The sequence below is a fragment of the Aphelocoma coerulescens genome, chromosome 3 (genome assembly GCF_041296385.1).
Source record: "Aphelocoma coerulescens isolate FSJ_1873_10779 chromosome 3, UR_Acoe_1.0, whole genome shotgun sequence".
Taxonomy (NCBI): Eukaryota; Metazoa; Chordata; class Aves; order Passeriformes; family Corvidae; genus Aphelocoma; species Aphelocoma coerulescens.
The window spans coordinates 25,205,815-25,782,530 of NC_091016.1; the positions used below are offsets into that span (position 1 = coordinate 25,205,815).

The following is a 576,716-nucleotide window of genomic DNA, read 5'->3' on the forward strand; positions in this document are numbered from 1 at the left end:
ACATTTTTTTCAAGCTTTTCACATGCAGATTTTTTTTGTGGGGTTCTGGAGGGAAAGTAATTTTATTTTGTCAGAATATTTTATTTCTTCTCTAAAGCTTCTATTCCTTTAAATGTATTGTCAGCTGTCCTAGAAAAGTGTTGGGCTTATCTTTACCCATCCTCCTCATCAGCCTTGAATGTGTATGTGATGGTGATACTATCAATGCACAATTTTTCTTTGGTGAAAAACACTGCACAATTCCCCATCTGCTGTTTCATGTGTGAGGGCTTACTTGTCATCAAAGAGATCCAATTTTTTTCAAAAATCAAGAGTCTACCAGCCAAAAATTAATTCCATCACACACTGAAAACTCTTGGGCCTTTTACCAGTTGATTTCCATGAAGGTTCCCTGAATAACATCCTGAGAGGGGACAGGAATGAGTGTGTAATATCTTGGGTATTAAGGGAGATACTGAATGTATAGTTCCATGTATCCAAATTCTGCCAGGCAACTGTCTCAGAAGGAACTTTAAAAAGAAAAAAATTCTCAGAATTAAAATCACTTTAGATTAGGTAAAACAGGCAAGGACATAAATTTTTTGTTTCACAAGGAAGCCCGTTTAGTTGCCTGGTGTCAGAGGCTTCTAATTACTCTGGATCTAAGTTTTCTCCTCTTTCAATCAGTCCCTACATGCCTCCTTCGGATAGAACAAAAGTCTGTCATGTGTTTTTTACAGGGAGCATGTTAATCTGAGCTCTGACCTTCACTGCCTTGTCGTGGCTATGCTCAAAGCTGACTTTGTGGGAAGCGTTTTCATCGCCCATGTCAAAAACCTTCAATAATTAAAGTTACTATCACATATGTACATTTTTTCCTTTTCTTGTAATAAAAGAAGTCTCCTCTAGAGCAAACAAAGAGAGAAAAAATTAATTGATCTGACACTTGAGCTGAGAAGACATACTTTTAAGGAATACTGCTTAAAGGACAAGGAAGTTTGGAGTCTCGAAAAATTAAAATGAGGATTTGGCCAAGAAAATGAAGGCATCTTCTTTCAATATACTACTTCATGTAGACTTGCAAAGTCTTTCTAAATGTCTTTTAAGGATGGACCTTATTTCTGAGCTTTAGAAAAGCAGCACAATTAAGCTCAGAGTATGTTTTTCTGTTAGAAAGGCAAGGAAAAAATCACAACTGTGTAATTTTATTCAGGATGTGTAAGAAATAAAGAATTTTATTTCCACTTCAGCCTGCACACGCTTGCTCTGTTTTCTGTAAGTCTTCAGTAGGCTTGGATGTTATACAGGGAACTCATTTGCATCTTCAAAGTTAGATTGGCAGTTACCAATACTTACAGCTCTTCTATAAAAGCAACCACTATTTTGCCTAAGGATATTTTATGAACATGGGAGAATATATTCCAATAAATCAATAAACACTTTAGAAAATGCAGGTCAAGGGGTGGAAAAAAGAGAAGCAGGGTGAGGGACAAAAACAAAAGCATCCTGTTCTTTGGCAATGGATTGATAATTAATGAAAGAATTAAAGCCTTGCTGTTGAAGCATTTGAGTATTCCTTTTGAGCCATTTATGATAGCAATTCTCCTTCTGCAAATGGAGGCCCTAAGATACAGAATCTGAGATAATGTGTGCGATCTATGTACCAGTCATGTTGTTCTATCAATCATTCTTATGCAGAAGATATTTATATTCTTATTTCATCTATTTGAAGTCCTTCATGTCCAGCTGTCAGTAGAGGGTATGTCAAGGCCCCCAAAACTTTTTATAAAGGCAGAGTAAGTCAACAATATTTTACTACTTTTTTTCATCTAAACTTGTAAATTTTTTGATACTATGAACTCCCTTTAAAAAACAAGATTTCTTGTCAGTAAGAAGCTACAAGATAAGTTTTTAACAGAGTATTCATCATAGCCTGTCTTTATCTTTGTTCCTTTGCAAGCAATGAACAAGCCTTATAAGAAGCAACGTAACAATAGTGAATGTTGTCTTTGATTATATAAATAAATAAAACAAGGCAGATATTTGAAACAAAATCACTCTATCAGTTTGTGGCATTCCCATAAAAGGGAGGGAAGAGAAGACAAACATTTATAGGAAGGGAAGTTTTTTCCCCATGTAATGGCCACAATAAATTTGTGCGGTGAGGAAAAATAAATGTGAGGACAAGATATTGTCTTGGGGTGACGTTATGATGTGTATCCCATATCGCTGCCTATGCCCAAAATTAATTTTTGTGCCTTTCTGTGCCTCTAAACTGAGCCTGAGAGGGGGAAGGAAAAAACTGAGCAAAACTTTTTCAGGGCAGTTTGCAGCTTGTTCAAGGTCACACAGAGATAGCAGGTTTTTTTTTTCAGCTGCGGGAGGAGAGCGAGGAAGCACCCGGCTTGCTGCTTTCCAGTCAGCTTTTGGCCAGTTGTTTCAGCTTCTTGTTCTCCGGAGAGAGAGAGACTGAGAGTTGGACTTTGTTTTTCCTTCTCTGGAATTCCGGATTTTCTCCCTTTTATACTGGACTGTTTTCTTCAACCTCAGAGCACATCGGGAGGACTTTCCACCGGGCACAGAGGGCCTGGCCCTGGCCCAAGCCCCAGCGCCGAGGAGACCAAAGGGAGGACTCTTAACACTTTCCCAGGTTTTTTTTTTCCCTCCACAGTGAAACATTTTATTATTTAGCCTTATTTTCCTTTTCCCGTGTGTTTGGTAAATAAATAGTTTTATCTTCTTCACTTTCCTTCGAGGAAAATTTATTTTTTCCCGAACCTGGGGGGGGGAAGGGGTAGCTGTGCCTTCTCTCAGAGGATATATTTCTAAATTTGGCCAAACCGGAACAAATTTAGTGGCGCCCAACTGCGTGGCTCGAAGGAAAGTGAAAAAACGGTGCTAATTACATTTTGGTTTGAATTTGCTTATTCTGTGTTGGGGTAAAGTAATCACCATGGTGGTTGAATTCATAATGTCTCTCTGGCTTGATGTACTCATGTCTTTTTGGTCCTTAGGCTTCATTGAGGTACTGGTTTTTTCTTTGGTCCCTAGGGTTGTTTGCCTATCCACAACTTGCTCAAATCTTGTCCCTGATATGTAAATTTTACAGAGCAGGGAGACGAATCAGGATTTCTATCTTGCTGTGCTCGGTGATAATGATTTATAAGAAGTTGACAGAGGTACGGGCAGCTGTTCGGAGTGTGTATGATAAGTGGTTTCTCCGTCCTAACCCCAGTCCTAGCTTCAGTAGCCTGTTTTGGGAATTTATTAGTAATTGCACCCAGATTGTTAGAGGAGGAGGAGACGAGGTTTCCCTTCCCTTTAAATTTGATAGGTTATCTTTTGAGAATGTTCAGTTTCCCCTGGATGTTAAAGACATCATCTTCGTGGTATTGTATCTCCTAAGCTTCCTCCATATGTCTCGCAGCTTGTCTAGAATGAGAGCTCAGATTTCCAGGGTGACTGCTGAGACACCTGACCCAGAGGTGGAACATCCTGAGTGGTGTGGGGAATGGGAGGATATGGGCCAAATCTTGAAGAAATTCTCTGACCCAATGGTTTGCAAGTTTCCCCCTGAACAAGTTCAGAAACCAGCTGAGGTGGCGAAATATCTGAAAGAGAAATATAATGACAATTCCAATGAGAACAAGCTCCTTGCAATATGTTGGGCTTTGGCATATGCCTATCGCACACTGCAGCATGTAATGGTAGAGAGACAGGAAGATCAATCAGCAAAGCCTGCAGATACCCCAGTCACTCAGGCTGCAGATAAACCAGACAGCCAGCCCAAACCAGATGGAAAGTCTAAGCCACTGACAGTGGCTCCTGTCACGAGGAAGAAGCACACCACCAAAACTGATCGCCCAGTGAAAGATGATGATGATGCAGGGGAAGGGACCTCAAAAGATGCAGGGGAAGGAACCTCAAAACCACCATCTGACTCAGGCACAGAAACCATTACTGAGTCCATGTCCATAAAGGACCTTCACAGCCTAAGAAAGGATTACACCCGACGGTCCGACGAATCCATAATAAGTTGGATGGTCCGTATTTGGGATGCGGCAGGTGATGATGTGATGCTGGACGGTGCTGAAGCGAGGCATTTGGGATCCCTGTCACATGATCCAGTGATCGACCAAGCGATGAAAAGGGGGGCTGATTCTACCAGTGTCTGGAGACGAGTTTTAACAGGCGTGGCTGAAAGATATATGTGTGGAGATGATCTCTACATGCAGCAAACCCCATGGAAGACCATAGAGCAAGGGATCCAACGCCTGAGAGAACTAGGGGTGGTAGAGGTTGTCTTTGCAAATGACCCAGGATTGAGGAGTCCAGACCGGGCCAGAGTTATTCCATACATGTGGCGAAAACTCATACACCTTGGGCCACCAGAATACGCTTCTGCTTTAGCAATAATGAAACCGGACTATGGTGCGAATGAGACTGTGAAGGATATGGCAGTGAAGCTCCGAGCATATGCAGACTCTGTGCATGGCCCAACACATGCAAGAATCGCAGCTGTGGAAACACGTATGCAGAAAATGGAAGATAAGATGGAGAAGAATCACCAGGAGATTAAAGAGTGCCTTCTCCGCGGACGTTCCCCGGAGAGAAGGCACATCCCACGAAGTGAGCTGTGGAATTTCCTGTGTGACAGTGGGGAAAACATGAGGAAGTGGGGTGGACAACCCACTTCTGCTCTGGCAGCACGAGTGAGTGAATTGAAGGAGCGCAAGTCTCAGAAAGGAGGATCTACCAAAAAGGAAGTAGCTCCAGTTGCCTGTAGCCAAACTGCTGGAAAGGATGGAAAAGACGATGGCATGTCCAATTCCCATGAAGGAACCTCTAAGATACAGGCCCAGGGAAAGAAGGATGACCAGGCATAGAGGGGCCCTGCCTCTAGCCAGGTAGAGGTCAGGGAAAACCGCGTTTTTTGGACTGTGTGGATTCGTTGGCCTGGTACATCAGAACCACAAAAATATGATGCCTTGGTTGACACTGGTGCGCAGTGTACAATAATTCCATCGCAGCATGTGGGGGTAGAATCTGTTTCTATTTCTGGTGTAACAGGTGGATCACAAAATTTGACCTTGGTGGAAGCTGAGGTGAGCCTGACTGGAATTGAGTGGAAGAAGCATCTCATTGTGACTGGCCCAGAGGCCCCGTGCATTTTGGGCATAGACTTCCTCCGGAACGGGTATTTTAGAGACCCAAAGGGACTCAAGTGGGCTTTTGGAATAGCTGCTGTGGAGACAGAGGGCATTAAGCAATTGAACACTTTGCCTGGGCTATCAGAAAACCCGTCTGCAGTCGGCCTTCTGAAGGTGGAAGAACAAAAAGTACCAATTGCTACCTCGACAGTGCATCGCCGACAGTACCGGACAACTCGAGATGCTGTGATTCCCATCCACAAGATGATCCGTGAGCTGGAGAGCCAAGGGGTGGTCAGCAAGACCCACTCACCCTTCAATAGTCCCATTTGGCCTGTGCGCAAATCTGAAGGAGAATGGAGATTGACTGTGGACTATCGTGCCTTGAATGAAGTGACTCCACCACTGAGTGCTGCTGTGCCGGACATGTTGGAGCTCCAGTATGAGCTAGAGTCCAAAGCAGCGAAGTGGTATGCTACTATTGACATTGCCAATGCATTTTTCTCCATTCCTCTGGCAGCAGAGTGCAGGCCTCAGTTTGCTTTCACCTGGAGGGGTGTGCAGTACACCTGGAACCGACTGCCCCAGGGGTGGAAGCACAGTCCCACCATCTGCCATGGACTAATCCAGATTGCACTAGAAAAGGGTGAGGCTCCAGAACATTTGCAGTACATTGATGACATCATTGTGTGGGGGAACACTGCAGCAGAAGTGTTTGAGAAAGGAGAGAAAGTTATCCGGATTCTCCTGGAAGCTGGTTTCGCCATCAAGAAGAGCAAAGTCAAGGGACCTGCCCGAGAGATCCAGTTCCTGGGAGTGAAGTGGCAAGATGGACGGCGTCAGATTCCCGCTGAGGTCATCAATAAGATCACTGCAATGTCTCCACCAACCAACAAGAAGGAAACACAAGCTTTCCTAGGTGCCATAGGCTTTTGGAGGATGCACATTCCTGAGTACAGCCAGATTGTGAGTCCTCTTTACCTGGTTACCCGCAAGAAGAACAATTTCCATTGGGGCCCCGAACAGCAACAAGCTTTTGCCCAAATCAAGCAGGAAATCGCTCATGCGGTAGCCCTTGGCCCAGTCAGGACAGGACCCGAAGTGAAGAACGTGCTCTACTCTGCAGCCGGGAACAATGGCCTGTCCTGGAGCCTTTGGCAGAAGGTGTCTGGTGAGACTCGAGGTCGACCACTGGGATTTTGGAGCCGAAACTACAGAGGGTCTGAAGCCAACTACACTCCAACAGAGAAGGAAATCTTAGCAGCCTATGAAGGAATCAAAGCCGCCTCAGAGGTAATTGGCACTGAGGCACAACTCCTCCTGGCACCCCGACTACCAGTGCTGGGGTGGATGTTCAAAGCAGAGGTTCCCTCTACCCACCACGCCACCAATGCCACATGGAGCAAATGGATTGCTCTCATCACACAGCGCGCCTGTATCGGAAAATTGAATCGCCCTGGGATTTTGGAAATAATCACAAACTGGCCAGAAGGTGAAAACTTTGGTCTCACTGATGAAGAAGAACAAGTGACACGTGCTGAAGAAGCTCCACCGTACAACCAACTGCCATCAGAAGACACACGCTACGCTCTTTTCACCGACGGTTCTTGTCGCATCGTAGGGATGAAACGAAAGTGGAAAGCAGCCGTATGGAGTCCCACACGACGGGTTGCCGAAGCTACTGAAGGAGAAGGTGGATCAAGCCAACTCGCTGAACTCAAAGCTGTTCAACTAGCCCTGGACATTGCTGAAAGGGAGAAGTGGCCAAAGCTCTACCTCTACACTGATTCATGGATGGTAGCCAATGCTCTGTGGGGATGGTTAGAAAAGTGGGAAAAAGCTAATTGGCAACGTAGGGGAAAACCAATCTGGGCTGCTGAAGAGTGGAAAAACATTGCTGCCCGAGTAAGAAAGCTGGTTGTGAAAGTCCGCCATGTAGATGCTCATGTCCCCAAGAGTAGGGCTAATGAAGAACACCAAAACAACAGGCAGGTAGATCAGGCTGCAAAGATAGAAGTGTCACAGGTAGACTTGGACTGGAAACACAAGGGAGAGTTGTTCCTAGCTCGATGGGCCCATGATGCCTCAGGCCATCAGGGCAGAGATGCCACCTATAAGTGGGCACGAGACCGAGGGGTGGATCTAACCATGGACAGTATCTCCCAGGTGATCCATGACTGTGAGACATGCGCTGCGATCAAGCAGGCCAAGCGGGTGAAGCCCCTGTGGTATGGTGGGCGGTGGTCCAAATACAAGTATGGGGAGGTCTGGCAGGTTGATTACATCACACTGCCTCAAACCCGCCAAGGCAAGCGCCATGTGCTCACAATGGTAGAAGCCACCACAGGATGGCTGGAGACCTACCCTGTGCCTCACGCTACTGCCCGGAACACCATCCTGGGCCTCGAAAAGCAAGTCCTTTGGAGGCATGGTACCCCTGAGAGAATTGAATCTGACAATGGGACTCATTTTAAGAACAGCCTTATTAACACCTGGGCTAGAGAACATGGCATTGAGTGGGTGTACCACATCCCTTACCATGCACCAGCTGCAGGCAAAGTGGAACGGTGCAATGGATTGTTGAAAACCACTTTGAAGGCACTAGGTGGGGGAACTTTCAAAAATTGGGAACAGCATCTAGCAAAGGCCACCTGGTTAGTTAACACTCGAGGTTCCACCAATAGAGCTGGTCCAGCCCAATCTGAATCCCTGAATACAACAGATGGAGATAAGGTCCCAGTAGTGCATGTCAGAGGTCTGTTAGGAAAGCCTGTGTGGATAAATTCTGCCTCGAGTGCAGACAAACCCACCCGTGGGGTGGTCTTTGCTCAGGGACCTGGTTGCACATGGTGGGTAATGCAGAAAGACGGAACAACACGTTGTGTACCACAGGGAGATCTGATTGTTGTGTGAAATGCTTGTATACCCCTGCTTGCTGATTGTCACTGTCACTGTTCGTATATAGCTGTGTATATATATATATGTATTAATGTGTGTGTAGAATTAGAATATCTTAGTTTGGGCATTGAGCCAACAATATGGGATAAGGGGTGGAATGTCTTGGGGTGACGTTATGATGTGTATCCCATATCGCTGCCTATGCCCAAAATTAATTTTTGTGCCTTTCTGTGCCTCTAAACTGAGCCTGAGAGGGGGAAGGAAAAAACTGAGCAAAACTTTTTCAGGGCAGTTTGCAGCTTGTTCAAGGTCACACAGAGATAGCAGGTTTTTTTTCAGCTGCGGGAGGAGAGCGAGGAAGCACCCGGCTTGCTGCTTTCCAGTCAGCTTTTGGCCAGTTGTTTCAGCTTCTTGTTCTCCGGAGAGAGAGAGACTGAGAGTTGGACTTTGTTTTTCCTTCTCTGGAATTCCGGATTTTCTCCCTTTTATACTGGACTGTTTTCTTCAACCTCAGAGCACATCGGGAGGACTTTCCACCGGGCACAGAGGGCCTGGCCCTGGCCCAAGCCCCAGCGCCGAGGAGACCAAAGGGAGGACTCTTAACACTTTCCCAGGTTTTTTTTTTCCCTCCACAGTGAAACATTTTATTATTTAGCCTTATTTTCCTTTTCCCGTGTGTTTGGTAAATAAATAGTTTTATCTTCTTCACTTTCCTTCGAGGAAAATTTATTTTTTCCCGAACCTGGGGGGGGGAAGGGGTAGCTGTGCCTTCTCTCAGAGGATATATTTCTAAATTTGGCCAAACCGGAACAGATATGCTCACCTGATGTTGAAGGAAAGCCTTTCCTGCTTAATACATTGGAGAAATTGTTCAAGAGCTGCTCATCCATGTTAGAAATTATTACCCCTGTAACCCTGCCAAGGACAGTGAGACCTATTGTAGTTGACTGAGTAAGTACTGGTCGTTCAAGTTAAAGTGCCACAGGGGCAGCTGTAATTTATACACCCAATTTTTTTAACACATCCAAAAGTTTTCTTTTTTTTTTAAAGAAACAGGCCAGAATCTTGGACAACATAAAGTGGTACAGCTAATTAAAGAGAATTGCTCCATTCCATGTTTTCTGAGCTGTGTCTCTTGTCTACAATGCATCACTTTGTCAATTTGCACGTTGGTCACTTTTAGCTGTGCCTGAGATCTTGTGTGCTTCTGTTTGTCAGTTGTAACAATCGTGGCAGAGATTTGTTTAATTTTGATTAAGACTGGATTAAAAAAGTGCTAGTCTAAACTTACATGAAAAGCTGGAATGCACAAGAGGGTCACCAAGAGCAGGACAGAGACCTTAGTCTGCGCAGAATTTCTTGTGAGTAGACGAGCTTTATGCCAATCACCATCGTTATCAGGAGCTGTATTGCAGGTCAGCAACCAACTTAGAAAGGAGGTTGACCATATGGACGTAAACCTAATGGATTTGTATTTTAATAAACAGGACATGTTGATGTAAAATAAAAGAGACATGATAAAGTATCTGATGCCAGCTAACTGCTTTGTAGGACTCCGAAAAAAATAAGAGTAAAAAAAAAAGCATGTTGGGGTGCAGAGGAGGGTAAGGAGATTCTGGCTTAAAGGGTGCCAAGTCAAAGGCCAGCATCTCAGGTCCCTATCAGCACATTCACACGAGCTGGGAGGGTGGGCTGTGCCCAGTAATGATGGGTCTCAGGACTGGACAGACTGTGAGAGACTGCTTTTGCCTGCTCTCTACAGGGAGGCTGTCTCTGACCATCTGATCCTGGTTAGTCCTGGTCCTGAAAGCCATCAGATTGAGCAAACAGCGCCAGTCTTTCTGCTACTCAACTCTGCACTCTGGGGGCCAGCACCTAACCCTGTATTATGAATTATCTGCATTATAACAGCAACAACAGTTTAAATGATCCCTGTTCCCAACTGCTTTCCCCCTTGCCTAAAAGTCTCTCTGTCTCACTATCCAGCTGGGGTTTGTGTTCACATTGTAAACCAGGTCAAGAAAAAGATATGTTTTCAAAAAAATGTCTTTTAATTTGGTTTCCACAGAGTTCAGATAAGAAGGCAGTAAGTAACATATGTGAGGGAGGGAGTAAGTGATGCAAGAGGACTAAAAGATCTCTTCATCACAAAAGAAAGTTTAGTCTGGATCCCGAATTAAGATTTCATGGCTGGACTTGTTTGCAACAATTTGTGTGCCTCTTGGTGTCTGCTGTAGAGCAGATACAGAACACCACCTGGAAACTCAGAGAAAAGTAGGGGATGTGTTGAGGCATGTAGAACAATCAGAGGAATTAGAATGGAGGGGGGGGGATCAACTGCTTGAGAGTTTCCCAGTAGAAAGGACCTCATAGGTGAGATATTAGAAACAGATTCTTCACCCAGAGAGTGGCTGAGCACAGGAACAGGCTCCTTAAGGCAGTGGTCATGGCACCAGGCAGCTTGACAGAGTTCAAGCAGTGTTTGGACACTCAGGCACACGGTGTGCCCCTCAGAGTGGCCTGTGCAGGGCCAGGAGCTGGACTTGCATGATCCTTGTGGGTGCCCTCCAACTCAGCTTTTTCTGTGATTGTGGGATTCAGTTTATACTCATTCACCTTTTAGATAAACTCCTGTACATCAAGCCATGGGACTTGCATGTAAATGTTGATAACCTTCTACCTGGTGCCCCAGCTACAAGGGTAAAGCCAAGCACCAGCCTTGGCTCCTGCAACTGAGCCAGAAGTGAACAAGTACCTGCCACCTGCAGCTACTCCAGACTGGGGGAGTAAGGATTGGTCTGTCACAGATGTGAGAGGGATGCAAGGAGCTAATACAGTCAAGAGAGAGAATTCTTTCTGCTTCATTTTCTGAAGGTTAGAGGTGGAAATATTTTGCACTTTGCACTGCGCCCTTTGGTCGTCCCTTCCTTAACTTATTTATTTTCTTTTCCTTTTCTTTAAGTCTGGTCTCTAAAGACTGCAGCAGAAAAGGGGTGCTTCTGCTCTCCTAATCAGCAATTCCTTTGCTGTAGTAGAAAAGTGTTAATACACAAAAGATCAATTCCATAAAGAAACTGGGGACACACGGTTTAGTCCCCATACTTTTCCAATCAAATAAATGTGAGTGCATCCACTTATCTAGTCAGCCAAACACAGAAAGTTTCCAGAACCTATATAACTGGTAGTAATGACAAAAAGGTTTCACATTATCTACCTCATCCACATTTCCTCAGAGATCAATATAGCTGAGCACATCTTCTGCATACTTCCATAAGGAGACAAATATAAAACTTAGTTGAATCAAATGTGTTTAGAAACCAGTTTTTAAATTGAAAATAAGGGGGGGAAATCTGAAAGAATATCAATACAATGTTAGAATTACATTATTTGAAACAAGGATGAATGGGATAACACAAAGTCAAAAGGATTTGCTCAGCAACTTTCCAGCGGTGATAAATGATCTTTGTTAAAACATGGTTGGTACAATGCATTTTACTAACATGTAAAGTGTTTCAGTTTGCTCATTTGAAAATGTCACAATGATGAAATTCCTCAAATGGCTTTGCAGTGAGGGGAGCAGATATTAAAACCTTATATCTGTTTTATTTTGCTAATTTCAGGCAAGTTCTAGCCTCTTGAAGAGCCATCATTATTTGGCAAATTTGGGCTTTCACTGGTTTGCAGTAAGCACAGTAAGATTGCTGCACGTACCCTGCAAAGTGGTTTGGTGGACATTTAGGACTGGAACTTCTACAACCTCTATTTAGAAGCCCTTTTTCACCTCAGGCAAAATACTTTGTGGGGGAGGAACAGACCTCAGGACTACAAAGAGGCTTGGAGGCCTCAGGTGCCATTCACCCCTCTGGAAATGTCTCTCTTGTTTCCTGAGTCTTAGTTCTCCCCTCTGCATGCAGGGATAGCAGCCCATCCCTGCTGAACAAGGGTTCTGTGAGCTAATTAACACCCATGATTCATTCTAGTACCACTGCAGATGATTTTTTGTTTTCTGTGTGGTCCTGTGTGCTTTCACATCCATGAAATGATGCTTGTTTCTCTCTTCTCCTGTCCCATATTTGATATGATTCTTGGGCATGTGTTCATTGACTGGTTTCAAGGCCATTATAATAACCTTGATTTGTGTTACAGAGCATCAAGCCCATGTGAGGCAGTGGGTCCAGGTGGATGCCATGTCTGCATGACCTGGGTTCATCTACTACACCCTCCATTACACACAGTTCAGTTCTGGTTTGGCCAAGCAGTTACAAAAATATGTAGGACAGCCAAAAAAGCCTGGCCCGCAGAGAGTCACCAAAACTATGCCATGACCTGTGCTGGTTTTCTCGTGATTATTAAGCATATGAATTTTCCCCATCGAAAAACCTTGAATCATTCTTCACAGCTTTCCAAAACAGTGTGAGAACTTCCAAGAGCCTGCACTGTTCAATGCAAAGCAAGCAACAGGCCCCACACCATCACTTTTCTGTAGGAATCCTGGACAGCTCATGGGTATCTGAGAGAGGTCATTTGGATATTAGTGCTCAGGCAGGCAACACCTTGATCCTATGACTTCTCTAACCCAGGGCAGCACCCAAGTCACTCTGCAGGATCCTACCTCTGTGCTCCACAGGCTACTGGCAAACCTTCACACTTCTCTCATGTGCTAGTGCTAATTTTGTTCATGGACTTGGACTTAGGCTTCCAGTTTTGAAGCTGCATTGTGAAGAGGGATGTCTAAATGTACCTTATGTTTGGATTAGGAATAGTAATTTTTAACTTAAAGCTATATTTTTAATCCACTATTTTAGCAGCCAGCCTTTAAATCCCCACACCCTCATGTCACCCCTATGCCCCTGACAATCTACACAACACTGCAGTGCATGCACAGTGTATGTTCTAGTGATATGGTTATCAGCCTTGTTTCTGGAAAAGGAGAGGGAGACACCTTTTCAAGAGAGCCCCACAGCAGGAACAAACAGCACTAAAGCCATGCAGCAGTAGGCTCCCAACACGTGTTTCCTTAAAACTGATTCGTATGACAAATTCACATTAGAGTAAAATAAAGTCTGGAGTTTCTCCAGGGTGCTTGGGGGAAAATTCATGAACTCCTGTTGTCCATCAACTGCCCTGACCTCTGCCATACGTAAGTGAAAAGGAAATCATAGCAGGTCTGTTTCCCATCTTGAACCTGCAACTAGCAAAGACAGATGTAAAATGAAAGTGGGACTTCTCTATAGCCTCTGAAATAAATAAATTACTTGAAATAACAGCTGCAGCAAAATGGATCATTCAGAACACAATGTGTCATTCTTCAAGCTACAAAATGCATGGCCTCTTTATATTTATGGATGCCCTACTGCTTATGATAATGGAGTGATGAGGCACAAGAGTAAAAGATTGTCCATTAACACCAGAAAGTGATTTTTTAGCTTGCTGCCTTTATCTTTGTGCCATGGTATGAAAATAACCGATAACATGATTTTTATTTGTCAATGTAAATACACGGCTTTTAAACATATTTCAGAAAGAAAGATTGGATTTATTTCCCGTGTCTTAGGAAGTTAGCTTCACTAAAGCCAAAATAAGTTTTTGGACCCATTTCCGCCCCTCTCAGTTTTATTTTTATCTTTACAGGTTAAATGTGTGTTACTACAGGAGTAATCCCATTCTAGACCATAAACAACAGAGCAGAAACTGATTCTTTATCTTATTTGTACAACATCCTGCACTATTGTAATAAAAATATTTAGTGACAGTAGCACAAATTCTCAGGAACACTCATGCAGTGCAGAACTTTTACATGAAGAGATAAAAATTAAATGTGAAACTTTTTAATCAACTTTGACTTTTCAAAAAAAAAATCGTTCATGAAAAGTGAACATTGATTACATTCTCATTTACAATAAATGTTTGAAGCATTTTAGAATTGATAGCTATCACTGTTTTCCCGTGGCTTTTCATTTCACAGTTTGTGAATTCATAAAGAGAACTGAAAAAGTAAAGAAAAACTTGAAATACAATTTCAAATTCTCTTAATTGAATTGTATCACCTGACCAACGTTTTTTGAGGGATTGGGGATGTCTGTTCAAGAAATCACTCTTAATTTTTAACTGTTTCCTCACAGACCAGGAGGTAGATAGCTTTAAAAATTCCCTAATAAACAGGGAAGTGGTTGTTTCCTAAGGGGTATATATGCAGTGTGAAGAAATGCAGCAAAATGTGGCCTCAGTTGACATGAGCATACAATATATTGATTTTTACGAAGAAATCTTTTGATTCTTTTCTTTCTTTTAGGGAAATGCACTGTTAAGCTTAGTTAAAAGGGAGAGAGGCAAACCAAATCCTGAGTTGTCTTTAATGCAGCTTTCTGAAGATGGCTTTATAAAACCAGAAAGCAAAAAGCCATTTTAAAGTGATTTGCAAGAAGGGTATATACCTCTACAGAAAAATCTTGGTTTGGGTCATTTGGATTTCTCTCTTTTCCCTGGAAGCAGCTAGTCAAAACTGTCTGTATGCAACAGAAAGATAAAAATTTCAATTAGGTTGAGTGCTGTCATAAGCAGACTACATGAGAAGGTTTGAGATAATATGCATTACATATTGATGTCTATCAGCCCTGAGAACATAGCCATGTTTTATTCCATGCCCCTTTTGTAGGTTTGGCAGCAGTGGCACCCAATAAAGGCCTAATCATATTAATTTATGCCCCTATCAATTATGCATTCAGATTCCCCCGATAGCTTGTCAGGTTTTATTCACTATTTTCTGAAAAATACGCCTATTACAGTTACTGAGCAAATAGGAGGACTGTCAGAAACCGAGATTTAAAGAATAGTACTTAAAAGGGGTGGGTTTCTTTAATTTATAAATCTTGTACTATCTGTCATGCATTTGTTAGTTTTAAAGGAGGTGACAGTGCAGGGACAGATGTCATGTTAAGGACTTTCTGAAGACAAGGAGAAAAGTCTCCTTAAGAAAGCTCTGTGATTTGTTCAACTTTTTGTGGAAGAAAAGTGTTCTGTGGTCCGTAGACGTAGTAAAAATGTATCATCTTTGCTAGTTTAATATGAGCTTGATTTTGTGTCTCTCAATTGATGTGTATCTAAAGAACTTATCAATTTACAGGGTGAAAATACTTTTGTTTTCTGGTACAGGCAACAGTTTTATAGCCAGCAGTGTGGCAGTGTCTCAAACTGTGTTCTAGATCCAGCTCCATCTTTAGGGTTGCCACAAGTGGCAAATAAGAGACAAAAATAGATGTAGTGAGTAAAGAACCCAAATTGCCCAATTCAGTGACATCTTCCAAGGAGCTGTGGAGCACTCTGTCCTAGCAACTTAGAAACGGCCTTGGTGTCCCTGTGGGATGCGAGACAAGTCCAGCCTGTCAGAGCATTCTCCTTCGGAGTTGAAGTGCTCTTTGGAAGAAAATCTCCCAGATTTCTCCACCTACCACTCTTTGGTTCACATTTCTGGGCAATCTTGGAGGTGACAGTCAGGACTCCTTTCTGTGGAGCTAACCCAGGCAATAAAAGCTGCAGGACAGGGCAGCATTTTTCAACCAGGAGTGGGCATTCAGAGCAGGATGATGGTAGAACTGGTCTGGAGACAGGACCAACTGCTAGTCCTTTCCTGTCAAACCAGTAAAAAGGACTGAGGTTTATCCCCAAAAGTTGGAGATCCTGTTCAAATCATAGGCCCTCAACTTGTTTTCTCAGGTTTACTACAAATATATTTAAAGAAAATAATAGATCTTGGCACTGTCACAATCCTCATTTCTTAATACTTGAAACCTGACTGCTAGTTTCACCTGCTCCCTGTCACTGACCAAGAGAAGTCCCTCTTTTTCCTCCCTCTGACTGCATCTCCCTCGTTCCAAACCTCCACTTCAGCTTCTCCTCCTCTTCCTCATTCACTTCCAACCTCTCCCTCCTACTTCTAAAGCAGATAACCTGATTTCACATCCTGTTATACCACTCTCTATGCTTCCAGGCTTTCCCTCCACCCTTTTTTTAAGAATGTGTTTTTTCACTAAGGCCTTTAAGTGTGGAAAAAACTTTAGAGAAGGTTAAAAAAAAAAGGGGGGGGGGGAGGAGGAAGGAAACCTCAGAAGTGCTAATGTTGCTGTTTTATCTTATCTGATATTCTGTGTGTGGGATTTGCCTCTCTCTGGGTGAGCCCAAAAATGCATTCCTTCTGGTGTAAGTGGGGCTTAAGATGAAGATAGGCTGAGAGAGTTCGGGTTTTTGAGCCTGGAGAAGGCTCCAGGGAGACTTTATAGTGTCTTCCAGGTGCTTTAAAGGGAACTACAGGACCAGGACAGCTGGAGAGGGATGTTTTTTGCAAGGGTATGTGGAGATAGGACAAAGGGGAATGGCTTTGATCTGAAAGAGAGTAGGGTTAGATTAGATATTGGAAATGAATTCCTTATTGTGAAGGTGGTGAGGCACTGGAACAGGTTGTCCTGGCCTGGAAGTGTGCTAAGGGCAGGTTGGATGGAGCTCTGAGCAACATGGTCTTGTGGGAGGTGTCCCTGCCCATAACAGGGAGGTTGGAATGAGATAATTTTTAAAGTCCCTTCCAATACAAACTAATCTGATTCTGTGATTAAGGATTTCAGGACATTGGTGGCAGGCCCAGAGTCTCCAGCAGACGTCTGGGTGCTCCCACTTTGTCCTCACTGCAATGAGTTTAATGCAGTCACCGTAGGACAAGCTCTCTTCCCAGTGGCTTTACTGGGCCCTTTTCTTCTAGAGGGATTTCCAACCCATCTCTCATCATGCCAGGACTTCTCCCCTGCTGAAAAGTTCATCAGGATAAGCATCATCCTTTTGCATGCTTCAGTCCTGGGGAACTCAGAGAGCATCTCCTGCTGTTTTGGAGAAAACCATCTCCCCTTCCTGACAGGAGAGGAAGGTGTGAATGGAGAGGATTTCTTTTGACATCTGTGTTTTCACATTATATAGGAAACAAAAATAAACCCTCAGATCCCTCCTTGGCAAAGTTCTCTCTAGCTCAAATACAGGGGGTAACTGAGGCTACGCTTCTTATATTCTTCACCCACTCCTGAGCATGTGCTGCTTTTCAGCGCCATCCAACCACTTCAGTAATTAATGAAGAATGAACTCTTGCCTATTAACAAACTTGTTCTCCTTCCCCTACAAATTCACCTATCCTTGCAAAGTGCTTCACCTTCACAATAGGCTGTACCTTCCCTTTCCTCTGGCTCTTTGAAGATTTTGCTCTTTGTTCAGTGAAGTTCCCCAGTTCCAGGAACATGTACGGCATTACCTAAATCATCCGGTGTTTATTTTGGTCTGACTGTGTTAATGAGGCTTAGCTATGTTACAGCATTTAAAATCTTTGTAGTATCTTAAACATATTGTATCTTAAAGTATCCCCTTCAGGTATGTAAGTATTATCCAAATCATATAAAGGGAGAACTAAAAACAAATGTTCAGGGATTTGCCTGAGGCTGTGCAATAAGTCAGTGTCAGAGCCAAGAGTCAAACCCACCCCTTTGTGGTGAGTCAGCCCACGCTGGCATGGTTTGGTGTGTTCCTACCATGGAAATCAGCCTATTCATTGTGCATAGTACTCATTTCAATCATTTCATAAACTGGCTCTAGTAGTTGCCTTCCCTTTAATAACAACTTTCCCAGAAATGCTTTCGCTTGCCTAACTCCGTGTACTTCCTGCACATCGACAGAGGGAGCAGCATATGGTATCCACAGCTTGCCTAGTTGCTGGGGTTTTTTGTGTTTTGGGGATTTTTTTTCTTAAAAAGGTCAGAAATTAAGTAGAGGAGACTGTGTTCCTAAAGGTTTATGAAAATTCCCTCTGTCTGCCTTTGAAATTAGAAAGTATCTGGACAACCATTTATCCTGTGCGGTTTAATACCAGTTCATGCTCCATAATTTTCCTTTCTCTACTTTTTAAGAATTCATCAGGGCTCTTATGGAAGGAAATGTGCACGCGAAAAGAAGAAAAACATGCAGGGTGAAAATATATTTGAGAACATTTATGCTGGAAGTCAGTAATCCAAAAAGTGATGAAATAGTAAAGTGACAAGACCTGGCCTGAACATCTGAAACTTTGATGATGTTTGGCAGAGAAAATGAGACCTATTAAAGGGTGCCTCTGGGAAGCTTTACCTTGCATGACCAGAACTTCTACACAACATCTCGGTGCACTCAGTGCTTTCACAGGGCTCATGCTCATGTGAATATGAATGGGTTTGCCAGCACGTTAGTCATCCGCGGGAGTTTAGCCTGCTCTCGGTTCAGATGTGTTTCTGTAACACCTGAGAAGACCTTGTGGTAATGTGAGTTCAGCCTGACCCTCTGCTGTTGTCTCAGTTCCCCTTTCACAGGATTTTAAGGTATTAGTGGAGTGAAAGATCCTCTCTTCTCTGCTTGCTTTCTCAAACTTCCCCTTTTAAAACTGAAGAGCCTGGGGGTCACTGGTTGGTGTTCAATAACTACCCTAGCAACTTTCTCTCCATCATTGTGCTAGATTTTTATACTTCAGTGTATTTGAGTCTTAAGTGTTTTCCTTGATCAGCCTCTGGATTATAGCATACCACTCACAGAAAGGATAAAAATTATGTATCTTTTAAACTTCAGAGTCAAAGGCACAGAAAAACATTACTGGATAGTACTGAGATAGTTTACCTCTTCCTAAAAAACAGTGTAAATACAGCCAGTACCATAAAATGACTTAGAGAAAGCAGAAATGTAGTTAGATAATAAATTAATCTGTTTGCACAAAAACCAAAGCTGATAACAATATACTCTGGGAGACAAAACAGTTCTTGGTTGGGAAAAAAAGAAATACAGAGACCTCTTCAGACAGTCTCTCTTTACTGTGAGCTGTAATCTGTAGTGGGGAATAGAGCTTGTTTGAGAGGCATCTGAAGAACTGCACAGGGAGAAAGCAAAGCAATAGTGCCTCTGCATGTGATTTTAGAAACAGTCAGGCCAGACCTTTTTTCCATACATCTCATCACCTAAACTATTCAGGCATGAGCCACTGGTAAAATCAGAGCTGCTGGTACGTGATGCTGCAGTGATTGATCATTTTGACCTCATACCGTAAGGAGAAATGCATGTGGAAAGGTTTAGAGACTAAAAACTTCAGGTTGAAAACATGCTTCGTCTCTGTTTCTGGCTGAAGAGAAGCGTGTGCTTGCAGTCAGCTGTTTTTCCACACGACTTTTGGGTTTAGGTGATCATGTGAGTGCCTGACAGGCAGAGTCATCAACATATTTTCGATTTATTACTTTCCTGTTGCGAAAGAGTGTTTTGTAAAAATGGAGATCCCGATAAAAAGATCTATTTCTATTCTGCTTTCCATTCCTTTGAAAAATAAAAGCAATAATTAAAACAAAAACAAAAACAACAAAAAAAAAACAACAACAAAAAAAGGGAGGATGTAGTATGGGAGTTCCTCTGCAGAAGTTTTTTTCTGACAGGCAAAGAATACGCACAGGTAATACCATGTTCTATTGTTGTTTTAATCTTTAATTTCATACAGTTATTTTGAGGCCATAATTTCAAACCTGGATTACTCAAGGAGAATACTCACAATAACAATTCACAGAGAAAAAACAAAACTGATTATAAGGATGAAGAAAGTTATCAACTAGGAGAATATGAAAATTTTCCAAAAATATTATCCAAAATAGAAGGAATAAGAGAATACTTGGTAAGAATCTACAAGTATATGAAAACTTGAATTCCCAAAGGTTTTAAAAATAACGCAGTTTAGTGTCAAGGTGACAAAAAACGGTAAATTAGAGAAGCTCATAGAAATCTAAAGTTCCTGAAACTCAAGCCAAAACATGCTTGAACAGTGAGATTGTTTCAAATATAAAATAATTTTTAAAAGAATTGGAGAAATTATATGGATTGCAGCACTTGTAAGAAAGGGAGTACACTGGCAGATTGAAGTATATTAAAGATGGTGAATGTACTATTCCTCATCTTTACACATTGACCTTGTTTCTGTGTTCAGAAACCATATAGAGAGTTGTTGAGTTGGTCAATAAACTAATCCAGCCATCAATAAAGCACACCTTCTTGTTTATTAATATGTGATTAAAAATGTATATGATAAAAAGATATTGACTGAGCAGAGTTTGGGTGACAAGAACAATTATAGCTTCAAGCCTAATCAGTACATGAGCTGTTTAACCCAGTGAAAGTCAATAGTCTATCTCTGAACAATTACACATTTTGTTTTAAATAAAGTATTTGGATTTTGCTAGTGGTCTCATTTTCTCTTCATGATTTAGACATGAACATAGAAACAGAGAGAAGCAGCCACAAAATAAATCACCCAGTATAATTCCACTTTATGGTCCTTGTATGATAAATTGGTAAGTACGCAGCAAATAGGATTTGTTTTAATTAAAACTTGCTAGCCACAAATAAATTAAACTTGGAATAAGTATGTCTCTTTTTCATTTGTATTACCAGTTGCACTCATCTTAATCATATTTCTACAATGTCTTAATTTGTTTATTCTTAAATATTTCTGTTATTTCAAGTTAAAGTCATAATTTTACTGCATCCAAAGTGTTCCATCTTGATTTCATTAAAGCAGTTTCTTAAACCTAGTAAGAAATTATAATCAAAAGCCATTCAATTTCTCCTTGAGTGATCTTTAGCTTTTACAAACTTTCCTCACAGCTCAGTGAGCACTCCAGAGCAGGATGAGAGAATATTCCATAAAGCAGGATGGCTGATGAAAAGTCAGTAGCAACACAGAAAAGTTTGAGCTGGGTGCATCTTTAAACACCAAAATATTCCAGCACAGTGGGCATTCAGCACAAACTGGTTGCTGGTGAATGGTCATACATTCCTGAGCGAGAACACAGGGTCACTGGCTTGTCCCCAAAATGTTAACAATTAACCATGGGCCCAAAGCAAGCAGCATCAGATGACTGGGCTATCCACAAGCAGAACTTTTAGTGCTTTCAGCACTGGTTTGTTGTGCCAGCATTCAAGATCCAGTTAAATCAATTGTACTCCACAAAGTGTTTGCAAGTTGCAAATCTTTTAAGTCCCAGATCAGAAGGCTCCTTATCTATCCCATAAGTATCATGTTCATCAAACAGTTATAGTGACTGGCACTTCCACAGATATTTTTCTAACCTGCTAATCATGTCATCATCTTAATTCCTTTGCAGGAATAAAATGATAAAGACTTCAGAAACAGAGTCTTTTGCCATTAAAGCTAACAAAATTCCCTAATTTATTCTTGTCAAATGTGTTTGGTTTAGGTGAATGTAAAATTCACCTTGTTCTTGATTGCTGCTGTAGGAAGTTACTGTTTCATAGGGAAGAACAAATGAACAGAAAGAGAAACGTGTCATTGGGCTCACATACCCTTGAAAATTTTGAATTCTTAGCAATCAGTGTTGACGCTATAAACACTTGTTCCTGAGTACCTTCATATTAATATATCTCTTCTGATCCAACCATAAGAGAGCCAATCATCTTTTCTCCTGACTGAAGGAAGAGTCACTGACTCCGAAAAACCAGAGTAAGCCCTCCAGGAGGTCAGTTCCACTTCATTATGGTGTAGTTCCAGCATTTTTCCTGGACGTGTCTGACTCTGATTCTGGCTTGTGAGGAGGTGGCAGACTGGTGTAGGCAGACCATTGGTACAATCCCAGCATGGCACCTGATGGTCAACAAGTGAAGTTTTCAGTTTCTCATGTCTTGTGAAAGAACACTCACAGAGTCAGCTTTGGTTTGTTTTGGATGGTGGTGTCTGGAGCTTGGGAGAAGCCAGAGAATGATTGTCCAGCCATTGAGGGATTCCTATTTTTTAAATTTCCTCTTTAAATAGATGGTACACTCAGTGCCTCAGGAGTAGGTGTGAGGGTGCAGCAGCTGTGAGTAAAGGGATTGCCCCAAAAGACAAGTCAGGTCATCTGAGGTAAGAATCTTGCCCCAAGTTGCCTTCAGGAGAAGAGAACTCTGTAGCTGCACAGTGGAGCTTAGGGAAGTCAGCCCCAGCAGCCTGATCACTGTGGAGCTTTCACTGCATAACTTCTCTGCAGGATGAGCCAAGTACAGTAGGAAAGGTCTGAATCTCTTTTATCTGAGGCACTGATACATCTGAGCAATTCCTAACACGTTCTAATCTGAAGAAAGAGTTGGGTTTGATATCCATCTGTTTCAAGACAAATGAGAGTTTCTCCATCAAGGCTGGGGTAGATATAAATATGCATGGAAGAAAACTTATTCCTGAAGAGAGGATCCAGTGCACTTTCAGATTAATTATCTGTCCCACCACAATAACATACTGGCAAACAGTAAAAAAGATACTCGGGGAGGCAAATTTATTAGGCCTAAAAGTCTATTTTTCTGAGTTTAAATTCACCCATCTGCTTATCTTCAAACAGGGTCTGAATACATCATTGCTGATTATAGGTTCTGTTCCAGTCCATTACTTGATTCAGTCACATGCTTAAAAATACTAGTTCAATTAAGATTGTTGGTACATTTATGACTCTAAATATGTGTACTGCTGTTCTTTATTCTTCCACTGAATAAAACAGGAGTTTAATTAATTTTAGATTTTGTTTATTTGTGATGCTCTTTCTCAGCTTTTCAAATGAATACTCTAGCATTAACTGTATGATTCTCAGGACAAGCTCACCTGCAAAGCAAATGCCCAAGGTGGGTTGATTTATTAGGAAGGTGAATTAAATAAGTGTGTAGTTACTAAAGAAAAATACATATTTTCCAGGTGCAGAGAACATATGAAATCATTAAAATAGGATAGTGTTGAGGGCTTGTATGATGGCTAAGAATTAATTTCTGGTTTTATTCATCTCAGCACCCTTACTTATCAGTGTGTTTGAGCTTCAGCATCAGCCCCCTCCATGCAATTCTACACCCTTTACCTTCTTCATTGTCGTTGCCTTTTGTCCATGCAGATGAGGGTGGCTTACTGGGCTTTCTGCACACTTTTGTCTTCCATGTTCTATACAGAACAAAATATTAGTTGTGTCTGTTGCAGTGAATGCATGCTACCTCTGCTTTTATAGGAGCTTCCCTTAAATAGTGACAGTTCAAATATACAGAATCTTCACTTCTGTTATTGTCAATACATTTTATAATGGATATTTAGTTTAAAAGCAATTCCATTTTTTGAAGGGAAAGCTGATCTGAAAACTTATTAAGAGTCACAAATAATAGCTGCCTGTTCTCAAGCATTTACCACTTCTCTGACTTCTCTGCTAAGTGTCACAACTAAGCCTGCATATGCTCATCATCCTCAGAAAGGTGGAGTAACCCTGGGGAGTGGGGAAAAGGGAAAAACCGCCGCAGGAAGGTAGTTTAGACACTGTAGCTCTTCTCAACAAGTTGAGCTTGGTGCGAGACCAGTGCTCATCTGCCTGTAGTGGGGTGGCTCTTGCCTGTACGAAGTTAGACTTGGCTTGTTTTTACCTCTTTGCAAACCTTCCCCAGCAGTGAGGCCACAGAGCAGGCCCAGAATATCTTCCTCATCTTAAAATTAGCTTCACAGACCACTCTGCCTTTCTTTTCCTATGTATTGGTGGTATGGGTGAGCAGGTGTGGAGTTCTTGAACACATGTGACAAGGATGGACCAGCCACTGCTAGTGGAAATGCCATCCTCGTACCCAGACAATCACAATAAACTTTCATTTCACTCCTCTCTCTAAACTCACACTGGGAGTGTTGAAGTTAGTTACATCATTGGTGTATTTATGAATAAACCCTTTCCCTTTGAACATGTCTCTATGAAATATTGCAATGCTATTGCAGTGAGTGCTAAACTTACATTCGAATGATTTATTGTCACCACCCCTCCCTACTGTTGTTTTGGGGCCTTTCGCATTACATAGAGATACAGTCAGATTACTGTGCATCAAATAGGTACATACTTTTATACAATGATCTATTCATTCACCATGAGTTATAGCCACCTCAGGGTGGGATGATATAGGGTTATCATCACAAGCAAGAGTAAAGCTTTATTGACATAAATACCAGGTCTTTGACTTGGTCAGATACACTGAGAAAAGCTTTTTTTTCCCCTATTCTCTTCTATTATTACTGGCCATGGTGAGAGGAATCTTGCTCTGCAAAGAAGGTGATAATGTATATGATATACATACAGCAGGAGATATACTGTTTTCCATCAACATGACTTCTGTACTGCATCTTGAAATTGTTTGTTTTGTCATTATCCATGATAATAGGAGAGAGGTGGATGTCACATCTAAAATTTTGCCTCCGATACAAAATACATTTGCTGTTATCTGGGTCAAATGCAATTCCTAAGCAGCCAGATGGTCACATTTGTGTTGCATAATTAAGATTATATTAGTTGTTCAGTCTTGTATATTGGTTTAAAAGTGATGGACTTGAAAGCATACGTTGCTTTGTTAGGAAATCCAAGCACAGTACCTAATGTGAGCAGGAACAAGGCAGAGGCTCTTTTCTCCAGCAGGTCAGCTTTGTCATGCTTGGTTTTGAAATAAGCTCTCTCTTTTATGCACTGGGTACTTCACATATTTGAGGTCTCTAGAAAGCATTAAGCAATTTACTCTCTAACGTTTCAATCAAGCCTGTGGTTTACTGGAGAAGAAAAAGAGTTAGGCTGTGGTGGTAAAGGCAGTGCTGAAGAGGGCTTTGGCTCAGAGGAAATGACACTTTATTTGTTACAAGTTACCACTCAAAGTAATGGTGACTGCTGGTTGCATCAGGACTCCTGAAGTCATCTTTGTACTCTGCTCTCATGCAGTCTCTATGCTACTAAAAACAGGATGAGTTCTCTCTTTTTACATCTGCATTTATTTATCCTACTTGTTGAAGTTATTGGAGGTGCAATTTTACAATGCCACCATGGTTACTGCTGGGCAAAAACCTGATGCTGAACTGCAGGTTTAGTCTGAATGAGAGTCTGCTGCGAAACAAAGTAGGAGTAGCAAATTACTGTCTCACTTACTGTCTTGGATCAGTGAATGAATTTTAATCCATGGCTAAGCAGACAGTTAATTTGACTGTTTCAGTGAGTGCAGTGACTGCTTGACTCCAGGCCAAGGATCCTCCAGCTGAGGTCAGAACCATGGGCCTGGTGAGGGCACTTCTGAACTCTGACTAAAAGAAGAGATTCTGCAGCTCTTCTACATTCTAACATAGAAAACAGAAATTCAAATGTTTAAGAGGTTTGTTTCCCTGTTGTTTGTTAAAGGGTTGTTAGTGTTAAATCCATCCCCCTGAAATACTTCAGGGATTTTAGTTCCAGTTCCAAATGAATAGGTTCCAGTGCTACCCACTAAAAAAAGGACTTAAAGATGTGCTTATTGAGAAGTAAAAAAAGTTAGAAAGTACTTGGGCTCTCCTGTTTGGTTGCCTTTTTGCTATTATGCTTAACTTTGGTAGAACAGAGGTGTTAGCTGTGCCATACCTGATCAGCAGATGAGCTGAAATACTGTCTGGAAGGTGGCAACCTGTTACCTGTCATAAGTGCTCAACTCCCTAAAAAGTAAAAAACCCCATTTGTTTAAAAAAAAAAAAAGTGAGATATTACTAATACCCCTAACTTGCAGTGGAACTGGCTGAAATGGAAAGTCAAGGATAGAAATTTGATAAGGAATGAAAAATCGAATAACCAAGGCAAAAACATATTTTAATGGAAATTCAAAAGAACAGCAATAACTTAAGGGATAAACCTTGTGTATCCATATAATATTTTATTCACACACACACGAATTAAAAGAGTATTACAGGCTCTATAAACATTTAAAGCCAGTAGGAAGTGAGAGTGAAGGACCAATCCCTTGTGCAGGCGTTCTATCATTACGCCATCACGTACTAGGAGATGATGAGAAATTTTCCAGGGAAAAAAAAATGTTTTCCTCAAAATTCAGAGACAAAATGCCAAGAAACAAAGGGAAAGAGACTGTGCAGTAACCAAAAGGCAAGGCACTATGGCATAAACCTGACATGAAGCATTCCCAGATACAAGTGCTTTCACTGTTACGGACACGCGCTTTTAATGTCTTCTGGGTCAGCACCTTATTTCCATGACCTCTGGTGTCCTGGGCTTGTTCCCTTTTTCCCCCCCTCTCCTCCCTCCTTTTCACAAACAACTTTACAAAGCCTTTGTTTCATCTGCACTTGTGCAATGAAATATGAACACAATTTGACAGGGCAGTGGGGCTTTTCTGCTTGGTCTTCTTCACAAGCACCCCTTTGCCATGCAGAGTAGGGCATGGGCACAGCTTTCTTCAGGAGTTATTTCCAGTGTTAAATGTACCTACATGGGGCCATATCTGGGGCATATAAATCCTAATGTTGTTCTTTTCCTGTTCCTCTCCCCATCACATTATAGCATCTGGGTGCTTCTTTTTTGCAGACTGAAACTGAAGGGATGATACCATCCTATCCTTTTTAATAAATCTCTATTCCAAACAAATGAGATTAAAGTACAAAATACCTGCTAATTTGGGGTATCCAATTAGAGACATTATCTACTTGATTTTTCAACCTGTTTGGTATTCTGCATCACTTGGCCTAGTCCATGCAAAGTCCCATGGATTCAATCTGGGGTAGTGAGTGATTCACTTCAGCTCACCTCCAAAATTTCAAGATTGGGTCTCGTCACATGAAAATATCAACTAATTATTGCCCTTGAGGCAACTTTCCCCAGAGTGTAGAATCTTTGAGGTGACAGGGGGATGGAAGCAAACTCAGCAGGTAAAATTCAGCTACCGCTCTGCCACAAAGCCCTGCTTTCCCTCCTTGTAATTTGCTACCTTGTACATGAGCTATACCCAGTTCTGTGATAAATTAGGCAGGAATCCAGTGAATAAAATCTACAAAGTACTGATCTGTTCCCAGAGGAAGGGGTACCTTGCAGGGTTTCATTTCTGCTTCAGGAAATTTGTGGAATATAATCTGTGTGGTCATGTATCCTAATGTATGGAAGATGAATCGAGGTGCTCTGAACCCCTCAGGTTAGCCATTTCCTTAGCATCCATGATATTGATGTGGAGGCTAGTGTTGAATAGATAACACATTTCCTGAGTTCAGTGGTCACATATACACACACAAATTAAAATATGTTTTGAATCATCTCAGAAACACTTCTCTTGAAGGTCAGTTCTTTTTCAGAGTTAGAAAGCAGACTCTATTCCAAATAAAAAGCATTAATTATGTAGCTGAACTGCATCGGCTAAAAACAGTGGAAAAACCCCCCACATTTTGACTGTCAGAGTTTCTACCATGTTTCAAATGAAATTCAGCCCAGCTACCCTGGACATCCTGCAATTAAGCATCCTTGCTCTTGGCAAACAGTATTAGTTGGTTTTTCTAGCCTTGCCCTCCTATCTCCCCTGCAGGTTCCTCTACAGAACGGTTTCTCTCTGCTCTCTCTGCACAACCTCTGTGTCTCCTTACCTATCAGTCCCAGGCTCCTGCCTCCAAACACCAGTCCCAGTTTTTCTCTCTGGCTGGCTTGGCTGCTCCTTTTGCCTGCTCTGTCACAAGCTGGATGGTTTTTTCCTCTGTGCTGTATTCATGCGGAGACCTTTCTTCCTGACACAACCTTCAAATCACTTGGAGCTTAGGAGAGATAGGATTCCTACCTCTCAGATTCTGTGCCAAAGCTCAGGCTCATGGGGGAAACTTGGAGGTGGGGATTAAAGTGGAAATCTAGCCTCACCCCTGTATCCTTAAGCTTCTGTTTGCAGAGAGGGCCAATCTTTAGCAATGCCTTTTTCCTGGTAGAATAAAAGAAATCATTACTGGCCATCTGTTCATGACACAATTTCTAATATTTGTAAGTTAGACACATTTGGATAAATTTTCAGACAGAGAGGGAAAGGCACATTTTAAATAAAAAAGGTCACATTTTGAGGCTATGCTTCAAAGCCTGAGGGCAGCAGAGCATTTCAAAGGAAAAAAGTTTCCATTTTAGTATGAGCAAAACTGTTTATTTTTCCATAACCTTGTTCTTGGAAATGGACAAATTGTTTTGGCAGGTATTTTCAAAATAATCTGCCCAGTACAGACAGTCAGCATATCAGTTTTCAGCTGAAGTGATGATGTTTTTTCTAAAGCTACATGCAACAGAAAATATGGTCTCTGCTGAGAAACGTTTGCCAACCCCAATACAGGGAATGGCAGTACATCTGCCTTAGAATATATATTATCACAGATTACATTTTCTGAGGATTTCTGATTTTTTTTCAAGCAACGACTGCCTCATGGAAAGGCAGTGACTTTCACTTCCCTATTTTAGAGGCAGAAAAACTAAAATAAGAGGAAAGGAAAATGAAAACTAGGGATAGAATAAAAAAATCCCGATCTGCTCCTTATTCCCCTATTTATGCACCCATTGGTGCCACCTCTGAGGGGTGTTATTTGTGCAATGGTCCTCTGGTCTGGAGTATTGCAGGTGTTCTTTACACTGCACAGACACGCACGTCACAGATAACATCCCTGGTGTAATTACCGTGATTTAACTCTCTGTGATCGAAAGTTTTGGGGGCTTGTAAGAGAGGGCACAGCAGGTGCAGGAGATAGCTTCAAATAATAGTTTAATTCAGCTAAGAGCAAGCAGCCTCCATGCTCAGCTTGGATGAGTACATCAGTATGGTATAAAAAAACCAAATTTTAAGTATTTCTGAGGCATCTGATGAAACTCAGGGTCAAGGCCCTGCGGAAGAGAAAGGTGTGAGGGGAAAGCTGTGATAGGGCTCCACCAAGACAGAGCAGGTTGCTGATGTGACCCACTGGGTGATGGCCACTGGCTTTGCAGTTGCTCCAAGTTCTCTGGCTGGGGTGAATCCCAGCAAAAGCACAGGCCAGAGATGCTGGAGGCTCAAGGTAGACAAGCTGCATGAAAGTTCCTGCCACAGTCTGGCTCACTTGGGAGAGTAAGAAACACAGTTAAGTGTTAACAGTACGTGATGAGATAGCCCCATGCAGACCAAAAACCTCCACTAAAAACCATCCCACCAGCAACAACAAATTCCTTAGCTGAAACTGCGGCTCTCTTCAGAGGGCAAAAAATGAAAAAAAAAAGGAAAGAATTGCCAAAGCAAACTGCTGACTCCTTTTTTCTTATCAAAACACCACAGCATACATCTTAACAGCCTGAAGTAAATCAAATGCGGGACCAGCTGGAACTGGCCAGCTCTTGACCCTCCATTGATATCAGGTATGTGCTGCACTTCTCTGGCAGATTAAATTGTGATCTCAGGTAACTCAGAGCCCCTAAAACTTTCAGTATGGCTGTCAGGACAAGGCTGAAGGTTTTCTTTGGAAAGAGTCACCACTAAAAAATGTTGGAGTTCTTCCCACTAGACGGAGATACTCCATTTCTGATGTCAGATGACTTTGCTCCCTCTATATCTCTTATTTTTAAACTCACCCACAATGAGACAGTGGGACAAAATTCAGACTTAAGGCCAAAGCCTGCAGGTGTGCATGAGAGTAACTGGCAGTCCCCTTTTGCATGAGGAGCTTCCTCTTGGGAGGATTTGGAAGTGTTCATAGAAATGCATCCCTAAAGAAACCTTTCAGCCCAAGAGAGAAATGGGAGAAGATCTGGGAAAAGTTGCTCAGAGCGCATGGAATTGAGAGCAGCTCACAGACGGCGGCTCTGAGGAGAGTGTGCCCGTGTGTGTGATCAATATAATCTATTGCGAAAGACAGCCTCGGTGCTTCTGTGGGGGAAAGAGATTTAGAAAGAAGGTCTTTAATTATTACCTGCAGAGAAGTTAAAGTGTAACTCGGCAGTAACGTACTCCAGTGCCAGTTTTGGGGGGTGGGGGCCGCATCAAGCATCCAGCCTGCCTGAAGTGTGTATGAATGGAAAAATTTAAATTCATTTTAAAACTATGTTTAATTTAACCATGAAGGAAGAAAAATAAGACAAAGCATTAACGAGGCAACAGCAGAGAGAAAAGGAGTTCATCTTTCAGGCTGCTGACCTCTCTTTGTGCTTCGTGTGGGGGAGCTGCCGAACAGGCTCTGGAGCTTGTAGCACCCACGCGTGAGGCTGTGTTCGCCCCTCACTGGTGTTTGTACCACACCTCCCATAGAGCCCAAACCCTCCGCCTTACTGCCACGGCCTTTTCCTCGCACACGCTGCTCAGGGGTTCCGGTCATAGTCCGCCGCCCGCTTTGACCGCCTCCCCCCTTGCCAGGGCCACCGCTGCCCGCGCAGCTTGAGCGGGGCTGCGCGGCGGGCGGGCGCTAAACTTGCACATCTCCTCGCCCCTTTGGAAGATCACCTCCTCCCTACAAAAAGGGCAACGAGAGCCCTGGGGTATCCAGGGTCACGCTGATACGGCGGTGTATGTGTGTATATATATATATAGATATAGATATAGATATATAGACTTATTTTTTTTTAAGGGAGTTTTGCTTCTTTGGCAGGTCAGCGTGCTAATTAAAAGTTGGTCCAGGTTGGTCACTTGCAGTCCCAGATGTGCTATTAACACATAACCAAATTACTATGTTTTTTTAAGGTATCAAAATGCAAAATCTCGATAGAAACCCCATTTCCTCCTTACTATTAACTAGCAGTCGCACAGAGAAAATCATTAGAGCTATAATTAAATATGGGTCTATTTTTGATGAATGTCCTGCAAAATAGCCCCAAAATATGATGTAGTAATTTAATTTTTTTTTTCCTTTGGCACTACAGGTGCTAGCTATGTTTTCCCTCCATTTCCCACACCATGTATATTAAACAGGGAGGGAACATTGCTCTATTGTCGGTGGTGACCCCAGACTTCGCCAGAATATTTTGCTCCTCGGTATAAAATTGTGAAGTGGGTCTCTCTTTCAAAATCTCTATATTGGTTTTTATAATTACCTCGTGGTCTAAACTTCTTCGCAGTCTCTTTCTTAAAGGATGAAAAAAAAAAAAAAATCATGGAAAGAAAGGGGGGAAAAAAAGACAGAAACAAAGTTAGCTGTATTAACATTTGTGTTTGTCTCATCCAGGCTGTGAGTAACTTTCCCGGCAGCGGGTCCTATGTTTCTATAGGCGCCCTGCTGAGGCGCGCGTCTGCCCCTGCCTGCCTGCCCCGCCTGCAGCTCGGCTGACCCCGGCCCCTCGCAGGCCTTGTGCCGCTGCCGCTCAGCCCCCGCCCGGCCGGTCCCCCCCGCGCTCCGCCGCGTCCCCGGGCTCCGGCCCTCGCTTCGCGGAACGTGTGTGCTGCACGCCCCGGAGTGTGATCTGTCGCATTCCGATGGACAGCTAAATAACTCCCAATGTTATTTATTGCAGACAAAGAAAAAAAAAAAAAAAAAAAGAAAAAAATATAAGGAAAACAAGCAGATTGCACCCCCCACCCCCTTTCATCCCCAAGATTTTATTCTTTCTTCTGGAATATTTTCTCCGCCGCCGGTAACACGCAGTTCGCGGCTTTGGTTTGCGCTGCCCTCGGCCGAGGCTGACCTCCGCAGTGCCTCCGGGACAAGCGGCCGCGGCCAGAGACCAGCGCCGGAGGGAGGAACCCGGTGGAGCTCCCGCGACCGCCAGCCCCGAGCCGACCCCAGAGCCCCGAGCCTGGGCAGGCGCTGGGATTTAAACACGGCCGGTCTTGCTGTTACCAGGAGCGCGTTTTGTTGGTTTGGGGTTTTGTTTTTCCTTTTTTTCCCCCCTTTCTCCTTTGTAAGATACGGAAGGTGAATAATGAAATCCCTTTGCTAATAGTTTATGAGCCATGAGATTGGAAATGTGTGAGGACGGACCAGCGCGCCGGGCTGCGCGTCACTCGGGAGCTGTGGGAGCCGGGCGCGGGGAGGAGAGGGATGCCGGGGTCGCCGCTCCGGCAGCGGGAGTCGCCACCGGGGCCGGGGGGGCCGGGGCTGCCCGTGCGGCCGCTGCGTGTCCGCGCGTGGGCCCTTCCCCAGCGGGGCCGCGGGAGGGAGAGCGGCTCAAAGCGAGAGGGCTCGGGGGGCCCTGCCTGACACGGGCTCCTGCGCGGCCCCGCGGGAGGCACAAAGGCAGCGTGAGCCCTGCCCGGCGCTGCCGAGGCTCAGCGGCGGCCGCCTCCGCCGAGGGGCGTGGGGGCGAGCGGGAGCGACCTTTAGAACCAGTTTGGTTCTAACTGAGGGCGCGGCTCTGGCACGGGTGCCGAAAGCCCCTCTCCTCGGCGATCCTGCGGCAGGTCATGTACGCGGGGACGGGGCAGGAGCGGGCGGGAGCGGTGCCGCTGCCCCCCTGCCCGCCCGGTACGCGTGTCGGTGCCACCCGCGCCTGTACAGGAGCGGACATTTCCCATCAAGCCTGTGCCACGGGATGTCCGAGGGCATCGCTACCTCCCTGCCATAAAAACAAACCACTCATCAGCTCCGCTCGGTGTGTGCCATCGAGAGAAGTCGCCGCGGTGCGAACGGGCACCATCTGTCCTGCCATTCCGGGAGACGCAGATATATTTCTTTAGACAGGTCAGCAGTTCTTCCCGGCCAGCCCTGTCAGGCACCTGTCAGGGGAGAAAACCTCTTCATAGCTGCCGCGGTGGGATCCTTATCAGCGGCAGCCCCTCTGCTGACAGGGCCCAGCCTTAAGCTTCCCGCAAATCAATGTCCTCGGGGGACAGGGGGCTGTCGTTACGGGGGGATGCCGAACGTGCCGGTACCGCTCAGACCTCCGACAAAACACGGGAGGGAGGACGGCGGGGGGAGCCGGCCCCGAGGAGCCCCTAGACTGCCCGAGGAAGGCCAGGGTGGGCCCTGGAGCAGGGGGTTCCCCCCGGGCCCCAGCCGTCGGGTCGGCCCCGCTGCCCACGCGCGAAAGGCCGGGCCCCCTGGAACCCCCAAGGACGAGGTTGCGGCGGCGCCCACCCGTGCCCGGGGCTCCGCTGCGCCGGGCGGGACAGCGGCGTGGGGAGACCGCACCGCGGAACCCCCGCAGCCACGTGTTTCGAGGCGCTTTTTCTCGAGTGGGGCCATCGCTCCATGGCTGACCCAAAGCCCCAGTCACACACTTCGTCCCTACCAAAGTACCGCCTTCTTCCCTCCTCCCCCCCCAATAATTCCGACCTGTTTTCTTTCTGTTCCTCACTTGCTTTCAAAATGAGGGCACGTTCAGGGAAGCCTGCCCGCCCGCCTCCTGCATTTCCACACGGTATCGCGTGGACATCTTCCCCCCCCCCCCGCCGCAAAAAAAAAAAAAAAAAAAAAAAAAAAAAAAAAGAAAACCAAACCAACAACAGGCACCACCACCAAAAGAAAAACCTCAAACGCACCGTGTGTTCCCAACTTGGAGTTAAAGTCGGTGCTAACACGGGTCAGTTCCTGCCCCTAGCTGGGAAGGCAGGGAGGAGGATGTAACGTATAGGTAACGTATAGGTTGGTGGGGGGTGGCGATGGGGGGAGGAACAAAAACAACCCCCAAAATAAACAAACAAACAAATCTCGCGCACGATCACAATAAAGTGAAATTCCTTTCTACACACCCACAACTTTAGCTCTGTCTGCTGCCTGGGGGGTTTTAATCTTGCAAAGAGAAAGGGGGGCTCCCTGCGCAAAATTACGCCTTCTTCTCTCATTTGTTAGCTGATTCCATCAAAAAGTTCGCTATTTATAGGCTACACACACGAACCTGGAGTAATACAAACCCTCCCGTGTTGTTGCCCTCGCAAAGTGGCCGGTCCTGAAGCATCTGATCGGGTTTGTGTGTGTGCGCGCGAGTGAGAGCGAGCCACGCAGAGAGCGCTGCCGTCCAAAAGGGGAAAGAAGAGCTCAAGCTGAGAGACTTATTAATTGCTAAGAGCTGCTCTGCCACCAGCCATGTGAGTACCTAACAATGATCACCTTTTGCACAGATGGTCAGCGATCAGGCACAGACACTCTCCGTCCTTTTCCTCCTCCCTCCCCTTTCTTATTTTTTATTCCCCTTCTGTATCATTCCCACCCACCTTTCCTTCCCCCCCCCCTTTTTTTTTTCTTTTTAGTTTGAGTTTGCACGGTTTATTCCTCACGAAGAGGAGGAATGAAACGTGGGCGAGCGCGGGGGAGAAAATGTGCCGGCGAAGAGGAAGGAAGGAAGGAGTGGTGAAGGGAGAGGAGGAGGAGGGTTTGTTAAGCGATCGCCTTGTCCCCTGAGTCCGAGCCGGCTGGGAATTAGTAACAGCGAGATAGCGGAGGTTGTATTCCTCTCTCTTCCTCCGCTTTTTTTTTTTTCCTGGAGCGCTCAGACCCCCTGACAATTATTACCTTGGTATCAACGCGGACAACGGGCTGTATTCATCAAACCTCATTTAGGGGAATTGAAAGGAAATTAAATATAAATAAATAAAGAGAGAGAGAGAGCTCGAGATCACGCGCGGCTAAGGGGGTTTGATCGCTCCGCGTACAGCGATCACTGTCCGTCAGCTCCCAGCCCTCTGTTCAGGCAGGTAGAAAGCGCCCGGAGGAGCACCCCAGTCCCACGGGCTGAGCGTGCGATTTTGGGGTGAGAAAGAGAGCCCCGACATCTCGCCCCCGCCGCCCCTTCCCCGGTGAGGGGGCTGCGAGGGGCAACGGAGGGGGGGGGGGGGACAGGCAGCGCCTTTCTTCCCCTACGCGAGGTCTCAGCGCTTTGCAGGCAGTGCCAGACCTCGGCGTGGCACAGTGCGTGAAACCAAGCCCCACGCAGCAGGCAGGGCACGGCACGTGGGTTTGGGGAATTGCACAGTTGTCTCGAGAGTGGGCAAAAAATGCACTCTGTGATAGGGAACGTGGCTCTCGGAAAGGCAGGTGTCCTGGTTTGTGCAGGAATGCAGGGCTGGGAGACTCCGCGTGGAAAGGGGGTGGGTGTGGAAAGAGAAAGGGAATTTGTTTCCAGCGTGGAGAGGCGCTTTTCTAACCCAACACTCGAGCTCCAATCACACACTCTGAGGTTAGCGTAGCATTAAATTAACAGGGTCGGGGTTATCCAGGGCATTATACCGCGTGCCCGGGATGTAACCTCTGCTCATTTATACACAAAGAAGAGGGAGAGACGGAGTTACATCTGGAAAGCCAAAGAGCACGGTGAGTATCGGTATTCGCTGCTCTCCCTCCCATGCCTGCGAACAAAGTTCAAAGGCGGCCGGTGCGGGACCGGGGCTGGCTCCTCCGAAGCCCCCCGCTCCCTATGGAGGCGGCAGCGCAGCCGCCTTTGGAGCCAGGACCCCCAGCGCAGCCCCTCCGGGGCGAGCCCTCGCTGAACAGCAAGGAGAACTTGCGGTATCTTGGTTAGAACTTTGCTACTTTATGTAGAGAGGGAAAAAAAAATAATGAAAAAAATTGACTTGGATGCAGCGCTATTTATAGGTGGCGGTAAAGGCTCCTTTTCAATAAGCAGCCGTGGAAAAGCAACGTCAGAAAACTGGTTGCTTTATTGATCCGAGGTGCTGGACGGTCACAGCCACGCCAACCAGGCTGCAACTACAAAGTCGCGTCTTCTCTCGGGTTAGGCAGCGAGAAGGGGAATAGGATGAGGGTTTTGCTGGCCACTAGCTTGGACACGATTCAATTCCCAAGCACAGGTACAGGGCAAAAGAGTGTGAGATGGAAGACTTTTCCCTTTTCTTTCAGGCACGCACACAATGCGGGGCACCCGCAGGGCTGAAAGTGGGCCAGGGCTACACGGTAGGTATCAGATCACACAAAGCAGAGGAAAGAAATCCAGTTAAAAATACATTAGTTGAAATCAGAGGACGAGCTTGATTATTTTTTTTTTTTTTCTTTTAAACAAAGGTGCACGTTAGAACAAGCTGGAAGCACTCCTTGTGCCTGACGGTATCCCCCACGCCCATTGGAAATAAAGCAAGAGGCTTGCTCTTTCTTTGCATGTTTTAAACCTCGTTTTAATTAGAATTGCCAAAGTAGGACACCCCGGTGGAAGACGTTTTCAAGTATCCACCTACCTCTCTGCTGTAAGCAGAATTGCTCTCTACTAAATTGCTTGAAACGCAAAATTCTGCCCCACCCCCAGCTTGGTTTGGCACCTACTCACTTTTTCCCCCCGAAATTGCAATCGTTTATGAAAGGTTACTCCATTGGGAGGAAAAGAGAAACCCCAAACACCCAGCAGTAATGAGATGAGTGGACTCTGAGAGCCTCGCTTAGCTCTGTACGACAGGCGATGCTTTGGACAGAGAGCGTCCCAAAAAAAACTCATGCCTTTTTTTTTTTTTTTTTTTTTGAAGTCCCAGATTGGGCGTATCCTTACCCTTCTCCTTTAATTTATTTGATTAAATCATAACCAAAACAGACTCATCAGCTTCTCGTATTTCCTCAGCTGTAACCATACGCGAAACCTTTTATATGGAGACAAGTAATTGGCTTTAGTTAACTCAGGGCACAGGCTGCGCTCAAGTTTTCCTCCCGTTCCCAGGGCTGCGTTTCACGCAAAGTTCCAGCTCTGCCTCACGCTCCTCAGTCGCCAGCCTCAGGTTTTTAAACTGTTTATGCCGTTCCCCACCATTCTCTGATTTCTCTCATGAGGGATGCTCACGGCAGCGGCTTGTGGGACGAGGGGGCTCTTCCCCCTCGGGATTTGGGAGTGGCGGGACTGGTTCAGGGAGAGCCCAGCTCGGTTTGAACTCGGAAGCCCTCCTGGACCGCGTCCCGCGGCCACCCGCATCCCACCTCGGTACCGGGCTGCCGGGTTGTTTCCGCTCCCGTTTACGGGCTAGATATATTTCACCTTCAGGAAAGCGAGGTTCTGTTAGCTCACTTCTATCTTAAATAAAAAAGAAAGAAAAGAGGGGGAGGGGGGAAGAAAAACCTCTTAAAGTTTCTCGGGTAAAGCTCGGGTTTTCTTTGGTTATTACTCAAATGAAGAACCGCGTCAATTAAGTCCAAATTGGAAATGCCTGCCCGAGAAGAATAATGATAATTCCCTGCCATTCTCTAAGAGGTAGTTGCAGGATGGCACTTAGTGCGTGTGGTCCCGAATGACAGGATTGTTGCCCTGCCCGGTGTTTGGCTCTTCCTGCCCCGCTGGCTTCGCTCTGAGGTCGGGCAGCGACGCCGGGCACGGCTGTCCTGCCCAAACCTTCCCTCTCTTCCCTTGCACCCTGCCCCCAACCACACGGGGTTTACACCTCCCACAGCCAGCACAGTATGACCACACCATGAAAACAGATTTAATTACCCCCACCCCTCGAGAGGAGGGTAGGGGCCTTATAGCAACAGGTAACGAAGGCACCTGCAGCTTTTCAAGGTTGTTTAACTGATAGCAGAGGAAGCAGGACGCTGGCCGAAGGCTCGCTTTCGGTAAGACGGGGTGTCAGGGAAGCGGGCCATCAAAAAAGGGCTGTACAGTGATACTTTAGCAAAAGTTTAACGTTGCTGCGAGGGGAGAGGGGCCCCCGCAGCAAAAAGGGACGGCTGCTTCGCCTCGGTTTCTTGCTCGCTGTTTTCGAGCTGCCCCCCAAAGCCCCTCGAGCCGCCCGGCGGAGCGGCCCCGGCTCTGGGACCGCGCTGTGGGGTGGACACGTGTTGCTGTCCCGGGGAACGGGTCGCCTCCGGCCCCCTGCGGGGGATGCTGCCGAGGGTGCTCGGTGCGGGCCCTCGCTGGGACACGGCTGTGCGGGGCAGCCTCCCCCCGCTTATCTCATCGCTGAGAGCACGGCGGGAGCGGGCGCTGCGCGGTCGGGCACAAACCAGACCCCGAGCAAGCCCTGGCAGGGTCCGTGTGAGGGCTCAGAGCCCGGGTGGAGCGCCCACGGCCACCCCGCGGCGTCCCCGCTGAGCAGCCGCCCGGGCTCCGCGGCGGGCGGCCAGGGCTGACCCTGGCGCGGCCGGAGGGGAGGGTCTCCGGCCTGACCCGAAAAGTGGGAGCTCCCCCTCCCCTCCCTTTCCTACCCCTCCCCGGCTCTTTGTTCTTTGCCCCTTTGTTCTTCCTCTCGAAGTTTCCAGGGGGGTTGCTGGTGCGGAGCAAAGTTGCCGAAAGCTGAGGAATTACAATAAGTGGATGTCTGAGCAAGGAAAGAGGGTGGGGGTCCGCTCCCTGGGCTAAGAGCTATTCCCCAAATCCCGCCGCGTTGTCTGCGTGCGCAAGGGGTCGGTGTGGGGTGCTGGAGCCGGGCCGCGCTTGCAGTGATGCTGAAACAGAGGAGGCTTCTGCGGCCACAGCATCAGGGCACCGGGCATCCCCTTTCCCCGTTTAAACACGTTCTGGGGAACAAGCGTCCTTTCGGGTGGGAAAGGGAAGAAAATAATGATAATTGGTGAGCATGTCGTAATGAGATGAGGTGACAAAGATAAAGGCTTTCTGAATGCTAGATTTTAGGGCACACGTATGGTTTGGGATGCACAACCTCAGAATGGTTTTGTCTCCATCCCTTTCTTTTTGCTGTTTTTTGTGCTTGCTTGATAGGGCTGTGGTAAGGTGTTGTCAGGAGTTAAACAAGTTGGGGCTTAATTTCAAAGTAAATGGAATATCTTCACAGAGCAACATCACAGCTTAAAAGAGAGGTTTAGTGTAGTTAATGGGAGATCACAGAGTGGTTCAGTAGTGACAATATTGCCAAAACTTCCCTGGAATAGGAAAACATATTTATTTGGTATAATATGGAGTAGTCTTATCCTCTCTTTACTTAACATTATTAAATGTTAGAGAACTACAAGTTTATTTTGTCTTGCACTAAGAAATCCCAAATAACTTCACAAATATCCGTTATCACAGGATTCTTACATCTCCTCCTGATACGTGAAAGTAGGAAAACACTTTATTTGGGTGAGTTAGGTATTAGAAAAGCTGATGTGAGAAAGGAAGTTTTGATCCGGTGCATTGGAGTAGGTTGCAGGCAGGGCCAGGTCAGAGTCCTGAACTCCAGCTCACTTCCCTAACAGTGCTGCTATGTTCCCACCTTTATAATGGATATCCTGGTTGAATGTATCACTTCAGCGTTTGCAGAAAAGCTGCATGAATGGAATTCTTGTAATCATGAGAATGTCCACAAATATTTGGTGTTTTTACATCTTATAAAATTATAGATCTTATAAAAAATTATTTAAGAAAATATTATATTTGCAGTACTCTCATATTATATAAAAATGCCACAAATGTTTATTATTATGTGCCAAATTTCTGAATTTGTATACCTTTTTTTCTTGTATTCAACAAAGTTGAGAATAAGGTGAGATAAGATTGGGGTTGACTAAACAAATGTTCCAGATTGGGATTTTTTTCATGTGAATACACTAATAGGGATCAGCCCATCCTTCTGGCAGAGGTCAAACCCATTTTTCCAATGAAACGGGGCTTGATTTGAGGTGATGTGGGGCCTGTTCTGGTTTTGCTTTTCCTGATGTCGAGGGCATACAATCCCAATGAGAGATCTGGGAACCTAGCAACTGTAAAACCCAGCTTTAGATATTTCAAGGTGGCAACTCAAACACAGAAGATGTCCATGAAAACTTTGACCTTTATTATTTAGGACCGTGTTTTGCAGCTGAATGTAATAATTGGTCAGTAGCAAGTTAGAGAAAGATATAGGCATTGCATCAGATACTTTGGTGATAGCTCTATTTTCTAGCTGTGTCTCCACCCAAAAGTCTACTGGCTTATTGTTGAAAGCCAGAGGCCAGCAGCTTACTGTTCTGTTTAAATCCCAGTGCTCATAATGTGGTGTTGCAATATCCAGGTAAAAATGTCCAATGCCATTTAGAACAAGGAATCTGCCTTAAGCAATGCTGTAATCAGTAATAGCCAACGTTACTGAGAGCAACAGCTTCTGCAAATGCCTTACTGCCACAAGTTAACCCAAGTACAGCTGTAAATGTGCTCAAAACTAAACAAAAGCAGACGGGTGAGAAGGAGAATAAAAACTTAATTGAAAAAATGGATTTTAGAGAATGTTGTGTGTGATCAACAAAGGCTGTTTCTGTCTCAGTAATGATGATGATTAGAGGGACAAATGATGTTAGTGGGTGCTCGTTCAAATACAGGGTTTCTGCAGCATCAGAAAAACTATTTTCTGATTCAAAAGCATTCACTAAAGAAAGGGTGGTTGCATTTTTTATGTTAATTAGTCTTTTCTTTTTACCTGTTCTTTTTGCTGATGTAGGTAGATTTCCTTTCAGCAGGTGAGAAATGTATATGTATTTTAAAAAATCAAAACAAAACAGACAAGCCCCCACTATTTCCCTTGGAAATTCTGCCATCAAATACAAGTTACTAAATATTGCACAGGATTTTAGAAGGCAAATCTTAACACATAGTTTGGGATTTTATCATCTTGGTTTTTGGAGCATGGGACAAAACTTCTGTTTTGTAGCAGTTTGTTAAACTGATGAGTTGTTTAATTGAGATGTCAGGCGAGACTTTTTACCTCTGCATTTTTATCACCTTTTTCTGTCCATAAGTACTTGCAGAAAATGAGGGGAAAATCCCTATTGTTTTTTGTTTTACTTCCCTTGCATTTGTTACTGTATCTAGAGCAATTCCAAACAGCATCAGTGCAGAGGAATAAGGCATAAAATCACAATAAGGAGGACATTAAAAATGAACACTCTCTGCTTTGTAATAGATACTTCTAGGCATAGGTGTGAATGAATACTGATTCATTTATACAGTTCTTAAATGGAAAAGCTTCAAGTTTACAACAAAGGTAAACAGCATGTCGTGCTGCATTTAGCAGATGTTGGCTTGCTAACTTTAGGAAAACAGAATGGTCCCCTTGACATCCCTGCAGAGAATTACATGTTGATAGAAAGGAAAGGAGAGCACATAACTATAAGAATTTTGTTGAGAATGGAGCATTAACAACTTTAATATTGTATTTATTTTCTTTTATTCATTTATTTCAGCCTTAACAAAGCTAATTTTTTTTCTGCAAATGCCCACGTTTAGTTCTGTTGGTATATACCTAACAAAATTAAAAGAGCCTACATGATAATGCAGATCTCAGGCTTTCAAATGTTATAAGTGCCTTATGTGCTTATTATATGTGTAAAATTACCATTAACCATAGTAAATAGTAGTACATTTTGGCTAAGGTTCAGTTGCTGAATAAATAGCATTTAGATTTTTTCCTTTTATTTTTTTCTTACTGCTATGTCATGCATGGAGAGAGCTGGAGCTCATTTCATCATATAGGATAGGACTACAATTAGGATGTTGACTGAATATTTGCAGAAAAAACTGGCGATAGTGGCGTGCTTCCATTTAAGTATTTCAACTGTTTCAAAATTTGCCATTCTTAATAAATAGAGTAGTAACAATAAACTTAGAAACTACTTCTCCATGCTTATATTCTGTCACAAAAGACTTCTTATTCAAAGCACAAAAATAAGTATTTCTCTGTATTTTCTTAGTGACTCATGACCCTGAAGCACAGCACTGGCATAATACAGGCAATCTCCTTCCCTCAAAATATTTGCAAGAACTGCATGTTATTGCCCACGTGTGGGATTTTGAAAATATGTCAGTAATGTGTAAGTGGCTGTGGCTCTAAACATGGAGGGAGAAAAGATGATAAATCAGTATCAGCTCATTCTAAGTAACTGATTAAGATAAAGGCTCTGTTCTGTTTTCACTGCAGTTAACACCAAAACTCTCGTGACTTTGAATAGCTTCCTCTTATTGTTTGGGTTGTGGAAGCACTCAGAAAACCCAGCCAGCGTTTTGGTTTTCTCTTGCAGAAATACACAGAACTGACATAATCTTCTTTGTAGAAAGCTGTAGTTCCAGGCTTTAATTTCTTCCAAGGTTTCTAGTTAATATTTTTATATTTTTCATCATGCAGTAGGAAATTTGCCCTCCTCCCTCTCCCCTGAAATAGTTATCATGTCCATGCGTGGCATCTTTGGTGTTTTGCGTTAAACTCTTTCAAACCTCCATTCAAATACAGGATAATGATGGTTTGGTTTTTTTTTCATTCATATCAAATACAAATCCTTACATTGATGCCAGTCTTGGGAAGCTGCCAATGAACTGTTGCTGCTAAGTTTAACATCCATCTATGACGGCTGTTAAAATGGGTGAGGAACTCACACGTTTTCTTCCGGTTAGGAAAATGTTCAGGTAGAACTGAACTAAGTAATTCCATGCAGATGCTTATCACTCAATGCTTTCTGAACAAATTAAATCACTATTTACTATCTTGTTTTACCTTATTCTTTCATATTTTTGTATTCACACGAGAAGAGCAAGACATGTAAAATAGGCTTGCAATTTATAATTTAAAATAGCTCTTCAAATGAGGAATTAAAATAGCACAGATCTCTGAACTATAAATAAGGAAATAATTTTTTTCTCTTTCTGACTTGAATTTTCTCTGAATAATTTTCTTCCCTCCTCCCTCCATATTCATCTTGTCTACTTGAAAAATGTTGGAAGTAGTAAGCATTTTAGTAGAATATAGTAGTGACTCTTCTATGTTCAAAGATACTTGAAGTTCTTCATATGTCTCTGTAGAAAGTGTTAAATACTTTTAGGGTGATTGAATCTTTTACATATGTCAAAAAATACTGTAATCCAGTGATGGTTTCCACTGACATCTGGATATCAAAAGGTTTTGCAGCTGCATACATACACGAACTGCTACTGACATCAGGTACTTTTGGGGCAGGTGGTGTATTCAGGTGACAAAAAATAAATGGAGTTTATACTTCTAAATTTGGTGATACTAACTTCTCCTAAACACTGAGTAGAGAAGTTTGCACTTTTTGTTTTTCTTTTTCCAATCTGTAATAACATCTAGCCAGTGGACTAAGTGTGATAGATAAATACAGGTATCTATGACAGATACAGATGTCTGTACACCTCTCTGTCTATCTCTATCTATATATATATATATCTCCCATTAAAGCCTAGGAAAAATTTACTCAAGGGGATAAACTTGCTTTAAAGGAAGTGCCACATAAAAGAGAAGCTTTATGCATCCAATGTTATCTGTCTTGGTAGAATAAAGAAATTACTGAAAATGTAGCATCCAACCTTCCTGAAGCATTTATGTAACGAAGGATCATCAGTAGTAGACCCGTGTAAGTGAGAGTGACTATAATGAGTGAATTATATCTCAATTCCTTTACTGATTACCTGGCAAATAAATTTTCATTAATATTTCAAAATAAAAATTATTTAAGAGGGAAAACATACTATAAATTCAACCATAGAATGCTGGGGTGGTCCGAAGTTTTTTTGATTGTTTGTTATGGAGCAAGCAGTGTTAATAGGAAAATATTCAAAGTTGAGGGGGGAACAATAGCTGAGGGACTGTGACAGGACAGGCACAGATCTTTCCTGAACTAACAGAAGATGCAGACCAAATCATTTGTCACTGGAGTGTTAGGATCTTTCAAATCACATTGAAGCTAGTCTTATCGCTAAGGCTGGCATCACATCCATTGAAATCACTGAGATTCATGTTCCATAATCTGGGACTTCTGCAATCATTACTAATTTTTGAGTGGCTTATTTTGATATTAATAATTTTAAATGGTTGGGTAGAACAGATGTGGTAAACCTGTGATTGATTGTAATACTTGACATTTAGCAGCTGAGCTTGTTCTGTTCATCCAAGGGGCACCAAAGACATTATCCTGACTTTCATATAAGGGAACTGAGGCACAGAGAGAGAGAAATGACTCTCAGAAGCCCAGGTTCCCAGTGATATGTTGGTGATCAATTTAGGAATACAGAGCAGCTTGCATATACCTGCTACACACACGCTGTATCCTCATAAAGTGCATTAATTTCATGGTGCCTTCACAAACTCCTAAAATCTTTTTTCAACTATTTCCTCTAGAGCTTTGTGACACACTTTCATTTAGTGGCAACCCTTCATTCATCAAATGTCTATAAAGCTTGTACCTTGTGGTCACCTGTATGAGGATTGGAAGACCTGTTAATCTTTCCACTCCCCAAATAACTTCTGTATTTTTTTAACTCCTGTATTTTTAAGTGCAAGAGCAGAATTATGTGAAATCAGATGGAATTACTCTTGCATAGCATTTTTTGGACTGAGGGCATGGAGAGGAAAACTAGGATCCCATTTTGTACTTGCTCGTGGCAGCATAAAGCTGAGGCAGAAAACCTGAGCTGTAATGGAAAATAGTGAAGGGCCATTTCTATTGGACTTGTACCTAAAGAACTGCCCCAAGAAGCAGCAAGTGCTGCTGGAACGGAAGAAACTGCTTCTGGATGTTAACTCTGAGTGGTCTTGGTAACTCAGAAAGAAATCTGATATCCTAACTGCACAGGTAGAAAGCAACAGTCTCCTAACAACCGGAAATTACTACACCAATCTCTCAAAAATCATTACTTGTACAAAAGAGTTAAAAAGAAAATAAATTGGTTCTCCTATCATGTACCTGGCTGTAGCAAGTGAGGTTAGGAATATGTTTTTACATTGTAGCCATTAAAATGAATGACTGTTGATTGTGGTCATGCTTTCCCTTTTTCTGTAGTCTTAACTGAGCACCCACGTCCCAAGGGCTCAGAGCAGGGGCTGAGACTTAGCTGTGCCTGCAAGCCTGATAAGCAGAACACTGACGTTCTTGGGAAAATTCCATAAGGATTTGGATGGGGTGTTTGTGCCTCTACTTCTCAGCAGAAATTTAGTAGCAAAACATTATGGTGGATTTTCTAAACTAGTGAGTTTGTTCTACAGCAAGGAACTGTATCATAGTATCCAGTAGCACAGTGCAAAAATTTGCTCTAAGTAAAATGATCCTTGGTGAAATAAGTGAGTAGAAGGAAATAATGGACACAACTAAACTCTGGGTACTGTATATAAAAAAGTGTTAGTTAAGAAAAAAATGGCTTGATATCAGTCAGTAATGTGAGTTTTCCTGATGTTTCTTTTACTTCTCCTGTAACTAAAATGAGAACTGGTTGCAGCATAAGGGAATTTCAAGAACATGTTAAGCAATGATGTTTTATGTGCACCTTGTAGTGGGCTGGTGGACACAGTAACATAATACCAGGCTGAAAATTTTCTGCCAAATAAGAGCCATGTTTGGCCATCTCACGGGAGAGGGTAAACGGGGACGCAGAGATCTTTGCAAGGGAAGCAGTTCCCCAATGTTACCTTCTCTGTGCCCTCCCCTGCAGAATCCCATTCAGAGGATGAGCTCCAGCTTGGCAGCCTGGCTTGCCAGTCCTGCCACACCTGGCTGGACACCAGGTCTCTCCTCCTGTGCCTGCTTTTTGCTGTGCAGAAAGGCAGTGCCAGGTGGCTACGGCTGTCCTCTTTTCTTCTCTCCTTTTGGCTGGAGCTGCCATCTGACCAGAGGGGTAACATGGGGAAGGCTGATCCCTTCCATGACCTGTTTGGGGCTATGATTGCATAGCCCAAAATTGAAAAGACAGTCCTCTGCAGTGAGTCTCCTGCTTTTGGTGAAAATGCTTGGCACTCTGCCATCCAACTGCAGAGCAGATTAAATGACTGGCACTATTCTGAAGCACCTTTTATTTTCTACTTCACTACCTACAAGTAGATATATACAGATTTTGGGACTATCTTTTATATTCCTTTCTGAATCTTCTAAGAAGACAAAAACAAGACCAAAATTATCCCTTCTTTATTAAAGTCATTAAAAACCCCACTCTGACAACCACAACCCCAAAATCTATTGGAGCATGTATTTCTACAGAAATTGATAAATTGGTACATATTGTCTTATATATGACAAAGCTCCTAAAGCTTTTTAAACTTGATGTTTGTAAGCTATTAACAAACCATGATTCAGTAATGTAGTGGAAATAGCATAGCTAAAAAGGAAATAACTTGCCTCCTTGGCAGAATTATCATTACCCTGCGTGTAGGAAAAGCCTTCATAGCTGGCTGCCTTTGCTGCAATCACTGGTGTACTTTTTTCCCAGGATATCCCATTGTTTGCCACTCTCCTTCTGCAATCATTTTTGTAGTGCTTTTGGATGCAGGAACTTTTTCCGGTGAAACATTTTGTACAGCACCTAACAAATTTACCATCCTACCCTGGATAGTGCTACTATGCTGTAAATGCCTAATGAGAACACATCTCTGGTAGTGTAAATCTGGTGCAGTTACCCTGTTTTTTGTAGCAATTGCTCTGCACTGACACTTAGTTGGGTCTGACAGCAGCAGGTCTCTTGCTCTGCCTTTTGTGGCAAGAGAGAAGGACCTACTATTTTGGGAGTTACTTCTGCCAAAAGCTGAGACCTGTAATCCTGCTAACATCAGAAGGAGAGGAGAACATGCAGCTCTTGGCAGCAGCGAGCCCCACTAATTTCTGCACTGCCCAGAAATTAACTTCAAGAGTCTCAAAATTGTCATTAAAATTCAATTGTTTCCCTTCACATTTAGACATCCGCCCATGGAAAAACACCCATTGTGTAACTTCTCCCCCTCTCCCTGGAGGATGGGAAGGTTGCAGCCCTAATGGTGGCTGAAAAGACAGAGGCAAGAAAATGAGCTTACCTTGCTGCCCTAAAGTTAAGCAGTAATCCACATGGCACCAACACTGAAATACCTAATAATTTGGATGTAGAATTTAATTGCTAAATATTTCCCATTGGTTCTGCTTCTGTCTTGGTTATATAAATATCTATAACTTTATTTTTTATTTTCTTGCTTTTTTTTTTCCCCTGTATGATATGACCAAAATACCATGGAAAAATGCAACATCAATTTTTTAATTTGAAAGTAAAGATTGGATTCTCACCTAGGATAAACTGGTATGACTCCCCTGGGCTCCCATTGGCTGCATATCTGATTTCTAGTCTGTGGCTCTGACCAGGTAATTACCAAATAAGACTTCACCATATCGTAAGATTCATATATAGTAACGGAATTCAGGGTTCTGACTGAGGTTAGGCATTTAAATGTAAGTAAATGCCTTGGTCTGTGGAATAAGATATTTTCACTTTTCTCATAATTTTCCATCAAGAACAACTGGGATAGAACTGGCGTTCTCTCCTTCCCACTGGCCTCTTGGCCATCTGCTAAGGCCTGCTGGTTTAGGAGGAAGAATGAGTTCAGTATCACATTCCACTTAGGGGTCTAGAAATGAGCATCTTTAATGCACACCAAATGAGCTAAATTACAGGGGAGTGTTTCCAGCAGGCATTCCAGGGCTGTGAATACAGCCTGGGAATCCATGGGCCAGCATGCTTTGTCACCCTGGCTGATGCTTAGAGGCCTCTCTACATGCTTCTGGTACACCATTTTCTACCTGTATCTATCCCATCTTTGCAAGCACAGCTTTTTGTGTGTGCCTGGGGATGTACTGACGCATTCTGAAAAGTTAGAAGACTCACTGAACTTTTGAAGCTGGATAATGTCAATGTGCTTCAAGCAGGGTCTAGATGGAGTTGAGGTCCTTCTATCCAAAATTATTTAAGACCTAATATTGACCTATCCATCTTTTAACTTAACATGCCAGGTGAAGTTGTACAACCTCAGGGAAGATACAAACAGTGTTGAGGTTCCCTAACCAAGTGTCTTGGGTGCTTTCTTCTCTACTGCAATAGTATCAGTTCCTCTGTCATTATATAAAACAAAACACTTGGAGAATTCAAGTTCAGGGATGAAGGGTTTTGTGTTTGCTCTTCTTCCAGTCTACAAACTATTCTATGCATAGGCTGCTTCCACTCTCCTTTTGAAGCTCTACCATCAGCGTTTAAGGTCATTCAGGCAAGAGAAAGGAAGTAGCAGAGAGCATGACTGTGGCCTCCTGTGAAAACATTGAATTATGTGGGGTAATCCTGGATTTCTGACTTCCAGGACTCCTTTGGCACTTACACATTAAGAATAAAATACATTAATGGGCTTTTGAGAATTCCTGCGATATGACCTTAATCATAGATAGAGCCAATCTGCCATTAAACATAATACCTTCTTGATAGCCACCTCCTGCAACCTTTGCCATTAAGGTCTGTTTGGAAAGGCAAGAGGCATTCTGGAAATCTTGTAGTGAGTACCTGCACCCCCAGGAGTTGGGCCCATCATGTACTGTTTTGCACCTGTACTTTCCCCAGTGTGCTGCCTGTCCCTTGCACACACAGCACGGCTGCTGAAGTGTAGGCTCTTAATCGCCTGTTGGTTTAATATTTGTGCAGCATGTCAAAGGGGAAAGGGCTTAAATTCTGTTTGCATTTTAAATAACTGTCTTGGCAGTTATACAATCCACAGTGTTTATGTTTTTACGGAATGCACCATTTGTGACTGTTGTTTTAAGAAGTGCAGATACTAAACATGGCCAAGCAGGTTCTACAGTGGGTCCGGCCTGGGTCAGCCTCATACTGGCTGTCAAGGGCATTTGGAGAGGTGCCACTTAGCACTGCACAGTTTGCCTGCTTGTACTGGCATATTATAACGTGGTGATGGCAGTTTGGCAACTTTTATCTGTATCAAGCAAGCCAAATCCTGATCCCTTTACTTACAGCTAGTTCAAACTCCTCTGATGCTAGACTCAACTCTTGTAAAAAGCCAGATGGTAGAAACTAAGAGCTGAGCTTATTCTGAGCAGATTTGGATCTCACATTAGTTGAGGGCCCCACCCTGAATCCTGATCTCTGATAAATTAACTTTTTAATGTTTCATTACTGCTAGGGTACAAGCCAAATGTCTACGCAGATATTTATGTTCCAAGAGACAAATGCAAGCTCATTTTTTTCTTCTGATTTATAAGTATGTTATGTTTTACAGACATGAGTAACTCATGTGGGATCTTTCCCACAGAGTAAAACCAATGTAAATTCACATGACTCAGGGATTTGTTTCAATGCTCATGTATAAGCTCTCATTAGAAATGATTATGCTTGAAGATCAAAAGAAAGTACACTCACTTGTATTAATGTTTAATGCATAATTCACATTGTTAGAACAAAAAACAAAACAGTCGGTGGTTGTTACGACAAATATCAAACATTGGCACTACTAACCAACTCCCACAGAGGATCCTTCATTGCCTGGCATTGGCTGCGCGCTGAGATTTCCTCTTGCGTGTGCCATCGTCTCGGAGATTTAAAGACACCTTCCCCACTGGATGAGTAATGGCCCTGCAATGACAGGAGTGGGGGAGAGCCAGGATACCCCACCACTGCAGGTGGATCCAACGCTCAGAAACCTCTCAGCAGAAGCAGGGTGTACAATAATCCAATTTTTTTATTCAAGTGGGATTTCAGATCAGGCATGCTCCTATAAAACTCTAATTGCCTTCAATCTGAGTGCAATATCAGGCTTAATATTTGAGCCTTAATATCAAGACCCATGGTCAAAGTCATCCAGCACCACTGAATTTGAGTACTTGATTTCTCGTTTACGTTTGTTCACGTTTACCTTCTTCAGTCAATGCTTATTTTGTTACCAGAATTATTCTTACTTAAATAAGCAGATTTGGCGTGAGGGAGTTGTAGGTGAAATCCATTCCCTATATCCTTAACCAAGACAAGCACAGTAGGGCAAAGCCATGCTTGTAATCACAAAATGAGAATCCTGTAGGCATCATTGCCTGTTACACGGAGTAGCTGGGGCTGCTTCATTTGTGTAAGGGAAGACCCCGGCTAATGTGTGACACGTTTTTGTTCGGTTTTTCTCCCCCCAAAAAAGCAAACCAACCAACAATCTTAAGTTTAAAGGTTAGGAGGCTTCATTCACATCAGAGAATCACCTCGGTTCCATGGGTATCCATGGCATGGAATGACACTGAATGACATTTGACAAACTTTGTGCTTGGCACGAGGTCACAAAACATATTGTATGTTCTCATTATCAGTTCAGTCACTTTCCCATATGCAAGTGATGCAATACACCTGATTCAGAGCAGAGGCAGGGTGGCTGCCTGGGTTTCAGGTAGGTTCTCCCTGATTCAGACCTCTGTAAGCAAACTATAAATTAGCTCTCTATTCTTAAGGTGCCCCTCCTGAAGGCCCTGCTGTACTGCAAACTCTTCTGTGAGAGTCTGTGAGGTTCCTCATTCAGGAACTAAAATTGCTGAATCAGACTGGGTGCTATTACTATGAATGGAATGCAGTCAAATGGATCATGGGTGTCTCAGAGAGCAGAGCAGAGCTTTGGCATTTGTTTTCCTTTTGTTTGGAACAACCCGCTCAAAATATTTATGATTGAGAAGCCAGTGTTTCTTTCAGTAAAGAACCTTTTGTCCTCTTTAGGGCAGCTGAGAAGGTATTTAGAGTATATACTGGTTAAACTGTTTTAGTGGAATACACATGGCATTACTATCTTGAAACTCATCACAAATACATTTCTGTTGTGGGGTTTTTGTTGAGGAAGAAAAACCTGTAATGAATTAAATATGCTTCATGAGGAAAGAAGTAGGTCAAATGTTGGGCTAAATTAACCTCATGTTATACAAAATGACTAAATTCTGTTGTTTTCACCTGTGGGACTCTGGACTTGTCTACACACCAAATTATTTCAAGGCACTTATTAGGTACCGCAGTAATTACGTTCAACTAAACCCATGTGTAGACAACTCTTACACCAGTGTAACAATTCAGTTTCTTGAATTACCTTAATCCACTTTGAAAGTGGATTAAGTGAAACCAGGAAACAACTCGGTCATTCTAGAATGAATAAACTATCTGAACACAGTTCTGCTTTACATTCACATCCGACCTTATTCCAGCATAATTTTCCTGGGCTGAGAGGTTCTTAGGATATATCTGCATAGCAAATGAATGTGTGATTACAGACACACCAACCCTTCCTCTACTCTCACTGGCATGAGTAACAGCAGTAATGAAAGATGGTAGCACAGACTCCAGTACAGCCTATTAACTGGAGCATATATATGCAGTTAGTTGTGAGCAGCCTCTGCTGAAATCCACCTCATCACACCCTCGCTTCAGACACAACTCACGTCCCTTAGCCGGATACAGGGGCTGGGAATGCCTCTCTGCATCTCCAGTGTGTACACACCAAAAACTGCATGTGTGATAGGACTGCACAGCAGAGCTAAATGGGAACCAGGTGAATTTAACTTCAGAGGTTAATCACACTGGAGAAGACGCAGGGTTCGCACATTTTTAATATACACACCTCTGACAACCAAATAAAGTGTCAGCTGTGTGACTGCAGAAGCCAAATTAAATGTGCTGTAGACAAGCACAACTCAGATGACTTCACCAGGGCTGGATGTGACTCCATAGTTGAGATCTTGCTTATTTGGCTGATACTTGTTTTGTTACCTATCTGCTCATTTATTTTAATGAAATTAATGCATTTTAATGTTCCTTTAAGCACACTCCAAAAATAGCAATTTGATTAACTAATTCACTTTTAAGAGTCTAACAATCACAATGAAAGATCTCTCTGTTAGCTGAGGTATGGTGTAATTGTAACTAGCATCTTGGGTAGCTATGCCATACCCTTTTACACAAATTCCCCACGTCAATCAAAAGAGCCTCACTTAAAAATGAGTGGTGAAATAACAGACAACAATCAAGCTGTACACACTGCTTCTCAAATCTACGAAAAATATGTGCCAGTAATGTACTCTGTTGAGACAGCAGAGTTAAAACAGGTAAGAATTTAGCATAAAAGCAGTTAAAAATTATTTCAGAACAGAAACATGTAGCAAACTTGTCTTTCTAGCCAAGCCAGAAAGCATCCTGAGTAGTTTAGGTTTAAAAACAAACAAACAAAAAAAAACCAAAACAAAGCAGAAACAAAAACCCCAGTGCTTTCAATTTCAGGCTTCTTAAAATGATGCTTGGACTGTACAATATTCCAAGAATGATTTATTTTTCCCCCAACTCTTTTTCCAGTTGCAATAGGTGCTCCCACCATTTAAAATAATCTGCTGCTAAGGGCACTGAGCCCAGCAACAGAGAAGGTGTACACTGATTTCTCCCTGACTTTATCGCCTTATAAAAACTGGAATTGCAAAACCTAATTAGTAACAATATTAAGCAAAGGCAATCTTCCCTTTTATTGTATTTAAATGAGGAAAATGAAAATATTAACGCTAATATTAAGGCAGAACAGAGGCAGTTGCAAAAAATAATTTAGTTTCGGCCCTGCTACATGCATCACTTCACGAACTCCGCTGCGCTAGTTACCTGTGCATTGGCGATGTTGTAACTTGTTATTATAATAGGTGGTGTGAAAAGCAACACAGAAGAGGGACACTTGTCTCAGGGCTCTGCTGGGACGCTCTGCGGTCGCAGAGTAGGTGGTGTGGTGCTGCAGCAATGTGTGGTAACAACTGGTTTTTAGATGAAGAAGCACTTAAACTCAGGCTGCCATGGGTAGTTTAAGCGAGGCCTAGTTCTGGGAATACTTTTGCATGCGAGTTAAGTCTCACGTGTGAAAATGTCCTCGGAATTTAGGGGGAGCGTTCATGGAGATTTGCAGGATCTGGCTTTGCGAAGCGCACGAACCCAGGGCAGCGGATGCGTGTGGCTGCTGCCATGGCCGGGCACAGCGCTGCCAGCCTGCTCGGCGGTCACAGCGGCCCCGGGGCTGCCGCAGGCCCCGGCTCGCTCTGCTTTAACGCAAACCCTCCCGCTTCGGGAGCAGCTGCTCGGCTGCCCCAGCAGCAGAGGTGGGAGCGATGGCTCAGGCTCCTCTCACCGAGCCCCGCCAGGGTCTGCGCCAGCCCTTGGCTCTCCTCGGCGGCGACGCCATTGCGCAGCCCGGTGCCCCAGTGCGGCCCGGGCTGCCTGGCCCGCAGCGCCCCCGGGGCACCCCGGCTCCCGGCGGGGCCGTGGGGCGCTGTGCGCCGGGGGCTCCCCCGCCTTCCCTGCAGAGCCCTGCAAGGGACTGGGGGGGCGCGGCGCCGGGCCTGCACGGCAGCAGCGGTGCGGCATCCTCGCTCCTCGCCCGGCCTCCTCTGGCATTCCGGGTGCTTTTTTGTCTTTTTTTTTTTTTATTTACTGGGGGTTTTTTGTGTGTGCGCCGTGCCCGTTCCCCCGCCCCCGCCGGCCGCTCGGCACATGGCCTGCTAGTGGCCGGCGGCGCGTGTGTCCCCGCGTCCCCTGGGCGAGGTGTCCCGTCCGCCGCCCGCATCCCGGCCGTGGGGGGCTGGCATCCCCTCCCTCCCCATCCCCCCTTTTCTGCAGTCGCCTTTTTGTTGTTGTTGGCTTTTTTTTTTTTTTTCGTGGTTTTGTTTGTGTTTTTTCCAGGTGGGACGTGGCGGTGACCGGCGAGGCTCGCCCGGCACTGAATGTCACCCTGAAGGTAAAATGAAAGACACGGAGATGAACGCATGCCTGCGCCCCGCGCCGCCGCTCCCCCGCGCCCGCCGGCGAGCGGCCGCCACCATCGCGGGGCGGCAGCCCCCGCCGCGCCCCGGATTTCCTGTCCCGGCTTTTCGTTACTGCGCCTTAAAAAAACCAAAAAATCAAAAAAAAAAAAAAAATCCGCATGCGAAAGAAACGTGCACGTACCCGGTAACGAGCCCAGGAAAAACCCGGCCGCTTCCCCCTGCTCCTGCCAAGTTATCATTGGGAACACAGGCAGGCGCCGTGACGTCCCGGGTCAGGCCGAGTGCGGACCGGCGCTACCAAGGCGGCAGGGAGGCGCGGGGACGCCGCCGGGGCCGGGGCCGCGGGGACCGGGGCCGCCGCCGCCCGCCCGCCGCCGCTCTCCGCCCGCCGGGCCGCGCCCGCCGCCGCCACCGCCCCCCGCGCCCCCCGCGCCGCCGCCGCGGCGCCGCTCGGCCTCCCGCCCGCCGGCGGCTCCCCCCTCGCCGGCGGAGGTCGCGGGAGCCCAGTTAAAGGAGGCGTGTGTAAAGATTTTGCAATGTCCCTGCATGGTGTTGTAGACTTTCCTAGCAAAGAAACCGGCTTCGGCTTCTTTAAAATCCCCGACGACTCACCTGATTAACCTGCCTGCGGTTCTGAGCTGACCAGGTAAAGCGAGCCCCCGCACCCCGCACCCCCCCGCACCCCCGCCAGCTGACATTGCATGGGGGGCATGTTTGTGCTTGGAGATGAGCCGCTGCCAGGAGCGCTCTACCCCCCCACCCCCCCCCGCCCCATTCCACCTTCAGCCCTTGCCAATTGCACTTGCTCAGAGTCATTCCCCCCAAAAAAATCCAGCTTTGGAAAAAGCCGCACGACAGCACCGGCCACCCGGGGTTCAGTGGCTCTCGCCTCTCGGACAATCATTTAGAATTACTGGCCCGGGTGTGTGTGTGGGGGGGGTAGGGGGAAGAAGGGAAGGAGAATGATTTTTTGGCTGCTGACAGATGCTACCCCGCAGGTTTTGTGTGTGTGTGTTCCTCCCGCCCAGGGTCAGGAGTGCTGGGAAAGTGACGAGGCTTTAACCAGCAAGAGTTTAGGGCCGGGGTCCCGGGGTGGCTCCGGCGGCTGCGAGCGGAGCAGGGGGACCGGAGTCTCCCAGCGGGTGCCGGGGCGCGCGTGTCTGTGGCGGCGGCTGCCCGGGCCGCCCGGCCCCCCCCGCCGTGCCCGCTCGGGAGCCCCGAAGTGTCCCGGCTGCGGCGCGGGGCGAGGCCGGCGGGGGGGCCCGTCCTCGTCCCCGTCCCTCCCCCGCCGCTCGCTCCTTCCTGGAACACTTGTGCGGGCGGCCGGCGGGAGCGGAGCAGGCCCGGGGGGAGCCCTGCCCGCCGGGCGGGGGTCAGGGCGCTCCGCTGGCGGCCCCGGGCGGCGGGAGCGGCGGCGTGGCCGCCCCACGCGGGACGCGCTCCGCGCCGCCCGTGCCGGGGTATCGGGACCCGCGGGCGGACGCGCGCACACAAAGGCAGCGGGGCCGCGCGCTCCCGGGATCAGGAGGGGCGCAGGAAAGTGTGCGAAGTCCACGCACTGCTCGCTCCTCCTGGCACTTGGCCCTCCCAGCGCCGGCCGTGGGGAGGAGGGGGTTTGGGGAAGCGGCTGCCTGTGGGGTCTGAGTGTGACCTGGCGGTGAGGAATTTTTTTTTCTTTTTAATTAAAAAAAAAAAAATTTTTTTATTTTCCCCTGGTCATTAATGTGATGAAGGCATGACTGGTCTGGAGGTACATTTTGAAGTGCTGCAGGGGATGCACTCCGTGTACTGGTTCTAGTTAATATGTTTTTCGTGATCCCAGAGAAGAGAGGACTGCATTTAAGAGATGACTAAATAATGGGGGAGGGAAGTAAAAATGAGTAGAATATAAAGGAGACGAAAATGAAGGTGAATGGTAGTGTGGGAAGGCAGGCACTGAGCAGCTTGGGTTTCTCTCCTGTAATTCTCCCCCTCCTCTATAGTGTACCCCCATCCCACTCCACTCCCGCCCCCTGGAATCCTGTCTTTTCATACTATTAAGGAGATTCTTATAGTAAACATAACACAACAGAAAAACAGATGACCCCCCCACCTCTGCTTGAACCTATCGCTGTCTGTGACTGGGAGGGAAATCTGAGTGCCCTTTGTATAAACCCACCAAAGTTTTAGGCATTTATTAGCTACCCTGTTTAAAATACAACGTATAAAACTTGCTTGATACATTTCATTGTTACTTCCCTGTTTTATTTCAGAGGACAAAATGTTCTGGTGTGGCATGCCTACCCTCACTTTCAGAATGAGAGTAGTTTACAATATAACCTACATTAGATTATACATGGTGTATGCGTTGCATTTCCACTGAAAATAGCCAAAGACTTAGAATGATGAAGCGACTCATGTGGTTATGATCTTCCTTGTCTTGGGAGCATCAAGGTAGCTGTGGTTCAGTGTTCTGGGGAGGGGGGCTCCGTGGTCTGGGGCGTTTCATGTCTCTACAGGAATCTGGCAGGTCTCCTTTTAGAGGACTTTAAAAATGTGCCAGGGGCAGGAGAAGGTAAACACGACATTCAGCATGCTCATTATCAAAATAAGGAAAACAAATCGATTGCATTAACTGTCTGTGCAGCATCACAGTTATTCCACAGTATTTTGTCAGAAATTAAAAGGTTACCACTAAAGTACTATATCCATATCTCCAGCCTGGCACCACTTATTACTGCAATGGTATTTCAATATTAAGTGATCTTAGAGATATTTCGTCTTTCATTTTGAATCCTGAATTTGAATCAGCATTAGGATGTCAGGGCTGTGAGATAAGGTATAACAAACTAAGTAGACAGCTGAAGGGCTCCTGGTGAAGGTGTTGCTGAGAAGGATATCTTGGGCCGTTCGCAGTAACCTTGTTTACAGGGACATTTCAATTGCAACCTGAATTTCAGCGAGAGGCTGCCTGGACTAATGCCTGCTTGTCTGAAACCCATCACAAGTGTCTTTCGCACTCTAAACCTTCTCTCTGCCTTGCTTGCATACTCGTATCAACTTTTCTGGAAGGTTAGGATGATTTTCTGATATGAAAATTAAGATGTTTTCCTAAGAGGAACACTGCTCTTTGAACTCGTGTACATTAGCAACAAAGTATTCATGAGGTTTGATTTTTTTTTGGTTCTCTGATGTGTCAGGATCAGTAGTTGCACCAGTCTTTTTAACTTCACGTATATGGCTTTGATTTATTATATTTTAGCTTCGGCAGTTTCGAGCGTATTTTGCAGCACATGAAGTCGGTTCAAGTCAGAATGTGGAAAAGAGGCATATAGTAACAAGGAACAGTTTTGTAGTGATCTGCTAATTTTTTGTTTTCTTTTCCTAAAGCTGTTCCAGGAAAATCACGTGAATTTAGCGAGTGGGTGCTAAACGCCAGCAGCAGCATTGATGAAGAAAAATGCTGTTGAAATACTTTGGAATAATAAATAGGATATGTAATGGTCAACCACAAGATAAACATTTTACACGGTGTTTTTATGGCTCTAAATTGGCTGCATTGTAAACCAAGCTCACTACTCTATTAAGTCATCAGAGTTTTCAATTATTTAAGATTTTTAGTCAGGCCATCTAATACAGTCTTCATCATCCCCCATCAGAGAATTATGCATAAGGTTGTAATTCCTTGTTGTTGCTATGTGAAGGCTTTGTTGTAGATGGGGGTTTAATTTTGACTTATCATGACAAATATTGCAAAGCATGCACAGAGGAAAAAAATGATATGGAAATAGCCCCAGTCCTACGAAATGGGGATAGTTATGGCGCTGAAATGTACCTAATACAATTTGAGATCCACTCACTAAGAAACCTTGACAGTATCTGCCTTGCAGGTACTGTGCATTTGGAAATACTATATCTCCATTTAAATGCAGATCTTCAGTTTTCTCCAGGGGGCAGTTGGCGAATCTTTCGATTGAACCACCGGTACTAGAAAAACTAACTGAGGATTTACCCATGAACAAGAGACCCTTTCAAGTCTGCCTTTTTGAAATAATGATTATAAAATTTCCTAATATTGCAATTTTATATTGATTTTGAATGCCTTTTCAGAAGTCACAGGAAAGGAATAGTGCCTTTTACTCAAGGTAGGCCAATGTCTGCATGCTTGTTTAGCAATCCTAACAGAGAGAACTGCTACAAATAACTTCTTTGTTTTTACATGGGTATTGTGTTTGCATGTGAGTTTTGTCAAATGGACAGAGCAGTCTTGCTTTGATTTTGACCTAGATTCCTCCTGATTATTCCAATACAGCTAGTACCTGCTTATTTCCCACTGTGAAAATAGGAGAACAACTGTTGATGCTATCTAGCTGGGGCTGCATGGGCAGTAGGCACGCATGTCCAGTCCTCTCCCCTCCTCCTCCTTGGCTTCCTTAAATAAATAAAATAGCACTGGGGGCTAAAGAGGGAGCAAGCCAGTATTTCCCCTCCTGTGGATTTTCATTCTTTGAGGGTTTGATTCAGAGAAAATGGGGCGGGGGGGAAGAGTAGAATGAGTGAATTTATTCCATCTCCCTATTTGGCATGTGAATTTTGCACACACAGACATGAACAGGGCCATGAAACAAGTCACACACCCACCTTATTCCATATTTGCTGGAAACTCAGTGTCAGTAGGTGCCAGTCCTCCTTAGAGGGGCTTGTCCCATCCAGTCCAGTTTCCTGTATTGTTTGTCAGCTGTTTAGTTTGCAGTGTAACCCAAGGATTGAATTAAATGCCCAGGACACAGGGAAGTTCCCTGCCCAGGAACTGGAGCTCCCTGTTTGGGGTGGAGACAGCACAAACTACCTGAAGCAGGGCAGACTGATCTTTTCTGTGCTGGGGGGGTGGGGTGGGTCCATGCACTCACTCTGTGTTCCTGGCCACTCCTGTCTTCCCATCGTGGGCAAGGGTGCTGCCCGGGGATGCGGCCCTTGTCCCTGTGCCAGAGCCATGAGACTGTGGAAATACCATCCATATTATGCTTACCTGTTAATGGCATATAACCCACTGGCCTCAGTGCCCCAGAGAAAACGTGCACTTCGGCCTCTGCGTGGAGTTCAGGCAGATCTGCAAAGTCCAATCTTACATGCACCAGCGTTAATGGCAGAGCTCCCATTCAGCTTAATTGATATTCCTATAAACATCTGCAGGTTTCTGTTGCTAGTGGAGGCTACAGCTGCATGGACTTCTTAAAGGGATGTTTTGCATATTGAGGTTGAAAGGGAAGTCGAGCCTGATACATTAACTTATCATCTGTGTCATTCTCTTGACATCATTTGGATTACTACAAGCATATATGACAAGGAGATTAGGTGCAAGATCTTCACACACACATCCTTTTCTTAGCATGTTGATCAGTGGAGATGTTACTTCTCTAAAAACCTTGTTCTAAGTCAAGTCCAGGCAAGCACAAACCTGTGCATGCATATACAAGTGGAGCAAGGCCTATCCTTTATAGTATGTTTTTTTTTTTCCTTTAATATCTAGGCAAGATCTCTTATTATAACTCAACCATTAGGTGAAAGAAAATTGAACTTTTCTCAAACAGCTTTTCTGTTGGGGAATCTACTGGCAGTTGCTTTGAAGCATGTGTAATTGATTATCATACATTTATTTTAAAAAGGAGACATAACAAGGAATCTAACATGATGTTTTGGAATATATCTTCTCCCCACAATGTTCTTGAGGGAAATGTAAGGTTGCAGGCATCATTTCATGCCCTGTATGTTTTTGAACATAAATCAAAGAAATTGTTGGAGAGTTATAGATGTTCATAGCAACTGTAGCTATAATAAACACATGCAGTATATATTTTCCAAGCTATTTTGTATGGGTGAAAAGCTGAAGCTGGCGTTTTGTACGAACAATTCAACTTAATCACTGAAAATTTATTTCCTAGTTAGGGTGGTTTACCAGCATAGCATGAAGTAGTACACCTTCATTTAAGTTCATCTGGTTATGAAGGCTCAGTTAAAACTGGAAAAGAATTTAAATTGGATCTAGATACCCTGAATGAATTATTTCCAACATCAGATTTATCATGATGCCTCCATGGTGATATTTACATCTATATTATCACCTATATTGGTTTCAATGTGTGCTGGATATTTTAGAGACCAAATTAAAGATAAGAAGTGGGAAAACCCAAACAATTTTAATTGTACCCATAGCACGAAATATGAGCATATTTAGTACAATGGGACAGAGAATCTTGAATGATTGAGTAGTGCAGAGCTTCTAATGGGAACAGCAAGTAGTTTAGGCATACACAATTCCCAATGATTGCATTAGTTTTGGTTTGAAGTCTTGATAGATGAAAAGCAAAAAGCAACTTTTACGGACCAGTTTCAATGAGAGCCACTCATTCTGTGATGATGAAGAAGGTGTTCCATATTTTGATTAGGATCCATGTGCATTAAAAAGTGAAGAAGAAAATCCAGTAGTCACAGTTATTATGCATATGGGTAGACTGAGGAAAGGACACATTCAGGATCTGTGCAGGAATCAGCCAGATCTAGATGAACAGAGTTTCAGACTTAATATTTAAGCAAAGTCCTAAGTGTCTGAATAAAACAGGTAGGATATGTTTCTTGGAGTCTCTGTGTGCTATTGGATTCTGAGATTGATAATTAAAACTGATACTGCTTATTGAAAATTTTGAGACTAACTGAAAGTTGGGACTTTTAAAAAAGTGTCACTGTGCGTCTGCTGGACTTCTGGTTTATTGCAGTTACCTTCAATTGTTCCTCTTTAATTACAAGAGCCAGAAATCTCTTTTTAAATGAGTGTGTCACTTATTATTTGACTGCTGGAAACAAAGTTTTAAAATATAAAACAAATGTTTACGTAAAAACTGAGAATTTGCTCTGGTTTAGTTGTTTGTAGTATTAGCTATACGTGACTTCTTGATGATATGTTTGAATTTTAAGGCTGTCATGAATGAAACAAGCTTTCTAAATTGTTACAACTGGCAGATGTCAGGAAGACAGGGCATGGCCTATCTTGGACACTTGCACTGGTTTAGACTTTAGAAGAGCAGGCAGTGGGGCTGGCTTCCACAGGCCACCCTTTCCACTGGGGATAGGAGGGATGGAGCCCTACAGCTTCTGACATCATGTAAGCTCAGGGTCAGCCTCCCCTTCATTTCTCTCCTAGCTCTTGCTCCCCATCCTTTCTAAACATATTTTTGCAGTCCTGCCTTAATAGCCAGGCTACTTTACCCCACCTTCTGAAGGTTGGAAAACAGGCTTTGAATTGTTACTATTCTCCTTGCTGGATACAATGCTGTGAAAACAAAATTCAATGAGAAAATCAGAAAGGAGTGAAAAGGGAAGTCAGAGTCCTGCCGGTTGAGGTGCATCTGGGAAGACTGGGAGGAGAAAGATTTTGCAATTCCCATTTGTCCCATGTTCAGAACCTCTGTATACTTTTACAAAAGAAGGTAACTGAAAGAGCTGTGTCCCTGGATCTGTATTGAGCCAGCTGTGACAAGGGGGCACAGTTATGTAACAGAGGTAAGGAGAAGTGGAGTCAAATTGAGAGTGGATGTCCTCCAGCCTTGACAAGTGCCAGTGGGTCTGTGTGGGGTAGGACTGCTGGATACAGTCGTATTACTGCTCGTGCTGCATTCAGAACTCTCAGCTTTTCTGTGCTGACAGTTGGGTATTTAGAGGCTCGTGAGGAGAAAACTTCATTCACTGAAATTCCTGCTTCCACTGGGATTTTTTTTTAACTTGTCTTAAATTAGTGCACTGGGTTTCACCTGGCAAAAAGAACTTGTTTTACTCTGTGCTGAATTTCTAACAGAAAAAAACCCCTCTTCTGCCATACTACAGCCAAAAGGGACCAGGTGGGCAAGTGCTGTGGGTGAGTTATGTGCAGTCTGGGCAGCAGGCTGGGCACTGGAGCACAGAGAGCAGGCAGTTCAAGGTCACTCATGGCCCTTCATATGGCACATCTGGGAGCAGGATGCACAACCATGATCTTTAGTCCTTGACTTTTCTCCAGCATGCAATCCCTTTCTCACAGCTTGAGCAACAGAGGGACAGAAGCTGTGCTTTTGCAACATGCACGAAATGTGATGGTGTCAGTTTAGGTGATGTGTCAGAGGTGACACGGGCAGACAGTGAGCCCTGCCTTGTAGCCAGGATTTTGAGTCGCTGCCTTGCAGTGTCCCTTGAGGGAGAAGAGCAAGATTAAACCTGCTGATGCTACCACACACTTCCATTTCTCTGGTGTGACACAGTCCAGGAGTGGACAGGATCCTTCTCCCAAAGGAGAGAGGCAAATTGGGGTGGAAGCACATGTTGAATCAATGTGCTTACCCTGCTATAAATGGTGCCTACTTTTTACAAAAATTATTTTTGATGTTTCATTGATCAGATTTTGGTTGTTCTTACTTTTTTGTATTTGAAGGGAGGTGAGGACATGAACTATGGGTGTCTCTGAAAATTGGGCCACAGGCCCTTACACTTGTTTGTGCTTGTGAATGAGTGTGTGCACACGTGTGCAACGTGCGTACACAGACTTGGATGTTGTGTGTGCACAGGATCTCAATTATTTTGCTATTTGAATCACAGAGCATGTTGTCTTGATGTACTGTCAGTTTTGGTTTCTGCCCTTTGGAATAAAGTTCAAAATATTAAAGAAATAACACGCAATATACTAGTAGCTAGAATAGTCATAGTGCCCGAGGGGAAAAAAGGGTGGTGATTAATCTGTTTTACAAAAGCCCAGGAAAAAACCCTCAGCTCCTCCTAACCAAACCCTGCAATGGTGCACTTTTAAAAGGGATTCTTCTAAATTTTGTTTCTGAGGTTTTCTGGCTATCCTGGAGAGAGAAGTAGGTCCTGTTTGGGAAGCAGCATGCAAGCTCTACGGTCATGCTCTGACTGAGTGCCAGGGGAATGTGTGGTCCCAGTTGCTCTTCGGAGAATCACCCTGGGCTAAATGGTGAAACAACTACATCTGAATTAATTATTGATAATTCTTTAACATCAAATGTGAGGATGTGTTTGGAGTATTGCTTCCCAGTTAAGAGTTGAAATAGTGCTAGCAGATGTATTCTTTTCAAATGTTGCTTTTCTGGTCTTACTAGTTTGCTTGGACAGCAGTAAGAGCTGCAGAAGCTGGTGCAGGTTCTGCCCATCCCTGGTTTGGTTCTGGAGGGCCAAGGCAGGAGCTAAGGGAGCACTAACAGATATTTGGAGTTACACTGAAACTTTGGTCAGAATACCAAATTTGGCAGAATTTGGGATGTTGTGCTCCATGTTTTTAATCCAACAGGGACCAGGCTAGATCTGGCTGTAGATAAAATACTTAGTGAAAGAACTAGCCCCCTCCCACTTCCCAAATCTTTTGATTTGTACTCTGTATCAGAAAAAAAAAAGCTCTGAGCAGTGCGTGACTGATGCAGGGCAGGCTCAGGATTAATTTAGGATAAACAGAATGCCTGTTGCACTTAATATAGCAATTCTAAGACAGAAAATGCTTTTGAGTGCAACTAACAGCTTCTCATCTGCAAATGTCACAATCAAGACAAAGCAAAAGATATTGTGGTGAATTCTGCAGTTCACAGTCCTGACACAGTCAGAACCTCCTATTACAGTGAGGGAGACTTCTGCTCGTATCACGGCTGCCTGGGATGCAGGATTTCCTAGTGGCATTAATAAAAATAATACAGTAAATATACCATCTCAAAAGTCCTGCAGGACATGCAGCAAACGCCGGTGGTTTGAACTGGGTGAAGTTGTCAAAGGTTGCTTTGCTCTCCAGAGCCTGGCAGTAGCTCCACTGAAATGTGATGCCATTGGTTTTCAGCAAAGGTTTCTTTCTGCAGGGCTGCAAACAGAGATCAGCTGCTACTGTGTATACACAACTAGGGAGCAAATCAAGCAGCACATTTAAGCAGCCTTTTTAACCCTGAGACTTTCCAAGATTTCTTCTTCACGCAGGAAGTTTCCTTTATATTGTCAGCTGTAGCACTTTGCTCATGTAATGAGATCAGAGCTAGGATCACTGCTGCACAGTAGAAAGACTTCCTTAAGACATTTGTCCTTGAAACTGCACCAAACTCTTGGAAGAACCCAGAACCTGTAAGTATGTATGATATAGGCAACAATAGCACGGTGCAAAGCTGCAATCAACCATTATACAATATCCGATTAGCAGGGCAGGAGGGATTTCTTTTTTTGGATGTTATGTTACATTCATTTTCAATTTGTTCTAAGGAAACAAATCAATTCGGGCTTCTGATACAGTGACTTTGCAGTAGATGAGCTAGTAGTAATATGTTTGATTTAACTATTTGTTGCTGTCATGTAGCTTGTGGGACAAATGTTGTAGCCATCAAATTGTAAAGAACTTTTCTTACGTTTTTAGGCATTTTTAAAGGATTTGGGGGTCCATCTTGCAAATAAGTTTCTGCTTTGCTCTTTGCTTTTGGCAACCCCACCCTACGCCAAACTATAAATAACAAAGCAAACGGAATTAGTCCGTATTGTTCGTAGGTGGCAATAAAATATATTTGTTTGCAGGCTTAAATTTAGTCGTTAACAATGTTGCTCTGTTTGGGGTGTTTTTTGTCTTAATTGGATTCTACTCAAGGCTGTCTATTTTGTGTTTTACTATCTTGTCTGTGTCTGTTTAAGTTACTTTGCCGGGACTGCAGTCTGGTTAAACCTGTATTTAAGCACTATTTGTATTCCGAGCACATTTCTGGTAAAATAACTGTTTGAGATTTTTATTTTTTTTAAAGCCTTGAACAGTATAGTTGTATTAGCAGTGAGCACCAGAGGAGGCACAACATGGATGAATGTCAGACATAGACCTCATAACCCAAGTCTGCCCTGTACTAAGTCTGACCCAAACGTGTCCACTTTTGCGACTGCAACTAATAAAAGCCTTGAGCTCCCTTTCAATAAATTTTTCATACACAGTGATACTTCTGTTTATCAGATTAATTTCTCCCAGGTTAGCCTGATTGATAGCTGGATTGTGGTTTCTTAAGAGCTTTCTCCATGAAACCCCACTGAAGAGCTGCATTCCATTTAACCAGTGAATGTAAAAACTGGTAACCATGGATTCAGCCACCACTAACTGTCGAGAGCAATGACTTGTTGTAAACAATACAAATGAGCCAGGATAGCAGAAGCAACCAGACATGAAATGATTTTAATAGAAATTACGGTAAAGGTCATGTGATACTGTATTGGCTTGAATTCAGTGTTAAAGGGAAAGTATTTTGGTTTTTCAGGTTTGATTTAAATGCACATCTCCACTGGCTTCACATCCGTGTAAGACCTCCAGAAGGGCAAATGAAACAGTTCTTTGGGAAAGCCTGTGCTTAATTGCACATTGCGACTTAGGCCCTGATCCTGAAAGTGTAGGAATAGCTACAGTATGTGAATAATCAGTGGGATTATTCTATACTAAAAATTAAGTATGTTTGTAGCATTCAGACCTTTTATAAAATATATATTCTAAGGAAATAATGACCTGTCACTAAAGGTAAATAATGGAAATGCAGGTTTTACTGGTGGTGTGTGGTTTGACTGGAGATTTTTGTTTGCTTGTTTCAATAACGTGCAAAGAAGTTACATTTATCCCTTTGTTTTTAAATGTTATGAGTTTAATTTCTCATCCACTGTGCCTCAAATCCTTTTCCTAATTTATAGCCTCTCTTTTGGAAAACTGGTAAACCATGGTGTCAGCTATTATAATATAGCATGATGATAGGCACATGCAGATCGCATGAGCAGTCGTGTGTCTTGTCTCAGGAATTTCCATCCCTACAAAATCTTTGCTGACTCCCAGCTGTCACATGGCTGTCACTCACAAATTCTAACCATAACCAAATCCTCCTTGCCCGGGCATGCGCTCACCAAACCTCTCTATGTACCCGTAGACACAGGCACCAGTGTCCCTGCTTAAGCACTTTCTCTGCATAAATTGGTCTCTGCCCCAAGCCTGCTGCATTCCATTAATGTTTTTCCCTTAATTTTTTTCCTGGGTGCTACTTCCTTGATGTGCCTGTCCTTTGTAAGGAGGAACCTGGAATAGGAATACTAGTCAGTATGAAATGCAAGCAAAATTAACTTTATGCGTTATTTAATATAACATTTCAAATTGGTGTGAATTTAAATTCACAACTTTCATGGCCCCCTAAACTTCTTCAAGAAAATTAACCCTTACTGTTCTGTAGACAGCATACTATCACCTTGCAGTGTGACTGATTTACTGTTTTGTGTATTTATATTTTGTGACATTAATATAATTTGGAAAACTTGGATTGTAAGAGTTCTAGGCTGATGTCTGTTATTTTTATTTTTCTAGGTTATTTCTATATTTCGTACATGTCTCATACATCTACGGTGTTTTACCAGTAATTTTGATTTATATATTTTTCAACAAGAAGTATTTTGAACAATTGTCATCAGTCTCTTACAGCTGACCAGACTCAGCCAAGCACAGGTTGCCACTAAAATGCATAGACAGATACAGGACAAATCCTGGTTTCCCTGTTCTTCTGAGCTGCCTTGCCAGACCAAGGGGGCAATTGCTTGTGTGAGTTGGGAAGGTGAGATTTAATTTCTACATAGATTTACAGCAGGCAAAAATAGACTGACTTCTACTGAAAAGAAATATTTATGAGAATTAAAGGGAAAGCATTTAAACAGGAATATTTGAGGGGAAAAATGCCAAATTGCAAAATATTTTCTGTTGTTTGACTTTGTCAGTGTTAAGAGTGTACTGGCGTCCTCCTGTATATCAGACCTGTAAGTCTATTAACATTTTACCAAAAGGGAGGAGGTGGCTGGACAGGAAAGATACCACCTTGACTTTGCGTCTTTATCCTGGAAAGAATCCAGAACTGAAAGTAAAATGCAGGTGAAAGCACAGTGAAACACCAGACCAATATCCAAGTAAATCAGGGAAGCCACACTGGCCTCCTTACCATGAGCTGATTACAAAGCATTAGTAATTCCTTCACCCCTTGAAAACCAGGTGGGGGCTTTATCAATTGTTGAGCCTGCCAGAGGAAGCCATGTTTCAGTCTGGAGGGGATAATGCAGTGTTCAGGAAGGAAGGAGTGCACTGTGACTCCATGGACTTCAGTGGCATGGGAGAATGGGCAGTTTTCCTTTGTTTAAAGTATCTTTGGCATCTTTACGATCTGTGACATATGTGCTTATTCTACTCTCCTGTATTTTGCATCGAATACTGATTTTGTAATGCAAAATTTGTAGGAGTTAGTGAATGAGTCGCCAGAACTCTCTGCCCATCTGCAGATAGGAAGTACTGGGAAGCAGGTCTCTTTGTTTCTCTCATGGTTTATAAAATTCAGATGCTGGTTGATGGGCAGCTGCAGGAGAATTTTCATTTGAAGCAGAGATCTGGGAAGATGTATTTGAATCCCCAAAATGGAGACCTCAGTGTTTTAAGCATAGAGGAATCTCAGTGATTGCAGTCAGTTAAATGTTACAGTGCATACCTGGGATCTGGCAAAAATATTTACCATTAAAATAATTGGTAATAATTAATAATATCTGTCTTGTAATAACAGTAATATAGAATAGTAACATTAAGTTGTATTTTATTGTTGTAATTCTATTCTACTTTTATGCCAAGATCACTTTTGTCAATAAGATAATTTGTATGTGAAAATATCATATTTGCAGTCCTTTCAACTAAATTCAAGGGGGGGTAAGTACAGGCACCTTAAAAAATTAAAAATGCATTTGTGATATAGAGATACAAGGTGTAGGGAATAGAGGGTAAACTGTTATCCACATCCACTCACACTTTACTTCATGGTTGAGACAGCCAACAGCACTGCAGGTAAGTGAGAAATAAATCGGTAACTTTTGCCAGGTGGATTCCTGGCTATTAGAAACTGGACTGAAACTACTTAATTCCATGGAGCATGGCAAACTAGTTGGTCACTGAATAACAGAAGATCATTCTTTGAATTATTAACCCTTTGTAATCATTACAGTGTTTTATAAATTTCTGTTCCCTTCTAGTTTTACCTCTTAGCTGGTGTGGGTAATTGAAGTGGTTTTTTGAGGACTTCTGTAGTCATTTTGTCTTTTGAACATTTCCAAATGTACTTCTTCCTATGAGCTATTGGAGACCCATGATTTATGGGTTATAATGTTCTCCAGGTCAGCATAACTGTCACAGGGCCTAAAGACAGGACTGTGATCTGTATCAGCTGCATTAACTTTCCATTAACTTTCCGTGACTAGAACGCATCTTTGATTATTCTGCATTATTCCTTTGTACAAAATAAGGTCGTTCTCTGTGTAGTTTAGTTTTAACAGAACCAGACTGTCACTGACCATCAGCTTTTGCATGCATAGACTCTCTCCTTCCTGGCAAGGCTTTAGGCCCAGATCCACAAAAGGATTAGATGCCTTAAGTGGGACTTAAGTGGGATTTAGGCATTGAAAGCCCAAACTGAGATCCTCAATATCCCCACTGAACTGCCACCTAACCTTAGAAGTTGCCTAACCTGTGTGAGTGCCTACATTTTCAATATCCAGCTTTCCCAGGTGGCCAGAGATCTGCTTTGGATGTTCTCAAGCACTTCCATCCTGACAAGGTTGAGCCTCTCTGCTCCCATCTTTCCCTCACATCCCAGCAGACTTCAGAAAGTGCAAACTCTTCTTGCAAAATGGTGGATTTCTGTGTGTGATGTCTCTCTCCAGCTGTGTCCTTGAAGGAAAGGACCCTCCAGTAGGTTTTTTTCAGGAGCAGCTTGGGAACCTTGAAAAAGGTATTGAAGCTAAAAAAATTGAGTATCACTGCTTAAAAATACAGGTCCTAGAGAAGAAGTGGGGCTACAGATGAATGTGGCCTTGTCCTTCTCCTACTGGCAGCACTGGGTCGTTCTTGCTCGGCGATGGCTGCTCCAGAGTTGGGTGGCACTGTACGAGGCACAGGAGTGACTAGCAGGGCTGAGGGCTCCATGGCACAGGCACAGCACCTGAAAGTTCGGTACTGGGGTGTGAAATCAGCATTGCTCCCACAGGTTTTCTTGGAGAATCCAGGCCCTGGTGTTTCATAACAGCAGTATTTGAAGGAAGAGCTCTTTTCTGCAAGAAGTCACTTAGGGTTTCACCTGACTGTGATGTATGGTGGATGTTTTGTTTTTTGAAAGCCAGACTTATTGGGGTGTTCCATGTGCACACCCAGAAATAATAACCACTTTTTTTAGGGCTTCAGTCTCAAGCATTTCTGGAGCGGTGGCAGGATTGATAGCTGTCTCGCTCTGCGGAGGCCAAAGCAAATGTCTTGTTAGTAGCAGAGTAAGTGGTCCTGTGCCATCACTTATTTCTCAGCTGTACTCGTGACATTTCATGTGTTCTCAGCCATGTCTGTTGTTTGTTTAAATCCTGCTCAGTTCCTTGATTTATCAGTTTCCTGTAGACTTTTGTTCAAGTAGTCCCAAATGCTATCCTATTTCAAATAAATGCATCCTTATCAGCAAATAGTCTTTCATCAATAGCTTTAACTCTTTCACATAACTCTGCATATGTCCACTTTGACCTTCTCTTTCTCAAAATACTGATTTTTTTTTTTTTTTAACAGGGACAGTATTTAGGAAATCTCTTAGAATTTCTCCTGAGTCGTTCTGTCTTTTTGTGCCAAAGTACCTTTTATCCACATTATTAGATAAGAATATTTTTCTTCTTCTCTCTCTTTTTCTTTTTCCTGAGAGAGAGAACTCTTCTCAGGGAATCCCTAGTTTTTTTAGTTTGTCAAAGATAGCCAGACTGCATGCAATCTTAATATTATTTCTTGCTGCTTTTGATTTATGGACCTGTGTACAATCCTGAAAACAGAAATACAGAATGTAGAACATATTTGTATAGAGATATAGACTGGAAATTATAAAAGCACAAAAAAGATATATTTGTAGATTTAGAAACTGCAATCATGAAAAGCCTGTATACAATGAATAAACTTAACATGTAATGTCAAGTGCACTGTGTGTTCCTTAAAAAGCCTAGAAGTGTTTATATAGAGGTAGGTAAAATTTGTAGGACTGTCTATGATAATGACACCTTAATAGCTAAGGATATTATTCATGTATTTTTAAAACTGATACAGGGAGATCTGTTATTTTAATGGAGAGTATATGTTGTAAATTAACCTGTAACATTCAATCCTCTCACTTTGTGTTTTCAGAATAGCATGCTTGAATTATTATACATTTACTTTGGCATTTTAGCACACACAAACATTGTGAGCATTAGTTCATCATACATCACGAATGTATGACTATTGTATGGAACCAATTTTAGGTATAGGAAGTTCAGCAAGTATTGTGCCTTGGTGGTTGCCAGATCACTTGCGTGCTTGCTAAATCCTATGCACAGTGCTTCCGTTTGCTGGGTTACTCATTGAGCTTTTAATAGTCAACTTAATTTTAGTTAAGGTTCAGTTTAGTAACTCTTGCAATTAGTGGAAAATATTGCCAGCATTCATCTGGTAAACCACATTACTTATGAAAGGCACACACAGGGTATGTGTGGCGATAAAAGGTAACAGATAGATTCTGGTGGATCCCATCATGACTGGCTTTTAAGGGTAGATTACAGAACATTTTAAGAATTGGGGGTAACCTTGCAGAAAATGGAATCTTGAGCTTGCTCGTAGGAGGAGGTTTGGTCTCCCTTGTTCACCATTGTTTCCCAGTACTGACAGCAGCTCTGTACATGGGGTCCCCGGCTGCCTGTCAGGCCGTGGGCTTCATGTCAGTGCCAGTGAGGTGTGCTGCTCCTGAGATGGGCTTGGAGCCCTCAGAAAAGCAAGGATTCCTGTTTTCAGGGCAAGCTTTTGAGCCCTATCTTGCTTATTTGCATTGCCTCTCTGAAAACAGCTGAGAATGGGAGGTAAGTCTGCTGCTCGACTCAGAATTCTAAGGCAGTTTTATGGGTTGTTTTATGAGTACAGGTAAAGGACTCCAGGTGAGATTTTTTTGCCCTCATATAAAATGAAGATATGATTTCAGCCAGCATGTTAGTGTCCTGAGAAATGAAATGCTGGGGACAATAATCCTAAGTAAGGAGTAACTTGGAAATAAAGGCAAAGGCGCAACAACCCAATGCAGCAAGAGAGGGTTTTTTCTTTTTTTGCCAAATAAATAGGTTAAAATGGATCTGTCTGATGTTATTGGAAAATGAAAGCTGTATGTTCCCACAGGATGGACACTACAAGGACAGTTAGAGAAGTGTTTTGCCCTGTCAACGATGCTCATGTCTGATCTGGGATTTCTCAGATCCATAAATACCCAAAATGCATATATCTGACAAAATAAGTAGAAACTGTATAACAGAGGAGGCACAAGGGCATATGCTGTCTTTATCATAATTGTGTCTCTTGCTCAGAAGTAAATGCCAGTTACTTCTGAGAGAGTGAAATTCACGAGTGCATGTCCCGATCCAGTCTGTTGGGCTACAAGCCACTGTCTTGGACCTCTGTCTTGTGTGAGCAGGGTAACAATATTTTTTTGCCTTAGAAACGTAGTGTAGAAAAGTGGAGACTGTCGATAGGCCCCTATTGAGGTGGGTGAAGAACAGACAGCGGAGAACTCTGATTTGTAGAAGGATGTAGGTAAGTGAAGATCTTTGCATGTGAAATCACTCCCCAGGTGTATGGAAAAGCATACAGGATAATGTCTTGGCTTCACTGAGATCGGTGGGAATCAGTCTGGATATCATTGTAGGTTCTGCATGTTTGGGTGCTGCTCTTGTGAGTGACAGAAACCCCAGCAGAATCCTCACCGTTGCGTTAGTTTTGATCTTTACAGGAGAGGTATCACTGCTGGTAATACTGTGGAATAAAAAATTACTGCCAAAGACAAGGGGTTTAAAGCTTTCTGGTTTATATTTTGACCCTGTTATTCTGAGTGATACCAGTATAGAAATTGAAACATCCATGGGGCTTTTTGCAAAGGAGGGCAAGAATGTTGTTGGTTCTCCATTTTTTTTCTAGTTAGAGGAAACTGAGTATCAAGGTTTTGGATGCTAATCATAAGAGGCCTTGAAAAAGGAAAAAATGGCAATACCTACCTTAGAAGAGTATTTGTTTGTTTGTAAAGTTATGTGAACTCCTTGGCAGAAAGGAGCCATAAGAAATTCCAGGCAGTTATTCCTCGGTGATAGAAGTCTGTATTTAGGCTTCTGTTAGTCTCCTTTATTTATAACAAAACCTTTGAATATAATTTCCAAGATGTTCAGCTATCAGAAACGAAGTGATAATGAGGACAGAGGGTAGGTCATGAGTCTGCAAATAAGTGTGAGGAGATGGTGAGCTTAACCTACCAGGTGAAAGAAAAGTCAGTATAGCAACTGCATGAACACTTCAAAGCATGCACCTAGTTTGCTGCACTAACTTAATTATCCCTGCTATAGATATGTTTGACAAACATATCTATAGCCCAGATCCTGTTACTTCTCAGTGGGAAATATCAGAAGGCTTCTGTTTGGTTGCCAGTTGACTGAATCCTTCCTTCTACTTTCTTGCATTAGTCTTTTCAAGGACTTTGCCTACCTCTTTGCTCATCTGATGAACAGAAACTTACCTCTTTCTGTTTAATGGTGGAAAATATTGTGAGATGGAGAATGATGCAGACCGATGGGATGGGTGTAAAATGGTTTTTAAGCAAGTCTGACGAGGATTTAATCGTATTTTAATCAAATACTGCCTGAACCAACCAAAAATTAACTTTTATCACTCATGCTGAATCAACCGTATTCTGGTGTCAGCACTATTTCTCAGCAAGCATCTTGCTTCCTCTGTGTAATAGTACAGGGTGTTTTTGAGCATCCCAGTGTTGTCAACTTTCTCCACAAACAGTGTGATGTGAAATGTGAAGAGATGGGAGTACCCCAGCTCTTCCATCACACAGAAACGCAAGCCGGTGCCCTGTTCTGTGACACTAAAACGTGGCCTGCTGTTGGCAAGCTGTGGGATTTAATAGGCAAAGACCATGGGGAACTTTTCAGCCTTTTAGTCTTTCTGCTTCTGTAAAGTCTGTTACGTGGGGAGGTACGGTTTTTAAACGTGGTCATTTTTAATTCCTGTCCCTGGAGTCTGGCTGACAGATTGGGAGTGCGGAGGATGGGAGTGGGCTGAAAAGACAAGCTGAAAACACAGGATGTATACATACATTAAACTGGAGCAAAACAAAAATAAACTAACTTAGGTGAACACAGATGGGATCTGTTTCAGGGCCACTCCTAACACCTGTTTTAGATGGCCTGTGGTGAAAATCATTAGCTTAAAAAGATGCTATTTATGTCTTGCCTGAGCTGAGTTTACACAAACACCAACAGTTCTAACTGGAGGGAATGGAGATAAAATTTTGGTAGATTTTTTTTCCTTTTCTTTGGCTTTTTTTTTTTTTTTTTGGTCTGAACAATACTATTTTCATTGCAAACCTTAAAAACACCCAACCAAATAAAAAAAACTTTGACAAGTGTTTGTTTTCATATGCTGTTTATATTAGTTACAGCCCTTGTTCAGAACCCCATAAGCATTGATGTATGCAAAATATAATTTGTTCAACAAATACTTAGAAATCATCAGTGTGGTTTCATAGGTGTAAATCTGAAATCTGTCGTCAGCCTTTTGTTACTGTGGATTCCCACTTTTGTAGCAAAGACCAGAACTTGTTGACAGAAGCTTTCTGATTTGAGAGTGCAGGTGAACATGGGAATGTTTTATCGACTCCCTTTGCTCTCCATGCTGATTTTGACAGGTCATGCTGAAAGTAAGACTTTGAGCTTTCCAAGTATTTCTGCTCTGTGTTGGCATTTGAATTTTGTTATGAAACACTCCTTCTGTGATAATTTCTGCAAGCTTGTCTCTTCTGGAGGAAAGCATTGACTTTTTCCTGTTTCTACCAAACTCTTCATGGTTTTGTTTCCTCTATCACCTTTTTTTTTTTTTTTTTTTATGATTGTTAAACCTACTTTTTCCTTGAATCAAGGTTTTGAAAGGAGGCATTTATAGCTTAATTATTGATTACATTCCTACTGTAACTGAAAGGAGGACTGCATCTTGCGTGAAGTATTACTTGCACATGTAGTATCACAGTAACATAGGTGCGTGGTAAGCTGTTACTTTTATACACGGAATGTCTGAAACAATGTATTTAAAGCAATCAGTGCATAGGAAATTAAGTAAGAACTAGTCCTTTAATGCACATACTCATCTTACCATACCAACTGCAAGAGAACTGTGCTCATACTTGGAGGTAGTGATGCAGTCTAATGGAAAGAGCAAGTCCCTAGGAGTAGCTTGCATTCTGGAAAGTCTGCACACTCTTGTAAAGTATTTTGAGATTTCTGGATGATAGAAAGAGCTAAATATTATTTAAGCCTGCTTAGTTAGACAGTAGGCTTTGGTCTGTATTATTTTTGGTTTGTGTATTACATGAATAGAGTGTGAAAGTGCCAGGAGAGTCTTTTGTTCTTGCACACTGCACTTTCCTTTGGCCTCTTCTTTTCTGACTTAATCATATTTTATTGGGTGGTAAAGAATAGAGTAGCTACGTGTGCAATGAGGAGGTGCATAAATAGCAAACATATTGAACTGTGAACAAGAACTGGTTTTTTGGATGCCTGTGGAAGAGCGATGACCCTCTTGGTGTGTTACTGTGAGGAAGGGACAGGTGCATGCTGTCCCGTGATTGTCCATGTAGCTGGTACTTCTTCAGTGTCCAGCAATGTGCTCCCTATCCTATTTTGCTAAAAGGCCACTTATCTAAACAGTGACAGGAGATCAAAGAGTAGCCTCAGAGCTCCATTGATGACAGATCTGTATTTATGGCTTTAACAGTATATGTGCAGCTCAGAATCATAACCTCTAGGAAAGGAGTTCCAAACTTCCACCATCAGAGAGGGACCTTTCCTGCTGTGCAATGCCATAGCTGCAGCAGACCCCTTTTCCCTTTGCATTGTGCACAGAAGACCTGTACAGCAGCTCAGGCAGCACGGGCTGCCCAAATACTCTGTTTGCCCTTCCCTCTGGGATGAGGGCAGCAGGCTGGATTTTTCCATATCAGTATGTAATAGCTCACTTAGTACAAGAAACATGCAATGTAGCTGGAGAACCTTGCTCTGAATAATCATCTGTAACAGCAAGTGAGGATTTCTAAAAGCAGATCACTAATCTGGAAAAATTGTATGTATTGTGTTAAAGGAAGTCTCTGAGCCGCAAATAGATGGATGTTGGGAAGAGTAGTCTGGGGAATTGTCACTATATGCCTGCTCCATGACCTTCACTAAGCATCTGCTGTTTGCCACTGGTCCAAACAAGCCTGTCAGTCTAAGTGGCCCTTTGGTTTCACCTGCTGGGGCCATTCTAGGTGCAGCAGGGCACTGATGACTGTGAATGTATCTGCGTGTGTATGTGCAGGGATGGCTGAGTGGACATTCACTGGGGAGTATACAGCAGTGGGCACCTAACTGCATCACATCATAATCCCTTTCCTGATACTTCATCTTATTTTCATTTCTGACTCTGTATGAAAATGCTCTTGACTACTTTGTGCTTTAAAGACCAGCATATTCAACAAGCTCATTTACCCTTTGTTCTTTGTGTGTCTTCTGTAGTGAGAACCTAAACTCCTGCAATTCTAGCCCTGTGTTTGCAATTCAGTGTGTATGGTTACCAGAATGCCATGGATTTATTACATTATTCTTATTATTGTTATTATTTTGTTTAATTTGCTTCTTGGTTAAGAAGCTGTAAAAATAAGGCCGGTCTGTGAAAAAAAGAGATGGTCTAAAACTGATGTTAAATAAATAATCTCTTACCACACCAGAAATGGAGACGGGACCCTTGCAGCAGTTTTTAATACCATACAGAGGGGAGATGACACTTCCCTTCAGTGTGGATTGTGAGTGCTGCCTTTGTGAATGGCAGAATATGATGTTATCCTGTGGCATAGTGATTTCACCTGCTCATTTTGAAGGACTGTCCTGCCTGTGAAGCCTAGGAGCTTCTGTAAAATATTATTTAGTTAATTCAAACTCATAATTGTCTCCAAAATATCCTTGTCTAGAGTTTCTATAAAGTCCATAGAGGCTTGATGCATGATGAATTTTTTTTATCAAGCACCTGCTTTCTTTGCCTAGCTCAGATATGCAGCAAGGTTGTTTTTACAGTATTAAGAAGTGAGCAATATATTCCATATGCCACCAAGCTTTGTAAAGAATCCTGCTGATGACAATTTCACAGCTGCTGAGAAATAGGCCAAGCCTTCCCTACAAAGTGACAGTAAGGAAAAGCATTTGTACTGGCCATGCATTCTCTCCAACTTTTTCCCTCTTGAAGGAAAATGTTAGCCCTTCTGAACTATGGAACAACAGATGGTGGCAGAAACCGATTTCTACTGCAAAGCCATTTGGTCAGGAAGTATCAAAAAATGTTTTGGAATTGTGAAAATGAATTCTTGGCTGCAGGGCTACCAGCAGCCTACTAGAAATGAGACATGAAGCAACTGCTTAGCAAACCCAAGAGCCTGCTTGGCCTTGAGAGAAATGGCTTTGGTCAAACATTTTGAAAATTAAGAACTTAATATACATAGGGTCTGGACTTCAGAAGTGTTCTGTGGATTATGGATGTTATACAGATTAGGTTCTTAATTTCTGGTCACTGGTTGCTTGACCAACTACCAAGAAAGTAGCCTTCAAAATATGCAGAATGACCTCCAGCTGAGACAAGCTTAATATAGCTCCTCCTGGTCTAGTCAGGTGGAACCTTCCCTTTTGGCTCAGCTGATTTGCTGCCCACAGACCATGAAAGTCCCAGGGATCTGGTAACCTACAGGGACACAAAATTAATGCAGAAACAGCACAGGCCACTCTGCTCATGGGTTGTGTTTAGTAGGTTGTGTGTGTCTGCAAGTTGCTGGATGCAGCAGCTTCCTTTGGCGATTCCTGTACCTGACCAAATGCATCTCCTTGGAGAGCAGTTTGAGAAAGAGAATTTGTTTCTTTTTTGGAAGTGCACTGTAGCTGTCTGTCTGTGCCATTAACTCTGAAATAAATAACAGCATGTTTTTTCCCTCAGAATTTCCATTGTGAGTCTTAGCCACTCCTATAGAAAATGGCTTGAGAGAACTCCCCATGCATGTGGAACAAAACCGATAGTAGCTGAGCCATCTTGTTTTATCTATTCTGTTATAAACGTATACCAAATTGTACGGTAATGTCATGTCACCAGAAACACAGAGCAGATGGAAGTATCTTTCCACATATTGACTCATGTTACTCTGATAAAAGGAATTTGTTTCTCTCCTTCTGTCAAGCTTGCTAGCCTCTGGCAAGGGATGCAAGCCTCAGTGAGGAGAACTTTGTCAATAATGTTCAAGTGACCATCTGATTTAAATATACTATCATTGGCCAATATAATTAGCCTGCACCAACAACTGTTTGGAGTAGCCAGTTCTATTTCTTATGTCTGTGTAAGGTAAATTAAGCCAGGTAGTGTTGTTCCAGGTTGAGGAGACCTTGAGGAATTAACCCTTGAGGAGGTAGATATTCAGCTTTTATAAGGATCCTTTCAAGGCCCCAATATTGGGCCCTTTGGAGACTGCATAATCCTAACAAAGCAAGTGCCAGGTCTCGGAACTGGATGTTGTTACAGAAAAGTGACACCCCCTGAACATGGGTTGCAAAACTCTGTGTATTAGCTACCAAAAATGTGGTTTGCAAAGCACCAGAAAAATCCTGACAAATAAAATAACTACAGTGTGCCATGAGCATCTGAGAAGCAGATACCCTCCATATTTCTCTTTGTGGTGAGTGGTATTTGACTTGATGAGAGCACAGTTCTCAGATTGAAAACACGTGAAGCTGAAGTCAAAAGGGAGTCAGTGTAATCATTAACTGACTCACCTTCTAGATGTGACAAGTAATGAACCATTCTAAACTTGCCTGGAGCTTTCTTTGGGACAATACCCACAGGGGAAACCCTCTTACGCTCAAGTGAAGTGTTATCAAATGGGCCCTCTATTTTCCCCAAATGCCAGCTCTTTTCTGTCTTGTCTCTAACCACCTGAGGACATATAACTGCTGATCTCAGCATCCCAGCAAACATTTGCATCTCGGGGCTTGAGTACAGGATAGTAAAATCCCCAACACAGCCGTTTTTATAAAAAATGCATATGTTTTTTGTTTCTTTTTTTTCTTACTAGCCTGCTCCCACAATGGGGAAACGTTTTATCTGCCCGTGTTGGGATTTTCACGTTAGCAAACCTCTTTAACCAGCATTTGGCTCTTTCCACTTTCTTACTTTGATTTGGATGACTGCCTGAAGCACCTGCTAATGGCCTGAAGCGTTGGAGCCGAAATTTGCAGTTTGTGTCCCACGCTCACTCTGTTTTGTTACCTGCCTTCTGGAGCACCTGCTCCGTGGTCTGGGCTCAAGAGCCTGGTTTCTACCTGCTGACAGCAGCACTCCTCACAACTCTGCCTCTTCTCAGCTTTGTCCTGCGCTTTGTCCTGCTCTCCATAGCCCCTGCTTTGGCTTTGCCTCGGTCTTCAAGGTATCATCAGCATGTCCTGCATGTTCTGGTGCTTGAGAGAAGAATGGTGTTCCTCCTGGTATTTAGGAACAAAGGTGATACCTAAGTAAATTGCTGATTGTGGTCATCCTAAAACCTTTGCCATGGCATTCACCAGCAGAATTTTTTAGTTTTTAGAAATAGATTTTTATAGGGAAGTTGTGAGCTAGGCCAGCTGGCTGAAATCAGGTTGTAGGTCAGCAGAGGTCAGAAGCCACATGGTAATTCAGTGTTCAGGAAACATAGGAAATAGCATGGCCACTTAACAGAGAGGGACCAAAAGAAACTCAAAAGACCTGAGGAACACTCCTCCCTTTCTCCTGCTCCTGCTGCCTTTTGAGGATCTGCACGCTTTTCCAGGAGGTTGCTTCTTATGCCTAAACATAGGGAAGGCTGTTAGAAGTAGCTCTTTAGACTGTTTCATGAGAAAATCCTCCTCCCAGTCAAGGGGCAATCCTAATGGAGGATTTCAGAGGTAACAACTTCCAACAGGGAATTTTCTTTCCATTCTGCCTTGGGAAGCATTAGTTTTTTCCCAGAGTCTTGGTTTGTGCAAAGGGTACTGTTTATATGGACCTTCCCTTTCCAAAAAGGTCGTTTTGTTTCTGTGTTAACAGCAACAGAAGAACCCAAGTACTGGCTTCCTGCTGGTCCCCTTGCTGACAGGGTCATCCTCCTCCCCAGTGAGCTGTATTCCTAAATACAGCCACACTGTGCTTCCCACCCACCTTCCACACTGGTGCCATGTGGGGTTCTCCCCTGGAACCATCTCCCTGAGTGCCTGGGCTGCAAACTGGGTCTTGTCCATACCAGGGACATCTGCTCTTGCAGAACTGGGCAGGGCAATGATTGATTTTTTTTTTTTTCCCCTTCTTGCTTTCCTTTGGTTGCCTCAAAATAACCCTAATTAATTTTGTGGAGAGTTTAGTGTGCTCCCATCATGGGATTGCTCTTTGTGCAGATCTCTTGCATGCTATATTTAGGTATGGTTTTTAGAACACCATGTGACCCGAATCAGATAACTTCTGAACTACTAATCATGTCTTTGACACTGACTCCCTCCATGGCTTTGGGGCATTTTACAGTTGTTTTCTTACATACAGAACGAAAACAGATATACTCATTTGCCTGGTAGGAGCTTCTACCAGGTTTAACAAATATTTATGACATTGGTTTAAACTAAATTTGATTTTATTGTTTCTACTCTAATCCCAGTTTTATTGTTTCTTAGATGTTTAACTATCAAAAATGATTCATTAGCATATTAATTTTTCTTAATGGATGCCCCTATTTCACCACTTTAAAAGAAAGAAACAAGTTTCTTCTATGTTGAAGATGAAAATAGGGCAGAAAGAAAAAAGCTAAATGCCCTCATTTCCTGCCCCACACAAATTTTCTTCCTATGTTTACTTGCTGATCGATCCATGGAGATAAAAACATTGAACTGAACTATTTCCCTTTGTGCTAGCTACGTCCCTTTTTTAACATGGGAAGTTAGTTATCTGCTTGATTTTTTTCCTGATTTTTTGAGTTGTGCAGCCTGACTTGTATGCTGTCCTCTTGCACTGCTCGAGGCCACTCCAGCTGGCCCTGGAGGAAGCAGAGCTCCCTTTAGTTCCACATGCAGCATGGCTGGGGTTTGGAGCCTGTGGTCCATTTCAAGGCATCATGTCTTTGTTACTCATGTCCATAATTGCTGCTTTCTGTGTCTTGGATACTTCTGCAGGGAGCTGGAGTACTGGGAGTTCTTCTGGCTTTGCCTTTTTTTGTCCTGACCCCTTAAGACCTTTTCATAGGCAAATGGATCAAAAGACCTGTTTGGCCTTTGAGTGATAGGAAAGGAGCTCAGTTTGACTAGGTAGCTAGTCAGATAAAGAAGAGGAGAAATTATGGCAATACTTCCCATCCTTTAGGAAGTAGTGAACGGAGAGGAAGAGAATCCTTCCTTGTTTAAGTCAATTTTATTGTCTAATTATAAATAGTAGCTCTCTCCCTTTTTTAATTCCTTCAGAATTAAATCCTTTGCCCAAGTGCTTATTCTTTCCCTCCTATAGCAGCAGTAAAAAGCAAAATAATACATAAACTAAAAAATCCGCTTTGAGAAAAAGGCCTATAATGAAATATCTGCCAAAGACTCTGCAATATGTGTCTGTCAGAGAAAAAAAGCAAACATTCTTACATTTGAATCTGTGAAATGTAACTGCACCAGACTAGTTGGGGAAAATTTGTTTGAAGATGTATTACGTTCCACGATCAAATGGAAAAAATGGCACCTGTCATCATATTTAGAAAACAGCTGGGTAACATGGCCAAGTGCCATAGTCTCTTTTCACATGGCCTTTATGCTGAAACCATCCAAGCTCCATTCTCAGCAACTGGAGAAACTCTGTGCCTTTAAATGGTTACAGAAACATCTACTTAGGGGCCAGCTCTTATTGCAGCAAAGCCTGCTTCTGATGCTTCTAATTAGCAGTTAATGGATTATACTTTACTTTTATAACCAACCCAGCAGGCACTCTTCTTCAGTATTTTCCAGCTATTTTTGGTAGAAGATATATGCAATTGCACTGCTCTTCATGCTTTCATTTTGAGCATGCAGAAAATATTAGAAATAAAGCACTATCTGAGATTATTTTACCACTCAAATGCTTAATTTAAGTCTGATTATGCATTTCCTAAATGTATTTTCTTTCATCTAATATATTAGAAAAACTGCAATGGGTTAATTGCCCTATCTGATCTAGACTTTGATGCAGAATCTCCTACATACATACTTATTGTTAGCAAAAATATTTATATACCCGGTGAAAAGCCTGGGTTTTTTAGACTTGCAAACACAGGTCCAATATATATTCATTTAGGAAAAAATGTTTTTCTAGGTTAACCCAGTACAGGTACATTCAGAAGATTAGATGGGCTTGTAGAAACTAATGTTTTTTATCCTTGCTTTGAATTAAAATAGCAATGAGGTTAGTAGCACTAAAGATTTGAAATGCTACATGTGTGTGTGTGCACATACATGTGTGGGCATATATATGTGTATATATTGTGTATACACAATATCTATAGCATGTATACAAATCTGGGCATGTGAATATATATCTGTGTTCAATAGAGAAGTAAATTTTCGTAGGTTTTAGTTGGAAGTTTATAGTTATACCCCCTCAGGGAATTAATTTTGGTGCCAGTTTCTAGCAGGAAACCTAGTTCACTGAGACTCTTTTAGAACCTGCTCTGTTCACTCAGGCCACGCTTCCATTACAACAAGGTCTAACATTGGTTAAACTGGAACAGGAGAGGGAGCTCTCACAGCACCAGCCGGGAAAGGGGAGGATGAGGTACCCAAGCCTAGGAAATGAGGGGGAAAAGAGGGGTGGAAGCCACCAGCTGCAGATGAGATGCACCATCACTCTTTACTGTGGTCCCTTCACCAAAGTGGCTTCTCCATCCCTTACTTATGTCCCCCCCAAAAAAAGGAATTGGCTTAAAATGGCTTTAAAAGGCGGGGAATGGCTTAAGAGATAAGCAGTTCCAGGTTAGTTGATGAGAAGCTCAATAAAACCCATCAATGTGCTCTTGCATCCCAGAAAGCCGTCCATATCCTGGGCTACAACAGAAGCTGTGTGGCCAGCAGGTTGAGGGAGAGGATTCTCCCCCTCTCCTGTGCCCTGGTGAGACCCCACCTGGAGTGTTGTGTCCAGCTGTGGAGTCCCCAGCATGGGCAGAATGTAGACCCAGTGGACTGAGTCTGGAGGAGGCCACAAAGATGCTCAGAGGGCTGGAGTCCTTCTCTTATGCAAACAGGCTGAGAGAGTTGGGGTTGTTCAGCCTGGAGAAGAGAAGGCCCTGAGGAGATTTTATAGTCACCCGTAAGAAGGAGTGGAGACACACTTTTTAGCAGGTAGGACAAGGGAAAATGGCTTTGAACTGACAGAGAGCAGGTTTAGATGAGATATTAGGGAGAAATTCTTTACTGTGAGGGTGGTGAGACACTGGAACAGGTTGCCAAGAGAAACTAGATGCTTCAGCCCTGGCAGTTTTCAAGGCTGGGTTGGATGGTGCTTAGAGCAACCTGGTCTAGTGGAAGCTGTCCCTGCCCACTGGGGTGGGGTTGGAACTAGATGATCATTAGGGTCCCTTCCAACCCAAGCAGTTCCATTATTTTATGACTTGCAGCAAAGGAAGTGCCACCTGCAAGACTCCTGCTTTGAAAGCACTACACTTGCCAGGTACAGCACTAAACTGGTATGGTCATGTTGGTTGAAGGCAGCAAATTTCAAAAGGATCTTCAGAAAAAAATATTTTTACACTATTATTTTTACAGAGCAAATGCTAAAAAGGAAAGGAAGGAAAAGGAAAGGTTGGATAATGGTTATTATGTGAAATAGCTCCCTGACTGTGATGAGACATGGGCAACTTACTTTCTGTCCTGGTTCTTGAGGAGGATGGGTTTGAGCTTTTCCTCTGTCATTTAACATCCCAGTGGAGTAGGAGGAGGAGAATGGCTGTGCAGGGGACGAAGAGCTGTTGTTTCACTGCCACTCACAGCCCCTGCCTGTGCTGTAGGTTGGGAACAGAGGGATATCTGCTGGGCAGGGCCAGTCCCACCTTGTTCCTGGAGCAGGTTCTCACTGTTTAATCCATGTCCCTTTCCATTTTTTTCAGGACAGTGCAGCAGAAGACTACCCCTTTCTTGAATTAAGGCCATAGTTGAGCCTCTCTGCAATTGTTTCATGTTTGCTCCCTTGTAATCAGCTGAAGCTATTCTGACATGCTCAAATGTGCTGTTATGCTTCCTTTAAGAATAATGAGATTAATTAATCTTTTTTCTTTTCCCCTTAAAAGATCTCCCTCTCCCTTAGCTCTGTTTTCTCCCTAAACTTCTGCAAAGGTAAAGTCCATCTGTGTGTCTGCACTATCTCATCATACTGCATTGTAAATGGTGTATGAGGGCTGCAGGATCTGCCTTTTCTCAGCCTCTGTCTGAAGTGTTGGTCGAAGCATGTGGCTCCTTAGAGCTGCATTTCTGACCTCCACATCAGAGTAGTGAAGGCAAGTCTGAGACATCTCAAGTTCAGTGACAGAATCCCGAGATCTCCATCAGCCAGAGCTCTGGGATTGCCCTTCTGAGTTTTGTCTCTCAGCAGTTTGGTGCCAGGCAAGCAAAGCTTTGCAGTAGTTGAGGTTGAGGAGAACTTCATCCAGAAGAGTAAGGCTCCCTCAAACAGAGTTTGGTTTGAGTTCTCAGAAGGTCAGCGTGGGAAGCTCCGCAGAAAAGCTGAACTTTGATGTTGTCAGCCAAGACAGATTCAGAAGATTTGGGAACATTTTTTTTCCTTCTTTATAATTATATGAAACACGGGAGACCTGTGAATAGGGTATTTTTAGATTGTACTTTCAAATACACAGTATCATAGTATGACAGCAAATTAAAACTCTTATCAAATCCTTTTTTTTTTTTTTTTAAGAAATGTACTGCAACTCATAGTGGAAAGTTCGGTGAAGAGCAGTGTGCTGCTTGGCACAGGAACTCTGCTCTTGTTATAAATGAAACATCACTAGTTGCTGTCATTTAGATGAACACTTTTGGAAGTTCTTTTATTTAAGGCTAGCGGATTGGACTTCTAATTTTAACTCATATGGTTTATAATTAGAAACATTTCCAAACTTGTTTACAAACACCTGCACTTGACAGTATGTGTCTGCAATTTTAGAAGGACTCACTTGTCACTTCCAATGGGGGTTGAGAGGGCATCTGAGTTCTTTGTGTTTGTACAGTTAGTTTCAGGACACTGGAACAAAAGTGCATTTTTTAAAATAAGTATATGAGAATGTGGTGTTTTGTGAGGGGGTTGCATGCACCTAGTCAGCAAACAGATCATATTGAGTAGTTGTGGATTATTTCAAAGCCTGGAGGATTGTTAGTTAGTGGTCATTTGGAGCAAGGTCTGAACTGGCACCCAAAGGAGAAATTCCAAGAACTAATTTTAGCAGTTGAGCCTCTCAATTGGAAAAGATGCTTTACAGGTTTTCTGTTTTTATCTGTACTTAAGACATATTACTTTCCTGCCAGCTGTCCTTAAGAAGTTATTCAGAAAGAGTTTTAAACGACTTTTGAATAAATTATTGCATTGTTATTTCATATGAATTTGGAAGTGAGTTTGAGTTGCTGAGCGTACAGTGACTGGTGGAGCATGGTTTCCCTTGCTCCTGAGTGGGATGTGTGTGTTAAGTCTGTATGCAACTTGTTTGCAGTGTGGTAAATATCATACTATGTTACTCATTGGTCAAGTGTGCAATCACATTAGAAGTAATCAAAATACTTTACCAAAATAAAATAAAAAATCCTTTGGCTCCTCGATATGAACTCTACATCTGACTTGCAGCTGCATCACATAGGTTAACAATGTTGCTTATCAATTTCCAGTGTAATGGGAAAGATTATTGTTGCTAAAAATTGATGCTACGTAGGAGGATGTCAGGAAGAACCCTCCAAATATGCTTCAAGGGTACATCTGAACCAGAAGTATTCAAAGCAGACTTAAGCAGTAGTGGCATAAGGTGTCCTATTGATTGCTTAATGCTCATGTTGTTCCTAATTAGTGTGAAAAACTCTGGTTAATTAGACCAGCCTGTTTGGCTGTTATGTCTTCTACCAGGGACCGTGGTCTTAGAGAAACTCCAATATAGCAGAGGATAAGGAGGCCAACAAAGCAGAATGTTTTAATTTTCTGCTGTTTTGGTGTCCATAAAAGCATAGACCTGGATCCATTTGGGGAATCCACATTGATGTCAAAAGATCATATCCTCAGAGGCACTTACTCTCTATCAATTTCACTGAGAGTGGGTATAAGTGGAATTAGGCACCTAAATACCTTTGTGTGTGTGAAGGTAAACCTGCAGTGCACAGCCTGTATGTTGTGCTTGACCCCTCTGCAGAGCACACAGCAAACACTCACTGGGGGGCTCCTCCGAAGCAATTGCTCATAAGTAAACAAACAGATAATTACATAAAGCTTTTGGAGTATGATGCACAGGTCTGAAGAATTAGGTTTTTCCTTCTGTAAACCAGCTGTGCCTCATATCAGTTATACATACATACATATACAGTTTTAACAAGCATTCACTTTCTGTAGCAAACAGGCTTTTAAGAACAATTTTACTTTTGAAACAAGTAGGCTTACCAAAATTATGATGTTACTTAGATACTGCACAGCATAATTTCTTAGCAAGTATAGCTGCAATTAATAAATTGTGTTGTAACCATATTAGGCTGTTACCATGTTTGAAAATAGCTTCAAGCACAGCTTAGAAGCTCCGGTGTTGTCAGGGTCCCAGTTCACCAGAGTTAGAAATACACGACATTTTAGAAATGGCTCATGATTCAAATATGACCATAGAAATTAGACTTAAGTGGAATTTAATACCACTTCTTGCTTAACTAGAAACTTCTCTTTTTATGATGAATTCTATCTGGAAATAGCACTTTCACAACTGATGTACTGAGAGAAATGCCAGTGTTTTCAGTTTCCCTCTATTTCTGTTTGCTCGTGTCTGCTCTGTGCCCACTTTCTTAAGTGTTAATATGTAGAAATGTTTCCGAAAAGTTAGAGGAGGCTCAAAAGCAAGATCTATGCAAGTGTAGAAAGATCCAACTACCCAGCAATGCCTTGAAAATGGGCAAAACCCTCTTTAATATCAGAAGTCTTGACTGACCATGAAGTTAGTGACAAGATTTCTCAGATACACCCGATAAGAAAGAAAGACCTTTATGGAATATTTTTAGAGTTATCTAACCTGCATGGGCCTGACCAGTTCTTCAGTGTGAATCTTTAGGTGAAGTAGAGTATATGGTGTGTACATGAAGTGATCCATTCTCAGGATAACCTGCCTGGCTCCTATAGGGAAACTGCATGGAAAAATTGTTTCTTTCACTGTACATTTAAAGTGATACTGTCTTCCTCAGGAAGTGGTAATTAAAGTAAATACAGGACTCATGAAAAGAAGGAAAATGGGCTTCAGGGTTCTGCTTTGGTTCTTCTCGTAAAAAATAACTCTTACTTCAGGTAAAATTGTTATTCCTCACAAAGAATCCCATGGTAAGATTGAGTATTTTGAGCCACAGCATTCATGGTATACCAGAATGATTTCAGAATTGAATTCATATCCAGGTAACTGGGCATATGAAGGTATATCATATACCATCACATACCACAACAGAGGACTCTCGGGGAGGCAATATTTGGTTGTGGTTAGAAATCAGCTGTGGATATAAGGGAACATCTTGTATATTGCCAGAGGGAGTTAATGGAGATTCCCAGCCCGTGAAGTCCCAGCATTGGAGTTATGGTTGCATCCCCAGGGCTGGAACACTTTGCAAATCCCTGAGATGCAAATCCTTTGCCTGTGTCTCCCATGGTACATAGCTGTAAACCAGTCTTTGAAAGTCCATAAATAGGTGTAAAACATGCGTTTTCCATAGAACTAATGATGTTAAAGAAGGACTGTGCCTATTACAATGGCCTATTGAAAATTATCTGTAACTTAAATTTTTGCTTTTATTTTTTATTCCTGGTACATATATTTTATGCGAACAGCTCTTTCATATTTCTGCAGTAATTCCATGCCATAAAAATATGTGTGTTTTCTTCTTAAAGAAACTGTTATATGCCAGTTGTACCTGAGCTGAAGGGTTACCCAGAGCAAATGTGTACGATGTGAAACTGCTTCAGGATAACCTGCCTTGGTTTAGGGGAGAGTTAATGATAAATTTATTTTCGTGACCTGTCTGCCAAATATTTGTACACTAATTAGGTCCTATTTTGAGGGCAGAGCATGTGAGCTTGCAAGGAACCCCTTGTACAGGATGGGAAGGGCAAGAGGATTTTTGTCCCCAGTGAGTGCAAACCCCATCTTTTTAGTGTAGCATCACCCAAATATGTGTATTATTTCTAAGTAGCATATGAATCACTGGGCTCATATGGAGGCACTTTTTTAATTGGCTCATGGGAATAGCTGTAGCCAGCTGAGGTGTTCAAGTGTAGAGCATTGGGGAAGAAACTGAACTGAGTCAAGGCATAATCATGGTTTTAACTTTATATAATGTCTTTTGCTATATAGTAGAAAACTACCCTTATGACTAGTGGCAGGACCTGTTGTATAAGTAATCCAGCCATGGTGCTGGTTGGTATCTTACTTTTCACTTGAACCTCTCTGCGATACAGGTCTTGGAGGAGTGAGTGCCTGGTGCAGTCTCTGCCTGACTCCTTGGTAAGTCATTCAAGTCTATCTTTCTCTACAGCCACTTTCCAAACTGCTGAGCAAAAATAAGGAAATTTTTCATAGAGTGCTATAAAAGAGAGCTGCTAATCGATTTTTCTTATTATTTTATGCCCTGTGATTTTTACACCACCCCCACCAGCTGGTTAATCATGCAAAAGCTGAACACTTCATTAGCCAGAACATGTTTGCCCATGGGCATTTCTGTAGTAAATTAGTTCTTTCTATTTATACAGGTAAGTCATGGCCAAAAGTCTTTAAGGTGCCAAAGGTAAGGGTTCGAATTAATTCTTTTTCTGAGTTTTCAAAAGAACTAGGTTTAACTTTGTGTGCTGTTGATTTGAAATTACTTCTGAATTAAAGATAGCTTGGGTAAAAGAGCATTGTCAGGCTGTTTGGAAATGCATTGTGCCTTTCTGGATCTCAAATTTGGCCTTTGTAGTACAGGCTGCCTTAAAAAATACCCCAAAAAAGCCCAGAGCACACACATGCACTCACATATATATATATATATATATATATATATGTATATGCACAGTATCTTCATGCAGAGACTCTGCTTCTGTGAGTGGCATGTAGCATATTGACCTGTGTTTTTCCTTTCTTACTCTGTGCCTTTTACACTATTAATTGAAAATATGTGGTTTGCAGATGCTTTTTTGCCTCAAATCAAATGGTGCCCTCTGAAAGCCTAGTTTAGCTTGACAATGAATTTAGCTTTCAGGCTTTGGCCATTGCAATATTGTTTGAATGCCACCATTTCCTGCAATCAATGTAATTTTATATCTACTTGGAATAGAAAGTCAAGATGGTGATTGCCTTAATTTAACTCAGTGTTGTATTCATTAAGGAGCTGATCCCAAATTCCTTTCAGATCAAAGTCTGTCTTGATTTCCGTGGAACCTTTCGGCGCACAAGGTGTGCGGTAGCCTTCTAAAATGTTGTCATTGTGACTAGTGAATAAAAACTAAATGTGTTGCTAAATTTAGGCTGTTGCTCATGTCAGCTTCCTTTTCTAAATGACGGTAAGTGCATTCCATAAATAGTATGCCTCTTATGTTGTCATATCTCTTTGGCTTGCTTTGCAGTATTTTACAGGATATTTGCAAATGAATTTTGTGTTCAGTAGGCAGGGGATGAAAATAACACTACTCATTGGGACTCCATTAACCCGCAGCTAATGAGGAACCATTTCGAGGGCTGGATGAGTGTAATTCAGATTAGCCTGCGTGCCAGGCTGCTCTGCTCCCGCTCAGGCTCGCCCTGTGCCACGCTCCGGAAGGACGGAGCCCGGAGCGGCACAGCTCTGACACTGCCTTTGGCTGGTTAAGTTTTCTGTGCTTCGGTTCCCTTTTTGGAAGGTAGGAGAGGAGAGGGAGTGTGTGTGTGTGTGTGCGTGTGTGTGCATAGATAGGTGACAGTGATCTTGACCTCCATGGTCAGGTGTTCTGGGATGTAATGAAATACTGCTCAAACACTCTACTTGTGCTCGCTGGTTGATAGCATTGTTACTTGTAGAAAAGGGTACTACATGGTGACAGTAAAGGTGGTCCAGACTGGCCCTTAATTAATTTTATTTTCAAAATCTATATTAGTGACTGTCGGGAGGGCACCTGGGCACTTTACATCAATAAAATAATCAATTTAAAAAATGTGTAGACCAGAACTCTGTGTTCACTAACAAAACTCCCGTTCCCCATTACGACTAAAGGTCAGTGCAAGGCTGGCCAAGCAAGCAGGACTCGCATTCCTGCACCTTGGCACTTGCCAGGCGTGGCTCTGGCGGAACACCACCAGCAGCAGCTTCCAGATGCCCGTGGCCTCTGCAGAGAAGGGCTTGCTGGTGACCGGTGACTTGTTAACCCCCTGCATGTCTAAGTTGGTTTCAGGACTGAAGGAAAAGGTGGGGAAAGTCTTAATTTGGAGGCCAGTCCCAATTAAAAATGTGACTTTGCCAGTTGCCAGCACTCCACTGGAGTGCAGGCAGCAGGGACTTGGTGGAGCTGTGCTGCTGGAATGGAGAGAGAGGAAAAGAGACTTTCTTCTGGAAAACAGGCTAGAGATCTCATAACTGAGGAAACTTTATTGACGACAAATGTTACATTATGCAAGCTTAGCAAATTCTCTAGGAATATAATGCTTCCCAGCTTTTTCTTAACATGTGTTAATATTTTATGATACCTGTGCATTAAGGGCCAGTTCCTACAATGTTTAAGTGAGTTTGGGCTGCTAAATTGCCTTTGTGGACTTTTAAAAAAATACTGCTGGTCACTGCAAATTAGCTAAATTCCCAATCTCAGTTAACATGCTGATGATATAAAATCAGCTTCTTTCTGTTTTTCATGTATTAAGTGAGCATGTGTAATTAAATTAAATGTTGATGCAAAGCTGCATTTTATTTATTTCTATTAGTACATTTGGGGCAATAATCCCGCTTTAATATGTATCTCATTGTCCAAGCAGTACTGAAACTAGAAGTTCCTGGACACTGGTGTAATTTTTTGAATGTGAAATGATAATATTTTCATGTCTTGAAATCCAATTGAACTCAAGCTGAGCTTAAAAGTCCAAGATCTGATTCAGGAGAATTCAGTCCCATCTGGCTGGTGGGTAGCAGGTGTGCAGTGTGTGTTTGAAGGAGGGAGGTGATTGCAGGGAGTGAAACATATCTCTTTTCCTGTAAAGCTTTAATTCCAGTTTAATGTTGTGGTCTGAAGCTCTCTGCAGTTTAAGTTCTTGTGTAATTACCTACATCTATTGTTGGTCTCCATTTCTAGACAACATAATGGTGATGGTGAATGGCAGAAACAAGTAAATGTCCAGTATTATGAAGAAATATGGTTTCTAACTCTCAAAGTTTGAATTTATTTTCTGTAACGCCCACGTCCCTTGTATGGGAGAGTATGTTTTTGCAAATTCATAGAGACGTGATCCTTGAAGACCAGATGAGAAAGGCTTCATTGCAGCATTCAGGATTAAGGTCTCTTGAGTGTTGATACATGTTTCCACAGCAGCATAGAGAAGGTTTGTGTCATCTGGGTATTTTTATAAAAGCAAAAAACCCGGTATTATGCAATTTCTGTTTTCATCCCATAACAGACAGGCTCTACATTTTTTATTACTGCAGTTATAATGAAGGAGGGTTTTTTAAATCTTTATAGGTATTTTAGCAATCATTTGGATACTTTTTACCTCATCCCTTAAGAAACTTGTCCCAGCCTTTCTCATTTTCCTCTTTCTCTTCCCTTTCTTCATCTTTTGATCAGATACTGCCAGTCACTCCCTGCCTCTGCCTGGGAGCATTTTGCTTGGGAGGTTCGAGAATCTGCTCTTACTTGACTTTTGTCACTAGCTATCAAGTCAGCTCCCTTTCACACTCCTATTAGCTCTTCCTCTTCCAACTCCTAAATATTTTCACTTCTTTTTATTTGTCTTCACTGCTTTATAACTTTGTGCTGAAAAGTCTTCCAGCACACGAGGTTTTTATGGGAGTTGGCACGCAAAGCGCTTCTTACTTAACAAAATAAGTAAGCAAACATAGTTCTTTTATAGTTTTTGAGTTCACATTACTACAGTAGGTGACACTTTTGCTGCTGTATTTCACAGGTTTTTTTCATGGTGAACTGACTTAATTTCTAACATAGAGTGGAGCTGGTGCTGTGTTGCTGTTGCCAAGGGAAGTCCGTCTGGTTTGACAGATGAAATGATAAACATTTCTCTGGACATCCCTGTAAAGTTCTCCCTTTTGTTTGTTTGCTTTATGAAGTTAAAGGGAAGAGGTCACCCCCTTTGACAGAGCAAGTTCTTTTTTCTAGCAATTGGGCTTTGCAAGAAAACATTTTTTATTAAGCAAGTCATCCATACCACACCGTAGGCTGTTTGAGTGTAACAGTATGTTACAGTCTGCAAAGTTAATGCAGTTAATATTCAACTGAACTTTTGGGGGGTTGCTAATCCCTTAGGCGGGCTTAGCAGAAAGGGCAAACATATTTATAGCACTTTGAATCAGACTGCAGTGAACAAGTAAGAGTATGTGTTATACCATGCAAATGTTACACAATTTCAGGAAAGCTCAGTGCATAATCATCTTTTAATAGTATTTAAGTTGATGAATTATCTTGTCTGTAAGCAACAGAGTTGTTGGTTCAGTGGACAACAGGTCTGTTAAAATGAAACTCAGTGAAAGGTCTTGAGATTCCTGTTCTGGTGGTAAATTCTGAAGGTTCTGAACAGATTTATGGGCTGTCTAATTAGGAGCTAACTGTATTCTTTAAGCTCTGTCATTTGTATTATTCCCTAATAGGATTTAATTGGACTTTGTCACATATCTATGACTGAGTAAGTGCGGGGTTGTCAACAGCCTGTTCCATGTAGACCTTGGTCTATTACTGTCTTTGTAGAAGTAAAAAGATCATTCCTGAGTGGTCTTTGCTCCAGAGTGGAAGTGTGACATTGGACAGAGTTTGCTTTGGTTGGAGCCATGGGCACCGCAGGCAAAAGGGACAAGAGTTAAATCACAAATTGCAGGAAGTTCATGAAGAAACTGAAGTTCTCAGGCTGAGAATGTCCAGCAGTGAGGGTCTCATCTGTGTGAGACAGAAAATCTCCACATTTATGCCATGGACAAAACTTGCACTGAGTGCAAAGCTATATAGAAAAGGGCCCTGTAATGCTACTATCCCATCAGGAGCCAGAGAAAAAATAATTACGATCTTGGATTTTACACACAATTTCACTGTGTAGAGTTTTTAGGTAAATGAAAAAGAGATCTGTCATCTGGCAGTCAACAAAAAGTCATTTGTACTTTTTTTAAAGTTTTATTTTATTTTGAAAGAGATGAACGCAGTTGATAACAGCTGTAATCTGTATGATAGCTTTTTAAGGTCAGTTTCTGGTGCCGTATCAATGCAGAATACAGTCCTGACAAAGTGGCCATTCTATTCTAATTAAGGTTTTTAATATGTTTTACATTTTGGCTATTTCTTCCATTTTTTCTAGATATTAACTATTGGAAAGAGTCACTACAACATGGAACCTGACTTTAAAGGGGGCTCAAGTGCCTGAATTTACACTCAAGTTACTTATTGATTTGCCACCTTACCTGTACCCACTCCCTTCCTTTTTCTTTTGCTCTTTGTGAAGCATATTGGCCATTCATAGTCCTTCAGGAAAAAGTCCTCAACAAAATAATGGATGTGTCAGAATTGTTGGAAAAATGGAAATATGTTGCTAAAGATTTTCAAATCTATTTGTTATATTTTCAGTTAAAAATAGCATGACTGAGTACCAGAGCAAGTTAAAAATTTGTATTGGAGCTATTTATATCTGAAGTACCTGAAAATAACTAGTTTATTTTGTACAAAATTTGAAATTCCAGAATATACTAAAATATTAGCTCAAAGGTCAAAAGCCTCTCCCAAGGAAGGAAGGAAATCAGAAGGGAATTTGGGCTAATCAGGTTAGGTCTGTAATGGTTGCACACAGGTGATGTGGCTGACCCTGTTGTGGCTTCCTTCATTTACTCATCCTCAATGTCCCCAGCCCCCAGCATCCTCAATGTCCCCAGTCATTGGATCAGCTTCCATGCAAATCCTAAGCAAGATTCAACCTAAGCCTTGACCTCCACAACGTGATCTTGTAGCATTTCTGTCGTTGTACTGAGCAGCAAGTGCAGGGGTCCATCGCAAAGGCCTGACTTCACAGAGTGTGCTGGTGGAGGTGTGCTGCATCTTAGCTACACATCCTGCAACCACCTTGGAGCTTAGAAATGGATTCAACTATCTGCAGTTTTATTATGAAAACAGAGTTAACAGTCTGGTGATGCTAACTGTGTTAAAAGGTTGGGGGGAGGGGGGGGTGTGTGTTACTGTGCTGAACTCTATACATTTATGAGCTCTTTTTATAGTACTGTTCCCAGCAGCATTCCCAGGAGCAGTCCAGGTCCAATCAGGACTGGTATGCCATTGTGTGAGGTGTTGTTCTAATTCGTGTGTAAATGTGGAGTGGTTGCTGCCCTGAGGATATTACAGTGAAATTACAAACAGGATGAAGAATAGGAGGAGGTGTGGAGGAGAAGGAGGGCGGCTGCAGTAAGGTGCACTTGTCTGGTCAGGGTTGTGGTACGTACAGCCTGATACCAAGTGATGGGCATTTCATTATTTATAAGTCTGCTGCCTTCAGAACAATTAGGCTCTTTGTCTTTTGTTTGTGTTTTAGTTGTTTAAGCATAAATGTAGAGAGCACGAAATTAATCGTTCCCAAGATCCTCCTGCTCTGTCTCTAGCAATGACCAACCCCAGGCACCTCAAGTAAAGTTGTAAGAGCCTCACAATGGGCAGACTTGGGATAATCTTCTCTCTACACATTCTCATCCTAATCTTTCATTATTAGGGATTAATTTAAGCTTTGAAGCATGAGGTTTAAAAAAATATTATATTTGTTGTTCCCCCTCCTCCACTGTCAACCTTGTTTAAAATATGAAATATCCTCCCAAGCCTGTCATCTGAGCTGTTCTCAGGGTAATCCTACCTGCTCCTTGGTATGTTGGCCAAATCTGCAGCTTGAGAGCTACCGTGGTGGTTTTGCTTCCTCTGGTGCCAGAAGGCACTGGTAGATCCTTTTCCCCAAGGAGGTGGGTGAAGGCAGAAGCATGTTGAGCATTATGGCCTGGGTGTTTCCATGTCACCATATGTCAAAGCTGTGATGCTGCAGCTGGATCTCTCCCCTTTCTTTTAATATTTTAGTGGCTAATTTGCAGTAAAGCAGAATAGGAAATAACCATAAATAAATCTGGGAACCTTTGTATTAATTTCTTTTGCTAGCTGTGTACATACGAGCAGCTTGCCATTTGCATATGTGAATCTTGTCATAACAATTTTGGGAAGTGATTTGTTAATAATCAAGTTCTCAGAACAGCTCTAAATCAGTAATTGATGTAGGTCTGGATAAAGCAAGCCTTCCGCCTGCCTGTTTTGTGGAGCATTTTTGGCAAGTTTCAAGCTAGTGTGAAAACTAGCCATCAGAATAAAATTTAGGACAGCTGGGATGCTTTGCAGTGAAGACTTTTGGCTCCACAGTTCAAATAATCACAATAGCAGCTCAATTTAGCCTTTGGCTAGGTAGGTTTGGCAGGGCACAATGAAAAATAATTATTTCATGGCCTGCTTATTTGTCCCTTAACAAATAAACTCTCTGACCTATGCAGGCTTATGTAAATATGCTGCCGTATGTGGGGTTGTAGAACACTGTCATGTCCCCATTTGGAAATATGTTTTATTTTGCCCTCACGTTACAAACTTTTTTTTGGAGTTCTGTTTTGGAAGCAAAGAAAGGCATAGGATGTATCAGATACAGAAGCCCAGACAGCCAGGCACAGAGTCTAAAAAGCCATCTAACAGTCTTTTTTTCTGAAAACACATCCATTAGTATGCAGTGTTTTCACTGCTGTAATAATAAGAGCAATCATGATACGAGCAAGTCCGTCTCTTCGCAGCCTTCCCACGCGGGATGGAGAATGACAGCTCCTAAAGCATTTGGATATTTGCCTGAATGTGTGCTGCTTAGCTAACAGCAGTTCAACTTGCTCTCCATCTTATGGCTTCCTGGATATCCTTCTCAATTTTTTCAGTGACAGCTTAAAATGTGAGATGTGGAGGGGGGAGATAAAAGCTTAGCAAAAGGCTTTTTGTGTGTGTATTTAAGGGGAAGTTTTATTACACTTGATGATGGAAGGATGTGCCACGCTATTTTCTGTTCCTACCATTTTAGTATTTGCACTTTCTGTTGCAGTGGCAGCAGCCAATCCATAACATTGTCTTTCTGCTTCCCCCTCTGGAAGGGGGAAAATACACAGAAGAATACGTATCAGTGGTTTTGTCTTCTAGTGCCACCATTTTGGTTGTGCAGCAGTAAAAGAAAGCCTTTTCCCCAAAGGTCTCTCTAGAACATCTGCCATTGCACACTCATGCACATACACACGCACACATGCACAGGCTCTCGCTGAGGTGGCTATGATCTGTTTTTAATAGTGGCACTTCTTCTCAAAGTGTCATTTAAAAAAACATCAGCAGTCATGTCATGCATCGGGATGAATTTCTAAATGTAAATGAGATTCTCTCAGTAATTTATTTACATTTGTTTTCAGCACAACAAATGAGACATCACGTAGCTTCATAATTTCCCATGACCGAGTCACCAGCATGAGGTGTGTAATTTACCCTGATTTAAGATGCTTATCTAGAGGTTCTTGCAACAATACCTGGTGGGCTTTTTTATGCTACTTTTTGCTGGCTTTTAACCCATCTACTTCACCTCCTTCTCTGTATTTTCAGTTAAAAAGAAATAGAAATGTGTCTGCTTCTTGAGGCCTTTTTTCAGTAGAGCTGAGAGGGATGGCTTTGTTGCCTTTGTTTAGTATGTTATTTTCTCTGCCATTCCCTTCTCATTTGGTAAAAAGCCATCAAGTGTTTCCAGAATGTATCTCCATTTACATTATGATGATGCAGGAAAGCAGTGCTGATTGTGGACATTTCTGATGGAAAAATGTTTGTCCAGAAATGAAGCAGTGCAGTGGGAAGCATCCTGCAGTCGTTTGTTCTCTCCTCAGCTGAAATACTAAATCTTAGTCCTGTTCTTGTCTCTCCTACTGACTTTAAGTTTCTGATCTGCCTGTAGCTGAAATGATGCTTTGCTTGAGATGGAATGTGAAAGCCAGTTTTCAAATTACGTGGACACAGTCATGTACTACAAAACTCATTTATTTTAAGCCTGTAGTTGGACCATTTAGATGTCTAACTACTTGCTTAAGTATTTCAGGTAGGTAGATGATTAAAGGTGCAATGTACCATGCATACAATTTTGTACCTCTTATCTTGCAGACCTGGTTACAGCTTGAGTAAAAATCAGGGCAATGGCTTTTGCTATTTTACAGGTTATCAGTACAGGAGAACTGAGATACTTTGATGAAAGTTTCTGGTAAGTCAAAAAGTGGTACAAAATGCTGTAGTTTGGGATGCCATGGTGCAAAAATATTGTACATCTTCATGGAGATCTGCAGGTTTAACCCTGTGTGGGTGATCTTTTCCTCACAGGGAGGAAGCATGACATTCCTTTGTGTTAATTCCCAAAGCAAAAATCAGTGTCTTCCTTTAAAGTGAATAAGCATATTCCAAAAAATAATAGATTTGGACTGGTTTTTAATGTGCATTGTACATACTAGGTCCCAGTTGATTTAATTTTGGCCTGCTGGCCATTTCCTTAACATTGCATGGGTCTAGCACCAAATTATGCTGATGGCCTGTCTATCACCAAATTATTTACAGAACTGTGGTTAAATTATAGAAATCTTCCAGACAGGCAGTGCTCTGGGCAAATTATTTCATCAAAGTTATTTTCCATGGTATACTTAAGCAAAAGCTTACAGGAGCAACATTAATCTTTTTTTGGTATGTGATTATGCAGACGTGGTAACAGCCCCCTTTTTAGAAATAGCTTCCTACCTGGGAAAACAGAAGGAAACCATGATATGAAAATTAGTTCTCTCTGTGCTGTCCTCGGTTTGAAGCAAAGGTTTTATGTCAGGGAAACACAGGACTGGGGCCAGCAGTAGGATGGCCATTTCTGCACACTGTCAGCTCCATCCAGGTCTTGGGAAATTTTTTTTCTGAAGACTTTTAACTGCATGCTTCTCTGAATTTGTAAACTCAGGTACTGCAGAAGAAGGTCGGCTTACTTTACTAGTTCTTCATCACATCCAGGCCCAGTGGTCACTGCCCACTTTTCCAGAGAAGAACATTTGTGTGTCTGAAGGCAGTGTAGGCATTTTCTGCATTACCCCCATCTGAGAAGATTTGAGCTGCTGTATAATTATAAAACATACAGAGAGAATATAAATCCTAAAAGCAGCCCTAACTCCCTATTGTAATTGGCATCCTTTCAGACTCTGTTCCAGAGTTTAGAAATATAGTCAGAGTAGAACATCTATACTTGGGTTTATATGTAATGGTCATACCTACTGGTTCACTTGGAAAAATGTTGGCATAGATCCCTATTTCAGGACCCTGGGTGCAGTGTTTATGTTTAGCTCGGAGGTTTTTATCACTGTGTACTTTTTTTTGGTATTCCATGTTGCCTTGTTTGCACTGTGAGACAAGAATGCCTTCCCAGCCTCTGTGCGGTTGTGCGTTTCTTGTTGAACGAATATAGAAATTCAGGTTTTAAACTGACTCCCATGAATAAATTCTTTTGGGAAAACAGGTTATAAAAATCTGTGTTTTTCAGACCTCTCTCTGCCCACATACTTAGGGTAAAACTCAGTCGTGTGTAGATGCCCAGGGTCCATCTACGTGGGACCTCTGTGCTCAGGGCCCAGATGTGGAAAACCTTATGTGTGTGAGGAAGGATGGCAGACTCCGGAACTTTAGCACGAGAGCTAAAGATTTTTGCAAGCTGAACATCTGATTTAACTTGATTTCTCTCTGGTGTTGGGTGCTGGTTGCTGTTATGTGGGGCCAGACCTGGGGAACCCCCCTTGGTAGCTCATCCGGGGGGACTCAGAGGCACCTGAGGGGTGACACTCTAATAACTGGGGTTTCATGGTGGTGTTAGAGGATTTTTTTGGGGGGTTTTTTGATCGGCAGGATGTGAATATATGTGAAAGCTGGATCTCCTTTACTTGTGATCCTCAGCAGATGCGAGTCTGATTAAGAGTCCCCTTAATTTAGAAATGCTCATAAAGACAGGAAGATACTTAAAGCTGGCTTTGTCAACAAAATGGAGGAGCTGTGCTCTCGGGGCCCATTAACAGCAGTGCCAAGATGGCCACTGCTGCACTAATACTGGAAATTAAGTTTCTACAAAACCCTAGAAGCTCCAAATTGTATATTTCACCAGTTCTTTACTCCCCCAGTTATAATCCATATCTCACTTATTGCTAGAGTCAACAGTCTAATGGTAACAAAAAATACAACCTTTCATCATCTATTGATTTTCAGTCTTTAAAAACTGACAATAAGCTATTTTTTGTCCAATTTCCCAATAAATAGGAACATTTATTGGTTTTTCAGTTTTATTGTATTACATTAGAATATATTTTACGGCATATAGTGGGTAATGTAGTACCAGGAGATATGTTTACGTTCAGCAAGTAACTTTTGAAACTGCATTGCTCAACTGAGATATGTAAACAAATTTGTAATACTAGTTTAATTTAGATTACAATGCAGAATACTCAGCCTGGAGCTCATTTTTCTATTTATTCCATTATGATCCTCTAACTAATGGAAGAGAATTGCCATAAAAAATAATTACGGTATAGGTGAACATCTACTTTCTTTATCTGAGGGAGAGGGAGGAATTTTGAGGTGTAGTAAGCACCATGATATTGGGGTTTATTTCCTAGAAATGCACCACGTACAGTGTTGTATAGGTTGGGCATGTCATAAATTCTGTCTGTGTGATACTGTGTCAAACAACGTGGCACAAACATCGTCTTTCTCAGTGACCTCAGTTACCTTCTCTCCTTTCGAAAAAGGAGACAAATTGGGATGTGATTTAGCCGTGGCAGAACCTGGGATGTAGATCCTGAGTTGCCTCCCCACTGCTGCCTGCCTTCACAGTGGAAGATCACCTGGTAGGTTTTGTTCCTTTCCAGAACCTCTCAGGAGACACTGAAGATCGACAGTTGCCTCTTGCTTACTCTTGCGGTGATAAATGGCAGTTTGATTATATTTTTATCTCTGTTATAAAACCAGTGTGAGCTTTTTTTTTTTTTTTTTAATTAAGAAGCAGTTAATTTCTGTTTTGGTGACATTCTATCCTACACCCAAAGGCAGTAAGCTCAAGGATGTTTCCATTCTAGCACCAGAAAACTTGAGGTGGAGGTGCCTCTGCTGAGGTGAGGATGTACAAAACAATGTCTGCTTTAAACCAGCTGTGCCACTGTGCCACCAGCACTGGCCTTTGCTGACTTTCTCTGGCTTGAAGGCTATCACAGTGATCATCCTGGCAGGCTTCTCAGGTGAAAACATTCACTTAGATGATGAAACATTTTCCTGAACACTCTGAATGGGAGACAGTTCTGGCTTATGTTTCATAACTCTTTCACAGTAAGCAAAGAGGGAATCATTTGGGCAAAGCACTTCCTTTTGGGTAGATTGGGTGTGATTCTCTGAGGCATGGGCCCTTTCTCATAAGCTGCTGTGGATCTTGTTGTCATCTCTGTCTCACATGATTTGATGTACAAGGAGTTAATAGATATCCAGTGACCAAAGCCATTTATATTTCTCTTTATATACAGAAGTGAAGTGGAGCATGTAAAATTGGAAAGCAGAACCAAACCTGGAATTCTCTAACTTTATGACTAGTGTGTGTGTTATTTTCCCATGATCTTTAATTACATTCTGTTCTGGAGGGGGGAGAAGGGGAATGCTAATCTGGTGCACCAACTGGGGGAAAAACAAACTGTTTTACAGCGGGAGTCTAGATGACAGCACACAGCAAATGCAAAATCTGACATTCATATGAAAGTGAGCTAAGCAAGACCAATAGAAGAGATCCAAAATGACTGCAGCAAGAGGAATGCAAGTGGTTTAAGGAAACCATGGTTTCTCTATTTATTGAAATAGCACAGCCGACCTTTAAGGTGGTGCTGATACAATGTAGATTTTGTAGAGCAGCACCAAGAGAGATGGCTGTCATAAAGGGAATGTGTGATTGGATTCAGGTTCATGAGAAGCTAGGTTTAGAAGAATATTGCCCTTCCCTCTTTGAGCATATAATATAGTGAGACATGTCTCATTGCACTGAATGGAAAGATGCTATTTTCAGGTCTGCTGTTTGCTGTGCTTGCTAATGAATTTCCAAGGGGTGTTTGAGCCTTGGATATTGACTGTAGAGATGCTTGCAGTCAGTTGGAAGAGATGTGACTGAACATGAAGCTTAGTTCTGTGTGCATACAATCCTGCTCTCTGTGATTTTCCCTCAAGTTGTGCATTCAATATCAGTCTGCAATCATAAATAATTTGTAGAAGTCCAGCTGTGACTTAAGGCTTCTCTACAAACAGCATCCAGGACGCAAAGTCACGTGATACCCTTTTTCTTCTCTCGCTGACTAAAATAGCCTTTAAAAAACTATTCCCACTTCCAGTCCAAACATTAAAGCTAACTAGGTGGATGATTTTGCTGGGGTACAGCACAAATGGTCTTTGCCCTGTTTCTTGGCCCTGATGTCTTCTTCATCCCCTTGGCTGGGAGCTGGGTCACAGCACCCTGCTGTGCTCTCCTGCACCACGGGGGCTGAGTTTCTGTGCAGAAGTAAATGTCTTTGCTGAACAGCTTGACTTAGCAGCACTCTACACTTACTATTTATTTGAGTAGGGGATGAGCAGACTGTTTAAAAACAGCACTCCCAGGGTTATTCTAGTGTCATGTTTGAAAGGCAATGGAGAGTCTAGCTCAAAGGTATCCTTTGTAAATAAAGGTTTAGGAACAAGTCTTACCTTGAGTCTTTCCCCTTCATGTTCATTAGCCTACTATTCAAATGTCAGTGGATGTTTTTTTTTCTTGGGGGATAGCATGTTTGTTATTCTCTGTGAGGAGAACCCAGGGAAGCTATGATGTGTGTCAGTTTAACACCTTTGAGTGGCATGTGAGGGCATCTCTCCTGCTCCCCAGCACTGCTAACCCATGAATAATCATGGAGCCAATGGGGCAGTATGTCTTATACCTCTCAGCATCAGCTGTGACTGGCGTGGATCCCTGGGGTGAGATCAAGGATGAAATGAACTCTTGTGTGCTTGGATGTGTCGATTATGAGCAGATCATCACTCAACACCCATGTTGTTATCACATTCTGGGCAGTTTACCTCCAGGAACAGTTGTAGCAGTGAGCTTAAATCTGGAATCCAATTTTAATTTTAATTTCTATGTGAACCCCTAGAAAAAAAAGTTAAGTTATGCTTTGGAAAAGAAAATAAGTGAAAGGTGGAATGAGAGGGTGTGGAATAATCAAGATGCCTTTTTTTCCTCTTTGGTAGATGCTAGGAAGGAACAGGAACATACTGTGACTCCTCTCCTCTTGCTCATTGTTTGTTGCTCCAGCCCATTACATACACAGTGGTCTCAACACCTTCAACCACTTCCTGCCATTTCTGTCACTCAGAGGCCAGACTTCACTCCCATACCTTTTAGCACTGCTGTGGTTTGGGGCATTCCCTTGGGACATCCTCTGCACTTGCTACTTCTTACCACTCTCGGCTGGAGAAAGCACACTGCACTTGCCATCCAAGCCCAATGTCACACTTAAGCATATAAAGGCCACTTGACATCATTTACATCTTTCATTAACCTTCTAAAGTAGTTTCTCAAAGGTGCAGTGGCTTTCGTAGCTTTTGTACTCCTTTGGAAGGCTGTAATTTTGGACCACTAGTCTACCAGTGGCCTATAATTGTTATGCAAAACATTGTCCAAACATAAGATAACTAATTGCACAATTAAGACTGCTTTCTCCTCATCATCCCATTCATCATGCTCCTCATTCACACCTATAGTCAGCATCTGGCATTAACAAAGGCTGTATTTGTCACATTAATACATACCTTTTGTAGTGAAAATGCCTTTTGTGTATCTCTTTGCTCCTTAAGGGTCCTGTTAGCTTATTCAGTAAGCCTGAAAACAGTGTTTAGAAAGCCTTGTAGGGTACGTCCCCTTTCAGCTGTTTAATAGGAATGTAATGCAGTGGTACTCCAGGATACAAACAGCAACTCTCAGAGCTCAGAAAAGGAACCTGATACAAGTCAGCAAAAGACCCCCCCTTTCCTTAACAACACTGAGGTAAGTAATACAGTGTTTTGCTGTTTTTAAAAATCTGAGGCAAATAATGCAGAGTAGCTTTTCTTAACAGCGGACATTTCAAGGTCATCAGTCCTGTTAGTCTGACGTAAGGCACATAATGAGTTCTTTCTGATAGTCCACCTCAGAACTGAGCAAACCAAACCAACTTGGAAGGTAGTGCAGGAGGTAGCAGGGAAAAGTCCAAGAATATCTGTGAATCAAAATGCAAGAAAATCCCTGGTGCCTTTACCAGCCAGACCTACACAGAAGGTTTTGTTCTGGAAGGGGTTGAGGGTGTGTTTGCCACTCACATAAGGACAGGGTGGGAGCGTCTTTGATTGGAAGCCTAGGAGGTCTGCAGCACCATAATTCTTCTTGGGAAAAGGAAATGATGTAAGTTTCTACTTCTGTAATCTTTCCCCACTACTCTATAAATTTAAAGAAATAAAACACAAACAGAAAATTGATTTTTGAATGACAGTGAATTATTGTCATTAGAGGAACTGTAGTTTTGTGTGAAGGGAAAAAAAGCTCTGTGTACTATATGCTACAGTGTACTATATGCTACTTTCTGAAGCATTACTTAATGTACCAGTCATTGCTGGGAACATGGAGTCCTTTTAATGCTAGTCAGGTAATATGTCATTCTCTCTGTAGAAACTCTGCAGCAGAGACATGAGTTATATACTGATGTAGTTATCAGAAGATCATGTGGTAGCACTAATGTGAGTCACTACAGTGGAGTTTGCCCCGTTTGAAATTTTTACATAATTAAAGTGAGTCATTGTCCAAATTCTGCCAAAGTGCAGATGTCTTTAATTTAATATATGCAGTTCAGCCTGCATATGCCTTCCATAGGTGAACATCTTTTCCTTTGTGCACTACCCTGAGTTAGCTCTGGTCAGGGAGACATTTCCCTTTGCCATTCAATGTGCTGTGCTCCCACTGAAATCCATGGCAGCTTCAGAAAAAAATATCTGGAACATCCAGACCTCAAACAGACCTCTCAACTTCGTTTCATGTTCTTCTGGTAATTCTTTAAATACACATACATAGATCAAAACAAGCATTTTTTTGTTTCTGTAATAACGAAGGATATGGCCCACATTTCCTGGTGAAATACATTCAGTTGCCTTCTGTGACTTCTGTCTCTGTAAGAAGGCAAAGACCAGAGAGAGGATTAAAAAGGTACGGAAGGTTTCTTTAAGAGAAAGCAAGCTGGACATGCTTACATAAATATCGGACTTTTAAAATTATAAACTTCAAGATGATGGAGGGCTTAGTACTGACGGGGAGTTAAACCAGGTTGTTTTAGCTGAGAACAAGACCACCCTCCATGCAGCTGGCTGAATCACCAATGTTTCTGAGGATTTCACAAATCATTTGGTTTCTGTGCTCTGAAGATGACTACTCTGAGTCATTTGGCTGAAAGGGCAGTACCTTTTCTTTCTTTCCCCCTTTCCCTCTTCTCTTTGTCTCATTTTTTTTCTCCCCCTCACCCTTTTTCTCAGCTGCAAATCTAGTTGTTCTCCAGCTAATGCTGAAACATAACAAAAATGTGGTTAACTGTCACATCCAGATGTAGCTTGTAGTTTTGCTCGGCACAGAAGGAAAGAACAGGCATATATAGAAATGCTGGGAAATTTTTTGATTAATAATGAGAGATAAAGAAAATTACTAAGGCTGGTCGGCTAATTTCTGAGTCACTGGGTAGATGCTATTTTTTCTTATTTGCCAATCCCTCAATAGGGACATTAAATAATGTTTTTCTACTATAAGTTCTTTCCCAGGGAGGGAAGGAGGTTGTGATACAGGGGAAACTTGTATATTTGATTTAAAAAGTCAGCTCTTCTCCTGCAGAAGGACTGCAGCCTTACGCAAGAGGGCATCATGCATGCTGGTCCATCCGGAGAGTAGCCAGCCAAAGGGCCATAGGTTTCAAGCACCCTCTGAGAGTCCTGAAGGCTACCTTAGTAATTTATTGATGCTGGAGATGAGAAATAAAATCTTCCTGTAGTCTCCCTCCCCATGCTGTCAGTTAATACTGCCAGGAAAGAAAGAAGTTCCCACACCTTCACCTTCACTTGCTGCAGAGAAAGGATTACGCAGGTAAGCAGTCCTGCGTGCCAGGTAAATAAACAGACCCAGAAGCATGTGATTTTTGACAGTCAGTGACTTCTCCCTATTCTGTTATATTTAAGTGTTCTGTCTTCTGTTGTTCATGATCTCTAAGCTTGTTCCTCTTAACTTTTTTTCCCCCCAGAAAAAAATCTTTGTGGCAAAAAATAAAGCCGCATGGATGTGCCAGAATAGTGAAGCACAGTGTCCTAAATGATGTAACTCAGGTTTTGGGAGCAGGATAATTGCAGTAGTGTGATGCTTCTTTTAGAATAATTAGTCTTGCTGAGAACCAGGGTATAAAAGCCTGTGCAGAGCACAGTAATGAGGCAGTTACACCATTTCCAGTATTTGTGTGCCCCTGCATCGCACTGCAGATCAGAGCAGGCGTGCCCACAGTGATGGTCAAGGAATGATTTCATCTTTGTAGCCCTGTGCCAGGACTGTGATACAAAATACGTGGGATTCATTCTAAAGGAAAGCAGTACTCATCTTCCATACTAAACCAGGGGGCCTTTGAGATCATTAAGAATCATTTTTACAAAGGAGAGGTTTATGTTTCCGTTCATGGAGCCAAAATCCGTTCTCATGCCCTGTTACTGCCTGGCACTTGCCCATCCAGGAATGAACTCTACTTCAGCTGCATGCACTTGCAGGTGTTGGGATTTCAATTTCAAAGTACAAACAATTCTAATATTAAAAAGAGTGTTTCCCCAGTGGGAATATGGATTGCATGAGCTTTCTGACTTTTCTGTTTTGTCTTTTGATCACATATGATATCACCTTTAGATCTCTCTATCAGTTTGGGGTTTTTTTATCAGCACCACAGTGGACAAAATGTCAGTAGAAGTTAAAGTGGAAAGAGTCCCCAGAGGGATAAAGGTTGTCTTCCACTTCTCACTATATGGTTGACTCTGCTGCCCTTTTCTGCTGGGGTTTAGTCTGCTGGGGCATTTCTTTGCTTAAGTTAAATTTACTTATCTGTTATATAAATAAGGGATAGCCTTGGCCATTAGGTAAATCTACTGATGGAGGGAAAAGGGATTTTCTAGAGTGCCTCTGTGCCTTTCTGAGACATGGAGTTCAAAAACATCTGATAAGGTAACCTTCAGCTGGTTTTCTGCAATGACTTTTGTCAATGAGCCTTAAAAGCATTGATATTTTCAGGCATTATAGCTGAAGAGTACTGCAATGTCCTTGAACTACCCACCAGCCAAAGAATGACATCTCCAAACTCAGCTGGTGAATTCCCATGTACTTAGTTTTTCCTTCCTCTCTGGGGCGTCCAACTAGAATTACCAGGACCTTGGCTCTACCCAGTATGCAACACTAGACTGGTACCACTCTCAGGTGCTGCCTGGATTTGCTGTTGCCCTCAGAATATTTGCTCCTATATTGTATAGTGAAGATAATCCTTTGTTTAATTTTTTTTTTTAACATTTTGAAAGGAAAATAGGGGTCTCATTCAGGTCTTTACATTTTTGCATGATAGTACAGTTGAACAACGTGTACATGTGTTAATTAAACATCCTGTCTTATCACTGTTTTGGTAAGTGTCCTGTAAATTTAATCACTACGACACCTCTGTACACATTACAATCCTTTTAAAGATCTAGAGAAAAATCCTGGTGGATTATTCAAAGCACTAAATCACACAGAATTACAGTAGTTATTAGAGGCATTAAAACCTCTGATAAGAAGCTTTATCATGCATTTTTGGGGAAGCTTAATCTTTATCAGAGATGACTGTAAATAGAAGGGAACAGTAAAAAAACTTGATAACAGTTTATTTTACAGTACATCAATAATCAGGTACTGTAATTACAGTATAGTTACATATTTATTGCATAGTAGGTAACTACAGTTTATTGTTTTTTTTGTCTTTCCATTATTGCAATTACCTGCAAGACCTGGGCCAACAAAGGGCCTTACTCTATTTCCACTTACCCTGGCTTTACACACACATGCACACACATATTTACATTACATATATGTTTTGACTACTTCAGAGGAGTTGAACCCATTTACACGGAGGAGGAACAGGCAATGGACATGCTAAGGATCTCTTCCACATGTGCATTTATCTAGATTCAGAACTATAAATGAAGGGAATCAGATTTTAGCTGTGGTTATATTTAGCCATCTAATTTTTTCTCCTCTTTTTGGCACTGGAAAAGTTGTGGTATTCTTAATCACTTAGATAAACCTCTCAGTTACAGACCTACTCAGTGTGTGGGTGTTTATATTTTATCTGTACATTATTTATCTCTGTACATCCACATCTGAATGTAGATTAAATTAAGTCTCTGTTAATTGTTCTTGGGCTGTGTGTGCATGCCTGTGTTTGTGTATTTCCAGGAGTAACCCTGAAATGTTCTGTCATTTTGGGGTGTAGGCTAAGTGAAGATAGCTGTTTAAGTGTGGCTTCTTCTAATTTAGTGCTGTTTACAATATTAAAGGTTCTAGGTAATTTAAGAGTTGTTGTGAAGCTGACAGAAGAAATGTTCATGCTGGAATTCAGAGCTTTCCTTGATCACGGGTGATGAAGGTGTAATACAAAATATAGCCCAGGAGTGGTTTGGAGTGACTTCTGCTCCTCATGCCTTTGGTAGGAGCCCAGCCATACCTCCAAGCACAGATCTGGGCAGCACAGCCTAAATAAGCTACAGAGAATTTGGTGAAAGTCCAAAGAAAAAGCAATGAGGGTGATAAGAGAGCAAGGAAATGTGACCTGTCAGGAAATGTGGAAGATATTGGGGGTGCTCGGCCAGAAAAAGAGATCTCCGAGGGACAACATGGCAAAGGGCAGTAGGAATACAAAAGGCTGTGGGAAAAGAAAGTCAGTAATTTATTCTCCTTGGTGAGAAATGGGAGGGAATGGGATGTAGTTGGTTCAACAGGACCAAACAAAATTCACATTAGGTATTAGCAATGACCTTCTAAAGCAGATAAAACACCAGAAAAAGGCAATTTGGGATGTTGTGGAATTTCGTCTGTTGGAAATTTTTCAGAAACAGGCATAGATGGCCCTGCCTGGAGGCACACAGGGGGATAAAAGGCATCAAGACATCTTAACAACACTCCTAGCCCAGTTTTCTGTGCATTGAACCATCTGTTTAAGAATCATGGTTATGAGAAGGTGGCATGTTCCCAGTTTGCTTGCCAGTGGATCAGAAGAAAAAACAGGTGAATTGCTCATCTGAAATAAAACCTCTATCGAGTAAAAACCTTGGAAAGAATCAGCACCCACGTGTGTCTCTTAAACTACTTAAACTTCATTTCTATCAAGATTTGAGGGCAGATGCTACACTGCCTGAAGCCAGTGGCAAAAACTTCCCCTGGCAGTAGTGGAACCAATGTTAATTTATACCATAAAATCCCTGTGTTTAGCTGATTGTTTTCAGCTAGTGATTGCACATGATAGGCATGGTTTACACTGCTTAATAATAAACTAGATAGTAAGATGTATTTAAAGTCTAGTAGCAAGTGTCAATATATACTTAACATACTCTTATTTTCCTTTTCTCTTCCTTCTGATGGAGTAAAACATCAGGTAATATATTTACTATCCAGGACTTGTTGGTTGGGGGACTCCAACACGTTTAATTTTCAGGTGAAATAACTCAGATTTTTCTCTTCTTGTGTGAAACAGCTCTAAGTGAGATAACAGTATAACTTTTATTGTTATTTTTTCTAGAAGAAGTTTTGGTTTTATTTCTATAGGAGCTGGCATTTTTGGTAAACGGGGAGGCAATGACCCAGTGTGAGAATGATTGCTTGATATACCAAAAATTCTTCCTGCAGAAGATGATGGTACTGGTATGTTAGGCTGGGTTTGTACAATTCAGTTCAGAGAGGTAATTGTTTGGGGTTTTTTCTCCTAATTTTTTGATCTTATGACTGATGAATAAGTACTGTGTTTGCAACTTTTTACCTGTACTGCAAGAGGTCCATGCTCTAGGCCACATGGAAAGTAGGTTGCATTAAACAATACACTTAAACCTCCAGATGCTCTCCCTGTGGGAAATGCTTCCAACTGAGATTTTAAAAAAAAATTATCCTTTTAATCACAGGTGATCCTCATGGACCCTTTTCCACTTAGCCCGCCTTGCTTCAAATGGTGTGCAAAATGCCACACTCATGAGTAACATGGAAATGCAGCACTATCAGGACAGAAAGGTTCAAGTCTTGACTGGGAGGACTAATTTTGGGGATGTTGGTTCCTTTACAGGTATTTAACAGGAAACATGAATAGAAAGATGCTGAGGTTGCTGTTTATAGCTGAGGCCACTTTCATACAATCCCCTGAGTGTGTTTACAGTGTTCATAATACTGCTGTGGGGTTTCACCTCCATTTCAGAGAGAAAGGGGTCTCCAGTGGTTTTCTGAACACAGTCTACAAAGGACTTTCTAAATGTTTTTATAGGCTTATGCTATTTCTAATGCTAAGGATTTTAAGGATATGGTTTTTGAAAAATCTGTTTTATTTTAGTAAACATTCTTTCTACAGAGGCACATTAGAGAGGAAAGAATAGGATTATTTAAGGGAGGGGAATTAATTGTGTCACTTCTATACGCATTAAGCAAATTGCCTCACTTATAGTTAAGAGGTAGCATGGGAGTATTTAAGTGTAGGGTACCTGCAATGCACTTTATGATAGTCTTAGCTTATGACCTTATATCATTTTATTTCTCTATTAAAGCAAGACATTCCTCATGGAGTCTGCAATTGTGCACAGTGCTGTAGTTAGCATCTCATGTCCTGATGACTGCGTGGTGCACCGTGATAAAACAGGGAAGGAAGTGTTGAGTACTCCAGAAGTTTGTATGGGAATCCAAGAAGTAAAAAGTGGTATCTGATATGTGGTAGGAGGGAAGATACGTAAATGAGATGTGAAAATGTCTAACTCATAATTACATTCTATGTGTTTTACCCATAAACCCGTTTTAAATGGGTACAGCACATGCCACAGTAAAGAGAGTAACCTAAAAAGTAATTATGGGCCACCCAGAAATAATAGACTGAGTCCCTGACTCCAGAGGTAGTAAAGACCTCAGAGGTCAGTCTGGTGACGATGCTCAGCATTTATGTGTGGATTTGGCATTCCACAGAGGAGTGCTCAGATCTTGAGGAACAGACTGTGCTGACTTGGAGCACCCTCCTGCCTTGGGGAGAAGGGAGAGTGACTGATGAAAGATACTGTTTCTGGGCTTTATTTTACATGAAACAAGTTGTCACAGGAGGAGCAAGAGAATGCCTTTGGACGCAAGCAGTAGTGAGTTGTTTTCTGCATGAGAACAAACGCTGACCCTGGTGGTGAGTGCTCCCTGTAGCCTGATGCTGTCGGTATTGCTGCTTAAGGGACTTAGGCAGAGGTAGTTTATGGCTCCTGGTAGATTTTGGGGCACATTGCATGTTACATTGTCCAGTCCTTTGCAGAGGAATAAATTGGGTTGTGAGGAGAGATGCAGCTCTAAGGTTATGTGGACTTTCAAGTCAGAGTTGAAAAACATACTGTGTTTGGACATTTTCAGGGCTGGGGAACAGTTGGATCCTCAAGCTTCTTGCACAGGGCTCTGAGTTCAATAATTAAATTACTGCTGAAAACTTAGGTACTGTAATGCTTACAATCCACATGTCTCACTCTTAAATACTGAAATTATAGTTTTGATTTTTTTTTTCCAATTACTTCAATGGGAAATATTGTAAATTTGGCATAGTTACCATAGAAGGTATTAAGTTTAGTTATGACCCCTGGAACATCATTTAACCTCTTGACTGAGAAGTGGGTGATACTTTGTCCTCAATATCGAATCTTAAAACATCAGACAAACTTGTAAAATGCTTCCTACCACTCTCTGTATGCCAAATATATTGCAGTTGCACTTTGAGTTGAGTGTACAATGTAGCTGGAAGAACAACAGAAAGGGTCTTAGCACGGCCTGTAATGTTTGCAAATAAATAGCAAAAAAAAAAAGGAACATAGCTGAAATGTTCCTGTGTGTGATTAAAAATGTATACCTTCATTTGTTTTTCCTCATGCAGCCAAGTCATAGCAAAAGGAATATACCTGCTCAGGCACCCAGAGTTTCTTCCAGGAAGGTCAGCTCCCAGAAGTGAAATGGAAAAATAAATTAGGTAAGAGTAACGGCTGAGAAAAAAAGTGAACTTTAAAGCAAAAAGACAGAAGTAAGATCTCAACATAGGAGATTGGTTTTTTTGCAGTGCAGGAGTGAATGAGCAGTAAGTTCTTAAGTTATCACAGAAGAGGAAATCATCTAAATACATAGATGAAAAAAGGTTTCATTTCCTCCTCTCACCGGTAGCTGTTCTGTGGTTTGCGTTGTTATGACTTTTTACAAGCATTCTTTACACAAAAATCACATTATTCTCCCACTACTGACGTAGCCGGTGATGTAAATGCGCCTGCTCAGGGCCTGCTCCTCAGGGAGGCAGAGCACGCAGGGCTCTCTGAGCACCTCGTGTTGGTCGGCAGCTCCTGATGCCAGGATTTTGGGACCGGCTGCCTTCGTGTTGAGCTCTCTGAGCTCCTTCACGGAAAACGAGATTTGGTACTCAAGGAGAAAGGACCTTGTTTGAGAGCTGCGGTGCAGGGTAAATCTCCCTTTTCCTTCAGCAAAGCATTGCATCCTCTCTCTTCTGAAAAGAGGTACACTTCTGTGAGTCGTAGTCAGGAGGCTGTGGCTGGCAGGATGCAGGATATGGGAACAAATTAACCCAATCTCTGCATTTAGCAGCAATATTAATATTTTCCCAGGAGCACTTACAACGTATGTCTGTTTGTTTGGGGTCTTTTAAGTGACATTAAACTACCTTCAAGGTAGCTCTCTTCCAAAATCCACTGCAGACAGAGAGGAGGGATGGTCTGACAGGAGCTGGTGGCAGCAGGACGGGCTGACTGCATGCTCCCCAGCAGCAATGAGTGCTGCTCTGAGTTAAGACATCAGGGGAGGACTTTGCGCAGGAAAATAATGAAAACACTGACAGGGTGAGACCACATGCTGAAAGGGAAAACTTATTTCCTTAAGAGGCACAATCATGCTTCATTAAAGGAGCATTGTAAGGAAACAAATAGGATTTTTAAAAAATTGCTTCACACAGAAACAATAGAAAAGGAATTTCTCGTAGGAACGGAATGCTAACTGAATTATTTTTGTGATATAAAAGCATTCCAGTGTTGTGCTTGCAGCCTGTGAGGAAGAGGGAAAGAAAGAAAGTGAAACTAACTGGAAACAGCTGAAACCAGCTTCACTGTATAGGTTGAGAGCAATGAGAGATTAAAAAAATAATTAAATCAGTTAGCAGTGTATTAGATAACTTTATAAGTGTTTACTTTAACAAGGGAAATATTTGTTCTTGTGTGTGTGAATGCAGCCTTTATTTTCATCAGTTTTAGTCTGCCTTACTTCTAATGGCAGTGAGTTTTCAGCAGAAGAGACAGCCCACCAAGACCCCTGGTTGTTACATGTATAGCTGGAGATTTTAGCAGATCCAGGTGTAAAGACATTGGAGGAGAATGTATCCTGTAGCTCTGCATTTAATTTCTAACTTTTAATTATTTTCTGTTTCTGAGCAAAGGTTCTGTATTCAGTCTTCTGCCAAACATAATTAGCATTAAACCCAGACCATGCATTATGCCTCTGGACTAGGGGATGCAGATTTGCTACTTAAATGTTTGGTTTTTTCTGTCTGCCAAATGCTTTGTTCTGACTATCTACTGTGGAGCTGTTGTCCCAATGATCTGAGTAATCTTCTTCCTTCAAGCAGCTCTTAAGCATCCGTGTTTTCATGAGGAAATGTGTAATTCATTCCATCCCATAGGTCAGTTGTGCAAAAGAGCATGGGGAATGGGAGGTGAGCTGGGATGGTGTGCTGGGGAAGACAACAAGATAAATAGCATAGTACTTATGCAAGAGGGAGAGGGAAAGTCCTGATCCAGGGTTGAGTTTGGCCCATGTGTTGTCTTCTGAGAGACAGTGGGGTCTGGGGAGAGAACATGCCCAGCAGCACATGCCACAGAGGCACGTGCATGTCCCCAGCATGTCCTTCTATGTCACATGTAGGCACAGGGAGCAGAAGTCACCAGCAGCTTCCCACAGCTGTGGCCATCCCCTCAGTAACCTTTGGTGACTGTCACAGTTTACCATGGCACAGGTATAGATCAAATGGCCCTGGGTTTTGATTTGTGTGGTTGTGATTCATTTGACTGTAGGAGATGTAATTTTGAGATGGAATGGCAGAAGTGGAGGTATGTGAGAGCCATCATATAAAATGGGATAAATTGGATCTCATTTGGGACTCTTGCATTGTCTCAGTACCCAGGGATGGCTTAGGCCATAACACCCCTTAGCAACATGGGAAGAGAGGTGTGTGATTCTCACCTTGGAGGCAAATACTTTCTTCAGTGTCCATGTGCCAGCTGCATCGACTCAGAACACTGTAAGGAGCTCCATTAAGTTCTATTGGGTCCATAATCTGCACATTAAGAAAAATTTACATGATAGATGGAGCTGTTAAAGTCTAATTGGGTAATCAAAAATTAGTTAATGTGCCAAAATATGTATTTAGCTGATAAACTCTAATGGTTCCAAAGGGTTCTAGTATTAATAGAAGGCATGCTTGCACGCTAAGGAGTTGAGAGTAAGATATTGCTCTTGTAACACGCATTTCAAATAAAGATCCCAAAGCACTTGACAGATATTAAATCACTTATTGATTTGATTTTTCCAAAATATGTCCATCCAAGGCTCTGGGGGAATATATGTTAACAATAATGTCAAATTTGCACGTAAGTAATAAATTATAATTTCCCCCACTTCCCAAGTCTATCAAGTGCAATAATCACTCCTGCCCTTAAACCCAGTTAAAACCTCTTTAGGCTGGGTCTTCCTTAATTGAACTGTATCAGGTTCCCAAGATATACTGTATCCACTTGAGTGGCAAATAAGTTGAATCCCAGTGAAAGTAACTGGTTTGAAAAGGGTTAGAGGTAGAGTAAGTGGCAGAGTCAGTAGAAGAACATGTCATTGCTGGTTACTTCTCCTTTACCCTGCAGAGTAACCAGCACAGCATTTGTGTATTCTCGGAGCCAGAAGGATGTTTCAGCATTCTGCAAATAGCTTCCTTACCTATTTGTTCAAATTTCATTCTATTTTACATGGAGGACATGAATAAGAATTTTAAAATAACTCTTCTGCTTAATCTTTCCAAAGTGTCCTAATGTATTATTAATAGCATGCCACTCCCACATTATAATGGCATGTGGTTCTGTGTTTGTACAGCATCTAGTGTAATAAGAACCTCATCCAAGAGACTTTTGTAGGCTCTTCTACAGTTCAAACAGATAATGATAGCTTTATTTTAATATAGAAAAAGGTTATCCTTGTTTTATGAAGGAAATGGAGGCAGAAGGTAACACCTGTCATAGAAGTAGAACTAGACTGCAGGCTCAGATGTTTCTTTTCTGCTCTGGCTGCCAGACCACAGCACAGAGGCATTGCTAAAACTTGCAGCTGTTAAACACAATTTATGGTTTGGTTCATATATAATGTGCCTTTTTTTCACTATGGGATTTTTAACAGTAACTATCTTGAGTGTATCAGACCTATTGTGCTCTAAAAAAGCCTCCAGACACTTAGAAGTGCCAGACAGCCAAAGTCTCTTCTGTTCAACTAGGCACACCTTTGAGGAGGGAAAAAGAACATGTCCAAGAAAACTCAAGCTTAGGGTAACCTAATCCTATCTCCATACCATGTAAATATTTAAAGAGAAAATGCAACAACCACATTGTTGAATTTCCTACTTCGGATGACTGTCACATTTTTAATGATAGTTGAATAGTTTTGTATTTTATTTATGTGGTATCATTTGTTTGCTGGGGAATATGAATTGAATGGTTTCCTTGCCTCTGAATTTGAAAATGTATTTTCCCCGATATCATTAGTTGAAGGATGTTACCACATAAATAAATAAATAAGCCAAGTGTTGTGATTGTTTGCTGTCTAATATACATAGATCCAAAAGTATACTGAAATGCTGTTTGAAACAGATGAGTCAATGCCACATTTTCTGACATCTGCCTAGAAACGGAGAGAAAAAAAAAAATCCTTACAGAGAGGGGAAAAACCAGAAACAGTCACTTGGCTTTTTGGGAAAGCTCTGGCCTGAGAAAGGAGCTAGAAGAAAAAAAAAGAGAAGGTGGGGAATAATGAATTCATCAAGCTGAAAATGCACAGGCCAATGGACCGCTTAGATTTCAATAGAAGGCAAATGGAAAGAGAGCCCCCATTACTGCTGAGATGCAGCGACACGGCTGCACTAATCGCTTGGTCATGCTTGGGAGACACTAAGCCATCATGGGCCACGACATGGGCAGAACAGGCACCAGGGTTTGTTGTAAGAAAAAATTGTTTATTTAACATCCACAACCAGCATCATCCCTCTCCTTTACCTTGCACCCCCGTGCCCAGATCCACCCCTCTCTGCCGGGGAAGTGCGTGCCAGGCAGCACGGCTGGGCTCCTGCCGCGGAGCAGGCCTGAGCAGCTGAGAGCAAGAAGGGAATGGTTTTGGTAGGGTGCGACCAAGGTGGTGACAGGCAGAACTGTCCTGCAGTGGGAATCAATGTCTCACCAAATTGGTCACCCCTTTAAACAGAATTTAGAGCACTTACTAGATTCAGACTTCATGTAAGTGTTGAGATTACTTTTATGTGAGATACGCCCCCTCTCCTAAAAGAAATAATTCTCCTTGGCTGTTATTTGGACAACTGGCCATTTCTGTTTTGAACAGAAGGGAAGGTGCTGAACCAGGTGATGCTGGGCTGAGAAAATAATACTTTCTGGGACCTTGTTATGGTAACATTGAGGAGAGTCTTCTCTGAGGCTGGTTTTCCAAGGCCAGCTAAGCTTTGGCACAGTTGTGCTGCTTGAATAACGCAGTGCTTGAAAGGAGTGCAGCGTTGGTGCAGGAGCTTGCAAGTGCTGGGCTCTATTCTTGGCTCCTGCCACAGACTTCCTATGTGCTGAGGAACAAATCTTTTAGATCAACGTGCTTTTTTTTGGGGGGGGGAGGTTCTTTTTTTGGTTAGAATTTCCTTGCATTTTAGATCTGTGGGGAATTAAATGGAACGGACATTTAGATTCACTTCCTCCCCCCTTCCTTTAGTAATAGATGAAATGGAGAGGATATAGAAACATGTTTAAAAGATCAAATCAATGCACTTATTTTGTAAGCAGAAACTAAAGCAAACAAGCTGTTGGTTTCTTTAAAAAATACACAACTGCTTTTTTTTCCCCAGCCTCCCTCTGAGATAAATCAAAATCAGTCTTTGAAAGATTAATTGAGGAGTCCATATCTCACAAAAATGTAGGCGATGACTGAAAAAAAAGGGCATAGTGTTGACTAATAAAACTGTCTAGCTATACAAACCTTTAAAATGAAGAAATTTCCCATCCACATATTTTTTCTGACACATATCTTAATTAACTCCACAAAAACCACTGCCTACTTCCACTTTCCCATTAATTAGTCCCATGCTACTGTGAAGTGAGCACTGAAAAAATAGCCATTCTTAGTTCCTTGTGTAACAATACAGGACATTACCTTCATTCTGACCAGAGGAGAAGGGAAGACACTCTATGAGAGTACAGCTGTCTTGTAAGACTCCTGAATTCATTTACAGATTTGCATTATATCTGTGTAAGAGAGAGTTTTATGTCCTGAACACACACACACACACACACACACACACATGTATTTCACACAAAATCAGTAAATCTAGAGTTCTGAAATGTGATCTGCTCTAGGGTGTTCCTCTATGATAAAACTAATATTAGGGAAAGAAAGAGACTAGGAGACCAGAAATTAATTAAAAATAAAAAAAAAAAAAATCACATGTGTTTAAGGCAGAAATAAAGAACTGAGAATTCTTTGTTTTCTTCCTCTTTCTATGGTCCAAAAGGAGAAATAATGATGAAGAAAGAAACACTAAATTGAGCTCAGCCTACTCTTTAAGAAAAGTCCCCAAAATTCCTTGAATCTGGATAGCTATAGCAGATTCATCTACAAAATTACCATTGCTCCTCTAGTCCTTATTCAGATAAGCTCTATTTTTGATAAGGCATGTGTGTGAGCTTGTTAACCAAACCCATAATTAATGGACTTCTAAGATCTACAGGCCCAAATAGCTTAAAAATGTAATATCTTGAGGATGCTGACCTGTGGAAGCAGTGGTTTACTCATGCTCCTGAGCTTTCTGAGGGGCCAGGTAACAAATGTAGTTCAGATATTTTCTAGTCAGGTGAAAACTGTCTACTGTGGTGTCACAAATTCTGTTATTAGTGGCTTTAGTTTTATTCTTTTCAAACCATGAAGTTGGGGGATTGAGCTGAAACTGATGGACTCACCTAGGAGTTTTCCACCACCAGGAGACCACAGGCCACCTTGTGAGGCAGTCTGCAGTCAGAACAGAGCAGTTTGGAGAGGCTGGAAATGTAGGGATTTATGGCACAGCATCAAAGTGCAGGTAGGTAACCCTGGCAGTACCCACCCTCCAGAAAAATGTGATCCTGAATAGTCCCGAGTTTCCACAAGTTTAACATTATGATATCAGTTATTCAACATCTCTCTAGTGAATTAAAGTTCAGCCTGAGGATTTATCTGCTGTTGCATCTTGATGAGACAGAAATGATTGAGTTTAGGCCAGGCATAGCTAATTTATCTTAATACAGATGAAGCCTGTATACCTATCTTCAAGTAAAGATCATGTTTCTCATCATGATATCTGAGAGTCTTTAACTCTCTATCATGAGAACTTCCAGTTCCTCACTTAAAAAAGAATAATTAGAGAATTCAGTATGCCAGTTTTATCTGATTAAAAAAAGCATGTAAGCTCTTCACCCATAGTTTGTTGAGCTTATTTTATGTAAGACCAAAGTTGAGTAAAGAGATAGGTCATTGAAAGAAGACTATGTGGCATAGTATGAAGGTTGTTTCTCAGGTTCATAAAGTGATCTGATTTCATTTTGAGTTCCCAATGTTTGTTTTTATTTAAAATGTCTGTAAGGGTGACTGTTCAGAATGTACTATCCAAGATAATAGCATTAACTGGCATGGCTGCAAAATCAATAATAGTAACAAAAATATACCTCTACTGATTAAGAGTGACATAAAATAAATTTGTTAACTGAAATGGATGTAGTCAACAGTTTAAACACGTGTCTTAAATGCTGTAATGCAATTCAGAGTTCTTATTTTTAACTTTTAGATAATTTTTTAAAAGAACCTTTGAAAATATGTATTATGTTTCTCTCCTTATGAAAAGACAAGCCAAACTGAGATAGAAAAGCATTTCATTTCCTCTAATAGAGCTCCCACCTGCAAAAATAAACTTGATAACAAAACTGTAGTGTACTAGAGAAAGTAATTGGAATTGGTAATTCATAAACTATAGACTAGCTTTGAAGGACAGGTCTTTGTCATCAGGCTTCATGAGAAACAGCAGAGCAGAAATAAAAATAGATCATTGACCAAAAATATCCTTTTCCAGCTGGGTCATTTAAAGAACTGTCCTTTTTTTTTTAGTCATAAATACATACAGCTGATTCCAAAACTACCCTAAAAAGGGGTCTAACTCTAGAGGTCAAATACTCTGGAGGGTTTTGTTGTTGCTTTCTTGCTTGCTTTGGATTTTTTTTTTAGAGCAGGAATGGTTATGGGGAGAAAGAAGTGTGATTTGCAAAAATATCAAGCCTGCAACAGGATCTTTGAGTCAGGTATGCAAGCATACATTCACCAAGCTGTGACCACCAGGGCATGTGCATCCCAGTCATGTCACTTCCAAGCCCAGCAGATGCAGCTACTTGAAGTCTTCTCTGCACTGACTCATGGGTTTTGGATTTGGCACATAAATGCAGATGTGTGGGCCACATATGCATTAACTTACTCAAGCTAATTATGTCTGTCACATAAGGAACTTAAAGGCTTTTGGGAACTCAGTGGGAGCACCTTGGGCACTCAACATAGCATCATCATAAAGACACAGGTCAGCAATATGGCAAGCTGATTTCTACCTCATTTTGAAGGGAAAATGAAGAGACTTAGCCATTCATTTAGATGTCCTCAAGCTGTTTGGAGACACCGTAGTTGAGATTAGATTCTTATAAATCAGGGGGTTTTATATCTATATATGCAGTTGAAAGGCATGGAAGTGCTCTGTTTTTGTAGACTTATTTTCTTTTTTATTTTCCATTTAGCTGTGAGGATAAGACAGGTAAGAAGTACAATGACCCCGGGTGGGTAGAGAAGGCACTGAGGGAAGTGATTTTCACTGTGCAAGGACAGGAGGTCGGCTGGAGTTTAGCTACAAGGATGCTGTGCAGGTACATGCCGCACAATGTCCTTGTGTCTCAGCATGCCAGAAAAAGGCTGAGGAGCAGAAGGATGGGCAGCATTTTCAGTGGCAGACCTGCAACAGGACCAGCCACCCCTTGAATGTGAGTGGTGAAAAGCAGGAGGCTGTAGGAGAGGATCCCCATGGATGTCCACACTCCACATGCTGAGGTGCCTCTCTGAGCAAGGCACCTGTGCTTGCCGCAGCTCCGCGCAGCTTTGCTCCATCCCAGGGAAGCCCAACAAGAGCTAACTAAGTCATGCACTGCAGACAAACACTCTGACACTGACACTCTGACAATCTTCAGCTTCTGTAAACAGTTTTTGCTCCAGTGGGGGCTATTTGTTCATGCTAGCTACTTGTTCTGGCTTCCAGCTTAAATGAAAGTTTGGCAAAACTCTGCTTGTGTCCCCTTCATGCAGTGGCATTTCACAGGAAAGACACGTCTGGGAGACTACTACAGATGCTTTAGACATGTGTAAAATGTTTATTCACTCCATCTCTTAAAATTATTTTAACACTTAGGCACAGCTTGGAGCACAGATATAAAACTAAGTATTGACGAGATAAAAAAGTATGAAGATTCTAGTTCAGGACTATCAGAGATAATGATATCTAAACACCTTAACCTCAAACTCATTAGTCTCACATATCTCAATCAATATGGATTCTCTCAGAAATCAATTTTCAGCAGCAAATATGATTGTTAAATAATTCACAAGTTACAGGCCTTCAGGCAAGAAGAGGTTAGAGAAGCAGAAGGAAGTGGTGATCTTGACCTGAGATGTGATTTCAATTAAACGAGGAGAGCATCTGTAAAACACAGTTTTATGTTCAAGGTGTCAAACTGTTTAAAGAAAAGAGGATTACAGATGTAAATTGCAGTCTAAAGTATTTAAAACACATTCTTATTTTTCATACATTAGCAGAAAGAATTGATCAGCAAGGAATGTGCCATTTTTAGACATCCAAGCCAGTTCTACTGGCATAATTTCTTTTGTTTATTTGCTTTTGCTTTTCACCAGTCTTTATTTCACTGCTAATTTATTATGCAGTGTCAGTGAAAAGGTAGACCTGGTAAAAAACTTCCGGAAATTCTCTCAGATCTTTGAGCATTTCTGACCAAAGGCATAGGAATTTGTGCTTATTACAAATTTTATTTTCTCATGTCTACTTGGTTCCATACCCATGTTTTCATGTTTACTATCAAGGGAATGACATTTCTGAGCAGAAACATTATTTTAGGGATGGAAAGGTCAGCTTGGTGGGATGGTAGTACCACTCCAGCACTTCTCAGGGCCTTATCATGCCTTCTGCAGCCCATGGAAAGATTTGTATTGATCTGCTGAATCTTGAATCCGACTCTAATTATGCTTGTGTAAATTTGGAGTTGCATCAGTGAAGTTAATGGTATAATAACTATATTACATTAATTCAAATATTCATATTCAGGCGCTGAATTCTTCTGATTTGTAGTTTAGTTGTGATCTCCATAGATGCAAGTTGTAGTTTTAACACAATTTAGAAATTATAATTTAATTAAAAATATTTACTAACCTAATTATTTCAATACCAGACATCTCTTTGAAGTAATTATAATGATACATTTTAATCTGATGTTATCTGTATTCTGCCAGGGATTTTTCAATGGGCATAATTTGGATAAATATCAAGCACTCCAAATGCATTTGAATTCAGCCCAGGTCAATAATGGTATTACTGTCTGAAGGCCCTCGATGGGTTTAGTCAGATGAGCTGGGGAGCTTATTCCAGTTTTGACAGCACTTAGATGCTCTGATGTCAGATACCAGCATAGCAATTCAAGTAGGTGGAAGAATTGCAGTAAAAAGGTACCTTTAAGGAGGCACACCTGAGGCTTTTGTGTAAAATCCTAAATTCATTCCTAGTCTTTGAAGTGATCTGAGCTAAGGTTTGGGGTTACTATGTGTGAGACAAAACTTGAGTCCCACACATGTTTTTAATTTCTTTCCAAAGCACCCCACCCTTTGTGGTTGGCTGTCAGCCTTTCACCTGCACAAAGTTTCAGTCACATCAAAACTAAAGAGGAGGAGAAAAAAAAAATAAATCCCAACAATGAACCTTTCCCCAACAATGAATCTTAGAAATGCTGCGTAAGTTCACCATCTCGAAGATCGTTCAAAACATGAAAAAGCCCTATTTCTTAAAATTCTTTCAGTGTCTCTAAAATGACTTCAACCCTTTTCTCTGTTAGCAGATGCATGAAAGAGTAAAGGGCTCTGGTTTTCTCTGCTGTGGATAATGAGTGAATTGTGAGCAGAAGTGAAAGGCAGCACCTGGCTGCTCCTGAGAAGGGGACAACACTAAGCAAGAGCGTAGAGACAGTTTTGTTATGGACTCATGGGAGTGAAGGCTCGATCCCCTTTTCTGTGTCAGATTACTGTGAAAACAGAAAATTTGTATCCATGAATAGGGTCATGGTCTGAGCTCATGTCCAGGAAAGTGAAAGAAGGATCAGGAAGAGTGTTGGTGTTCACTGCTATGGAATTACAGCCAACCACCTAAAAGGGATTTCAGTCAAAAATGGGCTAAAGTGAAGTGGAAAAGGTATAACATATCCTTATGTTACTCTTTGTTTCTAGTCTGGTTTTGTGTTGAATGAACTTTGTTTTTAAAAATATATTTTGAAATGTGATTAGTGGTGAATGTCAGTGAAATTTATTGTACTGTTAAAATCCTATTGGGTCTTTGTTTATGAAATGTATTTTCCTGCATTTGAGGTTTAGGGAGGCTTGATAATGAGGCTGTGAAGATTCATGGCCCCTTTTCTGCAGCTTAATTTAGGCTCTATATCAAATATGTAAAAGAACATTATATCTTCCTGCAGCCTGTGTGTGTGATACATTTTGTATTATTTCCCTGCCAATGTTATTTTTTTTACAAATGCAGAGATGGAAAATGGTGACAAACTGACAAGCTTTGCTTTCTGTTGTTTTCTGGGCTAGGAAGAGTAAATCTGAAAGCTGCTGTGGATGTAAGTTTTATTAGGGTGAGACATGTGCCCATGGTCACATGCTCACCAAAGATTGCATTATTCTTGACTTAAAGTGTTAGTGGACAGCCAGCAGGGCAATTTGTGGGGAGCTGTTCCAGAGGCCCACTGTCTCTGCTGCCAGCTGAGACCTTCCCCTTGCAGGGTAGGACACCTGAAGATAAACGTCCCCGTCGGAAAGCGGCATGGTGCCCCCAGCCATATGGCAGTGACCTGGCAGTGAGCTTTATTTAGCTGTAGAGGTGTAGCTGAGGGATACTCTCGTCCTTGACTGTAATGAGCTTGGGAGGATGGTGATTACAGTGGAAAGGTGTGACTTAGATTTCCACAGAGTTGGTCTGATCTCCTCCTTGTTCTGCTGATTCTCCGTGCTGCCATCTGTCAGTGCAGAGAGGCTCGGGCATGGTAGGATTGGTCCCCAGGTGATTTTGGTCTGTTGCTCCGATGTAGCATGTCTCTTCCAGGGAGGTGTTACTGTACCTGATTTAGAGAACCACCATATATCGATCTGTTCCATAATTTAAGAGGATCTTTAATTCATGTTTTCCCTGTACAGAGGATTATTTTCCTCTCAATGCTCAAATCCTGCCCAAGGCCCAGGTTCATTGAGAGTGGTACATAGGTGCCTCTGGACACAATGGCTCCCAGTTCTGCAAATACCCTTTTTACTAACTTGGTCAAATGACTGTCGCTGGCCATAAGCAGGAATTCTTAGGTATTTCTGGGGGATGGATATATAGGAAGAGTAGGGCAAGATGTTTCCATTTGTTACAGGTGTATCCTTAAGTACAAGAGAAGGGCATTGCTTCCTGCATGTCGGTGTAATTGAAATTAGAACCCTGCCCCAGCAGTCGGTAAAGAAACTGATAAAGATCAATTTTGTTGCCTCACTGAAAACTGAAATATCACAAATTGACCTCCTCTTGCTTACACAATAGAAGCTCTGAGTAATCCCACTGAAGGCTGGGGAGTGACATATGTAAAACTCTTCTCTGATCAAGCCCCAAAGTCTTTGCAAGGGAAAGCTTTCATTTGCTGGCATCTTTTGGATTGATAGGAGCAGTTAGGGAATGAAACCATCAGCTCCATCTCAAAGATGTCTAGAAGCAGCACATCCCTGGTTTGAATTGTTCCGAGTTGTGTCTTTCAATCCTACCTCTGCTATGTTTGAGATGTTGTTTAGCCAGAAAAAACCCAAATCTTTAGGACCAAGCTTTCCTTTCAGCTGTGTCCTGGGATGTCAGGAGAACAAAGCTCGTTTAATTGTTCCTCATTCAGGATGTGTCACATGGCATTATAATAGTCAAACAATATTCATTAGGCAAAACAATTGCAATAATTATCTTATAAAAAGTCAGGCTGGGTAATTTCTTTTAAAATGAGGATAATCTCCAGAGGAGATTCTGCTCCAGTTTTGGTTTTGTTTGTTTATTTTTGGCTGAATGGTTTTAAATAGAAATTACTGAGGTGTCAATGACCTCTGGGTTCAATTGAATTAAGACATTTAAATGAAGTTTAAGCAATATTGGTATTTGCTGGGAGGTAGAAAATGTTGTGTAGGAAACATACTGCAAATTTTGTTTTGAAGCAATGGCAAAAAATCAGGTGGTAGAGTGGTTTTAAGCATTTCAGTAAGGGCCTTGAAATTTGGAAAATGAGATCTTATCCTTAGTCCTCCTTGGGATGTTCTGGTTTTTAATGCTTTATAACATTACTGGGGTTTTTTTTGTTCATCTGTGGGGACTCATACAGGGCATGAAAAACAGCAATAGCATTCCTCCTTCTCAATTTCTTTTGCTTCTTACTCTTAATGTCATTCCCAAGTATTAGGAAAATCCTGTACCTGGGTCTTATTATACATGATCAGCACAGAAGAAGGACATGCCAGGCACTAAGTATTTAAAAAAATCAGTCATTTTTACTGGACACCATGATAACTACCCTTCAAAAATCAGGAGCATTTCTGGCAAGCCAAGGTTCTCCTTCTTTGGATTCAGTACAGTAGTTTCCAGAAGACACCAATAGTACTGTGAGATTAATACTAGGATGCAGCTGCATTGATCTTTCTGATGTCATTGCCTTAAATTATTATAGGATACAACTAAAAACCAGATCTGGAATATATATGAATAAGAGCAAGATCCAGGAGTATTTCTTCTCATTCTAATAATGACTTAGCAGACCAAATCTTTGCTTTGAGAAATCCAACTTTATTCTTTATTCCAGTTTTCAAAATATGGATTTTTTTTTTTTTTTTAATTTTAAATGTGAAATGGGTGGGTTGTAGCAAGAAGATTGATCACTGACAGAGAAGGCTAGGAGCTGATCTGATCATATACTTTCTTATTCAAATTCATGAATAATTTTCACTTGTATGAATTGCCCATTGGAGTCCATAGCACATCTTATGTGACACAGGATCGCTCATGCAAATAAAGGTTTACAGGATGAGGATCTAGGTTGTGTTATTACAGGGTCATTTCCTGTTACAGTCTTGCCTTTTTTACTTCTTACTCACTAATTTTATGGGTTCTATTCTTCTGGCAGAAGAGGTTGTTGCATCATTAGTAATGGAGCTTATTAGTCTTTTTAATATTTGAATTATATCTGAAAAAGCTTGGAAGTGTATTCATTTCTTCAGGAGCATTAATATTAAAAGATGCTACAGTCTTTGAGTTATACTATGGATAATTTAGAAATAATTTTGGCATTTTTCCCCTCTGGCAACTGAAGCCTTTAACCTTACAGGGCTCTGATTTACAGTGACACCACAGTCTTTTCAAAGGCAGCATTATTATGTGACTGATACTGAAATGGTACAGTCAAAAATAAGCAGAAAGTAATTAAGGAACAAAATTGTTACAATAGGGCAGACCTGACTTGGAGACCTTCTGCTTGCTTTACTTTAACAAGTAGTCCTGTTCCATCTCATTCAGATGTGCAGCAGTAGCATAAACCCAGGAAAAAGCTCCCATGAAGTCACCATTGTAACCAAGGCTGGAATCTGAGACAGAATTATGCATGTGTATGTAGAGGGAGGAAGAGATTGTACAAAATATTCATTTAATTTGAATATGTATAGGACGTGAATGAAAGTGTTGGGCCAAATCCTGCTCTCATTTACATTAATGCAGCCCCACAACGTCTGTTGAAGGTAGAATTTGATCTGACATTAGCACAAACTAACTTTTACATTTGCCAGATTCTTATTTGCTCACAGCGTGTGGCCAGCCAGAAATATAAATAAATCAAATCTGTTTCTAGGAAGATTCCAGCAACCCTTTGAAACTTTCCTTCTTTGCATTACAAGAAAAGAAGGGGTAGAAAAAAAGGGGAGAGGATGGAGGGTTACATAAATGAGAGCAGGTGCGGTCGTGCAGAAGTAACTATTCAGCATATGTAAGTGCAGTTGGAAAATCATTGTCTTGCAGAGAATACTTGAAATTGGTCCCTAATGGCCTTGGTTTTTGTCATATGGTCTTGATTATCAGGCTAAAATTGCATTGCCGATGCCTTTAGTGTGAATGAGATGGATGAATAATTATTACGTGCGCTGAATACCTCTCTGCGAGGAGGAACCAGGACATCCCCTGGTCACCACAGCTACCATTTCACCTTGCTGTCAAGAAAACTGCAAGTGGCCAATTCATCACTTCCTTATTGTTCTTAAAATATATGTTTATAATAATAAGTGCTCATACCTGCGCTAGGAATGGGCAATGCAAAACCTCAGTGTTGTGAGAAATAGCTGCGAGAACAGTTATTTTTGGGACTCGGGGTGTGCAAGCCCTAAGTGCCTTATCCCTTTTATAAAGACCTTGCTTTATCTTTGTATTCGTGCAGATCTCCGTGATTATATTAAGGACCAAAATTAATTCCTAGTAAATAAAACAAGCATGTATGAGATACCCCAAATTAGTTTTGGTGTCTGTTCAGAAATTAGTTGCCATCTTTTTCTTTTTTAGCTGTTAAAAAAGGGCTCTTGTGCTGCCTTACTTGGCTCTGCCTACCTCTGTCTACATTACCGGTTACTACCACAATAACAGAAGTAGTCATAATGAGATTAACAGGAATCTTATTGCTAGCACTGAGACTCTGTGGTATTGAAAAGATCACCCCCCACTGGCCCCTCCACAGGAAGGGAGATGTGATGATGGGGAGGTTCAGGAGGTTCAGAACAACTCTGACATCCATGAGCATGGTCACACTGCTTGTTCATCACCTGGATATTTACATTAAGTCATGGCTGGGTGTGACTGCTGCTCAGTCTATGTGCAATCCTTTGCAATACTGGCAATTAGCTATGGGATCCACCACCAGTTCCTAAATAGTGCAGGTTGAGCCACAAATAGAGCCCAACAGCCTGCGTTTCCTCTTGGCATCTGATCAGAAGGATTGCATGTGCACAGGGTACAAGTGTTTCAGGACAAGATTTCCAGTGTCTGCAGGTTTGTCTAATTAATTGTGTGTTGCCATTTGCCATTAAAACCCTAATGAAGTGCCTAAAAACAGTTTTGATTAAATAATCAGACACTCACCCCAACTATTCAAATCTACTGATTATCTCCCACCAGTTGTTTCAGCAGTGACTGCCTATTACAGACCTAAAAAAAATATGCGTAGCTTACATTTGAAGAAAAGAAAGAAAAAGGTAATAAAAAAAATCACATTTAAGAGAATGGGTTTTAACCATGGTTTAGTATCTTCTATCAAATTCTACAATTACTCTTCTTGCATGACTAAATTAATTGTTGCGAAACATTTCCCTTGAACTTACATGTTCTTTTAGACCTGGATTACAGATCTCTACCCAAGGGTGCTGCATCCCTGCACTCATAACAGAATGTGTACTTAAGACAGGTTAAATATGATCCACTGGTCTGGATGATGACTGATCAAATTAACATCTGAATTAAATCTGAAGTCTGAAATAAAGCACAAGCTGCTACTCTCAATTTTCAGTTTTCTCTTGTTAGCTATCCCAGGTTGTCTGGCCCAAGGTAAGGTGGATTTTTTTGTTCCCCAGAGTACCAAAAATACCTAAGGAAAAGCCAAGTGACATGCCTAAACTAAGTGCCAGAACAGGGTTGAGGATTAGGACTTCAGCCAAGCTGCTGTGTAACCCGTCAGCACTTGCAGCAAACTTTGGGTAGCAGCCTGTCCCCCTTGTCTTTCTAAACCAAATATGACAGGCATTGCTCAAGTGGAACTGAGCCATTGACTAATCAAATCACCTGAAGGAAGATCTGATGGTGAAAACCAGATGTTCTGTTGTCTATCCACATAGGTAGGATTCAAGTGGTCTGAATCTCCCCCATAGCACCTCACTGAATTCTGTTGATTTTGATTTGCATTGGAGCAGCCTTTGGCTTTTTTTGAAGTACCATTTTAAAAGCCTTACTCTGTTCAGATAGTGGACATCAGGCTTAGTCTGGGACTGTGATGGAATTTTTTTTGAGATTGGAGGTTTTGGTTCTCACAAAGGTCTCGGACTCCTTCTGTATCATGCAGTGTTGCAAAAGGTCATGCATTTCATAATGTTCTCCCCTGCCATCACTGAGCTGCTACAGGGCATTGCCAGAGGTCACAGCTATGAGGGTGTCAAGAGTTTCTGGCTATCCACACATGTGGCTTCCTGAACAGGCTGTGGTAAATTCAAGCTGTGCCTCTTGGTAAAAATTACTGGAGTCATCTTCCTATGAATTCCAACCATAGACATCAGGGATATTATTATGTAAGAGTATGGTATTGGTATTAAAAAAAAAAAGGCATAACAAACAACATAAAAAACCTAGATGCTAAAATTTGGTTGTTTATCATGTCTCAGGGTTTTCTTTTAACTTTCTTCTCTAATTGAAAAAGCTAAATTGATTGAAGCATTTGAGCCCTGATTTAGCTTTTAAAAAAAGAAGCAGAAGCTAAAAATGGCTCAGTGAAGCAACTGAAATGCTATCACAAGCTCTTGAGATCGATAAGCTAGGGGAAAAAAAGGAAGAAGAAAAGTTTTTGAGTGACAGTGTAAAAATGGGAAATTTAAATATATCTATATCATTGCATTTTGCTCCATTGTGGAGTGCATAAAATACACTTTGGCAGTGTGCTTTCATGCAATCTAAAAGGTGATCTGTTAGTAACACTGAATTTGTGTTTATGTTCCAAATTGTAAACTACATTTATAGCAATATTTCTATATTAAGTTATTAATGCCAGAAGTGCTACCTAAGCTTAACTTTACCAATATAACTCAAAATGTAGTTTATAGCACTATAAATAGTAACATTGATATTGACTCTTACAGCACCATCTAACTCCCTGGAAAGCTGTTTCTGATGCTAAATGAAAATGCAGGAAGCTGACAGTGTATTTATACATACCAGGGAGTACAAATAGTATTTCATAGTTCTTGTTGTTGAAATTCCCTTGTGCTAAAGAGTATTTAAATATTTAGTGGCATTGCCAAATATTCCAATTTTAAAAACAATGTTTGCATGTATATTAGATACATGTTATTACTATCTGTAATAATGCTAACCTCATGAATAAAAATATTAAACAACAGGCATAATGGCTGTTACCTGTTGTTGGAGACTGATCATTCATGATGGTCTTTCACTTTGTTCCTTGCCTGTTTTTTTGGAGTCTTCTGGGTTTTCACTAGAGGTCTTCTCACATCTCTGAAACGTCTGGAAATCACAACCACAACTGCTGACTTCCCCAAACCCTCCTTTAATTGAAGGGTCTGTGATAGGGAGCCACTTAATGGCTTTACCTCTCCTCCTGAACCACACACAGAAAGCTGCTGCATGCAGAACTTTACCTTGTTAAAAGAAAGAAGGAGCAAGGGGGGGTCATCAATTCACCAAACCCTGATTTTGCCTATTCTGAAAGTAATAAAAAGTTAATCCATTTTTTCCCATACTTTTAATTTAGAATAACATCTGACAGGTTAAATCATTTAAGAAGTTTGTAATTGGCTGTTGCCTCATTTTAGGCATTAGCTCAAAGTTCTCACACAGGACCTCAGAAACACAAATCCAATTCCTTTTTCTTTCTCAGAGGTCTTGAGCTCTGTTCTCAAGAGAAGCCCCTGTGCACTGCCTGTCTGAAAAGGAAAATTTCTGAAGATTCCATATAACAATCTATCCAACATGCAACTTCTAAAAAAAGTATCTGCTGAAATGCAAAATTCATTATTCTCTGTCTTTTGCGCTGACATTTTTACTTGCAGTTTGTGGCATAAAAGGGTTTATGTAATTTTTGGCTACATTACACATGCGGAGTAGGACAAGGATGATGTTTCGTGGTTTAGAGTTCTAGGTTTTAGTCTCAGTACTCCTAGAGAATCGTTGCTCAAGTATGGACAAGTTTATTTACGGTCTTGTTTTCCTCATTTCTAAATTAGCTATGATTGTTTCCTTTGATGATACCTTACGTAAATATTATGTGTTTTGGATTACTGTGGGCCTCATGAGAGGTGCTTCAAAGTATAAACTATTTTATCTAAGGTGGATATGTTTATTATGTGTGCATGATGTGAATGTATACTTATGCATATGTTTTGTATCAGAAGCATTATATGCGTTGCAAGTTTATCTAGGTTTATGATGTATGTATAACAAGAACACCAAATTAAATTCCTTTACTCGGATGGTAAGTACCATGCCAAAGTATTCCCTTTTAAAAGGGTATTCTGTCCACTGACAGAATTTTAAGCTACTCCACTTATGTGAGCCAAGTTATGCCCTCATAGAATATTTAGTACTCGTGTCAAACTGACTTTAGGATTTTTGGTCCTTGGCGTATTTATTCACTGGAGATGAGTAAGCATTGAAGGTTGAGAATGCCCCATGTTGACCTGAGAGGCATAGAACCCTCTGAGATTAAGAAATGTGAGAGGATCCACTCTCTGTAGACCTCCTTAAGTTCCTGCACTTGACTTTTAAGCTCTTCTGCTCCGGTCAGAGCGTGGTTTTAGCTGGTGAACCACAGGGATAATTCAGAGGGATGCTGTATGTCAGTGGGATTGTGAAGGTGAACATAAGCGAACCAGCACAAAGATTTGGAAATATCTGTGAGGTCAGGGCTGGTTGGTTTTTGGTTTTTTTTTTGATGCTATGGTTGTGCCCAAATCCCCAAAATCTCACTGAATCTTAAACAGTCACTGGCTCATTTTAAAGGAGTGGTAAATAACTCTTCAGTTTCATTAATCGTGATTCCTCATAATACATCTACTTAGACTGGCAGCTGCTATTGTAAAGAGAGGTTAGAACAAATGTTCCCTTTTTCAGTCCAGCTGAAAATCCCAGTGCTGAGCTCAGTTTCGTAATTTTTCATGTATTTTAGCTGTTGATATCTGGGATTATAATTCAGATTTTTATATTCTGAAATGAAATTCTCACTTTGGTCCACCACAGCTCATGTTTGGTGTCTCTTTTCTGATGTGAGTTGTGGCCTTCTCAAGCTTTTCCCTGAGAAGGTGACTATAGGGTGGAAGATTTTTGTCTCTTTTGGACACCAGTCAGTAAATTTTATGCCTTGTTGGAAGAATATGTTACAATAAATGGGAAGAGGGTTTGCACTTTTGTAGCTCTGTGCCTTTATCTGCTCAGGAAATAACAGATTAGTGTATTAAACCACACTCTGAGAATGCACCCTGATTTTAGAGTATTGCACTTCTGCTTTGCATTTCATTTAAAATACCTTTTAAAGGGGGAGGGGTGGTTGTGCCCTCTCTCAGAGGATATATTTCTAAATTTGGCCAAACCGGAACAAGTATTCATGAAACATCCTAACAAATACTCTCACAACAGCAACTTTTAGAAAAGTTAGGAATATGCTGTTCAGATTATCTTGGGTTTAATTTTTAAATTTTTTTTTCTCTTTTGTTTTGTATTCCTCTGTTTAATTAGGTGCTTCATCCTCCTTTCCCTCAGAATCCTTTGATTTTATTCTGTCGTAATTTGTGACTTACTGGCTAATTTTAACTGTAGTTTTCTTTACAGTTAAAAAACCACCCCCATATATTCAGATTTGTGACTGTGATTAATGTATGGAAGATAAGATGGGGATATAAAACTAAGAAAGCAAGAGAAAAGCACCAGTACCTGTATATATGGCAGCTGTGTCACAGCTCAGTTATTTATTCATCTGAATGATGGATAAATGGCAAAACTCCCATTGATTTCAGTGGGAGCAGAAGTTAACTCGAAATGAGCAGCTTTCCTACACTTCTAATGTTCTGAGTACTCAGGTGCTAATTTGCGAAGAAAGATCAACACAGATGGGAAGAGTTATGGTGTGTGGAAGAATAGCTGGTTGAAATGCAGATCCACACAGTAAGGGCCTAATCTGCTTGATGCCACATACTGACTTCAATAAAAGTCAGGGCCCTTGCAGGAATCCAAGGTAAATGCTAGCAAAAAATCTAGACAGAGGCGAGGGAAAACCCCTCACTGGTGTGAAATTGTGTGCACATACAACCTTCCACATACAGGTTTGTACATATGTTTCCTTAGAATAAAACGTTAATAAAAGGAAAATGGCATCCAGGAAGACAAAGCATCCAAGGCAACCCATCTGCACTCTTGTCATATGATAGACTTGGACAAACCTAAAGCTGCCAATACAACTGCTCAAGAAGTATGCCAAGGGAGCAGATGCTACCTCTGCAAGGATATTTTCCAAAGTTTGGCATTCAGAATCTTGCAGTTGCCATCCAGAGAGGAAGAAGGTGAGGAAGAGAAGTGGAATGATGTTGCCTTGGCACCTCCTGGTGTCAGCTTTCTCATTCACTTGAGTGAGGTCTTAGCAGTTCTTTCTTTCTTCTTCTGCCTAAGAAAGGCATCTGATGTGGAAGTTAAAAAGGAAAGCAGCTATGTATGAAAGCAGAACACTGTGAAACTTGATACTACCCTTAAAATATTTATTCAAAGGCAAATTCATGAATGTATTTAGATTTATGACGCATAATCATGTTTGGGTTAGCAAAAGGCCCACAGAAGTACGGAATAAATCTGTGAGATCAGAAGCCAGTGGGGATTTTGTGAACTCATGTGGTTGGAATAGAAGATTGTATGGTTTTTTAAGAGAGCAGCCTGAGAGCAATGCCTTTGGAGAAGAGCAGGTCCTGCAGCACCTTTGTTCCCTCAGAAGGTGGGGGCATCCCTTCAGGGCACCGCATGGGTGCTGGGTGAGCCAGCGGCGGTGCAGTTGGTTCCATGAATGTCTGAGGAACAAGGAACTGCTTCTGTGTAGACTCTTGCCCACCAGCAAGACCAGGCCATTCACAGTGAGCCATTGCAGCCTGTGCTGAGGCTGCTGTGGAACACAGTGTGGAAAATGGGGAGGAGCAGGGGCTGCTGTGATACCACTGCTAGCACCCAGCAAGGTAAGCTGGGCTTAGTGCTTTGCCCTGTGGTCAGCATCACCCGCTGCCAATTATAGATATTTTCTTTTTAAAAAAATCCTCTACAGAATTGCATAAATATTTCTCATTGTTTGCATTCCCTCTCATTACTAGTTGTAAAAGGGTAACATGACAGCCAGCAATCCTGTATTCAAGCACTCAGTCTCTTCGGTGCATTGCTTGCAGCCCAGAAAGCCAACTGTATCCTGGGCTGCATCCAAAGCAGTGTGGCCAGCAGGGTGAGGGAGGGGATTCTGCCCCACCTGCAGTACTGCATCCAGCTCTGGGGTCCTCAGCATAGGAAAGACATGGACCTGCTGGACTGAGTCCAGAGAAGGGCCACAAAAATGATCAGGAGTCTGGAGCACCTCTCCTAGGAGGAAAAGATGAGAGTTGGGGCTGCTCAGCCTGGGCAGATCTTACAGCACCTTCCAGTATCTAAAGGGGGCTTTTAATAAAGATAGAGACAAACCTTTTAGGAGGGCGTGGTGTGACAGAACAAGGAGTAATGGCTTTAAACTAAAAGAGGGTCCGTTTAGATACAAAGAATAAATTTTTTGCAACGCAGGTGGTAAAACGCTGGAACAAGTTGCCCAGAGAGGTGGTAGATACCCCATCCCTGAAAACATTCAAGGTCAGATTGGATGGGGCTGTGAGCAACTTGATCTGGTTGAACATGTCCCTGCTTCTTGCAGAGGGGTTGGAGTAGATGACTTTTAAATGTCCCTTCCAACCCAAACTAATCTATGAGTCTGTGATTCACAATCCATGTTATGCTGACATTAGGCCATAGCTGTGAAAAGGTCCCTCTCTGAGCTGATCTGAGGAAACACAAACATATCTGGCCAGTAATGGTCCCTGCTTCCAAAGGTTTATAGTTTCTTTCAGGCTCGTGCTGATAAATAATGCTCCAGTGATTTCTTTAACATGAGAAAATACTCCTTGAGGCCATGTTCACAGTTCTTATCAAATTTGGCTTTTGGACTAAGTACACTTTTAATCAAGGCCTGCCAGCAGAGGAACTAGTTAGTGATGACCTTTGTTTTGTTTTGGAGTTGGAGCAGGGGGAGAAGGAGGCAGCCTAAAACCTGATTCCCGAGGCTCATCCCTGCCAAGCCGTGACCGCCCTGCACTCTCCCCATGCTGGGGGGAGTGCCAGAACCTTGGTTCCAACCCCTCCAAGGAGGAGAGGGGCGAGCAAGGGAGCCTTAGTCAAGGCTCCCAGCTGCTGGCGACCACCCGAGGCCGAGGGGAAGGAGCCCCAGAGCCAGGAGGAGGCTGAGCCTCTCCGCCCCGCTGTGATCACGCGCAAGAGAGCTCCGTGTTTTCGTAAAGCAGCATTTGCCCTTTGCAGCTGCTGGACACCGCAAAAGGTCACCCAAAATTATCTAAATGCATCATTTCCCTGGTGTGAAGGATGAAGCAGGGAACCTTTGAATGAAGGCAGTGTTTTGGGGTTTTTTTGTCCTGCAAGCGTTCCCTTTGCTGTTACAGTTCCTGCAGTTGAGTGCTCGTCACTGTGGTTGGAGCCAGCCTCCGCTCACTTCCTGTCCATGCTGCAGCCTCTGGCGTGGGTGGACTCCTGCTCGTGGCCCTGGCATGACTCTCTCAGGTGTGAACTCTATGTCTGACCAAGTGCAGACCCAGGGACTGAGACTTTGGTCTCATCAGCCCTACACGTCCCTGGAACATTGCAGAAACCCCAACCAACATCTGCCAAGGAGTAGGTTTTATACTGGTTTTCGCAGGGCTTGTTTGACTGGGGGTTAGCAGTGTCCTGAGCAGAAAACCCCAGGAACCAAATCTCATTTCCTAGGATTGAAATATAGCAACCAAAGCAGATAATCCTGTCTCATTGTTTTTATGTGTCCCTGAGTCTAAAGTCATTTTTAAAATGTGAGTGATGCAATTTCTTGCATCTTTCATTTAATATGCTGCTTGGTAAACAGTGTTTTAGATTAGTATATTTGTAATTTAAATGAAGACAATACATCAAGTCAAGTCAGAAAAGAAGGAAGAAGTTTAAGCAATGATTGATGCCTCTTTCAGTGTTATACCCTCTTGAAAAAGAAAAAAGAAAGCATAAGGAGAGGGGAGAGGTGAGGTTATTGAGGATCTAGTGGGGAAAGGGAGAAAGAGAGAAACTGTTGTTCATGGGCAGAAATACACTATTTTTAAAAGCACAGTCAGCTCTGATAGCTGAATCTGTTTTCTTCAAGCGCACTAATAAATTCTGCCTAATTCATTTTTTATTCTCTCTTGGGGTCTGCTTGCAGATTTGCCTCAACAAAGGAAGCATCGTGTTACTTCTTTTAAATAATTGATGGCTCTTGGTCCAAGCCAGCTTGAAGGAAATTCAAAAATAGGTACTGATTGAGTAAATACCCTGCCTCCCCCTCTGCTCCCCCCGCCTCCATCCCTTATTTATTTTTGCAGCCTGGGTGACTGGCAGTTGCTGATGATGTCATTTGGGTACACCCAGCACTTAGCAGCTCTGATTTCATTTATGTATTTATTTATATTTAAGAAAAGGAGAAGCTGTTAATTGTAAACTGACTGATGGAGCTAAGAGCTCTTAATAAATCATCAGCAACCTTGTGCCATAACAACCAGGGATGGACCTTAACAGGGTGAGGTTGGAATTGGTACCAAGAGAGGCATTGGGGAGACTTATGTGTATTCCACTCCTCTTGGCTGTGGGATGTGCTCCTCTCAGGGCACCCCTGGGTCAGTGTTTCTCACCATATTGGTTATTTGCAGGTTTTGGCATGCCACCTCTGAGAGTAGTGTTGTTTCCATGGAATAAGTCATTTCCCTGGCCAACGGGGATTTGCTGAAGCTCTGTGATACCATCTACAAGAATACACCCTTTATAATTTACCTTTTAAATTATTCAAAAACCAGTGTGGTCTAAATTAACAATGAGAAAACCCAGAAATATTTTTCTCCTTTTTTTGTCCAGGCTTCAAGAAGCAGGATGTTCTTACAGCAAATATTGCCACAGTAAGAACATTTTTGGTGTAAAATGCTGCATGGGAGAAAACAGTCCTGAAGTTCACATCTAGTGAGTTTTGCAGTCATACTCTGCAGTCCTCACTCTTCATGCCTCCCCAGTTTTGATAGCAGTGAGCTAAAGGGCTGAAGAAAAGTTTCTGGAAGGTGACTTCTGCGTGAAATTGTTATCCCTCTTAGGGTTTCTTTGTAAGGTATGCCCATGTTTCCTAATGTTAATTATGCAATGTGTAATAAGTGACGTTCAACTATAAAAGGGGCTGACAGGAAAAAAATAGGGCGCTTTAATTTTTTTTCCAAACAGGCAAGTCCTCCTACACGTCACATCTTGATACAATATTTTAGTGCATGAAACCAGCACTCACCTAGTAAGTAACATAAGGTCTTCTTGACCTTGCAGCGTTACGTGGGCAAGCATGCCATTCGGCTAAACTACTCTAGTGTCCAATACCTTGGAGAAATTGCCAAGTATTTCCTCTGATGCCATGCTTGTCGCCCACGCTTGCCCGCTAACGGCGCTCCGGCCACGGAGCAGTTTGAGCGCCGACAGCCATAGTGGGATCAGGCAGGGCCTTTCCAGCTGGAAGAGCAGAGCACCATCAGGGGCATGTCCACTTGAGTAGGTGCAGATGGACCGCAGCGGACTGGACGTGGCTTGGCTCTGGTCTGGGAGCCATGGCGCTGCTCAGTGCAGTGCTGTCATCAGGCAAATACTCTTACTGTTTCTTATTAGTAGTGTTAGATCTAGAAACTCCAGGACAAAGACTGATCTGTCAGGAATATGCCATATATTTTGCATATTTATTGTTCTTGTGTACCTCCTGTAAAGTGAGTATCATCTTCAGTAGAGTAAGCATGGCAGTTAATCTGATTTACAAAGAAAGCTTTCTTTGAGAAATGGAGTGATGGAGAGAGGCCTGAGTGTTTCTCCTCTTCCCCTCTAGAAATGAACCTCTGGGATGTGTGCTTAGGGGGACCAGAGCATATAAAAGGGCAACGTGGAGATGGGAGATCAGTATTTCTGTGGCATTACAATCGAGGCAGAAGGAAGGCAAGAATGAAACTTGAAATGATAATACCCAAAAATGCCTTCCAGAATGAGGCATACAATTGCATATTTGGGTATCTACAAAGTGCCCTGTACTCTGAGTAGTTCCTCTGACCAGTGTGGTGCACAACAATGCATAAGGTCTTTTTCAAGTGATTGTGAATGCTTGCGCATTCTTATCCAAGTGCCTGCAGTATTTGGAAACTTCTGTGTGGTGCAAAGTTTGCCAACAGGATTTAGGGGTGTTCAAATTGTCTCTTTATCTGCCAAAAGAACAGGTTAAGAGTTACTTTGGTGATGGGAAAAGCTTAAAACCAGCACACTAGCTCACTTTGGGTGTTAGTACAGTCTTTAGCCATAGAGGGAAATCTAAGCCTTGCTGAAGGCACAGCATACCAAGGTATATCTAATAGCATGTGCTTAACTCTGTTGCCTGGGAGCTTTTATTAAATGCAATGGCCAGGAAAATTGACCTCATGTTTTGTTTTTTTTTTTTTTCTTTTGGGCTGGATCCTGACTCACATCACCTACATGTGTAAAGCCGACAATTTACTGATTTATCAATGAAAAAAAACACTTAGTTGGAAAAAAGAGGAAAAATTTGTGATAAAAACATTGAGCTTTGAAATGTCAGCTGCATCAGAGGATATGAGTGGTTTATTGGGTGTAATAGGGACCATTCTATCTGTGAACATGATGCCATATAGCAAATACCAAGAGACAAAGTAGTAGCCAGTTTCTCCGATGGCTGGACTCTCCAGTTCTAAATGCTACTGCAAGCATTCTGTTTAGGAAGGGAGGCTAAAAGCCTCTAGAGGGTACAGAGGAAATGCTGATCCTGAATGTATAAATGGACACATTTTAATCCTTAAGTTATTAATTATTTCTCATGATTAATTGTAATTATTTTATTACTACTCCAGACCCTTGGGTCAATATGCACACTGAAGTCAGTAAGAAATTTGCTGAAGAATCTCTTGATTTGGTATGTTATCATTTTTATATTGAATATTGGACATTATCAGTTGCACTAAAGAGACCAACAGCTATCATGCCATCAAATTACAGGATATATTTGGATTGCAGGCGTAACTCCATTTCTTTCAGTGTCATCAGATATAACTGTAAATTTAATGCACAAAGGGAAGGGGAAATAATCCCTTCACCCACGAAGACATAAATTAAATGTTACCCCATGCTAAAAAATGTAACCTTAAATGAACCTTACGTTCAGGAAAATTCAGTGCATACATTCAGTGTATATGCTCTGTTCAGGGGGGTGGCAAGTACTTTCAGATTAGTCTGAATTATTGAGGATTTTCTAGTGGGAAAGCTGGGTACGCCCCTCCTTCTGGCTGGCTTTACCTTCCCACTGCCTCTCTCCCCTCAAGTAACCAGAAGAATCTTTTTCTTCTGAACATATAGCTTGTAATATACATAAAAGCAGAGTTTGCTTTGATCCTGACAGCAAAATGTTTATTTTTAAACTGGAACTGGGCTGTTGTCCAGCAATGCTCTTTCCTTTGCATCATGCCCTGCGTTTCAGCTCCGCAGCCTGCCTGGGTGCAGCTGGACCTGCTGCAAGAGGGACCTGGCTTGATGGGTCCTGCTGAGCTCGCTCCCTCCCTCTCCCCCCATTCCTCCTTCTCCTCTGGTTTTGAAATTCAAATTGAATGCAATTTTCAGCTCATTTGAGCCAGAATATACTCTTGCTGAGCTTCAGTGGCTCTTAAATTCAAACTCGAAGGAGAAAACAGATATCATCTGTCACCGAGGGTGGGAAAGGGTGTCCTCCCCACATTTTATTCATGGGAGACAGGGCTTCACTGACTAATTCCAGTCTTTCTGACTAATCACTCACTGGCAAACTAATCAGCTAATCGATGTGACCGGTTTCTTGTTGTTTGATCTCTTTTTGTAGGGCTTTTTTAAAATTATTATTACTCCAGCCTATTTAGTATTTATATTTAAAGTCCTAGAAGTGCCCTAGCTGGAACGCCTGTGTCTGCATTTGATGGTACCTGCTCGTTTCTAGTCTCATTGTCCCTATCACAGACTATTCCCATTAAAGAACTACAGATGAAAATGCCCCAAATTGGACAGTTGGTGGAGAAGAGGCGAGGGATGAGAGATTTTTCAAAAGAAGCTTAAAAAATAGAAAGGAGCAAAGGGGGAAAAAGTGTTAAATCCTTAGGTGGTGTTATGTCAGCAGGTGTAGGACCACGTACATCTACAGGGTACATGCCACAGGTACTTATTCTATAAAATCTGTGTCCTATTAACACATGTGGCAATATCTCTTGAGTCATCTGGTGGGAGTCCTGCTTAAAAGTACAGAAAAAGACAACTCACTGTTCTTTTCCTTACTGCTTTGGGTTTTTTTCTAGTATTATTTTTGAAATAAAAAATGACTCTTGAAAAGAGGTCCAGCTCCTGCTTTTATTGTACTCCTTTACAAACTTCTTTTTCATTTGGTGAAAATAGCATTAGTTCGGAGAGTGGCAACTACCTTCAAAAGGAAATGTTGCAAGAAACAGCAATTTGGTAGGTGTAAGGGCAAAACTAAAGTACAATCTGTGCTAGCAGAGAAAATAGGTTGCTTAATCTAACAGCATGATAGCATTTTAATGCTGCTCTGAGCAACATCAACTTGTCACTGGCAAAAATCCACAACCTGAATTTTTGTTGTAACAAAATCTACATGCTGTAAAGGACATCATAAATAGACGGGACATCTGCAAATGGTGAGAACATATTAAAGTCACACTGGAAAGAATATCAAACACCATGCTGGTCCCTTAATTGTTTTATATGTTCTAAAGCTTTGATATATTACTAAATCTGGCTTAAGGTTGGAAACTGCTGTTCTGGAGCTTTCTTGGTGCCTGTTCCATGTTCCTCATGCTGGGCAAGGGTTGACATACAGTCAGGGCCCAATCCTGCAAACAGTTTTGTGTTTGGTATGCTAACATCACCCAAACTGAAACGAAACTCTGAGGTAATATTCAGTTATCACTCTGGTCACCTTATGTACTTCAGTTTAGTGTGTGATAATCCCTAAAAAAAAAAATTTTTGCTGTGGGCTGAATCAAAGCAGAGATTGTGCCTGTGCAGTCAGCTGGCTGGTTCATGACAGACGCCTTGCACAGAAGTCGGTGTGCTGTTACGGCAGAGGTTGGGTATGTCATGTTGGAGAGTCTCTGGCAAAAAGCAGGGCTGAGGAAAGAGGGCACTCTTGGTGTATGATCAGAGTAGCCCAAGCTCGCCTTTGGGACTGGCCCCCTTCACAACATGGGCAGTGTTGAGAGACCTGGATCTGGATCACAGTGGAGTGAGTTTAGAGAGGTGATAGGCACACGGCTGCCAGGGTAGCAGGAATTGATTTCCAGTGGTCTTTGTGGTCATAAATGTTAGCCCTAATGCATTTACAGTTACTGAAGCAGGGGATTTTGGAACCTTTTTTTTTTTTTAATTAGGCAATTAAATTCAGGCTAAGCCCTGTTTCAGGCACCTCAGTGCCTCTCTGAATCTTCCCCTTTGTCTCCAGTGGCTCTGTTAGACATTGACACTGACCTGCAAAGCTGGTACTACAAGTCCTTATAAAGAAATCTGATATTCCTATGGAAGTTATGATGATGTATGTAAATCAGCTGCCATATCCACACTGTCACCTCTTCAGCTGAAAAAGAAGGGCAAATCATTTCGTTGGTAGCTGCTGAAACCGTCAGCTGCACTGTCATTAATACTCTGCCCTCTTTCCTGGAAACTCGATATGTCAGCTACCTGATGTACCCTTCCTCTTCCAAGAATACATCTCTCCATTCCTTCAAATTCTTCTTGAGCTGGGACCTCCCATCTGCCAGTTTATTGTTCTTCTTCTGGCCCATTAGTTTTTCGTCCCATTCTTTTACTATAGCCTCATGTGTTTTTATAGAATTTTATCATGTGCTAATAACCAGAGTATCTGAGCTCTATCCAGGAGTGTATAAAGTGATGTGTCCAACTGCTGTGATGCCATTTTTTTTACCCCTCCTCTTTCTTGTGGGGAAAACGGTGTGGAGTAAGGCATTAGGTTTTGAATTTTTGTATTGCTGTGTAATGTACACCTACACCATCATGACCCTGGCCACCCTCTGCCTTTAAGGCATCTCTTGAACCACCCCATTTGGACTTCGGTGCTGGATCTGTTCCTCGGGAGTATGCCCAGATTTCTTTTGCTGCTCTCTGAGGAGAGTAAATGTCGTGTAAATTCTCTGAAGCAGGTGTTTCTGGACCCTCTCTGTAGATGCCATTGCCAAACTTCTTGTTCTACACCCTGTACTCTGTCTTGCTGCTTAACCCTGATGGTCCCAGAGACCTTCCACGATCAATCCCCTCATGTATAATTGATCCTTCAGGGGCCACATGGCAGCTGAAGCATTTGCACACAAACTTTATACTGGGATTTGTATAATAGAAAGTATTTTGCTTTGCAGAAGTACAAGAGCTGTAGCAATCCAGGTGATACAAGAAGTGCCTGCCTCCTTGCTTGGGTGGCTCTCCTGGATCTCACCCCTCCCTGGCCCACCTTCTAGCCCACAGCCATCTCTCTTGGTTTGTGCTTGGGCCATATATGAAGCTTTCCATTCCAGAAAGAAGCAAAACTCTGGCAGTTGTCAATAGACATTGGCATTAATGGGATTTTTACTTAAGTCTCTGCAACTCACCTTTTTGTTGTAGCAGATATTCCCATACAACTGCTTAAAAGTAGCAGTTGTGCCTGTAAGTTTTCCACAGGAGTAAACTCTTGCGCACCTCAGGAATCCTGTTAGAGATTTCCACATAAGAAATGATTGGATTGCAAGTCACAAAACTAAAATTGTTGTCCCATCCTGTAAAAAACCTGTTGGTGTGTCTCTGTGGCATGCATATCTACAGAAGGAGCTGCATTTGGTGATATTTCCTCAATAGCAGATTACTTGCTGCTGTTCAGAGGTCATTGGGTGACCTGTAAGTCCTGCTTGATTATAACATGCTCAGAGGAGATCACAGTTTCAAATGAACAAACAAGTGCTAACCAAACTGTGGGTGTTTGTGGTATAGAACCTGTAATCAGGTTTTTGTATTTTAATTTTGTATCTAATTTTAAGAATATATATATTAATCCTTCTGGTTGGTTCTTTATCATTCTCCATAGTTTTTAAAAAAAATTCTTTTCTTTATAGTGCTTTGAGAAATTTAGTAGTGTAGGATCAGAGCTCTTCTCTTTGAAATTATCTTTAAAACTGCTATTGACTTTAACAGGATTAGTGTTCATGTTAGGGAGCCTGAGAAAGTGGTCTCACAGCTCACACAGCATCTGATTCCAAATAACAAACGCCGTCAAGTCAACTATTTCTGAGTCACATTTTGTTCCATCCTGGCGCAAGCCAGACTGGGACAACAAATTGTATCACCAAAGAGGCATGACATGAGCCATGCGTGTATTTTCACCAGCCTTTGTATTGCCATGGCAACAATAGTTTTAATTATGGAGAGCCAAAACAGTAAGTTGTATGTCAGATGGGGCTCCATTTCCCTGTGGACAGAACTCTGATTAGCCACTGGAAAAAAGCTTTGTATCTCGGTTTTCCTGGATTTTATTCTCTGCTTTAGCAGGCAGCTTTTTGTGTTCAGCATGTGAACTTGGAGGGGCTGCAGCCAGCTGGAGGACAGTGGCATGGAAGGAGTTGAAGTGACCCTCCTGTCTCAGGGGCAGCCTGGCACCGTGCTGGTTTGGGTGTTTAGGAATGGTTCTCTCACTAAAGGACTGCTCTTGGCTTCCCTCTAAACCACTGGAGATCTGCAGATTTGGAACGGGCTGGTGTGAAGTGATGTCTAATAATCGGCCTTGACAGTGTTCAAAATTGTGCTTAGGGGGACAAACAAGGAGCTCCACTTCAGCAGTGCACATGAAAATTTGCAAAGCAGATCCACATCTACATCCAGCTGTGGGAAATAAATGTATCTGCATGGTAGGATGCAGGTCAGGAGTGGCAAGGGTGTTAAGTCACTTGTCCGAAGGGGGTGTAAGGGTAGTGACCAAAAGTGTGTATGCCACTCAGGAAATTCATAACAAGAGAGGAAAAAATTCATTGATGTAAATCAGTGTCTTCATATATATATATATAAAAATCAATTATGTGGCCTTCTAATGCACTAATTTCCTGTTTTGTTTGAATGGTGGCCCTTGGTGGTTAAGGTAAGGCTGCTTCTGGGTTTGTGAACTTCCTGGCAGTGTTTGAAGAGTAGTGAGGTTGGAGAAGAGATGGAACCCTGTAAATTTTGTCTGGATCTGCTCTGATCATCTGTGATTTCGAGCATATGTTTTCATGATCACAGGTCTGAGGCAGTGTCATCAGGAGATCATGGCCGGAGATCATGATATCACAGAGAATGAGCGTTGTAAGATCACACTCTTAACTAGAAATTCAATTATTCAAATGTGGTTCCAGCATGCAGGGGGCTCAGCAAGCATGTAGTCTAATATTTAGACTTGCTGAATCTGTAATCTCACTCCTTACAGTGTTATGACAGTTTTTTTTTACAACATGCAACCCTGAGCAAGTAATTCACTGGTAATTTTACTGTTGATTGACTTACACTTCTTGAAATTTAAGAAGTCCTGCCTCTAAGGTTTTCATTTTGGAATTTGAGATTGTAAATTAAGCCCGCTTATGAAAGAAAATAAGAAGTTTGCTGTTGTTTTTAATAAGATTTTATGGTAAGTATGGCAACGGCAAGTCTGCCAGTCCCAGCTTTACTGCACGTGTGTAGCTCCGTGCTTTGAGACCCTTGAAATATCTGGTTTTAGGACATCAGCAGGGGGCTAATGAAAAGGCTTTGTTGATTTTAACGAATTGCAAGCCACTGTAGCCAAAATAAATATAATCTGCTTTTTGGATTAGTTGTCACACATGATTTTACCTACTAACAGTGATTAAAGAACCCTGGTGGACCAGAAGCATAGCTACTCTCTAGTGACTCTTGCTAAAATAGCAATAAACAGAAGTAAATAAAGTGTTAGGGCATTAGTTATCTTTAATAAACACTGACACTGCATATAATGTTTGGGAGGAAGCTTCAGAAACCTCCACTGAGTACAGCAGTGTCACTCTTTCTAGCACAGAGTGCATTGGTCATTTTGGATGTCTGGAAATTATGGCATTGCCAAGCTGTGTTCCTTGTTCCACTGGGCTGTGCTCCCTCCTTGAGAGGTGCCGACCCGACTGCACACCTCATGGAGGCCTTCATCACTCAGCTATCTTCATCCAGCAGCAGACACCAGAACCAAAGTTGAAAATATCCCAAACTAGAGGGATTATGACAGGAAAATGAAGGGAGTGTTAATTCCTTGTGTAATTCTGCAACCTCCAAACTGCTGTAATTCCAACCAGTTAATGAATGGAGGGTTGGTGCTGGTCTCTCTTACCTTCGTCTGTGTAAGCTGATGAACAGAATTACTTGCCCCTGCTGACATCTTTTATCCCTGATATTTTCCCAGTAATCAAGCGTGGGTGTGTTTCCTGATCCCCTTCACATTTGTTGTGAGAGGCAACAATTACACTTGATGGTATTGTACTATTCCTTTGGACTCCGTGTTGCTTTTAATCAGTGGAGAGAAGAAACAAAACAAACGAAAATGTGTTCCTCCTTCCAAGAGGGAATTATTGCTGCAGTACTGAATGTTGGGAATGATTTTAGGTTCTTTTGTAGGGGGTATAACACCTTCCTGACAGGGGCAGGGAAGGGAGGAATTTCCTAAAAGGAGCAAAGAAATTCAGGTATGTGGAAATTAAAAGAATTCAAGGGATAGCAAAATATTAGAAATATTACTTTAAGGAAAAATCCTACCAAAATAGGGAGGGGGTGTGAGTTTTCAAATGAGTCTTCAACTTGTATTCATCTGTTCCTAATTGTACATCCCTGGAAGGCACATGGCACTGTTCTATGAGGAGTTTATCTTTTATATGACAGCTACAAAACTTCAAACTCATCAAGTAAACATCCTCGGGCTTTTAAAGAATTGTGTAAGTCCTTTTTGATGTGTGGAGTTAGGTTCTTGTGTGGTGTTTTTGGTAAAGTCATGCAGCAGTTACAACCCACTTCTGGCTTTACAGTCTGTGGAAAAAATACTTTGATACCATGCTTGCGAAGGGAGTAAGACCCACCAAGGATCTATCCTTCTCTTGGCTGGCAGTCATTAGGAATTTGGAGACTTGCCCGATGGTGTAATTCAAGTCTTGACTGCATATCTTATTGGTTAAAAATAAGAGCCAACTCCAGCTCATCAGTTTTTGCTAAGAAACTATTGATTGTGATTAGCAAGCTTAAAAATAATTACCTTGTGTGTTCATTGCTATCTTTGGACATACTCTCATATTCCTACTGTTATAGAAAGTATTGAGCAGCACAATAGGGTGATTTGATGACTAAGGTGTTACACCGAGTGGGCGGTAGAAAGGTATTGAGCACGTCTTAATTGTTCCATCTCCTGGGCATGGGACAAACACACAACACCTACACAGGGGAGAAAACCCACTGGCCTTGCTGGAAAATACATAATGAGCTATCCCTCATGCCCTTGATCCCATGGGGGAAGGTATATCCAGTCCTTCCCAGTTCCAGTCATCACTTTCACCACGTCTTTGGCAGAAGCCCCAAGCCCACCCAGCAGCACAGGGATAAAACCCTGGTTTGCTTAGCACCTGGGGAATGGGGGGATGAGTTTCACCTGGGTTTTAACACCTGCTTTAAAAGCCTGATGGTGCTGATTCATACCTGGTTGCAGGTGACCCTGAATGGCTGACTCAGTTAATGATAACTGAAAGCCTGTCTGCCTCTGGAAGTTGTTGTTCCTGTAGCAGGGACAGTTTCAGCAAGCAGATGAATTTTTGTTCCTTATGGCCCTGTGTACTCAGGTGAACCAGCATCCACTTCAATCTGCTCGAGCCTGGGCCACCTGCTGAGAGTGTGAGAAGAGCTCCCTATACCTGTCAGACTCCTAATGCAGGTCAGTAGCCACTTCAGGGGGCCACCTTCCCCAGGCTTTAACTCTTGAGCACCCCTGGAAAAGCTGATTTTATACCACTTTGTTCCTCTCTGCTGAGAGAGCTAAGGAAGAATAGTTTCTGTGTTTAAGTTGGGTGTCAGAAGTTGGGTGGTGAGACTGCTGTATGGTATAACTGTGTGTATACATATATATATATATGTGTGTGTGTGTGTATCTTCTATGCTTATAGGATCTCTTTACCCTGTTCTTTAGATTTCATATCCCCTATGAATGTGTCAGTAATTTCAAATCATACCAGTCTGTGACGCCTAGTCTGAGTTTGCATTTTCAATTTACATTTCTCCTAAAGGTTTACTCTCCTATTGGTTTGGTGTGTACCAGGTTTACCCTTGGCAGGTACCTTGCAGGGGCATGCATGGTAATGTGGGTTAGAATGTCAATTATGGGGTGTTTTGCAACCAGGGCTGCTTGCTGTGGGGCTGTGCCTATCAAACATAACCTCATTGCATAACCAGATAGTGATGTGTGGGGCAGGGTGCAAACTCTTCAGGCCAGCTGCAAGTCACGTGAAACTGAGCGTGTTTTCGTGTCCAGGAGAGGGATTTATTCCAGCTTTTTGTGTGTTAATGGCAGCTTTTGAAATTCAGAGCTAGAATTTACGGGAGGGAGGAAAAAATCACTTGGTAAAGTATTTCCTGGTGCAATGGTCTTCAGATCAGCACAGGTGGGAGAGGTGAGTGCTGGGTCACACCAGAGTGACTCCCTTATGTGGATTTTGGATTTTGTGATTTGTGTTGCTTCAAACACATAAGAAGAATGAATCGCAAGGCTTTGGTACAATAGCAAGAGAAACTGTGGTCTGTGTCAGAGGAGGAGATGCAGATGGACTGCAGCTGCAGCTCTGGGAAAGCAGGGCTGGAGCAGGAGCCCTGAGGGCTGGCTGAGGAGCTGGGGAACCTGGTGGGGAAGGTGCAGCTCTTTTCCTCTTGCTGCCCTACAAGGGATGTTACAACAACCCCAAGGAAGGTCTGGGCTGCATGGACAGAGAGCAGGTGTTGGTTTGGGAAAAAACTTCACTGACAGGAGTTTCTGACAGCAGCTTTATGCACTAAAGGTATTGTCATATGCTTTTTAAGACCTTCTAAGTGACTCTAAATCTGTATACTGCAGTAATTTCTCTATAAATATCTGTGTAAACTCTCAGTAGACTTGTACATGTAAGCTATGTATTCCAAACAATTTGCTTCAAAAATATTTGGCCTGACTGAGAAAAATATTGTTGGAAGAGCTATTTCTTTCCCCTGCTGTGTTTAAAGGGGCTTAGACTTGAGTCCTTAAATTCAGCATCCTTTATTAGCATGATTCCGGGATTCTCAAGGATTTATGTAGGAGCCTGAAACATTTAAAATGTTTGTCACATTTAAAACCAAATGCTACAACTTTAAAATTTGATCTATTGGGCTGTACCAGGGCTAGAAGTGAATGCTGTGCTGCTTTTCTATGGTTTGAGTACCTTCTCCTTCACCCAGGAGACTGCAACGTATTTTTTCGTGTCTGGCTGTCTCAGATACTTACGTGGCTGCAGCTACTGCAGTTTCTGAATGTTTCACAACACTTTGGGGAGAATATTATTACCTTACACATATCACTGGCTCATGAATACTGAGTGCCACAGATGATCTTTGACAAGGTGTTTGGTACCTTTTTTTGGAAAGAAGGGCATGATTTTAGAGCAAGTTTACTAACATATAATGAGCAACTGCAGATTTTGCACATCAGCAGGGAACACTGGGCTGAAACCCATCAGGTCTGGGCCCTGGAGAAGCTGAGCTAGTCACAAGTCCCCTGTTTAGTTCTTTGCCATGTGAATATAACTGTTATACAGCCTATTGGCTATACAAACAACTTGTGATCTTACACAGTTATTTTTTGTGTTGTATTTAACACTTTTCTTGTCAGAAGCAGGGAGAAATACTTCTGCTGGTATGTAAGCTGATGGCTTCGAGTCAACTACAGCTGCTAGCCTGGCAATAATTTGAATTGCTGCAAACACATGGAAAGAGTAAAATAGAAGATACAGGGAAAAGAAAATAATCATCACCAGGGATTTCTTTAGAATAATTTTATTAGCAGTTCATGTTTGAAGTGATGTCATCCTTTTCGTTCTCTGTATTTAATTGTCCTTCTGCAGCTTGGCATAGCTATTCTGATGTGCAGCAAAAATATTACATCAAAGGTGAACGCTTGAATCCTGGCTGAAAAGTAAAACAGAGGGTGGTGGGACACAGAGCAGGGGGGAGAACCCCCAAATGACTAAGAGTTCTTGAAAGTAAAATATAAAAGAAAATAATAATTTCTCTCCCCTGACAAATAGTTCAAAAAGTAGCCAACAGTTTGGATCTGGTATGTCACATTGCATACAAATGAAGCAACTGTCACCATCAGTTTCCTCTGAAACCTTTTGATCTTATCTTCTCTAGTAAAGGGCATGTGACTTGATCAGGGCTTCTCTTCTCTGATACATAGTCAGAGTCCTGATCTACTGAAATATCTGTGACAGATTTCTCCACTCAGTTGATACTTTTTTTTTTTTTTTCCCTTCACTGCCTTTGTCTGGGGTGGATATGATTTACCCTTCCCTCTGCACCCAGGAAAGCCAGTTTCCTAATTTAGCAATTTCCAGCTAATCCTGTCTATTGTCTTAGTCAGTAGTAGTCTTATACCTGTTTTCTCTTGGCTTGTCAGGCTGGCTTGTTTTTCTAGTAAGAACAGTAAAGTGGAATGACGATATTTTGTAAAGACACATTGGACGTGCAGTTCTTCCGAAAAGTCATGGGGTATGTGTTCTGGCAGTTAATAAAGGATTGTTTTATTGCAGAGTACCTTTAAATGGAGGATTTGAATATGCATAGTCAGTAGCGTCAGGGGACAGCAGTGGAGAGAAAAGCTTTCTAAAGACCTCTAAAACTTAAAAAGCACAGTTTTTATGAGGTATTTATATTTTTAATACAAGCTATAATAGCTAATGAGCTTTACTTGATTAATGTTTTGGTCCAGGACTGGTGAAGTCAAGGAAAATTTTCCCAAGGGGCTAAACTTTGCTACTGTGGCAATTGATGGCAAAGCTGTTTTTGACTTCTCTATGGTGAGACTGCTCTATGAGGGAGAGTTGAAATTAGAACTAAGCCCTAGGAGGTCTTGCTGGGCTCCTCTTTGCAGAGTGAAGGCCAGAACAAAATATCCTTGGATCCATGTATTGTCACTGCTGGGCTTTGCTGCCCAGTTCCTGGTGGAGGACATCCTTCTTGGCGGTGGCCACAGGGTGGTTTCTGCCCCTGCTGGGACCCCAGGAACAATTTGTAAGGTTTGCAGCAGAGACAGAAAGTTTGTACTGATTGGTTTTTTTACTTTTTTTTTTTTCTTTCCCTGTGGAAAGTAAGCAGTGATTGAGATGTCCAGGAATTGTTTCTATCCAAGCTTGCTAATTAGAAAAAGTGCTGGAGTTGCCGAGTAGAACGCAGCATTTAAATGGGTGAAGGTTACTGGGCTGTGTTTGCACAGGAGGTCAGACTGGGTGATCTCTCTAAGCCTACAGCCAACTCCACCCTGGAGCATGAGGTGCACCCTTGCAAACAGGGAGTTCTCAAAGAGGTAGCCAAAGATTTCCAAGTTCATAGGAGCAACCATGGGCTGCCCGCTGCCTGGAGCAGGCTCTGCTCCATTTGGTTTTCCACTCGGCTGCTGTCGTCGGCATGCCCCTGTTAGGAGTAACAAGCTGAGAGAGACTGGGAGCAAGCCTGCAGCGTGCCAGCTCGTCTGGGAGGTGCAGCTGGGTAAAGTGCAGCAGCAAATCCTTTACAGTGCTGGTACTGAGAGCTGTTTCAGAGAGTGATTTTGTTCTCCGGTGGTTTTAACGTCGCAAACAGTTGGATGTGTTTATGTGGTGAGTGTCCCTGTGTGCGCTGAGGTGGTTTGTGTCAATGTCCCTCAGAGCTGGGGAAAGGTGGCTGTTGGGCTGCTTGTACAGAGGGGTCCCTTTTGGAGTCTTTGTGTAAAAATCTGGGAGAACCAGAATATGTGGGACTGGTCCAGCAGCACGTTTCATTGTCGCTGAACTCCTCAGCTCTTAGTTCCTGGGTTAGCAGAGTAGGAGAGCATGTCAGGACATCCTGCTGGGCTCAGGATGGTGCTTCTGGGCTAGCAAGGAAAGCTAGCAAAGCTAGCTTGACTTTTTCATCTGAAGAATTTGGCTCTTTCCATGTCTGGGCTTTTTCCTTTTCTGTTGTCTGTTCTGTGATGAGTAAGAGCAGAAGTGGTGTCTGAAGAGCGATGGGTTTGGTCGTTGAGTGGAGCTGAAGGCCCTAACAGTTGGGATCTTGGAATGCAAATAGCATCCAAAAATGGTTTTGCCTTTTATCCATTAACACAAACACAGGTCAGATGTTTTAACTATCAACATGGGTGAAAAATCAGTCTTCCTGATGCTCCACAGGACTACCAGTTCAGTATATTCTGGATGCTTCAGCTCTGGAGCGTGAAAGGCCAGGGACAGAAGCACTAGGAGGTTGCTTTCATCTGCAGATTTTTGCAGCCTCTCCAGCACTCTTTATCTGGGATAGGCAGCACCTCATCAGCCAGCTGCTGAGCTGCTGGTGGTGCCAAGGGCGAGAAGGAAACCTCAGATGTGGCTGGAGATAAACAGGGTGCCATTGAGACCCCCCCCCGACTTCTCCCCTGGCTGGTGAGATAGGGATGGTGGGGACCTGACAGACTCCTTGTTTCCCCATCAAAGAGTGAGGATGGGGGGGGAAAGTGATGTTTAACACTCAGCAGCAGGGCTTGAGAGATCCTGAAAACCACCCATTTGCTTTCAAGGCTTTTTCTGCAACCAGCAGAATTTCTCAGGAGGAGGGGATTTTACTGTGTAACAGAAGGTTGGGGAATGGAGTGTTTGTAAAGGGAAAAGTAATTCTATTTATGGGCTGGGAGTCAAAGACCTTTTTGGACCTGATCACCTCTATCTGTCTGTTTTGCATACAGAAGACAAGTTGTTGGATAGTTTAAAGTGTTGGCTATTTTATAATAATACTAATAGCAATATAAAGATTTTCCCAGCTGTTGGAGGACGCAGTTTTTCTTTGATAGGCCATTATGTATGCAAGACCAATTGGTAAACTGCAATGTACTGTTCTGTAATTATTCTCCCCTGTAGCTTTAATGAGGAGATCTGTGTGCAGTTTGATGGGAGAATATACTCTGCCGACAGCTACATCGAAAATCAAGACAGGTGTAATCTGCTTACTGTAGTCTGTGAATCCTCACCATGTGGCTATGTTATCTCTAGTGCATGTTTATAGAAAGATGCTTGTAAAAGGATTTAATTTAATGGAATAATGGTAACTGACACTATGAAAATGAAGGGGCTCAAATAATATGGTGAGCAGAGTTGTATAAATGCTAAAGTAGATGATTAAAAAATTGGTGTATTACATCATTTAGTTATGTGAAAGGAAAATGCAAATCAAGCCATGGTATGGACTAAAGGAAAGCATTCTCTACTACTAACCCAGTCTTAGAACAGACTTTGGGGTATGCACACAGTGATACCTGGTCAGTTGTGCAGATGTCACTAAAGCTCTGCACGGGCCCATTTCCAGGACCCGAGTCCAAAGAGCAGGATATCTTTTAGAAGGCAGATACTCTGCTGAGCTGTAGCCAAAAGCTGCAGCTTTTTTTCAGGTGGAAGAGTAGTTGTGTGATGAAAGGACAAGTTCAAGCTTTGTTTAGGAACCTGCTCTGATGGGGAAGCTTTGAGACGCTCACATGTGATGGGTCTCTGTTTCCTTACCTGCACAGTAATGATAACAATAAACTATTACTAGAAAAGCAGCCCAAATAACTTACTATTTTGAAGCCCATTGAAAAAAAAGGAACATCTCCTTGCTAGCAGCAGTTCCACAGGATGGTTAATTTGGAAAGATAAAATTACTTAGAACTGTGAATCTAGCTCTTCTTTTCAGAGGCTGAAAGAAATAATACCCGGTCACTCTCCATGGATGTGATTTATTAATTATCAGTCATTCTTAACCACTTGATACTGACATATATCTAACACACTGGAGAGTTTAATATCGGAAAGAATACTTACCATGATTTTTCTCAGCAGTCCATTTTTAAGTGCTGGGGGAGATAATGTGGTGCCAGCACTTTGGTATTGTGTTTCAGATCCAGTGTGACTGTCCTTGAACATGGAGGATGAGTGCACGGAGGGTGGGAAAAAGTTGTTAGCAAGAGCTGTGCTAAGTGTGGCCATCCTTCTCACTGAATTGCTTGAAAGCCTTTGGCTTGTAACATTCACACATGTCATGATGCTTAGGGTGGGTTTTTTTAATATTTAATGTTTTTTGTGGTACAGCAAATGAATCTGATTTGTTATTCATACCGAGGGTAGTCGAAGTGCATGATTGGACATACCATGTTACTGCATTAAGGAAAATGTGTTTAAAAAAGTACTGAGAAGCTCTTCTGCTGAAGAAAGATGGGGATTGGATGGAGTTGGGCATGGCTCTTAATTATTCTTATTCTGCTGATCTTGCTCAGATTTTTGAGTCTGGTGATTGCACTGACGAAGGAGCAGCCTTGATTTCTGCACATATGTTATAGTTACTTGTAAAACTGGGCTCACAGATTGCTCTGAAGCTTTTACTGTTCCTGCAGAACATTTTGGTAGTTCCAGCAGTTTGATCACAAATGCAGCATCTCTCTCCTAATGCTGTGCAGGTTGATAAAACAGTTGCCGAGCTGGAATCCCTAAAGAAATTATTAATTATCTGGTTAATGTGCATCAGGCTGTGGGAGTGTGAGATTAATCACCAGTGCTGGGATGAGTTGCTGAAGTGGATTTTGGTTTTTCGTCTCCTGTCACTCGGTAATGGCTTTTCCTTCCTTCACCATCAGGTGAACAGGTGCGGAGATGCTGTATTTTCATTTTCCTGTAGTCGGGAACAGCCGGTGACCAGGAGATGCCTCTTTCTTAGTCCTGCTGCATGAGCAGTTTACAACATGGAGCGCTCCCCGCTTCGGATGTTCCAGCTGCGGGAGATGCTCCTGCAGCACAGGACTGACCTGAGCCTTCCCAGATAAACACATTCGAACACATGTGCCTGGGGAGGAATGCCAGGGAGAAGTGTTGGGCTGAGCTGGGTCTGGCTCTCCTCTGTTCCCCAGGTCTCAAAGGGGTTGACTTATATTTGGAAGTGGAATTGCAGCTTGACTCCTATTTTGAGTGTATTTATAGTACCTGGAATTTTTCAGTAAATGAACATTCAGCATGCCTCTTTTGTTTAATGTAACAGAAGAAAAATGTGCTCACTTATTGCAAAGATGCAGAAGAAGGTGGTTGTAGCTCAGTCTTTAGGGGTACCATCCTTAAAGCCAATGGGTCGTATTAATATTCAGACACTGGAGACTGAGTTGGAGTCCTTTCCAGTGGTAGTGGATTGAGGTGCAACACTGCAAGCAGTTGTCCTGCACTGCTAACCATCAGCAGCTGCCTCAGAAATGGTTCAGTGAGGCCCTAATGTTCTTCCAGAGGTCCCTACTGTTTTACACACACTTGCACCACACGCTGTGCTGGTGCGGAGGAAAAAAAAAAAAGTAATTTATCTTTTGAATCTGACAGCTGTGTAGCTATGTCAGTCTTGTACACAAAGCCATTAACAGCTTTGCCCCAAGGCATTTAGTTTTAGTGACTACTCACGAGGAGAGTGTGGAAGGAGCTAAGCACCTAAAGCAGAGCTTGCCTAGGCCAGGACGTGTCTCTAGTTAAGAAAAGGAGCTGTAGGCAACAGTGCAACAATCATTCTGCTGATGTGTGCTGTGGGACAGAAGTAGGGTTTGAACCTCTCTCTAACTGTAAGGTCTAGGTGTTTGGATTACTTCATCACCTCTAACTACAAGTATTGTTTCTCCCTGAGAAGTCCTGTAAATAACCACAGCCACTGAAACTGAGATGCACAGCACTTGAGACTGGAGACCTGTTTTTAACCTTCTATTTCACTATGTTGTAACAAGTGTTTGGATTTCTTTTTTTGTTGGTTGGGTTTCTTTTTATGTGCATGTGCAGGTATTGGCCTTAATCAGCTTATGGGGTTTGTTTCTTCTTGGCTAAGCCACTGGTGGTTTTTGTCCCTGGTGAACTGAAAATTTTTGATTACCTTGCCACTTGAAGCAGGCAGAGATGTACTTGTATTTGAGATTGCGTTGCACTAATCCATTCTTGGGTTTTGCTCTCCATATTGTACTATCCCAAATCCCTGTTCAGCTAAAGATGTTACCTCAGGAGGGGAAGAGATAGGTGTGCAGTTTTCAGAGAATTTGCTTTTTGTAATAGCTGTGTGCTCCACTCTGGAATCCCTGAACAGCCCATGATGGCATAAACATCTATTTGTTTGACAAGCTATGGTATAACTTCACATTAAATGTAGATGACCCATTTGTGTTTGAAACCCCCCTAACCAGCAAGTCAGCATTGCAGCAGTGGGGCTTTAAATGTTAAGCAGTCTTCAGGGCTTCAGGCTGAGTATTTGCACTGGAGTTGTTTGGGTTTCTGCTCCTTGCAGAGCTTCCTGAGCTTGTTGTGATAACTAAAATCAAGTTTACTTTGTTAAGCTCAGCAGTTCCCAGAACTGAAGCGATAACAGGGGGAAAATAAGACCTTTAAGAGGCAAGAAGTGAATTTCTGTCTGTATGAGGATGCAGGTCACTGTCTTTGTGTGACTTTTTGCTGATGATGTGCCCACTTCTTTATGCATGGTTGTGTGCCTGTGCATGCAGGGGTGCTTGCCCACAGTGATGTACAAAAGCAACACAAAAGGAGTATAAGACTTGGGAAATGTACTGACCATAAAGGCAGTAACTTGCCAGCCTCTTCTGTAGCTCCAGATCTCTGGTGCTTAAAAAATAAGTGGAATAGCAGATTTTCAGATGAGTAAATTGTGCAAATTCATGCCTAATTTACATGTATGATCACCTTGACTGCTTGTACAAATCAGGTAATTGTGCATGCAAATAGCTAATTAACACAATTAGCTGATCTGCTGATGCAGTCTCAGGATCTGTAAGTGTATGCTAGCTATGCAGTTACCATATATCTGCAAACCAGTTGTATGAAGAAAATATAAGCCCTCATGATTTAGTAGCTGTGGGGAGTTGCTTATTTTTTAGTATCAGTGGTTTTGGCTTTGGGGTGGAAGTGTCTTATGGGGATCACAACTGTTATTGCAGCTGGAATCCAAAACCACTGAGGTTCAGTAGAAAAGTTTAGTAGAAAAATTTTGCTTCAAAGTAGAAAGTCAGCATTCCTGCTGATGCACATTCCCAGCACTGCAGCCCATGGCAGGCTAGCTGGTCTGATGGCATGAAGTGCCCTTCCCATATAAATTGTCCGTAGTTTGCCCCTATGGTTTCATAAAAGTATCTGTGAACAAAGCATTTGCTAAATGCCTACTTATAGCTATTTTTAAATACACAAAGTATTTAATATTTTAAAACTGCCTGCCTCCTTCCACCGTGGTAGAAAAGAATTTACTCAAAAAAGGTTTGAAGGGCAAGTCTCCTGCTTTTATTTGTCTTAGTCTCTTCCTTAGCATATTTGACTGCTAGGTGAAAATACCCAGGCAAGTTTAAACATGCAAATTGTTCAAGTTTTGCAACTGCCTCTGTGGACACCAAATACGAGTGCAGGGATTTCAGAACTGTTTCTCCTGTTTCTGTTACTTTTATAGCTCTTGTGGGGTGGACAGACAGCCTTCATCATAGAAATTATTTATAATTTCAAACCAAACATAATGTGAACATGCCATCAGTTTCTACAAGTAATTTCACATCAAGATTTGTGGCTTCACATTGAGTGTGCACAGAAGTAACAGCAAAGTCTTCTGGAGGCAGGTATTTCTTGAACTATCTCTTAAAAAATGTCTCCTAGTTATAAAATAGAAAAACTAAAGCCTGTGTATTAGATTTTTGACCTACCTAGGATCTCATTTGCTCTCCGATTTTCCTTTCTTAGAAGTGTATTTTTGTTTTAAAACAAAGATGAAATATACCATTAGCACATAATGGACCAGGATTCAAATCCTAACAAAAGTTTTGTGTCCAAGACCATAGCACTGTATGTCTTTCATATTTCTCACATGGGTGTCTGTGGTCTGTAGCATTTTCCTTACTGGGGGACTTCAGAACAAGCAAAAAGAGCACCGTGCTATGTTCTCCCCAGTAACACTCATTTCCTTAAATTCTCTTCTCTGAGGGGAATTAAGTGAGGCTGAAATATGTCTTTAGAAGAACTGCTATGAAACACTTTACTGTCATCTAGGTGGCCTCCAGACAAAGAACCGCTTCAGTGTAAAACAGAGTGTGGAAAAAAAACCCCTGTTTCTGGTAGAGCCGCATCCATCTAGTGGTAGTTGGGTGCAGAGTCAGGAGAGGAGTGCCAGCCCTGGTGTGGTCACAAAGGGTCTTCTCTGAGGGTCAGTCTGCTTCTAAGCATGTACAGAGGAAACCCTCAAACATGGACAGAAAATCTACTTTAAAGCTAACTTTTTTAAAAAAAGCAGAATGAAAAGCAAAGTAATGGAGACTTCCATACTTTGTCTGTGTACAACATTAAGAAGTTTTAAACCCATATGTGATAATCTCCTTTATCAAGCTGTGTGCTGGTGGCAACACACACCCTCTTTCAAAAATACAAAAAAAAAAAAAGCAAAACCAAAAAACACTAAACCCAAGCAAAAATCACCACCAACCTACTCCAAGAAAAATACCAAAATCCAAAGCAAAAAACTTTCCAACCAACCAATCGAAGTTAAGGGTTGGATGCTAGTCAGCATGCTGATACCTGAGAGCACACGCAGCCCACGGCTTGCTCTTATCAGCTCGTGTGTCCCAGCCCTGGGAACAGAAGGCAAGGCCTTGCTAGTGTGTGCATGGGCTCTTTTCCCCCTCCCAGTGCGTGCTTTGCAATTTAAAGATGCAAAATTCATTGAGTGACAAATGATGATTAGTGAGGAGCTGAGGCCTATCTGCTTCAAGAGGGAGCTGGGGAGGGTGACTTCATTCCTGCTGGTGTCAAGGCTTTCACCTTGCTGCCCTTTAAAGAACAGTGGCAACTGTCTGCTAAGCATTTTATTTAAAAATTTGTTTCAACAAAAGCAATGGCTTTTATGACTTTTATTACTTGTTATTTCTCAATGAATTCTAAAATGTAAAAAAATAGCTGGTTGTAAAAATCTTTTCCATCATCCATCAGCCAAATTTTCCCATTGACTATACTGGCGACCTGGAATTGAAAACTAATGGGAAATGAGAAGAAAGCAACAATAAAAATAAGCAGTCTGGTTTTAAATGCCAAGCATAATGAGACTAAGGGAGAAACAGAACTGAAATAAACTGAAAATAAGCTTATGTAGGTCTTCGTGTTGGGACAGATGAAATCCTTCTTTCTCCAGGAAGCAGAACTGCTTGCAGAACTGGGGCTGAGAGCTGTAATGTGCTCAAGTGTCTCACAGGTGTGTGGTGTTTTTCCTTCTAGCCTGGATCCAGCTGTGAGCTGTACAGTGCCAGTCAGAAAAAGAAGGAACCATTTACTGAACTGTTTAGAATTGGGAAGGGCAGAGGAGACACTTGGCTATGGTGATGATGTTTATGCTTTTGGTTGGTTGAAATCCTCTTAATATCCATTAATACAGGCTTAAAGCCTTCTCTGAAACTTTTGGAATTACCTGTCTTTCTGTTATTTTAAGAGACGGTTCTTTTTCTTTGGATCATTGATGCCCTATTGAATTCAGTGGGAGAACTTGTACCTGTGATGGGATAAAGTTTCCAATCCCTGTTTTACTTCCTTAAGGACTAAAAGAAAAAGATAGGCTTTAGGTGATCTTTTTTTAAGATCCTTTTTAAGAAGGGAGGCATGTGCCAGGTGGTGAGGTGGCATTGTACAAGTTCATATTATTTTTTTCTCCAGTTACTCATAGGCACTAAATAAATGGTACTGAAAGTGCAGAGCTGATGCAGGTGCCAAGTTGCTGTCATATGCAGATGACTTCTCTCCTTGCCCTTTCCTGTCAAAGGCCTTAGTGCCAGCCAGTGACATGGCTGATTGCCTTTGCCTGATGAAGGGACATTTGAGGGAACAGCTGATGGCTGAACTCCTCTGAAATGGAATTGATGATTGTAGTGGAGGAACCTGTCCTAAGGGTTGGTACCCACATTTTATCTAAAAATGTGTGCCCACAGGCACTCGCTCTAGCCTTCAATTCAGGAGCCTGCTTGAAGTCTCTCACTTTGTGATGTCTGCAAAGCATGCTCACCATTATCTCCAGGTGATCAGAAATATTCCCTTCTGGCAAAAGGTGGCCTCTTCCTGGATAGTTACACCTCTGTCTTGCAGTGCCATTTGGTGTCCCTGGACCTGAAGACAGTAGCACCCAGGCCCATCTCTTTTGTGCAGTGTATAGGAGCGTTGGCTTCAGCAGAGCAAATCTCTTTGAGCATCTTGGTGCTGGCTTCCAGGCAATTTGTAATCCTGGGTGTTTATCTTTCAGTTTCTTTGTGGCTGGGTGTTGCTTGGGTATTTTTATTGAAGTCCTGTGACAAAAAACATGACAAGTGGCTTTGTGCCTCTAGCACAAGAGAGTGCTCTGCAATAACAGTGCTAACATTTTACCCCCAAAAAGAATCTTCAAGTGGAGTCACAGACAGCTATTCAATGAGTTTAAGTGACTGTTCCTCTTGGTCATCTCAGGGTTTTTTGGTTCTATCAATTGAAATCTGTCAAAATCCTGTGCTCTGCAGCCAGTGCAGAGCAAGTCTGTGCAGGATTTTCTTGTGGGATAGTCTGAAATGGTTAGGTGGACTTTCCCCAACCTTCCCAGTCACATGTCTGGTCCTGTGCATTGAGCCCATGTTTTACTTCATTCTTGTCTCTATCACAACCACAGGGTCTCTGTTTACAGCACAAACAAAATGCTGCTCGAGTTGTTTCCTTTGTAGAGGGGATGAGAGAAGAAGCAACATGTGAGAGATGATAATGTTTCCTTGGTGTGTTGGTACTGGTGACTGTGTGGCGATACTCCCCTAGCACTTCTTGATCCCTGTTTCCATAAAATATAGGCTGTTACACCCTTCAGAAAGCAAAGGAAACATGTCTTGGAAGAGACAAAGGAAAAAGAATTGTGCTTTGTCCTCCAGCGCCTTTATTTACGGAGTTTATCCTGGGAACCTCAAAGCATCACTAAAGAGAAACTCGGTACACAATGACTTGCCTTTCCCAGGGAATCAACAAACATATTGCATTGACATTTAAGTTTTGAGGTCTTTGTATATCCCTGGTACAGGAATGAAGCTCCCAGATCAGCTACTGCTGGTGAGGAGACGTAGATGCTTTATTAGGGATAACTTCGTTTATCTCCTTTGACACTTTTCTGATATCTCTTGATCGTTAGGGTCTGGATTAAGTGGAAAAAACATTACTTGCACAGATGTTGTGTAGCTTATGCCTCAGATCTTTTATGAGAGAGTTTGGGTGCTTAATGTCTCCTAATTCAAAAAAGAAAATCAAAGTCTTATGTACAGCTTCCTTCTGTCAGGTGCCAAGATGAGGGTTAGGTGAGCACATAACAAAAACCTGCATACTTGAAAATCACATTTCCAGCTGCATTTAAGGAATTGTAGATAAAACACACTGAAAAGAAAAGGGCTGTTTGGGGCTGGGTTTGCATTTCCCAAGTGGGTTTAATGAAATTTAAGGTGTACTCCTCTGCAGCACTCTTGGGAAAGTAATCACCTGTATTTTCTTTCCCATGAACTTGCATCGTGACATTTTTTGTGAAGTACTGCTGTGTATCAGGAACTTGCTGTATGTTCATTCCTGGCTTTGGGAAGAGAGGGTTCTCCAGTAGTGGCATCAGCAGCATTGCACAGATGAGAAAAGGTGCTTGGCAGGAGGTCCTGGAAGAGCATGGGAAAGTAGGTCTGTATTTATTTGTCTCCCCCCCCGCCCCCGTTCTTCATACAGTTGTATGGGGTTTCAATATTTTGTTCCCAATCCCTACTCCACTGAGAATGTAGCTATTTTTTATAATCAGTAAATTAATGGCTTTGACTGTGAGCCTGTAGCAATGCAGAAATCAAACATTCCTGTGTCTCAGTCTGATGGTGTTTCACAGGAACGCAACAGGCATTTCTGGGGCTCCTGGGCCGATGAAAGCTCAGGGAGGCTGCTGTGCCGCTTCACTGTGATAGCGGAAATACCGTGGCAATTTTGAAAGACCTGTCCGAGGGACTGATGGATTTAGCAGCCCGATGCACCCTCACCAGGGCAGCCCTTTATTTGTCCTAGTTTGTTCTTCTTCAGCACTTTTCATCCAGGATTACGAAAAGTGGACTTCACCCTGTGAAGCTGTTACTGTAACCATTTATGGAGGGAGAACTGAGACTCTGATAAACGTGACTTTCCAAAGGTTTGCTCTCATGCCAGTAGCACGAACAAGGAGCTGTGCGTCTGTTTCCCAAGCCCTTACTCTTTTGTTCCACATTTTCTTTAACCATGTGGGAGGAAATCCATTTCTACACAGGGTCTAGCACAACTTATGTAAACAAGGATCATGTAAGTTGTCAAGTGAGAGCTTCTGCTGGTGCTGCACAGAGGGATAAATTGGTTGAGAACTTTGTGGGCTGCTTCACTAAAGACAAATGACCATGTGAAATTTGATTTGCAGAGGAATTTTCTTCCTAGGAGAATGCAGAACCTCAGCATACGTAGATCTGCAAGCTAATGATGTAAAAATAGCTTGGATAATAAAAAGCTGGTAAATAGAGGTATGGTAGCAATTGGGATGTATGGAAGAGACAGGCTAAACTGATCTGAGTTTATTATGAGGAATTTATTCTCTCAGAGCTCCTCTGGTTTAACTCAGTCAGTGCTGTGTCAATTTTAACTAAAGCAGAATACCTTTTGTAGAATTCTAAAGTCATTTTCCTGTAAAACAAAGCAAAAAACTGTTCAGCTGCAAACTTCAACTCACTCAGAATAATCCACATTTGTTTTGAAAGACTTCAGGGATAGATTTCCTTCTGAAGATTCCCATTCTTCTGTATTTTCTTTGCCAAGTGAGTAATTAGTTGCTCCTTGATTATTGCTTATCACTTTATACTTTTTCATGGAGACAGCAAGGGACTGTGAGGCTGTTAATAGCTATGCTCAGATCACCTTTCCTTCTCAAGCATGGTTTTATTAGCTTAAAAATAACAGTGGGAGTGAAATGCTTTTAAGTTCTTGTATTTATTGGGGTTTTTACTGGAATCCTGAGTGCTTTCCAGTGAACACCAGAAGTGCACAGTCTCATTTTTCTCGCCTTGAATTGCTACACCCCAACACCGTGGATCAACAGCATCGGACGCAAAAGCTTGACTTAGGCAGTTTTAGTATGGGATGAAGAAGAGACTTGAAAATTTTCTGTCATCCTTTCAGATGTTCCTAAACATGGCAACAAGCATGGCTCTGCAACAGATGCAATTCTTTCCAGGTCTCTAGGTAACATTTGAACCTGTGTAATGTTCGCAGCACAGCACCGTAAGTAATATTCCAGGAAATGCGCTGCCGCTTGTTAAAAAGGATAGGACCCCAGAGATGCCTTTAAATATGCCTGTAAAGTGAGAGGTGCCAGGAGAAAGATAATATGGCTGATTATAGTTATTTACCTTACATTTTCATTCGCCCTTAACTGGGTGTAATTTAGGGGCATGAAATCTCTTATTGGAAGTGTATTTGCATTAAACAGCTCTAAGCAACCATGAAAGTGCAGAAGCTGAAAAATTGACAGACTGGGTTTCTAGAATCCCAAAGTAGCATTTTTTTAATAGGCATACAAACAAATCAAATAAACATGTTTTGCTTCAACGATTTAAAGAATATGGTCTTTGGAGTAATTTGTCTCCTTTTTTTTTTTTTTTTTTTTTTTTTTTCACCCTATCATTTCTAACCTCTTCACTGCCTATCTCTAGTTTGCAGCTCCTCCTAACAATCTGCAGCAATTTCCAACCCAGCTGTTGTGGTTGCAGTGCATTGTGCCTTTGTTTAGCTTTCCCTGAGCTATCAAATCAGGCTATAAAGGGGATTACCTGGCTAGTGATGTTGTTTTTGAGGTCTGCACTTTTTAACAAATAATTGCTTCACAGTGGCTCTTCCCCACCTCCTGCTGCCAAAAAAAAAAAAAAGAAAGAAAGAAAGAAAAACTCTCTGAAAATCCAACTTTACAGTTGGATGGAATCAAGTCTTGCAAGTAAGCACCTTTGGCTAGCTTTGGTAAAACCCCTTCACTTCCTTTGCAAGTAATCATAACCAAGTTGAAATCAATCAAAGAGAAGTGGATCTTTTCAATCAGCTGGTGTGTTTGTAGCAAGACTTAAAAGTCCATGTGTGCTTTTAGAAAAAGACAAACATGTTTTTCCTCTACTGTGTTGGCATGTGCTAAGCTTGAGAGATTTATAATCCAACTGTATGCTGTTAAACAGGTATGATCTTCCACCTCTACCCCCAGCACTCGGTCAGTTCTTTTATAGCCACTGCCTCTCCCACAAGGCAGTTTATTTAACTGATGTTTGTGAAATGTTGTGATCTTCGCATGAATGGAGTTATTGAAGTGAAAAGCATTAGCAATATTTATTTCAGCAGGTTGAGGAATTAACAACTAAGGAAGGAAAACTGGTAAAACTTGCTTTTTAGATGCACAATAGAGTCTTTAAGAAATTTAATTCATGTGTAAGAATGCAGATGTGTCTGAATTTGTTACAGTATGTATGCTCTGTTAGAAGTTTTCTAACAAATATATATGCTATTGAAATGTATCTATAGCATTCATTTTACAGTATCTTTTGAGTGTTAAGTGGAAGCTAGTGTCTGTCTTGCTCTGCTCAATGCAAAAGATATATTTACTGTACTTGAGTGTCTTCAATTTTGGTTCTCGTTTTGCAAACACAGTACATTTTAATTAAGGCTTGTCACTCGAGATCTAATGAATGCATTTACTGTAATGTCTCCATCTTCAGGAGGTGAATTTGACTTAGAAATTGTCTCTGTCACAGAGGGCCTGATAATATCAGTTTAAAGACTTCTTTCTTTCCTGGGGAAGAGCAGTTTGTGTCGTTCAACCACCTCTCACTTAGGTTGTGCTTGCCTAAAAGGTTGCAGAGTGATGTTTAGTGCAACATACACACAAGAAAAGTCTCTAAAGACAAGAATGTACATTTAGCCCAGGGAAGCTTATGTACCTACATAAGATTGTCCTATTCCCCGCCTTCTCCCCCTTTTTCTTTGACACAGTTTCAAAGGTGGTTTATTGATTATATTTGGAAAGATTAAGAAACTCCTCTCCCCAATCATGCTTCTGTTGGTATATGAGAGGACTTTGATCAAACAAACAATGAATTGTCCAATACACACAGTAAAAAAGGAAAAAAAAAATCCTATGAAAGCTGGTTTCAGTTGACCTTTTACCTGTGCCTATTTCTCCTCTGGTGGGTGGGGACTGTGCAGGAGGAGGGTTGTTGTCCTCCTGTGTCTCCAACTCATGTTATGGTTGGTGTTAAAATTCCCGCTCTTAATGTTAAGTCTAAGCCATAAATACTTTTGCTGTCATGCAAATGCCATTTTATGTTCTGCTGTTGTGCAGGAATGTACCAAAAAGTGAATTTGGAGTCTTCAAGAGGAAGAGAAACAAAGTAAAGCCTCAAATTTTTTGCTTTTCACTGTTGCTGTATTTTAAAGAGTACAATTTTTCCAGCTAGGTAAATCAAGATTATATTATGGTGCTGTCTCCTAGTGTAGTGTTCTGGGAGAAAGGCTTTAGATCCCAACCTTCTCCAGCCTCTTCTATGTCACCATATGCCAAGTGTGTTATACCAGCTGTGTTAGAAAAGGCTGAGGTTTGCACGAAGGAAGAGCCCAGTAGGGGCTGAGTAAAAAAGGAGATGCTGGGGGAACCCCACAAGACACAGGGGTGCCCAAAAGAGCAGCCAGTGGGGGAACAGCCACATCATCCTTGGGTGTCCTGGTTAGGGACTTACTTGGCAGGTAATGTGTGATTCACCTGTGGTGATCCAATGCAAACACTTGGGAAATGCTATTGCATCTCTTCTGCATGGAGCTCTGTGACAGAAAAAGGACCAAGGCTGCCTCACCCAAATCGTGCCACAGGACTCATCCTTCCCTCTGGCAGCCCATCTGCCCCAGGGATGGCAGGAGCAGGCTGAGGACCAGGATGCTCTGCCCTCTGGCTGCCTCTGCAGAGGGGCAAGGAGTTAAGTGCTGCAAAGGGCCCTGAATGGGCCACCTGTGAGGTGGCAGGTTATGCTGGTGACAAACGTGTGCCATGGATGGGTACATGCTTTTTTGACCTGCTTTAATTTTTCTAGCTGGGCCTCTAATTGCTGGGGCGAGGTATAGACAAATGCAATAAAAAAGCCAAACAAATCAGAGCTATAGCAAGGCTCTACAAGGAAATACGTTTTAGCAAGACTTTTTTTCCTTAATTAATCGGGATTTTGTTGTCAGGCTAAAACAGACTAAAAATAAACAGCTGTATAGTACTTCATTAAGCTGCCTGCTTGGAGTGATTTTCCCATTGATTAGTCTCAGGGCTAATGCTGGTTCATTCCTCATTTCATTGCTAATTAACATCAGCTCTGCTCCTGACCACTTGACCGCACTCTCTCTATGAACATGTGCTGGTTTGGCAAGTAATAACTGCTCCCTCCCTCTTAAAAGGGAGAATTAAGGTACAAAATAGCTATCAAGAGTAGATCTGTGCCTCTACTGTAAGGAGAGCAAACTGTAAAACCGTGTTGGCCCGTAAGAAGGGTAATAAACGTAGTTTACAGAGCGCAGGAGTTTGATTGAGGAACTATGTAAATACAGATGATGAGCTCAAGCTGCTGTATGAATTGACAGGCTTGGCTCATCTCCTGTCAGTTGAGTTGATTCAGGCTCTTCTGGGATGCTTGTGGTGCAGGTTACCTGACCCAGGGGCCTTGGGCTGCTGGCCGTCGGGAAGAGGGCAGCTCTGGATGGGCAGCACTTACTTTTACCAGTCTCTGGAATGTTCTCAGAGTTTGAATAATGAAATACATTGGCAGTGGGTACAGAAAGAGCAGGAAACAACACCACGGTTATAGCTTTGTCAGACCACTTCCATGCAGGAGGAATATAGATTAAAATAGGGGAGTGAAATACTAGAATTGGCATGGATGCCCTCTGAGGAAATATCTAACAACTTTAATGAAATTAGCAGCCTCTGTTCTGGGTGAAGAGGTCAATTTTTCCATAAAATCCAAGTAAACTGGCATTTTGGAAAACATCTACTAAACTTGGCACAGAATAAATAACGTTATCCCAAAGTCTTGGTTCAATTCCAGATAATAGCTTTTTCTTTTAATTGAATTGGATATTGCATTTCATTTTCAGAAAGTATTTTTTTTATTCCTACATTTTGAAGCATTCATATCTCAGAACTAATCAGAAACTCAGCCTTATACAAATCTATCAATCAGAAACAGTCACTGAAGAGAGAGCTTGCCTGAGTGATAATCCTTTTCTACTTACTTTTGAGCAGAATCCTAATTCACTTGTTCATCAATTATATATTTTATATATTTCTGCCATTAATTTAATGGATTTAGGGCTCAGTCTTGCAAACACTTCTGCACGTGAGTAACTTTATTCATACAAGCAGGTACTCACTCATGTGGGTAAAATCAACCATGTGAGATATTTGTAGGATCAGCTTTGCAGTAAGTTTGTATCCAGATACAAAGCCATTGCGTTCCTAACTTCCCTTTGCTGATCTGTAGTAACAAGAAGCATATCCTACTCAAATGAATAAAAACCCCTACCTAAAATATTAGTAACTATACTAGTTATGGTAAGAAAGAAGTCATTCCTATGTTTAAGAACATAACCACTTCAGGCTAGGAAGCACTGCCTCCTAATTAAGTATTGCATGGTTGGTTACATCACGTAACCTTCATGGATGATTCTGGAACTGGCCAGAGCAGAGGCTGAAGTGTAGGAAATCCCATGTTATTGTTAACTGACTTTATATACTGCTAGACATTGTGCTGTGGACCTTGTTCAGCTGGAAAATGAAAATGGAATTTTGATTCCTGTTCCTGATACATGCTGCACCTCTTATTTCTAAAATGATGCCTATGATATTTTTAACTTTTCTCATGGTGCTTCCATTTCCAGTCCTGGTCAGATGCAAAAAAAACCCCCAGCAAACAAATATTTACATTAATAATAAATAAACCCAAGAAAAATATTTCCTTGAGTGCTCTTTAACTGTAAGGAATCTTGTTTGAAGGAGTGTCTTGGTCTGTAGCTTCCTTTTGGTAGGTTGGGACTTATATTCTCTTGCTTACATTCATTGCATCTCATTTTTTCCTCTCCTGTGGAGAGGTATGGGGAAATGCTAAAACACTTACTCATTGCTGGCATAAAAATGACCCCAAAGTTGTTTTCTTCCCTCACACTTCTGTAGTGAAATAAGCATATCTATATACTTTTGCATCCGTGCATTAGGAGCAAGGGGAGTTCTTTTGCTGGCAGTGTCCAAGCTGCTTGCTGGTGGTCCTGTGTCAAGGGCAACATTCTGAGTGGATTCACTGGCTGCACCATGTGGGGTAACAGAGCCCCCAGGACATGTGATGAGCTCTGGAACCCCTTTCCATGCTTGGAGGGGACTCCAACGGTAACGGAGAGAAGAGCAGGCAGATGCACCAAGCAGCTTGGGCAGGACTGACTTGGAGGCTGTGGGTGCCCTGGAGTATTGCAGGTTTAGCTAAAGCAGTAAATCTGTGGATGGTTCCTTACCTCTTAACAGAGCATTTAATATTGAAGGTTGGGTGTTTTCTGTTTTTCTGCTTTGCCTTTTCATTCAAAGAATGCAAAAGGAAAGAATTAAGACAGCTTTAAAACCTTTATGACAGTGGCATGCTTGAAATAAGATCTTAGAGGAGGCTGACTTGGATGACAGAGACTTTGTGATCCTCAGCAGTGGGACTATTTAAGATGTAAACCTTATGATAAAGTTGCCCTTTCTGGCAACTTGTTACCCTCACTATTTAAAAAGAAAATTAATCTTTGAGTTTTCAGAGTTAAAAGACGCTGTGAGGGCCTCCAGTCATTTGAACTGTAAGTTGGCGTATTGTATTGAATAAGATTCAGTAGCTTCTTGTGTCACTACAGGCTAGAATTTGGTGAATAAAGTATGATTAATAGCTCTTACAAACCTCTGGATGGACACCCAAAGGAGAGGAATAATACACTTGCAGTATTACAAGCCAGCAACGTATTAAACATTTTTTTTTCCTTAGGAAAGGATTTCCTGTAGAGGTCCTGAAGAAAAATAAGTTTCATTAGTCGAGCGTCGAGCAGAGATAGAGCAACAGGATTGATTGTAATAAGCCTCTCCTTTTTACTGAAATCCATTACTTTCTGAGCTATTAAGTGATGAAAGGGATTAAGAGAATAAAAAAATATAAGCGGGACTGTATTCGTAAATCTAATAAAGTTGATAACAGTAGAGCATTTTGTGAAATTTGCATGTGAATTTATAACATCCTAATCCATCGGCAGGCAGCGTCGCGCTGCAGAGGGAAGGGGGTGCACTGTGCATACAGGATAAAACTGCAAGCACAGAATTTCTGGCCAAGAAGCTTTTTTTTTTTTGCTTTTTTTCTCCCCCCCCCATATGGATATCCATATGTTTTTATCACAGATTCCATACTTTCAGTGCCAGGATCCATATGTTTAGCTTTTTCTCAAATAAAAGACTATAAAATCATTCTTCATTATCTCTTTCTTCCTAGCTGGTGTTTTTGTAGACATAACCAAATGTGATGCTAGATGGTTGAGGCATACCCAGATAGGCTGCAGTTGGATCTCATCAGAGGTATTTAAAACCAGTACCTAGGGAGTTCAAGGGCTGGATTATCTTCTGACTATAATGCCCCTTGACAGTGCTTGAACAATGCAGGGGGTGCTATCATCTGATTGCAAAGTCCTGGCAAGGCTCTTCCCCTATAAAAGAGAAGCTCCTTTGGGACCAGCAATGAGAATTTTCCTCCTTTTTATTTTATTTAATTCTCAACCTGCACCTCTGCCTCTGTGCTTCTGCTGGAGGGTGTGTGGTGCAGGGAGATGACATGACAGGGCTTTATTTCACTTCTGCCTTTTCTGCTTGCCCAAGGCCTGCAGTTGTAGAATAGCAGCAGAATTTAGAAGTGCTGATATAGGGAATTTGGGGTTGGCGTAAGGATGGTGTGTATCACCATCTCCTTGACACGACCCAGTCTGCTCTGTGCCAAGCAGATATCACTCACTGAGAATTGTGCCTAATAAGGTTTTATTTCTCCTTTTCTTTTTTTTTTTTTTTTTTCTCTTTTGATGGAAATGTTAATATAATGCTTTTTAAATATGTAAAACACAATTCAGTGTCCATGGTTAGACCTTGGAATAGGTACCAAGTAACCTTCAATAGTAAAATCTGCATGTTGACTTTGCAGTCAGATCCCATCTTCACTTGGACTTTCAGTCCTTCTTTGCTGGGACAGCATGTGGCAGAAAAGCAGCTGTGGTGTGTGTGTTTCCTTCTCTTGGGAGTTTGATTGCCTGCCAGCAGGTTCTGACTGTCCTGTGGCTGTGGTATTTAATGTGCAGAAGGGGTAAGGAATACCCTGTAATTTTGAATAGGAGAAAATTAGGGTAGTCATAATTACAAGCATTACAGTACACAGTTTCAAAATAAAGCCATCAATGTGAATATTTTATTCACAGTTCCTGCCTCTAGCCCCTGAAACATAACCCTGAGGCATGCTTGGAGTTATGCTTTATCCTCTGCATTGCTGACAATAATAGAAATTATTGTGAAAGGTTAATAACCATTGTGCATTGGCACTGTGGAAGAAGGTGGTAGAAAGAAGAGGCGACTGACTACCTTTTCAGAATAAACAAAGCACTAGCATCTTGACTTTAGAGAGGAGACAATCAGTGCCCTAAGAACTCTACTAAAACAGCTGCATTTTGGCTGGAGTCATTATATTAATTTTCAGGCTAATCTCACTCTCATCAGAGACAAAAGTGAAACCTACTGCTGGTATCATTCAAAGCAGACATTACTCCTGATAGGATCTTTAGAGAAACTATAGAAAAATTTAACCTTTCTTGTGAGATTTTTCTTGTAAAAATATGATCTATTTGAGGTTGACTTTAGCTTGTATTTCTGTAGAGCTAACCCATCATTTTTCAATGCTGCCTGTCCTTCCCAGGATTGTGGTGGCTCTGGTGAGATCAGTGGCAGGTTTGTAGTGAGTTGCCTCATAGGTCTTGATTGGCAGTGCAATGAGCCACTGTTCTCCTTTCAGAAATGATTCTCTTGTAAAAGTGCTGTGCTTTTTTTTTTTCTGCTCACCCGGCGTTTGAATACCAGATTGAGCTAATTTTAAGATTCCTCAGGGCAGTGGCACTGCATTCCTTCCACTCCGCTATTCCTTACCACATTACCTCACTGCATCAGCACTCGTATCTCCTGCTGATGGCATCCAGTTTCCATTCCATTCACAGCGGCCAAGGATCATATCTCTGATCCACTTAGAAACACAATGATCTCTACCCCTGAGAATGCAAACGCTTTCTCAGTCAAATCTATTGATCTTCAGGGCTCTATTTCTGGCTTTCCATTCACTCACTCAACGTTTGGGATGCTGCATATTCATTCTGGGCAAAGAGTTAACTTGGCTACTAGGAACTCAGTGAAAAACACTTCTGCAGAATCCAAAGATAGACATGATCTCTTAGATATTATTATGTCTGTACAAATACTGCACTTCTTAACTGAGCAAAACAAAAACCTCCCAGCTGGCACTGTGACAATGACAGACCTGCTCGTGCCATCACATTCTTATCCCAAGCCAACTCACTGAACATGCTAATGTTGAGATGGGCAAGTTCTGCAAGGGAAGAGGTGAACACAAAGGGTCTCCAGACTAGAGGGGGATTTGCAGTCTAAAAGGAAAAGATGAGACCAGTAGGCAAGGGCTTTGGGTACAAACAAGGATGTAGTTTGACAAACAAGCAAAATGAGTGAAAGCACTTCAAAGAAAAACATTTTTCTGAAGACCATGGCTGTCAGGGAACTTGGCCCTTCAGGGCTTGACTCTGGGCTCTCTCAGAAGTGTAGTTAAAAGAAAAGCAGGGATTTATGGGGTGAGTATTTCAGCATCTCCTTGTAGGTTATGTACTGAAATAGGCCTCTCCTGGAGGTGAGCCCAATATGTGCTTGACATGGTCCTCAGGAAGCCCACTTCTTCCATCACCAACAGTACAGGCTAGAGAACAAATATACCTAACTTTGGCTTTGTTGGTGTTCAGATGTTCACTGTCGCCCCCAAATAGGATTTTGCTTCTTGAAAGACAGGATTTTTAAGGATTTTCAGGTATTGCTCACCGTTGACCTTGAACCCATGTTTAAAAGAAATCCAGGCACCATGATGTTGAGTGAGCTATGCCTGAGTTAATTTAATTATCTAGACCTTAGACAATTTTGAAAATATTACCTGTAATTCATATCTTCTGGGTTTCAGCTGAGTGGCCTGTTTTCTCTACTTGTACATGACAAATGAATCCACTGTTTCTGTGTGGTTTGGGGTTGTTTTTTTTTTATTAAATACAGATATTAGGTTACTGCTTGGTCTAAGAGAAGACTTTTGTTATTCAACACTTACACCGCCGGGGGCACAGTAGCTAACCTGGTTTGGTCTTGATTGTGTCACTCTGTACCTAAAGTTGTTTCCCACAACTCACGGTGCTCAGTCTAAAAACTGATACCATATAGCTAAGTTAGGCCGGAATGGAAAGGGTCCCAGGTGAAATAATTATGGGGTTGACTATTGTGATTATATATAATTATAACCTTTCTTAGTATATCACTAAGAGGACTGAGGTATGAGAGAATTTGACTTGTGAAAGAGTATTAAATTTTAACATGGAAACTTACTCTGAGCTTAGATACTGGTTCCCAGTGTGCAGGATTAGTACACAGTTGGTGGGGAGCTGCCTTACTTCACTTTCTCCTTTACCCACCAAAGTTTTCTCCTCTTCTCTTGTGAGCTTTGCCTGCAAAGTTGGGTAATATGAAATAACTAGTGCACTTCCTTGTAGCTTCCCCATGTAGGCATTTCCTGTCACTGTTCAGCATGTTTGTCAGTATTTCTGAATTTAAACTGAGGGAGGGGCAGGAAATTTTTATTTATTGTAATCAAAAAATGCAGGAATAATAGTATAAAAATATGAACACTGAAAATCTTATGTAATGTGTTATAATGTCCTTGTCTGTATGTTTCATTGCCTTTACAGTAAATTTTTTATTTAATGTTCTAAAACTCCAGGGACATAATAGTACATGGATGATCTGTCCCTGCTTACAGACATGAAATAGGCCTATATGCATACGTGCACCCAAGCGAAAGCTTCCTCTCTCTTCATCTTTCCAGCAGGTACAAGCCATTGATCATCTTTGATTCCTGAAGAAACTGAGGGAGTGGACAGGCATTTTGTGGGAAAAGCTGAGAGCTGCTTGCCCAAGGCTTTGATAAATCCAGTCCTCTTGACTCTGAATCCTGCACCTTAGCTGCCTTCTTCTAGCAAATGATACAGATTGTAATTCTTTGGCATGAAATAAGAAAGACTAATTGCTTTGAAGATTTTATTACTTTGTTTTTCAGTCCTTGCTCCTAGTACACTGTTTGCTAATGCTTTTCCCTCTGAAAGAAAAGAATGTTGAACTCGTTTCCATCTCCATCCCTTATCTCCACGTGCACATCTGTGCATGCGGCACCCATAGGTCTTGCTCTAAAAGAGTATCTTCACCAGCAGGTTATCACTATGTGCTCACCAACAAAACACTTCTATACCAGTTTGGGCAGCAGATTTATAAGATTTCGAGTCTCCCTCTTCTTACCCTTTCCCGGTTCCAAATAAAGAACTTCAGAGGGCAAACGTGCCACCGCTGGTAGACATGTAGCTACTGTTGTATTATGGGGTTTTGGTTTGTTTTTTTGCCAGCTACTTGACATTGTTTTACAGCTGGACTGTGCCGCTATTTCCAAAAGGCTCAGCTAATTCTGTTGTCCTTTTTTATCAAGGAAATTCTTGAGAAACCACAATAAAGCAGCTGTAACCCTGGCGATGCTTACAACGGTGGCCAAAAATAGAAATCAGTGCTTCATGCATTTTCTTAATGAGAGTATAGGGGGGTTTTTTCAGTGTGGTCCTTGACACCTAGCCAAGTTAGGGCTTGGCTCTAAATGTTTAGTGCAAGCTTTATAAATAGCCCCGGAAAGAGGGGGCATTTTTTTTTTCCCAGTGGCGTGCACCCTCTCTGTGCTGGCCCTCGCTGGGGCTGCTGGGGGCAGCTGTGCTCTCAGGGCATGACAGAGTGTCTGCAATGAGCCCTTTAGGGCACAGTTGCCAAATACTTTGCAGGACGTGCCGATCACCTTGGGTCCCTCTTTGCTCAGAGGGGGAGGCTCAGCATCTTGCAGAATTAGGTCTGTAAGCTGTTATTAATAACTGCCTTCATGGTCGTTTTGCTTACAGACAGGATTTATTTGGCTTTTGACTATCAGTGAAAGTGTCCCTATAACTGGATTTTTATGCTCTCTCTGTGCAAATAGAAAATCATGGTTTGTTTGCCAACCCAAATAAGAATTTACAAATGTGGGGTTTTTTTTCCTGTGGCGCATAACATAGCTAGTAAATGGGCATGAAACGGCTGGATGCAGGGATTTTGCAATGTTCCCACAGGCAGAAGAGAGAGAGATGAGGAAAGATGAATTAAAACTTGGGGAAAGTTCAGTCAACAAACTAAGAAGTGCAGACATACTGATTTATAAAGAGACTATAACTTTTAAACATGTACTTTCAATCTGAAGGACTGCAGTAGGGATTTAAAATATGACTATTTAATTTTTTAAAATTACATAAATTAAGTGAACAGCCCATTAATGGGATGCCATCAGGATCACATGGCCAATTCAGTTCAAGTTATATTATCTTGCTGGCCGGATTTGAATAAGAATTAAGAAATTACTATTCAAAGTAGTATGGGACATTGATCCTCATTCACAATGAAATTCGTCACCATAACTACCTGGAATTCCGCTGCTTTCACAGAGGTATTCCACTGAATCTTCTTTATGGAGCAGCTAGAAGGGAATTGTATTAGTCGGCGGAAAAAAGCCGCTAATTAGTTGTTCGGCCTCCGCGTTAAGTAAGTCCTGTCTTGCAGAGGGTTCGCAGTTAAGCAGCAGGATGTGTCTAATGAACGGGACCCCAGATCCAACAGACACCACCCTCCTCCAGCTGGTCCATCCCTTGACTAAAGGTTCACCTCAGGGGCTATTTTTCTGTCTCAGCAAGAGGACCTTGCCTCTTTGTCTTGGGGTGACTTTATGCTGTGTATCCCATATCGCTGCCCTATGCCCAGAAATTAATTCTTGGGCCTTTCTATGCCTTTAAACTGATCCTGAGAGGGGGAAGGGAAAACTGAGCAAAACTTTCTCAAAGCAGTTTGCAGCTTGTTCAAGGTCACACAGAGATAGCGACTTTTTTTCCCCAGCTGCGGCAGGGGAGTGAGGAAGCACCCGGCTTGCTGTTCCCCAGTCAGTTTTTGGCCAGTGGTTCAGCTTCTTTTTCTCCAGAGAGAGACTGAGAGTTGAACTATTTTCCTTCCCTGGAATTTCGGATTTTCTCCCTTTTCCACTGGACTGCTTCAATATCAGAGCACATCGGGAGGACTTTCCACCGGGCACAGAGGGCCTGGCCCTGGGCCAAGCCCCAGCTCCGAGGAGACCAAAGGGAGGACTCGAACGCTTTCCCAGGTTTTTCCTCCATAGCGAAAGATTTTATGATTTAGCATTATTTTCCTTTCCTGTGTGTTTGTTAAATAAATAGTTTTATCTCTTTCACTTTCCTTCAAGGAAAATTTATTTTCCCCGAACCTGGTGGGGGAGGGTGGTTGTGCCTTCTCTCAGAGGATATATTTCTAAATTTGGCCAAACCGGAACACTCTTATTCACAACTGGTGCTTCGTGTTCAAACTTGGCAAATCAAAGCATGTGGTTGAGTTAGCCAAGCTGAGGGATGTCCTCTAAGGATGAATGGTTCTCAGTGCAGTATCTTCCAGAGTCTCCATTAAACTGAATAACCAAAGTGCACCATTACATGCAACTATCTACTGTTCATGATTTTGGAACCCCAGTTGAAAACACCTAAAAAATGCCGACTTAGTTCTACACTATCTTAAGAATGCATAAAGAGTAAAACAAAACAAAGCTGCTACAAATGGTCAAGCAACTTGTGCTACAGTTTAAAGAAACAAGGTCAGCGTTATTAATCTTAACTTCATTGTTTTAATATTTTGTAAATACGAATTTTGCTTTTTTCTTGACTTCACTGCAGTGCATCTCAAGTCTAATTTCTGTGATAATTAAAATGGGAATATCAGAATCTTTGCACCACTTTTTTCTTGCTCCAGTTTAATTCCATTGACTTGTTGCTAATTTACACTGGCATAAATATAAGACTACTGGGCTCAGCAGTTCAGCACATTGAGATCAAAACCTTTTAAAACCTTTTCCTGACAGAGAACACTTGAAATGGCAGATGCTGAGCATTTGCATTGTTAATCATTTAAAAAATGCGATAGTTGTATATAAATACCAAAAGATAAGTTATACATCCACACATCAACTGAAATTAACATTCTGGCATTTGTAGTCCATGGAAAGAATGGCAGTAGATGGTCATGAATATTTGTGTTGCTCACTGTTACCTGAAGATTCATAGTCTGGAACCTGCATCTGATGCAACACAGATGTGTTCCCTTGAAAAAACTTCAAGTCTTTTCTGCACCTGGGCTCTCCTAAGGGCACAAATTACTGTCATAGGTGCTTTTTCCCAATTTTGCTTATAATGAGTTGGTACCAACAATCCATTTTAAATAATTACAAACAAAACATGGGAAATACCTGTGTAATGAAGTTAAGCGATCTACCACTCACTGATGGTTACCTACACTTGTAGGAAAGAAACAAAACCACACTTTTTTTTGCCTGTCTTTTACCATTCTCTGTAGCATTCTTGCGTATCTCTTCACTACCGGCAACAAAACGGGAAAGGGACTTCTCGCAGGTTTTACAGCTGTGGCTAAAAGCAGAAGAGCCTAAGAGGAAAGACTAAGCTAGTAAGATTTGCAGTCACATTTGCAGTCCCAGTTGAATCAGAGATACTTTTAGAGAAGCAGCTGGTGATGATCTGAATTTGACCAAAATTCTAAACATTTGATTTAGCTCGTGTACTGATATTGGTCTTGAGTACCCTCTTTTTGAAACACAGTATTGGACTTAATTTTAGAGTATTACTTGGTATCAGTTTTTTAATTTTGACATTAAATTCCAAGTTGGCAGTAGGCTGTAGTTGAGGATGCCAGTGGGGCTGTGCTCTGCTTTCTTCAGATGATAGGGAGAAGGGAAATTTGTACACTGAAAATTCAGAGTTTCCTGGTGTGGCATAAACTACAACCAAAGACCTAAAATACAAATTTATATTACTCATCTCTTTTGAAATCACTTAAGCCATAAACATGAGCTTGAATGTTACTTGATGAGGGTCTGCAGTACAGTGAATTCCCAAGTCTTGTGCTTGCCAGACACCGGTGTTGTTATAGGACTTCTTTGGTGGGATGCTGATTTGGAAAACCAGATGGAAATTCTCATGAAAGAAGCAGATAAAGGGTGAAAATGTGGGATCTCACTATGACCACAAGATAGGAATATTTTTTGTGTGACTGTAAATGTTAACTGAAAGAACTTAAATGCCCCATGAGCTGATCATCTGACAGCAGCCTAAGTTATTTTGGGGTTTTTTTAGATTTTATTCAAGCCTGTCAAAGTGCTGTTGTATGCAGTGTGGTGGTAACTAGAGACTTCTGTCCCTTTGTTCTAAGCAAAAAGCAGGTATGTATCAAAATGAGTTTCTAACAAATAGTGACTTAGCTTAGACTGACTTTTAAAAGGAGGGTTTTTTTAACAATTCCTACAGTTTTCTTCTCTGTTGTTTCTTTAAACGTTCTGGTTTTCACTGGCGTTTGAATGGTCTTGACCTTTCTGCAGAGTTTTACTTATCTGCCCAAAGAAGAGAAACTCTTCAGTGTGTTTTGTGTGGCTAATGGCAATTAGTTAACAAAATTTGGAACTGATTTGTTGCAGGGTCAATAAAATTTATTTTACTTCAAAAATAAAAACACTTTAAAGTAGTAAAAAAAAACTTCAAAAAGGGACAAATTACTTCAGGCAGGTGTGTGTTGAGGGATTATACAAACAAGCTGTTTAGAAGCTGGCTGGCAAGCCATCTACCTATGTGTCAGACCATTTTTTAATGGTATTCTCCTTACCAGCCTTTCATTTTAGCTTTGCCTATCTAAGGGAAATGAGCTTATATGACACCAGGATGGAAAACTTGCATAGTCCCCCAGTTTACAAGTTTTCTGTTGCTTATGGATCAAGGGAATATTTGCCCTCAAAATGAGTACTTAAGCAAGTTGTGTGGTTTGGGGTTTTTTTGTTTTGTTTTTATGGTTTTGTAGGGGTTTTTAAAATTCATTTGAAAACACAGAGGCACAATTTGTGTGTAAGACTCACGTTCATACAATGGCCTTTTGATCAGAGACCCTGTTGCAGTGCTGTTCTTTGAAAAATATATTGTAAGAGGCTCTGGTTTTTTTGTTTTTAATTTACTGCCAAGCTGTATTGGATCACATAGCTCTGGAGAAGGAAAAAAAAAAAAGTATATTTTAATTCAAACTTTGCTTGGCATTTAAACCGCTTCTGTTTTGACTTTGTGTGAGGCAGTCTTTAGACATGTGCTTAGGCTGAGCTTGGTCAGGTGGATGCACAAGGCTGTGCTCATCTTTAATGCTGCTCAGCACAAGCTGAAGCAAGTGTTGCTCAAATTCATAGTGCTTTCTTGCAATGGTTTTGGCTGGGAGGGAATCTGGGCCGTGGAGGCACTTGACCCTCCTTCCCAACCTCCATCTCATTTGCTATGGGAGTTGTGGAAGATTTGCTGCTGGGCCCCACTTTGCTGCCCAGGGAAGCCCGTGGCAGGGCTCACTGGTGGTGTGGGTGTCACTGCAGGGGGAAGGGCAGACCTGCAGTGAAAGAGAGATGGTGCCTTTCCTCTGCTGGGGCTGCATTAATGCGGCAGTGTGGCCCCAGCTGTCCTTTTTAAACAGCTTTATTTATATTTTTTTTTTCCTCCTGTGGAGTAAGCTGACCAGATTTGCAGTTTATAAAACTGGGACAGCCTAGCAGGGGATAGGGTTGTCCACGCACCATCTTCAGGGGATAATAATATCTGTCAGGGAATGACTGTGATGACAATTGCAGAGAAAGGTGAATTGCTGTGTGCGTGTGCCCACACAGTAAACAGTTCTCTTGAAGAGAGAAAGAAGGGGAATTCTCCCCAACTGGGTGCTGCCTTGTGCTAGAGCTGGAGTGGCATGCTTGCTGAACTCTGGACAACGTGCTCCTGTAAACTCTTCACCTCGGTATTGTTTAGCGAGAAGGAGAGCTGCAAGAATTGGTTTAAATAAATAAACAGCGCTCACAAGGATCCTTTCAAGCTCCAGGTTTGCAGCTAGAAGTAAAATATTGTGGATAACAAAAAGAAATTGCTCTCCTGCTAGCAGTGTTTTTCTTCTTGCACTGTGGATCTCTCTTTGTACCAGGCACCCAAGCACGACTCCTCCTATTTCTTAATTTCTTGTGTCTCTGCTGGTCCCACAGAGCTGGGGTTAGTTGATGCTAGGGGCATGCCACAGGGGCTGCCTGTTCGGATGTGGCTCTTCCCAAGGGAGTGGATTAGTGGGGTACAGCAAGGAAAGGCAGAGCTGTGGTACTGTGGGTTTTTGAAGGATTGTTAAGGTAGCTGTAGGATGAGCAGCGACCACTGTACAAAACCTTCTGCTGGTTTGTACCCTCACCCTGAGTTTTCAGAGGAAAAGGTTTTTTCCCCTGTCTATTTTTAAGTGATGTATAGGAAAACTTAAAAAACCAAAACAAAACTCAGTTTGAAACAATCTTTGCTCCTTGTGTTCTGTCGAGGCCTTGGGGGCAAAGAAGAGCAAGTAGCCCTGAGCCTGCCCAGCTGTTTGAACACCAGCCGTGTTTAGAAACCCACAGGTCCAACAAAACCCTATTTACTTGTTGCTCATAGGATGGCTGATGTTCTGTTCCCCTACCTGGTTTGCAGTGTTCCGAGGGGCACTAAAAGTAAGAATTGCAAACTTGTGCAGATAGAAGGAGGATTTGATTGCCTGGGCAAGACTATAACAGCATGGCTGCCAGTTTTTCACTTTTCCTCTGTCTTTAAAATTGTAGATTTGGTCTTTTGTCTTTCTTTTGCAGAAGTGGTACATGCACATGTGCATCATACATACGTGTGTGTATGAATATACTTCTCTGGCAGCCACCCAGATCGAAATACTTCTCTTTCAAAGTGCTTTCCAGTCTCTGAACTGAAGCAGAGATACCCAGTAATACTCTTCTGTTTGGTCGCTGTTAATGGGTACTTCCATATATCCCTGGTGCTCTTATAAACCAAGCCATTTGGATTTTTCCATCACAATTGATGTTTTAAATAGTCAATGCAGAAAAATCTCAGCTGTGGTGTGGCTTGGGGAGTGTCACTAGGAGCTAGATGACTTAATCAGTATGTTTGAAACAAATCTTTGAAAGAAAACAGGAGATGCATGAGAAATTAGAGAGACGGGAATATATTTTCTTTTTAATATGGTGATAGGACCAAATTTAAATGAGGAAAAACTGGGACTGTAAGGCATGTTTTACAGAAGACACTGAACTGATAAAAGCAGGAGGAAGATTGTATTTGTTGAAAGCCTCTGGTATCTTGAAAATGATATACATCATTCCATTTCTCAGTTTTCACTCTTGTCTAAACAATTTAAAGACAAAAACTAGACCATCTATTTTGTGTATACATGTGGTTATCTATTTACCCATACACATCAGAGTGTGCACATCTATATATACCCCATAGGTCTACTTTAAGAATGCTTCTCAGTGATTTTTTTTCTCCTCAACTCCTGGATTTCAGTGTTTTACCCCCTACTTCAAAAAAACCAAGAGATTAAGCAGGACCCATTATTTTGACATCAAATGCAAGCCCTAAACCGTTGCTAGGATACAGGATGTGGCACTATAATATTGCCAGGGTGTAGGGTTATATTGTCTTAAGTGTGGGGAGCAGGCCATATTATAAATCTAAGTAGTTGATAGAAGAGATAACGATTGCTGCTCTTACTCTGTAATTAAAAGGAAAGGAATGTGTACAGAACAATTTGGTCAAATACTCCTTTTTTATCTGGACAGTAAGTGAAGCACTATCAATAAGCAATTTCATTACAGTCTGTATGGGTTTTGTATACTTTCATTTTCTATCTGCATTAATTTAGAGTAACTCTATGGGTTTATTGTAGTTTAAGCCATGCTAAAATTTGGCTTTGATATCAGATCTGTTAATTTTCTCACTTTATTTTTCTTTTCCGAACAAATTAATAGAAAGTTGGCTTCTGATTTCAGCAGTATTAATTCAAGTCTGCTTTCTTAAGCTTTTTGTGGGGCCCAAATAAGCTGCAAAGTTGGTATGTTGTGGGGGGTGAAATGAAGTGGTTTTGTTGGAGACTTGAGGGAGTTGTATAATTGTCTGTGATGTCACATCTAAATTGGCTCAGACGTAGTGTCTAAGTGAGCCAAATCTAGTGTCTGTGTGACCATACAAAAGAGAAGCGGATGTTTTCATTACTTGTCATTTGTTTTGTCTTTTCAGGATGGAAAAAAAACCCAACAAAACAAATAAAACCACATACACACAAAATGCCCCCCCATGCTGCTCCCAAACCATCAAAATGCAGATTCCTTTCTTTTATTGTTTCTTTTAAATGCAAGTGAGTTGTGTTGAGGAATGGCAGTGGTTGATATGCAGCCCCTGCATGCAGTTGGCACTCGCAGAGCAGCTGGCTCGTGCAGAGTGAAAGCCTGCACTCTGCTGTAGAGCTGGAGTCTCTCTCACCGAGGGGAAATAAAGACCTCTTGCTACACGGGTGGCACTCAGGGGCAGGTGCAGGTGGAGTGTGAACACAGCCACCTCCAGAACAGGCTGTCCCCTAAGTGCACAATGTGCCAGATTAGCACAGCAGCCTCCACATCTCTGAAAATTAAGGATTTTTGTAGGTGAGGATGCTGCCAGTGACTCTTGGCTTCCTCACCACTGGAGACAGACCACGGGCTGTGCTCCATGGGTCTCACCCAGATGCAAAAACACCTTTCAATGTGCTTAATGCAAGTGTGTTTGTCCTTATCACAAATGCCAGCCTGAGGGACGTGACGGCTGGCACCTCAGAAAAGTAGTGTTAAGTTGGAGATGGACGAATCATAAATGTGTTTATTTGGGCCAAAATAATACATGTTTGGATGGAGCATAACTGTGGGCCAAAGTGGTACTAGGAAAGAAGTTAGTGCCTTCACAGAGAGGTAATGTGAGTTTTCCCACTCTTGAAATGGTGCAGTGAGTGAACCTGCTGGAGGTTGTGCTGGAGCTGGTGAGGCTGTGCTGAGACCACGGGTCAAAGCAGAGGGCAACACTACCTTAAAGCAGCAGAGTTGCTTCCAGCAGGCTTCTCTGTCCTTGCTTCTGCAGCCATTGAGGTGCATCCTATTTGGGAAGCACAACAGGTGTAAGAGGCAAGGATCATGTTCTCCATGTTCCTGTAGCCCAACTTGGCTGTTAATGGCTAAGATGCTATTCCATCTCCAGCAAATATCCAGCTCATTGACTGATAGAGAGCAGATTAGCAATTATTTTAGGGTCATTTTAGTTGAACAATTAAATGCTTCCATACCTGTTTAATCACATCTGTGCAAATATCAAATTGATTCTTGTGAAATCTCTTTTAAGGATGTTAGCTTTGTCTTCCCAGTTTTGTGCATAAAGACACATAGGTTCACATCTTGGCTAACAGACACCTGAAAAATCAGATTTCGGTGTCAGGGGTCTACTAGTCCTCTGTTTTCAGGACACTGATTTAGAAGTCCAACTATGAACCTAAACAAAATGAAGTTCAATGTGCAATAATAGAAGGGTAAAACAGTCCACACATTTTGGCTAAAAAGCCTTCTCCAAGGTCAAAAAGAGATCCAGTAGCAGAGCCAGGAATAGAACTGTTATCTCCCAGGCCTTTTTCTTTTGCTTCTGTCCCAAAAGACACTATGCAAGGTACAATATCCATTTGACAAATTGCACAGTTATGTGATGAATTGCATTTTTAATGCACATTTTATGGCCTCTTTTGGCCACTTCCTACTAATCTATCTTTCCTGGGCTATGTTCTTAACACTCCACAGAGTGGCTATTAAACAACAACACAAAAATGTTCTTCTCTCCCAAATGTAGAATTTACCCCAACTTCTCTGGTCTGAAGCAGAGGCCTGGAAATATCCTGGCCTGCTCAGCTGACAGGTTTAAGGCCTGATTGCCTTCAGCCTAAGGGGGTAGGAAGGAAGATATGTATGGCAAAAGGGACATGGGAATTCCTAGTTTCTCATTAAAAATATAAATTCCATCTCCCCTTGCATGTTTATAAGGTCTGGTATTTATACATAGTTCTGTGCTTTGGTACTGAATGTAATCTGGACTTTTTTTCATAAGATTTGCATCCTTCAGCCAAAGCTTTGCCTCTCATTACTCCTGTCAAATCTGTAGCAATCACCAAGTTACCAATTGCTTCTTAACTTCATGTAAATAACATTCCACATATATGCACACACTGGCCTACCAGGAACATGAATGTATCAGAATATATCAGAAAATGGCTATTTACTGTGATTCTAGCTTCTTGAATTTTTTGCAGTAAATATGGATGTACTATGGTGTAGGATAAAGTGGCTGGACTGGGGCCCAAGTTGGTGGGACATATTCAGACTTATGCTAAGGAAGTGCCTCCAATCAGGACAGCTGGGTGAACAAAAACCAAGTAGTTACCTTTATTCTAAATTAATGTTGCAAATATACTTAATTTCCAGCAAACCTGATGACCCCTTTTGCTCTCCATCTTTCTCCCTAGAAGACTGGGAGAAATAAACTTGTTACCACATCAGTTTTATCCTCTTGCCTTTGGCATTTCATATTGTGTTTCTGAAAACTTGAACCATGAAAAAAACCCCATGTTTATTTTTAAATATGAAACTATGTGGACAATATTATTATTGCATTTCTTGAAATGTGTCCAGAATTCAAACCTGGAGGCAATAGACATTTGAGAGTGAAATTGGCCCCAGACAGTTAATAAATTCTGAGCAGAGATGCATAAATCAGCAAGAGTATTTCACAAACTTTTTTTTTTTTTTCCCCCCCAAGGGTGGGGATGGGGGAGGGAAACGTCTTTGGAGAATTGTTTTCTATCAGTTCAGAAAATAGAGAAAAGAATTCAGCAATACCCAGTGCTGGTTAGCAGATTGTCATTTTTGGGTTTGATGTTCCTGGGTTTAATTGTCTTTCATGTGAACAATGGCAGGAGCTCTCTGGTGTGCCATGCGAGCATGATAAAAGGGGGCCGTTCTTGCATAGCAATGCCTTTTTTTTATTATTAGCGTAAAAAATTAGCAAGCTGGAAGTCGTTAGAAGGAGTTCCATTGGCATTAATTGTAATGCAGCCTGAATTTGTTTGCAGACCAGTGCAGCAAGACAATAGCAGCAGGGAAAAAAGCAATATTAATAGCCTTTTACTTATTGTATCATTTTAGTGAGCCTTAATAAGGTGTCTGCTGTCAACTGGAATTTATTAAAATAAAAAAAAAGATGTGGTAATTGATGTATTGCAGTAAGTATGGATGAGGGCTCAACTTGATTAATGTATGAGTTGGCTTTTTAAGGCATTTTAAAAAGGCTTCTTAACTGGGTCTTAAGAGACTGGCACAAGCCCACTGTAAACTACCTCATTGCAGTTGGAAAACAGCCTGACAGCTGCTGATGTCTCCTGTGGCTTTGCTTTTTTTTCTGATCAGAGAAAACTGAAGTAATATAGTCCTCGTCAATAATTGCAGTGCTTAAAAATCTTATAAAGGGATTTCTATTCTTCCCTCCGGAGATAACTTTTCAAAGGTTAAATTAGTTTTACTTGTGTGTGCTTCAAATATCTCAGCTCCCAATAAGGATCAAGTTTTGTTTTAAATAAACTGCTAGTTTGTGTGTTGCATTGGATTAGCACCTTCCTGAATACCCTCTGTTTCAGCATGAGATGGACACTACAAAGCACTCAGTTTAAGTCTAGTTGGAGTCTCCCAAAAACCTTCAAAATATTGACTCACTTGGGCTAGTTTAGTTCAGAGAGGGGCCCTGTCTTTTGTTATTCTTTGTGGTGAACATCTGAATTTATCAGCTTTGCTATGCCATCTTACTACTCAACTTTAAATAGTGGTGGGAAAAATTGTGTGGAGGGAAATGGGAATTAGGGACCCAGCTATCTTTTTTAAACTTCAGAGTGATTTCAAGAAGGTGTCAGCCTAAAATACTGTGTGTAGGTGGTTCTCACCCTGCCAAAATACCAAAGCATATGTGGTAACAGGAAGACCCTAACATATGAGGAGGCTGTTTATGTGGACTATGAGGAAACAGTTTTGTGGAAGTATGGCTTGTAGAGCAGTAGTATTTCTGTAACTCATGTTGGCTTTTTTCCTTCTTGTCCTAGGTCAAAGCCCCAACTATTTGACACACAGCATGGAGCAGTTGCTTGTGCTTACGTTGTGTTGCATTTGTATTTACCAGGTGGTCTGTGGACATGCAGGCAAATGCCTTGTTAAGAACAGATGGAGGTGTCCCCTATAGAAATTGTTCAGTTAGTCTGAATTAATATATTCCATACTTTCAGCTGGGGTCACCATGAGCACAAGATATAAGGTGAAGTGACAGTGTCTAGTTCTGTTAAAAATTTCCAGATTTGTGTCCTAGGATAAACTGGCTAGACTAATCAAGGTTCTTCTTTCCATACCGTTGTCTCCATAAGTGCTGCAAATGTCATCCAAGTAGATATCAAAGTCAAAGGGAGAGAAACAGACTTTTAATTTGTTACAGTACCATGTTGTCCTTCCTGATAGTTGCAGGCCTTTCCCAGAGGAAGTGCTCATGCTTCATTAAGGATGTAAGCTTTATTAGGATGGACGTCATCAGGTTCAAGTGTTAGGAAAAGTCGCTGCTTGTTAACAAAGGCCATGGCCTTGGATAATGCAACTGTTCTCCTTACTGAAGGCTGTAAGGCAGTGTGGATGATACTGTTCTCCTTGTATTTAAAAAAAAAAAAAATCCTGATCCTGCTTGGAGATCTTGTGTGATGCAATTGTCCTTCTCCAAAGGCTAAAAAGGAGAGCTCAAGTGCTCTGTTTTCAGTAAATTCAATCACTCACCAGAGAAAAAGCCTATCTGAAATAATTTCAGAAGTATGTGTGTAACTTACAGTGAATTAATCCACAGCCTGCCATATACAAATAATATTTCCTTTAAGATTTCTTCTTCAGGTTTCAAATATAAGAAGTGCAGCAGCACAGTATATGCACTTGCAAGATTTTTTTTTTTTTTTTTTTTCCTTTCTGGCAGGATTGCTATTAAATGAAATTATTCTATGGTTCTAAGTATGAGTTTGTTTCTTTTTACATTAGAAGTGTGAACTTCAACTTCTTTCTATGCAGGCTTCCTGCTGCATGAGAGATGGAACTGGGGCTGATACTTCTAGTAACTTTTGTTTCCTGTCACCTTTATTTTATCCAACAACACTTCCTTCTCCAGTAGCTGTTAGGTAAATCCTTTCTTTCTTCTGTCCTCTGCCAGCAGCTGAGAGGAAACCTGAATGAATTGATAATGATACAGCATTGCATTAATTGCAGTTCCTGCTCCTTCTTCAGCCCATTGGCCATTCAGGCTTTCCAGTTCCAAGCAACACTCCAGTAGCTCTAATGTGGCACTGAGGATGATATTTAAATATAGGCATCTTAGACAGTTACTCTTCTAGTTACACCACCGTGGCAGATACCGCAGTGGTCCAACATATCTCTGTGATTTGTGGAAAAAAACCCCATGCTGTCCCAATGATTTCTTCATTTAGTCTAACTCACAGTTTACATAATAATTCACTCCAAGGTCTGATTGACCTCGAGTCATTTTCTCCTTCTTATTTCCTTCTCACCTTCATTTTTAGGCATGGACTTTTTGAAATCTGCTCCTGAATATACCCAAAGGTTGCAAGCACTTGAAAGCTAAGTGTGGATTCTGATCAAAATTTTACAAATGGTTTCCATTTTATTAAGGAGTCAGATTGAAGACCATTAATAAAATGGAAACTCTGCAGCTTAATCTAACCTTGATATATTTCCAGCCTAATGCATCTGCTTATAGCCCTGTCACCGCTGGATCTGAGCACTGAGAGCATTGTTGAATACATTTTCATACCTTTGCATTTTTTCCCCAACATCCCAAGATAGGCCAATTCTCTGCTGTTCCAGGCATCTTTCTTCCCCTGACTCTGGTTGGGGTTAGAAGAGCCGTGCCAGCCTTTATTTGATACCCTGTTTGCTGCTAAGTGTACAGTTTGTTTAGTGGAAGAGGAGTAATACAGAAGGGACGTTGAACTTGTGGCAGATTTTGAAGGTGACCAAGACCAGGTGCCATGTTCCTTAGTAACCTGCATGGAAACTTGTGCTGCTGAGCAGCTCCACAGGACAGCCCTATCCAGACAACCAGCAGTGGTGGGGTGACCAAGCAGGATTCTGCAGGCCTGACTCGTGAGATTGCATTTCACAGAATTCACACTGCCCACCACCTTTGCCTCTGCTGAAGCTTCTGCTTTACTGTGATATTTATGTGGGGCCTTGTGTGAGCTGGTGTCTTTTCTTCCTCCTACCCAAAAATTCAGCTTTCCCAGTTGATGCACAGAGGTGACCTCAACTTCTTAGGCTGCAGGTCAGCTGCAAATCTGCATGAATGGATTTATCACTGATTTGTGAGTTATCCCTGAATGATAACTATCACACGACTGTAAGATATTTTTAATTAATGTAATTATTTTACAGTTGTGATTAGAAAGTGGAATTGGGGGTGTTACAGTGTGCAAGTGTTTCTTCAGGCATTCAAAACATGTTTCTCCCAGCTCTTCCTGGGACTGAACCTGACCTTAGCAAATGGGTGAAATAACTGGCTTTGCAACATGGATCCAGTGTTTGGGGGTGATGGAAAATTTGCTTGCACTTGCAGTTTTTGAGGTGCATGCCTGAAAAAGCCCCGTTTCCTTTTTTGCTCAGGTACCATTACAAAGCCTGGTGCAAAGACCTTTCAGTGGTACCGAAAGAGGTCTCATCTCTCACCACATCAGAGCACAAATCTCAGATTCCCTCTTCTGAAAGTGGCCTCTAGTTATAACACAAGTAAAATAGAGACGCTCTCTGCCAGACATGCACGGAGACTAGGTGTCTGTGCTGACACATCAATACAAAGAACTGTTATCAGAGGAAAATTTCTCCTTCTAAACCTGGGCTTAAACTAATATGAACAGACATATAAAGGCCCCGGTGAGTGACCTTTCTTCACACGAGAATATGTCTGCTCAGGGATTTCTTAGTTCATGTTAATTGATTGCCTGATGGGATTGATTAACTAATTGATTTACTGTGGTTTGTGATTTAACACAAAGGTTGGCCTAGGGTAATCTTCAAAAGTTTTCAATGTGGAAAAGATGTTTGGAAAAATCTGGCACTGGCAATGAGTCTTTCTGAGTGCAAATCCAGTGTCTTGTGTTGGATGAATCCCATTGCTGAGGGTGTAATACTTGGCATGAGGAACACTGTATAGGCTGGGTTAGAGCAAAGCAAGCAGAGGAGAAGAGCGAATTTACAGCATCTTTGTTAACCTGTATTCATTTCATCTACTCCCGCTTCGAGTTCGTGTTAATTATGCCAGTGGGTGAGGTATCCACCCTCTCTCTTACTGTTTTGCAGGCAGAGGGAGAGGGAATACTGACAGGGTGTGTGCTTAAAATCATTGTCCTTTCCCCTCTTTCTGCAGGAGTGGACTCCTAATCATTATTCTTCTTGTGCTTCTGCTCCCCCCTCACCACCTTGTGCAGATACTTGCGCAGTTCTTACGTGGAGGTGCAGGGAAAGGCAGGAAAACCCTCTCGGGAGAGCAGCCTTGAAGCAGAGAGTACCCCTGCTGCTGTGGTTCACACGTGTCTCTGCCTCCTGGCTAAAAATGCCATTTAGTGTGAGGCACCAGAACCAAAATCCAGATCTGTATGACAATTTTAAAAGCATGGTCCAAGCACCTGGTGGCTGCAGTTGGAATGGTTTTCCTCTTGCTTATATAAACTTGTTTCAAAGAAATCCTGCTGTAGACACACAGTGAGGGCGCAATAGACTTTCTATTCTCTCCCTGGGTATTTCTTGGTGCTTGGGAGACTTGGGAAAAAAAACCCATATATTTCCTATTAATCTGTTTTGAAAATTGTCTTCCCGTATCAAAGCATGTTTAAAAAGCAGATTGCATTTGATAGCAGTAGCTAAAATGCAGTAAGAAGCAGCCTTTTGATCTGTTGCAAATAAACTCTTCTGCAGATAAATACGTTACAAGTGTATTTTTGTTCATTTGCTATCAAATTTAATAACAACCAGTGGAATTGAGTTCAACCAAAATGGTCTCATATCAGACTTTGAATACATACTTTTAAATATTAAAAGATAATGATTTGTATGGCATTGTTATATAATGCATTTCTTGTCTTCTCTTGTGTGCATGTGACGAATTCCAGTCGATAAGCCCAGGACTCTGGAGTCGGTTGTCTGGCTAGTTATTAAGATTAAGATAAGTGCTGAGAAGGGAAAGATACAGCACATTGTACTGCCCTGCTGGGACGGGGCCACCTCGGATTCCAAGTGTAAACAATGCATTAATTCTCCCTGGCTTATTTCAAACCCGAGGTGTACACTGTAAATATTTGGGAAATATGATGGAAAGAGTGTGGAAAGACTTTTCTATTTTTTATCCATTAAATGTTATTACTAAAAAGTGAACCTTACCTCCCCCTTGGGTCCTAATCATTATGCATCTGTAAAAACCCAAGACTAATTTCTGTTAATTACTTATGAAAAGCAACTTTTTTCTCCTTACCCAAGCCATAAAAAAGCAGACAGACATTTGGACGGCGTTATCACTAGTCACTTCATACTGAATGTGCCACAACAATAACAACATAATTAATGCTCACACAGCAGAGCTCAGTTAGGGTTTGGGGAGGAGAAGGGGGCCAATACGACTGGAAGGTCTGAACTGAAGAATACTGAAGCTGATGCAAAGTTTCCTTATGATTTCAGTAACCTTTGAATTGGGTCCAAGATGAACGTTAGTGAGATCAGGCTCTCTGAGCATGTTGGAGCTGTTATTGCTGGTGTCTCTGCAGGGGAACCTTCAGGACATCACTCTGCCTCTGCCAAAGGGGGAGAGGGAGAAAGTTGTCTGTTATTCCAACATATTAATGAGATATTAAAAACAAGACAACTATCCTGAAGTTCAGTTGTTGATTCTCACTAACTTAAACATGAGCTTTGCTACAAATTGATAGTCAATGCCTTCAAGGCAGTAAAGTCTAACTTGTCTGTAGGATTGCTGGGAGGAGTGACAGAAAGCAGTAATTTAGAAAGTGTATTGAAGCTGTGTGCAGTGTAATGTAGACCACTGGGTAGCAATTAATTTTTGTTAATGAATTTAAAACTAGATGTATGGAAGTGGTTATATGAAATGTATACGCTGCTAAACAGCTAACTAGTCCTTGGGGTCTGCGTTGTCATTATCTGTATGTAAATCATTTCAGCCAGCACGATCTAATGAGTCAAAAACTTCTCTGAAACTGTGGCTGAGATTTGCAAGACACTTTTTGAAAAACCTTATGCCCTGCTTCATTGCGTGGCCCTTACAACGAAACTGTGTCTTATCCACTGGCTGATTAATCATGTCTTATGTGGAGACACTTTATAGGTTTTATTGTGTTTCAGAGGAGTTATTTCTAAACCCTAGGAATATCCCATGTTAGTGGAGATGGGAAATTAAGGAACATTCAAAATCATTCAAGAGAAAGAAGGAGCACAGCTGAAAGGTCCCCAGTGACCCCTCCTAAATCTTACCGTTCTTATGTGGTGGGAAATAGATCAAAAAAATAAAATAGTTAACTGTGAAAGGCTTTCTGACTAAACCATGCACACCACTGTTTCCTGAGCATCAGAAAGTTCTATTATTGAATTAGAAGCTGTCTCTTTCCTTCATATGCTTGTTAAATCATTGTGCCTCCTTAGTTCCCCTAAGGTATATGCTACAATTTCCTCTTAACCAGCAATGAAGATAAATAGCTCCTGTATCTTTGCTGTTTACAGTTATCTTAAGCAAAACCAAAATTAAAGCAGAATCACTGCAGCATCACAGTGTCTTTACAGAATCTTGAGTATAGGACAAAAAGTTGGAATATCTCAGAAAGGATATATAATACATGAAAACTAAAATATGCATGTGTATGTACATGTATGTATATTTACATCTAACCACTAATAAGACCTCAAAAATAAAAGTAATTAAAACAATAGAAAAGCCTGATGTGCTGTAACCAGATAATGAAATGTACGGAGCAGACTGGAATATTTGGAATACCACGCTCTGTTTCTCACCTCTTTTTTCACAGCGTGGGCATTATATCATGGTTGTGTACATTCCAGTTAGCTGCAAGTGAGAAATCACCGCCGAGGTCGCTGAAATGTCAGTGCCACAGACGCTGAGGACAAAAATGGATGGAATTCCCTGTTAAAACTCTAATTATCAAAACTCAGATGATCCAAGAGGAAAGTGTGTGTGTCCTATATGCTCTGTACTGTGGTCTAACAGAGACACTGCCTGGCCGAAAAGCCATACAAACAAACCTGTGCCATAACCTATTTCAGATTTTAAAACACTGAGTAAATTTAGTCTCTGGCACACAGATACAGCTTTATGCTGTGTATTTGCTGAATACTCTTGAAACCAGCTACATGGTTTTTAAGCTCTTTAGCTGAACCCTGTATGGTCTGAAATACCCAGGTCGTTAGCATTCCTGCCAGTTTGATATGATGGAGACCTTTACTTGAACTGACCTCAGAAGGAATAGAAGACTAATTGAGGCAGCCCTAGTTCTAGCTCTCTAGAGGTGTAATACTGCAAATGGTATCTGGTTCATGCATAAAGAGGTTTACATAGTGGAAGAGGGATATGGGAAGGAAAAGAAAGACTTTTCTTTCTCCATGTCTCAGCAGCCTATTCCCCCTTCCCCCTGAAGCTTCAAGGAAAAAAAAAAAATCCCATCTTAATGTCATTGCATGGTAAAATAATAAGCAAAATAAAAGATAAAAAAAAGGGAGTGTACCCAAACAATCCAGAAGGTGAAATTAAGACAGTACTTGGGTGCCTCAGGGCTGTAATTAAAACTATCTAGATAAAAAGAGATATTCTACCTCAGATTTATGCTCTGAGAAGAAAAAGGCTGAAAGTGAAACACAGCAAAAGAAATCCGTAATTCCAATGTATTCAAGTAGCCCATCAGAAGAAATGGCATTAATTCAGGTACCCAATTACTGTAATGTGGTTCAGAGCACCTCAATAGGTGTTTCAATCTCAAGCCAGGACTAACATTTGTAATCCTTTAAATGCACTTAAGAAATTGATGTTACAGCCCCACAATCTGTTAGGGGCCTTGCTTCCTGGCTGATTGCAAAGTATCCCACCATTAATTGGATCATCAGAATGTGATCCGCGTTCTGGTCCCCGGATTATGTAAGACTGACTTTGCTCTGACGCGCTGAACCAGAGGCTTCTTTTGCTGGATATTTTGACCCTTAATGTAGATAAGTGGTATTTTTCATCAATCTTAGATTGCATTAAAAAAGGGAAATGTCAGTTCAATGTGGGGCGTTTAACTTAATTCAACATCTTTTAATTTAATACCTTAGAAAAGTTAGTCCGTCTCCGACCTGCCGGAGACTTCTGCTGATGGAATGGTTTGTGGAGCAGGGCTGGAGGCACGTCATTCCTGCTCCATAACACAGGCAGGTCCCAAAAGTCTATGCATGCTTCATCCCTATATGGAAGGGAAAAGTAGAAAAAAACATAAAACCCAAAAAAACCCAAACCAAAACAACAACAAACCCGCCTCTCCCCCTCCTCCAGAATGGTAACCTGGCCATGCTTTATCATATTGATAATGAGTTTCCTCAGCTTCTTTGGACAGTTCCCTAATGACTGCTCTATGTGCCTGAGGGAAAAGGGGCCAAAAAAAAAGAAAAAATTCAGTGTTTACTCCCCTGTTTTTTTTCCTTGAGCTTCAGGTTTTCTTGATTTTTTTAAAATTTTATTTTTTTATGAATCAGAGTGTTTTAATTAATTGGCTCAATATTCTTAATGTGCTTTAGTGCTGCAATAATGGCTGGTCTGAAAATCCTCTACAGAGACTAAACCTAAAATCCTGTTGAAAATATGGGACATTTTTTTCTGACAGAAGGAGGCTTTATCTCAAAAAAAAAAATATATATATATTAGCAGAACAGGACATGTTGTAACACTTTTTTTTGGCCTCTTTTTTTTTTCATGTACTGCATCATGAAAGCCCTCCTAGTGCTTCTTCTCCTGATATTGAGTGTGTTTATCCCAGTGGTACAGACAGAAGTTCAAAGGCGACTGCAAGGTTTCCTTTTTTTTTTCCCAATGAAAACAGTAAGTTTCCCAGTTTTCTGAACATTGCAATAGGCATCAGATTGATCTGAGTTTTACTGTGGCTTTGGGAAAACCATTACAGGGTAGGGTGTCTCTGGGGCTTGTGATTATTAGTAGTGAAGATGTTGAGGTGAAGAGAATAACATCGGGTATCATGATCAAGGCTTGGTGTTTCTCCTGGAACTGATGCTTAGTAATCTTGGGTATGGCAATGATTTCAGTAAAATTAGTACTCACTACCTCCATTATATATATATATATATATGTGTGTGTGTTAAAAATCGCTGTTAGAATCTGACATTTTTGGTGTCTCAGAGAAAGAGCAACCTCTTTTCATCTGTGTCACACAGAGGCAGAAACTCATGGAAGTCATCTGCAGCCGAGGCTGGCTGACTTAGGTCTCCATTCTTTTGTTTTCTGTCAAGATCTCGGTCTCATTTTTCCCACTCTCCCCTCTCCCGCTTCTTTTGCAAGGCATTCAAATTTAGTGTCATACTGTGGGCACTACTGAGGCACAGCAATGGTGAGGAGGTGGCTGGACTTCATGATTCACTGTCGTCTTCTAGGCTGTGAGAATTTTTTTAAGAGGTCTTCAGAATTTTACAGGTTGAGAAAAAAAAGCTTTTGAGGCAGCACATTTGTTTTGTGAGAAGTGTTTGATCCCAAGGAGAAGCAGATGGAAGAGTGTGGCTCTTGTACTTCCCCACTCTCCTGCTGGCCAGGACCTATTCAAAGTCTGCCATGTAGGAGAAAAAAAGGTCAAAACTTTGAGGCAAAGAGTTTAATCATGAGGTTTGGGACAGTCTTGTTAGACATCTCATCCATGTGGTTTTTGCAGTCACTTGGGATGACATCCTGTGAATTTTCTTAGCATGTTAGAGAACATAGCTCTCCTTGTTTTAGTCCACACAACTTAGGTTTTGTAGATTGGCAGAATACCTAGATTAGCCTTCCTGCTGGATTCAGAGAGTGCAAATACAGATACATAAAAAGCCTTTGGTGGGAGATATTTTTGTGATCTTGAACACAGGCAGGAAGAGAACTGGTCTGGCGTTTGGAGTGAGATGCCTTGTTAACAATTAATTGTGCATTGAGCAGGAGGAGGCAGTTTGTGGTGCTGCATTGGGGGTTTGGGTCCGTGTTGCTGTTACTCATACAAGGTATGTGGTTCATACGTAAGTGCCTGACCTTGCTTGCTGTTTCCCCTCTCCCTTTTTTTCTCTCTCCTTTTTTCCTGATATGAACTGAATAGGCAGGCAGATATATCCAGTTCTGGTCAGCCTAATTGGCGCTAGAGGTGATACGGTGCTACACCAGGACAGGGTAACCTTTAGGTTTAGGCTCCTGGCTGGAGCCCAAGAAATACGTGTGCTCCCAGCAGCTCTCTGGCTGGTGCCTTTGAATTGCATTGTGTATTGGTCATGGTGGTCTTCTCTCATTGCACTTGTACGATTCCTGGTGCAGGAGGATCTCACCTGGAACAATAGATACCCCTGAAATTTAAGTAAGAACCCTGGATAGAGATTCCTATAAGCAGGTGACCAGCTTTCAAAAATACAATATTCTTCTACCAAGCGTGTTTCATGTTACAGTTGTTTGAATCTCTGTGTTCTCCTTAGAACTGCCCCCATGGATGAAGAATGTGAGTTCCTCCTGTAATATTACCTAGTTGCTCCACTCACATGTGAACAGAAGTCTGAAGATGTATACTTAATATATTATCCATGAGGGAATTACACCGGTTTAAGCTTAAATATTTTAATGGGCAGCGTTGAATATTTGGCCATGTTGAATCCTGGCATAAACAGAATCACCTTTCCTGACGTGAGTGAAGCTCTTTCTACTTCTGCCAGACCTAAGTTTAGGTTGGAGACTTCCAGTCTCATAACTCTGCTTGTTCAACACCAATACAAAGCTCTTTTATGAAAAGAGAAATATAAAGCAATATAGGCAAGTCTATAATTACTTTGGCCACAGAACAAACATATTGTTTCTTCCTGCCTGGAAGGGCCTAACCTTCTGCAGGGAGGGTAGGATCTGTGATACCTCCGGTATTGATAGCGTTCCTACAGCAACTGCACTTTGCAGCAAGCTTTGTACTAGCATGAGATGCTTCTGAGTTATTCCATTGTGTGGAGGGGAAAGGAAACTGTCGCTTGTGGCAATGCCTTCCTGGGCAATTGATTTTAAACTGTGCATCTCAGGGTGTTTTGCTGTATGGAGTTGCACTGGAAATGCTTCACTTCCAACCTGTTTAATTGAAGTCTTGGGTGACACTTCTCTGTGGCTTTATCCACGGATAGAAAGATGATATACATTTTACCTTTAAGTACACTACAAGGTTGGAAAGTAAAGTTGAGTTTGCTCTGAAGCAGATATATTGGCTTCCCATGCTTTGAAGACAAATGGAGGCTCATCCATCGCTGCTACACCAGTATGCTGGTGCTGTTTCTGGCTGCTTTGGGTTAGGATTTCAGTTTGCCCTTCCTTCCTAATGGGGTCCCTTGGTGGAGAATGCCATCCAAGTGCAGGATGGATGAGGTGCCCTAAGGACCTGTATCAGGCTTGCCTTTTAAGCAGTTCCTTGCTGAACTGTGAACTGGACTTTCCTTGGAGTGCTGTGTGAGGATATGAATTCAACTTTGAGACAAAGAAAGGGAACAAACACCACACACACCAGCATATGTCAGCCTGAAAGCACACAGTATTCGGTGGCAGTATTCATATGCATCTAAAATTATTTTCTTGTAATGTCTTCAGTATTTCCCCAGGGCTCCTTTCTTTGTTCCAACTCCCTGTGGAAGAGGCTGAGAAAAATGGCTGATGTGTTCGCTTCGGCCACTGTCAGCACCAGGCTCGCAGCAGAATTAATTCTGTCCTCCCTAATGACCATCAGTTACCTCATTGCCAGGGAAGGGGCCCCTCTGTCTGCAGGATCACAGTAATGAAGTTTGGTTACACAGGAAAACACACTGCAAAGGCTGGAGTGTTCCTGCTTGCCTGTATGGCTGGCTGATACAGGTTTCTCTGTTGGGTGGCACTTACCTGTCCCAGGGTGGGCTATCTATGAACAGCTGGCATGCCTGATGCTTGGCATGTTACTGGTTTTGGTTTTTCTTTGAAAACTTAAGCCACATGTTTCCTTCATGTTATGGGGAAAAAGATTTAAAAGAAGTGGGCAGGATGAGACAAACCCACATGCTATCTCCATTGTGATCGTGTCCTTCGCTGGGGTTCTCGGTTCCCTGAATATGTGTGAGACCAAGTGGGTTTCTATACATATGGAATATTTCTTTGTATTGGGCTGCATGCTTTTTTGGGGATTGGACTTTTATTTAAATTCATGAGTCCTCCTTTCACACAGGTCCAAATGCACAAAATGCAAATATTTTTCTAGGCAATGTTGCTTATTTTCAGCAAATTCAGACCATCTTGCACAATGGTGCAAAACTAGTTCCCTATCTCCCAGACTGGCACACACTATGAACTTTACCTGTGCAGTTAGTTGGGTGCTGTTGGTAAAAATGTAGGAGAAAAGTGTCCTAGAAGGGAGCACTAATCAGCAGATTCTGCTATGTTGTGAGCAATAGCTCACATGTACTAGGGTGTGAAGCTGAGCACATCCCTTTTAAATGGTTGGTTTTGGTTTTAGTGTTGAGCCCAGCTGTTCCTTGAAACACTCTGTACTGTACAGTAATTTAGAGTGTAATGATCTTGCATAAGGAGGCAGATGTGAATCACAGGTGAACTACTTCTGAATGATGGCAAGGGTGTGAGCACTCCCCCTGCCCTTGTCTTTCCCCTCCCAGTCTCTCAGTCTCCTAGATTTATTTTCTCGTCTCCTGGATTTATTTTCTCATCTCCCACTGCTTTTTTGTAACACAGGTGGGCATGTTCCAGTATGAGTCTGATGAGCCTGCTATGTACTGGTTAATCAAGGTTCTCATGGTTGATTTTAATGTCTTTTTTCACTTTGCCTACCCTAAGAAACCCATACTGCCTCAAGTAGCTTTGACTATACCAATAAGTGTATGTCATAGAGTGAGAAGCAAAACAGAGAACATGTCTTCACCCAGGATTTGGAAGTGGTAGGAAATGACCTCTTAGCCTTCTTTTGCTTTTCAGATCTTTAAGCCCTAAGCCACCCTAAATCTACTGTCCCTATAAAAAGCTGCATTTTAAAAGTCTTTAGGAGGCTTGCTGACCTTGCAACCTACTTTGTAAGGAGTCTGCACCCACAGCTATTAAACAAAATTAATTTCAGCACTTTTAAATTGTTAATCTTGCAAAAGACAACTTGCTTGCTCTCCAGTGATCCCACAGGTCATCATTCTGTGAGCTGCAAGCCATCACCAGGGTTCATGGCTCTCAACATCGTGAGAATGCTTGTGGTCTCCCAATTGCCTTGAAAAATTAATTCCTCTGCCCTCCACGTTTCCTCCCCAGCAGCTCTTTGAGATCTGGGCTCTTCATGAGCTTGTTGTGTGTAGCAGCTATTCACCAGTAGCCCCGCTGCAGGTAATTCTCATTTTGAAGTTATTCTGTCCTAACTCAGTTGCTTCTCAGCTCACGGGAATGAACTTGGGGCAGCAGGACATGAATTCAGGTAGGAAGTGACAGGTTTTGTCTTTGGAGTGTTAGGGTTTCTGTTGAAAGGGTGGTGTCTCTAAAGTTATGTTTCCCCGTATCTGTGGGGCAGATGCTTTACCAGGTATTAATTTATTTTGAATCTTCTTAAGTGTATTTTTTCTGCCTGTCCATGAAACTCGAAAATGTTTCCCTTTTTCCTCTAGGTGGGATATGTATGAATGCACTGGGGGTGGGGGAGAAAGTGCACACTGTATTTGCTATTATCATGCCTGGTTGTCCCTGCTCCTTCCACCTCTTTTGTCTCTGCCACTCAAGCCAATTTCAGCCATCCGCCAACTCTCATTTGGGATAATAGCCTCTCTTTTTACTGTTGTCTTGTCATGTTTGATTCGGCAGCACAAGGGTTTTAAATTAGCCAAAACGTTTGCATGCTGGGCTTACTCCGCTGCCACTACCAGTTGTAGAGCCACTAAACCACTTGATGCTGAAATTGATGATTGCTCGGAAGGAATAAGAAATTGTTGGTGGCTACCGGGAAGATTCATTCACGCCGAGCCCCTTTTAAGAAACCTGGGGGGGAGGGAGAGAGAGATTTCCTTCAGTTTCCTGCTGCCTGGCTGGTGGTTGCATTGTGCTTGTGCCAGGTTCCTGCTGAGTGATTACAGCCTTGCTAGCCTGCGTAGTTCCTGTGATTTCAGCATAAAAACAGAAGAAGAAAAATATAGAGGGAAAGGAAGGGAGGGGGATAAAGCTCCAAAGACTTGCAGTTCAATTCAGTAACACAGAATTGTGATGTTTTAACTCACTGCCCGCCTTTTTTTTGTTGTTATCTAATTTATTCCCCTGGCTAAAAGTTTACTTGTTAAAAGTTTTACTCTGTAGAAAAACTACTGTATTGGCCTGCCTTTGTTGGTGATACTAAACCCACAGCTGGGCTGTAAGCAGTTTTTAATGTTCTCTGGATTAAAAATGATCCATCAACAATGCGATCGGGGATCACCAAGAAACTATACAAACCTCCTAATAATACCCCCACATGCCCCCCTAAATGCCTTTTACTTGTTTACATTAGTGTTTAAAGACATGAGGGGCCAGAAGTTATAAGGGAAAAGAAGATGACAGTGCTTGAGAAGCCGTACAAAGAGAAAATAAATGTAGGATTAAATGTGAACAAGTAGGATGGTATGATGGATATAATTATATTTCAGAACTACATACAATCACAAATGCAAAGTGAAAGAATCCTATATTTCTATTGAGTGCATATCTGTTTGAAGACGGAGTATTTTGTTATTTTAGTTTATTTTTCATATTCCACCACTAACTCCTGGGTTCCAGTGATGATAGGTAGTCACATGGTCAGAAAGGTCAGTAAGAGACCCATGTTGTAATGGCTCAGGGTTTCCAAGTCCAAAGACAAACATTATCTATCAGAAAATACTAGCAGTTGTTATTTTAAAACAAAACAACCAACCAGACCCTCTATTAGCCGTATCTGCAAGTTCCCAGACCATTAGAGACATGACTTCAGATATATAATTCATTATACAGTGTCACAAGTACAACCCTAAATAAACACGTGGGAATACGATTGCATAGCATCCAAGCCAAGAAAGATGTTCTCATTGTATCTAGTATTGCTAACATTATTATTACTAATATTCTAGCACTTTTTTCCTGATTACTAAGCCACATGTTCTCTTGCAAAATACGACCTTTTTCTGCCAAAAGGAATAAGAAAAAAGATCTTGTAAATTTGAAGGTGTTGGCATCCAACTTTATTTCTCTTGCATGTAATAAATCGTGAAGAAATCATGTGAATGACTCAAGCTCTAAAAATACAAATCTAACTAAGAGGCCAAATCTCTAGGGCCCAGCAGTGGTGTGCTGTTGTGCAAGCCCAGCTCTAAGGGCTTCTGTCCATGCCAATTAGCAGTAGGTTGGAAAGCCAGGCAACCATGATGGGTTTAGTCCCGTTATCTAACTGCTGCACTGTTCAGAATTGCTGATTTCCCTGCAAAATCATGACAGATGTATTACAGGAAAATATATTGGTTGAGTAGCTAGTGAGAGAGTTAATGCAAGGGATAATAAGTAGCTAAGGCTACGTCCTCCAGCAGGCTTTGATGTGGTTTGATAATATATGGGACGGGTCAATCTGCCCTATTAGCAAATGTAGCCAGTTTATGCTCTACATACAAACTAGAGATTTGATAAAGCACTAAATTAGTTTTCACAAGGTATTAGATGTTAGATACTTAATGGGATCATCATGCTTTTGCTACACTTGGTTAGGATGTGTTCTGTAACAGAAGCATGCAGCAGCATGACATTTCACCAGGAAAGGAGGCACGTCTTGTGACTGAATCACGAGTCTGGGAATTAGAACGTCCAGGCATTGCTTGGCTTCTGAATTACTGTCTGACTTGCAGAGATGTTTCTCTTTTCACATCTGCAGAATGGGGCTGTGTCCTTCCCTTTCCTCTTTGCCTCCTTGCAAAGCCACCCCTGCTTTCAAAGTGTGGTTTTTTTCATCCTTGGGAGCAAGTAATCATAAATCTGTGAAGCTTCAGTTACATGAGACTAATCCTGTCCCACTCATTAGGTGCTGGGAAAGTCCCTAGACTTGATGTCAGATAATTTACAGGTTCAAGCAAATCTGGGTAAGAAACTTTAGTAGAGTGTGAAAGGAGAAGCTCAGGGTTTTGATGTAGTGCTCCCCAGCTGTGCTCTGCATTTCCTCTGTGCCTGTGGTCAACTAGTAATTTAAAATGTAGCTAAAACCAATAGTTTAGGGAAGCCACTAACATTTTTGTAGTTAAAGATCCATTGGCAGGATATGTCATTTGTGTACAGATCTGCATACCTCTACCTATTCTAGCAGTGGGAAATGTGGGTGAAGAAGTCAGCCTTTCTGGGGCTACACAGCAAATCAGTCTGAAGTGGGTCCTTGGTCTGACCACTCCCTTATCTGAGCTGGTGTTTGGTCTACTAAATGCTGTGGGTTTTGTCTTGATAAATAAAAACGTAAAACTGCTGGCAGTAGTGTATGCCCACAGCTGCCTTCAGAAAACTATGCTTTAAAACCCATTAAGTGTTTTGTGTTTCTCACATGGACCTAATTTTTTGCAAACATTATTTTACCCTCTGTTTACAGACACTGTTCTTAAATACATTTGGAATGCATCATTTTGCTTTCTCTAACATCTCACTGCGTATGCAAGTAACTGATCCTGAATGACCGCTGCCAGGCTTTGCACTTCGAGCGCTCGGGAGACATTCCTGCCTTTTTGTGAAATGCAGCAGGAGTGTCATGTATAAAATGATCCTGTTTGAAAGGATAGAAGCTGTATCCCAATATAGATCACAGTGGAAAATGACTCAAAATTACATGACAGCTTCTCCCTCATTTACCTTCCTCCCCTCCCTTTCCCTTTCTCAGCCTGTTTCCCAGTTGGGCTGTGGTAAGAAACACATCGTGTATTGTGACATTTTAGTTTACTGTTACTAATAATCCCTTTGCATCTTTCATTAGCATGTTATTTATAGGATTGCAAAAGGGCATTGGTACCACTCGGCCTCTGAGTGATGCTGCCACTGTCCCAAGGACTGAGATGATTTTAAAGGAGGCTGGGTTGCACTCTGGCCCTGGCAGTGGGCTTACCCGGCTCCAGCAGAAGCCTTGGGCTAAAATCCCATGATTTAAACCCCACTGAGGCCAGTGTGGACTTTAGGTGCTTTTATAAACAAGAAGACTTTGCCTCATAACTCCTGCTAAGCCTGCACCTGATGAGCTGCTCGGAGCTGGAGGGCTGTTTTCCCTAATAAATTCCTTTTTTTGAACCCACTTGTTAGTCAAGCGTTGTGCACACTAACTACAGCGAGGGCCCTGGGCATAAATTACTCTCACGTGGCACTGTCTCCAAGCAGCCCCCCAGTTATGGATTACTTTGTTCTCGACTTGACAGGAACATAATTAGAACTGTTGATGAAATCTACCAAATTGTTCCTCCGTGGCCTCAATGGTCAGGAAATTTGGCTGAGTCGTATTTGTCACTGATGTAAAGGCTCTAAACACTTCATATTAACTATGTTATTAATGTGCCCTCTAATCTGTCCGTGAATTGGTAACACTTGGAGGGAGCTTGTGCTCTAATAGCACCTTGTGATGAATTCATTGTAATGCTGCTCAAAAGTTTCTGGAGGGTGGGGGAAAAAAAAAAAAAAAAGATACCTTAATAAAAAGTGAACATTTCTAGGTTGTTTCTTTTTTCTGTATGTGAATTTTTATGTTGTACAGTTTTGTTTTGTTTTGCTTAACTGGAGATTCATTTAGGCTTTACATTGACAGACCGTTTTCTGTTCTATAGGATTTGCTGACATTTGGGCTGTTTCATTGCCAGAGGAGGCTTTGTGTGTCCCAAAGGAAGTGAGTGATCTGGCCATAACAAATCCTGCCAAAATATTTTAACACCGTTACGATTTTCTAATGCAATGCGTAGTGAATGTGACTAGAAAAGGATGGTGAGTCCATGAAGGGGGTTCGCTCCCTCTCCTCTGCGATTTGTCCGGTGGAACGAGCACGCCGGAGCTGCTGGGGGGTGGGAGACCGCAGCCAGCAGTGGGAGGGGTGTTTGCCTCCTGAAGTGTGTCACTCCTGAAGTGTGTCACTTCACGTGCAGCAAGGGCTCAGGCTTAATCCTTAAAGCAACCTTTTAAATTTTGGTCCTGCTCTTGAAGTTTGCTGGAGTCCAGGGCCATCAGAGACAGCATTTTAGTCATGTGAGAAAATGTGCTTTGGCTGCTGTAAATGTTCAGTAAGTTTAAAAGGGAAATGTGTTAGGTACTTATGGATGAGAGAGGGGTTAGTGGCTGAAGGTCCTAGAAGTTGACAAACTCTTACCTTCACAATGAAGGGTTGTCTCGTACTTCAGTATAGTTTTGAGGAACATTAAGGTGGCTCTTAACTTTATAAGCAACTCTGCATAAAGTGCTAGAACACAAAATTAAGAGTTCTCACATGTAGTGTTCAGGGCATGAAGGCAACTCAGACAACCCAATGTTCAGCTTGGAGCTGTAGGTATGGGAAAACTGAAATTTATATTACCGAGCTATTCTCTAGAGCAGCAGGTAAATGAACTGCTGTTTTTTTAATACCTGGGTGATTTGTTTCTATTAAATTTAATACTATCCACTCCCCTCTCTCTCTCCTCATCCCCCCCAAAAAACCAACCCAAATATAACTTAAGTTAGTATTTGCTAGGCAATTTAGAACCTAAAACCAGTAAGCAGTTTAAAATGTGCTGACTGCAGGATATCAGCCAACATCTTGTGCCCAACATACACCATGTTGGATTACTCTGGCAATTGGCTTCTGCACCAGGGTAAACTCCTGTGTCTTTAGTCAATTTTACATTTATGTGCTTAAAAATAAACAAAGTAGCTGGCCATGTGCACCAGCAAGTTTTGCTTAAGGTAGGAAAGCTACTGACAAATAGAAAAGTTGAGCGTGGCCACAGCTCTTCCTCAGATGGGCATAAGTAAAGTCAGGCCTTTTGCTGTTGGTGGTGTTTCCCACTTGGATGTTTCCCTGTTTGCTTGGTTTTGAATACCAGACAGAATTGCAAGTTCTCACGCTCATCTCCTGAGCCCTTGTCCAGATTTTCTGGGCTCACACAAACATCCTGTTGCCTGTGGCCACCACATATGGCATTTCCCAGGTCCCAGGGGCAATGATGCTGTCACCAAAAGGAGGGAAGTGTTAGCCTGGGAGTTAGGACTTACTTTGAGACTTTATTTTAGGATCTTAATATTCGTAAATGAAATGGGAATCTTAACTCTGCATTTTTCTCATGCAAATCAATCTATTTCTAGTAATGAGCAATTTAAGGGTTTTTTTTTAATATTGTAGTTGCCATCTCGGGAAATCAGGATCAGAATTCAGGATGCTCAAATTAGGTGTTAGTGCATACAGATATTCTGTTGATGAATCTATTATTAGAATGAAGTAGTATTTTCCATGGGTCTGTTTCTTCACTGCTTTTGTCTCTTTTCCTCTCTCAGGTAATTTTGTCTAAGTTTATTCTTCTATTCTTTAATTTCACCTCACCATTTAATTCATTTCTACCAAAGCCATGGGCTCTTTAAGGACTTTCTAAATGATTAGATCTTGTTACTTATTTGCAGTGGGTTCAAAACTGAATTGCATTTTCTTTTGTCATAGTCTTGGTTTATCACTGTTCTAAAATGGGACGTTATTTGGGGCATTCTACCCAAAAGCATTCTTTACGCTGTCCTGGCTGTACTTCATCTGTTTTTCTAATATGCATTTGCTACTAAAAATTTTCTATAAGTGAATGAGTATTGTATTATGCTTGAATGTCATTCATTTTCTGTGTTTGGGATTTTTTTTTTTTTTTTTCCTTTAGTTTCTAGTGGAAATGTCATGTTGTGCATCCTGTACATACAAATCTAATTTGTCATTCAGTAGACCCAAATGCATGAGGAGCAGAGCTTAATCCTGATTTCACTTGTTTAATAGGAAGTAAAACTACTTCTGTAAAAAACAAGGCTCTTACTCAAGGCGGGGAGGCGAGGAATGGGAATTTAGTATCAGAATTGGGTCCTGTAATATTAATTTGGTAAAACTGTTTGCTCTCATGGTGTCAGCTGTGGAGAGCATATGCTAGGAGATGCTTGTGTTCAAAATCAGGTTGCATAGTTAATCATTCTACGAAATAGACTTATCACTTCATAAACTCTAGGAAAGACTGTTTTCTTTTCCAAACATTTAAATTACTGAGCCGTTTTATACATTAAAACCCAATTATGACTTGCATGGTATTTCAAAGAGTTTTCAAAGCTATTTCTTCTAGGAACTGCATAGTCTGAGGCTTTAGCACTGAGTGGATCATATTTTCAACTGTATCAACTGTGGAGTTTTTTTCTACCACAATAGTGTTTTGAGAATGTTCATTACCAGGCTAATCAGTACAAATCCCAAGCAGCCAGTTCCAGAATATGCTGCATGTTCCCTAAAACTAGCAAACTAAAATCCCAGTGTGGCCATTGAGCACCAGGATATAGATTAAAAATACTTTATTTCCTTTTTCTAAGATGATAATGACCAGGTTAAAGTAAAGGTTTATTCTGCCACCTCTTTTCTGCCACATTATGCAGACTATGTGCAAAACACATTGAGAGAGAAATAAAAATCAAGATATGTTGCAGGATTTTAGGGGATGAGATTCACCTGCTACTGATCAGAGATACTTGTTTTAAACACCACCTTGTTTCTTGGGGCCAGCTTAGTGCTTGAGCTAAGTGTCAGTTTAATAAAAACCCCAAAGAGTCCAGAACTCCAGAATAATCTTTCATCTTACCCATTTGGGTGCTGGTTTATCAGTAGAGAAGTGTATGTGGATCACATCACACTAATTTGGTCAGGAAATGACCGGTGTGGTTGTGTATAGTGCAGTAGCCAGGGAGGGGTGTGTTATAAATATGAAGACATAAAAAATGCACGTGACACTGGCACCACGATGAGAACACTTACCAAAGGTACCCAGTCCTGAGTATAGAAAGTTATTACCAGAGCTTTTGGGAATTAATAGGATGGTGTTTGGTAAATGCTGTATTCACAAATCAAGGCTTAGCTACCACGGATATCAGGGCAAACGAGGTTTGTAAGATGAAGTATTCCTACTTTAAGGGCTAAATAAGAGAGAGAGTAAGTTTTCAAAACCAGAAGCTGCTTTATGGACTTTTTATTTAAAGACTTTTATGGACCCAGGATCGCCATATAGGAAACAGCAAAGCTGTTTGCTTTAACAAAGAGATACAGAAGGGGACTAGGTGGTTCCTCACCCCACTTGTTCTGTATGTTAAGCAGAGCTGAAGTTGAGATGAGAGCCTGGTGCTTCTCTTCATGATGAGAATGTATGAATGAAAGGTTGCAAAGATACTAGAATTTACTAAGTCAAGTCATACTTGTCAATAACTTCTCTTGCTAGATATTTAAAGTTCAAGTGCTTGTTTGCTTTAGTTAAGTGCTCTGAAGTGCTTTTAAAAGTGTTGGCCCATTTATATAAACAAATTGTGAAACTCTATTGATAGTCTTCCCAGTCAGAGTGTGTTACCCAATATTTGAGTATCCTTCCTTGAGCCCCAAAAAGATTTGCACTAGCAACTTCTAACACACATGAGGCCTTGTTAATGGAACATTGTGTTATTTTATCATAGACGTTGCCAGAAATGCAGTTTCTTGGTTGCACACAACCATGAGGAGAAAATAAGAGGGGAGTCAGTAGCTCAGAAACTTACTTATCCAGAATTTAAGTGTGACTTGAGAAGAAGAATAAGCTGGCCTGATTTCCTCTTGGAACATTTGCAGTAGGGAATTAATATTTACATCTCTCCCACAGTTTTTTCCCCTCTTGCTCAGCTATGCTAACTCAGGAATCTCTTTTAGTGCTTGGAGTCAGGCAACCAAATTTGAACACTTTCTCAAGCCATGGGAAAATCCTGTTTGCACACATATGGCCACTCACAGAAAGAAGGGAAGCTACCAACACTTAGTGAAGGTGAAGTCTGGGATGGTGTTCAAGTGCTTCCCCCCAGTGATCCCCTACCAGGTAGTGTTGTAGTGCTTCCTTACTAGTTTTTCTCATCATAACATTGCTCTTCTGGAGTGATGTCCTTTAACCTAATGATATTGTTTGATACTGAAAGCCTAAGAATGTCATAAGATTGTATATTGAAAGTTAGCCTTTTTCTGTGGATAAAGAAACACGCATTATTTGGAGGGATCACTGGAGAGACCTTGTCCAGTAAGATCAGGGCAGTTATCTCCAGGAGAAGTAAACTGAATGCCATCAGCAACTATCCCCCAAAATGCAACATAGTGTGAACAATAGGGATGTAGCTGAGTGCTATCTTAAAAGTAAAACTGCATCCTTCTTTAAAAAAATAAAAAGCAGCTTGTCCTAATAATTTTAATCTGCATGTGTAGTCTTTTTACCTACCTTATGTACTATTGGCGAGATTCAGGGGGTGTCATAAGCAGGTGAATTTAGAGCTGTTGCTAATTTAAACCATTTAATAGAACACAAGTTTGAGATATCTTACAAATCAGTGAATGTGGCATAGTTTGAAGATTGCTTTTGTCAAGTTTGATTAGCTCAAAGAGAAACCTTTTCTAAATATTGGTTGAGAGATTAATCAGACAATGTAAGACCTTGAATTATTCCTCATCACAGGAAAACAACATAATGTATTATCTCATTTAAAGACTGGGAAAATGGAACTTTTGAGGATTTGAAATTTGTGTTTTAAGGATTCTACCCAAGGCAAAACTTTCAGGCTGTTCTTTTTTTAAACTGACTTGTAATTTTTCCATATTATACTTCACTTTCTACAGCGTATTCCCTTATTACAAGCTGATAGTACCAACATCATTACATTGAAGGATGCTCTCATTATTGACTCCATTCTCAATTAATTATAAGTTTGTCATGTTTTAATGAGTAGGATTAAACTTTCATATTCCAAATATATGTCTTGCATTGCTTGCTTAGAAGCTTTCTAAAGAATGTGGCTGATCGACTTCTCTGAATCTGTACAAGGAAACAAAATATTCTTTGTGCACATTAAAAAGTGTTTACTGTATTTACAAACACTTGCAGAAGAGATTGATTAGCTCTCTGCTTTGGAACAAAGTATAGAATTTGAGCAAAAGCTTTGCTGCACTTTTCTAGCGTTCCCTGTCACAAACTGTTGTTGTCTTCACTGAAATAGAAACTCGTATAAATCTCTCTTATGTCCTGTAAAATAAAGGATGGCAAAAGGGAGAGTAGCACTGATGTATTTCAGGCATACCCTAATTTTCACTGGGTGATCTGTATTCCTATTCAATAAATCCCAGCTTCCTTCTGTGGCCTTTTTTTGCTCTCCCCCCAAAATGAGATGGTACTTCATACTTTTACTTAATTGCCCCGTCTTTTAAAAGCGTGGTACATTTGCATCAAAGCTGCTGCCACCTGTGCCTTTCAGATTCGGTCCAGTGCAGCTCTGCAGGGTGTCTATCAGGCTTTCTCTCTTAAGTTCAGTGTGCATTATTAGATCCTGTTCTGTTAACACAGATCCTGGTCGTATTTTCTAGCAGAAGTTTTATGTTCATTTGTCTTTTATTTCCTTGTACAGCTTCACACTTTTCTCACTAGTACAGATCAAATAATTTCTAAGAGTGCTTATTCTTTTTCTTATGTGCCTGCAAAACATACACACAGGGTGGATGTATTCTAGCCCTGTTGTGGGACCAATTCTGCTGATTTCAGTATGCTTAGGGGTTTTTTTCCCCCTGGTCTAACAATAATAAGTAGATACCTGTAAACAATAGGCACCAGTAAGTTTGGACTCTGTGTCAGTGTAGATGGGTGTCATAGCAAGGGCAGGTAAGCACGTTCCTTAACAAAAAGAAAATCTTTCATTAAATATGTTTTTACATTGCTTGTTTAGCCTGTATTGAATGAAAAGTAACCTTGCAATGTGAATAGCAATGTCAACTGATATCACAGTCCGGTTAATAACACACGAGCTTGATTTCTAGGAGGTTGGAGCAGCATGTCCCACACCAGGTAGGAACCCAAAGTCCTGGTAAATGCTCGGCAGCAATCTACACCCCAGGCCATTTCTCATGAGACCTGTTACTACAAATAGCCTGTGGCTACATTTGGGTATTCAGGTTTCGACAGGATGTGGCTGCTCTTTCTCACTTACCAGATGGCTTTTCATGTACCATCACCTGTCCTGGTGCTCCTTCGCCTCACTAACAGAGTTGTGACAAGAACTGTCATGATGGTTGTGAAAGCTGCTTTCTGCATGTGGCCATCATAATTATCACATGTGGGCACCTTTATTTAGCAAGTCCACACATACATTACTGGTGCAAATGTCTTATGTTTGGGTACGTTCATTTTATATCTTCATTATATATCACTAATAAAATGGATGTGTGGTGTTGATATCTCACAGCCTAATCAGAGAGAGCCTAATTTAACAAAAAACCTGCTTGATCTAAGGATCAGGCTTTGCATGTCTGCATGATAAGGGATGAATTTCTTCATACCCCTGTTTGGAGGAACATCTATAGCTCAGTTGTGCCTTTGCACTGGTTGAAAGTAATTTAGTAATCTCAAGCATGGCAATGGAAGTTTTATACTCCACCTCCCCGTCTCCCATCCTCAAGCACATTTTGTACATGTACCATCCTTATCATCAGCATCTGTCTTTTGAGTGATGACTTGCTTGTTTCTAGGTCTCTGTCCCTTTATACAATACCAGATCTAAAATTACATCTGTCTAGAGAGAAAGGCATGATCTCAAAGAATTAGTACTGACCTCAAAATTTTATTGCCAGTAACTACATGTGATATTGGTTTAAATTAACCAGTAATTATTCAGAATCATGTAGGAAAGAGTTAAAAATATTAAACAAAAAAAATCCCTTTTCCAGGCAACTGGACCCCTTCCTTTCAACACAGCTGTTGCAGGAGGTTTCAATGGTATGAATAAATGTATTTCTTTTAACACTTTTGTTGTTTAAAATGCTATTGTTTCATCTGAGGTGTGAGGAGATGTGCTAACCTTGTCAATGTGGGTGCAGTAGAGCAGAAATGATAACTGTATATACTTTTTTTTTTTACAAAAATACAGAGAGTGTGTGTGTGAGAGAGAGGGAGAGACAACTTATTTAAATCCTGAATACAGTCAGACCTCATATGCATTGTTAAAAAAAAGCCCTAAAGAATTGCATATGGATTAGGGGGATGAATATTCTATTATTTCAGTCTGTTCTGCTGATCTTCTTATTGTGACTTTGCGCTTCAGAAATCTGCCAGGAATTTGGCTTTGCTGTACTAGACAGTAATTTTAAATGTGTATCAAGCACTTGATAGTGTATGATTTGCGTGCTGTTGCATTCCCATTCCCTAAATTTTCCACCAATTTATTACTTTTTTCATACTGTTTTAATATTTCAGGATGATGAATATATACAGCATCATTAAAAGTAAATAAAAAATGCATGAAATTAAAAAATGGAATATTAGATGTTTCTTTGCTGTAATCCCTAGGTCCAATAGGAATGAAATGTCTCTGTTCTGTCAAGTAATCCCTAAACATGATTAGGGACCTTGTAGTTTCCACATAGCCCACATAATATTTGTATCATATAAGCCTATTTATGTAAGGTTTGAGTAAAAGTTGTTATTAGAAGACCTATAAACCTATTCTACAATTCAAAAAGATATGCTTGTCTCTTAATCTCTCTACTTTTATTATTTTGCTGGAGATGGCAATATGTCCTTAATTCATATTTCAGAATTCTGTTGCATCTTTTGGGTACTTCTATAGTGCGTTAACAATCCCAATGAAATGTATTTTTAAGACAGAGGACTGAGTTCAACAGTTCATCTACTCTTGCAGCTTCTCCTTAAATCCTCATTGGAAGGGATGTGCACCTCTTTCTAGGTCTCTCCTTTGACATCTGGGTTTAATCTGACCTGGGGGTCTGGAGATGGAGAGATCGTTTTTCTCATTTTGGGGAAGGGACGGTGGAAAGAGGGAGGGGATTCATTTTCTCTGTTTAAATCCTGTGATAATGCATTTTCAGTGATGGCAGTGCTTCCGGCAGCTCCATAGAAAGTTTTAGAGATCAGCTTTTGATTTGATGAGCCTATAGCAGAGTTTTATGGAGAAATGGCTAAAAAGAGGGAAAATGGGGAAAAGCCTTGAAAGACAAAAGACTCAGACAGGAGAGACGATGGCCATTGTCTCTGTTTCTTGTGACACAGTTGTGTTGCAGGTGTAACAGCCCAACACTTCCTGTTCCCTGGCTCATCTTCTTGCCTGGGCAGCAGAAATGCTCATCTTATGTGTTCTTAGGCTGAACTCATTTCTGTTCAGAGGTATTGCAGTTCCATGGTAGCACAAGGAAGATCAGGAAATAAATAAGAACAGTAACTTATATGCTTGTATGGTTTGAGGAGGCTTTCATGAAGAAAATATTTTCAAATGATAGCAGGGGTCACCTGTGGAAATTCTGTATTTCCCATAAGGAAATCTGAGATTATATTAACCTTGAGCTATCTACTGAAAAAAACTGCTGTGGAAATACACCTGTATTTCCTTCCACACTGCAGTGAAATTTACTTTTATTTCATTTTCGGCAGTTAGGGTGGCATTTGAGCAATAGCCCTATTCTTGTATTTATGAACTAAGAGGAGCAAAACTGCTCACTGCTGAGCCCAGGGATCCTCTTCCAGGAAAACTGAGATCAATAGCTGTTATCAAGTCTTCATTTATAGGGAGTGTTAAATGACCACAAAGTCCTGATGTTCATCAATTAAAAGGTCATGCTTAAAACCAGGCTATCTGCCCCCTGCCCCCCACCCCAAGCTACCATAGTCAGAAATTTTGATCTTTGATATCATTTTAAACAGTCACTTTCAGTTGTAACAATTCCTTTTTAGCTGGAGAGACTGTATTACAGTAGTACCAATAAGTTAGAGATAAATGATAGTTTCCCTCACCAACCTTCTCCTTCCTGCAAGTAGTGGAAGGTGGGAATGAGATGATGATACTTGAGGCTTGTTTTCTCATCCAAAGCAGGGATTTACAATTATTATTGCAGTTACTTTTGGGTTTTGGTAATCAGCAAAAAGGGAAGTGCACACCCCAACTAGAACAGAGCAACCCCTGAAAGCTGAGAAGAAAAGCCTTGCACGCAGATGTGTTTTTAGTTGCCTTTATTTCCTCAGTTTAAGTGGAAAAGAGGGATTTGGGAAAGCGGGAGCTTAATTTAACAAAATAATGTTATGCTTTCGATCCTTAAAATGAAGGAATTATTTGGATACTTAGCAGTATAATGTCTTTGAATAATGCTGGTACTTAAGTTAGAAAAAATGATATTGTCAGTGTGCTGTGTTTTCCTCTTATGATGTTTTTACCAATTTGGCATTTATGGGAAGCAATATCATTGTTGAGAAGTTTCCAAATTGCTTTTTATAGAAATCCGCAGAAATTAAATCTCCTCCTTGTTATGAAAATGAAGTGATGTCTTGAGACACTGGTATATTAGCACAAATCTGTAGAGACAATAAGCCAAATTCTGCTTGCAGTTATTGTGTGTCCACTTTTAATAGCTTCAGGAAGCTGTGTTAGGTACAGGCTGTTGCAGGGCATTGTAAATAAGCATATGTTTAACTACAGCATGTGAGCAGTAGTAAGAGGCAGTGTAACATCCTAGCCCTTCTCCCTGTCCCGTCGGACCATGTGGCTCCAAGACATATTGGAAGGAAACACACCAAATGGGTTGGAAGTGAGACCAGTTCAGGGGCAGTCCAGGCAAGCCACTATTTAGTGGGGATGCAGTGCAGAATTATTTTAACTCAGATGGGTCTTCATAGCTGAATTTAAACCACATGAAAGTGCTGTACGTGATGCGTTTAAATTCATTGACAGAATTAAGGCAGGACTAAGGCAAGTGCATGATTGATTTTCACAAATACAATCAAATCTAAGAGATGGAGGAATGCAAGATGGATCAAATTTTAAGACCTGATTTACCTACATCAGATATTTAATGGCATGCTTAATTTGATTGCTTCACCAAAAACTACTCACAGTAGTAAAGCCACTGACTAAATGTCTGTGTAATCAAGGGATCTGCATGCATCTACATCTTGATTTCCATGTACAAATAACCAGCAATTAATGGTTCAGAATGACTGCAGGGAATGGTTTAAGGTTCAAAATGGCAGCTTTAGGGTTTTGGGGGTCTTTTAGCATTATTTCACTATGTTTTTTAGTAGTATAGGCAGACTTGTGCAAGTCCATGCAAAGAGAAGTTTTTTTAACTTGGGTTGCAGAAGGCTCTTCATGGCTGTAGCTAGAAGCCATCTCTCTTCAGCAAGATTGAATGCTTTTTATAATGAGATTTAGGTTCTTAATATAAAACCCAACATACTAGCCGACTTCTGTGTAGCCTAACTGTCTCGTTATGTGGGTTTGTTAATAAAAAATCAGGAAAGATCTTTGAGTAGAGGGATGACAGCTGTTGAATGTGTTCTGTAGCAATCACGAGGCACTGTAAACTTTCTTCTTGGGATTTAACACGTTTCTGAGGGAAAAGTCAGCAGTCACTATTGGCACCCTTTTTATTTTTTCTTTTTTAATTTGTCTCATTGTAATGTGTATGAGGTACATTAGCATATCAGACCAAGAGTCTTGAAAATACTGATACATCCTCATTATTTTTACTGTAGTATTTCTATAGCAGTGAATAATCAATTACATTAAGTCTTTTTATTTCCCACAGCACCACTACAGCAATTGAAATTAAGGGTGTTCTGCTCACAGTCCCTTTCACCACTCATTCGAGTACGGGCAAACTTTGGCTGTTTTCTCACAGTAACCTTTGCAATGCAACAGATAAACATTATTTTTGTTTTAATGACTCCCAAATAATGTCATATTTAAATGAAATGCAGTTTGCCTCAGCAGGGTTCTTTGAATTTATGAGCATTTTTGTCCCATATCCTACAATAATGTGACAAATATTTGCATTTTTACTGTTTCCTTGAATACTTTTAAACACCCATTTTTAGGAGACTTCAGATTGCTTTTGAACATATTTGAACGCATTTTTAGCTATCACCAAGCTTAAAATAGGAACCCTTTTTTCAGCTTATCTTTATTAAACACCTGTAAAAATCAGTGGTATTTCTTTTTTCTTATAAAGCTTTCTTCCTTTAACAAATGCCAGAAATGCTGCACAGTTTGTTCCAGTATGGGCTTCTTTTCTTGGCGGTAATGGGCAGTAAATGGTCTGGTAATGTCTCTTCCATACACACAGACATTTGCCTGCCTGAATATCATAAACAGAAACGTAAAATTGTAATGAAATGCACCTGATCTTTAACTATAATCAATTAATATAAGAAATGTTAGGCAACTTTCAGAAAATATCCATAATTAAGTCATAGAAATTGATCATTCTGTACAAATGATCATGCTTACAATAAACCTCTAATCTAAAGAGTAGGTGGCCAGGCATGGCAAAGGCCAATTATTTACTTTTTCTTATTGAATATTCATTTTCCTTTTTATAAAACCATGGGTTTATTTGTCAGGGAAGGGATTTTTAGAGTGTGTTTGTTGTTTGGGGTGTGCTCAGACAGGTACTTTAGAAGAAATTCTATTATTCAGAATCTTTATAATGTAAGTGTGGAGTCAGCAGCTTTATCTTGATGTTCTTGGAGGCAGTTTCACAGAGTTCTTCATGTCTTGACTGAGTTAAGTTTTCTGGTTTCATGTGCTTTTTTTTTTTCCAAGAATGAAAATTGGCTGATTATTTTTAAAGCAATGTTTTCATGCGCTGAATCAAATTTTAAAAAATCAATCACATTAATTCACGGTCTCTATACAATCATACTAAGACGTCTCTAACATTCACAGAAGTCAGTGGAAAGGTTTCTGTATTGTTGTTCTCCTGCAAAAAGAACTTCTGTGTATGCTTTTTAATCAAAAAACCCAACCAAATACCCTGTACAGAATTTCGTAAGTGAAACCAAATAATTTAAAATAAGACTGTGGTTACTCACCAGTCTCCGTTTGAGCACTGTGCTAGATGTTGGTTAAAATTAGACATCCTTAATGGACTAGCTAGGGAAGGTAGGAGTGAAAATAAGAAAAAGGTGACAGAAGTAACTATGCTCGTAAATACAGAAGCACCGTGTTTGCTTTTGTGGCCTTTGATCAAGCCCAGGAGTTTGCTTTCAAAGGACATTGCAGGATGCTGGGGAAAGGAACAGCCACCCGGTGTAATTGGAAAGGGGGAAGGTCTGCAGCACGGCGGCTGCTGCTGCTCCTGCCTCTCTGATAAGATTGTAAGAGTTGCTAATATCAGTATTCAGTCTTGTAGCGTGTCAGGGCGCTTTCATGTGAACTGAAGTGAACTGTCTGTACGCGCTCCCTCCCGCGCTCCTTCCCAGCACTCCGTGCCGCATTGAAGTCAGGGGAGAGGAAAAAAAGATTTGAGGATTGCCCAATTTGTTCTGACATAAAGAGATGTTTAGCTCTGTGAAAGGTGGTGGAGGCAGAGTGCCTGACTGACATTTCAACAGGCTGTCTGCTGGGATTGCTCACTTCATGTCCCTTCATATTCCTGCTGTGTCCTGCGCGAGTGCTCTTGTCTAATCTTCACAGCGAGAGTACCAAGAGTCCCCTGGGCTTCAGTGCTCAATACCTTGTTAGACGGGGCGTACGATGCCACAGCTCCTTCTTTTGTACTCGCTTTTGCTCTAATGTTTCAGGCTTCTTTCAAGTCTAATTATTTTATTTTTTAAAGGGATTTGCTAAAATAACTGTGTGTATCTCGTAATCGCCTCGGTCTTCTTTTGGCAATGCTAGATTTGGGGGATACCAGGTAGAAACACGTGGAGGGGAAGATAATAAAAGACCCCAGTAAGTCAAAGCTTTAAGCATCATTCTGTGCTTTTGTTTTTAAATTAAGGTGCATTGACCTCCTTTGGCTGGTTTAGAAAACAGAAGAGAGAAAATACTCATTGAACAAGCAGTGGGAGGTATAACATGTTGATAATAAAGCTGAGACAGTGCCTGATCAGGAATGCTGAACTCCATACCAGGGGATGCAGGGAAGTTTAGTTGTTGAGGGTCTGTGTGCTTTTACAATTCTAAGCATGTTGTGATGCATTCTGGCCTGCCACATCCTGTTAGATCACATCAGGGCAGCCCATGGAGCCAAGTTACGCTAAGAACATGAATTAATGAGAGCTAATGCTCACCTCTTATTGCAGGAACATTTTCAGGTACCTTGTTACCCACAGTTCCTATCTGGATTCAATCCTCCTAAAGCAGAGGTGATATTAAAGATACATGCATTATGGTTTGTACAGATAGATACGTTATTTTTCATTAGCCTTCTCAAAATACATTAATTAATGGATGTAGTTTAATCCTTGCTAAGCCATTAAAATTATTCACATACTGCACTCATGGTCTTCCTTTACATCTTTTTAAAGGCACTTCTTTTCCTCAAGCATATTATTGCTGGTGACAAAAAGGGGAATGGTAACATACTCTTCGCTTCCTGCAGATCTGGGATCCCCATGCTATGATCCCAAAAAGACATTGCACAGATTCCATAACATACGGCTGCCACTGCTCAAGTTTCCCCTCAGTTTCGAGTTCTGATAAACATCTCTTAATCTCTTTCTCATCCAGAGGTGCCGTCGTGTGTCTCACCAGGCGAGAGATTTCTCATGCAAACTCCTATTCTCAGACATACTTTCCAAACTTTTGTGCATAAAGCTGCACCCTTGTTCCTTCCACAAGGGTAGAATGACCTAACAAGGACAGCTACAAAAAGCAGTGACCATGAGTAGCTGGATGGTTTCCCTTAGCCAGTGGCATATCTACTCTCACATTCTGTTTGCTGGGAATCAGCAACGACTTTTTTTCCTGCCATGGACTGAACAGGTGGATATTAAAACTCACTTCTCATCCTTTCTGTAGCACCTACAGCCCAGAAGAGCTGAACTTACATCAGTACACCATTGCAATCCAAGGGTGTTGAATAGGTGCTGCAGAGGTCTCGGCAGGGTCCTGGCTATTCAGAAGACAAAATTCCAGATCTCTGAAATTAGAATAACCAGGGAATTAGCTAGTGAGCTTTCTGCTGTAAGTACGGTCCAGGTGATATCAGAAAGTTTTAAAAAGAGGTTTGATGGATCTAAGGCACTCCAGAAAAGGCTCACACATAAATAAGGATCATTTAGAAAAGGGGATACCAAGGAGGCAGTGCCAGTTGTGCCCATCTTAGTTGGTCAGGTATCCCAAACTCCCGTGGGTCTCGGCAGGGTCCTGGCTATTCAGAAGACAAAATTCCAGATCTCTGAAATTAGAATAACCAGGGAATTAGCTAGTGAGCTTTCTGCTGTAAGTACGGTCCAGGTGATATCAGAAAGTTTTAAAAAGAGGTTTGATGGATCTAAGGCACTCCAGAAAAGGCTCACACATAAATAAGGATCATTTAGAAAAGGGGATACCAAGGAGGCAGTGCCAGTTGTGCCCATCTTAGTTGGTCAGGTATCCCAAACTCCCGTGGGTATTTCAGTGTGAAGAAGCCCACTGGCCAAATGTCTTCATTCTTCAGGCTGTAGTCCAACAGTTTGTGGTATATGTCTAATTTAAACGTGTGAGCAATTCAAGAGGTGTGGGGGGCAAGTTGTGTGTAGTGTTACATACATTTAGTGGTTTACTGCATTGAATGCTAAGCAAGAGCTGTTTGCTCCCAGTAGGAAGGAAGGCAGTGCATGGGAGATGTTCAGAGGTACAGACAGACAAATGCCTGTTGGTCTGTGTGTGCTTACAGGCTTGCTTCCTTCCTATTTGCTTTTGTGTGCACACACGTATCATTATGTAATATGTCACCTATATCATTAATTTAATTGTTTTATGAAACTTGCACTTGCCTCTGCAAGCTTAGCAGTAAAGCCCATGCTGTTAACTGAGGTTGGTTGTTTCCAAATAGCTGATTACAGAAGTTACCATCAATTTAACAGAAGTTGTGTTTATTTAAAAATTGACTTAAAAGACAGTAAATGACTTGATGACTCATTAAATCAATTTAAAAATTGACTTAAAGTGCAGTAAGTGACTCATTATGTTAAGCTATAGAAAGACACCCAATAAAAAAAAGAAAAAAAGAAACCTGGCAGGAAGTTGTAGCTTCGTATCCTGATTTATTTTTGTTCAGAATAAAATGGTCCAATTACCAAAAGTGGACACAAGGACATCTACCTGACTATCACAAAATTCTCAGGTACTAAAAGCACTGCCATTAAGGGAGGGGCCAAGGGTCACTGAAATAGTTCCCTGATTTTTATATCAATAAAGGTGGTTTACAATAATGCTTTGGCTGGGAGATATTTAGCTGCATACCAGGATACTATTAAGTTACTAATACTGAGTAACTGTTCTATATGTCTCTAGATTTGTTGAACATAATGTCTATATGTTAAACAGTTTTCTATGGTATTTAAAAATTGACATTTCAAAGAGTGTAATAGCATAATGGAATGTAAACTGAAAACAGGAATGAGTTAATTAGACTAATGATCCCTTGACTCCTTTATTAGCCAGCTCTTTAGAAATTGGGATTAGCTTTGTTTTCTCTGCTGAATAAAGACAGGAAGGATGATGTTGATTCTAGTAAATGACAGCACCAGAAGAAATTAGCGTTTTCCTGTTCGTTATAGGTTTCATCATGTGAGATAAAAATTTAGCCTTCCTCCATGCATACCTTATTTCATTACACTTTGAGTTTCACTTGGATTGAAAGAGAAATCAGGAGAATAATTTAGGAATGTCTACTGATTTCACATCATGATTTTAAGGGTAATCCACTCAATGTGATTTCTGGACTTGAAACTTGTAACTCTTTGTGCAAACCTGGAGTAGACTGGGTTTGAATTTAAATGAAGTCTTCAGAAAAGGCCAGTTTGACAACTTTTTGATCTAGGTTTTGAACACTTAATTTCTCCTCTCTGTAAGAGAGTGGTTTGCATGTCTCTCTTGCTTTTAAGGGCTACCAAGAAGCACAAGAATTATCTGTATAGGGGTTCAAACCAAGCATGCACAGAGAAACAAAATAGTTTTTACAACAAATAGGAGGATTCGTAAGTCAGCAGCTGTTAGCGAAACAACATCATTAAAACTTCTAGCCATTCCAGACCTTGCTCTCGGGACTCGCTCAGGCCAAGCAAAACCTTAAATAAAGTGCTGAATTATAGGCAGGAAGAAGAAAACCAGAATTTAAATTGGTAGGAATTAGCGATGATTCACTAAGCTAATTTCTGCCCTCCATTTCCCTTGTGTGATGGCGCGTGGAGCGGCGCTGGGATGAGGGAGGGCAGAGTGGGAGCTGCTGACAGCCAACTTTTAAGTTTGGATTCTTTCTGGTAGATCTTTATCCTGCAAAGTAATGAGCTCCTCAGCTTCCCCTGAAACCTATAGGTGTAGAGGGCACCCAGCGCCGTGCAGGATCAGATCTTTAACGATACAGAATACAGAATTCATCACACAAATGAGGCGACAGAGAGGAGGTGGCAGCAGCTGAGTTATGAAGCTTTTTGCTTACAGGCAGGGTTCGTTTGCTCTCCTGCACGCCCTTGTTAAGTGTTTTGTGAGCACCACGCTGAAGCAGAAGTAATAATGCCACTTGTTTATAGTTCAGCGTTTTCAGCTTTCTGGAGGGCGCTTTTGAAGAGGTGTGGCGGGGTGGCAGTCAGCACAGTCGGGTGTCACTGCTCCTCTCCTCCTTTATGGAAAGGAGCATCTGGGACCCATCACATGCCTGTTAGTTGCTCCCGAGGTGCTGCTCGGTGGCTCTTTGGTGTGAGGCTGGTGGGACGCTTGGTTCTGGCCTGCCCTGGGCAGGGGGTGCGGCCCGTGCGCCGCACGCGGCAGAGCTGGGCGCTGCTCGTGGTCCATCACTGCGCCTGACCTTGCGGCTCACTATTAATTGGAAGTAGCGGAATTAAAATTTTCCATTCTTTTGCATTGTCATGCCTCACGTTGATAAGCACAAAGAAATGTAAATAAAAAAGACCTATTTCACAACCCTAGCTACAACCTTTTTGTTTTATGACAAAAGACAGTTAATTAGCATACTAGCAGTAAGCAGCCTTCCCAAACTCGTGCTAATTATGTATTCTGTTGACCGTGACTCCAGTCATAAGGTAATTGGCTTGCAGCAACATGACATTTCAAATCATCTCTTGAAATTACATCAAAAAGCCAGCCTGTTTTGTTTTGATAGGGGAACAATCAATTTGATAAGTGGTAACACAGCTCATTGTTTCACATTAATTAGACTAATTGCAGCATGTTAGCCTCTGAAATAGACAGAACTTGGAGAAGACAAAGGCTGTGGCCTTTAGCATGCAGTGCATGTGGTGGTTCCACTTGCTTGCACATACTGTAGGCAGAAAACAGAGTTGTTAGGATTCAGCCTTGCGGGAGACTGGGTGTTAACAGTGGTTTGATGTGTTATGCTTAATCCACTGGCTTTCAATTATAAGATCCATGTTCAAAAAATCCCTGAGAGAGGAAGGGGGGAAGAAAAAAAGAGCCATTTCGATACTCATGGTGACAAAGTTTTTGGTCATCTTCTGTTTCATGTCTCCTGAAAGACAAAGCAGAAATCTGGCCACAGGATCTCTTCTATGTTGTGGCACTGAGGGATGTGACTTAGTGGTGGACTTGGTACTTGCTGGGTTCATGGTCAGACTTCATCTTCCAATCTAAATGACACGATGATTCTATGTTTATGGACTATAATATCCTTCTTTGAGAAGTCTTTACTTTTGTTCTTGCTTTTCCTGCCCATTCCCACTAATGCTTATTTCTTAGGATACCTCAGCTGGGCTATTTTTATTTTCACTTTTATATTTACTTAAGAATAATGTATGGGGGGAAAAAAGTAATGCGTAGTGGATGGATTACTGAAAACAGATAGCAGAGATACATAACCCACCCACGCATTTCTAATTTAGAGCATCTTTGCCTGCTGTTGAGATTACCAATTGTACCTAGCTCTCTGATGATTTTTATGATCAAGCTATGTCATCTGTAGATTGACATGACCAAATGAATTTTGCTTGTAACCTAATTGAAATGTAAACCAAAGTTTTAAGAGATGAAAATTTTAAGGGGTTATCTCAGTCCACAGGCTAGGCTAACTTCATTGCTGTTCACAGCTTGGTACAGTGCTTCTTGCACGTCAAACCCAACATCAGACCACTGGATATGTAAAAATGTGTTCTTTGACCAGTGCATTGCTAGTATGTTTGGTAAACAGGGTCATAGTCAGCAACTTTTCAAAGACTGAAAAGCATCAGACACTGGATTCCAAAACTGTGTGAATGCTGATAAAATCATATACATGAGACCAACTCTGCCTTTTATTCTGCAGTTCTGTAGTCCACCTGTACCATCAGAGAATTTTACCTTTTGTAATTACCTCCATTCAACAAAATATTTAATCACTTAAAAAAAAAGTCTATTAAAAACAAACAAAAAAGAGAGATTGGGGGACAATCCTTAATCATTGAATTGCTTACATGAAAGCTGTAATTCTTCAGTTGCTCTCCATGGAAGACAAGGTATTTCTTTTGAAGTGAGGTGAGGAAATTTTGGCAAGTCTGGATACAGACTTCACTTAGACATCTTTGCTTCTGTTACTCCCCCTCACACACATGCCCCAGTCATTGACTGGTTAGACAGTAAAACCTTTGGGGCAGAGATTTTGATAAATTTGCCTGTAGTCTGTCTTTGGAGAAGAGTAATTTCATTTAAATCAAAGACTTTGTTCTAACAGCTGAACATTCTATTTGTTCATGGAACTCTATTTTTATTAGTTTTGCTTATGCTTTATGTTGGCCCCTTAGCAAATGGTCATAAACTCTGTTTTAGATCCAGCTACCAGTGACTTCATATTACTGATTTATTTCTGTCATTTACCGGCAAGAATACATTTTTTTAAATGTATTCTAAGCATTTCATTCCTCTCCACTTCCTCCCATGCCTCCCTTTACTTTCCTTCTCCTTCAACATTTAAACCACCTTTCATTGAGATTAAAATGATGCCCAGATTAGCGGTGTAACTACCCTAATGTGCCGCTCATACTAAGAAGTCCTGGGCTTAATACAGGAGGTGAATTGGAAAGAAGCAGAAGATTGGAGCCTTTTAGCATTCAGTTTAAGTGCTGGTTCCACTTGCCTGAGCACAAGCTGGAGTCAGTGCTGTTAGGATGCAAGCCTGCACCCTCGCTGTCACTGCTGGTCCTTCTGTAGTCAGGTTCCTGCTTGGAGCAGAGCAAATCTTTGCTCAGTTAAGCGAGCGTCAGTCACTGGCAAGTTTGGCTGCCAGCCCAGCTTTGTTAGACTTTTCTATGGTGCACCTGAATGAGATATTGAGAAGACACGGCTACCTAAACAGAGCCTAGGAGCACTGGATGTATTAAAAAAAAAAAAAAAAAAAAAAAAAAAAAAATTAAATTGTCAAGGGGATGACAGAATAATTTTGAGAATATAACTTACACTTCCAGTGCTCGCCTGGGAGGTTTTCAATAAGGAACCTGCACTGCCTGCTCGGTGACACATCCTGTGTGATCTTGTTTAAATACCTTTCTCTGTTTTCTTGAAATCCAAGACTAGAAGGTATTGCTGACTTCTGACTGAGAAACAGGGGCATGGGCAAAACATAGCTTAGCAAGCTGAAACACATTGGTACCACCCTGCAAAGGTGCTGAGCTCGTTAAAAGGCACCAAATGGCTGCTTTGGGCTTTCATCAACAGTGGGCACTCAGCTACACGTAGGATTGTGCTTTTAAATTGCTTGGCTATTATCCAGTCAAAGTCAACAGGACCATCTTCAAATGGAAAAGGAACGGTGAGAAATAAAGTTGCAAAGTTTTGGGTTGTGTGAAGGCACAGGCAGTGGGTATTTTGCACAGCAAGTTGAGGAAAATCAGGGACAGGGTGAAAAGAGATAAAATAGGAATAGTTTTTAAATAGGAATTGCTGGCAGAGCTATTAATCACACAAGTCTTTGAGCTGTAAGGATTGCATGAGCGGAGCTAATACGAAGGAAGAGAGATACTTTGCCGATATCCTGAAATAGACTATTAAAAGCAACAAGGAAAATTAAAGGGAGATAATGTCTGAACAGATTAATGACATGTAATAACAATTTTAAAAACCCCAAATCTAGAGACAACTCCCAAATTTCTTCAAATATCCAAATCCCCATGTGCGACTGTTTTTTAGTATGGGACAGCCTTGTAATAATCAATTTTGCCAAGTTGCTGGTCTTGTTGTACAGTCTCAGCTCTGAGCTTTGACTCTGATCTCATTTACACTAGTCAAATAAATCAAACTTTCTGCTGTTTCTCTGGCTGTACACTGTAACAGTGACCAGAACGTGGACTCTGCTAGAGTCTGTGTGGTTTTCAGCACAAGATTTCACAGCACTTCTGAAGCAGGTTAGAAAAGGAAGAGAAAAAAGCGTTTGTCATTGCTGTCTAAGGTAGGCCACCACCTGCTCTTTGCAGATTGCCAAACTAAATGGGGACTTGATGCAGGTAGAGGCTTTTTGTCTGAAAAGAGGAATCAAGAATCTGTGAATATAAGACAGAGACTTGAGGTGTAACTTTTATTATCATATTTCTTGTCAAAATCTACATCATCATCTTTGAAATGATGGCATCATTGCAGTAGATTCAGGACAAACTGAACACAGGCTGAGGGCTTTGCACAGGAGATTAATCTTTTCCTTACATCGGATGATTTTTTTAAAAAAAGTCCTCTTCTTGCTATTTCTATGACCTTCCGCCCCTAATGTGCAGTTGTAGCTGTTTAATGAAAGAAAACAAACTTTAATTCTGTACTGACCTGGACTTGTGAAACAAGCAGGGTTTTCAGTGATGCTTTCATAAGCTATAAATCAGTGTAAAATTTAGCTCATATTACATTCTCATTGAAAATGGGTTATATGATAATTTATGTTGAGCTGATCATAACTAAGCACCTCATAGTAGTGTCCTTCAAAAAATTTTAATCAAGATTGTCTTTCTCTCTCCACCTCTCTTGGTGCAATTTCAAGAGGTGTATTTGCATGTCAATCCGCACGTGTCACTGGAGTTATTCCACTGAAGCAAGCACAACATCCCGGCTGCGTACGTGTTTTACAGCAGCATAATGTCAGGTGACTCTCTGCATTTATTTCTGATTTGTGCTAGTGGAAGAGTCAGACCCTTAATTCTCTTAAGCCCTGAAAACAGGGGTATTTCCAAGTGCCTGTCAGATCTGTTTTCCAAGCCTTCTTGTGCTTTGCAGTGACTGCAATGAACAATGTAGGGGGGGAAACTGTGGATCCTATGAAAATCACTGAGCTGGTCCAACCTTTTATTTTAAAATCGGTGTCAAAAAGTGTTTCTAAGTCTGTTTGACATTTGCTTTCAGATGCCTGTTTTCTCTTGAGGTTTTTTCTCTGTTTATTGTATGGCAAACAGCAAAGGGATTCCAGAGAGGTGTCTTGGGCAGCAAATACCTGGCAACTCCTCTCCAGGACCAAATTGCCAAAAGTTCTCTACATCAAGGACCATCTTATTTTACAGTATTTATGCAATCTTTAATATGGTGGGGTTGTACAGCGAGGACAGAGTTGCTCCATAATTGGTGATAATTAACAGTTTCCCACCTAAGTCTGTATAATCAAGACAAACAGGTTGGGGAGAGGTGTGTTGGTAAGAGTGGGTGTGTTGATTTCTCATGCAGGCTTTTTTCTTTTTCATAATTAAAGGCTTATGGTATGAAGTTACAAATGGGTGGACTCCTGGTAGAATCCTAGAAAGGATAAACAAGTTTTAAACAGATTTTGAATGGATATTGAAGACAAAGATTATGAGCTATGACCAGAGAAGTTTGGCTCAAGAAGCCCAGCAGAGCAGAGTTTTAGTTAGACTAAAGCGTTAAGCTTGCTACGTGCCAAGTTTGACAGCCAAGATCTAATTAGTTTTCATGCCATAGTGAAGCTTTGGATTTGAAGGTAGGAGACTTGGGATTTGTTGAGTAGCAACTGAAATGGAGGTAGGAAAACCAAGATACAGAAAATATAGTTGGACAATGGTAGCTGTAGCCGCAGCAGGTGAAGTGAGCTGGGGGAAGCTGGGATGGTGGAAATAGGGACGTTGGTTCTTTGGCAGACACTTTGCAACTTGCTCTGTATACAAAAGCAAGGAGATGCTGAGTATATTTGCCCCTAGAGCCTACAAAATCAGTAGTCCCTACCAGGCTTCATATTTTGTAAGTCTCATGAAATTAATGGAGATATTGCCACAAACCACTCTCTCCTCTCTCCCACCCTTTTGCTGCATATTGTCTTTTAATTTTGGGGTTTTTTTAACTTTTCCTTGCTGCCAGTAAACATTAAAAGTTCAGGCTGAGGTGTCTCCAAATTTCTTTTCCTTCCCACCAGTTGTTTCTGGCTGTATTCCAGAGAGGGAGAGAAGATGACAGGTTTTCATTGGTCACTTAATTGTGTATGTCCATTGGTTTTTATGACTTTCAAATTTATATTTTTGTGTGCTTAGGGGCTTTTGTGACAAGGTGCTAATGGGTTCCTGGCTGGGCAAGCACCTGTGTCAGAAAGTGTTTCATTGTGTCCCTTGCATTTCCACCTCTGACTGCTTTTATTAGCTTGCATATATACCTTTATTGCAGCCCCCGATCTACTTCTGTTTGTGGGGTTTTTTTGTGGATGTATAATCTGCATGTACAAAGGAAACTATTAGTCTTATATGGAAAATAAGCTTTTAATATAGAGAGAAAATGGAAGTTGGAAAATGAATTTGTAGATGTGCCTGAGAGACAAGAAAGCTAGGAGATACAGAAACAACTTGGACCACTGACTTGTCCAGGGGTTTTATCACATGGTCTGAGAAGTTCTGCAGTGTGGGCTGTGGATAGCTGGCAGGTATCCTGCTGCTGGAAGATCTCATTTCCCACTGTTAGGCTGCACGAAATGGTAGATAACAGTACCCTACCAGGTTTCCTAATAGAGTGCTTCCAAATGAGCACCTGCTGTAGCTGCTCCTGCCTAATGATTGTGAAAGTGAGGAGAAATGGCATCTGTGGCTTTAAAAGAGAAGCAAAGCACCCACAAGGCGATCTCTGCATTAGACTGCAATCTACATTAGGAAGAAGACCTTAAGTCCCCTCAGGATATTGTATTTAAACTTGTGCTCCAGTTGCAGTAATGCAAATTCTGCTTCTGTAAAGAAGATAAAGGCGAGCTATTATTTTTTGCTTATTTGGCTGATATTTCCTCAAATATAAGTTATTTATTGATGACCTGGTGCATTTTGGGAGATAAGGTCAGTTTCCCATCTTATTTATATGCAATAATTTAGCATTTTATTCCAGCCCAAATGTCGAAAAAATTTGTTGCAGAATTTGGCCATTTTAGCACTACAGCTAAATAAGTGACTAATATAGAGTATTCTGGCCCTTGTTCTAAGGAGTTGTCATCACCTCTTTTAATGGAAAATTATTATCCTTTTTTATCCTTCCTAGTTTGCTCTTGCACATGGTTTTGCCCTCTGCATTTCTCCAAAGGTAAAGACCTGCTGATCAGCTTCAGGGTGGGAGAAAAAAACAAGGTTTAGAGGGTTGGGGTTCCCTGAAAATAGAGTAGATTTAGAAATGTGTTTAGTCAACAGACCTTCTGAATAGAACAAAGACCTTAACTTCCAAATCTATAGGACATGACATGAACAATAAAGGATCTCTTGAGACCCACAGAATGTGTCCTGGCATAGGTCTCACAAATGGGTTTTGTATATTAGTTTATACAGTCATAACAGAGAGATGGCCAAGAATAGGGGAACAGGAAATATAAATGAGATTTTTATGACCCAAATGTGCATATGAAATGTAGGACAGACTGGATTCAAAATCAGTTCCGTATTGTGGGACCTGCCTTTGACACGGGAATTGCAGGTTTTTTCCATTGTGTTTCAAAGACAAAAGACTATATGATGCTACAAGAAAAAAAGATTATATTTAAGCCTCTACAAATTTAAATACATCTGTTGTTTTTCACTCCCTTTCTAGACAGATTAGCAAAAACTATACTGCATGTGTTTGTCCTTTCCAACTGATAGACATCTTAAAAGATTTTCTTTTAACTGATCTATAAACATCTTTCCTAAAAGGCAAATGCCCATTAAAAAACAAATGTGTCTGATTACTCCTGATCTGGTGATGATGTATGGAAGGTTTTCTTTTCTCTGTACAAGGAGGGAGAGAGATGATTTTTCTTGAAATTTTCTGTCTCTATGGTTTTTTGTAAATGCTACTTTATTGGTGGTTGGTTTTTAATTCAGCAGTGTATTATAAAAGCTTGTCCCCTTAGAAGCCTTCCATCTACCCCTGGCTAATAACAATGACAGTGCATTGGGAGTTCATTTAACACTGGGCTGGACTGCAAGCTGTGTCCTGCTCCTTTTGCTGGGAAAACAGCTGCCAAGATGCCTTTTGAGACTCTTTGGGCTGAATTCTTCTCCATCCCAGCCCTGCTGTACTTTGCAGCAACTTCAGGGCTACTCTCTGTTTGTAGATGAATATTCTTACATAATATCCACAAACCAAACAAATTACAGGAAGAAATGTGTTCTGGTGGTCTCTGTCCAACCCCCAGCAGGGTGCTGAAGGAAGCAAGGCAGCAGTTCTAAGTGAGATGGGTATTGGGGCTTGAAGCTTGCACCTTGAGTCCTCATAATCTGTTGTCCCCACAACCAAATTCACCTTCCAGATATGCTGCTGTGAGAATTTGAGTAATTCAATGTCATTAATTAAGTTATTCTAGAATTACTCCAGTGTAGCTGTGAACAAAATTAAGCCTCTAGTCTGTTCTGGGAAATTAGACAGATCTGTTTTTTTCTAAGTGGTTTCTAATACATTTCATTAGGAAATTATTTGATGAATGTCATCTAGTCTTTGGGGATTGGTACAGTATCTGGGGTTTGAACACCCTGACAATTTGTAGCCGGCCAAAAGGAATGAAAGGCTAATTTCTGCAGGGAGCACTTCAATATTTTTAATCTTTTTTTTTTCCCCAAAGTGTAGAATGCTCTGAAGGTGTCATAAATACATAAAATAGGAGATTCATTCCTAAGGACCTCAAAATGCTCCAGCTTATTTACCTAAATGAGCTTGGCTCAATTGGAGCGTGCTGCTAGTAACACCCAGGTTGTGGGTTCCCTATATGGGCCAGTCACTTAAGAGTTGGGCTTCATGGTCCTTGTGGGTCCCTTCCAATTCAGAATATTCTGTGACCTGTGATCTTAAAGCTTGTCCTTGTCATAGTATTAGTTTGTGTCTGTGTCAGTTGTAATTTTCACCAGTGAACAGTCTGCAAGCAAGAGGCAGAGATTCAATTATACTTTTCTTAAACTTCATAAAAAAATAAATCACCTAGGTGTTGTTCTGCCATGACTTCACAGTTTCTAAGGTCCCAGAAAAACTTTATGCTAAGGCTGATGCAATATTCTTGGCCAAAGAACAACTTATCTGAGTTCACTGGAAACCTGAAGGGAGGTGAATCCACCAAGGTCAATGGCACAATTATATAATTTTTGCCTTATGAATAAACAGATGTTCTATTTCATGAGTATTCACACCTATAGTATTGGACATTAGGTGAAGTATCCCAGCCTGCTGATGCATCTAAAAAAGGTTTGTTTTTAGAAAAAAAGCCAGGGACAACTTTTAAATTCTGTTGAATGCAGTCATTGACGTGGAAGATACATCACTTTTGTTGTTTTTCAATCCTATTTCACTCATGTTGGGAATAGAGAAGTAGACCAGGGTCTTGGTTAAAATTTCAAACTTCTTCTGTTTTATTTTTGGGGTTTTTTGTTTATTTGTCTTTGGTTTTAAATATTGGTGGGGTACTTTGGATTTGTGCAAGCACAAGTGAAATCTGACCCACTGGACTTCTGTTGCTTCCTTGAACCGGGACTTAAGTAAAGGATGTTGTTAACAATTTAAAATTCCTGTTATATTCAGGAAATAAAACAACTAGTCAGTCAAGAAGTGGACCTTGAATTGTGCTTGGGGCCATTTTTTTCAGATACTATTACTGCTTATTAATTCATTTTTTCTGCATCAAATTGATACGTCAGATTTTTCTGGTTTCTCCAGTTATTCTACATGACTCTGATGAAACAGAAGAACAACTGTGCCTGTTTTGCCTGGTTATATGCCTGTGTTTGTTTCTCTTACACTGTCAGAACAATGCTGAGCCACTGAAGTTTACCTGTAACTTCAGCATAGTGAATCCTTATTGCTTTGAACACATGAGCTCTTTCCTTGTCTTGGCTATTTCCCTTCCCTTATTACTTCTAAATCCTCTCTTCTGCCATTCTCTTCTCGTGCCTGTTTGTCTTTTCTTACACGTGTGTCAGATAAGTAGCTCTTCTTCCTTCACAAATACATACCTGACATTAAGTGTGTTAATATTTGCCTGCCAGAGAAATGAGAAGAGGGGTGGAAGAGGATCAGGATAGGCAAGAAACTTTCTGGATGAGCACATTTCTCAGTCTGTCTGTCCAGTCTTTGTCCTCCAGACTAAACTGTATTTACTATAATGTTGTTCATAACTTGTTGGCAGCACTGAGCAGCATTTCAGCTGCACACAGAAATGCACCTGCCTGGCCTCTTTGGCCGCTGCCTTCCAGTGACAGAGTAACAGTAAGAGAATAACAAGAGGTAAGTAAGTGGAGGATCCCTTGCCATGTATGATTTTTTTTTGTTTTATTTCTTTCTCTCAAGATGCAAATGTTAGCCTGACAGTGGTCAAAGAGAAATGTCAAAAAAGAAAATGGAAAAGTTGAGAGTATTTATTGTGCTGGTATGTCAATCCCTTATACGCCCTGTATAAAGCCAAAAGAGTTCAAGCCTATTACCTGATGCCTTTAAATTGTATTAATAAATGTCAGTAAAATCCAGGGCAGTTAGAGCCTAACTACACCTGTATGAATATCTTCAGCTATGTTTAAACCACTTCTAATAAGAAAAACCCCACCCTTTGCTTTTTTTATGGAGTTACTTTGCCTTCCTCTGTGCTTTTGGTCTTCAGTCTCTGTGGTTTTATCTGTAATCACCAATAGCACCTGGACAGTTCGGTGCAAGACCTTCAACTTAATGTTCACAGAGCTTCACCAAACTAGGTGGACACGCTATGGTTAATAAAAAGGTTTTCTTAGAGTTTAGTGAGGCTCAACAAGAAATGCAAACTGGGGAATGACCTTTTTTCTTTGCATTCCTTTGAAAAAGTAGGAAAAGTGAGAAAGAGAGTTTGTCCCACTGGAACCTTTTTGGAAGTATGTCAGGGAGCAGCAGAAGGAAAAAGAAAGTTGGAAGAAAAATATTAACATGATATTCTGGATTCCTCGATACAAGGCTTATGATAATTTAAAATATGTGTAATTGTTGAAGTCCCAGTGAAGTCTGTTTGCTCTTACAAAAGGACTTGCTGGAGAGACAGGCAGATTAAGGGACTGTGAATGGGACCCAAGAGTCACTCAGTTGTAAAATCAAGAACAAAGAGGAAAATTCCTCAGATTCATCTTCTGTTCTGACCCACTTTGTGTGTTGTTGCAAACAGATAGAGTGAAATAACTCTGAATGTGGTGTTTAAACCAATTTTCCTAAGGAGAAATGAGCCCAACTTAAAGCCGGCCATAGCTAAGTGAATTATTTCCTTTTTTTGACTATGACAGTTATCTTGAAATAGCTCTTTGATGAAATCCCCTCCTCTTTCAAGTCCTTGGAAAAACTCCTACGATGAGATTCATTTCATCTAAGTTTAGACATCTCTAGTGTAAACTTCTATATCCGAGCTCCACATCCTCGACTCTCTTTATAGCTGGTGGAGAGAAACAGGCCCTTCTAGGGTGCGATTCATCTCCTTTGTTTCAGAGGGCTACTTTAGAAGGGAGAAATTCAACACTTCCAGTACCTGCCTCTCTCTCTCTCAGCTTTAAAGAGATACTAAACTTTGGTGGCATCACACTCATCTAGTCAGAGGAAACCCACCTGTTGTGACTTAGGAGGGGAATTGGATACCCACATTTTTCACTTGGGAAGACATCACTGGCTGTATGTAGGAAAGGCTGAAGATTGCAGATTGGCAGTCCATTTTGGGTATGGTCTCAGCTGCTTTCACACCTCTACCTGTAATCTCAGCGTTCTGTTGTGTGAACATACACAGAACTGTAGAAAATCTGTTGGAGTTGTGTCAGGGTGTTCAAGCTTACTCTCAAAGGTACTGCTCTTGTGCACCTACACTGTCTTCATTCCTTTTCCTAAAACCACAACTAAATGCTGTGAAACAGTCAACTCAGTCATCACCCCAAAACATTCTGGGAAGTCTTTAAGAGTCCATTCAGAGGAATGCTAAAAGACAGTAAGTTAGTCTCATACCTCTTCACCTTTTGGACAAGTAGTCTTTCCATTCCTAGCTTAAGATAGTGATGAACCTAAGGAGAAATAGGCACAGACCATAATGCAAAGTGGAAGATGTAAGAAATCATCAATGCTACACGGAGATCAAGACTTAACACTGAAAGCATGCAAAGCAGCAGTCAGGAGGTAGCAGCTCTTCTGCTGAGCTTCATCACAGCATCTTGTGAAACAGATTTGATCACTTAAAGATGGAAAATAGTAGTTGAACTTTTTTGGGGGGGTTTTAAGTGAATCGAAGAGACATGGCTGGGGTAATACTGAAAGTGCTGTTTAAGCGCTTTCACTCTTGTGATTAGGATATCCTTTATTTAGGATATGTTGCTTAGCAAAGGCTGTCTGTGCAGGGATAGAATGAAATCAAGGTAAAAATCTCTTGTAATTTAAAATGGTCTGGTATGTTGTGACTTGCCGTTACATATGGTGAGGGAGTTGGTGACATAATTGCTTAATTCACTGCAATTTATTCACTGGATAGTGGGTATGTAGCAGAGCTCTTTGTTTCCTTGCAGCCCTTGCTGGCCAGGTGTCTGAGTAGAGGCTGATGTCTCTGCCATGGTGGTCACCTGGGCACTGAAGAGCTGAGATTAGAGCTGAAATTTACTACTTTGGTCAATGGGCCATCTCCTTGCTTTGGTGTACGTAATTCAGCATAGCTTGGCATGGCAGTTCTTATGTGATGACTGGCACTCTGGCCTGCTGGTTTCTTAGATAGTTTATTTTTCTGGCCATTAAGAAATGGAGGTGTGGACTTAAAGGAGCAGTTGTTGTATCTGAAGTGCATGCATGGAACCTTTCATGTCTGAAAGGACTTGATATGTGGGTGAGAAAGGAAATCAGAGCCTTGAGAAGGTTTTAACAAGACTGAGACTGTGGGAGGAAAGCAGGAGAGAAGTTAGGCTGGCAAATGATGAAGGAAGAAACAGCACTTAAGTTGTTTATAACTCCTTGGAACCTCAGGGGTGGATGGTTGTTCTGTCCATTTAAATCCAGAATAACATAATTGCTGCTCATGTCCTCATGTGTGAGCTGAATCGATGATGTGGTGTCTGATGTTTTGTCCCTTGGAAAAGGAATACTTCAGATGAGATTTCCTCTGGGTTTACAGTCACCCCTCACATTGTTTTGGTGGGATCCAAAAGAAACTTCACAAAATCTTTTGTGTGCTGGACAATAGCTTGTCTTATAAGAAAATAAGTGTCTTTCATACAGAGGAAAAAAGGGGAGGAAAAAACTATACCACTGCTACCACTCTCTCCTCATCCCCCCAAAAATAAACAAAAAAACTGCACCAACAAATGACAAACAAACCAAAAGAGGTTCATGTCTTCCATATGTTTGCAAGGGAGTAAAACAGTAAACTAGCTTCTTTTTTTTTTTTTTTTTTTTTTTCAGATTTGTATAATTAGTTGCCTTTTTGGGAATTCTTAACTGTAAAATATTTCAGCCTTGTTGAAATAGAAAATTGTGCTTAGCTGTTCTATATGAAGTGCTTTAGGATCTTCTTAAGATGAACTGTGTTACAGCACCTGAAGGCACTATGTTGTCAGTACCCTGTGTGGTACCGTTGTGTCCCTTCAGTTCTGTCAGTCTTCCTCTTTCTTTGCCCCCTTTTTCTCCTGGTGAAAACATCTACTTGTGGTTTTGCTTCAGTGGTGTTACTTGGCAGTTTATTTCCCATAATTAACACACCTGTATGTACCTGATCTAAAGGCAAGTGAAGATGAGGGAATGTTTTCCCTTCAGATCAGCGGATTTCAGATATGACCCTCAGCAGATGATTATCAAATGCTGAAATTCACATCTGAATAAAGGTGGGGGGGGGGGTGTCTGTAGAAATGCTTTCTTTAGCCTAAGGGATAGCAGTCAATACTGAAAGTGAGATGAAAACTGACTTTTTGCAGAACAGAGATTTCATTTTAACTAAGTATTTTTTCCCTTTATTCTTCTCTTCTCTGAAAAAATGTTAAATGCGTTGAGTCAGGGAGACATTCTGTGCTGCATTAGAATAGCCATCAACGTCAGTCGAGACCATTTGGATCATGTCACTTGTCCTAAAGTGTGTAGCTGTTTTTAAAGAAAGAACATGTCATGTTCTGTACAGGGATCTTTAATGCATGAAACTTGTTTGAAGCAATAATAAATCAAGTCCTTGCTGCTAAAACCAGTGTCTGGTTTTTCCCTCGTGACAATCTCTCTCCTTCCGTGTGTAAAAACTGAGACAATAGAAAGAACAATTCTGCACCCACAGGTATTGCAAATAACTATGATCACAACTAACTAAATACATAAATCTGGCAAAATAAGGAACTGAGTTATAATTGTCCTATGCATTTGCCACAATGTTTAATAATGTGCTCTTTTCGTACAGCCATCGTTATAGGAGGTTGCAAGCTGTGTAGAGATATTTTCATTATTCATGCTCTATTGAGTAGGCAGTTCTGCAGACATTTTTCTCACCTCTCCTAAAAAAGTGGAATAATTAAGAGCAAGCAGAGTGCTTGAGATGTGTTTGCCTATCATTTTCCACTCTTTTATGCAAGTATTAGTTCTATTAGATTCAAGCCAGTTACCAGTGATGTAAAGAAAAATTGGTCTTTTGCATTTTTTTCTCTTTATTAATTACTGTTTTTGACTGTGCATAGCCATAACTAATACAAGTAAAGGAAATGTAAATGCAAATCCATTTAAATTAATCTGGAGTAGTTAAGAATTGCAGGCTATTTTAGCAGCATGACTTAGTTTCAAAAGCACTATGAGAAGATGACAGAAATCTTAGGCCTGGCAAATGTTATTACTGCCTACAATGAACAGTAGTGTAATCATAATTACGAATGGGTGATGCAAGATCCCCACTTGGACTTCAGCAAGGGTTGAAGTTTAATCAGACAAAGGATTCAAGGGTTTGATTCTTTTTCACCTTGTAAAATTACTCGATCTTTCTTCCTCTACAGATTCACCACCTTTGTATTTGGGCAGTAAGTTTTGAGTATGAAAATGTATATTTTTTTCCTTTTATGGATAGACAACAAAATCCCCAAAACTCAAAGCAAAGTGGTGGGGAGAAGCAAAGTGGCAGCACTAAAGGCTGGCGGCCCTGTACTGCAATGGGAGTGGACTGAGTCCAGAAGTAGAGCCAGGCACCTCCCAAACTGGGTGATCTGTACTGGGATGCTCAGTAAGCACCATGTCAGTGCCCACTCACTCCTCCATGAGAAAATCAACTAAGGTGCCAAGTAGTGCCAGCTAAAATTATGTTTGCTTTTTAAATATTCCTGGGCTCCAGTCCACTGGGGACTGCAGAAGGATCAGAAGTGCATTTTTCATAGACCAGGATTTGAAAAGGAGGTTGTAATGACTATGAGTTATGTCAAGAAAAAGCTTGACTTCATCCAGTGACCTTGAGCTGAAAAACATTAGCCCATTATCAACACCTTGAAGCATGATGTCGCTTTGTATGGTTTTGCTTATGTAGATTGGTTTATTTATTTTTTTAATCTGGTGCAACATAGTAGAGGTAACCATTAGTTTGTTATAAACCCGAGTGCTCTCTTGACCTTTCTCCTTCCAGTCCGAGTGCAGTAGAAAACTGAGGTAGCAATGGCTTGTTTGTTGTTCCACTCACTGGGCTGCTGAGAACTTCCAGTTTCCAACAGCTCGGCTCCGAGAAGCAGGCTCGAGCGTGGAGGCACAACACGCGAACTGTTGTCATTTGTTGCCATGATGACAGTGTCAACTTAACTACAGCTGACAAACAGTTTTTAAATAGAACATTTCAGTTCATTATAGTATTCTCCATCTGGTTTTTTTCACCATCTGCATACATGCAAAACATCCAAGAAATGCTACCACAATGGTTTAGTTTACTTATCTAGCCACTAACATTAATTAGTTGTTGAGAGTGGTAGTTTAGGGAGCAAGTAAAATGATGGAATTCTCCCCTCAGTAAAGGAAACTATTTTATTTATTCAACAAAAGATGCCCAGTAGACTTGTTTCCACATTTAGAGAGTGATTTTCCAATTGATTTTTTTGAGCATCAGTCTATATTGTTGGGGATTTCTTTTGCTACTTTGTTACCTCTTGCTTTTGCCACATTTTGCTTCCTTCCGAAAAGCATCTGCCACCTCTATTTCCAGTGTGGAACTGGTAACAGAAGGCAAGCACCATTTCATAATTAAATCAGGCTGCTGGGGTCAAATTTAGAGACTTTTATTCATGGCTTTGCCACTGGCCCACTCTGTGACCTTGAGCAAGTTGTGCATTGCTGTATCTCAGTTTACCTATAGGTAAACTAATATTGACTTCCCTTGAGGGGATATCATGAGGCTTAATTAAGCATCTGCAAAGATGTGTTAGAGGACTGAAAGCTGCCATAGACATTCAAATGATGATGGCAATGATGATTTGTGCCCAATTGCACCACTTCCCACAGACCCACCACCGTAGCTACTGCGGGGATTAGTTGTCAGGTGAACTATGAATCCATCAATTCATCCATCATTCACCCCCTTATAGACTGAGCCCAGCTGGCCAGCTTTGCTTATTAGTAGCTTTTAATAAATCAAATCATATTTGCTCTTTTAATTGTATCTTAAAGGGTAGCATGACTCTTTGCTTTTAAATTAAAAACACTGTGACAATGTAGACATTAGAAGCTGTACTGCCGCTCTTGATGCTGCTGCTCTCAAACTGTTGACTGGGTTGAAAATATACATTGAAGGAACCTCATAAATTCTGGCAGAGGACTTTCTCTGGTTGCTGAATGCCTCTTTTGCTAAGTTTGGGCATCCTTGTTTGTAAACCTTCTCAGAGCATTGTCCCAGTAATCACAATTTAAAAATTATAATCTTGACATCCACAGGAATACAGGGTGAAAATAATTGAGGATTGCTGTTTGTTGACAGTAACAGCCATGTGCATTTGGGGGTGGGAAAAAAAGGCCCAAATTATGTAAAAGCAGATTAATGAATTTTTCAAGGTATACTTTATTGTGATTTTAATTTTTAAATTACGCTGGCCAAAAATGGAATGGGTATAACAAGTTGACATGTTTTATTTTTAATCTAGGGCCAAACCTGTATCTTACAAATCTTATTAAAAAGGAGTATATCCACTAAAATATTGATAACATAATTGCCTTTAAATTTGGTTCTCAGTCATATGAAAAGCAAAGGGCCTACATGGAAATGGCTACTCTTAAGATATTCCTACACGTTGAAATCAGTGGATGTAGCCTAGCTGCCTACTTTGGCCCATTCCTAATTTATAGTAAATTGAGCAGTATTTCCTTTAATAACATAACCTGGATGCTAAGTCATATAGGAATTCCTCACCAAGTATCAAAAAGGGTGAGGGTTAAAAACAGCAGGAGTTTCCCACTGATTTTCAGCAAGCTTTTGCCCAACGTCTTATTGCATTTTGGATCATCAGCCTTGGAGTTTTGGAATTTACCTTTCCATCATGTGCAAAACTTGATTCAAGGGTGCCTTGTAGATAAAATCAAAAAGGGGTCATTGGCCTCTTTAGCTGTCCAGACAAGCTTCACTCTCAAACCTGACTGTTTCTAAAGGAATTGCATAATGATGAAAATTCGTTCAAATGGCAAGCAGGAAAATCAACACAGTGTGCGCAGTCAATAATTTCTAACTTCTGAGAGGAGATCAAAGAGGAAGGCAGCAGGGAGGAGGAGTAGCCTTATATAAAAGTGTAAAGGAAAAACTCTCAGTAACTGAGATAGCGCTACGAGGAGATAACAGAATTCAAAAAGATTTATTAAAAAAGCAAACAAAGTAGTTAACCGGAGAATTCAACTACTGGAACATAAACTGAGCATGCTAAATGGAGCAGTAAGCTGAAACGATATTTTTTTGGACATGTTGTTCCCATATTTGACTTGAAGGCCCCCTTTTACACCGTAAAAGCAGGTGAAAAGCACAGACAGATTTGAAATCTTTATCACCAAACACTAGTGATAGGAGGAATATGCACTGAAGCTGGGCTTCCCAGAAGAGCATAGCACAGATCCCTGTGGTCCTCAGGGCCAGGAAAAAATGGGGAAAACCCAAGGGTCTGCAGGTGTCCTCACTGGTGGCTACTGGGCACATGTACTGATGAATGTTGTGGAGGAAGGGCAATATGTTGGTGTTGGAGCCCCTGCTCTTCTTGTGGTGGTGTGCATGGCTGAGCAATGCAGGTTTCCTCAGAAGCAGTAGGGTTTAGTATTTTTCTCACCTAGTTATTTCAATTAAAAAAGCCCTACAGCAGCAAAGGAAGAAGGGATGTTGCAAATAAGCATAGCATCTCATCTGAAACAGTGGTGTGTACAGAGCACACAGCCACATTCAGCATCTCTGAAATCAGTCAGGATTGGGTTTGAGCACCTGTCAGGAGGGTTTAAGAAACTGGAAAGATGAAAATCAGCAAGAAAGTGTCCCCAAGAGTTTAAGGGAGGTATTGAGGTGGACTGGCAAAGGAGAGAGTGGTTAGGTTGAAGACACTCTGTCAGGAGTGGATGAGGCGGAGCACTGAAGGCCATTTGAGCTAATGATGTACACAAGCACAGGGAAGCACAAGTGTAGGTACAGCAAGGACCCTGCAGTCAAAGAATTTAGGAGGAATTTCGTTACAGTGAAATAAAATACAAAGGTCAGGAATCAAAGCAAGAGAACAGTACAGGGAGAATAATTTTGTCTATGTATTAATGTTGGTTTTGTACTTCCCCACCCAAAGACTAATCCATCATAAAAATACATTAATAGTGTGTCTGGGGGTGTGTGGTTTTTCTGTCATCAGCCTAAATTGGAGGGGATTGTTTTGTGTTGAAGTAGCTTGTCTTTTCCACTTGCAGAAAATTTTCCTTTTGCTCCCTCCCCAACATCTTTCTTTTATTATTTATTTTTTCTAAACTTCAGCAGCTGTCTGAAGTGACTTTACTCCAGGATCCCACAGTTGGATAAAAGAACAAAATACAGGAAGATAAGTTCTTAAAATCACTCTGGGCTTTCTTTAATGGTAATCATTAGCCCTGTTCTGAACTCTATTGACAAAATGCTGGAGTAGTCTTGAAAGCCGAGCAAGTGCTCTCTTAAAGGAAGAACTGGTTAATTAGAAGATCTAATGCAAGTGACCTAATTCTGCAGCTCAGTGCTAACTTTTCTAGCACACAATAACGTGAAGATTGGAAATGATACGTATTGATTCGTTTGAGTCAACAAGTTGAAATCTTGAGTGGAAAGTTAATTTCTCCTTAGCTATTTAAAATCATCTTTACACACCACTATTAGGTATTTTTTTGCCTGCAATTTGATCACCAGCTTGGAACTCACATATTAATATGTACAGGGAGGCACAGACACGCAGAGAAGGTATTTAATGGTCAAAGAATGAGGGCACCATGCCTTTGTTCGTGAGAGGCAGAGCTCAGTGTTACTAAGTCATCTTGTAGCAAGTGCAAATGTTCTTGTTTAAAAAAAAAAAATAGAAGTTTACTTTTAATCACTTAAACAGCCATTGTTGAGGGTTGAAAGTTATTGCTAAGGATATGTAAATGTTTTCACCATAAATCAGAGTATAACAATGTCACTGCATTTTGGGATCCAAGAATAGCTCTTTTAAAGGTAACAGTGTTTTATATTCCCTCCCCTCAGCTTTAAGTAGCAAAGGTGTGTCAAATAATTTTCCTGGATTCAGATGAATATTTTAGCCATAACTCAAGAGGATCCTATAAATTATTCCTCACTAGGCTTGGTAAGATTTATGCGTAACATACCAGCATTGTTCTGGTTTTCTTTTTCTGTAGGTGAGATGCTGGTGAATTGTGATTCCTTACAACATTTTGCTGTAGTATTCCACCTGAATTTCAGGAACAGTTGCAAGTGTGTATCTTTAGAAAGGTATGGTGCAAAGGAGGATTTTCACATCCCACTTTAGATGTTCAGTTAGGGCATGAGAATATCCTTCTGGAGGGCCTCTCCTCCATCCATTGACTGTGTTTGGGTGTCTGCAGGAGCTCTGAAACACAGCTAATCTGGACATCTGTGATACTGGCTCCAGAGGTTTCCCTATCCATAATGTACTGTGGAGTGCAAAGCGTGTATGTGTTCCGCTCTGGTGCCTGGACAATTTGTGCTCTTAACTTCACTGCATTTCCTGAAAGAGGCTTTGGAAGCACCAGGTCAAAGCAACTTCTTAGTTTCTTGTAATAGTTAAGAACGAAGATTTTTGGGCTCTTTTCAAGAGAAATGTTGGGAATTTAGCTGTAGACCAGACTTGTTCTTCTTTCAGGCTGACTTAACAGTGCAAAGACTGAGCTATGAAGATCATGGCCAAGGAATAAACTGATCATCCTAAAAAACTCTATTCTTTTTTCTATTTTTTTTTTAAATTTTTTTTTTAATTAGAGCCTTTGATGCTGTTAAATAAATTAAGTGAGCCTGTTTCAAAGAGATAATTTGTGGGGATCATATATATCAAAGAGAAGAGTTAGCTGAGAAAAGAAGCGCTGAAAAAAATCCTCAAAATAATTGGCAAAATTGTTTGATACAGGTTTTTAGTCATAAGGAATTACAGTTATATGAACACAATGTAGCTCATGTTCAGTATTGCTAATTCACTACTACTTCATAAGTCAGACATGAATATAACATAGTCTGAACCTTTGTGGCATATGCTGACGGTGCGATGGGGGCTCAGCTTGTTCTATCTGCTTGATCCCTGAATTGCTGGCTGTAGTTTATCCTTGTTCTGTAATGCATGAGTTAAGAGCCTAGCTTTTTGACTAGGACTGGAATAAGCTGGGGAATAGTGCACTGGCTTGTGATGAGAGATGGGACCAAACTCATACACATGGGTGTTCCTTCACTGGGCGAGATTCAGACTACTTTTATTTTCAAGAATTTCCAGTCTGCTGAGTTATAATAACAAAAGGAATTGAAGGAAAATCCAGCATGCTGATTTCAGTAGACCATAGTCTCTTGCACAGTACGGCAACATTTACCTCTAATCATTTGTAATTCAGCTCCAGTTTGTAGTAGCTGAATATGATTTCAGTTGATGGAGGTTTAGGCAGATGCTTACGTGGAGGGTTCAGTTCTGTGTAGATAACTCTGCCCTGTGTAATAAAATTTTCCCACCTAGTTGGTAGTTTCACAAGAGAAACTGGCAGGATCACTCCTGTACCTTCTCACCTTTGTAAGGTTTATTTCCAGGCATGAGTTAAGCCATGTTGATAACCTAAGGAAGCTGTTGCATGTCTGGTTTTTTGTTTTGTTTTGTTTTGTTTTTTTTTTAATCTGTAAGAATGAGCCCTGGGAAAATTGGCAGATGTAAAATTATTTAGTTAAATCTAGATCAGAGACTGTAGGAAACTTCTAAAGGACTTGATGCATAATGATACATGAAATTCATTGAAGATGAATGCATACTAATAAGAACTGGGCTGGAAAAGTTTTGCTGCTTGCCTGCCTAAAACTTTCACTATTTGCCTAACTGTGCTATAAAATAACTATATCGACTCAGAAAAGAAACCTAGCCATCAATACCAGTGGTTACTTGAAAATATCTGCTCACTGCATAGCTTCAGGCAAAAGATGGGTTTAGGTACAGCGGAAAGAATAAAGAATAATATGGAAAATGCAGTAATGCCATTATGTAAATAATGCTGGTTCATCAAGTGGGTGACACCATCTCAAACAGACTATTACAAATTTACCAGGAGCTCAGAGTGAGGCAAGAAGAATGATCAGGCGCATAGGAAAACTCTCATATGAGGAGAGATTGAAAAGACTGGGATTGCTACCTTCGAGAGGAGATGAATAAAAAAGAACATGATAAGACTCTAAAATTCATTATTTTGCATAGAGAAGGCAGTTTGGGAAGAGTTTTTCTCTCTTTCTCCTGACACAAGAATAGGGGAACATTATAGAAAGATGGCTGATAAGTAATAATGTTTCACCTGATGTGCAATTAGGTAATGGACTTCTTTGCTCTGGGCAGTTGCTACGGGATTTAATGTGTTTTAGGAAAAAGTCTGGCGATTTATAGAAATGAGAATATTCTGTGTTGTTATGATCTGTTAAAAAGAAGACTACTAAAAGATCTGAAATTATATGCTTTAAGTTTGCACCCTTAATTGCTAGGAGACATTGCAAGGACTCTTTCCTGGGGGATGGGTTATCCCAGATCTGCCTAGTGCAGAGGGGCTTTTTTGCATTTTCTGCTGACACATCACATTCTAGTTATAGTTCTAGATGAAACTAGATTTGAGCCTGTGTGGCAATTTCTGTGTTCCTGGTTGTTTCATTGTCAGGCTATTTCAATGGCTGTTGATGCCAGCTCAAATTTACAGCCGTATTACGTTGTGCAAGCTGCTTGTGGCATGAACTGTCCTTTTGTTTGGACCTTCTTCAGCATTTACAAGACAGTAGGTCATGGTCTATGAGCACAGTTATAAGCACAGTGGTAATACAAACAACGAATAGTAATTGTCCATGTGAACATGTAGAAAACATCCCCCAACTACAGGAATAAATTATTACTGGTAGTAGCAGTTATGCATCATATATGGAATTGTTTATTATTGCAATTGTCATGCTTTCCTCTCTGTGCAGGAAAGAGCTTGTGGCAGGAGAGAATATATTAGCAAGGAAAACATTTCTCCTTGAAAACCAGTGCCCACCTCCACCTTGAGGTCCTCATTCAAATAATGTTTGTTACTTCTGCGTAATCCCAAACTGGCAGGACTTCACACCACAAAAACATTACAGTCTTGGCTCAGCATTTAAGTTAGTCAAGAAAAATGCAGTATCTTTGGCCTTCAGAGACCTTCAGGGCCATATCCTTCCCATGATACTTGTGTAGCAGTTAACCACACTACTGTAGAGTGCCCTAGAGAGAATATAGCCTGTGCAATAGCTGTCCATTTACTGTTCCTCCAGTGACTGCTCAGTTGTTGAAAAGCAGCCTGCAGACTGCGTGTGCACACAACTCTGTGCACGTGTAAGTTTGTGTGTATGTACCCACAAGTACATGTACCTGAATATATAGTCAAGTGCATACACATCTTAAAACTTTTCAGAGGAGACGACCACCTCCTGCTCCTAGAAATTCTTCTAGGGAACTCAGCACACCAGTATGTGGTCCCAAAAGGAAGCACTGAAAAACTTGGCAATCCCTCGAGGTTAATAAAGTTCACTGTTGCTTAAATTAGATCAGTGTAATTCACTGCATCTCTAGCGGAAATTAAATTTGTGCTTAAAACTAAAGAGCAAGCTAGCCAGGTTCAGGAGCACATTTGGGATGCAAAATACATTAGGCCTGTTGCAAGTTGGTTATTGCTTCCAGTGCCTTGAACTCTTCACATGAAAGTAGTCTGTGATACAAGAAGTTACTGGTGGTGTTATGCATACCATTTGTGATCTGAACTCCTTGTATTTTTATTATTTTATTTTTATTCTTTCCTCTCAACTCTTCCAAGAGAAGAGGAAGAGAAAAATCAGGGAAAGTTGTTCAGTCTGGTCAATCTTTATGGCAGACTAATGAGATACTAACCATCAAGCCACCTCCTTTGTGCAGATATTTATCTGCATTGACAAGCCAGTTTGCTGCACTGCTTTGATTCTTACGAGTATACAAGAGAGAATCGAATGGGGTTGTTAACACAGCCTGTAAGAAGCCATCAAACTTTCCATCTGACATAAACCTGTGTTTTTGTTGTTTTCTGTGAACAGTGTATGAGGTTTCTGTTGCATTCTGAAATGGATGTGCAACACGGCTGAAGGATTATTGTTTTTCCCCCTCCCTTGGAAATGACAATGTGGAGCTTTCCATAGATACTTAGCATGGAGGAGCAGCTGTGGTTTCTCATCAGATGTCATTATTAAAAATATAAAAACATTATGGGTTCTAAGTATGGGCAGATTTTTTTTGTTAGGGTGCTACTCCCTAGTAGATTGCACTAGGAAGCTGGAGATGAAGCTACTGTATGCAGACAAATCCATATTGTTGCTGTCTGCGTGCTCGCTGTGAAACTGCTCTACAGCTATACAGTTTGAAAGCAGAATCTCATGAAAGTAAAATCAGCATAAAAGTCAGGTTTAGACTTCTATATTCATATTTATGAATTTGAAAAACCTCCACCATGATCTTATCTGGAGCTGTGGTAGCAGTTGACAACAAATGTGCCCTTGAGAAAACTGTACAATAATGCAGTGGAATCGTGGATATTCCTTCCTAGTACTAGTTGCCTTCATTGATGTTGTTATTAATAACAACAGTGATAATTATTTTTAGAAGCTTGGGTGCCACAGAAGGTTTCTACTGGCCTGCAACTATTGCTCAGCTAACTAGCTTTGTGTTTGTAATAACTACTGTGTGATGGGTTTACTTTTATACTTTGTTAACAATGCGGGGTGACTCTGTCCTCCCAGACTGTTGGGTTTACGGGCTCATGAAAATTCAAGGTAATTAAATTTGTTCTTCTGAAGTACTCAGTTTATTTCACTACTGCTGTACAAGCTACATTAGTTCACATTCATTTCTCAAGCACAGGGTCCCCAGTTTTCCCCATTAGGTTTTTCTAAACACTCATAGCCATTCTAAATAAAATTCAGTCTTTCTTAACAAACTACAAGTAAAATTTCCTCTTGTTCCTTTTCATTATCAAGATAAAAAATTTAGGTTTTTTGTAATTGCAAATACTCTGTTTAGGCTTTTGAGGTGGTCAGGTAGAGATGCCTAGAAGCACGCTGTGGTGTTTGACAAGATTAGGTAAGAGAAGTTTTTTTTATTTTCTCAGATAGCAATCTCTACTGTTACCTGAAAAATGTCTTAATATAAAACTTGACACAGAAGGCTAACTGGGGGCTAACAAGCTGAACATGCCACAGAGAAGATGCTCCATAGCAAATGTAAATATAGCACAGTAAAATTAAGAAAAGATGATAAATCTCATTTTGATTCAACCTGTACATATCAAATTTTAATACCATTTGAAAGACACTGTGTTTAGGTTTATGGGGTGAATTCTCCAGTCTTTGGACAGAAACCCATTAAATTCAGGGCCTGAAGACTAGACAGTTTAAAATATGCCAAGACTAAGCGGAGAGAGTTTTGGGGGTATTATAGAGACAAGTCGGGAAGGGGGAACATTTTTATAATACTTATAACAGTATTTCTTATACTAATAACTGGGACTCCTACTGAATAGATTATGAAACCTTCTTTCCTATGGGAATTTCATTCATTGAAGGTGTTCAACTGATTAAGTAAACTGCCCAGAGTGCCAGTTAAAAGGGTAGACTTAAATTTTCCATATTTACAGTACTTGGAAATCAAAGCCAGCCTGATCTTTATGGCAAACCCTGTTACAAAGTCCAAGTGTCTACTTTGTTTAAAGGGCTTGTATCTCTTTGTTTAAATAGCCTTTTGATAAGTAAAAATATAATAGTTGATGATTGCCTTCGGATTTGCCTATCAGGATGGGCTTTCAGGGCTGTAGTCCTGAGTTTCTTTTTGCTTTGTACCCATGTTATTAATAAATGAAGCACACAGGTCTTTGAACTTCCAACAAGCACAAATGCCTGTATGTCTGTAAGCCTGAGGTCACGTGTTCATGTCCGTATGTGGCATTTCGGTCTGGGTTTGTGTTTCTTTTTCACTGGAAGTGGTTGCTGAATGGAGCATTTGATCAAGGGTTTTCAAATTACAGTACTATAATTCAGATGTAATTAAAATTATTGGTCAGGCAGAGTGGAAGTCGTACAAGTAGAGGGAAAAAAGGACAGAGAGGAATGAAATGAGCAAAGTAGGGGAAATTAGTATGTGGATAAGATAATAAGAAAAGTAACTAAGAGGAGGAAGAGCAGGAACTGAGAGAAGGAAGATGAGAGAAACTGGGAGGTGATTATTTGCAGAGATTATTTTATTTGAAGAGTTACTAATCCCAGTGCTCTGAGTTGTCACTTGTTTGGCAGCATAGTGACATTTTTGTTGAGAAGGAAGAGCATGGCATAAGTTTTCCAGGATGGATGCACGGATTTGTTTTGTTATCCAAATACAAATAAATCTGAAGCTTACGGGGATCAAAGAATATTTTATGTTGCTTCTGCTGGGAATTGCCCTTTGTTTCCTTATTGTAGTTCCCACCTGAACAAGGTCTTCATGGATGTCTTTGCATTGCTGAGAGGGGAGCAACAGCATCACCCTGCTGTTGCCTGCTCAGGTTGTGTTACCAGCTTCAGCAGCAGGTGTGCTGCCCTCCTTTTACACATGCTGGGGAAGATGGATCCGTCTGCAGTGGGAAAGGCAGCTGACAGGTGGTGTGGGGTTACTCTGCGTAACAGCATTTGACATCTCAAAAACAAGAGAATAGACCTTTTTCCAGATTGGACTCTAAATAAACTATGACTTTGGGATCAGGCCTGCAGGATCTACAGAGAGCTGTTGGTTGAGTTTACTCTTACCAGAATGTATTTTCTCTGACCTGCATTGGTCCTTGAAAGTGGAAAGTCTGCACTTGATGATTATGACTTTATTTTCACTGGCTCTTTCAGTAATTGAGCTTTAAAACTGGGTACAATTTCCTGATTATAAAGTAGAAAATATTAACCTAATACACTGGTGCATTAGGAGGGGCACCTTCGAACAGTGACCTCCACTTTTCCTATAATCTGAAAAGTATGGGGCACACCTGTATCATGGTAAGCAGAAAGTACCACTGCAACAGGACTCACTCCACTTGGCTTGTTCGCTTCCGGGGCTGTATGGAACATGCACTGCAACATATTTCTGTGAAAATATGGCTTGTAATATTATATGACTCATATAATCAGGAAATATTGAGCATTATGGCACATTTAGTATTTGTCTTTGAATTGCTATAGACCTGAATACTTCTGATGCTCAGAAATAAATCTAATGAAGAGAAGAAGAAAAGTGCTGGGATCAAGGTTGGTGGCTGTTACTAAGAGTAAATAAAAGTACAAGCATTCGTTCAACTGTTTCTTATAAACCAAAGATATTCTATCAGCCGCTTAGTTATGATCATGCTTCTTTCTCTTTGATAATATTTTCTCTTTGATAGTACTTTTTTTAAAGGGATACATTAATTGTCCAGTAAAACATATATTAGAGATTGGGTTTTGTAACTCTACAGTTACCAGCATCTTTGCCCAAAATTTTGGTGCAGAGAGCTGTTAGCAGTTATTTTTATTTCTTAGTAGTGCTTTAACAATTGTTCTTCAGAAGAATTTTACTTGGGATTCAAGATTATTTTTGAACACAAGAGGGGACGTATACCTGCCAACATTTCTCCTCTCTGAAAAAAGATATATAGGAAAGACATAAAGATACCACTTCTGCCTCGCACTGGAGAGCTTTCTGGAAAGGTGTCAGGCTGGAAACATGGTAGTTGATTTTTCTCCAAAAAAAGGAGGCTTTGGAATTGACTAGCTTGCATGTGATGTTGCTTTCTTCCCCCCCTGTTTTTTTTCCTTTTTCATTTTCTTTGCGGCCTCTCCCAACCCTCTCCCCCCGCCAACACGAGATGGCTCTGTGGGATAATAAGCCTGGCCAGTTTGGGATCTGAACACAATCTCACTCGCTCTCATGTTGTTTGGCACTTGAACAGGAGTGACAGGCTTTGGTTCCTTTATCAAATAACTCAGTGTATCTATTTTTGTAAGCCGTGTCATTGGCTGAAAAATGCAGGTCCCTCTACAATTATGGGGCATGACCGGGAGCAACAGAGGCAGCCGGGCTTCTCTTGGACTCCTACCAGTTAATTGAAATTCTACTCGAGCCAGTTGAGATGGGAAGTGATATGAAGATGTGGAAAAACCTGAGTTGAATTGATTTTCCTTCTCTCTCTTTCCCCCACCTTTTTATGTTTTTTGTTTAATGAGAAAAGAAAAAGACAATTATTTGTGTTTATTAAGGGACCTTAATACAAGTCCTGAGGGACAGACCACAGGAGAGTGAGGGCTCACATGTATTGCTGGTTTTGGTTTCTTTTGTGTTTTCTAAAAGAGAGAGAAAAAAATTAGCATACTTTCACCGTGTTGACAAGTATCTGTAGCTCAGTGTGCTAAATATAACCAGGGAATATGTACAGAAACTACATAAGCATTAGTAGTGTGGCATTACAGAAGATGTTTTTAGTATACCTGCCCACCAGTGCTTGCCTGACATGGCTTTTGCTTACCCCTAAGAATTTTTAGTGGCAAGCACCAATTCTGCTTGTTTTCAATTCTTTCTTGATGAACAAATGCTCAGGATTCTTTTACTGTTGAGGCTTTTCTCTATGAGGCCTAGAGTAACATTATTTTGGTACATTGGTAACAGTAAGGCCAAAAAATTGCTTCGGGCTTACCTTGAGCAGCAAAAACTTTTTTTCCATTGCCCCCATGATGCGAGCACTTGCCATTGGAGATGTCTGTCCTCTTACTCACCCCCACTCACTTGGATTACCAGTTGGTCAAAAGAAACTTTTTTCTTCTTACTTTGCAAGAACACATGTATGCATTTGTTTCAAATTCTGGACTTCGTAATTCATGCCAGACTCGACAGATTTAAGAGAAATGAGAAGAGAGTTAAAATCTATTTTGTACAAGTGCATTAGAGATATTACCTCTATTTTTTCACAAATACCCTTGTAAACACACATTGTAATTTTTCAAAATATGCAAGCTTCTAAAATATGCTCACCCTTGCGTATCAGATAAGGGTGTGGTAGCACTAGAAAGCATATGGGATAAATTTCTTTTTGTTTCTTTTATGGAGGAATGTAAGAGGCCTTTGCAGAAGCTATTGTGAAATTTTCTTCAGCACTAGGATTGGCTATTGGTGTCTAATTTTTAAAGTGTCATTGGGTTCTATTGGCTGCTGCTGCTATAAATTTGAACACATGAAGTGATGGCAACCTTTGCTTCTACAAACACTAATGAAAGTTTAAGGTGATTAATAGTCCTTTGACTTGAGCCTTTGTATAAAAACCCTCAATTGTTATAAACACATGTGCCATTATAGGCTTAATCCAGAATGAATGATTTTCCAGCACAATTAGGTAAATCTCCAAGTTATCAGTTCACCTGGCTGATTAAGCTCATTGAAATACCCTTGTGCACTAACTTGGAAATAGTTTGACTTTGCTAATATTGAAAAATAAGCATGAAATGGTATAAGCAATAAATAAATATGCCTTAGGCTTTGGCCACAATTTAAGGAGGAAAAATCTTTGGGAAAAGGCTGGAAGCATGATATTAACTGGGTTTGGTTTGATATTTGGACAAAGAAATCACTGCTCTGAGCTGAGCAGAGAGATAAGCGCCTTGACTTGCAATAGATTAAGAGCCCTGCATTGGTTAGAACAAACCATGTTTGAGACTCTCCCCAAGTGCCGCCACGTTTAGATTTAAGATTAACTGCAGCAGAATGGTGGAGCGGCTGTTTGTTTTATGAAACAATCACTAATGACATTAAACAGACGGTGCCCCTTCCAACACGATTGTTCATTTGCGATAAACTGAGAGAAGCCCACAAGAGATTGGAAAAGAAAACTCTTAAGTGCTTCATTTTCAGGCTCTTACAATGTCCTATTGGAGGTGACAATTAGTGAAAGAGAAGAAGAATCTAACTCCTAACACATTTAGAAATTTTCTTTTTTTTTTTTTATTTTTGGAGAGGAGGGGATTGACGACGACAAAACAAATAATTTGTAAATATTAGCTTCACTCTATGTTTATACCAAGGAGCTGCATGGTAATAATATAATGACAAGGTTTTCTATGCAGACTTTTTCTAATTCTCTCCCTCCCCTTGCTTCTGTCAGTGTGAAGCCCGCACTAAGCATTAACACTATTAAAAAGAGTGTTATCTATTAGTTCAATTAGACATCAGACATTTATTTTCCAATGTATTTGAAGACTGATTTGATTTGGGTCCAATCATTTAAAAATAAGAGAGCAGAGCTGTGTACAGAGCTGTGTACAGATATCTGTAGCTCTGAAGTCTTAATTGCAAATTCAGATAAGGATTAGAAGGGGCTGTATCTCTGTAGACCAAAGGTATTTGCTAATACCTGAGATATAAAAGTGGTTAAATTCAATATTTACTAATTTAGGATTTCCACTTTGGATTTTGATTAAGCTTTTTGGTTGAAAACCCCACGTTATTAAGCTGTGATGAGGGAAAAAGCAACTCTTTCATAAGCCTCACTTTAACGCCTTATTTCAAATAATTTATTTTGGACCTTCTAAAAGCTGCTGCAGTACTTCATTTAGAGGGAAAAAAAACCCCACAGTAAAACAAACAAAAACATTGTCCAATGCTTGTTGTAGCATTAAGCTTTTGTTTTGTACACAAAGAAATATATTAATAAAAAGTGGTTTTAAATGCTTATTACCGAGATGGTTTGTTTTGAAACACAGGCTTTTTCACAGCAGTTTTTACACTTCATTGTGTACTATGAAAGACATGCTAAGTAGAGGTTGTCAGGTTCCCATCTGAAGTAGACTACTGCTGGGGAATGGAGCCATTTATGATGCCACTCAAGCAGGACTAATCTAGACTAGATCTCTTATAAATAACCAGCCAACAAAAATACCAAATCATTCTCTCTTTCTGATTGAAGCAGGCAGAATCGCTGTTTTAAAGAGCAGGAGATGCTCCTTATGAAGACATATTGCAAGAATTAGTGAATCCCCTGAATGTAGTTGCCCAGCAAACCTCAGCCTTCTGGAGGAATCAAGACATCAGTTTCATATAGATGAGATTTTTTGAGATTCGTGCTTTGTTTTTCAGGCTATCTTCTGACAGAGAGGTTCTCTCTGGTTTTGTTTTTGAGTTATTGACTCTGACTGTTGTAAATCTCCTGTTGTAAAACTTCACACTATGTATGTTCTAACCTGCTGTAAGTGGTCTCCCCACATGGTGTAAATGTTGGTTTATGAGCCCTGCCTTCTCCAGACAGGGTTCCTGAGATCACATTCTCCTAGCAAGGGATGGGCTAAAACTGCCTTTTGTGTTTCACATGTGTTTTGGCAACATGGTGCTCAGTCTTCCAGTCCTTATTTACATGACTGGTCCTTCTTATGAATAATTGAACTTGTGTATATTGCTCATGGAAAGGAAAAAGGACAAACCACTTCAAAGTCATGTCTTCCCACTAGGAAATATGTTCCTGCTTAAAAGGAAGGATATTCGTAATTTTTGGAGGCTAGAGCGACTTTTCTGTGTTTATGTTTAGGCATCAGGAGTATGTAATTATTCTTAAAATAATAATTCTGCATTATTGACTAGAAGGACTGGGAAGGTAAGTAGGAGAATACTTTTGGCTCCAAGGATATGCTCAGCAATTTGCTGATTAACTTGCCCCTTGTTTTGAAAACTACCTATTGCTTTAGGGACTCATAAAAGTGGCAGGCACCGATTCAGTGCCCCGAGTCTCTCTGGTACAGAATGCAGCCAGCACTGGTGCTGGTGTCACTCACAGCATGCCTTTGCCATGCCAACACCTATGCTCTTTGCTCTTTTGGAGGGAAAACCCTTGGTGAGAAGTAATCTCTGAACCAGTGGTTATTCATTCATGCTGTTAAGGAGTAAGTGAGGTTCAGTGTTCACCTGGTTTTAAGGCTAGAGAAGTCTTGTCAAGTTTACTTCTGTTTCCGTTGTCTTCGATTTAGGTTTTTGCAAATTCAGATTGGCTGTTAATATATAGCAAATAAATTTACCTTTTATTAAAGAACCAGGACAGAGATCAAATAATTAGTTATAGAAAAACTTGAAGGATGGATGTTAAGAAAATGCAAGAAATGGCATCTGTAGTATTTTCTACAATAGTATTTATAGGTAATTCTTTGTTCTGGCTTTGTACTAGATTAAGTATCTGAATTAATTCTATAAAGATGACTTAAAGGTTCTGTAAAAATCATTATGTGGGTGACATATTAATGTTTTATAGGACCTTGGATGTTTTCTGGAAGTTGCTAGTGTCTAAAGAGTTGTGCATATAACTGTAGTTTAGATATTTCCTAATGCATCTTTAAGCCATGTTGGTTAGTGTTCATGGCAGGTTAATAATAAAAGGAAAATAGTAAAAATTATCTTTCTGGAATTGTTGCTTGATAAAGGTATTTTCTTATTTCATTTGTCTCTAGATTAGTTTTGTGCTGGTATGAGTGCATTCTAACTCTATTGAAGCAAATCCTTTCAAGTCTGAAGCTGGTGATGTAACAAGCAATAACATTTGGCCCAGTGTAGTTATAAGCATCCATCAAATAAAAACCATGGACTAAGAACCAGTAAATTCTCATACCTGTATTGAGGTGCATATGCTATTTTCTGACATGGAGAATGACAGGAAAATAATGTTGATACTGTTACTGAGAAGACAGACAGGACAATCAGTTTTGACATGGTGGACAGCACCTTGGGGAAAATGTAGGGGTGGGGTAAAGTAGAAGAGACAAGTTATACCATGTGTCCTTCAAAATATTTGGAATCTGTGGTTTTGGGATATAGCAGTTTTGTGATAAACTTTCCTTTTAAGACTATTTATGACTTAGGGGAAAGAGGAATGCTAAAGGCAGCATAGTTTCTGACCTAGGTAAAGACTGAGCACTGACTGTGAGACAGCCAAGTGTGACATCCAGGGTGATAGTAGGAGTAGTGCTTGTTGCTGAGCTGCTGAAGGCTGGGCAAAGAAAATAGACAAGTGATAATAAACGGAATCTGTATGCATTTTTTTTTCCTGAGTTAAACATTTGTATAGAACCTCTCTGATAAAATGGCAATGAGTTGCTCAAAATGGTTCCTTAAAATAGAGTCCATCAAAGGTTCCTGTCTTAATCCTACTTTTAAACATTTCTCTTTTTTAGGTACTCAGTATAATGTATTATCTGTCTGTGTATTTCTATGCCTTTTGGCCTACTGCAGTTTCATGGTAAACAAAATGTCTTAGGGTCCATGGCTCTGTCTCTTGTTTACATTTTAGCATAGAAATAAGCAAGAATTTGTCTGTCTCCAGTGCCAGAATATGCTCTCTTTTGTGTTGGGCAGCGTCACAGATACTCTTTGTGTCTGGCTGTTACTTGTCTCTCAAGACAGTCAGTAAGACACAATTGAGTGTCATCACTGTGATAGCACTTAATATAATATGCTGAATTGGAATGATAATCCCTCATAGTAAGGCTTGTATTTTACCTGTTAGTTTGCAATGTCTCTTATGACTGCCTGAAATAAATGGAGACATATGCAAAGGCCAGTCTCTTCAGAGGCACAAAAAATAAAGATACAAAAGGCAGAATGCTTGTGTTAAGGTCATATTTTAAAAGAAAAAACAAAGAAAAACAAATAAACCAAACAACATAAACCCCTTTGAAGTTAGGGAATAATCTTTTGACGTCAGAAAACTCCAATGAGGGTTGCTTGAATAGCATGTAGGCTTTTGACCTTTACAGTATAGTCAAATAAAGAACATCTAGTACTTGCATTGACTATTCAGATCTGTGGCCAAAGAGTCTTTAAATGTTCCAGATTGGAAGGTGGCAACTCATTATATTTCAGGCTGACTTGAGACAGAAATTTGAGTTATTTTCCCTAATGGTGCATGTCTTGCCTTTGTGGTGGAAGTAACTTGAGTCCAGCTTTCAGATTTGAGCCTAGTAATTAACATGGTCTTAAAGCTGTCTCATTTGACTTGGACAAAATGCTAATATCTGAAGATCTGCTAGAGATCTTGGTAGCTTTGAAAAGCCGATTCACCTCTTCTAAAATTGAGGAGTCAGAAATTAAGCCATGTAATTCATGACGATTTTTCTGTCCACAGTGTGAACTTGTTTCATTTTTCAGTAGTTTCATAAATACTGAAACTAGTGCATCAGACTATTAGTATTTCTTATGTGTCTCCATATAAGTTACTCTGAGCTAATCACAGTGCATTTACCAATTTTTCACAATGTTAGCAACAATCTGTTAGTTGGTGTCTGGTATTTAAGTCTCTCTTGCCAAAGTTTCAATCTCCAAGGCTGAGAAATAAATCTGGTTCTTTGAATAGCAATGAGAGAGACTGGTAAGCATTTAAAAAAAGGTATACAGGGTTCAGCTACTAGTATTTTTAACCAAGTTTTTCTCTTCTTGATATTTATTCTGGGGGAAGAGGCTGAATTGTTTTCTGAATGGGTATTTCCAGTGCTTGTAGAGAAAGGGTAGTTTAAGGTGCAGAACCATTCTAATAAACTTGCTCTGCATCTTTTATTGAAAGTACCACTTTCAGCAGCTGCATCTTTCCAGAGCTAAGTGAAACTGCTTAAAATACTTCAGTGGTGTAAGATTCCCTGATAAGCCCTTCTAACTTAGAGCTTTCAGGTGGTGCCCCAGGAACTCCCAGTTACTGATGTCACTAGCCAATATTTCTGCATTGGATTGCTGGGAACACAGGTAACACACGTTAAGCATCCTTCAGCTTCCGCATTTATCAGTGGAATTGCTTTACCTTCAACTACTGTACACGGCCATAGGTAAACAGAGAAGAATGTGGTGAGAAAGTACACAGGAGAAGGATTTATACGAGGAAAAGTTGCGTCTGCTTTGCTCAATGAACAAAAGAAAATAACGCTTTGAAAGGCTGCAAGTATTAGTGCCTTATTATCACATCCTACTTTCTGCAGGCAAAAAAAAAACAAAGGAAGAGGAAGTTTAAAGGACAGAAAGAACTTTTCTGAGAGACAGAAATCCTCTCTCTACTATCTACGTATTTAGCATAGATGATGTGGTTTGTGTGCTCCAAGTACCACAGCTATTTTGTCTGTCTGGGCGCGTGATGCGTTTGCCAGATTAGAAACATTAGTGCCCTCTATTGTTCATCAGAGAACTGCAAATATTTTTACAGATTATGATCCTTATTATCGTTCTTGGTATCAAACAGATTTTAACAAAACCCACGCACGGTATAAAGGCATACTTTTGGAAGCTAAACTGCTTCTTCAAGTAGAGTGCATATGTTTTTTTCACTCCCTCAACATTCTGCTACAACTTTCTCTGCTTTATGAAATGCAATAAAATAAATTATAAACCCCACTAGGGGAAAATATCTTGAAATACCTATAGAAATAGATATTCTTTTTGCTCACATATTTGCTGACAAGTTCACTTCTTTCTGTGTGTATTTTTTCAGTAGCAAAGATATTTTTAATCAAGCCATTCTGAGTGTCTGAAAAGAAAATGTTTTGAAATAAATATTGCCTATTTTTCCCTTCAAAATTGTGTTTTATTTCAAGAAATTGGACTTTTATTATTTTTATAGGCTAGCAGAAATATGAGAGAGTGTAACTTTTCATAAGAACAATAGAAAAATAACGTGGCCAAGCTGTGGTTGGTTTGTTTTGGTTTTTTTTTTTTTTTTTTTTTTTACTACATTAAAGTGAACTGCAAGAATGACAACTTCATTCAAGCAGATCATTTGGAATTACATTAAACAGCTGCTATTAAACAGCTGACAACAAAGGAGACCATTTTGATCTCGACAGCAGAGAGATTCGAGCAGCATGCTCCCTCAGTGATGCTATGAAGAACACATTGTGCTCTTGTATACCAACACGCAGTGTACTCCCCACTGTGCTTGTTGCCAAACACCGTTTTTTCAAATCACTTTGTATTCAGTCAGGGATCCGGGAAGTCCAAATCCAGCCAGACAAATGCAGAACAGCTTAGTTGAAGCAGCTTTAACAGGTGCCATCAGCACAGACTTGTCGAACCAGAGAGACAAGGCAAACAGCTATGAAGTGGTGGTCAATAGGGTGTGGATTTGCCCCACTGCACATGATGGCACAGGGTACTAAATAGCTTTGTTGGCACAGAGGATGGCTTGTGGCACTTGGGTGGAGGGGAGGGAATGTGACAAGAAAAATACGTGGTCACTCCTTACAGACAGAGCCTGCTAGAGTTTTATGCTCACGTTAATTTGTTCTTCTCAGTCGTGCCAGACTCCGAGTGGACCAGAATAAAATGAGCATACCTGTAAAGGGATAAATGCAATGAACGTAGGATTGATTTAAGAGGGTGCTTCCCATGCTTGAGATAGTTGACTGAAGGATGAGGAATAAAATAAGAGTGGAGATAATTGGATGGGTTCTTGTCTTATGCTGTCCTTGTCTTTCAGGGTACAAGAGGCATCCCTTCATTATATCACTGTAATCTGCCATTGCTTGTAATATGCCACGTGTTGCCCACAGAGTTGTGTTACCCCTTCCCAGTGTGGAGCTGTTCCTGCACTTTCAGTGCTTTTTCAGCCATAACCTTGACCCACTCCTGCTGACCTTCTTCTGGAGGTGTGGATTTTTTTTCAGGTGGTGTAACAGCGACAGGAAATAGGTTACAATACTTAAAGCAATTGTTTATTCTACCATTTTCCTTAAGTAAGGACATTGATTAGTGGTCTCTGAATAATAAGGGACATAGTTGATCAGTGGACTAGAATATGTTTTACTGCCTTCTAGCAAAGGAGGGAAAATCCAGCAAATGACCTGGCAAATGTTCAGATTTGAATTTCAATTTGAAATTTATTGTTTGCAATATTGGAGAAATATGAAACTTTAGCCCCCTGAGAAATTTTGCAAGGCATTAAACTAAATTTTTCTGTTAGCCCCTTAGTTTTTGTTTTATATCTGTATTAACCTCAAAAATTCTTGTCACTTTCACAGAAATTTCGTGAAAGAAGATGTGAAAAGTTGTCAGATGTGGCTCTACCAGTCACAGAACCATTTTGCAGGCTTGTTTTAAAGAATGTGTAGTATCAGTAAGGACAGAAATTATAAGCTTTGCATTAGAAGATGCTTAGCTGGGCCAGAAACTGCACATTGTCTGGTTTACTGTAAGAAAAATTCTGCTTTTATTGTTGCTGTCACACTAATGATTGGTAAAACCAGGAAGGTGGCCTGGACAGAAGTGTTCAGAAAAAAATTATTATGAGGAGTGTCTGTCCTCTGTTCCTTGTCACACAGAATAGAAAGTAGTGAATTGTGTTCATGTTGGATGTGTGCACTTCCACTGTAGAAGAAATTGAATTTGAATGGGATGGTAGTCATGCTGGAGTGTGTATCTTGAGTTAAAAAAATCTTGTATGGAAACTTTTGTACTGCACTTTATGCAAAATAATTCAAGCTACATTGCATATGAGTTACCTCATTGGTCAATTCTTCCCCTTGTTTCGTCATATCTCTAACCTGCACTTGTCCAAAGAACTGTCTGACCTGAAAATTGTTGTCATACATGTAATTTGTGAATTCTTAGCAAGTTAACTCTCTCCTTGCTAAGTTAGAGTCTTATGATGTTTGTATGTTTGTGGAATTGAGTGTTGTCCTTAAAGGCAGTGGTTCTTGGTTGGGAGCAGGTGAACCCATCCTCTTAGGCTCAGCCTCAGGGGAGAGGCTGTGCCTCCTCCCTGCTCAAGGCAGCAGAGATGGGTGGAGTTTTTCTCTCAGTCTTTGCAGAAAGCCAGCTAGGTATTTCTGATTTACTTCTGACTTCTTTTCTGCTGAGCCCAAGATGTCTCTTTTTGTGAGCTGGATTACATTTAGTGAAACACAAGTCTGTATTGACGTGAAAAGAAAGCACGTACTGAAGTCAAGCATTGGATATCCACATTTACAGAGGTCTGACTGCATGTTATGTCCAGCACCGTGCAATGTCTTGTGCATTTATTTTTAGCCAATAAGGAAAAATCCTGTAGAGATGTCATGAAAACTCAAGTAATAAGCAAATAAAAATCTTAAAGAGATCAGGCTGAAAAAGTCTAAAGCAGCCTTGTTTCTTTACGTGCTTCAAGTAATGGCTTCAAGTAATTTGTCTTTAACTGATACATATTCTTCTCAACATACAGCTCAGTGTTAAGGAGCTGACATTCAAAGGCAAGCCACAAGAAGGCTGAAAAGGCAGCATCATGAATAGCGAACTCTCTCTTGGTTTCCTTGACACCTGCATAGTGCATACTGCCAACTATGATAAATGGAGCAGAAATATAGACACTTACTAAAAAGATGGAGCAGAAGTTAAAGGCTGGAGTGAGAGACATAGAAAGATGTATGCTTGATCTCACTTGGAAAGAGAAACAAATGGGTAGGGGAGCAAGTGAAGTTGAATGACATCTTGAAGACAGGAAAGGACTGAGGCTGAAGTGGCAGGAGGCCAGCAAGAAGAGCAGATGGGAGGTGGGACAAGTTTATTACCAAAGAGGCCATTGGATGGTAACAGTGCACATACTGCTAGAGAAACAGATGAGGTGAGCTGATAATTTTTCTGAATTCTATCTGAATGTGTCTCCTATTCAGATTCCTCATTTCTTGAACTTGGTATACTTTTTGGGAAACTTCCTTGGCAGATGGAAGAAAACTGTGCCATGTGATGCTCAGAAAAGCGATCATCAGAGAGACAAGAGCAGGAGGGGGGAGCTGAGTTGTGTTCCAAAATATTTGAACTTGTGATCCAGAATATTTTTGTAAATGGGAAGTATTGTGTTTGTAATTCTAAACTGTTGCCCCTGGAAAAGTAACATTAGAGAAGCATCTTTTAATAAAGCTGAATTGGCCAGAACAGTTCTTCCCTTACTGCAGGGATTGGACAAAATATACCACGTTGTTTGGCTTGATAGTGGCCACTATTGTCTTACAAATCTTGTGTAAATTGACAGATGAGTGAGTCTGACCTGATGCTGGGAAAAAAACCCAACAAACCAGCTGACCTTGTAAAAGCCCCAAAGAGCAGAAGAAATGATGTTTTGCCTGCAGGGCTCATTAATTAGTTGAATTTCTCATCTAATCCTTCTGGGTCAGCTGTGTTGCTTAGCCTACTCCAGAAGGGACAGGCTTGTAGAAACCATCATGACAGGTATCTTCATACATAAACTATGTATACATTCAGCAAGGTATATGCTACAACTTCTGTCCTTGCATGTTAATGAAGGGGTAGAAGTAAGGGGTTATTTTCGTTTGGATAGTTACAGCAAACCTTTTACATTATCTGATTTGAGATTAAAATAAACCTTGGACCAATCTGTGGAAAAATGTTTTCCTTGGTTTCTTTACTCAGCTACCACATCTCTCTCCCCAGCTACCACATTTCTCTCCTATCTGTACTAATTGTTGTTTTAATAAGTCAACAAAAACAAGTAGTTCCAACAATGCAGAAGTATGTGAAACCTCATAGTGTCTCTGGCACTACAGTCTAGAAAAGTGTTTTAAAATACTGACATATTAGTAGCAATTATTTAATTCAGTCCTATGCTTTATTTTGATCACAGCAAGTGTAAGGACTAACTTTTGCTCTGCACTGCACCATATGCAGATGCCTTGTATGCAAGTTTGCTCGTATGCCTGCACAGTTAAAGGTAAAAGTGATCTGTCACCTTGACAGAGTTTGAGGGATCTGCAGTGCTTTAGGAGGTGTGATTCCAGGACAATGTTAGTTTCATGCCTTCTTGGCAATAAAGCCATTCTTGGTGCTAAGGATAATAAAAGTTGGCTGTTCCCTTATGAGCACTTGAAGAGCAGAATGCACTCCAGCCTCTTGCTCCAACTCATGCAAAGGCAACAACCACAGAAGCTTTTGTTGCATCAATATTAGTAAAATTTAAAGCAATGGGCTGCTTTAAGGAGCTCTGGGTTTCCTTTGAATCTGAGTAAGTGCTCTGCGTTCCTCACTGCCTCTGTGCTTAACTGCCTTGTTTTTGGCAATAGTAATATCATTTTATGTTAACGTGATGATATTCACGTCTGTAAATCTTCAAAACTGTGTGAGTGAGGAAAAGACAGAGAATCACTACTCATTGCAACCACCTCTAGGGAGAAATTCAGCATTTGTTCAACAGCAAAGAATAAACTTACCTGGAAGTTCAGGACAATTAAAGTATAAGCTAGCAGTTTAAAATTTCTTATGCTATGTAAAAGGTATATTGTGCTTTAGGATATACTATTTGGGACAAAAAGAGGTACACTCTCCCACTTCGCTCTCCATGCTTGCTACCCCAGATTACTTCTCCGTATACAAATAAACATCTGGATAACCCTCTTCACAATGAAGTTTCTCACACTCGAGATTGAGGCCTATTTTGTCACCCTGAGTATTTGAGAGCAAGAGCGAGAGGGACAAGGAGACAGATATAATGTGTATGTGTGTGTATATACATATATATATATAAAATATATATATATAATGTAAATCCACACTAAAGCCAAAGTGTCTACAGAACCGTGTCACTGTAATTTTTTTCCTTTCTGTTTAAAGCCCTAGCCTGTATTATAGCTGGCTTAAGTCCTGTCATAACACAAGTTTGATCTGGAGGTTTCAGCTTTTGCAGGTTTCTTCATGTCATTTCTAACTTTTAAATCAGACGATATTAATTTTGAAGGAATTAGCCGGAAATTTCCTCGTAGTGCAATGAAATGGCATGAGTTAGCTAGCCTAGCTGCTAAAGGTTTTCTAATGAAAACTAGGGTGATATGAAATTTTCCTGATAAAAGGATCTGTAGGTTTCATCTGCTGTATTAAATGCCAGCCTAAAAGGGACGGCGGGAGACCCAAATTGTTGACTAGATATTATCTACTTTTACATTCCGGGGACACTCCTTTACGCTCCAAACAAAGCCTGAAAATCTGGAGGGTTGGCACTATTTTCTTCCTTGAGGCTGGCGAGCTCCTTAAAAGTCTCGGTCGCATTTTCTTGTATTTTATTGTTATTCTCTTAACAGGCTCCTTTTCGGATGCCATGCGAGGGTGTCAGGCTGTGGCGTGGCCAGGTGTTTGTGTGACCGCCATCCCCCCAGGGCCGGGGGGGCTGGGGGGGGGGGACACCAGGAGGTGTTGAGTGCTGAATGTTAAGCTCGTTCCTTTGTATGGCTTAGAAATCTCTGTTGTCCGGAATTGTACAGATAAGGCAGACCCATTTGCTTCATTGTCAGGCAATGTAGCTGAATAGAAATGCAAATGTGACATAAGGGGACTACGCTGGGGAGGCGTTTGCTGTTACCTCCTCTAACAGCGTTCCTGGCTGTTGGAAAATTCCTGCAGAATCCAAGGGGTGTGGAGGGTTTAAAATTTTTTTTTTTCTTTTTTTTTTAATAATTACCTACAGGTTCTAGGGAAGATTGTCCTAAAGAAAATGCCTCTCCCTTGCTGATGCTTTTATTTTTATGCAGTGGAACGGCTGGGTTTTAACTCCCTTATCAAGAGCTGCATGCACTGCCCAGACTAAATTGGGAGCATCTCCACACTGTTTGACAAATAGATTTTTTGTAAACTGATTTAGCCTTTTCATTGTTTGCATTTCATTATATAGCAGACTTCATGTCACAAAATCGGTATTCATTCAAAATAGAGAATTTAGAGATAGGACTGTAGCCAGATAAAAAAATATTGCACAGCTCAGGTCTATTAACCATAGAATAATAGCAAGTCAGTGATCCAAGGGGTAGTTCTTCTGCAGGGAAGGGCTAACATAACTGAGGTCAGGAGTCAGACCTCAGGACTTCAAATGTGGCTGTCACCAGATTTACAAGTAAATCTACTGGGAAAACAGGGAAAATGAAGGGACCTTGCAGGATAAGGAGAGAGAAAGGCAGCCCAGCTCTTTCATCTTATATCTCAGGCTTCTCAGTGGATGAAGAATAAAAGTCTGATTTGCTTAAGTGCTTCACTTTATTCAAAAACTCCAAGTTGCATCTTCCAAAGCATGATTCAAGGATCTAACTCAATCAGGTTTAGCGAATTTATTTAGAAAAGTAACATTAAAAGAGATCCTATTCTTGTTTTTCTGCCAAATTCATGATTGAATAAAAGACTGTTAGAATTCTGAAAATATGTGTACTAAATGCAAGCAGTGCTAAAGAATGCAGATATGGCCTTTAATAACACTGGAGAAGTTTATGTTAATGCCTTGGGAGCAGATAATCTGAAGTTGGACTAAACGGGTCAGTAGGAAGACTGAGTTGCAACTTTTCCTTTTGATATTTTATTTCTGAGAGCCTTTCCATTTTTTTTAAGCCTATTGTTTCCTTGACAATATTAGAGAAATTCTTATCTGTCTCTTAACAGTCACATTGTAATGGTTGCATGCAGAAATTGCTTTAGATTTTCTTGCTATAACAGCTCCCTGGCATTATCCTCCTGCTTATAAACTGCAGCTCCTTTGGACACAGTCCTGGAAGGGTTCAAAGCAGGTAACAGCAAGGGTGTTCCCCAGGAAATCTGTATTTCATTTTGGGTAGTATTGTTTGAACTCAGGCTCAGATAAGTTGTAACCATATTATTCTGGGTTACCTGGTCAGTAAAGATACTGCATTATGGCCCTAGTATTAGATCTGTTTCCTAGATGCACAAAAATGGACGTACTTTGAGGAATTAGGTAATCAGGAATCTGATATACAATGTTAAAGCATTGTAGGTTATCAGGATTCTGTTCTGCACTGCTGAGGTATTGAGTGGGGGGTGTGTGCTACTCAAGTCAACATGCATTTGATTGAGGAAAGAATGTAAAATCTGGCCGTCACCTGGAAGCTCTGTAAGCTTGGAGGGACAAAATTAATAAAGTGGCTTCTAACTAGAATGAAAGAGACATTCTCTTCTGTATGCGTGTGTTGGTTCAGCTTACTTTCTTGCTGCCTACTTTTTGTGTGTGAAGACATGTAGGTAACCAAGAGCCTATAATATAATACATTTACATGTGGTTTGTGTAGGTATAGGCACACACAGAGATATATCTGCAGTAATTGAACCAAATTGTTTGTGATACAAGTGTCAGAAGTGCAGTAAGTCTAAAGGCTGTACTTTCTGGATCATTTCACACCTTGAGTGACTGCTTTAGCAATGAAATATTGACTGGATCTGCTTAAAAGTCATACTGCTATTTTATTGCTTTATTCAGCATAATCAGAATCAAATAATTATAATTCTTACTTTTCCTTTTTTATCTGTGAAAGACAGAAATTTATGTCGTAGGCAAGTTTAACTCGATTTCTGGAAATGTAACACCTGAAATGGGGGCAGAGCTGGTGGGAGGCAAAACCAGCCTAATATGAAAACTTAAATTTGAATGTTTCTTAAAAAATGAATTAAGATATAAATTCAAATTTGCAAGTAAATGAATTAAGCTGAAAGAGCATATGCATAACGTTTACACCTTAACCATTATATGTGGAGCTATATCTATTGATTTGAGATTGAATAATTGAGCAGAGCTAACTGTCTGGTCAATAGAAGTGAAGCTGCTACAGGACAGAAACAGAGTTTATAATAGAAGGCTTCAGCTGCAGAAGGATGTCATTATGATTATATGCTGTCATTTGATCATACTTACTAATAGATCCAGAAAAAATATTTTAATTGTAATAATGTAAGTTAACACAGGTATTTTTGTTAAAGTGTGACTCCTATGTATTGTATTAATGATGTTAATGTTCCCTTAAATGTTAGTGTGCAAGTCTACTGGTGAGAGCAGGATTGCTGCACTTGTGTTGGTGTGCACTGGCATCTTCTTGGTGGGCGTTCTAAATCTCCGGCCCCCACTAAGTGGAAAGGAATATAGCAATGCTGAACAGCATCTCAGTGCAGCCTGACACATCAGATCCTAGACTTTCAGGGGGCTGGAGCTGAAGGAGCTGGGAAAAGAGCAGTCAGTGGTGAATTCCGCTTTTCTTTCAAACTCCTGGAACCACACAGTTACCATCTGGGAGCTGTATATCCATGATAACCTTTCTTTTAAGTCTCTTTGTCTTAATGGTTGGGAGAAGTACAAGGAGTTCTTAATGTCTTCCTAGGCACACAAGTGTGTGTCCAAGAAATCATGTAACCTGCAGTCTAATTATGCCCCTAAACAAAGTTTACATTTTCGAGTGCTCAGTCAGTCAGCTGATACAGGAATTTAAAAAGGCATGTATACTGAAACAATCAGAATTCTGTTACTACAGGGACAGAGTCCAGTGGCCTTCATGGAAGCCTCTACCTATTTTAGTTCTTGGTGTCTAGAAATAAGAGTAGCTATTACTTTATGGGGAGGAAGGATTTGTTTACTCTTGAGCATCTGAACTCAGCCTTTGTTACCAGTGGTTTCAGAGCTGTTAATTTCCCATGGTGAAAGCTCTTTTCACCAGCACAATCAGGTTATCCTGAGCTGAGGATGTTTCACTAGTCTCATTTGTCTCCAGTATTAATTCTGTGCCAAATTCTTGCTTCTTAGGTCAGTGAAATGTTAGAGAATCTCACCTCGATCTTAGAGAGAACGGTTACAGGCTGCTTTATTATATTGAATTGTTCCTTAATAGTTATGGGTAACAGGAAAACCATGTAGAAAGTCCCTACTTGATAAACAGATTGGGGGTTTGTGACTTTCAGTAGTTAAAATAGATGCATTGCTGAGGCTGGTATTTATTGTAGCTAAACTGTGTTTAATTTAGTGTTCCTTGCATCTTTAAAAAGTGCAACCCCTTTAATCTATTGTCTTTAAAAGCATGTATTAGATGTCAGACAACATAAAGGCAGTATGTAGAGATAACCCTGATGTAAGTGATGGTTCCAGTCATCTAGTGTATGGATAAAAGATTTCCAAGGCTATGTTACTTGGCAGTTCAACATGATCTAGCTGTTTGTTAATCAGAGAACACGAGAAGAACAAAGGATGGAGAACAAAAATGTTGAAAAAAAAGTGTTGTATAGCTAGAAGATGTACAGTGGGACAGGTAACACGGGGGTAGGATTGGATAAAGCAGTCATGGAAACAATGAGCCATAAGAGGGCAAAATTTGTTTCCACTTTGTTTCTTGTGACTTGAGTTTGTTGGTAAAGGGGATAACATTTTGTATTCAGGCAGAGAGCATGTTCTGTAAATCTCTTCAGTTACCCGTTCCCTGGGTGTCGCAATAGATTAAGTCGCTGTGTGATGATATGACACCGCCATCACTCGTCTTCCTGGGATATTGCTGGAGGCAACAACAAACCTGTGTCTTTGGCACATGTGAAGGAATTTAGTGCTTGAGGGGTTAAATTACACAGGCTCCCCTGTGGATCAGCTTATGCTTGGACAGTAATAATAGCAATAACATTAATAATAAAAATGCCAGAGTGAAGGGAGTGGAGGGGGAGCAGGGGGAGAAAAAGGCAGAAGAGTGATGGAAGATGGGCTGGGACGGTCGGGGGTGGGGGAAGGCAGGCTGGAGGATGCGTTCTGTACAGCAGGTGTCCCGGCTCCACGTCAGATGTCGTAGGAGCCTCTGCAACATGGACATGCACAAATAGATGGCACAAAAGCTTTGAGGGTGGTTGGTGGCTCTGTGCGTGTCTGCGCTCTTGCTTCGAGCCATGATATCCTAGGGCAGTGTAACAAGCAATTCGTGTCAGCTCACAGTAAAGATTATTGGTGTTTTCACTGGGGAAATATTTACGCTCCATCTTCTTCTATTTTTAGCGCTTTGAGCTTGCAGTCAGGTAGAAGGGCAGGTGGGGGAGTGGGAAGAGACCCATTGAGGGACACGTCTCATCCCTCAATTAGATGGAGCTAAACCCCTAATCTTGCTTAGGAATAGCTGCTGATGCTAAGTTTTCTTCTTTCCCTTCTGGTTTAGTGGGATATTACATTTCACTGCAGTATAGATGATAGAATGGGATGTCAACTGGAATGTTTTGATTCTAACAGAAAGCATAAATGCATTTTAAGGAAGGTATTTTTTACATAGGTGAGGCCTCCAAAAAGAAATCCACCAAAAGGTAATGTAAGTGCAAAATAAAGTATTGGGGTTTTTTGTTGTTTTGGTTTTTTGTTTTTTTTTGTTTTTTTTTTTTTTTAATTCCTGGGTAGAAAAGCCATCACAGTAAAAGACAGCAATTTATTGCATTGCTGGGGAAAAAAAAAAAAACAAAAACCAAACTAAAACAAAAAACAACAAACAAAGAGAGAAATCTGAATTTGTTCTCTTTCAGATTTGTTGTTTATAATAATAATCCTTCTAGTGAAAAGGGCTAATTTACTCTTTCTATAGGAATATTTTAAGTGTGATTATCATAATATCACAGCTGCTGAAAAGGTCTAAAATAGGGCATTGACCTTGAACGTGTTCCTGCGTTTAGTATGTGGTGCTTAACATTCAAGAAACAATACAACTGCAACTCATTTATAAATGTATAATCTCAAAATGTTAACTCTTACTCTGTAAATACATGCCACAAGGATTTTAAAAAGCTTGCAGTATCCCATGAAGTACATGTGGTATTTTATCAGTGTAAATATGTATAAGATTTTCAAGATTTCTGCTGGGAATACTCCATAACTAAAGTAAGTTTTCCCTTTGGTACTGCACTAGTTTATGATTTAATTTTTACTGACATTCCACCAGTCATATTATTAGCTTCACAAAATGAAAGTGAAATAATCCTGTATTAATTAAACAGAGCAACTGAATTCCCTCAGTCATCTTATCCTTGGCTGTCTGAGACAGTAATGCACTTCAGTTTCTCTGAAGAAACTTACACTAAAAAAAGAGCTTGGGGTGATAGTGAGATATCCATATTGAAGTGTGTGCCTGAATTATCTTTAGGGAGGAGACCTTTTTTGGTGGGTGACAGGCAATGTGCGTGTGGTTCCCTTTTTCTGGTTTTTTGTTTTGTTTTGGTTTTTTTGGGGTTTTTTCTTTTCTTTTTTTTTTTCCTTTTTTTCCTTTCTTTCATTTAGTCAGAGGCTTTGGAAAAGGTGTTTTGTCAAGAGAATAATATTCATTTATAGCAGTGTGAACAGATTCTATTCTGTACCAGTGAAAGCAGTCATTTAAATACCCATACCCATGCCCTTGAAAATAAAACAAGGAGAAAATATGGAGTATTTATTTGAGACCAGATAAATTGAATGTAGTTCAGTAACATGGTAAGGCAATTGCTGTTATTTCACAGAGATATTTTTTATATGCTGGAACTGAGTGTAGCAGCAAAAGCTAAAAGCCTTGCTCCGTGTATTTGTGAACACACTGTGGAAAAGTTCTAAGGAGCATCAGAGATTGTGTTGTGTGAGCTTTTTTCCCTAAGATCAAAACAAAGAGTGATTAATGGTAAATACAGACTGAAGTAGCAGATGGCTTTTAAGTATTAACTTGACAGCGTTTGTCCAACTATGTTCAAACAGGTGAGCAGAATTTGGAACTTTTGAGGCATTAGTGTTTTTAACTCATTAGCAGCATATCCAGGGGTGCACCGAGTGCCTTCCAGTGAGAAGCACAAAAGAGAAGTAGACAGTGGCAATACTGTTCTAATGTAAATATCACTGTAGCATAGAGTGAGATCACACCTGAGTTGTGCTTCTTTAGTGAGTGATTGTGAATAAAGAGAAGATCACATATTTGATGACACTTCAGTATTTATTTCAAACTCTTAACAATATGGTATTTTCCAGCTGGACTTTGAATAAGGTTCCATAGTGTATTGCGAATTTCTGTCTAAAGTTAACAGTATGCTTGTTCCCAAATAAATCCTCAGCAGCTACCAGACTTTCATATTCTTGCTGCTTCCCTGCTGGCTTGAGCTTGTTGCTCCTTTTGGTAAATGCACATTTGACACAATGCACTGTGAGGCTTCTGTGAAGTGCCACTGAACCTTACTTCGGTTGCCTTGAGTGGTTGTGCTTTAAGAATCTGGCCCTTCTCATGCCTTGAAATGTCTGTAGTATTTAGATGTGAAGATGCTTGAAGATGTACTGTTTGGCACACAGGAAAAATTAGATGCACAGAGAGACATGGAAATGGAGATGCTGCTCAGCAATGCCCCTTGACTGGTACAGGCACTCCTGACGATTTTTCCCTTCCCCTCTCTTGATTCCATTACCACTGTTTCATATAGACTCCTTGTGGTAAGATTTTGCACTGTACATTTTGATAAGTTATTGCAGATGTGTGTTTGCATGCACGTTGTTATTGTGTATTCCTTGACAAAATTCAGTAAACTGATGCCCGGTTTACTTTTTTTCCTCCCCTACTACTGCTTTTATTTATTTCTACAAAAGAGCTTAAAATGGAGCTACAGTTAGCCCCAGATTATTTGCTGCTGTAATCTCTTTCTTATCTTGTTGTTTTTTTTTTTTCCTCCACTTTCCCCAAACTGATCTGTAACTGTGAAACCCAAGTTCAAGAATGTAGCTGGAATTCCAGGCCCCAGTCTGGTGGAGGTGACACTTTCAGTCCCTGGGGGAAGAAGCCAACTGCTTTGTTTATCAACATGCAAAGTACAGCACAGTATTTCTGGTTCTCCAAGAGGCAGCACTGGCAGGGCAGAGAGCTGCTTGCTTGGATGAAAGATGCTTGATAGAAAACTAGCGATGGCTCACAGGGGGAGAGGAAAAATGCATTATTTGGGGGTGTAGAGGAGGGTGGGGGACAACAAGCTCACAAGGTAGTGGAAACTATGGGAATGTGAAAACGAGGGCTTACAGGAAGACAGACCATGACAGAAGGAGAGACCATCGTGTTTCAGCCCCTGAATATAAAATCTTAGGAGATAATGAACAAAAGTAGGAATGTGCTTTGGTAAGTTTCAAAGTGGATTAGCTGTCAGATTTTAAGGAAGGTGTATTCCAAGGAATGTAATACAGAAAAGTGACCATATCAAATCACACATTTACAGGGATTCATTTATGGGTGATTTTTATAGAAGAAAAAGACATACACATGTATTGAAAGCATTTTGGAAAAAAAAAATATTGAAAAATAGACATTTTGGGTATAAATTTATAAACAGACATACTCCTATATCCTTATAAATCTACACACAGAGATACTCAGTACAAACAATGTATTTGTATGTTTTGCCCATGTGCACATGTAAATCAGTTTATAAGACTTGTATTTTGAGTATACAGTCATACAGATAACTATACATAAAGACATCATATTCAAGTTCGATTTCATTCCAAAATCTACATTTATCAAATTGTTACTTAAAGAGGATGTTCTAACACAGTAACATGATTTAATGCCTCTTGTTTTAAAATCTGGTAAAAACTGCTATTTTTTTTTGTCCCTGATGTTTCTACAGAGTATTTAAATTTTACTTTATATTTCAGAGCTTTTTAATTCACTGCTCACAAGCAAATTTACATCTTAATTACAGAGTTCACATTTAACAATATAGACAGCATAATGCTACTGGTAATTAAGCTTTTACTACCTGCTTTTATATACAGTGGTCTGAGATGTAGTTTTGCTGTGTGAGTTCTGATTCCTAAAATTGCAAGTATTTATACCAGTTTTGTAGGAAGCAGGCCCAGTCTCCACCTAAGGTTAAATACAGAACGCTGGAATCTCTTTGCTGTAAACATACACAAACATATCCATTGAACCTATATATGTTGGAATTTGGTCCTGTTTCTGTATTTTTTTTTTTTTTTTTGTAAAATGCTGTGAAACAGATCTGGAGAGGGCATTTCTGTTCCCATTTGTGAATGGTATTACTGCACTCTAGGGTTCGCACTGATTTGTTTTGATCTAAAAGACTGCCAATTGCATCATATTAGGGCTCCAGTCACAAAAGATCTTATAAGAGTTGAGCTGCATTCTAAGAAATTACTGTCTTTCCAGTGTCTGTTTGTTTTTTTTTCTGGAGAGAAACAGCCTGCATCTGTTTTCACTGGTAGGGACAGAAACGCTTTGAACCTGGAAAATATGTATGGTGCTTTAGTTGTAATATTAAGTAAAGGTGGTAGCTTTTGAGAAAAAAAAAATTCATCCCATATTCATTACCGATCCTTTTAAAAATGGGATATATGCATGTGTTTCAGTGCAAACCATGTCCCTAATGTCGCTAAATTTGAATATGGTCATAGTGTTGGAACAAGTTTAATCAGGAATTTTTCATATACCAGAGAACAACTCTGAGCTGGCTGTAAGCAGTGTTTTGCTGGAACCCGGCTTGGTGATGTTTATGCAGGCATGCCTATAGGGCTATGTGTTTATTGCCCTTTTAGTTCAGCAAAACTTACTTTACAAAAAACCCAAACCCCCAAACACTGTAGAGGTCTAGGCACCCTCTCAGATTTACTAATGCAGAGCTATTCCAGTGCAGCCCTTATCTCATTAAAATGAGGCAGGCTGAGTTGGTACACTCTAATCCCTGCACACTAACAGAGAAAATTGATCAGTTCTGGATCTTATCTAAATATACACATCTAAACATCCAAATATTCGCACAGGGACACATGCCTTATATATATACACCCCCGCCCCCCCCATGTTACGATGGCGCTATAACCTGTATAGGAACACGCATACCTGTATTGGCTCCAAGCAGCACCCACTATGTTAAGGGCTGGAATTGAGTGGTTGTTTTGTTAGGAATGTATTTTTTCTTTCTTTTTTTTTTTTGTTTTTAACTAAGTAGAAAAGGAACCTTTAATTTTTAAATAGGAAATTACATACCTCTATATTAGATAGTTGTATAATTTTCATATGTTTTTATGTATGCTGTCATATATACATAGTCAAATTCCAGCCCGCTCCCCCTCCCTTTTCCCCCCAAAAGTAACTCGCACGACAATGAAAAGTTGAGTTACCCAGAGGCTTCGGCAGGCTGCGCTTGGCGTTATAATTATTTGTTTTTCCCCGGCGCCGAGCAGTTCCAAAGGTTAGGGAAGCGGCGTTCAGGAGAGCGCGCCGGGAGCCGAGCCCGGCTGCCGCCACAGCGAAACGCCACGACCGGCAGCGGCGGCGGCGGCGCAAACTTCATCCTCTACCTTTGCGCGCAATCCTTAACCGGGAGCCTGCCAAGGTACCTGCCGAAGTTGGGGCCGGGCGGGAAGGGAAGGCGGGCGGGAGGGAAGGAAGGAGGGAAGCGGAGCGGGCAGCCCCCGCCGCTCGGTCCGGCGGAGCGGGCACGTCCGCAGGCTCTGCCCCGGCCGCCGCCGCCGCCTCAGGCCGCTCCCCCGTCCCCACCCTCTACCTGCCGCGCGCCCCGCGCGCCGGGCCGCCCCGGCGCCCCTGGCGCCTGATTGGCCGCGGCCCCACCAATCGGCCGTCCCCCCGGGCCGGGGGGATGCATATGTACAGCCCTGCTGCATATTCATGAGCTCCGCGCGGGGCTTTAAGTCCTTGATTAGGCGCGCGGGCGAGCTTTTGGTCCCCGCCCGCCGCCGCCGCCGCCGCCGCCGCCGCGCCCGGAGCGCGCCCGTGCCAAGTGCGCGGCGCTCGGCCACGGAAACTTTGCTTTCACCGCGGGGGCGCACGGAGGATGGTCGCCGGGCGCACATGGATTCGGTAGAACTTTGCCTGCCGGAGCCGCTCTCCCTGCACTACGAGGAAGAGTAGGTACCGCTCCCCGCCCCCACCCCACCGCCGCACGCCGCCTGCCCCAAAACATGACAGGCGCCTAAGACGCCCCTGCAGGTAACGCTGCGCCGCGGCCGCGGGCGGGAGCCGGCCCGGGGCGCTGCGCGGCCGCTGCGCGCCGTAGGGGGGGGGGCCGAGCGGGAGGCGCCCGGCGGGAGCGGTGCTGGCGGCGGGCGAGCGCCCGGCCCCGCGGCCGCCCCGGCGGTCGCCGTCTGACAGGTGCGCCGGCTCCCCTGGCAGCGCCGGCGGAGAGGCGGCGGTGGGCGGGAGGGAGCCCGCGCCGCGCTGGGGCGCCGGCCGGGAGCGGCCGCCGGCGCGGTGCCCGGTGCGGTGGCGGCCGCCGGTGCGGTGCGAGCGCCCTGCCGGGGGGCGCCGCTCCGGACCCGCGGCGTCAGCGGCCGGGGGGGCGGCGTGGGGCACTTGGCGGGGTCCGCGCCGCACGGCGTGTCCCTCCCCGCGCCCGCTTCCCCCTACAAAAGGCAGCCGAACACACTTTTTAAGGAGCCGCAGTTCTTGGCTGGCACTTCTCAGCTACCTGGCGGAGTGACTCCGGCGGAAAGCGTGGCGCCCAAACAGAACCGGGCGGTCTGGGGCTGAGGAGCGGCTCCTGGACTTGATTTCAGCCCGCAGCCGGGATTAAATATTAGTATATCTCGGGAGCTGTCACCGGTTCATTTTTCTTCATGTCGAGCCACTTACGTCGCTGTGCCCTGGTGTTAGGCCGGGAGTGACAGGAGCGCCGAGGAGAAGCCCCGGCTGGCAGCCAGCATCGCCCCAGCCGCGGCCGCGGAGAGGCTGCACGGAAGGTGACAGTGTACTATAGGTAGATGCCCACTAGCTGTCCTTGCTGCCTGCACAGTGCATGGCTGGTGGTAATTAAGCCAGGCATGAAAAGTGAATGCCGTGATCGCATATTAGGGAAATAATATGGGAAGTAACAAATAGCCTGGCTCACAGGAATACAGTTTGGGAAGGGGACGCGGGGAAAACCCACTGTAGTGTTTTGGGGGTAAAGAAAAGAAAATAAACAGAGGTAGGGTGCCCCCTCGGCTATGGTTTATAGGTCAGCGCACTGTATATAACGTAAGATAGCTTCGTAATGTAAGAGTGCAGTTTCTATAGCTTTTACTAACAGTGACACGTTTTTCATAAAATACATAAAAAGACGATAAGTTGAGTATTCTATGGTTTGGGGTTTTTTTTTGTTTTTTTGGTTTTTTTTTGGTTTTTTGTGGATGTTTCAGCCCCCCACCCCCCCAAAGGAGCTTTCTTGAATTTACCTTCTTACAGCTAATTTGAATGATTAGTTTAGATAAGCCTCTTAGAGTAGATGCATTTAAATGAAATCGGGGCACATGTCTTTTTGGCTCTAGTGCAAGATTCAGACTAATTTTTTTCTTCCTCTGGCTCAATTAAAAGTCATCTTAAAACACTCCCAATATATTGTCTGAGTGCAGGGTTGGAGGCATGTGGAATTGAGTGGACACAGAGGAAGAACTAGCATTCAGAGACGTATCTGCTTCTCCATCTCAATTAATAAACACCAGAGTTTTACACGTTGTTAATATCCATAATAACTGTGAATTGACTACATACTGTAACATGCATGTGCACATGTAAGCATAAGGACATACAAATAGATGTAGGAGTTTCTGCAGTTCTCATGGATGAGGGTAGAGAGGATTCAAGCTAAAAATTGTCCGAACATTTTGGGAGTGCACAGACATCTGTCTGACCATCACTAGGTATGCTTTGATTTTAAGGCAGAGCTTGTTAAAGAATGCAATAACTTAAAGCCAGCTGCAGTCTTAGCTTTTTGCTCTTTCAGCAATAACAATAGCATTAATAATTACTAATAGTTAATAAGCTAACAGATGCAATAAATATATCTGCTCATTTTGACATATGTGTCAGTTTAATAATTTTAAATGAATCACTGCGTTCATAACGGGAAATCTCGTTCAACCTCTGATTAAAATGTAACGTTGACTAAAGGATTATAGAGCGGACTTAATTTTACTGACTGTTTTAACAGTTGTCACAGCTGTTGGAAGAAGGAAAGGCAATTGAAACACTTCAGAAAAGCAGGGGGGGTAGGGAGGAGAGAGAACAGGAGTAGTTTAGTAAATTTAAACATGGTCTCTGAATGCCAAACATAGAAAATTGAGGAGATTTGTAACTCCAGAAAGCTTCTGTGCGCTATGTACATTTGCGTTCTGTGGCTCGCTGTGTTTCATTCATTTGAACATGTAGCTGCTTTCCCAGTTTCTCCATTTAAAAACATGCAATAGTGTTTAAATGTGAAACAAATTCATCTGTTCCCGTGCCTAGATTTTCATCTTACAACACAACCGATAGAATGCGCAGATGACAAGAAATAAAGGTTGCGTAGAATGGCTGTAACATTTAAAAAGTGGACGTAGGTGTCACATCATGTGAGTACTTCAGTGCAGTGATGGTTGGTGTACGTATTTTATATTTTTCTGACCATTCTCATGTTGTGATGTGGGAATGGTCTGTGGAGTCGCCCTGTGAGTCTGGCCGGATTATGTTTGTGTATGGATGAATATGAGTGTGTGCGTTACTCACGTGTACATATATTTGTGTGTTTGTGTGTGTGCAAGGTGATTATGTGCTAAACATAAAAGAGTTTATGTCCGTTTCAGTCTTTAAAATATTTTGGCATAGCTTCTAATTGCTGAAGAATTTTTTTAGAGGTGTCTTTCATTCGTAAAGGCAGGAAAGGGGCAGGCTGAAGAACGCTTCTTTGTGAAGTGGGAAGCAGCACTTGATTCCGCTCCACGGTTTCTCCAGGCTCTGAAAGTCTTTAACCTCGCCCGTTTGTCTTATTAGATAGCTTGTTACAGTTGTTCCTGAGAAATAGAGCCCCAGGCTGATGTTCCAGCGGGTACCCGGTGTGTGGGGTGGCACACAACCCTGGGCAGGCGTACAGCCCCTGCCTGGCCTCTCCCAGGGCTCTCCCCTTGGGCAGCAGGCAGGCCTTGGTCCCTTCTTCCTTCCCTGTTTCCGGTCGTAGGGCTTTGCTTTTTTTCGTTCTGCTACACTGCTGGCAAGTTTTTGAATCCTGCAGAAAGTATAAAGGATTTGTGCTGAAATGCCTGTCTGGCACATTTTCCTTTACTGGGGCTTGCCCCTCTTTTAGTGATGGGTGCCCATTTTAATGTGTTTATGGTTGTGCTCTTTTATTTACTGAGCCTGGTGCGTTGCAGCGGTAATTAACCCGTGTTATTAGCAAAGCCCTTGTGGATATCCATTCATTCTCTCGAATGGCTGATCATTTTTTTCGTACTTTCCCCCCCACACCCCGTTTATTCCTAAGAATCACTGTCCTTTTTCTCATAGACCTTAAGCTTTTAACATTTCCTACAAATTTCTTTTTAAACTGAGGCAGGTAGAAGGGCATCATCCCCATAGTTCCATAATAAAGAATAACTATTGTCTTAACAAACTGTTTTCAAAGATGCTAATGGGAAGCAAAACAACTGTGAGAATCTGTAGGGAACAATTTATTTAATTATTATTTTTCAAAGCACATGCTTAATGATAAGAAAAGAGATAAGAATTTCCCTAGCTTTTTTTTGTGTAGCTGCATTAGCTGCTGTGAATATTTTAGTGTTCATATTTTAATCAGATTTCAACTTAGTTAATAGCACTTTGGGCATTTAAAAAATATTGAGCCAGCAGAAAAATACTTGTGCTTGCACTGCTGAGAAAAGATAAGGGCCACCTCATTAGCCAACCCTACTTTTGCAATTAATTTCAAATACATGGTGCTATTCATCAAATAGAGAAGGTAACTTGTCTACGATAATATTTAACAATACTTGAAGCCCACTTTGCTTAGAGTAGCTAAAAAGTATGATATGTCTATTCTCACAGATGTGTCAGTCCACACACTATGCTGCTATTTCTGTATGTTACAAAGTTACAGTAGAAAAATTATGGTATAAAATATAATATATTCATGAATAAGTGACAAGATTATTCGTTTTGCAGAACAGTTTTAAAGGACTGACCCTGGGCCTACAGGGAGGTTGCTGGCACCTTTGTGGAGCTATAAGTAGGAATGAAAAAAATGCTTATTTGAACCTTTCAAGGAGGTATATAAGATAATTATCTTTTTGCATAGAATAAATAAAATGCGTAGGATAAGTAGGAAAAAAATACGAAAGCAATTCTTGCTCCTGTTGAAGCCTGAAGTAGCCTTTGTCTATAAGATAAGCTTTGCTATGAATTCTTTTTCACAGCAAATTCATGAAGGGAAGAAACAATAAAATGTTGATCCGTTACAAGTGCATATGAGCCTCACGCTACCGAGCTCTCTAGAGGAAATCTGTGATTATGCTGGGCCAGTTTGTTCAGTTTTTATCTCTTTTACATCCACTGGCCTTGTATTAAATTGTCATTGTCCTAAAGCACATGAGAGAGAAATGAATTGCATTTCTCGACATGCTCTGACAGTGAAATATTTGGCCTCTCTGTCTCCAATCATACTCATATGTATGTTTGATAGTGCAGGGATGACACCAACAGTCGCTGCAGCTTGACACTCCACTTATTACATGTTCTTTTACATTTTGTGTATCGTCTTTTCGGCTTCACTTAGGTAGTCATACGTGCACAGTCGTATCTGTAGCAGCATGTACCTACGTGGTTTTGTTTTATTTCCATTTTATGTGAAATCTTCTGTCTGTGCACAGCAAGTTTTGTGTTCAAACACGTTTATATGCGTGCCTCTGTGTGTGTTCCAGGTGTATAGTGTATTCCTTATGCAGTTTTGGCAATGTACATCTATTGTTGTGTGTTAGCTACAGACAGATACACAGTAAGTATATATATGCAGAGCTATATAACTTCCCTCTGTGCAGTTGCTTGTCAAAAAGCAGCTGCCTTTATGTGGTTTTATGTGTTTTTTTTTCTTATCCATGAGAAGAGAGCTGGCTAGCAATGTATTTACACCTCATTTTATATCAGATTCTCCATGTAATCTAGCAGGTTTTGTATTGTGTTCACAGTTTTGCTTTTAAAAGATGCTGTATTTTTTTATAAAATTCTTCTCTTCCAAGTAAAGTAAATGAAAAGTCCAACATTTATTCACATTACTGCAAGTTTTGGCTGTCAAACAGATATTTATTTTTTCAGCTAAATATATCTTTGGACACACAGTTATATTTGCATCTAAAGACTATAATTATTTTTAGGGCAGAAGCCTCCTGCATATGGTTGTTAATATACATCATGATGTCCTCAGACAAAAATATAAAATACATACTCAATTTTAATGGTCCTTAGTCCTCTCCAAAAGTCCTATGGTTGTGGGGTTTTTTGTTTTCTTCTTTTGTTATGGTTCTGTTGTCCAGAAGTAAAAATACCGTGAAACATTAAAGAAAAATATTAAACTGAATTGTATACTGCTATTTCAGATAGTATTGCTTAATTATTCTTTAAAGGACTTGATACTGCTTTTTCAGCAGCACTTTGGAGAGTAACTTCTATAGGACATTGCCTTTTGACTTCTGTGTCTCATGAAACAATTTATGTATTTTCTGTGTTACAGAAGCTGTAAATCTCTTGGGTTTGCTTACATAATGCTTGTAATGTTTTTCAGTTAATTTGTATTTCCTTCAAACAAAGAAGGGTTTTGCTCTTTGCTGTTCCTTAATATAGCAGGTTTGCATCAAAGGGAATCTTATCTAATTTCCAATTATTTTCCTCTTTTAAGTAGCATAGCTTTTTAATCAGAGCATCATTACCCATTTCTTTTAAAATTGAAATAAAAAATATTTTTTCACTTCAGCTTCTTGTACTTGCTAGAAAAAATGTCTGTTAACAGTCTAATGAAAGTTAGAGTGATATAAGTATCCTTACAGAGTATAAAACAAGCATATGCTGTTTTTCTTTACCGCTGAATGTCTTATTCTTACCGTGGGTCACCATCCTGAATTTTTATGTCATCCAGATGAAATTTTCTTATTTAGATAAAAATGATTTACAAGACAAAGCAAAACAAAAAAAAAAACAAAAAAAACCCACAAACAAACAAAAAAACCCCCACAAAACTTATTTTATTGTGACACTAATACAGAACCTTTAGTATGAAATTGGAGGAGGATCGCCATATACTGTGGTAAGTTAGTATAGCGGGGTGTATGAAATGGAGGGGCCTTGTTCTCAGTCTCATCATGCCATTTATAATATCCTTGTACAAAATTGTGCACATTTATTTATATTATAACCTGCTGAAATATGATTGGTTACCCTTATGCACATGAGAATAGTCTAAATATATCCTTTTATCATACAATGAAAATTATATTCTCTTTCCCTGGGTAAAATCTCTTTGCAGCTTTGAGCTGCTGTCTTTATATGGGAGGCAGATTCTCTTAAAGGGTTGTATTCTGAAACCAAACTTTAAGATAAAGTGATATGAGGTTTTCCAAGTTATTACTCCATAGCTTAGTGTAGATGTCTCTTACTACTCTGTGTGTTTTCATGTTGCTATAAGTGGAAAAAAAAAACCCTGCACATCTCCTTTTCATCATTTTGATTGGAACTACATACCATATGTAATGTGTTTTGGCAGCACTTACCTAGCCAAAGAAAACAAATTAATATTAGCCATGCTGAGGGGTGTCAGAAGTATCACAGATGTGTCGATTTAGCTTTGCTCCATCACACACTCTTTCCTTAAACAACTGGTCAAGCTGTTGCAAAATGTAGTGTTGGCTACAGTGAGATTCTAATAGGTGTGATCAGAGATTGATGGCTTTGGCAAGTTAGAATGAGAAGATGATGTGGAGTTGCTGTTGCTTGTTTTGAATGGCCTCAGAAAAAAGCCCCAACCCTAAACAAACAAAATAAAAAAAGAAAAATTAAAAAACCCTAAAAATATAATTAAAAAATTATAAGCCAGTCATGTGTGCACACGCACCTCCACCCCCCAAGCCAGCTAGATATGAAACAATTTAAAGTCCTGTAGATGTAGAGATGCTGCTGAGTGAAATGAAAAAGTCATATCTAAAATGTACTGCTAGCTTGTTCCTAAGCATTTCTTAAATTCCTTCCCATATAGAGGTGCCAGGATGGGTGGGGAGGAGTTGACTTGTTTTATTCAGTCTGTTTTTATCTATGGTACTGCTGCTCTTTCCCCCTTTCTCTCTATTTCTGGATTTTGTTTCTAGAGCTGTTTTTAGAAGAAACACTTTTTTCAATCTCACACATGAATATTTTTAAGGACATACAAAACAGGAAAATCTAGTAAAAACAATAGTTAACAAAATAGTGAAATCATACTCTTTTATGTACTCTTTGCAGAGTACTACTGGCAGTTTGTGTAGTTTTCCATATCTTGAAAATGCAAGCAAAAGGATCATTTTTCTATGTATTCTTTATTTACTATTAATTTTTTTTTCTGTCTCCAGATTGGCTGTAGGATGTGGTTCCTGTCTTTGTGAAGGACGAATGCCAGTGTCCTTTTGTGTTTAAGTTGGTATTTTATCGCTTTAGGTGGACTGTGATATACTTGGTTGGCAAGTATTAATGCTAAAATAGTTTTCAGAGGGATTAATTTCAGCAAGTCTGTGAGGCTTTCTCCTGTGCAATTATTTTTTTCACTTTTAAGGAAAAAAAAAAAGAAAAAGCATGTAGTTAAAAAAACCTCCTAAAACTCATGTGCCATCTAAAGCAGATTTAGTGTGCGTTTCCAAAGCAAATGCCTGTGTATTGCTAGCAGAATTATCTTTGAAGAATGGTAAAATTCTTACAGCAAAAAGTGGAATTTTTTTTCACCCCTTACCATGGTAGTTTAATGCTCTGTGAATGCAAGGTGTCCTCTACTGAATTATATTCACTTTTCCATCAGTGAAAGAATTCCCTGTCAGTGTTCTTACAGCGGCCGCCACCATGGTGGGACGGAGGAGATGTTCCGAAGTGGCACGAAATGCTATGTCTGCAACCAGCTGTTCCCCTCAGCATTAAAGGGGTGACACTGGGCTTCCCCACAGCTGAGTAGCATCCAGGGACACCCTGTGGCTCTCCTGGCAGGAGCTGCTCAGGCCCAGTTGGTGCTGGGCGATATTTCGGGCGCGGAGCAGCCACGGCTGGTGGCTGACATTGGTATGAATGACACCTGTCCCATCAATCACCAGGCCCTGGTGTCACAGATGGAGAAACAACAATCGGCCGCATTACCCGGCGCTGCACACTTGGCTTAGTTCGGCTCATTGTTCTCCCACAAATCTCGAGGATGGCTGGTTCTGCGCCGGGAGTCCAGGCAGAGGCGCGGGATGGGCTCAGGTGGTGGCACGGGCCTGCCCTTCGCTGCTCCATCAGAGGTACTCAGGGAAAGGCTGTCACTGGGAGGGGGCGGTGGGAAGGAGCCTCCACGCAGGGGCTGGAGCTTCAGCTTCCAGGAAGGCTGCAATTAATCAAAGAGCTGAAAATCAGGATTTCTCCTGGCATTCCAGAAGTTTTCATTTGGCGAGCCGAGAGTGCCCGGTGCACAGCCAGGTTAACGTTTAACTCTTCAAATCCTGCGCTCATCCCGGGAATACCCTGTCACCCTGAGGAGAATGAAGGGGAAGCTGTGCCTGTTTCCTATGGCTGTGCAGCGGCAAAATCTTCAAAGCCGTGGCCCTTCCAAAGTAGTTGGGCTGATATTATTCCTCAGTAGTTTGCACTGAAAATTCTGTATCTGAGACACTGAATGAAAAGTAGAGTTGCCAAGAGGGTTTTTTTGGGGGAAAATGGGGGATTTGTTGTGTTGTTTTTGTGGTGGGTCTTTTAGTGCCAGGTGGATGTTGGATCATGAGAAATCACTGTCTTGTTCCAGACAAAACCAGTAAAGGTACTTAAATGCCTTCAGACACTGTACCCATTTTCCTTTCTTTCTTTCACTTTCTCACCCCTTGCAAATCACAGACAGTTCTTAGAGGACAGGAGAATAAAATAAACAAAAAAGTAAATAGAAATTATTTTTTATACTCGTAAGGCCTGTGTCAGATCTGTTTTGAATGCATTTGAAACCTATTGCTTCCACGTTCTTTTCAAAGTAGTACCAGATAAATGCCTGTGAAATATTGAGATGGAAATGATCATTCTTCACAAAATTCTTATTTTTTCCCTCCCTATGTCCCTTTTGTGTTAGGCACTAAGGAGTGACTGTATTTTTGTTGTAAGCTCTAATTCACTGCTGCTGGTATAGTTACAACTAATGTCCAGCAGAAAACCTGTAACATGCTAGAAACAGGCTACAGTGTGCTGAAGACACAGCTTATGTTTGATTGTGTGTAAATACAGTTAGTTAGTTGGGTTTATCTGATAGCCTGGCAGAAAGAGAGAGGAGCAGTACAAACTGTTTTCAGTAACTGTGCTGTTCATACACCTGATAAGATTGAGAGTGCTTTTGAACTACTGATATGCTTTGAATAAGAAAAGAATAATCACATCCATTGGCACCGGCTTATCAGGAATGAAGTAAAATGCCAGCACTTTTACATTAGCAAAAGTAAATGTTTTAGACACTTTGGGCCTTTTTTCCATTTAAATTAAATAGCAGGGTGCTTTTGAGTGTGCTGTAATGAATGGAAGGATTTATTACCTTGACAAAATTACAGGTGAATATGTTGAGAGAGGAGACCTCGGCAACAATAACAGCTCTTTGATAAGTGGCTACATCTATTCATGCTTTTGGTACGGAAATGCAGCAATTTTATCCTTTCTTGCTTTGTGAAGTGCAGTGGCTAACTTGCAATGTGCAGTTCTTCATCGTGTAACATGCTTGTGCAGTTTGTAATATACTGGCAATACATTTAATATTCGGTACCTAACACAGCTGTTCATAAAACAATGCTTGGTCATTTACCAGTGTGTCCGCTGCCTTCGGTTGCTGTGTATTTTCATGTTTGAAAAAGAATGTATCTCAGAGTCTTTGCTGGGAAGGCTAGGTGTGATTCATCATTAACTTAGCCCAGCAGGCATGAAGCATGCTCAGATGCACTATTATTTTCTCAAAGTTTGCTGATTTTCATTTCTGTACCCTTTTGAAAATTTTATTTCTAGGTTGTTTTTCTTTCACATGCCTACAGTTAATTTTGGGATATTCAAATTTGATGAATGATAGTGCAAGAGCATATTTGATTGATTCTGGATTATTATTGATTACTGTCAATGAGATCACTGTGACACTTTGAAATCAATGATATGTGATTAAACCAAGGCTCCACTGTTCTATACATTAGGTAGCAGTCGAGAATTTAGGAACTGTATGTTCACAAGCTATAAATTGAGAAAATGTTCAGATTTAAATAGCCCTTTGTTTGGCATTTATTCACCAAAATAATGTTTCTTGGGAAAGTTAGTTTTCCCAAGTGCGAGCTTTCAGTAAAGGAAAGGTCATTGATTTAAGGTTTATTAAATTTTAGCTAAAAACAACTGGCTCCATTTGGGTGTAAAATAATTTAAGTACTTACTGCAGGCAACCTTCATGCTTTAGAGCTGTTGCTCAAAGGTTTCATTCTTCTATGAAGATGTCAACTGTAAATATAAAAATGCATCACTGAAAATGTAATGGTTTAAAGATTCTAACTGAAATAAAAATTCCTGCCTGGGGAAAGCACTATAATCAAAATAAAGTAGTCTTAACTTTTTTTTTTTTTTTTTTTTCTGTGGAGGCTGCACTTGAAAAGAGTGCTTCAAGGCAGCAGGTAGCAATGTTGTTAGGGAATGCCAATTTTTATTTATTTATTTATTTATTCTCCCCCACAGATGATGATAGTCTGTCTTTGGAATCAGCAGTACACTTCAGCCACTAATACAGGCAATATGTAAGCTGATGCTGCCTGTGAAGTGCAGTATCCTGGCATTTAAGTCAACTTTATAATCTGGCAAAAACCCTACTTGACAATATTAAAATCTAACTTCTGAAGCATTCTTATTTCTGAAAGCTTTTTATGTCTTTTTGTATCTTTTTAGCATATATTAGATTTCTTAAGAGCAGTGGCCTGGATGTACACTTGATGGATGACTGGGGTGGGGATTCTTCTTCCCCACTTGTCGTCCCCTCCCCCTTTCCCCCCCCATAATTTTAAAAAAAGGTGTAATACTTGTGCATTAGGTAATGCTGCATCTGTTTGAAGAAATCTTTTCAAGTGCAGCCTCCACAGAAGAAAAAAAAAAGAAGTTAAGACTACTTTAATTTGATTATGGTGCTTATTATAGGAATACCATGGATGCAGCTGTTTTACAGAATTAACATGGAGCTTTTGTACCATTGTTAGCTAAGTTAAAGGTAAGAAGGACAGTCTGCTGCAAAGGTCTTGCTTGCATCTATTTGAAGAAATCTTTAGCTTCTACTGATAGTGGACTGATTGGAAAATAAATGGAAGGAATGCCATTCATTTTAACAGATTTTGGATCAGTCTCTATAACTGATTTAAAAAAAAATGAATGATTTGGTAGTATTTTAAAATAAATCAATGAAGAAATGGAGCCTGTGTCCAAGGACTCAACTGCCAGGATGTGACATTTGCACTAGTATAGAGTTGCCTAAGGGAGTGTGACCAGGAAATACTAAGATTACCCCATAATATTTTCTGTATGAGCTTAAAAGCAGTGTTGGCATTATGCCCGTATCTTCAGCCTTGGGTTGCCTAAAGAGGAGGTAGAAATCCTTCAGATGGAGATGGTAAGACAAAGTGAGACTGGCCCCTTTTTTACTTGGTTTTACATCTGAATTGCAAGAGAGGCTGAAATGCTGAATTTACATAAAGGTTAATTTATGTTGGTTTGTTTCTAGCGATGAATTTGGGGTGTGAAGCTGTAACATGGAATACATACGTCTGCTTGATGCGTATGACCTTTTTTTATATGTGCAGAAACACCTTGGTGTTCCTATGCAGAATTCAGAAATCACAAAGGATGGTCACTCAGAGTGTCTTTGCCTATGCAAAATAAATTTTAATAGGTGGAGAATTGCCTTGACTGGCCTCCAACCAACATTTTATTTATGAAAAGGTTTATATAGTGTTTGAGAGATATAGGAACTTGGCTCTTGGACAGAAAGCATTTTTCTCTTTGTAGAAAGAAATAGGCCAAGATGGCATAACAGGATAAAGGAGACAGAGTTTGCTCTCCAGGTATTCTAGTGCTTGTTTATGTTATTTTAGTCTTATAAAGAGTACCAGAAAGTGGATGTGAAAGTACTGTGTACTGCCCTCCATTTTAGAGACTTTTCTAGTGCAAAACTTTGTTGTAGATAACAGTGCCTGCATCTGAGTCTCTGAGTTGGTAAACGTGCATGTGATTTCTGTCCCTGATCTCAATGCACATTTTGCTTCAATGTGTTCACCCAACAAAAGGCTTCTGTTTTCATTTGGTTTCCTCCCCTTGAGTTTCTTATTCTCCTTGGCTGTGAACACCATGTCATTTCACACCTATTCCTTTAATCACAGATCACATTTTTGTCTTGGATAAAGCAGTCAGTTTTCTGTACAAATGAAGCCATAGGTGTGACTTTATGGCCTTTTTTTAATGCTTAAGTGTGTAGATCAGTGTTGAGATTAAGAAACAAAACCTGATTTCTACAACAGTAACATCTTGAATTTCATGTGAAAATATGTTTGAAGGAAGTTGTGGTTTTTCTTTAATCTGCAAAAGCCTGTTCCTGTAAAGGTTCACAAAAGGATGCATTATCAGCATTCAGTACTTCTCTTAGAGCAAAGCCTATTATTTTATTAGGCACAAAGGAAAAGGTGAGTTACACAGCATATATTTATAAAGGTTGTGTCCATAACATTTGTCTCTAAGATTTGCTATCTGGAGAAGAACTCCTAGAAAAGCTAGGCATGAGGACTAAATATAAGCATGTGCACTTAAACCCCAGTTTTAAATTTCGAATAGTTGGGATTAGTGGAGTAAGGAAAAGGAAACAGGAATGTCAGGCCTTTCTTCCCTTTTACAGTTTTTGCACAGCAGTTGGGTTTTTGTTTCCACTTTAGTGATTAGTTTTTTTGTTGGACCTGGTGAGGATTGTCTGGGAGCGGCACAAACCACAACCCAGCAGCAGGCTGCTAGTCAGCAGCAGGTGTGAACAACATAAAACAGGATTAATGCTGAACCAGAGTGTGCACTAAAAACAGAACCCCTGTGTTGGTTTTACAAGGGCAGTAAGATAGAAGCACTCTTCTCGTGTTTACTAAACAGTGTTTAGTGGACTATGTAAATGGCTCTACTCAGCTGCAAAGGAGTAAGTGCAAGAATTATTATGCATTTGAGATTTTTAAAGACACTTTTTCCTCCTTTAAGAGTATTCCTCTGTTACTGTTAAACTAAAGGCAGAAAGGTAAATGTCAAGGTGTTCAAAGTTAGTGCTTCAGAACTGAAGCGAAGGGAAGGGAGGATGGAACGTCAGCGTTCAGTGTTTAAACTTTCTTAGTCACTGACATAGAGGGGGAGGTAGATTTTACTGTCGTTTTGAAATTACACCTTTGCAATTTAGGGTTTAATGTCTGCTTCTTTCTTCTGTACCCATTTCCTTTTAAAAGGCAGCTTTTCCATTCCTTTGTGTTTGCATATTTGGGAGCTGTTAAAACTGTGTATTTATTATATCCATTACATTCAACATCAAAATCTGCCTTCATTTATGCTCTGTATTATAAGTATTTTTCTCTTTCCCATTATTCCTGGAACAGGTTTGAGAAGAGATTTGTATTCTAACAAGCTGCATTTACACTATATACATAGTTTGATTTGAAAAATAAGAAGACAACAAAAGAAAAGCAAAACAAAAAAATAACCATACTCAAATAGAAAAAACCCTCAGCAAAAAAACCTCGAACAAAAGAAAAAAACCAAACTCTCAGTTCCAAACCACTCCGAAACCAAAACACTAACCCACAAAAAACACAACTCATTTTTCCTGAAGTGGTAAGCATTTTCAGAAGTTCTGCAAACTCAGCCTTAGGAAAAATCATCAGATCTGTTTGCAGAGCTCTGAGGAAAATTTAATCCTCTTGAAAATCAACTTCATGTTATTTATATCAAGTCCAGTTTAATTATGTCTTCTTTCCTATGAAGTTTTTATGGGATTGGAATTGACAATTACTTTTCTCATAGAACAGAATGAAGTTTTTTTTGATCATTCAGTCTCCTTTCATCACCCTAATTGCTTGCAAGTTGCCAGGTTATAGATATGAATTTACCCATGCTTTTTTATTTTTTTTTAATTCATTTTGGTTTGGGTTTTTTTGCTCTGAAATGCTTTTATGAACCATAGCTGCTTTTGTAGGGTCCAGATCATGTCTTCACAGACACCTCTGCGACTTGACTCTTTTTGCTTCAGGACATCCCTATACACCTCTCTAGAGGGGTACAGGTCTGATATTTGAGGGGATACATTGGGATAGGATGAGAGCTTTGCTTGTGCATGTTGTCCACAAAGCAACAGCAAGAATTACCCAAAGAGGAAGACTGCATGCACTCTGGTTCAGAAATCTAAAGTTAAAGAGAATTGAGTAGGTTTGTTTGAGAGCAAAAAATAGTCAAGAATTAGTCTATTTTCTAAAATACTTGGAGCAGTCACTTTACCTTATTAATTAGTGGCTTTAAATCTGTCATTAAAAGTAATTGCTTTAGTACCTACACTGTGAAAACATACCTAAAAACCTTATAAAAGTAAAGATTTCATTCTTTCTTACTGCATTTCCCCCCTCCACATAGAGTTAGGTACACAGTTTTAGTGCTAAGAATATACATGATTGTTTCAACAATGAGTTTTGATATTGAAAACAGAAGGCTTGGGAAATCCTAATTTTCCAATGTATTAATTTTTTATCACTAGTGAAACAAGCTCACCAACGTAATATACATTTTGAATCCAAGTGTGGTTCTGTGATTGTTGCTCCAATGATGTGTGTGTTAGTGTTATGGCAACCTGGAGGTGGCTCAGAGGTTTAATTTTAAAGAGGGTGTTCCTGCATGTTCAGAGTTCTGTTCATCTGTTGTTGCTGAGAAAACAGCTTATATCATCATAGTGAAATCATGACTTGTGTGATAGCATTTGTAAAGTGCACTGCCTTTACTGGCCCTCTGTGATGTTGTAAACTGGTTACTATAGCTTGAACTGCTTTTGTGTACCTGGTAGTACATAGTTCACCATTTTCAGGAGTTGCTGGTATCAAAATCGGTTGTGTATGAGTTTGCATGTATGATCCCTGGGTTGTTTGACCTTTTTATTTTTTTTCTGGTCTCTCTCTCTCTCTTTCTTTTTTTTTTCTCAGAGGTGGTAATATCAAACCTTGAAGTTCAGGATTTTCAGTTAGGACATGTAAGCATACAGAAGTTGTGCTGCTTATCCAAAGTTTATCCTGAGTGCTTAACCTCTTTGGCCTTAGAATCAGTCTGGGCATCCCATGAAAGCAGTCTGTCCCTTGAGGTTTTCTGTAATTCCTGGTTTCTGCCAGGTCAGAAATAAACAAGAATAGACTTTTTGATAATGCTGCTATGTCTTCTCCCTGGGCCAGATGAATCTAGATGCTGTATTATTATGTTTATTATTGTTTGAGTCCCTAATGAGTGTGTTTAAATCCCTGAAGAGATAAGTTCTTGTTTGTTTCAGGTTTCCTTTGCCAGTTTGGACCAGTTCTCATTTACCCATGCAGGTTTATTTACAGTCAGTTTCTCTTTCCAGTTATACCAGTATGCTCAGGGGAAACAGAATATCACACAGGACATGTCTCAACTTACACTTTTTCTTTTGCCTTCAACATCATGGAAATGCTTATTCTGATTAAAAAAAAAAAAAAAAAAACAAAAAAACAAAAACCAAACCAAAATGGTATTTTGACTCAGTAGTTGAATGAAATTGCCAGTCAGTTCTGTACGAGGTACCCTGTTACCGTTTAGTATCTATATTATGGAAGTATAGAGGCCCTGTCGTGCTACTGTGTTTTGTGTACAGTGTGTAAATACATAGGTAATTCCTATTCAAGGACTTTGCTGACTACAAATACAAGCAATTCATGAAAGCTGCAGAAAAGGGCACAGCATGCTTCTCTAATGTTGCAAGTCCAACCATACTCTATATGTGTGCCTGTATAGTTGCATAAAACCTCTCTGTGTGATGTTGTATCTTTTATTTAAGCACACCACGAAAGGCTACCAAGGAAGTATGGATCTTCTTTTGTAGATCAACAGAAATCTTCCTGGTGTGTGAGGGAGAGGTGGGTGGTTTCATCTGTGTCATCTCAGAGAAGGTGAAGATAATGAGAAGGAGGTAGAGGTAGAAGTGCTGTGAGAGGAAGACAGACCAGGGAACAACACAGGCTGCTGTCGTTGGCATGGCACAAGGGGTGGGAGAAAAGGTTGGAGAGACAAATCTGGATAGTACAGAATTGCATAGAGCATCTGACTGACTGCTTACATTTAATACCTTTCTGCAGTATGATTTTTAGAAATGGTCCTTGAACAGTGATTTCAGTTAATACAGTGTATCAGTTGCCTGCTGACTTGAAAAAGAAAATGAAGTTAATTGCTTCTGCTTATTTGGACAGCAGTACATTTTATAGAAAAAGGGCAGCTTCTGACGTACAATGATACTGGTGCCAGTCAAACTCTGCCAGATGTGTCACCAGATTTCTTTCTTTTTCTCTTTCGGGTATTCTTGTTCAAAGCATGTATTATAATTTTGGGGTTTTTTTTCTTACCATCTTCTTCAGTGTATTTTGCCCAGTGTTCCAAAGAGGAAAGTATCACATGACATTGTTAATTTTTGCAGTCAAAGACAGACCTACTGCCTCAGCATTAGTTTGCATTTTCCCTAGCAGTGTCAAAATATTTTGTAATAAACTTACTAGTTCTATATATCTCTTAAGATAGGTAGAAGAGATTCAGTTAAGAAACATACTGCATAGATGGAAACTGAGGCTTTGCACTGTAGATATACTAGGTATTAAAACTCAATCTGAAAACTGTGACCATGTACCAGAAGATATATAGATTTATATATTATAAAATGTGACTAGTTACCTGTGAAATAGTAGAGGTATTTGGAAACGGAAGGAGAATCAAAATTTTTGTGAAGTCATGAGTTTAAGATCTTGATAAGATTTTGGGCCTGTTTTGTTTTATGTACAGCACTCAGGGGCTTGCTGGAGAAAAGAGATGAAGTTTTCTCCTTTAAGGGAAGAGAGAGGGGAAATGCTCCTTACACACTCTTAAATAATTGCATTTTGGTTAAGAAAGCAAATAAGCATCTGGTCATTTATTTAACTAGTTCCCACAGTATTGTACGTAAAGGGTTTTTTCCCCTCTGCGTGCTGCTTTCTGCTACACTGATGATAATGTACCTGGAAGGAAAAGGCAGCCCGGGCTGAGGCAGCCAGCGTCAGACAGGGCGGGCTGCCATCTGTCCCACCTGCTGCATTCATGTGTCCATCTGGTTACTGCAATAGCTCATTGCGGGCTTCAACAGAGCAACATTCAGGCTGAAAAGAAGGCAGTGTGAATTATTTAGGTAGCTAGTGTAAATAAAGAGAGGGGGAGAGGAGCAAAGGAGGGGAGTTGTGAGAGGGAGAAAACACTCTCTTACTCCTAGATGCTTTGGAATGTGTTAATGCATGAGAGCGTTTGATTTGCATATAGATTTAGATGTATAGATCATTGTGAAGATTACAAGCCAATGAGTTTTATCTAGATTTAGATAGCTCTCAGCCTGGTTTGCGCATAAAATATAGCCAGTTTCAGGAGGAGAATCTTTGGGGACTTTAAACCTAAGTGAAACTGATGAAATGTAATGCTTTTAGGTATTAATTTAGCAGAAATAAAATATTTCCTTTAAGGGCTTTCTGTGCCCTTTGTTAACCAAGAATTTATAACTGCTTTGCATAGTAAGTGCTTTATACACACTGTGTGGTTTTGATTTGGTTATAGTTACATTTGTAGTCATCTGTACTCTATTCTAAGAGGAAAAGCAGTTGACAAATGCTTTTCCTTTTTATTCTCTCATGTTTATCAGGTGAAGATTAAATCCGGTCATCAAACAAATAATTTTCCAGCTGTCAGTGTATATATTGTTACACAGACAAGTATATACATGCTTTTCTGCCTACATGAACATACACACAACATTTAAATATTCTTAAATATTTTTAATGGAGGTAAGAAAACAGAATTTCATAATTACAGTGGCCTTAAAAAAATAAGTAGGTTTATTTTCAAGTTGCATGCTTGAATTTCAAAATGACCACCAGAAGATTTAGACTGTGGTGGATTATTTATTTCTAAAATTGAATTATCTTTAGAAAAGAAAAATCATTAGTGCTAGATTTGAACATAAAAGTTCATCTCCATCCTTCAGTTCTAAGCGTTTTAATAATAGTCGTGCCATGTCAGATTTTTTTAAAATATTTGCAACATTACTCCAGTGCTGTGTTAAAAAAAAAAAGATTTGGCTTCCGACTTCAGTATGTTTCCTAATGTCAGATTCTTTTTGCTTTCAAATTTTAAGTGTCACACATCCCTGGGCCAAAGAACAAAACCAGGATCATCTTAAGAGGAATCCTTGAAATTGTAGGAGGGTTTTGTGTCATTGTTTTGCTTGGGTTTAGATCTGCAGAAGAAAGGGACACAAGCATCTTGAAATCCCAGCAGCCTGGCTACTTCTCTAAGATTTGCATGAAATTCAGCTGCAGCCTTCAAAGGGATTTGAGTGGATTGGATTCTTTAAGGTTAGTCCATGTCAAACCTATTAAGTTCAATTCACATGCAAAACCCTTTTTACGTTTTTTTTTTTAAGCCAATAAGGCTCTAACTACTATTAAGGCGACATGGTGTACTTGCAGTAGAGCGTCCATGGTAATGGATCACCCTACTGGCACGTGTAACTAACCAATAATCCACTTTGTCATCTTTCAAATTAAAAGATCCGGTGTCCTCTATCTTCCTCAGATTGAAGAGGTATTGTTTGCAAAAGTTGGGATCCTGGAGACGATTTTGAAGTATCTGAGTCAGTTTGCATATCCATCTTGTATCTAAAATGTGATTTCCTCCATTAAAGGTAGAATAATTAAGCCTTTGAAAGTATCTTAAACTCTATGATTCTTAACTTTCCAGGTCTTTGAGTTCTTACTCTTCCCGTAGAGTTATTCCACTGTTAAACAAGTTTAGGAGCACAGTATATGTGCTGTGGTGAATCAGGAGACATTGCAGGGGGGGAAAAAATGATGGAAATACTTTATGGTGTATAGAAGGATTAGTGGCTACTTCAGAACTGCAAGGACATGACTTTAAAAAGAACAGTTAAATTTTAAATTTAAGAGCCAATTGAGGAAATTCTGTGTATCTCATGGACATTTAGGCCGAGGCCTCTAAATGCCTTGTCCACCAGCTGGCTGTGAAAGGAGTACCAAATGGAACACGCTTTGCCTCAATTAGATATTGTCAGAATAAATGGATGTTGGTAGGAATTTGGGTTAAATAAGGGGCACCCAGCATTCTCTGAGGTTCCCTCTCATCCTGGAGTTTTCTGCTCTGTGTGAGGTCTGCAAGATACTCCCTTCATTTTGTGGACAGCTCTGTGTTGTTACGCTTTCATTTGGACATAGCAGAAGTTCTTCTAAAATGCTGGCCAGATCCTGTAACCGGGTGAGGTGAATCTTGAAATCAGTTGTGTCTTTACTGCACGGAATCAAATTCATTTGCTTCCACAGTGCCTGCTCTGCCAGCTGGATTGTCAGTTACTGGCAGGATGCTGGATTCAAAGTTCTGATACCAGTCAAACTTGCTGAATTTTGCTCAGTTTAAAAGGTTTAAGTGAGGGGAAAGTACTATCTTCTCCCTGTATTTTTTCTTATTGCAGTTTGAACGTTATGTTTCATGCTCAAAGAAAGCACTGCTTTCAGTTTAGATCAAAAATTGTTGATTTGTGTGCGCTGGTTGAGAACAGGTTATCTTCCATTGACTTAAGGTTACAGGTACTCCAATTCTTTTAAAAATATTGTTCTGTTAAACACTGCAAATAAGCATTTTTTCTTGTTCTATATTTCAAGGACACATATTTCATATTTAGAGTGTTCTTCTTTTGCAGCAGAAGGTGAAGAAGCTGCTTCTTAAATGAAACACTAACTTTTGGGAGTATATCCTGCAAAGTTTGCATGCCCAAGTCATTTGATAGAGGTAGTAAATTTCCTGGAAAAGTACTTGAAGGAAGGGGTTAAAACATAATAAAACCGTTTCCAGTTGGCCAGGTTCACTTGCATCTTGTGAAACAAATATCTAGATTTTTCGAGTATAGCAAAGAATAAAATTAACAAGTACTATAATTAATTGTCTTGTGCTTAGCTCCCCCCCTCCATTTTTGTTTAAGTTTTCATCTGTTTAAAGATCTAAAGTTCCTCTGACCTATGTTCAGAATTTTTTCTTGTGTTTCATGATTTCTGAGAGTAATTTTTTAAAAAGTACCTAAACCAGGAATGCTGTAGCAGGTAGAAGATTGCATGTAAGATATGGAATTCTGTATTTGGATGTAAGTTCATAATTTTTCATCTAAACCTTCTTTACTAACAGCTCTCAAGCTCTTCAGAGTTGTACAGAGCTTACAGCTTTTAATATTGAGGCCTTGTAGTATTAATATGCCTATTTACAGCATTATTAATGACATAGCAATCCCTAGCATTTATGTTGCTATTTTGTTGCATTCCATAAACGCTGCTGTTTTCCTGCTTGTTAGGGTGATGGAGTCATGTTGTTGCATGCATTTTTCACGTGTTGGTATTTTGGGAGGTAAAGTTAGTATTTTGCTGAGGGAATAAAGGGGGTGAGAAGCCTGTCTAGATGTGTGAATTCTCATGTCCTTGGCACCCAGAACTTTGTTTCTGAGATTATTGCAAATATCTCTTTGAAGAGTTTAGTTATGTTGTAAGGATTACATATTTGTGTTGTCCTGGTGGAGTGATTCTTTCAGCAAAAGGGCAATTTGCTATAATACTTCTTCAGAGTGTTGGAATAAACACAAAAAACCTATATTGATACTACTAACTCCAGGTAAAAAATAATACATCTGGCTAAATTAAATTAAAATTTTTAACAACTTTAGGTTCTAGTAACATAAGAAGAGGCTGTCATCCTTGTTCTTGTTTATACTTGTTGGCAGTCCCTGAGTGAAGGTAGAACTGGGAGAGCAGGGCAGAGGGAGAAAGGTTAAATGGCAGAGGAGTTGAATTGCTTCAGTGACAGATTCTCTCCAGAAAGGCATTGAGTTGTTTTAAGGATTAGTTTGGGAAAACTTGAGTTGAATGCACTTCTCTGCTGTGCATGTATTGCATTGCTAATGCTGCCAGGCACTTATTTTTCATAAAAACAAAGTTTACTTTCCAAAATGAGATTAGAGAGCACTGGGGAAATTTTAAAAAGCCAAGTTAAAAATCGTAAGTGTCATCAGCTGCAAAACTGGTTGGCATTTTACCTGTGTTATTTTATTGTGCGATTCTTAAAGCACTAAAGCAGATTATTAAAACAGTATATATTTTACTCTTACATTATGATAATAATAACACCAGAGAAATGTTGCAGAAAGTATTATCAGTGATCTAAGGGTAAATGTAGTTTCTCAGTCAAAACCCTTACCAAGTTCTTCATGAATCTCTATTTGTTCCCAGTGGAGATCTGTCATTGCTGCAAGGTAGTTCTTACAGTAAGGATCTTGCATCCTATCAGCTAGTCTTGAACATTTTCTCCTGGAAAAGCCTCACCATATGAGCTGGGAGTCCGGGAGGCTGTGTGCGCAGTCCCTCTTCAGAAAAAATGCGCTCAATCTGTTTCAGACGAGTTCCCCGAAAGATGGGTTAAATCAACTGATTGAGCTGATTTTCTCTCTTGAGGTGATATTTTATTTATATGATAAAATGCTTGGAAAGTGATTAATTTGTCAGGGGAACATCTTGTTACTGTAAATTTGCCGAATGTGTAATAAAATTGCCATAACACAGATGGGAAAATGAAGATCTTTTAAAATGAAATAACTGAGCAGTCTGCCTACATTTTCAGCACTTAAAATTAACTTAGTTAAATTTCTTAGTCATTTTTACCACTGGCAGAATGCAGGCTGGGGAAGATTAGTGGCAAATGTGTGGTGTGAGTTTGTATGTGTTGTGGGTGGAGGGTACGGGAGCAGGCTCTCTAGTTTTCCTTCTGTATCAGAAGGATCTGATAGATTTATTAAATTTCTGCCAGGGATTTAGTGAATTTTAAAAAATTAAAATATACAGGTCGGATACTCCTTCCCAGTAGCAGAGTTTAAAAATAGGGGACCTTTGTGGGCAGGAACCTCAAGTTATTAAGATGTACATGAAATAGTGCTTTTGTGCCACTTTGTGCAGGATTGCTTTAGAATGAGAGCTAAATAGTGTAATACACTTCTTAAGTCTTTTTATTGCAGTCTCATATTGTAGGGAATATAACTTAGATTATTTAGGGGTATACTTGAAAAGGCAAAGGAAGGAATCCCTTCCCTGTGCCTGCATTGCAGTGTGTAACAAGTGAAAATAACATTAGTGAAGGAACAGTGCCTTTTATTCATACATTTTACTATTGCCTGTCCATTTGTCCACCAGAATGAGCCACTTATCATGCTTCTGTGTTTTTCCCTCACAACTTAAAGAATTATGAAAGGAAAATTCGATTTTTTGTGTCCTTTTATGACAGGTATACTGGATACTGTGGTCATTTGGATTAAAAACATATCCATCACCACAAGCTGACAGGTTATTATTATGTCTTCTTTGAATATATGAATTTTATCCCTACATATTGGAAGTCTAAGAATGGGAACTTTTTATATAAATAATTATCCTGGTGGTGATGTACTGCATACTGTTGCCATATTTTTTCACTTTTACAGCATTCTTGGCCTTCTCACCCATAACATAAATCTCGGGCTCTCATATTTAATGCAACCTGTAGAATAACCATGCCTGTATAATGTACAGTCAGCCAATCCCACATCATCATTTGGCTATCGTTTTTTGTTGTCCTATGACGGATGTTTCAGTTGATGTCCCGTTTTGGATTTTACAGAACGATGCAGCCAGCCAGGGGTAGATGAGAGTGGCCTCTTTCAGGTGTTCATGCTGATCTCCACAAGCACCCCAGTTTATTAAGCTTCCAACTATAGGCAGTTAGTCTTGAGTATATTGGTGTTATCTTAGTTGCTCATAATTTATTTTTCAGAACACCAGGCTATTCATTCCATGAAGCAATAGTAATACAGAGATTTACTGTCAGACCCTCTGCTGTGTAAAGAATTGGGGAAGAAGTGGAGCACATTTGGTGTATGTTCTAAGCAGATGCTTAACGATATGATTGTTATACCAGACCTCAGTCCTATCATGAGAAAAAAAATCTGTTTCCTAATCTGGTAAAATTATCATTTAATGCCATCCTGTTAACTGATCAGGGCTGATCCTTGGTTTGGTGAGCATCCTGAACTTGTGTTGAAACTGGTGAGGCACAGAACTTCTCTGGATCAGATGTGTGTTGTTGAATTTACTGGTGGATAAATGGTGGAATGCCATGCTTTCTTCAGGCCAATCTTCCTTTCACTGCTTACCCAAGGACAGTCAGCTTAAACAGAACTTTTAGCTGTACAAGAAATAAATACTTGATCTAGACTTAATACTGGTGAAATAACTGAAGCAAATCTGTTGTTAAAATACAGCTGAAATTTGCAGTGTGCAATATGGAGTAATTAATGCTGATGTGTTCATATAAAGCTTTTCTTGGACAAACCTCCAGGTGACATTTTCCGGAAGAAGTGGCCACGGGTGAAGCATGTAATGATTGCAGTGTATTGCTTTATAATTGCAAGTAGCAACATCCCTGATCTGCATGTTATAACTGGGCAGGTACATATTTGTTACTTTAGATTATTTTTCTCGAATATGCTGAATTTCTTTCTTCTTTTCCCTCTGACTCCCACCAAAATAGAAGGCAGAAGTTAAAGAGAGTAGAAACAATATCAGGACTTCACAAGAAGCTTATCCTGGAAACTTACGGAGTCATGCAAACATTTTAAAAGTGAAAGGCTTTGCTTCCTGACCTTTGCTGCTGATAGCAGAGGCAAATCTCTCACATGTAAACCTAATGGTATAAATAGGTTTGAATTACACATAGTAATATGTGAAGAACAGGGAATTGTGAAAAGCCAAAGGTTTATTTATTTTTTTGTAAAAATCTGTAATCACACATTAAAATCCAAGATAGACTAGAAAAGACTTAAGCTGCATAGGTTTTGCTTCTATGAATTCTCTGATTTATCTCAACATGTGATGAATTCGGTCATCACTACCGCACCCAAGTAACATACTAAACTATTTGTTTTGTCTATTTCTATTTCCAGTGCTTCCAGAATCAAGATAGATAAACAAAGAAAGAGTCGAATTCAATGGAAGAGAGGTTTTTTTTTCTTCCTACAGTTTTCATTTACAGCTATTACAGGCTTCATAGTATAGAAATAAAAATGTTGTGTGTTAACAGAGTCATATTACTCAAATGCTTTAGTTCAAATAAATAAATAGACTGCTGTGCTCTCTGAGTCCTTGCATGTCAGTGTGGTTTTCCTTGGGTGCAGTAGGTTATGGTAATCCACTTGAATCTTGTGTATCAAGAGTATCAGGACCTTAGACCTTCTGAAATCACAGGCTGGGTTAGGAAGTAACACCATTAGCTGGTATAAATTTGCAGAGCTTCAGAATTGCTGGGTTTTTTCCCCTGTACCCAAGGTTTTGACCCACAATGAGTGGCAGATGTGCTGTATTTGGAACAAATTTGATTTTGTTTTTCTAGCTACTATTCCCATTAAAATAACAGACCCAACACCGTTTATAGAATTACCCAGGCAATTTAAGCACTTTGAGAATCAAGCAGTGATACTGGAGGAGGAGGAGTCTTCTTCAGAATTCATGTTCATCTTTAGAACTGACATCTCTCTGTTCTTGGCTGTTTCACAGCAGTTAAAAATTTGTTTATGGAAGGAATAATGGAATTTTTTTTTACGCATTCCTTTTTCATATAATGAAAACTAGCACTCCTTTTCGCATTTTGTAGAAAACAAAATATTCTGATTAATTGTATTTGTAAAGTATTTGATCAATACTTTACCAAAGTATTTATTTGCCTAGTATTGTCTCCCCTCTTTCATTTTGAATCCTTAAAAAAAACCCCACCCCAATCATAAAAACCTTGGGCTATTCACAACTACGCATTGTTTGTACATTACCCTATGTGCTGGCTAATGCTGTTCTTGCCGTAGGCTTTATATTTGGAAAGGCTTCACAAGAAGAAATTGCGATTAAATTAACAGAAAAATAAACATTTTAAATTGGGAGTAAGAAGAAATTTAATTAAGTGTTAAAATTAAGTTTTCCATTTAGAAAGAAACCCCTATGTATTTCATTTCTGAGGTTGAAGGAGTTCTCTTTTCAGAAGTAAATTTTCAAACTTCCAAGGCATGTTTTGATCAAAGCCATAGAAAACAAACAAAATATACTGGATTGGAATTCTCCCAAACCGTGATAGGGTTCCTGTGCCATGATGTTGTTCCTGTTGAGTAGCGATAGACAACTCTTCACCTTTCTGTTTTGTTTTGTGCATCTGTAGGAGTGAGATAGGGGTACCCTCTGGAAATGTGTTAAAAATCAGTAAGTTAAAGATCATTATTAATAAATAGTACCATAACAGTATGATTAGAAATATTTGCCTAGGTCCGTTTCCTTCCTTAAATATTGATTTCAAGTGATCTGGTCAGAGAGCTCTGTGTGGGAACCAGGAAAGCTGAGTCAACCCTAGAACCCAGTAGCTGAGGGACTTGCTGTCTGAGAACACTTAGCCACAGAAAAGGCCTGGTCCCCTACATTGTTTTTAAGTCCTGCAAAAGTGATTGAGATTTTTGTCATCATAACACTAAAAGTAAAAAAGTAAGACTGTGGCACTCCAGAGACTGTTTAAAACCACTTTCAATTTTTGTCCCTACCTTTTAGGTTTCCTAGTTTTTTTGTATCTCATAATTTCAAAGGAATGTTTTCTCCCTCGTAGAATCTTACATCTCACTCCTTTTAGTTTCTTTAGCAAAAATACAGTTTCAAGCTTTCAATATGAGACCGTGACAAAGTGATTTTATAGCCAGTACTGAAAGTGACTAAACTTGACAACAATTGTGTTTTATGACAACCACTGCTTTCATGTCCACAGCCTACTTTCCCATCATCAGCCGTGATTTTTTTTTCCCCCTTTTTTTCTCTCCCCTCCTCCCCCCCCATGACTTTTTTCAAATGTGAGCAATTCTGTATCTCTGCGCTGACTGAAAGCAAATCCTTTTACCAGGAGTGCATTTTAATGGGCAGCATGCTTCACTTAAGTCACCAGAACCTAAACTGTATAATATTCAATTTTTTACCAACCCGGGACCAAAGCTTTTTCTTGAGAGCGATGTTCGTAAGAGTAGTGGAAGAATTAGTATTACAGAACTAAACCAGATTAGGAGGGAATGTGAATTAGATTTGGTAACAGATGGTGCCGTGGAAATTAAAGGTGCTTTGCGAATGGAAGCGACAGCAGCTTGCCTCTTTTCCTCTCCTGTCTCTCTCTTTCATGCGCTTGATAGACGGGTATAAATCACAACAATCCCTTCTTGACAGCCAATTTCAAGAATTTGATCTGGTTAAAGACATGGCTTTCCTGCTCCACTCACTGAAACTGGCTGCTATTTTATTTTTATGCAGCACCTTGTCATATTTAGGAAAGTGGAATCACCTGCCTCACTTTAATGAAATTTTCTTTAATTACAGTTTTAGCTCTTTAGTGTTAATTACTTTTCCATTCAGCCTGAATTCTCGGGCTGTCTCATAGGGATGTATTTCTCTCCCCCACCCCACCTCCTTGCACTATTCACGCATATGCTTTCATTTTTCTAAAGATGCTTCTCGTTGTTGGAAGTTGTTGTCAGATCCATTATAATTAGATCCTAATTATCAAAATCATCATTATTGTGTAGGAAGAGGAAGCATTGTAAACAACTGTTTTAGGATCTTGTTTTACAGAGGAGAAACCTTTCAGGATATATGTGAATAATAAACAAGCAAACAAAAAAGCCCTACTGAAAACTCTGGGAAACATATAAAGGTCTGGAGAGCAAACGCCCTCCTTGGAAGGAAAATGTACCCAGGTTTTATATCTATTCCTCAGAGATAATTCCTCTAATCCCATATTTTTTCAGAAAAGATCAGAATAAAATTACCCTGTTTCAGTTTGCTTATGTAAATATTCATCTTTGCTCCTCTCATTCAGGTTCCAGATACAAAAATCACTGTCTTGATGTGTGTCAGGATTGGCTTATGGTTGCCTTAATACAATTACTTTTTCTGTGTATAAGGCAGCCAGTGTAAGTGAAGGGACCGCTGTGATGCATGGAGATGTGGAGATGCTTCTGCCATACACTGAAAGTCCTCAGAGTGAAAGAGAAAAATAATGGACTGTAGCTAAAAGAAAAAAATATAAAAATAAAACCTTCTCAAACTAGGAGAAGATCTGTAGAGCTGGCAACTAACAGTTGGTAGAAATAAAGCTTCCTACTGGCAGTCAAATCAAATGTAGTAACAACTCAACGACTCCCTGCTGCTTGCTGACAGCATGGTGTAACACACTGGGACAAACATTCACTTAAACACTGATTGAAGGAAAACGTCATTTCCCCACTCCCCAAGTAGCTTTTTGGTTGCGTGTGCGAGCGCACATATGTGTGTAGGGGGGGATTTAAATCCAGTGGCATGTGTCTGGGAGGACAGCACACACTGGGAGCCAGCTGAGTGAGGGGGTGGGAAAGGATCACTTGCTTTATAAGTTTTAGTCCTGAGTCTTTTAAGACGCTCACTCTGATACTATTTCTGGTGTGTTCTCTCTAATCGGTTCTCCAATTTAACAGAGCCTGGCGTGCAAATTATAATTCTCCTGCTATAAATCTGCAGAAAATCGGTGAGGGAGCTGGGTGGGGAGACAGGTACATGGTGTGCACACACCTACACTCTGCCTTTCAGCCATGGAATGAAATTGCTGCCAGAAATTGTGAAAAATCTCATGATGCAAACTTTGACTCTCTCTTGAGACTGAAGGCATTTTTTTGTCTTCTTTTTCCTTTTGGAAAGTGATGAATGACAGCTGTGTCTCTCTGATCTGTAGTACTGGCTTTCTGACTGGTGCAAGTAACTGCTTTTGATGCTGTAATCATTTCAAAATAATCCTTCTTTAGAAAGCCTGTTATGTTCTTGAATGAATCTTTACTTACTTTTGTAGTTTTTTATTTTTATCTCTTGAAGTAGCTGAATGTAGCATTTCAGTTTCTTTTGCTCTTTCAAATGATTTCCCTTAATAAAAAGAATCCTCACAATTAATAGCCGACTCCTTCACACTTTACCATGTCCTCTGGGGGCTGGAGATCAGGTGGATTCCACCTGATACCACTGAAGTATAACCACAAGTAGAATGATGCTCCATAACAGAAAAGCATTTCACTTCTTAACCAGAGTTACTGCTGTCTTACAGCATGGGACATGAATTGTTAGTCTGCATTTGGAGTAATAAAATCTTACTTTTCCTGATCAGTATACTGATTTACATATGGTGAGGCTTGGCCATCATTCTGATAGTCACATAACAGCTTTTTTTGATTGGAACTTTTGGGCATGAGAATGCTCCTGGTGTGAGTTGGTGCAGCTCTCAACTCTTCTCTTGCTGTAGAGCTGGCTGTTTTCAGGGATGTTAAGTATTGTAACAACAACAAAAAAGTGTGTGTGTGTGTGTATATATATATATATGTATATGTATGTATGTATGTAACATTAGGCTAAAAGTCACTAAATGAGAGAAGGTAGGTCTAAGGTATATTACAGTGGTTGGATTGTAGCTTCAAACAACAGCCATGTTCTAGCTGTAAAAATGTTAGAGACACAGGAGAAAAATGTTAAGAGGCGCACTAAAAACTAAGTAGGTGTATGAAGTATTCCCTGAGATTTAAGTTGTATCAGAACCATAGTAAATACACAAAACCCAATAAATCTCTTCTGTGTTTAACTTTGAGGCATTCTAGAATGATTTTGTTTTGAAGTGCCATCTCCCTCTGTTGCTTTCTCTTCAATATCTACCTCTTTTTTTTTTTTTTGAGTATTTGAAGGCTAAGTCATCAGGGCATACCAAGAAGGTATCTTTTTCTACTTAAAAAACATGAGATCCATATAAGGAGACAAGTCTTTTCTGCAGTGAACTTTCTTGGGTGATGGCCTGCCTAGTAGTAAGGCATAACAGCTAATAGGATATTTCCTGCATAAAACACATGCAAAATTTAAGGTCACTGGTGCAATTTTTTATATATGCTTTTATTTTTTGCCTTGCAGTCAGAGGGTTGGTTTGTTTGTTTTTTTCAGTGTGTTGCAGTGACATGTATTGGGTACAATGGACAACTGTGCCACTGAGGGCTGGCACCTTTTCAGATGTCTGGTGTTTTGGCTCAAAGGTGTGGTCTTTGAGTATTATTCCTCATTTTTGCTCCTAAAAGAGTACCTGATGTAAAGAATAATAATTTTTCCATTTGAAAAGATTTAAATTATGTTGCCTCTAAGTGCTTCAGCTTTTAAATGCAGAAGAGTTTTACGTTATAGTCTGTCGAACCATAGGATCTGTATGCTGCAGAGCCTGTGCATGTCTAAGGATACATTTAATTAAACCAGCATTAGTGTATCTATACAGACTTATTAAAACACTTAGTTTGTCTCAATAATATTGATTAAATAGCAGTAGTTTGTTTAATTTAAGTGTATTTTTGCTATTACTACATTACTTCCAAGTAATCAGGGTAATAGTCATCATCAGTGAAATATCACGTTAGTTATGAAGTAATGCCATAAGAATTGATTTAGACTTGGCAGGAAAGGAAGGCTTTCTGTCATATAGTGCCAAAGCCTGATTTGGACTATTAGAATGAGAGTTTTAAACATAATTTTTGTTCGTATAAACAGGGTGTGTTTTATAGGCTTACAGGTTATTCCATACTCTGAGTATCCATTATATCAAGGAACACCTTAGACAGTTAATTATGCAAAACATCATGTAAGTAATTACACAGTATTATTATGCATTTAACAGTTTTATTGATTTGCCAGTTGCTCACTTACAGTATTTAGAGCTATAAACAAGAGATGCTCACCCTCAATTGAAATAGATCCAAGGAAATGAGCTAAAGATAAATGACACTAGTATGCATTGTTGCATCAGATGTAATCCTTAAACGTAGGAGCTGTCAACAGTGATAATTTGCAACACATTGGGGTATCTCAGGATCATTTCCTTCTTGTTAACAAAGTTTATCAACCAGGAAGCATGGGGAATCGACTTCAAATAGAACGGGAAGCAATAATGAATATTTATATACGGTGGGTGAGGAGGTTTAAATAATTCCCCCTCGTTTTGGAGGGTCTGTAGTAGTTGCAAGTCAGCCACTTGAAAATTTTGCTTTTTTGAAAGCAGCACAGAAAACAAAAGTGCAGCCTCTCAGATGAGGTGCAAATGTGAAGGGTCTGAGATAATGGTTTGTTTGGCTTATTTTGTTGAGCTAAAAATGAGCACGCACAGTAGTGCAGTCTTCCACTGCATCGTGTGTAGGAAGTGCTTTAGCAGAGCTTGGGTAGATCACATACAGAGCAACAGCAACTGTTTGGGAAGCTGGATCCTCTGTCAGCAGTCATCAGCTAGCTCGGGCCACTGCTGGTAACAACATGATGGCTTCAAGCACTGCTTCTTCTCTTCCGGCTGCTACTGGCTTCGACAGCTGCTCTGGAAGAAGTCACTGGCTTGCTTTGCTTTTGCTTACCAAGGTGTAGTGGGGAAGGTTTCAAGAAAACATAAAAGAAAGAAGAAGTTACAAAAAGCAATGAAACATTCAGCTTTTCTTAACAACCCCCACCCTACTCCCCACCAAAAAAAACCCCACCAAACCCCCACAGCTGTTCTCTTTTGGATCGGGTACTCCTCACTACGTGGTTGTACATGTGTGTTGATTAATAAAGACCTTGAGCCTAATAACAGTTTTGTTTGTGCATGCATAGGACAAGATTAGCAATACTTTGCAATTAATGATCTCATCCACTAGGTTAACCAAGCAGGCCTTACAATATTTCTTATTAAAAGAAGAAATCCTTTCTTTTCCTTCCTCCAACTAAGCCAGTGCACCTTAATGCAATGATGATATGTTAGACCCAGCAGTTGTCAAAGCATCGTATTACTGTGATGCCATAATGACACCCTGTCTCTGTAAAGTAGTCATGTTTTCTCAAATCACACGTTGCACCGTTGATTTCTGACATGACACTTCATTCAGTCACTTTCCTTTTCTTCGGCGTCTCCATTCTCTGACAATAGCAGCTGGTGCCCATTTTCCTACTAAGTGATTCACATTTTACCACTTTACTGGAGTGCAATTAGCTGGAGCAGAAAAAAAATGCTCAGTGTAAAGCAGCTCGGCTGAAATTGTTACTCAGCTCTTTAACAGGACCTGGCGAATGTCTTGAGGTGTTGTCGTGGGCGTCGGTGCGAGAAGCAACGTTTTAGTTTCTTTGCACACATGTTTTTTTTCTCTGTTACAGTCAGGGAAGCGAGTATGGGAATTCACTGGAACACGCTGACTCTTCTTTTGTCTACTGATTTTAGTATAGACCTGCGAAATGATACTGAAAGTAAGCACAGTATTTAGAAGGAAATGTGGTATTTATAGTCAAAGCGAGGATCTGGCTTCTGTTCCTGACTGCTACAGACTTTCTGTGTTACTTAGACAAAGAGATTCTTTAATGCATTGGCTTTCACAGTTAAAGTCTGAGGATAGCAAGACCTTTTTTGGTAGACATCCATGTGAGAGGAAGGTATTGGAGGAAAATCAGATGGATGGTACTGTTAGTGTGAAAAGTACCTAGGGGTGCATAATAGCAGCTACCTCGCTGATGCTCCCATGTCATTACAAATGTCAGCTGCTAACAACCTATTCTGATCTTTATGGAAATAGGGCAATTATCTCTTCAAGAAAAGAAAATACTTTATGTGCAGGTAAAAGTGGACTTTAGTGTTGGTCTGCAGTAAAGGTGGTCACTTTAATTATTGTAACTAATTATTACTGCCACTGATACCACCAGTGTGGGTCTGAAGTAGCAAATGATGCCGTAAGCAGATCTTTTGCTTCTTGAAAAACAAATGTGAATTGTGTTCATGGGTTATGAGGTATGGGCATGTTGTTTTGACCTCCTTTGGGTATTGGTAATAAGGGAGATGAAGGAAAAGTAACTTTGTGAACCAGTTATATATATGGATGGAATATAAAGAGCTTCCAGTAGCTCCAGTAGCTCAGAGGCTTCCAAAGCCTCTGAATGAGGCTTTCTTTCTTAAGGCTATATACCGTAATCAGATGCAGTTAATTTTTGCATTCTAGTTGTATATTGATACTGATTTAGCCAGTGTCAGCACTGTCAATATCATTAGTAATGTGGCAGGTAGATGGAAATATGAATGTGATTGCATTAATAAATTCTTAATATATTCAGCCTTTCATAAGCACATAGCATTACAATTTATTCGCTATTGTTTAAGACCATTTTAAAGAAGAAGTTGCCTATTGAAGTGCTCTGTCATTGTACATTTCTGCCAGCAGTTCCTGGCTTCAGGTTTTGCTTAAAAGAGGATGTTTTGAAGTAAATTTAGTGTAGACATGAAGAGTTAATGCTGTATATTCCGTATTAGCCATGGCTTGCAGCACCTTATGTATTTTCTCTTGTATATGGGCATGGAAATGCTTGTAGAGCCTGTTGTTACTTTTCCTGAAGCTACTGAAAGGAAAGTTTACCCAAGATCTCCCACTTGTTAGAAAACTTACTTCAGAACAGCCCACCACAAATGGAGCTGCCATTTATTTGACTTAAAATCTAGTAAAGAAAAAAAAAAAACAACCCCACCAAGGCTTTAAAATAAATACTGTACGTTTTTATATGACACATGTTATTTCTATTCATAAACCTTAACTAAATTTAGATTTTTATTAATCCAATGTGACCTAAAAATTTTGCATTAACAGCACAATGTGGAATTGGGCTTATTCTCTTCGAATGCAGATAAAGCCATCATCTTGAAAATAGCTCTTTCTGACAAAAAGGTGTTCTTTTGAAATAAAGTCTTATTCACTACATTCCTCTTAGAGTTAATGTGAATTTTAGTGCCTCTAATTTTAGATTGAAGTGAGGTCTAGAATAAAACCCACTGGCTGACAATTGAATTTATAGATAGTTGTGAATATTTCAGGCTTGAATAATAGAGCTGTAGAATTTCAGACACAGAGAGGAAGAGAGAATTAAGCTCCAACTGTAGTTTTACACTATAATGCAATGGTGTCTAGGAATTCTTCAGTGTAACGAGCTAAGTAGTAATTAGGAGGGAACTGAGGGAGGGATTTTACAGAGATCTAGCTTAGGCATTATTCCAAATGTTCAGCATGATAATTTGATGGTGGTCACACCTGCCATCCGTTTTAGATGGCTCTTGAATTACTTTTGTTCAGAAGTGGTGCAGTAAAGAAGGAGTGAAAGCCGTAGGTGTCTGTTGCCCACCCACAGCCAGTACCCAGCCTTGTCTCTGTTTCACCTTCTGGGGGTTGAGAAAGTTTTTGTTCTCAGAGTCAGGCGCTGTTGTTTTCTCTTTTCCTTGGAATAGTTAATGTTTTAACCGCATTTACACTTTGCCAGCATGCACCAATCCAGTCTCTACTGTTGAAGCTGGAGCCAAAAGCAGCTCTGTCTTGGTTAGTACCAGAACCTGCTGCTTCAGAAGCATCAGCAGACTGGCTTTAGCATAGGCAGCACGGGTGATGAGATTTTAGTGCTTGTTAGAACTGAGATGGTATTTTGGTTCTGACTGCTTGGAGTGGGAGATAGCCACTTCTGTACTGGCCAAAACAACGTGCAGTTGACTAGCTAATTAATTGCAATTTTTTTTTTTTCTGGGAGGAGAAGGGTGACATTCGAGCTCATTATTGCACAAATTAGATTTAAAAAATCGGCAGTGGGAGTCTCATACAGGAACGTGCCACCACGTCTGGTTATGACAGACTGTGGGCAGTGACTGCTAGAGCTGTATTTTGAGAATTTAAGTGTGGAGTCTTGGCAGAAGGCAGGTGAAAATAGAACCAAGTACCTGTTTAGTCAATGAAAGGATCTTAGTATTAGTGTGTAGAAAAATAACGTAAAAAATTAGTTGGTAAAATGTGAAAGTTAATTGATAATTTTAATCATAGCTGTATAAAACTCAGTGTCAAAGCAAGAGGAGAGAGAGACAGAGAGACACCATGTTTTAGTACCCTAATAACTTCTAACTCTAGTCTAAGATCGTAATGTATGTGAGAGCGGTCCAGTAATTATAAGGTAATAAGTGGAGTGGTGGTGTAAGTGCTCTAAATTAAAAGGAATTCGCAGAGCTGCTGTAAGTCAGTGCCGACCTGCTTTCTTTCAAACGTTGACTTGAGAAAAGTGCTTAGCCCAGAGTGCAAGTAGAAAGACAAGAGAGAGCTATCTATTAATTACAGCACTCATTAACAGTGACGGCTACAAGGCAGCAGATGCAGAAGAAAAGGCACACGCTACTGCAGGCTGGCAAGGGGATTTCCCCCCCTCCAGTTCTTGAGGAAAGGACAACACAAGCAGGTGGTCCACTGTAATAAGATATTTTCACGGCTTTAACCTTCCCATTTCCTTGGTTTATTTGCTGACACCAGATAGCTTGCTCCTTCCACCTCCCCAGATAAGCCCTGATTTTAAGTTTAGAGGGTAACATTTCTCTACATCAATCTGGCTGTTTTCCAAATTCACACATTGTTTGTTTTCAATAGAATTTTACAGTAAAAATTAGAACAATTGGGAAGTCTAAGTAAAATCCATGGGCACTGATTTTAGAGTGAATCTCATCTTAAACACTTATCTTTAATGAAGGGTCGGGCTTTGATCTCCATTACCCCCATTGGAAAGGAAGCCAACTCTTGATTTATGTCTTTTTTCCATTGGTGAATTTGATTACAGATACTAAAGTAGAAATTGATGAATTTTTTTTTATTTTTAAATAAAAAGAAATGGAAAAGTGAAGATCTCAAAAATTACTTCAGAAAATTAAGTTGGTCAAATTGTCTGAATTTACATATTTTCTTTGAAAACACAGATCCCTAGCTCCAGGTGGTGTTATGGGATAGTTGCTTTTCTGCAGTTAATGTTTCTAAAGAAATGTTCATAACTATCATCTGAAGTCTGGCAGCTTCTGAGAGTACTGTCAGGAAAATGTTGTATAAGCCATTTGCTACTGTAGTCTCATAATTGCAGCTGGAGAAAATGAGGATAATATCTGAATCAGAGCTTACTAACTATTATTTTTGTTCTTTGTTCACCCTAAAATGTGTTAAAAAATACTAAAAACACTTGGGGATGGAAATAGACAAAGGTTTCTCCCCCAGTCCTCCCTGTAGAAAGTACTAATTTGTTGGATCAGATATTGTATGGTATTATTTCAGATGCTTAATTCTGAAACTCTGAGAACTGAGAATACAAAATCTCACCTTCTGAAAGACAAAACTTTTATGTTAAATTTCCTCTAATATATTTTTTTAATCCAAGAATGGAACATGTAAAATGACAGATCTTATAGAGCTGTAGATATATGGGATAGTGGCATAGTTATTACTGGTTACTCTGAGGATAATGGCTAGAAAGTAATTGCAGCCACAGCTGATGAATCATTTCACTTAGATTTTGTGAAAATGGAGTTCAGCCTTAATTATTTGTTAGAGTACCCCGTTGATGTGCTACTTCGTTACTAAATAGCTGTATCTATAATAAAGCAATATTAATGAAGGAAAAAAAAGATTGTAAGAGACTTGCTCTTCAGTTCTGGGATCAGATCAATACATGATGGATATGTGTTTTAGTTGAGTGTCTTGACAAATATTAATTACAGAGCAGAACATTTATGTGATCAAACTTGGAAATATTTGTTTCTGGTAATGGTGGAATTTACAGAAAGAAAGTACAGATGGAAAAATGAAGACATTTAATAGCCAAGCCATCTAATAGGAATTTTTAAATTTTTTGACTTGCTGGATGACAAGTCCAGAATTTAGAGTTGATGTGAAGTTGACATGTAGCCTAGAGGGCAGGTGGAGGGGACAACGGACGGATTTGGTCTCTTTAAAGTTTTTGTTTACTGCCTGTCTGGAGCTTTGACAAAGCTCTGTCATGCCCTTATGCTGATTACCTTCATGTAGAACAAGAAGTATTGACTAATGAATGAATGATGTGCAGTCCCTAACCCTTCCAGAGCAGCCTTAAAGAGCACTGTCTTTAATACACAGATTCTTCTTTCTCTCTCTCCCCACTGCAGGCTTCTCTGCAGAATGTCAAGCAAAGATCGACACATTGATTCCAGCTGTTCGTCGTACATCAAGACGGAACCGTCGAGCCCCGCCTCTCTGACGGACAGCATCAACCACCACAGCCCCGGTGGCTCCTCCGACGCCAGCGGGAGCTACAGTTCCACCATGAATGGGCATCAGAACGGGCTGGACTCGCCTCCCCTCTACCCCTCGGCCACAGGGCTCGGGGGCAACGGGCCGGTCAGGAAACGGTACGATGACTGCTCCAGTACCATCGCCGAAGACTCACAGACCAAGTGTGAATATATGCTGAACTCGATGCCCAAAAGACTCTGTTTGGTGTGCGGTGACATTGCATCAGGGTACCACTATGGAGTGGCCTCCTGCGAGGCCTGCAAGGCTTTCTTCAAGAGGACAATTCAAGGTTGGTTATTTAAGCTTCCTTTCTTTTGCTCAAAATGAAAACGTATAGTCTCTGGTTGAAGCCTGTTAGGACTTCAGACTGTGCCTTTTCATTCTTCATCCTGCTTGGTCCTACAGATGTTGCTCATGAAGAAGCCACTTTGGTCTTCTTTGGGAGTTCTGTCTGTCACATTTAGCTCAGTGCCATGTTTATTTTGATTCCAGAAAATAGAAAAACGCTGATGCTATCCAGTGGATGTTCAGATTTGTTTTCTCTGTGAGTTTGTCTGCATTCCTAGAAATGATTGTTGCGAAGGAAGTGGAGCATTTTCTGAAGGTTGTCATGGATGCCTCTTGAACACGCCTTGTGGCTGGCACACAGGATCATGCTTGTGTGTTGCTCCTAGGTACACCACTGCTGTACTTAAATTGTTACAGAAATCCAGTTTATATTTGTTAAAGAGCCATTGCATGTATATTGATACTGGAATGGAACAAAATGCAGTGGTGTAGTGCTTTGTGCATATCAGTGTATTGATAACTGGTCTGTCACCCACTATATAGAGTGGCTGTAAGTGGGTTCAACAAATAACTGTAAGATCACATTCTAAGGAGAGTAAGTTGGCAGTTTTTGGTCTCTGCTCAGTATTTTTTACTAATTTGCTCTTGATATGTATTATAAATATGCCACATATTTTGGCATAAATTAGTACAAATGGGAAAATTTGCATGACTGCTTCTTCTAGCTTCAGAACCTATGGAGACAAAATAACCTTCTACTTTGATTTAGATATCATCCTTTCAAGTAAAATTGAAGGTACTTTATTTAAAGAACATGAGGCCAAGCTTGGCCTGTGCAGGAATATAGTGTCACATTAAATTAAACTCAGACTTCAGAGACTAAAATTAGGTTGCTAAGTCCAAATTTAAGCTCCTCAATAAAACCTGCTTGATTTCATACATGTTGAGCACCTGAAATTCTCAGGAAAGACAGTGCAATCTGGTGATATATACTTTTCTTTTTAAGAATGAACATAAAGTGAGCTTCAGTTTGTAATTTCACGTAACCCCAAACTGGAAACATTTGGTCAGGATTTCTTAAGTATAGTCCTTCCATATTTAATTTAAAATTAATAAGGAAAAATAATGAATGTTAATTTAATTTATTTATTGCTGAGGCAATGGCCATTTTATTCTTCTCTCATCCATTTTGCTGCTGGGGAGACTTGGGTATTCTACCAGCACAAAGTACCCATTTTATGAGGGCCATACAGCCACTAAAAAGAAACATGAGACTTCAGTTGTTATAATGGAGCTGAATGTTACATTGTTGACAACCAGTAAACAAAGATTCCTAGTGGTGGCCTGGGTTTACGTGTAAAATGAACACACGTACAGAAACTGTGCTCATTTCAAGTCTCTGTTTTGGAAAAAGTGAGGAAAAAAAAAAAAAAAGAGGTAGTTGATTTCACTTGACCTTCAAGGACATTTTCAAAAAAGCTCAAAAAATGTTTCCACTGAAGCAGTTTGTATTTTGTGGTTGCTAAACTTCAAGCACCAGTTTCAACTGGCAACTCTTGTTTTTATAAATGGTATTTAATTGCTGTGTAATGGCTGTCCTACAGGACTGAATTGATGCACGATTATTTTAGTTGCATTTTGAGCACAAAAAAAAAATGCTACAGAAACGAAAACTGATTGAAGTGTTGACTTCTGGCAGTAATAGGTAACCTGCAATTTTACACCACACAACAGACAGCAAGTTTCTGGGCATGGGAGCACAAGGCAGAGACGTCATTCTCCAGATTAGCAACCTGGACTTGGCCACGCAGCTCAAGTTAGAACTGGCAGCTGTGCAAAAAGTCTCCGTGCAGTTAGAGCACGAGCTGCATCAGCAGGTGACAGTGCTGTGAAGACAAAAAAAATGCAGTAAGGCAAAACCAAGCTTTGAAAGGAAAAGCCATAAGGAAGAAACTAAGAATAGGAAGTATGTTACCCATCATAATGTCACAGCAGCATCTTCGGTAATGGTCCTGAGTAAACCAGCACAACTGCTGAGAGTTTTCAGGTACCATCCAAAATAGCGGAAGCTGCTTGGGTGAATGAAACCATGTGTTGTGGTAGGTGACAAAAAGTATATAAGGAAAAGGTGCTTCCTCATGATTTGAATGGGAAAATCCTGCCTTTAGGCTTGCATGAAGAATAATTCCCCTGAGGTTTTTTGCTCTAATTGATAGAATTTAGTTCCAGTGTTCTGGAGGTCATTCTTCCTTGTACCATTTCACTTCCTTTTTCATATCATGTTCCTTCTCTCTCTCTCTCTACTTGTTTTTGAAATGAGTTTGCTGCTGCATAACTGCAAGTAAGAAAACAAGAGAGCAGAAATAAACACAACAGACTTTGAAATACAGAATAGAAAACCAGACTGCCTGAAGAGTCCAATATTGTGACCGTGCGTATATAGGGATAACATGTTTCAGCTCAAAGAATTGCTTATTTTAAATGCTAATAACTTAATTGTGATGGGTACTTTATTATAGATTCAATGAAAAAGAACATTTGACTTCCCAAACCTTTGTTGATCATTCACAAGTTTACTAAATTACCTCAGGCCTGTAGATCCTCAGTGCTATTCCTTTTGAAATCGTGGGCACAGCTGCCCTGCCTTCAGTGAGAGGAAGGCTGAGCTTGATAAAGTTAATTTATGAAGCACATCCTGTGTTCATGTAAGGCCCAATGTCCTTTCCATGAGTCGGTGGGAGTCTTCCATGCCAGAGGAGTCTCTTGAAGTCTCAGTAGGTGGAGGCCACAGGCAGCTGCTCAGAGAGACAGCAGTTATTTGTACACCACCACCATCTCACGTAAGACAGAAGCATCACAGCGCACCTAGTAGTTCCTACACAAGACAGATACCACTCTAATGTATACACCTGTTTTTAAGGGCAATAGAGATTATCCTTCCCTTTCAGATTTAGCAATTAATCCTAAAAAACGTCCATTCCTGCCTCTTGGAATCAATCTGTGCTCATTTTCTTAAATGTTAAGAAATTAAATGAACCCTGTTTTGAAGTGTAAGAAGGAGTAATTTTGTCTTTTTAGAATATATGTTTTTAGCATAGCCCAAAAATACATTTGCAGTTGTGGTAAAGTGTGCATAATTACGATAAAAATCAATAATATTAGAAAAAATTAGAAACAAGCAATTTCCTGGCTAAAAAAAAATGAAACAGAAAAAAAACCACCAAAAAAGAGCTCAATATATAAAATTGATGTCTTCTTAGGTCATAGTAGAATGCAGTGATGTTCTGCCCCTTTTGTGAGATACAAGGTATGGAAGAACTGGATGTTCTCTCTGCTCAGCCTAGTACTCACTCAGCTGCAGCTCTCAGTTTGCTTCTGGGATAATTTACATGGTGGCTGATTGCAAGTGTCTCACAGAAATACACACACAGCCAAATCTTCCCAAAATTGGCTTAACATAAGGGATAGCAGAAAATAGCAACATCTAAAAATAGTTACAGGTCCATTGATTTTTAGGGTCTCTTCACAGTTTTTGCTGTGCACTGTATTATCTTGAAAGCTCCAAGCTTTCATTAAAAGAAAGAGAGGAAAAAAAAGAATTTTCACTTGTCAGCTGGGTGCAAAGTCTTGTGTTTGACACAGAGGTCTTGCACTTACTAGATATTTTGTAGTGAATATTTAGTGTAAATATGTTTCTCATAGTTTTTATTTGGTCAGTTATCATAAAGGCTAGTAAGTACACATTTTCATTAATAATAATGTGATTACTCAGTGCCCACAACTTAAACATTTCAGCAGGTGGATTGAACTGGTATTCTTGCTTTCAAGAGAAGGATGATAGGACTTACACGTTCAAAGACAGTTGATTATCCTATTACATGTTAGCATTTATCTCTCTAAAATAATGGCCTGCATCTGGGAAACTTTCTTTCTCCCTCCTTCCAAATTGTCCAAACTGTTGTCTTTGGACTCTTCAAGCTAGCCTGAGAAGAGTGTGTAAAGCCTGCACATTCCTCGTAAGGCTTCTTGCAAAAGTCTTAGAGCTTACTTGTAATTTCCTTGGATACTGTTTGAATTTTCCCCACAAAAGCTAAATATTTTGCATTCAGTAGTCTTTGTTCCTGGACTTTGTTATTTTTTAAGGAAAAACTATTGGATGAACAGTAGTGAGACATCACTCTTCTGTGTATACACAGGGTGAGTAAAGCAATAGTTAGTAAGAAGCCCTGCAGTCACACCCTCACTGTCTCTTCATTTAAGAGCTTCATCCCTTAGAGTTGCTGCCTGTCCATGTCTCCCAACACAAACAGGAAATACTCTATCCTTGAAATGCTGTTGTCTTTTTGGTCATTATGGGAACTAGACCAAGTCTGCCATCTCATTTTATGCTGCTCAGCTAAGAGCCTTCAGCTCTACAGTTCTGCAGGGATGGTCCTATTGTCTTCAAAGCCTGCCCAAACTGCTTTGTACTTTTTTCAGCTTCTTGGTTACTCAGAGTTGTTTTTAATCCCTCTAGTATTGGAGTTTTTAGTCCTCTTTAGAGTGTTGACCCATTATTGAGCCAGTTTGGTCTGTAAATGTACAATTTACAGTCAATATTTCTTTTTTTTTCAATCAGGAAGTTTTAATCAAGAAAGTTAGAACTAGCTATATACATTCAGACAACAAAAAGTTTGATTTGAAGTTGCACATGACCGAAGTGGCTTCCAAAGGGTATTTTGCATGTCTGAAAGCTGTGTTCTGTAATACATTTTTGTGGAGGAAATGAAAGCAAATTAAACAAGATTTTATGGCTTTTCAGCATCTTTGCTGATTGCTGATAGCTAAGATTATTGTTGTTTTGTAGAAGGGCAGGGTGGAGGCTCACATCTTGGTGCACTGGCCTGTGGACCTTGGCTCTGGTGCAAAGATGGCAGCCCTCCAGCGAGTCGAACACTAAATGTCACCTGAATCCATCATTACCCGATTAAATCATTCACCTTCCTTATATAAGTGAAAGTCTGTGCATCAGCGTTTCTTTCAAAGAATATTTTAAGCAAGCAGTGATAGATATCTTCCCTTTTCCCCAATTTCTCTGTGCCTGTGGGCCAGGCAGAGTAGCAAGTGAGCATTTTTAATTCCTTCCAACATATCTTTTAATCCTGTCATAATGTCATTGCATAGCTATGGCAGCTAAACAGGATGAGACAATAAAATATAAACATGCTGAAATCTGAGAACCAGAGAGAAATTTAAAAGTATACAGATTGTTCTGTCTTTTTTACTACCTCTGCTTTTCTTACAACCTTGAAAATTGTACGAAGCATTTAGATGATTTGGGAGTAAGAATGAGCATCCTGATTGGTGCATGGCTATTTTGAACCCATCAGAAATACTGAGAAAGAGATGTGATGTACAAATCATGCTGGTACACTAGTATGTATCAATGCCATTATAATTAGGTCTGGATCTCCTTTTGTTACAAACATCTCTGAAAGCCTCCAGCCCACTTAACAAAACCCTGTCTCGTTTGAAAACAGAGACATGTGAAGTCTCAGCTAGCAAGTGATTTATATTAATGTTTCTATAAATTTTTCAATGACTTTTTTTCTGGTGTGAAAGTCATTCGGTTTGCAGCTTTACAGACAGATATTCTGTGTGCTTATAAACAAACAGTGACAATCCTCCATGCTATCGTGGTAGAATCTATCAAAATTGACCTAGATAAAATACCAGTAGGGTCCAAATGTAGATAGTTCAATCTTTCTGACTTGAACTGGTCTTAAGTGACCACCAGGTAGCAGGGAATCAGTTCCCTCTGTGCCTTCAAAGCATTGATTCTCTTTTAAGGTGACCTAAATGCCCTTCATATCTCTTGAAGATAAAGAAGTTGACTCCAGTGGGAATCAAAGGTAGTTGGGCCCTTACAGGTTCAACACCCCCTAATATCAGCCCGATTTTGAAAATTATGGAGACTTTCTATGATGCTGGAAACCCATCTTCCTGAAGTTAAAGGCTGATACAAAACTGTCATGTAGTCAGACCAGCCAGCATCACCTTTACATTTTTGCTTTAAATCACCATGTTGCTTTCTAAGAATAAAAGAAAGAAAAAATATTTTTCAAGTTCTAAATATGTTATTGTTCAGTAACACAGAATACTGATTTCTTCAAAGTAACTCAACATAGTGATTTCACTAAAAATGGTCTTTTAAGCTGTTTGTGTCCCTTTGTCAAACACCATATTTAAAAACTATCTGCTCTTCCTTAGTTACTATTCTAACAGAAAAAGTAACATAAGCAACAAAGATGAAACATAATCCTTCATACATGGTTCTGTCACCTTGAAAAAATACTTGAGACGTTTGGGAACCAAATTTTTAAATGTTCTGTGACTCTGTGTGTACAGTATTGTTTCTGAAGTCATCTGGGTGAAAAGTTGTGAATACAGTCAACTTTAGGCTTAATCATCTCCAGATGACCTGTAGCAGAATTCATAGGTCTGTAATTCGTAGAGCTTTCTTACAGTATCAGATGAATCTGTCTGAGGATTTGTCAGCCAAAACTGGATTCATTTAGGTTCAAATCTGATCTCATTCCAGCCTGACCCCACTTCTGAAACCTTACTTCTGAGGGTACTTTACATATGGAAATATTTACTCAGACTTAAATTCAGCTAAATCCTGACTGCAAAGTAGGGGGCAGTCTGGAAGAACTGAAACTTTAACCTGAGGGAAAATATTTTCACTTTCCCCAGTTCAGCTTCATTAAGACCTATAAACAAATAGATTTTTAAGTCTTGTACTTTTTCTCTGTCCTTCTTTTCAGATAGCCTGTTACTCTTGATTTCCAAGAGCACCTCATTCTTAGTTTCTCAGGAACTATTCTGTTCTGGTTGGATTATATATAAAGGTGTGACCTAACAAATTGTAATTCACTCTCTGTGTTAGCTTAGATTCTCCTGTGTCTCTCTTTCTAAGAGCTCTCTTTTATTAAATCCCAGGAGACCTATGGCTATAATCCTGACTACTTTACGTTTTTGGAGTTTTGATGCGTAGCAATCCGCAGACAAGCGGGTATATTCCTTCAAGTCTGTCACCCAGGAAAAGACAGCATGAAGGTGGTACCTGGGGTAAACCTCACTGCAGAAAGACTTAAATCCAGTCAAGCAGTAGTCTCTATGAAGAATGAGAACACTTAACTTTTTAATTACAAGGTTTTGAAAAAAAGGTATTATGTTACAGAAGGTGAAAGAGAAATTTCTGGAGAAAAATGGAACATTATTGAACTGAAATGCAGTTTTGTGATCAGATTATAACGTAAAATTACTACATTGAAGGAATGTTGGTTCATTTGGTTTTTTCCTTTTTTTTCTTCTAAAGCTACATTCCCACACAGTAAAAGTTTCAGTACTGGTATCTTCAATATTCTTTCTGCTTATTTTAAGTGGCTCATGGCTATTCTTTCCAAACACATTTTCACCCTGTATCTAAGTCTTCCTCATAGCTTTTACTTGTCTGAAGATTTTCTGAGCATATTCCAACAGCTTGTAGCAATTCTTTTACATTTTTAGTGTTATAGTGTCAAATATTGTAGCATGAAAAGGGAAATAAAGCTTCTGCTAGAACTTGATGTCTGCAGCTTCTATTTTTGTTGGTATTGCTGGAAGAGAGACCCCTGTTTCAGCCTGTTTCTAGAGCCAACTTCTCACTCTCAGTGTCTGGGAGGTTCTGAAGTTGTGGCTGTTGATGACAGTAACTTCTGCCAAGGAAGGAGGCCCAGTGCTTTCAGTGACCTCTTCTTTGCTGTGGTTCTTGCTTCTCTTCTTCTGTTACCTTTAGTGTTGCTGGCAATTCTGGGCAAGAAATGGCCAGAATGGTTTTGAGAATCTTGGCTAAGTTCATTCAGTTGCTTGACTTGTAAAGCCATCGAGTAAGTCCCTGTACCATTAAAATTAGTCTGTCTTCCCACCTCATCCGTACTTCATCTGTGAGGTGAAAAAAATGGTACCTTGGCCCACTTATCCTTGAGCTGGGTATAAAGATGTGACCATCTGAAGCTTCTAAAATTGGAGAGCTGGGTATATGGTGGAAGTTTTAGCAGCTCACCTGCTCAGGATCAAATGGCATCGTGTTTTCAGTGAGTCAGTTGCTCTTGATAGGCACAGTGTGTTAGAAGTAATTTCTCATCTTCTGGCTGTGATAATAAAATTTAACAAATCAGTAGAAAAAGAAACTGGTTTTAAATAAACATTCCTCAGTACATGAAGAAAGAAAAGGGGCTTAGGCTGATATAAATTCCATTATATTATTCTAGCACAGGGAATTGTGTTTGGGGAGTGAAGATTTGACATATATTTTTATTTTCAAGCGTCATACTAATTTATATTACTCAGCCCTTTAACTGCCAAACTGTAAAAGTCCATTATGCTACTGAAAGGAATATACAAATTATCCCCTGGCACTTCAGGCAGGAGTTTTACATATACGCTGTTATTCTATCAGCCAGCTAGCTGCACGATTCTATTAAGGAGTAAGTGAGAAAATTATATTGCCTGCAAACTAATTGTACAAAAGACTCTGAAATAAGTAATCAGAGCCCAGTTCTTTCTGAAAACCAGCCAGGAGATATTATAAATTGCTCGATTGCTCTTGTCAGCCCAGTTTAAAGACCCAGAGCTGCCATGTTGATTTTGTTCACTGTATCACACAACTTCCTCTCCAGCTGTTGACAGGACTGGGCAAACTGGGCTTACACTCCTCCTAGCTGTTCAGTTTCAGCCTCTAATATCTTGAAGGAAGCAAGGAATTGGTAGAGTTTCTGTCTGGATCTTCCTCTGAAATAAAATGCAGATCTGAGTATCTTGAATGGAAATTCTTATTTAGAAGTAAATAAGAAATTATGAAAGCTCTAATGACCTGGAATGTGCAGTAAATTGAGGTTCATAACAAAAATAAATTCACTAACACTTTGAGTGCTAGGTGAAACTCATTTTAAGTATGATATAGATAACCACTGCATCTATATGTGGAGACAAAATGTTAGTTCCTTGAACTCTTACTGCAGTGGAGCCATATTCTAAAATGCTGGAACACTTTAGAGGAACCAGCTATGATCCACATCGTAAGATGTGGATCTTTGCTTCTCTTCCTGTAACTGTTGAACTCATTGGAGGAATTCTGTGCAGCATCTTTGAAGTTCATTTTCCAACACTAAAAATGAAGATTGAGCATCTGCTGTAAAATACAATTCGTTGAAGAAAAACAGTCTGAATTGAAAGGAGATTCCTCCTCTAAGCTTAAGTACTGGAATCCAAGTGACTAGAATAATAGCTCCTTTTAGCATTCTTTAGGTGTCAAGAATTTGCAGGAAAAGTAAGTTACGCTGTGCATGCTGCAGACTGTTGCATAGTGTGCACAAATGTGAAATGTCAGGGTTAGAAGTGTCTGCATAATGAAATGAGCAATCTTGCATTTACCTTTCTGGTTCTGTATGCTACTTTTTGGTGTTGGCATCTGTGTCTTTGGATAGGGGCTCTTGCTATAGTGGGAATGTTTCACCTGCCCTGGTAGAGAGAGCTTTGCTTCTTGAAGTTCTCCGTTACAATCTCGATCTTGTTTTCGATCAGGATAGTTTCTGACCTTGTGTAAAGGTATCTTTGACCTTGTGCAAAGCATTTCTGATTCCCTGTTTCTTTTTTTTTTTTTTTTAATAGGGATGGTAATACATTTATTACTGTAGTATAATGAAGTTCATTAGATACAGTTTGTGAAAGGCTTTGAAGGTCTTCCTGTGTAGTGGTTGTACCTTTCTAAGAATGCCTTGTTAGAGTGGGAGGATAATGTGAATCTTTTTTTAAGATGGCCCTTGCTATCATTTTCTACCTATCCTTTCAAAAGTGTTATTTCCTACGTTTTCTGATGTGTATTGGGAAGACATTTCGCAGGAACAGTTGTGCTGAATTCCCCACCCACCATAACCTTCAGTTTCTTAAACAGCTTTCTCCATAGCACAGACAAGGGAAAAAGACAAAACTGCTTTGACTTTTGTCATTAGCATTCAGACATACGAAGATCTGTTTTACTCACCAGCATTGCTAACTCACTCATGCAGCAATGTCCAGGAAGAGGAAAGCCTGCAAAGGCCTGAAAAGGTTGTGCCAAATATGCTGGTTGTGTTGGCAGAGTATATATTGTGCCATGCAGACTTCCTTTGTCATAAATACTTACTCAATTTTCAATAGATGCAAGTGGTTTTAAGTATTACTTCCTGTTGAATTAGTAGTTGCTGAGCATTTGAGTCTTTGTGCAATCCTGCAATCCACTAATGTGATATTTAATGAGGAGACATCAGTCTGGAGAAAGGTAGTCAATATAAATCAGTGTTTACAAAGTGTGATTAACTCTGAAATATTTCATCAATGCTGTGGTCCCAGGCAGACTCTATGCTAATTATTAGAACCTGTGCATGTTTCAGGGGACTCCGATGGACCCTGAGTGCAGCAAACATGGAGCAGCAAAATTGCGATTATGCTCGGACTGTCTCTGATGACAATTTATGCATTTGGTGTGATGACCTCTTGCTTCCCAAGAGGGCAATAAACAGAATGCATTTTCATTAAGATACTAATGCACTTAATCACAGGGGGATAGGGTTAGAAAATAAAGAAATACCTTTAAAGCAAGATGTGACAGACTGATGGGGAAGATACTTTATTTTAAAAAGTCAGTATCCTGGTGTAACTTCCGACTGCTGCTAAGTCTGTCATACTGGATGTAGTCATGGGCAATAGGATGCATGGCTGGGCAGATGAATAAGCTGAGCTAAGGTGTTTCATGAAAAGAGCAGTGGTACTAGGGCAAAAGAAAGCAGATGTTCCCCCATTTGGACTTGGATACTCAAGGATGTGATTTTAAAAAATGCAAAGAAAACTACTCATGTATTTTACTCACTTGTTTACAAGCTTTTATTTTCTTATTTTTGAGGAGAAATAACAGGTACTAAGCAGTAACAAAAAAAAAAAAAAAGAGACTGCTTTGTCCAGGACTCACATTTAAGGGTCTAGCTTGTTGTAGGCCTTAAGGGGGCAGTTGGGAGAAGCAGAGGCAAAGGCAAGCATCTCTTCAGTTTTTGTTATTCTGACAGCTTGGCAGTAATGATCCTATTCCTAATGCCTCTCAGTACAAGAACTTGGTGTAAAGTATAGAGGGAAGGGGAGATGTCCTAGAGCAGAGATCTGGCCTGGCAGCTGTAGAATGTGCTAGATGTGGTGGCAACAGTCCCGCTGAGGCCTGCCTGATGCTCTGTGCCAGCTGTGGTGGAAGAAGAAGGGTGAATCTCTGTAGTAGCTGTTATGGTTGATTGTGCAGTAAAGCAGTCCTCTTGTATTCTAGGCAAAGAGACTAATGAAATTGGCTAAAAAGGAAAATTAAGAGTGCTCAGAGAAGGAACCTGGTCATGTGGCTTGGTACAGAAAATAAATTACAAAATTTCTTCCTTCTACCAGCAGGAATAATATTGTATGTGAAGGATTTTGGTAGGGACCATATTTGAAGTGAGACACAGACTCACATTAATTGTGGTTTTGTATATATTTCTTTCATATAGATACCTAGATTAAAAAAAAAAAAAAAAGAGTAAAAAACCTTCATCTTTTTACTCAGCTGTTTATTTTTACTTGAAAGGCATTTCCTTTCTGTAGCACTGCTTACACTTGATATATTCCAAAGTGAAATACAACAACAATTATATGAGTACTTTTGTGTATCTGTTGTGTTGGTTAGTCAGTGACTTTGAACACCTCTTCCCCTGTCTGTCCCATCACAGGTAACATAGAGTACAGCTGCCCAGCAACGAATGAATGTGAAATCACAAAGCGCAGACGCAAGTCCTGCCAAGCCTGCCGCTTCATGAAGTGTCTAAAAGTTGGCATGCTGAAAGAAGGTAAGACTGACCACCTCAGTATGTATCTCTCTGCAAACACTTGCTGCAGCTGTAGGGCAATCAGGAAAGAAGAGAGGCTGGTGAGTGTTCTAATCAGTTATTGATTGCAAAGGCAATTTTCATGTATACTTGCTCTTTCTGACATCTGCTTCTAAAGCTATCGAATCATGCTTTATCCACACAGAGTTCATAATCTTATGTAGTACAGCAAAATATACCTCAACATTCAATCATCCTTCAGTAAGTAACTGGTAGAATAACCATCAGAGTTCTCAAAGATTTCTTTCCTCCTTTCCTTATCCGCTGTTACTCTGTCTGAGTTCTGGCAGGAAACCAAAAGACACACTGTGCCTTCCTTTCCCTGCTTTTGTTCAGTTGTTATTCCATGAGGACAAATGGAAGGGTTACTTCTAAATTAAACAGGTATAAGTGTTGAGTGTTTGTACTGAAGTTACTGTAACTACACTGGAGCAAATGATGGTGTGCAGAAGAGGAGAATCCACCGCCCCTTTTTTTTTCCTAAAAGTGTCTGAGAACCCCTGCACCTCACTGTAAGTATATGTTGAACGTTGTAATTCGTCAGTTACATTTTGAAGATATTGAACATAAGAAAATGTTCTCAAGAAATGGTGCTGTCTTACCTGGAACCTGCTTCATCTATGTTACACAAAGAGGAGATTCCTTATATCTTGCTTGCCTGCTATGCATGTATATTGCTGTTAATGTATATGCAAGAATATACTTCTAAGTCCATGTATTGTATGCATTATTATTGTAGAGCACTGTCCACCACCAAGAAAGATGCCATGGACTTCTGAACTAGATAAACATTTGAAATAAAATCAATGTAATGTTCTCTAAGTATTGTATCCAGTGGAGAGTATTTTGTGTTAAGCAACCCCTTTAAAACAGTTGCTTGCAATTTTGCTTTGTCAGTGCTTAGAAACTCAGCTTTAACAGCTGGCTGATTTCTGCAAATGGTTTGATGGTAATGTAAAGCAGGTTAAGTATACAGCTACCAGGTAAAATCCAAGAAACAGCCTAGACCAGTGGAGAGATGATGGGCAAATTAGGCCTATCACGCACCTACAGACATATTCTTATTGGATTATACTTACTAAGAATAAACCTTGTTCTGTGCAACTGCTTTGGCAGATGCTATGATCCTATGAGCCAAATCCTGCTGTCCTTAGTCTTACTTGAGCAAAACTCCTGTCAGATTTGATGGAGATTTTGCCTCAGTAAGAACGGCAGGATTTGACCCTCTCTTCAGTGGTGATGGGAGAATTCTTACTTGCCAAAATCCTCATATAACTGAGCACTAGGAGCAGTTACTTGAAAGTGAAATTATGATGCTTAGATAAACTGTAGAAAGAAAGGGATGACTGGGTATGGTATCTTTTGAAAGGGACTGTGCTTCTTAGCATCTTTTTTTAGTAAGTTAAGACCCTGTATCACTAGTCCTAATAAACAGATATATTAAGCAACTTCTTTGAAAATGAAACAATGCTAGCAAGAGCACATGCAGGTGAATTGATTTAATCCTTTTCCTTTAAATTTTGAGGGCACTATTGTGCATCCATTAACATATATATTTTTAAAAATCTAGGCTGTGTGCAGCTTCTGGGACTGCAGGAGGAAGTTAAGTGTCTCTTCTACAAATGAGTAATTATCTCAGCAAATCTGTGTGCAGATTTACTATGTTTCTGCATATAATTTTGTTAACTGAGATAATTTAGTTAGACAATACAGATGTACATTGTGAGTCAAATTTTTTTGTTTGAATGTTCATTGTCCATGGATTCAAATCAATCCCATGAGTTTTCTTAGTAAGAATTGCATAAATTTTCTACTCTAAATGTACATACCTTTTTCTGAATGTTATACAATGACAAAATAACTAATTGCTTTGAAACAGCAGTATTGTTTATCTACTACCTAATATATCAACCTACAAGAACTTAAAAGGCCATTTTATTTTCTTTCCCCCTTTAGTGGCCACTTTTTAAACCATATTGATTCACAGCACGTGTATAGGATTGTACTTGTAGTAAAGATTTTTTTTTTCTTGTTTTAAGGTAGTTTTGGAGCTGGATGTTGTTGTTTTTACTTATGGGAAAGTCTGGAGATGACTTTTTGACTTGGACCACATCCAGAAAGATAATATACTGACTTCTTTCATATGTAAAGTGGTATAAATTTATTGATTAGCATGGACTTAAAATAAGCTGAAATTATTCTTGCTGTATCTCAAGTGTTTCTTTATGTACAAACAAGGATTTCAGTCCCATGCAGCATGTCAGAGATCATGCTGCAGTAAATCTATTCAAATGTAAACCTGTTCAATTCAATTACCAGTTTATAATAAAATTTGCTGCTGCAGCCTCCACGTTTGTCACAGCAGTCTCTACATGCTGATGGCACAGCATGCCTGGAAATTGACAGCCTAAATCTATTTACAAAAAAATTTAGTTGCAGACCTGAAATAAAATCAAGTTTAAGCAGCTTTGAGAGGAGCATCATATTCCTTACAAGAACAGCACATCTGCCAGGGTGCATTTTCTCCAGAAATCTTACCATTTTTGTGGGGAGTTTTCTTGTAGAAATTTTCCTTAACAAGCCGTTTTTAAGTGTAATCCAAAATGAAACAATTATCAGACATTGTGTTTCCCTTCACATTTGAAAGGACTTTATAAGATTGCCATTTTGTGAATTGTCATATAAATTTCATTACAGAAATCACTGCCTGGAAAAAGACTCTTGAGTTTTAGCTGGGCTTCTAGGGCAAAGTCCAAAAACCACTTAGAGCAAATGTACAGAATGGCTTCCTTTATGACATCTGCATGTTGCATCATTTATGTGACAAGATAATGGTGTTTTTCATCAAGCACCGAGTGTTTCTGTGGGAGACCTGGTGTTAGGGTTGTGGGGCTGTGTTTTGGGGTCAAATCCTGAGAGGGAATTGGATTTCTGGTCACATGGAATACAGGGTGGAGTAAGGATTTTCTGTATCTATTCTCATGGATGTTGGTGGAGCTTAACCACCAACACCTAGATCAAGATTCTTAATGATTTGTGAGTTGTGGGCCAGGAGCCAGAGAAGGAATGCTAAAGCAATGCTGGGCTGGGCTGGAGTGGGATTGAGGCCCTGGCCCCTGCCTGCATCTCGTGTTGAGTATCACAAGAAAGTTTGTACAGACTGATCTGGAGGAACTTGTCAGTTTAGTTTAGCCCATGGATTGTTACTTGAAAACGTGTCTGGAGCTATGGATGTGTTTAGAGTATGTGTTATACTTCATACTGTAGCATTCAGCATAGGCTGATAAGCTTTTAGGCACAGGACAAATACGAGGGTGTTGTGTTTTTATCTACTTTTCTAGGTAATGGTTATTAGCAGCAAAGCAGAATACATTTCACTCAAAAAAGAAAATTTACATTTTTCTATTTTTAATTTCGTGTGTCAGTGTTACAAAAAAATCAGATTTTTAAGTATCACAATTGATTCTTCTACCGCAATACAGTTTCTTTGACTGCACTTACTTTTTGGTGGATTGTCTCAGATTAATGAGAACAGATGAAACAACATTAAAGATTCATGTATAGTCTAAGGAGAAACTTTTCAAATGTATCCCTTGAGATTTTTGAAATAATATTGCAATTGCTAAAAGGGTGCAGGGAGACATGTACAACAATTTGCCCTTTTTAAAAATGAACACTTTTAAGACATTCCATAGTTTTCAGTTCTGTTGGTTTATAATCTGTCTTTTAAGTTTGGCCTTTCAAACTCTTTGGAAGCCAGTGATTAGTTTGCTTCAGGTGGTAGAATTAAATCTGTGTTCATGTGCAAGACTGGGTATTTTTGGCTATTTCCCTTTTTATACAGCTAGTTGGACTGAGAAAAAGGGCTTGATTTTTTTTCTTTTCTAAGAAGAAAAATTATGTATAAAATGCATAAGATAATACGAGAAATCTTGAGTAGATATTTGACTTTTTAAAATCTTTCTATTGCTAGGTGATCTGACTAGAATTCAGCTTTTAGTCTTTAATTAGTACTATGTGCCTATTAATATTTGTGGGACTATTTGCTAGCATGTGTTCGTGGTAGATGATACTATTCCAGGTTTATGATGTCGTGTTCTGAAGAGCTTCCCGTGTGACGTAATTCCAATGGAGTAATTACTCCAAAATAAAATTACTTTTTGTTTCAGATGCAACATTTGTATAACTGTTTGTTCAAAAGGTTATTCCATATGTTTTAGTTTTCTCCATAGAGGCAAAGCCATAGCCTTGGTTTTACCTGTCCCTGTGTTGTAGGGAAGTTGAAGACTACAGTTCAGAGGGGAATCTGTTGAATGGCACTAATGCTGCTTTTAGACCATGTGGAACACTGTATACTGTTTTAGCTCTGACAGTTCGATGCAGCAGTACTTTGTATTTTTACCAGGACTGTTGACACCAAAACATCTCCCATGTGTCTCTCATGCCTGGTATTTGGGTGTTTTCAGAATTTGTTGTTGACTGTGTGCAGTGGCTGATCTGCATTGCTTGTTATTTCAGAAAGTCTAGTTCCTAAATGGATGATGTATGTAAACAAATCTAAGTTTATATGAAAAGTAAAGTATACTACAATAAAATGGTGTGGGTTGCTTCATGTAAGTATGTTTGTATTTTCCTTAGGAATGAATGGCCTTTATAAATTATCATCAGTCACTTTGTACCCAGTTAGAATAGGCAGAGTAACAAAATTCCAGCTTAATTAGTCCTGCTATTACAAATGAGAGGCCAGATCCTCACCAAGTATTAGTGGAAGCTCTTGGAGCTGTGTTAGATTGCTGCTCATTTGGCAGGTTTAGCAATCTGTGCTATGGGGAAATCAGCAATATACCTTTTTGTGTCTGTGAATCTTCACAGTTGCTCATACATGAGCCATCATTTAGGCTCTAAAAATGAACAGAAACTCTCTGAGCACTTCATCTGGCAGTGCTGACTTGATGTGTAACCCTTCCCATCACAGCAGTGCAGTTTGCATGTTGTACTTGCACTGCTCGATGAGTAGCCCTTACCACTTCTCATTCATTAGTTTGCTTGGGTTTTTTGAGAATTCATACAGGCCCTCAAAGAGATCTCAGCATCCCTAAGGAAATGGTAAGGCAGTAGTTAGAATCAGACTTGTAAAGAATTTCTGGACTTTCAAGTTTTTTCCTTCAGCTGTGATTTGAATAAAAGCAATTACTGACAGTTCTAAAAATACTTGAACATTTTAGGTGGTCATGTAATGAATCAGAAGATAATTACACATGAGTTACACTTCTTCTTAACATGCTAAAATTGGGAGTCTCTAAAATATTTTTGCTTCACACTTTGAGAGATTTCATTAATTAAAATATAAGAATACATTTTAAAAAGAGGTATGTGTCTATTAAAGCCTAAATTACTGAGTTTATTATGGAGAGATTACCATATGAACATCTTTGGCTTGTGTTAAGCAGCAGATCGGATTAAATTATCATATTGATCCTTTCTGGCTTTGACAGTCTATGAAAATGAATCTAATACAGCAAGGAGAACAGGCAGCTTGAGTTTAGTCTTATATAAAGAGATGCATGATATGCAGAGGAGCAGATTAATGGATTCTCTCTCAAAATAATAAATAAAACTAAGCAATCTTCTTTATGACTAAAAATGTGTTATCACCTATGTTTTGAGGGTAGTGAAAAAGCCTGCTTAATAGGATTCCTTCTAACAGCTCTTTTGAAAAGACCTGTGCATAAGACATTGCCAAGGTAAATTTCTCTCACAAGTCTAATACCATTAGTCTGCCAAGACGAAAGCAGAAATTATTATGGACGAAGTTTTAGTTTCTGCTGCCTTCAGAAATTAGAACAAAGGAAAGGAGAAAGCATTAATGGTATTCAAAGAAAATATTTCTGTACAGGATGACAGTTAATAGAGTGGCAGTGACCTCAGTGATATTTCTTATGCTCTCTATTGTAATATTACATTTAAGGAGCTCCTCCATTAATGCAGGATGTTAAACAAACCTCCTGTGTTACAACATCAGGAGATAACATAGTGTGTCTTCTGTTGATGTCTCTTCCAAATATCAGCTCTCTTTTATGTTCCAATGTATTATGAAGGCATTTGGTTTCTAGTAGTGACATTTTTTTGAACTGTTTCTTTTCCTCTTCTGTTCCTTCTTTTCCCCCTTTCTTCCCTTCCTTCCCCATTCACTCATTCCCCCCTTTTCCTCCTTGCTTTTATTTCTCTCCTTTCTTCACTTTTATTTCTTCCTTTCCTGTTTTTCTTTCCCCCTTCCCCTTTGCACTCCCTTTCTTTCTTTCCTTCAGCATGTGCTTGCTTTAATATATACTGGGACCTGTTAAATCTCCTTGGAAACAATAGAAGCTAATCTCTAAGTGTTGTTGGTGTTCATAAGTAGCCTTCTTTGCTCCTAACCAAAATGTGACCTGATAGCCCAGTTCACACATTAGAACTGACAGCCCAATTTGTCTGCTCTAAAACTCAGCTCATGACTATCCACTCTCTGTAACTGATGAGGAAGGACAAACTATTCAACTGCAGGTTAGTGTTTATAGTGAGCTCAAGCAACTAGCTTTTCTATTCATCCACTAGAAGAATACCCCAGAAAAAGCAAATATTGGAGATGTGAATATTCTTCCCGAGTTTAGAAGTCACACAGAAGCCACCCACAGCTCCCACCAAGTGTCAGCTTCCTGTGGAGTTTTCATGGTGCTTGTGTTGCAGCATTGTGCCACTCCGATTTGTGTTGGCTCTGAGTATTTTGGTAAGACAGGGACATCCCAGCAGTTCACTGGACTTGGTCTTTAAACAAAACTTCTCTCCTTCTAGATACAATTTTGTTTTACAGTTGTCCCTTTATACAAATGCTCCGCTTTCATAAAAGAGGAGGTATGAAGTGAATGTGGAGAAAGCAGTATTGTTTATAAGTTTGAGTTTGAGAACTATTTACTTTTCTTGGCTTTACACAGATCTGTGAATGGGGAGGTTTTTATGTTAGCATTTGCAAATCTGAGGTCAGAGCTGTTTGCTTGCTCACTCACCAGCAGCTTCCATGAGATTAGATGTTAGGTTTGAGTCTGCTCACACAGTCGTTGCTTCTGAGAATCCCAGTGACAGCAGTTGTTTGCAAAGAATGCTTTCAACCTAAAGTTACTTTGTACTTTTGTTATTGAAAATAATGAGTTTGAAAGATGTTGAATAGGATTAAATTTTACAGTAATTTTCTTAGTGCACATACCTTACATATTACTTGCTCAGAATTGGAAGGAGTAGGTTCTGCAGATTCATGAGTCTACTTAAATTGGAATACTATTAAAAATTAATCACTTTGTACTAATATTTTCTCATCATAATCTGAGGTGGTTAACTGCACATCCTCATTTGTCATAGTTCTTCTTTTCATCCTAAAATAAGGAAGCAGCATTTTCCTTATTTTACTAGAAAATATTAAATTTTTTGCAAAAGATGTTTGTTGGATTCAGCCCCTATGAACATTTGCTTGTGCACTGGAAGTATAGTGACAGCAATATAAGTAATAAGGGTGGGTAGAGACAAGTCTGAAGGATGTAGGACTTTTCCCATGATCTCACAGACAAATAGCTGCCTTTCCTTCTTGGTCTCTGCCACCCATAAATACATCCATCAGTACAGCACTGCCGTTTATTGCAGAGCACTTGAATTCTTTTGTGTCATTTTGTCATTTTGTAAAGAGTAACATTAATGTAATTTGTATTCTTCACTTTTCTCTGTTTCTGCTGTGCATCCCCTTGTACATCCCTTGCTTGGGTGGAATAGGTGTAGCATCTCTGGTAGAGGTACTTTTAAGGGTAATGCATATCTCCAAAGTGCCACTCTGGAGCCAGCCTTTCTGTATTTTACTCAGCCCTTGCTTGGGCAGCACTCCGTCTCCTCACTAAGTCTCTTGATGCGTAAAATCTTTGTAGCAACAACAAAAGGTATGGTAGGATTATTTGGGGTGAAGGGCTGAAATGATGCAGGTGCTGGTAATTAGAATCCATGTGGCAGGTGTACAGGCAGACTTTTTCTGCTTGGGATGGATTGGCACCGAAAAGCCTGGAGGTTGAGGAGCTCTCTTGTCCTCTTCACTCAGTCAAAGCAATGAGTTTGTTGAAAAGCAAGAAGATTTCTACCTGCAGTTGTTACCTCTGACCTCATATAGGGCCATCCCTCAAATGTTTCACACTTCTACATCTCTGCTGTCCTACAAAAAAAAAAGTTAGAATCAATGTGAGTTTTGAGACATTAATGTTACTAAGCCACAGTTTTCTCTCTGACCAGTCATTGCCCTTTTATAAGCTGAGGTGTTTCTGCAGGTGGTGAGCCTTTGCCAGTTCTACTCACTGAATCACTGGAATACGAAGTTGGAATATTATTTCATTTGGAGTTTGTAATGTTGCTTTTGTGGTTGAAAGTCAGCAGCCTGAAATCTGAAATTAATGTGATCCTCTGCAATGAATTGTCCTTTTGTCAGCTTTTGCCATGCTTACTAGCTATTCTAGGAATAGATCTCATCTAACCAGTCTTTTCTTTTTTCTTTTCTTTCTTTTTCTTTTCTTAGGGTATTTATATGACAGAAAAGGGAAACTATGAGGGGAGTCTGTTGTGCTCAAAATAGTCACTTAATATAGCTATTAGTCTTTATAAATGAAAAACACAGCTTTATTTTAAGCCTCAATAGGCTTTTATTAGATTAATGATTCTGGAGAAAGTCAAACACAGCTATGTTAAATATATACACTTACTGAATAATATCAATATTTTCCTTTTTGCTCTTTATTGTTCCAGCAAAGCTAGTAAGTGTATCTATTTTTCTCTGAAGCATCTGGTTTAGGTCTCAGGATCATCAGATATAAGATGAGAAGTCAGTTTGATTTACAGTTTTAGTTTAGCAGATCCAAAATCAACACTCCCTACAACTTGCTTGCATAGGGTCTTACTGCAGTCCATGTTAAAACAGTTAATTATTAAAATACTTAATTTAGAAAAATTGAAATACTTTCTAAAAGAAAGTCTGCGTGATACTGTCCTTTAATCAGCTTAACTCCAGTCTGTGCCCTTAGTGGCAGAATTGTTGGTGTGCTGTAAATGTTTATCAGCGAAACTCCTTGACTAGCAAGAGAGAATGTTGATAACTTGCTGCATGCTGAGCACACACAGACCCTAGGAAAAAACAAGTAGTACAAGACCATCATCATCATCTTTTGTCTCCTTTTCTTTTCATCTTCAGCCAATCATTAGTCCATACAGTGCTGTTCTTGTCATTTTCAGTCAGCAATGTGAAAATTACGTCACCAATGCCCTATGTCTCTAATACTTCCTTTCAGTCCTGTGGGTGGGTGGCTGAAGACAAGCCATGTCTTCTCTTCTGATCTGAATCAATCAAAAGATCAGTCTTGTATCATTTGTTCAGCACTTGTCCAGCCACATACTGCTTTTCATCTGCCAGATTGGGTTTACAATGGTCTCCAGGGTCTGCAGTTGCTATGCTCTCTCTCGTTTTCATATTTTCTGTAGTTCAGTCAAAGCTTTAGAAATGGGCACCTTACATTTCATTAGATGGTCAATCTCAGGTTTCAGTGGTTAATATTTGGGAAGAGGAACTTGTTTTAAGTCACCAGAACTACTCCATTTCTGGATATGAAGTGGTATCAGTTATGGTAAGATGACTTAAGAGATGGCATAAATACACTTTGAATCCAGATTGAGGGTACCTGCCTGTTAGTATTGAAGTGGAAAGGGAGGTCTTGCTCTGAACTCATTTTTCAGGTCACAAGCCACTTGCAGGCTTCCCTGTCAAACTTTTAATGAAAGCTCTTAAGTTTCTGGTTTGAAGACAGAATAGACTACTAAATATCAAAATAAAGGAAAATGAATGTTTCCCTTAAAAAGTAGCAATCTGTTTTATAATACCAGTTTAAATGTATTGCTTTTGTGAATTCTTGCTCAAAGATGTAGTAGAAAAGTTTCTGTGAAGTTATAACTCAGGTGAAGAATTGGGCTGAGATAATAAGGCACTGAATAGGCTCTGCCTTCTCAACAGCCCTCAAGAACAGCACCCAAAATACAAGTCTCTGAGTGTATTTCAGACAAAAAGAAGCTGGAACACCTCTTGAGTCTGGTGGGCACAGCCATAGTCTTTGCTGGTCTTCCATCTGCTGGAGTGTGCCACATGCCCCATGGCTTGATCCTGTGTGAGATGTGAAGGGATGCAGTAATTGGAGAAAAAAGCCACAGAGCAGCTAAGATGACATAAGATTCTTCTCTTTTCTCTTTTTATCTTCTCTCATTTTCATGACTTTTTATTTATTTCCTCTTCCAAACCACTATTGTATCAGAAGAATGCTGATGAGAAAATAGTTGCTGTGAGCACATATCCTCCAGGCAGTGGTTTTTTTCTGGCCAGGTGGGAGAGAGAATCATTAATTTCTTGAGGTTCTTGTTAGGTGACTCACTGTTTCGTGAGGACTAGTCAGGCTGAATGACTGTATTTCCTTCTGGGCATCCTGGTATTGCTGCAGATACCCATCTTGGCAAGATGCTTCAGCTCATCTCCAGTTAAGATTAATGAAGTTAGGAAAAACATTTGAATGCAGAGAGTTAAGGTTTCCAACATTAGTGTTCCTCTACAGAGAGGTGCTGTGCGATGAGAAAGCATTCGGAATGTTAGCAATCCATCCCATTTTGTTCTCATTTGTTTTCTCTAATTTCCTGCCTTTTTTAATGCTGGTTAGCTGAAATAAGTACTCTTTCCCTCCTCTTCACCATTCCCTCCCCATTTATGGAATAGCCTGTAACACGTGCCTGTAAAGTGGCTTCTTGGGAATTTGCAAGTCTTTGAATGTGTTATCTGATTAAAGGGATGTATGTGTCTTTAATTCTCGTCTGCAGTTTCACCTCTGACCCCATCTGTTAAAGTGGAAAAGGGCTGAGAGTCAGCAAAGTCCCAGATTCAACCCAGATAACCTGCAGCGTGCACATTTGAATGCTTTAACTCCTCGGTTGCCCCTGAAAATTACATACTTAATTAAGTGACAGGTTTCATTGGAAAATGTGGTGGGTCTGATATGAGACAGGTGAATTGTTTGTTTTGTTGATATGCTTAAGGTAGGATAATTTAGTCCTGACTTCACCTTTTCTATTAAAGAAGAAATGAACATGTAGAGGTGTGACATAAACATGTATAAGATCTTGTTTGCATGTGTGTAATTTCATTTATTTATTTTTTTTTAATAGACCAGTTTCTTGCTTACAGAAAAGAAGTGAAAATTCAAACCCTTGTTTGTTACATATACCCCCTTTTGGAAAAAGAAGCTGAATTATGTGGTTGGAAATGATGTTGCAGTTTTGGATGAGATTTTTAAATAGCCCTGAATAAGGCAGTAGAAATACTGTCATTGAAAGATTGAAGTAGATGACATGAGGGTTATTTACATTATATTTTGTTAATATTGTGCTTTTTTGCAGAACAAAGTGATTGTGGATTTTCTGTGCTTCACATATAGATACCATAAGTGATGAGAATATCCCAATATGTTTGAACCTGTGGGTGTTTTGCTTTTTGCTCTGGTCATTTTCTTTTCTAGCTTTCAAACATTCTTAAAACTGAAAGGATTTTCAGTATCCCAGATCCATCCCTCTTCTCGGAAAGCTAGAGCCAAATTCTTCCCCCACTTACATCTGTTCAACTCTGGTGGTTTCACTTATGCTACGTGGCTGTAACAATGCAGAATTTGTCCTAATCTGCCCTTTCTTTTTTTGATGGAGAATATGCACATGCAAAGTGTACGTGAGCGCAGTAAGTTGAACTGCAAATACAAAAAATGTATGTATTTTGTGTGTGTGTGTACACACAAATAGATAAACAGCACACAGATAGGTTTGATAGTATATCTACTGTACATAATATTGTAAATGGTATCTTGCTGTGCTGGAATCTAGGCAATATGAGTTCAGTACTAAAGTGTTCAAGTTGCACCTGAGCTAGCTGGAGCCTGCCAGCCTCTGCAAGCCCACTGAGAGCATCTGTCTCGCCACCACCTTGCTCATGCTGTGTCCTCTGCAGGCTCTCCGATTCTTCCGACTATGAGCATAAATCATCCACCTGTCAGGAGCTCGAGCTGCCTGGATTATGCAATGCCTGCCTTCATTTGGAGATGGTGTGAGCAGAAGATTGCGGCAAATGGTTTGCATTCATTTTAATGCTGCTCCCGCATCTCTTCAGCTTTAATGAGGGTTCAGGGTGGTGACAACTCCCTGAGACAATGAAAGTCCTAGAGACCCAAGCTTTCTTTGTATGTTTGTATGGCCTAGTTAAGATTTTTTTTTTTTTTCCTTTTTGGCTTTTTCCCCCCTCCCTTTTTTTTTCATCCCCCCTCCAAAGAAATGAATGGCTTGAAAATTGAGGCAGAGAACTGGTACTGCACAAAGCCAGCTGTCCATAGCTCTGCTTTTTGGCCTTGTAATACTTCCCTCCAGCTGAGCAATGAAGAATTTAAAAATCAGTCATGTTTAATGTTGATTGTCCATTTGTGCTGTCTAAAGCTGCATAGTGCCTAGTTGCCTTCAGTTCAATGTGTAAAAATCCTACCTTGCATTTTATTCAGTTAGAGGTGTATTGAATTACATGATCAAGGGTCGCATACCACGTTGTATATTCCAAATTTAAAATACAGATCCTCTATCTTAAGGTCTCCTTGCATTAACAAAAAAAAAAATCGACTTTCAGTAAAATTGTCTTATTTCAGCTTGGTAGACCTGAACTAAATTCCTTATTCACTCATAATTTTAATAATGAATTCTAGACAGAATAAATATTAGTATTTATTCATCTGTGTAAACAGAAGGAAAAAAATGGAGGTTGGGAGACAAAAGCAGAGAAGTCCTTTCAAAGGCAAATGTTGAGGGTGGTGAAGCGGTGAAGAGAATTTGTGTCTTCACACCTGTAGTATCTGTCTGCCCCTAACCTCAAACAAATCCCACCAGATTCTTGCAGGTACAGCCTTTAGACTGTAGCCTGATGTGATTGTCAACCTTATGTTCTTACTGGCCTGAAAAATACGTGGTAGTAGTAATACTACTCAGTAGTTAGCAGGGTAAGTCCACGTTTAGTATCCTAATGCTACAGGTTTGCTGTTTTTCGCACATATTTAAGGAAAAAAACTTGTTGAATACTTTTGAAACACCTTGCACTTGTGCAGCATGATTTTTCTGCAGTGAATGTGTCATGAGCTTGTCAACAATTTTTTTGGAGAATATTTATTTTAGACTATTAGGGAACACCTGTGATATGTAGGCAGTAATGTCCCCATTTTACAATATTAAACCTCAGACAAAGAGAGCAAGAGTCGCTTAGTAAAAGTCACATGTGGTGTTAGAGGCGCAGCTAGGAGTAGAACTTCTGCTCCAAGATTAATGTGTCATTCAGCCTGGGACTTCAAAGTCCAGCCATGTCCACCCCTTTCTCACCCAGTGACTGAAAGAGAGAAAGGTTTATTGCTTGTTCATTTGGGGTTTTACATTACTCTTTTTAACACTTCCCTCTACATGGGAACTGCTCAATCAGCTGCTGGTGAAAAGAATCCTAAAAGGTGAAGTCAAATTAAGGGCAGCTTTCGTCAACAGGGAAAATAAAGCACTGTATTTCAATGCACCTGTATATTTCCTGTTGATATTAATAGAAGATGCTTAGACACGCAGAGAGGAATGTGTGTTGCCAAAATACTTAAATTTTTCTCATGGTGAAAATTTCCCCAGCTGACAAGTAGCACGAGTGGCAGCTGAATGTGGAGTACATTGTGTGTGGAACACACACTCCTGAATTGCAGCAATACTTGGAAACTCTGCCTGTGTCTATGTTCTGCTGCCTTGGTCTGAAAGCCAGGGAGTTTCATGCAACCTGGTCATACTTAACTAGGACCACACAGAGCAAGAGAGGTTTTTTAATAGGCTGTTTGGGGAAGAGTGGAGACCCTAGTGTGTGTAGACTTTGAGGTATTTACTGTGAGCCTTATTTGCTTCTGGTTGCAAGCTACCCTTCCATGCCATTCCCTCCCCCCTCCAGTTGTAATTTGATGGAAAGCCAGTGGTACTGCAGTTTTATGCAAAGCCTCCAGTGAACTCAAAAAAGATTATTATTTCTCACTTTGTCTTTATAGATAACTTTAAAATTTTATGCATCAGAACGCAGGTTTATCTGAAGACACAAATGCAACACAACACTGACAAAATCAGATGAAAAATCTCACTCTTTCAGCTATGAAGAAATTAGATTTATCATCAGAAAAGCATTCTCTTTTCATTTTCTGAAAGGTGCTTTTTGACAGACCCTTTGCAGTGGACGTCATGCTCACAAAACATGCTGTCACAGGGCTATTTGAATATGGTGACAGGCTCATTATCATGTTGAAGACAACTGACAACACTGCAGACTAGAAATGGACAGGCTTGCCAATCAGCTGTTGAAAGGATTGCAGTTGAAATAGAGGTTTTTTTTGTTCTGAGAACAGTAGTACAAATTGACTACATTAATTCTTTTTATTATGGTTGCATACACTGTAGTTAAGGGTCCGTCACTGTTTCCATTATAAATCCCTGTTTTCAAGGGTTTATTAGTAGACCATAAAAAATGGTTCCTGTTGAAATTTTGCATTAAAAATATATATTACCCTAACAGAACAAAATTTCTGTGGTAACCGTGTGGAGGAGGGAGGGCAGAGAAAGAGGGATTGACTGATTTTAGCTGAAAATTGCATAAAGCTGAATGCATTATTATTTTTATAGAATCTTAGATGTCCAAGAGTTTTATAGACAGGTTTGTGCCTCGGGAGTTTACAATTTCTGGATGCAGTGCTGCCAACACTTATTATGGGATGGGATTTTCCTGGTAGTTTCACTGGAATTAGTAAAGCACCAAACCTTATCTGCAGTAGTAGGTATTTGCAGATTGAGGTTGAGTAGTCAAACAATCTTGAAAAGTTGTTTTGCCTTTTCATGGACCTCAAAAATAGTGAGGCTGGGGTTTTTTGTTTTGTTTTAATACTAATCTGGGATGTTAAATGATGACCTGAGATACAGGGAATTTTGCATATGTAGTGATATTCCAAGCTGAAATGATTCCACCAATATACTTCATTTATGTGAAGTGAAAAGATTGGTGGAATTTATCTGCTTTAATCTGAGGTGGTGGTCCTGAGATATCTTTTAATAGTGGAATTTCCCAGGTATTAGAGTTCATGCTGCTGTAGTTTCTAGAGTCCCCTTAAAATTTCTGTAGCGATCTACAGCATCATACTTCTGTGCAAATGCAGGAGTGTCCGTTTTGACAGGTCTGAACAGCTCACAAGGTATCTTCTGCTTAGCTCTGGAAGCAAGGATGTTCCTCTGAGTCCCCTGAGAGCCTGATGTGGCAGGCGTTCTCAGAGCACCCAGTCACACCTCAGCACATGGATGCCACACCCGGTGTCTGCAGTCATTTCTCCTGTACCATCCTGGTGATCCCACTGCTGTGCCTCAGCAACAGACAGTTTGTGGAAAGGGAGAGGTGATGTTTCTGCATCCAGGATGATTGCTTTATTTTTTTCCACACCCTTGCCATAACAGTTTGAGCTTTTTCCCAGGAGCTGAAATATCTTTTCATTCATCATACAGTGGGGGGTGTCAAATCTATGTAATCTATATATGCTCTAAACTGGAAGGAATTGATGTTGTATTTTCTAAGAGAAGAAATCCAAGTATGCTGGAGAAAAGGCATGTTGACCTACCTTCCTGCAGAAACAGGAATAGGAGGCCAAGAGTCCTGAAAGGAGCAAGGCGTTCCCAGGAAGCCTGGTGGAAGCACAGGTCTGAAAGTTAGTTATGAATTGTCTACAAAAACTAGGTATAGGTGGCAGCAGTATGTGTACATTGGCTCATTTATATTCTGCCCTGAGAGCCTGCCTTTCCCCATGCTTTGTACAGGAAGCCTGGATCTCTCTTCAGGATCCAGCTGCATTTGGTGGGTCAGATGGAAGAAACACTGTGGTACACAGGAGGTACATATCCTTTTGTGGGAGTTGGTTAAGTATAAAATGAGATACTGAAATAGAAAAAGTCCACTTGTAGACCCCCCAGTTATTAAATTCATTTATCACCCAATATGAATCTTTAATATGTTCACTAAATATTTGGTGTGAGGCTGATCCAGAAGGAAGACAGAGTTTTGCACAGAGTTTTGCTTAGAGCGTTTTGCTGGAAGCTTACAAGGAAAAATAATTTTACTTTGTAGTTCCATGGCTTCAAACATTTGCAGCCTTAATTGATGCTCATTTGATTACTTGATTTCAAAGCACAATCAATTACCTTAATGCATATCACTGTTCTCACAACTACAGTGATTGCAAAATTGTGAATGTAAAAATGGAAGTCACTTCTGAAAATTAAGTCTGCAATTCTATTTGCAAAGTCAGAACTCTGACTCTCATGAATTGCATCAGCACAGAGCAAAGGAGTATATTGTCATATTGCCTGAGCTATTATAATATATCAGGCCAATTGTGTGCATACTTAAAATCTTTAAAATATTTATGCTTCTCTATTGAAGTCAGTCATCTGTTTCTAGGAGGAAAGTTCCTGAAGATACATTAACCAATGCAGGATGTTGAACCTAAAAAGTAGTGTTTAGTTGCAAATTACTAAGGAAGGATTTTGTCTTTTCATGAAATCATGGCTCCGCTGAAGTCAGTGACAAAGTTGCTGTTGGTCTGGGGGCAGATGGGTTTCCATGGAGTGAGTAATTCTAATGATTAAATCAGACGATTGGAGTCAAGACTTTATTTCTATTCCAGAACAAGACACTTCTACTTAGTGTGCCTCCAGCAAAAATATAATAGATACAATAATATGGAGCTCACCTGCATGTTGTGAGACTTATTGAATTAATATTTATGGAACACTTCAAGATTCTTTGATAGAAAGTGCTATATGGCTGCATACTATTACAATACAGTCCTGAAAAGCAAATCAATCTGGAGTTAGTCTTATCTCATCCAGTTATAACTAACTGCTGGAGCTGTCTATCATGTTAGAGAGAAGAAAGAAAAGAAAACTAGAAACAATAAGTATTAAAAAGAAACGCCAATTATTTGGAAACCTTGGGCTTAATGTTTCAATTAACATTTGTGGTTAGACCCTTTTTTAATGCTTTGCTAGCTAGATTCCTGATTGAAACCAAGCGTAACATAGTAACTTTGTGTGGTTTGGGAGAGTAAATTAATATTTCCTCCTTCTGCTGTAAATTGCTTCAGAGAGCACACATCCTACACCTCGCCTACCAGACATGTAAATAGCATTATCTTTGAATCATTGGTTCCAGCAATGCCATGTGTGAACAAATATTGTTGATTCATTGATGCGGCGATTTTTGTTGGCTAAGTATTTTCATATTTGCTTTTGAAAAGAAAACAAATACTCTTACCATTAAAAGCTGCATTGATTTGAAATAAGCTACACATAAGGGTGGACTAATTACCTAATTTTTCTTCTCATCAATCAAACTCTCATTACCTTGAACATCCCTCTGAAAAGTTAGCAGAAGACCTGAACAGCAGTCTTTAAAGAGAGTGTTACAAGCAGCAGTGCCCTGAAAAAAACTACCCCAAATGTAAGTGTGCTGAAGAGACATTGGTTGAATAAAACTATTCATATCATGCAAACAAAGCAGCTTATCAAGTGTGTAACTTCATTTTGCCTATCACCAAGTGCAGGAAGAAAACTCTGAAATCTAGGCTATGAAGCCTGGAGGATATTGATGTTTTAGCAAAACAACACAGTCATGGAATATTCTTTTTCCCCAGGACTGACCTAGTAAATTGTGCAAGCACCAGGAGAAATTTTGCCACCTGTCCCTTATAATCAAGGCCTGTCCCTTACTTAGTCTCATTTCAGTGATATAATTAAATGACACCATTTTCCCATTTATGTTGCATGAGCACTGCCAGAATCCTATAGTCTTATCCAGGTACTCAGGAATGTGACTTGATTTGTTTCTAAAGCCAAAAAAATAATCATTTGAACATGGTCCCTTGCCCTAATAGCTAACCCAGCATGGTATATTAGAATACTGTTGTTGCAACATTCATTGCAAAAATCAATAATCCACTAGATGGAGCAGAATAGAAGTGTAAAAACTGAGTTAAGTCTGGTATTTTAAGAAACAGAATTGAGTATCAAAGTGCCAGAACTCAGACAAAACAGCAGAAACGGTAGTATTTTTGCAGTGCGTAGTTCTAGTAAATCAAGCAGCTTTACAGTTATTCGTGGATTAATGTTGCAGTTCTGCTTTGTGGTTCTCTGTTCTTCTCTAAGGGATAAAATGAGGATTAATCTCTGCTCTAGAAAAGGTGATGATGAGAAAATTTTGGAGAACAAAGATGTTTCTAGGAAAGAGAAATAATTTGTTTCCTTTCCTAAAACGAAAGCAGTTTTTTTTCATTGGAGAAACAATAATAAGACAATCAGAGAAAGGAATCATAAGGTTTATTTTCCAGAAGTTGTTGCTCATTATTTTCTGGATAAACTGAGTTATTAGGATATTTTGAGAGTGGATTTTGGGTGTGAAATCACAACCTATTTTAATATAAATAATCCTTACATTAATACCCCCTTCAAAGATCTGCAGGAACATGATGACAATCATATTAGCAAGTAGATTGATGAAGATGGCAGACAAGGCTCCAGTTGCACAGTTCATCCAGTTTCTATTGCAGGTGTACATTAGTCATAACTTACAGCCTGCTTATTCTGTCCTGGGCCTCCTGTGAAAGGTGTGGCCAATTATGGCAATGTGAAGTGGTTGTTTGATGAAAATACATACGGGAAAGATTGGTCTTAGTGTTGAAGTTACATATTTTGCAAACAAAAGGAAAGATACAGTCAGTATTTCAGGGAAACAGCGATCAAATTTAGCTTGTGAAATCTGTAAATGGGCTTCGTTGTTTCCTGAGCAAGGTTTTGAACCCAGGTCTCTGGAGATGAAAGCCCCAGGCATTAACCATTTGCAATATCTCACCTTCAGCTTTGTGTTTAATAAAATGCTTTAGATAGATGCAGGTGAGCTTTATTTGCTTAATACTGATTGCTATGCCTTCTTTGAATGAAGATTTGAAGAACTTTGATAAAGTAATTTAAAAGTTGTCCATTTCCATATTCCTGAATATTTCTGTGTATCTGAAGCTGCACTCTTTAAATTACAACAGATAGGCTTCCCACAGAATAAATGTGGAGATGATACTTTCTTTTTTCTGATTTTTTTTTTTTTTTTTTTTTGGTCTAAATAGGACCTTGTAACAATTAAAACCTTCCCATTCTCATCCCTAACTGCCCCCCATTGTTTTGGTGTATTATGGCAGTGCAATCTGAAGTTTTTTCTTTCTTCAGAAAGGACTCTTACCTGAAATTCTAATTCTAATGATGTAAAGTATTCATATTACTTCTCATCCTGTACTACTGTACAATATCACTATGAGCTAGTGATAATCTGGTGGATTTCTCCCCATGCTTATTCTGTTTTTTCAATATATTATTGATTTGTAAAATACTTCATGATTTGCTCTTGCTACAGAAATAGCTGGTGTTAACATTTGTAGTTACACATACATGTTGGGAAAAGAATAGCTTGAACTTCTTGCATTACAGAATATCTTTTCTCTCTCCTTTTCCTTTTCCTCTTACAACACGAGTTGGTGTTTTGTCCATCAACAGATGATTGTTTTCCTTTATTTCTGCTGAGTGTTCACATGCACATTTACTTCAAATCAGTACAATATGTATAGAATTGATACCCATTTTCTCTGAAATACCAGTTTTAGTCTCAGTGGCTGATAATCATCAGGTTTTCTTACAACTGTAAAGCTGTTCTGCTTCAGGTTGTTTGAACCGATGCATCATCATGAGCCCATGGTTTACAGGCCACAAAGGTCTTTGTTGAATACAGTCTTAACTTAAACTTCTCTCTTTCTTGTTCTCAGTGTTGGCCAGGCACCGAGAACCTTCTGAGGTCATGTTGGGACAGGATCTCCAAATGAGCCAGGAACTGTGCAGGAGAGTTGTCCAAGTGCTTTTTTAAAAAAAGTGTCGGTGCACACTGGTTGGCACACAGTCTATAAGTAATCTATCTCAATTCAACTATCATTTTCCCTTATTTTTCATTTTACAAATATTAATGCATGAGTCTGAACTTCTTTCTTTGAAATATTCCTCCTTCCCTTCTCTCTTTTCCCAAGGACATGTGCCAAAACACTGTAGTTCAGCATGCCAATGGTCTCTCATGTCACTGAAGTACAGAAGGTGTCCATGCTCAGCATATCTGAATAAAAGTAATTTTAGTCTTGGTTTTATACTTTTTTCTGTCTGTCAGTTTTGATGCACACCAAGGGCTATGATCCACGAGTGGAAAGTCCTGCTGGGTGTCAGGTTGAATATAGTAATGAATTTCAAGGGCTGTAGCCGGCTTGGGCCCTAAATAAACCACGGGTTTTGTGAAGGGGGTAGAGTGTGGACAGGGCATAAAGTCCTCTCATTCCTCTTTTTCATGTGTTGGGCACAAAGAAAAGATTTTGTCTGTATTGGGGGAAGAGTGGAGAAAGAGGGAGTTCTTTGTCTAAAGAACAACAGGGCAATAACCAGTTAGTCACTTCTATGCTATTAGTGTGAAATGTTTATTGCTGAACCGTGGTGTTCTACCCATTGTCTGGTGTGTGTGATAAAGTAGGTTGCAGATGGCTTTGTCACACCCAGGCTTGCGAAAGGGCAAGTGAATCTCAGTGAAATTAATTTGCGTCTTCTCCTGAGTTTGCAGGACAAAGTTGCAAATTGAGTCATAACTGATGATATAGGGCAGGTTCAGCTCTTTGCAAGTGTGTATGTTTGCTACAATATGTGAAGGATGATGTGGAAACTTAAGCACATAGTTCTGCATTAGCAGTAGCAGCAAGGTATTCATTGCAGTACAGAAAAGACTCAGTCTGGCATCCTTTGTTTACAAGTGCTCGCAAAATAACTTCTGTTGAAGCTAGCTAGATAGAAGGGGGATGTGGGCTCATTCTCCTTGCACAGATCATCAGGAATGAACAAAAGCAGTGACAGCCAATTAAAAAAAAAAAAAAAAAAAAAAAAGCTGTGTGTTAAGCAGTTTTGATTTGTAGGAATACGGGCTGTGAAATTGTTTAGGATGTTTCCATGCAACTAACTAGAGAAATATTTCCTAAACATTTCTGTTCAGTTCTCATGAGAGAACTCATTTTTTTCAAGAGTTCAAAATTTTGTGAAAGCACAGTCTTAGCCAGTAGTTTAAAAAACCCAGTAAGACCAAATAGGAACAATATTAAAAAGATGAAAATAAAAACCTTGAAAAGATGGTGAAACTGAAAGTTCTGATGGGATTGTCCTAACAAAATGGAAACTGTCCTGTTAGGAAAGATTTTTTTGTTAAACTATGCCATCACACACTGAGTCCTGTAGTACTGTTCTGTGGGTTTGTGTGTGTGGTTGCATGTGGTTTATTAGCTCTGCAGTTCTTCAAAGTCCTGCTCAGGATCATCTTGTTAGAAGAAGCTAGCTTTAAATAGCAAAATTGAAGAAATCAGTCTTAAATAGAAGCCAGCTTGCTCTTAAAGGGGTAGTCTGTGGTAAAAGAGATGTGTTCAAAAGAAGCATTTCCAGGTAAATATTTGTTTGCAAATTAATAATTATGTGCAAGCAGTGGAAGAGGAATTAAAAACCAAATATATGTGGCAAATAAACTACCCTGTGCAACATGATTGAGGGTCCTGTGCTTAGAAGACTGTTTTGCAGAAATAAGTCTCTGTGAACGTGTCTAAAGGTGTTAATTTTTTTGTAAGCGTGAGTACTTTACCTATTCTATTGTCAGTGTATACTGATAAAGAGAACCCTTAGGCTCGATTTCAGTGATGTTTAATTTAGTCTCACAGTAAAAGCAAACTCAGTTTTACTATGCTACAACTTTATATGATGGCCTGAATAGCATGGAAATGGCAGTAGGTCATCTGTTTTTTCAATTATTGTTCTAATGCCCTGACTTGTCCGTCAAATGTTAATGGCTATTGTCTCATGTACAACAATAACTGTATGCTTTAGTTACTTTGTGATGCAATACAATATGTACATTAATTTTTGCACCATGTTTTAACAAAATGAATATTAGTATTAAAATCAGAATAGTAAATGATCAATGTCATTAACCAGCAGTATTGATTTACTATGGAAATTTAGTTATAAATTAGGCCTGATCCATAATCCATTGAACACTTTCTAAAATCTTGAGACTTCTATGACTACGCCTGGTAAATGAGCGAAAATTTCCCACATTTTTCTTTTGATTAATTTTAATTGCTTATGCAGTTTTGTTCAAGTAGGAGTAGTGGTACTTTCACACAGGGCTGTCTTTGGATTTTTGTTTTGTTTCTTTTTATTGAGTTTAATGTCTGGAAGCATAGGCTACCCCACCAGTGTGAGGACTGGAAGTGAAATGGATGTGTCTCTGTTCGTTCCACAGCCAGAAGGAATGAGCAGTAAGCTAGCAGTATACTTGCCAAAATAAATGACAAATACAGATGTTTCAGTAGGAGTAGAAGGTATTAGTTACAGAACTCAGCACTGAAATAGCACTGATGGCGTTTAAAATACGTAAGAACAAAACCCTTATATTCTAATTGGACGTTATCTCCTTGAATTCAATTTCCTCCTTTCACTCATCCACATAATTTTTGATAGTAAGGCTTCACCATGCCCAGTAGAAGTTAAGGAAGTGACTTATCCTCTCCTGAAGTATTTCTGCAGTGATGCACAAGGTGCTAGTGATGCCACTGCTCACAGAAGGCATCGTTAGACTGCACTGAAGGGACAGCGTTCCCTTGAGACCCAGACAGTTTGCCCAAGCAGTGCGTTTGTAGACTGCTGCTAAAAACAATTTCACTCCCAGACCACTGGACTTCTTACAGTCTAATTTTGGCTATATATGAGGGTTACTTAAATGCAGAGATAACATTAATCTTTCAGTAGCAACAAGTGCTGGCTGTGGTTAAAACCAGGAGCTTAGCATTCCTGCAATCAAAATGTTGTTGCTGGACATGAGTAATATAGTATATGATCATTTCTGAACATTAAATCTAACCTGGATTGGGTTCAGCTCTGCTAGGTGATACCATGTTGCCTCACATGGCACTGTTCTGCCCCTTTGGTCCTTGAAGATACGGGACAGCAATTAGCAAGTATCTCATTTAATTGGCAGGAGTTCATGTAGTATCAGCCCCCGTGCCCTCATGATGCTTGCCTAAATAAGTGTTTCTATTTCTGCAGACAGTAGGCATTTGGATTTTTTTTTTTTAACAATATAACTGCCTGGGCTTAGTGTTACAAATCATGAAACATTTTGTTTATGCATTATAAATAGTGATATCTATTTATAAATCAAAGGCACTCTGTTCTCGCTCTATTCCTAGGAGGCCTTTGGTTGTGTTAGCATTACCCACACACGTGCTTCCATTTTGTTGCCCAGGAAGCTAAATAGAAATATATGACTCTTAGCTGGCCTCATTAATGAAACAATAGATATGGGTTGGGTGCAGAATCTGAAGGAGCCACTGAAAAATGTAATAAGCAGCGAGGAGAAAAAAAGAAACCTCAACAAACTGAAGATACTTTAAATTATTAAAAAATGTTATTCATGGGAAGTAATGCAGGGTTTTATTTAGGGAGATAGAAGGAAAACCCTGAGGTGGTAGAGGATTCCTAAAGGGTGGAGAACAGTTTATCTTTATACCACATAGTCATATGGGGACAATTTATTCTCATCTTGGAAGAACAGGAAATATTTTAAAGTTAATAATGTTTCTGCCACCTTCCTCTCCCCTCCTATCATGCTTACAGTCAAAGGTGAAAGCCTACCCTGCATCCCCTGTGACTGGTACAGAATCTACATCAGAAGCAAAGAGATGAGGGAAAGAAGAAGAGTGGAATGAGATCAGCTCTGTGGTTTGTGACAGCCTATAAAACTAGAACAGCCTTTACAGAAACTGGAGCTGAGTAGAGCGCATAAAAAGCCAGTAATCACCTCTAAACATGGGCCAGTTGGCAATCCCATGCTGTGGCTGTTTGTCATTACAATAGGATATCTTGCTGCAAATCAACAGATCATGTTCTAATAGTCGTATGTACTAACAGCAGAGAAACATTTGTTGCTGTTTCTTTCAAGCCCCGTGGTTGGGATTTATCACTGTGTGACAATCCCTGGCCCACTGATCTTGCAGTTTGAAAGAAACTGCAGATTCTAGTGCAAGGAAGTTGCTGGAGTAACTGGTATTGGTGGTGTTTTGCTATGCTCTCCCCTTGTTGCAGCCTGGGAAGCATCTCTTCAGCTCAGCTGGTACCTTGCTTATCTGGCTAATGTATTAGCCCTAATACTGAATTTGGAGCAAGTAGTTCCCCATGATAGTTAATAGCAAGAAAAAGGATGTAGTAAGGTGTTACTGCTCTAGTTTTCTTGTGTGAACCCACAGTTTCAGAGGGGGTTTTCTGCACAGCCTCTCCCTGCTGGCGTGGTAAAGCCAGCGCTTCCTCAGCGAGGGCATGTACAATTCCCAGCACAGCTGGAGGGATAAACTACTGCAGACACCTCGGATGCACTCCTGCCACAACAGAGCTGCTGACCCCGGGCCTCGCAGTGCTCTCAGGGCTCTGTTTAGGGTGAAGTGCCATTTGCTGCCCATGTAAACATATACATGCCCGCTCCCCCTCCCCGTGTCAGACACCGCAGAGACCCTGCCTTTAATAGGCAAGGTTAGAAGGATAGAGTGTGGCACATGGGCCCAGTCTTCCTTTTTATAAATCGGTAACAATGGGGTGTTGACAGGCCTCAAAGCCTAGACAGGCTACAGGGGTCATCACGATAAGGAAGGATTAGTGTATATAATTTGCCAAATATGGCGCCAGCCACCAGCTGGGTTTTTCTGCACATGGCAGATTATCTACAGGAGCTTCATGGCATTCACCTTAGCTGCTGGCTGTGTTTATTAGTAAAGGTGTTGCTGCTTCCAGTTTAAGAATTATGTGCTAAACAGGGAATGCATGCAAACGAGATGAAAGAAGTTGTGGTTTAAATTAAATAGTGTGTGCTGTACAGTCTTTAAGTATAAATACTTTTCAGTGTACCGTATCTGTTTTTCCCCTAAGATTTTCACTTGAGAGATTTTGTATGCATCTTCATTCTTTGTAAATAAAGCTGTTTCTAACTTAATTCCCTGGAGGATATAGTTATCCTGCCCAAAGATCAATGGTCAACAGAAAATATAAAGAGCCCCTAGATCAGATCTTTGACTGCTTTGTGGTAGATAGCTAAACTGCCCACCTTAAAACGTTAAGAGAACGATAAATGCTGTAAATTCTTGGCTGCAGTGAAGAAGAACTTGTTAACCCCAAAGTTACTGGAAATAGATATGGTCAAATTCTAACAACATTGCTGTGTTGTAAACTGTATTTATTCCTTAAAAGAAAAGCAAAACCAGAGAGATTTAGTCAATGCTTGCAAGTATTCTCCAAATCAGATTTTCACTGACTGTGTTAATTTGCAGTTTGGGGTAGTGTCATACTTCTGATCTTCTAGACAATACCATGCCAATTTATGGCAGTTTGTACAAATGCTTAAAAATTAATACACATGCAGTTACTTTTTTTTTTCTTTTCGTTTACTTGAAAGTTTTATTTATGAGTATGACAGTTCCTTTAAAGTAAGATGGTGCAGTCCCTTTTTGCTTCCTTCCTCAGTACCTGAATAAGCTCCCCCATAAAAGAAAAGACGCTGTGTAAATGAAATTTTGCAAGTCATTCAAGGATGCAGCAAAAGACATAATTGACTTTTTGGACCATTTTTAGAACAAACTCTCTCAAGGCCTTTTTTTTTTTCCCTCACAGCAACACTTCCCACTGCACTAGATCTGACAAGACTGTATGCATTACTTTATTTTGATACTGACATTTAAACAATAAAATAAAGCCATTTAAAACAAATAGTGGTGCTTCAAGTGTCTGAGCTGTCAAGATATCAAATTATATAACTTGGAAAAATCAGAATTCATTGTTAATGGTATGCACTTAACACAAAGGGTCGCTGGAGTACTAACCAGATATATATTCAGCTACCATGTTGGAGCTAACAGGCTGTATTCCTTTAGATAGAATTGACTATATTCACTTAAATGGACTTGACTCTAGTACAATCACTGTATTCAAATGTCAAAAAAAAGAGAAAGAGGATGTCACGTAGGGTCACAAATTATGTTGGATTTTGACAGATTGTAGCCTTGCTTTACAAGAGCAGTAACATCTCATTTGTCACCGTTTGATCTGTAAGTGCGGGAATGAGAGCGGAAGGCCCTCCATCTCCACCGCAATTTAATCGCTCTGAGGCCGACAGTGGCAGCTAAAGCCACCTGCCCATGCACTGTACTGCTGATCTGTTTTAATTTAATCGTCCGTCAGCTGGGATGAAAGCATAAATCGTCTCCCTTTGATCTGCAAACGGTGTGGTTTTTTTGTAAAGCGTGGTGCAGAATCAGGGAGACAGTTTTCACGTTTAGTGCAACGTAGACAGCATGGGCTTGAAGAGCTTGTTCGTGATATTTCACTGTAGTGGTAAAGCAAGAAGTTGTTCTTCTTGTAAATTGATACAAAACAGCATAAGGGGTTTTTTTAGAAAAGAGGATCATTGAGGAGGTTATTGATTTAATAATGTGTTAATTATTCAAGTTTGAAAAGCCAGCTTCTACTCTTAAATAACTTAAACATCTTTAAAACTCTGAAGACCCTTAAGTCACCTTTTTTACAAGACCAGGGGATAGGAAAAATTATTTGGTCATAACACAGTAGTTCTGTGAACTGTCAGCTATATACTGGGCACATTATTTAGTTACATTATTGCATGTAAATGGAAAAGGGATGATCTTTACATAACAAACAGACAAAAAAATCCGCCTTCTCCAGTGGAAAATCTTGCCTTTTTCTGGTATTGTTGGAAGTTTTGTTGATGGCCAAAATGTTATGTACACATCAAATATGGTTGGTAGGCCAAACCTTGCTTTGGCACGTACACCCTTTCATGGAAAGAACTAGCATGAATACAAGTGAAAGTAAAATTGTAACATTTGGACAAAACCTTTCTCATTACAGTTTTTTTGCAGAGTAGATAGGGGAGAAAAAGGATTTGTCCATTTCTCTTCTCCCTCTTGGCCCCTTCTCCCAACCCTTTACAGCTTCATTTTTCAGGCTTGTGCCTTTCTTAGTTTTTCCACTTGGCCTCTCACATGAGATACATCATTCCTGGTTTTGATGCTGTACATTTGTGCAGCACCTCCCTGAGCTCCTTGTCAATTCCAGCTGGTCCTTCCAATGCTCCTGTCTTTAAATCTGAAGCAGGACAGCAGTAGAAGGCTCACTGCTCAACTGTGAGAATTTTGACTTATCCCATAAGCTTCAAAATGCACCATCTCTTCTCCCTTTCTTATGAAAGTTTTAGGGACTGTACTCCCAGGTCGAATTCTGATTTGCCAAAATGAAAATCAAAATCTCACAAACCCTCCCCAAAATTCATACAAATACATACACGCATATATTCTCTGCAGTGACATTTTTCTGATTGGGATTGAAGGTATGAACTGCGCAGTGAGGTCTATAAATATCTTTTCACTAGTGCTGAGACTATTCTATGATTTCCCTTTTGGGAGAAGGGTTTTTTTGTGGTCACATGTCAAAACTGGGAGGTTCCTTTACTAATAAAAAACACAGTGTGTTTTCTTGACCTCTCAGAAAGCAGAGAACACAAACCGCAGTTTGTGAGAATCCCTCCTCTTTGAGTGACTAAACATATTTTATTTACCAATCTTGGCAACCTTTTGGTTGAGAAGGTTTTCTATCTCCATTATTTGTAGCAGGATTTTATTATTTGGCAAAAGACTCTGTCTTGGGATAAAGAAATGTTTATGCTTTCTCTTGTAAAATTCCATTCGGCATATGCTGGAATACAAATAGTGAAAAATTGCCTTTGTTCTTCTTTTGCTTTCATTCCTCATGAAAATTTTGTCAGGGTGACAATATAATAAATAATTATGGAGTTGCTGTGGCCCTGGAATGGGGAGGGAGAAGGAACCATGCTGCTTTCTCCCAGCACAGATCCAGCTTATGGAGCAACCAGGCCCTTACCACTTCGAGAGCACTGGTTTAGTCTAAAACAAATAAACACATTTTCTTGGGGAAAGAAGAAGAAAAAGAACACTGAAAAACCTTACTCTTGTCCCCAAAGTTGACCTCTGAGACTGACCCAGATCCCTGGGTCATAAGCTCACTCAGCATGGGACCGGGGAAAGACAAATGGGTCAAACTATTCCTAGCCCTGCTAAGTGACCCTTTCTCATCCTGAGTTTTCTGTTACAACTTGAGGTGGGTAGGAATCCTCCAGGAACACTCAGTGGTACAGTTCTGAAATTTAAGTGTTAAGAGGTTGCTGACAAAGCATGTGAAACAGAAGGATTTTTGTGCTTGCAAATACTGTAAATTGCTGTGTCTTCCTCAGTTTCAAAAATATATCTGGAATGTCATATGTGTGTTCAGGCTAGTAACAACACATAGCAAAAGGATATTAATTTGCAGAGTTCAGCATTATTTGCCTAATTTTCTGTATAAAGTCTGATGCAAAAGCAAGCAGAAATTAAGGCTGGATGAACTATAGTCAGTCCTGATGTTTTCTAGCATCTGACTTCTTGCCTTTGTGGACCAAACCTGGGGATGGCTGTGCAGTGTTTGTAACTGCAAGGGGCTTTAGATGGAATAATGAAGTACGTGGATGTGTGCACCCTGCGTAGTGTAAATTATGGTGACAGTCATCTTAAGTCGTGTGTAGGTAATGATAACACAAATAGCAATAAATGTCATATAGCCTTATACTGAACCATCATCTAATCAGTCCTAGGAAGGTTTATTTAAATGTATTTAAATAAAAGCAATCTAAAGCAGCAAAAGAGGACAAATTAATTTTCATGCTAAATTTTTATCTGCGATAAAATTACTTTGCAAGTCTGAATAGCTTGTTTTCTCTAAAGAGGAAAGATTTTTACCAAAATTTAGTCTTCACAATGATTCTTCATGTACATGGGGCATTGCTCCACTGAATTTTTAATTGAGATGATAAATTAGCTCTTCATTTTTGACTACTGATTAACAAAAGGCCTGTTTTCTAATCCCAATGCAGTAACTGGCAACGCTTTCACTGAGCTACTGGGTATGGGATGGACTCCATAGTACTAAACCATAACATCCTGAAAGATATTTCCAATGAGACTATCTTTTTTTATTCCAGCTTTGTGAAAGATGATGTCAGTCTGGTTTTTTACCCCCTTCACCCATCCAGTCCTTTCCCTTCTTACTATTTTGGGTGGTTTTTATTAGCTTTTCTATTGGAATTCTGAACTCCATTATGCTGCAGTCAGATAAGTACAAATACAAACCACACCATGCTGCTATCAATACGGTCCTCTCTTAAAACTCCAGCACACACAGCAAACACAGATAACTCCCTCCTGATAAAATCCTTGTATCTACTTAGAGTAAGTAGTGTAATGAAAGTGAAGGCAAAGACACAAATGTTTCACAACATATGATAGGTTTGTGGCAAGTACAGTAACAACTAATGACTTGGGAGAAAACCATTCAAGAGCGTTGCAGTTATTTATGGGCTCTCAAGAGTCCATTCATCTGCTTTGCATTTGTGATATTTGTATTGGTTTTGCCAGTGTGTCCTTGCATTCATTCATGCTCTCTATTCTTCTGTGTTGATGTCACTTTTGACAGCAGTCACCAGGAATTCCCTCTTGTTGCAAAAAGCAGAAGCAGTAATAGGAGGATATGGCTGCGATACCCTGGTAGCAATATATAATGTATAATTATATATATTATATCATGTATAATTATATATATTATATCATGTATAATTAGCACTTCTGCCTTTGTTTTTCTTTATGTATTTTGATGTTCTGTTTACAGCTTGAGGTGTATTGCTTATATCCATTTACATAGTCTTCTTCTCAGTGTGTGTGGCTGAGTGTACATCATGAGTGGTGGTGGCACCATTGTGGGCCAAGTTCTGTCTGTACATGTGCACACACACAGGTCAAACAACCTGCTCTCTCCTCATGGCACCCTTACAGATGTAAGCTCTACGTAAGATGCAGCTCTGTGTTTTATTTTATATCGTATTGGGAAACCTGTTTGGTTCCTTCAGCTGCGTGTTTATGGTTTGTTACCATTAAGGGGAACAGGATTCGATGCCTCAAGTAGGTCAGTTCTCCATATAAAAGGCCAGTTGTTTTATAGCTGGAAAACTGGAGAAACTCTTAACTTCTTTACTACTCCTTTTCGTACTGGTTTGTAAAGTTGACACACACACATTTGCGCACATCTGTCATGGATTATTGTGAATTACACGTTCAAGAGGTCTCCATGATCTAAATGGCATTATTAAATATTCACCTTAACTGTACAGACCATGGCAGCCAGAAATTGGTTGTGGGTACAAATAATTTTTCAGCCTGTCTGTTCTTAAGACAAAAGCAATAAAGCAAGCTATTATTTAAATTGATAAAAGATGCAAACACAGCTTCCCTGGGTTTCTAGATTTATAGTAAAAGAATAAATATTTCATTGGTGATACTAATTAAAGATTGGTCAAAGATTTATCCATGTCTTTTACTTACAGTATCTATCAGACCTGATTAGGAAAAGTAACATTTGTAGTACTGTCTACTAGCTGGAAAAAAAAGCAATGTTCCATGAAGCCCACTTTACCAGATAATGTTTGTTTTATTAGCCTTTGTTTAGTGAGGCGTTAGCAAAGAATTCAAAAAACTAGTTTCTGGTAGGAAAAAAAATGAGTAAGAATTAATTTTTTAAAAACTCAGATCTGTATTGTGCAAATATTGTATCAGGGGAAAACTGTTAAAAAACTACCATTTTCGTAATTGATTTCCATGTGGATAATGGATATACTCTGAGGAATGGATATAGCTAAAAATCTCAATAACACAGGCAAAAATTAAGTAAAGCCTAATGGTAATATCTTACACTCTTTTTTATAACATCCAATCAAAAAAAAAAAAAAAGAACCTAGGAGTACATTTTTGTAGTGACACTTTCTGAATTAGAAACCTGGGTTTTCCCTTATTTGATCAGGTTGAAAATCTGTCATTCTGCTATGTTGTTTCCATCAGAGATTGAATAACTGATTCTTTCAAGACAAAGCATACAAGTAATTAACATCCTTATGCGGTTAATATTTGGAGAGTGGGGGAATATTTTTTCCAAATATTCTTTAATTCTCTGGCAAGTTGATAAGGCATATTCTGCTGTTTACCTAACTAGTCTTAATTCTGGTCCTTTCTTCTGCAAGTGCTAAATCTATCAGCCCACTTGACTGCAGGATTTGGCCCAAAAAGTATTGAGGTCAGATAGTAGCTTGGAAAAAAAGCTGCCAATGCTCTTCTGTCTTCTTGTGTTACGTATCTGGGAACCTTTTGTAGGTCTTTTTCTGTCTCAGACCTAAGATTTTTTTTTTCTTTATAATATAAGCTTTAATTGAATTTTTTATATCAGAGCTAAAATAATAAATACGACTGAAGGTATTTGTATCTGTGAGAATGTGTTTTGTTTTCAATTTTTTTTCTTTTTTCCATATTAGTAAAAATTCTTTAAATTTAATAAGTTCACTGCAGCCACAATCTGGTTGATATATTAATGAAGAACTTAGTCCTGGAAATTTTTTCAAGAGACCAAAATAGATAAACATATCAGTCCTGGAATTTATTTAAAAAGCAATTACTCCTCTCTTTTCCAGAGAATAAAGTTCAGTAGTTACATAAAGCCTCTTCTCCAAATGGTTTATTCAGAGTATACTTATTTTATACTGTTTTCATTAATGAAAATACTGAGTAACTGTTAGTTTAAACCATGTCTTTAGTGACCTCCACAAACTAGGTTCCTGCATGTGTTCACCATATATTCATATTTAAATTTCAGATGAGCTAAATAAACAGTTTCATTCAGATAAACAGCTGATTTTGTTCCTCTCATGTTATATTAATATTAGTATTATGGAGTCTTCTGTACCCTTGCTTTACTTCCTGACTAGCTGATAATTGGGTTGGCAGAGTATAGCTGGGGTCATCTTGTTTAGCTTATCTGCACAAGAGAAAGAGTGGCAAATAATAAGGGAAAGCAGCAATAAAATAGTGGAAAAAAAATGAAAGGAAGATTTAATCTTTGGCCAATTTGAAACATATCCTAGAGAATCCATGGAGAAAAAGATAAAGTGTGACTATGAGTAAGTTAACTAAACACATTACAGTGTGTGAGAGTAAATGGAGTTAGTCCATTGTACATGTTTAATTTCCTATTAGTCTCTGGCGTTTACTACTCCAGTCTGAGTTGGGGCATCTGTAAATTCAGTTAAATACAGTGCATTGTCTAAACATATCACAGCTCCAATCAGTCACCCGGGCTGCTGATAAGAAGCCTCTTGTATTATTGAATCTACAATAGGGAGGCTCTGCAGGCACAAAGATAACAGCTAGGTATTTCACTTTAAGTATGAGGAAAAGCAGTGACTCGCCTTTGCTGCTGCAGCTCTGACATTTATTACTACTCCCTGATTTGTTTTATACTACTGATGTGATTTGGTTTCAAGTGTTTTATATCTCTTCTTATTTCTAACTTAAGACCTCTATCTGGAAACAGTAAGGAAAAGCAAGCAAACCAAAATCAACTTTCATGATACTGCATAGATAGCAACAACTTGGGCACTTCCTAGTGCTTTAAGAATGTCTTGCTGCTTCATGCCTAAAGGATGAAACAGGCTTTTGTTTATTCTTGCACCATTTTGTTCCTTCAGATTAAAGGAATTTCAGTGATGTTGCTTTAGAAATGAAGCTTCTGTAGAGAGAGTGTGAATCTGGCTGTAATAGTTGGGGATTTAGACTTTTCAAGTGTTTGAGGAGTTCTTTCCTTATAGCCCTTGAGTTGGAAATAAAATAATAAGCAAGTCCTATCAGGAGGTGTTGATGCAGATAGAAGTACTCTGTGCAGACTGTGTTAAATACAGAAGGAAACTGTGGATAAATACGGGATTGACAGTGACCGTCTTTCAGGGTGGTGTTCCTCTATTTAACAACGTCTTTTTAGTCATAAATTTTTGGCAGACTTCAGGTGTTTAGGATAAAATTTCTTCTGCCCAAATATACACTCGTATGCCTTATTTTCCGTAACACATATATGTATTAATAATTATATATTATTACTATCAATATATTACTGTTAATACACCAAGGATATATGTACAGACAGCAGGTCTATATAGAACCAAGAGTATTGATATATATCATATCATAGATAATGAAACATTTATATGCTATTTATTTACCTATAAGCTACATTATATTTAAAAATCAGGAATTCTAATCCTGAAACATCACACCAGATAGATTCCTATGGTTTCTCCCTTCTAGAAAGATGTCTATTTTTATACTATAGTTAATACATTTAGTGTTCTCAACTCGTTGGTGATTTTATAGGTTTTCTTTATGGTTTGATACGTTTATGCAGAGCCATACATAGTTTTTCAGTGACTTTGCAACAGAAAGTTTGTAGCTTCTCAGATATTAATTATTCATTTCATAAGGCTTCTTCTGTTGTACACATATGTTGAATTACAGCTCTATTTCTTGATGTAGTTTGCATGAGTTTGTTTAACTCTGTTATACCTGTTCTATTATAAGTTTTATTTCTGCTGCCATCTAAGAGAGAACTGCATAAAGTTCGGTTTGCTAGTTGATGCTACGAAAGTAAAATTTCTAAAGGATATACCCCAAAGATAAAATAACCTCAACAACCCCCCCAGCAAGAACCCTAGTAAGCACAAAACCAAAACAAACAAGGAAAATACTAAGATCTGCTTCCATCCTTTGATCCAGGACACTGGAGAATGTTCCGTAGATGCAGGTTCCGAAGCAAGTTAGTGCTCTTGTACTGCTGGGCAAAAAACAGGTCTGATTAAGCATTCAGCATCTTGTCTCTTTTGACTGCTGCTAGCAGAGTTCCTGGTAGCAAATACATCATGGCTCTCTCTGTAACTAAGATTCAGCAAAAATTCAGCCAATTTACGGCTGTTTTTAACTTTCTGCATAAGCTTACATCCTTTCTGTGTTCCACCAAACACAATTAAAAGGCACTCTTAAGTTGATCTGTATGTTCAGGAATGTCAGCTGATGGGCTTCTAAGGGAATTCCGTGTGGTCAGCCCCTGTAGAGAGGCAGTCACAGTAATACATATTCTGGAGGACAGAAGGGATGTGCAGTACTTACTTGTAGTAGGAAACAAAACTGATGAAAAGCCTTTTCCTAGGCATTTTAAAATTAAAGGTACGTAGTATTGCAGCGTTTTCCCCCCGTTGCTTTTAAATAAAACACAATTAATTACACAATTTTTTGGTTTGTACCACGGATTATTGCAAAGGTGGTGTTCATTCGCGTTTGTAAGCTCACCGAGCTGGGCTTTATTGTTTCTGATACAGTGAGCATCAAAGGTATGGCTAACGTGGCAGGCCAGCACATTGCTCACAGCGTTAAATGGGAGAGTGAAGCTTTGTGCAGCCAAACATAGACACAAGAAGAAGCAAGCAGCTAAAGGAGGTGGCAGGTAGGAAAATTGCAAAGGGGAAAGTGCTACCAGTTGATGATAAAAGCAAAGTCAAGGGTGACGATTAGGCTGCAAAAAACCAGTAAGTGCTAGGATTGCTCCCAGGAGACAAAGAATTTGAGACATTGCCATGCCTTTAGAAAAACCTCTTAATTTTGTAGAATAAAATGTCAATCACTTCTGTCCACAGATACAGCCCCTAGTGCACACCAGCAGTGATAGGTAGGGATCTCTCTAGTGAGACCTGTGGGGACCAAGGAGAGATTGCACGTACTCTAGTCAGAGGTTGAAATTACTAGGGAAGGCTATGGAGGGTATTCATTTAACAAGAATTCACCAAAAGCCAAAATTCAGAATGGCTAGAGTTTGAAGAGGTAAGAGGAATCATGATTTGAGAGTGATCAGATATGAAATATTCTGATCTAGCAAAGCCAAAGTTGATGAAGACACTGTTTTATACAAAAGCACAATCATTTCCAACTTCTCACTGAGGATTAGAAGTATTGAAATATATGTTCCCTCACAGTTTTCTTGAAATATAAAAAAGAGACCTACCAGAACAATTCTAGAGATTGTAGGAGAAATACTTCAGTGAAGTTTCATCAGTGTAAATACTCAGTTTTGTAATGGCAGTGCATGTTTTGGTGTGTTTTCAGCTTAACTGTTATTATTCATTTAACCTCAGTCTTTGTGTTGGAAGAGACTAGTTATATTCCAGGTTAAATTGGTGTTGTGTTAAGTGGAAAAATAGGTTCAGCAGAGGTTTACTTAATGGAAGTAAACTATTGCAGTTGTTGCCCAGCCCATTTGGAGTCTGTCAGCATTGCCAAACCAGCATCCAGATTGGCATATCTTGAAACACTGGCATCATCTGTGCCCAGATTTCATTATCCACTGTGTTACAGGTTGGTTACAAATGTATGTCAGGGTTGTTTGGAAAGCTTGTGAAATGTCTGTCTGGACTGGCCTTCAGTTTCTCCCATGAGGTAACTCCTGAGTTTTCACAAACATCTATGTATTTGGCCTTGGTGCTGGAGCTGTCCTTGGCTCAGAGCAATGGAATGGGACAGCCTGTTTCCTGAGAGTCAGAAAACTACGAGACATCTGTGTCACGCAGTTACTGAGGCTTGATCCACAAAAAAACCCATACTGCTCTCCCACTCAGTTATGGCACTCCATACAATTATAAAGGTGACTGTGAAACAACGTCAGTGCAAGTATTGGACCTGCAGTAAAGTCAGCTGGGTAAGCAGAAACTTCTCTAGTGTCTTCCTTTCATGGTGAAGTGGAATAGTGTCAGTCTCTGTGCTTTGGCCCAGCTCCAGGATGAATGTTATGTGTTGCAATTTTTCATTGGACATTTCATGTGACATCAGCAAATTCGTAATTAAAAGTTAATGTTACTCATTTTTCAATATAAGTGGTGAGTACTTTTTACTAGTTGATAAGCATCGTAACCTGGAAAACACAGAATAATCACATTTTTTAAAATAGGTTTGTGTGAATAAAATAGTTGTAGGGGTACAAAAGGGAAGAACTAAAACTTTTTGTAAGCAAATCAAGGGCCAAATAGATTGGATCTCTCTTCTGTTAAAAGACAGTATATGGGATATCAGTAACCAATTTTCTTCAGGTAATTCAGCTGATTTTCTTTTAAGAGGTCCCAAGTTCTTTCTCTTTCCTAGTAGACAGCTTCTACCTAGGTATTAGCAGTTTGAGGAAGGTTAAATTCCGCTTTCATAGATTAGGATTTGTTAGCAGATGTGGTTATTGGTACTGTGTGCTTTCCTAATCCCTTTTCAGTATTGGTGCATCTCCAACCTTACCAGTTTAATTAACATTGAAATTCTCATATTATTTTGGTGTACTGATTACAGGCAAAGACTAAGTGGAAGTCAGTTTGGTATCCCAAGAGACTTCAGTGTTAACAATGCAGGAAGACACTTTTTTCCATTTCTCCCCCTTCCTGAACTCCAGATAAGCAGTAGGCCCCAGTTAGATTTCATTACTATCACGCACTCTTCATGGTCATCTTTTAATATTTGAAAGGATCATTTGTTAACTGGAAATGGTCAATTTTTTTTTCTTTGGCTTTTGAAATATAATTTTCAATTTTTAATTTGATTCATTTAGATGAAATCATTAATCAGGGTTGAAACTGAGTTAATTTTCTGGAAAATAAATGAGGTTGTTAGAGTGAACGTTATTAAGTGGGCTCTTTGCTCGAAAGGGATAATAGCTGAAAATATGGAAGACTTTGAGAACTATAGCAGTTGAGGGATGAAAAACAGAAAGGTTTTTTTTTCTAGCTAAGTGCAGTAATTTTTTAAAGGAAACTAGGCATAAGAGGAATATTTCAGAACTATCATTATTCAAGTAAGTGTTACAGAGTAAATAACCTAAATATATGTATGAATTAAAATCCTACAGAGCAAGAGTATAGATGGTGATTTTTAAAGTATTCTATTTTTACAGAACAATGTGCTCCTTCTAAATCTTAGTATTTGCTATTCCAAGCAATGCCCACTTGAGTTTTGTGACAGAGAAACATTATTCTCAGTAGCTCAGCAGAGGTACAGCCATCCAGGTAGAAAGCAAGCTTTGGTAGACAGGGAGTACGGGCCACTAAACCATTTTTTCAGTCTGACCCAAATTCAGCTCCTGGCCTTGAGAGGGTTCTGTTTGCTTATTCTCTGGAGTTTACTGCATGATACAAAGTGATTAAGATAGCCAGCAAAATCTCTTACAAACACAACCAAAGAACAAGGGATTGGACTAGACAGGCAACATCCTAGATTTACCATTCAAGTTTATTTCAGTTAACTACAACATTTGTTTTGCATTGTTTCCTAATGCCATCTACTTTCTGCTAATCTTCTACTTAAAACCACGGTCTGTTGGTTTTGGGGTTTTTTTCTCCCCTGGAAGATAGGGCAGCCTCCTCTCTTCTGATAGGAAAGAATTTCTTCCCTTCAAGTGCTCCAGTCTTCGCTCAAGAGCTATCATAACACTAAGCACTTAGTGGCCTTAGGTCAAAATTTTTGATGGAGCATTACAAGTCTGTTTAGGTTTTCTTTAATGCCTGTGTGCTCGTTAAGGACCATTTTGAAGCCTGTTACTGGGAATGAATGATAAAATCTGTAGGTGCCTTAGCCAACAAGGTGTTTCCTTGTAGGTGTTTTTTTAACTGCCCTGTCCAACAGGATAATAAATGCTGCAGAGGGAAACAGGAGTACATGCCACACCAAAAAGAGACTTCTCAAATAAAGAAGGGTGGAAGAGTTTCTGCAGTGGAACAGAAAGTCACATGGAAGTGAAAATTATTCTGGAATGTAGTTATTTTACTTTTGTGATGTGCCTTTCCCTGATAAAAGAAGAGAGACAGTAATAATGATCTAACTTGGTTTAAGCTTGAAATACTCTTCTTTTAAAAATATAAATCTCAGTTGGAGTTCACTTTTCCTTTCCCTTTAAAAAGGGACAAAACAGCAGCAAACAAATCTGAATCCTGGCAGACACGGAAGCTGAGTTTGTATATCCCTTCTGCTAACAAAGTTGACTACAGAGAGGATAACTACTGGCTTCTAAAGGTCAAAACCAGTATTTGAAAGATGGTTATTTTAAGACAGAGCAGAACAAATGTTGATTTACAATTTCATTTTCAGTTACATCATCATGATGTAATAAATCACAGTGGTGTAACAACCTCGAGTGAGCAGAGTATAACATGTTAAACCAAAACAGCATTTGTGTGCTATAAATATTTTTGGGCAATGCTAACTGATTTTGAGCTACAGGAAGGAAGTACTTCTCTTCTGGAATAAGAGAAGGTCCTGAAGTCCCTACACATGATTAAGATCAGTCACTTAGCATCAATTTGTCAATTGCAATTAGTTACTACTAATGGGTTTTGTATCCAGACTTCATTGTAGACCCTGCTTGCTAATAGGAACAGATTAGTGGCTCATCCAGGGAGGCCAGAGGCCCCAGTTCTTAATAATATAATTTATTATTAAGAACAGTAGGTTTATGGTAGTATTACATAGATGCTATGAGGGAACGAAGGGGGCCTGCTAAATCTCAGTAGTTCTGTACCTTTGAGGTCAATAAACTGCTGTAAGTAGCAGAAGCAAGATCATGCCTATGCTGTGCCATGAACTTACTTTCAAATCTATCATGCACACACACCTTCAGATTTAATTGTCTTTGTTTTCGATATGTAGTGTATTTTGGGATGCAGAAGCTGTTTCGCATAGGATATATTGACAGAACTTCTTAAAATCATTCCAATTTTAAATCAGGTTCTGAGATGTTCATGTTGAGAATGCATTTGTTGTTTTTGCATGACTTGTAGTTTTGCTTCTTGATTTGGTTATAATTCTGGCTGCTTATCTCACAATTTTACAAAATGTCCAGAGACTGTCATGAGCCACGTCAGACTCTCAAACTCCTACGTGAGTAAGGTTGGCACAAAGTTATTTCCTAACCGAGGCTGGGACTTTTCCAGGACTTTGCTGCATTTGGTACTCATGAATAAAAAATAGCCTGTGGCAGGGAGGGCACGAGGGAGCATGAAGATGGGATCAGGGCAGAAGGATGGCATGCAGTGTCACAGTGATGGTGGGTAGAGAGGGACCCACTGGTCAAACTGAGCATGTAGGGATGCCATGGTTACTAAACAGCACTTTGCATCTTGCTTGGAGGCAGTTTCTGACAGGTGGCTTTGCTATTGCCTGTGATTTCAGAAGCTGAGTCTGTGAAGCCAAATCAGACTATCTCCCAACTCCCCTTTTCTTCTTCTATGATGTAGTCCAGCTTTCTGTTTCTGTTTTCTTCGATGTTCAGTCCTGGACGGCTTCGTATTTTCTTCCAGTGTTTTGTGGTATCTTTGGACACAGCTCTTTCTAATCCTTTCTTGCATCAAGAAGTTTCTTAAAGGCAAAATTGTGTTGCTTTTATTATGTAAAAATATAACAGAAATTTGCTTTCATTTTGGATATTCTGCCCTCCAATGATCGTTTGCAGTTTCTGGATAACCTTTAGTGTTTGTCTTAGGACGGTGTTGCAAAAGTCAAGGCTCCATTACATACTCACATTAGAAGTCTTTCCAGTCAGGAAAGGCTGCTTTACTTTCCTCTGCCTTGTTATTGACTCTGTTTTCAAACTGTGCCATTAGACCTCTTTAACAATGAGAAACTTGCTATCTGAAACTGCCCCACACTTAGAAGGGACAGCAGTGAACAGCAGCGCTGGTCCTCTGAAGGTGAATCTAGAAATAGTAATAGCAGTGGTAATAAGGTGGTAAGGGTAGACACTGGAAATTGTCTGGTAGAGTGACACCATTCAGAGAGCACCCTGAGGGAAACCTCCCTGTCTAAAACTCTGCAAGAATTTTTGCAGAATGATCACTCCTTGCTCCCACATACCTTCCCTTTCTGGTAAGTTTTAACTGCAGATACCTGTGTTAGTTGGACCTTCACCTTGAGCTGAACAAGACGTTCTGCTTCTTTGGTACATTCCTGATGTGGACAGACTTGGAATATAAGACCAGCAAATAATTTTTGTTTGAGCGGATTTTGAGCCAGATGTTAGATGGTAGGAATATCTGTGCCTTGAGCCATTGCTCACTTGGTTCTCCACCTGGCCAGCTACAGCTGATGCAGAAGCACAGCATTTTAAGAGATGGACAGTTAATTGCTTTGTTCCTAAGGGTATATTTTCTATAAGCTTTTCAAAATATAACAGATTTTTCTATCCACTATACAGTAGTAGCTATCCATTTAAATGAATTTATCTGTAAAATCCAACAGCAGGGAAATATTTGTAAAAGTTTGTTTTTCTTTCATGTCTCCTTACTGTGTATCAAACAGTGCCAGGAACTGGACATTCACGAAATAGTTAGGATGTCACTGAATGAGACATGTCAATTCAGGTTTGGCCTGAGTCATTCTGTACACAGATGCAAACATATGCCACTGATTGTAAAAAATTTTAATTTATTTGCTGTTTGGATAAGGAAGCTGAAGCTGTGATTCACATGTTTCTGAACTGAGTGCACTGGGATGGGATAACCATCTGTCCTGAAAGGGAGATGCTCGGCTGTGTGTGCCTGCTGATGTTAACACGGGGTACTGGCTAGCACTCTTGTCGAAGCAGTTGCCAAAGGTTTAAGAGTACACAAATAAAAATGAGTTAAAGTGACCGTTTTTAAGGGGCTTCTGAAGCTTTTAAAGAAAAAGCAGTGTTTGTGAGTGCAATAGTCCTGCTTCAAGTTCCGTATTTCAAGCTAAGCTTACCAATTTAATTTTAATCCCTTTCAAATGCCTTGGTCATGCTTTGAAGATAGCAAACCGCCCCCTCAAGCTCTGAAACTGAGCACTGGCCCTTTTTGTTTCCACAGGCCGAAAATAAAGTGTTCGCATGAGCTCATTTACAGAGAGTAGAGTTGGCAGCCTTATCAGGAGAGGAGAAAAGAGCTCTGAAGATGAAAAGCTATCGCTGTGACAGAAGTCTTTATTAGGTTGGGCAGTAACGGAACGTAGTGTACACGGGATAAAGTGATGGCTACCTAGAGCATTTAGGGAAAACCAGAAGACGAATAATGTTTTATGTTGTTCTTAGACTGGCTTCTTTGGTGATCCCTCTGGCCTAGGGATGTTTGGGGTGAAAAAGGGGACTATGTAAACAGAATGCTGTCTGTACAATCTACAGCCTCTGCTGGTCACAAAAAAGAGTGAGTCATAAAAAGGAAAAGTAAAGATGAGTCATTATACAGTTTTATAATTACTAGGTATTCCTTGTTGTGGCAACCCTCTGCTATAGAGTTTGCTAGGAGACAAGACTTTGATTGAAAATCCCTTTATCCAGTTTCACACGTATATGAAATCCCATTTACAACAAATATTTCTGTTGTTGAAATTCACATATTTCAGGATAATTTTTAGAATAATACAGATGATATACAAGATCAGCTTTATACTGATAATAAAGTTTAATTCTCTTAATCTTCCCCTTGTCATTGACAACCTATATGGCTTATTGTTGGTTTTACTTAAGATTTTTTTCCTGTTCATTTGTTAGATTTCCTTCTTCATTAAAGATTGTGTCCTCTTGCTAACCCAGGATTAAAGCCATGGCAACATTTTGTAGGCAACCATGTCTTCACAACCTAAACCCATTAGAATTAGTGGTACATTAGCTAAAAGAAAAAAAAATGGATAACTACTTGTTTCTGTGATTCTTATAAATTTCACAGCTGCTGTGAAATTCAAATAGAGACCTGTATTGCTTTTATGGGTATCTCTGCCCCCCAGTAAAAGAAAAAACGGCTTTACTTGAAGTTTTGAATTGCCTTCTTTAATGCCTTCAAACAATAGACCCATTTCTTCATTTAATTAAAACAGTAAAAGTTGTGGCTCAACCATACAGATTGACAGAGGACTGTAATTGATTTGGCTCATTTCTTTTTTTTTAATCACAATTAACAATAAAACACAGTGCATTTTTCTGGAGAAGTAGCTGAGTAAAAAACAATGAAAAAGAAAGATAAATGGCAGTAATACTGCTTACATTAATTAGGAGGGTATGTTGGATATTATGCTGGAAAAAGTCTGCAATTGGGCTTTTAGTGGCATGGGAGTTTCAGTTGCAGTTTTCTCTGAGTAAGGACTGCAGGCATTTGTTCATCAGGAAAACTGTATAAAATTGCTGGATCCTAATAACAGATCTTTGTGCAGTGGAACATGGCACTGATCTCTAAGTGTGTCCTCAGGTAAACTGTTCCATAATAAAGAATAAAGTGTGATGGAAAACCTTCTCTTGAAAGACAGACTTACCAATTTTTTCCTGGGCTCTGTCAAGTTCCTGTATTTGAGTGGAAAGAAAGCACCAATATTTATTGGTCCTACATCCAAATTTAATTTTTAAAGGGTTTTCAACAGTAATACATCAAAACTGAAGGGGAGGAACAACATGTCCACAATCCAACAGACTTTTATATGAGGTTCTTGCACCTTTACAATAGTTTTGTTCTTTCACTCTGCTTACTTTGTTGCTAATCAGTATTTAGTCTGCTTCCTCACATTAATAATGTAAGTTGAAACTAGCACTAAACACTAAATAACCTTTTTTTTTTTTTTATTGATGAATGAAAAGGACATGAAGGAATTCTTTGTCTCGGCCTAGCTATTCTCAGTGGAGGAATTACTAGTCTAGCCATTGATCTTTGCCATTGGCAGGATTGACTGTGTTGCAATTGCATGTAGTAAGATAGGTTTTCTGTCCCCATTTCCAAACTGACGTCGTTTTACACTTCTTAAAATCAAATAATATGCATTAGCCAGTTTGGCATTGTACTTTTGTGAATTGCCATTCGTTTTGGGATTCATGACGTGTGAGAAGTATCTAGGAAGTGTTTGATTGTGGCCCAGTTCAGCTGCAGTAGTCTGAGATGAGCAGGTAAATCTCCCTCACTGTGAGTTGCATTGGTTTATGCAACTGCCAGCACAGGCAGAATTTCTTCCCTGATGCTTCAGACCTCATGTGCATAACAGTTAACCTGCTTGTTTGTTTGTTACTGTTGTGAAGTACATTCATGGCAGAAACTTTTATTTTCAATTCCCTTTTAAAGCTCAGCACGTTGAGCCTCCCTTTCTTCTGCACATGCTGCCAGTGGAGGATTGTCTCTAGATAAATTATGCCCTCTCTTTCTTAAACAAGATTAAGGAGCTTCTCTGGCTGTTAAGTATCCAGCACTTGAAATCTCAGTCTGTTTAGTTCACTGTGGCAATTGCCAACTGTGTGGAGTTTTGATGAGGATTGTATACTGTAGTGGTACAATGTACAACACGATTCAAGAAATGTAAACTATAGAGAGCATTTTTTGATGTTTAGCACGAAGATGAAAATCCATTCCTCAGAGTAGAATCAATAGAATGGAACAAATTAAAAACAAGCACATGAAAAGCTTTTTTTACTCTGTCTTTATTTATGTAACTACAAGGAGAATTTCCTCATCTTTTAATTAGATAGGTTTAAAAATGAAAATGCCCATGCAGAGGTTTTAAAACTTATTTTGGTGCTGTTTTGTGGAAATGATTTTGAATAAAAAATGTGCTGCACTGTTTCAGATGTTGGAAAGGTGCCAATCAAAATCACAGAATTCTGGCTCTGAATTTATTTGAGGTTTGGGATTTTTTGATGTGGAATTAGTAATCTTTTGGTCTGTGGAAGTTATACAAAAAATTTACTCTGAATGTAAAAGGAAAAGATTGTCAGTATAAACTTGGCAGTGCATTCTCATTTTTTTCTTTTGTGGGCTCATAATCTCAATTTAAAGGTCCAGGTAAAACTAAAATTCTGCTGGGCTGATGGATTTAGGATATATGGCCAAATTTCCTATTGATCTAGTGCTTAACTGCAAGTTAACCTAGTTCCAAGAAATATGCAAATACTGTCACTGAGAGAACAGTAGACACCACAAAAATTTGGCACAAAGTAGAGATGTTTATTACACTTCCACTCTTTGTGGATAGTTTGAAAAGAAGATCACGGAGCAATCTAAAAGGAAAGGCCCAGGCTGCAGAGAATAATAAAGAGGTATCAATCCACCACACCACACCATCTCTGACACAATGGCATGACAAGTGGAAAATAACTTAACTCTGTAAAATAGGGAAAAGGCAGTAAAAAATGAATTGTGTTACAGTTTCTAAAACCTGCCTCAATTCAAGAAACAAATGCTCCTGAGCAGTGCCAAGGTGTACGATTTTCACATAAATCTCACATGTCAGCAAATGGGAAACATGTAAAAACCCTAAGAAGCAGTTTCAGAAAATACCAGATTTGTTAAGACCATTGAGATCACTGATTTAAAAGGTCCCATCTCCAATCCCAGAGGCCTTCCTCATAGGACCCATCCTCAGTGCTATGTGTTTTGATTTTTTCTAGTAAACGATATTCCCAGAAAATATTGTCATATTTCCTATAACTGATGCACAATTTTGCTGCATAAAAGCATAGAGGTGTTTTCTTCAATGATCAGTTCCTTCCTTTTCTCCAGGTTTAACTAAGTTAAGGCTTCAAGGAAGAGCATTTGAATCGGTTTCCTTTGAAAATATGGGCAAGATCTTATTTCTGTTATGTCACTTTATAGTAATGCAGTAATCTGTGCTTTCTTGTTCAGTTTTCTCTGCATGTTTCTGTACTGTTCTACTGAATATATCTTGTCCAGATTAAAATTAGTAGAAAAAAAACTTGAACATCTAAAAATGGATTCAAATTAAGTATTTTCTCTAACAAATGAACACATTGCAGAAGGAGGTTCTGATCCAAAGAAAAGAGTTCTAAGGTTAAGGAGAGGGAAAGAAAAAGGAGGAAGAAACAGATTTGTTTTGCTTAAATAACAGTCCTAGGTACAATTTTGGATCTTGTGAGAGTAATGTGGAAATGCAGCAATGGGCAGAATCTAAATGTGGAAAACTGAACAACACAGAGATCTTATTTGCCAGTAGCTCTCCAGAACTTCACTTCTTGAGTTTAGTTTCCTGTATTTGTATTAATAATTGCCTTTGTAAGGCAGGATAAAAGAGTGAGTAAGGAATTTTGACTCTCTGCTTTTTAGTCATTAAGCAATGCAGCGTTACTGGTTTGAGTTACTCTGTGCTATGCAAAGCACACGCAGCCTTTAGTGATCATTCTCTGAAGAGTTCCTGCTGGAGAAATAGAAGTGTACTCACTGCAGGCCATTATGGATCTTGTAATCTCCTTTTCCTTTAAACCTGTGTCTGTTTTCCTGATCACAGAGTGACAACAATGACATTTTTTCATGAGGAACTCACAGAAGCCAGGGAACTCATCTACACTCAGGCACAATTTAACTGCCCTTTGTACCCAGTTATGAAGTTAGAACTTATATATATGTGCATCTGTATCTTTGTGCTTTCTTTGGTCAGATCAAGAAGAATAGATTAGTAACAAAAATAAATTCTATGTGTCTTTCCTTTAGATATCATTTACAGTTTCATAATCTGGCTTTCAAAGGAATGAAAGAGGCCTTGAAACTAAATGATGATTGTGCTAATAAATGCATTTCTGGTACTCTTGGCAATAGTATCAAGTAAATATTTTTCATGTGATCTATTTCCACTTTGCATGAATATTTTAAGTTGTGATTGTCCTTCCTTGACCTAATCATTTCATTGTCTTCATACAATTACAAAGATATGTGAACGTTTCAAGTAAAATCTCCTGTGAACATACATTGACTATATAGACAGGAAAAGTAAACTTAAAGTTGCAGAATGTTAGAACTTGCATTGAAGTGATTGTTTCAGAAGGCAAAAGAACAGTATCCTTAGTAATTCCAAATTCTAAGGTTTCAATCAAAAAATAAAAAAGGAAGAAAAATAGTGCTAAAAGAATGCCCTGTTCAAATATGTCAGGAGGAACTACAGTAACAGGTGAAAGGGCACTATGTGTGTCATGGAAAGAGACAAAGTGTTTCATAATCTGTCCAAGGCTCTTCTTGCAAGAAACTTTGGATTTCTAATAAAGATGCAGTATAATTTGGCTATTACTGAATTTTATGGTGATCTAGTGGTGATCACAGAGTCATAGAATCATAGAATATGCTGAGTTGGAAGGGGTCATCAAGTCCAACTCCTGGCCCTGCACAGGACGCCCCAAGAGTCACACCCTGTGCCTGAGAGCATTGTTCAAATGCTTCTTGAACTCTGTCAGGCTTGGTGCTGTGACCACTTCCCTGGGAGCCTGTTCCAGTGCCCAACCATACCCTAGGTGAAAAACCTTTATAATGATGAGAAAAGGCTTGGTTGAGGTGTTGCAGTGGAAACCACAAACACAATTTTGGACCAAATTGTACAAGTTATACACACACTTCCTGGTCAAGTTGCTCAAAACCTGTCCTTGGAAGAGGATTATACACATTTGTTCAGTTTGAGGGTGCTAGTTCTAAATACCTAGAAATACTCTTCTAGGTTTCTATTTGTGGATTTGTTTCATTAAGTTATTTTATGCATAACCTTTCACCTTTTTACTCAGTAAATTCTACTCTTGAGTCTTAATGTCTTAAATTGGGTGTCACATTCCATAGGAATGTATAGGGATGTGTTTAAAAGAAAAAAGAAAGAAAGAATGAATTGAGTCTAATGTATCTGTTTTAATGGAGGGAAGAGAACTTTGGGACATAAAGCAGAAGACATTGAAAGCAGCACAGTATTTGGAATAAAATACAAAGCCAATGAAAGTAAACTCTTGGCTCTTCCTGCCCTTAGAAGTAGCTCTGGAGATGTGTGCAGACTTTGGTAGAGCTAGAATAGATTTGCAATGCATTGAGTGAGAAGACCTTGCTTTCCTGTTTGGTAAATATTCTTTTCATAGCCCCTAGAAAAACAAAATATGCGTGTGTTTAGCATTGCACATGGTGAATATTCCCATCAAGATCTGCATTCAGAAGGATGGTAGACATGTATCAATTTACATAGACTGTGCTTGTCGGGAATTATTGACCTATAACTATTTTTTTAAATTCTGCATTTGTTAAAATTCTATACAAAAATAATTTATGAGGAAATTTTTATGCTTTATTTCCTCTTTCAAATAATGCTCATGTAATTATGTTGCCCAATTACTTGTATTAACATACTTGTACGCTGTATGGGTTTTCTTCATAGCAGTTGCCACTACAACTTAAAGAAAAATATTGTCCTCAGACAAGCATCTTTTACATAAAGGCGTTTTAAACAGGGTGGAGCTGTTTCTTGTGTAAAAGAATAATTCTTGTGACAAAAATTGTTGACCTTTTTTCTCTTTGTTTTGTTCATTTAGGCTGGCTAAAATTACATACATATTCATGTATTTTAATAAGAACAAAGCATTACTCTTGGATATTTTCCATAAATTTGTTCTCATAAGCAATTTGATAGACATCTACTATAAGTGTAATGGGGGAAGTTTACAGTAAATCAGTCTGCCTGGTTTAGAAAACTAGAATTTATTAACCCATTTCCCAAAGACCCAGTGTTACCCGTGAGATTAGAAGAAAATTGTCACTGTTTCTGTTTCGGAGCAGGGGCACTTGATAATCCGACTATATGTCTAATTATTTAAAAACTTCTCGTGTTTTATTGAAGTGAAATCAATTTACCTCATAACATGAATTGTTTGTAACATTATAGGCAGTCGAAAAGTCTGGGAAATGCTGAGCATATTTGCAGTTATGTTTTTCAGCTGGGATTTTCTGCATAGGCTCTGATCCGTTCCTGTTGGTAACCACAAAAGAATAGTCAATATGCTGGTTAACCAATATGCTTCTGTATGGAAAGCTTCTAGCAGTAGTATCAATGAAGTGGTATCACTAATAAACCTTCCATTAATTGCTCAAGGAGTACCTCAAGATGAGACTCAGAGGCCACAGGCAGGGTAACCTGTCACTCCAGTGTGTCAGGCAGAATGTCAGGTTGTGAGGCTGGCAGGGTATGTGAGCTAAGGTATAAATCACTCAGGGCATGAATGAAGTACTAAGCATGTTTGGGAGAATACTTAAAATTGAAAATGAAGAATTAGATCTTTTTTTTCTTTTAGGGCCACAGAACTTGGTCTGTACCTGTTAACTCCTTGTGTTTTATTTTCTTTTCCATTGCTTTATGAAGTTGAAACACAAATATACACACTTGTTATAGGAATTGTAAAAAATTAATCTTGTGTTCTTTTCACACTTTAGCTGATATCACCAGATATTATCTTAATATTTTTATATGTATGTATCTACAGTAATATCTCTGTCCTTTTTGTGCTAAGGGAAAAGGAGTGAATGTTAGATGATTAGCAAAATAGTATGCATTTTAATCTTGCATTTTATTTTAATCTTGCAATGTTCCACTACATCTGATAGTTTTATATACATCTACCCATATAACTCAGTTGAAGGACTGCAGCCTTCTCTTGTAAAATTAAATAATTTAAAAAATTTATTCCCTATTTTGCTCGTCACTTAACCTTAGCAATCAGAACTTGATCAATTAATTTTGGTGGTTTTCTGCTCAGTTTCACTTTCTGGTTCTCATGTATTCACAATTCTTTGATAGTAGTATTCATGGAAGAACAGGGGAAACAAAGAAAAAGGCATTTAAAAATTTTTTTTTAATAAATTTATGGTAATACAGAATACCTCTTTAAAAATGCAAAGGCTTTGAGGTTTGACAGCATTCCTTCAACCTAATCTTCCACTGACACCTGCAATATTGTCAGTACTCTGGAAAATGTTGGGGCAAATGTTTGTACACTCTGATACTTTGTATAAAATGCAAATACTTCTTGAGAAAAGTTCCATGGATGGGATCATGGTCCTCCATTAAATGCCATTTGTAAAATCCCTTCCTGGCAAGGCTATTTGGAATGTTTTTACCTGCCACCTCCAGAAACCATAGTGTATGCAGAGGACATATCTCCTTTTTTTTTGTTTCCATCTTCCAGAGCAATGCTACAATTGTAATAGAAAACAATTCCACCACATTCTACATTCTACATAATGTTCTTTATTTTACTCTGCTGTGTCTTGATTTGATGCCCCTCTAGCCACTAAATTTGGAAATTTGTTTTGTTGCTGAGCAGTCATCACTTTAGTGCACTGCATATAATGAAACAAAAATACTTAAACGTTTTCTTCCACATTAACTCTGAGACTTTCAGGCAGAAGGAACATGAACAAGAAGGTGCTGTGATGTGCTATGTCCGTACCCTCCAGTCTGAACATACTAACCCAGATCACTGTTTTTTCCCAGACAAAATAGCAGACAAAGACAGTACTTTTTAAAATAAGCAAGTGCTCAGACAAATCAGAAAGGGAGTAGAAACCAGGAATTTCAGATTCCCGACAGCCGTAAAATGTGCCCATCTGTACTATGTACCCATATAAGCCACTGTTGAACTTTACTCTTGTAGCAGCCAGAATTGTAAGAAACAGAAAGTTGCAGTACATGGAGAGGAAGTGCAAAGTACAGAAAAACCCTGTCATTTGCCAAAGACATCTGAAACTAGTAATATAAAATCTTCCTTTATCTTGAGGTTAGAATTACCTTGTTGTACTGCAAGATTACTCTGGGACTCCAAATGAAACCCTGCTGTGTAACTCCTAGCTAGTCTTGAAAAACATTTGCAAACGGAATAACAATACAGAAGGCAAAATGCTCATATTTTGGCTGCCAGAAAACCAAAAAGTAAGAGTATCTACCACATTTTCTAAGCCAAGATCGTATTTTCATATAAAGTCAGTGCATAGGTTTAAAAGTACCCCTTTTTTTTAGCATCAGACTGGTGTCTGTACTCATTAAATTACTTCAGATATTTTAAATTTCCGTTTAGGAAACTTTCCTAGTGTTTCCATTGCAGTCCTCTGTATGAGTCAAATTGATAAAGTATATGTAAAAACATATACTTATAAATCGTAATAAGATATAATCAATGCACCTAAAAATGTGTTAGCTGCAGACAGAAGCTGAGACATGGTATAAGCTGCTTGGGCTGTTCTCCCATTGTGCCCCCTGCTCTAGATTCTGTAGAACCATAAAATAGCATGCAGAAGACAGAGGGAAGAAGTTCAGAATTCTGCTTGTATCTTTTGAGGAAGCTTGAAGGATCAAGTCTGAAGTGGATGCAGTTCCACAAATCATTATGTTAATCTTTGAAAGAATAAAGGAGAAGCAGGGAAGAATTGCACAGTGTTTCACCAAAAGAAGTTTAGCTCATAATTACTTAATACATAAATATGAGAAAGATTGCAGAGATAGGGTTGTTATGGGTGTACTAAGAGAAAAGACGATGTCAAAATGATGTTTTCATTAATAAGCTGTGGAGAAATCCAAATTTCTGATAGAAAAACATATATTTGCACTGAGGCCAATTTATACTCCAGCATTATAAAGCTCCCTTAGCTATAAAGGTAAGTCTCAATTTGCCAGTTGAGTGCAATTTGGAAAGGAAATTTTGCTTGTCTTACTTTTGTATAGTTCATCACAGAATGGCTGCTCCTTGAGAAAATGAGAAAGATTTTGTCCCAAAGCGAAAAAAAAGTCTGACCAAAAAAACCCCCAAAGTTAGGGGATCATATTTGTTAGGGTAAAAAACTTGGTATTTCAGTAAATTCTACATCTGTTTTAAAGCTCTAGTATGATGAGCCATCCTTTAGTTTACTCTGGTTCTGTTCCAGCAGAATGAAGTCACTTTCTGCAGGTAGAAATCCAAAGTGGGATGTTTCTTGGTCCCAGTAGAACTGATAATATTTTGTATAACTGTTCCAACTCACACTATTAAGAACTTTTCCTGTGACTTCTGGATCACAGATTAATTCCAGAATCCCACATCCTCCAAGTCACTAACTGAAATATTGTAAAACTGCACATTATTGTATCTGAAAAGAGTATTGAGATCTTGTTCATGCTGCTGGTACTTCACAGTCTGATTATTGTAACACATTTCATTTCAATCTTCCCTTCTCTCTTGAGAGTTGCCAGCAAATGGTCCAGAACTTCAGTTAGACTTCTTTTCTATTAGAGTTGTCACCAGCGTAGCTTGTGAATTCTTTATAAGCTCTGCTGATGTGATCTAGAATACAGGCCTGCTTTTGACCTTCAGGTGTTGGCATGGCCTTGCTCAAACTTATTTTTTGACCTTTCTGTCTCCTGACGTTCTGTGCCCTCTCCTTGGATCATCAGCCAAGCTGCCTTTCCCAGTCTGGGCTTGTCACCTTTAAAGTAATGGTTACAAGTGTATTGATGCAGTAATGACTTTACAGCCCAGCAAGCTCCACTTCGTTAAATTGGTTGTAATTTGAACTCTGAAACAAGATAGCATCTTCTGTAATTATATTTAAATAAATTAAGGTTAGAACTGTGGTGTTTAGTTAATGATAGATTGCCTTTATTTATTCTTATACCTTGTCCCAGGACATTGTATGCATAATTAAAAAAATAAGGCATATACTCTCATATTGTATGGTTATGATATATAAGCACATTGACATGAAATTTAATGGTGCAATTAGCAACAGTATTTTCTGTGTTATTCATAAAAGCTGTTGCAGTATTTTACACTGCTTCCTAGTAATTAGTATATTAGTAATGCAGGTGATGGGGAAAGAAGTATTATGTAATGGTAACTGCTTCATTTCAGAAACACCAGGGCTTTATGTATATTCAGCTTTAGTTCTGCATTGCTTTTGCTTTGCATTTTACAAATATGCACATTTTGCTGCAACACAGGCTCTTCCTAGCTTTGAAAAAGGGAAGGAAAAGAAGTGGAAGCTGTATAACCTGTATTTACTGGCCTAATTTCAGTCTTTTTTAAAATCAGCTTGAGTCTAGCATAATTCCACTGAAAATCTGGTAGCATAACACTTGGAAAAGATCAAATTTAGGCACTAGTAACTGAGTGCATGGAGTGTATCTCTTCCAAAAAAGACAGATTTTTTTTTTCTGAGGTCTTGTGTGAAGTGTAAAAGATATTCTTTTGTAATATTTGGGAGCTAATCATGGGATAATGGGTGTTGCATGTTTAATGCAACAGTGTAGCTGTCATGTTTTTCTTTTTTTTTAATTTTCTTCTTTCTTTCTGCACATTCACCTCTTCTTGAACAGAAATAAAAGGTTCAAGGCTTGTCAGCATCAGTTTATAGATAGCTGTTTAAAAATAATGAGGTATTGGGTATTGTAAGGCTCAGGGCTGTCTTGCCAGACTCATTTATTTCCATTCACCTTTTGTCAGAATTGCAGACAGAAGACATTCAATTAAAACTTGTCACCTGTTGCGTGTGACCTAATTTGTATTTGTGAGTGTCACAGATTAGGATACATATGGAGCCATTTAAAAATGTAAAGCAACAATAGGATTCTTAAACATTTTATGCCACATTTTCTTCATATGAACATCTTTGTTTATGGACCATTCTTCAATGGAAATCACTTGGGCTAAGAAATAATAGAATTTATTTACATGAAGTCTCATTTACATGGAAAAACTAAGGGGATTTTATTCACGTTCTTTTGTGGTTTAATGCATAAATGACAGAGCACAAAATTTCAGCATGTAGATGATTAGTTCATGCAAAGTTAATGTTCCTTTCAAGAGAGGTTGAGTACTGAGCTGTGTAAGTAATGCATTTATCAGTTCTTTTGTCAAACTGAAAAAAACAAACCACTGGGCTTTAACCTAAGAGATGTTTTTATCAGTTTCTTCGCAAAAGTCTAGCCTTCTCATCCCCTTCTTCCAGGACAAAAATGAAATTTCCAAAATACTGCTTACATTTCGTTGCCTAAAAACTTTGTTTATTATTAAACATAAGCAAAATATGAAGTATTGGTTTGAAGCACTTTGTTTTGCAAAAGCAATATTTTTCTCTTTTGATTTTTCAACCTGGAACAATTTACTGACTACTTTAGTTAGCCCAAATATTTAAGGTTTTTTAATAATAAACTGATTTTTGCAAATCATTGCAGAGAAACATATAAATTAAACAACTTATAGTCACAGATCAAGTTAGATGTTAAAGTAATAAAAGCACTGGTTTGTTTTTCAGTCAATTATATGGGTCAGTTCATTAATTAATTGCTTTATAGGCACCTCTTGAGAACAGCCAATTTTATCCCATATTAACAAATACTTTTTGGTCCTAGCTGAATGTAAAGTAGGAGGATGATTTTTAGACTTCCTAACCTAATCTAAATAATGTGTTTAATTGCGCAGGTGGCTATAGGAAGACAAAACACTAAAGTCTTCCCTTCCTAATTGTTAATTCAGTCATAGATCAGGAAAACTTTAATGTGAGTCATAGCTTGTATCTTCTTTGATGAATTAGGGCTCTGTTTTCAAAATATTACCTGCCTGGTAGGCATGTATTTTACATCTCTAGCTGAATTTTTACCTGCATAGGGTATTATCCAAATGCTTTGTAGACTGATTGCAGAAGCTCTTTGGCATCCTTGTAATTCAGCACATAAAACAAGTATGCAGATCCAGAAAAAAGATAGGCCATATTGTCCTATTTCTTCGGCTGTGTTACTTTCCTGCATGTTTCTACTGTATTGGGAGAGGTCTTTCATGGTTTAAAGTATTTTTTCCACCGCAAATCTTTCAGACTGTAGGATTGATGCACTGGACTCTAATCCCAAACTATAGAGGTTGCTGAAGTGTCTAAAGAGTATCTAGATGACTGTGCATTCTTAAATCTCAATACATTGTGTCTGTGTTCATGGTAGAAGAATGAGCTAGTTTTTCCAGTTTATGTAAATAAAAGCAAAACACTGAGTTTATAATATTCACTCAAGCTTGCTCAGCAATCTTAGAATTATTCACAGTATATGCAAGTGAACTGGAACACTATCAAGATGTTGTCCCAAAGGAGAACCACTTTGGAACCTGCCATTAAAATTATTTTTGTGCTTTCCAGTTTTGCAGTTAAACTGGGGTTTTTTGCCTCTGCTGCTGATGTTCCTCTAGAGCTTGGCAAGATGCAGTTATGTGGGTATTCATTCTTACCTGTCTCACTATTAACAGTGCTGGGAATTGTGCAGACATCTGTAGAAAATGGATTGTTAGCCAGTTACATATCTCAAAAAATGAGATAGGAATGTTTTTCATACATATCAAATGCTGTGTTAGAGGTGGAGCTTGCCAGAGTGGCATTAATGTCGAACACATCAGGTCACCATGAGTCTGTTACGTAGGGGGAACAGGAAGGGAGCAGAATATGAAATTCCTGAAGGAGGTCAAAATTGCACATTCAAGTCTGATTTCAAACCTGTTCTTTACTGATATACTGGAAGATAAAGAGGGATTTTTGATTTATTCAAATATTAATTCATATTTAAGTGAATTACATTTCCAAAATAAAAAGCTCCCCCAGGTAAAGGTAGTGAACAAGTTCTTACAGGCAGTCCTAAGTAGGCCTTGATTTGAAGGATTGGACTAATGCCTACCAATGTAGCTTGGGAATTTCTTGTGGGTATAGAGGTCTGTGGAAAGAACAAGAATGTTTATGGGTCAAGTGAGCAAATGAACACTGGAAGCTTCTGGCCAAGGTAAGGAGGGGATGGAGAAGAAGCATAGAGATGGATGGTATAAAGGGGTAAATAGTGGTGGATGATAAAAGGAGTAAATAGTGTGCTTTGAACATGGGTTGAATTGGTATGGAAAATGAGATGACATGGTTAAATAGTATTTTCATACTGAGGACCTGAATTGCAAAATCTGTAATGTATTGGGGTATGGGCAATCTTTTTGGTTATGTAGCATCATCACAGTGGGTACCTGTCCTGCATGACGTCTTCAAGGCAGTGTGAAAAAAGGACCACAGAACAGGAATAATAATTTACATTTACTGGCAAGGGAGAAACAGATGAGAAAATACAAAGAATATGAGTTCAGGTTTGCCTGTGTTAAGTTTGTTTAGATTAAAGTGCCTGGTGGGGAGCTCATATGGTACATCAGCCCTGGTCTTCAGTTGTTTCTGTGCAAGACTGTGTGGACACATTTAGTGTAGAGAAAGTGCCCAATGTGATTTTGTTGTGTGTTGCGTAGCATTTGATAGAAATCATGCAAAGATTATGTAAGGAGCCAGGAGGTAAACTTTTTTTGTAGAAGGTTATATAGTGACTATATAAAAGCATTTTTTCCCTTCAAGAGCAGCTGGAGAATTTCTTTTGTTTTATCAGTATGTGTAATAGCTTTCTTTTGAAAAAGTAGCTATTGCATTGATTTTCATGGTTTCCATCTCTCCATGTATTACAGTTCTATAATGCAACCCTCATCTTCTGAGATTTGTAAGTTATGTCTAAATCTCTGACTCCCCATCACTCCTGTACAAATGAGTTCATGACTTGTGCTTGTCCTGAGACGTGTGTTGCACTTGAACGTTGAAAGTAACTGGTCTCTTGACTGGTGGCGAGCCTGTTCTTACTATTCCTACCCTGTGGTCATCCCTGGTTTTCCCATTAGGGTTCTTGGTTTTGTTTCTCTGTGAAAGGCTTTTAAAATCAGCATGTGAAGAATTAACTTCCTTGTCTGCAGTGGAGCTGTGTTCAGTGACAGGAATGGATGTTTTGGCCCTGAAGAACTGTAATCATAATACGTACAGTGCAGTTCATTGGGAAATGTTACATGATTTTTCACGGGTGGAGTGGGTGTCTTTCTTTTCACTTCATGGTTGAGGACTAATAGGGTGAGTGAACTGAGATGCTGAAGATTTTGTAAAGCCACAATGCATAGTAGAGCTGAAGCAGAGGTCTGCTTAATTTCTCCAGATGTCACAATATCCTCCTTAATAGTCTGAATACAGACTGTGTGGAATACAGACTGTGACTGATGTAATGCTCCTCCTGCCCCAAATGAGGATTTTTGTGGACAAAACTATTTTTATTTCTTCCCTTTGTTATTCTAACAAAGGAGGCATCAGTTGCTACTGTCTTGAGAGCAGATAAATATATCTTTATGTAATGAATTCTCTCATACAAGCTATAGGAGTTACAGGGGAATATGCATGCATATACTCCTGAACCTCTGGATTTCGGTTTGCTACATGCCAAACTCCAAAGTTTTTATGGAATGTCGGATGGGTATAGTTTCTTAAGCAGTGTCTTGCATTGTGTTTACTTCTATAAAGACCCTTGGGAAGAAAAATACCACTTAGGGTATGTTAGATTATCAGAAATTGCTTCCAAAGTATCTACTTTCTTATAGCACTAGGAGCAAGGAAATCTTAGGAGCCAAAATGATGGTAAGCTCTGTCAGTTTTAATGGAAGGGTTATAAATCTCTACTTAATAGTCTATTGGTGTTATGTTATCAAAACTGTTTTCACATTAAAATTGGAATTAGTTCTGTTATAGACTTAGGTAATTTTAAAATGTGCAATACAATTGCTCCCCAGTTATCTAGCTAGAAGTTGGGGTTTTTTAAAAGAAAGCTTTATTTACAGATATAGTGATATATATTAGGTGAAGGCAGAGATCTAAGTAAAATTTTGCTATTGTGACACTTTTCTGTATTTCCTCCCATTGAGTATATGAATGGCTTGAATGTGTATCTCATCTAATGCAAAGGAGGTAAAAAAAATTGTTCATCTTGGTAGATTTATATTAATTTAAGCTTCAGTTCCATTACTTTTTGATTAAACATACTTCTGTCCGATGCTATCCATCCTTTATCACTATGAAATCTGTTCCCAAGCAGAAAGAAGGATGGCATCTGAATTATGCAGAAATCATTTTCTGTCTATTTTTCTTCAAATGATGGGCAGTCTTTTTCATAATCCCACCAATATTGCATGTGGCTTGTTCTAATCCTCTGCCTATTTCTGAATATTCAACTATCAAACCTTGCTTTTTTGCTATTTGTTTTTATGGCAAGGTATTGTCCTGGATGTCATTTGCTTCAGGTATAGCTCAAACTCCCGATTTAAGTGTGAAGAACAGTGAGTTATCTTCAGTTTTGGAAAGATTTGAGGTGTCAGTTTTTAAACTGGTTCTGTAGTTCAGGCATTTCCCCGTATAACTTTAAAAACGAACAGAAATAACTATGCTCTGTTGATTGAATCAGCATAAACTTTATCAAACAGCTTGGACCACAAATTAGTCACAAGTTACATAGGTAACTACTATAAATAAGATTCTGTTCATAATTATGCACTGACCTCTTGGGCTATGTGGTTCATTTGTGTTACTGTTTAAATCATGTGATCCACACAAATACAGCTGGTGACATACAGTGAGAAATGTACTTCTTGGGTTTGATGGAGTGACATACAGAGTCTTCTGCACTAAACCAAGTGAAATTTCACTGTTAAGTATAGGTGATCATTGCCCGCTTTCCTGGTAAGCAAAAGCTGTTGAGCACTGTTGTATACAACTCACTGAATTATAATTGCAGATGTTGGTTGTGTCCTTAAAACAAACATCTCATTCCTGCGTTAGAAACCCAGGAAATACAAGCAAAAAAGAAACAAAACCACCCCATCAACAGTTGGCCTTGGATTTCCAGCTAGTTGGCAAAAGAATTTTCCTTTACCAAAACCCAGTCTATCCTTTTTGTTTTTTGAGAAGGAAAGAAGACTGACAGAGGTTTCTTGGTAACTAGACTGCCCTACCGGTGCAAGTCCATAGACAGCACGTAAACTCTGTGCTGTCTTGCTGTGCACATGAACTGTAACTTCTTTGGTGGTGGATTCTCCTGCTGTCCAGAAGCCAGTTCTGGAGGTATTTTGTGCAAGGGAGAGATCAGAGGGCTGGAAAGTAGAAGAGTGGGGCACAATAATAGCAATAGAAAATATACATAGAGGGAGGAGAGCTAAAATAGACAATGAGAAGTGAGAAAGTGAGTTGCACTTTATTACATCGCTCACAGAGGCCGTTGATACTTAATGTGTCCTTGCATTCTTGTGTTGTTAAATCCATGTCATCAGGGACAAATTTTGCACTTGGTTTTACTTGTCCTGTTGCTCTGCATATGTGCCAAGTTCTTCAGCTTCTGTGTTATGTTACTACTTGGTTTTAGTCACATTCATCCTGGTTGTTTGGAAATCTGCCTGGGTGACTCAGAAAGAAATACAAAATATTTCCTTGTTTTGTAAGACCTACTGTCTTTGCAGCCTTTCTTCTTGTTTCATTTTGTCAATGAGAGCAGCTATAGCTTGTTTCAGGAAGGTAAACTCCCAGGTATCCATACAAACCAGGCAGCAGAATTCCGTATTGAAGGAATGAACAGTATGGAGGTAGAACACAAATGTTAATTCATCACTGATGACATCTAAATGCACAGCCATACAATTTCTTTCAAATCCTCATGAACAATTTCAGTCTTTAGGCCACATATGCAGTCTTATTTTACTGGGGATACTTACTTTGTATCCTCTGGCCATGTTAATCCATCTTAATTTGGTTTTGACTATCTAAACTGTATACAGCACTCATTGTTTCTAAAGTTCTAATTCTCTGTACTTCTCTGCTCATAATGTTATGCTTCTATATCCATGGTGTTTATTACAGCTTTGAAATTCTGCTTCTGGCAAAGATGACTTAAGATTAGGCTCTTTCAAATGGAAACTAAACTTGTTAGCTGTTTTTAATAATATGTAAAAATGAATGAATGGTTTCAAATGAACAGGAAATTATGCTGTATACTTAGTCTTGCATGTGTGAAACTCTAAACTGCTCGCAGATACTTTCAATGCTGACTTCCCATGCTTTCCAAAATTAATCTTTTGAAATAAACATGCTTTTAATATAAATATTGGAAGGCAGGAAATAGGAGATTGTTACCTGAAAGGCATGCTCATAATGTATTTAATTACATGTTTGCTTGTGTTTCCAAATGTAGGTGTGCGCCTAGACCGAGTACGTGGAGGTCGCCAGAAGTACAAGCGCAGAATAGATGCAGAGAACAGCCCATACCTGAACCCTCAGCTAGTTCAGCCAGCAAAAAAGCCATGTGAGTACACTACATACACAGCATTTCTCTCTGAGTGCAAGCTATTGACTCCTAGCCCTGTTTGTCAAGCTCGTTCTGAGTGGAACAGGGGTTTGGTCAGAAAATAATACCATGAAGACTATATCAATTTAGCTGTTAACAGGTTTTATTTTAAATATGCTCATCTTTCTCAAGTGGAGTTGAACAGAGTGTTTTTACAGGTGGAAGTGTATAAAAGCATGGTTTATGCAGTGCAAATTTTACATTTACAGGTTATCTTTATTTTCAGTGGTACATAAAATGGTTCATACTGTGATCATTAGCTCATTGAAGCTTCTACTTCCAGATTTCACAAGAAAGTGATTTTTGTAGTTTTCACTAACTAAATGAGTTTGACTGCTCAACCTCCCAATGAAAATACATTAAGAGCCTCATTAATTTATACCTATACATTAATACACTACCTAGCATTAGATTAAAACAGCAATATGCCACACTAATAACAAAGCTGAAATTGGTAGTTTGGGCTCTAGTACCCTCATGGATTTTTTTTTTTGCTTTGTTTAGTTATGTTTTAATAATGTCCTTGATTGTATCTAGCCAGGCTGAAATTAAGAGAGAAAGAGATGATCATCTCACTGCTAAAATACAAGTTCCATCCTCTTTGCGATTAACTAAAAATAGTTAGGGGTTTTGCTTTGCAGCTTATATAAACTCAAGCAGTGACTGTACTAATTCCATGAAGTAAATTTAATAGCATTATAGCTGTAGTGCAAGAGGCTGGTATATTACCCTGAAAAGACACACAGGCTGTATCAAGTGTTGTAAACTCTTCCGATTTCAAATGGGAATACACACGTCCAGTTGCTCCTGCTGAGGAGGTTAATTTGCTCCTAACGTGGATAAATAAGCCAGTGAAATAAAGAGGGCAAATTCCTTCTTGTCTTCCGTTTGCCTCTGCCCCTAAGCCTCTGACAACACACATGGCAGTTTTAGCCCCTTGAAAATACCTGGCTGTGTGGAAAATGGAATCTGTTTCTGATGGTGTTCCCCAGTAGGGGACAGTGCTGTGTACAATACGTTTGAGCATATGGGGATCTGGAGAGCAAATAAACAGTCTTTGAACTGTAAGTGAAAGGGCATTTTAGCTGTGTCAAAGAAAAAACAGCCAGTTTTACATAAAATTAAGGCTTAAGTGAACATATGGCATAGTTTCCTTTTGCCTTTCCAAAAAACATTATGCTGATTATATTCCTTCAATTGTCCAATCTGGCATCTTCTACTCAGCCTCTATAAGCTGTCCCACTGTTCTGTAAATACAATCTAGGGCTGCACTAAGCAGATTTTGCACATTATAATAAAAACTTTCTGATAATACAATAAAATTTAATAAACTCTAATGCTTAATTTCATTAGAGGTTTAGTTTTCCTGGGTGCACAGATTGTCAGTTTTTCATTTACTTGATATTGTCATTGAGTAGAAATGTTGATAGCCTAACATACCACAAAAAGCCAAGACCAAACAGACAAAAAAAAAAAAAAAATCCAACCCAAAAGCTCCAAGCCCTTAAGATATGAACAGAGGTTAATGCAGTTGTACTGAAATGCAAGAATCTCTGTGTAAACCCAAGATTATTGCAACGTGGTGCATTACATTACCTATAAGGCGATAACTACACCGATTTCTGTTAGCTCCAGTTGTCTGAGATAAACTAACCTCCTCATAAATCATTACTCATTATCTGAGTGCCTCCCTCCATTTTCCTTAGCTGGTCCAAGTACAAACAATTTTGTAACAAACACTTTAAAGCTTAGTTTTCAAATCCTGACAGATAAGTGTCCAGACTTGAAACAGTTGAATCGGTTTTGTGTGGAAGTAGCCTGGGAGATTTTCTGGACTCTGACTGATAGTTTGTGCATAACAAAGGCACAGGAATGAAAATTGGGTTCTATTGATTCTAATTAGGGAAACATTAAATAAGATTTACCTAGAAACAGTGCTCATGGCTATTCAATTTCCTGAGTGATGGAGTTTTCTGAGTACATTCAGAATTTTCCTATGTTCTATGCTAATGCATGTGCCATGTAGCTTTTTCCCCCTATAAGGAAAGAGCAGGTGTTGGGAATATCTTACCTACACCTACTTCTGATCTCTATTGTATTTTCCAGCTTCACTGTGAAATTTAATGGCCTGCCTGTAGATCTTATTGATGGCAAAAATAAAAAGGATTTGAGATTTTGCAAATCCTAGTCAAAATATACAATATTCCTAACTCATCTACAGAATGCCATTGGTGAGGAACCTCATACAAGAATGAAAGTGGTTCTTTGGCCATTTCTTCTGCCGCAGGGGAAAAAACCCAGAACTCGGGGATGAGAGTGCTTCTTCATTCATTTCTCATGGATTAAAAACCCAAAAAGTAGAAGTCCTCAGCTGCATATGTTTGGATGTTGAGAAACTGTTAATTAATTTATCCTCTTTTCCTAACCAATTAAAAATACTGGAATTTGGGAAGAAATAATGTTATCTTTTCTTACTTACATGTTTCCTGTGCAAAATTGAACAGGTTATGAAGAGACTGTTTAAAAAATAAAAAAAGGTGCAAAGGCTGTTTGCCAGTATAAGTTAAAAATATAACCATCTGTCATTTTTAAATAAGAATAGAATTCCTCATTAATCAGTTTGATAATCAGTAGGCTACTGAGATCAAGAATTGCATCAGTTGGCGTAGTTCCTATGGTTCATATAAAGCCATGAATATGTCCCCTTGTAATAAAACATGCTTGATATGATGGTTTCCAGTTGGCTCTTGCACTTACTATATGAAGGACTAACATATATCACAACTTCTGACACACATATTTGGAATAAGGCAAAAATCGTAGAGACAGTAGATCAGAATCAAGAAGTCTCTGTCACTAAAGAGCAATAAAGTATCAGAAATCTGAATTGAGTATTTTATGGAAATACGTCATGGACTAGTAGGGATCCTCTCTGACACTGCTGGGCAAACACATCCCAGTCAGCTTCCATTGCAGGAAGACAATGTGGTCCATCCTGTGACTTACATGCAGATGGGGAAAATGATACTAATTCTGGCAGCATTCTCTGCACTCAGAAAATACTTGGTGTCTTCTCATGGTGGAATCCCATTTATATCAAGCCCTATAACTTTTGATCTGACTGAAGGGAACAGATTAATGTAAAATCACAAAGGGTGCCATTTGGGCTTTAAATTCTCATGGTGCATTTGAGGTCAAAAGATGTACCTACCAGGGAAAGTAAAATGTAAATATATTGGGAAGTATAGTAATGTACCCTGTATTAGGAGGTTTAATGAATTAGTCCTTTTCCCATTTTTCAGTTCTGCCTTCTCAGAGTAATAAATCAGGCTCCTGTATAGAGATAAAATATTTCCATTGTGCCTTCACATGGATGTAGTGCTCATTTTATGTTTATCCTACTTACAGAATAGCAACACCGTATTGTAAATCTTGCGGGCTCTTCTACTCTTATTTCCTCTCAGCACTTTTCCATATAACTTAATTGATCATTCCAAATAGATTTCACAAGTCATCTGAATGAATCAAAATGAATGAATGAAAAAGTAAATATTTAACCCATGAATGAAAATGCTATATAGATAAAAATAAGCAGTGTGTGACTATGATAAAGTATCATTCTTTGCACAAAACCAGTTTTCAGAGGTAGAGTTTGCATACTTTCATACTTTGCTTAGTTTTACACTCTTTATTCTCTTTCATTTTTTGTTTTTTTCCTGTTTAGAAATGAGGAGATCATGAGTCTGGTTTTGTACATAAAGAATGGTAGTTGGGGTCACTGACAGAAGTTACAGATTTCAGTGATTGACTAAGTGCATGTGGTATTTACTCACTCAAAAATGCCCCTGCCTTTAAGGGGTGGGGTGGGTTGCAGGTAATTAGATAAAGGCAAAACCTACCTATTTGCACAGTCCCAAATACATTATAATGCATTAATCTTTTCCTATAAAGTTTGTACTCTGGTAATAAAAGGGAGTCATGTATTTTTATGTTCCATTAAATTTATTATGTTAAGAACATACATGTCTGGCTTGATAAACACTGTTAATGGATCATATCTGTTTGTGCTGTAACCACTTGTAGAAGGCTATGAAGTTACAATATGGTGTAATTAGGTTCAGTGTCTTAAGACAAGTTCTTGTGCACTTTGAAATCTGAGCCATCTGTTTGCAATGTAGAATGATGCTGCTGGTGATCTTGTAATGTTCTGGACCATTTTTACAGATAACAAGATTGTCTCCCATTTGCTGGTGGCTGAACCAGAGAAGATCTATGCTATGCCTGACCCCACTGTTCCAGACAGTGACATCAAAGCACTTACCACTCTTTGTGACCTGGCAGACAGAGAACTGGTGGTGATCATTGGATGGGCTAAGCATATTCCAGGTACATACAGTATTTATTGCAAATAGACAACATACAGAAGTCATTGCATGGGTTATTCTGTGCTGGTAAAAAATACTACTTTTCTTTCTTCCTGCAATGCATAAAGTTTTCCTAAGGCTCCAGAATATTCCCACAGAACATAGTTTAGATGATCATGTATCTTACCTTGGAGGTAGCGGTGCTGTTGCTGTGAGTGTTACCATGTTAATAAGTTTTACATGCTGCTTAGAGAATTTTTTTTTTCATGTATTGCTTTTATTAAGGTAAATTTCCCTTGCTATCCAGAGCATTAGCCTGGTGTAAAGGGTCATACAAGTCCTCTCCTCTGTAGTCATCTGATTCAGCAGTATCTGAATGTAAGTGTGGCCCCTCTGTTACATAAATGCAGCACTACTGACCACAGGAGGCAAAAAAATTCAGTTATATTTTGGCAAGGCATAGAGGAATTGTTCTCTTCATTGACTGAGCTAGTGTGAGAACTGAATTGTACCAGCAATTCAGTAGAAAGAACTGAATTGTCCCAAAAAGTCTCCTCTTACAACTTAGTATTTCCTTGGTCTGCATGGAATGGACTGCAGTCTGTGTCACATAAATGCACTGATATTATAAAAGCTGACTGGCACTCTTATTAGCAAGAAAAATGGGGGTCATCAAAACTAGTTTCTCAGAAGATTAGTAATTCCTTCAGATAACATTTCAGGTGTATTTTTCCCCCTCCCCAGTGCTGAGGTGTTTGTTCTTGCTCTGTAAGCTAGCAGACAAACTTAGAGAAGTCTCCAGGGTTCTCAGTCTATCACCTTTCACAAATGGTAAAGTCACACAAAAAAAGGTCAGCTTTTTCTCTTGTTTCTTAAGGTGTTTTTCTAGTCCAGCAGATGAGTGAGCATGTTGGTGTGTTTTCATCAGCTCATTAGTTTTCTAATTTTGATAGTGGAGCCTTATTAAGCATGAGAGTGGATAACCTTTAATTCCTCAGAGTAATACGTCATTCTCATTTTAGATGTGATTTTGGAACTCCTTAATAGTAGAATAAATAATCCGGTCAGCTGTTTGTTTATCAGAGTTAAATGTATTTTCTTTCTAATTTCAAAAGAAATTGCAAAGAAATATTTTTGCTGTTTGTTTCTTTTTTTTCCATTGTGCTAACCAGTTCTTCTGGGTCATCTTAGATAAATATAAACACAATATATGTATAAAAAGCAAAGTGAAGAATAATTTGTACCTTTATGAAGTGTTTTTTGGTCACTTCAGAGGAAAGACAACAGCCTACAGACACTAAAATAGTTGGAATTTAGTCATTCTCTGTGCCACAAACGGTGTATAAACAAGCTCTTGTATCACAAGCAATGTTTTTCTGGTACAGTTAACTTATTTCTGTCTCCTTAAACTAGTTTGTCTTTATGCTTTGAATGCTACAGTAATTTCTTTAATCAAATTGATGGAAGTCCCTTTCCCAGCCCACACTGAAACCAATTTATTGGTCATGATACGCCGGCTATGTTGCTAACAGTCGTAACGAACTGTCAGGCAATATCGCAGTGCAGCTAATTTGAAGTCATTAGGTGTGCAGCGTTCAGGCAACAATTTGTTACAGTGGTTAGGAACACAGCTGACATTTCTGAATGGCTTTGTTCAGAGCAGTTCTAGATGAGCCCAAGCAAATTGTAAACTAATTTAAACATCACTCTGTATTATAGTAGCTACTTTGTCTTACACTGGTTGCTAATAAAGCACCCCAAATTAAGTCAAAATGAGTTAAGTAGGTGAGTTTGAGTTTCATCTTTGGAAGATACCTAGATCACCTTAACCAAAATAAAGTAGCTCTCAAAGAAGTCAGTCATGCTCCGTAGCAGTTGCAGGAGAACTTTTGTCAGTCTGATTTGTGAATATGCTGTATAGCTTGGATTTGGCTGGAGGGATGGGAAGAGCGGAGGGATGGGAAGAGCAGAGGGATGAGACTAAGCAGCCTTTAAAACTATGGCTTTGGTTAGTGTGGAGAAGGTATTGGATGCTGTAAGCTGGCCTTGAAAATTTAAAGTCTGAAATCTAAACCACTCAAGGAACTTACCTGCCACAAGACAGCATTTTAGTGCAAAGTAAACTCAAACCATACCTACAGCAGTAAAGCCACCCTAGGGAATTGTACTTACCTGATTTAATTTACAAATGAGAATTTAAAAAAAAACCAGGAAATAAAGACAATCTTTTTATAAGCCTTCAGGTAACAGAGGACAGTGATAAAGCCTGTGCTTGTTTGGCATTTGATCACAAAAATCAAAATGCAAAAGGGCTGGACATGCTAAAGGTCAAATATGTTGGGCGTTTGTGGCTTGGTTTTGAATGTTGGAGTATGGCTCCATTCGGACTGCCTACGCTCAGCTAATGTCTGGCACAAAACAACCTCTGGAAGAGCCTGGATTGGTGCTGCCTGTTTGCTATGCTAACAAATGTTACTGTAGGCAGAAGCATAACAGGATGGGCAAAAGTATGAATTAGGAAAGGGGTGCAAATTGCATAAAAGTTCACTGCAGCTTGGTGGACTAAGTAAACCCTTGGTGTAAATCTCGTAGAGTCGATTAATTATACCAGTAGTGAATTTGTGCCTAGCACAGCAAAGCAGCAATCAGCAAATCTTTCTTTACTATAGTGATTTCTTAAGGTTCAGTGTAATTAAAGGCCCTTATATATCAGGTGCTTAATAACTAATAAAGATCTCAGCTCTAAAGCATTGCAAAGTAAAATTTGTCTTTGTGGAGGAAACTGAAGCAATGTTTTTGCTCTTCTGAAAAAAAGTCTTTTAATAGGATTATCTACGAAAAGGTAACAATGCAATATTCATTCTGCCCTGGCCAACCGTTTCCCATTTCAGTCATAGACTAAAAAATGTTTTCAAATTACACAAAGTTGAAGTCCTTTCATAAAATCATTAGTATTTTTGTGGTATTGGAAATATTTCAATAGTTGCTTTTATTGAACAAAAAATCTATACCATCTACAAAAGGAAATATTGAAAGAAAAATATATATGGAAAGGCTTTATCAGTAAATAGAATTAGTCTCCTTGCATTTATAAATCAAATAAATGGAAAGTGTGTTGTTATGAAACATGACCATGTCTTATCTGAAGAAGAAAAAGATCACAATGGCATTAGGAAATGCTTGACTTTAGTTAGAGAGGCGTAAGGGCACAAGAACAGATGATGGTGCCCTAATAGCCCTTTTTAAGAATGACAGGGCCCCGCCATTAGCATCCTTTTATATCCTTGGAAATTGCTCATGCCTCGCTTTTATGGTTCCTATCTGCCTGACTCTTTTTTATTTCTCTTTCAATTTCATCCGCGCTCGGATAAGCGCATGCTAACACAATATGATTGAGCTGTAAAATGGAACGCTGTCGCCTCTAATCTCTTTTATGTAGATATGGAGGTACTTCCACACTCCACTTCATTCTCTCTCCATTGTTGGCCTTTTTAGAATGTGTTGCCGAGTAATGGAGGCTCAGTCAAATATTAGAGCTAGGTTTCACAGGGTGTGATAAGAAGATTATCAGGCCAGCAGTCAGATCTATTGTTGTTCTTTGTGTCAGATTAAAATATTCTGATGTACTGTAACTTTGTTAGTAAAATACTGAAGGTGCTTAGGGAAGAGGCTGATGCTGCTTGGTCTCCTGCATGGTGAGACAAAACTACTAACTGACCTAAATAAATTGTAAATATATTAGGAAGCCTCTGCAAGACTTTATTTTATTTTATTTTATTTTATTTTATTTTATTTTATTTTATTTTATTTTATTTTATTTTTATTTTATTTTATTTTATTTCATTTCATTTCATTTCACTTCACTTCACTTTATTTTACTTTATTTTATTTTACTTTATTCATCTTTTAAATAAGGAAGCCTTTCTTAATTCAGTATTTTCTGGTAGTTGACTTTCTTCCCCATCACATTGTATTTTGGGGTGTTTCCATTTCATTGGTTGCATTTTATTAATTAAACTTTCTCTGTAGAGGGTGGCTTTTTGCTGATACCTACTCACAGTAACAGAGTTGTTTCGGCATGATTTTTGTAACTCTCTCATTGACATTCACCAAAATGTGCAACATTCTTTCATATTAAGTGGAGGCAGCAAACATTAAGCTCTTAAAAATGTGCATAACAGGAAGCTAAAGACAAAATGTTCTCGACAAAATTTGCATGCATGAAAAAACATAAACCAGACCATAGAAATCAACTTTTTGCACTTAAGATGAAAAACTGTTTGGAAACAGTAAATCAGACTAATACATCAAAAATAACTAGTTATATTATTTAGTAAAATAAGCCTGCTTGTCTTCAACTGTTTTTTTAGCAGAACAGTGTTCAAGGAAGGGAATAGTTAGAAATTGATACTGCCACTGGTGCTAATATTTTAAAAAAAGTGGAAAAAAGAGTATTATTTTAATGTAACAAATACAAGGGTGTTCTGACTATTTTGCTGTTAATGTTTTGTGAAACACTGTTGTTCCAGCATACTCTTTGTGGAGGACAATATTTAAGCTTTCCTTTCCAAAGCAGCTCTCAGGGGTGTAGTTTGACATTCTAATACTTGAACAAGAGCATGATTTGCTGCAGAGTTGTCATTTCTAAAATGCCCTTTTCTCACCATGTGTTTCAGAAGTACCACCCCATGTAGGTAAAAGTGCAGAAAAAAGTTTACCACAATGACTTCTGTGGATTGTTACTGGGGCAGCCCGTGGAGAATCTCAGCTCTGCAAGGGGGACAGGTGTCTTCCTGTATGTATGTCTGTACCATGCTGCCTGCTGGTGTAAAGTTTGTGCTCAGCCTTCTCTAGTCTCTTGTGCTGCTAGCTGGATTTAGGGCCATTTCAGATGCAGTCCTGCAGCTTCTGAGAGCACCCCATCACATGCTGCCTGTCCCTCCACAGACAGCTGGACATGTAAATGTGGTGTTCGCTGCTCATGTGACATGGAATGGAGTACGAGTTGTGAGGTGCTAAGAGGTTGGCAGTAATAATAACTTGAGCCTCCCGGGGAATCAGGACATCCTGCCCTTTCTCAGTGTGTTAACTGGGACACTTTATCAAAAGCCTGGTATCTGCCCTTCTTTTAACTCCTTCTACAAACATGCTTTAAGTACAGAAACCAGACCTGCTCTTCCTATGAGGGAAACGTTCTTGAACTCACAGCTTGTGTGACATGTGATCTAAGGCAGACCATTCCCTGGGCCTTGAGGGTAGAGATTTCAGCCAAGAGGTTTCTCAAAAACTAATGACTTCCTTGACCTCTGTCACTGAATTGTACAATATGGGAAATCAGCAATTGGCAGCCGGTTTTATTTTTGAGCATTGGCATGGATGGACCACCCAACACTGCCGGGGTTTAGATCACCATGTTGATTCGGGTTTCTCTTAAGCAGAATGGAACAGCAGTGTGCCTAAAATGCCAGCAGTTCATCTGTCCTGTCATTTGAAGTGCTAGGAATGGTGGCAATTTTCATTTTTTTTATATTGTGAAGGTAGTATCACAGAGAGGGCTTAAGTGATTTTGCAAGGCAGGGAGGAAGAGGTAGGATAATGCATGGAATAAACACGTCCACAAGTCTCCTAGCATTTTCAAAACAAAACAAGGGCCTGTACTGTGGCAAAAGGTAGTAACCAAAAGATCTGTTTATGTTTTTAAAAATTTCAGCTTATTTCAGTACAAAAGAGTAGTGGCTTTGTGTACAACTAGAGATGCATACACTCCTAGTGTGTCTGCAAGTTCCAGTTCAGAATTGAGAGAGACAGCACTGGAGAAGTGAGAAGGTTTCTAATAATGCTAGACATAGATGTCCTGGGGTAAAAAAAGCACTTTAGTTTCCAGGTTAGTCACTTCTGGCATTTTTTTACTTGCATTAAATTAACCAAGGGGGGAAAAAAATAATCCCAAACATATAAACATCTCACCACCTGCAAATTATATGTGAATATAAAATAAATGTGCAGTAAAACTCAAAAAAGCAGCTGAAACTCTTGCCAGTTATAACTTCAAAATCTCTACCTATTTGTTGAAAAAGCTAGTTTAAGAGTAATCATCACCAAAATCGTAACAAAGTAAAAAAATGGAATTAGCAGGTAACAAAAGAACTCAGCTCAATTTTTATCTTTTAACATAGCGGGAGTTTTTAGGACAAAAAGTCCCTTATTTAAAAATATCCTCTTCTCTCAAGATCAAAATTAAGCAGTGACTCTAAGTCTCTATTAAATTCACCTTTTATTCCTATACAAGTACTTGCTTTTTCCTTCTGAGTGACTGTCTGCTTTTTTTTTTGTTTGGTCGCCTTTCTTTTTTTTTTTTTTTTTTTTGAATCAGTCCTCTCCCTCCACCCATGCCCCCAACATTCACACTACACTGTCTGGCTGTTGCACTTTTTTTTTTTCTTTCCCAGTGTCCCCCTTTATCTGCCTCAACCAATCTCCAAATGAATGCATGTCTATCATGGCCTTAGCTTTGACACTCTGGATATATTGATTAATAGTTGCCCTAAGCTCCTTTTAGCAAATCAAATTTTCACTTTTAGCAAGGATTTCGCCTCTGATTTATTCAGCAAAGTGAAATGCACTAAATTGACTTTGACATTCAGGGAAAATGGCTGAAAAACAAAGAGGGGAGGAAAGAGATATAAATTGTGTGGCAGCTGGAGACTTCAAGCATAAAAGAGGCCGTTTTCTATAGAATATCACTGGTTAATTTGGAAACATGCATTTAAGCAGGAGTATAAATTATTTTCTTAAAATTAGATGTTTTTTAGACTGAGGATTTGGGATATAATAAGGTTTACTTAGAAAAATGCAATATATTCAACCCAAATTCATCACTTGCTAATCATGGTGCAAGTGTGGGATCCACTTTTGTTGCCACTAATAATTATTATGTTAAACGAGAGACAAAGAGGTTTCTGAGTAGTTTTATAATGAGGTGCTAAATTGGTAAATATCTTCCTACCATTGCATTATGTTGTTCACTCCTGTGGCCCTTTAAAAATAAGAAATGATTAATAAAAAGAGAGCAAATCAACAGTAATGAATGCCAGTGCTTTTCATTTTCTTTCTATAAACAAAAACCAGCTAGTTTCTGAGCCTTAAATGCAAAAGCATGAAAAGATGTAGCAGCCATTTGCTATTACTCTTCCAGCAAAATCAAGTGTTGTAGTACCCCGGGTGACTTGTAGACAGAGTTAGAGATCCTGCTTCCTTGCTCACTGATGTTGTATCACTGAAGTACCAGGAGGCTAAAAATGCTCCTTGCATATTTACAAGTTTTCAAATGCACTGCTAAATGGAATAAAGGAGAGGGGAAAAGAATGAGAAAAATAATTACTCTCTTCCATTAGCAGATCCAGATGTTTTTGAGGGGAGTGTACAAATATGCAAACTAAAACTGCAGGAAATTGTTTGGGCTTGTTCCATGGTCAGATACTACAACAAAATTTTTTTTAAATTACATATGGTAGTTTGTTCAGTTAATCTATAGAGACAGACCAGGAGCCTTTGGTAGGATCAGTTGTCATGGGTGTACAAGTCAAATGTGCTCTGCCATCCTCTGTTGTTTAAGGATCTGGCCCTGGAGGGATAAATCCCCATCAGTAGTCAGTGTATCAGTGGGAGCTGAGAGTTTCCTTTGTCCCCTGTGTGTACTCACCACCTCAGGACTCTGCAGCACTGTGCAGAATCGAGGTTTAAGCAAGTATTTCCACTCAGGGGACAACAATACTCACCTTTGTACCCACTTCTTGTGTGACAAACGGGTTTACTAGATTAGGTCTGTGTAAATTGCAGATGACTCAGTAGCAGTTTTCCTTCTTCTAAGCCAACAAGGAATTAATCTTATTACCAGAGGGTAAGAAGTCTAAATGTATCTTAACCTTTTTAATTTTACTGTAATCTCCCTTCTCTTTTTTTTTTTTTTTTTTTTTTTTGGAAGCAAGCTGGATGTGAGGCTTCAGTAATAATGGCCTTTTGCAAGTGGCAAGTGGGACAGCATCTGGGGTGCCATACCTGACATAGCTGGGCACATGAGATTTTCAGGCATGTGACTATTCCATCATTCCATCATCACCCCCCATAATATAGCTCAACCTTATTAAAAGACCACCAGTTAAGAGTACACTTGCATGAAAGAATTGAAACTTCTGAAATAGGCTTTGAGTGGGTGTCCTTTCCCAAACTCCCCAAACCGTACAGTTCATACCTCAAGGATGGCCAGCTTCTTATGAGTAATGCATGGCTGCAAGGTAGGAAGATGCCTTGCTCAGAAACAGAGGAAGAAAGTTGGAACAAATCTTGACATTATTCCTTAGCTGAGGAATTTGCAGAAGAGGCAGATGCAGCAGAACTGAGCCTGTCATTCATATTCACTAAGTATCACTTTTGTATTTACAGGACTCCTCTCCTCTAGAAAAATAAAGCTTTTTTTAGCCAGATTCACAGTTTAAAGAACATCCAAACAAAAAGGGTTTTTTTCAGTTTTAAAATTCCTGAAAGCTTTGTTGGAGATAAGATGATCAGTGTTATATGTCATTTAAGTTGGCCTCTGAAAGGATTGTGGTAGACACAGGGAACACAGAAGTAAAATTAGAGCAACATAGCCCTCTTATGGTAACTATTTAGGCCATTTTAAACTAAACATTTGACTTGCTCATCTAACTAAGCCTCCAACAAAAATATATTTACTTTGTTCTGGGTGGGGAAGAAAAGAGCACCTTCTCAGTCATACATGTTGATACTGTAAATCCAGGATGGGAGGAGGGAGGGGGGGAAGAGCCAGTTGCTTAGGTTGGATTTAGAGCAGACAGGTCTCCACCTGTATGACTGGGTCAGAGACACAGGATGGTCTAGTTTCCTAAAGTCAGCTGAGACCAGTTAAATCCTGTAATTCTAAGAATGCCTCTACTTTCTCCCTGGATAAGTTCAGCTTCACACCTGCTTAACCTACATTAGAATAGGATTAATTACCTGAATTGCAATGCCCCCTTAGCCAGTCAGCACGTTTCTGGCAGGGCACATGGTGACCTGGGTCTGGTTATATATAGTGTATGAATAACAGGAGAGCACCTGGGCTGTAATGGCAGGGCTCAGTCTAGTCTGATAAAAGAATCAGCAGTTTTTAAAAAATGAGTCTGCAGTAATCACCTTCTGCAGCAGCTGGATCATACAAGGGCTTTATGAACTCATGTCTTCATTGGTAGTAAGCTTTTCTTGTTGGGCAATGCTCAATTTATGCACACACATACGTATAGGCATGTATGTGTGTGCAGAAAGAATCCTAGGAAACACAGAATCCAAAGAATGCAAGTACTGGATGCCCCTGTATTTAATTACTTGGAAGGAGCACTTGACTGTAACTTTTGAGTCAGTGTTCCATGTTACTTTAATTCATCATCTCCAAGTTTAATACTGCAGAGCAGGCAGTATTAAAATATTTTGGTAATTCTTCATGCAAGAAAACACACAACCTTCCTTTCATTTAAAAACATGTTCTGGAAAGTTCTCTGAGAGTATGGTGGTCTGCCTAAGGTATTTTCCACACCAAACTCCTGAGGCACGTATTATAGACGAGTGGAAATTTCACAGTATAGCTCTGACCCTTCTCCCCAAGATGTTTTCATCTGCCATGTTGTGCACCATCAGTTTCAATCATCTGCATTAACAGCTGAGGTGAAATCAAATACTGAAATGAGATGCAACTGCAGATACAGAAGGCTCCAAGTTCAATGGAAATGGCACTTGCAGAGTAGAGTCATCTCGCTTAGCAAGTCCTGACATGTTCTGCACGAGAACACTGGAGCAGAGAGTTGTGGTGAGGGTGGAGAAGAGGCGGGGGCAGATCTGCAGTTTTCTTGCATCCTGCTGTTGGAGAGATTAAGGGGGACAGTTTAGCAGATAATGACTGCTGCTCATACATTTTTTCAAAGAAGTTGCACTTCTAGCATAAATATCTCGTGACACTGGCAGGCTGCAGCGTGCATTTCTAGCCAGAGATTTCTTCTGGCTATGCTTTAGCATCATGCCTGCCTTTCTGAGTAGGCATTAGACTCCAAACTTGCTACGGTTCTAGCTATATCTGGTAACTGTGACCCATGTGTCTTTCATTAATTAACTGTGCTTGTAGTGAGAAGAATTTAGAGTCCTTCCCTGTATCAGTCTCTTGTAGAAAGCCATTCTGCTCTGTGATCCGTTCTTCACTTTTCACTACTTTTCGGAGAGAAAGTTAACTGTTGGGTGGATTCAGGAGCAGGTTGCTTAGTGTCAGTGAATCTTCAGCTACAGATATAACATGCAAAATGCATTGTGAATTCCAGATTATCTTCATTCAGTGAGATTATAGGAGTAAATTTTGAAGAGTTTCTTTGTGTTCTGAGTTCCTTGAACGTTTTCCGGACCCCATTAATGAGTTGTGCTGAATGCTTTGCTGAATATATTCAACCCAATTTTGGAGTTTGCAGGATTGTGCCTGGCACATCAGTGGGGATGGGTAATTTATTGTGATCTGTAATCCTCCTGTGAAGGACACCATAGCCTCTCTAATCAAGAGGCCACTGGGAAACAGGGTGCTCCAGACAGGCAGTGCAGGTAGGGCTGGGGACAAGCAGGGCACGTGCTGTGTAGGGTTGTTCCTGCTTCCTTTGTAGCATAAACCTACAGAGGGCAGTGTTTGACAAGAGGCTTAGGTGGGCATTTCAGGAGGTAAAGTCAAGAAAAGAGGCTGTTGACAAGGAACATTTGGATGTTCATAACCAGCAGCATCATAATCAGCCAGCATCAATGACAGACATACAATCTTTCAGAGAACCAGCTTGGAGGAAAAAAAAAGTACACCTAAAACCAGCTTGTGACAGGGTGATGGGAACACACAGGGTGCCTGAGTTCCAGTGCTGCAGCCAACACAGATGAACTCGAATTTGCCATTGATAGCTGCACGGACAAGTGTACTGTCTCCATGGTAGAAAGTGGTAGCTATTTATATACTGAATGGCAATACTAAACAATTTAGGAGAAGCACTGAAGTGTGTCCTATCCAATTAAAAATGCAGTGAGAATTTTAGGTAGGCAAAATGTAATTATTTAATTGGAATTTGACCGGGATGCTTTTCCACTGTTAAAATAAGTATAAATTACATGAGCTATAAAACTTTAAATTATGAAAATATTTTGAGGTCTTTGAGCATGGTAATTGGAGCTATATATTCAACTTTGTTTTTAACCTGACACTTCATAATGGCTGTTCCCCAAAGCAAGGGTTTTTTTACATTATCGAATATCCCTTAGTGAAGCAAATTAGCAATCAGTCTGGAAAATATTTAAGTAGCACAATCACATTATTTACACAGGCATTGTGCAGCGTTCTCCGTGTTCCCAAATATATGTAGGATCACTTCCTCAGCTGTCAGCATTCACGCTCAAACCTCTCTCTTTAGTAAAGCTTTATATGAAAATCCATTTAGGCCAATAGAAAGACTTGCCTTGATTTCACTGCTTTGGATCAATCCCTAAATATGCAGGTCACAATCTGAAACCTGTATGGACCTCAGAGCTTTATTATTTGCCTTCTGCTTGAATTACCACCTTTGTGTAAATGGAGGGGGACTTTGTGCAATTCCTTGCACAAAGCTTTTTTTTCTTTTAAATTTTTTTTTATTATTAATGAGAAAGAATCCTACTGTGGAGAATTAGGGTCATTTACTTTAAGCTGAGTAAGAGTCTGCTCTTACCTAGAACCATATTTCAGTTCTCACAGGAACATCAGCATCTGGCCAGAATGATACAATGTTTGCTGCAACAGAAACCCTGCATTTAATATTTGGAATAATTTTAAATCAACATCCAGCATACCCCTGGAAGTTGGTTCTCTGAAGCTGTGGCCACAGTCAGTGATTCCAGTTGCTTGAATCTTATTGTCCAAAATATACTCCGCAATTAACTTTCCATCAGGTTGAGGAATTCCAGGTATTTATTCTGTAAATTTTGTGCTTGTGGGGACTGTTCTCCTGGGGTTCCCTGAATTAGAGACACTTTTCTTTTTTTATGCAGTTTTTCCCATTCTCATTCAGTAAAGGCTTTTGTTGTCATAGAGTTTTGCTCTTTGACTTTTTGCTCACTGCTTTTCAAGAACTGAAGGCACCGTAAGTCCTCTCCTGGTACTCCCATTGATACATTTGTACAGTGCTGAGGTACAGGCTCCATGTTACATCCATACTTGGCTCGTTATCCTCTTATCAAGCTCTTTGCATCCCTTTGTTTATTTGAGGAGACAGGAAGACTGTGTGAAGGCTGCTTAGTCAGGGATATCAGCGTTGTTGGCAGGGGAGTGATTGCCAGTTGAAAAACAAGGCATTATTGCTCATTTTTTCCCTCTTATTAGTTTGATTACATTTGCAAATCAAATCAATCCATCAGACATGATCAGGCCTCGTCCGCATTTTAAGGAATAGTAATCTCCGTCTAATAAGATGCAAATGTGTCACATCGGTAAGTAACCAATAAATCATCGTCTTGTCTTTGGCAATCATTAAATATCAGAACCAACAGTCAATTTTTAGTATTTTCAATTTGCGATATGCCGCTGGAATATAAAGATAGATGGACGTAATTACACAAACCAAACACTATTTCAGTTCATTCCAGACAGCAAATTTAGTGGAAGGTATAACTGGCTTGTCATCACACTACATTATTCCTGGCGGTTCATGCAAAGTTCACAGACAAGCTTCAAATGGACATTGCTTTTTTTACTTCCCTTAACAACATTCCCACTGCCACCACCAAACTTCAATAAATGACTTGAAATGCTGTAGGACATCACTTCCATCAGTGCACAAAAAGACACAGGAAGAGAAACATTACCCCTTTTCCTCGTGCAGGCACCTTGTGCCTGTGTAAGACTGAAGGCCGAAAGTTTCCTAATGCTTGCTGCATTCTTCCTCTCTCTTTCTCTTCCTTTCTTTGTAGACATTTTTAACTGAAATTTCAGTTTTTCCTCGGACAGAGTAAGTTTTTCACAATTTTTTCAAGTTACCTCAGGTTTAGTAATTACAAAACGAGCGAAGACAGACAGTGAGAAGGATTGGCACACCAGCTTCCCTCCCTCTCTCTTCTTATCCCCATTTTAGAGGAGTGAAAATTCAAATTGTTTTTCTTTATCCTTTTTTTTTCAAATTGATTTGGGATTTGGGAAAATTGATTGCCTCGTGCATCCCAGGCATTAATTGATACGTTTATTGTCTGATTTGTGATGTCTTGCTTTCCATTAATGACTCTATTTATGTACAGCAATTTACATGCTTTTCAAGAGAAAAAGAGACATAAGATTACACCCTGGCTTCAGGAGTGACAAAAATAAACCAAAACCTCGTCTTAAGCAGCATAGCTTTTACCTGGATATTTTTGACTGACTTAATAATACAGGGTACAGGCCCTAAAATTGCAGACCTGCAGGGAGACTGCTAATTTCAACAGGAATTTGGGCCTGTTGGAAATGATATTATTGAGCCTTCTTACAGTGCTGAGTGACATGAGAGGGGGGGAGAGAGAGTGCAAAATACTGTCTCTCTGCTCCGACACAAGCAGAGCTATGCGGAAGTAAGAAAAGAGGATTTTGTAGGCTTGTGCTGACTTAGTGTAGGTTTCCAGCACACCAAAGTCAGACAGTGGGCTTACTGTGCTTGACCTTAAGAAACTTCTTGCCATGAGTTGTGTGGCCTGGGTGGACCTGCTGCTGCAGCTTCCTGTTAGTTGTGTTTGTTTCAGCTTACTTGCTTTGGGAAGCTGAATCTCAGGTGCTTTGGAGTGACCTGTGGGGAGAGATTCTTTAGCCCCCTCTAAACAGATAGTTTTCACAGTAGCAGTTTGATTTGATTTGGTAACTGAATTAAATGGAAATTAGTGAAGAGGCTTTCTAGTGAGCACACCTACTTGCTTTGGGTTCCCCATTATGTTGAGCAAAGGGTGGGGGGAGTGATTGTGAAAACGTGAGCAAGTAAGTCCTGGACAGACACTGCATGTTACTCATTCTTGGTATCAAAACTCTTGTTCTTTAATGAGGGGAAATTGCAAAGAAATACTTGTAAGCTACACACAGTGTTGATTCCACATGCCAGAGATTTAGACAACTTAAAATGTACCATCAATTACCAAACATTTCTTGTTATTTTGAAAAAAATGATGTTATTACCTGTATATATCAATTTTTATCCTCAAACTGCTGTCAGTCTCTAGCAGCTTTGTGAAAACAAGAGGTTTATGCCAGATCTAAATGAAGCAACTAAGTAATTGTAGCTCTTGTCTTAACAAAGTTAGAGCTTCCTGGCATTTTACATCAATGTATTTCTGGATGTTCCATACCTCAGCTGCTAGACTGGTGCTGCCGAGTTGTCGTGCAAAAGTCTCCCATTTTTGTAATCTCCAGAGACACTGGTGAGGTAAAGCTGCACACAGAGGCCATGTGCCTAAGAAGCTCAGCACCAGAACCTTATGTTCTGTCTAACCATTTTACATACTACCGTGGTATGTTTAATTTGCTTTTCCATCACATCAATAATGGGTCTAATTGAAAAAACTGGCAGAACTACATACAGCCTAACTACCAGTGTGAGTGTTTTCAGGAAATCAGAGATGTTGCACAGCTACACAAGTGACACCTGTGTTAGTGCTGCACCTTTGCTACCAGTGTGTACAGAAACAAACATTACTCAGGTGCAGCACCTGTACCAATTGATCACTATGCTATCAGAATTAATCACCTGGCATTCAGCTCAGAGAATAAAATTTACATCTTAATGTGTGATGCTTATTCCAGCACTACACACATGTACTACTAAAAATGATACTATTCACTCCTCTTGGAGAGTGTGCATCTATTTTTGTAGGCCTGGCAGGTCTTGTTCCTAACGTTAATTCCCAGACACTTGGGATGGGTGCTACATCTTTTCAAATAGAAACTCATACAGGACTGTGTAATAAAATAGATTGTGGTCCTGGGGTTGCAGGTCTCATATCCTGTCCTCATTCTTGCAAGAGAAAGGGATTTTTGAGGATATTTAGTGCTTTGCAGAAAATAACCCGTGTGAAGATAAATACATAAGTAAAGTTTGGCAGTGTACAAGATGGGGTAGCCCAGCAGTGGTGCAGGTGCATTGGCTGACAGTGTGGAGGAGCTTGTGTGTGAACAGAGCAAACTCCTACTGACAGGAATGCTCAGTTACACAAAGTCTGGTCAACATCCGTGGGGCTGGTGCAGAATCCGGGCCAGGTGCACCAACTGCAAGATGAGGATTCCAAAACGCTAATTTTAAAAGGAAGAAATGAGGATTTCAGCTTTTATGTTTTGTATAATTGCAGAGCTTGCAGGGTTTTGAAATATGGCAAAGCCTTAGTCATTAGCATTGGGCAATCACTTTTGCTGTTCAAAGAAAAAGAGTAACAATAGAAAAGGTACATTGACACATGGAAATATAATGCTTTTCAGGGAAATTTTGTGGGGATTTTTTACTATGTGGCTAATTACATATTTACATGTAACGGCACTAGCAGAGCCATTACAGTCCATTGGGTAAATAAATAATATGCATTTTAAAAACCATTTATAAATATGTATTTATTTGATGGACCAGAACGGGTTTTTGAAGTCATTCTCATCCTCTGAGTAAATAATATATGGATTGCTTTTAAAAATAAATATGTATTTCTCCAATAGACATTCCAGGCAATTGAGTAAATAATACACATTTTTTATATATTAAAAAAAAAATACATACAAATGTATAGAAATCTGGCCTAAATATGTATCTTTCTGAGCAAAATTACTAGAAAGGTGTCAGGCTTAGCTTTGAAATTTCTGTTTAGAATTGTCAGTTTGTATCACAGCCTAGAGTAAATTAAATGTATTTTATGCATTTTCATACATACAGTATAATATCAATGTCTGTTTACAGTTTTACAACACTGGTGCACTTGACTCAGTGCTATAAAGTCAGCACTATGTGGTCAAGGTCCTAGTTGTACTTTGTGTTCATCCTAATGCAATGCCAGACACATTCATTTTGTGGGCATAGTCCTGCATCCATAGAAATACATGGGGAAAAAATGGTCACCTTAGTAGGAGCCATCTCAAACTCCGTTGTATTGCTCAACTTTAACCAAAAAAAGGTCTATAAACTATATTCAACGTTTCTAAAAAGTATATGAAATGGATGAAGGGATAAACTGGCTAAAATACTTAGAAAAGGATGGAGCTCAACTTTAACACTTCCTCTTCATGCTCTTTTGGTCTATTTCTCACTCTTGGCTAGTGGGAAAAGTGTGAGAAAACATGAAGCTCCTTTTCTAAATATTTTAGCCAGTTTATCCCTTCATCCATTTCATATACTTTTTAGAAACATTGAATATACTTTGTAGACTTTTTTTTTTGTTAAAATATTTGTTGTTGTTTTCAGACATTAAATAAATAAAATAGCATAACAGCCCTGTTAATTTATATATATGTATATATAGTATCTGTAGTTAGCACAGAAAGACTGTGAGACAGAGAGGGATTTTGTGACTCCATCAAAATTACAGAGACACATAGTGGAAGATTTGGGAGACCAAATTCTTCCTCATATTCTTCCTTTATAAATGTACCTCATACTTCATCTATGCTTCTGACATCATTTATGATACAGTCCTGAAAACTCCTGATGTTAGTAAGTTATTTAACTCTTTGACAGGGGTGTATTTGGCAAGTGCCAGCTATAAATGACTTGTGCCCTGTGCAGTCAGGATAGCTAAGGAGGGTTTTGACAGAACAGGTGACAAAATTGTCACCCCTTTCCTTCTCAGATCACATAGATAGGGCACATAACATCTATAAGGGAAGCCAACAGTGAGTGTTGGTTGACCATAAAGAAGGATCAACAAGAAACAGACATTTGAAAGCAGATGTCTGGGACAAGAGGAAAGCCAAAGAAGCAAGAGATGATCCAGCAGTATTAGCACATGAAAAATTTGATTTAGACCTCTCTAAGGGCACATACTTACAAAGTACAACTGTGTTTTCTGTGTAATCTCTAAAATTACTGACAAATGTGCCCAAATACCTGATGGTAGAGCCCAACACGTGGTGGGTGCAAGAATGTAGAAATAGGGTAAGGATTGCAAAATAAAGCCCAAGTCTAAGCTTTTGAGAGCAGTGAGAGCTGCACAGTTAAAAAAAGCGTAGGTAAATTGGTGTGCACCAGTTAAAGAGAGGGCATTGCTGGTGGCACTATAAATTGATGTATGGTGCCCCGAAAGAGTAAGAGGGTCTGACAGCAGAAGAATGCAAAGAAAAGGAGGAAGGCTGAAAGCAACGGTGGGGAAAACGTGGTTACATGAAGTATCTCTGGGCATACTTAATGCTTCTCTGTAAAGCACAAAAGTAACTGAGATACTGTTGAGTGCCTGCCTGGTCATTATCAGTCATCGGTGTGCTGAGACAGAGTTGCAGGAGTATCTCATCATGCTGAACATGAAGGAAGAGAAGGAAGGTGGCGATATTAAAGATCATCTAGGGAAGGGTGTCTGTGCATTAAAAGATGGGAGACTTGAAATAAAACAGGAAAGTGCTGAGGGATAAGATGGCACAATTGCAAAAGAAAGAGTTTGTATCTCAGTCGCTCTGTGGCCATATTGAATATGACTGTTAAATTCTTTGTATAATTAAAAAAGATAGGAACATTCATACATTTTGTTGCAAATTGATATGATCTTTTTTGTCAGTGATCTGAATAAGATTGTACTATAGTTTTTAATTTAGCAGATTAAGAAGCACAATTAAAATATCATGAAAAAGATCATAATCTAAACCTCTGGGGTTTTTTTGCTTATCCCTGCCAAGTTGATAACAAGAGCCGGTGTATGTAACAATTACCTTCACTACTGTAAATTTACTCTAGTTTGTGGGCTGAAGTGTTAATAAATACCTTGCAGTATTCCAGAGGGAGAAGCTTTCCATCTAATTAATAAAACTGGGAAGAATACCCAGGACACTGAACCATATCTTTCTTATTAGTGTTGGCTTCTACAAAGTAGAATCCCTGAATCTCAACACATTAGTAAATGTCATACTCCTGGGTTGCACAGAGACCTCTTGAAAAACTGCTGATTTGCTGTGGAAAAAAATCACCATAGACTTCAGAAACAATTCAGCTAGGGAATACCAAGTGTAGAAAATCAGTGTAAAGCATGGCATGCATTATAGCAGCTACAATTTGTCCCCCATTTGGTGAATACTGAAAGAGGAAACATACAATTATACGCCCGTTTCCCTTCCATTTTTGGTCTGTCCTCATGCTAATATCTTTCCTGTGTCTGAATGTGGTCTTACTGCAGTCAGGGGTTTTTTGAGACTTAGCAAAACCTCTCATTTATGTGTTCTCTAAAGCAGGTTTCTTAAAAACAATTTCTGCTCATATGTAAGATACATGCAGCTGTTCATTAAAAAAAAAAACAAACCCAAAAATCACTTGAAGAAGGAAAATGTTTTAAGACCAATACTGAAATGAAAGTCTTTCACTAAATATGTAAGGCTAATTACCTTTTCCTTTGCAGTAATTTGTATTTGGCAAAAACAAACTCTAACTTTGCCTCAGCTAGTTCTCTTTCAAGGTAGTTTGCACTAAACTACAAATTAACTTTCTGACACACACAAAATTCTTCACTGTACTTTCTTAAAGTCTTACAGTACTCCTAAATTACAGAATACTGATGACAGGCATTGTCTGACAGGCTAGACGTTTACTTTAGAGGTTAAAGCTTCATGCTTTTCATTTGTAAAATAAAAATTTTAAGGTGGTATTTACGCGTTTTCTCACATTATCATCATTATTAGATCAGTGTAGCAAACTGGTATTACTACCTCCGATAGAAATAGAAATAACATCTTTGCATTTACTTCCTACTTGAAGTGTTTGCTCTGAAAAATACTCTTGCTGTGTATATGTGTAGCTGCTTTTTACTCTCCTGATAAGAGTGATGGGGAGGATAAAAAGACGTAAAGCCACAAAGCTTATCTGTGAGGTTGATGCTAATTTGGCTAAATGAGTCCACCGGACCCATTTAGAAAGTAGAGAAGGTAAAAGATCTTCCAGCTTCTTTGTCTACATCCATTCTTCTCAATTTCCCTAGTGCATGTTTTATCAGAGCTCTTCACCAAATTCTGGTAAATTCTTAGAGGCAATTTAAAGTCCTGTCCAGGAATTACAATTGTGTGGTGTTTGTATAGTCTAGTTTGTAGATGTTCTGATGTACTGTGTGTGCTTAAACCTTTTGATTTGGGTTTGGTTGGGTTATTTTCCCCATTAAGAGTGCTTATGAGGCTTCCACGTGCACTGCAAGGAATAGATCTGTTCACACCATGTACAGTGAATACCCACCATACATGCAGTTTCAGTAAAGCATGTTAAAAGCAGATACTGGTCCTTAAAGACCATATATCAAGCATCCTTGTCACTATGCTGGAGGAACCTGAATTGTACATTCCCTTGCCTGTCTTCAGGTGCAGCTTTGTTGACCAGTGACCCTTTGTGACTCTGTTCCCTGTTTCAGAAAACACTTCTTTGATCTGACCCGGGTGATTACATTATTATTTTGTCCTTCAGCAAAGACAGTTTTTTGTATGAGAAGAAAGGACATATTTAATAAGCAAAGAATACAAGTTAATGAGCAGGTGATCTTTATTCATTTCGGAAGCTTTTAGAAACCCTGGGTTTGCTCAGTACAAATGCGTGCATACACAGGCTTATGCAAACACACACTAATACATGCACCTGTCTGCTTTTGTGGCTGTGATAACACAGTGGATCTTCCATATCCATTATTTTCGTCTTTCCATAGTAGCAGTAGACGGAGAGCTCAGTTGCTGTGATTTTGAAATTCTTGCCTGGGGCACATCTCTCTAAGCTCTTCTGTTCTGAACTCCACTTGTTAGGAGTAGGTTCCAAAACACCTCAAAGAAAGGCAGCCCAAATTCTGAGGCTTCAGTTTTTAGGAAACTAGGAACTGAATGCTATAGGTCATCAACACATGCTGCTGTCTTCAGCAGTGATCAGCCTCCGGGGAGGGGACATGAACCCCATAGTAGGCAGAAGCCTCAGGGAAACTTTTTTAAATTCCTTATGCTTAGAGGTTAGATAAAATAAGGAAGAAAAGTGTCTTTATCCTCTTAATTTGGATTTGGAGTATTAATACCTAGAGCTATTCTGGCTGTCCATGTAAGCCTCAGCTCCCTCTCTGAGTTCTTGGCTTCGGTGACATCCTTTGGCAAGAAGTTCTCCAGTCCAGCTACTCTGTGAATGAAGAATTTCCCTTTGTCTTCCATTTTGAATTTCCTGCATTTTACTGTAGTGGTGCTTGGTCTGTGTTTTGAGACAGACAGAATAAAAGCTTTAAAATACTTTTTATATCATTAATTTATCTACACTTCTACTGCATTCTCTCATACATCACTATTTTGAGGAAGACAATTCCTGCTTTCTGAGTCTCTTTTCATAAGAGTTTTCTTAGGCACTGCTTTCCTTTCTCTGAACCTCCTCTAAATCTGTCATGTTTTCTCTGGAAAGGGCCAAGCCATTCTGTTAATCTATTAGAAATCAGAGAGTACTGTTGATATTTTTATTTTAACTTCTGTTGTCTTCCTGAAGTTCTTTTAGCCTCAGCCATGAGCATGGCATCAGCTTCCCAACTGACCGTGGGCTACTGGAATGGATACTAACAGAAGCAGTTTCCAAGCTGATGTTTTCACACTCTTCCCTGGACTCTTTCAGAATTGGTCAGGAGCTGCAGCTCTCCATTTCTTTTTCTCACCTAGAGATCATTTAGTCAGCCTTGTCTCACTCTGGAGGGACTAACACTGCATACTCAGAAGGCCTCCTGTCTTAAATTAAAGAGGGCATTGATGGAGGTCACCTCCATAGCTAGGACATAAACTGCATTCTGGTGTTGCAGGTACCAAGAGCATATATAATCCCCTTGTTTCTTTAACTTGCACTGAATTTTAGAAGTATTTTCATTTTCAGACTGAAAATAAAATAATGTCGGACAACGTTGCATGAAATTGCATCTCTGGTGCTGCCTCCAGTGAAAGCCTATCATCTAACTTCACCTCTGTGCATCTGCTCACGATAATGCATTTAGAAATCAGGGATGGTTGCTTTTTTCAGTCTCAGAAGCAAGTGACCTGGATTCACTTTAAAAATACAATTTGCAAACTTGTTGACTAGGATTCTTCATTTGGAGGATGACTTGATTTGTCCACATAAATCCCCTTTGTCAAATTTAATAGATGGATAAAATGACCCCTTGCCTTCCATATAACATTTACAGTCCTTAAAAAATACGGAATTTTGTGGGGGGGAAGTGTGAGGGGGTTTTGCATCTTTAAGAAACCAAACAAATTCCGAACTGAATAAGAGAGACAGAGAAGGTTGCCTTTTTGCAAGCCGCCAGCTTTCCCAAGTGTCTCATCCTCTCCCCTCTGTCATCCTGAGGCAATGTGCCTGCATTTGTGTGTAGATTTATAGTTTATCTTTATCTATGGCTTCATCTGTAGGTAGCTATTATAGCCACCTTGCCTGGATATTGTTTGGGCCTGATAGATCTGTCTGTAGTTCATCAAAGGCGAGCTGAGTGGCTAAAAGCCATTGGGTCCAGCTGAGGATGAAATACGAGCCATCAGCCTTGGTAATGGCTGTAAAATTTCATAATTACACGGCCTTTATTACATTGCATAATGATCCTGAAGCAGTATGGAACAATTAATTAAGATTTTCAACCGTGGCTCTTTCAGAAATTAAAAGGTGCTAGTGGCTGAGAAATGGGGAAGTGCCTTGTCCTAAAAGCATTAGGGATGCTTAAGAAGTACTTCCTGGGTACTTAAAAAAAAGAAAAAAAAAAGGGGAAGGAAAAAGAAGAGAAGAAAAAAGACAAGAAAAAGAAGATAACTAGTTAAGCAGCTAATGTCAGAGTAAAATTTTTGTACTTGACTGCTAATTCTTAATGTCAAAGCTGGATCTAAAACTCCTGCAATAGTCACTGCCATAAAGTTTTTCTTTTCTGTTCTGTAAAAATCTTCATGCCTTTTTTCCTCTATGTTCTGTTCTAGCCATTTGTCACATTTATAGAAGTTGAGCTCTGCACATTATTAAATAAATGCATGCCGTGACTCAGGAGGAGGGTCACTTAGCTGCGTATTGGGTGTACTGACCAAGGATTTACTCTTACCCACTTTCTCATGTCTGAGGCCATTGAAATTCTTTGAAGATCTCTGCAGTTTGACAGACATCCCCAAGGAAGACTTTTTCTTTCTTTACTGTTTTGATATTTTCCTTCCTTCCTTTTCATCTTGTAAATGCAGCATGTCAGATGTAATATAATATTTTCCATGAGATTGACCTCAGACCTGATCAGAAGTAATTAGATTCCTAAGGTGCTGCAAAGGTGTCTCATGGATTTCTGATGTACATACTGAAAGAAAAAGTGTTTATATATGTGCAGGGAATAGGCAGGGAGAAACAAGAGGCCTGAAGCTGTGTGTGTGCACATTACCTGTTGTGATCAACTGCTGGGTACAATTCGGGGGGCCAACAAATTGTAGCCCAGGTGGGATGTGGAGTACTCGCTGTGCCAATGGCAGTAAAACTGGTGAAGACAGCAAAAATAACCCTGATGTTCTCCATGAGCTAGCAAAGCTTTCAGGTCTTTAGGGGAAGGAATCTTCTTTTCACTATGTGCCTTGCCCTCTCCCTCAAAACTGTTTTGATTCATGCAAACGCTCTATGTAACTCTTAGGTTGGATAAGCATTGAATGTTACTGTTTTTAAATTGACCAGTCATCATGTAAGGTCCTATCGTTCTAAATATTTCATGAGAAGCTAAGGTCTCTCTCCAAGGCACCTCTAATAATAAACTTCCTGCAGGAAATTTAGAAAGGATTATGTGTTTCAAGGAGGAGCCGGCCGCTTAAAGTAAATTCTCTTGTTGAGTCATTTATTCCCTTAATAGGAATTTTCTGATCTGCTGTCATTCTTGTTCACACACTGGGTGTCACTGCCTCTAAACCACTTGTCATTCTTTAATGGAAACAAAATAGTCATTGCAGTCAGAGCCGCAATGTCATTCCACTACCCCTTGCTGCGTCGGCAATAGTGAAAATGACAGAGCGGCTCTCAGTAGGGGTAATTAAAATGTAAATATTGATATTTTATTATTTGAAATTACTTTCCAGTGCGGCATTTAATATCTCTCCATCTGTGCGGCTCTGTTTAGCGGTCACTTTAGTGCAGCTCTGGGATGCCAAGCGGCGGCTTGATCCCCGTTATGTCAAAATGCTTGTTGCTGCTTAATTTTGATATCTAATTAAGTGGAAAAGTACAGTCCACACTGTAATCCATGGCATCTTAACCAGCTGCTTGGGTATATTTAGAATTAATCTCCACTATGGAATCATCCTAATGTATGCAATTAAGAGTCTGCCGATGGCTAATTAGGTGTATTAGAATCAGGCAGCTTCCATTTTTTTTTTCTTTTCTTTTTTCTGTCTTTTTTTTTTCCCTGTGTGTGGACTGTTGTAGACTTAAGACACAGCCTCCAGAGATGATCTTAATGGGACATGCACACTCAACTAGGTAAACTAGAAATTTCACATTCACATAGGAGAATATGTGACTCTTTTCCCCAAACCAGGGAGACTGTAAACATCATCTGAAATTTTTGGCATCTGCAGCACATTAAAAAAATCAACTAACCAGCAGAAAAGTTTTAAAAATTAGGAAGAAGATGGAAGATGTGTAGGACAGTGGTCTGAGCTGTTATTTTCCTGCCACAGGGTGGGAGGGGATATTTACCCAAAATTTTGCAATCTGAAGATTTTGTTTTGGCAATGGAAAGAGATTTTAGGTATCTCAGCACATACAGGGTTAACAGAGATACGTTGATTGGATCACAAGCGTGGTTGTCTCCATATGCTAATACATTCCTGTATTGGATTCATATTATTAACATGATTGGGGAATTCCTGGAAACCTGACTTTGCCTGATGGAAAGACGGAGGGAGCAGGGATTGCCGCAGCTCTCAGGGAGGAAATGACTGGTGGCTTCCCCAGGGGAGCAAAAGGCAAACAGCAGTGACCCAGCACTCTTTGTGGAAAAGCCCTCTCAAAGCAGACCTGTAGAGGTTACAAATAAAAGGCAACATATATTAAATGCACAAGAAATCCCTCCTTTCTGTGGAAAAAAAACCCTAGAAGTGATACTTTACAATCCAGCAAAGTTGATTTTGAAGACTAAAGTGCTGAAGAAGCTTGAGCTTTAAAATTTCTTGATATCCCTAGTCAATATATGTGATTGTTTAGCAAGGTTCCTCTGTCAAGTTTGTGCTTTTTTTTTTTTTTTTTTTTTTTTTTTTTTTTGTTTAGTTGAGTAAAAATTAAAAAGGAGGAAAAAGGGCGGGCACTTTTTAATTATGTGTGATTGTAGTTATATTTCTGCTAGCTGAACTCTTGGAAGGATCTAGGTAAGGCATACCACACACAGGATATGCAGATATTATGCTGGCTATTTTAAGCTGAACTGTATTGCTGTTCTCTAGAATGGATTTTGGAAGAAATTCAGCCCTGTTCGTTGTACTCTTTATTTTTCATCTATGTTCACTTTACTAATGACTGAGTGTAGTTTTTATTTTTCCACCTACAAACCTGGCTTTATTGTACTCATACTCAAATACATATATCCACAACAGATTGAAGAAGAATTTGGGTGAAATCAATATTTATGTTGAAAATATGATTAATGGATTTTTTTATAAAGGCTCAGTGAAAAAAAAATCTAATCAAGGCCATAAATACAATCCTGCTCCATTTTCTCCTGTGATTTTAGGAGCACACCATATCATGACATCCGCCTCTGCTATCTTCAATAAGGGGATGAAAAAAAATCCTGTACTCTAGCCAAACCATATTTGAAGGTTAAATTTTAAAGAACTGGAAGAGTTAACTTTAAAGAAGCAGATCAGATCACATATGTAGTGCATTGAAAAGATCACCCTCAGGAATCTGCGAGTTCATATTGGTGACCTGAAGGAGACTTACAGCTTCATTGCGTCATATTGCACTACTAGTCTCAATTTTTAAACTTTTTTCATTGTCCATGTCTTAGAATTCAGCACCTCACTGCAGGGAGGTAATGCACCAGAAGTCCCAACTGTCTTACATGGACAAAAAAAAAAAAAGGGGGAGGTAAAAAAAAAAAAGACAGTTTCCTGGAAAACACTTATCAAGTGTTTCTCTGTTCTCAGAGCACCTGGTGATAAAGCAAAATACAAGTGTTTCATCTTACATCTTTTTAATGTAAAGTTGGTGTGAGCTTGCAGTAAAGCTGTTTAAAATTGTGGAAGTTCCAGTGGTAAAATCAGCCTGAAGGGAAAATCAGGTATTAATCTGTTTAACTCTCTTGTCTTACATTTTCCTTTTTCTCGGTGAATACTGAGATAATAAGGTGTGAAATTATAATGGAAATAAAAAGTACAATACTTTAAACATTTCCAATAATGCCATTGTAAAGTAGACATAGAACTCCATACATGGAGGTCCTACCAACTATGTTCTGAAGCAAGGGCAACTCACTAGGTTTTTTTTATCTTTAGTGGTTCACTGCAGAGTGTTAGCAACTGGTTCTGTGAAGTCAGGGAGACATCCTTAATCAGTCACATTTTCCAGCTCCTTTCCATTACTAATGCTAAAGAAGCAGCTCACAAGATCTTGCACTTTAACTAGAAATAGGAAATTTAAAAGCAGCTGCCTGGAAATATTTGGGTGGTTGGAGAGGGGTGCCTCTGCTTTCAGTACTAAAATCAGTTCGAACTGTAGTGGGTTACATCTCACTATGTGCATCTGACCCTGGGAAGAAATGACAGGCTCAAATTGCTGCTGTTTAGTGTTATCATGTAAGGTTTCACAGGGTAAAAGACAAACCAGAAATATTCCTAACTGGTATTTAAATTACATTAACACCTTTTTGTATAGCTTGAGTGAAAGGTCACGCTAGACAAGCAGCATCTTCACTGTTTATAAATGTCTAATTTGCTGCTTTTAAATTGCTGTGAACTTCACTTACTTAGTCCTGCTGAATGAATCCAGTGTTGCAAATACTTCTGACAAGCGAATATTTGCTTAGCGAGAATCCATTGTTCATAATGGATTGAGAGGGACATGCAGTGTGAATGCATTTTTATTGCCGTGCCATCTCTCTGCTGTTGTTTCAGTGAGATGAAAGTAGCGTTGCGATAACAGCCCCGGGTTTCTTAGTGCTCTGCGTGGCATTTCCCGTCCTCCTGGTAGGTGTTAGTGAAAAAGTGCTTATCACAGGCATTTTTCCATGTTATAAAATATAAAAAAAAATATGTATATTTTATAAGAAGTTGGACAGCAAGAGTTAGGAATACAAACACACTTAAAGAAAACCTGAGGAAAGTACGCAGGCTGGGCTGAAAACATCCCAGCACTCTCCAAATGCCTTTTTTTTTGCCTTTTTTTATTACTATTTGTTTTAATTCGAGGCAGAGTGACTCCTGGGCACCTCTGTGTATGCAGCCCAAGCTGCCCTCTCCCAGGGCTGCACAGATAACAGATGGCAGTCGCCACTCGTGGTGCCCCTCACAACAGAGCCCCGGTGCTGCCTTTGCAGTGCTCTGCCGTGGTGGCAGGAGGAGAGGGGAAGCTGCACAGCAAAGCATCGCCCGGGAAGGGCGGTGCTCTCACTGTGCAAACCTTACTGGAGGGAATCAATTTCTAAGAGTACCTTTAATTGCAGAACCTCAGTTCTAAACGGCATGGAAGCTGAATCCAGCAAACGGCTTAAGTCGAGCCTTCGGTTGCATTTCTGGTCACTTGGAGTTTGTGCTTTGGAACTTGATTTTTCATTTTTAAGTCTGGGCAAATACCTGCGTTTTTTATTCTGTGAGATGACACCTTTCACGTGAGAATTCTCACTCAGACTAAATTTCAGCTTGTTATGGGCATCAGGTGCATTAGCCTTTGACTAGGGGCTCCATAAGCAAAGGGGTATGAAAAAAAACCCCCAAACCAAACCTTGAAATAATGGATTCACCCTGGCATAATGAGTTGTATCTGTTTCTGTTCCAGCTTTCAGGAAATTTCATCCATAATCTAGGAAATATGTTTGTTGATTAGTGAGAGCACTCTCCTTCTGCTTAATGGTTTTCAAAACCACTGAAATGTTTGCGGGTCTTGATACGTATTTTTAGACTACACTGTACTTTGAAATCTAATTAAATCAAATTTTTCTTGAATTAATATAATAAAAAGGATCTCTTAATTCAGATATATGTGGGAGATTGAGCCCTACATAGAGCCTGAAAAAATGAATTATGCCATCCTCTTCCTTGGATTTTTGAGAGAATAATAGTAAAGGGCAGTGAGGCTATGAAGGTTTCTTTCAGCAAATGCTATGACCATGTCTAGAAAACATCACATAGCCCTAGCAGAAATTTCACTGCTGAAATTTCCCTGGCCTTTGTTTACATCCCTGGAAGGCAGCTGAACTTGCTGGATGGATCCAAGCTCTTGGCTGAGTGTGTGCCAGGGAGGGAGAAGAGGGCAGAGTGACAGCTGCACATCTGAGAGTGTATTGGACACAAGTCTGATCTTGAAATGGAGTTTCTGTACATTCACCTCAGTGCAGCCAGGATAAGGCTTTGGTCCACTCTTGGTTATTTGACCATGAGGCCACGCACTCTCTAAGTAAAGTAATCCAAGCTAAAAGAAATTTTTTTTTAAGTATTTATAATATTAGTTTGTTGTTTTGACAGTGGTGACTATACATCATTTTTGAAATGAAAAAAAACAGTACTGGAAACATCAGTACCCATAAAACATTTAGAAAGAAGTTAATCTATCAAAATTAAGTGTAAATAATTTAAAAATCCCAGTCTTGATATTTCGACTGTGTAAATGTATTGAATCGGCAACACACTAGTGAACATGTCATTTTCAAGCACAGCTTTGATTATAAAAAATGTAAATGAAGATATTTGAAGTACAAACCAGGGCAAGAAAGAGGAATATTTTACTCATAAAGGTAACAATCACATAAACAACTGGTAAAATAAATAGGAGGCAATTATCAGAAAAGTGAAGCAACTCCCAGATTTGCCAGCAATTTCATAGCTGGTTTGATCAAATATTCAGATTTCTAAATGCATACCAAAGTGGAAGGGAAATTCAGTCCCTGCAAAGTGAAATAAACTCTAGGATTTAAGTCTGAGTAGCCTCATTGAGGCATTGCATCCAATGTTTACAGATGAAAACAATGGTAAGTCCAGCCACTGTCTTTTTTTTTTTGGCCAGTAGTTCTCGAAGTGCTGTGTGCAAGGCACAGATCTTACTTTGGCACTTGACCATCTGCAGCTGCTTCACTCTGGCCCCTAGTGAGTTAGTGTCCATGAAGTCCATCTTAATGAAGTAGAGGAAAGGGTCTTCAGGAATATAAAAGATTTACCCTGCTTAGCATGGAGCTGTGTGCAATGTGAAATAGAGAGCAAGTGGTGCATGTGCTGATATTTGAAAAGATCTGTGGTTTAAACAGCCCTGTTGAAGAGGCTGTGAACTGTGTTTGGAGCTGGCTTGGAGTGCTGAGCACTGCAGAGTGCAGTCAGCTCAATGCCCCTTGTTCCTATAATAAAAATACTAAGGCCTTTTTACCTATTTATGTCTGCTTCCTTTGAGCTTTGGGTTTACTGGTATGCAAAAGGAAAAAAAACAAGCATATGTTCAGTTGCTCAATCAACCTTTTCTCAATCCACACTCAGTGATCTCAGTGAGTCATTACGGCATAATTACAATTTGAGTGTGATACACTGTTTGGAGAAAAGTATCTATTTTTAGCAGAAGAAACACTACAGTCCCTGAAAGGAGGAGAAAGAAAGGGAAAAAAGGAAGAAAATCTTTAACCAGCAAATCAATGCTATTGTTAACTGATATTACGAGACACCCCGTAAATTTACAGTGCTAGCACTCAGCCACATAAAAACCACACTGGGAAGAATGCCTACCAGGGGTTAAATTCATATGCCTGCGCTGCAGCCTATTTCTGTCAACACTCAGCTCAGGAAATAAACATTTATGCTTTCTGAAATGAAAGTGTATTTTTGAAGACTAGCCGTCAGATATTTTTTGCCCTTCACACTTTCAAATGCTTAGCCTTTTTTGTAAGTTGACTGCAAAGTGCATCAGTTTGCTAGGCAAAAAGAAAAAAAAAAAACCTTGACAAGTGCCCATGGCATCATTGTCAAGCACACGAGCGTCTAGTAGAAGATGGCAGGAGGGTTGGCACAAAACATGCTTCCTTCAAGCTTCTTACCTCAGGGGTACCTGACTCTTGAGAAGCCTTTCAATCCTTCCAAATGACGTTATTGCAGACTGTCATCTGGTTTATTTGGAGTGTGCTGTATTGCAGATAAACATGCTATTTAACTGCAGGTCAAGGTACAGAGTCATCCTGCCAGCAAACGCCTGAGATACATCAGATGGCACTGACTTGGGGAGGGAGATGGAGAGGGATCAAACTTGTCACCAATATGGCACATGCTAAAGGGGGAGAAAGGTGCACAACATTGTATTTTAAAATGTTATTACACAGTTCTGCGTTGAAAGCGGTGACCTGCAAGACTCTGAAGGATTAAGGACCCACCAAGGCATGACAAAGTTCTAACCCACACTATCATGCAGCATCTCAGGGTGGTTTGGCCAGAGCTTGGAGATGGGACTGGAGAGGCTAACACTGGTCAGAAGGCTGAAAGGGTCCAAGTTGGAGACTTTTTAAAAAATAGTTACGATTTAATATAGAAAATATCCCCTTGTCAGAGAGCATGGTTGATCTGGAGGATTCGCATAACAAAAGCTCATAGACTCAGAGTTTGACATGAAATAAGTATAACCTTCTCCACACAATTAAAAATAAATCTCTGTTTATAAATATATAAGCCTGTGTAATCTATTATTTTAACTGTGACTTGTTGAACACATATTAAAAGGGCATTGCTGGCATTAAAAGAGACATGCTGGATGCTTTCACATATTCTGAAAAACCAAAATACAACAAAAACAGATTAATTACAACTTGATTCAGCATTGCATTCCCACGAGGGATGCCTTTAAAAGTTAAAACATGCTTTCACTGAACAGGCTTTCAAGGGAAAGTTACTTCGATCAGGAGCAAAATAGTCATGTTGATTTGATTTATTATTGAAGAGTGGAACAGCATGCTTTGTATTTGCCAGTTTTTCTAGAATGTAAAAAATTTCCTTTGATTTTTTTATGTGTCCTATAAAAACAACTGGTATATTTACTGCCCCAGAATGCAGATTTTTCAAGAGTGCAGTACAATAAATTATATCAACATCCCATTTTTCCCCCTCACAGGGCATATTCTTTGACTGTAGCACACAATAAATGTTACTGAAACATAGCATTATTTATTTTTAAAAAAATAAATCCAATGCTAACAAACCTGTATGGAAATAGATAAGTGAATAGAAGAAGGAAGTTGGGGAGTTTTTTTGGGGGATAAAAAAGAATACAGAGAGAAATTGCAGGTTAAACTTCTTAAAATCAAAACTGATTTTACTGCCTTTTGCTTAATTAAACCTTTCAGAAGTGTGTGAAACATTATTATACCTGAAAAATTGTTAATTTGTAAATCACAGGGACAAAAGGGCTCCACTGCAACTTTAAAGTTTCTATGCACGTAAATGTCAATAGAGTGCCTTCTCCATCATCAGCACTAAATTCACATTGATGCCTCTTTTCTTCTCTGTATTGATCCTTCCATGAGAACGTAGATTTGTATCTGTTAATTAATGCGTCCTGAAACAGCGTTTGTATTAATCAGGCAGATAAGAAAAATTGGATGCCTGCACCCTCATGACAACCGTAAAAGTGCTGGCCCTGATAAAATCGTGGATGGACCTCAATAAAAAAGTTCCTCCTTCCACTCAATAAACTAATCATCCTGCTTTTAATTATTCGGCAGAAAGATGTGTGGAGATTGGAGAATGTGTAAATCTATTTACTAACAGCAGTGTCTGGGAGGGAGAATGGGGCTGTCACAGGACGGTGCTGCAGGCTACATTCTCTGTCCATCTGCTGCTGTAGAAAAACTGGTTCTTGAAAGCCAGCAAGGAACAGAAATGTTGGAGCTAATTGAAATCATGAATTCCTCCCTATAACCTTTGAAATGATTATTTCTTCTCCATTTCCCTCTTATTTATTTTAATCACAGATGTGTTATTTTCCATTGTCACATCTTCAAGGGTTTCCTGTTGTTGTTGGATCAGGTTTTGTTGTTGTTTTTTTTTTTAAGGTAGAGAGCTATCACAAGACTCAAAAGACAGTAAGAGAAAATGAAAACAAATAAGGAGGGAGAGAAAAATGAGAGAGCGAGCACATGCAGCCAGTTTTATATTTCATTTTTTATGGATGCCTGGTGGTTTGGATGTGGGCTTTTCCTTTTTATTGTATTAGTTTTGCTGCTTAGTGCTTATAGAGAAAATCTTGTTTGGAGTAGATGCCTTGCAGATTTGCTAGTTTATGATATATTCTTGCTTGACTGTAACTCTCGACTTTAAAAACAGAAAACTGCATTTAAGTGTAATTGAACACCAAACAGAATGTTCTTACAGCGGGAACCCTGTCAAAGGACATGTAAGCAACTCCATAAACAACTAAAGGAAAGCCTCAGACATGTCTTAAGACCCTTTAAGAAAAGCTTGACTAATCCCCTTTGATGATTTTATTAAGTACTTGTGGTTGATGGTGCCAACTGGCAAACTGCTGCATTTCACCAAGAGGCCAGGAAAATCACTTCCTCTCCCATATTGTTTTCTAGTACCTAATGTGATTGGGATATTAGCAGTTTGATATAATAAATTAGCAGGTACTGTAAACAAGAGTCTGAAAAGGTAAGACAGTAAAGATGTTTGCCCTTAGTGATCCTATTAGGAAAGACAGCAGGGAGAGGGGGGAAAAAAAAGCAAAAGTTAAATTCATTAAGAGGCTTTTGATAAATTTTTGGTTGCCCTCACAAAGAGGATCGTGTGACTGCTATTCATGTGGCACTTCAGTGTGCCACCCTGTTATTTCAACAAGTGTAGTAGTGGCAGGAGCCAGGAGAGAAGTGACCAGTGTCTTTTCTGAGAAGGGTGGGTGTTACTTCTCTTTTCCCAGAAGTTAAAGTTCAAAGAGAATTTTTCTCTTTTCCATCATTACGTTAATTCTATTAAAACATCAAATCTTCTCTTTTAAAAAAGTTTTCTTTTTTTTCTCCTAAATTATCCTTCTTGGATTATGGTAGTGCTGGATAGAGTCAGCAGATCCCTGTTTCACAGAATTAGGTTTTTACAACTAAGCACAAGAATTTCAGAACAAAGAAGATATCATACAAATCACAGATTGCCACTGCAGTACCCCACGAATTAATATGATTTTTTACATGAAGAGCCTACAAATTCCTGCTTGTTTAAAACTTTTGTTTTGATTAGAAAATGTTTGGTTTTATGTTAATTTATTTTCCTGTAGTAGGATGGGAAGGTGACACGCAAAAGCAGAAGGGGGAATAATAGAATGCATGCATGTTTTATCACAATGTATATAAAAATAAATCGAAAAGAGGATCAGATTTCCAAATGTGCTTAATATTTTTCCTGTATTTTTTTTTTCCTGTTCAGGATTCTCCACTTTGTCTCTAGCTGACCAGATGAGCCTTCTGCAGAGTGCTTGGATGGAGATCTTGATTCTCGGTGTTGTATACCGGTCACTTTCTTTTGAGGATGAGCTCGTATATGCTGAAGATTATATTATGGATGAAGACCAATCCAAATTGGCAGGCCTTCTTGACCTTAACAATGCCATACTGCAGCTGGTAAAGAAATACAAGAGCATGAAGCTGGAGAAAGAAGAATTTGTCACCCTCAAAGCTATAGCACTTGCTAATTCAGGTTGGCAGAGTGGCATGATGGTTGCTACATTTTTAATGTGTCTTTCTTTCTTTCTTTCTAAAATATTTTCTGTGTGCTTGCTTAAAACAGGATTTATAATAAGAAATTGCTGATCAGACTTTAATCTAAAAGGCAACAAACAAAGCAGTTCAAACTAAGAGCAACTTTCTGGTTCAAAGTAATTGTGGAGTGGAGGGAGTGGAGAATATTCCACTGTATGATCAGGAGAGTGTTTTACAGGCAGAGATCCCTTCAAATGAATATAGATGTTGTTCTCCTAAATCCATTTCTTAATCCAGACAAGTCTAATCATTGCAATTAAAGCGAAAGAAAGGATGCTGGAGAATATGTTATATATTTTCTCTTTAAAGGCAGCCACTGATTATTTGATAGTCTGAATTCAGGATATGGGAGGAGGGAGGAAATCTGTATTGAGTCTCACAAGGACCACACCTTAACTTACGGATCCCTTGCATTTATGAGAGTGCTTCTGCAAAAAATTATTACCTGTGCAGAAAGAGTTAAAAAAATCTCAGAAAGAATTTTTTTTTCCTGCATTTGAATTTAAAAGTGCTGAAGCAGTGAATACTGTCAGATAAGTAAAAATCGTTTGTGCTTTGTTGTTTTTCTTTTTGTGTCTCCTTAATGCTTTATTGTGGTCTTAAGTCCCTTTTAGCATTTGCATAAAGTTCACGATAGATCCCTCTTTAATGACGTGCCGATCATTAGATACCTGTGTGTCAATAACATGCTCTGATGCTATGTTCCATTGACAGTCACACCGTGCCCCTCCATCTGCTTTTGTTTTGACCCTATCTTTGAACTTTATCTTGGTTGCTGGCCAGTAGTTTTCCCTTTAATTACAAGAAGGAAACTGTCAATAAAATCTGTTAAATGGGATGCAATGAGTGGCTTGAATGGGCGGACGGCTATTTGTTCAAATTCTGCAGCATTCAAGGTATTGACAGTTTGTTTTCTGGGGCCATATGTGACGATCAATCTCAGGCTGGGCTCAGCCGCGCTGAAAAATGAAAAACCAGATTGCTTTTGCTTACTTGTGGATGACGACTTGTGATTTGGCGCGGTCCTAGTGAGATGAGACCTTCTGCCCAAATTGCCCCCCTGAGAGCCAGGACGCGTGACTGTTTTTAGAAATAATTTTTTAATTGATTTTGTAATTAACAGTTCATCTACAATATTGATGCATGAATCCTCAGATTGATAGGAGGGAAATTGTTTTCAACAATGAAGTTGTACTTTCCTATTTATCTTTGTAATGTGATTTAGCACTCTGCATTTTTAATTGGAAATATAATTCAAAAACATGCAAAGCCAAAATGCTTATTAGTTTCTTGGTAAAATATTCTCCATCCCACTAACTCTGCCCTTAATTTTAGAATATTATCTTATTCCAGATTAAACAAAATGCTGAAATGCCTCTCAAAGATCAAAATTATTCTTAATTGAAGATTTATTTATAATTCTTGACCATTGTAAATAGACACTTGAGGATGCTTTGCAGCTCCAGGAAGGTTATTTCTCAAAATTGGTCATGCTTAATGATCAGAGCAAGGAAGTTATCTGCAATTAGGAGTCTAAATGGAAAAGGGTTTTTGTATTTATTTAAATTCTGTAATTCAAAGACTGAATTAGAAATATTTCTGCAGTTTACTTGACAAAAAGGATGAGGGCTAGAATATAGGGATATGACTCACACCTTCCCCCCAGCCCAAAAAAAAAAAAAAAAAAGACATGCAGCATTTAAGTAATAATAAAAAATAACTGCTGCCAAAAAAAAGTTTAGTCATACACTGTGCATAGAGTGTATCAAAATCATCTGTAGCTTCATTAACTTCGCTGGAAATTACAACCAGGATAATGTCAGAGATAAATACAGTTCAGCATACTAAAATTCAGGGCACATTGAAGTGAAAACATTTCCTTCCCTCATCTTAAAAGAAATAAAATTGCTGTCTTAAAATGAAACTGTTGCAAGGAGGAGTTAAAAAGTAGCCCAGCCATTCCACTTCCCTTTCAACAGAGTGTTTTGGCTGCTGACATTCAGTGTTTCAGCTTCAGGTTGTGCATGCAGCAGATACCAAACTTCTACCAGCTGTAGCTATGCTAACCTGTAGGTGTAAAATAGCACCTGCAGAATTACAGCCCATCAGTGGCTAGCAGATCCTTAGTGTTTTCTTTACAAATGCTGCTAAAATTAAAATAAAATTTAAGGTGGATTAATTTTTTTTCTCTTTTTTTTAACAGACAAGAGCAGAATAGCTTATTTTCATACAACTAGGAACTTGGCTAATGTAAATGCAGTTATATAAAAAAAACCCAAAATGCCATTAGAAAATCAACCAGTAGCAATTCACATTTTAATATATTTTGTTGCTGCTTCTGCTTTCTTCCATTGTTTGTTCTTCCAGTTTAAAATATATTAGCCTTTTTATAGCTGTGGAGAGTATAATAAGAAATCTTGGGTGTTTCAGACATTTTTGTCATATCCACACTGTCTAGAAAGATTCCCAGTTTGACTCTACTGTAAACAGTAGACAAAGATGGTTTTATAGCTGTTTATCTCTGTTAGTGATTTATGATACAGTGTCATAGTACTTTCCCTGCTGGTGTTTGGAAGCAGGAAAAAGAAATTGTAGATTGTCTTCATATCGATTGTATTTTGTTTGAATAAATACCGCAAGCTTTGTTTTGGCCAACAAATCTCAGTAGCGTGAGCATTAAAACACACTCTTTTCTTTAGGCCTACAGAGCCCATTTGTGCAGTGCTGGATCTGAGATAATCCAACCATTTGGTCCCTAAAAGGTGGGGAGGAGTAGCAGTTTTTCAGGGAGATTCTCTGACAGCCACTATCAAATGTTCCCTGTGCAGGGCTGGCAGTGCCACACTACTTCCATAAATTTCCAGAAATGCAGGATGTGGCATTGTAGATGTAGTAGATTGTCACTGATTTCACAGAGTGCATATAGACTCTGAGAAGTTTAAATGCACATGTAAGAGCACAATGCTGAAATGATAAACATTTCAGTCCTGCGTGCGTTAGGTCTGTACAGGCATGATTTCAGCAGTTACATTTAATATGTAAATACGGAATTTATCAGGTTAGATTTAAGCATCTGCATTGATTTGATAGTAATTAACACAGCCTTTATACTTCAGCTCCAGAGAAGTCACTCTTTCCTTGGCATTGTCCTTGTCCTGCCCGTATCACGAGTTCCTCCCTTCTTTCCCTGCCTTCTGTACACAAAAGCCAGGAGGTACCTGGAAGCTGCGGGATGCGGCTGCCCCGCGTTCCGCCTCACACCGCCCAAATGAGGCAAGCTGGCACCAATGAGCACTTTGTTTACCCACGCAGAAAATCAACTTTGAATGGTTTCCAAAACATGCATGTACCAATTACTTCCTCGTGTGTAAGGGAAGGTGAAATATTTACAAAATATGTTTGAAGTGTACACAAGTGCAGGCACGCGCACGGGAATGCTCCGGCACGGAAAAGAGGAGCTGCTCATCTCTTCTGTGCTAGGATGTGCTCCCATGTATTGATTAGGGAAATATTAAACAGGAAGTTGCAGGTGAGCAGTTTTTTGAAATTGCCTAATCAGTAAGGACTAAATTGGGCCTCCAGGCCGAATGTTGCAGAAGAGCTTAGGAGTCACAACTGAGACCAGAATTTTAAGAGAGGCTGAGGTCCCATCTAAGACTTAACATAAGGAACTGGAGTGTCATAATACATCAGCACCTTTGAAAATCTGGTATCTGTGCATCTGCTTCATAGGCTGCTGGCCTCTTGAAAAACCTGATCCAAATGTGGATGCTAGGCACTTAAAAGTACAGCCCTATGCACTGTTGAAAATTTAATCTTAAATGCTAAGTTACTGGCTGTGTAGCCTGTACCAAAAGAAGGAGAAAGGGACTTCTGTTCACCATCACATTATCACATTTCTGGTCTTTGATATTAACTCGCCTAAAAAAAAAAAAATTGCCCTTTCAGTACTGAAGGAGTGTGAACCAAAAAGTATCTTGTGCATTTTAGCATAATAAAGTGCTGATCAATATTGGTGCCAGTAAAGTAATACTGTCATCTCATCCTGTTAAAAAATTAGTAAGTTCTTATAAGTTTTTTAGCTTTCCACACACAGTGTACTCAGAGCACTAGGCTATCACCATTATATGATATTATCATAATAGAAATTAATTGGTGGAGCCCAGTAAATCACTTACTCCACAGGACATCATCTTTATTCCCAGTGCATGTCACAATGTGCTATATTTCATTTCTGATAATGTCCATTTTTTTCATTTTGTTTTATATAGTCATCTTGTTAGTGTTAGAATTCATGATTAAGACATATCTATCTTGACTGGGCATATATCTATCTATATCTATATTTATATCTATATCTACATCTAGCTATATCTATATCTATATTTATATCTATATCTATATCTATATCTATATCTATATCTATATCTATATATCTATATCTATATCTATATCTATATCTATATCTATATCTATATCTCTATATATGTATGCACACACAGCTGTGTGTTAAGGGTGTGTTACCAGTGTTTCTTTTGACAAATATAAATGGCAAGGTCTTAACTCTTTCATGTAGTTTTGTATAGAGAGTAGTACAGCATAGAAACAAATCTTTAGAAAAGGAAGTCACCACTATGTCAGTTTTCATGTTGCTTGAAGACAGTTTATTCCTCATATTCCATTTTCATGTAATCAAATTGATGACACCCAGAATTCTTAGGGAAAACAAGTAACTGTTACCATTTGCTTAATGTTAGCATTAGGAAATGGCAGCTGAGTTAATCAGCGGTTAATTAATGGTTAAGCAATGGTTAATCATATTTTTTTTTTTCTGGAAGCTATCTAATAACTGAGTAACTTGGAGCTATTCCTCACTTAGGGAATAAGCAGATATTATTTACGTGTTGGTAGTGTGAGACTCACAAAGGGCAAGAAGCAAGGCCAAGCTTAGTTGTTCTCAATGGCAATTTTAATTTCTTGTATCTTATAGTGAATAAAAAGTACTTTGAAGCCTTCATTCTTTTAGTTGGTGTCTCAAACCCCAGCTCTATCATTTGAGTTCCCTTTCTCCTGGCTTTTGTTGGCCTTATGGTGTAGGGTCTTGAACCAGTTCACAGTGTCCTGTTTGTTCTGCTTTGCAGGAAATATTCCTGTATTTATTGTCCTCACTACCTCTCCTAGTGGAAAGTAAGCCATTTGAGGAATGAAGACGAAAATGTTGGTTTACTGTGTTTTAACTTCCTTGTGTCAGTGGTTTTAGCTCACTGCTAATCCAGTTAGTCCCTGAAATAAACTCCCTGTTCTGGGAAGTAATTTCTCTTCTTACAACGCCTTCATTTCCTACTGTGTTTTAAAAACTGTTTTGAGGCTTCCATTTTCATCTGTTCTGAAAAGTAGGCCAAACCAGGGCAGTCCAGACTAAGGCCTTGTTCACTAAAATCAATCACACAAGCCTTTGTTTTGCGTTTTTGGTTTTCACTGCCTGTAATTCCTATGCACAATTCTTAATTTATTCTTCTCTCATTTTCAGCATCTATTCTGATTGAAATGTCTGTTTCCAATAGAGTACTCCAGATGTCAGACCATTTTTGCCATATTCTTTTGTAAGGAAAAATATGCTATTTGCCACTGTGTTTGTGTCTTAGCCTAACCATGCAGATCCCAGCAAACAGTTCTGCTCAGGGAAGACAGGCAGGTGGTCAAAATAAAGTATATTTGTTTACCCAACACAGGGAAGACCAAAGTAAGTATTTGGGGCAATTTCAGCTCTAGGTGGAAAAAGGGCAGGAATTCTTGCTGGGTGAGGGAACTGAGAACCTAGTTTCATTTGCTGTTGGCACTTTCCATGGGTTGCTTCTGTCTTAAGCAATATACTTTTCAAAATGTCACTGTGTTGTGTTTCTCATAAAGATACACAGAAACACAGTGTGGGCAAGCACCTTCTGTGCCTGTGCAAACCTGGCACGTTTCGGGGGAGAGGAAGAGGTTCTGTAGTTCTGAGAACAGTTCACCCATTGATAAACATTGCAGTGGGTTTTGTGGGGTTTTTGGATTGGCAGTACAATCTAGATAAAAAATCTGTTTTATTTGAGACATAACCCAGCTTAGGATTATTTTCATCCTTACATAAAGCAAAAACAATTTTGCTTTTTGTTCTTAATTTTGATCCCATCCAGTTCTTCCAGGATCCTAGAGCTTTCTAAAGGGATTTCTCCAGACTGAGTCTGTGAACTGCTCAGCTGTATGGAATCAGAAACATCACAGCAGTTGCTGTATTTCAAGTACTTACTGGTATCTACCTTTGCAATTTGGTTTACCAACATCTTAATGTGTGTATTCACTGCTACATGCTCCCTGCTGCTTGATTCACTGTCTTATTTTCTTTTTGCTGTCAGAATTTTCTGACATGAAGAAACACTTCATTTTAGACCCCTGGTTTTCTTCCGCTTCCTAGTGGCGTTACATACAAAATGCATCGATACCAGCCTTTCACTTTCCTCAGAGTGGGCTTGTGAGAGGTTTTCTTGCCCTCAGTTCAGGTGCTTTCCAATTTTTACCTAGTTGTTGCCCTTTGTGATGTGTTCTAAATGATTCCTGTGTGGCTGGATGTTTGTTTGCTGCATTTGAGATGAAGCTTGAATTTTAAATGAGGTAGATTGTAATCTGAGTTTCTGTCTGGACCTTGAGGTGTTTTTCTTGAATGAGAACTCCGGTTTTCTCCTATTTCTGTGCAATGATCTGATCAATCAGCTGATCACAAGAGGTACAATTCTATTTTCCCATCCTGTGATGGTGAAAGAAAGCCTTTGCAAGGATAGAATGAGATTCTCCAAGCAGAGCTCAATGAGTCCATGTCCTCATTTGTTGATCTCACTCTCTCCCATGGCAGCTTTGATCAGGAATAATGTTTTCTCTGCCAGTGAAATCCCATGTTCTCAGCAGTTGTATCAACAAGTCTTGTGTTTGTCTGTTTTCAGTTTCACCAGCCTGGGATCATGTTTTTGTAGGGCATTTACCATCAAATTCTGCTATCTTTCGAATGACACTTTGAAATGACCCTGTTTAATTTCATTGTTTAGACAGGTGCTGATTTTTAAGTGTATTACATCTGGGTGTAGGTTTCCTCTGGATATTACCTGTGTGGGATGTAATTGTAAATTATTCAGACTGCCTGCAAAGCCACTTATAAAAAACCCCAAACCAGCCCATAAACAAAAGGGTTTTTCATGGTATAGGAAGAACATTCAAACTCACTTATAATTCAGTTTCATATTTTCTGTTTCATATTTGCTTTCTTTCTAGATTGTCACACAAATTGTGCGTGTTTCCTTAAATTACAGTGGTTCTTGATGGCATCACTGAGGATTGGGTTTATCCCAATACATGAACAATATTTAGCAATGAGTTAGCCTGCTCTGAATTCACTTCTACATCTGCCAGTCTGTAGTTACTGAAAAGATTTCTCTCTTTTATTTTTCCTCCTCTTTTCCCCTTGGCTAGTTCAGCATCTTCAACCATTTTCCTTATTTTCAAAGGCTTACACCTGAGGGACTAAGATCTACATTCATTTAATATCAGGAATAAAGTGGAAGTTCCAGACTGCAAGGCTAAAACTTGAAGAAGGATTTTTGTAGAGATTAATATTTTCCTGGGCAATCCGCAAGCTGAATCATGGTCTAATTAAATAGCACAGATTTATTGAGTTTGTGTTTAAACATTGGCAGACCCTAGAATGAGTAAAGCTGAAATGAGTTTGAATCTTTTCTGTAAATGGGGAGTTAAATTATCATAGTAATTTGATTACATAATTTTTAAATCTTTCAAGCTAAATCACCATTTAAAAAGAACAGTTTGAAGTCTTAATCACCACTGGAAGGGCCCCTCTCCCTGCTGTTTTTTCTTACCCCATTCCTTGTAACCAAATCTGTTCCCCAAGGCACAGCTTCCTGCACTGATCCATGAACCACCATTTGGCAGTGGAGAGCTGGCTGGGCACGTTCTTCCCAGCTACTAAATTAATTTCAAAGATAGCAACAAAATACATTAAATGCTTTACTACATTTATCTTCTGTGTAAGCAACTGCCCTGTTTACCAGAGGGATAGTACACAATCATCCCTGCAAGGAGAGGGTAAGAGCCCTTGGTTTTGGATGTTGTCCACACAGAGGAAGAGTTTGAGAGTAATTTGGAATGTAATAGCTGTGTCAGAGGGTAGGTTTTGATTCCTTTCTGGGGCATGTTCTCTTCTTTTCCCTCCTCACTCACTTTCATTGTAAGTAATATGTAGAGTGTAGAGATTCCTAACACTGCAGGCCAAATTGCTCTCCAAACTGCAGAGTTAAACATCTTAGACAAGTTTCACCTCTGTGTGAAAAATACATTTAGTCTGGAGTCCATACATCTATTTTCAAACTTACGGTCACTGTTACAAATACTGATTCTGGGAAGAATCAGACCAGTTTTCTAAAGGGTTAAAAACTAAACCTCTGTAGTCAAATTCTCCAGAAAGACCTGTCTCTTCATGCAGTATGGTGTAAAAAAAAAAAAAAACTCATGAGAACAGTCAGTCTTGACTCATCAAGGATTTGTTGCAGGTAAAATGCTCCTATTTGGTTCCCCAGAAAATCTGGCCCTGGCACTGTGGATCTGGGAAGAGGAGGAAAAGATGTGTAATTTCTGCACAAACAGCACGTGGCTTATGGAAAAATTATTTGGAGTAGCAGATCATGTGTTCTGTAGCACAGCAGTGAATATCCAAGGACTTGGTAAAGAGTTAGGGAGTAAAGACAACAATTTTTTTGGAGATTGCATTCCAAATTAAGCCTGGTGGCTGGACACTATGCTTAAGACATCAGTCACGTCTGTATGTGTGTGTTAGCATGTCTGTATCGATTACATCTGTTTGTAGGACACAGAATTCAGGGGGTTTGTCTTATTGACACAGAATTACTGAATAGAACTACCCTATTAGAAAACTATCAAAAATGCATGGATTTGGGGAATGGTCTCACATTAATTAGAACTAAATTTTGCTAGAGGTAATATTTGCCTGTCATCTTTTTCAAAATGTTGTAGCCTCCTTTATCCCTAGGAGAGAGATTTCTGTGTCTGTGCTTTCAGCACAGTGCACCTTGATGTGCAGTATCACATCCCAGCAGCATATATCTTAGCTGCATGCTTCTTAGAGCATGTATTCACTAAGACTCAGAATTATTAAACATGTAAAATTCCCATAGGACTCCATTATGTGTAATTAACAGATAAACTGTCATCAGAATCAATAAAACGTGCTAAATGATCCAAACTTGTATATAATTAAGTGTCTGTTTTAGAGCAGGAGCTGTAACTTCTATTTTTTTTTTTTTCTTTTCAATTTGCACATTTGTTGTGACAATAAGAGCTGGAACATTTTTGTTAACCTGTTACTTACTGGTTTGTGTTTCAGTTTACATGTTTGTATTTGAAAGGAGACAGGTATTTACTATCTGGCCTAATTATCTGAGGAAATAGTTGCATGTCAGCTTTTAGGAAATGAATCTTAGATGCATCTTAATTCTCTGAATATAATTCAGGTATTTGAAGCACATGCAAAATTTGATGTTTAATCGACAGGGTAAAACATGAGGCTCTGTCAAATACTGATCCAGAGCATCAGACTGCTGGTTACAGGGCATGGAAACGTTGATGGAAGTGGGTTTTTCACCATCCAGAGCCTCAGTTGTTATTCTGTCTGGGAACAGGAGCTCCAAAAATTAGGATGCAAAGCAGTGTTATACTAGGTAGAATTTCCAAGGATGAACTTCAATTGTGCTGTGTCTCAGTTTCACCCTGGGCAAAGTGTGGCCTGCCCCTGGGGCTTGTACCCCCTCGCAGCAGTTGTATTTTCATGTGTTTTATTGGCTCTGTAAGTCTGTTGACCATCCCAATTTTGGTAGCTGATAGGGACTGTTTGGTGGCCTCTTTCACCAATGACTGTTTTTCCTTACTTGCATTCACCTCACTTTGGACCACATCAGGGTTTCTTTGGCATTTATGACTACATAAAAGTCAGAGAATTAGGGCTGCTCATCCAAAGTAATCTCAGCATGGTCCAGTAACTGCGTGTTCTCAGGGACATCTTCACTTTCTGTAGCTATCCAGTTGAGGGGTTTACAGTTATTTCAGTTACATATTTTCTCTTTATTTCACACTTCCATTGCTTTAATCTTTTCGGGTCATGTAGCAGTTTAGTTTAGTTCCTGGTGTGTGTTGTGTCTGGGCCTGTCACTCAATACTTACACCGCCAAGGCATCTCACCTGCAAAGGTGCAGGGCAGGGTGTTTGCTTTGAGTCTTTTATAAAAAATGCAAACCCCAACACTAACAAGATAAACCACTGTCTGAGGGGGTGGGAGAGAAGGATTACACCTTGTAGGAGATGTCAGCTTCACCGAACAAAAGCTGTTCAGGAACACGCTAAGTGTTGTCTGTCTGTCTGAATATGTCTGAGGGAGAAAAAATTGGGTAATCTATCAGGAAATCTCATTGAACCAGCATTTCACTTGTGTTGGTGCAGTGGTCCTAATCCCAGTCAGTGTCTCTGAGCAGTGGTGACGTGACGTCCATGGCTTCCAAGTCGGCAGCCTCGGAGCCTGACACAGAATTTCGCTGAGCTTTTCCACAGTAGGGCATCCTTGCTTCATCCTTACTTCCCTGACAGAATGCAGCCCTCCATTCCTTCAGCCCCTTGGTACTGTCATTCCTTCAAAGCAGTAACCATACAGATGGTTTGGGGAGCACTGAGGGTGACTGTTTTACTTGTTTGAGGAGGATGAGGAGAAGAATTACGTACCCAAGACTTAATTGTACGTTTGTAGTTCCACAGCGTTTCAATACACTTTCCCAAAGGTCAATACAGAAATTAATGGGTAATTATCTTCTTTCTCTGTGAAAGGGGATGGGCAGAACCAGTGAAAGTGTCGTGCAGCCACAGCGTTATCAAACTCCTGGCACACCAGACTGAAACCTCCTGTTGCTCCTTTGTTTTGCAGACTCAATGCACATAGAGGATGTTGAGGCAGTGCAGAAACTTCAGGACGTCTTACACGAGGCTCTGCAGGATTACGAGGCTGGGCAGCACATGGAAGACCCTCGTCGTGCAGGCAAGATGTTGATGACTCTCCCGCTTCTGAGGCAAACCTCCACCAAGGCTGTGCAGCATTTCTACAACATCAAACTGGAAGGCAAAGTCCCCATGCACAAACTTTTTTTGGAAATGCTGGAGGCCAAGGTCTGACTAAAGCATCATGGGCTTCCCCATCATGCACGTTTTAAAAAAAAAAAAAAAAAGAAAAAAAAAAAGGGAAAATAAACAGGATAATAATGGCAAAGAAACTTAGTGTTTAATTAAGGAAAAAATGACTAAATGACTGCACTGATATTTAGCAGCAAGACTGTGAAGCAGCTTTCAACTTTTTCTTCTGTGTCTTTCTGATGCAGTTTTTTCTTTTCCTTTTCCTTTTCTCTCTTTTCCTTTCCGTTCTTTCCTTTCGTTTTTTCCTTTTTCTCTTTTTTTTTTCCTTTGCTGCTGAACTTTTTAAAAGAGGTCTCTAATTGAAGAGAGATGGAAGCCAGGCCTGCCAAAGGATGGAAATCCATAATATGGATGCCAGTGAACTTATTATGAACCATAATGTCCCCAATGACAAAGGAATCAAAGAGAGAACCACCGTACCTAGCAGTACAGTACAACACGATGAACTGACTGAATGCAGTATTAGATTTCATAGGAGCAGTCTCTAATTAGACGACTAAGCGACGATGCATCGGCTGCTTCTTATCATTGCATTTTCCATCTAGATCAGTTACAGCCATTTGATTCCTTAATTGTTTTATCAAGTCTTCCAGATATTTCTTAGGTTAGCTACGATGTAACTTTTTCAGGGAATAGTTTAAGCTTTATTCATTCATGCAATACTAAAGAGAAAGAAATACTGCATTTTTGTGCTGGCTTGAACAATGATGAACAATAATGAAGGACAAATGAATCCTGAAGGAAGATTTTTTTAAATGTTTCGTTTCTTCTTACTAATGGAGATTTTTTTGTACCAGCTTTACCAGTTTTCAGCCATTTATTAATGTGGGAATTTATCTTACTAAAGCAATAGTCGAAGGGAAGGTGCATATTATCACGGATGCAATTTATGTTGTGTGCCAGTCTGGTCCAAAACATCCAGTTTCTTAACATGAGCTCCAGTTTATAACTAAATGTTCACTGACTCAAAGGATTAGATTACACCTGCAGTATATCCGAGTAGTCTAACACATAAATGCTCCATGTCAAATCCCAATCCGTAACGGTGTTAGGAGACAGCGACTGTGCAGGGGCGCGGTCGCCCAGTGATTTCTAACTGCTTCAGTTGCAAATGAACGAGATACTAAGATACTACTGCCTGTTTGCAAAATTGTAACCTCACACGCAGGAAAACCCTATCAACCAATAGTAGCTTAGAGGCAATGAGGCAAATGCCGCCGTTTGCAAAATTAAGAAATCAGAGTAGTAGACTTCTGACCAAATTGAAGAATTTAACACTTCTGTACCTTACTTATTGATTTAGATTTTCGTTTGTAAATGGCGATCCTTAACAAGTAGCTAAACCAGTATATGTGCTTTTCAACCAGTATTGTCACAGCATGAAAGTCAGTCAGTTTCAAGACTGTTACGAGGTGTAATCTAATGTATAAACCGATTAGATGCCCCCAGAAAACTACAGTCGCTAAATAACCAATAAACAATAACCTCCATCAAATGCTATACCAATGTACCAGTGTTAGTAGCTGCTCCCTGTACTATGTGAACATCCTTATTCTATGTACACAGATGTAATTAAAATTGTAATCCTAACAAACAAAAGAAATGTAGTTCAGCTTTTCAATGTTTCATGTTTGCTGTGCTTTTCTGAATTTTTATGTTGCATTCAAAGACTGTTGTCTTGTTCTTCTTGTGGTGTTTGGATTCTTGTGGTGTGTGCTTATAGACACAGGGTAGAATTAGAGACAATATTGGATGTACAATTCCTCAGGAGATTACAGTAGTATATTCTATTCCTTACCGGTAATAAAGTTCTTCCTAGTAATAATTAAGAGATCAAAACTCCAAACAAATACTCGTTATGAACAGATACACACTGAAATCATAATATTTTCAAAACAAGGGATAATTTCTGTAACAGTTTATTATAGAATACCAATGTATAGCTTAGAAATAAAACTTTGAATATTTCAAGATTATAGATAAGTCTAATTTTTAAATGCTGTAAATATAGCTTTTATTCAATCATCTCTCAGATGTTGTTATTAACTCGCTCTGTGTTGTTGCAAAACTTTTTTGGTGCGGACAAGTTTCCAAAACTATTGCTACGTTGTGTGCTTTAAACAAAATAACAATGGGCCGAAGCTCCCTCGGCCTCGTGCTAGGAAAAAAAAAAACTGTGTATCTATCATTAGCTATATGGGACTATATTGTAGATTGTGTTTTCTCAGTAGAGAAGTGACTGTAGTGTGATTCTAGGTAAATCATCATTAGCAATTCATTCAGATGGTCAATAACTTGAAATTTATAGCTGTGATAGGAGTTCAGAAATTGGCACATCCCTTTTGAAAAATGTCAAAAAAAAAAAAAATACAACTCCTGGGAAAAAGGTGCTGATTCTATAAGATTATTTATATATGTAAGAGTGCAAAAAAAAAGTTTATTTTCCAGAAAGTTTGTGCAGGGTTTAAGTTGCTACTGTTCAAGTACACTATATATATATAAATATATAATATAAATATTGTTTTTGCTGTATCACATTAAAGAACTTGGGCTTCAGGGTGAAAAGCCAATCAACTAGAAGTATACAAAAAACACACAAAAAATGGAGATGTGTTAAAGGCACACGGTGCAAACTTTAGTTTTCATTTTCTGTAATTTTTTGGAGCTGCAAAAGAACAAGTATCTCAAGACTGTAAAACCATTACCTGAAACTTAGCTAAAAAAACTGCACGGGCTTTATAATGTTGTTCATCTTAAACCTTGCTGGAGAAGAGTTCTTTCAAGACCACTTACTTAATGTGAAGTGTTGGGAAAATTTCAAAGGGTGTATGTTTTAGCCATAACAATTTAATTTCTATTTTTGCTTCATTTTTTAATTTTTTCTTATTTAAAGCAATATGATTGTGTAACTCCCAGAAGTTACACATTTGTTTCAATCAGATCAGATTGTTGTATTTATTCCACTATTTTGCATTTAAATGATAACATAAAAAGATATAAAAAATTAAAACTGCTATTTTTCTTATAGAAGAGAAAATGGGTGTTGGTGATTGTATTTTAATTATTTAAGCGTCTCTGTTTACCTGCCTAGGAAAACATTTTACGGCAGTCTTATCGTGCAAAGATCGCAAAAGGACAAAAAAAATTAAACTGCTTATAATAATCCAGGAGTTGCATAATAGCCAGTAGTTAAAAACTGAAACGAAACAACAAATGAAAACAAACATGTCTATAGCTGTAGATGGGCTTCACATCTGTATAGCAATCAACTGTATATTTTTGTGATGTGTATCATACCGTGTGCTCCAACCAATGTCCATTTGTGTAAATGTATTTATTTTATATTGTATATATTGTTAAATGCAAAAAGGAGATATGATTCTGTAACTCCAATCAGTTCAGATGTGTAACTCAAATTATTATGCCTTTCAGGATGATGGTAGAGCAATATTAAACAAGCTTCCACTTTTGATTGCTTTTATTTTATTTTTTGTGTTGTGGGGTTTTTTTGGTTTTGTTTTCTTTTTTGGAGGAGGAAACAGAGCAATTAGTGTTGCCTTTTGTTACTTCCATTCAAAACGGAGCCAGCGTTTGCACTTCTCCCTTAAAGTATGATGTGAGTGTAAATAAATGCTATATAAAGCCTTGTCAGAATGAACTCCAGTGTGGTACAAGACATTTTGCATACTCTTAAATATGCAAAATGTCTCATAGCACATTAGAATTCAAGCTGGCAGGCCTTTATATAGCACTTATTTAATCTTAAAGCATCTTCACATCAACCTGCATTACTCAAAATCATTGCCTCTCTGTCAATGTCATAAAAGAAAACTTTCCCACTATTTTAAGATCATATTAATATCATCTAGAAGTAGTTTTTTTGCTTTCTCCATCAACAACCGATTCTATCATTCATTTCCTACTGCAGGAGACTCCTTTAATGTGTTCTGAGTAAAAATAAAAATAAACTAAGAAAAAAAGCTGTATTATTTGATGCAGTGTTGCTGAATGGAAGTAAACAGCCCCCAGAGCAGTGATACAGATTGGTGTTGGTGAAGAGCACCAAAAGCTGTCGGGATCCAGGCAGGTTAAACAGCGCGGGGGCAAAGTGGCCATAAATGGGCTCTGGGCCCCGTCCCTCTGAAGGGCTGCAGCCCCCCTCGCTCAGGCTCAGCCCCTCTGTCTTGTGGACCCTTCTGGAACCCTCACAGAAGTGCTAATGTGTGCTTTTCTTGCTTTTTAGCCGATCTTGATAGTGTTTTGTCGTTGTGTTCACCAACGTGTTTCTCACCTTCGCTCCCGGCCGTCCTCTGGAGGTTCTGGTGATGGCCCAGGGGCCGCTGAGCGCGGCGGTGCTGCTCGGGGACAGGAGCTGTGGCAGCCGAGGCACCGGGGCAGCACCAAGGGCTCTTTGTGCTTCGCAGCCTCCAAGTGCCAACACAACGAGAGGCACCCCTGCCCTGCTACCAGCACTGCCTGTGTTTTATTTCTCCTAGGAAATAGGGGGAGTTTTTCTGAGTAAAAGGAGCAGCAGAGCAATAGGAAGATGAATCCTGCATGGACTCTTTTAAAGATGATCAGAACTGGGCTTTAGTGTTGATGCATACACACACAGAGCGTATGCATGCACAGAGCTGGCTTTCCCCCCTTTTTTACTATTCCCCCCCCCCCTTTTTTTTAGTTTCCTGTTTTTTCATTATTGCAAAGTACTTCTTCAAGGGCAAACATAATAGTGCACCTTACAAGTGAAAAAGACAGTGTTACAAATTTTCACATACAAGGGAAAATAATCTGTAAAATGTGACACTCCTAGACTTCCTCAATATGTGATTGACCGTAATCATTGACTAAAGTTTTCACATGCAATTAAAAAATCATGCTTTCTGTACCATTTTTCATGAGAGGATCATGAAGCACCATACAACAGAAAATGAGCATCACAGAAGAAAAAGTACACAGAAGTCTCAGATTAAGCCAGTTCTAGGGCTCTGTCTCTGCAGAGTTTTTCTGGGGTTTTTTCTTTCTTTCTTCTCCCTATGCTGTCTCTTCAGTAAAGCCAGGATGGGCACAGAAATCCATTGAAAATGTTTCAGTAGGAATCTGTGGGGAATTTGGCTAGGAGCACAAACCTTTCTAAACTCTAGAGAAATAGCTACTTAGTCTTCAAAGAAAATTAAAAAGGGCTTGGGTCACTGGCCTTTGTAGCTCAGACAATACACTCTGCTAGAGTTCTCAGCTGCTGCAGCCCCAGCCTGTGGCTACCACACCACTTGGCTAAGGTACGGAGATGGCAAACCAAGAGTCTTCCCATTGGGGGCACGGCTCAGTGAAATCAGGCTTTGACTGACACGCTTTGCATGGCCCTTCCCCTCCCCTACTCTGCCTGGCCCCCCCGATAAGAGAGGCCATCCCAGGCCAAGAGTGGGGTTTTGCCTCTGGAGGTGCTTGTTTGGCAGCTCCACTGCCCCTCACTGCCTCGCTGGCACCTGTGCCCTCCGCCAGAGGCGTCAGTGTGGATCTGAAAGGATAACACCAATTCCCTGAGCTAGCTCCTCCGTGGCATGGGATTTGTGATGGGCTACAAGTTTTCTCTGAAGCTTTGCAGTCAAGTAATGTCTTCAAACGTGATGTCATTTGGGCTCTTTGGTTGGTGGGAATTCTTTGGACTTGGGAGTTTGCAGCATGAGAAGGTCTGGCAAACACCAGTAAAAGTGTCCTGGTGTGGGCCCTGCAGCCGATCCTTTCTCAGTGAAAGAAATGGCAGGAAAATCTCGTGCCAGTCAGTGCTATTGCATGTGCAGTTACGTGTGCTTCTTAATAATGCCAGTGCTGAAAGACTAAATAAGGATAAAAAACCAAACCATCAAAAACAAAAGGAAGATTTTGAAAGCAGAAATGGAAATATTGTCCTCAGACAAGTCCTCACGTTGTACATTTTTAAGTGACCTCCTGCAGCATTGCCCAGTCATACCCTAGTGGGAAAAAAACCTACCCTAAGCACAAAAACACCTGAGATTTATTTTGTGTACAGGCTTCTGCTGGAGAAAACGCCTCTTTTTAAAGTTTTTTAACATTACCTGTCCTGGATCTTGCACCAAACTCAAGAATGGGGCAGGTTCCATCGGTTTCCTACATTTTCTTCTATAGCCTTTTGTTAATTTTCCTTATCAGCTTTCTTCACTTGCACCTTTCCTTTCCTTTGCATTTCCTCTCTCTTGTGTAATGTAGGTCTCTGATTTCACATGGCACTTTGCTAATTACTCTACCCTTCGTTATACTGCCTGCCTGCCGCAGCTTCATCACAAGGCGTGTGTTTTCTCGTGCGATGAAAAGCTGGTTCTGTGTGTCCATAGGTTGCCTTTAACATACAAATCACAAACTTCCTCCTTGTGGTTGCTATTAGAGAAGGGGGGAAACCCCACGTAGCTGTGGAGAAGAATATGGATGCATTTATTTGCTTTTACCATTTTTATCCCAAAGTGTTTGTGCTGCCACATCCCGGCCATGCTAATCGTTAGTGTTTCATTAAGATTAAGGGTCGCTGACTCCTGGTGTTCACATTCCCAAGCTGGCTCCTTACAATCTCCCTTAATATAAAGAAGCAAGTGGTGCTAGATTGATTACACACAGGCTCTTATTATTAAGCAGAACAGAAAAGAAAGGAATTTCAAAATATAATCCTCCGCTCCCAGGAGTATTTGTCTTGTTCTCCATGAAGTTAAAGGTCTGAAATAATGTGCCCATCAGGAGCTCAATGTTGCATGTCCATGCCAGTTGGTCCAAGGGCTTGTTATGATGGTAATGACCTGCTGAAACGTGAGCTTTGATGGCAACAATACAATTGCTACCAGCTCACCCGCTGGGAGAAATATTTTATTATTGTCAAATGCCCTCCGCAGAGATTTGTTTTGCCTGTTCCTGTTTAAATTAAATTCAGAGCAGAACTGCATTATTATTTCTCTAGAGTATATTTGAAATAAACAACTAGTCTCCAAATTTAGGATTCCTGGTTAGTTTAAATTTTCTTATTAGCAGAAAAATTACAATAGGTGACAACATAGCTGCAGGAATATTATTATGGCAGCCATATGAGAGATTTACACACTGAGAGCATGGCCTAAAAGCACAAGAACTCCCTTCTACTTTACAAATGCCAGCCAAATTAATAATTAACTGTGCCATAAATTCTCCAGCCTTCAAAAATGATGTCAGTGCTCTTCTGTGTCACACTAGAGGAATTTTGTCATAAGACTAAGTGGTGTTCTTTATGAAGAGTGTTACTTATATGTAGAAAGCAGCCAGGAAAACAGCCCTTGCCACTCCATATTACAGCAGCTTGGTGAACAAGTGACAGCAGGACTTCAGAGTCATTTACTGCTGCTTTCTCAAGGCAAAACTATCTCCTTACGCCTGTGAAACAGAGCAAATTTTGTTCCACATTAAATGGGCCAGATTATCTCTTCCACAAGCTAAAGAGACAACACTAAATCCCAGCTCATGTAATTTCCTTCAAAATTGTTCTGCTCAGGCTGGGTGTTCCCAGGAGCGCCACCAGCAGAATTATCCAGCAATTCAGCTGTACTTAAATTGGCAGATGTTGGAGATTTAAGACAGTCCAGGAGCCTTAGCACAAATCCTCCACTTCTCTGCTGCCTTGTGGCCTCTCCTCCCTCTCCAGCCGATGCCACAGTGGCTGCCCGCTGCCAGCAGCTGATCCCATGGACTGCCAAGCTGCTGGGCTGTGCCATCCCTGCCTTGTCCAGTCCAGCACCCAGAGCCGGCAGGGCGGCAGGAGATGTGCTGTGGGTTTGCATCTCTGTCTGCTTGCAAAGAGGCTCTAACCCTGCGTTTGGCATTCCTGGGGCCCCGTTGTGCGCTTGTTTGCCTTTTCCCTGTCTCCCGAGCGCTCGTGCTGGTGAAAAGCTGCTCCATCTAAAGGCTGGGTGATTTTTGTGCCCTGCTTTGCTGACAGCAGCTTTTCCCAGAGAGGCCCTTGAGCAGTGCATCCGAGCAAGGGCGGGGGACAGCTGTGAGGCAGCGAAGGGTGCGAGGGCAGATCATCTGCCCCGTGTCAGGACATCCCTTAGAGGAGCTGCCACACACCTGCGGAGGGAGGAGCGCTTACAGGGGAGGGGAGGGCTGCTGGGCACACTTCCCCTGCAGCAATCCCCCCATCACCTGCCCTTCCCAGCTCCTTGGCAAGCTGCCACCCACCTACACCAGCCGTGGGCTGACTGGCACAGAGCAGGGGCTGCTGGAGCCAGACCCACGAGCTGGTGTGGCTGAGGATGGAAGCAAAGTACAGAAGTTTGCCCAGCTGGGAGTATAGGCAACCTACTGCAGCAGCCCTTCAAAAGGCTTTTTAGAGAGAGAGTTAGAGGGTAAATGGCAAGTGAAAGGGGTTAAAAGAAAAAATATTTTTAAATCACAAGTGCTTTATGAATCACACTCCTAACACTCTCCAGTTCAATCTACCATGCTCTATCTAATTTCACAGCTTCATTGGGAATGGCCACAAGGTGAGGGATTGGCAGTAAGAGGAAGTCAATAAGGGCAGAATTCTCATACCAGGCTGCGAAGGAGTCACAGAAGTGCCAGTGTTACTTGCCAGAGGTTAACTTGGGGTCTACAGGGCTCCTGGGTAGTACTGAATGGAAAAGCTCCATATCATCCTCTGTAGTTTCCTTCTTCACCATTACCCTGATTTAAATTTAAAAATAAATACCTGGGTCTGAATCCCAGGGAGCATCTCTACATTCTGACACAGAAGTGTTTCAGCCTTCCCTGGGGTCTGCAAGCCTCCCACCCCTCACACTCACCAAGTACACAGGTGTCTCTCTTTGGCCACAGCTGACCCTTCTCTGAATATTCTGTCCTTTGCTGTGTAACAAAAACACCTTAATGAAGGAGGTGTCTATAGCCCATCGAGGCTGAGCTGTACGGATCAGTCACAGGCATGGAATAACCTCCTCTAGCAGGGGCTGGATCCCAGGTCATGCCCGTGGTTTCCACCTCAGTTAACTCCCGGCAGGTTGTTCCCACTCTGCTGTGATGAAACCTCAGCATAATCGCACAGCCACTTTCTGTGATCGCAAAAGAAGTGATAAGTAAGAAAATCCTCCCCGAGCCCAGCCTTTTACTCCTTCTTCTCCTCCAGGCTCTTCATTCTCCTCCCCTCTGCAGGACCATCTCTGTGTTACCAATACTGGGCCGAACCATTTAATGTAGGGTGGAAGGAAGGAGTGATATTTTCCTTCCAGGAAGGGTGCTTTTCCCATCCTGTGGCTCCCAACTCTGGGCTCAGGGTTCCAGCCTACACTGTTATTTCTGTCAGGAAGAAGGACCAGCATAAAATTTATTTGGGCTGGCCCTGGGGATGCCATGGAATAGAAGTTACTCCTGTCCCTAAGATTCAAGTGAGTGGTCCTTAAGTATCCTTAAGGTCCTTAAATGGTCCTTAAGCATCCTGCAGATGCTTAAGTTCAGGCTTGAGCCCAGGCCTTTTGACAAATATTGTAACATAGACTCAGTAGACACATGTTTTTAGTTTTTATCCTTTCTCTCTGGTTGTCCATGCAGCCTCCATGAGGCTTCCTTGCAATCAGCTTTCTCTGAATGGGCTCTTTCCCAAAAAGAGTGACACTCTCCCACCTCCCCACAATGTGCTGTTGTGGTTTAAAGACACTTTTGGTTCTCCCTCACTTCCAGGTTACTGGCTCAGGGTCAGCCTACCCCAGCAGTCATATATTGCTCCAGATGAGGCTGAGATCAGCCCTGTTCTGGAGCATCCAGGGTTGATTCCACTCCTCTGCTCAAGGTACCCTAAAAGCCACAGCATGATCCTTGTACAAGAGGGGCTGTTTCTGCAGAGTTTAAACGTGCAGAGTGCAATGCAGAGCTTGCAGCAGTGCCAGTGACCTGGTCATCTGTGTTTTCTTAGGTTCAGCAACTGGGAGAAGGAATACAAATCTGTACCAGTAAGTTTCTCTCTTGCTCTGGTTAGTGTGAACTTGGACACCCATTTACAGGCTCTTTTTTATCTCTAGGGTGGAGATACACTCCCATGTCCCACTAAGAGTGTGGGATATAATGAATCAGTCCATGTATATAAGCAAGGATTTATATTTTCCATGTATTCCACTCCTTACACATGGATAAAAACAAACTGTGGTGGGAGGGAATAGGTCCTTGAGCCCAGTTCCAGATGCTGTAAGGCAACAACGAGTGATGCAGACAACTACAGGGATGCACTGCTTTGGCTCTGCATGTCAGATTGGAGTGAAATGAGCAAGTTCTTCAATTTCTTTCCATGACTCTTCATCCTCTCCCATTATTATATCTTATCCTCTGACTACAGCAACAACAAAAAAATTGTCTTTGATATATTTGAGATTGTGGTATGTTGATGGATTTCGGGCAAATTGTTAAGATGGGCCTTGATAATGCTGTAAGATGTAAACGTGCCTACACTTGCAATATATGAGGTTTTACATAGTTCCTACATTGATTCCCTTGCTCCTTTGTCACCTCGACAGAGACCCACTCACAAGGTGACCATGACAAAAGTGTACAATGGAGAGGGGGGATCCCTTCCCCCTCCTTCCCGTGCTCCTTTACATTGACCAAATGTCTTTCTAAATGACTTGCTGAGCCAGGCTATTCTTATATCTTACATATAAATGGACTCTGTCTTACAACCAGAAGATTCAGGGGAAAAAAATTTCAGCTCCCAATGTGAAAAGATTAAGGTCAGTCACTTTACACTACAAAACCCTTTCACCAGAGCAGCATAACAAAAGGATCCATGAGCCTATCCACAACATGGTTTATAGCTCCAAGAAAAACAAGAGAGTCTACGACATCCTTTTAGGACTGTACCACTTCTTTATAGACTCCCAACAGAAACAGCTGGGCAGAGGAAGGTGATATTAAATAGGAAGAAAAGCTGACTTGTCTCCCTACTTTCATTAACTTACTGGTATATTTTTTTATGGGGAGAACACATGCAACCTTGTTCAGCATGAGAGAGTCACAGAAAATGTATCACATTTTGGATCCCACTGGGTCACCCCGCGGCAAATGCAGCGCAACCTGGGATCCAAATCTCCACGATGGGTGGCTCTGAGCCTTTTTGCCTCTTTGCTTCCTGCATCAGTGTCTAAAAGCAGGCAACAGAAGCTCTGTGGCTCAATACCTGTGCAGCACAACATGCTACTTGGACTGTTGCAGTTTGGAAATGCCATTCATGAAGTCAAATGCTCTTAACAGATGTTTCAGCTTAAAGATAAATTAATTTTATTTGGCACCGTGGCCCAGCCAAATTGCACTTCTTTCAGTAGACTTCATTTTGGCAAAGCAATGAGTATCAGAAAGGACTTACCTAATGCATAAAAAAATCTATTTAAATTTATAGACCATGCCAACAGCAATGGGGATCTGGAGCAGAGTTTGGTTAATATAGATAAACTAATGGTGGCCAGAAGGGGTAGCATACAGCAGTCATCAAGCATGCCCATGGATTTGGAAGAATTTGAAGATGAGAAGGTCATGTCCATGTTAGAAGAGGCAGGCAAAATCTGCAGAAAGGAAAAGAGACCTATATGAAACAAAATGCAGCTGTGACAGGGGAGAGAGAGAGAAATAGGGACAGAAGAGAGAAAGAATGTATGTAGGAATGGAGTAGGGAATAAATGCTCCAGTGTGCTTTTTTGTTATGTTCATAACAGCCTACCACTGGTGCAGTCAATACAGTTATGTTCCCGTGTTATTATCATTAGTAGTGGTATTAAGTCAGTGCAGAGCATTAATTGTACCAACAAGGCTAAGAAGGTAGGAGGCAGATACTGGGATAAAGAAGCACCTTAACAAAAAATGAGAACACTGCTCTTTGATTTTGTGATACAGAACAAAGGGTGGCCTGAGCTGGGGTCCCCTCTGGAGCTGACGGGGCTGTTGTGGTCTTTGTTACACCTGTGACAGCAGGAGGCTTCCAGGTGCTTTAGCCTAAATTGCCCTCATCTGGCATCAGTTCCAGTGATGCCCTGGGGCAATGAAGTCTGAGGAACAGGAGGTTCTACTCCCTCTGCATTTAAGGCAGAAGGAGAGAAATTGGTTTTTTTGCTGCGTTGGGGCCAGTGTAGTTTAGTCCTTGGGTAGAAAATGTGGGATGAAACAACATTTTCTCTGACCTGCCAGGCACTCTCAGAGATGAATGCTGATGTTATACAGGAGCTGCTTAAAATCCAGCAGGTTGGTTGTTTTAACTACAATTAAAAGCCTGGGCAGATTACCACTGTTTGGACTGAGTGGGCGATGGAGCACTTCATCAGCATGTTCTGTGGAAGCACTTCTGAACTGAAGGGCTCAGAGAAAGGATTGCATGAAAAAGATGGTGGGTGGGCACAAATAACAGCGACCAGGTTACAAGGTACCGAGTGCTTAATTAAATGCAAGGGTTGTCCCGTGAAGCCAAGAGAGTAAAGCCCCATCCTGGTCAGGGTGCAAACTGCTCTGTGTGCTTTGGCAGCTGGTGTTGAACTATGGAAAGACAGGATATGTGTCCATGTTCCACCTATATAGGCAGCTATTTCTGGAAGCTAATTAGCCCTGTTTAGGAGTGGTGTTAATGTATATTTGTGGGACATAGGATTAGAAAGTAGAAGGCCTCAGCTTGTTGGAAATCAATTTTAATATCCCTATGGCTCTGGTCAATACACCATATACATGTCTTACAGAGGCTTCTCTTTTGCAATTAAGTCCCCCTGATTTACTGCAGACATGACACTCAGACTGAAAGAGCTGGGGAGGGGTATTCTCAAGGAAAAGGGGAAAACCAAGGATAGCGTTCATAAATTCCTAATCATAACTGCTTATTTCGCTTATTTTAAGTACATATTTGCTGCTGAGAGATTGTCATTTGGCAGGGAGAGTATTTTTTGCTGGTTTTAGACTTTTCTCTGCATTTTACACTTGCAATGTTACTGCAGCCTCTTGGCTTCTCTTCTGAACCTCAGCTCTCAAACTGAAGGGATCAGTCTGTGTACTGGGATGAGGCATGGATATTGAAGAGGACACGGAAACCTTTAAAGGAATAATAAATTATCTCTATATCTGCCTTTTGCATAAAGCTTCCTCCTATTTGCCAAACATATGGAAAGAATAAAATTGCCATGCTTTATCCAGTGGCCCACAATTTGTCTTGGATTGAATTATGGCTGCAGCCCAAGAGAGAGGAGGAGGAGGAGAAACCCGTGTGCAGCACCTGGCAGGAATTCTGTCACTGTTAGGGATCAGTTTGTGGGGACAATGTTTCACTCTAGGTCTTCCAGGAACCATGTTCACTCTCCTCTCCTTCAGCCTCCAGCTTTCTCTGGAGACTGCAGCATGGGTATTCACTCCTTTTCTTTTAATTTGTTCCAAACTCATTTGCACTAGCTCCTGGCCAGAATACAGGATTTTCTTCACAAGCACATATGCCATTTTTACACTGGTTAAATGAGGAAAAATCTTGTGTAAAACATGTTCTACTTAGTGCACATTTAATATGTTTTTGTAAGTATTTTGTACTGAAGTAATTTTGCAACAGTCTTAGGAAACGAACCAAACTAGGTACAACTAATCTGCACAGATTAATTTTGTTCTCCAGCCCATGTCTGTGGGGTGGCAATCTTGCCATGCTTATTGATTATCAGACAAGACTACTAATCCCCTTAAGGTCATTAAGTGTACTTAATTAAAGAGCAGTTAGCAAGCTTCTCTTTACCAAGTTAATAGTGGCTGTTAAAAGTGATTTGTACATTACCAATATGCCAGCCATTAATCTAAAAGTCAATTTGTCATTTATATTTTCCCAAACAAATATATTCAGCAGGCTTTGAAGGTGGCTAGAAAGCGTTCAGCATCTGTTCTTGCAGTTTGTGTAAGGAAGAAACTCTGCTTTCTTAAACTCTAAGGCTTAGGCTGAAGCAATTTCCACCTAATCTCTTCTGTAGGTCAATGATTTGTCCCGCCCTGAATTGGCAGGGGGAGGAGAAGCTAAAAATCCTGGGAATATTCAGTTCTGGCAAGTTTGACCAAAGGTAAACAAGATGGGAAAGCTCAAAGTCTTTTCTGACAGAAACCCTGAAGCTCTGTTTTTTTCACTGGTAATAGGCAAAGGGGAAGTTTCAGAGAAGCTTCTCATAAAAGAAGGGACAGGCACTGATCCTGTGATCACCACAGATCCTTCTCTGTGGTGACCAGTGAGAGGACCTGAGGGAATGGCAGGAAACTGTGTTAGGACGTTTAGGTTGGATATTGGGAAAAATTTTCACCCATAGTGTGGCTGGGCTCCCCAGGGCAGTGGTGACAGCACCAGGCCTCACAGAGCTCAAGAAGAGTTGGATGATGCTCTCAGGCCCATGGGGTGACCCTTGGGCTGTCCTGTGCAGGGCCAGGAGTTGGACTCGATGATCCTTGCGTGACCCTTCCAATTCAGGTTATTCTGTGATCCTATGAAGGTCAAGGAAGGAGGCTGAGGGATAAGGAAGGAGAATCAGAGATGTTGGTGGTGAGAAGGGAGGGTAAGGGAGTGCAATGCTATAGAAATCTGAATTTCATTGGTCTGTGAATATCAAACTTATTTTTTTCATTACTGTATGCAAACATAAATACATACCAGTTTCAATATTATATATTTCCAGATTAAATGTATAATGAAATACATAATGTTTTCTGATTCTTAATGCACACATAATTTGTTTTGAGAGAGATATATAGACTGAACCTTGAATATGGATCTTGCTTCACTGACAGAAACCTCTTGCTACAATTAAAGTAAGCATTCCTTAGCAAAACACAATACATCTGCCATTTTCTCTCTCCTACAAATTTAAATATGTCATTTAAGACCAAAAGCAGATGTATCTAGGAAATTACAACCCCTCAACTGAGCTCCTTTTAGGGTGCAGGGTAGGATGAGCATCGCCCTGGGGCTGGGGGTGTAGAGGTATGGTCGTTTAAAACAGAATAGTTGCCTCTGAGCATACCTATCCCTGCCTCAGGTACCTCTGGACAGTGCTTAGTGAGGCTCTTCTAGACACACTGTCAGCCAGTGAGGAAAGCAGTTGCTTTCTCTGTTTGGCCTGAATAGGTCACTTTGCAAGAGTGGAAAGTTCAGTTCATGGGACTGGAGGAAGTCTCAGGGTAGAGAACTCACCTGTAGAATATTTTAGACTTCAGAAACTTGCAAGGATAAAATGTCAGTCACAGAAGTATTGTTTTAACCCATATTAAGGCTCATTTATTTGCCTACAATATTTTATTTTTCTGCTGTATCTGAGATATATATGTATATAAGTCTTTGGCAAAGATAGACCCCTTTGTTGTAACCTTCTTTTCCCATTAAAAAATGAATTCTATACTTGCCAATGGGATAAAATTCTCATTTTGATCTCTAGATGCAAATATATCCGTAAGCCAGGATAAAACATTATCTGTCCTGATCATACAACCAGTGTCATTCTGTGATAACACCTGCATTTGAGAATTTCTTTATAATATATTATTTTTGCTTTACTAATCAAGCCTGTTTAGAAAGTTATCAGGCACCTTGACTTATGGTGAAGGTCTGCCTTTGGCAGAAGGACTGATTGAAATGTTTTGCCTGCTCCACTGTATCAGCAGGGCTTTCTGTGATGATGTTGGAAATTAGACCTTGTTTAAAAAAAAACCAAAACAAAACAACAAAAAAGTGAAACACACACACACCAAAAAAAACAAACAAATAAACACCAAATGTGCCAGAAGAGTTTTTGTCTAAGTGAATCAGTTCTCCAATTAAATTGAAGGTTTGGCAGCACAAAAATATAAGAAAACAAGTGTTGGGGAGAAAATTGTGGTGGAAGGGAGGAACTGTGATTTTATTATTAGGTTTTTTATTATCATTTAATGCTGCTGCTGAGAAAATGTATGTGGGTCTGTTCAGGCAAGGTGGAACAAATTGTGTGAAGCAGTGCCCACCTGGGAACAGAAGTTTATTTTCTGTGTTTAATAAAAATTTAAGAGCACAACCTAGATTTTACATTTTTTGTTAATTCTTTAGGTCAGTCACACTAGAAAACTATACAGTAATTAATATTTGTGTGTAAACAAGGAGAGAGAATACTTTATAGTTGTGAGGCTGCCTTTTCTTTTTTTTCTTTTTTTTTTTTTTTTTTGGCCAAACCAGCATCTCTCCTGAAAAATTGTTTGGTTCCCACTAGGGTGCCAAGGAGAGGTTTTTCACAGCAATGGGCAGGGACAGCAACAGACTTGAGGCTCAGCTGGAGCACCTGTGCAGTCATCTTAATTTTGAAAATGTATATACTGGTAAATGACAGAGCTCCCTCCCCCAAATACATTTAATCTGGAAATTTCCAAGCAGCTTATCTGCTAACAATCTTTTAATATTCTATTTATTTATTTATTATTGTTGCTTGGGCTGCTCATATAATCAGATAAAGGTCATTAAGCCAAATTTATGATTAAATAGGATAAAACTATTTATTTTCTTTACTCAGCCTATTAATGTTATAGCTTATGCTGACTAGATGTCGATAATTCAAATGAAGTTGCTACATTTTTCAAATATCATAATTATATGAAAAAGCTATATTATCTCATTGTGAGGATTACTTTCCACTACCTTATCTGCCATAATGTCTGCACATATTGGCCTTCAGATTTCCTCGTGCTGCTAACTGCAGACATTCCTCTAAGTCTCCCATCTGGTATCTGCATTAACCTCCACATAGTTTCATTATGTTATTTTATTCCTTAAGTCATTGTTAAGGATTTAAGGGACTGTTTGTCAGGCTTTTCCATGTTTGCTTGCAAAACAAAGTATCTAGTGTTTTCTCTTTTAATTGCAGCCAAATTGTTTGTGGTATGAGACTGTCACAGCATAAAGCAATTGCTTCATGATTTCAGAATACATTAAGGGAAGAGTATTCTTTCAAAACTATGTTCACTAAAATGTAATTGGCTTCAGCACCTACCTCAAAACTGTGGATCCTTGTAGGCTTCCTGGTTTGGGAAAAACAGACCTTAAGGCCGCCCTAAGGCAGAGCACACCTTGCATCTCCTTCCCTTGTAAGAACTCTGGTATTTGAGTGTTTTCAAGAGAAAAGCTCCTGTGGTTCGGGCCCTTACAATTTTTACCAACTTTTTTTCTCCTTTTAATTGTCTATGACCTTGTCTTGAGAGAGGCCTAATTAGAAGCTCGTAAGGGCCAGAGCTAATTTGATGAGGTTTGTGTAAATGCAGACTGCAAAAGGAAAGCTGGGTTCCTCAGCCAGTCCCTGTTGTTACAGGTAGCTGGCCAGTTAACCCCAGTTTCTAAGGTGCCTGACAGAGATCTGAACTCACCCACGTGTGGTAGAGTCCTGAAAAAGAAGTGATGATGTGACCAGCCTAATGCAAATGACAGTCTCCTAGTGTGGGTGCTGAGGCTGAGCCTCATTATGACAGACTAGTGACCACATGGCAGTAGAAAATTTAAAAACATGGCAGAAAATGATAAATTTTACCCAGAAAATATTTTGGGGTAGTTTATCTGAAAGGTTCCCAAGTAACTACAAAGCAGAAGCATAAACTAGGTTTCAAAAAATAATTTATTCACTGTTTTTATCCTGAAATTTTCTTATAACAAAATTTCCAATTCTTTGTAAGAATTAGTTAGTTCACCTCCAGATTGTCTGCTGTCTTGACTCTCTTCCTATAGAAATTGGACAGTTTTCTCCTCATTGCTGACTTCTGCCTTCCCCTTCATTCTCCAGGTTTTTGAGTTTCCTGTTCTCTCAACAGCTGGTCTCAATTTCATCATCCAAAACTTCATTTCTCTAGGCAATCAGGCAAATGAATTGTCTTCATCCATGTTTAAAACAAATTCATTCTAAATTAGTCTGTGCCCCTTCAGTGTTAATTTTCCATGACTATTATAGTCATTGAGCTTTATGGCATGAACACAAGCAAATATTAAGTTTGAAGGCTTAAACGTTTTTCAGTGAGTTTTAAATTGTGGGCTACATCTTCAGCTGTAATCTGAGTCAGTAGGAGTCTTCAAAGCCAAGTGCTAGGGTTTGTATGATGTGGTGACAACAGTAGCATTGTGTCCTCTTCATGCCAGTTGAAGAGCTGGCCTGTCACTAGTCAAAATAAGTTGCTTCAAATTAGTATTATGAACAACTTGTTTTAAAACAAATTACTTAAATTACTCAGCTACAGAACTAAAATTGTTAAATGTAGCTAAGTGTCACCTCAGTGTAGCCTGAGGTTGGCATAAATGAGCTATTTGCTATTTTGTTCTGGGATAGTTGTTTGAAAATTATTTAATATTCATTACAGTAGTAAACATTTAAATGTGACACACACTGAAGAATTTTGTAGTTGATTTGGAAAACCTGGGAATCTCATGCATCCATAAGGCTTGGGAACACTTCTGAGATACAAGCAAGATGTTTCTCTGATATGACTCTTCATCTGAGGAAGTCAAGATATGAATCTTAGGGAGTCAGTCAGGACCAGAAGTGGTGTCTTGGCTCCTCCTCTGAACTATTCTCCAAAGGAACCTAATTTAGGTGGACTAAATTATCCCTTAGAAAAGCCTCACTATCTGCACTCAGTACAAAAGGCATATAAACCTATTCATCATGTATTTAAAACTCTTATAACCTTATTCTACCTGCAGTCGCTTAGCCGAAGCTTATTTCACAGTTCTTAACACTCTCCCCTGAACAATTAGGGTACTGGTAAATACTGTCAATCTTTTGCTTAATCTTTAAAGCAAAATGGAAAAGGAATGTATGAAGTATTATTTCACTCTTATGTGTGTATTTTGTGAATGTAGTATTAGATGATGGAAATATTTTATTCCTTGTCAACTTGATCCAGTTTGATTTGGTGATGAGGACGTTATCATTGCATGGTGCTTGTATGAAGGTAAATTTGACTCAGGGTATGTCAGGGGACAGTGTAAGTGTCCAAAGAAAACAGTTCCACTGAACAGATGTCCTCGTCACAGAACTTGATCCCCTGTTGGCTTTTTAGAGAGAAGTAAAATGCTGAGAAAACATGGACTGAGTTACTTCTGTGGAGATCAGTACTCCACGTCCAGGCTAAAGCATGTCGGCAACCAGTCCATGGATATTTTATTTCTATTTTCATCAGCAATACAGTCAAACAAGCACTCAGTATTTCCACAGGGTGTGGTGGGGGGGAGTTTCTATAATAAAAAGCTGGTGTTACGTCTGACAGCTTCAAAATGAAGGATTTCAACATCTTTCAAGTTCCCTGTCACTTGCTATCCAGCTGTTACTGTGGACTAATATATCAAACAGGTTTCAGATGGTTTCAGTGATGCTCAGTGTTTCATTTAAATTTGTAAAAACGTGTCCTATTTATCAGACCAGTAGTGTTTCGCATATGCTTTTTATAGCCAGGAGTATTTGCCTTCGTGGCATCGTGTGAAACAAACACCCTTGAGTCCCTGCTCCTCGTGCCATTTCAGCTCTCTTCTTATGTGTTGCTATTGGTGCTTTAGTTCAGGCTTCCCTGATGTATCAGTGGATGCACCCTCAGGAGCTTTACGTGGCAGGGAGAAGTATCCCAGCTCTTGATTATAAGAGACTGACAGATTGGTCACGAATGCCAACGACTAGCAGGCATTTTCTACACTCAGCCTTTATAGAAAATGCTCAAAATAAAAAGACTGGGAGTTGGGGTATGAAGCAGGGGGAAGGCAAGACACTGTATCTTGTCAGCTCCTTTTTCATTCTGTTTGCCTAGAAGCAGTTTTCATCTCATTTGAATAGAAAAGAGCACTGGCAAGTGGAGGAGACCAAGCCTGCTACTGGAAGATGTGTGTGACAATGCATGGGTTATGGGGAGCAAACATTGCATCCCAGTTCAGTTGTAGTTATCCTTTCTTTAAGCAGATGCTCAGGGAAGACTGTGAATCAGCTTTATGGAAGCAGGCTCTGCATTCAGATTCCAGAGCAGGAATAAGTTTCAAATTGCAGATGTCTGTTTTCTCCTCCTCTTGTGAATTTCTGGACTTATTTGTGGTTAATATTATCCTGGAAGTAAAGCCTTGGAAGGCCTTAATTGCTCCACAAATTGAGTACGATCCTTGCATAGGGTAAAGTATCATAAAACCAACTTGGAAGCAAGGAAGAGAAGAACCATCTAAAATATCCAAGAGGGACACTGTCTCCTATAAGTCAGCAAACAGTAGGTGGAAAGAATTCTACATTTTGACTCTGGTTTTTGTCATCTGTCATTTGACCAGGAGCTGAGTCACAGTAATTTGAGAATCTGTCAAAAGAGAAAGTATTAATCTCCCAGTTAGACGCATGATTTTACCTTGACACTGAACACATCAGTTAGGCAGTTGAAATGATAAAACAATACAGAGAAACAAATCTTAAGCTGAGTAACCTGAGCTATCTCATTTTGAGTCATGCTGGAGGTCCTGAGTCAATACCCTGGGCTGCCTCCAAACACCTCAAAGGCTTGAATTGGCTTCAGGGTTTTCCAGACTCCCACTTCTTTTGTGAGACTGCTCTGAGTTTAACCATGTCTTCCTGGATCACGACTTCCAAATGAAAATTTCTTCAGAGCTGTTCCCCTACAAATATTCATGCCAAATTTATGTTCCCCAGCCCTTCTGAGTAAATTTTCTTGCAGATTTCAGTCAGGCTATTCAAATGAGGCTGAAAGATGGGAAATAGCTCTGTAATATTAAATTGTGGAGAGGAAAAAAACAAAGTGACAGAACTCTTTGTCTCAAATTTTGTTGTTCTTGATACCTAGGCAAAGCATGCCTTATACTGTATGTAAGTTGAGAAGGATGGATCTGAACTTTCTTTTAATATGCTAAACTATCACATAGTGACATAGTACTCAATTTCTGCAGCAGATTAAGGGCACATTTCATGATGGAGAATTGTGATTTCAAAGGGCACTTGCCACAACTACAAACAGGGTGGACTTAATCTGTCCCTTGGAGATCAAATACCATTAGAAGTGCAATCTAATGTTCTGCTCACGATGATAGTGAGATCCCAGGTTTTCTGGGCCTCAGAAATACTACAGCAGTTTCCAGTACTTCTACCAATATGACTAAATATCAATATTTTCCTAGTTGGAAAATACGTTTGTCCTTTGCAAAAAAAAAAAAAAAAAAAAAAAGGAAAAAATAACTTCAGTTTACTTTACACCCTGATTTTAGTCAGATTGGGAAATTGTGCATAGGCCCCAAGCGGTGCAAGAGAATTAAAAGCTGGCAACAAATTTTGATGACATTAGAAACTTTAAAAGCATTTTCCTTAAGTGGGCAAGGAAACTGGTTGCAAGAGTAATCATGAAAGCTTGTGTCTATTCTGAAATCACTTAGGTATGTTTCTTTTTATTTGGAGAGAAAAATTTCCCAGCAGAATGGGAATCATGTGATACAAGTGATCCACTCTCTTCCCACAAATAATGAACTACCATATTGTCATCTCTTCATCTGAACATTATGATGTCATTATTAGCTCTCCTAAAAAGTTAATAAGCCTCAGCAAAAGACCAAAGTTCAGTTCATCCTCACAGGATGGTTGGCAAGATCAGAGTAAAAGCTGGGATGGATATTAGTGAACAAGTTTATAAGCTGAAACATAGCTGAAAAAGTTTACAGAATATAAAATTCTATTCTTTGATGAGCCTATTACCTCTAACTGAAACTAGGAAAGAGTATCACAAGTCATTTGTAACTAATAACAGATCTATTTCTAGGCTGCAGTACTGAAGTCAGTGGTTTTTGCTTTCTTCTAAATACAGTGCCTTATGCATGGAACTTTCAAACACTTGTTAATTTTCCCAGTTGTGCAAGCACTAGATTACTATGGAGATAACTGGATAAATGAGTTAAAAATTAAATAATTCAAAAACTGAAAGCAATTTCAAATGCTGAAAGATTCTAAAGTAGATAACAAATGTCAAAACTCTGGATGTACAATGAAATGCTTAGAAAACAAACCATGACATACCTATCAATGATTTATATAACTGAGTTAATTTTGAGTATACGTTTTAAAAAAGTTTAAGGGGAATGTTTCAGGATTTGGGTTTTTTTGGTAAACAACTACTTCTTGAATAATTAGTAGAAATTAATGGAAAAATAATTGTATTCTTTTGGAAATTAATTTCAAAAGAACAGTGTGTATTCAAAGGACTTCTGGAATCTACTTTAATGACTGGGAAGTAAATTGCACCTTTTAAATATGCAAATAAGGTGTTTCATTAATAGTCATCTTGGCCCTGAAAACTGGACTGTAACATGAGCCCACTTTCTCATTTACACTGTTATCCTCATGTTATGCTGATATGCTGGTATCTTTAGTGCTACCTGGTAAAATTTGTATTAAAAATTAACGTCAAGTGTGTGGATGATGACAGTAATTACTTTTCTCTATCCCAACCATCCAAACGCTCGAAAGGCATAAATATAGATGTTTGCGTGATTTTTGTCAAGGTGTCCTTGAATGAGAGGATTTAAACCTCGACAGTGTTGCTTGGGCCCAAGCCAAGTCATGTGTCCTCATTGGTCTTGAGGCTTTTCCTGTGAATGCAGCTGTCACTCTCCTTTGCAGAGTATCCTAATGGAATGAGACTTCTCTGTCCAGTCCCTGTCTAAGCCTATGGATGTGTGGCTGAGGCTCTGGGAACCCCCAGCTGTTTAGCACCCCTCACTTGAGCTTGATAGTTTTCCATTGCTCTGAGACCAACTCTGCAAAAAAAAAAAAACCTCTCTTAATTATGAGGTTTATAAAATTATGTATTAAGGAAATTAGCTTGATTAAAAATATATGCATGTATCATACTTAAGAGATGTGCAAAGTGCAAGGGGATCATTGCCTGCTATATTTGAACCTTCTCTATATGCACAGGCTTCATTGTTGTGGCAATATTGATAAAGCTAAAGCAGTGCATTCCCCAGTTTCCAGCTGTATCAGTAGAAGCATATTGGTGCACATACCATTTGTTTCCCTTCCCTTAGGAGAACTGGGATATTAGGATTTACATTTCCTCAGAGATTTTGCAATTGGACTGTGGCTGTACCAAATTGCTTGCATTTTTTGCATACTCCTGATGAAAATTGCACTGACATTTGAGTATATTCATTAGGATGGTCATGAAAATGCAATGGTAATGGTGCAAAGTAGTTCTGCCTCTCACAAAATAAATGGAACACATTTTCTTATGGTTTTGTCTATTTAATGATGTCCTGTTTATCTTACACACACATTCTGTCCCTTTTCCTCTGATGTAGCTGTTAAGATCCTGGTCATCAGGTGCTGTGCCTTGTCAAGGAAATATGTGTAATTACAGGTGGACTGAGTACAGCCAAGGAGAATGTATCATGACTGAGTTCTGCCTCCTTTTCCATCAATGGTATAATTAATTTAGTTATCTTCCTTTGCCTTTGCTAGTAGTTTTTGAATTCTCTGGGCCTCTTCCCCTCTAAAGTTTCTGGAAAGGAGAAAGACACCAGGAAGCATGATATCCTGGAAAGTCATGCCTCACTCTACATAACTGGTTCAAAACTGCCATGAGCCCTGGCCTCAGAAGGAGACTTTAACGATCAAATAAATCAACTTGGGATATGTTTCCTCAAAGCAGACTGAGACCATCTAAAAGCTTGCCACGTTTAGAATGGATGATCCTGTTCTTGCCAATATCCTTGTACACAATTTTGGCACTCACTGGACTCCTTGGTGAGTGGATTCAATCTGCTAAATCCTCTGGGTGGAGTGGGACTGCCCATTTGGGCAGCAGTCAGCTCTTAGACTCGTTCTGCTGCATCCTCTACCAGCACCCTTTGATTATCCTGACATGCTTCTTATGCTGTGTCCTTGTCTCCCTCTGGACTTACTTCTTAAGCTTTCTAGATCTACATTTATTTAACTAGAATGCAGTTAAATCAACCTTTCCTCTGAGCTGCTCCACTGGGAGTTTTGTGGACAAAAACAAAAGGTCTGTTTCATCTGCAGTCACTTTTCTTACTGCTGGGGACTTCTCTGCTTCCCTGTGCTGTCACCCAGCACTTGGAAGGAATTTCCAGTCTTTCCCTTTAGAGCATCTTCACCAGCAGAGTTGTAAATCCATAATTCCTTGCTGTGACTAATAGTGTGTATTTTCATGTTGTTAATCCTATTTCTATTATAATATATAATATAATCTATATGTTGATTATATAGAAAAGACTTATAAAGTGAAGGGTCCTTCTATCAAAAAAAAATGCCCTAGGGTATATCACTGTGTCCCGCAGCCATAGGGAGAAGGAGGAGAGAAGATCCAGCAGGCAGGAATTGTGCAGCAAGATTGATCTATTTAATTATTTTACAAACTCTTTTATAGACTTTTTTCTTCATAGCCTAATTGGACAAAGGACCAGCCACCCCTTGGGGTGATTGGCTAAAATCCTAAAACATCCATTGTCAAAATATTTTTCTACTGTACCACAAACAAGACTTTTCAAGGCTGCAGGGGTTTCATTGTTTACAGAACTCTGCTACCTCTTCTGTGAGAGAGAAAAGTCTCTCACGGACTTAGAAAATAGCAAGAAAATCCTCGCTAGCAGGATTTTTGTATCCACATCCTACTATCAATTTTCTTTTGCCATGGGATATTAATTACTGACTGCCCTCTAACATTTCACAGGACCGGTCCGTTGGAGCATTTGGCCATCATATAATACTTCCAATTTTTAGCTTTTAATAGTAGACCTTTTTGTTCATAGCTGAAACTAGATTTACTGCTAAGTTAAGCAGTTTCCTGAACTTCAGAAAAAGGGTTCGTTTTGACATTTGACAGCTAAACTCAGAAATTTTACTGCACTTGATAATTCTTTGGCAATTTGTTCCTTTCTGCACGTCATGGTGCTTTGCTAAATTCAGCATCAACCTTTTTGATCTGTAGATAAGCAAACTAAGGTACAGACTTGCAGTTACTGATTTCTTAGCTCTGATTAGGACTTGGATTTTTCTGACTGCTTTGTTTCTTCTTTGAATAGCTTCCCTTAATCTAGCATCTGAATTTTATTGGTTTTTTTAAACTAGCCTATAGTTATCCTACCATTCTAGAAAAGTATGAAATCCCACGGTGCATGCCAATGCTCCTCAGAATGTATGGTATAGACTAAGGTGCACAAAATGTCTTAATGCAGTTACAGGAGATGGACTTATTAAAGATAACTGGGAATATTGAACACATCAAAGTTAGGGTGGTGAATAATGTTAATGTGTTTCACAGGCAGAAGTTTAACAAGCTTAACTCAGTGGGTCTGGGGAGACCTCTGTCTCTTTGAATGTAACGCAGTTTTAAAATTATTCTTGAAAGAAGAAGGTGCCAGGAGCAGAGGAATCTACTTTAAAGAAAAGAATGAGGCTTCTACAGGCACTGGATGCCTTTGAAAGATGGCACATAATACAGCAGGTGAAACTCTGGAGGGAAACACTAGGGATGGTGCAGTTCTTCCTCTGTATCGGTCTGAAGTGGAGAGAGGACCTAAATTCAGCGGCATGATGTTCCTGAGGCAGACACATCCATCCAGATATGAGGGAATGAATGGGTCCTGGTGCTGGAAATTTTTTGAAGAGCTGTTACTTGAGAAGGCAGTCTGCACTGTGATGGCTCAGGGGAGCTGTAAAGGGGTGGGAGGAATGGAAGAAGACAGGCCTACACCCAGCTTGCTTTCTTCTTAGTTCCTTGTTGGGGGGAGCTGATGGGGAGAGAGCAGCAGCTCTTCCCTTGTCTTGCTCTTGCTGCTCATCAGGGATGTCACTGGTGCAGCAGGAAGGGTTTAATTGCTCCTCCTGGCACGGGGAGACCTTCAATGTGTCTTTCCTATACAGGAAAGCAGGGCATTGTGATTCTGCTCTGGAGATGATGAAGCTCTTGGTTCATCATTCCTGGGTCAGCTAACCCAGCAGCTAAGCAAAGCACAGCAATAACCAGTTTATGGCTCTGGAGTGCTTCCTTCAGGTCTCTCCCTCATGATATATAGAAGAGAGAGAGCCTGTGAGAAGAAAAAGATTTACCACAAACTTTGGAGAATTTTGGACTGAGGTAAGTTCAGGCAGAAGCTTTCAGAGGAAAGGGAAGGTGAATAAGAAGAGAGATGGAAAACTAAAGGTCACAGTATTTATGAGATGTCTGTGCTGTGAAGGAGAGGGATACATTGAAAAACAGAAGAAATGGGTGGGAAATAAGTATTCTGAGGGCAGAGGATGATAAAGGATTGAGGGACCTGGGGCTTGTTGAAGAGTTGTTCTGAATAGAAAGTGATCAGATCTTTACAGGAGCAAATAGAAGGAGATGTTTGGGGAAGAAATATGTCCTGGGGAATGATAATATGACTTAATTTGCTGTAGTGATTTGCAAGAAGCAACAGGAGGGGCTATGAAATAGATGTGAATTTAGAAGCTGAAGAAGAAGGACATAAATGCAGGGGTTTTGACAAAAAGATATTATAAAGATAAGTATTTTCAGAATTGTGATACAGTAATTTTCAAGAAGAAAAAGCAGGAGTTGAACATTTATAGGAGGAAATGATTATGCTCATGTTGTATGATGCAGTCTTCAATCAAAAGCCAGACTCATCTGTCTTTAGAAAATTGCCTAATTATTTGATACTTGAACAAATTCTAATTTACCTTTCTGACATGTGGAAGAGGTTTGGGGTCTCTTTTTGTTTGTTTGGGGTTTTTTTGTTTGGTTGGTTTTTTGTTAGGTTGGTTTTGTTTGTTTGTTTGCTGGGTTTTTTTTTTACAAAGCAGAGGACACCTTTGAAAATAAGGGCAGGATCTTTTTGGTGAATCTGTCTGCAATGTCTCAAGTGTAAGTCTCTTCACAAAATTTTTGGTTGCAGACTGCTCCTCCTAGCAGTCATGAAATAGGGGGGTATAGCAGAAGGTCTAAAGGAAAATGAAGAGTAGAGGCAGGGATTTGATTGAGAATCTGGAGAAGGCGTTGATTGTTGATGAAAACAGAGAATTGATTAACTGGGTACAGATAACATATCAAAAGGGTTGAAGGCCAGAGGATGGATTGGAGAATGAGTTTGTTTGGGTTTTTTTTTAAGAATGGGCTAATAAAAGAGAAATTGTCACCTGGACATGTCCTGTGCTGGTAACTGCCAGGAAAATGTATGATGGCTTGGGGTATGAGGAGGTGTGGAGGAAATAACAGGAGAGAAAATGTCGATTATCAGAGCTCAAGGTGCTCCAGCTGTACAGGACAGCATTTCCTGCTTGGACAGGCCATTACTACAGCCTATCATGGTCAGTGAAAAGAAGTCCTTGCAAAGGTTTCCTTTCTCTGGGTTTACCATGTGGAGATGTACACTGCAGCTCTGTATTTTCATGGGAAGGAAGCCTGTAAAGCTCATTGCCTAAAAGAGTCTTTTGTTTCTGCCTTTCTAGTAACAAAGAAAGTTTTTGGTGCTAAAATAAGTGGTGTGATGCACTGTACTTCTAAAGCTGTTAAAAGGCTCTTAACAGCTCTATAAAATACTTGCCGCCTCCTCCTGTGCTCTCAGGAAATTTTACTCTAATATTTATTTCGCTGGCTTATACAGAATTTCCTCCCTTTTAAAACCTAAGTTGTTAATTATTTCTGGGTTGTCATGATCAACTCCCCTCCAGCTATTAAAATGTACTTGCATTGTAGTTTTATTATTGCTTGCAAAATATTGGGAAAAATAATTTTGCCAGACAGTTGAATTTGAAGTATACATATTGACTCGGCAATGCAAATGGATCTTTTATGTTAATTTCCTGCAAATATTCAAGTAGTGGAGTTTTACAGGAAAAAGCACTCATAGAAGCAAGTCTTTATGAATATTCACTGAAAGTGAATTTTGAATGGTACACTTGAGCCTAATCTTTGAAAGTCATGCTGTGTGGGCTAGTTTACATAGATCACTCCACACTATAGCAAAAACTGTAGCATTCAACTAGTCAGCACTGCACAAATAGGAGCTAATATTGGTTTTAAGGGGTTTGCAGAAAATGATAAAAAAGCAAGCTTACAATACACTGAAAAATTCTGCATTTTTTCAGAACTCTTTATGAACAGAAGACAAGGCAAAATTGATGAACAAATTAGGTGTTTAGACTTCACCCACCACTGATGAAAACATTTAAAAGCAATTGTGATGGTGCAGAACACTCATGATGTTTTGGGAGAGAAATGTATTGCCTGAAATTTGACTTCAAACATCCCAGGAATTCTAGGAAATTAAGTTAGCATTGCACTGCGTAAGTATAAAACATATACATGCAACTGAGCACTGTTTGTGCACACCAGTTTTGTAAAATTGGAGTTTTAAGTAAGTGTATTGCTGTATTCCCTTCATTCTTTTACTTTTTCATCCTACCAGAGGATCATTGTTACCAAGTCAAACACACTGAAATTTGGCAATGGTCATGTTAAGCTTGCCTTTTATGCAAACTTAATTAGTCCCTGTGGTTTTATCATCTTCAATAAGATGTTCTGCTGAGCATGTGCAAATAGGTATTTTTGAGGGCTTACAACTTAATTTTAGGAAGATAACTTCTCATATAAAAGTTTGCTTCAGAGTATTTGAATTTTAGATATGTGGTCTTCTAAATTTTCTAGTCAAGGCACAGACTGCTTTAAAACAAACCAGGCTTTATGGTTTCTTTTCCTCAGCAACCTGCCCTGACCTCCTAGATCCTCTGTGTGTCCTGAGACACTCTGCTAGCCATGGGTTAAGAAAACAACTGCTATGGAAAGGGTTTTTTTTGGATAATGCTATCTACCATAGATAGGGTGTTGAAACATTAGGATCAGGCCCCCATTTAGATCACAACTTTCTGGTGCAGGTCAGATTCTCCAATGACAGTAGGGTTGCTTAAAGCACCCCAGGGGCTAATGAGGGCTTTCTTTCCTGATGAAATGAACAGTAGTAACTAAAAGCTTGAAGCACTCAAATTATGTCACTTTCCTTGTCTCACAACTCTAATTCTGTTAAATGGGCACAAGGTATTCTTCAGGAGAATTCACTGCATAATACTAGCACACTTTTTTTTTTTTTTTGCCTGGTAGGATTCCCTGGTTTCATATGTGTATGTTAAAAAGCTGTCAAAACATTCCTGTGAATAGGACCCGTATTTCCTGCAAAATCACTCTCAGATTTTTTGTTTGTGGTACAGTTTACGGTGCATGCCTGTTCCTGGTTGCAAAGGTCTTCGGATGCTTTCTCATCTTTTAACCTCCTGCAGGTAGTTTATTGATTATACTCCTGATGAACAAAAATATAGTGATCCTTGACCTGGACTACTGTTGGCCTGCAAAGTGGTTTTGCCGGGTTTGTACTGCTGTCTTGTGTATTTGGATGAAATATGCAAAGGGAAAAATTGTCATTTCTGCTTGTTATTTTGGGGAATAGAGGGTGTAGTATGAGTCAGGGCCATTTTCCCAAACGGAGCACTACTGAAATATGCTACAGTCTGCCTGGGAGGTGGTGAGGCTCTCAAGTACTTGCAGAATATAACAGAAAATGCATTCAGTGGTGAATGCACCCTGACTTTCCTTTCAGACATCTGTTAGATCTGCAAGGATTCTTGGAGCAAGCCTCGCTGGTTGCTAGAAAGGTGGTGGGAGTGAGCAAAACATGATTTGATTTTATTTTTTTAAATATTTCAGGACTGCCAAGAAATAGTCAGAAGCCAGTTGAGTGCTTTTGGCCACTTGGTAAGTTCCCACCTTTGTCAGGTGCATGCTCCATGCTCATAGTCGTTCCCACTGTTTGATGTCCTGAGATGGTAGCTAATAACTAGGATTTTATACCATATTCTCTGTCTGTTCTCTCTCCCTGTGTTCTGTAAGACCTGGTTTGTTCCTGATGTGCAAAAGCTCTGGCCATCGCACTGTCCATGGTACTGTGGTAGCATGTGGTCTGACTGTATTTATCTAGAAATGCTTTATGGGCTGAGTTCTTGCACTGTGCCTCAGACAAACGTTTTCCCCCCAGCCCTTCTGTGGTAAACAAAGTTCTCTACATTTGAATACTTTAGGGCATGTAATTCTGACAACAGAGCTAGGATGCTGAATGACTACCAGAACATGAAAACACTGCCAAGTGACTGATAACACTTCAGCAGGAATGACTATTTATCTTTTATGACCTTAGGAAAAAGATCTGTATTAAAGCAGAGATGTTCCAGGAATGGTCAAGGAGCTTGTTTGATATGGGATGAAGGGCTTGTTAAAATGCATTAAGAGTTACGACAGAGGATGATTTCCTAGCAGTTGTATATATTGCCGAAGAATTTTGTCACTATGTAGCCAGTAAAAGTCCAAATATGCTAAGGTGACAAGTTACTGGAGGCAATATCAACAAAATCGTAGGGAAAGATACCAGCCAGGTTGCAGCTCACGCAACTTCCATAATAAAGATAAAATTTATAGATGCTTCATATCTCCTCAGGGGACGTATTAATTGGTGCTTCTCTGTCCAGAAACACAGGTAAACAACCCGCTGTAGCTCATGCTCAGCTCACCGACGACAGCTTTGCAGCTCATTTGTGCCCGCTCCGCAGAGCGCTACCGAAGGGAGAAATGCGATTCGAGAAAAACAAAACCACCTCCTGAGGATGTTTCTTCGCTGCACAGTTCTGCCGCGGAGAGCCAGCCCGGCGGAGCTGTTCCCTGCGCTGGGGCGCGCTGCTGCGCGGGTGCCGGCTGTGGCAGCGCTCCGCTCCCGCCCGCCCGGCGCTGCCGCTTTAACGCGCGGCGGGGCCGCGGGGGCGGGGAAAGGCCGCGGCGTTGCCGGGCGACGGCGGCGGCGGCGTCGCCGCGGGGAGCGCCGGGCTCCGCTGGCCCCGCTGGCTGCGCGCCGCTCCCGGCCGGGCAATAGCGCTAAATCAGCCCTTGCACCCCGGCCCCGGCCCGCTGCGCCCCGGCACAGGCGCTCGCTGTTAGAAAAAGCTCCACACGGGACAGATGGGGAACGTGGTTTTAATCAGCTTTGCCGAGCGCTGAGAGGAGCAGCCGGCGTGAGGTGGGCGGCGGGGTAAGGCATGAGGGGACGGTAGGAACACCGCTCCCGCTCCTGGCTCCCTGGGGAACGGGGGTGTCCCTCGGCGTGCCCGGGAATAGCGCGGTGGGGATGGCAGCTCCCAGGGAGAGGTGCGAGACTGAGGTAAGCGCCGGGGGGCCGTAGGCGTGAGGTCCAACCAACTCGCCTGAAACCCTCGGCAGAGACTTTCGGAGGCCCAAGTTGCATGTCCCGGTTTGCTGCCGTGTCCCGTATTCCTTGCTGTGACACACAGAGCCAGGTGACACGACAGATCCGGGATAAACTCCCTTCGGCCACGAGCCTGCGCGTCCTCGAGTCGGCCTAATCCCATGGCCTTGCTCGGAGAAATGTCTCGGCCCTAGCCGGCAAGGGTGTGCAGGTGGGCCTGCTGGCTGGAATCTGGACGAAGAATTCTAACCCTTGAAATCCCTAGCCGGGCATCACCTCTGAGCAGGTTCCTCCTACGGACTGTGTCTGTTTTCTGTGGTTTGCAGATCCCGGCTGTCAGCCACGTGCGTTTTGCTGGCCAGAAGATGTAGATGTCCCTTGTGACTGAGTCCTTGCATGGGCGTTATGAGGATGAAATGCTACATAAACTCTTAAAGCACAGCACCTGAGGACATTGCTACCGACATGGACATCATTATTTATTTATGTTTGCTTTAATCAGGAGGAGCTTTTCTGTAAACATGAATTGCTGGGCTCTTTCCTTGAGATGTCGTTTCTTGTTTCATGCTATTGAAACATTAATCTTAACTTATTATGACTCCTTTGTGTTGGTCAGCTCTCAGGGACATTTCCCTAGGCTTGAAAATGTGGGAGCTTTCAAGAATGTGTCAATTGTGCCAAGTCAAGCCACTTGTGGGCTGCCAGACCGAAGTACTTTTTGTCATAGCTCAGTAGCTGTTCAAAGTATTATATCCTGCACTCAGAGGTTTTGTGTTCAGGAATGTCCATATAGGTCTTCGCCTTCATCCTACAAACAGCTTCTTTCAGAAGGCCTTGGTACCTGTATCACAGAGGATAAAAGGGACTTGCATCCAGGGTCCTCCAGCAATGCTTCCAGTTTTATTTTTCATAATCACAAGGATTGCTTCTCTACTCCCCGTTCTCCAAGGCTTGGAGCTTCATTTACGTTAACTGTATGGTTGAAACCTGAGCAAGAAGGTGTAATGTAAGTAGTATTGAAGGTGTTTACTTTCCTGGTGCTCTTAAAAAAATTGACCGTTGTAGGCATGGTCATTATTAGCAAGCTCTTTAAACTTTTAAAAGGTGTGGTGGGAAACTCTGACGTTTATAGAGCCGTATTTAGGTTGGGGTCTTCCCAGATGTCAAGACAAGTGGATTCAGTTTCAGTGGCATTGACTCAGATGGTTGTTCAATTGCTTTTAATGTTTGGAACTGTTCATACATAAGGTGCATATCTGTTATCAAAAAGAGAAATTTGTCTTTCCAATTCGCATTCCTCCTGAAAGCTGCTAGAAAATTATGTTGTCAGATGGTTGTGCTATTGCTGCTTTCATGATGGAAAAAAAATTATCTGTGATGTTAGGACTTTTCCAACACAAGTTTGTCTTAAAAACAAACAAGGAAAGCGCCCAAAAATGTATATTTTGGAGCCATAGAAGAGAGGTCATAGTGTTCCTGGAAGATGTGGGGAATGTTGCCTGACTGGCAGACTGTGTTGCTACTTTAACAAACTATTCCACTATTTAAACTGCTAGTGAAGTTTCACTAGGTGCTCACAAAGTAGAGGTGGCTAAGAGTGCTCCCTCTCCTATTTGCCTACATGTTGCATTTTCAGGAAATACTGCTGTTAGAAGTGACCTTTCAGCTTGACTGGGCCTTACTATAATGAAAAACCTGCTTTTTGAAAAATGCATTCCAGATCCTACAGAAAAGTTCCTGTCATCTATCACAAAATGCAGAGCCTCCTACTCTTTCTTACCTTCGTTGTGCAGATCTCTTTAAAATAAAGCACACAAAAAGTATAGTTTGTTCCTTCACACTACATGCCACAAATGATTTTGTACTTGTGTTCATAACTTATTCTTAGAATGTAGCTAATGATCTGCTTTGTTGAGGCATTCTTGATACTTGTTTTGCATGCTGCTGTAGGTTGTCTGAGGGTAGCAAAATCATCATAAAAAATAGAAATATCTAAAATTGTAATGCAAAATTATGGTATGTTTTATGCAGTGATAATTACCTCAAAAAACTCAACCTAACTGTAGAATTTGTGGTTGTGGATGGGAAATAAATGAGATCTGCAGCGCAAAAGGGACTTTTGTTTGAGTTGAAGTTAAATCATTTCAGCTGGCAGTATGTGTAAAGGCGTCTCTGGAGCTTTGGCGTATGGTTGTTTTTATAGAGAGCATTTTCTATATAATGGTTGAATCTCGAATGTCAGAGAGTCCATTTCTGTTGTTGTCCCATGCTGTGAGTTCATGTCCACACACACGGGCACATCAGAATCTCCTTCAGCAGAGCACATGCCTAACTTGGAGCAGAAGCATCCTGCTAATTTCCAAGCAAGCTGTTGCAGCGATGTGTTGAGTGAGATCTGTGAAAGTCTTTTGTCAATGGGATAGGCTTTGATGCATGGAGCCTAAAACAATGAAATGTTATGTCCTTGGTTTCAAATGATTAAGTGCTGTGAAGAAACCAGACTCTACTGATGACTGATAAGCCATGGACTAGTGTAAAAGATTAGCTTCCAATTGCTACTGTGTTAATAACTACACAGTGTACATATTCCTGTTCAGCGGGTTTTATAGATCACTTTAAAATTTTAATGTTTTTATTCAATTTTTGTAATAGATCACTTCATTCTTATGCATTGTGAGATTTGCTGCTACTCAACATGTAGAAAGGACAGTGGTAAAGCCCAGTCCTGAATATTGAAGATGGACAGCAGTGATTCCAGTGGTCAGGATGATATGCCACTGTCCAGGTGTTTTTGTTTCACTGTTCACAGAAAGAACTGTGTTAATTTTTCTTTTTTCATAAAAGGAATACTGAGCTCCAGTTCTGGTGGAACAGTTGTTGCACATGAGTAGCCGTTGAAGTTTGACTCAGAAGGCATCTTACAAAAGAGAAATAATTTACCAGCAAACTAAGATGCTTTCCCTTTTATTATATTGGTTTAGTGAATCCTTCAGGTTGGCAGATGGAGTTTGACTTACTGGATGTCCTACATTTTGCAGTCCCTGATGGGGAATTTTCACTGTTACATGTCATTTGTGAGACCTTTTAAACCCCATTATCACAGCAGAGGAGCGCCACAGAACTGGGATGCATTCTAACAAAGTCTTTGTGTTCCCACCAAAGCATTAGGAAGATCAGCAAGAACGAGCTGCTCATTTTGCCAGTAGAGTGATTGAAAGTTTAACAAGGTATTTTTTTTTTTTACTTGCAAAGTGCTCTTACATCAAGTACAGCAGGCCCTTGTGTTTTGGACATGCCATCCTAATGTGTTTTTGTGCTGAATTTTATATGGTCTGCCTGTGAGCGTGTGTGCTTAGGAAAGAAGCTAGGAGTGTTGCTGCACAGTATCCCATTACATCCTGTGACATTCTGATACGCATGTACCCATGTAAGAGAATAGCAGGATTTTTGTTAGAAGTTACTGTGCTAGCTGAAATGAGAGAGAGTGATGTGAGGATCCAAGTCTGAAGGCCCTTTAAAGATTGCAGATAAGCAGAGACACCAAGAATTTTTTTCATCCGTTTCATATGTGAAGTTTTCTCATGTGAATCTGGGAGACAATACACTTTGGCACACAGAGAGGAGTCTGGTCATGTTACAGATTTAATTGAAGCCCTGATGTTCTTCTAAGATGTTTAGTAGAGATATTTGTAGGCATGCTTTTAAGTCACTGCATATTGGAAATACTGAAAGAAAAGCAAGAGATGAGTGACAAAGCATTGACATTTGTACTCCAGTCTTTACATCTACTTTCTCTTTAGGCAGTAAGTGAGCAGGGTTTTTGCCCCTGATTTCATTCTTGCCTCATGCTTCCTTCTTGCTGCGTGTACTCATCAGTTAATATATTTGCCTTCAGTAAGCCTGTGTGTAAGCTTTAGCACAATATAGGAAACCATGTATGATGATAACCCTTCTCAATGGAATAGGATAAAAATATGGGTACAAGCTTAGCATATGTGAGTAACCATAACAGGCTGCTTGTATCAATTAGTGTGAACTGGAGCAAGTTCAGATGCCCAGAAGATACTGGTGGTGGCAAGAAGTGAGCTGAGACCTTTTACAGGCAAAAGGATCAGCAGGAATGGCCTGTATTAGCACATATATTTTTTCACTTTATTTATCTAAGGGACTAAAATCATATGGTATTAATATCCATTCAGATGTTTTACATTAGGAATTAGACTGAAAGGGGTATTTGCTGTAAGACACCATGCATCTGATTTTGAACCAGTGCAGATGTTCCCATTTGCTCCAGTTAATGTGTGGGAAACACCAGTGCAGCCACATTAGATTCTCTAGAATCTTTTTCTCTTTGAAAGCTGACCGAGTGGATTTGTGTTAATTGCTTTTTTCCCCTCCAACCCCACCACTGAGATACATGTAGTCAGGTATTGGCTCCGTGGGACTGCAGGTTACCAGAAGTTGAAGACTTCACAAAGAACAGTGGTTTCTCTCTGTAATCATGGCTGGAATGGAAAATCAAGCTGAGAGGCAGAAGTAATGCTTCCTCCTATTTCACCTGTGTTAGAACTAGTTTGGATTTTTTCTTTTTTCTTTTTTCTCCCTCTCTTCTCTTTTCCCTCTTGATTTTGCTCTTTTACTGGTAAGTCACATTTCACATTTGTTCTTTCCAGTTTTCAAAGTGATGTACATCAAGGTCACTTCCCTTCTTAAAGTCATGACACCTTTGGGGATAAAAACAATGTGGGGATGTTTGTTTTAGATAACTAAAATAAACAAAACCCTGGATTATCCAATTATTGTTTATCCAGGAACGGGGTAAATCCAGTTCCTAAATATTTTGCTACTTAGCTGAGCCTTCCTTCACATTTATTATCTAACAAAACTAGCATGTTTACAAGCAAACAAAACATTGAAAAGACCAGTGGACAATTTATTAAGAAATGTGGTTTTAGTAAGGTTGGGAAAACAGAAGTCTTCATTTTGCATGGTATTTCATTGACAGCATTCCAGCAGGCTAAAATAGTAACAGTTAGGAGGAATTAATTTTTTCTCTTGGATTTAAAGGTGAATTAGTGACTAATGGCAGTATCAAAGAACAGCCTTTTTGATACTTTTCTTTTATAAATGTAGAGTAGGTGAAGACACTTACCGTAGATAGGGGTTTTTTGTTTTTATTTTTTTTTGCCTGTGAAATATGTGTAAGTAAATACTAATCTCATATAATTTTTAAATGTTTCCCTCTTGTGACTTAGTGCACTGATTTAGTCTGGTGTAACTGTTAAAATATTTGACTTTTTGTGGGTCAGTACGTTGGGAACTGTATTTCTTGAGCAGCTCAAATGGGAAGGGTAGAACTTTATAATCTTTTCTTGTATTTATGATTACTTTAATAAAATACATCATTGTTTCACAAGCTTATGGAGCCTGTGCTTTCTCAGAACTCTTGACATCATGGTGATTGGATTGGCAAAAATATTTCAGCAGCTTGAAATGAAAAATGGGTTGCTGTGGATGGTATTCTCTGTACCTTATATGTCATTGTTGCGTTTGCTGTTGATGTGACTTTTGTGGGGAAAAAATCCTAATAAGCGTCTGAATATCCTTCTTGCCTTGCTCTAGTTTCTTAGGTTAAAGAAAAACACTGCAAAGGGGAGAGTGTAGGGTAAGCTGGTGTTAGGACTGTCTTACCTGAACAGATTGGGTGGAAAGATGGAAGACTTATTACCAAAGCATGTAGTTTGTACTGCTTTTTGTGGTTATATTCTATTTGCCTTGTTAGACTAAGGAAAATTAAAGTGCCTCCACAGGATGTACTGAGTTGCACAGCTTTGTATGAGAAGTGTGGCAGAGACCTGCACAGTCACTGTAGTTTCTGTCATGGAACCTTCAAAGAGGAGGCATGTGGGACCTCTCTTCCACCCCCAAATGAACTGGGGTTGCAAGCACTCAATAAAAAAAGCAAAACCCGAAAACCAACCGACCAAAACTCCAAAACAACCCAAAAACCTCACAGATCAAGACAGAAAATATCTTTGCTAAAGTTCTTTTACACTTAGTGCATCCTGTGACTTTCACTGTCACTGAGCATCTTCTCAAGAGCTGTATTTTTAATGTTTATTTTAATACATTCTGGTTAGCATCACTTTACAGGATAGCACCTTGGCAAGAATGTGTATATATGTGTGCCTCTGACCTTATGTTGTTTTTCTTGGTTATTTCCAAAGGTGTGTGATAGAAAAGGCTATTGATGGGCAGACTGTGTTCAAACTCACAATCTCTGAGAAAGAGACCATGTTTTATTATCGCACAGTAAATGGTTTGCAGCCACCAATAAAAGTAATGACACTGGGGAGAATTCTTGTGAAGAAATGGATTCATCTTAGTGTGCAGGTGAGTAAAATAAAAACCATTTAATATTTGTTGAAATACAACATTTGTATGCGAGTGGTATAACTGTATAAATAGAAAAGAATAAATTGGGGGATGTAAATGATAACTCTTGAGTCTGGTAGGTAAGGATCTTAATTTGGGAGCTCATTTTGAGTAAGTTGCTAATTTAGCACTGGAAAGAAATGCTGTGCTCATTCTTCTGAACAAACAGACTACAAAACTGAAAATTCTCACCTTTAAGTACATGAGTATGTGAGGTGAAGAAAAGCTTGTACTAATATCTTAGGTACTTATATCTGACATCACCAATTAGTCTTGGGTCTCAGTTTATTTCCTGTAGATGAGAATGCCATTCTCATCTGTACATGCTAGTGTACTTACCTTATTGAGGTGTGTCCCATTTAATTTAAACAGTGCACGTAAATAAATAACTCACGAGTAAATATGTGAGTTTCTGCAGGATCAGTCAAGCTAGTAAGTTACAGAGCTATTACCTCTTATTTTAAAAATATGATTCAGAATTGTTAGAGTACAATTCTTGTGTTCTAAAAGTCTTCTGTTGACATAACTTTTTAATAAGTGTACAAATATCCACTGAGGATAAAGCAAATTTGAGTTGGTTAAACTTTAAACTGTATGTACAAAAATCAGTAAACAAACATGGAAGAAATTAAAATTCAGTTATTTGCATGTCTTGTAATTCCCAACAGGCACCCTAGTAAATTCTATTTGTAAGCCAAGTTCAACTAATAATTATAAACCACAATTATCAGGTATTGAAATGTTTATCTTCTCCTTCCTTCATTTCCTTTATCCGTTCTATTAAATTTCATTTGGTCTACAGCACAATCAAGCATAGTTTTGCTGCTTTCTTGAAACTTGCTAAAAGGTATTGACTGTGATTTGGATTTTTAGTGCTGATCCTGTCACTTGTAAGAAGTATCTAAGCCGACGTCTTGATTTTTTTTGCAGTTTTTTTTTTCCAGGATAACGGCATGGTAGTGTGAATAAGATTTCTGCTGTTGGATTAAAAGAGTGACCTTAAGGTAGAACTAATGAACTTTACACTTCAAGCACTCCAAGGGTGCTATATTACTGCTGTTGCTGTCAGCCACATTTTGTACCTCAGAAACTGCTAAAGCCTGGCATAGCCAAGTGAAAGTGAAAGGGCTGGTTAAATACACACACAGATGCTGAACTGCATTACAAAGGAACATGAAGCACCCTGTGGAATTTGCTCCTTTGTTTCTCTGCAGAAGGTTGTTCAATTCATGGCAGGAGTAAAGGAGTATGGCTTCTAGACCCTTAAAGGAACTGCAGGCTTAATGCCTTTTCCAAGTTTCTGAGCTCAGAACTTTCCTGGGCTTGGTGCTGTTGTAGAATTCAACTTGCCATTAAAAATGGTAGTGGCTGCAGCGTGATCCATTTAGCCCTTGGCCTGGCTGTCAAACTTCAGGCAAAGGTCTGGGTTTTTGTTTGTTTGTTTTTAGCAGGTGTCCAAAAGCATTTTTTTTCCATAAATGGAGAAATAAATGGAAAATGAGAATACAAGAGAGACCATACAAAAATATGCAAAAGTAACTTGCATCTGGAAGTGTGTGTGTATCATACATATAGATGCTAGGCAACAGACACCATTACAGAGGAGTGTGAAGTATTGGTTACAGATGTGAAACTGAATTTAGAGAGAAAAAAAATATGGTGGGATGGCAGATATGTTTGGAATTCAGGTGTAAGAGCATATGCCTATTCAGGAATGATAAAAATGAAAGCTAAATGGTGGAATAGCACCAAATAGTAATTAAATGATAAGAGGGAAGGAAAGAAGAAAGGATGGCACAGACTGAAAATAATTTCTTTGGAATAAAATAATTCTAGGGGAAGAGAAGGCTAGTAAATTAATTCTACGGAGGTAATCTAGGAATTTAAATCCTTGGGTTTGTATTTAGATGTGTAATTTGTTAGAGGGAACTACTACTAAGAACCGTGTCATTGCAGAGACTTATTTTCCAGTTTATAGCTGGGAAATTTAAGTTCTACTAACAAGAGCAGAGCCCAAACATTCCTGTGTGTTCTGCATGAAGGGTTTCTTCATTGAGTAGTTGCTGGAGCAGAAAGTCTGGGTATACCAGCTTTGTTAAGTGATGAGGGCATTATCAGAGATGTAGGTCTCGAGAATAATGTTGAGCATTCATAACTAGAGCCAGATGAAATAGAAGAGTAAACAGGTCTTTGGTTCTCTAAGTACACTTCTGGGTTTCAAAGAGAACAAACAAATGCAACTATTTTAATGAAACAAGGTAAACTTTGGAGTCCAGAGATTGAATGGAAAAAAAGCCTGGAGGTTTTAAAAAATTAATATAATAGAATTAAGAGAAATTTCTGCCCGTAAAGGAAAAAAATATGGATATGTACTGCTCAGGCTTATCTGTGTGAATAAGCACCTTTGCAGTTAGAGAGGGCAGAGTGTGTGAGCATTGGGGAATGGGGAAGAAAATTCACAGAGAATGCTATGCAGGATAGAAATAAAACTACAAAGTGGTTGATATAAACTAGACTGTCAAATGGTAAAAATTTCTTAGGATTTTTTTTCTTGGTGTAAGAAGGCAAGACCTGAGTATAGTGAAAGTGTGCTTAAGATTAAGGATGATTTGAGTAAAATCCCCAGAATAAATAAATACTTTGCTTCTATTTTCAGTAGTCACAGAGCAAAACCAATCAGGGCAACAGAAATTAATGTATGGAGACAAAAGTGATCTGAAGAGTAGAAACATGAATTTGCAAGCTTATTGTGAACATGCTGCTGCAATCAGATGGCCTTTGTCCAAAAATTCTGACAGAACTGGCACATAAAATCCTGTGACCAAGAGATACTCTATGCAAAGTTACCAGTAGAGATGGAGCTATAATGCTTATATTTAGGAAGGGTGCCATGTTGATGCCCGCCAGCAGCCAAGCACCTGGGCCCTCCTCACCCCTGCCAGTGGAACAAGGGAGACACCAGAAATAGCAAAAGTGAGAAAAACTCATGAAGGAAAGGGGCTGAGAGGGGAGCAAATGATGTAAAGGCAATCACTCACCACCTCCCACAAGCAGACCACTGCCCATCCAATTTCTTAGCAGCAGGCTGCCTTGGAAATAAAACCCCTATCTCCTCAAATTCCTTCTTCTACCCTAGTTTTTATTGCTGAGCATGAGGCTATAGTATAAGGAATATCTTTGTCCCAGCTGTCTCCCTTCCCAGTTTCTTGGCCTGACCCTGGCTTACTGCTGAGGTGGGATGAGGAGTTCGACTGGGAAAAGAGAAAGGCTTGCCACTGGCCAAGCTCTCTTCAGAAATGACTAAGATGCTAATGTGTTATCCATTCTGTTTTAGCCACAAATTTGAAACATGGCACCCTACAGGGTGTTGTGAAAAAATTTACCTCCACCCCAGCCAAAGCCTGTACCAAGAGGAAGGAAAAAGGATCTTGGTAATGCAGAACTATTTGTCTTGATGCAGTGGCGTACGAGGATTTAGAAAAGATCTTTGAAGAAACAGATAAAGATGTGGAGCTAAATGAAAAAGGGGATAAAATGCAGCATGGATTTACTATAGATAGCTCATCACTGTCTAACCTCTTAGCTTTTTTTTGATGAGAAAGCTGATTTTCACGCAAAGTAAATGTGTCAGATTTCCTCTATCTGGAGTTGAGTTTAGCATTGATGTGACAACCTATGAGAAGTTGTAGGGTCAAAGGGAATGCTCATGGGAAAGGTTGGCAATAGATACTGCTCATAGAAACTTGCTTATAATCCTGGGGAGGGGGGAGGCAAAAACCCAATTGAATTGTTTGAGAATTAGTTTTTGGACCACCCTTGTGCTTTAATTTTATTAATGATCTTGGCACAAGTATTAAGAGTGTACCTATCATAGTAGCTGGTAACAGACATAATCAGAAAGGGGAACAGTAAGATGTCATACGAGAAGAATGGCATGACCAAAAAGACTAGGGGAACTGGCGTGAAATAAAGTTGGTATTACAAAATGCAAAGTAGTGAACTTGAAATTCCTCACAAAATTTTTTTACTGTTCTAGTTGTTTTCAGTTGATGAGGATCAAGTCTTTCAGGTTTCTGAAATTTTTAGGGCCCTTCTGGGTGTTTGATCTTGATTTAATGATATTTTTCACTGTATATATTAGCAAAAACTCTGAAGGTATTCACTGGAGTAAAAGATATATAGCCTTAACTTAAAAGAATCTGGTATGCACTGAAGTGAAATCTCAAAAAAATTGGTGTCTTAAAATCTTAACTTTTAAAGAAATAAAAGAACTGAGCATAGCAATGCATAATTAAGGCCAATGGTGTACCATATTATGTCTGCAAAGTGAAACAAAGATCAGATTTATGCCACTTAATAACAGCAGCACCATTGTGTATTTTCTTTTTCAGTTTCACTGTTAAGAGTCTTTCACTTTCCCTTTGATACTTCAGAATTTATTTAACCAATTAAGAAGAGTGGAATTTAAACATGAATTTGCAGATACAGATGAGGCTGCTGAAACAGGAGAGTCTTTGAGAACATGTCAGATTGATATTTTGGTTTCATATTTAGTGTCTGCAATTATAAAAATAGTCTTTTTGCTAGACTTTATTTTGCCTGATCATATCTATGTAACTCTGCCATGTTTTGGCAGACTATAGCACATTAAAAGCTTTAGAAAGTAAGTTTAAAATCTAAATGCAGAGAGGTAACCGTGACTGAATTACTCTCCTGGGAGGAAAATGCTCTTAGAGTGCCTATTGAAATCAGCATTATCATTTCAATACATGTCAAATATGAGTCATTTCCTAGTTTAGGCAAAATTTCTTTATAAATCTTTAAATCTTCCACTTCTTTCAAGAAAAGGTTGAAGTACTTATGATTTAATGAGACCGCTTTACCTCATAACTGTTTGACTATCAAGAGAAAACTTGTCCTTTCCAATTTGTGAAATACTTTTATTTTCTGCACAAGTTTTTGAATACTTTACAATTTATTTTATAAGCAAAGAACCTGAGACTTAAAAGCAGGGAGGCAAACATTTATGCTATATACTCCATGTATGTATTACTGAATACAGGGTGTTCTAAACTGTGTGGTCCTTAAGTTTAATAAGGACATGAAAAAGGAAGAAAACATTTTGATTTAACAAACCACTTTGATCTCCTCTTTGAAGTCATCACTTACTATCTGTTAAGAGTAGTTTGTCAGGTCCAAGAAGGGAGCAGAGAGTTTGCATTAATTCTACATTTTGGAGCTTCTTGTCTATTAATTGCAATTGTGTGTTGAAAATATTTAGGAGGATGCAGTCTATCCACATGGCTGGTGCTCTGTTCCCACCAGACAGTGGAAATAAAACATGTGTTAGTCTGTCATGTATTTGAGTGTGTGTTTGGAGAACTGTTCACAGACACGATGAGCATAAAGCTGCTTCATCATCTGCTCTGCTGCTGTTGCAGGCCATTCAGGTACTGCTGCTGGACATGCAGCCTCCATATTCTTTGATATTAGTAAAACTTTTTTTGTTTTTCCTGCATGCAGAGGTCTTACAATGGTTCTTGCCTCTTCTCCTCCTGTTCTATGGGTATTAGGATGCTGACTGTGTAAATTTGGAAGCTCTGTTGTTGTAACTTCAGCTTCTTGAGAAAACAGGGTATTTCTCAGATGATTCTTTCTACTCCCACTGTCTCTTAAACTACTTATTTTCTAGCCTGAGTACGAGTTTGAATATATTTGCAGATTTAAATTTGCAGTCTAACAGCTGCCTCAGAACACAAGACAAGGAACTTCGCTTGGGCTAAGATTTTAATTTCAGAGAATGGCAAAAATACAGGTTTTGTCAATGCCATCTTGATTCCGCTTCTGGAAATTGCAAATGCTTTTTGTAATTGCAGTTGCAAATTCCACTGAAATCTGCCCAGACTCTGTTATATATGGTAGGAATGGAATTAAGCCTTTGTATGGCCAGTGCTGAGAGGAGGTGGTGTTGAATGTTTTGCAGAAGCTATGCCTGATTTGTCTGGAGAGTTTCAAGATTTGAAAACCATCAATTTTCAATTTGCTTTGCAAATGGTTTGTTTCCTTATACAAAAATAAGTTGCAGCCAGTTAAATTGTATTTTTAATAATGAAAACACAATGTTAAGAATGATTTGCCTTCTTTTATTTCCCTTAGTCTCAAAAATTTAAATGTCCTGCAGGTCTCAGGTACTTTTGTGTGCCCTTGAGTTGTGTGAGGAGAAACCTGGAGAGTTGGGAAGTGTCTCCTTGTACTTGTTATAGCTGGTTGGTATACTACACTGAGACTTGCAGTGTGCATCTACCTTGTCACTTTTGGTTATGGGAAGAGTTCTCGATACACGTTTGCCTTCTGTCTATTTTGAGTCGTGTTTTACTACTGATATGCTTCAATTTGATTCCTTTTCGGGGAGACCAAGCTTGAAGTTGTAGAGTGGAGTAGCACCATTTAGAGCACACCATTTGCAGTGTGGGCAGAAGGTCCTCCAGCAGGTAGTTCTTGGCACGCGCAGTGTGTGAGCAGAAAGCTGGCAACTGATTCCAACATCTTTGCTGGTAAAGATGGATCACAAATACTGTCCTTTCCTCTTTATGCTGTGCAAATTGCTAAGTAAATGTCTTCACAGGATACTTGAAACTTTTTTTGATGAGCCTAAAAACTTCATGAGTCCAATGAAAGAGCAGCTTTTGTCTTCCTGTTTGTTTGTTTGTTTGGGGGGTTTTATTTATTTTTTTTAAGTGATTTCTACATTTGGTTCAGGTTTTTGTAGCTTAAAGACAGACTTAAATCAGAAGTCTGATCAAGAAATGGAAGATGAAACTTTCAGGTTGTCCTTTGTGCAACGTCCATTATTTATGTGTGAACTCTGTCTTACATCTTGCGTTAACATCTATGCATGCAGCAAATGGAGGGTGACATAAATTACACGTGTAGCTCTTGTACAACGCAAAATCAGTGTGTGCTGGTGGCAGTCCAGAGAGAGAATCTTGTAAGACTTCACATGTACCATTTTCTCATGGAAGCAAAGAATATTTCCTGTCTCTGAACAACTTATCAGCTTGTCTGGAAAGTAGAATGTTCTAGGATGGGAGAGGGGGAGGAACACCTCCTGTCCATGTATCTCATTCCAGTGCCTTGGCTCAATAATGCTGTAATTTTTTGCATCATTTAAGGACTGCTCTGTTTGATAGCTGTCTAGATAGCCTGTCTTGGAGTATGAAAGAAGAGTATATGAATAGGAACAACTTTCTTTTAGATCTATCAGTGACTTATTTTCTGACAGTCAGTGGTTTTTGAAGCTTCTTAAGTTAGACTGTCTTGAATAGTTACTAATTGACCTGTTTTTAGTTTAATAGTCTATAATTTATATATTAGCATATATATAATTTATATTTTGGCATTGGATCTTGTGACATCACTCTTGGGACAATGAGTTTCTCATATGGAATTATGGCTGTATGAAATTGTTCTTTATTTTAAATCTTCTGTCTGTCTTTAAAACTTTTTTGCCAATTTCTTTTGCCAATTTCTTTCTCTTTATCAGTCTCATACTATTTGATATTTTGGTTATAGAACGCGATCATGTGTTAAAATAGTTTATAAATGGGATTTCTCCTTATATTGAAGCCATTCTGCAGTTTGTTCATCCGCATGGAACTTTTCTCAAACTTTTGGGGCTATTTGAGGATGCAAGGGACAGAACTCCACTTGTTATCTGAGACACTTCGCACCATAAATTTCTAAGCAATAAAGTTTTGTGGACTTATTTTTAATTTCTTTCCTAATAAGGGATGTTTCTCTTTGTTCATTAGTGAGGGACCCTATAGTAACTCCAAGACCACTTGGAGCAGTGACTGTTCAGAATTTAGTGTTGTGTTTACATGGATAAGAACATTTTTCTCTTGTCAGCTACCTTGTGGTTAATAATTACTATACTCCCTGTTCCTTAGCAATTTTGAGATCCTTTGTCACTTTGAAGTAAGCTTTGACTTTTATTGTCTGCATGTATTCAGTCCTTTTTTTTTTCATCTCACTAACCACTGTTTTCAAGCCTGTACAAAATGTTAAATAGCAGAGATTGTTGGAGCTACTTAGTGGTAAGGTACTGTCTGTGTGGAATGGGACCATTTAATCTCTCCCAAGTTTGAAACCTTTCTAGAAAGCCAGTATATTATATTGGTCAGTTCTTTTTATCTACATGCATCTTTACTTCAAAGAAGTCAAATTGGATCTTGATTTCCTTCCACAAAAGTTATGTTGCCTTTTCTAGTGTACAGTATTAATCCATGTACTTTTCCAACCAATTCATCCAGGACAGACTTGATTTGATGGATTCTCAGAAGAAATGGTCCAAGACCTGGTCATGCATCATGTCTATAATTTTAATTTCCACGTTGTTCTTTGCTCTTTGCAGGGTTAATTGAAAATAGGTCAGAGGTTTTTTTTTTCCCTGCTTCTTTTCTGATCTTCCATTGAATCTGAAGGTGCTCTTTTTATTAAAAAAAAAAAAAAAAAGGCTGCAATACCAGCTTCTGTAGTATGTTTTAATACAGTTAGCTCATTTACTTTATCAAAATTTGAGATTTCTTTAAGGCATAGCAACACTTTTCAGTGGTATGATCTATGTAATTCCTGACATTCAGGTTCAAACATCTTGGGCTTTAGATTTCAAAGACAGATATATTGTGTCATAATTCATAGTCTGTGTGCATGCTTAGTTAGGACATTTCTGGTTTAGATACTTGATTTTTCTCCTCCAGCTTTTTGTTTCTTTCCCAACTTGATATACAAATAAACTGGCTCTATTTGGGTATAGGAGCAGCTGACCCTCCTTTGATTCTGTCTGTTCTAGAAAAGGATTTCAATTTGGAATTGACCTAAATCCCTTCTTCCAAGCACTGTTTGTGTGCAGAGTCATGCAGCCTTGCTTGTCTGACCCTTTGTGATACTGGCAGCATTTCAAAGAAAGGCACTGGCTTTTTATCTTCTGCCTCCTGAATAAAAGCCAAAATATTTCCTCTCGAACCTCTCTTCTTTCCAGTGGTGTTCAGGTGTATCCTTGCTATTGACTGATTGTAGATGGCCTATCTATCTTGTGAGGTTCATCCTCACTGCACCTCTAAGCAAATCATCATGTGATACTCAGTGGCAGCATAGAATAAACCATCAACATTGCTCCTAATCTGACATTTCAGAACTTCATGCTTCTGTTTCTTTCCATTGAAATGCTTACCCTTGAAGATTTATCCTCAGTACTCAGAGATATGTGACTTTCTCTTTCCAGCTTGATGACCAGGTCGCATGGAACTTTTGTGGTTCTTGGAAGCAGGACCAGTCAAAAGAAAAAGCCTGTTGTCTTTCTGAGATTCTCTAGTGTGCTAGTTTGAAAACAAAGCAGTGGGAGGCACCAGGTCAGAATAACAATTTAATGGAAATTAAAGAAAAGGAAAAGAAAGTAAAAGAAAACACTGACAGAGTCAAGATACAACCTGAGGCCCTGTTAGGCAGGGTGGTGGTAGCAGTCCTCTGAAGTGGTGATCCTGTAGTAGAAGGGGTCTGCTCTTCCTCAGAAAGTCCAGTGGTGGCTGTGTAGCTTCTGTCCTCTGGAAATCCAGTGGAAAGAGTGTCACTGGTGCTCAGAGTCCCAGATTATATCCACGATGGGATGCTTGGTTCCTCCCTCTGGGTGGAGCATCTCACAATGGGGTAATGAGTCATGAGGCCAGGTGTTGATTAGGCTCGTTAACAGAAGATAGTCCGGAGGGAGTTATCTCTGAGTCATGCAGCAGGACAATGATGGGCCATTAACAGCAAGATAGTCTGGGGGGAGGAGGCAAGGAAACACTGCCCCACCTGATTTCAACAGCTCATGAGGATGGTAATAGAATACACTTCAACCCAGGACATCTAGTTACTACTTACTTGTGCCTCATGTATGTACCTCTTGTCTGTAAGTCAGGTAATTATGCATGTAACAGGTTGCATTGCCACTCTTCTGCTGGATTTCCGAGGGCCTTTATCCTTTTCCTTAAATTGTGTTTGTTGACATCCTCATATATGTTGTTTAGTAATCTCCCTGGCTTTTCTGTGCTTTAACTCGAGGGCTGTACGCTAAAGTGCACAGGACACCACTTTATAAGCAGCCTCCCCATGTCATCTCCTGGCCCATCTCTAGCGAAATGGGGCTGAGGGAGCTGCTGCATAAACGATTTCATTTAGCTTTTTCCAGAAATAAACTACCAAAAATAAGCTACCAAAACACTGTCCTCCAAAGTCCATTTTTGGTCTCTGTTCAATTAACAGCACAGTTTGGATCTATGGCAAAGCTTGGCTGCTAAGATGCTTGGTAACTCTGGAGAAAAGCAGTTATTATAAAAAATGAAAGTTGAAGCTTACAGTGAATTGCCATCAAAAAGAGTGTTGGGGAGTTACAGTACAAAGGAGTAGTTGAATGACCATTTCTAAAGGACTTTGTGATGGAGGGAAGAAAGCAGGGCACAGAGGAGGAGGGAAAGGCGCCTGAAGTAAGGTTGTGGGGAGGAATATGAAAAGAATCAAAGACAGAATTTTGTGGCTCCTTGACCATGAAAAGAAACTAAGCCCTCAAAGAAAGGATGAGACTTTATTTGCAAAAATCCCTTAACTGGATACATGGAACTTTTTGTGGCAAGGCATTCAGAGGGCAAGAATAATTGCTTTCTTCTTATGTAAATTATCCCCCCAAAAAGACAGAGGAATGGATTTTCCAGTTTTCAGTCCCAGCAGAGCTGTTCAGCTCTGTTTTGTAGAACCAGTGTATTCTTGCATTAAATTTGGGAATGACTGAGAAGTCACAGTACTGAGTGGTGCAAAGTGGTGCAAAATCATCAGATATAATCAATTTAAAAGACTAGAATTTAATATGCTGCTGATAGTATAATACAGGGTTAATAATTGTATATTAGTAACAGCTTCCCTCATTTGTGTAGGTATGTGCTTGTTCTTTGACTAGTGAAGCACAGAGACTTTATTCAGAAGGGACATTTCATTTGACATCCACATCTCATCCCTAATTTACATGATTACAAGTAGTTCGTGAAAATTCTGAATCAGTGGTTTTGCTGTATTTTAAATGGAGGGGACAGAGAGAAAATGTGCATTGTTATGAGATTATCTAAAATGTACTTTCTGACCTTTTGTTTCAATTAATTGTGGCAAGTCTATGTAACTGTTTAAGCTACTAAAAAGCAGCTTGTTGAATCCTTAATACTTGTTTCCTTTCATGTTACTGTAGTGATCACTGAATGTTGGATCTGATTTGTTCTGTGACTTGGGGAAAATAGAGTCATTATGGAGAAAGAAAGCAATTGTTCTTCACGAATTTGCAGATCTGGTGACTAGGATCCTCTCATGGTTTTTTGTTTGGAACTCATTTACAGCACAGGTGTCACTTGTTAAAGCTTTCCATGTAAAAAGAATAGGGTTTGATTGATGGTTAAAGTAGTGGTTTAACAGCAAAGCTTATTTGTTAATTACTTTCGTTTCTAACAGAATCTGTATTTGCAGTTTTGCGCTCTTGGCTTCTCTGTGTCACTGCCCTGCCCCGATGTGTTTGTTCTGTCCTGAGGCATCAGTAATAGATTGGTACAGCTCTACTGACACTGGCAATACAGAATATTTTTCATTGGTGCAGTGCTGGCTGGAGTAGAAAGTGGCATAGCTGTAATTAACCATTTTAATACGACTTCATACTACTGAATACTTTCAAAGTACTGGTCAACAAAAGATTAAGTGCAAATTGCCAATCTAAAATTGGAATGATTACTATGTGCAAAATGATCACTAATCACAGATTCAATGTTTATTTTAAAGCAGTGTTTACTTTTTAAAATACTGATTCTTTAAAAATACAATTTCAAAAGCTGTCTCTTTTCACATTGATCTTTCTTTGTCTCTAGCCTGATTTATCAGATAATTGAGTATGGGTTACATCACTCAGTTTTTATGCAGTACTAAAATCACCCCATATAAAAAATGAACAGCATGCATGTTTCTTATTTTGGATCCTTCTGCTTGCTGTCACTTGCATTTTTGCATCTTGAAGGCTTTGTTCATGAAATAGCTATTAGTTTTTCTTAAGCTTGTAAACTGCCTTATGGATCAGTCTGCCTTCCAGTCGCTTTTTGATTTTGCTGTTTGGGGTCAAGTTTATATTAATACATAGCTTATTCTTGAAGTGAGTTAATTGCTTCAGGAGCATTCCAGGGTTCCTTTCCCCCCACCCTCATCCCCCCCCTTTTTTTTTAAATTTCTGTTGTTCGTCAGGGAATTCAAGCTGAACTAGTGGATCTATGCACGAAAAGAAAGACTTGGATTGAAGGAAAACCATTTCCCACTGAGAAGGGATTAACATTGTAGGAGATAGTGAAAAAGAGAAGTAAAGGAGGGCAAAGAGAAAAGCTAAATATCTTTTATACAAATGCTAGGAGCATATGTAATAAGACTGCTGAATGGGAGTGACATGTTTTCAAGGATAAGAAAGATATTATTGGAATAAGAGAGACAACCAGGAAAATGAAGGGGGATTTAAAATGCCAAGATACACAGTTTCAGTGAAGGGAGACTAATATTAAGCTGAAAGAGATGTAACAATATTGCTGAGGGATGATACTCCATCTGCAGTAGGAAACACTCCTGCTCTCACCCTCTCCATTTTATTTATTTTTTTAAAACTACTCTTTTTTTAAATTAAGTTCAGTGGTTTGTATGCAAGGACATGTTAATGTAGTTGGGATTCTTGGCTGCTGTACCAGACTTGCTGGTGGTCAGAAAAAAAGCCCCAGCAATGGAAGTATTTAAGACATAGAGTGGTCCCTAAGAAAACCAGAACTTTGATTTGAAGAATGCTGGTGTATTGAAGAGTAGGGAGAGAGATTGTTAGAGATCACTTATGATATGGACTGTGTTAAAACTACAAATGAGAGCATGTTTCTGCTGTCACTGTAAGGTTGTTGCCTTTATGCTGTTAATGAAACAGTGTAGAATATTGTCACAGTTATGGAAAGACTGTAAATATAAATCTGTATGTGGAGACAAGAAGCAAAATCAAATGATCAAAAATCATGAAATTTGAAATGGTTGTGGGGTGGGGGTTTGGGCTAGATGGAGAAGCAGCCCTAAAGTTATTGATTTTAGCAAAGCTAACTTTGAAGGAAAGCAAAATGCTCCTGGGGTTTTTGCCTGCAATCCTGTGATGAATGGGAAATCCACTCCACACAAGTAGAGAGTACATAGTGTATAAAACACGTAGAGAGGCTGCAATTAAAATTCATCCCAGTTAAGTCAAGAAAAGGAAAGGCCGATATGGGCCTGAGGCAAAAGAAGGAAAGGCAAAGAGACAACTTGCCCCTCCCGACCTTATGCTTTTTCCTTCCCCTTCGCTGTTCTTTACCATTTCTTCTACTGTCCCTTTATCCTCTCCAGCCCTTCTGTTTTAAGATAGTTCTGTCACTGTGGTCCCCTGATGAGGTTTCTTCCTCAAGTCTCTTGTTTTTTTCACACTGGATTTCTCAGAGTGTGGGCATAACTGTTCAGAGTGCTTATAACATGGCCACGAGTCTTTCTCCCCTCTTCTCCCCAAAAATACTTACACTGTGCATCACCTTAAACATGGTTGCAAGCTGTATATAGCAGACATATTTTTTCTTTCCCAACTTCTTTTATCTGTTTGTGAATCTGGAATGATTTCAGTTCAATGTGTAGCAAGGGAAGCTGGAGCTGGGGAGGGCAAGCGAGGGGGTATGTAAAAACTTGTGTAGATGGTGTGTATATGTGAAAATCTTTAGAAAAAGACACTATGCTGTGCTGGAACATCTACTGCTGAAATGGGAGGATTTCTCTGAGAGCCAAGAGTGAAACAGGCACATACATAGTGGTATTCCTTTCTTTTGTGCAGAGTCAGGACACAAATTGTGTCTTCTTTTGGGACTGTCTGTGCAAGTTGCTTTATTGTTGAACCTCCCACATACACACATTATCAGACATCTTGTTTCAAGGTGTAAAGAACAGATATGAGGAAGAAAGTAAATTTAACATATTTAAAGTCTGAATCTGGGCAGGTGTAAAATGACATTGCTGAAGCTGTAGGCAGTTTATAGTAGCTGAAGATCTGGCCCTTAACGTAAACAGTTTGAACAAATTTTGATCTGGCATTATATTTTTAAAGGTGAACAAAGATTATAATGGCAGAAGTGGATTTTGGAGAGAGATTTAATGGGACATTGGTGGAAGATTGAATGGTCTTTTTCTGTCAATCTGTATTCTCTCTTTTTCTTTTATAAATTGCAGTGATTTGTTAACTGCAGAAATTGGCAACAGGGAGAGAGGATGACCATGTGGTCTTATGGCATTCAGCTGATGACCTGTTTCTGACAATGGTATGAGGGTTCATAAAGTTTAGTTCCATGTGTATTGTGATGATAGTTGCATCTGTATTTAAAGCTTTCTGTCACTGAAGCACTCTTGGTGTTGTCAGATGTCTATTGGACTGGATGAGCTGCAACTTCTTGCAATTGAATGTCAATAAGACCAAAGCAATTTTGGTTGATTCATAGCACCAGCTTAAGCATATTCACTTGCACAGATTACATTTGACAGATAGTTACCTTCAGCTGAACTCTGTGGTTAGAAGCCTTGGTATATTCTTGACAGTGAGCTTAGAGCTGATGCCTTATGTTTATTTCATATCCTGTTTTTGCCTTCCTAATACTGCATGTGTATGTCTACATTTAAATAAATTCACAGCTGAAGTACTAGTCACTCCACTTGTTATCTCTGGACAGAATGTTGTGATGAGTCAATTTCAGTATTTAAAAAATACTGGAATTGGTGTTTTTTTTCCCATTTGGGCAGTTTTAATTTCAAAAGCTATCTAATCAAGGATTTTTTTTTATCAGGAACTTCTGGAAAAATGTCTGTCAAAGTCTAACAAGAAGAGGATAAGAAAAAAAAAAGGTAGAGGATATAAGCAAAGATGAAAAAGTATTATTCTTCTTGGAATGTTTTCTGGCCTGCAGGGAAATATAGTCAGCACAGGTGTTCTTGCCCTATTATGTTAGTGAAAGTTAAAATCCTCTGGATTCTGGAACAAGCTTGTGCACAGTGTCATCAAATACTGATGTGTGTTAGCATCCCCTATAAATTTTGTAAAGAAAGGCATCTTTCCTTGTCATTTCTCATAACAGTTCTAAAATAGCATAGGTTAAAATAGTTTCAATCCTTGATTCAGTTAGTTGATCCTGTTTATGGTGAACTTACGTACATTGAAACTTCATTTGGAACATACTGAAGGAATCAAACTTTTGAATTATTTCAGACTATTTCCCTCCATGGGTTCCTAGTCAGCTTAAAGCAGCATCCTGACTTTGAAGAAAAAAATCAGTGATTTAACACCAAGTACCTTGTACCAATGCTGTTTCCACTCACTCACAAGTTCAGTTTCTGTTCTTAAACGCAAAGGTGATTTTCCTGTAAAGCTTAAGGAGGTCCTAAAAGGCAGATTTTTTTACTTCCTTGTCTCAGCGAAGAATAGGATTGCAGCATCCTTGAATTTTGATATTAAAGAACCAGAAGTAAAATACTTAAATTAAGAGGCTTGTAGTTGCATATTTCACCTAGACTGACGTGTTCTGGTGAGAGGACAGAGTTGACTCTGCAGTTTTGGCAAGAGTTACATAATGAATCTCGGCCTAGAACGATGTTGGCAGGTCTTCCTTCTAAAAATGACAGAATGGTTGAAAGTAAAGGAATATCCCCTAACCATGGATGGTAACTTGAGCACCTTCTTTTTGAAAATCATAATAATAAATTCCCTGGCCATGTTGTTACTTGTGTTAGTAGTGGCAATGAAAAGCCTCAAACCCTCTTTGTTTTCTTCCCATAAAATGCCGTTTGTCCTGAGAACCAAAGAAGTGTGAAAAGCATCACATTGAAACCTCCACAGTAACCGGGGTTGCACCTTGCATCTTCTATTCTTTTCCTTCAGACTTGCAGCTAAGTTGCTTCAAAGGCTTGAAATACAGAGGGGTGAATTTGGGTTTGCTTGGGGGCATGGAGTTCCTACAGGTTAAAAACTTATGTTTTTTGCCATGTGACGGTAGTATAGGATTTGAATATGGGAACAGGAATTTAGAAATGTGAGCTAATCATTTAATAACAGCAGATAAAATTTATTTTATTATGTGTGCAGCTTTTGCATTTGCTGTGAGATTTTGGGCATACAAACTAAAAACAGCACTGAAGATTTGAAATTGTGACAGGGTTGTAGCTGGAACAGCACCAGCCTCACTGGCAAACTCATCAGGCAATTCTGTTGCTGGTACAGAAGGTGCCATTTGTCTGTCAAGTGTTATGCAGATAGATTATCTGAGCTGGCTTGTCCTCTTGGATATTATTCTTTAGTTTCCACAGCCCTCCCTCCCACAAACCCCCTGTCCCTCTTAACGTGGTTATTAGCGTCTTTTTTGGTCTGTTTGAGAACAAGTTCATAGACAAATTCCTTCTGACATATCCTTGTTCTCATATGTTTGCTACATAAATTCATTATTTCTTGCCAAGCTTTAGATCTGCCAAGTTCCCTCTGTGTTGTCTCAATTTTCAATACAGAGGAAAAAAATTAAAATGCAAAGTGCAAAACACTAAAAATGAACTCCTTTTATTTTAAAGGTTGTAAGCTTTGTCTCTGAGAGAGGGAAAAACAAACAAAAAAAAGACCACAGGAGACTTTGATGTATGTAAGACATCTGCCCAAACATCTCTAGCAATAATGTCATCACAGCAATAGTTCTTATTCTTGAATTATTTGTTCAGCTAAGGTTTTAAATTTGGGTTAGGCTCCATTTGGTACTTTGTAAGGAGAGCTAAGCAATATGGGACTGTAGGAGCAGGCTCTGTGCTAGGGCTGGTGAGTCATATGCGGAGTATGGAGTAGAAGGTGGTTGAGTGTGATGTGGAATCCTGACTCATCTGCAGAGGTTAAACTGTGGGAACCTCTTTACTTTCTGAAGCAGTCATAAGGTGGCTGATAGATTATCTGAAGGGTTGGGAGAAGTAGAGGGGTTTGGGGGTCTTGTGGTTATAGAATCATAGAATATCCTAAGTTGGAAGAGACCCACACAGATGATAGAAGTCTTACTCCTGGCCCTGCACAGCACCAGCCCTAGGAGTGCCTGAGCATTATCCAAACGCTTCTTGAACTCTGCCAGGCTTGGGCTGTGACCGCTTCCGTGAGGATCCTATTCCAGAGCCCAGGCACCCTCTGGGTGATGAGCCTTTTCCCAGTGTCTGGCCTAAATCTCCCTTGACACAGCTTCATGCCATTCTCTTGGGTCCTCTAACTGATCACCAGCAAGAAGAGATCAGTGCCTGCCCCTCTCCTTCCTAGGTTAAACTATTTTGTTCCCTGTTTGTATTAAAGTTTGAGAAAAATAGTATTTGGGGCAAGAATTTGCTCCCACCCTCCCACCTGTATTCACTACATTTATCACATTGTTTAGGTTTTTTGTTGCTGTTGGTTTGTTTTGTTTTGTTTTTTTTCTTTTTTCTTTTCATTTGGTTGGTTTTTTAAAAGCTAAATGTAAATATAGTAGATAAAAAAGAGGTAAGGAAAATTAGTAGAATAATGCAAAATGGGAATAAGGCAAAAATGGGGGCTAGGTAAGGAGCCTTTAAAATGAATGTTTAAGGTGTGTAAATTCTGCAATTTATCCAGTGAGGAAAGGTGTTGAATTGTGGCAGAAAGTTGTCTGCCATTTCTGATTCATCAATTTAGGGACACATAGACGCTCAGATTTTTAAAAAATATGCAAAATGCTGCATTGGGGTTTTTGGTCACTAGCTCTGCTTAAATGACAGCTGAAAGTAAGCTTGGATTCATGCTAGTGGTTTAATCGTGGTTTTTCTCCCCAAATTATTTTGCTGAAGTCCATATCACTGACCTTTCCTCTTTACAGAAAATCATTTATGAAATATTAAAGCTGTGTGGAAGCCTTTGTAATTGCAGCTTCAGCAAGATTTGCAATTATGCAAGAAAATACTGAAATACATACCTTTGTGCATCTCATCTCTTTGATATGCAAAAGCCCTTTACTCTTGCTTTTATTAACTGTTACGCTTCTGTTTCTCACCTGCTTTTGCAGAGGAAATATCTGAACCCGCATGGCCCCCAGTGGTAGAATATACTGTATATCTTTATATGAGGAGGCAAAAAGAGCATATTTAGACAGGTTGAAGGTGAAAAAGATTTTTATGCTCAAGTTTCTGATTAGACCATTATAGCAGCATCACTAATTCCCCTCCTTCCATCTATTGTCTTCTTTCCTCTGTTGTCATCAGAGACCACTGTTGATTTGTTGACTCTATTAAGGTATTCAAGGAAGCCACAGGCCTGTCATTTTGGTCATAACCTTAATCTGTTTTCTCACCTTGGGAGAAAATGTGTTAATACACTGTCTGTTTCTATAGAATGAACTCATTGAGAAAGTTCCTGATGCAACAAATCTGCAATACATTTAGAAGGTAAAAAGGTTTTCTGAATCTTGGTTATTTTAACAGATAGCAAGCTATGTTTAGGTGGCAATTTTTATAAGTACCATACCAAATTAAGTGACAGTAAGTAATTTTAGCAGTATGTTGTGTAGTAATTTTTGAGCTGGATGAGTTGCAGCTCCTCCTGATTTCTAATAATCTCTGATTCCTTGTTATTTCTGAATGATTAAGCAGATCATTTATGCTAACTTCTGCTTTAATTTACATCTCTGTAAAGACTGTGTAACTTTATTGATTCTGGAGTTGCTTTAGCTTTTAAGACAAGTAAAGGGAGGGGCCATTTCTGCTGGCTTGCTGATTTGGAAAATGAATTGAACTTTTTCTTTTTTTTTTTGCCTTACAGGTAAATTGTATAGCTGCCTAATTGCTTCTCATAAAACACGTTAAAACTTTTCATATTGTGTAACACCTTTATAATGATTATTTCTAATTCTGCATAACCACTTGCTGTGCAAGTAGGGCTTATTTTAAGGAAAATGAAAACAGACTTGTTGGAGTTTTTTTACAGTTTATTTTTTGTTCTCTTATTTGGGGGACAATTTGCTTTTCTTTCTTGTATTTGGGAAACTGACGTGTTTTAGTTTGTATAAATTTTTAAAATTTAACATGCATTTGCAAGCTAGCTAAATTTGCATTTTTAATGTAAAAATTAGCTTCTTTTTTTTTTTCTTCTTCTTTTAATTTTAGTACGCAGCTATCTGATTTTTGGAATAATCTTGCTCACTGTCAGGTATATATCATAGATCCCTGAGCTGCTCCTCTTTCATCTTATTTGAAAACAGTAGTGTCCGTTACATGTACTGGAATGTAACCATTTCCTAGTATTGGAAGGTGCATTTTTGGTCCTTATTTTATCTGTGTTGGTCAGTCCTGCCCCTGCCTTCTGAGACTTTGTGTGATGGTCTAAATAGCTGTAAGAGCTGAAGTTGCAGTTGAAGTGCTTGCCATCACTAAGTTGGCTGGAAAATTAAGTAGGCCAGGGTTGGTATCATTTGGCTTAAATGACTGGAAAATATTTTTTTTTCCTTTCATTTTTGGTGCCAGAGTTCTCTCTGTTGTGGAACTCCTCATTTATGGCCTAAAAATCTGGGAAGAAATCCTTCTGGTTTATAAATCTGTCTTGCCAGACACTGGGATCTACTTATTAGAACAAAAGATGATGGAAGGAAATGTTAAGATTAAATTGTATTTTATGGTTACTAGAAGATATGATGAATAAGAGTAAAAAGAATGTATATCCAACCAGTGGATGAGATTAATGTTGTCTTGAAATAACTCCCTTTAATTTATCTGTAATATTTTAATAAATATTTCCCATGCCAATAAATATTAGAATAGGAAAGACAACATACAGGAAAAGGTTGTACTAACTGAAAAACAGGTGTCTCTGAAGCTTATAATAATTACAAATTAAAATATTTGGGGATGAGACTACTGCATTTGTTGGTTGTGTGTCATTTAGTACAGTGAAGCTTTGATCCCTGGTTAGTGATCTTTAGCTCTGCTGTGATACATTTAGGGATTCTTAAGGATTATTTTTTTAATGGAACATAAAGGATTCTTTTCTGTGTCTCTCCTTCCTACCTTATTTATTAGAAATCATTTTCCATGAGGTATATGGGTGGTATTAATATTAGGATTGACTTCTAATGGAAAAATCTTACTAATGCAAAAAGATCGTAGTGTTCACTGAAGAAAGGTTCAGTTAAATTCATTTATTTTGGCTGAAATGGTGCAATTCAATTCCACATGGAAGAGACTAAAATTGTCTCAGTTGCCTTTATATATATGTAAGAGGACATTTTGATGACAGGATGATTAATGTGTGAGAAGAAAAAGCGTATGTTGCTTAAGTGGGCCAGATATCACACATGTACATTACAAGGGAATAAATGTGAGTGTTATTATGTGACAGCCAAAACTTTGTAGATTGTGATCTCAGAACTCCCCCAAACTGGCTTTGGCTTTTAAAGGGTCATTGTAGTTCAAAAAAAGTCAAGTCTATATAACTGTGTCTTGTACTTGATATCAAAATCTCTTCTGCCCCTGTGTTAGTGATGAGGAATATTAGGCATTTGTTTTTTTTTTTTAAAAGCATATTGTTAATTTTTATTGTGCTGCTACAAATGTTTACAATACCTATTATACTCTTTAACTGTTATACTATTCATTTATTTATACACTGGTATACCAGTAGGCATTATACCTATAGATATCAGTACAACACACGGCTTATAAAAAAAAGAGAAAGAAAAAACCCATGGTATTCTTCAGTCAAAGAGCTTCTGCTTTTTGCCATAGTGCCTTAGCCAGTGCAACTGCTCTGAAGTGGAATATTTGGTTGTGATGTTTCTTTTTTGCCACACAGATTACTGCAATACAGTGGAAGTTAGCAGTTCTGTTAGCACTGTGGCTAACAGTGGCTTTTGTTTACATGGCAGTTCTATCTGATCCAAACCAAGTGACAAAATTCACGTTAAATTTCATTGTTGTGTTTTCAGGAGTAGAATCTGAAGAGCACAGATCTTTAGGTGAGAAAATAAAGTTGTAATATGTTTCCTGTACCTATATCATTTTATTAACAATAACATGGACGCAATCCCGTGCCATGTTCTCTGGAATGACGCTGCTTGAACAGGGAGGTTGGACCATGTGATCCACTGTGGTCCCTCCCAATCTGTGATTTTGTGATTCTGCAGTACCGTGACCTATAGGGCAAGAAAGGTTTCTTAGGCAGGAAGGGGTTTTATTTGGTATTGTGGTCTCTGATGCACATTTTGCTTGTGCTAGAGAACTGTAAACTTAATTTGAGATGCACCGAAGGAACTTGCCTCTCAGCTCTTTGGCCCAGCACCTCTCACCTTGAAATACTTTTGGATCATACCAAGAGTGCAATTAGAGGAAAAAGTATTGGTATCTTTCACCACCTCAGTTCACCATCAAATGGATTTTCCATTGCTTGGAATTGGTGTTAGGTTCTATGTTGGCAGAGGCTGATGTAGTTTCAGAGCAAATGTATCTTAGTAACTAATCCTTGCTACCTCCTTGAGAGGTGATTTGCTGTATCTGACAGATGGGCAAGCACAGGAGCGTGAGATGGTTTCAGGGCTGGGATTAGAGTGCTGATGTCCCAGGCTTCTGGTTCTGTGCTCTCCACAACAAAGCCAACCTTTCCTACCCATCTCCTGTTACTCTCTTGTGGCAAATTCCTATTGAATGTTATTAATAAGGACAACAGGAGAATAATCCTGTTGTCCTAGTCAGGAGGGAAACTGTTCTTTTAGTTCTGTGCTATTGTATGGAATTTAATGCTAACAGTCAGGAGACCTTAACTAACTACATCAAACAGCCCATCCGGTGCCAGCCTTTCTTCTTATTTAGCTTAGTCTAAACTGAAACCAAACTTTGAGACTTCCTCTCCTCCCACAGTGGAGAGCCACTGGGATTTTTTATACCACACATGGTTTCCCTCCTACATTTTCCTCCCATGTCAGATATTCATACCCCCTTTAATAACCAGCAGGGGGATCATTACATTGAGCTACTGCCAAATGCATAATGACTGCTGCCTTTGCCTTACACAGTCACTGCACTACTGATATCCAATTCAGCATTGTAAAGTGCTTAGGGCTACCTTGAGGATGTGCTATATTAAACCCAACTATTCTAAATCCTATTTAATACAAAGAGATTGGTGGTGGGGGAGGGGGGAGGGAGATTTAAAATTGTTGTTAGTCACCTATTTTCAACAAGTAAAAATACCTGGTCGCTTAGGGCCTAATTCTGTCGCTCTTAAGTCATAAATAGACCCCCTGATTTTAGTATGGGGTGCATGGAGGTGGACGCTCTGCTTGCCACAGGGGGAGGCAGAATTGGGTCCTATAGAGCTGTGCCTGAGACAGTAAGTTTGTAAGCAGCTGATGGGGGTGAGTGTGCCCATTTCTGAATTCCCCCTACAAATGTTTTACAGTGGAAACGGGAAAGCGGAAACATGCTTCATATCTGACTGAAAATAAAGGTACTCTTAAACTTGTAAAAGGCAACATTTTTATTTGAATGATATGACAGAGCTGCCACAGGAGTGTTACCTGCTATAAAGAAAGCTTAAGAATTATTACCTTTATTAGACCAGTGACACTGAGCTTTAGCCATACATTTCTAACTTCTGTCCCTCTACAGAGACAATTTTCTTTTCTTAAATAAACTGTCATGCTAGTGTTAATATATTGTTGGCTCCCTCATACTCTGAGAATACTGCTGATATAAAACATGTATATGTTAGATTGGTAATAGTATCTTTAGTGTAGCTGACTAGAACAAATGTGTTTCCCTCATGGCTGTGCTAATGTGATAAAGGAAAATTGGCTGTTCATCAGCTTTTGGCTGGGTAAAGACAGTAGAGATGGAACCACATTCTTTTTTATGCATTAATACCACTGAGAACTTTTCACTAGTTATATTTCATGTGCAGGCATGTTGTGCAAAGATGTTGTAAAACATGAGATAATGCTACAAATAACAAAGTAGAAAAGCCTGTATCTTTTATGATGATAACAGTCAAACACCAAATGACAGTAACAGGCTGTAAAAAATGTGATGCAGAAAAAAAATGCAGTGTAACCACAATATATACATATACTTAGGCTCTTGCAAATAGGGCATCAGATGTTTAGAGGGCTTTGAATTAAAATTAAATAAAAAACTGTTGTATTTAGGTCATTGATGTGTCAACACAAAAGATAATTTAAAATGGAGAGATGTATTTTGAGCAGTGAAACTCATATGCAATAACTTTTTGAACAAATCTCAAGGCTTAGTAATTATGATAATAGCCTTCAAATTTCCATCAGTGGAAGGGCAATAAATATTCCTGTCTAAATTTGGGAAATATTGACTGAATCTGGAAATGGCAATAAAGCTCAGCATGCATGTGTATGTTTGAAAGTACAGTTTAAGGAGGAAAAATTCATTTATACAATTTTGTGTGAAGCCAAAAAAAAAAAAAAAAGCCAAACAAACCCCTCCATCTTATTTCATGTTTTCTTTCTTAAAATGCTGATAGACTCATGTTGCCCAAGGCACTGATGCTGATCATCTGAGCTCAGATTTATAGATAATTGTGTCCGTTTATCTTGGTCTGAAATTTGAAAGACTTTATTGTCAGAGTAGTATTGTCTGTGCTTATATTGTAGTTTTCAAGCTGGTATTTTGTTAACTGGTAAATAAGTTCTCTTTCCTTTTTTTTGCAACAAATTATTCTGGTTTGTAAACTTTCTATGTCCTCACATAGGTATTGTTTTTATGGAAGCAATAATTCCAGGTTTATTTTGTTTTGATTCATTTTGATTCACGTGACTATCAAGGTGGGCTAAAGTGCTCTATTTTTATTGGCCTTGATAGACACGATTCACCAGGCATCCATACCTGCAAAATTTAAAAAATGCTCTGTAAATTGGCAGCAACAAAATGGTGTTTTAAAATTTGAAAGCTATCAAGTTCTCATGTGAAAAAAAGCTTTATGCAAGCTAAACATTGTTAAAACCCAAGTAATTTTTTTTTTTTTGGTAAATAAATCACTTTCTGAAATAAAACTTTTAGATAAGTCCAACTTAGTTTCTCTAATTAACTTCATTAATGGGATGACTATAGCCATGACTATAGCCACAATACTTCTGGGTTTCATTTGTGAGGGCCTGGAATTTTTAAATGAGAGTATTGAATTTCCTAAAATGTAAGGCTGAAAGACACTCCCATATTACTAAACTTTTCCTAATTTTAGGTAACCTAAATCTAAAGATTTCTAATGCAAAAACCCCCCCAACTTTATAAAAGCTCAGCATCTTGTGACTTTGTGGAGCTGGGAGAATGCCATAAAGTATTTCTATGAACGTTAGCTCAGATTTAAAATGAATTGGCAGGGAAGGGAGCACTTGCAGGAAACAGTACCCTGGGGTGCTGGCTGAGTGCATATTCCTAGCCAAGGGTTCCCTTGATGTAGGGGAATTACCCAGTGGGTGTACAGCAGATGTAGGCACTTTCTATACCGTTCCCTTCAGCCCTTGTAGAAAGAAGCATGCTGGGGTTAGGGAGGCATTTTGGGGGGTTTTAGAGGCCTGTGTTTGGTTATCCTGAGCATGGTGTACAGCCCCTTGAGGCCTGTTTGAAGTGATGTATGAGAAGAGTTGTGACAGCTGTAACACGTGCCCATGGCCCGAAGTGGTGATGGAGCTCTAAACCAGCCTTGTACCTTGTGAAACACACCCACCCTTCTTTTCCGCTCTTCCCCTCCAACTCCACCAGATCCCTGTACTGTAGTTCCTTCTTTGATTTAACTCATGTAGAAATTCTATACTCTCTGCATCTGGGTGATGATCTAGTTATGAAAAAGAAGTAACTGCTTTCAGTAGGCACCAAAAATAGAGACAGCAAATAGCCTGAGGTAATGTTATCAGTTAATCAGTGATAGACAAAAAAAATGTAGAGGAATAAAAGTGATTGCACGATAAAGCATGTGTTTGCCCCTTTACATTGATTCTATAGGTGCATCACAGCCGTATTAGTTTCTTCTTGAATGGCTGGGAAGATGATAACACACCTTTTGATTCAAGGACTCTTATGGGAACAGTTGCAGATACTGATGCTGATGGTATTCTGCAAATTGGACAAAGCTTCACAGGTAAATCTTGTAGTACTTTAGTGGAACGCACTGGATAGTCAAAATAAAATATTCATGATGTGGTTAAAAGAAGTGTGTAAGTAATTTAAAGTTATCTATATGCTGAGAAGTAATACCTTACTGCAGAAGAAAATTCTTATTGTACAATTAGCTTTCTCAAAAGATTGTCTGAAGATAGAATAAATTATAGTTATCTACCAAACATTTATGTGTTCCTGCATGAAGGTAAGTTTTCCTGCATTCGCTAAAACATATATGTAAAGTGACTTATTCCACTAATTTCTGATCATAGTTTCTCTGAGTAAATGTAGGGAACTGTTTCAGAATGGAATTGTGCGTGGCCACTAGACTACACTCCTCTTTCTGCAGAGTCAGGAGCAGAGCTGCAGGTTTCTGGCTGTCTATGTTCTTCAGTTCTATCAATAATCATGTAAACCATGTCAGAATGAGAATATTTCAGCCTCTAGTAATGCCTGAGAGTTTCTCTTCATCTGCATCTAGAGTTTTATATGGACTATATCATGACATGATCATTGAAGAACAGCGGGGGATGTTTTATTGCTTTTTGCTAATTCTTGGCTTTGCAGGTGTAAGAACACTGACTATTGCTCTTCAGGAACATGCACAATTTAAAGTTAACTCCTAAATATATGTCACATAAACAGTTTTATTGTGGCTTTGGGCAAGAAAGTATTCTGTGCTCCATTTCTTAAAGCTTGTATTTGGAAATGTATTTTGTTGTGGTTTTGATTTTGAATACTGGATAGCTAATAATCATGTAAAAGAAAGGAATATTTTAAAATGCTTTTTATCTTTATTGTATAAATTGATAGGTACAGTTGTACCTACTGTATCTCTTCTCTAATTAGAGGTGGCACATGGACTGGCTCATTACTTCTGTCTAATGAGCCGATGCCTGTGCCACCTCTCTAATCAGAAAAGAGATAGGTACAAAATGTTCTTATAAAGTTATTATAAATCATTCTTTTTTATCAAAAAAATTAAGTCACTGCCCTCTATAGTTTTGTCCAGGTCCAAGCTGGTTTCATTCAGGAGGGGTAATTGTGCAGGAGAGATTTCTGAGTGCTGAATTAAAGGTGCTCTCAAGCAACGCAAAGCTGCCTTCTGCTCAATAGATTATTTATAGTGTATTTTCTTAGGTTTGGAGCAATTTGTTGGAAGAATGCAAGATTTCCGATTTTACCCAGTGGCACTTACAAACAGGTAAAGAACTTTTATTTTTGTAACAAAATAAGAGTGTGGCGAGAAGATAGTGTAGATAACAATATGCTTATTTCCCAAAGTACAGTGCTTTTCACATGTTGCCTTTAGATAATTGCTTATGATGATGTAGTTTCCTGAGCCTCATTTCAAAGATTACCTTTAATATAAAAAATCTTGAGTAAAAATAAATACAACAAATTAATATGTTTTGCTTTTGAACTGTTACTTAAATAGACTTGATGTGTGTAGTGGTGTATGTATACACATGTAGTGAAACAAAACACTGTAATAAATATGTGCTCTCCTTGTAATTGTTGTCCTTGCTACAACCTGACTTAGTATGTATTCTGCAGAGAGTAGATCCAGTTGCTAGATTTCAATGCTTAAAAACTGTCTAGGTGTTATCTACTCATATATATTATGTTATATACTCATATAAAATTACTCATATAATTCTGACATAATAGTGTTTGCTGATAAGCTTAGTCCTGGTGGATAAGACTTGCTAAGCTTCCTCCAAGCTCTGTGTAAACTGTAGGGCAAGGAAGGGAGCACAGCAGACTAGTCCAGTTTTGACCACTCAAATACCAGTGATGTAGATGAGGAGGACAGGCACTCCAACTGATTAGCACGCTGCCTTTGTGGCTGGAAGCTTGGCTCCCTGTGTTTAGCTGTTGCTTTCCTCTGGTTTCCCTTCCCCACAGTATCCATGTCAGGTATTCTTGGTGTACCCCTGCCCCAAGGTGCCATTGTCCCTTGCTCTCTAGATGAGATTGTCACCATAAGGCACCAATGACTTTGCTACCTCAGCCCACAGAGCCCTGGGTAATTGCTTTGACTTCCTCTGTTCCTGAGGCCAAACTACTGTTGCCACTGCAATTTCTGTTGCCCTCCAGCCTCCCTTCCTAGCACATTACAAAGAAATGTTACCTTTGTTATCCAGCTCATGCTGGATTAATCCAGTCAATTCAGGCTGGCCAGAAGTAGTCAGGTCCTATTTGTCTGCATGGTGCTTCTGGGGAGGCTGCACACAATGACACTCGGGACTGCAGACCTTCAGGCTACTTAATGATAGTCTTTCAATAAGATGTAGAGCAGTTTCCTTGGAGCTCAGCTGTCTGCAGGACATTATGATGAACTGAGCTCCTGTGAATTGGAAGTATTAATGTGAATCTGAATTCCAAGTTTTATGAAAATCATGTTGGTTGTATTTCTCAGAGCAATGCTTGTCAAATCTTTTGAACTACAGTTTAGGTCAGTGAAATGAATAAAGCTTAACAATTGAAAATGAAGGTATTTTACAGACTGTTTTGACCTACTGATGTCTTTGTAGATTTGGTTTTATATCCACAAATAACTTGGTCCAAAATGTTTGTCTGGGATAAACTGGGAAGGAAAGTCTTGCCTGCATGCCAATCAGTTTGAGGCTATGGCTGTGTAAAAGATCCTGGCTCTCGGTTCTGTGGAAGTTGTAGTGGCAGCTAGCAAGTATTTATTTGCTTAATAAGCACACAAAATGATGTTCTTACTGATAAAGTAGGAAAATGGGAAAAGTAACAAGATTTAAATATAAAAATTCAGTATCTTCTAGACTCACAGAATCCTTCCTTTACACCAGAAGAGAGCAGATAAAGAACTATCCATGTCATTCATATCTGCTTGCTTGCCTGCCTACGTACCTTTGTATCTATTTCAGTTGCTGATGTCAGAGGGAACTGAAGTACCTCGATGATTTGGCATGGCCAGGTTGATGGCAGTTAAAAAAGTGGGCATTTTTATTAAAATTAGTTAAAAATGAAAATATTTCTATCCAGGTTTTCTAAGGTACAATATAGTATTGTTCAAGCTGGTCTTTTCGGAGGATTTGAGTGCAAAAATTGAACTTTACTGTAGTTATAGGCAGTATATATTGATACTATGGTGTGTTTAAGAGCAGGATCCAGACTGCTGATTGGAGTCAGACATGATGTTGCAATAAAATGTTAAGAGTTTTTCTCCTTCCATCAATGGCTGGATTCATCCTATCTAACTTTAGACACCCCACCAAAGAACTCATTTCCCTCAGTGCCCTGTGTCTGAAGAACTCCATGTGTGTGGAGCAATGAAAGAAGCTCCTGAGAGGTTCTTCACAGATATTTTCTGAAGGTGCCTGCTGCTCTACCATTGGTAATGTAGAGACCCTGAGGGGGGCTTCGTTCCTGGTTGATTGCCCCATTTTTATGATCTTAACTCAGGAATTTAGGGCTTCTACTATAATCTAAACTGAATTTTGTTTAATCTATGAGCCTAGATGCACAAAGTGATGTTTGTTCTTTTTGTCATGTATGCAATTACTATTTGTGCTATGACAGAGACATTTTGGAAGTATTCTCTGGAAAATTCCCTCATCTACATACCCAGTCTGAGTGCCGCTGTCCTGGAAGTCATCCCCGGGTACACCCTTTGATACAGAGGTACTGCATCCCTAATGGTGCAGATGATACAACTAATGACAGGGTGCTGAGGCTGGATGCAGAAGCCCATCCTCTCTACTACATCAATGATAATGACATTGGGACCACCTGGATTTCATCTGTGTTTGCTAATACTGCAAGCCTGGATCGTGGTGTTTCAATCACAATAGATTTACAAAATGGACAGTATCAGGTAATGAGAAGATGACGTTTGCCATTTATTAAATCAAAACTAAGAAAAGATTTTTGTAAACATTGCATTGCAATTTTGAAGAAATTCAAACCTTATGCTTTAAAATGTTATCCTTAGAGGACCAGGAAGAAAGTTTCCTTTATTGGCATATAACAGTGCAAAAGGCAACGGGATGCATTATGGTTTGTGGCATTCTCTTTCAATGTGCCTGTTGTAATGAGCAGTGATCTGGAATAGGTATACAAGAGTAGATATCCTGTGTGAAGGCACCAATATTTAGAAACTGATTGTTGTCTTTTAACTCCACTTTTGTAAATTTCAACTTTAATTTCTTTTAAAACCTGAGATACTTGTTTTGTACATGCTGGTAGAAAACCGACTGTAGACGAATGAAATTTAATGTATCGAAAGCACACTGACATATTAGAGGGTGCTTCTGTTTGTAGATGTTCTGGAGGTGGCCAATTAGCCTCCCGAGGAATATGGAAGGAGACAGTGATAGGCAGGCATGGTTACTGAAGAGGCTGTATTGCATCTAGCACTCCACTAGGCTGTTGAAGAGTGTCAGGATGTCTTGGAAGGAGGCACCTACCAGTAGTGGAGCTGCATTCACAACAGGGAATTCACCAAATTTCTGTGTATTCTTGCTGGCCTTTTTTTTGTATTAATGGTGAGAAGGGAAAGAATATGATGACAGGCTTTGGCTACATATGTAACAATTAATCCTTTAGTTAAAAATGATTTCAAATGCATGTGAAATTCTTGGCTTTTGCTTATTTAATACGCACACTTCTGCTTAAGCAGTATGCTGAGGGAAATGCTCTTTGAAACAACACAGGTATTTGATGAGATTCTGAGCTAGAAATATGGAGAATTCTAAAAAAAAATTACCTGTTATCAGACAAACAACTCGTCAAATGTTTGGCAGCACAAAGTTACAACTTTCATTTTTACCTAAATAATGTTGCTGTAACAAACCGTGGACCTGACTGTGTAGTGCATTTTCAAATGGTCTTTGAGATAAAGTGAAGTTCTGATGCAACAGTTCAGTAGTTGTGTGATAGTGTCTGAGAGATCAAAGAGCTTGTTCAACAAAAACGGTTCTCTTTGGCTTTAGTTGGGAATATGTGGGGTGAAATATGGCTGCTTCTGTCTGGGAGTGGTAAAGCAGACTGTATAGTTACATAAAAAAGAAGTTGATATTCTCCTTGTTTTACGACTTAACCATTAATATCACTCCATAAATTTGTTATCTTCTTGTAGGTATTCTATATTATACTGCAGTTCTTTAGCCCACACCCTGAAGCAGTAAGAATTGAAAGAAAAAAAAGAGATGATCTAAAATGGGAAGACTGGCAGTATTTTGCTAGAAATTGCAGTGTTTTTGGAATGGAGGACAATGGATCTCTGGAAAAACCAGACTCTGTCAACTGTCTTCAGATACATAGGTATGAGTGGGTATTATCTGCGTAATACAGATACTTTGAACAGGTAACATCCTGACACAATTCATTTCTATGTCCCAATGAGATAGAATCTTTTAATTTGGTACACTCATTTTTTATGGACTGCTGAGTATATAAAAGATCCTAAACATGACCTTTTGACTCAAGCTTGCCAAAAAGTCTTCTGTCATTTTTATCAGATTTTACTCATTTATGAGTGTGATACAATTGATTCCTCTGTTATTTTTGAGGTAGAGTTTTGAAATTTTACGTGTTAGTGTTTTGATGGCTATTGTCAGTAGAATTACAGAACATTGAGAGGATGAGTGGAGGAAGGTGCTGATACAACATTGTTTTAAACTGCCTAGTGAATGTGAAAGTCTACCTTCTGATCTCTGAGAGTGCAACTTGTTCTGAAGCTTAGGAAAGAGGCCAAACTGAAGTAGAAAAGCCAGTTGTTCAACCCTGCTAGTGTTCATTCAAGACATGTAAGAAATGGGTTGAAAATGGTATCTTGAAACTTTCTCATCTTTCTAAGCAAGAACCAATATAAAACTGTGGAAGAGGGGCAAGAAGGATTAGTGCCTTTTAGAAGTATGTTGCAAGCCCTTTTACTCTCAATTAATCATATGAAAATTTAAAGCTTTATAATATATAAACACTTCATAAATATAGTGTATAATGTGTATAATAGTTAGCATGTTATCATTTTAAGCACACATGTATGTATGTACACACAAACATATATATAGAACTGAATCTATACCACTACATCTATTCAAATGCATTCTCTCTTGCCTGAGTTCAGATGCCGGTCAGTATTAGGCTTGTTTAGTACTTGGCTGGAAATCAGTGAGAAAATACATTACCAGGTGCTGTAGGCATTTAGCTTTTTTTGGGTTTTTTTCCCCTTTTGCTACCTTTCTAAGACTTTTCAAGTGTCAGCAGCTTTGTCTGTTCTCCAGGAGTTCAGAATTCTGAGGAGAGGAGCATATGGTCATTTGAGTTACACCACTTTTCAGCAAAGGAATATGAGCTTTATTGCTGATACATGGACCAGAGGGTAGAGGAGAAGGGAAATATCTTAAGTAAGACAAATGTTTTTGGATAAAATAACCCAAGTGAGGTGTAATACCACTTTCACCCCAAAAATATTTATTTGTATAATTTTTAAAAAGAACTGAGGAGTGAAGTAAGAACTGTTTCCATGAATGTTTTCTAAGCAGCACAGTTTCTCACCATCAGTTAAAATGTAAATGATGATAGGAAGTGATACAAATGAGTAATTTTTGGGTACAGCTGATGTTCAGAAAGCTTTAAATGATAAGACATATATTGGTGAATATTCTGTGTGCTCAAAGAGGAGTTGCTGTGGAAACAATGCTCCAAATTTATGTCAGCGGTGTAACAGAGTTCCCTGGAGGATTTTATTGTAAAACAAAACTTGTTTCTCTCTCTTTCTCTCATACCCACAAACTTGTAACTGCCAAGACATGTCCAGATTGTCTGTCCAGGATTTAGACACCAGTGCCCTTGTGTCCTGGTGGCCTGTCCAGGGTTCCCTGGGTTTACATGGAAGGCAAATGACCTTGGCTTTGAAATCCTTACCGTAACTTGATGGTTCTTGTTTTGGTGACCAGATGCTAGTACTGAATGGACTCTTTTTTGTGTCCTTTAGGAAATGAAAGTGATTAAGGTTTTTGTTTCTCCATCCTGTACCACCTATGTAAGTTAGGAGTTGCTCACTGTCTTTTATCCCCCTGTCAGAGGCTTGAATCTTTGCTTAGTCTCAATATTGGCTGACCCTTATTTTAGAATCTCCTTTGTTTTCCTGGTTTCCTGAGAGACTGCATGTAGATGCCCTAAAATCTTGATGACCTGCTTATCTAGTTGCCATCAGCCTTACAGTGTTTCTGCTGTTCCTTCTGATGCTTCCATACCACTATGGTGTTGTTTATCTCCCATTTGTACCTGTCTAAACATTTCCGTTGCAGTTCTATACGTCATGGAAGAAAAATACTGTATTTAAATTTCTGTGGAGGGGAAGAGAAGACATAATCACCCAGAGAAACTTACAGATATATTCCACTGAGATTTTTGTGAAGCACTGACCTGGATTAGGAGCACAGGAAGTTCAAAGATCCTTCATGAAGACAGAAGAGCATGTCTCAGCAGACCTAGCCTAACTAGAAATCTCATCTTTCAAAAACTGGCATATTTTGAAGTGACATTTTTTGAATGTTGCATGTCAGGTGCCAGGTGATAACGTGGGATACCTATTTTTAATGATCCCATGTAGATATGCAAATAAGCAGACATTCTTCTCTCTTCCAGAAGCTAAACTCTGCCTAGCACATAGACCAACATGATGTGATTCATACCGAATTGTGCAAATGTGCAGTTTATATTTACTTGTTTACTCAGCTTTACTTGAATTCTCAGGATTGTCCTTCTCCTTCCTGGGCTTAAATAGGCAGCTTAACTCTCAGTCTTTCTGCTTTCCATTAAATTACCTTGCACTTCACTTGCTGGAAGGTGGCATGTGTTTCTAACTCTGCTAGCTCATCAAGTGAGATGATATGGTCCTGTGACTCTGGAATTCAAAATATAGCAATTGTTTCTGTATGTTTTTTATGTGTGTTTAGCAGGTATATTACTAACAATGTGAGCCTATTAATTATTGTGTTATTGTGAATGAATGATTTCCTTATGTGATTCAAGCCTAGTTCATATTTCTCAAGGACAGTGGGTTAAACTTTTTGAAAATGTGTGCAGATGTCACTGTATCAGTCACACTTTAATCATATTTTGAAGTTGCCTGCTAAAGGCTTTACTTTTTTAATTGGAAACCTTAGGTTTGGAGAGGAGCATGGTAGTTTAGGGCAAAACAGACATACAGAGGACATTTCTTTTCCCCTTCTTGAAGTCTGAAAACTGGGAATCCACTGAGATATGAATTTTTACTCAGAAAGCATGAAACCACCATGGACAGCTGAGACTCTCTCTGAGAAACAGGGTGTAAAAGACAGAATCTGTAAAATATGTAGTATTTTGATTTTAATTTGTTTTCCTCTCTATTTAAACAGCTTTACACCCTATTCTCGTGGTAATCTAACTTTCAGTGTTCTTACCCCGGAACCAAATCACCGACCTGGTTACAATGATTTTTATAATACTCCATCTCTCCAAGAATTTGTAAAAGCTACACAATTGAGGATTCATCTCCACGGCCAGTATCACACTACTGAACCTTGGGTCAATTTTAGGCATAGGTACTATGGAGTTAATGAAATTACAGTCAGTGGAAGGTAAGTGTTACATGACTCTTCCCATACCTAGCACTGCCTGTGCCTGTGCACAGCGTATAAGGACCTGCCTAAAATTTGATCAACTTGTTTTGTTTTTTACGTGTATGATTGAGAAAGGAAGTTGGTCTGAAGTAGTGTATCCAGTTGGAAATGACTGGTATACTGTTTTTAAAAAACATTTGCTCACATGTTATTTTACAATTAATTATACTTATTACACAAATCTGTCAAAAGCAGTCCTTTCCTTAGAATTACCAATGCCTCTAAGCAAAGGCTTATGATTGAAATGATGGCTTCTGCTTTACTTTACTAACTCTTCCAAGCTGTAGATTCTCAGACATGGCAATTTTAACAGTCAATGCAGAGCTCATCCTTTGTTTTAGTTGGAGTTTTCCTTTCAAAATTGGGTAGCTGTCAGTGAAACTGTTGTATTATCTGTGACTGACAACTTTATTGTATATGATAAGTGTGCTGTCTTGTGAAAGGACTAATTATGCCCTGTAAATAATATGCAAATTTGGCAATGAAATAGTTTCTAAGAAGCATATGGTGCAGATTTGTAAGTATTATTATTCCTGAAACTATTTTGGTAGTTCTCATTTTGAGAGAAAGCACCCTGTTAGAAGTCATGTTTACTGTAAAATTTTCTGTGTTATTAATATATTTTGATTATTGTTTTAGATGTATTATGATAATGCATTTACTAAAAGAACTTTCTCAGTGACAATATAACAGTAAAATAATTTCAGCTGTAGTTTGCAAAGCTATGTCCTGCCTCCGGAAGAGCAGCCCTTCAGGTAGAGTGATATGGTTATTGGCTATTAATTAAGACTCTACACAGATTTTATTTTATTAAGAAATGGACATTTTAACTGAGATAAAATGGGTTAAAATGCAAAATTATTTCTGATATGGTTAAGATTTCTTGAAAAACTTGAGATGAACTGGAAGTCTTAATATTGATGAATAATTATAATTTATTTAGTAAAATTTTACATATTCATGTTACTTACTGAAATACAGTTTTTCATTACATATCATATAAGGCAAGAGTAGCTCCTACTACATGTTCATTTTTATCTTCTTGAAAAGCAATTGTTCATGCTTAAAAATATATTGAGTGAAGTAGTCTTTTGTAGTTTACTTCACCTAAGAACATTCTCTTTGGAGACATTTATTTGTTCTTAATAAAGAACCAGACTATGTAATACACAAAATTGACTTTTTGACTGTGTAATCTATTGTTGGAAAGATGTTTTTTCATGTTTGAACTTTTGACACTACGTATTGTTCTTTCAGGTGTAATTGCCATGGCCATGCTGATGATTGTGACACAGCTCTGAAACCATACAGATGCCTATGTGTCAAGGAAAGCTATACAGAAGGAAATAATGTGAGTCTCTCCTTTGTCTATCTGTGCCACCTATGGACAGCCTCAACCCTGGGATTTTAGTCCTGGGAAGGAGTATGTATATGTGTATGTAGTCCTGTCTTTTATAGGGAAACTTTCTGTAGCAGATTTGCATCAATTAATGAAACAAATATAGTCCACTTTTCATCCTCACCAAAAGCTATTCCACCACAGACCATTAGGAGTGTTGTGTTCAGGGGTTTGATTTCTTGTTAGAGATTATGCCACTTTCAAACTTTAGATGCAAACCTGAGATTAGCCTGTGAGCGTCTAGTAAAGATTGTCTCTGCCTGCTGTAGCAACTAGCAAGAGTCCTGTAGAAATAAGGTACTACTCCATGGTAGTTTTAGTTTGCTCCTATAGACTCCAGACCCATTCAGTAGTTAGAATGGAGTAGGCAAAGTCCTGGAGTTTGGCTTCCAATTTAGTTTCATTTGAAAGGAGACAGTTCGAGTGGTCCATAATGCAATCCAAAGCAGCATAAATGCAAAATCATACTTTTCTTTTTATTCCCCTAACAGTTTAATAATTCCTGGCCATGGAAGAACCAAAATGGGATTGATTACTATAAATCATGGTATTCTAGATAAATATGTAGAGGGAAGCTCAAGATAATGGTACCACTTTGCACTTACTTAATGCAGACTTTGGTTTATTGGAAGCTGTTCACATACAACTTATCAAAAGCAGAACCGTGATGTGTGAGTAGAAAGAACTTGCTCAAAGAAAAGATTCCATAGATTAATTATTTATATTAAAAAAAAATTAAAAAAAAGGAAAAGAAGTTGAGGTTAAGAAGGAGTGAGCTACGTTAAAGGAATGAGTTCCTCAATCTCACTGAATGTTAGGTTTCCATTGTGAGTACATGCTATATTCCTTGCTATGTTTATGCCTTTTGGAAATAGCCTTTCTAAAAATTAAGAAGGTGTTATGTGGAATAGCAACAGCAGTAGCAAAGGAGAGACTAATCACACATCAAAAAAAAACCCCCAAGCAGTCTGTGCTTGCTGGAACAGAGTGAGGAGAAGTAACCTCAGAGCATTTGATATAGTGCTTATGATCATGTGAAAGATCTTTGTAAAATTTCATAGGGGATCTAAGTTTTCTCACTTCTTAAGAAAAAGGATCTACACTCTAAATGGGACTTGAACAGAAATTTTGAGTTTTTAGATGGGTCAAATTAGAAAAAAAATTCAAGCTGACAGTGTCCCTTTAATTAGAACACACATTGTGAAATGTTACTTTGTAAGGATTAATTATAAATATTTAATAAGATCTGGAAGTTCACCAAGCAGTCTTGCAAGACTTATGCTACCTTGTGAAAACAAACCAAATACATTTTAATGATGTATCTGCCTTATCAGATATTTCCTGTCAATGTTAATGTGTTGTTCCACTGAGTGTCACATCTTTGATTTGGCATATAGGCATTGTAACTATAATTGAGGTGCTTGAATTAACTGTATTAATTCAGAGTACAATAAGGTTGCTGTTTAATTATTTTTCTCATTCTTTAATAACAGTGTCAGTATCTATTAAATATGAAATAAAGTAGCAGTAGTAATAGAATTAGTATTTGGAATTTTATCAAAGATTTACATGGAATCCAAACAGCTTAAAGATTTTGATATTTTTTTTTTTGGTAGGGCTAGCACTAAACAGCACAAACAAAATCCATCCTGCTTTTTGACTATCATTGGCACTGATAAAACTCTGTCTTATAGATTTAGACCTGTTTCTTTGGCTCCCACCCTAGGGAATTAGGAATTGTAAAAATAAAATTATTTATTTATATTTTTTTTTTGCTTTAAGTCAGCATTTGATGAAGCGAGGTTCCAAATATAACATTTTTGGTAGAGAAAAGGAAAATATTTTTGAGAAGAAAGCAGTATCAGCAAGCAGTCTTTTTTTAATGTCAGTTCTGTGCTAGCCGTGAGTAAGTCACCAGAACTGAGGAGCTATAAGAAAGTTTTTCACTTTAGGGTGGGTTTTTTAGTATCTTGGACCAGAAATCAGAGATCCTTGAAAAGCTTTTTACGTGTAGCAGAGTATGTTTTTGTCACATTTACACTTAATACAGCTAAAATTACCATCTTGAATTTATCTGGCATATACATTTGGCTAGCTGCTGTGCAGCAAAGCAATACCAGAAATGAAAAGTTTGCATAACTGTTACAAATAGAAATCTCAGTTTAGGTACTTGCATCACTATGTTATAAAATTTGACATACCAAATGGAAATTTTTTTTTTTCCTGAGTTCCATTTTGGTGAAGAATGATGATGAAATATGTTGCTATGAAATCTGAGATGATGAGAAGAAGGGGTTGCTTAAGAATTATTTGCAGATGTCGAGGGGCAAGATTATGAAAAAAGAGGAAATTAATCCTCACAAAGCTTGTCTTTCATTTTATGAAAAAAAATGTTCAGCTTCTTCATTTACAAATGCCTGTAAATGCCTTGGGTCCAACTTTGGGAAATAGCTCTGCCTTTTGCAAATGGAAACTGAGGGACCGACAGTGGAGTCCAGATTTTGTTAACATTTATATGCAAAGATTAATTTGTAGACTTGAACATAAAAATATGTTCAAAAACTTTCCAAGCTGTCGCATGAAAAGCTGGAAACAGCACATAAAAGAACAAGACAATCAAGCAAGGTCAGCCTTACATTGCAGAGTCTCTTTTAAATCAATCATATAGAACTTACTGGAGAGAGATAATGGCGAAATGTACAGGAATAAGTATAGAAATCATAATAGAAAATAGAATTTTAAATAAATAAAACAACTCTGATAAATGCTTGAGAAGATATGAATGGAAGTGAGAGATTGACTGGATGCAGTAAAGGCTTCAGGTCTTCAGAATTTTCAGTGCAAATAATGGTCTTAAACATTTGAGGTCTGGAAACTGGGCATGGCATATGTTGATTTATCAAGAATTGAATAAATAAGACTTTTTATGTTGTTACAGAAGGAATCTATGTAAACCTTAGTTAAAGGTCAATCTGTATCATGTTAGATGTTGGAATCAATCATAAATAGTACGTGAGGAGCTGTAAATATTAACCACATTATACTCAATAAAAAAGAGTTCTTGCTTGTAGAAACAAGCAAGCCAGCAAAAATTGCACTTTTTGGTACATGGAGCCTTTGGGATGGAGTCCCATAAGACACCTTTCTTTTCTATTCTGTCTTCCTTGGTCCCTTGGAGTTACTTAGAATGCTCTCATTTTGGTGGGGTTTTTTTCCTTCCCCTAGTAAAACCTGGCTTTTAAGTTTAAAAGCTCTTTGATCTTTGGGGAGTTCACAAGAGACAGAGGTAGTTCAAATGTAGCCTTGGTAGATATTCAAATGCTGTAGTGAGGGTGCTGGTGAAAGCCATGAGGAAATTAAGACTATCTTAGAGCAGTCTATGCCAAAAGAAGCCATATTTATTTGGCTAAGGAAACGAAATGGAGTAAAAGCATAGTGGTTGGATACAGAAGAGGATCTGGTAGGTAGGAGAAAATTTTATATGATTAGCTAACCCATTACAGTCAACACTTCCAGGGCAGCATGGATGTGGGTGCTAAACATAATGGAGCTTTTCAAAGACAAGTCAGCATTTCAAAATGCCTGAGAAGGTGGCAATCTAACCTTGGCATCACTTCATCAGATTTTTAAATAGTGTACTTTTCATAATGTGTATTACAGAAGCATATTTATAAGTATTGTAGGTGTGTATGTACACTGTTTATTGCAACTGAGCTTTGATGAGTGTGAGCTGCAAACTCCTACATAGGTTACAAAAAGAAAAAAAAGGAAATTAATTCCACATAAAATAATATAGATATAAAAAAGGATGCCCTTGAGAGGCAAGCAGCAGGATATTTAAAAAGTGTTGGAGTAGAAGGTTCTAGTTAATAATGACTTATTGCAAGTTTTAAAGTATTGTTACTGTTGCCTTCTGAAGTATTTCTTTGGATATTTATTGACTATTTCTTCAGAGGTACTGTGCTCAGAATTCTTAGGGCCTAAAAATGAACTTGGTACATAAAGGCTTAGGCTGAAGTCACTGGTGATCTTTTCGTAAGTATGCTGGGTTCAGGAATCTTGAAGTTAAATTTTAAAATAATAATTTTAGTAAAAAAGTCCTGAATTATTGGAAATCAGTTTTTAATAGTAGTTTTAGACTAATGAATTGGGCCAAGTTAAGCTTGGTATTTTGGCCCCCTGGCTCCATGTGATGTTTTCTCAGGAAACTTTTCACAAAAGGTGAGTAGTTCAGATACTGTATATCAAGAAGGCATGTTTGTTATTGGCCATAGGGAAAACCACATATATAACATGTTTTCTGGAGAGCCTAGGTGTAACTGAGCATAATGACATGTTTCTGGGTTTTACAGTTATGGAGAAAGGTTTTGTTAAGCATTAACATCCTTTGTAAATCTGCTAGACCTTGTCAAGTGCTTTTCTGGAAATGTACCTATCCATTTTACATGTGGTAGCCAAGAACCAGGCCCCACATCTCTCGATTTGCAAATCGCAATTGCTATGCTTTGGACAAATGCAGAGTTTAGATTTGGTGAATGGAGGCCTGAAGTTGGCCTCAGGCCATCTACATCATCGTGCTACCAAAAGTGAAACTTCAGCCCTGGAGGTCTGGAAGTTAAATGCAATTCTTAATGTAATAAAGGTGTGACAAACAGCAGGGTGAGGTGGGGGAACCAGTGCTCATTTTTGTTGCATGAAGGTGTGACAACTGCTAGAAGAACAAATGTTTCACACTCATTGCCAACTTCTGAATGACTGCTTTTTTGCCAAGACTTTTAGAAGGAGGTTGTAGATGGGGGGAGTCAATGGCTTCTCCCAGATAGCAAGTGATAGAACAAGAGGAAATAACCTCAAGTTTCAGTAGAGAACATTTAGATGGATATTAGGAAAAATTTATTCTCTGACAGGGTTGTCAGTGATTGGAACAGGCTTCCCAGGGAAAGTGATGGCATCACTGTCCTTGGAAGTGTTTAAAAGTGTGTAGATGTGGCTTTCAGGGACGTGGTTTAGTGGTGAACCTGGCAGTGTTAGGTTAATAGTTGAACTTGGTGATCTTAAAGGTCTTTTCCAAACTTAGTAATTATACAATTCTTAAAAGTTTTGTCAAAGTTTTAAAAGTCACCGAACAAGAGACGTTTCATAGAGGCTCCTTGCTATGTAATCAGATGCCATCTTTTTCTCTCTTACTCCTTCATGCTTGTGTGTCATTTAACAATAGGTGCAAGCACAGGTGTGCATAAGTAACTGATCCAAGATTAAATCTGAAATGAGATGATGAATGCTTTCAGCTGCCGTGTGGCTGGCCATGCACAAATGGAAACTCAGGGCTGGCAGGTTGGTAGCTATTCCTGCGCTGTTTTCCTTTCAAGGAGGACATATTTCCATAGACATGCTGGGAGGAGGGAGCTGCATGAGCTGGATAGCTTGGCTGGTAGCTTGTTTCTTTGTTGTGCTTCCCAAGTTGTGCCATGCCTGAATGAACCCTCCTGTCTCACGTTGTTGGGTGCTGTGTGATGCTGATTTTTCTCAATGAGGAGAGAGAGGGGAGATGGATGTAAATGAGGGAAGGACTTGAATAAGTTTGAGCTATGTGACTTGTCAAGAGTTGTAGTCAAGGTGTTGCCCTTAGTGCACTTAAAATGAGATAATCACAATTAGGCAGCGATTGCTCTGATAAACAAAGGCCAGAGTTCAAAGTCTCAAGTGAAACCTTGCTAATTTTCATCCTGAAAGCTCCTTTTTTTTTTTCTCACTGTGGTGATATTGTGTGTTTCTGTTGTTTTGAACAGATGAGAAAAGTGTCCCGTGGTTATTGCTGTCTTATTGCTTACTTTTTATTTCGTGTATTAAAACTAAATTTCAACAGATAAATTCTTCTGCTTTCATTTTCTCTCCCAAGTCGCTTTTGTTGTAATTTGTGACTGGTCTGCAATTCTTGGAGTATATTAAGCTTAAGATTTTTAATTCAGTTTATTTTACACACAGTTGATGCTTTCCCAGCACCAGTTGTGAGTGAAACAGTTTAGAAACTTCAGTACAGTTTCCTAGTTCTCAGTGTATAGGTGATATAGACACATTAATAAATAATGAATAATTATAACTGTGCTTGGAATGACAGCCATGAAGAAAGATGAGCATGCTTCTCAAACTGAAGAAGGAAGTTACCAAAAAAAAAAAAGTTACCCAAATACTTAACAGAAGCAACTTATTTTGAAGCATTTAAATTCCTTCTGAAAGACTGAACTTAGGATTGCAGTATATTTTGTTTCTTTTGTTTCACTATCAAGGTCAAATGATAATAGTACAAACTGCAGCTATTACAATGTTAGAAATTACAAGAACAGACATTGTTTAAAATGCATCCAAATGGATGGATTAGGTGAATGTCTTCTGTGCCATAAACACAGCAAACACCATTTTGCATCTTTAAAAGTTTGAGTAAATCTAAGTCTCAGGATGTTAGCCCATGTTGAATATCTAAATTCTTAACATTTTGATCTTCTGCCCACTTTAATTGGTTTTACTCTGTTTTTAAAATAACTTTAAAAGGTTAAAATAATAATTAAGATATTGGGTTTGTTATTTCCCTTTGTGCTTCCTCACTTTTTGTCTAAACCCAATATTATTAATATTTAAATTGGGGAAAACATAGAAAAAAAATATAAACATAGAGACTACAATAGTAAACTTGTGAGATGAAGAAATACTCATATCTAAGAAGCAGCATTTTCTTTTCTTTCTGATTTATTTCAGTGTGATCGCTGTTTGCCATTGTACAATGACAAGCCTTTTCGTCCAGGTGACCAAGTTCATGCCTATAATTGCAAACCATGTCAGTGTTACAGCCATGCAGAAAGCTGCCACTATGACTTAGCAATGGATCCTTTTCCTCAGGAACACCAGCGAGGCGGTGGCGGAGTGTGTGATAACTGTCAGCACAACACAGCTGGTAAGTCAAAGGGAACGGACTGTTTATTTTACAGTTCCTTTTTGACTAAGTCTTGTGTCAGCTGAAATTAGTAATGCTCCATGGCTGACAGTCCAATGAATTCTCATGTATATGTATTTTTAAACTATTCAGATAGTCAAGTAACAACAGTGGTGTCAGTTCTTAAGCCATGGGGAAATACTGTAAAATTTAATCCAATCTTGTATAAAAACTTTCATGCAAAACACATTCTAATAAATAATTAAAACATATAGTTTCAAAGCTATTCCCATTACATGTGCTAGGGCATTTAAATCCAAAGTATAGTCTTACTGGACCGGTTTTAGAGACAGCATCTAAAAAGGTTGTCAAATTTTGCTCTAATATTAGTTTCTTGTTTATTGAATAAAGGTAGGTAGTATATTTGAATACTTTAAAAAAAAAAAATCTCTACTACTTCGGTTTTCTTGGCTTTATCTAGTAAAGACAAAAAAGAAAAGTTTCAGGTTCAGTTTTTCCAAAAAAAATGTATAGGCATTTGCATGGCACAGCTTTTATATAAGTGTGGTATTATATAACAGATGGAAGTTTAATGGAGTAAAACATAGTTTGTAACAGGTTCATTGTTTCATATGCTCTGGATCACTAAATTGGCAGGTAGAGATGAAAGGTGCATTAAAATGGACGTCCTGAAAATTATAGAATTCTCTCAAAGGAATAGTCTTTAATTTTGAATTATACAGCTAATTTTAATGAATTGGAAGCCATAATGCATAACCTTTCTTTCATGCAGGAAGGAACTGTGAGCTGTGCAAGGATTTCCATTACAGACAAGCAGGTGCAGATCTTTCAGCCATTGATGTTTGCAAACCCTGCGACTGCTATGCAACAGGCACCAAAAATAAGAGCCTCCTGTGTGATAATGTGAGTAGCCTCAACAGAGAAAAAAGAGAAAACATTTCAATCAGCTGGGTAGACAGCCATAAGATTTTACAAAGTGTATTCAGGTGGTAACTAGTCTATAAAAAAATGCTTAAGTTCAGCCTTTTCAAAATGATAATTGACTTACATCAGACATTTGAAAGCTGAGAAAACAGAGAGGAATTTGAGATGTACTGCTGAAGAGTTACTCATCTAGATCAGCAACAGACATAAAAGATGCTGTATGAATAGTAGTTTTGGGATGCTACCTCTGCACCCAGTAATGTTAAAACATCTAGGTTTTGAGTGTTTTTGAAGGTCTTGGTATTGTCTTGAAGTTACTAATAGGTTTTGAAAATTCAGGCAATAAGCTGAGCCTGAAATTGAACTAAAATTAAGCTACTTTTCCCTATAATAAGACAAGGATTGATCTCCCTTTTAATTTATAAAGTCCATTAAAAATAAAAGAAACCCACAAAGTGATGCTGAAAAGAGAACACCATCAGCTATGCTTTTTAAACCAATGGACCTCATTGACATGCAAGCTGTCTAGTCCAATAACTAATCTATCTGTAACTTTTAAAACATGCATGTTGGAAAAAAAGCAGAAAAAAAGTGATTAAAATCTGGAACATATACATTGTGGTTTGTGTTCTATTTACATATGTTCTGTCCATTGCCAAAATCTAAATTTTGTTACGAATAGGGAGGAAATAATTGCTTTGAAATTTATTTTAAAGGTAGAAATTATTCTACAGGTAAATGTGATAGAACTTCTTCGGCTTGTTGCCACTTTTCCTGTCTCTTCTTTTTTCAAGACTTCTATCAGTAAAGCCATCTCTAGATTTTTTTGTCATATGTCTCTTGTCCCTGCATTTTATTTAACAGGATCTTGTGGATCCTGTTGTATTTTCCTCAGTTCTACAGTGGTACAGATACATGCCCAGTTTGACTCAGTGCACCTCACAGGATTCATGCATTGGTACATATTCTCTGTGACATGCAAATCTATCACAATATGTTTTTTAAAAAACATATTACAAAGAGAAAGTATTTTATAATTTTCAGTCTTCTGAGGTAACACACTGCTAGTAACACAGAAGTGGAAAAAGAAGCTTGCAAAACACAGGTATCAATGTTAGGACTATTTTTCAAGACATAGGAGGAATGAAAGCAAATGTTAATTTATGTATGCAGGGTTTGTGGTGAAACGTTAACCTAAATCAGCTTTAACTGTGATTAATAATCAGAGGAACAGTAGTTTACAGAAATCAGTGCTTTATACTTAAATATACAAGAATGTTGATAATGCTTGACTATGAAAGTATGGACGGGGAGATAAAATGGGAAAAATGGGGGAGACTGTATTGCTCAATAAAGCATCAATTGGTGCAGTAGAAGCAGAGCAGGGAGAAATGATTGAGAGGCATTAAAGAATAGATTAATAAGGCTGGGGACTAAAGGCTGAAATGAATTGCATGAAATAGGAAGGCATCATTGGAGGAAGTGTTTCCAAATTTGACCTGTGGAAGATGGAATCATAAGGAATAAGGACCCTACTCATGAAAATTAATTGTCACATCACATTGATAATTTTCAAGGAAATTTGCCAAAAATGGGGCAGAATACACTTTTACTGCATAACTCATCACTTTCTTCGGATCATCAACCTTTTTTTCTTTTTGCAAAGTGCCACTTTAGTCACTAAGTTCCAAGAGGTACAGAGTTCCAAAATTAATCCCTTGAATCACAAAACAATCTGTTGAATCACACAGAGCATTTACTCATCAAATGGAGTATTATTCATGCTGATAGTTTGCAAGATGTGTAGAAAGGCTGACTGTAACACAGTTGCTCTCATCTCAGTTTTTGGACTGAAAACTTTATGCCTCTTCTGCACTCTACCCTTGGTGAGAAATGCATGTAGGTATGGAGCATTTCTCCCTTGCAGCATTTCTCAGTTCTCATACATCTGAACATCACGTCCACCTACAGATCACTGTGTAACTTCAGTTGTATTTTAAAGTTCAAACTAACACAGTAAAACTTCAAAACTGTGACTTTATGGCTTACAGGAACAAGTGGGATTTTAGGAGAGTGGTGTAGCAGTGCCTCCATGAGCAATTCATTAGGTGTTTTTGCAGAGTGAGGTTTTCCTTTGAGACTGGTGAGTAAAAGAGAGAATTGCTACAGCCTGATAAAATTTGTCCACTTTGCTGGTTATTGATGTTTAATCATTCTAGAAAAGATGGTTGCATCCTCTTGGTGATCATTTGTCATGAAATATTCCAAACAATCAGGAGGTCCAGATGAACTATTCGAGGTGCTTGAGTTTTATGAGAGTGAAAGAATTGGCTGCCTTCTTCCTTTCTCCCTAACCATTCACACATGAGAAAGTTCTACCAGAATACTGCTGATGTGCTCATTCTTGCTCTAGTTGGAGATTAATTTCTTCTGGCCCTCATACTAAAGTCCTTTACTCATTTTCCTGTGCTGCTTTTTACCCAGACTGCTCTACAAATGCTTACATATTCTATCAGGCACGGCAGTTGGTAGTCCTGTCATGATTCTCTTATAGTAAGCCATATATAATGCTGGGGAAAAAGAGCACTCTTTTCTTGGGCATTTGTTTTTAGGCAAACCTGAAGGTGCTGCTATTGCCTTTACCTAGTTTTTGGAAGTAACATCCTGGTCTCAGTGAATTTAGCCATCTTTCTTTACTCAGCTTTTGCTGATTTTTAAAAATTTACTCTTAACATCCAAATAAATATGTATCATGTACTTGTTGTTGTGAGGAAGCTGTATTTTACTGCAGAGGATATTGTTCGGAGTTGCAAAGACTTAATTGCCTTCTGTCAAGGTGGCAGCTGTATTGTCTCATCTTGCAAGAAAACTCTTTCTAAGGCAAGAAAATGAACAAAATGTTAGTTACTGTTTTCTCTGAAGAGTCACATGAAAGCAGATTCCAGTGCTGCCAAGTAACCATCTGAACAGACTTCAGATTTCACCTTTCTGCACACTCCCTAAATACTGGTTTTTAAAAATTATATATATATACACACAAAACAAAAATAGTATCTCTATTTCTATTTTCACTTCTGAGTTAATTCTTTTATCTAAAATTGGAATGAGCATTCCCATTTTCATTTTTCCATCTACACAGTTTTCAACCCGTTTGTTGTGATTGACAATAAATAAATAAATGCAATGTGTGTTGCAAGGGGAAGAACATAGGTTAAAGCAGTTAATTAAGGGGATTTCAGTCAACAGATATACCAAAGAGAATAAGGAATGTAAAGGGTGCAAATGTGTCAATGAAAAATATCGTGCATAGTGGAGTCCATAAAAAATCAAGTTATCAAACACTGTGTGTATTCTGAATCCTGGATTTCCCTTAATGGAAGGCCTTTAACCTTATTGCTAAAATGAGGGAAAATGAGTTTTTTATGTTCTGTAATCCTATGGCTTTGTTTCTGATGGATTTTGTAAAGTGGAAATGCTGGTTTTCTGTGAGAGTTTATTTGTGAGATTTGGTCCATCCCACCCCTTGGAGTGTTGTGGGCAGAGGGTAAATGCCTCATTTTACGTTTTGAGCAAAAGTAGTAGAAAGCTACTGACTTTTGAAAGTCATCGTACGTGATGACAAGAAGAGATATCAGGGGAGTGCAAAGGAACTTCATTATTGCTGCTTATTCAATTTTCAGTTCCCAAAGCTGATATCCCGAGAATACTCTCAGGTATTTGGTGTCAGACCATTAACCTATGTGTGTGAGCCAGCACACTGTACCATTCTCATTTCCTAAACTGAAGAAAAGGAAAAGAAAATAAAAGTCCTCAACCTCCTTGCTCCCCCTTCCTGAGACTGCAGACAACTGGATGCTGGGGTCCTTGCCAAATTTGTATCAAATAAGAAGATAGTGAGAAGTATATGATTAGCATTTATATCAAAAAGGCAGAACATTGAGACCAGTATCAGTCAATTACAAAACTGGTGATGGCAGGGTGAACAGAAAGAATTTCATGCCAGACCTAAATATACCCCTGAGTCTTGCAATGCCCTAAAACTTGCATTGGGTCAAGGGAAGGTGCTTCTGAGCTGCTAGAGAGTAAATAATTGAAATCAGTAATGACTTGGCCAATTATAAAAGGTTATTTCTGTCAGCTGTTTCGGGCTTTAAACCCAGAAGTTAACTTTGGAAAAAGAAACTTCAAATGCCAGCTTTATTTGTTTTATTTCATAAGATCAAGCCTCATATCACATTTATTGTCCAGAACTGGAGAGACTTTCTGATTACATTTTTTGACAGTATGTTGCTTCTATTACAGACACCAAAGAATAGCAATTTGAAATTACAGGCATATCCAAGGAGAAGAAGTTGATTTTAACGTTCAGAAAGGCTTAGGCAAATGATTTTTTCAGCAAATTGCGTTTTATACTGTGAGAATACATATGGCCAACAAGAGTTTAAGTAGTCAGATGTTATATTTTGGATACTATGGTATGTACATGTTGAGTATCTACTAGGTGAGTGCTGTGGCTAAACAGTTTGCTGTACTCCAAGCAACGATGAAGACAAGACTTTGGAATGTGTCACCCCTTGTCCTGGGTGATTAAATCTCTTGTTAAGTCCTCATATCAGTTTAGTAACTGGACATTGAAAGAGTTTCTGAAGAGGCTTCACCTTGAATTTGTCATTCTAGATGTGATGTGTTAGTTTAAACTGTCCCCCAATTAATGAGTGGTATCACTAGAGTCTAAAGCAGCTGAACTGCTCAGTAGATCTAAAATTCAGAAGTCTTAAGGAGTTGGATTCATGATTAAGGGCAGTGAGGCTGTAGGTGTGGTTTGTGCAGGAGAAGGTTGCTGGCATACCTTTTGTAAGTGTTTACATTCAAAGATATAGGAATAATGTGTATTTCATATGTAAATTATAAATGACAGAAGGGATACACGTGAACTGAGCATCAGTGAATTTCTGTATCAAATAACAATTGTAATTATTAGGTCCCAAGACACACCACCCCTTGGTAGTAATGCTTGGCCAGGTTCATTTTCAGAGTGAACAGTACAGACAGATATTTTCCATCAGTGATTTAGTACTAGGATGGTCATGTTAATACACAGGCTGTTTCTGTCTGCTGACTGTTTGGGTCAGAACCAGGCCTCTCAGGCATAAGTAACAGGAGCACAGATTGCTTTCTGCTCTTCTATAACCAGTACCAGTTATAGAAAATTGAAGTACTTTTCCTTAAATGGCAGATAACATTTGAATTGGGGAAAGGGGGAAGTTTCAATTGTATCTCCAGTGCACAACTGGTAAAATTCTGGTTAACAAAATCTTTAAATACTCATTGCTACCAGTATTTTCAATGATACCATAGTTTCCAGAATAAGCTAGAATTACAGAAGTAGTAACAGTAATAACAAAAATAGCCTATTTCCTTCATAATTCACTTGGATTTTTATGTAGTTATTGAAATGGTTTTTTCTCCCCATTTTTTTTAGGTTTCCACATTATAACCTGTGGTACACCTTTTTCTGCGGTGTTATAAATGTTTATCAGCCTGTGCAACATCTTTGAAACAGTATTCACTGCCAAGCATTTCACAGGTTATTTTGATGCTTCTCTGTACAGAGAAATTAAAGATACTATTTTTCTATATTTCTCATTTTAAGTCAAATTTTCCCCAGATTAAGCCCAAATATTCTGCAAATAGTTTTGGTGGCTGGTTCCTGGATAAAATTTTATTCTTTTAGTTGGTCAGACATTTCTCTGTCGTTTGAAGAGTCATATTTGTTCTTCAAGCATAATTTTTTTTTTTACCCTGTTAACATTAAGTTTGGGGACATACATTTTCTGCAAGTGCATGTGATGAAAATTACTGTTTCTTGTAATAGCTTGACACAAAATTATGCTGAAGATACTGGTATTCTTCGCTTCTTTTAGCACTTAGTAATCTACATTTTTCCCTTGTTGCATCTGGAAATACCTACCCTTTGCTCACAATTAGCCATGGGTTTCCACATATTCAGGATCAGAACAGCTATGCTGAGACTCATCTAGCACATTATCCTCTCTGATAGTTACCAGAAGCATGATCCTGCTGTGATGTGCTTTTCTAGATTTCAGTTATTTACTTGAGCTAAAATCAGGATTTTCATCTGAGTAGCCACGTTTGGTGTCCACATATGGAATTAATCTAACTAAATCTTTAAAACAATTAATTCCTTTAAGTTTACTTAGAATTTCCTAGGTGTTCTATCTTACAACTTGGGAAAAAAAGAATATTAATTCTATAAGACATTTATGATTATATAGCCATGCATTCCCTTCATTTCAGTCCTTTATTTCCAAACTGTAAAGTCTTTATTGTCTTTTCATTTGTATCATTGCTTATTCTACTCACTCTGTGACCTCTTATTTTAGAGAGGGTAACCAGATAACAAATTATGTAAGTTGATAAAAACCAGATTTTTATGACAGAATGAGACTTCCTGTGTAATTTTCACTTATTTTCTTGATAATCCCAGTATTCCTATTGTATTTTAATGGCCTCAGAGCTTCCAAATGATTTGTAGGGGAAATGGAGCAGCTTTAACAGCTTCTTTCTTGAGTGGTAGCAGCTAATTTTGGACTTACCACTGTCTACCTATAGTCAGTGTTGATTTTCCCCAGGCATTAAGTTTGTACTTCTTGATGTAGAAATTAATTTGACTTTTTGATCATCCATTTGGTTCAGTGTATGTGATATATTATGATGTTGCTGACTTAAAGAAATGCAGTAGTATCATGTAGCATGATTTTCCTTTGGGGAAAAAAGTACCAATCTTTTCCAATATATCATTTTAATTTATAATAGAATGTAGAATAATAATACAAAACAGCCTACTAGAATGTAGACCTCAGAAACTTCCATGCAGCCTTTTAAGGAGATTGGTGTAATTTAATTCCTTTTTTTATGGTGCCGATTTAAGTAATTATTTCAATGATTTTATATTTTGGTTCATCTAGAACTTTAGTCTCAGGTGTAGTCACTTTTCAACAGATGAGATTTTGCTAAAATATTTTTCTTCTGATGTTTTTGGTTTTAAATCAGTCTTAAAAACCTTTCCTGAAAGAGAAAGGTAGCACCCTTTTCAAAGTGAAGAGCCGTGGAAGACTTTCTTTGTGATCTCTGTTGTGGTTCTCTTTCCTGAGTGCTACACATAATCATAAGAGCTTTAGTTGGTCATCTGCTCTCCTCAAAGCAGAATTGTTGTCAGTGCTATATCCAGTCAGTCATGATTTTGTCTGGATAAATCTTGATATCTCTGGGAATAGAGATTCCGCATCCCCTCTGGATAGCTTGTTACTGATGCTGCACTTGTCTTTTAGTGAAAAGTTCCAATATCCACTCTGAATCTGCTGATCATACCACTTAATTTTTAATTGCCCCCACTGGTTCTCTGGTGGTCTTCCTTTGTTTCTGATATTTAATTTTTTTTCCTTCATGCTTTAGGCATGTTGCTTGTTAAATGCTCATTTTTGTGTTGCCTTACTCTAGTTTTAAAATTTGGTGGTGGTTATCCTCTCTTATTTAGCTTCCTATTTTGACCTTATTTTCACTTATTGAAGATAACATTTTTCCTGTAATGTTTTCCTTCCTGTGGTAGCTTTTGGAGTAACTTCAAAGTATTTTTGGGTGTGAGTTGAGTGCTATTGTGTAACCTTTGTATGCTGTGATCGCTAACACAAAAAATGTTTCTTTTACAGTTATGCATTAAACTGGGTATTTTTCTTCATTTAGGATTAAACTCAGAGTTGCTTTTCACATGTGAGTTCTCTGATGAATGGCTATGATGCATGACTGGGTCTCTTATAATACACTAAATATCTAGATCAAATCCAGTCTAAAAGGGAATTGACTTGAAAATCCTTGTTGCTGTGTTTTCTGCTGTTGTGATCTTTTTAACACTTCTCGTACTTGCTGTTGTCCTGCCTTTTTAATATCTACATCTTCCTGAAAAATAAGGCTGATGCATCAGTAATAGATCTCTATCAAGAAGTCATATTAAAGAGATTTTATGGACTACAGAATCCTTTTATGAGGAAGGGGGTTAGGAGTACATGCTTCTCTAACTTTTATTCTGTATTTTCTGCACTGAGAATTTACTATTAGAAGTTGAAATACTCTATTTTGTATTAATAAAGCTTTGAGCTTCATTGTAGATTTGAGGGTGTGATAATATTTACTTTAAGTGGAACTTCCAAGTAGCTTTGTCTCTACTGTTGTTTCAGCTTTGCTTGACTCATGGATTAAAGATTAAAAAGGCAACTGTTAAGAGAAATTTTTGTTTCAGTAACTAACTAAAAGCAAAGTACCTTGAACTACATCTGTTGATGACATAGATGAATACTGATTTTGAATTACTTTTTCATATTTGTAAATATTTGCACTAAAAAATACAGTGACCCAAAGAAAATTCCTTGTAACACAGTTTCTCTGTTTGTTTCCATCTCTGCGTTTCCCAGAACACTTTAGTTATAAAAGTTATTTTTTGTTCCTTGATTGTGAATCCTAAACCTTTTGGTAATTCCCATCTCTGTGTTGCTTTGACCCCCTGGTATTATTTTTATGTTGTGCATTAACCGGCGTCTTTGTTTCTTCATCCCTGTGCTGTTGCTCTTTCCCTGTGGTTTGTTTCCCCACCACAATGGAAAGTGATGAATGTAGAGATTGGGGTTTTGCCATGGCTTTCAGAGGTCTGAAACTGAGGTAGCTTTTCAGGAGCCCTTAGATCTTGCACATGTGAGACTCATACTCTCAGATCATGGTCCAGGCATAACAGAGGATGTGTCAGCTCCTTCTGAATAGTAATGCTAAACATGTAAGGAGAAAATGAGCACCTTTACATACCCCCACTGAAGTGGAATGTTTGGGATCCCAGCTGAACCAAGAAAAGAGGGAGAGATTTTCAGTTGCTGAGCTGTTGGATCACATCCTTCAGTACAGGGAGAGGAAATGAACCTTGGATGAGTAATCAGAAAGGAAAACCTTCAATTTTGCTTCATTAACTAACATTTTCACTAAAACAAATAAGCATATGGGCAGAACAAAAAATGCAAAACTTGACCTTTGAAGATGACAGTTCTTTATGGTAACTGTGATTCAAAAAATATTTGTTTTAATGGTAGTTACCATGTATACAATGCTGTTTGGTAAATATTCTTTGCAGGTTCTCTGTCCAGATGGTAAATACGGCTGCATTGTTTACTCGCTTCTTTTTCCCTTCTGTTTTGAAAGAACAGGACTTTTAAACTCTATTTAAAAGTCGAATAGTTACGCTCATTCAACATTTCTCTTTTTTCCCCTCTCTCAACAAATTAAAAAAATGCTCACAGGCTTATTTTTCTTTTCTGTTCCATTTAAAATTTTCTCCTCCCCACCTCATACTCCCATTCTTGTAGCTAATGAATGTATCATCTAAAAATAGATATGTTCATCATTCTATAATATTTTGTATCTTTCTAGATTGGAGGCCAGTGTAATTGTAAGAGACATGTGTCTGGCAGACAATGCAATCAGTGCCAGGAAGGATTCTACAATCTGCAACAGTCAAACCCTGATGGCTGCAATCCCTGTAACTGTAATACCTCTGGGACAGTCAATGGAGATATTACCTGTCACCAAAATTCAGGACAGTGCAAGTGCAAAGCAAATGTTATTGGTATGTGTAATGTGAGAGTTCGGAGCCATTTTTCTTGTTTTCTCTGGAAATAAAACACACTTGGTTTCTAAATGAAAGGTATAGAAAGCTTCTTTGCTGAAGGCAGATTGCAAAAATGAGTGAAATTAACTGTTGGAAAATTATTAATTTAATAATTCTATCGAACTACAGCTTGAAGCTTAGTTTAATCAACCCTTTAGAAGTTCCTTTATGGCATAGCTACGTTAGCTTACATAGCTCCATACTAATAAGTCACAGAAATAATGTAATTTGCTTACTGCGTAGATGTTTCTTTTAGGAAATTAACACTTTTTCAACGTGTTTTATACTTAATGAGTTCTAAGCAAATTGTTTCCATGCTAGTTTTCTTAATAGACCAAAATAAATGGATTTTTTTCTCAAAATATTCTGTGCTACAGGGTCCTTTGTGATAAATCTATCAATTTTTTTCTATTATATTTCTTTGAACTGTTCCTATGAAATGCAAAATAAGTCAACATAATTCCACAGATCATGTACATAGCTAGGGTTAGTTATCAAGGGCCACATAATTTTAATTTTGTAATTCAATGCCAAGCTGATTATAATAAACTGCTACCTTCTGTGTTATTTATCATTTTTTTTACAAGACGTGCTTTTTTGTTTGTTACTCCCACAGGTATTTTTCAGAAATTAGATTTGATTATAGCAATTTATTACTTCCAGCATATTTGAGGGGAGCCACAGCCACATAAGGACAAAATTTATCAAGTGCCCAAAATACACAGTATATATAATACACTTTGAAATGTTGATGTATGGGAATATTATGCAAGGAGAATTTCCTGATAAAGTGAGCCTTGCATGGTAACTGTACTTGTCTCAGACTATACATATGTCTCAAAAAGAAAAATTCCTTTTCTGCTTTGTTATTAACAGAATTAGTAATCTATTTTTTCTTCACCCTAACCAGGTTCTGGGTTGCATTAATAATATTCAAATACATGTTAATATATTTGATATTATATATACCCTCACTTGTGAACATTGACTCATTTGTAATGTTGTAAGTCTTTGTTGCTTTTGGAAATTAGAAGGAGGAAGAAAATGCAGAATAACAACAAATAAAGAAAATAGCTGTAAACAGATTGAGGCCTGAACAGTTTCAGTCCTTTTTCCTGTGGAATGCTGTATTTTTCATACAATAAAAAAGGTGCTAAGAGTAGAAAAATAACCTCTGTGCATCTTAAACCCTTTCTCTACCTTCAAGAAAAAGGACTTCAGAGCATTCTTAATTATATATTCTTTGCCCACATTTTACATTTGAACCTGGGAAAACATTTCTTAACTCGCTGGCAATTTGGCAGACAAGAAGTGCACAGTCTGGTTCTCACATACTTGGTTGTCTACATTTAAATTTTATCCCCCCCATGAAAACAATAAGAATTGTTTTTATTTTCACTGGAATAGTTATTAAAAAAAAGTGTAGATCTGTGCTTTCTGTACTTATCTGTAGCTATGATGGGGGTCTGTAGTTATGCCAAGTGTATGTTAGCAGAGTAAAGACCTAATTCTTTCCAGACTAGATTCTCCTCTTTATTTTCCAAACCAATTGTAAATAAGCTTCTGTATATTGAAACATGTGCAGCAAACTTTGCCAGAGAGCTTTCCTCTTTGGATTTCTAAATTGGTTTCTAGAGCAGTCTGTCTATTGCCATTTTATCTATTTAAACAAACACGATAACAGAAAAATGCAACTATGGACTGCAGTGTTATGAAACATGAACTGTTAGAGTTAACACAACTGTTAAATCTTACTAATGATTCTATCACCAGTAAAATACATTAGCACCAATAATTTTATTAAAGTAGGTCATTCATCTAGAATAAAAAGGTAGAAGAATGTGAATTAAATGCCAAGCGTGCTAACTCCCCTGTACTTGTTAACATTGAATGTGATGCCCTGTAGGCCTTCCTCAGTATCGTTAGGAATAGATTACCTGTCAGGAATATGTATGGCATATTCAAATAAGCACTGCGCATATTTTTAAAACTGATATGATATGAATCCATGTAGACCAATTTTAATAGTTCAAAATGAGTCATAATTCTTGTTAACAATACAGTTATTTTTAAAATTTGCAGCAATAGTGGTCCTTTTTTATTTTCCTTATTGAAATTAAATGATATGCCTTAGGTGAGTCATTCATCACTGTTAAAGGAACTCGCCTTCTGTCGGAGTTTTTGAGTTTTTATCCATATATATATAATGCATTCCCTACCATTTTTAGTTTTATTTTTCTACATTACTAGATGTATTTTTGTATGGCTTTGTATTTTTTTAAATGATGACAACATTTTGCTGGAAGATTGTATTTATATTTTCCTGTATGAAACAATTAAGTCATGGCTTCATAGTGAAGGATTTTCCTACTGCAAGGGAAAAATACATAACTGAATTTGCATTTTTCGTATAATAATCTAGTTTGCTTTCTTGTAATGTACATTTTATAAACTAACCTATAAATGCCATCCCTTGGGGCAGGGATAAAGCAAGTGTTGACTTTGAAAACACGGCTAATAAAACTACAGGATGAAGCATGAAGAAAACAGTTTCTATTTTAATGTACTGCAGAGTTAACTAAATCATTTAGATAAAAATATTTCATTTTGGATTATGGAAAATATTTTCTGCTTTCAGTAAGGGCTAACAATAAAGACTAACATAAATGCAATCAGTAGTAAAACTGAACTATGGTGTTAAGCAAATAATTTGTTATAATTAGTCTAACTTGTGCTGTCCTACTGTATATTTAATGTTTTAATAGAAGATATTAATCTATTATCAGAACAGATTGTGAGCGCAGTGCAATTCTCTGTGTATTGCATTTCTACAATATAGGGTGAAGAGTTCACGTAGGCATTGATTGTGCAACAGGTGCTGTTCTGGGGGACAAAGAGATTAATTCTTCTTTGTCTTAGAAATGTTACGAAGAATCTCTTGCAGAAGTATCTTAAATTGTATTGAGAGGCCAGCAGAACGACATTGCTTCTGAAACAAATTGGAAAAGTAAACAGATTTTTGGGATGCCACAGTTACTCAATTGATTTGTGCAGCCTTGTCACTCCTGTTAATTATGTTGGTGAAGAATATTAGTCGTCCCATTTTTTTATTTCAAGTGTAGTAAACTTACCCTTTTTAAAAATGAAATTAATAGCTTTTAAGGTTTGGGGTTTTTTTTATTAATTCCTTTTCTCTTTCCAGGTCTTAGGTGTGATAGTTGCAATTTTGGATTTAAAGCTCTCAGATATTCTAATGAAGATGGATGTGAGCCTTGTTGGTGCAACAGCCACGGCTCAGTGAGCCAATTCTGCAACCCTCTCTCCGGGCAGTGCAATTGTAAAGAGCAAGTGAAAGGGCTTCTCTGTGACACCTGCATGGACAACTTTTATGGGCTGGATGTAACTGGTTGTAAGGCTTGTGAATGTGATGCTGCAGGGTCGATTTCGGGAACCGTGTGTGACGCGAGGACGGGGCAATGTGCATGCAAACCAAATATCGGGGGAAGGCGCTGCGACGAGTGCCTGGATGGGTACTACAGAGACCAGAAAAGTCACTCCTTTCTTTGTCTGCCATGTAACTGCGAGAAGGCAGGGACAGTAAATGGCTCTCTGCTTTGTGACAAATCGACAGGACAGTGTCCTTGCAAAGCTGGTGTCACTGGCCTTCGGTGCAGTCAGTGCGTGCTGCATGCGTACAACCTCAGCATGAGCAGCGTCCGCGGCTGCCAGCCCTGTGACTGTGACGCTCTGGGCACGTTGGCAGGAACAGTTTGTGACCATGTTTCTGGGCAGTGTGTCTGTCTGCCTCAGCGCCAGGGGAGAAGGTGTGACGAGTGTAAACCAGGTAAGGAAATTGGAAGACAATCGATTTGATGTAGTAAGTTTTAATTTGTTTGTTATCATTTCCTACAGTTTTTAATGTGTGTTTAAACAGCTTCATGTCTGACATGTCTCTGACATATGTTATTATTTTTTTTGTTTCTTCCTAACTGTGTAAGTGAGAAGGAAGCATTATTATCCTAATCACCATCAAATATTTATTCTATTTCCAGATGCTGTATAATTTGTATTATTACTGCAGTTTCAACATGTCCAAAATAAGGTTAGGCTACTTCTAGATATTGAGAAAATATACAAGTAATCATGTTCTACTCCCTGAATAAGAGATAAATTGGCATAATTTAATGAACAGCAGCTATCCTCATAATGAGAAATGTGGATTTGGAAGGTAGAGTGCATGCTCTTCAGGAAGGGCACTTCATGCATAAAGCTGAACATGGCAGGAGGCACAGAAATGGTTGCTTAAACTTTGATGAGGCTGGCAAGCATGCCACTTAGAAAGCATTCACCTGCCTTGCTGTGTTGGGGTTTTGCTGGCTTGCACAAGGACTGCTTTACAGTTCGGCCCTACAAGTAGGTGATACTTGCAGTTGCTACATACTTGCTCAAGATTTTGTGCCATATTTTTAAACAGAGTTTAAAAGTTCATTGTAAATGGGGAGCTCTGTAGTTATATTTCAATGTTTTTGTTTTAAAAAGTAGGTGGGTAAAGTGAAACTATAGGTAATATTAACCTACCCTTCATCACAATATTAAGCAGATAGATTTTGGTCAAGTTAAATACATATGCAATTTATTCAAGTAGCAGGTCACATTAAAAGGTACATTATAGCTCCATTGGTTTTAATATGCCATTCAGTAATTTGAACAGAGGTTAAAAAAGCTGCTTAACCTCCATTAAGTATTTTTAAAAATGCTTTCATTTAAATTATTTTAGGTACATATACTAATAAATAAGGCAGCATTCTGTTTTTCTTAGTTCCTCCTCCAGTGCTATTTGACCTGCTAACCCTCTGTAGCAGCCACTTAATCAGAGATCGGCAGAGGAGTGATGTCAAGGCTCCCCGAGTCAGTGACCGCCCTTGTCCTTGGAAAAGAAAGGCCAGGGTTTATGCAGAACTAAATGGTTTAAAAAGGTTTAATTGATAGTGTGAACAGGCTGGTTTGTAGAAAAGCTTACATGGCGCTCAGAGGAATAGTCCCACAACAGTTCCTGTTAAAAAGAGAAATAATTTTAAAAAGTATTTGTGTAAGTATTATTTTTAAATTTTCCAACTGACAGCTAAAAGCATGTATGTGCTGAGCACTGAGCTCTGTGCTGCAGGTGAAAGTGTAAATTCTTATCTTTGTAAAAGCCTGTATGGCTCTTAGGAGAGCACAGTGAGCTGTGCTATTTCCACTGTTTTAGTGAGAGCTTATTTCGATGTTTAATATTTCTAACTTTTATATAAATATTCTTTGTTAGTGTGTTCTAGAAGAGACTTTTCTCCAAAACATGGAAGAGTATAAAAAATCTTCGATATAGAAAAACAGATTTTAATTGGTTTCAAGTGCTGTAAACACGTCCTATGGCTTTGTCCTGGGACAAAGATAAGAAAACGTACCCCAAATGTATAAGAAAATGTACTCCAAATGTATATGTAGCCAACACAGCCTAATTAAATCACACAAAAATGAGTTAATACTGGCAGCCCTGAAAACATACTGACGATTTCTGAGTCTGTTGGGACATTTCAAGTCTATGACACAAGTTAAGTGGCACTTAAAATAACACCCCAGTGTAGCATATCTTTTATGTGCTTTGATAAAATCCAAGAAGTTTCCAAAAGTTACCAAAATCTTAATGCAGGAAGAGTTGTCAATTGAGAAAAGATAAAACTGGTTGTAGCTTTTGGAAATTGTTTTATAAGGAGTATATCTCTTTTTGGAGTATTCAGCCATGTGTTTTATCTATTAGGCTGTATCCATGACCTCTTGTTGATTTACCAAAATATGAATATTGATCTAATATCGGTATCCAACTGAGACGGACAAAAACTCTCTAACAGTTAAGAGTTAGAAAGTGTATGTTTTATTTGGTGCCAGGCTCTGCATGGGATAGCTCCCTAAGATGCAGGGCCCCAATCCAAGCAAACACAAAGCTTTTTATTTACAAAAATTATGAGTATCCAAAATACAAATGCATATTCATAACATTAACACCTCCCATTCTCCACTTTGTATGGAAATGAGCTTAAATGTCATTAAGCATGCGTAGAGTGTGTCCTGAATTGAGTTGGTGGTCTTGAATTGGGTCAGTGGTCTTAAAAAGATGAAGTAACTCATCTTCCTCATTTGGACCTTTTTGCCTCTCTGAACTTTAACAATCCTAATTACTTTAGTGACCTCTAAGCTTCCTCTTGTGTGACTTTTGAACAGGTTCCCACCAAGGGAGGAAATTGGCAATTGTCCTTGTTCCCTACACCAACTGATCAATGTTTCTGTTCCTCATTCTAAGCACAGCTAAGCAAACATACAAATGACAGATCATCAGTTACTTGGTAATCAGTTACTAACATCTTAAAACCCATTTCAGGTCCAGCTCTCTTAACTATTTTAATTAACTCTAGCTGGGCCCAAATTCCTTCCTATTCTAACTAATTTCAACACAGCTAGCCTCTAACTAAAATCTTTATGTTTCTTCTAAATCTGTGTTTCATTGTTTTCCAGTTTGTTCTCATACAAGTAATATTTTGGTAGATTGGTGTACATTTTATCTTTTGTTTAAACTAATGGTGTATGCAAAGAGAGGAACACTTGATTCTAACATGAAGCAAAGTGAAAGAGCAGTTTTACCTTGTACAGAAACCTGCTTTTGAGATGTTGTAGTTTGCAGTGGTTGAAACACAGGTTCTCTTCAGCTCCCAAATCGTTGTGAATGTTTTGTCCCTGCCTCGTTCTGAAACTGTGCTACTGACTGGGATTTGTGCCTCACAAATGCTATTCAGCACAGGTCTTGGGTCTTGTTAGGAGACCAGCAAAGCTGTAAAAAAGGCATTTTTTTAAGTTCTTTACTCCATAAACACAGGTTTGCATAGAATGCTACATAGTATGGCAAAGATGTAAAGTAGCATGTAGGATGTGTGTCTGGGCACCAATACTGAGGGTTTGTGTGCATACTACCTCTGTTGGCCAGAAAAATATGAATTATCTTGTGACAACATTGCTGGTGTGGTTAACTGTGCATTTTGAAACCCAGCCTGTGGTTAAGAAATGAGCTGCTGTAGATGGTAAAGCTTGTAAAAGTGCTAAGGAATTGGTCATGTGTTCCTTCTCTATACAGAGGGAGAAATGCTAAGAGGATGATTAAAAAAAAGCTGAATACTTTGCTATGACTTTCATTCTTCCTTTTGAAGAGTATGTTTGATTGACAAATGTGATCAGTTATGGCTGAATTGAAAAAAAATCTGAAAAAGAATAAGCATAATACTAGTTAATATACATAGATATCACAGAGATTTGCAGTGGCTGTCTTAAAATTGGAAATTGGCTCTATTATACAACAGTGGATCCTTCATAAAGCAACTTTTATGAGCCCTTCTAACCTTGCTGTAAATTAAGCTTGCATTAAGTTGTTACTCTTTCCTAGGTGGAGTCAAATTCTAGATGGTGGGAGTAAATAATAACAATAATAATAATAATAATAATAATGATTATGACAAACAGTATGAATTTGTAACCTGATGTATCCTCTTTTTTGCTCTACATTTAATCATATTAATTCACTTACAGATTAGTTGGGGGAAGAAATTTTTTGTCTTTTCCTATCCCTCACTTTTAAAAAATATTTGCCTTTACCTGCTACTTCAGGGGAAAAAAAGTAATTGTGGTAGTGTCCAGAAACTTTTAAAGCATTTCTAAAAGATTATAATAAAAAATATCCTACCAAATCCTTCACTGTTCTACAGTGGTTTAGGAAGTATGGCTGTAGGAGAGCCAGGATGTTTAACACTAAGGTATGGATTATAACTAGTAATTTCACTGCTACAATAAAAGCAGTATATGCTGTAGTAATTGATCCTGCTCAGGGAAAATGAATTTATTTTCTAGAGATGTGCTTATTTGCCCATTATATCATCGACTTCACTTAGATGTTATTTTATACAAAAGAATCATAGAATCATAGTTCCATGCAAAATTTCGGACAGACAAGGATCTGGTTTAGCCTGAGTGCTTATCATTTACCACAACTATAAAATGGGTCCTGAAGAAGTGCTTTGACCTTATGCAGGAGTCCAAGGCTTAAACTTGTTTCCAACCTTCCTGTTAGGTTCTGCGAGTGGAGTCGTTCATTGTGCTCAGGAGTGACATTGCTGGGAAATGGTCTCCTCTATTTATGCACAGGATGGGCACTGTGCAGCGCAGAGAAGTGCAGCAGGAGATAATACATGCTGCCTCACTAATAACTTCAGGCTATTTGCTCTCTGTGGTGCCTCAGCTCGGGGCCTCTCTGGAATAAAGTGCCAACAGCGTGGTTTTTTATGATGCGAATGTATGTTAACTGGAGACTGATATCACTTCACTGTCCACTTGAGATTTATCTCACTGAGGACCAGAGGCTAAACTTGAACAAAGATTTGAGCAGTAAAATTCTAATGTTTTCAATTTGTTTAGTTCCTCTGCTATTTGGATATGAGCTCACAGTGCAACACTGCTGCAAAGACAGAGAATACCACCCTAGGGGTGTATATATAGAGCTATCTCTTGTAAGAAAAATAATAAGGCCTCGGGCAATATGACATGTTACAATATAATTTTGGGCTCCTTATTATAAAGCAGGACATCGGGAAGTTATTGGACAGCAAAAAATATTCAGTAGCTGAGAACATGACTAAGAAACTACTGATTGAACTTGATCTGGAGAGAGGGCAAGTGTCTGAGAATGCTGCATGTCTCAGTAGCAGCTGAAATCTTTCTATTGAAGTTGTAAAATAATAACTAATAGCCACCAGCTAAGGGAGATAGAAACTCATATCAATGGCCCTATTTTAGGATTCATGTTCCAAGATAGGTACTTGCTGTTGTCTAGTGTCTCTTAATACTGTGCCATCAGGACTGGTTGCAGAGCTCTTGTGCATTGCTACATTTTTAATAAACTGTACCAATCCAAAGGGGGGGAAGGGAGAGAATAAAGAGAACAACCAGTGTGAAAAAAATAGTTAAACGTTTATTAATGATCAGGTGAAAATAGAAAATATTTTGGAAACTTATGTAATTATATTTTTTACTAGTGTGCCATTACTTAAATTGTCTTCTGATCAGAAAGAAATTATTAAGAATGGAGTAAGTCCATACATAGTAAAATAGATTATGCAAATGGAACACCATCATTAAGAGAATGTGTCTAACAGCTCTTTTGTTAGGAACTTCTGGTGAGGTTGTGAATAATGGGTAGTACAGATTAGAAGTGTATAAACTGTATCTAACTGTATTTATTAGTAATGTGTTAAAGGTATAAATAAAGACTGCTGGTGAGGGCAATAGGATGAAAGATGGCATAGCAGAAGCATACCAAATATACTGTGGGGAATGTGAAGTGAATGCTCAAGTTCATAATTGGAAATAATACAGAAGGAGAAGGAGTTTGGAGTGAAAGCATTTTAATAGCAGATAAGTATCTTTCTTTTATCAATTTATTAGTTTCTGTAAAAGTATTTGTGTAGGACACAAGCTCTGTGTTAAGGAGTAAAATGTAAATTTTACCTAGAACCTGGGAATGCTCATCAAATGTAGTTTTTCCAAACACTATAATGTTTCAAGGATTAAGTCAACCACTGGTTGAGAAAAATTAGGAGACATTCTTAAGAAGTTATGTGCATTTCTTATGGTTTGCAGCTGTCCGTTTTCAGAGCTGAGATCCCAGACTAGAATGGACAAATGTCTCTTCCCTGGTTTTTTTTGTTTCTAGTATTTGTGGTGCATTCATGAAGTCCTTGGGTCTTTACTTTCCCCACAGACCTGTTAACATACTCCCCCCTATTTTGCATTTGCTCTGGCTAAGAGTCTGAAGAGAGATAACAAAAGGATTCTCAAAATCCCTTTTTTTCCCCAGGTTTTTATTTTTCTCCATCCAGCATCACTGGCTGTCTGCCATGCCTGTGCCACATAGCTGGTTCTGTGAATCAGATCTGTGATAAACTCACTGGCCAATGTAGTTGCCAAGATGCCTCTGTAACAGGACAGACATGTGAACGGTGCAAAGAACTTTATTTTGGATTTGACTCTGTCACAGGCAGGTGAGTGTTTCTTTTTTACAGGTCACTTATATCATCCTTGTTACATGTTTTCTCATGGCTCAGTCAAGGGTTTAGTGACCATGAAAAGATGTGTTCGAGTTACGTTAATCCTTCTATGAGCTCACGTGTGTGCTCTGATTTACGTGTGATACATCACACAATCCCCTTCAGCTCCCATGAGCTGAATGAAATAGAAATTTTGCCATGGATTTAGAAACAGCATGAATGGTGTATAAGGCTAAGTTATAGCAATTTCTTAATTGGTTCCCTACGTTGTCTCTGCATCTTCAGTAAGGTGTGCTGTTTTCTGAGGTCTTAAATATTGACTATTAAAATGCAGGGAATTTGCCATTCTTATAACTAATGAATGATTTGGAAGATTTCAGGAAGATTTAGTGGGGGACAGCGGGGAGGGAAAGGGAGAACTACAGATATCCCTGAATTTTCAAATTTCTTTTGGTAACAGCAGTACAAATATTCACTGCACCTTTATTCTTAAAGATTTTTTTTTCTGAAGCAGTGTATTCTTTTTCAACATTTGGTTATGTGCCACAGGGTAAATTGTATTTCTAATGTAGTCTGGGGTCTTTAGGTACATTGGAATTATATGGATTCCCTGGATTATAAGGGGAAAACATATAGTGCACTGTTATTTCAACTATTGCTCTTTTTTTTTTTTTCAGGATTATCTTTCATGCCTAGTCCTCACAGTCTCAATTTCCTTTTTAAATATTTTCCACAAAGATTGCACAGCCCTTCTGCTATCATCTTTTCATGCAGACTGATGGTGTTAAATTTTTTGTTATATATGGTGGTTTTGCCTTTAAAAAAACCCAAACCACATACCACAGGCAGAAGCAAAATCTGTACAATGTTCCCCCTCCCTCTGCTCCTCTCCCTGAGCTAGTGTGGGGTAGACATGCTTTTAGGCAGTGATTATCAGTGTCATCTTGCATATATTTGACATTATTCTGCGGATTTTTCATTTTAACTTTTATGTTACTGTCACTCATTAGGAGATTTTTAAAATTATTTTTTACTGTTTCGGGTCACAGAGGCATCTGCTAATGGCCATAAAGTAATCTGTAGGAATAAGGACTTCCTATTTTCACTTCCTGTCATTTCTAATGGTGAGAAATAAAGTCTGTGTAATATTAAAGTTCCCTTTGAAATATATTTTCCTTATTATTAATGATACCTTTTTTTAGTTACTTGAAATAGATTATCCCCCCACCCTCAGTTTTAGCACATTTGTGCTAAGCAATAGCTTTTCTGAGCTAGATATTCAGTTTCAAATACCTGCATTTTAACCTGTCTTTTGAAATTCAAAATGTGAAAATATAAATTGCCTAGATCCAGACTTTGTTGTAAAGATAGAAAGTTTTTAGAGTTCTGGAATTTGAATCTGAGTTGTCTTTAATGTCTTAATACTAATTAATCCTCATGGCAGTATTGAAGACTACTCTGGTAGTACATTAACATGATTAACCTGTGTTGCATTTTCTTGGCTTCCTTTTCATTGTTGTCTTTTTGGGCAATGTACCTCTGTTCCTCAGGCACAAACTTTTATCCACTGGAAATGATAATGCAGGTCTTTATTTGTTAATCTATTTTATTCCATTTCTTTAACTGTTACTATCTTCATAAAAAAAGTAATATGCTTTTCTTTCTCCATAAAGTTGCCAGGTCATTTAAGCCATCCTTGCTCCAAGTGTCTTTTAAGGACAGAAAAGGATGTGAGCTATCTGCAGTGGCAAAGACATATCTGTCTTTGCACAATAGCACAAAAGAAGCAAAAGTTGTGATACACAGAGATTGTGAGGCTTTAAAATTCTCCTGCTCTGAGGAATATGTGAGCTGATTTATTTTGTGGTGCTTTCCAGATACAACAGGAACTCTATATTCCTTAATGCATTTCAGGTTATGAAGCAGGAAAATTTTCTTGGGAATTAAAGAATTAGAAATGCTGGGTGTTTGCAGCAGTCTGAGCAGATCTGTAATGGTTATGGGCATGTGTACACCTTTGAAATGCTTTACCTCTGTATTGTTTACTATAATGAACTGGTCAATGAACATCACAAATTGTTTATCTATTTATATATATATCTTGACAGATTACTGTTTATGAAATCCATTTAGCAAGTGAGGTTTTCCCATAAGGATGAAAAATGAAGATTTTAAACAGATTGCTGGAGAAGCTCTAACTGCACCTAGAGAGTCAATGTAATAAAGGTTTCTCTATATTAATATTACAAAAACCATTTATCCTCAGAAAATCAATATCACAATTCATCTTGGCATGACATTTCTCTTTCCATGTTTTAAAAGTCTGTTTTCCTTGATTATATACAATTCTGTTTTAATAAAACTCAATTATATTTGACTCTGAGTACCTTGAAAAAGTAGCATTTAGCAAGAATGCTGAAAATATTTCTCACATGCTTAAAAGTGACTTATCTTTTTAAAGAATTGGATATTTTTTTGAAAATCCTTAATTGACTGAATTCTTAATCCTGACCGAAAAGCATGGACTATGCCTAACAACAAATCTAGTTCTAGTTTTCTGCAGGGTAAAAAAATGATGCACATGATTACACAAAAATAATATGTAATCCCATGGAGCAGAATATGATGAAATATATGCTGTTATTTGCAAGATCAGGAGCCTCATTCAGTATAGGTGAACTTTTCCTAGAAGAAAAATGCAACAAGTAGAAAGGAACAGCCCCACCCTGCCAGTCTGAGAACTATCACTGTGACTGTACGGGTATTGAGTTTGATTGTCATGTGTGAATGATAATCAAAACTAGAATAATCAGGAGACTCTTATGAATAAGAGGTGCAATAATATACAGGAACAATAAGAGAAGCTTGTCTTTCTCTGTTTATCTATCGAGAAACTTTTGTTAACACCCCCCACACTAAATAATCATCATGTAATGAAATGATGAAATAATAATAAAATATTGTCTTACTGAGCAAGTATTATTTTTTTTGGTAACGAAACTGGGTTTTTAGTCATGATGTTAAAGGACTCTAAACAAAACCTCTATTTAAAGGGGGATTTGGATGCACTGTCTATAGATGAAAAGACTTTTGAAAAAAGTGCCCTTTTTTCTTGACTGTAAAAGAGAGCAAACTACAGTATAGTGGTTTCCAAGAGAGAATGTATTTTATTTATTCTCAAAAGGATATTAGTCCATAAAACAAATTTGCAGCTTATTTTGCAGCTTTAGCTTTTATCAGCCTTTTTAAGGGTGTTGAATGATTCCCCGGGAGATCACACAGCACAAGCTGCTGTGGAGTAAAGGAACTCTAATACAGAGAGCTCTGTGATAGGCAGAAAATGTATGTGAAGAGTTTTCTTAAGCTTGTTTAAAAATCTGACACATTTAATGCCTATTTCACTGATTATTGACCTGAATTTTAGTGTCCTAATGTGAAAACAGTTTCCACCTTCCCTTCCCCTCTCTCTTGCCTTAAAAAGCTAACACCTAAAACATAATTGAACTCACTTTTATTTCTGCTTTCATATAGATAGAGGTATAGACCCTGGTATGATGGTGGTGACTGGGAAAATGGCAAAGTAACTTGTGTAAAGGCACCACCACATATTTCCTTGGATCTGGTGAAACTGGCCAAGATCAGCCAAATGTAAATTGATTCTTGTGTAGTCTTAGGCTTAGCAGACTAAAGGGGACATAGCATGACTGTCTTGGACTTCTTTGGTTTCTTTTTGCTGCTTCATCACCTTGGGACCTGGCATCTGGAGTAATTTAAAATTCCCTTGAGGCTGATGTTGCTTATGCTTGAGAATTGGAGTTTTCCAGCTCAGGGCAAGGGCAGGGAAGTGTAGACTTCCCAGTATGTTTTAGCTGCGATGTACCTTCCCACATTTCTCCCAGATGATGTTTTTTCAAAACTCTTTTAGTCTGCAGCAATTAAAATATAGTGAAATTAGAATCTAAAGTATGAAGTCTTCTTTGCCATAGTTGACTTTGTTATGAATAATAATGTCAGTCTATATTGCAAGGGGTAGCATAACAGAATTTGTAGTAATTTGCTTTGCCTATTTTCTGACATGTTCCAACTCTTTGAATATTTGCACAATCTGACATTGGTATCTGTGCTGTAAATCAGTGTCAGTGGGGAAATAGTGTATCAAGTGAAGACCAAGTTGATCACAAGAGGTTTCACGTGCAAAAGCCAAAGCATAAATTAATCCTGAAAGTATTCTACTGCTGCCAGAGAGATTTGCAGAATTGAAGTGTGGCATTTGTGTGATACCAGTGCTTTTAAATTTTTTGTTCTTTTTAATTTACTTGCACATTTAATTAATTATTTGCTGTAGTTATTTCAGATTTTGTCCTTCAGGCTGCAAAGAAATCACATTTCCTGTTTTAATATTAGTATTTCTGCTGGTTTTTTTCCTCTCACTGTTTTAATCTGAGGTTTTTTTCTCCCCATTTTGGTCGCCATTTGTTCTCCTTTATTTACAGCATGTTATTTTTTTCAACCTTAAGTTGCCTTTGTGGACAAGAAATTATTAATTGATTTATTTTTTCCAACTAAAGCCTAGTTTCCCCTGAGGTAGAAGGTTGCATATTTTTTGCAGAAAGCTCCTCGTCCGGTTACATATGTATCACTGAATTCTGCAGCTCTCAAGAAAGGCTGTGTGAGTAAGGATGCAGGACTGAGTGCATAATGTGTTTATTACCAAACATTAGTATCCAGTTTGTGTATTGATCAATATATATAAAAGCTCTTTAATTCTAAGCCATTTTTATATAAATTAGAATATTATTCTGGCAGCAAAATATTTATTTTTATAGTGGGCGCCTTTTTTGTAAGTTTATTTTAATCAGACTAATAGATTTTCTGCTCTGTTTCAGACTACTGAACTGTTTATGATGTTTTAATTATGTCGCCCAAGAATCTTTTAAACAAAACCCTACTGTGCTTAACTGAAATGTTGATGTGTGTTGATCACTTCCTTGATTTGTTTTTGTTTATAGATGTCAGCACTGTAATTGTCATCCTGCAGGAGCCATTAGTAGGACTTGTCATCTTGTTACTGGACAGTGTGTTTGTAAACAATTTGTAACTGGCTTGAAATGTGACAACTGTGTTCCCGATGCCAGTAATTTGGATGTCCACAACCTCTTTGGCTGCAGTAAAAGTAAGTGGATGTTAGGTCTTAAAAGCATGTCTTTCAAATTAAAGTTCTTAATTGATTTAGTGAGTATTGAATTAGGTCAGCAGTACTAAAACTGGGGTTTATTCCCTCCCCACCTCCAAACATAGGGCGACTGAAGTCGGGGTGATTTTCACTGTATCTTAGGACTGTTTTTTAGAGAGATGTACAGGAGCCTTTGTGTCATACACACCTTAGGCTTGCAGTCTAACCCGGGGAGAAGTGACAGCCCATAGTTCCCTTGCACATGTTCTTTGTAGTGACCAATCCAGAGTTCATCTTTTAGTCACATAAATGCAACAGCATTTGTACAAGTTGCAGCTTAGCCCCCTTTCCTGCCACAGACAGGAGGCAGGACACATGCCTTCAGAAGGTCTGTTGAAAACCTGCTCTTGGTGACTAATTCCAAATTTTCTCCCCAGTGCAACGTAGCTTTGCCTTTCTCCTCCAGGGGCGCTTTTCCAGTCAGTTTGGGAAAATATGTGATGTGATGTAACAGAGCATCATAAATTGGTGTGTGTGAGGTGAGGCCAATGCTATGTTGAGGGTCAATTCATGAATTGCAATGAAACAAGTTGCAATGGAACATCTGGATATGAGGATCCCCAGCACCCAGTCTCCAAGCTGGCAGGGTTTTTAAAGCGGTAAAGGCAAAAGTATAAGTCGTAAGGAAACCGAGTACTTAAGTTGTCTTTGGGTCAATGTTCAGACATGGGTTTTGAGGACATCATGCTGTGCAATGCCAAACAACGTGGGGAGGGCTTCAGCTCACTCTGGAAGAGCTGGGTTACATTCTGGTGGCACACCTTACTGCCATACACAGTTAACAGCCCAGTCTTGGAAGTCCTGTAAGCGGTGAGTGAGGAACTCTGCAGATGCTAATTGGACATTTCTGTCAGCAGGCCTAATTAACAATGGCCACACTGGTCATACTGTGACAGCTCAGGTAGCCATGTGCAACAACAGGGTCAGGTATTCCCAAGCTATCTCTGGAATATGTTTCTGGATCCTCCTTCAGCAAAACATTTCTTTGCATGTCCTGCACGGGTATTTATATGATATTCCTAACTGTGATATGTGAAAACTATAGATTTGCAAGCAGAGATGTAAATGCATAAAGTATTTGCAGGTAGAGACAGCTCTCACTTTTGATATCAGTTTGTATTTCATTGTAAATCAGTTTAAATTTCAAATAATATGCATTGTAGAATGCATAGCATTATAAATGGATATCATAAAGAGACTGTTTTGTTTCCAAAGATGATTTTTTTTACCTTTCTTCAAAGTTTGGAAGTGTTTAAATAGTTTTGCTTTGTTTGTCCCTGTACTCCTCTGTAGAAGGCGCAGTATCTATTGTTTGGACAGTTGATTAGCTCGTTGTTTCTTTAAAAAATGTAAGATGTTTCAACTGAATGTGTAATAATAATAATACATGGCACTTTTATGATGCTGTTCATCTTCAAAGTGCTTTACAAACATAAGCCAACCTACTTATTTGTGTTGGGATACACATTGGATAAAGGTCAATAGCAATTCAACTATAAAATTGATTAATAATAGTATGACATGGAGAAATAATACAATAGATTTTAGTTAGATAAAAGTACATCAGACAGTATTCTAAATGACAAGCTGAGTCCTCTTCTGGACATAAAGGATATAGCAAGTGAAGTCTTTTGGTTATTCATACCAAAATATTTAAACTTGTTGCGTACATACAGAGCTTTGCCTGGCTTGGCATTTGTGGTTATTTTCACTGCAGAACAGTATTTTGTTGACACATTCGTTACTGGTTATCAGCCTTTGCCAGGGGAAGCAAATGTATGTTGCTGTCACTGTCCAGCTAGTGTTCTTTAAGGAAAAGACCTTTTCCTTAGCAATTTTTCTACTTAGTGATATCTTAGATGCTGCACAAAAATGTGCAATACAGTACTTTGCTTACATATTTAAAATTCAAACCAGCAAACATATGGAAGCAATATGCAGTAGTGTGAGACTGCCAGTGGAGAATGAAGGTGATGCTGGTAAATTTCTGTGATTGCTCAGGTCTTGTAAGTATGTGTTACATGGAGAAAATATTTCTTAAATGCCAAAGGGATTTAGGAGCCCTTGTTTCCTCTGATTCTCAAACTTTACTCCTGTAGTCACTTTAGCATACATTCACTTCCTAAGTGAGATGAACTCAAAAGCTCCAGATTGGCAGCAGAACAACAACCTATGCTTTTTAAGGGGAGATGATGATTATGTTCTGTTCAATCCAATGAATCCTAGAAATATTTTGTGCTATTTCTTGGCTGAAATACTTCAGTAGAAGCAGGGCCTTTCATTATCTTACTCGAAGTAGCTTCATCTCACTTTCTAGATTTGTATTAAAAACCTTTATATAGTGTGGCCCACTGATTTTAGTATAAGTCTCTACATTTATCACTTGTGTGGCTTGAGGTCTTCATGACATTTTCTCTCTGCAATTTCATTCTTTGCTTCTTGTCTCCTGTTAGCTTGGCTGAACAGATTTTAGTAATTAACTTTTGGTGATATTAATAAAATATCCACATAGTGGAGAAGATGATAGTTTATAAAAAGAAGAAAAAAATTCCATGTTTCTAGGCGTGATGTTCTCCTATAATATTTAATGTAGGGGAGGAAAGGAAATTGGGTGGTTCTGAATCCAGCTCCTGGTAGCTTACTCCATGTGCTGATTTCTGTACTACCCATGGCTATTCTCATTCCTTGACCAAATGTTTTCCTCTAGATCCACACTCCCTTGATGAAGAGGATGGGGAAATGGCAGAGTCTGCCTTTCACAGCAGTTACTATCTACCCAAACAGACCTGTCTTGTTCTGTGCTAATGCACGGTGTAAGGAAGGACAGAGGGTAGGGCTGTCCTCAGTATAACTGGATTGCTGGAGATCCTACAGCAAGCTGTGGACTCATGCTCTGACCTGAATAATAACATAAATACAGAATCATGGAATCATCTAGATTGGAAAGGATCTTTGAGATAGTTGAGTCCATCCATAAAAATGTATGTTTATGTCAACATGTGTGTATCTATGTATATGAAGTTTAATTACTGAGTATTAGCTATTATGTTAGGAAGGACTATGATCATGCATTTGGATTACAAAGGAGATATGGGGGGGACTTTGAATGCTCTTTCTTAAAATGTGAGGTACTTGGCTCTTGAACTTCAAGTTTATTTTTCTCTTTTTTGATACTAGTGCAATTAAGTAGCACATTTTTCAAAGTTAATGGAGGTGGTAGAGTCGTATTTTGGTAAATAAGCATGTCAAGCTGATTTTTTAAAATGCTAGATACTTTGCTCTCATGGGTTTCAATTTCATTGGAAACAAATGGAAGTCAATTACCTAAATAAACTTCAAAATCTTGCCCTTTATGTTTTTGTGAATTTGTTATATTAAGTAAGCTTATTTTAACACTTCAGTAAGATCTGGACTTAGTTGGACTTTCCATTTGTATTCTGCTGGAGGATGTTATGCCTGGTCTATGCTAAAATGGAATGAATCATCTGAAAAAATAAATCCTACTTGAACTAGAAACTTCAATGTGACCAGATAAATATGTTCTTGTTTTATAGAGGTCTTGAAATACATTGAAAGAAAAAGGGTTTGGGAAACACTTGCTTTATTTTGGAGTGGAAAGGAGGATTAATTTTATTCATCATCTGTTTAAATATATACACTTGTATCATGGATAAAAAGCTTTGTTGGAGTGCGTTTGGATGGATTGACTTAGTCTATTAGTATCTTGCCCTGGTGACTGTGCATTTATTCAACAGGGGTTTTTTTTGGTGAAGAAAGCTTAGCAGTTTCTTAGCATTTTTCTTGAAATTTGTGTGATTATTGACCACCTTCATTTTTACATCCTCCTTTTTTTTTTGTGTATGCTTTAGCTCCTTTTCAGCAACCTCCTCCTACAGGAGAAGTTCTCAATTCTTCTGTTATCAATCTTTCATGGAGTTCCCCTGACTCTCCAAATTCTAACAGACTTATTTACCAGCTGTATAGGGATGAGGAAGAAATTTATGCAACTGAAGACTACCATCCTTACAGTAAGTAAGGTGACATCAAAGATTTTGTATTTGTGTGTGTGTATCTATATCTATGTGTGGTGTTTCTTAGCTATTTCTCATTTCTGTTGTTACCATTCTCTGTGGTTTTGAATACATTATTCTGTTTTCCTTTAGTGAGTTAGTGTTCTGTGTTATTAATTCTGCTTGAAAGAAATAAATACCCTAGTCTAAAATCTGGCAAATGGAATCACCCAAAATGGCTGATAATTATTTTGCTTTTTAATGTGAAAAACTTTAAAATTGACTTACCAAAAGTATTTGTTGAAAATATACACAGATGCCAAAACCTAAGAGTCAAAGTCAAAGATAAAGAATTAGGGTGAACAGAAGAGACCATAATGTGCTTAAACTTCTTTTTTCATCTTCCTGGTTTTAAACTGTTAACAGATAGGAAAGCTTTTTGTGGCCTCTAACTTTTAGCACCTTCTGTTAAGCTATCAGTGTAGCTCCTGATTTGTCTTTAGCAGCACCACTTCTCTCATGTTGAGGCTTGCCAAGGGATCCTCAGAAGGCAATCCTAAAGGATTCGACACTCTGTCCAAGCTGGAAAGGCCATTTTGTGCTAATATTGATCCACTTATCAAAGAAAAGGAGAGGTGTTTGGATACTGTTTGTATGTATACATGGCACACAAGTGGGGTTTTTTTAAGAGGGCAGGCATGGTTTAATGCCACTAAGGTTTGACCTCTGTTCTTGGAGCTTCTTTAGTTTGTTGCAGTTTCTTACCAATGCAGCATTAATGCTTTGCAGAAGCTGAGTCTCTCTAATTGTTGGTGTGTACTCTGGAGGGAAGAAAAAAAAAAGCTATTTTTCAATGGAAGTACAGATCCTTTGGAATGCACCTCACATTTCTATGTTTTGGTTCATGCTGCAGTTCATTACTATGTGGCTTATGTTGTGAATTTGGGCACTCTGCAGTACATACAGTGGGGAAAGGTATGTGACCCCATGTAAGCATGGGATTAAGTGACTGAGAAAGAAACATTAAAAAATATTCAGAGAACAAACAGAGAATATTCCAACTCCTTAATTTTGTTTAAAGGCCTAACTTTAGTAAAAATGCAAATTAATTTAAAAGGAAAAGTTTTGATACTTCATTGTTATAAATCTGTTTAGAAATCTACTTAAAATGGTGCATTGTTGAGGGTGTTATTTCATGATACTACCTACACACTTTGTAAAGCAAAAAAAAAATCTATATTTAGCTGGATAATGAGACATTAGCATATTTCTATTTTAAAAAAAAATTATCTTCTTAAAAACCTAGATTTGGTTTCAAAAGACTTTTTTGACATTTCCTGGAAATCCCCCTAATTAGTGATATGAAATCAACTGCTGGTGTTTGAATATCAAAAATACATTGTTAATGCTGACAGAACTTTTCATAATGTTACTTTTTTTCTTAGTATAGTATGGAATTTGTGGTGCTTATGAGCTGAGAGCACAACTGGATCAACATTATCTTATGGCTAAATGAGAGTTTTGTAGAAACTGAACTTCCCAAGGAAAACTAAGAAAAATCTTCTAAATCAGCATGGTGACATGGATGATAGTATTGCAGAATGCCCAATTAAAACAGTGTTTTGTCAGCTGCTCTGAAAAACCTAAGCCTCAGATTTCCCAGAGCAGTCTTTGTCTTGAGGATAAAATTAACTACTTGCTCTAAAAGGTGAAAAAACACCCAAAGTTACTAACAATTCTAACTCCAAGTTGAGTTCTTCTAATTACTTATAAATGTAACTAAATGCAAAATCATAAACTCATTAAGGATGGAAGAGACCTCTAAGATCATTGACTCAAATGATTAACCCAGCACTGTCATGACACCACTAAGCCATGTCCCCTAGTGCTACCTCCATCCTTTTTGAACGCTTCCAGACATCTTGATTCCACTACTGACAGGCAGCTTATTCCAAAGCCTGACCACCCTTTCCATGAAGAAATTTCTCCTAATATCTAATCACCTAATACCCAATATACAACCTCCTCTAATGCAATTTGAAGTAATTTCTTTTCATCCTGTTACTTGAGAGAAGACTCCGACCCTCACAAGGCTGCACCCTCCTTCCAGGTGGTTGTAGAGAGTGATAAGGTCTCTCCTGAGCCCCTTTTCTCCACAATAACCCCAACTCCCTCAGCAGCTCCTCACAGGACTCTACCCTTTCCCAGCTCCATTGCCCTTCTCTGGACTTGCTCCAGCACCTCAGTGTCTTTCTTGTAGTGAGGAGCTCAGAACTGGACACAGGATTTGAGGTGGGGCCTCACCTTTGCCAAGTGCAGGGGGAGATGCTACCGCATCTTCTGCTTGCTCACTACTAACTCACAAGGAAGTCTCAGTAGCAACTATTCAGCTGGCAGAGTTGTTCCCTGTGTGGATGTACAGAGAGGATGTAGAAATAGCTTCATCCTCTCATTTGCTTTGAAGAAGTTTGAGTATCTGTGCTCTGACATAGAATATATTACTCAATGTTCGCTATTTCTTAAGGCAAAATAATGTATGGTGGTATGATTGTACATAAATTCATGCTGTGCTGACTAAGATGTGTAACTGCTTCTGGGATATGCACAGGAGCTGTTAATGGCCATTGGAACCAAAAAGATGCTAAAAAACCTACTAACTAAGAATAATGGAAAGTAGGGGTGAGGAAGATAAATATAAGCTTTGTACATAGCTTTTTAATAATTATTTGCACTTTTGTTTCACTTCTTATCTAAGATCAAATGCTTTTCAAATGAGATATTAAGCATTGTAGAAGTGAGGAAGTGAAAGCACACAAAGGTGAAATATTTGGTCTTATGCCATCAAATTAATCAAAAAACAGAGGTCTGAAAGTCTGCACAATGGTTTGGGTTTTTTTTCTAAATTATATTCACTCATTGATGCTGATTTACATTTGAAATAATTATTTTGGAGAAAAAGAGGAATGAGAAGATAATTGTATTAATTTTCATGTTTAAAGCAGGAACTCGGAGAAGTTCAGTGGAAAAATAATTTCTCTAATGATGCTAATGTGCAATGGAAGATAACAAAGGGTAAAGGGGAGGTTTTTCCTGTGCTGAAAAAAGTTGAGAAGTTACAATGTTTATAATCTCAAGAAGAGCATGTGAATGGGCATAAATATGTTTTGGATTAGAGCTGAATAGACTTTAGGTATAGAAATTGAGATTATTTTTAATGTCTTAGACTGATACAGCTTTCTTCTCAACTGTTTGTTTCAGGTGTTCAGACCTTCACTGATACCCTGTTAGCTCCATATACCTTCTATTCCTATTATATCCAAGCCAGCAACGTTCATGGTTTTACAAGAAGTGACTCAGTGACATACAGAACAAAATCTGGGACACCTATAGGAAGCTTGGATTTAAATCCTGTCTTTCCTGTTAGTCACCACTCTGTTTTACTTTACTGGACAAGCATCTCCAATGACTCTGGGCCCATAGAGAAATACATTTTGACTTGTACTAGCTCAGCTGATCTTCAGCCTTGTGGTCAGTATGAAGGCTTAAAGACTTCAGCAATTATTTGGAATCTCATTCCATTTACCAAGTATGTTTTTTCTGTGCAAGCTTGTACTAGTGGAGGCTGCTTAAAGAGCCAGCCAGTAATCGTAGTTACTGCACAAGCTCCTCCAGAAGGGCTACACCCACCGACTGTAGAAACCATCAGCTCTACAGAACTGGCTGTGGAATGGTCACCACCTGAGAAACCAAATGGTAGGATATTGTGCTTACTTTTGTCACTCAAAGTCTTTGCAAGGGAAAAGCAGCGTTTCCTCAAATCTCATTAGAATATCCTTATCCATATGCCATACACTGAGAAATGAAGTAAGGCTTTTTCTTAATTTGCCTATTTGCCATTAAATGTATCCTCAGAGTCTGTGTTTTATTCTTCTGAGCCCAGGAATCCACTGACTGTTGGGTCCAGGATTTAGCACTCAGTGGCATCTGCTGCTGCAAAAATCACATTTATAATCAAACATTTACAGTAAAATTAATTTTTTCCTAATTTGCCAGATTGCTTAGTTCAGGCAGATGTGGTGATATTGCTTGACAAAAAATAAATAAGCAGATAACAGTTATGGAAAAAAATCTAAGAATTAACAGAAAAGTCTGTTTTTGAAACCATCCGTCATGTGCAGTAGCCAATTTTATTACCAGTATAACTTTGTTAGGGATTAGGTGATTGCCAAGAGTTGCTGGTCTAACTTGTGTAATAATATTTTAGGTTTTTGAAACTGAGATCACAGCTGTTGTAGGCTACTTCTGTGATACCACAGATTTTATTGGTGAAACTATCTTTTAATATATGAGCAGTGGAGTTTTTGAACTTGCATATACATGCACAAGTGCATGGGAAAACCAACATTTTGATCTGTTCAAAAAATGGGAATCTGTCTATGGGGAGCTCAGCTTTCACTTTGGCGTCTCATTTTCCAGCTATTTCCAGATTAGACAGGAAGAATGCCCACACAAGAATAACAATAACAAATAACAATAATAATAAATATATATTTAGAGGGGCAGTTTCTACAATGCAGGTCATGATATTTGCTGTTAGCATCTCAACCTGTGTCATACACTCCTCATAGTCCATAGCCATGATGTGCATCTAATGGCCAGCACAGGCAGATTTAAGCAATATTCTCATATTTGTTTTGATATCTGGTCAGATTTCCTGGTCTCTCCAAAGACAGAGAAAAGCTGTTTCTCCCAAGCAACCTCTCCAATTTAGTGCATGAATAAAGACCCAAATATATACATTTTATGGCAATTATCTCCTGGCTTTGCAAGAAATCTCTGGTGAGATTTCTTATGATCTTATAGTTAAACTAGTTTCACAATCCAACCTAGATCATATATTGCTTCATACCACAACACTGATTGTTTTGGGTTTTTTTTCCCCAAAGTGGTGAGGCCTTTCTGTGTATATAATAAGTTTGCACTGATGTAAAACTGACACACACATGTATCTCTTATCCAGTAATATGTTCTAAAATGCTGGCATTAAAATGTCACTCAAAAGTTCCCTTCTCTTTGTCATAAAAGGGGAAAAAAAGAAAAGAAAAAAAGAAGAAAAGAACCATTGGTATTTTAGTAGAACTCCAGACATCTTTTAAATTCACTAATTTTTCTGGCCTTTTTTTCTAGGTATTATTATAAGATATGAACTTTACATGAGAAAAAAATTAAAATCAGCTGGGAACTTTCTTCCTCCTGAAGTTCGTATTTTCCAAAGCAGTGGATGGCTCAGTCCTCAGCCAGTTGTGGAATCTCAGAATGAAAATGCCTTGGCTCCACCACAGACCAGTACCACAGTCACTGATCTGGAACCATTCACGGAGTATGAATTTTATGTGCTAGCAGTAAACATGGCAGGTAGTATATCTTCAGATTGGAAATCAGGACGAACAGGAGAGGCTGGTAAGCACTGGTTTGAATTTATTTGATAGAAGTGAAAGGAAAAATAGATTAGCATGTATTCTTAATTTTTTTTCAATAAAATATGTCTAATGATGGTTAACTGAGGATAAATTAACATTTTTAACTAATTAAAGATCGGTCAGATTATCTCAGAACTTAGCATGTAAAGCAAAAGCATTTTTTTCACCATAAAATCAGGTTCTTGAGGAAAATAATCCATGTCAGTTAACCCTAAATTTAAACTACAAGATTGCAAATATATACTAAGTAGTGTTTTAAATTGAAGAACTTGAGAGGGTTACATTTTCAGGAGTATAGTGCTTGAAACTTCTGCTGAGACCCCATTAGTGAGAGATGCCTCCTCTGCCCGAATGAAGGTACAAATCAGTCCATATGCAGAAGTCAATAACTGATTTTATTTAGCGATAAATGTGAGGGGAAAAGATAGAAAGGAATAGAAAAGAAAGGGGTGAGAGAGGGATCAAGCAGAAGATAGTTGCCACCCATGGATTCAGCAGTGTCCTGTTAGTCCTTCTTCCCCTTGAGCTTCTCAGTGGGGATTCTGTGGTCATTCAAAATTTTTCACTGTTTATACATTTTACCAAATAAAAGAACTAATGCTCATTGGCTATGCAGTTCTCTTATTCTTTTGGTTAAATGATTCCCTTGCTACTAATTCTAATTAGTCCACATGCTCAGTCTTTTGATTTTTTTGAGTTGGTGGGTTTCTTGGGTTGATGGGCTGTGACTCAGTGGTCAGGATCTCCCCTGGTGGAATTTCCTTTTACCCAGTCAGAGCTGATTTCACAGCACAGAGCAGTTGCCAAGTTGGCTTTCCTTGTGGCCCATAAATTTTGCGTTCTTTGTGTCCATTATCAGTGATACATTCTTCTCCCCAAGGTTTGTTAACCTCCAGCTAAGTCTGAGATGACAGCTGGACAATAGTACCGTCTTTATCTTATCTCAAGTTCTTGCTATGGTGTCTTATCTTACAGTCCAGGTTACAGGTATTCAGAGAGGCATATTCAGGGGAGCTTCAGTGGTTGTTGGTGTTTGCAAATGCTGTCTGTCCCATGACTTGGGATGATCTTTGTTTGACCGGTGATATGTGTATGAGCAGTTCCTTCTTTACACAGTTTACCAAAGGGGGAATTTTTGTCTGGATGTGTTTAACCAGGGTGAGCAAAGCAGATCTCGCATGCACTGGGCCTGGAGTTAATGTCATGCTGTCTCTCCCTTCTGTGCTTATCTCATGGCAAAGTCCTTGTGGCCTTAACAGTGTTTGAGACAGGCAGCTGTGCTCTTTCACTCCTTACAACTCTTCATGTGCATTTATAGAGGCCAAGTGTCACAATATGGCCCCTTTTTCTCAAAGTGTAACCAGCTCGCAACCTCTCTTATTGTGACCCTTCTGTTCAGATTTTCAAAAGGGCTTTGCACTTGACATATTATTTGAAATATCAGCAATTTATTTCAATGCTTTCAGTAGAAATCTTTGGTTTTCAAACTGATAGAGCCCATGATTGGCAATTAAACATCTCTGTTACATTACTTACGCTTTTGTTTGGTGTTAGATTGAAAATCATGTCCTCAGTCATTTGCTCCAGCAAAACAGCAGGCTAACTGACTCCTCCTTCAAAATGCGTCTTTGTGCTTATCTGTTCCTAAATACTTTTTGTTACAAATGTGTTAAATTGTATTTGGGAAGTGGTCCATTAGTGCGGTTGTTTGTATGTAGCAGAAGTGCTATGAGTTGGTATCGTATTATTACAGAGGAATCAGGTGGGGATTTAACTGCAGTGCAAACAATCCTTTAACAGATTTACTATGGAAGACAGGGGAACTGTTTTGTAAGAAGTGAGAGACATGTTAATTTCAAACTGGCCTAGCAAACAGAATCGCTTTTAAGATGCTGAAGTATTGAACACTTTTTGCTTTTATCAGTTTTTTCCCATGTTGCATGAAGTTTTTCTTCAAGGCTTTTTCATTCATATGTACTTTCCTACCTGCTACAGGGGATAGAACTGTAGTGTTGATTGGTATTTCTTTGAAGGCATAGGCAGAGTTTTATTCTGTGTTCATAGCCAGAGTAAAAAACAGGGGAATGAGGAGTGAGGTACTTACCAAAATAAAGTGAAAATTCCAGCCAGACTTGAAAATAAGGTTAGAAAGGGAAAAGAAATGATTGTCTGAAATGGTGTTTTACAAGTACAATGAGGAAGCTTGCATAATACATATTGCTCATTTATTTTATTAATATTATTAATTTAACTTTATTTCAGCCCCAGCGTTCATGCCATCTCCCTCAGTATTCCCTCTTTCACCCTATTCCCTTAATGTGTCATGGGCAAAACCTGAAGATAATTTAGCAAGAGGAGAAGTGATGGGGTATAGCATCAGTTTGATGACTGAACAAAGTACCTTGCCACCATTTTCCCAGGTATTATTGTTAGTTACATTAAGTTTTTCCTAACTGGTAATAATAAAATTGATAAAACCTGATATCCTCTGAGGTGATGTGATGAATTGTTTCCCTGGTTTGTTGTATATTGTCTGATCTAACTTTTCCACTCATCGGTTTGATGTCATGTTATACACTATTTCTATGTTTTAGGTTGTATTTCTGATCTAACTTGTATTCAGTAGCAGGTGAAATTCAAAGTTAGCAAGGATGAGATTGTGCAGCAACATTTAAATTACCTTGATATTTGTATGTTCTGTTTCTGTATGTTGCTATAGCTGTATTTGCCATAGCTGTTTTGCTAACATGCTAACATAGCATATTTGCTAACATGCTTAAAGCCATGCTGTGTTGTAGGAATCTACATTTTTCTTAAGAAGGTACTTGTCTGGATGAATTTTTGAAGTGGGTAAACCTAAAATACCAGAAAGAAACAGATTTAAGTCGTCAAAATATGTGACTTTAAAATACTGTTGTAATGTTTGAGTGATTGGGTTTGGCAAACAAGTATCATGGCATTAGTAGTAAGCTGAAAGCTTAGGAATGAGCAGAAACGTGATACATAATCAGAATGTGAGAGTGGATCTTGTTCTTTCATATTGTATTTCTCATTCAGAGCTGATTTTGTCTTTTGGTATTACCACAGATGGGCCTCAGTTTATTTGCCTATCAAGTGGGGATACTGCAGTTCCTGGGGCTGTTGAAACAATACATAAATGCCAATTGCTTCTGGTCACTGGCTTGCAAGATTGTTCATCCAAAAAAACATCTGATAACAAAGTTATCTAAAATACCACAGTTTATTCAGTTCCCCTCCCACTGATAGCTTATACTGATGTTAAAGTAAAGCAGATGCAAGTGTTTGTAGGTATTAGTTATTCCCCTCCCTCCTAATGCCTGCTAATCATGTCACTCCTTCAGTGGTGGTCAGATTTCACAACTTAATAGTGTCATTTTCGTCATCTCGATTGTAGCTGCACTGTTTATAGTGATAACTGCACCACCACACAGTTTTATGAGGCAATAACTTTGTTTCCTCATTTATCCACTCAGGAACTGGCTTATTACCTCATAAAACAGTGTGATGGGAAGTATTATCACCTAAATCCCAGCTTGTTCAAACTCTCCAAAATAATCCTCTCCCTCAGTTGGTCTATTCAGGCTTTCTCACGTCTGAGTGAAGGAATCTCAAAGTTCAGAGACAAGTTTCTTATTAGTGAACATGTCGTCAAATGACAGGAATGAAAATATTATTAACCAACTGTTGTCTTCCAATCTGTTTGCTTTGCAGGTTTTGCATATAGCCGAGGCTCACGAGCTCTCCTATGTAGCAACAGGATTAAAACCTTACAGGACATACAACTTTACTGTTACTCTCTGCAATCAAATTGGTTGTGTAACCAGTGAGCCAGGCATGGGGCAAACCTTGGCAGCTGGTAAGGAAAAAATCTGTAGCAAAGTACAAAGCTGATGCACAGTTTACTAATGAATACCATTATGATGGTCCTAGTTTGATGCACAGTGGCAGGGGTAGGTGTTGTATTAATACAAAGTGACTTGCTTAATTATTATTTGTTTGTTTTGACAGATTAAACCCAAAATGTTTTGAGTGGAGGTTTAAGGTACACTGCTCTGGCAGTAGGATTTGTGTACTGCTGTCTCAGTTGCAAGTTATGATACGTATAGTTCTTGTTCCTGTTTGTTTAAGCAGTGAATGTACATAAATGTGGCTGCATCCACTCATTCATTTAGGATGCTAAGAAGTTGTTAATTTGTTGTTGGTTTTCAATATGTGTATCATGTTTGCATAACAAGAAACATAAAATGCTCCAGCTGTGCCAATGCCTTGCTTAACACATGCAGGAGGAGTTGCATGGCTTTAGGAGTAATGTAAGTACGTAGTGTATTTGCGTGTCTAAATCAGAAGCAACACAAATGCTTTGGATCTGCTTTTTTGAAAATGTTTGTTTATTTAGCCCCTGAGATTTGAGATTTTGCTTTGTAGATATGTATCTACATATCTATGGAAACAGTGCTAAAGAAACTGCATATATCTTCCTATGCACCTTAATATGTTTTCAGTCTTTGAGTTAATTTCAATAGCATTATCATGGATTTCAAAGGTACTGTCTACAAATTTAAGGGAAAATACACATCAGTCCAGAACAGAGATGAAGAAAGTCTGTATTTACTTTGAAGAAAGGACTAGCATAAATTCACTTCTTGGACATCAGGGATTCAAGAGAGTTTTAAGAGAGAAATTGTAGGAATATCAGCTTTACAAGTCTCTTTATTCATGGAATGAGGTAGTCAATATGGTTCTTTAATACTATAAATACAAGCTCAAAACCATGCTATGTGACATACTGGTGGTCATCTGAAGAGAGCTGACCACTTAACGTTGTGTTTTCCTTTTGTATAGGTATTTAAAACACATTTATTAATTTAACAATATTAGCTAAAATGCTTAACATAAAATGTTAAGCAATTAGTGGTGTTTTCATATGGATGTTGTGATGAGGATCTTTGCAATTACCTCTCTCATGTAATTTAGTGTCATGTAGGAAAAAAATCTGAAATTTTCTGCTGAAGTGAAATTTAAGGTGTTGGGATTTTGCCTCTAGTCTGCCCTCAGTTCTTCATGTCTATTTATTTCATTGCCTTTCCACTTGTTTTCAAGTGGAAGGCTGGCCATAGACAGAGCCTCCTACTTGTGTAAGTGTGACTTTACCCCATTCCACATTGTGGGATATGCCCAGCCCTCGCCCTGGAGGGATCTCTGCTGAGACGAGAGATTTTGCAATCGCCCAGCAGGACTCCCTGAAGGGGCAGCCGCTTCTTGGGTCATGGCGAGGAAAAGTGGACCCACAATCCTTTGAGAGACACTATGCAGATCTTTCTGTAACCCATTGGTCTGTCCCAGACCCTCTGTAACCCATTGGTCCCCTGCTGATCCCCTGTATCCCTATAAAAGAAAGCCCCTTCGCCGGAGGGGGAGAGAGCTCGTCCCTGGATTTTCCCCTTCGCCGGAGGGAACCAACAATAAAGCTACCTCTGTGCGGAACCAGCCACACGGGCCTTCTCGTCTCTCTCTGGTCTGGTTTGGCCTGGAGGATGCCCTGCAGAGCTGAGCTGGAATCACGAGCTGACAATCACTAAAGAGCTGATAGCCTCTGCAAGGGCCCTCCTTTGCCAGCAGCTGAGAGGAAGACACTGGGCCTCGGGAAGGCGATCCCTTCCGGGACCATCTCTCCGGACCAGTCACCTCTTCCTGGGTCAGAGCCACGGACCCCCCCACCAGCTGAAATACCACATAGCCATGAGAAACTGTATTCCAGTCTGTTCTGATAACCATGGAAACAAATATTGCCTAAACAGCACACCTTATTACTACAAATGATCCAACTTTGCATTTATACATTTATTAAAAGATTCAGGAACAATAGCTTAGTTATGCTTGACAGCTTGTTTATGGCCATCTCCTCCCTGGTTGTGTTAATACTTAGAGACCTATCACATTAGAGAAGACAGGAGAATACAAAACAGCGTAGCAGGCATGTCCCCATTTATTAGCTGTTTTGCAGTGAAGCCTTTTCCTACCTACTGTTGTAAGCCTTGAAAGGAAAGAATCAGTCCTGTATTGTGTTCCTTTTATGTTTTTAAAGCATGTTATGGCAATGTTTTAAATTTTGGCAAACTGAAAAATGAAAAATCTGCATTTTGCATGCAATTTTATTTTCCACCATTCACATTTTTTGTTCCTGGAGAAATTAATTTTATCCTATCCATCCAGGTTTATTTTTTTTTGTTTGGTTTTTGTTTGGTTGGTTGGGGTTTTATTGTTGATTTTTTTTGTTTGTTTTTGTGAGTTTTGTTTTTCTTTTTCTTTTTGTGTGTGTGTGCATGTTTCATTCTGTGAGGTTCTGTAAAACTGCGTTTTCAAAGACAATTTAAAAGAAGCACTACTTATGTGATGACAATAAAAGGGAACTAAAACAAAGTCGGGGAAACCAGTCCCTGGTATTTGTAGAAATAGATAATCAAGTCTTAGTGCATTCCTATCCTTTCTTTTTCTTGCCACTGAAAAGTGAAAAATAAAATTAAAATTGCCTTTCTAGGACTGTTGGGGAGTTCTTTTTTATGAAGGAATGTCTCTCTGGCAAAGAGACAGCTTTCCTGGCTGGATGCCAGTCACCCTCCATGCCCTGGCAAAGGCAGCTTTTTGGAGGAAGTCTTGACTGAAATGTGTTCCAACATGATGGTCCTCTTGCATCATAACACAATCCAGGAGCTTTGAATTGTGTTTTAAGTTGGGCTAGAGGTTATACTAAATTAGACTAATTCTTCTCCTCTGATCCTCAGGAGGAGGAGGAGAACCATAATGGAAAACCATGTCCACTCCCCCTCTATGTATGGACTATATTAGTTTATTACATGGATCGTTTAAATCAATGGGTATCTTGATGACTGTGATTTTGGCATGTCCAACAGATGTGTATTAGCAAGGAGCTTCTTTCTGAAATTGCCAATGGCTTCTAAAACTTCCCACCAGAAGTCTCAAGTAATTTTTAAACTTTGTTCAGATCCAGTAGGTTAATTTGAAGCCTAGTTATAAAAAAGATACACTCTAAAACCTAACTTTTTTCTCTAGCAACTTGCGCGCTTTTTTGGTTTGTGTTTTTTGGTGGTTTTTTTTAATACTTTTTTAAGACAAAAATGAAAACAAAGGTAGAAAAAAGGTCATGAAATCACTAGAAGTAAAACTGTTGAGGAAGAAAAGTGGTTTTGAGGTAAGATTGAAAAGACAAAGGAAAGAGACTACTTCATGCAGGAGCAGAATTTAAGGATAGCAGCCAAGGGGACAGAAGCATCGGGAAGAGTCTGCTGATCTTTCAAAGAGAAGTCTCTTGGACTATGGCTGGTTCAAATCCAGAAGCAAACTTAATGAGTGGATTCTTTCTAACTTGGTTTGATATTGGCATCTGTACTGAGAATAATATCTCATGAGTGGCTTTGCAGTAGAGTGAAATATAACTCAAATTGGCCATACATCCTTGTGTCTGTCAGACTGGCAAAAAAACTCCTCCTCGCCAGTACATACACCCACGATGTTTGTTAAAGGTAATAAAAGAATGGGAGGAGAGAGAGTGAGAAAACAAAGTAAAATTATTAAGAATGGAGTTATTTTATAAAAGGCTAAGTGGGAGCTGTTACAAAGGCATACGAAGCCAGGAGGGTGAGGTAATAAAAGAACAGTTATGCCTGATGCTCCAAGAATGGTAAAAAGTGTTGGAAGATCAATGTCACGTGTAAATGTAGTATTGGGATGAAAGATCAAAACAAGCATAGGAGGGGAATAGAAGAGAATTACCCATCCCTGTTACTCAAAGAGAAGGTGACTGCAGGGAAGGAGAATCTCAGTTTGGTCTGTTCAAATACAAATACATAAATAGTAGATTTTTAAATATGCAATTAATTAAGACGGGTTTCATACTTTTTAATCAGTCTTTTAAATGGTAAATTAAGGTGCTGCAGCTTCCACAATCCTTTTGGTATTTGAAATACTTTTTATGCGCCGCAATATTGTGCTCATGCTACTGAAATCCTTGGCTGATAGATGAGGCAAAAGGTCATTGTTAATACTTTATTTGAAAATTTGGAATCCAATTTGAGCTTTGTTTTTGTCTGTGCTATCTCAAGATTATCAAGTGGATCTGCATGTATGTAACTGAAAGCAATATTGGACAGTAATTCTACATTTTTCATCTCGATATATAGAGCAAAATTTTACTTTATTCTTCTCTCTGGGTTCTGCCATGTTCAAATTCCTATTTATTTTTGAGGATGGCATTCAGCCTGTTGTTTTTACTAGGTCTTGGCAATTTTTTTTTTTTTTTTTTTAATTTCAAAATCACGTTTTGTTGAGTGGTCTTCTCTCATGTAGGTTTCTGAACTGATACCTGTAGAACTCCACTAGCTGGTACCAGTGAGAGACCTGGTCCTTTGAAAGTTTCTTTTTGTGTCAAATATGTCTGCATGAAATTATAAAGTACCAGTACAAAACATGCATGTTTTCAAAATTTTTCAGTGAGGCAGAGAAACACCATTTTATTCCCATCATTTTCTGTCATTTCAGCAGGAAATTAGCCATGTGAGTGCTTGGACCAGTACAATTGCTTATGTACTCAAATCATATAGTCAGAGGTTGCCTTAAACAATCTATACAGCTATGTTTCATTAGCTTTTCATTAGCTACTGTGTGACTAAGCTTATTTCTTGTAATTAAGTTCGCCTTTCCTTTGCCCTTATTTTTTTAAAATTTTTTTTTAAAAAGCACTTTTAATTTAAGACATAGCAAAGTGTGGCTTTGTGATTGCTGCCATTTACCCCAGCACACTGTATTCCTGATCTTTTGCTTTTGATGGCAATTACAGGGTTCAGAAGCTAATTTGTAGAAGATATTTTTCCAGCACCAGCTGCATCTGGCTTCTTGGCAGACCTCTCAAGCAGTTGTATTTGGGTCTTTGGAGTTGCCTCTGGGTTTGCTGGGGTAATTCTGGGATGTCTTACACTCCTTGTTGTTTTCTTTTTTTGATTACCCTTTCCATCTGAGTAATTTGTCCATTTTTTCCCCTTTTTTCCATTCATGAATAAGGTCTGGTGTGAGCCTTTTTCAAAAGCCTCGTTTGTTTATATCTGTCAGAGATGGCTTTTCTACAAAATGCTATGCCTCAATTTTAAAATCACCAATACCCATTAAACAGGTAGTAAGAAATGTATAGTTTCCTTTGTTACAGAAGAGAAATACTAGGGCCATTTGCTGCTGGCCTGGAAACACAGATTGTTTTGCATGCATGTACATAAGTCTCTTCATTGTGAATAGGACCCAAAGTGATTAAACAAGCACTCTTAATATGTTAATTTATAATTTTAATTACAACAATCTTGTATATATAGTCATTAGTGAATACTAATATAAATATTTTTCTACCTTTTTATTCATAATGCATAAACCAATCATCCAGTTACTTCTCGGCAGTTGCCTGTTTCCGTTTCATAATACAATCTTTGTTCTTAGTTATGAATGCATTTTTTTCATTCCTATCTTGAATAATCCCTCATTAAGCTAGTCACTTTCTGCTCCATGCTAAAAAGGAAAAATTATCATGCAAATGTGGCATGCCATATTAAAAAGCACATTACCAAACACTTTTGTTGCTGTCCTTCAATTAGTTTCCCTTCTTTGAATTTAATTTCATTTGTTGTTAAACTACTGACTTGATGTATGGACTCATGAATTTGAGTCTGCTGCCAAGAATGTAGCAGGAAAAAAATCAAAGCCTCTTCAGAAAGCTACAGAGGCAAAGCTGAAATGAATTTGCTTCACCTTTGACAAGAACACTTGAGCAGCACTGGAATCCTCTGATGATTCAGCTTGGCTAATTATCCAATTATTTATTCCAAGAATAAAGACGCTGTTTTACAATTAGAAAAGTGTAAAGTAATCTGAGAAATTTCGTAATGACAGATGACTTGAGTAACTTCCGAGATAAATAGAATCTGCTCAAACTTGTCTTGCCAAGTGTTCAAGCTGTAGTTAAACTGCTCTTTGAGTTTCAGGAAATCAGTAGGGACTCAAAAGTTATTTGTTTCTTCTCCCCTACCAACCACATATTATATGTCAGAAAATAGCTCAAAACAGCTCAGTTTGTTCTTTTTCCTCTCTATCAAATTTGCAACATTTTTAAGCTATGTTTAAGTTGCATTCCTCTTGATTAAAAGCTTTTGGTTCAAAGCAATACTTTTTAATTGCCTAATAATATAAGTCAGTTCTTAGGAAAGAACCGTGCATTTAGGAGTTCATTTGCAATATAACTGAAAAATTCATTGCATGGCAGTAAAACAATTTACTGTTAATTACAAGGAGAAGAATTTGCTGTACCATGCTCACAGATTGCCATGAATCATGCAGCACTCCTAGAGATTTATAACAGATGTGTAAGTGGGATGAATTAGCAGGGTTTAATAACAGAGACACAAATCATGCAGACTTCAAGGAGCTTTAATTGATATACTAGAATGTGACGGGCATGAATCACTCAGCCATTCAACAGCACTGTAACATATGGTCAGCTCAATATGCTGCATCTTAAATCGGTTGGTGAGTCGTTGGTTGTCCCATATGGTGGAAGCAATATATTTTTCATGATTTTTAAAAAATACAGTGTATTACATACATCTATTTTAAAAGAAATGTGATTGCAACAGATCCATGTTACTAAATTTTCTTTTGATGTCCATTGTGGGTGGGTTTTTGTTCTTTTTTTGGGAAAGAGTCCAAAATGGACTCTAAAGAATCTCTTATAACTCAAAATATTGTCAGAAGACATAGGTATCATTGCTTGACTCATTTACTGTTGAAATGACTGATACCACTGTGAAGTGCAGAAAAAGAGAAGAACATACCTGAAATGCAATGGCAAACTCGGGATCCTCTGGACTAATTACTGGTAGCAAAAATGAAATGGATGACCCATAGTGAGGCATGTAATTTTACCTGCAAGGTAAACTCCAATATGAAAAGAAAAAGATCTTTTCTGTAACTTTTTGTCCTCGAATTTTCAGGTTTTTTCTCTTTTAATTTGTACATATGCATTTTGGATTCCACTTAACAACAATTAAAAACTGTATACTTTTTGTTGCTGTTACATTCCTGAACCATTGAGTGTCTAATTGAAAGCTTCGGTGGAAGAGTACACAAATACCTACCTACAGTAAGCTGAGCAGGAGTTACTCAAACATATGTAAGCCTGTAAAATTTAGCCACAGTGTAAATATGTTATTCCTGGGACAAGAATCTGGCAGAGTACGGAAAAGCTTTAGCAGTTGTATTAGTAAACCTGACAGACTTGAGAAAGGAGTATTGTATCCTTAGAACCACGGCTGCCAGAATTTAATGTCAACAATTAAAATTTATTTTGATCCTTACCTAGTGTTTATTACTGTTTGTATACACAACAGACCTTACTAATACAGAGATGCACTATTAGATGGAATTACCATCTGTTCGGAGCGAAATGCTGGCATCTGTCTTCGAGCCTAAAACTAAAATGATATTATTTCAAACAAAACAAAATTAACTGCTCTTTACTTACCAACTTCATTTTTGTGTACGTGTGTGCCTAAACACATGGGAAAGGCTTATTTGTAATGACCTGTGTAGCAACATCTATATTTAGATATATGACTTCAACATAAGCTGTATGGACCATCTGTCTTTATTGGTCTTCTCTGTGCCCTCTGCTACACAATGGCATGCAGCAATCATGGGCTTTTAAATACTGTTTTAGCCTTATAATATATTAAATATGTATTATATAGCAAGACATTAAAACTACATAATTAAAATACACAAAAATGTGACTTTGAATCCACTAGAATGCAGCACTCTCATTATTTTGACAGATGTGTCTTAACAGAACGTGACTAAAAAAAATTAAATAGGTAAAATTACACTCAATTCATCTTTCAGAAAGTAGCTACAGGTACCACAGTGACACCTTTAGGAAAATATATACTGTATCTTTTAGTGTTGAATATTTTTAATTTCAGCATTTAGTACCCTGCTGGGCTAGTGCTACAGATTTATTTCAAGACTTGTCTGTTTTTGTTTGCAGTTGGGTTTTCTGGTTGGTTTTTTTTGTTATTTTTTTATTTCTTTCTAAATACTTGTGTAGCCTATTCTGTACAGTTTGCTGCTGTCTTGATGCACAAGAATTCTCAAGCATCAAGGAGACTGTAGTTTAAATACTAATGCTATAGCAAGGACGCTACTTTCTGAAAGGGTAGTCTTGTGTTCCATATATCACAAAATAATAAATTGTGTCATGCCAGTGTTTAATGCGTGTACACAGTGCATTAACTGTAACTGTAGTACATTTATTTGTGCTAGAGGAGACTTGAAAATGATTAAAAAATCAATACTTCCCTGTCAGAGAAGCAAGTGTTACGATGCATTTAAGTAGTTAATTGCATAAGCCCCATAAAAGCTTCAGGTTTGGGTATCAGAGATGCCATAATTATGGTCCGAGTAACTGCCGTTTATTAATACCAGACTTTAAAGGAAGATGTAGTTATTGTCAAGTGTGCTAGTCAGCTGTATGCATGTTAAAAATAATGAATTTTAGCATTTCTGTTCTGCCATCAGTAATCTGAACTGGAGGGCTCAACCTCTTCAGTTTGCATTTAAAATGCTGACGTAGGCTGGTTGCCTCAAAGGTGAGGTTTTGATTGTTAAGCCATGTTTTCTATTTAAACTTGTGCATTAATACCACAATTCATTAGTGCTGTGCCCTACTTATGCAGGAAAGCTTATGACCTCACACTGCATTACTTCAATTTTGACATTGTAAATTTCTACCATCGCTTGAGATACTAATTAGATTGTGAAGTCATAAATGATACCTAAGCAGGAATTTACAGCACATAGTGCCACTGGCAGTTTCCCAGTTCCCCCACTCCCTGCTATCTCCAAGAAGAATATATATCAAGTTATGGGGTGTGGGGGACAAAGAGAAAGAAAAAAGAAATAAATAATATACTACTGGCAAATGAGAAAAATGAAAAATATGTTAATGATCTTGGAAATGCAGGAATGTTTAAAAGGATGTTATTAATTCATTTTAAATGAAGCAATCTCTCCTTCTCTAAACAACTCATGCTATGTACAATGCTGGGCTGTGAAGTAATATGTCAGATTTTGAAGGCCCATGTTTTAATTCAGGTTTTATTGTTCTTGAAAGGCCTTTATTGCTCTTTACTGTGTCATTATGGGAACAAGTAATTTTTACAAGTTGTCATTGTATTTTGCTTCCTGGGTACAAATGAAGTTTCTGTTGTTAAATCCTTTTCTTTACCAGGGAAAGAAGGGAAGAAAACAGGACAAGATAAGATGTATACAGATTCCATACATAGCAGAATGTTCTCATACTTCTCCAGATAATGTCTTCTATTGTTTCAGTGATGGTCCATTTTTTTTCCACCTGTATGACCATCATGTCATTATCCAAACAGGTCATGCTGCCCTCCAGTGGCTTACTATACAGTATTTTATAAAAAAATGGAATAAGTTTGGTTAATAACTCAGCTATAGGGTAGCCAATGCCATCAGAGTGTGTAAAAGAATATCAAAGTATTGGGTTTAATGGTAGGAGGATCATCCTAATAATGTAAAACTATCTTACGCTGCTACCTTCATGGACGCAGTCTTGTTTGGAGTCTTGGTGTGCACCAGAATAGGTGGGGAAAAATTAGAGAGGGTCGTTTTCTTGAACTGAGTAATTATCTGAATGCAAGCTGGTGTCTGGTGTGCATATCATGAGAACAACTGGGTGGGCCTTCAGTATTGTGGACAGAGAGCTGCTTCTGCTCCTCTTGGTGAGGATAAGTGCTCTGACGAGAGACTTCTGTTGTCATGTACCATACTGAGAAGTAACAAGAGTTAAATTAATTGTTAAAATTTTCCTTTGGTTTTTCGCTCACATCTACCTGTGAGAGACATACAGATCCACACCTACAGGGAGTTTGGCATGAGAGGCCCATCAAGGAAGGAAGGAATACAAATATACTTTTTATGAAGATGCTGATTAATATTCTCAAAGATTATGAACATAATTATTTTAGATATAATTACAGAGACATTTCTCTAAAGTCTGAAGAAACAAATAAAGTATTTCTTGTGCAATTGAAAGTAAATTTCTCATAAAGATGAAGAATATTTTTTGAGGGTTTGTTTCTCTCCTAATTAAACTTCTATGGATATCCGTGTTTATTCTTTAGAAGATCAAAAACTGAAACAGGATGTTTTGTAAAGATTATGTTATGTGCAATAAATAATTTCCCAAGTGTTTTGGACAATGATACGTAAATAACTTTTTTTTATCCGCAGCTCCAAGAAAACTTAGTGCCCCTCGTGTTGAAGGAATAAACAGCACAACAGTAAAGATAATTTGGAATGAACCTGAAGAGCTTAATGGGCCTTCTCCCATCTACCAGGTGGAGAGGATGGATTCATCTTTAGCTACAATGAGTATAGAAGTAACAAAAGGGATCCGTTTCCCAGGAAATGGGTACTACAGATTTGCAAGTTCCACTCTCCCCACCAATACCTACTTTACAGGTAAATGAGTTTAAATTACTTAGAAAACGTAGTAATTGTACTCTGCATTTGTTTCACCATTTAATATGTTCTATAAAACTTCTTTGTTAAAGTTGGTAGGTTCTAATTAATGTAATGGTTAGTGATGTATATGGGCTGATTTGATTCTCACTTAAAAAGCCTGTGGAAATCATTAGATGTGGGATTTTCTTTTTAAGTCTTATTTGGACAGAGAGATGTACATAACTGAATGTTGCTGCGTATTTGACTCGTTTCTGAGTTGTAAATATAAGATTTTATTTATTCTTCTGGGATAAAAACTTTTAAATTAATTTGCTGTGAGTGCTAAGATGTGTTTTAGTTGGTACCTTTTCGAGGATTCCTGGGGCTGCATAAGCACTGAAAAAGCTCTGTCTTCCAGGTTCAGAGATTTGTGTTGTGATCCTGTTTGTTTTGTTAAGGAAAGAAAAAAGCCTGCCACTCTGACAGAATTCCACTCTTTCTAGGCCTTTGGATGTTCTCTTTTTTCTTGATTAGTGACTTAACTTTGGAACCAGGAAATTTTCAGATTGAAGCAGACCTATGTCCTACTTCTGTGATTCTCATCATTTGCTGATGCCTTCACTTCTGGGATAAAGCAAAGATATAGACAATATGTTTTTTGCAAAAACGAATCTGGTTGCATGTTTGAGATGTTGTAGAGGTCTGTAAAAGAAATCTTGTATTCATGTTCATGAAGTATGAGTGTTTAAAAGAAGAAACAGCAGAGCTGAAGACTTAAGAAAAAGTATACGAAAGGTCTATGTGTGTGTATATTTATCTCAGGTCATGAAAATGCTAGCAGGAAGGAGAAATCCAAAAGGAATCTGGGTAACTGTAAGAGCAAGCATTAACTAGCACACTGCTGGTGGAGGGCCACACCAGTGGCAATGACACAGCTTAACCTGGTACTAAGCCTTGTTTGTTAAGAGAGAGAAGGGCTGCAAAAATCATGCAGCACTGTTGACACACAAAAGAACGCTGGAGCTTTGGAGAGCACTCAGCTGCATTCCTTGTCTTCAGGGTCACCACAGGTAATTCTGGCAAGGATGTTTGAGCACTCAGTACTTGCAAGTGTGTATGTGCAAATTCAGGTTTTGTTTAAAACAGAAATCAGCTTCTTGCCTCTCTGTGATCACTCGGTGAATCTGACTTAAAAAAACAAAGTTGAAGATGCCTTCACATTTTTTTCTAGCTAGGTGCTTACTTGACTGATAAATAATAATAACAAGTGATAATGTGTTAGTTAAATATTGACACCATGTTGACTGGCACAACCTGTCTCTGTGCAGGAATCTGTAGGAACAGCTGTTGGACTCCTTTCCTCATCTAAATTGCTCAACGGTTTTCCTGACATCAGTTTGCACCCTTTACTATATATTTAGAAAAAAACCCTTTGATATGTTTCTTCTGTTGTCAGTTGTGTCTATTTGTAACCAAGCAAGCCCAACAGCTATCTCCCCAAGTGTCGATTCACTCTGGGGTTTAGTTATGCTCCATAAGCTGAGACTGATGCCTTGAGTAAAGTTTATTGTGATGGCTGAGATGATTTGAGAGAGTTTGGACAGGCAGGTTGGGAGATGTTAAAATAAAGCTCCCTCTATATTGGCAGCTGATGGCTGATAACGCTGTATGGATAAATATAATTTATCATAGCTTTGGATTGGGATCTTTCTCTTCTACCAGCTATTAGTCAGAGTATTTGGAGACAACCTAGAACTAAAACACACTAGGCAATTTGTCAAGACATCTGCTAGTAATGACTGACAATCAGATTAAATCAGTCTATGTTTGGTACCTGAAAATGTGTATCTCAGGTTTGGCAACTCAGTAAAGATTTTGAGAAATATAAATCTGGGTTTTTCGAAGTAGGTCATCTGTCCTTCTTCCAAAACATGATGGAGGGGAAAATGATAGCAAATCCAGGAGAGTTTAGAAAGACAGACACTTAAGTGGATGAAAAATATTCTCCTACTGCACTCTGCAGTTGTTTCATTGTTGAGACCCTCTCTTATTACCCATTTCTGAAGACAAGCAGTTGGCAATTGTGCTTTATGGATGGAACAGCTTTAGTGTGCATGCAGCTGTGTACATTTTTGACACAAAAGTGTGCCAGCTTGTATATGTCAGTCAGCAGACAGATACTTCTCAGTGCGTCTGGGATCTCCCACTGTTAATCTAGAAAAAGATTGATCAGTTTATTCATTGCTAATAAATGCGATTGTCCTCACTATCTCCCTGGCTGGTCTTACAGTCCAAGGTGCAAGTAATAGGGGCAGATGTATTTTCTGGGAAATTTTCCAAATCCATCTTTAAAAAAAAAAAAAAAAAAAAAAAAAAAAAAAATAGTTACTCAATAAACACTGGCTACACTAAGCAGTGTCCTGTCTGTAACAAAGCCTCCAGCTGCACAGGAAGAGGTGTTCTGAGTACACATTAGATGAGAGGAAATCAGGTAAATTTTTTTTTTTTCTGCTGTTACTGTCCACATGCAACTTTTCAGCTCTTCAAACTGTGAAGAAGTGTTTTAGCCATGAATAATATCATTTTCCAAATTATGCAGACTTGAGTTTTAGTACCTATTTGCATTCCTTGAAGTTCTTAGGTACAACAGCATTCGTTATATCTATCAGAATACCACAAGGCAAAGGGGAGCTGTTGGTGTTCTTGTTTAGTGTTTATTTTCATATCTTCCCCATGAGACAACAAAGTGGTGTGATTCTGATTTAACATATGGGGAGCTGAAGTTCATATTTTTCTTAATGTGGGACTTGATACTTAAAAGGACCTTTAAAAAGGGCTAGAAGGCTTTACAAATTATTTATTTTGTGTGGTTTGCTTTTATTGCTCCAGCTTGTGTTCTGTGGCTGTGAGTCTGGAGTCAGAATGCTGCAGTACCACTGTTGTGTTTGCCCTTCTGGTTCTTTTGTCATCAAGAGAAGTAATGTCTATTTTATACAGGGGGTAGATGGGCAAGCTTGGAGTTCAGACGTCATTCCTCTTGGATGCTACTTGTTTTAAAAGAAAATTATTCATGTAATATTGATCAAAATGCAGTCTACTCTGAAGAAAGTTTTGTGTTTGGCCTTGTTTGAATCCAAGTTTTCTGAAATAGGATAATACACTTAGAAAGAAGTATGTCTTGCCTGGACTACGTAATCTTTGCTAACCTCTACATGATGCGTATTCAGCTCTGTAATAATTAGACAATAACTGTATGAGGTAAGATGTTAATATATTAGGCATTACAAGAAGAACTTTTTTTTACAATGACATTTTTAGTGTTGTAAAGTGGTCTTAAAAATGTGTATTAAAAAAAAATATATATATCTGTGCTAGTGTTTTTACTGCCAGGTTCTGGCTCGGATACACAGACATTTCTCAGAGTGGAGAATCTTTCCAGTAACGATGTTTCTTAATGAGTTTGCCATGGAACACTGCACAGGCGTCGTTTACATTTGTTCTGAGCAGAAGTGCTGAGAATGGCTGTGGTCATTCAGTGTTGGTCTCCCCATGGCTCTTCATCACAGTGGACTCTCTCTGCAGCAGTGTAAAACAAATTCCACTCCGCAGGATCTTGAGCAAACATCTGAGAGTTAGTCAAAGAGGTAGATACTTTCATTAGTTTGTGCAGCCAAATAAACAGGCCTTTTCCAGCATCCCAACAAAACTTTATGGGATGCATTAAGACTGAATACCAAGACAGTGAACAGGATTAGAGGTCTTAAAACAGTATAAGAGGAGAGGCCAAAGAAAATGGTGTCGTTTAGAAAAATGAAGACTAAAAGAAGACATGATAATGGTGTTGAAATATATAAAGATATGTAGTTTAAAAGAAGAGAATGAACTTCTTGTGTTTACTCTGAGTAAAGCAGCAATGTGCTCATAATAAGCTTAAAATACAGCAAGGTAGATTGTCTTTTTTTTCTAAAAGATTCAGGCTAGTTGAGCAAAAGAATTCATTGTTGTTAGAAGAAATGAAAGCTCTGACGCTGCAGATTTTAAAGAACAGTTGGATGAGCATTTGTCAGGAATAACCTGGGTAAAATTGATTCTGCTTTGGAGTAAGTGGATTGTTTTTGTGACCTCTAAGAATGTTTTCCAAACATATATCCTATTATAAGCTCTGACTAACCCAATGAAACTAGGAAAGATGTTCATTTCGCCAAATAACTATTAGTAGGAAAGAGCTGCCTTTTTTTTCCCTGATTGACAATTTTCTGTATAGAGGGAAGTTTGCATGACTAGAACAAGTTTTGCTTCTATTTTATTTTTCTCCTCTAGATATTTTCCAGCATTTATTTTTAAAACTATTGATTTGAGATGGTTAGAAAGGAATTTTAATCACTAATTCAGAATAATGTAATAATTTAGTGTTGAAGAGAAATCATCTAGTCTTCTTGCTCGTATTGAGTCCAGCTAGATCTTTTTAGGCCTTTCTCTGCTTGATTTTTCTCTCCATATGTAGCTAAGTATGTTTGCAAATATTGTTCCAGTTTCCAGTTTGACCTTTCTTTTGGTTTACTTTTCTTCCTTATATCTACACAAAATTTTCTGCGTATGAACTTGTGTCCATTGCCTCTTGCTCTGTCACTATAGAGGTCCAAGAAAGTGGGGCTCCGTCTTCTTTATATCCTTCAGGGAGGTAATTGAAGAAGGCAGTCATTTCCTCCATCCTTCCATGCTTAAGACTGAACAAACCCTATTGTCTCAGCCTCTTGTTGAATGTCATGTACTTTGGCCCCCTGACTATCTATGCCACTCTACTGGATTTGTTCCCGTCTGCAAGTACCTTTTGTATTTTTCTGTTTGTTTGGTTTTTTGTTTTTCTTTTTTTTTTTGTGCCAGAGTACCCAAAACTGCACTATAGGACTTGCATTTGCCTCTGCTGGATTTCACAAGGTTTCTGTCAGTCCATTTCTCCAGCCTGCTAAGGTTTCTCTGTGTGCAGTGTATCCATTGCAGCCCTCAATTTTATTCTTTTAATTGCATCCAAACTTTTTGACAGCACACTCCATCCCATCGCCTGGGATCCATTTTAATGAATAGAGCTGTTAAACAGAATTGGTCCCAGTACCAGTTTGTTGTAAATGCTGCCCACTGGGCTTTGTGCCACTTGTCACAAGCCTTTGAGTCCTGCTGCTTAGCCAATTTTTTACGCACTTTTATAGTCCACCTGTGGTCCATCTATTTCTCCAGATTGATGGCCAGGATTCCCTGATCTATAGACATAACTTTATGGCAAATGTTTGCTTCAGCCTTATACTAAAAAGATGGTGAGAAAGGAAGAGGAGGAGAGAAATCTGACCTTTTTGCTTAGCTTGGCTTTATGTATTCTTTGTTTCTCTGCTGGCATTTTTTCCTTTCATAGCTTTTGAAGAATCAGCCATTTTTATTTCATTACATTGAACTGAAGAAAATAAACAAGATTTTCTGAGGGAGAAACTATTACAAAAGAAATTCTTACTCCAAGCTTTTGAATACTCTGAGAGAAACAAAGCCCATTTGTTTTGAGGACTTGAAGAACATACTTTTTGTCAGGGAACTTTTAATATTGCCAGTCATTTTCCTGACTTCTATATTAAATCATACACTAAAAAGCTCTTGGAGAACTCGCATTTTGTTGTGTCCTTTCTGTCTAGGTTGTTGCCACAGGACTTGTCCTTAGAAATTCTTTTAATTTTTATGTCAACTTCTTACATTTTCTCCTCTTGTCTTCACAAAAGAATGATTTGAACCCACATCTTCATTTCTGTGAAAGAAAGATAAAGATCTTTTATATCACCGTCAAGTGGCTGGCTTCAGTAAGAAGGAGAACCATCCTTTTTTTCTGCCTGAGAACTGTTTGCACAGAGATTTTAGGTAGAATTTTATCTTAGTACTTAAAATGAATTCACAGTTTCATCTTGAAAAACACATTCCTTCCTTTCTTCCTTTTGAATCCCAAGAAGCCTGAAGATAGGGAGTGAGAGAGGACCTGCATATAGAGAAAAAAGAGTGATCCAGCACAACAAAGTGAACTCTTCTGCTTTATGAACAAAACAACTTAAAACATTTTTGAACATGCACAACAGGGACTTAGGCAACAAATAAGCCAAGCTGATGCTGACCTTGCCAGTGTTACAGGGGAAATATTTTCACTAAGATGAACTGGTTTTTTAGGCACCGACATACTTTCTATCAGTATGAAGTAGCTGCTTTTTCTTTCTCTTTTTTTTTTTTTTTTTTCAATTGTAGCTACTACAGAGAAGAAGAAGAAGAAAAGAATCTCACCTTGTGTATTATTTTTCAGATTTACCTCTTGTACTGTAACAGATCAACTATGCAGCACAAGCTTTGGCATACAAGCACAGTTTGGCTTTTTTTTTTCTGCATCTTCTTGGCTTTAGAGCCAAAGTAGATTTTTGCCAGTGTTGTGTGACATTCTGCACTGCATGGTTAAAACCCATTTTTTCTGCTTGTGCATGGTAACTTTTAGAGCACACAGTAGTGCTGTACAATGGATGTTGTAAAAGCAGGAGCTTTCCCATTGTTATATCAAGCTGCCAGTGGAAAGGCCCCTTCCCAGACTAGATCATAGTTTCAGCTGCCTGTGCAAAACCAGTTAATTGGGTCTTTTGATTATCACAAACACACAAGATGACCTGTACTTTTGAAAAGAGCAGTTCTTCCCCTTTTGTCACAACTCTAGCTGGGCTTTCTCTAATTTTGTGCAAACATGATTCACTATTTTGGAATGTAGAAGCATTCTCTCTGCAGATGTCAAGCCTAAGAATTAGCAGAAGAAACTGTCATGGAAGTGCTGTGTTTTGCTTCAGGCATGACATCTTCTGGGATTCCTTTTGTGCTTGTGCACCGCTAAAAAAAGGTGCAAGACGGAGGGAGATTTAGGGAAATAAAAGTTGCTGAAACTAGCAAACAAAATGAAAAAGCTATAAGATAAAAATGACACAAAGGCATCATGTTTAGTTAATTAAAAAAAAAAATAAAGGAGGCAGTGGAAGGTACCAAGCATCTCTTGAAAGCTTGGCATGACAAAGATCCATGTACTCTGTGTTAAATGGAGGTGGATTTCACTTCAGTTAAAGCAAATAGTACAGATCAAAGAAGGAATTTGAGGCAGGTTTGAACATAGAAAAGAGTAGTTCAATGGGTGGTCACCTTTTAGAGTGAGTGTGTGAATGCTTCTGGAAATTCTCAAACTCAAATGCCTGATAGTGCAGAGATATGTGAAGGAAAAGTGACTGTTTCTAATGGTTTTCATTTGCTAGAGCAATTGTGGGTCTCGCATACCAGTACTTCAGTACTATAAGATTTTTGTGAGATTCTTATGTGCTGGTATAATAAACTTACAACCCAAAGTACTTTTTAGAAGAGGGCTTTGATGAGAAATAATAGCCAAAAAGACAAAGATCATCTGCTCCAACCTTTCTTGGCAAAAGCATAGTCTAGACATGATGGCCTAGTATGCTGTCCAGTATCTGAATCTTAAGTGCCCAGAGTTGGGGAATCCACCACTTCTTGGAAACATTATTCCAATGGCTGGCTCATTGTGAAGTGTTTCATCTTGTGTCCAATTGGATTCTCCCCAGGAGTAACTTGTATCCATGTGACCCCTTGTGAGAAGGGACTCCAGCTTCCTTGGAGCCACTCTTTAAATACTGGTGATGCCTTGAGAGGCCACCTAAAAACAAAGACTGGACAAGAATAAGGGAATAAAGGTAGATACTTATTTGAAGGGCCTTCAGAGGTACACTCTGGGGAGCCAGAGGATACTGCCAAGATGGACCCCAAGATGGATGATGGGTCACGAGTTCTTCACATTTTTCTAAGTTTGGTTCATTTGCATATCAGCATAAATTCTCCAATTAAAGCTTCAGTTAATGATGTAATTTTCCCAAGCTTGCCCCCCTTTTAAGATGTTGGTTTACACATTTTGGGCCTAGGACAGTCTGAGTGTCCCTGGAGAGCAGGCCTGGAGAGGCTTTGTTATGTCTACCTAGCACGAGAGAGCAGGAGTTAACAGGCTACAGGAGACTTCAGAGTTACACACTAGGCAGTACAGGATTTGAAAAATATGAAAATTAAAACCTAAGGCATCACTGGAACATAGTGATAAGGTCTCTCCTGATCCTTCTTTTCTCAAGGCTGAACAAATCCAGTTTTCTCAGCCTTTCCTCACATGACAGGCTACCCCAACCATCCTTTGATCATCTTTGTGGCCTTCTCCAGACTCTCTTCAGCCTGTCCACATCTTTTTTGCACAGCAGGGTCCAAAACTCAACATAGTGTTCCAGATGTGGCCTTTCAAGCACTGAGTAGAGGAGAATAATGACTTCTTCATCTCTGCTGGAGATGTCCTTGTTGATGCAATCCAGCATCCTGTTGGCTTTGTTTGCCACAGCAGCACACTGTCCACTCATATTGAGTTGCTTGTCCCCAAGATCCCCAGGTCCTTTTCCACAGAGCTTCTCCCCACCTGGGTATATCCCAACCTGTTCTGCATTCCTGGTTTATGTGTTCCCAGATGCAAGACCTTTTATTTGTCTTTGTTGAAATTCATAAGGTTCCCATTAGCCCATTCTTTCAGTCTGTCCATGTCTTCCTGCAGGGTGCCTCTCCCCTCCAAAGTGTCCAGTTCCACTCAGCGTGGTGTCATCATCACGTCTCATCAAGGTACACTTGATCCCATCATCCAGATTAGGAAGATATTAAACAGCTTTAGGCCCAGTATTGGTCTCTGAGCGACCCCTCTTGTGACAGGTTGCCAGTTTGAAAAGGAGCTATTTACCACTCTCCTCTGGGTGCTGCCTGACAGCCAGTTGCCACCCACCCCACACACCACTTGTCTGGACCATCACACATCAGGTTCTCTAGAGGGGGCAGTGGCAAATTGTATAGAAAGCCTTGGTGAAATTAAGGTAGAAAATGTCCACTGCTTGCCCCACATCCACTGAGGAAATTACTTTGCTGTAGAATGCAGTCAGGTTGGTCATGCACAATTTGCCCTTGGTGAATCCATGCTGACTTTTCCCTGTTGTGTTTCATCTTACATGTGGCAGCCCCCAGGAAGGTTCATTCCATAACTTTGCCAGGGACTAAAGTTAAGACTGATGGGCCTGTAATTTTCTGCATCATCCTTTAAGCCCTTCTCATAGATGGGAGTGACATTAGCCTTCCTCCAGTCTTCTGTGTTTTCCCTCGATCTCCACAGCTTCTGGAAGATTGTGGAGACTGACCTTGCAGCCATGTCAACAAGCTCTTGGAACACCCTCAAGTGGATATTCTCAGGCCCCATCAATTTGTAGAGCCCAAGCTCCTGTAGTAGCTCGTGTAAAAATTCTCCCTTTACTGATGGTGAGCCTAAGTTTGCATCAACCTTGATTTTTGTGCTGATGAAGATGAGAGTGAAGAAAGTGTTTCACCATTGTTAGTGAGTAATTCACCTCTCCTGCTTAGCAGAGGGCCAGAATTTTCCTTCTTATCTTGTGGAAAGTTTTCAACAAGGTTTCAGGAAAGAGACAATTGCCACTGTAATTCACTGGAGAGATACTTGAAGTGAAATTAATGCTTTCTGGTACATGCCTGGCCCTTATTTAGATTATTTCTATAATGGGTTATGTAGTCCAATGACTTCAGACATTGTGTTTGACTAATACTAAGCCTTTAAATTATTTCTGCTTTTAAGATATGAATTCCTTCCCATATTGTTTTTAAAGGGTGAAGATGTAACTACTGAGTTACATATTGACTAAAGTGTGTGAGGTGTCATGCATTGATTATGATTGCATTGTGAATTTGATCAGGAAATTTTCATAATAATAATATAAGGAAGCTTTTCACCTTCTAATTGATTTTCAGGGTGATTAAATTAAGACCTTGTCTAAGTACGGCTGTCCTTATCAATTACTGGCAGAATAGAGAAATTAAAGGATTAAAAATTTACGTGTGTTAAGATTCAGTATTTAAGGTCTAAAATCAATCAGATCATAGACTGGATAATTCCATTATAGCAAAACTATCATTCAGGATTAGAATGTGGTAATTTGGAGGGAAAAAAAAAGCTGTCTGCACTAGTACATATGGGAAAAATTAAGTTTGCAAAATTAAGCACCTAGAGCTTAAGAAATGGAGTTAAAGTAGGCAGCATGAACTTCATTCAGCTGTGTTATATTTATATGTTATGATGGCATATAACCAGTTGATTAAAAACTATCTTTCCATACGTTCTGTGTATGATATGGACCAGCTGTTGCCTCTTGGTAATCCTTTCCCTTTCTGTTTTGTATATGGCTTTCTGTCTGTCTTACTGTACATGTCTATTCTTAAGTGGATGCAGATTTAATTTTTCCTGTGCTATTTTCACTGGAGTACCAGAGTACTTTGTAATCATTGATGTACATTTTTAAAACACTTATATTACCAGTTTTATGAATAGGGATTTTGTGTAAAAAAAAAAAAAAAAAAGAGGAATTAATGGTAATTTTGAGTTTTACATAGGTAGGGTCTGAGTTTTCACAGCAGTTCCTGTGTTTAAAGTAGTGTTTCTGCCCAACACCTTTTCAATTAGGAGCACTTAATACTTCCACAGATCTCCATGGGGTGTTTAAACGTGAGCACTCAAGAAAATGAAGAGTGCATAACAAGTGAATAACTCTGAAAAGTTTGATTTAAGTGGTTTAGCTCACATTGCATAAGAACTTTGTGGCAGAGGTGGGGACAGATTTCTCCAGAGTGACATTGAACCGCGCTAGCTGTGAAACTGTCCGTTCACTTTTCATACTCCCTCTTTCATTAAACATCCACAGAGCACTACATGAAAAAAGACAGGCTTCTGTGCACAAAATCCTTATTTGCTACATGAATTCTGTTTTAGTTGCTGAACATCATAAAATCCTTGAGGCAGATATCTTATGGGAAATGTGTGTTTGTATAATTGTAGACTATATCGTTATTCATCCTGTATTTGGGTATGCATTAATTTTTTGCAGACAGTTTTGATTTTGCATTTCCTAATTTTTGAGTGTTTACTTTTATTTATGTAATGTGGCCTAAATAGTTATTCTGAATAGTGATTAAAAGAATTCCAGCATGATAGAAGAGTCCCAGACATATCCATCATTTGGAACATTGCTGATAAATACAGATGTCAATGGGCAGAAATCTTTAATATTCATAAAATCTCTGATCTCGACTATTAGGGACATTGACTGGTGCACTAGATGTACATCTGTATGTGAAGGATAGAGTGGACTATTTTCCAGTGTATTGTGTCTACAACAACATGTATTTCAATTGGATTTATAAGGAGAGTTCCTATTAGTGGCTATAGGCTCTCCTCTGCTTCTTTTTTACCTTCCCTCCCTTCTTTTGATTTTGTTTTTTTACTTTTCAATTATTTTCCCTGAGTTTTTGCACTAACCATGATTTGTTTCTTGCTTCTCCCTCTTCCACTCTCTGTTTTTCCCTCCTGGTTTTACCATTGTAATAACCTTGATTGTCTTCCTTCTGTGCTCTTCAAAGTGTTGTCTTCCTTTTTTTTTATATTGCCTGTCACGAAGTGGCAAAAAATTAAGAAGACAAGACAAAGACTCTTTGCCTTCCTTTCTGCTGTTTAGTGAACCATCAGGATTTGGTGTCCAGGATGAATTTTATGGAAGAGCCTTAGCCCCTAATTTTCAAAGATGCAAAGTCTCCCCGCAAATGTAATTTTTGGGAATTGAATCACCATCCTCTAGATAACCATCCTGCAAAAAGCTGTTTCCTGACATTGATAAATTTAGACTTCTATTTCTTTTACTTTGGATTATCCATTCTCTAAAAAATTCATATGCCTGATCCATAGAAAGAAGGAATCAAAAATCTTAAAAACTTTTGTTTTTTAAGGTTATGAAAGTGATGTAAATTAATTCTTCAAAGTAATTGTGAAAAAGTATTTGGCATGAAGAAAATCTGATTAGAAAAGATTTCTTTTTCTTACTTTTAGAAACAACTAAAAAAACCCAGAATTGTCCACTGACAATTATATTGACAGAGTAACTGGAAAGTTATTGTGCAGTATAATAACTGAGACTCCAGAAAGCAGCTGTTAGCATAACCATTAGAATGAACAAACCTGCCAAGTAGTGCTGTTCTGGTGTAAGGACCAGTTAGTATAGCGACAGAAATGTCATATACTAAATCACTGGAGAATTCATGGTCTTGATAGCAAATTGTTGCATGGCTTTTTTTTTTTTTTTTTTTTAATTAAAAGCTATTCTAGAGAATTATGTACTGTATTTGTTGTAGAAAGATCTCAAAAAGTAGCCATACTCTATCTCTATATATACCCAAAAGGAGATTTGATCTAAAGTAGTTAGATCTGTGCTTACTGACTTAAGATCTATAATACCTTAAATTAATTGGGAGCATAAATGGGGAAGCTGACAACCTGGAACCTTGACTGCTTAAAATTGCTGACCCAATTACTGCTAAGCCCTTTGCTGACATGTTAATATGTCTATTTAAACTGGTAAATCACCACCATTTCAGTGCGTTCTAGAGTTGGTCCATCGGACGCAGGAAGATGTAAGTTTAATTTAAATAATTATTGACCTATTATGACCTTTTCATTTCATTTGCACTGCTCCTCTCAAGGTAAGCAATTATATTTTTATAGTGTTGGATGGTAATCAATGTACAGGAGCTATCTTTATTGATTTAAGTAAGGCCTTTGATCTGCTGATCACTAACTATTGCTATCTAGACTGGCCCTAACTCTATTGGATATTATTACTTGGTTTTAAAATAAGCAGAATTTAGAATAGTATTAAGATATTGCAACCAAAGTTTTAAAAAAATTGGGAAATCCAAAAGATTTGACTTCAAAAATCTTCCTTAGAAATTGGAAATAGCTTATTTTATACAACCCATGCAATTTTTTATAATTAAGTTATAATTAAGTTTAGGTCAGCAATATGATTTTATCTTTTTTTAATATCAAGTAGATGGTCCTTTTGGAATAGTTTTACTTAGAAAAGTCTGGCATTTAAATTTTTTAAAATTTACCCCTATTGAACATTTCTGGGAGGAAGGTTTAGTTCATTGGTTGTTAATTTAGTTCTGCCTTATACTGTGAATTGAGTTACAAACTTCTGTTCTTCCATTTGTGGATGGAAAACAATCTGAATTTTATTTTTTTTTAAACCAATGTGCACATTTAGTGAATTTTTAACCAATATTCATGCCAATGTGTAAAGTAAAAAATAATTGAGATATTGGAGCTTAATCACAGTTTGAAAGCGGTACCTGAATATCTTCCAAAACATACTCAGCTAACTTGTTCTCACTTTTCTTTCCTCAGTCCTCATGTGCCCACTTCTTTTTTAACTCTTGCTTAACATTCTTCTGTAGATAGGTTTACTTTCTTTTGTCTCCTCTCTTCTGTTTTAGTGTGTGACTTGGAAAAGCCTGACTAGGTCTAGGTTCAAACTGTATTCAGAAATATGTGAAATTTGTGATAATTTTTGATCTGCTCCTCTAACGAGTTCCAGGCCCTCTGTCCTTCTTGCAATGGCAGTTCAGTCTTGCTCTGGTGAGCCTTGAAACTAACAGCAGTTGTTCAGAGAGGTCACCAACATAATGAAAAGGGCACTCTTGAGATATCTTGAACCACTTCCATGGATGGCCATGAAGATTAATATTGGGACCTTACATTTGACCTAATATTCTATGGAGAGTCCGTGTAGTGAGCAGAGCAAATGGGATGATGTGCTTGTGGCAGAGAGCGTAAATAACACTGCTGCATTCTCCATTCTTTTCTTTTTTTCTCCCCATTTTTTGGATTTGGTATGTAAGCTAAAATATTGCAAGTTGTTCTTGCCTCAGATCGTGAAGGTGGGAGTTGTTGTGCCCAGGTGCACTCCTGAGCAGCAGAGGCATAGTCTCCTTGCTGGTCACAGGTGCGAGGAGGCAGGTTGTTGTGTGCTGCTGCCTCTGCCAGCCTGTGCTGAAATGGCTGCAGCTTGGTGTTTTGAGCTGTGCTCATGAAGAAGTTGATGATACAGTAGAACTGATAATTAAGCACAGCAATGTGCTTCCCAGTCACCACATTTTGGGATTTCATTATCTGTAAATCCTGTAAAATTGTTATTTTGAAATTTGTTTTTCTTAGCTTGGGTACTGAAAAAGCACTTAATTCTTTCCTATTTGCCCTATTTTGGTTTTGGGAAGCATTCTTTGGTTGTAATTTCAAAATTCTTCTGTCAGCATTCTGTAGTTTCATGTTGTTCCATGTTACTAATAGTTTTAATGGTGCAAGCAGGCAGGACTACAGTTGGCTTCATCCCAGCATTGTTGTTCAGTCACATAAACTGTTCTTTTCAGTCTGTTGGTCAAAGGCTAAATGAGATGGTGAGTAAAGGTTGAGACTGATAAGCAGGCTTGAAAATTTTACCTTAAGTCTTTATCATGATCTCATTTTAGGACTGCAGGTGTTCACAGTGGAGTGCCACTTTTTGCAAGTGTAATCTTGTATCTCTAAATGCTTGTAGCAGCATATTCCAATAAAGCATTTGATTTTAAAATAATGTAGCTACCAAAATAAATATAATCCCTGTCTGCCAACATGCTAAGGACTAAAAATAAAAATGAGTCAATGCTGGGACAGCTAATTTTATGTTGGGTAAAATTATGGGGATTTTTTCTCCTCTGTGTGGGAAAAAAAAAAATTAAATTCCTTGGAACTGTGATAAACCTTCAAGTCATAAAGAACATTTACTTGTCTTTTGTGCTGCTATAAAGGTTCTTTTTTTTTTTTCCCTGAGGAACTTGCCAGACAGAGGTCTCTTTCCCCATCAGGAGAATTTTTTGTCCTGTTCGACATCATCTCTCTATGCTGTTCCACCTTCTTTGGGAGTACTGTGCCAAAGCTAAAAGACAATATGAAAGCTTTAAATATTTCTTGTATAGCAATGGCTTCCCACTTGGTGTTTCACACAGCTGTAAATCTCGTATCAGATTATTTTTTAAACTTTTTGTATTAAATAGCTATAAATGATCAAAATGCTATTTCGTTTTGCCCACTTATACTATGAATATATACCAATATGAAACAACATGTTCTTCTAAAAACAACCCTAACGTCATATGTGCTCCTTTGGCCCCCCATTTTACTGCATGGTGTTTTTCAGATTTCAGGAGGGGGTTGAGATAAAAGATGTCACCTGCTTTTGGTACAGCACTAGTTATATGATAGGTATTTAATATTGATGATTATAAAAACCAGATTGCCATGTTTCAAATTAAAAATATTGAAACAGGTCATATCCTAGATCTATATAATCTTAGAACTACACTTGCTACTCTGAATTTCTGTCTTCCCAAAAAAGTTCAACCAGCTTTCATAGAGTGACAGACCATTCACCATTTCCTAATATGCATTGTAGATGGCAGATGCAGGAGTCTTTGTCATTGTGCCCCAAGGATAAGGCACTCTGCCCGAAGATATTAGATCAGCCAATTTTATCTGTGTGTATAAAGCTGGAATTTTTATTTTCTCAAGTTTTCCAGGTAGCCAGAGTAAGTTCTGTAGTTCTTTTTTTTTTTTTGTATTTGTGTTTGACTCGTGGGATATTAATAATATGAAGTTATTTTAGGTGGTTGTACTACGTTGCAATATATTTTTAACTGATCATATACAGTCTGCAGGAAAAAGAGGAAGCATAAGCAAAGAAAAAGTCTCTTGGTCCATCGGGTAAATTTTCAGAACAATATATGAGCATTTAGTCACGCAAGTCCCATTAATGTTAATGGTCCCAAGCTTTCTTTTATTCATCACAGCACTGATTGCACTTGGTCAGCTCTTTATCAGTTTGAAATATTGACAGTAGGAGGAGGCGTTCCCTTAGCCAGGCCTGACTGTTGCAGTGCTCTTTTAACTTAGTCATCCTGCAAATGCTCCTATAAATGGATTTATTTCAGCAGATCCAAAATATGTCAACCGGATCACCTTACCCTGGTGTTAGCCCCTTTGCGTTGGCTTCAATTTGCAAGAGCATTGATTTTAAACATTGATCATTACTTATATAGTACTCTATGGTTTTGCACCATCCTATTTATTAAACTAACCTGTTACACGTGCTGCTGTTAGAGTCCTATCTTTATCTTGCTCAGAAGTGATTATTTGCTCTCTGTGGTTATGATTTAGATTATAAAACAAGGCTATTGCCTGAAAAATGTGTTGGCTGCACTAACTCCAGATTTCTGTATTTTCTGCTGTGAAGCTCCACTTTTCCTTAGTGCTCTGTATAGGACAAAGGGTAATGTTTTTTAACTAAAAGAGGGTAGATTTAGACTAGTTGTATGGAAATTGTTTACAATGAGGGTGGTGAAACGCCGGCACAGATTGCCCAGAGAAGCTGTGGATGCCCCGTCCCTGGAAACGTTGAGGGTCAGTTTGGACATGGCTTTGAGCAACCTGATCTAGTTGAAGATGTCCCTGCTCATTGCAGGCTGGGTTTGACAAGGTGACCTTAAAAGGTCCCTTCCAGCCCAAGCCATTATACGATTCAAGATTCTTCCAGTGCTTTCTGCAACTGATAATGTACTTATTATAGTTATTGCAAAAGAGATTTTTCTTTTGTTGGCCATATTCTTATAGAGTGCTTTGGGTTTTTTTATTTATTAGAAAAACACACTTTAATTGGGGGGAAACTAGGCTTTTGGAGGTCCATGCCTACTACGTGTCTTCCTCTGCTGTCCTATGAAATCTATGCAATCTGGTCAAGAAAGTAGTTGTAGCACAAAATATTTTGCAGTACTGAGCAAGGTGGTGAACTACAAAATATATAATATTTTGTGTTATTAAGATATAAAAATATCTTGCTGTTCTATTCTTTAATTCAGAGAGTCATTGTTATTTATACTGATGACACACTCTGCTGCTATGCAGAATGGTATTTTTGCAGAGTTCAGAAAAAAACATGCTATCTACCTCAGGGAGGAAAAAAAAAAGAAAACACCAGAAGAGATAATCTGGTTTTGCCTTATACTTAATATCTAAGCCTATCTGCTTAAAATTCTTTGTTCTGATCATGCTTATATGCCTAAATTTGAATCAGTGTTATTCTAGGGTGGCTAGTTATAAAAACTGGTACTTGGAGTGGAATGTGTCCTCAGGTTTTCTCCCGAGTAAAGAAAAAAAATAGTTCAATAATAAATAGTATCACTAGTATCACATTTTTATAGAGAATTTTTTTTTTTCCCAGGCTTGGTGATTAATAGTGCTCTTTTATTCTGGTTTACTTTAAAAGTTTCTTGATTTACTAAAAATAAAACTTCACCAGTAGAGGGGTTGCCATGAACAGAATGCATCCCTTCTGTAGTAAATAATGGGAATTTTGGTGTAGTGGAGTTTTAGCCCTTGGGGAATTTTATTTTATGCATTTTCAAGTTGTTCAGTGACTTGCTGCAGAGACAGAGAGGGAGGAGGGGGAATCTATTTACACGAATTACAGTCTTTGTTCCCATCAGCCCTCATACTTGGATGAACAAAATGAAGGCTAGACTGAGAGGTGCAACCATCCCAGGTGATATCTTTTGAGGCAGAAACAAATTATGAAGTGAATTGTAGAACCAGGGTGAAACCTTGTTGGGAACATTCGAGGAGGGTGTGGGCAATAAGTGTTTTTGAGGATGTCTACCGCTGAGAAGACTTGTAGAAGGAAGAGAGAGTTTTATCTCGGGATGAAAGTATTCCTTTCCATGGAAGTTTTGGCCCTATTCTGACTGAGTTCCTTTACAAAAGACTTGTACATTTAATTATTATTATTTTTCAAAGGTTTTGTTCATTCTTTTTAAAAGATGAAGTTTTCTATAAAAGCACTGCCTCTGCACTCCAGCTTTCAAAATTAGGTTTTTATCCCGTTTATTTTCTTTCTTTAGTATTCTTTAATATTTCTTTAATCTGTTTTTTTTATGCTGTATTTTTTCTCTCCCAAATTCTTCCAGTTTAGTGATTGAAATATGCCAATTCAAGCTGCTTATTCCAAACTCATGTTAAATTGTAACATTAGCTTCATTAATTTTCAAAAAATTAGGGTTTTTCTTTCTAAACTTGGTTATGCTACTGAACTGCATGCACTAAGGGGGAAAAATGAGTTGAATGGGAATCCTGGGTGAAGCAAAGACTGCATAATTGGTTTTGTGCCAGACCTTCTGCCTTTCACATAGGCAGGAAGGGGCCAGGGAAATGTCAGAGGTGGAAATCAGGGCAGCACAGTACTCCTGCAGAATTGCAAAGTGACCACCAGCTGCGGCCAGCCTGAAATGGCCAGGGCTCAAGGCTGCTTTAAGATGGAAGTACCCAGTTCTCCTGAAATCTTTCTACACCTAAGAGCCTCGGGATTACTTCTGCATGTTTTGGGAGGAAATGTGTGAATAACTCCCAAGCAGCCTCTCCCCAGAGCTCCTACTACAGGACAGGGCTGAACTGGCTGTAAGGTTGCAGCCTTGCCAGTCCAATGCAGCCTTTTTCCAGCAGTTTGGGATGAGGATTGCCTGGTGGTCCCCATGGCTGGCAGCATTCCTGCTCTGACCCAGCTGAGGGACTCATGCTGTTCAGGAGCCTTTGCCTCCTCTATGGCTATGCCATTCTGTGCTAGGCACGCCTTGCTACCACAGTTACAGAATTCAGCCTTTTAGAGGCAGTTTCGTTTCAATTATTCTTTTTATTTAGTGCTTTAAAGAGCATCTATAATAGGGGTCTTTACATTGTTAAGGATGAGGTAGTTTTTCCCCATTTCCCTTACACTGCTCTAGCATCATAAGCAAAACTTTAAAATAATCAGTGAGTTAATCAAGGTGGTGTCATCTGAATCCTCAGGCAACACAAGGGACAGGAAAAAAGGTGACTTTTTACAGCACGTGAGAAAAGATTGTTGCTTTTCTTTTTTAATATGTGTGTCTTTCTATGAGGCATTGCAAGTGGTAAAGATACAAAAAAGATTACACTGGAAACAAAAGAATATAAAATCTCATACTTCTTAGTAATGTTGTATGTCCAATCACCCACTTTTTGATTTACATTAATGTATTATACTGTACAAATACAGTGCTGTATTTGATATCGCAGTATTGTAATCAATAATGGTTTTTTTCTGCTGCAGTGAGTCTTATATTTTGAGAGAAAGAAGAAAGAAAAAATTATCAGTGAGTTTTGCAGAAGAGGAGAAATTTCCTTATTGCCATAATTCTGAGTTAGTCATATATTATGTAATCACTAAAGTTTTCAGCAATAATGTAAAAATCAACACAAAGGCAGTCTACAGCACAGAGGTCTTTAATTCAAGAATCCCATAAGGAATTAAAATTCTGGAAAGATGACATAGGCTCAATCAATACCTGTCTGAAAATATCATAATACATGGAGGTTAAATGACATCATGCTATGTGAAGAAATTAAAAGAAAGTATTTTCAGTATTGGCCTTATCTCTTTTTATTTAGATAAATAAAATTAGTTGAATGTTAAATCTTTACACGTCTGTTTTGTATTAGGAAAAAAAGTTGACAGTAGTCTGCCTTACAGTGTGTACCATCGGATGTAATTCAGAAATTAGAGATAAAATTAATTTCCTCTGAGTATTGGTTAGAGGCATGAGAAAATCATGAACTCCTTACCATACATGGAAAAGCACTGAAACACAAACATATATAACTGCTGGTGCTGTTGTGTGCACCAGTTGGCTTTTATTTGCATCTGGACACGTGGTGAAAATCTCGGCTCAAATCCTCCTCTGCGGAGCATCTCCGCTACCTGTGTAGGAGGATGGTGTTATCTTTGTGTTCCATTACTGCCAGCATTGTTGTGTACCACCCTGCTTTTCCAGGTAGGTGACTGCACACAGGACAGAGTACCTGGTTGTATCTGTCCCCTGCAAGGTGTATTGACCACGTTAGCTGGATTGCTGGATATAGTACAGGAGCTTCTTGGTGTTCAGTGCATACTGCCAGAGTGCTTTCTTAAAAGCCAGAGCAGAGGGAGAGTTTGAGTTGTATTTATCACTCTGAAAGTATTTCATACTGTGTGACTATTCAGGTATAGATAAATGTGATTTCATTGCCATGCTAGTTTTGTTTTATGCTTCTGTACATGTTTAATGCTTACTGTGAGTGCAGGGGTTTGGTTCTTGGGAATACGCCAGACTACAAATTGATGACACAGCCTCCACAGCTGGTTTACTGCACTGGGTCATGTTTTCTATGGCACACTCTGTATAGAAGCTTGGCAGACCAGAGAATGTTGGTGAATTTGGTGAAAATGACCTTAACATATGATAAATAACATAAAATTCCCTGTTCAATTACTGGGCTGTGTATTGGGTCATGGCCTTCCAACAAAGGAAAAGGAAATTATAACAGCAGCTGATGTTGAAGAGCTACTTACAGGTGGTTCTTCCCTCCCTCCCCAGTTCTATTTTCAAACTCATCCAGGGATTGTGAGTGCTGTATCAATGACAACATCTTCCTTCTGTGCACTGGGAAACATTAGGAAGAGTAAGCAGAGATCAGAGATATGCTAAAGTAATTTCTAACAGAAACTTGCTAGGTTTCTTAGCTTCTCATGCAGCACTTGCCTCTGTTTATATTCTAGATAGTGCATAGTAGTTAACTTTTCCAGTATGTTGGCTTTATCCTCTTGCCTTTCCTGCCTTGACATGGTCGTTTAAAGACAGCAGGGCCAAGGCTGTCTTTCAGGAGTACAACTAATGGAGGAGGTCAAGGAAGATTGGAGAAGGTCTAAGAAAGGCAGATGGAGCTGGGCAAACAGAACAGCGGAAAAGATGGGTGAAGATGAACGGGGAAGAAGGAGAAAGGAATAGGGCAAAAGAGAAGGACAGAAAATGTAGCAGAAGGGCAGAAATGGGCAGAAAGAAGGGTAGATAAGGGCAAAGAGCAGAGAAGATGGGTGGAGCAGAGGGGCAAAATATGGCACAAATATTTGGACCAAGGTGAGGGTGGAAGTGGACTGGAGGTGAGCAGAACTGTGTTAGTACAAATTGTAAATCGCACCAGGCAATGGCACAAAGCAATCAAGGCAAAAATAAAAATAATAACCTAAAACCAGTTCAAAGTACAACTGCAAATAGTGCAAAGTCAACTATGAATTGGCACTTCATGAAGTGGCACTGACTTAAATGATCCACAAGAAATATTCTGTGAAAGGAAAGGTAAATTGCATACCTTTGGCCTTTTCTTTTTTCACTTTCTCCAGCTGCAGCTTCCCTTCCAAATCCTGCATGTTATCCTTCTTCAGCAGAATTTCCTGCATTTGAGACTCACATTTGTTAACAACTTTCCAACGTGTATCCCTTATTTTTTGTGTAGACTACCTTTTAGCAGTCTTCTGCTTTAGAATTTATTTTGCATTCCTCTCATGAATTCAAACAATTCAAAGCAAATGTAAAATAAACTCTGCCTCAGGTAGGTTACTCACTGAATTCACTAGGTCTTTTTCCTGATTGAGCTAAGTAGATACAGGCTCTGGTCTATTCTGAAAT

At 39.5% G+C, this 576,716-nt stretch overlaps 2 protein-coding genes and 3 long non-coding RNA genes across 24 annotated transcripts in view; 4 read left to right on the forward strand and 1 right to left on the reverse strand.

Moving 5' to 3' along the window:
- The first annotated feature begins 30,930 nt into the window (after positions 1-30,930).
- On the forward strand, positions 30,931-428,538 carry ESRRG (estrogen related receptor gamma). 20 transcript variants are annotated; one of them, XM_069009523.1, is made up of 10 exons: positions 30,931-32,484; positions 33,683-33,830; positions 87,008-87,053; positions 199,922-199,980; positions 304,561-304,976; positions 316,780-316,896; positions 376,119-376,229; positions 380,496-380,657; positions 413,445-413,714; positions 424,806-428,538. In XM_069009523.1, coding segments are annotated over exons 2-10 (1,428 nt in total). In that variant the 5' UTR covers positions 30,931-32,484; positions 33,683-33,828; the 3' UTR covers positions 425,051-428,538. The 20 variants fall into 20 exon arrangements, with proteins under 20 accessions (XP_068865624.1, XP_068865640.1, XP_068865627.1 ...); XM_069009527.1 differs by lacking the exons at positions 30,931-32,484; positions 33,683-33,830 and adding exons at positions 53,664-53,821; positions 87,299-87,333 and having other exon boundaries at positions 199,922-200,075; XM_069009539.1 differs by lacking the exons at positions 30,931-32,484; positions 33,683-33,830; positions 199,922-199,980 and adding exons at positions 34,947-35,052; positions 87,299-87,333.
- Positions 35,258-36,278, forward strand: LOC138107821 (uncharacterized). The gene is made up of 2 exons (XR_011149713.1): positions 35,258-35,652; positions 35,761-36,278. It is a non-coding gene; the product is annotated as an uncharacterized lncRNA (long non-coding RNA).
- Positions 48,782-53,540, reverse strand: LOC138107822 (uncharacterized). The gene is made up of 2 exons (XR_011149714.1): positions 53,357-53,540; positions 48,782-53,141 (listed from the first exon to the last, which is right to left on the reverse strand). It is a non-coding gene; the product is annotated as an uncharacterized lncRNA (long non-coding RNA).
- Positions 428,539-437,124: 8,586 nt separating the features above from the next.
- Positions 437,125-455,757, forward strand: LOC138107825 (uncharacterized). Its single transcript, XR_011149715.1, has 3 exons — positions 437,125-437,317; positions 454,799-454,846; positions 455,614-455,757. It is a non-coding gene; the product is annotated as an uncharacterized lncRNA (long non-coding RNA).
- A 233-nt stretch (positions 455,758-455,990) lies between these two features.
- Positions 455,991-576,716, forward strand: part of USH2A (usherin) — a 388,199-nt gene continuing 267,473 nt past the window's right edge. The window contains exons 1-20 of the mRNA XM_069009544.1: positions 455,991-457,347; positions 462,569-462,734; positions 487,899-488,034; positions 489,195-489,258; positions 491,610-491,904; positions 493,168-493,352; positions 496,436-496,657; positions 497,957-498,050; positions 504,852-505,047; positions 505,820-505,950; positions 515,461-515,656; positions 518,901-519,542; positions 525,630-525,813; positions 530,829-530,992; positions 534,922-535,080; positions 538,321-538,815; positions 540,250-540,522; positions 542,805-542,962; positions 544,275-544,419; positions 554,931-555,161. Coding sequence (XP_068865645.1) covers positions 456,827-457,347; positions 462,569-462,734; positions 487,899-488,034; positions 489,195-489,258; positions 491,610-491,904; positions 493,168-493,352; positions 496,436-496,657; positions 497,957-498,050; positions 504,852-505,047; positions 505,820-505,950; positions 515,461-515,656; positions 518,901-519,542; positions 525,630-525,813; positions 530,829-530,992; positions 534,922-535,080; positions 538,321-538,815; positions 540,250-540,522; positions 542,805-542,962; positions 544,275-544,419; positions 554,931-555,161 — 4,657 coding nt within the window. The 5' untranslated portion in view covers positions 455,991-456,826. The remainder of the gene's footprint in view (positions 457,348-462,568; positions 462,735-487,898; positions 488,035-489,194; positions 489,259-491,609; positions 491,905-493,167; positions 493,353-496,435; positions 496,658-497,956; positions 498,051-504,851; positions 505,048-505,819; positions 505,951-515,460; positions 515,657-518,900; positions 519,543-525,629; positions 525,814-530,828; positions 530,993-534,921; positions 535,081-538,320; positions 538,816-540,249; positions 540,523-542,804; positions 542,963-544,274; positions 544,420-554,930; positions 555,162-576,716) is intronic.

Coding starts and splice junctions, on each gene's coding strand:
- ESRRG (XM_069009521.1), top strand. CDS start 63,194: ATGAGATCAGAGCTAGGATCACTGCTGCACAGTAGAAAGACTTCCTTA. Junction 63,292..87,007: donor CTTGGAAGAACCCAGAACCT/GTAAGTATGTAT, acceptor TCTGCGATACAG/GTCTTGGAGGAGTGAGTGCC. Junction 316,897..376,118: donor AGTTGGCATGCTGAAAGAAG/GTAAGACTGACC, acceptor TTCCAAATGTAG/GTGTGCGCCTAGACCGAGTA.